The sequence below is a fragment of the Manacus candei genome, unplaced genomic scaffold, assembly GCF_025592945.1.
Source record: "Manacus candei isolate 608988 ecotype Guabito, Panama unplaced genomic scaffold, ASM2559294v1 h1tg000060l, whole genome shotgun sequence".
Lineage (NCBI taxonomy): Eukaryota > Metazoa > Chordata > Aves > Passeriformes > Pipridae > Manacus > Manacus candei.
Genome location: NW_026138108.1, coordinates 9,116,137 through 9,685,017, shown reverse-complemented (window position 1 = coordinate 9,685,017; position 568,881 = coordinate 9,116,137). Strand labels below are relative to the sequence as shown.

At 40.9% G+C, this 568,881-nt stretch overlaps 10 protein-coding genes, 1 long non-coding RNA gene and 2 other non-coding genes across 32 annotated transcripts; 11 read left to right on the top strand and 2 right to left on the bottom strand.

The window, feature by feature from the left end:
• The first annotated feature begins 12,488 nt into the window (after positions 1-12,488).
• On the top strand, positions 12,489-24,312 carry TMEM41B (transmembrane protein 41B). The gene is made up of 7 exons (XM_051803915.1): positions 12,489-12,699; positions 14,485-14,602; positions 15,695-15,823; positions 17,554-17,647; positions 18,498-18,602; positions 20,553-20,691; positions 21,514-24,312. The coding sequence occupies exons 1-7, from the start codon at positions 12,621-12,623 to the stop codon at positions 21,681-21,683; spliced, it is 834 nt and encodes a 277-aa protein (XP_051659875.1). The 5' UTR covers positions 12,489-12,620; the 3' UTR covers positions 21,684-24,312.
• LOC127478377 (uncharacterized) lies at positions 20,711-30,799 on the bottom strand. Its single transcript, XR_007907203.1, has 3 exons — positions 30,531-30,799; positions 29,667-29,860; positions 20,711-21,105 (listed from the first exon to the last, which is right to left on the bottom strand). It is a non-coding gene; the product is annotated as an uncharacterized LOC127478377 (long non-coding RNA).
• Positions 30,800-30,925: 126 nt separating this feature from the next.
• Positions 30,926-99,386, top strand: DENND5A (DENN domain containing 5A). Of its 6 annotated transcripts, XM_051803863.1 has the most exons (25): positions 30,929-31,151; positions 50,174-50,245; positions 50,850-50,959; positions 51,638-52,298; positions 59,263-59,450; positions 68,185-68,502; positions 70,576-70,791; positions 71,722-71,956; positions 72,400-72,550; positions 73,187-73,280; positions 75,255-75,362; positions 76,314-76,445; positions 78,044-78,196; positions 79,024-79,128; positions 81,374-81,458; positions 82,815-82,899; positions 83,891-84,019; positions 87,121-87,242; positions 89,134-89,279; positions 89,824-89,942; positions 91,116-91,297; positions 92,162-92,244; positions 93,491-93,614; positions 94,426-94,594; positions 95,334-99,386. In XM_051803863.1, exons 1-25 carry the CDS (start codon positions 31,028-31,030, stop codon positions 95,515-95,517), a joined length of 4,095 nt encoding a protein of 1,364 aa, XP_051659823.1. In that variant the 5' UTR covers positions 30,929-31,027; the 3' UTR covers positions 95,518-99,386. The 6 variants fall into 6 exon arrangements, with proteins under 6 accessions (XP_051659822.1, XP_051659823.1, XP_051659818.1 ...); XM_051803858.1 differs by lacking the exon at positions 75,255-75,362 and having other exon boundaries at positions 30,930-31,151; XM_051803859.1 differs by lacking the exons at positions 50,174-50,245; positions 75,255-75,362 and having other exon boundaries at positions 30,930-31,151.
• Positions 99,387-106,035: 6,649 nt separating this feature from the next.
• Positions 106,036-147,914, top strand: SCUBE2 (signal peptide, CUB domain and EGF like domain containing 2; the record flags this gene model as incomplete). Its single annotated transcript, XM_051803898.1, has 22 exons — positions 106,036-106,045; positions 106,527-106,649; positions 107,079-107,204; positions 110,433-110,567; positions 116,305-116,430; positions 116,816-116,932; positions 117,794-117,883; positions 119,572-119,688; positions 120,680-120,802; positions 122,368-122,484; positions 124,864-124,986; positions 125,467-125,583; positions 126,198-126,284; positions 127,018-127,122; positions 128,346-128,501; positions 128,861-129,064; positions 137,694-137,861; positions 140,404-140,565; positions 141,742-141,939; positions 142,519-142,671; positions 143,650-143,729; positions 144,465-147,914. Coding segments are annotated over 22 exons (2,790 nt in total), but the record flags the coding sequence as incomplete, so codon positions are not given.
• A 14,804-nt stretch (positions 147,915-162,718) lies between these two features.
• Positions 162,719-177,888, top strand: NRIP3 (nuclear receptor interacting protein 3). 2 transcript variants are annotated; one of them, XM_051803917.1, is made up of 7 exons: positions 162,719-163,164; positions 169,631-169,810; positions 170,440-170,522; positions 173,702-173,841; positions 174,249-174,301; positions 174,404-174,501; positions 175,827-177,888. In XM_051803917.1, exons 1-7 carry the CDS (start codon positions 162,991-162,993, stop codon positions 175,837-175,839), a joined length of 741 nt encoding a protein of 246 aa, XP_051659877.1. In that variant the 5' UTR covers positions 162,719-162,990; the 3' UTR covers positions 175,840-177,888. The 2 variants fall into 2 exon arrangements, with proteins under 2 accessions (XP_051659877.1, XP_051659876.1); XM_051803916.1 differs by having other exon boundaries at positions 175,824-177,888.
• Positions 177,889-192,484: 14,596 nt separating this feature from the next.
• TMEM9B (TMEM9 domain family member B) lies at positions 192,485-203,564 on the top strand. 2 transcript variants are annotated; one of them, XM_051803925.1, is made up of 5 exons: positions 192,485-192,640; positions 194,758-194,849; positions 198,458-198,566; positions 199,526-199,660; positions 202,397-203,564. In XM_051803925.1, exons 1-5 carry the CDS (start codon positions 192,566-192,568, stop codon positions 202,550-202,552), a joined length of 567 nt encoding a protein of 188 aa, XP_051659885.1. In that variant the 5' UTR covers positions 192,485-192,565; the 3' UTR covers positions 202,553-203,564. The 2 variants fall into 2 exon arrangements, with proteins under 2 accessions (XP_051659885.1, XP_051659886.1); XM_051803926.1 differs by lacking the exon at positions 192,485-192,640 and adding an exon at positions 193,032-193,052.
• Positions 203,565-203,693: 129 nt separating this feature from the next.
• Positions 203,694-223,490, top strand: CUNH11orf16 (chromosome unknown C11orf16 homolog). 2 transcript variants are annotated; one of them, XM_051803913.1, is made up of 8 exons: positions 203,694-207,876; positions 211,212-211,404; positions 212,173-212,323; positions 213,486-213,714; positions 214,483-215,148; positions 215,508-215,695; positions 217,422-217,608; positions 221,971-223,490. In XM_051803913.1, the coding sequence occupies exons 1-7, from the start codon at positions 207,624-207,626 to the stop codon at positions 217,584-217,586; spliced, it is 1,845 nt and encodes a 614-aa protein (XP_051659873.1). In that variant the 5' UTR covers positions 203,694-207,623; the 3' UTR covers positions 217,587-217,608; positions 221,971-223,490. The 2 variants fall into 2 exon arrangements, with proteins under 2 accessions (XP_051659873.1, XP_051659872.1); XM_051803912.1 differs by lacking the exon at positions 203,694-207,876 and adding an exon at positions 208,173-209,976 and having other exon boundaries at positions 211,200-211,404.
• On the bottom strand, positions 217,846-223,935 carry AKIP1 (A-kinase interacting protein 1). The gene is made up of 5 exons (XM_051803929.1): positions 223,836-223,935; positions 223,497-223,574; positions 220,327-220,431; positions 219,986-220,036; positions 217,846-219,151 (listed from the first exon to the last, which is right to left on the bottom strand). Exons 1-5 carry the CDS (start codon positions 223,932-223,934, stop codon positions 219,008-219,010), a joined length of 477 nt encoding a protein of 158 aa, XP_051659889.1. The 5' UTR covers position 223,935; the 3' UTR covers positions 217,846-219,007.
• Positions 223,936-225,911: 1,976 nt separating this feature from the next.
• DENND2B (DENN domain containing 2B) lies at positions 225,912-399,963 on the top strand. Of its 12 annotated transcripts, XM_051803868.1 has the most exons (22): positions 226,567-226,868; positions 263,894-263,982; positions 264,567-264,640; positions 300,995-301,099; positions 329,478-330,680; positions 334,443-334,579; positions 347,769-347,917; positions 350,670-350,885; positions 353,758-353,854; positions 354,776-354,820; positions 357,105-357,289; positions 357,914-358,023; positions 360,186-360,255; positions 368,101-368,178; positions 371,407-371,547; positions 374,360-374,508; positions 392,939-393,116; positions 394,217-394,258; positions 395,266-395,377; positions 396,278-396,517; positions 396,817-396,903; positions 397,357-399,963. In XM_051803868.1, the coding sequence occupies exons 4-22, from the start codon at positions 301,020-301,022 to the stop codon at positions 397,389-397,391; spliced, it is 3,354 nt and encodes a 1,117-aa protein (XP_051659828.1). In that variant the 5' UTR covers positions 226,567-226,868; positions 263,894-263,982; positions 264,567-264,640; positions 300,995-301,019; the 3' UTR covers positions 397,392-399,963. The 12 variants fall into 12 exon arrangements, with proteins under 12 accessions (XP_051659829.1, XP_051659828.1, XP_051659827.1 ...); XM_051803869.1 differs by lacking the exons at positions 226,567-226,868; positions 264,567-264,640 and adding an exon at positions 225,912-226,114; XM_051803867.1 differs by lacking the exon at positions 264,567-264,640.
• Positions 399,964-400,054: 91 nt separating this feature from the next.
• Positions 400,055-403,347, top strand: RPL27A (ribosomal protein L27a). Its single transcript, XM_051803930.1, has 5 exons — positions 400,055-400,175; positions 400,488-400,551; positions 401,000-401,075; positions 401,878-402,052; positions 403,154-403,347. Exons 1-5 carry the CDS (start codon positions 400,173-400,175, stop codon positions 403,280-403,282), a joined length of 447 nt encoding a protein of 148 aa, XP_051659890.1. The 5' UTR covers positions 400,055-400,172; the 3' UTR covers positions 403,283-403,347.
• LOC127478547 (small nucleolar RNA SNORA3/SNORA45 family) lies at positions 401,451-401,582 on the top strand. Its single transcript, XR_007907271.1, has one exon. It is a non-coding gene; the product is annotated as a small nucleolar RNA SNORA3/SNORA45 family (small nucleolar RNA).
• LOC127478548 (small nucleolar RNA SNORA3/SNORA45 family) lies at positions 402,388-402,519 on the top strand. The gene has a single exon (XR_007907272.1). It is a non-coding gene; the product is annotated as a small nucleolar RNA SNORA3/SNORA45 family (small nucleolar RNA).
• A 4,804-nt stretch (positions 403,348-408,151) lies between the features above and the next one.
• Positions 408,152-459,447, top strand: TRIM66 (tripartite motif containing 66). Its single transcript, XM_051803936.1, has 19 exons — positions 408,152-408,615; positions 418,888-418,991; positions 422,803-422,950; positions 428,152-428,284; positions 428,904-429,020; positions 430,817-430,931; positions 432,135-432,281; positions 432,408-432,525; positions 433,482-434,377; positions 434,903-435,064; positions 444,881-445,153; positions 445,376-445,604; positions 448,730-448,790; positions 449,508-449,682; positions 450,537-450,844; positions 452,281-452,404; positions 453,958-454,032; positions 455,193-455,345; positions 455,929-459,447. The coding sequence occupies exons 1-19, from the start codon at positions 408,396-408,398 to the stop codon at positions 456,196-456,198; spliced, it is 3,828 nt and encodes a 1,275-aa protein (XP_051659896.1). The 5' UTR covers positions 408,152-408,395; the 3' UTR covers positions 456,199-459,447.
• Positions 459,448-568,881: the final 109,434 nt, after the last annotated feature.

Genomic DNA, 568,881 nt, shown 5'->3' with positions numbered 1-568,881 from the left:
GCTCTTTAGTGAAGAAAGATGTAACAGGATCAAATGTCTAACAGGTAAAACTAGAGAATCTCTGAAAAAAATTCCCAGTGGCACTAGCCAGTACTCTCAATGTTTTCTAAGTGAGACTGGATGCAGTTCTGGAGGATAAGTTTTAGTGAAAACACAAGCTGTGCTTCAGTCAAACCAACAAGATTTGGGCTTTAATAAAAAATACCCGCATAAAACTTGAATTGCCAGTTTATACAGCATTATGTGATATAGATATAGATTATAGATAATGTGATCATGAACTGCACAATGTTTTGGGGTTTGCTGTTTGCTTTCAGGTTTGATCTATCTGCTCCTGAAGGCTCAGTTTCCACAATGTGGAAGTCCAGCTAACCCAGCCCACAACCTGCTTCAGGCCCTGTGGGACAGGCAGTGGAGCAAGAGTGTCTGTAGCTACCTCACAGTTTCACCTCCTCCTCTCTCATGCACTGTTTTCCAGCCTGTATATTTATATTTCATGGCCCTTAGGGAAAATGCCACTTACAAAGCTGCAGAGTGGTGGATCAGTGACACCCTGGAGACATAAGCAGGAGACAGTAGCTGGTACTTGTGGCACTAAGATGGCACTAAGAGTTCACACTCTTTTCACGTTTTTAATTCAGTTGCACAACCACAGAAGTTACAAAGGCATCCAGTGGAATGAGTTATATTATTGTGAAATAAAAACTCTTGCCGAGGATCACAGAATTACTGCAAGTAATTTGACCTCAGAGCAGTGCTTGTGATCACTGTGTTCCCCAAGGATGTTGTCTCTTTATATGCATTATGGGCATGGCTTTATTTAATTTTTGCAAGGAAAAAAGTGTGTTCTTTCCTCACCGTTCCTTAAGTGGGACCCCAAGCTCATCTTATATTTATGATTGTTCCTAAAATAGACACCTGTGAATCAAGTGTAATGCTGACTTTACATTCCGAGGAAGTAAAGTTACAGAAAATTTAAGTAAAAGGAGTGTGCATTCATCACTTAGTAGTGTTCAAGCAGATGCTGATTTTTAAAACACAAGCTTTCTAAACCAGTTTTTACAGTCAAGATGCAGCAGTAAACTGAAATTGTTCAGAAATAGTTGTGAAAATGTTCAAGATGGGGAACAGGCAAAACTTTCTGAAAGTTCCAAAGGGTAAAAAAGTATATTTAAGCTACAACTTTAGCTGTATAACTAAGTATGTGTGCAAATGAGGCTTATGCAAGCTATATGTACATTTATCAAACTATAATATTTCATTCTATTTAGTAAGACAGCAAATTCAAGTTAGTCCTGTTTAGAAAAATTTTAGTCTTTATAATCATTTCCTGTTTCCAGGATTAAGACTACAGTTTTAATTGTGTGTTTGTGATTTATTACAAAAAAGAAAACACATTTTGTTTTCACTTGCATGGCACAGTATTCTTTTTTCTTACTTTTCCAGGTTTTCCAACCTATCTTTTGCTCTCTCCTTTGTAAACTTGAGAAGACAGTTATGTGCACCAGTAAGTCAACTTAATGAATAATAGTTTATCTTTAAATAAAAGACTAAATTGAACCTTTTAAAACTTTCCTATTTGATTTGCTCAAGTAGGACAGCTAAACAGATATCCCTAAAATCCATTCTATGCCAAAATTTCAAGATTAATATTTAGGCCAGGCAATTAGGTACATTCTCTCTACACCCTTCCCCATTTTATATGTAAACATTTTTTTCTTTCATAGAAGAAAAGTACACGGAGAGTAAAGTTACCAGATTTCTGCATAACACAGGGAATCAGGTAGATAGAAGAGGAGTCTTTTATGCAGGAAAAATGTAAAACCAGTTTTGTTGCTTTACAGAATATATACCTGAAATGATCAGAACTGTGTTAGAAGCAGAAGAAGAGGGCAGGTGAAGAATCAGAGCTACATGGCCAAGTGTGTTTTTTGGGTACCACTGCAAAGAGAGGAGACTGACTGTTGCTGGGTGAGTTCTCTGTCTGTTGGAGAGGAAGCATAATAAAGCCAGGCATCAAAGGGAAAGGCAGGAAAATGCTCACAGCTTACTGAGAGAAAAACTGAGATGAGATAGAGTCTGTGTGGAGCAAATAAGCTGGAAAGTTTACTTACAAGTAAATGCCTTTCTGTTTGACTCCTGATACACTAAGGGAATCATAACTTTTCATACATATTTTTAAAGTAAAAAACATTTCACAGAAGTACCTTCCTCCTTCATGAAATTACTTTGCTAATAGAAATAGCTCCATTGATCATAAATCTGAGGTAGCTGCTTATGTTAAAAGAGTCAAAAATAACAAAATTAGGGTTGAAAAATTGAAGACTTCCTAGATAAAGCAAAGATAAATATCAGAATTTGAGTGTATTAAAACCACATTTTTATAAGGCCAAATTATTTGAATTTTCTGCCTTTACTTGCATTTTAGATATTATCTGATTAGCACTTTTATTAAGTGACTCATAGTGTTTACCCTTTGCAAGTCCTTACAATTCAGTATTGCTGTACGAATGGGATCAATATGTTCTCTACTTGGTTATATTGTTTTAAATACTAATATTTTCTAATTTAACAAAAGCAGTTATAATGCTGAGGAAGAGTGAACACAGGAGTCATTCTGGCCCGTGTGTAAATTGCTAAAGAAATGTATGTGTTTTGTGAAGTGACAAGGTGGAAAACACTTGCCCCTCATTTCACTCTTCGAAGGCATGTGAACGATGCAATGCAGGACAACATCATGTTCTCAGGGTAACAAGGAGCTGTGTCAGCTTCCTCTGGGTGCTCCTCATACCTTGGTTCCTGCTTGCCAGCATCCTGCTGTTCCACTACTGGCCTTTCCTGAGCGGGATTCTTCGCTTCGGAATGTGAAATGAATTTTCATTCATGTTTCTGCTGAGTTGGCAAGATAAAATAATGAATTGCTGCAGCTAAATCAGGGTCAAAGTTTATTAAAGTATTTGCAGGATATTGTATCACCAGTACAGTAAGTAACTGCACACAAAAAAAGCAAACATGCTGGTTCAGCTACAATAAGGATTTCTACAGAATAATGGCTTACCAGCTTTTTGTGGTTCTGATAAAACCACTTCCTGTGGATTCCTTTTATTTTCTCTGTGTTAGCCCTGCTCATTCAGAAACGATTGCATCATATTAATTAATAACCTCTCACACAAGCACCTGACACTTCTTTTCTGTTTTTAGCCTGTTTTGTTGCAGGAACTGGGCCAAGAATCTGATCCTGTAGTCTGTCCACAGGCAAAAAGGAACATGTATTGTATGCAGTAGAAAACATGTGTGAATTTCTTTATCATAGATATTTGCAGATCTGGATTTCTGCATTCAGACAGGCTGTTTGACAGGAAACTTGTCTAGGACTGGGTGCATAATGTTCAAGATTGAAATGAAGAGGCTTCCTTCACGGAACTGCCTTAGGTGAAAACAGTCTATTCTTATCAGACTGTCCCCATTTAATCTATAATCTGATTAATAACTGACTCTATGATGCTCATTTATTATGCTAGTAAGTGCTATCAGTCAATTTATAGCTTTTTCAATTAATTTAATAATTTCCCATAGGAACACACATACAGCAATTAATTTCTCAGAATGCTGGCAGCTTTTCCAAAATGTTTCAGTGAAACACATTTTGACCCTTATGATGTTGCTCTGAATTTTAATTATTTTTCACTACAGATGACTGGTTTAAAGGTGACACTAATATATTTCATAAAAACTAACTATGGGCGTTGTTGCATATGGCAAGGGTGAAAGGTTTGTGCCTTGTGGATTGTTTATTGGCCCACTCATTATGGTTAGTTTCTGAAAGAACTTAAACCTTAGAGGCCAGATCAGGAGAAACACTGGGCACTCTCAGTGCAGACATTTTCTATCTCATGGAAAGAGCAATCTAGGAGAAGATACAGCATGACTTTTGCACATATTCTGATCAGACCATGCACTCTTAAATTGTGAGTTGTGAAACACATCGTAACAGGAAAAAAAATCCACCCAGTAACTTTTTCCATTCTGATCTCCAATGCGATTCATGCAATTTATTTGAAGGTTGCAGGAACTCCTTACAATATGGGAAATGTTTAGAAGTTCTAAACTTTTTCACTGAAAGTTTTGCCCTTTTTCTTGCCCCTCCTTTTTTTTAAATAAAGTACTAGTGAGTTTTCCTTCTTTTCCTTATCCTTCTTTTTTCCACAACCTGTTTTACACTCCCATATTATCTGTATACCCTTCTCCATCTTCCTTTCCCTACCAGAATTGTTCTTCTACATTTCCTTCCTGAATCAAGTGTCTAACTACCATGCAACTTTTTCACAAATCTTTGGTTTCCGCTTCCAAAGACCCCCCAGGTTTTTCATCTCATCCTCCTCTAAGATAGAAGAAATTTTCAAATCAAAGTAGAAACTCTGATCTCTCTCATCAGATCTTCTGGGATCCCTGAGCTACACATGGAATTAAAGCAAAGGATCAAGCATCCTGCAGTCTCTGCCTGCTGGCCACCAGTCAGCAGCTCATTGACAGTTGTGAGTAACTTCTTCCCAGGCTATTTCAATCTGGAAATTATTAATTCTGAAAAGTAAGGTGCATTTAATTTTGAAAATCTTCATTCAGATTTCCAGTGCAAATTGTGGAAAACTGCAGAAATAAGCCTGACCATACTGTTCACCTGCAGTGCTTTCTGACACACTGACTTCCTCTCCTGAGCAGGGGCACTGCCTCTGCTTTCAGCCCTTTTTGATCCCCCTGTATGTTGTGCTGACACCAATGCTGTGAGCAATGGCCCGTTGTGACCAGGAGAAAGAGCCTCTGCATTTATATGACTGAGCAATTAACTACATATTCTTCCTGATCCCACACATGTACATAGGGAAGAAGGGTGAATAAACCAGTGCCCTGTCACTGGTAGCACTACCCAGATTGTTGTCTAAGGTCTTGTGTTTTATGAAACAGGCTGCTCCTGACATCAGAGCAGAACCGTCTTCCCCTGGTGTGATGTAGCATTGTTTACCAACTTATGTAGGTGAGAGAGAAGTGTATTCCCAGAGCAGAAAACCCTAAGAACACAGTGTCACATGACCCAGTGCAACACTGAGACATTCTGCGCCTGAATTTCAGAGAGGCTCAGGTCAGAAGTTGGATACTCGGCATTTCTGAAAAGCACTGTCTTAATAATTTCACCTTTGCCAGGCGTGGCTGCCATAACATTGCTTAGGGGTGTTTTGTTATTTAGATAATTAATGAAAGGACACGCAAACCTTCTCTAACACTGAAGCAAGGTTTAATTTTATGCTTTGTTGGTCTGGTTTTTGGATCTATGTGCCTTTACTGCTGATTTGATCCTCCTTTTCCAAGCCAAATCCAGTTAACACCAAAGGATGATTGAAACTACCCTCAGAGGGGGACAGGAACAATGGTTGCTGGTAATGTAACCACTCAGCTCTGCAATACCTTGAGACTGTTGACATTTCTGCTGAAAACCCAGTTCAGGTAACCAAGTGGTGTGTTGCGTAAAGACCACATTCCAAAAGCTGTAGAATAAACGTGGAAGCTGAACTGTTCAGATCTCAACAAGTTTTCATTTTTAACCTTTCCCAGTGTCTATTTGTATCTTCGTACTTTCAGTTAATTTTTTATAAACACATTTTCTCCTCTAGCTTCTTCCTTAGCATTAGGGGACAGAGTTAGGACCTCAAATCAGGGCAAATTAGAATAAAAGGAAGCTTTCTTTATGACAGTGCAACCTGCTTAGCTTACTTACAGTCAGCAAACAAAACGCAGAAAGGAAATACCAATTGACAGTTTCAAAGATCTGACCCCTGGCAGCAAGAGGAGAACATTCAGGTCCTGCAGAGTTCCAGCAGGTGGTTCCACTTAGGCCTTTTTGAGGACAGTGGAAAAAGCAGGTTAAAAAAATCTCAATTGCACTCTGCAGCATTAATTCCTGTCATTACTCCAGCAGATTAGATGCTGTCAAAGATACACCCCTCAGCATGTGTTCAGCACTGGGAGGAGATCTGAAACTGGCTGTCCAGAGCAACAATGTCTGTGCATTACCTTCACGTGAACCCTGAGATTTCCAGGTAAGGCACGTTATGGGCCCAGCTGTGTGGATTCTGTGAGGTGGTTATATCAGGAACAGTGACATGGCCCACAGAAAGGTGACAGTAAATGATGGGGTTGAGACTGCACAGAACAAGCTGCTCAGCTTCGCTGTTCACCCCCTCCCTCTTGAATTTGTGTGCCCAAGAACAAGAATCAAAAGACAGACACTTCTGCCAACACCCCAATATATATCCTAAGCCTTGGTTTAACTGAGCAGAAACTTCAATTCCACATTTGTAGAAGCAGAATCTGTAACAGCATCTAAAGAGAAATTAAAATGGGTCTTTAAACAGATTAGTGTTTTTGCATAGAATAACACTATTGGGAACATAACAAGATTTGGGAACTCTTGTCCTGCAAACAGGTATATCCAGCTACCTCATTGCTATAAATAAGAAATCCTTGAAGGAACATATCCCTTCTAAGAAGGAATATTTGAATTTTCAGCTATGTTAGTATAAACTCAGCTGCAGATAGGGTATAAATTGCATCATTGCATTTAATCCTACCCTAGTATGAAATATGAATCATGACTAATGGGTGTACCCGGAACAAGGGCCTGTGTGTTCCTTACACAGAAATTTACAACTGTAGTAAAAATGATAAACCCCAGCTTATAAATACCTCAGCTGCAGAGAAGTGCTGCATGGCTGGAGTCTTGTTTTTGAGTCAAGCAAGGACTCTCCTTGCAGCTCCACATCTCACTCTCCTCTCCTTTTATCTGCCCCGATTTGGCCTCCCTGACCGTGCTCTGCTCTGTTCTCTGTGGGCTCTGCTGTGCTCCACAGGTACCTGCTGAGAGATTTGAAGGAGAGACTGAGCAAGAATAAGGTGCCAGGAATTTTTTCTTGCTTTGGAAATATTTTGGCTTCCCTGAGATTCCCTGTACTGTGATGAGAATTTCCTCTTTTACGAGTATTTTTACTAAGAGCTTTGACTTTTTAGAGAAAGTGCTTTCCAAGACTGGAGAAAAAAAAAATCAGAAAAAAGGCCTCTGAAGGTTGGAACTACATTTAAGGAACCTGATGGAGCTTTCATGACCCTTAGTTGGGATGGTATAAGCTTATTACAGTGTCTGTTTCATTCTTAAATTGCAGGAAAACAAAATAACCTTTAATTCCTGTCTTTTTGCAGTCAAATACAGGATATAAGCAGACTAACCAGAAAAGTTTCTTTCCCATTTCATGCACACCATTGGCACATGCAATAGGAAAGAAAAAAAAAAAGGAGCTGGCTATTTAAGGTGATTTATTAACTATTAATTAGGAACAAGAGCTGCATTAGAACGGAGAATCTTGCTCTTATTTTTACCTTTTGGAATACAAACATTATGGCTATCTATTTTATTGTGTTTCTTATTAATAAAGCAGTAATGACAGTAGGTACACACTACTTAAAATGTGCATTTGTACATAAATCTGTGTACAGTGTATTGTCTGTAGATATGTGCAGTATGTACCCAAACTGTACAACTGTGCATAAAATCAACATTAGGAGTTAAGAAACTTACCTTCTATAAAAAAAACAAACAGGAGAGAAACAAATCTGAATACTTATATTCCTGAGCTCAGACTCAATTAATTTTAATGCTTACAAGTTTTGCTCTCACTTTCTGTTTAATTATTTTTTCAGATTTTGTCCTTCAGCACTGACTTTCATAAATAAAAGCTTTCATTAACTCTCTTTCAGGCTCCAAGAAATTTCTGATCCTTCATTCACACAAACAGAGCTATCCAGCTACAAATAGGTGCTTATTTCTATTTATCTCACTTGGTGACATTTTTCTACTAATTTTAATCAGTGCATTTTTATTCCATCCTAAGTTGTTTTCTGTGAAGATGCTTATTCTCCAGTTCCATCCTCAAATTCTTTATTGTAACTAATGAAAGTATGAGCTCAGTAAAACACACAAACACGCTTCCTTGCGAAGTACACATGTTTATTTGGTTTAAATTAGAATTTAGATAGAATGACAATTGATGTTTGAGGTTTAATTTCTGACAGGTATAGCTTAGTTTACACAGTGCTTGAGTGTTTTTAATCGTACTCCAGCAAAACCATGCTTAGGAGAACTGAGAAGCTGACTCTTCCAAAAGCTCACAACTCTGTCAAAGCTTGTTTGTATATGAACGCTGCATCCACACAGCTAAATTAATTCCACAGCCATGCTCCAAGAGCAAGGCCTCTGGCTACCCTCCCTCCTGAACTGCTTCAAGCAATGTCCTCTGGAGTTACCAGCATTACTGCTGTGTTTGGGAAGGCACTGTCACCTCAGCATGCCACACCCAGCACCTGTGCTGAGAGACGACTCAGCACCGTCACTGGGCCGTGATGGACTCAAAACAGGGTCATTTCTTGCCATATTGATACAAAATAAAAGTGTTAAAACAATGTAGTTTGCTTTGAGGTGGTCAGAGATAAGACAATAATAGAGGAAGGCAGGAGAAAAGGGTTCTAAATCTACACTTCTACTCAAGAAATTATATGTATGATTTACTTGCTGATTAATGCTTCTGCTTTATATCATTTTCAGCTAGAAGCTCTCAGGGGGTAGGATCACTCTCAATCTCTCTACCTCCTTCCTCTTGCTGACAATTGCCATGACTCAGTCTACAAAGCCTCATCAGGCAATGTCAGTGACTCAGCCATGTGACACGAGCTCTATCAGTCCATCTAGGCGTGATTTAGAAAAGAAGCAAATACAAGTTTTTGTGATGTGGGAAGACAACCTTTTCAATCTGACAAAAATAAAACGTTACATCCAACCACCCACAGAAGGAAGTGACTTCATATAGGTGACCACTTAGCTGCTGCCTTGGTAGATGTGGATATATTGTGTTACTTTCCACCAGGTCAAAAAAGCCTTATTTTTGTTTTGTTCACAGATGATTTGAAAGAACTCATCTTCCAAGCTTAAAGTATATTTTCCAAAAACCGCTTCATATAAAGCTTGTGGGCACTTGCCTTATTCAGTCTCCAGGCTCTAAGCACAGAGAGTGCTGCTCCCACCGGTAAAGCAAACTCCAGCTGGAGTCTGGAGCACTTATCTCATTCCTCTGCTGAACAAAGCACTGTCCAGCACGTGTTCCCTGTTATGAAGGGCTTAGAAAGAGACTGCAAATACAGGGGAGGTTTTAAGTTGTTTCTTAAGTTATAAGGGGACACTTCATACATGATGGGAGTAAATCTATTTTCGTTCCACAGCAATCACTCCCAGTACGCTGTGGAGTGAAGCTGTTTCCGGCAGTGCTGATCTCAACCACGTGTCAAAAGTTTCTTTGTTACTCACTGAGTTTCAGTTACCAAAACCCTTCCTCTTCTGAACACATAAGGGATACGGTGATATTTTTCATTCTTTGCTTTCTTTCCAGTAAATGAATCCAAGTTAATCTTTCAAATAGAGCTCCTGAGTTATTTTATTTACAGAGCAAGTCCTAAGGAACATTCCTCAGACATGTCCTTTTTCTTTTCCTGAGCGAATGCAGAGGTTCTGCTGATATTTGTTAGGCATGGATATCTTTGGAGGGGACTATTCAAATTGTCAGCAGATACTAAACACCACTTTGACAGTTTCAAAGTTTAGTGAAACAGCCAACAGATTCCCAGCAGCAGTACCTCCCCAGCAAGGAGAACCAAGAACAGCAAAGAACATTATAAGGATCTGCTGATGGTCTAGTCTAATGAAGTTTGTGCAGTACTTTTCAACTTTAAAGTGATCTAGTTAATGAATCCTTAAATTTCACTCTGGCTGCAATTCAGAGAGCTGGAGCTCTCTAACAGTGAGTTGATTAGTTATCTTCTCTATTTTTAATGAGGCATGTGCTAACACTGTGAGCTTATTGCAGTCAGCATCCTGGGAATCATCTGTAAGCCATGTGCCTTCTCCTAAATGGAAGAGGAAACATGGAGTAAATCTGTGTTGTTGAATTTGTTTGGGATTTGTGCCCCACCATACAATTCACCACACCACAATGAGAGACAGCCCTTACAGCATTTACAATCTACACCTTTTAAACTGTGGTACTTTTTTTTTTTACATCTTTCAGTATGTGCCTTTCCCCCTCTATTTCAGGATGACTTGGTAAACATTTCTCTGCATAGTAATTTGATTTACATTTTATTTCCAATGTTCTTCAGTTTAGTTCTTCTGTCAGAAGTTATCCAGACAAGAAAGAAGTCCCAGTGTTTGAACCATTTTACCTGGAGTATCAGAAGCAATGGGACAATCAAAGGGAGATAACAGACATGATGTGCATTTACAATAGGGGAAAAAATGCTATTTTCTACCGTGTCAGCAATTCCCATCTTGCTAGTATGTACAATTTTCTCCTGAAAGGGTTTGAAAAAACAAAGGATTCTGTCATCTGGCACCAATGCCCAGAGCGGCAAGTTCATAGACCTGACTGGCTTCTCAGGGCACTAGCATTCCTGAAATATCAATTACAAATACTAAAAGAACAAAATTCCATGATTTAATGAAATTATTTAAATAATTTGATTCTAAATATAAGAAATTCTGAGTAAATTAAAGCTTCACGTGGAATTTGCTCATGAGTTGAAGCCCTATGTGGAATCTGATCACACTTTATAGTTTGGATTATTTCCTCCCACTGCATTTGGCAGGGGCTGTACTTGTGTAATAGCATATTAGACTATTTAGATCTTAAATGAATCATCAACTTCCTGTAGACACTTGCACTGTAAAACCAGTGGGTTTTGTACATGTAGTAATAAAGCAATGCTTTTAAGAGGTCTGCCAAGGTCTGAACTGCATCTTCCTCACTGCTTTGAAACGATTTGTGATGTCAGGGAGTACAATCTGTAAATACTACTGCTATGAAATTACTTATCTGTTGTGTCCTGTACGAGAAATTTTAAGAGAGATGTTTAGTCACAGTATAAAGGTAGTTGCAGACGGAGTATCAGATAAATGAGGCTGAAGTTAAATGTGAGTGTCCAGCTCTCCCATGAGAGTGCTCCTTCTAGGAGAAGAATTTGAGGAAGGGCTGGAGATTTATAAGCAGATAGAGCTGGAAAAGAAAAGAGAGGATGACACAGCCTCCCTCAGCCAACACGTCTGCCCAGAAGCTTACGCAATGTGTGTTGTCCGCACAGTTCCAGTGCTCTCCCTGGAGAACTGCTCCTGTAACACTCTGTGCTGGCCGGGGAGTTGGAAGGTTCAGGGATCTCCTACTGCCAGATGATTGCACGAGGAAGAGGTGCTTCGAGGTCAAATTCAGCTCGAACGCCAAGGAATCTGTAAACACTGGGAAACAACTCTCTGGCTTTTCTGCTGGATTTCAAATCTTCTTACTGACAGGAAGCGACGTGAGGAAAATCCTGAGGCTACTGGAGTTTTCCTTCTTGACAGAAAAGAAGCTTTCTTTAAAAGAGAGGAACAAATCGACTCGAAAACCTAAAAGCCTGACTGTGAGAGTCAAACAAGGTTACTCCTTTTCCTCAAAGCCCAGCACTGTCCCAGCGCCAGAGCTGGAGCCGCCCAGGGGCTCCTGCTTCCCGCTCTCTGAGGGGAGCTCCAACTCTCCTTCGCAGACGTAAAGACATTACCGAGGAAAAACAAGCTCCCAGAGGGATTTTATCCCGATGCCCTGTGGCACGATCGGCGCTGGAGCGAGTCCAGAGGAGGGCAACAGAGCTGGTGAAGGGTCTGGAGCACAAGTCCTACGAGGAGCGGCTGAGGGAGCTGGGGGTGTTTAGCCTGGAGTAAAGGAGGCTGAGGGGAGACCTTATCGCTCTGTTCAAATCCCAGAAAGCAGATTGTAGCCAGATTTGGATCGGCCTCTTCTACCAGGCAACTAGTGACAGGGTGAGAGGACATAACCTCAAGCTGTGTCACGGGAGGTTTATGTTGGACATCAGGAGGAATTTCTTCACGGAAAGGGTGATGAGACATTGGAACGGGCTGCTCAGGGGAGGCGGTGGAGTCACCATCCCCGGAGGTGTTTAAGGAAAGACTGGACGTGGCACTTAGTGCCATAGTCCAGTTGACAGGACGGTGATCAGTCATAGGCTGGACTCGATGATCTCAGACGCGTTTTCCATCCTAATTGATTCCGTGATTTATGGAACTTCAGCGCAGCCTGGGCCGCCCGCACCTTATTTATAACTACTGAGCGCACTCCGTTACCGTAAATACCCTCATGGGCACGCCCACAAAGCGAAGTTACCGTAATTACCGCCACTAAGCCGCCACGGCATTTCAAGGACGTGAAGCCCAACACGTGCTCCCGTATATCGCAGCAGAGCCGTAATGCCCCGAGAAAAGCGCATGCGCCGTGCGGCGGCGGGGGCGGGAGCGCGGCCGCGACCCGGTGGGGTGAGGAGAGGGGAGGAGGAGCGGCCGGTCCCGCCTCCTCCTGCTCCTCCTGCTCCTCCTGCCCGCGGCTCTCGGTGCGGCCGGTCCCGCCTCCTCCTCCCCGCGGCTCCCGGTGCCGCCGAGGCCTGCCCCGGCGCTGACTCGCCGGGCCGCGGGGTGTCGCGGAGCCATGGCGCAGCGGAGGGCGGCGGAGCGCGGGCCTTGCCAGGCGGCGGAGAGCGCCAGGCACCAGCGGCAGCTTCTGGAAGGTGCCGGGGGCTCGGGGCGGCGGGAGCGGCGGTGACCTCGCCCTGGCAGCGGGACGGGGACGGGCCCGGGCCCTGGTGCGGCTCTCGGTGCCCGTCGGTGCTCGAGCACCGGCCCCGTCCCGCGCGGGCTCTTGGGCGGGAGGGCGGGCGCGGCCCCGGACGGTGCCTGTGGGGTGAGGCGGCTCCCGCCCCGCGGGTGCTGGGATGGGGCACCAGCTCCTTTGCCTTCTCCCCTGCGTGAGGGAACACGCGTGGGTTTGTGTGTGTGTGTGTGTGTGTTATTCCACAGCCGGCACGGATGAAGTACAGAAAGTGGAAGTGGCAGAAAGCGCAGTTGGCTGTGTTTTCCTTTTTTCGCCTTCTAAGTTGCTTATTTATTTATCTATTTATTTATTTATTTTGCTCCTTGGAGGAGGTGGTGTCAGGCTAACCACGGTCGCAGCACACTGGAACAGGCTGCCCAGAGGGACTGTGGAGTCTCCCTTGCTGGAGATGCTCAAGAGCTCTCTGGACGCAACCCTGTGCCATGTGCTCCGGGATGACTCTGCCTGAGTAGGGAGGTTGGACCAGGTGAACCACTGTGGTGCCTTCCAGCCTGACCCATTCTGGGATTCTGTGGTTGTACCTGGTTCATGGATGCTGCCTTTGGCCTCGGCTGACCCAGCGCACACCTGCGGGGTTGTGCTGACCTCAAACCTAAAAAACCTTAAAGCCCGTACAATTGCCAGCTCGTCCAGCTGGCTCTGTGGGTTTCGTCATCCTCTTTCTGTGTTTCACAACAGTGAGGTGTCAGCGTGACCCGTTTGAGTGTTGTGTATTGGCATTGTGGTCATGCCAGTGGTGTCTGCGAGGGAAAACACAGGCTTGGCTCTTGGTGTGCTGTTCAGGTGACCCTCGGTGGGAAGCTGTGCAAGCCTCAAAGTGCCCAAGGAGAGAGTGGTTTAATACTCACATACATACACACTCTAGTTGGGTGCAGAGGGTTCTTACTGTTTCTTTCAGTTTAAAGTTCTTCATGCGTATAGCTGCATTTGTGTGAAACAGTGTATTGCACGTATGTGGTCATTTTAATAAAAATCTAAAATACAGGCCTAAAATGTAATTGTGTCACTTACTGTACTCCCATTGCTTCCCTTACACAAGAATTTAAAGGCTAATAAAAATTTATAAAGACATATCCAAGAGAAGTCCTCTTCTGGTAATTCCCAAGTCCAGGAACTGTAATCTTTATATTACAGGCTGGTGCGCGTGTGTTTACATGTTTCCTCCTGATGAGTGTGTATCATCTAACTGGCCAGTGGCTGTGCCTGGTAGCCTTTCATTGGAGGGGAAAAAAACCTGCAAATCTGTTATTGAGCAGGTTTCAAAGTTGTATTGTACATACTGAAAATTTAACTTCAAGTTAAATCTAGTTAATTAGACTGGCAGAAGATTTCTGGCAAAAAGGAAAAAATACGTATGGCTTATGTCGTTTTGCTCTGTTTTTCTCTTTAGAAATGTATTTATTAACTGATGCTCAAATTATTTTGTATCATAGAAGTTGACTTCTATGGGATGTTTGCCAGTGTAAGAACTGCAAATTTGTTTGAAAGCTTTCAGGGAATGTGAGCTATATATGTTACCGAAAGCATTTGTGGGAAGATTATGCCCAGAAGAGGGATTACTTTTAATATTCCCTTAAAGTGTAAGTTTGAAATCTGTTGTAAAATGTGAGGGATTGCTTTTCCTTCTTTTGTTTTGGTAGTGTTGGGGTTTTTTCTAACTTTGTTTTATGTTTAATTTCAGGGAAAGCTCTCGCAGAAGGTGGATCGGCTCGGACATCACTTCTTATTTTGGTCTCCATATTCTTATCAGCTGCTTTCCTTATGTTCCTGGTATATAAAAATTTCCCACAACTTAGTGAGTAAGTATATCAGGAAATATTAATTTCTTAATGCGTTTGATTTTCAGTATCAAATTTTAGAAAAACCTGCATGGGGTTAAGTGAATTTTACTCACATGGGTTAATTATAGACATAACCTAAAATAACTTTGGGTTTATAACCTAGAATGTCAGGATACAGAGCTTAATACTGAGATACTGCCCAGTGGGATCTGTGTAAAGAGAGTTGTACTTGACCTGGGGCTCTGTTGCACAGTTGTGATACCGTGTTTTGAAGTGTTACCCCCATCACATCAGCAGTGTTAACTGACTGTGTTCTTAACCTTCTTCAGCTGAGAGCCAGAATGTGCTTGGTTAGGGCTGGTTTCGCTTTAAAATTCCTTGTACACTGGTAAAACTGGAGGCTGGCACCAAAAGGGGAAATCCTTCTTAGCTGAGCTTCATGTTCTCTTTTTCTCCTTTTGTGTCATCAACTACTTGTGTTGGAAAGGTAGGCAGGTTGACAGGATGGAAGCCTGCTTGCCTGACAACTTTCCTTTTCCTTTTAGTAGTTAATTTTCTGTCTGATTAAGTGGCTCAACAAGTTCAGTTTGCAACAGCTCAGTCCTTAAGTCTGATACAGAGGGAGCGAAGATACTCAACTGTGCTGCCCAGGGTTAAGGTGTGACATGAGATTTTGCCCTGAAAGCTTTATTTATTTGTGAGGTGAAGTTCTGCCTCTCTTGCTGCACTTAAAATGTTGTGACCCCAGCGTTGAGGCAGCTGTGTTTGGTTTTGGCTGAAATGTTGAGTGCTTTCAGTTGCCAAGGTTTGGGTTGCGTAATTATTTCTTTTTGATCAGTACTTGGTAAGAAAAAAAAATCCTAGAAAAGAAGCAGGTGATTGTACTGAATTAAAAAAAAGGGTTGCAAGTATCTAAAATTGGGGATTTTCTAATATAAACCAAACTGTAAATAATAAGTGTTCCTTTGAGAACATTATCACAGCAATAATAATGGTTTGTTTGCTGAGGCTGTAGTTTAGTGATGTAGTGTGTATAATTATGTCTATATTCAGTAATTGTACTATTTGATTATATTTCCATCACTCCTGATTTTTTTTTTTTCTCTCCAGAGAAGAAAGAGAATGTATAAAGGTTCCTAGAGATATGGATGATGCAAAGGCCTTGGGAAAAGTCCTGTCCAAATATAAGGACACGTTTTACGTTCAAGTGTTAGTGGCTTATTTTGCCACATATGTTTTGTATCCTTTTTCGGACATAAAGGGCAGTTTTGTTGTAGCCATACTTCTCTGAAGCACTAAATGAAAAATATGAATTTATAAATTCTTGATCGTGGATGAAAAAGTTGAACATACCTGGGAGTGTTTATGAATAGACACAAATATTTTAAAATCTTTGAAGTTAAAAACTTTTATTGAGTGTTCCAGTATGTTTTTAGGACTATAAGAAAGGGTTGTGTAGAAAGAAATTGATGTATGCATTTATAGTAGTAAATGCTGTTGGGGAAGCAGCTTCACCTTTACTGTGTCTGTTATGGACAGTATTCTTATCTGTGGTATTAAGCTTGGTCTCACTTTAGTGCTATGCTAACTCTGTAAATTGCAAACTGAATTTTGAGTTACAAATTACTGTGATTCTATAGGAAAACTGAGACTATTGCACTGCTTTTCCTTGAGACATTCAAAAGTGCCATATGAGGGTAATTTACAGAATATTTAACAACATTTCTGAAGGAAAGTGTTTTGAGCCGTCTCTTGTCTCTGCAGTGCCCACATTCAGAAAACCAAATCTCTGTTTCCTTTTAGAGGGAGCTGGATTTCTGAAGTACTTTCTGTCCAGCAGGACACAAAGGCTACCTGTGTTCTGTGTCAACTTCTTTCTCCTGAGTGCTGAATATATTAATTAATCATTAAACACACTCTTAACTGGAACACTTGACTAAAGGTTAATAACTTCAAAAACTGTTTAAGAGGTTCGTTTCACAGTTTTCGTGCAGAAGGCTTTCATAACTCAGGAAAGACAGCACTGAATGTGCCATCAGTGATTATCCTTTATCTTATTCTTTTAAAGTGTGTTTCACCAATAATAGGTTTAGGAAGAAAATTAAAATGTTAGTTTATATATTAACAAGAAGTAGAATAGAATTGGCTGTTTATTGGTCTACTGTAGCAGCTGATGTGACGACATTCACTGTCACAGCAGTAGACTGTGATCCACTGACAGGCGTGTTCCAGTTATCTCCGAACCTTGACACTTGCTTAGCAGAAGCTGTACTGATTGTAATGGACTCCAGGAAGATTATTTGGCTTTTTAATATTTAGGTCAATTCAACTCAGATAAAGTAGTGTGCAGATTTTTTTTTATTTGCTTTAACTTTTCTATCCAAAGTGGGCAATACCTCATAGTCTCAAGTGTGCCTAGCAAGCCTGAAGCTCAACTGCCTATTGGTTTATACTGCAGAAACTTAATTGTTGCCTTTTTGAAAATCACTGACTGAAATTAATGATCATGTACTGTAATGAGTGATTACACCATGCCTACCTGTAAGGAAGCAGCTGCCTTCATACATTTCAGTCTTCCATGAAACTTGTAATTATGGGCTTGGACAGCCCTGTGAACTTGTCAGAGTGAATATCTGAAACTGCTTATCTGTAGTAAACAATGTAAAATCAGAAGAATGTATTTCCTGGAAGTCCCAGTAAATCCCCAGTGTCAGTTGTAGCACAGATGGAGAGAAAAATATAGTCAGCTTTATGTAGTGACTTATTTTTTTGTGTACAGAATGATGAATCTACCCCTTGTTGCTCTGTGCTTGAGCTTCTTGTGCTACTCCACAAATGTATGTTGAAGCAAGGATCTTGAGAGGCTGTGCCTATTTATCGACATGGTAACATGTATCTTGAATGCTTGGAAAATTAAGAAGTGGGTAGCTTTTTAAAAATGTTTTTCTCCTTGACTAAAATGCATCCAGCTTGCAAACATTTGCTATTCCTGGGTCTATATTCCTCAGTATCCTGTCAGGGTTTCTTTATCCCTTTCCGCTGGCCTTATTTCTTGTTTGTTTGGTAAGTATGGAAGATAGCTTGTGAGGGCATGTATTTCTATCTCTTTGGAATACAACCAAGCATGTGAGCAGCTTCCTGTTGGAAACAATCAGAGTCTGAGCAAAACAGGGATATTCTTCAGTTTCTGGCAAACAAATGAGTTCTCATTTAGCTCTGCTGTGAGAAGAGTGTTATCCACAAAATTCACCGTAGCATGGGGTGATGATCCAAAACACTAAGCTGTTTCTCCAAGTTTTCTTAATAACCAAGGCATTCGAGTGTGAATCAGCCAGAGTTTCATTTATTCTAAATTTGTTTACCATCTGCCAGAACCCAGTTGTAATTTCAGAACACAATTACTGTGGTTTTATTATCACACTGCGAAATGCATCTGTTTTTTAAATTTAAATGGCTTAAATGTGCAAGAAGCTTAATTTAAGATTTGAAATGTATGTTATCGACAAGCTTCAAAAAAGACGTGCAAAAGATGCAGTTGTAATGTGCCTTAGTATTGAGATTGAGTGATTGAGTAGGTAGGGAGGACCATGTGGCTGAATTTTCAGGTTTGAATCTCTTCAGTGCCACTGTGCCCCTTATTTGCAAAGCTTTTACTGTTCAAAATCTTAAAACTGCAGAAGCACTCAGTGTTAACTGACAGATAGTCAAAGTTTTCTACTTGGAATGTTAAGATTGATCTAAATGCCTTTGGAAATAAGGGAGCTGTCTTGGGTCAACAGCATTCTTAGGGAGCATGTACATACTGATGGAGGGCTGGATGGAAACAGGCTCTAGTCCCCTGGTGTAATTAATAGGGATACAAGGCTGAGATTAATTAGAGTTTCTGCTCATTTGTTGTATTTTTTTTTTTCAGTGCTCAGGACTTGGAGCTTCATTTTGCTATATGCTTTCATACCTAGTGGGACGTCCTGTTGTATACAGATATTTAACAGAAAAAGCAGTAAAATGGTCAGAACAGGTAAGGCTTCTAGAGATGCTGGAATTTGATACAAAATGTATAGTGGAATAGCATGGCAATCTAGGAGGGCTTGTGCACATGTATCTAGTTATAAAGAGAGGATTCCAACTCCTCTCTGAGAGTGTGTATTTACTTTCTCTGTGTGTTTTTAAACAGTGGGGAGTATTCCTGATTTTGTGATATTTCCCATGAGAAAGTTGTTCTTACCTAGGAAGAGTTTTTAATTGACCACCCTCTGTTTTAGCTAGTGTCAATAGGAACCCTCTGCAGCAGCTTCAGGTAATGCCAAGTAACTGCTCTAACCATCAGGACTAATGAAAGCTGGGCTTGTGTTTTTGTAGGGCAGGGAAACCTGTAGCTGTATGTCTGATTGCAAAACCTTGCTTTGAAGGTGTTATTGTAGCTGGAGCGTTTAGAAACTTTCTGTTACAGTATCTGGTAACATTATTTTCAGCAAGACTTAATTGTGAGAGGAAGCTAAAGGTTCTGAAATACAAAAACAGTGTATGATTTGTACTTGACCTTTTGTCTCTTTTTTTGATACTCTGAAACATGTTCAAACATTTTTTTTTTTTTTTGCAAGCATGAAGCACAACTTACTACTGTATTCTGTTCAGGATTTTTTTGAATCACATAAAAATACTTTAAACTTGTCCTCATTAGATAAGATATGGAGCTGTGTCTGGCACAATTGACCTCAATAAATGATACAATAGTGTTTTGACTCTTGACCCAAGTATATTTTAATGTTTCAGAATTATAAAATCAAGATTATATTGCAGTATAATCTTGAGGCCACTCTGAGTAGCAAATGGTTCCTATTTCCATTAGTAGAAGTGAATATGATTTTAAATTACATGTGCAGCTCATATCTCACTGTTTCCAGGTTAATAGGACCGTATCATCCTTGCACATTGAGGGCTAAGCCATTTCATGTGCAGCATTAATCAATATTTAAATTTTTGTCCTTCACTGAGATTTAAAAACCCTACAGTATTATTACTGAACAATAGCAGGGCTCCTGATTTTGGTGTTACAGTTAAATATAAATTTGCCTAAAGCTGAAAAACAGGGTTGTGACTGGGGTGAGTTGCTGTGTGAGGTTTCAGATGGAATTGCAATCAGACCAGGTTTGATTTCCACTCTTTGGGGCCAGATGACCGTGTTTGGGCTTAAGCTTAGTGAAGGTCTGCCAGGATAGGCCAGAAGTGGAGGGTGCTTTGCTATCCTGGTAACTTGGTTTGAGGTTACACTACTTGTTTAAAAGAGCTGATTTGCTAAAGCCAGGCTGGCAGGAGAAGAGGCCTTGCTGTAGCACTGGTGTAAGGAGCTGGGCTACACCTGAGAATATAATGAAAACTGTGAATGGAGTTGGAGCTGTTGTCCTTGCTCCTGGGTGATGCTGGGCATTTGAACATATGGGGAGACAGGCTTTGCAACTGTGCTGGCAGCAGCCACCTGATGAAGTTCAGAGCCGTGACCTGGGTAAGCTTCAAGTGAGGAATATAGCTGTGTTTCAGGTTGGATCGTGAGTTAGGGCAGAATGGCTTGAGGAACAAACTTCATTGCTAGTTCCTGCACAAGCTTTAGGAATGGAGCTACGGGCTGGCTGTGTTGGTTGGGCTACAGTTAGGCAGAGGGAGCTGTGCTGGAGTTGGGTAAGGCCTGCTGCTGTCCCTAATGACTCGCTGCTTGAGTTGGGTGACTGAGACACATCACCACTGTGCTCTGCCACAGACAGGTATTTCCAGACTGATTCCAGTACTACTTACAGGTGATTCACTGGTGACTCTTCTCCTCATGCATTGTTTAACTGCTGTTTATGTTTGCAACTTGTCAATGTGTACAAAAGATAGGGCCCCCCTCACAAACCTCTAGGAGTAAAATCGTTTTGTATTTTCAAGGCAGGGATTTTTTTTACTAATTTTTTTGTTGTTTTTGTTTTGGCAGGTTGAACGACACAGAGAACACCTCATTAACTACATAATATTTTTGAGAATAACACCTTTTCTTCCCAATTGGTTTATCAATATAACATCTCCTGTAATCAATGTGCCATTGAAAGTGTTTTTCATTGGCACTTTCCTAGGTAAGAATTGTGGCTTGTGAGCCATAGTTTGGGGTGGCCAGAAGAAGGGGCATGATTTGTCTCTCCCTGTATGTGTTATTCAGCTGAGATCACACCTACCAGATAGCTGAAAGATTCCACAAGAATATTGTTTCTATGTGTGGAGCTTATGGCAGCAAAAGATTTTAGCAGTTGGGACTGTTCTGATGTCCTGGATGAGAGGTAATGAGCCCAGGCTTAATTACTTGCTTAAGGAAACAAATTATATGAACACTTTATTAGTAACATTTTGTTCTGCTCCATGACTGTAATACTTGTGAACAATTACATGCTCCTGTTTTGGGCTCAGCATGGTTGCATGAGGATGTACATGATGATAATCTGAAGCATTATTTCTCAGCTTCCCACTCCATGTTGTCCATTAAAACATGTCTCCTGAGGAGTGAATTAATAATTTAATTAACGTAGTGCTAAACACTTTAAGTTTTTTAATTGGCATATTTTTGCAAACACTTTTTAATCTGGTTAGGAAACAATCCATCTTTTGCCTTTATGAACTTAAATAAAATCAGTTTGTAAAACAGACAACCTGCAATCTGCAGACTCTAAAGAGCAGAGATTATTTGCTTAGACTTGTGTTTGAGTTTGTGTTAAAAAATGGTGTAAAACCAGTTCTTTTGATAAGTGTTTTTCGTCTCTGATTTCTGTATTTACAGCCCTCTTAAAAAAAAAAAAAGGCACAAGGTGACAAAATCTCAAACTTTTGGTGTTAGAAGTTGGATGACTAATTTATGGGTTTTTTTTACCCTAACAAGTTGTTTTTTCGTCCTTTCCCTGCTGCAGGTGTGGCACCACCGTCTTTTGTAGCCATTAAGGCAGGAACAACGCTGTACCAGCTTACAACAGCAGGGGAGGCTGTTTCCTGGAACTCTGTTTTTGTTCTCATGTTTCTAGCCATCCTCTCCATCCTACCAGCTCTCTTCCAGAAGAAACTGAAACAGAAGTTTGAATAAGGATCAAACTGGACCAGAATTTCCCATACTTCATCTCAGGATCAGCACTTCTGATATTTGTATATTTGCTTTTCTATTGGATCTTAAGCAATTAAAGGGGAGGCTTGTAATTGATAAGAATGTCTTTAAATGAACACATGGCCTTAAATGGAAGGAACTGTGTTCAGATATGTACTGCATATAGTTTTGTAACCAAACCATCAGTGTTTTACTTTGGGAGGGGGTGTGTGTGTGGCTCTCAGAATGAGGGAAGTGAAAACATAGGTGTAACATCTTGCTCTAGTTATATGCAGAGCAAAAATTGTAATGTGCTGATGCTTTCCAACACTTGCAAGAAAAAAACCTTAATTACCCAGTCCAACTTCGTAACATTCTCTGTAGGCTTGCATGTGATCTGGTCTGAGAGCATTTCTCACTAACAATATTTCCCTTCTTTTTTGCCTTTGGGAGTTTCAAAATAATAATATAAGAACGGTGCTCAATCAGAAACAAAGGTTCTTTGCAGTACTTTAACTACAATGTTATTCTCATCCTGTTTGTTTACTTCTATTTATTAGTGCTGTGTGGAATTAAATACTTGAACCTACATCTGCTTTACTAACTGGATTAACGAAGGTGAAGTGTCACATCATTCCCTCTTGTCCTCTGTTAAGTTTTATTCTGGGAGAGGATATAGAAAGGGAGAGAGCAGCTTAGAATTTTTATCTTGGCTGGCTGATGATTCTTAAGTTCTAATTTTAATGTTTTTCATGTTTATTATTTTGCCAATATTTCACTTGCATAGATTTATCCTGCCAATTTAAAGTGATCGTATGGTTATATAAAACTTTCAGTTCTCAAGTGATTTAAAAATGCTTAAGCAGTGTAATATTACCATTTCTCAAGCAATATGTAAAGACTATAAAATTCTTCATTGCAGCTTGTTTAGCTAGAAGAAATGTCAGGTACACAAACTGGTGCAGTTCCTGTTAAGTAGCTGATCCCAAATAATGCTCAAAGCACCATGTGACAGCAGGCTCTTGTGTCAGTGTATATAAAAATGAAAGGAGGGTTCCATTGTCTCCTAACTCAGTAACTGGCAATGGGCAACCAGCTCTGGTTCACCTTCAGGAGAAATACGTGTGAGGTATGTGATACCTCTCCCTGTGTGCTTCCAGCTGTTGTAGTTTGTTGTGTTGTCAGTGGAATCCCACGAAACGAGGCCCTGACCAGTGAGGAACTGGGGAGTGCACTGAAGTTTTACCCCTCTGAAACCAGTGCTGCTGACATGCTTTAAGTTGGTGCCCCTGCAGTGTCTTGCTGAAATGGGAGTCAACACATCAGCATGTGCTCCAGTTCCAGGGTTTATTTGCCTGTGTCCTCGTGTTAACTCATGATCATATCACAGATCTTTGAGATGTAAGAGAACAGTTCCATAAATGTGATAGTGTAAAAGGTACTGGTACCTTTAAATGGGTTTATTCATTTTGTAACATAATGTTAATTGACTCTTTCATTTCACCACAGTATTATATGTAAATATATGGTAAATACTATTGATACACTATTTGTCTTTTATTTAAATCTGGGCTGCACAGTAAATGGTATTTTTTACATAAGGAATTCATATCAGTTCTGTTTGCAAATTTATTGTAAGATCATTCAGCTTCAGCGATTATTTTGTTATATAGAATTTACTCTAGAAGTGTACTTTGGCATTTAAAACTGAACAGTGATTACTTTTATTGCTGCTGTTCTAATCTCCAGAGTTCCTCTACCCAAGGGATTTATTCCATAGTAACTCTGAGTGTGAATTTAGCTGTGTGAGCAAGTGTCCCCTGGACTACTGAGTATGAAGCTTCTGTAGATTTACAGCCTACTTTTCTGCATAGTTAATTTTTCATGCAGATGAGCTCTCAGAATTAATTACCTACTACTTACTGTCCAGTGGCTTTTGTCTAAATTTCTGGTCAATAACAGATGCTGTTGTAAAATCCCTTCTATGCTGTGTAAAGCCAATGTTTTGGTGGAACCTTGACACTAAAGAAGGAACTGAGCTATGTTTCAATCTAACTGTGCTATCACTTGACTTTTTCACTGAGTTCTGTTTCACTGTGTTAGATGGGATCAGGCTTTGTTACTCAAAACCTGTGTTTGAGCCATAAGACTGAGTTCCCATCACAATGACTAAAAGCCTTAAAACCTTAAAAAGGTTGAAAATAAGGTTCTTTATTTTTTCAAAACCTTAGCATTTTTTTAACCTGTCCCTTCCATGTTTATCTTCAGCTGCCAACAGCCTGAAGTGGTTCCCTACCCCATGAAGACTTCTGAGGGTTTTGAAGAGTAAGGCAGGCCTTGTGAAAAAGGCAAAGAAAAGCACTGTGCTGTGGAATACTGTACTAGCCTACTCTTTCCTGTAGGGAATCCAGCAAGTGATCCGAGAGAGAGCTGTAACATTCTGGCAGAAAAACAGCAGCTACCAAGAAACTTACCAGGAAATCAGAAAGATGTAGCTTTGTTTTTTCATTGCAAGGGATTTTGAGCTGTTAGGTGACCTGTTTATCTTCTGGAATTTTTTGTGATACCTGCATGACATCATTACTAAGTGTCTCTCTTTATTTGATAATAAAGCTATTATATAAAATATGAAGCCCTGTATTTTTTGAGTATCATGAAGCATGCTGAACTTCCCACTAAGTTTAATTTTTTATTAACCTGTTTAAAAGGGGTGAGTTCTTCCTAAATGGTATTTTTAATGACTGATTAAAAATTAAGCTGAGCTGATTACATCTGTAAATGAGATTAATTCTATTTCAAAATAAGTAGGTAAACTTGACTTCCTTTTCTCTCTGAAATTGATTTCTCATATACAGCAGTAAATTTGAAAAGTCCTTCTGGTTTGCAGTGGAAGGCAACTGGATATAACTTGTTTTATCTCCTCAAATAAAACTATTTGCATAATTTGCCTTTTTTTTTTATTTGCATTAATCCCTGATGGAAGGCCCCTGTGCCAAACTTTTTTCAGCTTCATTCACCTTCCCTTAATATTCTGTCAAGCCCAGTTTATGAAATGCTTTTTTTCCTCTTGAATTGAAAGCTTACTGAAAGGGTAAGACAGAAGAAGTAAAAGTTTAAAAATGAGAAGTCTTTCTTTAAAATGCTACTGAATGATGTTATGCAAAGTCAAAACATGTTATTTGTTTTTAGGTAACTGAAGATTTTTATGTGTTGTTCCTGAGAATTTTCATCATGTACAGTTTCTGTCCTAACCCAGTTTTATCACAGTAACTAAAATGCAGTGTGTATTGCTCCCTTTGAGGGATGCTGCCTGCCTCATACTGCAGTGTACTCTGGATGAAGCTGAACAAGCAGCAGAATCAACTCAGCCAGGTACTTGATCAAGGACTCAAACACCTAGAAGCTCCTGCAGGTCCACTTTCAGTTGTAAGGACTAACTGTAATAGAAGCTTTTGTGAGAGCTGTTGATACAGGAATGAAATCCATACCTCTGGTGTTTTGCACTGGCAATACATTTGAAAGGAACAAACCAGGATTTCTTTAGGTTTCTTAGTCACAGTTTTTCTTTCATCCTTGTTAGTGGTAGCAGCGTAGTAATAACTCTGGGAGTAGTGGGAGCTAAAGCACTAAGAATCAGACCTTCTAGTCAAACTCCTCCATTTAAAATCCTTTGGCACAGTGAACAGATCCTGTCCCAGAAGTGCTTGTCCATTCCTTGGCATCCACTACAGAGCCAGTGCCAGAAAGGAGAAGTCAAACCATCCCTCAAATACTTAATGAACTACTTTTTATAATGTGGGACAATCTCTTTTGCAGGATTACAAAATTGGGGATGTTTTTTTTCCTCCCAGAAGGCTGAAATGACAAAAAACTTTCCTTCTATCATAAGCAGTGGGAAGTTTGTGAACCGTGTGTTTTAGTATCAGAGTATTAAGAGGGAAATGAAAAAAAGTTTTTACAGGAGAGCAGGATCCAGAGTGAGTTTTGCAGAAATTACTCTGACTATTTTTATGACCAATTGATGTCTTGCAGTGACAGTTATAATTCTCAGCTGGTGGCTTTATAGCTCCAGGTCACCCAAACTGAAAGATGTTATGGCCTGTTAATAATGGCAATTAATATAAATAAGAGCATAATATATTTACTAACATACTATAACTCCCCTCCCAGTTCCTAAAAATACTCCACTTAGTGTAATAATTCACGTTTCCTTGTTTTATAGTACACAAGGAAGAATCTGGGTCTGGATTCCAAGAGCTAATTCAGTGACTGGTGTATATATGAGAAGCCTCATAAAAGCTCCTTTCTGTAGACAGTCTTCCAAACACAGAGAATTCTGCTCAGGTACAGCTGTAGGACTTCAATGATCTCTTCGCAGCCTTAAAAGGTTAGAAGGCTCTGGAGAGGGGTGGGAGTGCTGCAGTGGGAAATGGCTTTTAAAAATCTGCCTTGTAATTAAGATCTAACGTTACAATCATAACTCCTGATTTTTCTTTTACAACCTAGCCCTGAGCAGTTGTATCCAAAACCTGGAATTTGCAATGTTTACTGTACTTGGAGGAATTCCACGTCACGAAGAAGTATTCTGAGCAGATCACTAAATCATTTGTATGTTTGACTCTTTGTTCTGTGTTAAACTGATTTCTCATGACTGTGAGAATTACAAACTCCCAATCAACCCGGAATTTGTGCAGGATTTGCTTCTACAGCTGGATTCCTATAAGTCTATGCAGCCTGATGGGATTCATCCAAGAGTACTCAAAGAGCTGGCTGGTCATCATGAGACCTCTCTCAATGATTTCTGAATGGCCTTGGGAATCTGGAGAGGTCCCAGTTGACTGGAAGTTGGCTAACGTTGTCCCAGTATTCAAGAAGGGCAAGAAGGATGACCAGGGAAACTACAGGCCTGTCAGTCTTACTTCAGTGCCTGGTAAAATTATGGAGAAGATTACTCCGGGAGTTACTGGAAAACAGCAGGAGGGCAATGCAGTCATTGGTCACAGCCAAAATGGCTTCATGAGGGGAAAGTCCTGCTTGTTGAACCTGATTTCCTTTTATGACAAGATAAGTCACCTAACTGACCAAGGGAGAAGCCAGTTGATGTAATCTGTTTGGATTTCAGTACAGTTTTTGATACTGATCTCTCACAGGATCTTTCTGGCCAAAATGTCCAGCCCACAGCTGGATAAACACATCATGTGATGGGTGAGCAACTGGCTCATGGGTCAGGCACAGAGGGTGAGAGTGAATGGGGTGACATCAGACTGGTGACCTGTCACTAGTGGGGTTCCTCAGGGCTCCATCTTGGGCCCTGTGCTCTTCAACATCTTCATAAAGGACTTGGGCACAGGACTGGAAGGGATACTGAGCAAGTCTGCAGATGACACTGAACTGGGAGGAGCTGCTGACTCCCTGGAAGGCAGGGAGTCCCTGCAGAGAGACCTTGACAAATTAGAGGAGTGGACAATCACCAACCATAGGAAGTTCAATAAAAGAAAAGTGCCGGATTCTGCACCTGGGATGGGGCAACCCTGGATGTACAGACAGACTGGGGAATGAGAGGCTGGAGACCAGTGCTGCAGAAAGGGACCTGGAGGGGTCCTGGTTGTTGGCAAACTGAATATCAGTCAGTAGTGTGGTCTCTAGGAGGTGGAGAGAAGAGGGACAACGCTGCTTGGGAACATAAGAAGTGTTCAGTGCCTTGAAGTGACAGTTGTGCTCTGATCTGTGCCCTGATGGGGGTGATCTGGTGTGCAGGCTGTATGCCAGAAGTCTGTTGTGTCCGTGTCACACCAAATGCATGGTCAATAAGCAATCGCAGCCAGTTCCTAGTGTCCGGTTTTGCAGACTGGAGAGGATTGCTTTAATGGTAACAGTCACTGCTTTGATTTTTTTTTTTTCTTAAAGAATCCAGGGTAAATAACCTAATTAGAGTCATTAGAAGGTGCCTCATACAATCAGGACCCTGACAGCTGCAGCGATCTGTTTGTGCTTTGAGCTCTGTTACCTTTCTAAGCTTAGCTCATCTTGGGAAACAGCTGCCCAGAAAAAAAGGAGATACCCTATTTCAGCCTCTTTCAATTCTCTGAATGAAACTGTAATTTGCTGTTGTGGTTTCTTATTGCTTATTAAATAAACTCTTCCAATAATCATGACTGTGATTGCTGGCAAAGTAAATCTGATTTAACTAGCATGAGGAATAATCAAGACATCTTTGCATTAAGTTCCATCTTCACTATTTTAAAAAGACTTTATTCTCTTTGACTTAAGGCTTGAGCTTGAAAGTACCAGTCTTTGCCATTGAAAACAGCAGCTGAATCAACACTGATAGTCTTGCCAAAGACAATGAATCACTAAATGTCTTTATGATTCTCTGGCTAAAGAGTCATAGTTTGCACAGAATTCACCTTTCCACAGATTTTTCTCAACATCATAAAGAATACTTTGAAGAATTTGTAACGTAGTCTAGAGTGTTGTTGCCTTAGACAAGGACATCTAAACCACTTGCAAAGTTTCCTGATTTCAAGAATTGCCATATTTTGGGTGTTTCCTGCAATGGGAACATTGCTCAAGATTAAAACTACTGGCCTTTGAATTAAACATCACAGATGTTTGTGGTCACTAGGCAAGAGTATGTCAGAAATTAAGTCATCAGGGTCGAAAAAGATACAATAGAAAAGAGACAGTCATTGACAAAATGGGAGGAGAAAGCTCTAGGTATTCAGGTAGAGCTGTTGGATGCACAGATTTAAGAGTCTGTAAGTTGGCTGGGAACGCAAAGAATTTATCTGACAAAGTATGAATGAGCCTTCCACAGCAAAAATTGTGGTGACTGTTATCTCTCTTGATTAATTAACCCTTTGGGGGTTCTGGTTCAGCAAATTCCACTCATCTTGTCCAAGACTCTCCTTTTAAAAAAGCATTTCTTGTCCCTTACCCTGTTGCGTATCAAGGCACATGTGCATTTTAATATTGCTGCTCAACAGTATGTCTGGTAATTCTCTGCTTACTTACTGGCCCATCTAACTTTATTTGCTAAATCTTCTAAATACATGGTTATTGCTGGAACAGTTACAGTGCAAGTAAGAAAATTTTTTTATTTCCCCATTTTACTCTTTATTTGACAAAAAAAGCCCCAGCCAATACCTGTGCCTTTCTTACAAGGCCTTCTGAGACCCTTGGGCTGTGACTTTTCTTTGTAAGGGTTAAACTGCAGTTCAGGCTTACTCAAAAAGAGTTTACCATGTGCTGAATACGTTGTCCTTTGCCACATAGAAAGCAGATTGAGAAGTAAAATGTGCAAAAAATGGCTAGAGAACATAGCAGAGTAAGAGCAACCAGATTTAGCAAGTTCTGTTCTCTGTTGTGTCTTCTGCACACCACCAAGCAGACTCAACATAATCTAAATATGCTTATTATAGAGTTAACTTGAACCTTTTAATCTAATATTGCTCCTACCCTGCCATCTTTATTGAAATCTTTCCCTGAAGTTTACTAGTGGTTTAAAACTGAACTGTCAGTCAAATCTAACCAAGATTTTCATGCATTGATAACCAATTCAGTCTTAATCAAGTGACTACTGATAGCATCAGTGTTTCTCACAGTTGTTCCTATTTCCAGGAAGGATGGTAAAGCTCACTGGGCCCAGTGGTATAAGAGCTTAATTGTTGTACTGCAAAAGGCTGTAAACCATTGGTGAAGTCTTACATGTGCTGCTGTCTCCAGTGCCCACAGAGAACTCGGTATGTCTTGGCAATGAAAACTCAAAATACGTGAGGTTTCGTATGCTTGGTAGTGAGTTCTATTTGGTGTCTGATCAATTCAGCATTATGGATGCAACCTTAACTACTTGGGCAGTCCTAGGTCATAAACCTTAAAGACTGCAAAGTTTTAATTTCTCCTTTTATAAGCCCTACAAGATAGGTAAGAATTCAGATGCAAATGCCACAAATAGAGAACTGAGAGAGAGGAAGGGGAACTACTTACAGATCTAATTTTAGAATAATGAGGCCATCCCAGGTACCTTTATGGTCAGTGGGAAGAGTGCTGTCAAGACAGACCATATGTGCACATTAGTAGCCCTTCAGCAGCTTGGTTTGGGTCATTCTTCCTTTGGCTTGTCTTCCTTTCCATGCTGGGCCAGAGTGCGGAATGGATTTCACACAGCTGTAGAAGCCCAACTGTTAACAGAGATGCCTGTGATGTTAATCCAAATAGGAAAAAGAAAGCCCTCTTAAAACCAAATAACCTTCAAAGCACTTCCCCTGCACCCACCCTCCCTCCCTGTGGCCTGGGCCATTTCAGGGCACGGCTGCTCCAGGAAGCTGTGGAGTCATGACACAATTGGGGCCACAGCCCTTAGGGAGAGGCGATGGGAAGCTGAAGGTGATGGGAGGACCCAAGCCCAGAGGTGCTTTCAGAGCACCACCACACTGATCTGTGCCCTGAGCAAGTGGCCCCAGCAGTGCCTTCCTGTCCTCTGTGTCTGGTTCTGGTTCCGTACAGGAGAGTCGTGGAGCTCCTGAAGCGGGTCCAGTGGGGGCCAACAAAGTTGATCAAGGGACTGGAGAATCTCTCCCGTGAGGAAAGGCTGAGGGAATTGGGCCTGGACACAATAGATTGGACCCAATGATCTCAGAGGTCTCTTCCAACGTAATTGATTCTGTGATTCTGTTCAGTCTTGAGGAGAGATGACTGAGGGGGGACCTCATCAATGTCTCAGTATCTGAAGGGAGGGTGCGAGGAGGATGGACCAGGCTCTGCCCGGTGGTGCTGAGCAATAGGAAATGAGACAATGGGCAGAAACTGATGCACAGAAGTTGAACAAGAGGAAGAACTAAGTGACCGCACCGGAAAAGGTTGCCCAGAGAGGGTGTGGAGTCTTCCTCGCTGGAGGTATTCAGACGCAATCGTGTGCTCTGGGATAACCCTGCTTGAGCAGGGAGGTTGGACCAGATGACCTCTGTGGTCCCTTCCCGCCTGGCCCCTGCTGTGGTTCTCAGTTGGGAGGGGGCAGATCGCGTTCCGGAGGCTCCCACTGGGGCAGCGCCGCGATCCCCCGGCACCCCGGCACCGCCGCCCCCCCGCCACGGCCGCCCCCTCAGGCAGGCCCGGCGCGAGCACCAGCAGCAGCATGACGTCACCCCCCACGCGCAGGGCGCACGCGCGGCGTTGCGGCGCGCGGCCGGGCCGCCCCCCCGCGGGAGCGGCGGGGGCCGTTCCCACAATGCCGCGCGGCGCCGCCCGCCCCGCGCCGCCATGGAGGCGGCGGGAGCGGCTGCCGACCCCGGCCCCGCTCCCGCCCGGCCCCGCTCCCGCTGAGCCCCGCGCTCCCCTCGGGAGGCAGCATGAGCGGCGGCGGCGGCGGTGGCGGTGGCGGCGGCGGCTCCTCGGCACCCGGCCGCTTCGCCGACTACTTCGTCATCTGCGGGCTGGACACTGAGACCGGGCTGGAGCCGGACGAGCTCTCCGGTGAGTGGCCGCGGCCGGCGCTGCTCGGAGCGGGATTCGGAGCTGCCCCCCCCGTCCCGCTGCCCCCGGGCGCTGCGGCAGCAGCTATGCCCGCCGGGCGCCGTGCGGCTGCCCCGGGCGTGCGGGCATGGCCAGCCGTGCCCGCGGGAATGGCCAGCCGTGCCCGCGGGAATGGCCAGCCGTGCCCGCGGGAATGGCCAGCCGTGCCCGCGGGCATGGCCAGCCGTGCACCGACCCAGGGTGCTGGTGCGGGTGACCGAGCTCGGCAGAAGTGCCGCCGTGATCCGCACTGTGCGGAGCGCGGCTGAGCGGCGGCCCCGCCGTAGCCGAGCGCAGCCCCATCAGCGATGTCCTGCGCGCTCCTCGCAGCCCCGCTGCGTGTGTCAACTTCTGCTTGGGCATTCGACACGCACAATAAATCGGATTTTGGAAAGAAAAGCGAAGACCGTTTGCGTGTTCTGTGTTACGTTTCGTTGTAGCACAGGATAAGAATTTTCTCCCATCAGAATGCGAAGTCAGGTTAGGAAGTGATTGCTCTGCTGTTGGACGGGAAGGTTCACACCAAATACACAGCTAAACCATGTCAGTCTGTGCCATAGCACTGTGTCAAACCAGTGTTTTTAAGGTTAAAAATCAGTCCTGTGTTTTAGCAGCACCTCGGTTCAGCTTTATTCTCGCTGTACCGGCCTCAGTTAAATCAGATCGTTGCTTAGCATCTCTGAGTGTTCAGAAAGTCGAAGGAATGTGGTGGTGAATACCTGTGTATTTGAGCGCTGAACTTGACCAATATTACATTCTTTTCCCCCCCCACACTTGTTTTTGTTTTTATTAGCTTGCTTTTATAAGATGTCATGAGGGTTTCTTTACAGCATTGCATTTAAGCCCTCCTCCACTAAATAAATGCTTGTTTCTTGTAGAGTGAAATTTGTGTTAATAGAACTGACTTCTTACATTGAGCTGTCGTAAACTTTGGCTATGATGGAAACTCTTTTTTTCTTGTTTAATGACTTCAAACAAATTTTCCTCTTATGTCCCTCATGCTGAGCAGTACCTTACCCTAAAAGAATTCATGTTTGTCTAATGTTAAAGTAACTGTAGGCTACAGTTTGAGACTTGAAGAGTAAGTACAGCATAACAGTCTGCTCTGTAATGGTACTGTAAATTACAGCATCAATTTCATTTAAGAAATCCAAGAGAACAAAATGCAGTACAATTTAATTGAGGGATATATGAGATTCCACAGATTTTTTTTTTAATTAAATGACAAATGAACAAAGTTTCTAGATTGAAAACAATTAAAAATATGTTAATTTTGTTATGCGTTTACTATAAATATATTTATATAATGTAGTGCAAGGCACACTCAGTAATGTTCCCTCTTCTTGGTGGGAACATGAATAGGTCTCCTCACATAATTCAATTTAAAACCAGCAGTGCATTACTTTGGTCTAGCTATCTAATAGTAAACTGGAAGACATCAGTGCCTTTTTTAAAATATTCCGTCAGAGTGAGCAGGTCTGAAAGCTGGAGCATGATGTTCTTTCTGTATTTGCTCTCCTGGTCAAGGACTGCATTTACAGTATGTAAAACTGTAGTGTGTGATGTATCTTGGTCTCTGCTATTGCACCATCGTACTGTAACAGTGTTGCTTGTGACAAGGTATGGGTTTAGGGGGAGAATGGGTTTTTTTATTTATGGGGGAGACAGATTTTTGCATAATTTGAGGAAAGGTTTTAGAAGATGGGGCGAACGAGGGGGAGGAGGATGAATTTCTGATAATGTCACAGCATATGAGATAGCTGGAATTCTGCTGCATTTCCTTGAGTTTGTTGTGTTATTAATAATGCATGATGGTGTGACTGATAATGCTTTCAAACTGTGTCTTAGGTTATAGCCTCCTAAAGCGTCCACCGATAAAAATGGAAAGGGCCTCTGTTGATTTCAGTGGGTTTTGGATAAAGCTTTGAAACACTTTGTACTTCCTGGAAGCCTTTCTTCTTTGAATGAAAGGGTTATTGTGCACTGTGTTTTTTTTCCCCCCCTCCTTCTTATTTCTGTGCTGCAAAATAGATTCTGAATCCCTGTACTGTTGAAGCAATTCGCCTCATAAGTGCCCATTGTTGGGGGAGAGGCGCTGGCACTTCAGCTGGTGGGTGCAGGGGTGGGAGCGGGACGGGGATCCTTCCCCAGCGCGGTGAAGCCGGGCACGGCGGGTCCCTCCAGGGCTTTCCTGCGCCAGGGCTGCCGGAGCTCAGCCTGGCATGATGTCATCGCTACCCCACCGCCGCAGGGAGCCGGCGGCCGCTGCCAGGGCCTCCGGGGATGCTGCCGGCAGACTTTGTTCTCGCCAGGCTTGATGAAGCCGAATATTTCAGGTGTTCAGCCTCGACATCGGTGATACAGCGTTTTCTGCAGACTTAGAAATGAAGCATAAGCTCGTGGGTTGATGCTCGGTCTAGTTACTTTGTTTGGAGAGACACCTCTGATGGCGTTTTTCCTTTGTATGCTGGGAGCTTACTGAATGGCACAGCTGTAATGCTTTTTCCTGAAAAAGTTGGCTGGCTGATGGAAAATGCATAGAATGTGTGTGTATGTATATATGTTTGTTTTCTCTTAATGTTGTGAGAAACCCTCTATTTGGGACTTTGTAGTTAGTGTGGGTTAAAGATTCTCTATTGCCAGGGCTTTTTTATCCCCCAATTCAATTCTGGCCATCCTTTCTTATTTTGATAATTGTGTTCCCACCGGGTAACGTGCTAAAGGAGATAGGAGAAATTTGCTCCTAGGTGGTAGTAAAACAAAACAAACAAAAACCCCAATACTGGATAAAGCTTAAGCTCCAGTGTCAGCTGCTAAGATGCATTTCCACATTTCCAGATGGTGTTGATATACCAGAAGTGATGACAGAAATCTCTTAAGTACACTGCAGAGGTCTGTTACAGGTAAATTTCCTTCACAGAGCAAATCACAGAAGGGTTGAGGTTGGAAGGGACCTTTGGCAGTTGTTGGGTCCAACCCCCCTGCTGAAGCAGGGCCACTTAGGACCAGTTGCCCAGGACAATGTCCAGGTGATTTTGAGTATCACCAAGAAAAGAGATTGCACAACCACTCTGGGTGACCTGTGCTGGTGCTCAGTCACCCTGACAGCGAAAAGGTGTGTCTTGATGTTCAGATGGAACCTCCTGTGTTTTGGTTTGTGCCCATTGTCTCTTGTCCTGGCACAATACAGAACCTGTCTCTGTTATCTCTGACATTAACAAGATTCTCTCCTGAGCCTTCTCTTCTGGATGCTAAACAGTCCCAGCTCTCAGCCTTTCCTCATATGGAGATGCTCCAGTCCCTTATTTGTCTTTGTGGCCCTTTGCTGGGCTCTCTCCACCGTATGTCCATGTCTGTCTTGTGCTAAGGAGTGCAGAACTCCAGGTGTGGCCTCACCAGTGCTGAGTAGAAAGGCAGGATCACTTCCCTTGGTCTTCTGGCAATGCTTTTGACCAGTGCAGCCCAGGATACCATTTGCCTTCTTTGGAGCAAGGGCACTTTGCTGGCTCCTGGTCGTTCTGGTGACCGCCAGGAAATGATGAAATACATCAACTCCCAGAAATCTTCTGTATGTAATATAAAGTATTGTAATGCTGCAAAGCTATGATAGGACTTCTTAATTTAGGTTATATGACTGTGCCCTGGAAAGGTAAGGAGAATGAAGCTCTGCCTTATCTTCCAGGTGGAGTCCCTTATCTGTTGATTTGGTTAGATGTGATCTACCTATCTATTCATGGGAAACCTTGCAGTGTATGGAATGGTTGGAGTTTCTGTTCTATGTTCTTTTTCACTGAAGGACTTTGTTTTCTTTTTCTCCTCTGTGGTGCATTAGTTTTTAACAATCGTTTGCCAGTGGAGTTTGTTTATTATGGAGTGGCAAAGCAAAGGATCAACTTGCCATTGTGTAACGCGTATGTGTAATTGTAGTCTTGGTATCTGTAGTTTTCTGCTATTAAAAGCATGGAACTTGGATCCAAATATCTGGACACTACAGTGTAGTCTAAAATTTTTTGTTGCACATGCCTTAGTCTTGAATGTCGTGTCATAAAGATTACAGTAGTTATTGCAGAAATAAGTGTTACACAGCAGAAATAGTCTAAAGAAAAAAGAAAGAAAAGGCCTATAATCTATGAACATCAAGGATTTAATAATAGGATTGTTTTTTAAAACATCCTACTCTGGAAGACTTAAGACCTGTATTTTTTTTCCTGCCTGTCTTCCCAGTCTGAACTGGTTTTAAGGTTTGGCCCCAAAATTAATTTATTTAGTAAATGGGCTTGTGTTCTTTTTTGAATGTCCTTATCATGGTACTTTGTATTGTCCATCTGGTCATCAGCTTCATCCTTAGAGGAGGATGAAAATAGTGTTAGGTGAAGCCCATGTGTCCAGGAAATATCCTTCCCATAGACACCTCTATGTGTGTAGGTTATGTAGCATAACAAGAGTGGTTATGAGTAAGGCATCTGTGGCAAGTAGGCACTCTAATTATTGCTGTGGTGTGAAATTTTAAAGGAAGTTGATACCTGGTGTATGGTATTCACCTAGCTCCACTCAACCTCACCAGTAAGATAAAAATGTTGTCTCACCTCATCTCTCTGTAATTGAAGTATAATTATTTATCTATTTTATTGGCTGCAGATTTAAAATGACAGCTCATCTTCATACATTTCCTGCTGGTAGGGTTTATTTTAACTGAATTCTGTATCAATATAAACTTTAAAAAAAGCATGGGTCTCATGAAATGATTGAAAATATTTGCCACATATATAATCTGATAAAATCACTCAGTATTTTGGAATTAGTGTAACATTTCCATTGTGGTAGTCCATGAAGTAATGCTGTTATCAGCATCTGTGCTAGTTTCCAAGTTCAACACACTTAAATATTTGAAGACTTTTATTTTACTGCAAAGGTATTTGTAAGGGGTAGCTAAAGGGAAAGAGGAGGAGGAGGAAGAATTTAAAGTAACAGGTATAATTTTCCGACTGACATTTGACCTGTTTTGTAGTTTATTCTTTTGGGCACTTTTATCTTGGAATTAAGACATGACATTTGGGGTTGGAGCCAGATGTGATTCCTGCAGTGAAGCCTTTCTGCAGTACTGTTTTTTCCTTGGGTAAATAGCGTGTGATTAAATTTCTCTTTATTTGCTGTGGTGGTAGTACCAACACTTGCTCCAGAGGTGAATTGCATTGGTGGGAGCCATTGCTTGATTTTTTCAAAGGCTGAAGTATTCTGTGATTGTGTGGTTTTGTTTTTGGTGAGGTTTTTTTTTGTCCCTCTTCCTCTCTTTTTCCATAATGTGGATGGTATCCGTGCAAGCTTCCCACAGTTCCCGATGGTGGGCCTCTTCCCTTGGGGATTCATTCTGAGACTGAAAGGGAGGGTTTTCAGTTTCTTTGCCTCCCTGAGATTGCTGACCAAGGTGGTGTTAACTCTGTGGGAGGCCTCTCAGTAGCACCAAGGCTGAGACCACAGGATGTTTTCACATAGGTCACTGTGGATGGGCAGCAGATAGCGACAACTTTTGGCTGGACTTACACTGGCACATGTGAAACATTTTAATCCAGATAATACTTTATTCCAGTCTTCCCTACCCCCCCTATCTTTTCCCAAGGAGCTGGAGCTGTTTGCCATGTTTGAGTGCCAAAAAGGTCTTTTGTCTCTTTGGGAACTGAGGCAGACGTGCTGGGGTAGCTGATATGTAGAATAAAGAATGGCAGAGCTGATGTAAGGGGGAAGCAGCTGTACTTTGCTGAACTACATTTGAAGCCACAGTTTATTGGTGATGTTTCTGTATTGCCAATCTTGTCATTATCATGTTTGTATTTTAGGTTAAACTGAGCTGTGTGCTTTACAGAATCATCCCCTCAAAACTCACAAGGCTCTTCAGTCTTCCGTCCTTCAGTATTCATTTCTAAATTTGGTTTACTTATAAGGCTCTTTGATAAGGTGTGGGGGAGGAGAAAGGTTACTCTTGATTTGAGAGTAAACTAAAGATGCTAGAAGTGTCTAAATAACTGAAGTTTACAAGTCTGTCTTCTAAGTCTTTTTAAAAAGCCATAGGAATGGCTTTTTAAAGCAAGTGAAATCTTGACCTTGTACATGTAGTTTCTAGTGGAGAAGTCAAGGCTCTGATATTTTGTTTTTAGTCTCAAATGTGATTAATCAAATGACCTTAATAAAGCAAGGCATACAAAGATAGGTTGATTTGACTTTTTGTTCTTTTGGGGTTTTTCGTGTTGTTTTGTTTTCTTTGCAGTTTGTTTTGCAAGAGAGAAGCTACACAAAGGGAAGATCTTAAGTGGATTATATGGGAAATACTGCCATTTGCAAATAATAAACTTTTTTTTCCGTAAGCCTTCAAGTTATTGATCCTGTAGTTACAAAACACCACAACTGCTTATCTGCCTGTTGACTTAGTGAAGTCCTACTTGAGTGTTCTTGGTAATGACTTCTCAGACTTATCTTTTGAATTCCCTCTAACCTGCAGGGCTCATGTAGCAGAAATGATGCACACAAAGTGACAGTGTCAGAAGCAATTACTTACTGATGCACGCTGTGCAGTAATTACTCTCTCAATTTCTTGACAACCATTTCAGATTTGTGGTTTGTAGTGAAGTTTGCAGCGAACTGGAATGTTATCCCTGTGAGGCTTAAAACATTATTGCACAGAGAAATTATCAAGCATTCTGGCACAAATTGATGAATGATGAAGAGCTTACTTGGAGAGCTTCTGCTCAAGGCAGTTTCTTAGTCTTTCGAGGAAAATGCTGCTTTGGTTGTGGTTTGATGGGCAAGAGACCTTTGGTTTCAAACTTTTCTGTATAAGGGTGGAGTATCGCCTTTTTATTTAGGTTTTTTTTTGTTTCTTTGACTGGTTGTAAAAAAACCTGCACATTCAGGTACAATGTGTACATCTGTATTTACATATTTAATGTACATATAGATACTGAAGCATTTTAAGAAAGAAACTTTATTGCATTTCATGGATAAGTGATCTGCAGACAGATAACATGGCAGTCAAAAGCAACCTTTTAATTTTCACCTGTAGCAACATTTCAGTGTTCGAGTGAGGAAAAAAGTTGGTTTTACAGAAACATATTCTTTCAGCATGACTTCAGGTGAGTTTGGAAGAGTTTTTTTTGCAATTGTAGTTGCCTGTTTAGGTCCACAGTTGCATTCTGTTGCAGAAAAGTATGGTCAGAGATCTTGAGGTCACCGCAATGTACTGATCTGTGCATTGCTTCTGTCCTCTACAAGCATAAATTTTTGTGAGCTTTTCTACTATTTACATATTTTACTTATTCCTCCTTAACTTGATACTTTCAGCAAGCTCCCTTACCAAGAGTTGTTTCCTGGGTTTGGTCCCCAGGCCCAGCAATATCCTACTGAGCTGTCATCAGAGTTGCATTGGGGAAGAAAAAAGTCCCTTAAGTTAACAAGGTTGGTGCCAGCTGTAACCAGCATAAGCCTGTCATGTCCCTTTCTGACTCTTTTATGTGTGTGTTCTGGGAGCTTGAAATATGAAATAGCTCATCCAAAAGTTTTGCTGAAGGCTGGTAAAATTTATTGGTATCTTAGTCACTTCTGAGATTTAATCTGGCAGAGATTTTATGGCAGCTGAGACCATTCGAACTGTAAGTTGTTGTGGTCTCTCTTTCCTTGTCCTTACTGTGGTTGTGGCCTCCTGCCTCCTTCCTGTTCATGAGGACTCACTAGTCCTGTTGGATGTGGTTCAATCCGGTAGGATCCAGGGAGCACTGGGCCTTGTTGTGAGGCTGGTGATGCACAGCCATGGATTGGCATAGGTGCCCTGAAGCACAGCTCCTTTGGGGGCCATATTCAACAAGTTCTTTAGACTGAAATCCATGTGAAGGATCTGCAGAACATTGACCAGACAGACCTCTGAGGAGTTTGTGATCTCGAGGGCGTAAATTACCTTTGCTCTCTGAGTTGCTTTAATGTTGCAAGGTCATCACAGGCAGTGAGCAGTGGATGGATGTTCCATGTTATCATGTCTGCTCTGGAAGTGTGCTCAGGATCCATGCACTGTCCATCCCTAACAGAGGAATACTAACTTTGGATGTGTTAGTAGCCTTGAGGATATCTGCCATTTTACAGCTTAGGCCTCATAAACAGGGTCTAACCTGGACTTGAAAAATGAAGGAATCTGGATATATCCACTGAATCAGGTGAACTGAGTGGTGTTTTGATCATTGCAAGAGTAGTCCTGACTCTGTTGTGCTTGAGTGGCAGCATGCTCTGGGAAGTCCTTTTGTGGTGTGTATGTGTGTATGTGTGGGGTATTTGTTAGGTTTTTTTATTTGCGTATCTTTTTTTTCCCCTTTCTGTCATGTAAAGTCTTCCACAGTTAAAACTATATATAACATGTTTTGTTTTCCTCAAGCTTGACCAGGGAAGGGATTTAACTCATAGTTTTGGTCTGTGGAACCACAAACCATCATCTTTGTTTATGATTTTGATCAAAGAGGCGATGTGCAGTTATGAGTGGTTAACTTTGACCTGAGACTTGTATTTTCAGGACTGAATAAAAGTACTGGACTTTGTTCTTCCTATTCTAATCAGATTTTCATGTTGAAAATGAGTTTGTTTTTTTTAACCAAACATGAATCATGCCTCGTGGAGAAGAAGGGTAAGCCTGATAGCTTGATAGGCTTACATGTAAAAAGGAGAGAGCTTAGGTGGTGTGGTAGGTGAGATAAAGAAGGATATAGCCAGAGCAAAGATAAACTTCAGAGCCTGTCATATCTGTTGATCAAACTGTCAGCACATCTGATTAATTTTCTGGTGTTAGAAATCATTTCTATCAAGCAACTTGACTTTCTTACAAGACTTTTTTTTTTTTTTTTTTTTGGAGAGAGCAGTTCTTATTAGGGCAGGTTACTGCAAAACACTGTTTTCAAAGGTTAGATAATAAAGCGAAACATACTGGGCAGGACTGGTATACTGTGGTGGTTGTACAGCTGATCTTTTTGTATTTTACTGACCTCTGTATGTTATTGAAACCTGCTTGACAGACTTCATGTGTCCTTTAAAATATGTCTTTCATTTTCAGTGGGAAACCTCAGTGGTATCCCGAAAGAATAGAAGTATGTGGTTGAAGGACTGGACAGATGCTTCAGTAAGATTTTTCCTTTTACACAGCTTTTGCACAGATGTGTTTCCGTCAGTCCTCTGAGCTGGAGGGCAATGGGAGCACAAAAAGTAGGGACATTTGACTGGATAGGATATGCCACTGTAAAAGGAGACCCACAGTGCTCAGGTTTTCCTGAAGCAGTCTCACTGGATCTGCCAGTCTTAGATGGGCGTGAGGAGAACAGCTGGTTTCTATGTTAAATATACTTAAAATATGCTTTTCTCAGCTTCTGTTGTATATTGCTATAATTGTATTCTATTCCAAAGGTAAGCCCCTCCTTTCCTTTCTTAGTGTCTTCTGTTGCACATATTTCAGATCTATTGTGTAATGGGCGTGTCCCCCCCAGCCCATATGGCTGAGAACATGCCTGTCATTATGACTCGTAGGGCTGCTTCTGTTGTTTAGTTGGAAACAGAACTAAATATCTTTCTGGAAGTCTTTTTGGTGTGGCTAAAACAGAAAGAGTGGTTTAGTAAAACAATTCAGGTTTTAAGACCATTTCATTGAAAGTTTCTGCCAGGCGGTCTTGATTAAAATCCACTGTGTCCAGCTGCCTTACTGTGGTACTTGCAAAGGAGTACAAAAAGAAAAAATAAAGGAAAAAGATGTTTAGGATGCTTTTAAAGATGCAAGCTGAGGACTTTTTCTTGTTTATTTTTTAAAAAGCTGCTTTAGATTCTTGATGGTTTCTTCTGCCACTTCCCTGTCCCACCTCTTCCCGCCTTCCTTGAAGCAGCACCAGAACAATAAAAACAAAAGCTTTTGGTTTCCTGACCTTACAATCGCAGAATGCAGATGGGCTCAGCTGTTTTTCTGTGGTGCTTTAAATTCATTGTTGCAGCATTTGAAACTATTCCAGAGTGTGTGTGTGGCAATACGTTTTGTTATCGACTAGATGAATGCTGGAACTTAAATGATGAATGGATATCTATTAACTCCTAGATTTTAATTTGCCATAGAGGGCTTGGAAGAATTTATGATATTGAAGCAATGAATAATCAAGAGATTATTTGTATCCAGTGGAGTTTATACTAAATATCCAGTTAGCGAAATGAACTCTCGTTTTTTATTTCACTTCACAGGGAGTTTCTTCATGTTACAATTTTTGAAACATTACTGTTCTTGAATTTTGGAAAGCAGAAGAAAGTGGGAAAACAACAGGAGCTTTTACAGTCAGCAGATTAGGGTTAACTCTCTTCTTTGTCTTTCTCACCTTTTTAGAAACTACAGTAGGAAGAATTGTCCATTGAGTGTTCACATGTATGTTCAAAGGAATGTGTTCTCCTGGGATTGGGATAAGGGATTGTTACAAGCAAGTTTGGCTTCCCTAGACGACAAACAGGAAAAAAATAAATTAGAACCTTTTGTCACTGGTTATTCTCTTCGTCTTATCTCCACCTCCTCTAAAGCAAGTCCTTCAGCTTTTACAGACCAGGGATGCCACTCCACCCAGCGTGCATTTCAGTTTCCCTTAAGATACACACCTAAGTGTGTTCGTATCCCATATTTGCACCTTTGTTTCAGAAAGGCAGACAGGACTTGCTTTGCCTTTGAGGTGTTCTGTCAGGGCAAGTGGAACAGTAACTTTCAGGGGAAGTCCCAGCTGTGAAAATCATCTGTTACAAATCCAGCAGGATGATGGTCGCTACAGACAGTGATTGAAACACACGATTCCAGTTGCTTCAGCAGCAATAAAATAAAAGTGATCCTAAAGATTTTGTCATGTGGATAATTTGACCTGCTTTAAAAAGTGTTAAAAATCCCAATTTCAGTAACAAATTAAGCGGTCTAGCCACCGCTTGAGCCTACACTATGCCAGGTGGTCTTATCCCAACAGGGGGGAAGGGGGAATAGAAGTGCAGGACAGAGGGTTTATATGTTGCAGGATAAAAGGCAAGAATTTGTCTTTGTGTGTATCTGAGCAAGAGGTTTGCTGGGGAAGGGAGTCCTCTCTAATGAGAAATACGTGCAGCTCTGCTTAGGGAGGAAGAACTGGAAGGAAGGAAACAAGTCATAATCTGAAAGCATTTGTCTATTGATGGAGTGGCTGCTTGTGTACAGATTTGGCAGCTGCAGCTTTTCTTGAGTCATGGTTTTTATTCCAAGAATTCTTGTTTAATGAATTTCTTACCTTAGTCTGCCAAACTTTGGATATTTATTTCCTGCATTGTAGAGAGGTGTGGGACTTTTTTTTGCAGTTATATATGGGTTAGTATTTTTTAATAAAATATTGGTTTAATATTTGTTAAAGAAGGAATCAGAGAAATTCTCTGTTTTATTTTAAAAATAAATTCTTACTATAATATTATTACTGTAATTCTTACTAATTAATAGCTCTCTAGGTATGTATTGAAAGGACTCTAATATTAGACTGTGGGGTTCTGAAAAGTCAGAATGGTATTGCTCACCAGAAGGCTTGGTCTGAGGACGATTGCTGGCAGAACTGGGAATCCTACTGCTGTTTATGACATTAGCTGCTGGGTTTAGATTTAACCTAATTCTAAGTGTTAATTGTATCTTGGGAAATAATTCAGACTTTTTTTCCGTTGTGTTAGGCCCTTTGACAGGCATGGTCTTACACTTACTCAGTTTTCACCCAAAACCCAAGAATGAGAAAGATCGTTTTCGAAATGTCCTATGATGACCATTTTCACTGAATTATGGCTTTGTGCTGTATTACATTTTCTAACTCAAAGCAGGGTAGAATTATGCTGTTCTCTGAGTACTGTTTATAGTTCATGTGCTGTTCAGATCCCCCTGTTGACTGACTTCTGACTTGGAACCAACACTTGTGAAATCCTCTACTCTTTGGCTGTCATAATCATGTTTGGTTGTAGGGTTTTGTAGGGTCTTTTCAATCCTAAATTCAGTTTCTCTGCTGTGCTCGGTAATACAGGAAAGCTGCCATAAGTGTATGGTCCATAGTTTCTGTTCCTGGTACAGAGTCTCATTGTTCTTATTCATTTGTTAATTACAGCAATATGACTGTTTCATGTTGAAACTGTTTTATATTTAGTTTAAGACATTCATTTTAGTGGCAGCAGGAATTAATATACAGCCTGTGTATGCTAAAAGATTTCAGTAAGTGCCTTTATGTGGAAAATATAATGTTAGTGTTTTAATTGCATACTATCGAAGATTTATTTTTTTTTTTATTTGAAGATGTCATGCACACAGTAAGTGTACACCAAGACAGAATGAATTGAATTAATAGCAGGCTGTATCACAGGAATTTAAAGAAAGAAGCTGCTTGGCAGAGTGAAAGCAGCAAACCACTTAATCAGAATCAGTCGAGCTTTCTGAATGTCTTTGTTCTGTAATTATTTTGAGCATATCAGTGAACTCAATGAACAAATGAAGGTGGCAGTATTAATGATTCCTTAAAATCAGTCTTGCATTACCATTTAGTTTGTTTATTGGGCACTTTTTCTGGTAAGCAGGGTAGCCTCTTCCTACTTGCTCTCTATTATTAGGGAAAATTGAGCTTGACTCTACATCTGAAATAGCTGCTCCAACACATTTTCCTATCTAGTATGCAAGGTGAAGTTCCTGTATACTTCTTAGTCTGGCATAATTTTTAGAGTTGCAACACTGCAGTCACTTTCTAAAAGTTAAAACCAAATAGTAAATTGACAGCGTGTACAAAAGGCTGTGATTCAGTGTACAAAAGATTTTGTTTGCAAAGTATACCTGGCTTGTTTTTAATCAAGTTTACCCTTTCTAATTAAGGACAGCTTAAGCCACTGTTCTGTACTAGAGAACTTTATTACGTGAAAACTTTTCACAACAGGGTGGGATTTACAGAGAAGAATGATTGAAGTATTGAAGAAAAAAAATCTGGGATTAGAAGCATTCTTACAAAGAAACAAACTACTCAGGAGAGAAATTTGAATTGTTAGAATGATGTAAAAGTGTTCTTGGGAATTTGCATTGGAAATGTGCATGCAATCCATCTGGATGTGTGTTACATCTGTGGCTGTAAGCTATCTCAGAGGATAAGGATGATTGGCAGTCATAGCTTGAATTTCAGTACAGGTCTAGCTTTTATTTTATAACTCCATGTGGAGGTTTGACAGGAAATATGTTACTACTTAGCATGGCTACATGCAGCTAATAATAGTGATGCAGCCATAAATTGCACTCCTCTGTGGTTCAGTTTGTAAACAGAACTTTAGAAAAGTTGTAGTCAAAAAAGGGAAGGGAATGGAGTGAGAGGGAAGTGTCTATAGTGGCAGGGGTTTCAGTTTGAATTTTCAGCCTTTTAAAAAGGTCTTGTTTTCGTCTTTTGTTTTGTTGAGAATTAAAAATGTCATCTTTTTCACATACAAATATACTGTTCAGTTGAAACTAATAATTGTTTATATATTGAGAGGAGGTGATAAGTAGGTGAAGTTGCAAGTTGTATGACCTAACCATTTTTCTTATTACTGTGTTGGGAAGGCTTTTTTTTTTTTTTTTTTTAAATACTTTTCCTGAGGAGGAATACAGATGACAGTGGATCATATTTTTCTCTGGGTAAATCAGGAAAGACCTAAACTTAGACCTTCAGAGATCATTCTCTTTATTCCCTCTCAAAGCTGAGGAAAGCTTGATACATGGCGTTTTGCAGGTTTTGAATTGAACGCTTTAATTCATTCCAACATCTGTAACTTTTTTTTTGTTTCTCTGTATAATCTTGCAGAAAAATGGTTTCCATTGATGTGGATAGTTTCATGCAGATGTTTCCAAAGCAGTGCTGTCCTGCACAGGTTGGAAACTCCATGTAGTATCTCTGAATTTTTAAGTCCTGATTCTCATCAGACCAAGACACAGACACTGCTGTCCCCCACTCACAGGTTGAGCTGCAAGAAGAGTAACAGAGGTGAGGACAGGGAGCAGCATGAAAGTGAGAGCCAGAGGTTGCCAGCCTACACTACAAATCCACATGGTGTTATGGCTTACGTTCAGTGTTAGGTGACTCAGTCAGGTATGAATAAAATCAGGTGTACTTGTCAGCTGAGCTCCGCCTGCCCAGGAAGAGACAGGTCAGTCTTGGACATCCCTCAGAGCCAAGGAGACTTCCTCAGAGGTTGTGTCTAGCTGGTGACTTCCCTTTTGGTAAGCAGGCTTAGTCTAATAACTTAAGTCTTTTATGCATGTCTTCTTAAATTATATGGTATTATGGTTTAACCCCAGCCAGCAACTCAGCCGCTCGCTCGCTCCCCTTGGGTGGGATGGGCGAGAGAATCAGAAGGGTAAAAGTGAGAAAACTTGCAGATTGAGATAAAAGCAGTGTAATAGGTGGAGTAAAAACCACCTGTGCAAGCAAAGCAGAAAAGGAATTCATTCACCACTGCCCGTGGACAGGCAGGTGCTCAGCCATCTCCCAGGCAGTGTCTAATGGTGACTTTGGAAGACAAATGCCATCATTCCAAACGTCTTCCTCTTCCTTCTTCTTCCCTCAGCATGCCACCATACGATACAGAATATCCCTTTGGTCAGGTGGGGTAGCTGTCCCAGCTGTGTCCCTTCCCAATTTCTTGTGTACCCCCAACCTTCTTGCTGACAGGGTGCTAGGAGAAGCAGAAAAGGCCTTGGCTCTGTGCGAGCATCGCTTAGCAGTAACAGAAACATCTCTATATTATCAGCCCTCTGTTCAGCACAGATCCAAAACACAGCCCCATGCCAGCCACTGTGAAGAAAATGAGCTCCATCTTAGCCAAAACCAGCACACAGGGTAACAAATGAGGAGAGAGCAATACAGGACTATGATGAGGCTGACTGCCTGCATAGTGTAACAGTGGGAATAGCTCGGGTTTGCCACAGTTCAGATGAATAAAATCTTTACAAGTCACTGATTGCTGTAGCAGCTTTGCTTCTTTCCCACCCTGTGGTGGAGCCTTAGAGGGTTGATGAAGTGTGAAAGAAGGGAGGGGAAGCAAAGGGCATTACCAAGCCAGATGGTGGTTACTGGTGTTGAAAAATCTATTACCTGGCATGGCAGGAGCCAGCAGGTATCGAGCTGGGCCTCAGGAGGAGGGACAGCTTCAGGAGTTATCAGTTATTAAAACTCTACTCTAGTCCTGTGTTTTCTTCAGTGCACCAGTTTCAGAGCCTCTGTGTCTGCAGTTTACTCTTTGCTTCCATCATGTTTTGGGGGATCACCATGAGCTAATTAAGCTGTTTGTGTGGCTAAATGGGATTAGCGAAACATCTTTGTTAACCCTTTCTTTATTCTCTATTTGTTTATTTTTGATCCAGATCGTTTTCACTGATCCTGTTTTGAGTGTGATATCACAAAGGGTGTTTTTTTCCAGTGACAAAGAAATTCTGAGATTCTCTGCTTCAGTGCTATTCCTCTGCTCTGTGCAATCCCAGGGCTGCCCTAAACTGATGGTTTTGGATTTGTGCAGTGCCTAGTGAAATCATGTTTCTCTATGCATTTATATTATTTACATTACAAAATACAATGGGATTCTTGTTGTTGTTTTGAAGGCCCGATGATGTTGGGAAGCATATTGGCTTGAAACTTCTTGAAATATTATTGTTTTTTTCTTATTTTTCCCGAAATTTTATATGTTTACAAATTTCCTATGTTGTATGACATTTCCTGAAAAATAATCTTGTAGTTGTAGCTGTTTGATTGTTGTTTCTGCTTTAAATCCAAGGCAACTGAAGGTTTGTAGTCTGTGGGGCAGCTTGCATCTTGATTTTTGTGGAGCTTTTTCTATGCTGTGGCAAACATCTGAGTGGTAAATGTGTATGTGAGGATCATCAAATGTATTTGAAAGACCTCTGTAGTCTTCAGCAGGCAATACTGTGTTCCATTAAAAAAACCCTTACATGGAACTTATATAAAAGAAAGAAATTATTTACAGAGAAATTTTGTTTAAAAATCTCTTTACTGTAACTCAGATAAGTAAGGGAAGTACTTTCTAGCCATCACTTCTGCTAGAGAGGAACCTTATGAAAAGCATGATGTGATGATAGCAGTCCTTTGATAGTTGTTAAGTGTGGGGACTTATACTGAGTCTTAAATTTGTGAGATACATCATATTTTTATCAGTTTATCTTCTCTTATGTCTTAATTTTCTCAGTTGTAGAATATAACTGTCCATTTCTGCTGATGGTTTTGTCTTCTGTGTTTGTTAAACCTGCTCTTCAGTGTTTTTGATCAAAACCATTTCAATTAGTACTGAATTAATCAGCTAATTCACACAGAGACAGATCTTGAAACCTGGCATTGTTTTTGCCTGCTGGAGATGTGTTGGAATTGGTATTTTGCTGGAGCAGAGTGTTTGTGTTCGAGGCTTCTAATTAATCATAAATTTAGAAATTTAGGGTTAATTGCTTTTTGACTCTGGATATAAGCAAATATCCCCCCCACCCCCTTGACTGGTGGCTGTCTGGTGACAATCACTGGCTGCTTAGTGGGAGAAGAGAAGGGAGAGCCCATGCAATGGATGTGCTGGAGCTCAGGTTCCCATCAGTTGTAATGGCAAGATAATAGGCTGTCCAGTGTCCTGGGGTTGCACAGATCACCTGGGTTGAACTTTCCAGGTGTTGGTGAGCTGTCCCTTGATGTTCCCTGCTTTGTTATCTTTGGAAGCCAGCCTGGCCCAGTCTTAAGGTCCAGTAGTTTGCAGTATTTGCCTCAGTATCGAGGCACTCTGGTAGGAGTAGTGTCTGTGCAGCAGCTGGAGTGGCTTGATGGACTGCAGGAAGGCGCGGAAGCGTTGCCTCGTGTTTCTGTCCGGACCAGGACTCTGTGGTTTCCAGAAATCAATTTCAGTACTTTCATTAAATTATAGACAGACTCCAGCTCTAAAAAATGTAAGTGTGTGTTGGCAAGAATGTCTCTTGGGAGGAGATGGTGCAAGGCTGCTTAAAATAGATAAGCACCCATTCAGTGTTTGCTAGGTTGTTTTTTTTTTTTTTTTAATTGGAATGGAAGAGCAGCATCATGTATTTTGTAATATTAATCATCTTGATGAAAAGGGCTTCATGTCACAGATTTTCTTTTCAAAATATGCACAACCACACACGTAGGTGAACCCAGTGACTGTGGGGTGTGGTTTCCAAGTTCCAGAGAAAATTTGACCCTCAGGTATTTTCTCCCTTACACATAAGTGGAAGAAAAAGAAACAACCCAGGAACAAAACAGCTCAGTAAATGTCTAAAGTTTTTCCTCAATTATCTAAAAGTTGACATTACATCATCTGCACAGATGCAAATATAGAAAATAGTAGGTGTGTTAAATCTCCTGACTTATTTTTAAAACCTTTTTACAGAGGACTGTCTTTACTTCAGTCTATGTTTGTGTCAGAGATGTGACATTATGTCCATTTTTCTTTCTGGGAGATTGGAAGTTTCTTTAAATGCTTATTTTCATCATTTATGATTGTTTTTATCTACTGTAGAAATGCTGTTATCTTTTCTGTCTTGGACTCTGCTCTTTCACAAGATAGTTATATTTCAGTGAAGCTGTGTTCTGTTTTTTCCTAACTATTCCCCTCCCTGTACATGTTTCAAATTTTCCCAAACATGCATTTTTCTCTCTCAACAATGGTATTTTTGAGTGTTAATGTTGAACAGATTAATAAATAATGTAGCTGCGTGATTTGTATGAAAATCAGCCGAACTGTTGCTTTTTCAGACAAATAGAAAAAAACAATCCCTCCTTCAATTTCAGTGCTATAAACCAGAGAATTAGCAAAATAGATGTGAATATTTTGGGTGTTGGGAGACCTGTCCTAGGTCCTGATTCAGCATAAGTTCCCTGTTTGAGGTAATATTCAAGATTTAATATAAACTAAATCCAGAATTACATGACGTCTCATCTGTCAAAGGACTTCTTAAGCATTCAATGTAGAAATGAAGTTGTGTTAGGTGGAATGTGTTTGTCAGATTCTGTATTGTGGATGGGCAGTGTTGTAACTATATCTGTGTATGGTTGCTTTGTGGAAGTAAGTGTTGTACCAAATAAAGGGTCTAACTTGGCTTAGAAATTGGACTTCAAGTATTACTGTAATAGTACAGAACAAATCTGACCAATTCTGAAATCAGTTTCTATTGCCAAGTAATTGCTGCATGTAAGAAAACAAGTGAGGAACTGAAGTGTATTTTCTCTTTTATCGTTGTTGCTGAAATAGTTCAATTTATTTAGAGCATATGATTTCATGCAATTGTGCCTGATTGTTAGTGCAGCTGTCAACAGCTGCATGCTTATTTAGCTAATTGCATTCTAGTAATATAACTAAGCTTATTTTAAGATATGCAGTTGTGTGCTTTTTTTTTTTTAAGGCAACTACGCACACTCAGAATATTTACTGCATAAAGTTCTGTGCTGTCACACTGAACCGTCATCGCTCTAGAGGAAGTTTAAAAGCTTCTGAACAAGACTCTATCAGCCAATCTAGTATATGGATAGCATCTGTGAAAAGTTGGGCCATGCTGCTTAAATTCATACAGTTCTGAGGGCCTTGAAATGGTCTTGTCTTTGGGGTTGATTTCATCATCTGCTCTTTGGGAATATTTTATACTTAACATGTAAAACTTTAGTTTCCCAAGCAACCAGTTCCTGTTGCTGCATCGGTATTCTCATTGTGTGTACAGGATCGATGAGCTTCTGCTACGTATTGATCATCTCCCACAAGAAATATGTACCTAAAATGAGAAATTTGTGTAAGTTGTATATGTATAAAAACATATTAGGAGAGTAGGCTATCTTTTATGCATGCTAATCCTGGATATTTGTATGATTTTTACTGGTATGTGTTAGCGACGTGATTACAGTCAACAGTATGAAATTTATAATGCAGTGTTGTTTTTATTTGTTATATAGCTTTATGCCAGTATATACAGGCCTCTAAAACCCGAGATGGTGGCAGCCGTTTCATTTCAAGTGCAACAGAAGGTAAAGGAAAAAGTGTGGGGAAAAAAAAAAAAAGCAAAATTCTTTGTTCATCTGATACTCTCTTCATGGACGTTTATGTGGTTCTTGATCTTTTAACCTTCTAGACTCTCTCTTCACAGCTAACTTCTTGCAATAGATGGTGAATACCTTATTTCCCTAAGTCTTGAAAACAAAATTAAGCAATCTCATGATGTCACTTGTATGTCTATCTAAAAGTTGCATCATCTTTGCATCTTGTCTATTTGTGCTTTTCTTCAGTAACAAAATTCCACTGAAACTGAAGCTTTAGTTATGTTTTAATGAGAATCTGAAATATGTGAAGAGTGGCTTAGAGAATTGCTGTCATGGCCACAATCTCAAGATTGTCACACTTAGGAAAAGCACAGATACTTAATGACAGAACTGTTACAGTGCTAATCCTCGCTAATATCTGCAGTCTGACTATATGCTAACGAACTGTCTTGCATTTTCTGTTTCTCTTAAAAGGAGTGTGTCCTTAATTCACTTATCCTCGCATCTACCTGCTGATGTCCTGCTTTTTGGCCTTGTTTGAGTTTGGAAAGAGAATGAAATATTTACTTCTGTTTTTTTCTTTCATCTACAGGGGAAAACTTTGAACAGACTCCGTTAAGACGCACATTTAAATCCAAAGTTCTTGCTCGCTATCCTGAGAATGTTGAATGGAACCCTTTTGACCAGGATGCGGTGGGAATGGTCAGTATCACATAATGGCTTTTGTTTTTAAGACAAAAACCTACTTGAACAATTGAAGGCATTAATCTCTGTTCTCTTTGACAAAAAAGTGTGAAGTCTGTTATGGATTGGAAATCATGAGTTTCTCTAAACTGGGCAGACTCAGAAGTCCTTTTCATTTAATTAGGGTATATTTGGGGGGAAATGAGTAAGTCCCTAGGAGAGTTTTTTTTGTTCTCTTACAATTTTTTTTTGTTACGTTCTAGAAAATTAATAGAGAAAGAAATTAGTCTGCAATGAATGAATCTCTTTTTTTGTGCACGATCTTTCTGTTTGATGGAATGTGGTGCAGTTTTTTAATTTAGATAAAATATAGTACTTTTCTCTGTCAGGTTTCTGGTCTTGGTGACCAAAACACTTTTCTTTATCTGAGATTGTATTTTGTTATTTTATTCCCATTGAGGCTGGTAATGAAACGGTTATGAGTTTCAATAGAAACTGCATGCAGCTCCTTTTGTTTTTCTGATTTAGATTTGTATTCCTGTATTTTGTAGAAGTGTAACACTTAATAGAATTTAAAGTGAGATGCGATGGCAGTCTGTGGATTCTAAATCCCATTTTCACCAGTGCTTCTGGAGGCAGAGGGAGAGAAAAGCGTGTTTTAACGGGTATTATCTCCCCTTCTCCCTTTTTTTATAGCTGTGTATGCCTAAAGGGCTTGCTTTCAAGACACAAGCAGATTCCAGAGAACCTCAGTTCCACTCTTTCATTATTACTCGTGAAGATGGCTCACGGACATTTGGATTTTCTCTCACGTTCTTTGAGGAGGTCACTAGCAAACAGATCTGCAGTGCAATGCAGACGTTGTATCATATGCACAATGCTGAATATGACATTCTTCATACCCCACCCACAAATGACAAGGAGAGCTGCAGCAGCACGGGAGACTGCAATGGCACCTCTGTTTCAAAGCTACAGCGTTTTAACTCCTATGACATCAGCAGAGACACGCTCTACGTCTCAAAGTGCATTTGTCTGATTACTCCGATGTCTTTTATGAAAGCTTGTAAGAAAGTACTAGAACAACTTCACCAAGCAGTGACTTCACCTCAGCCGCCACCGCTACCTTTAGAAAGCTACATCTACAATATTCTCTATGAGGTTCCTCTTCCTCCAGCAGGAAGGTCATTAAAGTTTTCAGGTGTTTATGGACCAATTATCTGCCAGAGGCCAAGCACCAGTGAACTACCGTTATTTGATTTTCCAGTTAAAGAAGTATTTGAATTGCTTGGAGTAGAAAATGTGGTTCAACTCTTTACCTGTGCCCTCTTGGAGTTTCAGATACTGCTTTATTCACAGCGTGAGTACTTGGGTTTTGTTTTCTTACCTTGTAGTTGTACTGGCACAGGATCTTTTCGTTCCTTGAATCCTGAAAACCACACAAACAACAGAATAGCTGCATTAAAGTGGCATGAGCATGCTAATGTAGTCTGGCTGATCTGCGTGCAGGTCTTAATGTAAAGAAAAGAACTGGAGTTGCAAAGAGAGTGTTGCATTGGCTCTTGCTGTTAGATGCCTTAAAACTTTGGGCTTTCACATAATCTCCTTTATTGATGGGTTGACCCATCCCTTTATTGTTGGCTCTAGAACTGCGCTGTTGGATAGAGAAATATACCTTCTTCCATGTTCCTCTCTAGCTGCTTAGTTGAATTCCTTCCTCTCTCTGCCAAACTACACATGTATTTCAAGAAGATATGTAGTTACATAGCCCCTTCTGAAGAAGAGTTAGCGGTGCAAATATAATCTTCCCTTGGAGTACCTAATGTAACATTTCAGTTGTTACTTTGAAAGATAATTACCTGAAAAAAAGTTTTGTTTGGCTGAATTAAATCCCAGATCTCTTTGGTTTAAATCCCAAATCTCTTCAAGGTCTCTTAAGGCCTTGAAACAGTTATTGCTGAAGCCAGGCAGCTGAAGCTTGCTTTGAAGAGGATAGGCAGCAACTAGGCTGAAATAGCATGTGTACCAATTAGTGAGTAGTGTGGGAGTGCTATCCATTTTCTATGTTAAAATTTGTGGATACTGGCCTTTTTACTATGCATCCTATTGCTCTAACACAGAGTATGTGGAATTATGCCAAAAGATAATTTCTCTACTGTTTTTTTGTCTCAAGCTGAGTAGCATTAATCCACCCCTCCATAATGATGTGGTTTAAGATAGACAGACTGCATTGTGAACACTGTTTTATAGTAATGATAAAGGAGCCTAAAAGACCCCAAGAAAAACCCAGGAATATGGATTTACTGGACAAATCCAGGAATATGGTGTTACTGAAATCTTTTTTTGATGTTTTCTTCCATTGAGCTGTCACAGAAATATGTAGAATACAAATGGCAACTATTTATAAAATATAACCTACAGTTACTAGCAACCTCCTCCAAACATGAAGTACAGATGTTTGTGTGCTGAGATCTGTGTATAGACTAAAGCCAAAAATGGATTTATGTGCACAGTCAAAGTCATTAAAAGTGTATAATGGCAGCAGGGTGTTATGTCACTGTTGTTGCATTGTATAAACACCGTGAATTACAGTTGAGAAACTGCACAGTAATTCAGATACAGTCAAAAAAACTTATTGAATTGTATAGTGGTCTTGGATTTAAAAACCAAATTACTTTGCTTATTGTTCATAGAAAATCTAGAAATACTTATCTAGAAGACAAAACTTCCTTTGTGATTTCTCCAGAAATGGATCAGGTTTGAGAGTTAGGGAGAGTTTGTGTGGATACCTGTGTCCTGTCTATGGAGGATTCAAACATCAACCTCTTCCCTCTGAAGAAGAGTGAGGTCCCGTTGGCCTGTAGTGATGCCCAAGATCTCCTGTGGCGGGATCAGGTGTGCCTGGATGATGGGAAGCTCTGCAGGAAAAGCAGTGTGTGCACTGCCATGTGGGAACAGTTTTCCTGGATCTCTTCTCAGGCCATCCTGTTATGGGTACTTTTTCCTCCCAAACTGGAGCTCAACTCACTCCAGGACTAGTCCTCTGTATTCTGGGTTCTCTTTCCAAGTCATATTAATGGGTTCAACTTTCAGTCTTGGACCCTTTCCAAGTGTCTGATCAGTGGCTAATTAAAGAAGCTTAAAATAGCCCTGGAACACTTGAGTTTCTTGTTTGCAGACACAGACATTTGGAGTTCAAAGGGACCCATGATCAGTTAGGACAGTTTCTGTCCACTGTTCCTGTGCCTCAACCCCGAGCTTCGGCTAGGTTGGGCTGTGTTGTACCTAATGGAAGTGTCTTGTCTCTCTATCAAGTTGTCACCTATAGTTTTTGCCTAAAAAGTCTTCTTTCAGTAGAAAAATAATTTTAGTTATTTGTTTGCTGACTTATGGCCCTCAGTTTTGGTGAACTAGCTGCAGCATTGCCTTCTCAGTAATAGTAGCTGATGTTTTTTGAAACATAGCTTCTCTTAAGTACTTTCTGAGGGATTTAATCCCTGTGCCTTTTTTTTTTCTCTTGGGGAGTTTGTTTTTTTGCGTTTATTGTTTTGTTCTTTTTTTTGCTTATTTTTGTTTTGGTTTTGTTTTTTGTTGTTGTTGTTGTTGGGTTTTGTGTTTTGTTTTTTTTTTTAACTGGAATATGCTCCCAATATATTCTAATCTTTTGTCAGTATGGTTGAGTTAGACCTGGTTTTTGCTGTTTGTAAAACAGGGAAGATTGAATGGAAATACAGGTGATGGTGCACTCAGTTCCGAGTGGTATCAGAAATTGCTTTACTTTTGTAAAGGCTTGTTCATGGTCTTGCATGCATACCAGTGTGAGGTTTAGATTGTTCTTCAGAATAGGAATATTAAATTTTTTAATGTCCTTTGGGTTTGTTAAATCTCTTGGTGCTCAGATCCATGACAGTTGAGGTGATTGAGATAATTTCTTGTTCTCCTGTGTCAGATGAGATTATGATATTCATTGGGTGGATTTAGATTTAGAACAGTATGTGTCAGGATAAGAGGGATTGTGAGATTTACTTAACAAAAACAAACCAACAACAAACACACACAAAATAATGAAACACCACCAAAATAAAAACCAAACCCTAGAACTCTTGGTGATCTGGGTTGGAACAAAAAAAGCATGACCAGCAGGTTGAAGGAGGTGATTCTCCCGCTCTGCTCTGATGAGACTGCACCTGGAATAGTGTTTCCAGCTCTGGGACCCCCAACACAGGAAGGACATGGGCCTGTTGGAGCGAGCCCTGAGGAGGCCACGAAGATCAGAGGGCTGAAGCACCTCTCCTGTGAAGGCAGACTGAGAGAGCTGGTGCTGTTCAGCCTGGAGAAGAGAGGGCTCCAGGGAGACCTTCAAGCAGCCTTCCAGTACCTGAAGGGGCTGCAAGACAACTGGAGAGCGTCTTTTTACATGAGCATGGAGTGACAGGACAAGAGGGAATGGCCTCAGAGCTGAAAGAGTTAGATCAGATATTAGGAAGAAATTCTTTACTGTGAGAGTGGTGAGGCACTGGAACAGGTTGCTCAGAGAAGCTGTGGATGCCCCATCCCTGGAAGTATGTAAGGCCAGGCTGTGGCCTTGAACTTAGAGCAGCTTGGTCTAGTGGAAGGTGTCCCTGCCCATGGCAGGGGGTTTGGAATGAAATGAACTTTAAGGTCCCTTCCAACGCAAACCTTTCTATGGTTCTGTGACTCTAAATTTGCTGCCAAGTGAAATGCTTTATGAAACAAATTGTTTAGCATATTAAGCTGCAGTTAGTCCTTGGAATAGGAGGAACTTCACTTGGCAGTGAATGTGTTTTGGTTTAAGATTCCTTTGACATGTTTTTGACTTGAAGCCTGTGGAAATTCTTCTTTTGTCCCACTATATTGGCACAGCCTGTATGTTTTGGATTGGTGTGAGCCAAATGGAGAGAATGAATACCTCAATTCAACTGTCCTCTTGAGAGACCTGTCTCCCATTTGTCAAATGTTAGAGCCCTGTAGGTGCCTGTAAGAGAGGAAAGAATCTGAAGCTGCTACTGGTGCTGAGCCAGTGCCGAGGAACTGTGGCAGAGAGACAGTGGTGCTGGAGGCCTGCAGTAGTGCCCTTACCAGGTTATTCTGTGGGAGCCTGTTTGCATTCCTGCAATTAATGTTGCTCTTGTATCTGTGAAATAGACTTATTCCTTATCTTGGAGAGCACCTAGAGAGCTCTTCTGCAAAGTGGGCACTGAGTTGACAGCTGTGAAATCTACTTGGAGGTGATTTTGCTAAACAGCTTAAAACAAAAAATGGAAAAGTGTAATGCACTGCTGCCACAGACTGTGATTTTGAACAGTTTTATTTGCTGAGTATTTGCTGTCTACTGCCATTTTAAAGTACAAATAAAGGGGAGGGTTTCTGCTTTGCTTTTGAACCATTCCTCCCCATCTTTGTTTCACTTCTTTAAAATTATGTTAATTCGAGAGATTTAAAGTATTAGTTTAATTTCTTTGCAGTCTTAGTCCTGTGCTGCCTAACTCTCACCTCTTACATAGAACACTTTCTTCTTATGCCTTCACTGATTTAGGAAATTTGCTGATTGGTGCAGCAATCAACAAATGATACATCTATTCCTTGAATAGATTCCTTGAATCAGCCTGTCAGACACAGAAGTGAACACAAATAGGAAGTACTTGACCCACTGCTTCTACTAACCACAATAGGTTCTTACTGCAGTTACAGGTTTTTTGAAGTTACTTGTGAGTTATTTGACAAGTACAGCAGTATTTCATTATGATCCATGAAGTAGGAAGATTAAAAGGAAAAAATATTCCAGAATGTGATCATAAAATGGTTTTAAATTTGGCCAAGTCAGAGAATTTCTGTAGGCACTTGACACTTCTCTCTAGTAGAATGTAAAAATGGAGAGGTGAAATCATGGTTTTTACGGCTGCCACCTTCTTCCCATCCTGCTCATTCTGATTCAATAACAAGAGCAACACTACTTCTTCACTCTTTTAGTTTTTTTGTTGTCGTTTTTTAAAATCTCCTCTAATTCTTTGTTACTGGAAGTGTGCTGCTTGCTTCTTCCTTAAATGCAGAAAATCCTCCATACCCTTTCAGGAAAGGTTATTTTGGTTTATGTTTGTAGGCTTCTTGCCTTTGTCCTTGGCTTTTGCCAACAGCTCCTGACGTGGACAGTGCCTGCAGAATGCAGTCATTGTTACTTGCAGGCTGCAACTGTGCAGGCCAAATAGTTGGGAATGGCTTAAGCCATGTGAATATACAGGATCAGAGAGCTGCATCTGTAGATAGCTTAGTGGCAGGGGGTGGCTGCCCAGTGGATTGAAATTCTGAATTATTGATGTTACTTGGTAATTAATTTGAAAGGCTAATACTAAAGTTAGCTTAATGACAGAGGGAGAAGTTGTATTTAAATTAGCCAGCGGGATTAGACAGCGGGTTTTGTGTAGTAGGAAAACACTGTTTCTATTCTGAGGCTTGTCCTTTCAAATAAACAAGCTGAATGCAAACCAGCTGGGATGTTTGTGTATCTATGGCTACATTTAAAGTTCCTTTTATAACTGAAGAAAATAGGGTATGGAATAGATTCTTCTTCTTCCCAAAGCTTATCATTAATTCATCACTTCCTTGCAGTCAGGCTGTGATTAAAGCTGCAAACCCAAAGTAGCTGTGGAGGCAGAAGCCAATGTCCAGGCAGAGTAGGGGAGTGTTGCTGGTGATGTTCATTGATTGTCCCCTAATGTGTTTCAGTTCAAATAAGCTTTTGGCAAAAACTTTATGAACTGTTTAAACTATTCTCATTTGTTTTGACTGGGGCCTCCTTAGGTCATAGGAGTTCTACTGCAGGGCAGTGACAGGTAGCTCCACGCAATGACCTTTTCCACTAACACGGTTTGATCTGAAAAGAAAAAATCAAAAGCTTAAGTTGCAGAATTATGACTGATGTTAACAAAACTCATGCTGAGTTCCTTTTGGGTTGTGGGATTCATTGCAGACCCCAAACTCTGCAAGTTTGTCCTCAAACAAAATCAGTCATGAATGCCAGGAACTGAATTTCTCGGCCCTTTGTCTTCTGCTATCTGAAGTCTGAATGGAGGCTGGCTAAAGGATAGAATCAAAGCCATAACCTTGGGAAGTGCACAGTTAAGCTTAATTTTTCTCCAGAGTGTTTAGAACAAATGTTATTCTTGCAGTTTTCATCTCCCCTCTGCATCAGTGTGCGACAGCTTCAGAAACCTCAACACTTGAGCCTGTGCATTCAAGTGCCTTTTCCAATTTCACAGTGTCTCTAATTTTATGAACACGTAAGGAGAAGACATGCATACCCCACACCCCAGCACACAGGTTACTGATTTTTTTCCCTGCCTCTATTTTCCCTCCCTTTACTGGCTGGAATTGAATATTATCCATCCTGTGTTTCCAGTTTGTGCTCTATTTATAGTTTGACTGAAGGTGGGAATTGTCCTAGTCCCAGGAGTTTGTTTTACACTCTTTCCAGCCTGGCAGCTTGAGAGCAGTCTACCTCTTTCAGCAGTGGTATTAGAACACACTCTCTGAGTTCATCTGGTGTTGCCTCGCCCTTTATGGTGCCTAGAAACCAAAACCCCTTAAGTCTGTAGTTATAGGAGGAGGGTGAGTTGTTGGCCCAGCATCCTGCAGTGTGAACTGCTCTAGCCACCAGCTATTAAATAAAAAGATCTTTTGATGTGCTGCATAGGTCCATTTAGCCCTGCTGTTAAATTCTAGGAGGAGAGGAGTTGTTTTTACATTGCACTGGGGCTTTGGTCATACATTGCACAGGATAAACGAAGCTGATCCTTTTTATTTTCTGCATAGTTATTTCAGTCACACTGTTGGGTTGGCTGCTATACAGCATGCTTTGCAGACATTTAAACACTCTTTTAAAAAATGTTTATCTGAGAGATACCAGATGCCTTGGGTTTCATCCAAGGCTTCCATAGAAAGTCATAAGCACAGAGAAAAGAAATTATTTCTGATGTGTTTCTTAACCGATTACAATACTGCTTCTGTTCTCAAACTGGTGCTCCTGGTGACCCCGGTGTAGGTGACAGAAAGTGACTTAGCATGCATTAAGACTCAATTTGCTCATTTCCATATGACTTGTGGAATGACCTACTTTGCCTTGAGCTCTCTTTGTTGTTTCAGCAAATGTGCTGGGTGTGCAGGTCTGGGCTTTCATTAAGATGCCACTCAGCTAGTACTGGGTTTTGTGGTTTCTGTTTCTAAGCAAGCTCTCATGTCTTTAGCTTAAATTAATTTACTTAAAAATATTTGTGAAAAAAATTATTTTTTTTCTTGATTTTTTTCAGATTATCAGAGGTTGATGACTGTGGCAGAGACCATCACAGCACTAATGTTTCCATTTCAGTGGCAGCATGTGTATGTTCCTATCCTTCCAGCATCCCTCCTTCATTTTCTAGATGCTCCAGTCCCTTACCTCATGGGCTTGCACTCTAATGGGCTGGATGACAGATCTAAGCTGGAACTTCCTCAAGAGGTGAGAGGAGCTCATCTTGATTGTTTGAATATTGTCCATGACTATGAGGGGAGTGAGAAATGAGCCGAAACGCTAGTGCTAACTCTTAACAGCTACTGTCGAGTTGTTACTGGCTCTGGTTTTGGATTGGTCTTTATTCCTTGGAGATGCTGAGGAAAATCTGATGGAATAGATAAAGCCTGCTTTTGAAATTGTGTGCTCTGATAAAATTAAACTGTAACTTTACAGGAATTGATGCATTGGGTTTACGGAAAGAACATTTTTTTTTTTCTGCAAAACTTAGCCCTGTAATGCTGGGAAGTGCAAGGAAGTGCAGTGTGAATTCCCCAGCTGTGGCCAAAAGGCCACACAGCTGCTTCTGTGAGATGGTGAATGAGCAGAGCTCTGCTGGCTTCAGTGCTGTGCTGGTTCCTGCCTGCACAGGGTTAGGCTGGGTTTCACTGCACTGAATTTCTGAGCTGGGGTTGGCTTATATGGACCCAGCCTGCCAGGTGTCTGCACAGAACTGTTTCAGATTTTCTCCAGAACGAATGCTTCAGTCTGCAGCAGAATGTCAGCGTACACTGGAGCCAAACTGGTGCTAACTGGGGCGGGGCTGAGGAAGTCCTCCCTTGTAGTGAGGCTCTGGTAGCAGCAACCCCTGTGTAAAGGAGAAACAAATGGTCTGTAAAGGTTCTGCAGCTCGTACATGGGGCTGGGACTATGGTCAGACTTCACAGAGGTTGTTTTCCTTTTATCCCAGTGTTTGCTTCACAAGTACTCTTTTGAGGGAAGTACCAAGAGAGTTTAAGAGCTGGTTGTGAGGATCAGGGGACCAAAAGTGGCTGAGCACTACCCAGGTAGCAGAGGAAATATCCAGCCCCTGCTAGGATCTGCTCACTTGGAGGTGTAACTTTGCAGGGGAGGAACTGGGTAAACCATGGGAACACCCCACTTAGAGGCACTGGTAGGATTCTCTAACCTCTGCTGTTTTCTCTGACTGTTCTTGTATTACCATTTACATTTCTGGGAAAGCAGAAGCGTGTCAGACACAGGGTTTTGTGGTGGTGGTTTTTATTTTCAATATCAGGCAGTGCTGCAACATAGCTTGACACAAAAAAACCCTCTTTTTAAAAAAGCTGCGTGAAATTAGACAAGATATTTTTGTGAACCTCCAGTCTGGTCTCCATGCCAACACTGCTCTTTTTCTCAAATCCATATGCTGGTAGTTTTCATTTGTTTTTCCTGGCAAGTTCAAAGGAAAACTTTTTTCAAACTGTGTTATTTTTTTATGAAAACTGAAGTATTTAATCTCTTGATTTCTTTCTTTTCTCCATCCCCTCCCCCTTTTTTTTCAATGGTGTAATTAATAACACAGTAGTGTATGTTCTTGCCATGAAAACAGTCTATTGCTTTGGTTTACTACATTTTTACAAAATTTTGGCTGTACTGACAGGCCTAATTAATATGGTTAGTACACTTCTTAGAGAGAATAGCTGATGAAGTAAAATGTATGTGTGGATATGCATGTTAATATGCACCATGGATGTTTTCACTGTTACCACAAACTCCTAAAAGACTGCCCTCCTTTTGTAAAGAACTTCCTCTTTTTAAAATCACTGTAATACTTCCGACTAAATGAACTAATTTTAACTTCAAATAGGTATTTCAATTATTTAAAAGGTAAATAGTTTTTGAAGAGTTTTATGAGCTTATTTTTGAGGTTTTTAAAGGAAGGCAGTTGATCTATTTTTAGATGTCAAAAATGAAATCCAAGTAGTATTAAAAGATAATCTGACACCTCAGTTTACATTTTGTTTTAGAGGTATCCTTTTATGAAGGTGGAGGAGTAGATTTTTAATAGTACCTCACAGAGATCAGAATTGTCTGGGAGGGGAGGACACACAGGACAGATGGCAGCAGCAGCGTGCCCGTGTGGTGGAATTTGCTGCAAGACTTGTCCTTCTGAAACTTCAACTTTTCTCGTTTTTATTTGAAGAGTGAGCTCTTAAAACTTTGTACATGATGAGTATGACTTAGTCTGAGAAATCCCCTTGGCAGTCACTGCTGAGTAAGGACTGTTGAACTCCTCAGCCCTGCAGACTGGGAATGTAGTTATGGCACAGAAATGGGCTTGAGACTTTAAGTCTCTTAGTAAATAATTAAGAAGTTATCCTATACCAATAGATTGGCTTATTCAAGAGGCAAAGTAGCCTGGGAAGAACAAGAGCTCACTGCTATTGAGACTTTCATTGTAGAGAGTTTGCTTGAAAAAACCAACTAACCAACCAAAAAAACCCAACCAATCAAAACCTCACAAAACAAACACTCCCCCCACGCTCCTGCCACCCCGGCAAAGCCTGTGTTGCAAAAAGAAAATAGATGTATCATTTTAAAATGTAAAGCAGAATTCAAAGTGCATGCTGGTCTCACTATGTGAAATTATTGGTCAGTATAAGCATTTCTCATATTAATAATTTAATCAGTCAGCTTTAATATAGTTAACATTGCAGATTACAGGTTCATCTTAAAACTATTTTGCTTTATGATTAGGCTTTCAGATACCCTTCACTTTAAGTGCCAAAGGAGCTCTACACTTAATTCCTGACAGAAACTGCCAAGGAACATGAATAATGTGTTGTTGTAGAACAGCAGAAGAGGGCATATGGTTCCATTATTTGTACTTCAATAAAGACAAATTTATCGTCAGTGACAGAAGGGATATTAATATTTAACATTGCTTGTCTCTAAAGTTTGGAATGTATATGAACCTTTATGAAATCATCAGGGTTATATGAGGAACTCCTCTAGGCTCCTGATTCATACATACAGTGAGTATCAGAATTTTCCTCACTTATTCCAAAGGGTATATAAAGAACTGTTCTGTGTTATAATTTATTCTGAGTTCTGCAAAAAATTTTTTTTTCATTGTCTTGGAACTGCATAAACTGCATCTCTGTTGCTAATCTATTTACATGGATGTGTGGGACAGCTGCTGTTAAAGAAAGCAGTGTCTAAATTAGACAAGGGCCAAAGAGGTGAACTTTGAGAGAAAATCTAATTAGTGCTTCTCAGTTGAAGGGCATTGTGGAAAAATATAGTATTGCTGTCTAGCATACCATGGATATCTCAGTGTCACTGTAGACTTCTTGATTTTGGTTTTATAATGAAGTTTTAAAAAGACTGATTTGTCTTGCTCAAAGTGTTTTAGGCTAATATATGGGAAAATACTGTCTGTCCCAACTTGGTTAGGTTTGGTTTGGCTTAAGGCTTGCACACATGTGCCATAAGGCTTGTTTTGGTTTGCTTGTGGTGGCAGTCTCCCACATTTGGTCACACCTGGTGCTTCAAGGCAATGCTTTATCCTGGGAGCAGGGAAGCTCACTTGTATCCTAGAAGTTAATGCTTTGTCAGGTGATGATTAAAATCTTCAACAAAACAGCTGCATTAGTACAAAACTCAAGTTTAGACTATCCCTTGGGTGCATCAGAAAACAGTCCCTAATGGAGACCTCATTGGAGTCCACCAATGGCTTGAAGACCTGACTCCAAGCCCAGTAAAACTGTAGAGAATTCTCGACTCCCTGTCGGGTTGAGTTTTCTTGTGCGTGTCAGCAGTGCAGGGCTTGTTCTCTTACATAGGGCTGCTCTGCTGAGGGCTCTCTGTGTATGCAGGAGCATCCTCGTGGTTTCACTGGTAGCTGCCTCAGAGGCTTGTAAGGAACCCAGAAGAGAAGGGGAAGGACGAGAGAAGCGGTGCTACGATGAGGTGCTGCAGATATCAAAGGGGAAGGGAGGAACATGTGGCTGTTTCAGATGTTGCTGGCAAGAGCGTGGTTTGTTTATCAGTAAAATTGATCCGAAAAGTGGTTTGACTTAGCATTCTGGCAGATCATAAACCCTAGCAAGTGCTAAAGTAAGATCGTTTTTCTGATGTGCCTTTGCATTTCCTTTTAAAGAAACTTTTGAAGTGCTGTAGCAATATATTTTTAAAGAGCAGCTTAATGTGGACCATTTCATGCCACTGGATTTGCATGTGTATTTTGCCATTCTAATTTAGGAGAGTGGTAGAAATTGAAATTATTTTCAGTGAAAATAAGCAATGCTGATTTTTCCAGCTCTAGTTAAATCAAACAAATGTAGTGTATAATTAAAAAGCTTGGTTTTAGTGAAATGATCGCAAAGGTTCTTTGCTAGTATAAGACAGATTATATATATTCTCAGTGTTTTTATTTCAACAACTAAAAGGGTGTTATTCAATGCTAAATCTTAACAGACTCTGTGGGGTTTTTATGTTGTTTTAGAAGATAAGGAAAGCTTAGCTTGATGCTAGCACATTTAGACCAGACTGACCAAGATAGTTATATAAAGATAATCACTGCTTTGTATGCTTTCTCAGGCTGTCTGCTGATTGATAGATGCTAGATAATACTGCAAATTTATTGACAGACTTAAGTTTTATGTTTTCCTGTATTTCAGTGTTAAACAGCAAGTTGAGGAGTTTCTGAAAGCTGCAGCAGCTTTAAGCTGTTCTGTCACAAATTCTGGGTTGGCATGAAGAGGAGTAGTGCTGAGAATGAGTGCAGAAGGTCACATTTGCTTGCAGGAATGACACAGGAGCATCCTTTAGAATTTAGGACCACTGTAAAGACACTTTCCACGAGTCAACTGTGTGTGTATGAGCTTGCATAGCCATGTTTTCTGTGTGTCATATGAAGTGGGTGATCATTTACAAGGTTGGGACCTAATGCACAAAGGTGGTAGGTGAAAGGCTGTAGGTGAATGGGTTTTAGTTTTTCAGTGCTGTATTCAAGCAGAAGCTGTCCTTTTGGCAGCACCTAAATAATTTCCTTCTCTACTTTTGAACAGAGCTGAAAGGGAGGATGTGGGCTTGATGCAGGCCTTACTAGATCTGCCTGGGGCTATGGCCCTTATTGTACTTGGGGTCAAACTAAAGAATTGCAATTGTCCTTTGGCTTTGGAATCCATGGGTGTGGTCCACACCTCACTGAGCCCATGGTAAGTGGTGCTGTTGACTTCAGGAACCAGGCTTTGGCACCAGGTACATGAACATTCGTTTACTTAGATCCACATTTCTAAGGTTTGTAAGACTTTGACCTGGACACCCTGTTACTTGTGATGATAAAAGTACACGGGAAGGACAAGTTTTTAAATTAGGATGTGACACGCTTGTTCCTCACTGTAGTGTCTCAGAACGTTTCATTGTAGATGATGTAATGTGTCCTCACTTGTGACAATCTGCTGTCGAAGTGGGGTGTAACTGTTTGAGGTTTTCTTTTGATCAGAAAACCAAGATCTCAGCAACAAATAACGGAATATTTGACTGTTCTAGAGACCTGAAATACCTAACAGCTACCTTAAGGATGCTCTTTCAATTACATCTCTATTTATACATGTTGCCAAGTGTCTTGTCTTTATATAATTTTAGTTTTGCGTGTGTAAAATAATGATCAGAGTATCCACGAGCGTTTACATACAGAGCTATCAGCTATTCACAGCCCTCTCAATTGTGCTGCCTCCAGAGACAAAATAACTAAACCTTTGTGATTGAAGAACTCTTTTTATTTTTCTGCTTTGTGTACTTGCCCAGTTCCTAGCATGCAAAATGCTTTGGGTGGCCGTGATTTCATAAATAGTAAGTGCCATTTCATTTTTCATAGTTTTTAAGGAGGGGGCTCCTCTGTCCCCACTGGTATTCGGTTCTGTAGCGTGGCAGCATAGTGGGATTTACTGTTCTGGTGTCTGTTATTTGTGGTCTATTTACTTGAGATTTAATTTGTTTTGGTACCTCTTCAAGGGCTTGTGCAGTGAGGTCTCTTTGCCATTTCTGTTCCCTGAAGAATATGGCCTTTTGGGAAGTGTGCATGTTCTTGAGGGTGACCTCAAGTCTCCCTAAATTGAGAAGCTAAAACCATCTACTGAATCTTCTCTGCTTTTGCTCCTCTAGATAATCCTCTATTGTATATGTTATTAACCAGGCACTGGATAACTGTAGTGTCCCTGAAAATATTCTTTACGCTCTTTGGAGTATTGCTTCATATTAGCTTTTCCTCCTACCCCTCAATGTTTCCCTATAGAGCACTTTCTGGGAAATGTAATAGTAAGTTGCATCTTAAGCAATCATCATTAGTAGCTCAGAGTATTTAAACCATGTGTATTGCTCTTAGAGAGGAACTCTGCAGAAGGGGAATTTAGCTTTGGGAAGAATTAGCCAGAAGAGTCCAGATACTTACAAGCACTATTAGCAAGCATTAAATTTGGCTTTTTCTTCCATTGGCAAGGCATTTAATTTCAGTGTGAACACTAGAATTTCTACATTGGTAAGGTTAATATTTGGTTCCTTTTAGGCCAACTGCTTTTTAGCTACAATCAAGCTTAACCAAGAGTGAAGTTTTCTGCAGAATCTGTGCTAAGGTAGATAATCCAAAAGAGAAGAAAAGTTGAATGGCATCAATTAAGGAAAGTTGTAAAAGGAAGTAATACAATTAAACTGTTGGAAGAGTTTCTTAGTGAGACTGCCTTGCCATTTTGCAGACTGTTTGAGACAAATTAAATACCTTTTGTTTTTCCCTCAGCACCGATTGGTAGGCACTGTGCCTGGTTTCAAAGCTTTATTTCTCTCATGTCTTCAAGTGCTTACAGTGTTTCTGATAAATATCAGCTGACTGGACTTCTAATCATCACAGAGCCATGTGTGTGTATAGTGGGAGTCTCTCCTAAATTCAGGTGCTTACTTGAAACATGAGTGCTCTGGCATACATGGTGTCCCTTTGGGCTGAATCTTTGTCTGAATGGGAAGCAGGTGCACACTGAGAGCGTTCCCAGCCTGGGGCTTGGGCTGCCTTGCTGAGTGGGCACACACACACCATCTGCAGTCTTGGAGCAGTGCTGATACTGGGGAAATTTAAACCATGACACCTCCCCTGTTTAAAAAGAAAAATTTTTTCTAGGGTGCACCAGAAGGTGTTCCAGAATCTGTCTTAATTCTCTTTATTGACCTTGGATTCTTTTGTAACACCTAATTCAATTTGTGACTTAATTTACAGTAAAGGATGTCTACAAGAGCTATTAAACTGTTTTGTATACATTCCTTTGAGCATAACAAATCAATCCCAGTATTAAAATGTTAAAACATCAGGAATTCTGCTTACCTGTGTAACTGTGGGTAATACTGTAGCAGAGCATAAATTAGACTTGGTCATGCAAAGTTCTGTGCAAACTGGTGTGATATGTCCAGTGGGGTTCTGCATTAAGAATTCTTTTTTCAAGTTTAATGTTGGAAGTTCAATAAGATATTTGTGTTTTAAGAAGAATTGACACCCTAACTCTTGTTCTGTAGAACTCTCTTCTGCCTAGAGAGTTAAACCTGTCACAAGTACTAAATGTATGTTTTCACAACAGTTCACTTAAATGAACAGGTCTCATCAGGCACAGCTTATTCTAGTCTACCTGTGGCCAGTTTGACAGCAAAATCCTACCAGAAATCCCTACCAAAATCCTACCACAACTACTTTGTCTTTTCTGGGCTTCACTGCTTGTGTACGTGGCTCTGATTTCTGGGATTATTTATCATTAATTACATGTGAGGTTAATCTCTTAAAATTGTTTTTTTCCAATTAAATTGTGCGAGTGCTTCCATCTTTCTGCACTTCCCGAATCATAGGAAATAACTGGAGATGTGTCAGCTCTTGTAGACTTGATAAGTATTTTGCTGCAAAGCTGTAGAGAGACCTGAGTTCAGGTGCGTGCCTCCTGGAATGATGCAGTGAAGTTGGGTTGAAAGTACCCAATAATCTGAGTGAAGGGATTTTGTATATCAGAGATGAAACAGAAGAGTGACACTCCATGTTAATTCTTTAGTGAAGAAAAACTGAAATGCTTCTACAGAAAAGCCAAGTTTCTTCTCTGTACTTAACTTTCCAAGCAGATTTCACACATGAATGGGGTTCTTGCTGTGATGTGTGTAGTTATGTAATGTCTTGAAACAGATTTTGCAATGCAGAAGCCAAAAGGGGAACCTTCCCCTTTGCCAAATACAGAGTGAGGTAAACCTTGAAAGATGCAGAGCTTCTTTTGATCTTGCTGTGGAAGCCACACAGGTAGTTTTTCTTTTCCTGCCCCCCCCCCCCCGATCTTTTTTGATGGTAAATTAGTTGGAGATTGGAACAGAAAAGCAGAATGGAAACCAGTTCAACTCATTTTTCCTTTTGGAAACAAACTTACTCATTCAAAGAATTGCCTTAGTTCTCAGGTTACTTACAAAAAAAGATAACTTTATTGCAGCTTCTGCAATATCAGCACACCTTTTAGAAGTTGCTAAATCTTTTAGAGAAATGGACTGATAATTTGAGTAACAGGCATTCATCTGCATATGCACATGTGTAAAAGAGACTTACAAATATCCTGTAGTTAAAATTTAGCTGTATGTGTATGAAAAAAGCCATACCTGTACCTGACTTACGCTGCAATCTCTTTTGCACCTAGTAAACAACTGTAAAATGAGTCTTCTTTCTTAACTACCTCCTTGGAAGACCTGGAAATGTGGGTCTTGTGCTGCTTTCTTCAAAGCCAACCAACCAGTTCAGTTATGTTGAGGCAACTCTGTTTTACAAAATAACCAAACAAATGCAAATGTATTCGAATCTTTAAATAAGCACAAAACCCAAAGATGAATAAAACGTTACCCCCGTGCTCAGTGATGTTATAATGGTATCCTGTTCTAAATTAAATTCCAGGCTAACCTGTGCTTTGTGGATGTAGACAACCATTTCATCGAGCTGCCAGAAGACCTACCCCAGTTTCCAAATAAACTTGAGTTCATTCAGGAAATTTCAGAGATACTGATGGCTTTTGGAATTCCACCTGAGGGAAACCTTCACTGCAGTGAAAGTGCCTCCAAGATGAAGAGCCTCAGAGCATGTGACCTGGTTTCTGATAAAAGAAATGGGAACATAGCAGGATCACCTCTGAATTCCTATGAGCTGCTAAAGGAAAATGAGACTATTGCAAGACTCCAAGCACTTGTTAAAAGAACAGGTGTGAGTCTAGAAAAGGTAAGATATGAAATTGTCTGCACTGTCCCTGGACCTGTAGTAGCAGATGGTCTGAAGTCATGGTCCAAAGATGCTGTTTGTCTGTCTTCATTAGAAAGAACTTTATGTTAAGATGTTCACAAACCTTGTGAACACCTGTAGAGACAAGGGCAAGCTTCGGGGAGAGAGGGAATGGGAATTAACCCTGCAGCATCTGTGAAAACCTTTGCTGTCCTCCAAGTATTTCTTTGCCAAGATAATGTGTTTAAAAATAACACCTTGCCTTATTCTTGGTTTTAAGATTTATTCTAAATTGGCACCACTTTATTATGATTTAAGTGGCTAAAATTGTCATCCAGATAATCCTGAAGTTCGAATCTAATCTGGGTTTGTGTAAATATCTTTCTCTTTGTGTGTAGAATATATATTTTATATTTTTGCTTGTATATAATATGTTTGTCATAGGGATACTGTCATGCTTTTTTCTGGTTGATGTTGTAAAGTGCATTAGTGTCTGATTCCCAGGAAGTGGACATGCACAGCTCGTGATGATCCTGATTGTATTTTTTTGAGTGATCAGAACTGGGGGGGGGGAAGGTGAAAGTTGCAGCCCTTTTCGAATAAAAGGTACTACCTGACAGACCACTGTGGAATAGAGTTGAAGACTGTCTAAGCAAAGGTTTTATTTCTTGCATGTTTAAATTAGCTTGACCAGCTCTTCATTGCTGAGGCTGATTCCTACCTGTGTGACTGCAGCTTGGGGTACAGATGGGGCCAGAGTCAGAAATTGTGTGACCTGAAGTAGGTTGGGGGTAGAGCTGCTTTATGGGCTGGCAGCTACGAGAAGCAGCACTTGGTTACTAGGCAGGATTAGATGATCAAATCTGCTCTGTTCCTCTTCTCAGGTTTTTCTTTTGCCTTGTTTTCTTCATGTTCGGGGGAGAATTGGTAAAAAGCTTTTGTTCTTTTGCTGAATGGATTGGGAAGTGATGGGGAAAGTAAAGGTCTTTTTAATTTCTTGTAAATTTTTGCACATTTGGACCTCATCTGCTCTGTACTCCCTGAAGTCCCATTTTACCATCCTTTTTTGTTACGATAGGAGTGTATAGATTTTAACTGTCAAAATTTTCCCAAGTATAAAAAACCTGCCTTAATGCCAGATACCAAATTAACGAGGAATGTACTACTCATGAGCTACACTTGGAAGAAAGGGGTGAGTAGCACAGCTCACTAGCAGAGAGCATGGCTGTATTTATATATAGCTGGCTCTGGGCTGCTATAGCCAAGCTGCTTTAAGCAGTGTGGGACAGCTGCAGCCCTGCATCATTGTGCAGATGTTGTAAACTCTAGAGATTATGACTAATTATGTGTGGTGGTGCCTTTTATCATAATTAACAAAGGCAGGGGTATCAAATGTGTACTCAAACGACTGCTTGAATGCTCGTGGCTTTGGTTATTTTTTTCCCTAGATACTCAGCTCCTATCAAAACTAATGTGAGTTGAATATCTCAGTCTCATATTGCTGTTTTTATAAATCTTAGCCCACATCTTAACTGAAAATGCATTTTCTTTCATTAAAAATGACTCTGGGGGGTTGTAACGATGAATTGTGGGTTACACTGCTAAGGACTTAGGTTATGGGAAATGGTTACTAGACATGCACAGCTGCTTGTTACTGTGCATTTCTGTCTTCATTTGAAAGCTGGTACGTATTAAACTCTACCACTACTAAACCTGGACTTATTTTACACCAGAAGACATATGGATTTGCCTAATATGCTGGTTTTTAGGGGTAGTAAAAGCTCCTAAAAAGCCTATGCAGGTGATCAAAGGGTAAAAGAAAGTAAATTAATATATGGCATGTATATGACTGTTATTTAACTTTTTAAAATCTAAAGTATATAAAATGTAATAATACGTAATAATAAAATGTTTTGATGTTGCAGTTTTCTTACAGTAGTTGAAACAGTAAGTTTTTTAATTGAAATGCTGACTTGAGGAGTAGCAGCTGACTGGCAGATTAAAATCTTGTATGCCCAGAATACCTGACAGAGCAGCAACACAGGTTACTTGTGTGTTCCCTTACTTTCTCAGTTGGAGGTGCGAGAGGAGACCAGTAGCAAAAAGGATCTGAAAATTCAGTGTGATGAAGAAGAATTCAAGATTTACCAGCTGAACATTCAAATTCGTGAAGTTTTTGCCAACCGCTTCACGCAAATGTTTGCGGATTATGAAGTATTCGTCATTCAACCCAGCCAGGACAAGGAATCTTGGTTTACAAACAGAGAACAGATGCAAAACTTTGATAAAGTAAGTTGTAATAAGAAGATATGTCAATTTAAGAAGTAAAACATTATTCAGACGTAAGGCTTTGTTTATTGGGCCATCAAATGGAAAACAGTACTGTCAAAATTGTAATTTCTTCCTTAAATTTCAGTGTTCCAAGAAAAGTGATATCTTACATGTTATGTGGAAAAATATATACATATGCAGACTTAGAGAGCTAAACATACTCTTTTAAGGATACTGTAGAAAAATACAGCTTGCTCTAGAAAAATAGCTTAGAAAGCCTCACTTTAGGGCTGACCTCTACATTAAGGTTAAATATTACTACTGGAAACTGTTTGAATTTTAACCAGAGGAATTGCTGAATATGGTAATGAATTAAGTCATGACCCCAAATAATGCTTATGTACTTGTGTGCATGTGTACCAAATGTATTCCTAGCTCTTTTCTAGGGAAACATAAGGCTCAGTTCTTCAAATTTTTGTACTGTTTTCTTTACTGGAGATCAGATATTTGTCAGCAGGATAGTTAATGTGGGTGAAGACTATGTTGCAGCACTATCTGCTGGAACATTAAGCTGATTCCCATCAAATCATATGAAATGATTCTCATCAGCTTCATAAGCTTTGAGCTCAGCCAGAAGTACATAATATGCACACCTGTGGTACTGTTGGTGAGGTTTGCTGGGATTCTGTTGAAATTTTTATAAAATTAAGGAAAAGCTAAAATCACAATTTACCAATTATTGTACTGTATAGGACGTGATTGTCCTGAGAATGAAGATTTCGTACGGACTGCCTGTTTTGGGGATAGAACTGGTGTGTATGATAAAACTAGGCCTTAAGTGGCACCAAAGCACTCTTAATATGCCCTTGTTTAGGAAAATTGATGCTTTTGGGGGATGTCTCTCTCTGCAGACACCCCAAAACACTCTTACCTCTTCTTATCTCTTAGGCATCTTTCTTGTCGGACCAGCCTGAACCTTACTTGCCTTTCCTCTCGAGATTCCTGGAGACCCAAATGTTTGCATCCTTTATTGACAATAAGATTATGTGCCATGATGAAGATGATAAAGACCCTGTTTTGAGAGTGTTTGATTCTAGGGTGGATAAAATTAGGCTGCTGAACGTCAGGACGCCGACTCTGCGCACATCTATGTATCAAAAGTGCACAACCATTGATGAGGCTGGTAAGAATAATGAGGCACTTTCTTGAAAATTAGTGCAACTAACCACTGCTATTTGTTGTAGATATTAGGGTTAAAGCTAAGTAATGATTCATGCTTTGAAACCCCCCCCCAAAAAATAGACCAGAATAGCTGAGGTGTAAAGCTTAAATGTTATATTGGAAGCTGAGATGTGAAATGAAATTAATGTAAAGTTTAATTGAACTCAGCTGTTTTCCTGCATGCTTTGTGTGTGAAAAATGAGCTCAAAAGATAAACATTTTTCTCCCTTTGATGGCAGTTCTTTGATGTCTAAAACACTCTTGTACTAGTGTACCTGTTGGAATCAGTAAGAAATTTCCACCTATCCCTTTAAATTTGAGACCCACTTTTGATTGAGGATGTGTGATTACAGATACATGTCTGATTAAAACACTTTTAAAAAATTAACTTTCTTGCTATTTCAGAGAAATCTATTGAATTAAGGCTAGCAAAAATAGATCATACAGCAGTCCACCCACACTTGCTGGACATGAAAATTGGACAAGGGAAATATGAGCTTGGATTTTTTCCCAAGCTTCAGTCTGATGTTTTATCCACTGGACCAGCAAGCAACAAGTGAGTAAGCTGGGGCAACAGGTACTGAATCTTGGCAAGATCTATAGAATGGCACTAAAGCAGAGATACTAGAAAGCTACAAGTCAGTTGTTGGGTTTGTTTTTTTATCAAGTAGGGGCATATCAGATGATGTGGGTGAGTTGTGTGGAGTGGTGGGGGTTTTGCTATGTCTCTTTGGTTTTTTTCCCTTTTTTGAATCTGGACTTCCTGCAGCAAATTTACTTAAGAAAGCCCTATTATGTTTGAGATGCTGGTTGGTGTACTTTGAGTTACTCAGAATTACTGTCAGTATAAAACCAGATCCCCTTATTATATCTCAGGTAGGAGCTAGTATATGTTTTAGGATATTTTTTTATAAAAGCTTTGAAAGTGGAGGAAAAAGGCTTAAATTGTCACTGGATATCATAAGAGAATGGAAAACCACAAAGCAAATAAATGTTATCTCATATTCTGAAATATTTTGATTGCCCAAATACCCGATTCCTCTACAGAGATTCTTTTTGTGTATTTGCAGCTGCACTTTGGCTGATGTAATTGTTGTCAACATGTTCAGTATAGGATTAACTAAAAACTTCTTACTGCCTCTGCCCTTAACCTGACTTCTGACATTTGCTTAACAATATTCCCCATCTGTAGGTGGACAAAGAGAAACGCTCCTGCACAGTGGAGGCGGAAGGACAGACAGAAGCAACACACAGAGCACCTGCGTCTTGACAATGATCAGAGAGAGGTGAAAATTGTTCAGCTATAGAGATCTGATTTTTTTCTTGCCTAATTGCCTGAATAATGCTCTGTAACCTTTATGAAATGTCTAGACAGTTACTTACAGTCCATGTCTGCTCTGCCTTAGGTGTATTTAATACAAATAGAGTTCCTGGTCCTTAGCAGACCAAAAATACTTAGGTTTTTTATTATAAAAGTTGTGTCATTTTTACCCCCTCTCAGGACAAAATTATTTCATTCCACGTGTAGGAGGGTTCCCTGAAAATATATTCACATGCTTTAAAGGTGTTTTGGGTTTTTAAAAAGAAAAAAAAACTGTGAGGAGAAGAGGGAAATTAACAGTTTTTAGCTATCTATTTCCCATCTCTAAATAACCTGTGCTTCTTTGGTGTATTTGATGAAGGAAAGATAACCACCTCTAGAGAGTGATTAATTTCATCCTAAGATCAGAAGTGTTGCCTTTTGGAGTTGCCTGTTTGTCTTCTGTAGGCCATAAAAGAAATCTTAAGGTGGCAAACTGACAGACAACCTCATGCTAAGGTGGGAATGTGAACCCCACCCATACTGTCGCATTTGTCTGCCTATTTTTACACAGCACAGTCTGATGCTGATTTACCCCCACCTTCTGAACTGATAACATCTCTCAGCACTGCTCCTATAGCTGACACAGTACTCTTTGTGGTGAAGTGATTTTGAAAGATCTGGGTGATGTAACTAATTACAGTACAGTTTCTGATTCATATGGTACAGACTGCAAACTGTTACACTGGGTGTTGATTTATGGGTAATTCCAAGAATAGTCTGGTCCCAGAATTCATTTTTTTTTTGTTCAGTAACTCCAGAGCTTTGCTTTTGTTTAAATATATGTTGTTCATTGAAGACAATATTCTCTCGCTTTGTTAAATATATTTAGAAAAGCTTTTTTTTGAATTTTAAAAGTAGTCTTCTATCTGTTAGGATAGTGTTGTCAAAATTAAGTATCTTTGTCCAATTAATTGCCTTTCCAGTGCACTCATTTCCAGAACTTTCCTATTGGTTTGTTAAAATTTTGTTTAATTATAGTGTCATCTCTGTCATCCATAACCATGTAACAGAGAAATGTCTGTGTAATAAAAAACACGGTTGAGTAGTTTCTGGCTTTGACATGTTCCATATGCTCAGTTAACTCTAAAGTGCTTTTTACTTAGAAGTAGCAGAAATGAAGAATAGTTGGTTTGTAACCTCATTACTCTGCTAAACAACACAGTTGTTAAAGCATGTAAACTTCTGAGATGTCACTTAGGTAATTACAAAGATAAAAATCTACCTCTAGTCTCAGAGGGGGGGGATGGTTTGTTTTGTTTTTTAACTGATTCCTCAGAAGTTCATTGTCCTACAGGAGTTATTCTGTCACACAAGGCAAACAATTTCTGAGGAAAAAGAATTTTAAAATTTCTGTTCAGGCGAGGGTACCAACTGCCAGTGGTAATTATGCTGGTGTTTTAGGGGTTTGTGTTGTGTCTTTTTGATGACATAATGCTGATGGAACATTGACCCCTTCTCCTTGGTGAACCTCAGACTTCCCCAGTAAGTTTGAGAGACTGGGGAGGGAGCCCTTCTGAGAGGAACACTGGGGGTCAGGCTGAGCAGGAGGCAGTGCTTCCAAAGTGCAGTGTTGTGAGTTTTAGACAAATGGAAGCTTTGGGGCAACAAAAATCTGTGCAATTGAGATTTAGTGGCTTTTTACTTGCAAATATTTGTGCCCAGTGGAGGGCAGAGTTTACACCAATCCGCTGATATAACACCATGTTTTATTTTTTCCTTTCAGATTCATTGCTTGTGAATTTATTTTTATGTTGAATGCTTGGGAGTTCTGCATTGTATTATGTCTTCACTCTTTTCCTTTTATGTTTTGCATGCTTGCTTTTATTACTTCATTTGTGCTTACCACTTTCACTTTACATGGTCTGCTTGGCTTTTTGCTACCAACTTATCCTGCCAGCACCTGGACTTTTCCATGTCAGAGCTTCCGTTGCAGTTATGTTTAGACTGGGACCAGCATGATTGGCCCTTCATGCCCTCTATAAAATCTGTGTCAGAGCATTATCTGGTATGTCCTATGCACAATATGGCTGTAATCATAGTTCTGGATAAAGATGCATAATTAAAAGTAAATGTCATAGCTTTTTAGTGCAAGGTCAGTGGAGAAGGTGGCATTTCCCCTCTTTGCAAAGATTGTCATGTTTGACAGATCTATTCACTGACATTTCAGTCAGTCATTATTTCAATGTAAGGTGCAGAGGTTACCTATTCATCTGAAATATATACTAATATGTATATATATTTTTTAGTACTGATATGTACTAATCCTGAGTGCCTGTACAAGACTTTCTCCTTATCACTGATTCACAGTTAGCTGTGCCCCAGTCAACCTGTGATCACCCGGCTTTCAGAACATTTGTCATATTATTCTTGCCTCTGAGGTGAAAACAATGGCAACTCCTTGATGACAGTAACAGCAGCAGAAAAGCTCTTTCAAGCAGAGTGGGTTCAAGAAACGATTTTGCTCAAAAATGCAGATGGCTCCCAGCTGATAGATGTTAATAACATCTGCATTTTGCAACTACTTCCTGAAAGAACAAACTTTTCTTGTGGTCCCCGTGTAGACCAGTTTGCCATTTGAATAGCCTTGACCTTGGTAATTTTTGCAAAATTTCATTTTATGTGAAAAAAATGACAAGACAATTGTCAGTGGTGGAGGGAGTAATTGAGTCTCTATGCATCTAAATATCCTTGACAGTTCATATTGTGTTTTTGTAATTCAGCTGTGTCTGTTCTAATAGTTGATAGATGATGTAAATGGGGATTTGACCTCTGGTGAAAAGTGTCTCAGCCCAATCCAATACTGGATATAAAAAGGTGCCTTTTCTGAAAGAGGATGTGATCCTTTCTTCCTCATTGCACGGGGGTGGGTTATAAGGATAAGTTTATCCTTTTCTCTTGGCCAAGTAGTCTCACTTACACTTTTGTCTGTATTTGTCAATTTTCCACCCCAAAACAGAAGTATATACAAGAAGCCAGGAATTTGGGCAGCACTATTCGGCAGCCCAAACTGTCTAACCTCTCTCCATCGGTAATTGCACAAACCAACTGGAAGTTTGTAGAAGGCTTGTTGAAGGAATGCCGAAATAAGGTAACACAGAGAATAAGTCTGTTCTCTTGCACCTCGTATCCATCCTTTATTTGTATCCAATATGCTTGAAATCTCCCTTTCCCTCCACCTGTTTCTGCTTTATCCCTATAAAGATTTTTGCATGGTGGTGAGAAGTTCATGAAGAGTATTTAGAAATTCTGCAAGGAGTAGAAACTGTCAAGCAGATTTATGATGAAAAGAGATTGAATATTCTGATAGGTCTTTGCCATCCCACTGCCCATGTCTATTATAACACATTTCAGTTATAACTAACGAGACAATAATATTTCAACAAATGAATAGTCTGGAAGAGGAGCTTACGGTGAAAATACAGCAGCTTTTCTCATAACTAAAGGAAGCGAGTTAATAAACTTCTGAAGTGTAAGTTTTTAAGCACTTAACAAGATTGGCATTAGTTTGTAGACATACTTCACTGGTTTATATTTGACAATATATTAATCTGAAGTTAATGTTCATGTGTATACTAATACAGTAAAGGGAGTAATTATGAAGTAGACACATTCTCGCTCTAGGTCAGTGGAGGTACTTACAGCAATTACATACTAGTTTTCATAAAACTGTGTTTAATATGTGCATCTATTTCTGATTCCACTTTAGTTTTCTGTATGTATGAAACTAATAATAATCCAAATAATAGTCCAAATAATCACCATCACTTAAGAGAGTCATATGATGGTGAAAATTCTTGAAGATAAAGTTGGCTTTTTCACCATGGGAATGTAACTCTAGTCAATGTAGTGATCCTGCTGTTAGCAGAGAGAGAAATTGCCAGGGAAGGTGAGGGGGAGAAGCAGCTGGGGACTAACGTGGAGTTCTTAATCTCAACCAAGACTGTGCATAGGTGCCTAGGGGAATATTACTAATTTTTGACCTAGTCTAGGATGGGAAGAAAGATGAAAAATGTGTAAGGGATGAGCAGAACTGGTTCTCCTTGTCATTTTTCCCTCCACTTTGCTGTATGATGAATCCGTTGTGACTGGAAGACTGTAGTTTGAGTTGGTGAGAGCTTTGTTGACCAGCATGAAATTGTGCACAATTTGGGAGAATGTGGCTCATCGGGAAGCTCAAGCGGTGCACTCCAGAGCGGATTTGGCTTAATGCAGATCCCCTTCTGGCAGAACAGGGTCTCACAGGAATGACATACCCCCTGCTGCTTGGAGGCACTTGTGCACATTCACCTCCCCTAGGAGGAGAGGGACATAGCATCCCACTCACCAGGCTTCCAAACCACCCAAGGCCTGTCTTTCATGGCTTTGCTGCTGGACTCTCAGCTTGTCAATGTGTGACCTGCTGTTCCCTTTGTTGGAGTTACTCTGTGAGGGCTGATGTGCCCATTTGCAAGCCCCTTTTTAGAAAAACAGAAGAGATCGTAAAGTGATTAACACTAGTGCTGTCCTGGCTTGAAAACTGGGAATAAAAGAAGTAGAGCACTGCTCTAGTGCCAGCAATATATATACACCCAGTTATTCTGCCAAATCTTTATCATGTACTTCCTTGTTGGTTATTTAAAAAGTGTTAAGTGGTCTTGGAGGTTACTGTGGAAAGAATTAACTCTCTTTTGCTTTGTCCTTTTTGAGACCAAGAGGATGTTGGTTGAGAAAATGGGTCGAGAAGCTGTGGAGCTGGGTCATGGTGAAGTGAATATCACAGGTGTGGAAGAGAATACCCTGATAGCCAGTCTGTGTGACCTCTTAGAAAGGATATGGAGCCATGGTCTGCAAGTCAAACAGGTGAGGAACAAATGTTCTTGTACTTTGCAGAGCACACTTTCCTAAAGTCATGTTATGCTCTTCCTCTCTCTGCTTTCAGAGGATACCTTTTTGTGTGTATTAGATGGGTTAAAATACTCGTGTCCCCCCAGTCTTTTTTATGTCAGTTCCTGCCCCTGTTTGTCTCCACATTTTGTTCTGGGGTATGTGCAAGTGTACATGTAGATGCGTTCCACAGATGACTTCTTGGAAGACTCTCTGTTTAACCTGGGGGTTTTCTTTGCTTTGGTGGGTTTTGGTGGGTTTTTTAATTATTTCTGTGTTGGTAATATTTTTGTTAATGAGGTTGCATAGATTGCAAGGCAGCATATGCTAAAGGTGCTGTCAGTGGGATATGGTGTGGGGAAATTGTTTTCATGAAGGATAATTTAGTTCTTCAGAGTAAAAATGTTGCTATTTTGGTTCTTCCTGAATAATGTAGGAATACTCAAGTGATGTTTACAAGATCACTAGCTAGAGGTGTTGGGTTTTTGTATAAAATTAATAATTGTTTGCTGTGCTCTTCTGTTTGAAGTCACGTGTGGGTCTAGATGAAGTTTGGAAGTCCTTTATCAACTTTTCTTCTCCTTTGTACAAAGGAATAGCAAGGGCAGAGAGGATTATAACTTTTTTTAAAAAAAAAATACTCAGAATAAATGTATGTAATCCAGACAACTGTAATCCAGTATCTCTGTTCCCAGCAACCCAAGCACCAGTGTTTAAATCTGCTCTCCTTCAAGCTATATAACAGTTCTCTATGTGAAGATTTATGATGTGATTCTCTCCCTTCCCTCTTGTATATCACTTAGGATAGAAGCTGTACTGCTTTCGTCTTAGAAGACAGAGCATCAGTATACTCTGCTTCAACTCAGATTTGGGCTTTTCAGACCACCAGACGGCCAACTCTTCATAAGGTTAATGCTTTGGATTGATTGCAGATGTTGGCAAACAGTGCTGAATGGTGGAATAAATAGAGTGGTGGAATAAAATAGAGGCCTGATGGAGGAAGTGCAGTGTATCTCATAGTGTGATCCAGAGTTAAAAAAAAAGTAAAATAAAAGCACCACCAGTTCTCTGTGTGCTCTGACCTTTATGAAATATGCAAAAGCCTGCTGTTTCATACATCAATTTTATTTTATTTTTCAATAATAAGCCAAGGAAGACTCTTCTTTCTCAACTGACCATAGTAATGAGGATGGCTTTCCTTCCACCAATCCCTACTTTTACCTCTTCCCTGCTGATGAACCCTGATAGTCCTACATTAGCTGCCTACTGATTCTGCCACGTGCAAAGGGAATCCACGCCTTCCGTTGTCCTGGGCAATGCAGGGGAGTCAGATGTAGGATCTAATGGCTAAAGTAGTCTGGACTTTCAGAAGGCCTTGGTTATTCCCTTGCCCATTCTCTGTCCCACTGCTTTCCTTAGGCTGTCTTCCTTTCCCTTGTAGATACAGCTTGCATCATCATTGCTATTTGGTGAAGTTAAAGGAGAGTTCCTCGATGGTGAAGGAAGCGGGCAGACATACACTGCATGAGTTCTTACATTCATCATGGTTGTTGACATCGATTTGCTGCAGGATCCTTTGTTGCTGCTTTGTGTGATCTGTTGCAGTTCTCCTTGCCATGGCAGCTGGTTGCTGAACACTGGACTCTGTGTGTGTGTGTGTGTGCATGTGTGTGTTTATTGAGAGAAGCGGTGTTTTGGATGCAACTCTTCACTGGTTGATATTTTTCATGCTCTCTTTTTATGTGTTTATATGATCTTCAGTTTTGGCTTTCCACGTTGGATCTGTCAGGTACACACAAGACACAATGAGCTTCTCTGGATTTTTTTTATCTTTACTACTGAATGCATATTTTTAATAGATTTCTCTCAACACAGATGTTACAGACACTCTAGGATTTATTTCTTCTGGAGGCATACAAATTCTGGAATAATCCCTTGTGGCCAATAATTAGTTCTCTATATCATCTGTAGGGAGCTATAGGATGGAAGTGGTTAGAGATTTTTAAATATAGTCTAAAAAAATAAAGAGGAACCATCATTACTGCACCTCTGGGAAGGCACTTAGATGATTTTAGAAGAAATTGATAGTGCAGAATTGACAACTATTACTTTACATGGTTTTTTTCTGCACAAAGTTGTAAATAAAAATATGGCTTTATAATATGATTGCTGTCCTGAAATGCAGAATTGCTAAATCTTTACCGGGATTTCAGGTTAATACAATAATTTAGGAAGATGATAAGTAATACTAATTAATTTCCTCTGTAAGTTATTCCAATTGATGTGCTGCAAAGCCTCTGTTCACTTACTGCTGCCTTTCTGCAGCTTTGCAAGCTTTTGGTTTATCATGCAGAATATCTTAGGGTGATGCCAAGAATCTTTTTAGTTTCTGAGAGAAAGATTTTCTCACACTGCTTTAAACCACCAGAGGTTTAAGACAACAACATAATGAGCAACGTGCACTTTTTAACATAATTTGATGGATTTATCTTTTATTTCCATACCAAATTCTAACTTTTATTGTAGAACTGGGGTATTTTTGCTGATAAGCTTTCATCGCCCTGCTTGTGTTTTGGGATGTCTTACTGTGTTTGTGATTATCCAGGTCCTTTGCCTGATGAAAGGGGATCTTTTGAGGTTCTAAAAATTGACAGCATATATCTGTATCCCTGAATTACCCTGAAGGGAGCAGGTGCACATGACTTGGCCTGGATATAAGATGTTTTGCTCAGGCTGGCTCCATGCCTCTTGTCATTTCAGAGTTGGAGAGGCAGGGAGGGAAAGACAAAATAGTGCATGTTACAGCCTCAGATTTAAAACTCTACTTGCATGTAGTGTTTTACAAACCTTTGAATGTTTTCTTGTCATGTTAATGAACTATGAGGAAAGAAGTTCAATTGGCTTTTTCCTGTCACTAGAATCATTAGATCCCAGTAGTTTGACTCTTGCTTTTCTTTTTCAACCTCTTTACAGTTCCCAAGCGCCTCCAACTTGTGTCTCATTTTTTATTTTTACCAGTGAGTTTGTAGGAAGAAACATATTTAAAGCGAGTTTTTGTCATGGCTGATGCTTTCAATGATGACTTAAACTTTTTTTTTTTTTTAAATTCAGCTGATAGTGATTTCTTTAACTAATATTTTTTTTTAATTTTAGGGAAAGTCAGCTCTCTGGTCTCATCTGTTACATTACCTAGAAAACAGGCAGAGAAGAACCACATCAGGCAGCTTCAGTACCTCAGGTAAGATTGGCATCTGCTGGAAGGAGATGACAAAAAACTGTGAGTAAGAGCTGCCAACGGATTTGCACCATGCAGAGTTTGTTTCCTTGGAAATACCCTTCAGTCAATATAACTGAATCAAGTAATCAAGTATTCTGTCCACTACAGGATTCATATGGGCCTGGTGTATTGGCTCAGAATATTCTGTGAAAATAAACTGGTTTGTATTGAGCCCACTTGTTTTGGGTCTGGTACCTGACTACCATGGTAGTCAGAGACCAGAAATAGCTGATGCTTCACAGATAGGCTTTGAAATGGATTGTTCCAATGTACCACCCTCCATGTGACACACAGTCACTGCATGACTGGCAAAGCAAATGATGTCATGGATGGGGGTGGAAAACGAGTATAAGCACATAAAACTGTGCTGTTCATCCCTAGGTTTTACATCCTTGCTTGAAAAATAACTGAACAGTAGGCTTGTTTATAAGCAAAAGACATTTAAAGAAACAAACAAGCTGAAGAAACATACTTTAGTTTTTGTTACATCAAGTGTTGCAGTATAATCTCTTTCTAGGGTTATTAATGTAAATTTTAAACATTACTTCTTTTGTCAGGTGGGGGCATAGAATATAAATTTGGAGAGAACAATGGGTTTGGGGGAGGCAGTGGGTGCCTTTTACTTTTTATTTGGAGTTGCTGTAGGCAAAGAGCTGATCATTATTAACATGCACAAGATCCTGTGAACAGTCAAACCCAAAGATTTGGGAAGTATTAAGGTCTCCTAAATGTCACTGGATTCATAGTGGTTTTGCATATGAGAGTGAAGTTACAGTAAGTTTTATGCTTTCTAGCTTGAGATTGAGGGCAGGGGCTGTATTTAATATACATCTTGATTCTGGAGTGGAATTTGAAAGGTAAGAGTAATAACATTGCCTGAAAACCCCAAAATGTGCTATTTGAAAAGTAGTGGTGTTACAGGAGTGTGCAAATTAATAGATCAATAAGCACGTGGTGTGTGTGTTGTACTGAGTAAAACATGTTAAACACTGTTTTCTGGTGTCAGCAGTGCCAGTTATACTACACAGGAAGAAAATAGGGTAGCCCTTAGAAAATAACACTTGATTATTATATTTGATATCATACCAATTTCAGCTGAATCTAAACTCATTAATGTGTTGATGCTCAGTGTGTGCTGATCTGCATAACCATCTGTGTAGCATATTAGATTTTTATGTCATTTGGAGTGGAAATGTACCACAGTGTCTTCACAGAGTCACCAATAATACAAGAGTGCAAATTGGTGTTAATTCACCTTCTTTTTTATACTGATTTGAAATGGATTACTACTAACAAATTCTGTTCTTCTGAATCTAGGAATACTTCTTGATTCAGAAAGGCGAAAGTCTGATACCAGTCCAGCCATGTCACCTCTTAGAATCTCTCTCATCCAGGATATGAGGTGAGTTTAAACTAATAAAACCAACACAGGAACCCCATGAGATTTGCATACCTGTTTCTGTGTATACTATGCACCACACAGAAGAGCCTGTGTTTCGTGCAGCTGGGAGGGAGATGTGGGTAAGGAGCCTGCTGAACTGTTTTAAAGTAGATTGTACAGCTTTTTCATTGACCTTTACAGAAATGTTTCACATTGAGGAGATTTTATATTGTCACAACTACCAGCTTATGAAAATACCATGACACAGTTTTCATATTTTTAAAGTGTTCTGTATTGGTTTATTTCCACAGAGATACAGGTGCAATGTATGTGTTTTCCCAGTCATTGCCAAGTTGGTAGTTCTGAGCTCATTCTTGCTTCTCAGTGAAGAAAGCAGTTTAGAGAACTTGTTTGGTCTAAAGAATGGGTTTATCTAACATTGAGTACTGTAGTGTGAATAAAACCATAACTGCTGCCCAATGCCTTCTTTTCAGTACATCAAAAAACCAATATGCAGAACTTCTAAATTAACCTTGAAGGGATTTTTCTTTCCTCCTTTTTCCTTATCAACATTTATTTTTTCCAGTGGAGAGGAGGAGTGAATTGAGGATTTGCTTGCCCTATTAAAATATACACTTTGTATCTTGTATGCAAGAAAAGCTACTACTGAGCATGCAAAGACAGTATTTAATTTTCCAAAGCACTCAGCCATAAATATTGCAGTGATAAGGTCCAGAATGATTCTTAAATCATGTGAGACAATGGGCCTGGTTTAGAATTTGGTAAATAGGGCACTGCATTGCAGATATTTCTGTTTCAGACTCTTTTTCTTTTTGAGCTAGATATGCAAGGATTTTCGATTGTACTGAATATTAAGGTGATTATGTTTCTTTTTCCAATAATTTACCTGATATTTTATGTTCTTTGCAAAACTTCTTCGGCTTAGCTTGGTTCAAAAGAACTGTCACATTTTGGCAATACCTGGCAGTGTCTTTTTTTTTTTTTCCCCCAGGCATATCCAGAACATTAGTGAGATCAAAACAGATGTTGGCAAGGCCAGAGCCTGGGTTCGTCTCTCTATGGAAAAGAAGTTGCTCTCTAGGCATCTGAAACAGCTGCTTTCCGATCATGAACTCACAAAGTAAGATGGTTTATCTTGGGCAAAGCTTTTAAAAAAAATTTAAATCTGTTTAGTTGTTTGACTTCAAAAACCCAGGTGTGCCTATTCTCCCATCTGCTTAGCAGTGTGCAGAGGGCATAGAACAAACCAGCCTTCCAAGTGTGTCTCCTTATCAGTGGATAAGGAGAGCTGTTTGGGAATTAGGATTCAATGCTGGGGTTTTTCACATAAATTTTTGCATTTATAGCCTACTTAAGAACATAAGGTGAATTGCTTTCAGAATAGTAAAATATCTGCTATTATGACCCAATTGTTGTTTTTATTATTTCTCCCAAACATTTCAAAATATGTCTTTTAATTCCTTGTATATGAAGTCAAAAAAAATTCTGAAAAGACCCAACCATTGAGTCACAAAACACTATTTAAAGAGTACTGTGAGAAGAAAATGAGATAAGTACGTGACATATGCCAGAGAGGAGGATGTGAGTGAAAGCTGAAGACTCTACTTCAGACTTAAACTCTGTTGAAAGTACTCTGTGCCAGGGCTTTGTATAAGTAATTATGTTGAAGGGCAGAAGGAGAAATGCTCAGCACAAGGACCTATATACTTGGTGATGTCCAAAGCATTATATTACCTTTGTAAACATAAATAATTATTTTGTTAATAGTTGCACAGATCAGAGTACAGGCCACATGTAATACTAATTGTTTTAGGAGTAACAATTTGATGTTAATTTAGTATAACCTATGCAGAAAAAGTATGTTTTACTGATAAGGCCAGATATACTGTTTAATGTGTGGAAATTAAAGCCATAGTAATTGCCATTAGCTTTAATTGAAGACTTCTCTCTGGAAACAGTGTAACCTATGCTGTCTGCTCTTCCTTTTCTTCTCCTTCCACTCACCACCTTCCAAAGAATTTCTTCCTTCCCACAATCCCCCTGAACCCCAGCTGCTAATTATTTGAGATTTGCCTTGTATTGTTTTATGTTGGACTTTCGGATGAAGTTGTGGCCTTCCTTCAGTGAACAAAGAAAAGCTGGGGGACAGAGTGAGGACAGCTTATAAATCTGCCTGTATCTCTAAATTAAGGTTAAGCCTCTCCAGTGAAGTCAGCAGTTCAGATAATGTTATATTTAGCAGTGCTTGTCCCATGCAGAGCAAGTGCTGTGAGAGAACTTTCCATACACCACCACACTCCATGCCCTTCCCCACAAAAAGAGAAGAAAAACCCCAACTTTCTTAACACTGGCCAGTGTACTGTTCATCTGTGAGGTAGATTCTGATTCTCTGGAACAGAATGAGACAGCAACAAAAATAAGTTTAAAATGAAACTAACAAGCAAAGGAGCAACTTGCACAGAAATGACGTCAATTCTTTGTAGTCCTGTGCACTTTGTGCATACTTAGATATATCCTACTTAAAGAGAGCTGTTCTAGGCAACATGGTGTTAAAGTGTGTTCCACTTGGTTTTAGAGGAAGCAGTGCCAAGTTCAGTGAGGTACTAAAAGTAATTGTGCAACTTCTGCCATTTTACAGTTAACAAGACTGTGTGGTGGTCTTTTTTTGAAGCCACTGTTAGATATTTTAATTAGCCCATTCTCTAAATTTGACATTTGCTTAAAATTATAAGGGAACTATAATGTGTTTGGTTTCTTGCTAGTCTGCAAAGGGACTAGAGTTAGGAAAGAGGAGGAAATCACACAGCTTCACTGAAAGGAGACCTTTATGTGCACAAGGAAACTGAGAAACCTTACCTTTGAAAAGACAGGACAGCACATACCCTGACAGGCTCCTCATCAAACACATGGTTCAGATTGTTCAAATTAAACATGGACATGGGCACCTGTGAGACCTTTTGTGGGTTTGATACTCCTGTGACTACAGGCAGGTTTTGTTGATTTAAGGCTCAGTATCTTTATTTCCATTGAACATTTCCTGTCAGTCTACGGCAGTAGGTTTGTTTTGTAGCTGAGAACATGTCTATATGTTGATCATCACTGATTTGTTTTGCAAGTTTCTATCTTGTGAGTAATTTGCTGACTTTTTTGTGCATTGATTGGAAATTGAGGGGAGTTAACAGGAGGCCCTCCTGGCAGGAGCCACCTATACATGGCTGTCAGCATTTCTAATACTTAATTCCTGCATTTGTGATGGTTTGGATATTCCTCTAGCATCAGTTGGATTTTGATACATCTTGGCATGCTCTTCTTTTATGATTATTCACCAACACTGATATTATTTATTGGTTGCATAATTAACAAAAATAGTGGTGATTGCTGTGTACAAGTGAGTAACTTCAAGAGTATTTTCCAGCCAAAATTTGCACTTGGAAGTTTCTCATTTGCAAGTCTTGCAGTGTTAAATTCCCTCATGTGTTTGAGTATTTTCAAGGGGTGTATAAGATTGTTTCTGTTTACGGTTCATTCTTCTGCATAGGCATTGGTGTCTCCACTAATGAGGGAAGGCCACTGAGCTACATATTTTGATATTTCCACTTACAAGTTGCAGTTCTGTGTGGCATTACAGTCCTAGCAGAGTTTACAAACTAGTGAAAAGGAACAGCAGGCCTTTAGGCCACCTTTGCATGTTTATCATTTTGGTTATGTCAGGAGCCGTGTACTGTCAACACTTAAACTGTTCCCTGGCTTACTGTGCGGGTTGTTGTAGGCCCCCTATAACCAAATACAAGCAGATAGTCCTAGTGTTTGCCCTGATGTCACTTTGAAAAGTGTCTCCTGTCTTATGTCATGTGCTGGAGAAGAGGAGGACTCTCTTCAGTTGTGTCATTTTACATTGCCAAAAGAAGGCAGATTTTTTTTCAAGAAAGTACAAAATCCCTTTTTCCATCTTGGGGTGTTTTTGGGTGGGAGAAGACCCTCAGACCAAACCTTGCTTTCGAGAGGTGGAAGATATGTGAAGTATTGGACTGATGCACTTGGGAGACTCCAGACTTGCAGAGGTTCAACATATCTTGGCACATTAAACACTCTTGACTCTACCAGTATCATTTGTAATTGCTTGTCCATTATTCATAGTGTGCCTAATAAGTATGCACAATATAAAGCATTTCACTGAAAGCATCTTGTTACTATGACAGATTATGTGTTTTGCTTTGTCAGAAAACTCTACAAGCGTTACGCATTCCTCCGCTGTGATGATGAGAAAGAACAATTCTTATATCATCTCCTGTCATTCAATGCTGTTGATTACTTTTGCTTTACCAATGTTTTCACAACAATCTGTAAGTATTTGCTTTCCCTGGAACTCTGTTTTCCGGATTAGGTGGAAATTCTGAACAGCTCTCAGCAACATACCTTAATGCAATTGTTCTGCTTTCTTTCCTGGGATCCATCTGCATGCTGTATTGCTACTTCTGTGATCCACTCTGGTGGGCAGGAACATCTCTCTTTCTGTGTCACCAAAGGCTTTTGTTTCTAACTTGGTAAAACCCATTTAATTGGGCGAGAGTTCTCAACAGAAAATTTTTGGTGGGCTTGTTTGCATGATGCTAAACAAGAACACTATGGGTTGTTCATTTTCAAGGAAAGAATATTAACACATGCTAGGAATTAAAAAAAAAAACAAACTTCCTTTGTTTCATGTTCAACCTGCTTTGCTGCATGCCTGTCTCTGAGTTTGGGATAACAATGAAACTCTCACTGAGGGTCTGCATCAGACCTCCTCAACACATTGAAGTCCTCCTTTTCTTTTTTCTTCTGTTTTTTAAAAAGATGCCCTAGAGAAGCTTTTGAACTGTTGTTGATGCTTAAATGTATTACAGAGTTGTGAAATGATTTGTGTACTGTGACTGCTGCCACAGGACACAACTAGCAAGGCAAAATAAGGAAAGACTTGAGCAAGGCTTACAAAACTGGGGGTGGGTGTGTGTGAAAGGGCCCCTGTGGCTCCATGGTAGGAGCTGCCCTTGGTGGTGTGTTCTGATCCATTTTTGTGCGTGTGAAAGACAGAACAAACACACATCTAAGCAAAATAGCTCTTGGTCTTGTGGGCAGGTTCTGGATAATGCTAAAATCTGCTCTGCTGGATGCAGTTAAATTGTCACTTACTTTAAGACTATCAGCACAGAAAATAAAAAGGGAAACATCTTAATTCATTCTTAAATGCTGCGAGCACTGAGCTTTTAAGAAAATCCAACCACCAAATGCTTTCTTGAGGGCACTGACAGCTGAGGAGGCATTGAGGGAGAAATGTATTAAATGCCTCAGCTGAAAAGCCCTGACTGTAATCCGTTTATGCACTATAAAAGGAGGGCAGATAGCCAAGAAACACAGTGACCATTCAGAGAATTGGATTTTGTTTTAAAAGGCTTGTTAACAGAGGGCTGTGCAGGAGATGCTGGGCAATGGAAGAGCACGTGCCTTCTGAGTCAGAGAAGGGGCTGCAGCTCAGGTGATACTATATTGAATTAGTCACAGATAAAACAGAATACCAGAAAGCATTTGAGCATGTGTGGTGCTATTTAGAAGGGAAAAAAGTTGTTTGTTCTTTTTAAAAATCAAAAAGTCTTAAAGTTAGCATAGCTAAGAGCGATGTGGTACAGAGAAACTTGCAGCACTGCAGTGTCTTTTTACTGAACTTGCTCAGCCACAGTAGTGACTGCTGCTGCAATCAAGGCCTGCAAAGAAAGGCTTCAGTAACTGAGTGTGATTTGGGGTAGTTGTGCACTGGGCCTGCATACACACAGAGAAACAGGCAGGTAGGAGTTGGGCATTGAGCAGCATGCTGAGCTACAGTGCAGTCCTGGATACAGGAATACTGTGTCTTTACTTCCTCGTCTCTAAGCTGAGGACAAGTAACCATCTTCATGGCACGTTTTGAGGCTGGTAAATGAAAAATGGTTATACCTATAGGAAGACATGATTCCATCCATATTTCTTATTTCTCTCGACACTGTTTTGCTGTCAGCTCTGCTTCTTAGTGACTGGTATATATGTGTAGATTTCCCCATTGTCAATCATTGCTTAGTGTGCAAGTGTTAGCATGGTTAAATAGCAGCTCTGATGGTTTTTTTACATTTCATGGTACTGCAGTGTTGTTTTATGACTTCTGTTCACTAAAGAGGTTAGATGACTATCCTTCTTCATTTTTGTTATTTCTTCTTGTGTTTGCAGTGATACCATACCATATATTGATTGTTCCTAGCAAAAAACTTGGTGGCTCAATGTTCACAGCCAATCCTTGGATCTGTATCTCGGGAGAACTGGGTGAGACAGGAGTCCTGCAGATTCCCAGGAACATATTAGAAATGACTTTTGAGGTTTGTATTACTTGTTACACAGAAAATTATTTGTATGTTCTGTTCAGTTTTAAAATTCTCCCCTTGCTGCACCACCCTGCCATACATTTTGTATCTTTAGCCTGTGTGGTTAGTCACAGATACTTCCTGTGCCTGTACACAGCAAATTTAATCTATATTTAATAACCAAGGATGGGCAAGACTGTCTTTTTAGTATGATTCTGTGCTGTGATGATGGGAGGTGTCATATCCTCTTCTGTTGGAAACAAAGAAGTGATTCTGCTCTGATTTTTGAGTGTGTGTTGTGCAGTATAGGTAAAATTTAGTTGAAAAATCTAGTTCAGCTGATGTTCTCTCTGCTGATCAAAATAGTATTTAACAAAACAAAGCAAATAAACAAAAGTAGAGCAACCTACCAGTAAAAAGCCCAGAACCAATCAAAGCAGTGAGAAATGGGAAACCACATTTCTGATTTTCTGTCTAGGGCACATTCTCTAACAGTTTATTCCTCCAACATGCTGCTTTATTTCAGTTTACTCTGACAAACTCTTTGTTTAATTCGCAGTGCCAGAACCTGGGAAAACTGACCACAGTGCAAATAGGACATGATAATTCAGGGCTGTATGCCAAGTGGCTCGTGGAATATGTTATGGTCAGAAATGAAATAACAGGGCATACTTACAAGTAAGTATCATCCTGATATTTCATGTTGGGTAAGTAGAATTTCTGCAGGGAGCTGGCACAGTAGGGCTTGTTTGAGCAGAAAGGTCTGATCTCCTGGGACTCTGTGTCTACAGTTGCTGCTACCTGAAGGCACAGAAAGATCATTTGGCTTCTGACATTAAACAAGTCATGGTTCTTAGAAAATTAAACAGGGTTTTCAGTTTGCAGATGCTCATGACTAGCCTCAGACTGTTGGTGGAGAAGATGAGTTGACTATTGCGCATCTTAAAAATAATCTACCTTGAGTCCAGGAAAGAAATAGCACATCAGAGCTTACTGCTTACCAAATATAGGTGGCATTTTATATTAAGACCAAGTGTTTTAAGTGTTATAAAGGCACCTTTGGACACAAGTTGGAACACAAGGGCTTATGAGTGTTAGAAACCTGAGTTTGCATAGTGAAAGTAAAAGAACAAGATTTACAATGAGAATTATATTTATTTGCGTTGGTGCAGCATAGTCTGGTACCCTGTACTTTGTTCAGAGAAACTGTCAGGCTCATGTTGATGACAAATTGACGGGTGAGTCCACTCAGTTCTCCATGCCAGATCATTTGTAATTAAATGAAGAGGAAAGATTCTATTTTGGGATGCTGTTCAGTTTTCCGATTAAGCTGATTAAACTGACATCAACACTGGTTCAGAGAAAGAGATAATGAGTAAGTGAGCACGTGTGCTTTCTAGTGCTTCATTTAATATCCCAATTCAATAGAAGTATTGGTGTTTTTTGGCATCAAAGTATGTGTTTGGGTTGTGGGGTATTTTTGTGGCTGGCCTGCTATGTAGTGTATTCAGTGAAAGCATAGCTGGATTTCATCACCCATCTATGGGGTGCAGTGGGTCTTCCCCTCCTACCTCTTCAGCCCTCAAATCATGTGCTACATGTGGGACACAAGCAAAATCTGCCCCTGTTTGCCTTGCAGATCATCTAGTGCAACATTTAGCACAAACTTGGAACTGAAAAACTGTTTTACTTTTGCTGCCTGTGCTGGCAGAAGCCAAACCCAAGGCTTTGTTGCTAGAAGTATTTCTAGTAACAATAGTAGCAGGATTTGGGTTTCAGGCCACTGCAGTTGAAAGTCTTTGGCATGAAATTGAATCTGGCTTGATCCATGTATCTCCTTGATTTTCTTAGATTTCCCTGTGGGAGGTGGCTTGGAAAGGGAATGGATGATGGCAGCTTAGAGAGGATCCTGGTGGGAGAGTTGCTGACTTCGCACACGGAGGCTGATGAGCGGCAGTGCCGGACCCCTCCCCTGCAGCAGTCACCAAGCATGATCAGAAGATTTGTCACTATATCACCCAACAATAAACCAAGTGAGTGCTGGGCTTGTCCTGTCTCGGACTGGTCTGCATCATCTGCTGAGGGCAGCTGCTTGCATACAGAGCTGTAGGTTTTCTTATCTTTTAGAACTGTGGCTTGTAGAGGACCTGTGAAACTTCACTTAGCCCAAGCCCCTGCTCAAAATCCAGCTAACTTCCAAATTACAATCCTGAACAACCTGCTCAAGTTTTGAATGTCTGTAAGGATGGGAGGAAGGTGTCCCTGTACTCCTGGTCTAGTGCTTAGCTGCCCCTCTGGTGTTTTCTGTATTGTCTTTCATTTGTGGAATGAATGCTATGGAGGAAGGTAGAAATTTGCTGCCCTCTCTCTGTCTATCCCTTGTGAATGGAAAAGCTTGCTAGTATTTTCTCTTCATGGACTTAATTTTGTTTGTTTTCTATTGAGATCACTCTTCTGGAGTGGTCTTATTGTTAAAGTAGGTGGTTATCTTGCTCCCAAGGTTACTTGGGTTTACAGCAAAACTATCACAGGAAGTATTTCCAGGATGCCCAGATTTGCTGGTTCTAATCAAATCATAACTCCTTTTCTTAGCTTTAGGTTCTGGTCTGAATGAAAATTCACATAATATGTAAAAGCCCTTTCCACCTGTTGTGTTGAAACACCACGGTGTGGTGTTTCAATATAAAACCAAACCATCTCCATTTCTACCCCTTCAACAGTAAATAAAAATAGAGTTTGGTTTCCATTATGTGCAGTCCTGCTTTGTTTCACTAACAGCCTAAGTTACACTGGTTCATACTCCTCTTCTCTGTTTTATGGTAGGCCTTATCCCTCACGCACACATACAATTTCTGAAGCTATAGAAAAGTAACAGGATATATTTTTGTGTTTTGCAGAGTTAAATACTGGTCAGATCCAAGAAGCTATTGGTGAAGCTGTTAATGGGATTGTCAAGCATTTCCACAAGCCAGAGAAGGAGGTGAGGAGTTGTTGTCTGTGTAATGGCACCCCTGTTGTAAAACTGGTATTAGTAAGCATAGGAAAATATATAACAAAAATAAGTAAACTGAATGAACAGCCATCTGTTTGAAAATTCCTTAAGTGGAGATAAAAAATGGGATACTGAGACTACACTGCTGAAACAGTATAGCCTCAAATACCTCTGTTTTGCTGCAAACTGGAGCATTCTGTTAAATTAAATGTTAACATTCTGGTATTGGAATTTGTGTTATTAGGCAAATTCTGCCATGGATTCTACCCATACCACTGTCAAGAATACAGCCTCCTGTTTAGTTTGTTCTGAATTAACTGACATTTTACATCTGCATTGAGTTCTGAGTAGGTTTTGAATGTCTGGTTTGCGTTATCTTGCTATTTAAAATGTGAAAACCCACAGGCCACTTAAAAAAAAAATAAAATAAAAGAAACAAAAAAGACCTCCCTGTGAACACCCACACCCCCCAGGCAAGTGAAGCAAAAGTGCTATTAAATACTCTGGTACACTTCTACATCACACAGGCAATCGGCTGACACAGCAGTGATTTCCTGAAACAAACCTAAGTAGAATGTCTCTGTCAGACCATCACAGTCAGTCCAGCCCTCGTGAGCCAGAATGAGCAGTGCTGGCTCTGTATGGGTGGCTCTTGAAAGTCACTGATTTTTTACAAATAAGTCCTCCCATTCCTACTGCACCCATCTTCTAAGTTCAGTGTAATTCTGATTGATGATCACGTTGACACAATCAAGTGGTCATGCACTAGTTTTGAAAAATAGAATTTACCATTGTGTTCTAAAGAAGAATTTAATTTTTTTCAGAGCATTGAATGCTGTTTTTGTTGGTAAGCAAACAGTCAGGGGCACCTGCTACAATGGATCTGTGATCTTTATTACTTAAGGAAGAAAATTCTTTCTTAATGTCCTGTGCAGTGGTCATTATTACAGGTAAAACCTGCTCATTATCTTGGCCTTCTTGAGGCTTCATTAGAGGATGATGATTAGACCCTGACACTGCTTTCTTCAGCCTCATTCTTAGAGAGATCAATACATTTTTGAGTGCTCAGGACTTGTGAGAACTGGGCCATCCTGTCTGGGGTCACTGTTTGACAACAGACTGTTATGTTTAGGCATCTGTTTATTTAAGAACTTACTAGATGCATGAGATACTTGTGTCCCAGACTTCCAAACTGAGGTACTAAGAGTGTGTGCTTTCTGTGTGTGCTTGGCAGAGAGGCAGTCTGACACTGCTGCTGTGTGGAGAAAGTGGACTTGTTTCAGCTCTCGAGCAGGTGTTTCAGCATGGATTTAAGTCACCAAGACTCTTCAAAAATGTCTTTATTTGGGATTTTTTAGGTAAGTGGGAGGAAGACATACCAGAGCCTGTTTGTGTCTTTGAAATACATCCATCTGTGTTCCTTATCATCGCTGCTGTGTCTCAGCTGGTGTGAACAGCACAGTTCTTGGAGGCATCTCAGCAGCTGAATTCCCATGAGAGTTCTTACCTCCTTGTAGTGTTGAGAGAAAAAGCCTCTGTCTTCTGCCAAAGCTGACACTGTACTTAATGCAGTAACTGGGCTTTTTCCTTCTAGCAGAATAGTGTAAAACAAACTTTCTTACTGAGTAAGAGTTATATAAATAAGGTGATGAATTGACATATGGTAACCTTGTTCTTAATTGAGCATAGAGAAAGCAATAAATCACACTTCTAAGAAGTTGAGTTGCCTTATAAAGCACCAACAGATGGATCTAGTGCTGTTGATACTTACTGGACATTGTAATAAAGGGGTTGTAAGCATACATTTTTTACATAGTGGTCTAGATCCTTTGACATAGAGCTGTATAAATGAACTGAGTTCACAAACACCTTTTAGAAAAGGAATGATTTTGAGTAGTGTTTCTGTGTTTTGAGTAGGTACCTTGACATCACTGTTCTCCTTATATGATCGTTTTACTGTAGCACTCAAAATTCAATAGCTACATGAACCTCTTCATCACTGTTTAGAGGGAGGGAAGTGAGGGAACACAAGACTGAATCAAACAGAAAAAAACAATGCCTACATGTAATCATTCAGGATAGTCATGGATGAGCTTTGAATCTAGGCCTTTCAAGTTTCTCTCCCATATGCACTGTTGAAACTTCATTATCTCCCACCATTCTTTTAAGAAAAAGCACAAACATACTATGAGACCCTTGAGCAGAATGAGATGGTCCCAGAAGAGAACTGGCAGACAAGGGCCAGGAATTTCTGTCGCTTTATCACTGCTATCAACAACACCCCAAGAAACATTGGGAAGGATGGCAAGTTTCAGATGCTGGTGTGTCTTGGAGCCAGGTATAAAGAAACTTCTTTATTATTATTATTGTTGTTGTTATTGATATTTTAATAAAATTAAAAGGATGCTGCATATTAGTAACGTAAAGCCATGCAACTGATGGGTTGGACAGTTTGACTACTACTTATATAGCAGTCTTTGATGTAACTGGGGAAACATCAGGTGAATCCTGCCCTGACTGAGTTCTTAGGCACATGAAGTGTGAGATATCTGAGATAGTAAACTGCATAGCCCAAAAAGCTGAGCAGCTGAACCAAGAGAGAAAGGTAGCAGGCTGGTGTGAGTAGTCTCCCTCTCATGTACAGGTAGCAAAGTTGAAAGATAGAATCAGAATATCATTCATCAGGGAGACCTCTCCAGTTAATGGTTGGGTGAATTCCCCACCTTCTGCCTACTTGTTGTCGGAGGTGGGTAGGAAAGAAGCTGGGACCATCTAGAAACCTCTTGATGCAAAGACAATAGAACAGAGTGGTGACTTTGGTCCTGCTTGGGACTTCTGGGTCTCTTGGGAACCCTGTCTTGATGTGAGGGGTGGAAAACCTAGAAATGTGTCTGTTATGGATGCTCCCTACTTAAACAGGTTCCACAGACAGTTATTTCCTCTTTTCTGTCTTATAAAAGTAAGTGGAAAAGGTGGTAGGTCTGCTTAGAGGCAAAGAATAGAAATCGTGTCTGTGCAGATGCAAAATTAACTTGGCTTTGTTTTTATTTCCAAACTGCAAATTGCCACCTTGTCAGAGACCACCTTTTGCACCACTGGATCGCCCTGCTTGCAGACTGCCCAATTACAGCACAGATGTACGAAGAGATAGCGCTGATCAAGGATCACACATTGGTGAATTCTTTGATTCGAGTGCTGCAGACCTTGCAGGAGTTCAACATCACTCTGGAGGCGTCTCTCGTCAAAGGAATCGACATTTGACCTCTCGTCCCACAGGAAAAACTGTCTTTACAAAAACAAAAAAAGCAACAAGGAGTGAATCTCGTTAGTATGCAAAAGTTCTGTCTTGCCAGTACATTGTATCGTGGACTCGTTCATGGCCCAAAAATGCAACTTTGACTTTTCTTGAAGGAAACTCCAAAAATAGTACAGGCAAATGGATAGAAGCTGTAAACTCAATGTAAAAAAGAGGATTTTGGTATAAATCTATTTTAGAGTTTATTTGCTGATTTGCTTTTTACACACTTTCATGTGAAAGAGATAGAGATGAGTATTGTGCAGCTTATTTTAAAGCTGCAGTATTTCCTTGCCATAGAAAATGTGCAGTGAGCCTTTCAGCATTCTGTGAACTTGCCTTCAGATATGCTGTATGTCATAAACCCCAATGTATACACTCCATTTCTGCTGAGAAGGTCATTCTATAGTTTTTAAACTAATATTTTATATATTAACATTATTACCAATGTTTGATTTTTAACGTATTGGGTCATGTTCTGCTGCAAGGGAACTACAGATCTGATGTGTGCTTTTTTTTTTTAATAGCTCCAAAGCACTGATTAGTCAGCAATTATTTTTTTCCTTTATTTTTGTTGTCAGTATTATTTTTAGTGAAATCCAGGAGACTGAACCATGAAATGTCCAGAGATCAAAGTAATATTTTTCATATTGGTACGTAATTGCACAGAAGAAGAAATTAAGTCTGTTTTTTAACTGATGTTTTTTATTTATTTAACCTATCATTGTGTTTTGTAAGTTTGTCTTTAAGAAAAAAAGTCTGTGATACAACTGGCTAAATTATGTTGCAATTCAGATTTTACAGTGTAGCCCACTTAAATGAAAAACCTGGAATAATTGTTCGTAACACAAAAATGTTTTCACTTAAACCAGCCTTTTGAAGTTTGGTATATGGTTGCTGCTGGTAATTCTCTTAACTGCTAATAAAGAGGGACACGAGTTCCCCAAATGCCAGATGACTAAATAAATATGTTTATGCCCCCCCCCCGAAATAATAATGGTATACCTTACTAACAAATATAAGGATTCCTTAATGTTTCTGAAAAGACAGTGAGTATTAAGGCTTTTTCTTTTCTTTTTGAATGCATATGTCTTAGATCCTGTTGTCACAGTCTGCTTCATTTGGGATGCTTTGTTTTTAGCAGAGAAAGCTTTACTCCATTTCTACTATAAAACACAAACATTTCGAAAGCTTAATTTATTGGAGATCTGGAACTTGGCAAATGCCTAAAGGCATCTCTGTTCATTTGAATCCTCTGATAAAAATCTCTTTGAAATGAATATGTGACTTAAGAACAGGCTGATTTATCAGCATCACAAATTACTGTACAGAAGTTCAGGGCTGTGTATTTAAGAGGTCTCCACTGTATAAACTTATCTCAGTATTGTCTCTCTTTTGAGAAGCAGAGTCCAAGTTTTTTTCGTTCATACAATGTTGTAGCACTTTTTCTTTACCTACAGCTTAGTCACATCTTGTGATAGTTTTACTTCCATAATTTATGAGTATAGCACATGTATTAAATTTTGACTATTTTTACTTTTGTCCTATTTATTTCATTATTAAACGGAGAAGTTCCTTTGTCACTACTTACCAGAGCAAGATTCTTCTTTGATTTCACAGTAGCATTAGGAAGATGTGAGGGCAGTGTCCAGGCCACTCCTCACATGGGGTGGGTGTGAATTCTTTCACAGCGTGGAGCTTACAGGAGCATTTCACAGATGCATTTTATATGTGCAGGTATGGTTTTGTTGTTTCAGGCTTTTTTTTCCAGCTTTGGAAGGGCAAAAATAAAACAACTGTACTTCATTCTAAGAATTTGATGTATTCAACTTTATATGTTGGGATAATCTTTATACACTTGCATGAAATTGCTTGTTGATGCATTCATAATAGCAAAAAAAAAAATTTTACAGTGCTTTCAGCTATCTCTGAGGCCCGTGCATTTCACAGGAAATATATCTACCTAAGAAAGGAGGGTTCCATATCTTGACCTTAGCAGATTAGTTGATTCTGTTAAAACCTTTTATCTCAGAGTATTAAATATGGATTAATTTTATCTTGCATGAGGTAATTACCCCGAATTAAGGTTATTTTCTTTTTTTTTTCCTCTTTACACAAGTTCACCTGGTGTGACATGATACCATTGGTTAAATGGCTGTTTTGGTGTGGACCTTTTTGGCCTCATTATGAGAGTTGACAGTGCCTGGATGGATAGAGGCTGGGGTTTGCTGATTGCCAAGCACTGGGAATCCAGTGGCTGGCTCCTGAGGGTGGAGCTGTCCATCAGTGACAACACCCTGTGTACTGGCTGTCCAGGTGCAAAAGGAAGTCACAGAGGTCATCTTCCCAGCTCCTCAGTTACTTTATTTTCACAGGAAAAGCCACTTAGATATAGACCCCTCCTCCTTCTCTCAGTGGGGGCCTATGCTTAATCCTGTTAGGATTCAAAGCACTTTTTGCTAAGGACTTCCAAGCCTGGAAGGATTTGCTCCACTCAAGGACCAGTAGAAGGTTCTGAAACGCAGCAGAAAAAAAGCTGGTTTTGTTAGCTCTGTAAGCAACCAAGGAGGGCTAAGATATTAAATACAGCTGTGTGGTAGCCTGTGCTAGGTTTTTGGGAAGAGATTTGGCTGGCATGTCTAAGAATGGTCCAGTCTGTAGTAGCAGCCATAACTCCTGCCACTCTTCATTGTTTGCCACAAACCAACCTACTTCTTTCATGGGTGCTCCTAGCATGAGTCCAACTGAATAAGGTTAGGATCCAGCATTAGCCCTTTCCATGCCATTCTTCTGAACTGGATGACTGTATAAGAACAAATGGTGTGGTCAGCACCTTTTTAACTAGAGCTTTATAAAATTCATCTCCCTTTGCTCAGAATAATGCAGTTGTAACTTTTTTTTCCCGTTTCTAAAATAAGGGGGCAGGTTTGGTAGGGGCAGGTCCATGTGGCTAGTCTGTTCTGTTGTTTGGTGGGGATTTTTTGGTAACAGTTAATGGAATTTTTTTTTCTTTTTTTTTTTTACAGCACACATGCGTTCTGTAGAAAGAAATGCAATGATGAAAAATGAGCAGTTCATAATGCAGTAAATATATAGTGCTGCATTGGCCAAACGTGTTTACAGGCTGATACCAGATTTGAGGGGGAAAAAAATAGACTATTGCCTATCAATTATTTATGCTTCTTTGATTAACGCTGTCAGAGTTAATACGGTGACACTTTATACAGAAAAGAAAATGCAATATAATAAAAACTTGATTTCAGTGTAATGAAATACTATGATGATAAGTTTGTACAAAAAAAAGCCTTTACCTGCCATAAACTTTAACATCTGACGTTCTGTAGCTGAAAGCATATTCATGAACTGAAGACTCTTCCACAACTTTTTCCATTACAAAAGAGTATTTTTCAAATTGTTCAAATGGGACCTACTAGCTGGATTATCCATATTTTTTATGTGTTTTGAATTCATGAATATGTTAAGATTTCTGCAGTGAAACTATTCAGAGTTAACTTTTTCTGTATATTGTCAAATGATCTTTGTCCGTAGTGCAAGATACTATAGGATACTTGAAAATACTTGAAGATATTGTACACGTACTTCACATCTTTGTAGTTCTTTATTTTATACCCAGAGATTGGCTGTTAAACTAAGATAAAGCATCAGTACCTTATAAACTATATATTTTACTACATGGGGAAATCACTGGCTTGGTTTTTTTAAGGGCCGCGTTGAAGTTTACATTATGATGACAAAAACAGGTACTGTTTTCCTTTTTTATTTTTCCTGTGACATTTCAATCCATTGGACATTAAATGTGAATTGGATATACAAAGCAGTTTTACAGGTGTAGCTCATTTGCTGAATTGCAATAAAATTTGTCTTCTAACATGAAAAAATAGCATTAATGTGCTATTTTCAAAAGCCTCTTACAATTTGGCTAGTCATCTTTTCTTCTTTGCCTGACTGCAGGTATGTATGACATTTTAGTGTCTTATTTCAGGAGGCCTTTTTTTTGTACAGTTTTGTGTCTGATCTGTTCAACTAAATGCCTGCCTCCCTCCCAGCACCAGTGTAGCCTTCTCACAAGCAGTTGTTGTGGATCAGATGGCCATCAGTGGAAGAGATGACTGCTCAGTAATCAGGGAACGGGGAGAACAGGAAGGCAAAGTGACTATTGCAGATCTTGGAAGGTCTCTGTGAGTGCACACACGTGTATGTGCTGCTGTTCACTCCGTTTCAAACTGTATGAGGCCATCACTCAGTGTTTTATACCATCGAGGAAAACAGAACGGAAGGAGTTTGATCATTAATTTGGAGGCATCTCTCTTCCTTCACCTTTCACATACCCCCTGGTCTGTGGTGGAGGCTTTTTTTTAAGCAAAGCAAAATAGCAAGTGTTAATATGTCCCTTTGGGGAACCACAGCAGTCTGCCTGAACTGGTGGTGATTCTGCACTGCCAACAACTGATGGTGTCATCCTGTGGGCTCACCGGGGAGATGCTGAGAGGGTGAACTCAACCTGACCTGTGCTCTGGTGGGGTGGTGCTTGTGGCCTGATCCTTGGACAGGTTTGGGTGGTACAGTCAGTGAACTCAGCACCTGCTGCCAGTTCTGCTGAGCCTGTGTGAGATGCCAAACCTGCCACCTGGAAACTGAGACCATTTCAATTCCCTGGGCTTTTTAGACTGCTGCTCCTAATTCCTCTGCAGGGCACTCCGGGGATGGACGTGGGTGAGGCCTGCATGGAGCTGTGAGGTAAGTGCAGCTTTAGAAGCACATTCAAGCACATCAAGGTAGCCTCGAATATTTCAGACTTCCTCGAAGGGAAAGGAACAAAAAGAACAGTGGGCAAAGTGTGTTGTGCAGCTTCTGGGTGCACAGCCAATGATTGTCTGTTGACTAACTGGTCCAGGCACAAGTCTAGAGGTGTTACCATTTGTTGTAGTGATGACTTGGAAAGTTCTCACAAAGAAATACAAATATCTAAAAGTTAGTGAAGTATCTCCTTTTCCACCCTACTAAATGAAAGATTTATGTTCTTTAATAGAACATACTGTATTTAGTTCTGCAATAAACAGGAACCTTTCTTCATATAATTGACATTGATATTTTAAGATGCAAAGTCCACAACATTTAAAATATCACTGGTGGATCTGATGTTTGTTTTGGGGAAAGTTTTCTACAAGTGGCATAAAAAGACTTAGACAAGTATAAATTATGTGAGAGGGTTTTTTGTAGTCCTCATGACCAGAGAAACCTCAAATTTCCTCTCTGCCTGAGATAAGCCCTTTGCAGGTTCTGCTTCCAAGGAAAGCCACTGTTAAAATGCAAAACTGAATGCTGATTACTGAAGATGTCATTTTACATAGAATTCAACAACCTATGTGGTAGCTTGGAAAACCCTCGGATACAAAGATGGGAAGTCTAAGTGCCAAAGTCTGAGCAATTCATTTCGAAAGAAAACAATTGTTCAAAACCCAGTATACATCTGGAGATGAGTAAGACTTGAAGCTCTGAGACATTATTTGTGTGTGCAAAGCTTTGGAATAATTAAATACTTGAAAGTATTTCCTTACTTGTCTGTTCCTTTCCTGGTTTTGTTCTGGCACCTCCCCCCTGGACCATCCCAGCTATTTTCAGCTTCTGTCACAAGCACTCATTAAGCTCACTCAGTTATGTTAAATTTTGGGTCAGTATGATGCACAAAAGTGCAAAGGAAATGGCAATCTAGATGTCTTCAGACAATGTTTACTCATCATTAAATAATAAAACTTAGCATGGATTATGAAGCATAAACCAGTTCTTAGTCCGAATTTTCAGAGAAAAATATTCCTCTCAGGGCATCAGGTATACAATTTCTGGAGCAGTTTTTACATCCAGCTGCTCTGTGGCAGCTTAGCCTCGATCTCTCAGTGTGAGGCAACTACAAGTGATACTCATAGTGGAGGGCAGGGGATTTGGAAATTGGGATCTTACCTGTATGGAAGAGTTCCTTTGGAGTGGCAATCAGTGTTCCTAGCAGGGTTGTGCTCCTGTTGATACGATGAGATCTGACGGTGTTCATGGCAAGAAGCTCCAGGCTTTGCAACATTGTAAGGTGGCGGCACACGCTGGTACAGTTGGAAAGAGCAGACAGGTTTCCTGAGGTGCAGCCTTTCTCCAAACATCAACCAGCCAAACCTGTCTCCCCCCAAAGTGCCTGTGGAGCAGAACTGAATGGGGCTCTGGCCCATGCGACATGAAGATTTCGTTCAAGACTGAGATGCTGTGTAGTATCCCAAGGAGCAAAAGCACTGCTGTTGATTTTGAGGATCGTTATCCATAAGGTATGAAAATACCCTATTTGCGTGCAATTCTTGCAGATATTTACCAGTAAGCTGTTTTTCTCCCTGAAACTTTGGGACTTTTATTTTATTTTAAATTGCTGGAAAAATCCCCAAACGGTGCTATTTGGGGTCTCTTCCTGTCGAACTGCCCTGGTATGTTTGTTTTTCTTTCCTCATACTTAACTTAGTGCTGAAGTTGAGTCTTAAGAATTTTTTTAGCTACTCTCTCCGACTAAAGATCTTAGTACCTATAGCAGCACCCTGTGACTCTGTAGTTGAATAGAAATATTTAAAAAGGCTACACAAAGACATCTGAGTTGAGGTCTGAGCTTGTCTGGTTTGTGTCTTTAAGAAAAAGAGATATTTTAATGGCAGTTCTTCATCATAAACAAAGGAGTGTTGTATTTGAAATAATGGCCAGGATCCTTCACAAAACACTTGGAGATTTATGTATAAGAAATGGTTTCATTAGCTAAGATAAATTTGATATTGTTCTGTTTGTTTTCCAAGCTGCATTGAGGTCTTTTGATCTAACTCAGGCATTCCCGAATGTTTATGTCTCACTTTATGTTTTAGTTTACAGAAGTAAGAAAAATGCTTTGCTTTTACTGTGTCTCAGAAAGCTTTAGTTATTTTGTGTATATGACTCTTCAATGTCTCTTACTGCTTTTTCTGCTACAGTCTTCATATTTGTTCCTATTTCATGTATTTTGTCAAATCTAGTGATAAATATTAATTAAATTAATATTGGTCAAGTTCATTGAGGAAACTTGACTGGAAAGTGTCTGAAATGTGTTATCAGCTTTTCTGTGAGGTGGCTTGAAGTCACGTACCTGGATGGGAAGTGGCTTCTCTGTACATTTGGGAGATTTGTTTGTAGAAACACCTTGACTGGTATCCCTGTTTGAGGGGTGTGTGAATTCCCATTGTAAGTATGATTGTTTATTCATGAGATCGTGGAAACTTGTCAGGAAAGCCTTCATTCATTTATTACTTTCTGTTGGTAGGGGGACACTTGGGGTATGGTGTGGGGCTGGAGAATCCTTGGAGTTTAATGAGCAGCTTTATGTATTTAGAGATGAGATTGACTAAGAACTGAAACCGTCCAGGAGACACAATAGGTTGTTTCTCATTGGATTTAAAAAGAGAATAACTTTGATCATTTCAAAAGCAATGAAGCCTGATGCTCCAGTGAGAAAGGAAAGTGGTAATTTATAGCCGCCATTAAGGAAACAAAGACAAAGACTGAGGGAAAGTTTCATTCTGAAGATTTACTAATGTGTATAAACCACTCTTGCAACTAGAAATAGCTTGGTATTTCTCACAGAACAAAACAAAGGAGAAAGGGCAGTGAAATGGGGATGGGAGGGAGGGCTGGAAAAGAATACTGCCTGCTTTTACTTGCACCCTGAAAGGTCAGACATTATTTAGGAAATTGTGTTTTCGGTGAATAATGTATGAGCCACTTTTACCTGCCAAAGGAGGGACAGCTGTGGGAAATCCCTAGTTGGGAATTGGAGGTGGAAGGTGTGGGCTCTTGTTTGGCCTTCAGACGGGGATTCACACACTGCAGTGGGGTGTAATTACACAGTAGAAATTGTAATACCGTGTTTTTGAAGAAACACGAGTGAGGCTGGAGCGAGCTGTGTGCGTTTGGGCTGTGACAGGGTGCCGGCACACAGAGTCTCTGCACAGGCTTGTCTCCGCTGCAGGAGATGGTCTCCCGGGCCGCGGCAGAGCGGGGAGCCCCGGCTCGGGCGCAGTTGCCGCTGGCACCCGCAGCCTGCGTGTGAGGTATCCGTGCTCCTTCGGGAGGCACCGGCTCCGCGGGACACCTGTGTTTGGGGCGCTGTGCAGGTGTGCGAGCGCCGGTGCCGGCTCAGGGAAGGGGTTTTCCTGCGGGGTGGATGGGGCGGTTCGCGTGCCGGGGGTAGCGGGGCAGGGCAGGGCAGGGCAGGGCAGGGGAGGCCCGCGGAGGCCCGCCCAGCCCTCGCCGCCCCGCGCCCGCCGTGGGTGCGAGGCGGGCCGGGCGCCCGCAGACACCTCCTCCCTCGGCCGCCGCCTCCTCCCGCCCGGCGGCGGCAGCAGCAGCCGCAGCGCAGCCGCCGCAGCGCCATCGATGGGGTCCGGCGGCCGCCGCGGCGCGACGGGGGCGAGGGCGCTGCCGCTGCTGCCGCTGCTGCTGCTGCTGCTGCCCGCGCCGGGCGGACCCGCCGCGCTGCCCCTGCCCGGTGAGTGCCCCCTGCCCGGTAAATGTCCCCTGCCCTTACCCGGTGAGTGCCCCCAGCCCTTACCCGGTGAGTGCCCCCTGCCCGGTGAGTGCCCCCAGCCCGGTGAGTGCCCCCAGCCCCTGCCCGGTGAGTGCCCCCAGCCCCTGCCCGGTGAGTGCCCCCAGCCCTGACCCGGTGAGTGCCCCCAGCCCTGACCCGGTGAGTGCCCCCAGCCTCTGCCCGCTCGCCTCATCCCCTTTCAGCGGGTCCCCCCGCGGGCTCCCGGCGCTCTCCCCTCATGGTCTGGTGGTGCTGCCCGGGGCAGGGGGAGGCCGGTGGGAAGGGAAGGGAAGGGGAGCGGCGGCCGTTCCCGAGGTGGGGCCGGCGGGACCGTGCCCGGAGCGGGGGGGTCGCTGCTCACAGGGCACTGCGGGCTCCGCGGTGCGAATGCCGCTTTCCCGGCTTTTCCCTCTCCCTCGGGAGCGGGACGAGTCCCGGGACAGGGCACCTTGGCCGAGGGAACGGGGTGTAAACTGCGTGTGCCGCGGGTGAAGCCGCCTTCGGTCCCCGAGGAACGAGCCCAGCGGTTCTCCCGCAGCCTCCGCCGCCTCCTGCCAAGTTGAGGGCTGCGATGTTTGCTCACAGTCTCGTTCCTCCAGGGTCTCTCTCCGGCTCAGGACACTGCCAGTGCAAGGGGAAATCTCGCTCCCTGTGCCTACGGATTTTTCCTAGCCGTCCTTTCCATGCCTCTGCGTGCATTAGTGCCGGGGCTTCTTATTGCGGTTCTTTCCCGCAGGCTGCAGATCACAGCGGGTTAATGTGGAAATAAGACGGCAGAGCGGCTGTCTCGCCGCTGGCACGAGATATAGTTGATATCTCTGTGTAACGTCTTTTAGGGAAGCCCCCTCCTTGCTGCGTGTTTTCTGGGACCTCTCTTGCCAGGGCAGGTGTGTCCCGCTGGCTCGGGCTGGGAAGGGGACAACTGTCCGTGTCGGGGTACTCAGCCAGTGCTTGTGCCTGATGCTCCTTCCTGCCCGCTGTCTGTCCTTCCTTGCCCATCCTTTCCTTGTGCCCCACCTACCTGAGTCCCACTAGCTGAAGGCTCCGCAGCCACTCCTGCACCCCTCCTTGCATGACTTGTTCCCTCAATTCACCACCTCCCGTGTTTTTTAATGGCTTGATTTGATTGGAGGTGGATTCTGCTGCTCTTCCCAGCTGTTTTCCACTGTTTTCCTTCTTCTTGCTTTCTGGTGGCAGTATCTGGGCACCCCATCACTGCTACTGTAGCCCAGTGCACCTGAGAGCCAGAAAAGCGCTGCTGCTCTAGCACTGGCTCTTTGCCTTGTTTCCCACTGCCAAACCCCATTAGGAGTTAAAACTGAGTGAGCACTTTCTGCTCTTGGCAGCTGCTGCAGTACCTACAGGCATATTTTGTGACTGGGGGAAAGAAAAAAAAAGGCAGGATGAATGCTATAATTGTAAATGGCAAAAGTGCTGGCTGAAATTCCCCTTTGGAAAGTGATCCCCACTATAAAAAGTGGCTGACTATTGAAGTAGTCACCTTCTGCTGATACTCATGCACCACTCCTTGTTTTAGGAGTCAATTTTTATACCTGTGTGAGGTGTTGTTTCAACAATTCTCCCTTTTAGGAAGAAAAATCTTCCTCTTTCTGTGTTTCAGTTCTCTTCTGGTGTATGAAAAACTTTTGCTGATGTCTTCTGCTGCCTGTAACTTTTCTTCCTCTTCTTCTGTTTACACTTCTTCATCTCCAGGACTTCTTCCTATTGGTGTTTCCCTTTCCCTTCATTTCCTGTGCTCTGAAGTTTCCACCTGGATATTTTGCTTCAGTATGCTGTGCTTTGTGATGACTGGCCAGGTTGTTTGGCAGTGCTGCTCACCAGATACTATTCTTGTATTTAAAAAAGTTATTTTTGAATTATACATCTCTTTAATGGTAAGTCAGTCTTTTAACATGTTGGTAGTGACTTTGAAAGTACATTTCTATCAATTCTGCTTGTTACTTTAAAAACCATTTGGCTTCCTGCAAACGGATGTGATCAAGAATTCTTTCAATAACTGTCTTTTTTTAATCAGAAAGATGAAAAATCTCTGATGAATCTCTGTAAAACTGTCAGCTGAGTTTCATGGAGCATCTGGCTGGCCCATAATAGATTGTTTTGGATCCATTTATAAATGGGTACGAGAGCTTATCTGAATTGCACACAAATACATCTGTATGCAGGTAGAACATTATCTAAATTTAAGTGCAGATATGGCCTCTGCATGTTTCTGTCCTGACTCACAAATACACACAACATGCACATGCACACCACAAAGATGTGCTCAGCCTTGTCATCTTATCGGGGATGTATGCAGGAGACATGTCCTGTTCTCCTCCTGCTGACACCCCTTCTGAACCTGCTGTCTTTTCACAGATGTGGATGAGTGTGCCCTGGGGCTTGACGACTGCCACCCAGATGCTATTTGTCAAAACACCCTGAAGCTGTACAAGTGCATGTGCAAAGTGGGTTACACTGGTGAAGGGAAGAAATGTGAAGGTAAAGTGATTGGAGCACTCTGCTCTGCCTGTGTCAGCATGGAGTATTTCTAAAAAGATAGAGCCATTAAAAATAACGGTTTAGAATACAGGGGATGATTTTAAATCAAAATAGTCATTGTTTCTTCACCTGATTTACTGCTTGTTTGCAAAATCATAGGCAGGCAGATTTTCACCTAGTCATATCACTTGGCCTGATAGTTTGTTGTTTAACCAGCAGCCTTAAAAACTGTAAGGTAAAGCTGCAAGGGAATCTCAGGGCACATTGTCAGTCTTTAGAAACATACAGCCAGTAGTGTGTTAAATGTAGTCTATTTGCAAGACAATGATGATTTTGGACAGCAGTTGCTGCTCACATTTACGCAGTCGCATCTCTGTCTATAACGCTCAAGCAAACATCCATCACACTGACTTTTGCTTTATTCCTTAGACATTGATGAATGTGATAACGACTTCAATGGAGGCTGTGTCCACGAGTGTTTCAACATTCCAGGAAATTACCGCTGTACTTGCTATGATGGCTTTATGTTGGCTCATGATGGCCACAACTGCCTGGGTAAGAAGTGTGCTCACGAGCAGTGTGAGTGGTGATGCTGACATAACCCTTTAGTTGCATCCATGGCTACCTGCTGGGCTGGATCAGCTCAGCTAGAGAATGCTGCATATGGGACAAAGGAGTTCCAGGTACTGATGTACCATCTCGGTGTGGCTCTTTCCCCCTGTATAAATGAGGATAATTATGCTATACTTCTGTTGAGTGCATTGGGTTTAAGCGTATGAAGTGTCATCTGTTATTATGCTAAATGAGTTTATATAAAAGAACATGTGCTATTATTATCCTCTCAGTTCCAAAATTGGTTCAGGATCAGTTGTTAATTGTATTTCCAGGCTTAGAAATCTTCTCTTTCATATATCTATAATGTGGGGGCTTCTCACTCTTACTCTGTCTGAGTACTTAATGAAAGCAAAGGATAATTTTGAATGGACAGTAGCTGTAGATGATGGAGGCCATGCAAGAACAGAGGGACTAAGCCAAATGCTTGGAGTTTCCCTTGGTGGTTAGTGTGAAGCAAAGTACACAACTCTGGAAGTGTTTTCAATCCTGGCAACATTCCGTTGACCCTGCATGAACACACTCTGTCCGACCATCTTTTTCTTTTCTTTACTAAAGACCTCCATAGTTTGGTTTTTTTGTGTGTGTGCCAGCAGGTGAAAAGCTTTAAAAATGGGTAATGAGACCTTGTGGCTTTGCTGTGATAGTATTTTCCAGCACAGGGGTGCAGCAGTGTGCAGGAAGTACGGAAAGGTATGAGCTGTCAGCCTGTTGGCAGCGTGGTGTGCTGCTGGTGTTACTTCCCTGGGACCCAGCCTCGTGTTGATGAAGCTGCCCTGCTTCCAGGACCCAGGCTAGGTACCCTGTGTAGTTCCTCCCTGTGCTATCTGTCCCATTTGCTTTTTCAGAGGTGGCTCAGTTTTTCCCTGCTGCTGCACTCAATATGGATGTGCCTGGACATGCCTCCATGCCCATGTCAGTCAGAGGGAAACTTGCTCTCACAGCATGATTATAATAGGTAGTTAGCTTGACTGGGGTATTTCCCATTAATGTATGGCATATCAGATGGGGGATCAGACCATCCCTAGGCTGTATTTTTTGCTGGGACAAATCCTAAAAGCTCTGGAGTATTCTGTGGGGTTGTGTTGGGGTTTACCTTCTGGGAACCTGTTGCATGCCCGCAAATTAACCTTCTTACAGTGTAGGCAGAGGAGAGGATGAAGTCACTGGATTCCAAATATTTAAATAAATTAAGCAGAGAGGGAAACAAAATATCTGCTGATAATTTGAAATAATAGAAAGTCCATCTTATTTTTGCATTTGTGTAAGCACACAGTGGAGTTCAGTTGAGGTTACCATGAAGAGCTGTTTTCAATGAATGCATTGTCTTTTACAATGTCACAAAAAGGTATATGTATATTTTGTACCCAGCAGCCCCTCTAGAGCATACTTCAGCTGACTTGCTTGTGATCAGTGAGACCTAGACATAACTTAGACCAAAATTTACCACCTGCTAAGTTACTGGGAAGCTGCTCAGTGTTGCATGGCAGACTTCTAAAATAAAATAAAATAAAATGTCACCGACATACAACAAAGTTTTTACCACTGACACACCAATTTTGAGATGTGATGTAAATGTTAAATAAATATTTTGGCATGCAGCAAATTGGATCACATCTTCTCTTAATCTGCTTATTTACTTTGTTCACGCCAGGGTTGCCCTCCTCTCACCCCTATTTTTGAAGATCTCTGCTGTGTGCCTGGGTTTAAGCCAAATAGACAATTACTTGTTGGAAAGAGATGATTTTTTTGAAAGCTATCCAAGGTCTGTAAGACAGAAACATCTGCTGGAGTTCAAATCTGTAGCACTAAAGACTCATGGTGGCTGTTTATTCACGATTGTTTGCACATTCACATCACTGTAGAACTCTAAAATACTCAGCTTCTTTGTGATGGAGATATGTCAGCCGCTCTATTTCTACAGCAGGTCACATTCTTTTGCATCCAATTGGCTTACTCACTGCCTTCAGTAGACATTAAATCTGTTGTAATACTATATTATGCTTCTTACTAAAAGCCTCTCTTTCTCCTTTTTTAAAAGACAGCTGTTTTCTGCCAGAAATGCTACAATGTTAAATTAAAAACATTGTACTATGAACCAGGAACAATGAACAGAACAGGGAGCTAACATGATGTTTTGTATGAATTTGCAAATGAGACCAGTGCTTTGCCTCAGCGATGTTTTGTGCTGTTTTTAAGGGACTGAGCATTTTTACTTCCTGTTAAAATTGGCATCTCTGAAAATTAGGGTAGGAAAATTAGTTGCTGGTAGTGGTTAAAAAACCCCTGTGCTTATTAAGGGGTAAAATTGCAAAGAATTGGGGATTGGGATGAGCATCCTGTTGTTCAGGCTTAGCTGAAGTTTTTCTACTCTTTGGTTCTCTTGCAAGCAAAGCCCTTCTGTGTTCTCTGGTGTTGTTGAAACTCTGAATATTGCAAAATCAACTTTAAAACTGTTTCCAGAACTTCTGCTCTTGCCCTTGACTGCAGTGAGGCAACATAACAGCAGCCTTAATGATAAGTGATGATGACCTAGACTTGAGGAGGAGGATGATAAATCAAACCGAGCTTATGATGTTCTGATGAACAGATGTGGTGTGTGAGTTCTAGCTAGGGTGAAAGTAAGGAGCAGGGGATAAGTTTTGAGCTACATTTATTTTGAGATTTGTATTTTTCTTGTTCTACTTTTGCTTCAGAACGGGGGCTTTCTGGTAAAACACCTTTTATAGCTTGAAAGGGTTTGGAGCCAATGTTACATCCCACTGAGCAAGACAGATTCGTGTATGGTTGCTCAACCTAGATGAAACTGTGTGAGGCTCTGGGGTGATGGTGCCACCCAGCTACACTGAGGGGCAGGGAATGTTTCTGTGGGTGGTGGAGAGCCCTGTTTCTGGCTCCACTGAGGCTACTCTGCCTCAGCTCAGCCAGCAACCCTGGTTAGTTGGCCAGCATTTCTTGGGAGCCCTGTGACCACTTGGGCAAACTCCAAACAGGGGAAGAGCAGCAGCAAAAATGTACTTTCCCAAGGATGACAGCACAACAACAACAGGATAGCCTGGGGTGTCTCAGCTGCCTGGGTGGCTACATGTGGAGTCGATGTCTGTCTGTGTGCACACCGAGTGTATTGGTGTCAGCACAAAGCTGATCCCTCTCTTTTCCTCTCTCTTTCAGACACAGACGAGTGCATGTTCAACAACGGTGGCTGCCAGCATGTTTGTGTCAACACCGTGGGGAGCTACGAGTGCCGCTGTAAGGAAGGGTTCTTCCTGAGTGACAACCAGCATACCTGCATCCACCGCTCCGAAGGTACCGGCTGCTGCCCTCCGGGCACCAGGCAGCAGTTTCTGACAGAAGCTGACTGCAAAATCTCCTCAAAAGTATTTGTAGGTTGATGTTTTCAAAGCTGTGAAGTGTCTTGAAGTCCTCACTGCTCTTGAAAGGAACGGTGTGTCAGAATCTTCTAAGTGGCTTTGAAGACTCTACATCCCTTCTGCCTCTTTGATCCCACCTGTATGTCTGCAGTGTTGTGCTTGTTAAAGGCTGCACTGCTCTATTCCCAGTGTACTTGATGCTCTGTTGTGCAGCTAAGCTGTGTCCTGATCCAGGAAATGACAACAAATGGAAGGACATCAAGTTCCAACCATTTTCATGGACTTTAGTTACAGGACAGTACCTGCATTACCTTCAGGTACCTTTTAGATTCCCTGTGCAGTGTTTAGGTTTCAGCTTAGAGATTTATTGTTTGTCAGCCCCAAAGGTATTCAAATCACGTTCTTTGTTTTGAGTGAAACCTTTATGAATCGACCTTTGAGGGATCAGAGAGTCTTGGATATCTAATCAGGCATCAGATTGAACAAAATTATTTTGGATGCCCTCAGGGAATACTTTAAAGTGGTTGCTCAGATCAGGGAGTTGTCCATTGAACTGTATGGTGAAAATCTCAGTAAGAAGTATTTAAAGCTGCAAAGCTTTCTTTAATCTATGGCTTATTGCTGGCATGACTGTAAGAGGAATCAAAGCATGAATAAACAAATCTCACTTTAAAAATCCCCATAGTGAAGAGATCAGCATTTATCAGCATCTATGGCCGTCCACAGATGAGTGTTCTGAGGTGGCTGTCATCTGACAGAGTGACTTGATCCTTTGTTTGACTTAAGAATTCGTGTTCTCAGCTTCTCTGGTGCTGGTCTTGGTCTCAAGGGGATTGGGTGAGATCTGATGATTCCTCAGGCTGTTGCCCAGGTTGCCACTGCAGGGGCTGAGCCAGGAGTGGGGACAAGCAGGAAGGCTGCAGTGATGGGACAAGGCATTTCCCTTCATGTTGTCTTGCCAGCAGTAACGTGTGTTTGTGTGCATGCATGGATGATGCACCTAAGGATGAAAATTGGTTGCTTGATCTCCTTGTCTTGTCTGATGCCAAGGGAGGAAAAACTTCCAACTCTTTATTTATACTTGCTGCTACTTGAGTACATTCTGCTCTCCTGAACTAACAACAGCAACATTCCCTGTCATTAATATTTGTTCCCTAAATTGTACCTATGGAATTCAACCTCTGCTGTCTTGTTTTTGAAGATGCAGTTAATGTCTCTTGCCTTTTTTTTGAAAAAAAGGCTTTTTTTTTTTTTTACATAGTACCAAATTACCACTAAATTTGGGGATTTTTCTTTGAGAAGAAAAATGAAGAGGGGAAAAAAGATCCTTTTTTTTTTTCCTAAAAACTATTAAATAAAATATATTTTTGTAAAAACCAATCTTAAGGAAGAAAAACACAGTTTTTGCATTAAATGCTTTTTTTCCTTTTTCTTGCTTGTTTTGCTTTCTTTAAAAGCAATTTTTTCAGGTTATCGTGCTGTGACTGCTTCCCTCCTGCCTCCCCTCCATTACTGTAAAGCACTCTGTGGAATTCCCCACTTTTTTTAAAAAAAACTTTTTTTTCCCTTGGATGGGCAGGACTATTGTAAGCCTAATCTCCCAGCTTTATCTTTCCCCTCACTTTGTTCTCTGCTTTTCTGCTCATTGCTAGGACTTCTGTTCTTTGCCTTGTGCGTACTTTATTAGTTCTCTCTTGAGACCTCACAGCATTGATCAAAGCAGCCTTTGGCACCTGTTGCCTGGACCATCTATTCAGTTTTGCTTCTTATCTGTAATACATTGGAATATTTCCTTCCCTGTCTTCCAGCCCAATTAAGACTGTTCATACATTAATGCCTGGGAGACCTTCCTTGTGGCAATACTGGCCATTAAATACACAGGAAAAGATTGAACTGGAAAGTTAAGATAGGAAAAAGAGAGAGGCTTGAGGCTCTTGTATTCCTTCTGAGGAGCAGTTTAACAGGGGAGCCTGAAAGTCATGTGCCCTTCAAAGTCTATCTGTAACTCTCCTTGGGGTGACTTGTCACCTACTGTGACATGGGACTCAAAATCAGGTAGCTATTAGAGGAGAGTTTCATAATTAAAGTTGATTTTTTTCTTCTGTTGTGACTGTGTTGGTCTGAAGCACAGGGGTACTCTTGATGGTTCTGCCTAGCCCCTGCTTAAATCACAGGAACTGAAAGTGTCCTGGGAAGTTGTGCACAGTCCTATGTTTTTTTCCTTGTCTATCAGCTCTGAACGAGCTCTTCTTCATCCACACATGGGAGAATGAATTTCTCAGCCTTGGGAGGCTGTTAAAGTATCTGGCAGGACAGCCATGCACATGTACCTTATTTCTGTGTTTAACTTGCACCATATTAGAGAATACAAAAATTTGAAAGACAACAGACATAATATACGTATTACATGTTGTGGTTGCTGTTGCAGTGGATGGCAAATCTTGCTGCTCTCCCTTGTGGTATTTCACAGGCATAACTATCTGCTTCTTGGGCTGAATCAATGGCAGTGAATGGGATCTGCAAGAGGAAAGCCACAGTTGAAATCCCTGTGTGGACTGAAAGCTTGTACGCAGGGCACCGTCTCAGCTGCTGCTTTTGGAGTCCTTCTGAGTGTGGAGAACAGTGATAACTGGAAAGTTTTTTGGGAAAAGTTGCCATAACACAAGTGTAGAAAGTGTGAGAAAAGAGTTAAGCATTCCTGGGATGTCCTGTTCTGCTGGCTGTGCCAATGGTCCTCAATATTTACCTTTTAGAGGGTGCCTCTGAGAATCTCTGGTAACTCTTTGTACAAATACATCCTCTCCCACTGTCCTGTTGAGTCCCTGTCTGAGTGAGCCCTAAATGGAACCTTAATGCTCTTAGCAGGTTGGGAATGTTGTCTCCACATCTTCTGTGCCAAAAAAAAGAGAAAGGTTTAAACACAGATCATACGTATAATAGATTAACGTAGCATGACCTGATAGGGAAATATTGTGCTGGCTTTTCTTGCCTGGATTTTGCCAGGGATGAGAGTCCTCAGATAACTTTCTGGGTAACTTCAAAAAGGTCAAGAAAGAACTTCAGAAAGGACTCATTTGGCTTGGGATCTTCTCGACCAGGCAGTCACTGGATGTGGCTCTCTTGGCTGAGTGTGGCAATCGAGGGTCATCCATCCAAAGATACTTGTGTGTCAGTTGGGCAAGGTCTCGTGCAAGAGAAATTGTGTGTCTGGGAAGCATGTGGTGGGATTTGACCAAAATTTGTTTGGGGTTTGGTTCTGGATCACAGTCTGCCATTGCAACAGCTTGGGAACAATGTGACCTGGGAGGCTCTGTGTCCGTGAAGGAGTTTGTAGTCCCGCAGCATTTATGACTTTAAAGACATCTCTTTAAAACAGCTTTATAAAATAAGGCTGAGAGAACTCTTCCACCATGTTTGGAAACAAGCAGCAACTTCACAGTAAATGCTAGAATGTGTGGCTGCAGGTATCTTCTGTGAAAGGCTACCTTTTGGGTCGGCTACATTTTGGTGGGTTTGGTCAAGTAACTTGTCAAAAAATGGGTACTTTGTTGTTAAAATGCATCCTGGTTTGGGAAGTGCAGTTTCAGCTTTCTGTGGAGACCTGATTGAATTCTGCTCACTCAGAACGGAGCAATCCCAAATGGAGCATTTAAACAGTTTGTCTGATGTCAGTGAACTTTACCAAAGTACCTGCTTGAACAGTTTTCTTTTTGGTAGCTCAATAGAGACAAAAGAATAACTTTGTTAACAGAGACTAAGCTGCTAATTCTCTTAATGCTCTCTAATGCCTCTGAGCTAACAGACCAAATCATATTACATGCTTAAGACCAGAACTTTCCCTGAAACACTGGTGTTAATGAGGGTAATTTGTGGCCTCATAGGTTGACTGTTCCTTGACTGACACAATAATGGATGACAGCTTTCATGTGGGCTCCTTGGACTGTGTCTATGTGCTGCAGGATTTGAAGTCTCATTGTCTTGTTGGACTTCTGGAGAGTCCTCACTGTGGGAAAGGAATCAAAAAGCCAGTAGAGCAGAATAATCTGGGCTCTGCAACGTCCATTCTTTTGTTGCATAAAGCTGTCTTAATAGAGAAAGGATACTGTAGCTGGTGCTTAGATGGTGAGAATAGCAGTGAAGAGCAGGGACCTAATTGAAGTGTAGTGGAATAATAGTGACGAGCTGACCTCTGCTTGACAATGCAGCGGGTTTGTTTCATTTAGTAATAAGGCTGCAAAAAGGGCTGTGTAAGTTTAAAAAAAGATATAAGGTGTGGAATTGTTCACACCATCCCGTTTTAGATTGGGTCACCCTTTTTGTTCTGCCTCTCATTGTGCATCTGCTCAACTCAGTAGAAGTTCACTGAGGTGATGTGGGATAAGCTCTTGCAGCCAAAGTATGTTCCACTTAGTCTTCTCAAATGAAATGTTGTCGCTGAGAAAGAGCATTTTGGTGTAACTTGTCTCATTAAAGCCGAATGGGCGAAGGCAGAGAATTTTATGGCAAAGGTGTGTTCTCTGTGTATCTGAGGAGACCATTCAGTTGTCTTCTCTCCCGATTTTGGAGTACTATTAGGGGACTTCATCAAAAAACCTGTGGTATACTGTTGAAAGAAAAACTCTTTATTTAATTTGGTCTAATAATCCTATTTGATAACTCAGCCAGCTGCTCTATGGTTTTATGTTCTGTGTGCACAAATTGTGTGACCATCTTGCCAATGGTAAAGGCATTGATTTCACTGAACCACGGGATAGGTGAAGGAAGTTTTTACAGTAGTTTTAGGAACTATTTCTCCCTGTTTAATTGTCTGTGTCGTTTTGCAAAGGCCAGACAAAACACTCTGGCAGTCATTCTGTGCATGAACAGCTTGTAACTGTCAGAGATAAAAATGACAGAATGTTTTTAGGAGGTGCAGCAAAAGGAATACAGTCCCTAGTGTCACACTGCTTTTTCATTTGGTTAAAGCAGGCACTGGCACTAAATTCTGTCTAGTTGGGAAGGTATGTAGAAATACAGAACACTGTGATAGTCCTCAGTGAGTTTATTTTGAGTGGTATTCATTGAAATCAGAAAAAAAGGAAACAAAATGGTTAACAAAAAAGAGAATTGACGTACAGCACATGTACAATCTGCATGTCTGCCTGGTCACTCCTTGGTCACTGCTGAGGAAGGCTATGACTTTGGAAATCTGCTTTGAAGGCCAATAATTGAACTTGGGATGACTCTTGCTACTGTTGGCTAAACATTCCTTTGTCTGGTGGCTGCTCTTTTAAGCAGAGAAATAAGAACTTCACTTTAGACTTGGATCTTGCCAGATATCGGCTGCCTTGCAACTTGTATAAAAGAAATGAGGAGGTTTTATGAACACCAGTGTAAAGTGAGAGCATTAGATGAGAATGCGGGGGCTGCACAAATCTAGGGATGTTGCTTTTTGACCTTGCAGTGAAAACATGGGCACAGAAAAGATCACAGAAGGAGAAACCTCGGGGCCACTGACTTTGCAGGATGACTTCTTGCCTTTCCTGTCTGTAAACTGAAACGTCTTGTCCTGACACTGTAGAGTCTTCCCAGAAGTAGCAGGCTGTAGTCTGTGTGTGTGTTGAACTGACTTTGTTGCCTGCACACAGAGATGCTGAGGATGCTGATGCTCTTGCACTTGCCCTGTTTTGCAGAAGGCATGAGCTGCATGAATAAAGACCATGGCTGTGCCCACATCTGCAGAGAAACGCCCAAAGGAGGAGTTGCCTGTGAATGCCGACCAGGATTTGAACTGTCCAAGAATCAGAGGAGCTGCATTTGTATGCAATATTCTGCATATGCTTGTGGTTTCCCAAAGTGAACAAATAGTGTTCTGTTTGCAGTGATGTGGGATTTGGTATGTTATAGCTAAAGTGGGATGACACACCTAAGTTGTGTGCATTTGAATTAAGATAGAATCAATGCCTTTTGTGGACACTATCACACCAGTCTATTAATTGTTATGGTGTCTGTAGTTTGGGAATTGTGCCATCATTCATAATGGCAGGAAGTTCAGCTCCACAAGAGAGTGCTTCAGTGTAGCAGAGTTCCTTGGGAAAGGGGCATGTTAGGAAGGTGCAGATGGTCAAATGGCGACAGAATTTCACACTGTCTTTCAAAGATGCTGGAAGTACTTGTGAGATGTGAAATATATTTTCTTCCTAGTAACATGTAATCATGGAAATGGGGGCTGTCAACATACGTGTGATGATGCTGATAATGGGCCTATTTGTGGATGTCACCCCAAGTACATCATGCATGTGGATGGGAAAACCTGCCTGGGTCAGTATACGGTGGAGGGAAGTAGTTTGATGTTGATGACCAACTCTAAGGTGGTGTGGGGTTGCTGTGTGTTCATGATTAATGCTCCTCATAATAGTATGGCTAGAAGATGTCAAGGAATTCAAAATTAAGAAACCTGTTAGTGTTGGGTCCAGGCAACTTATTCTGCTCTATGTAAGTAGCTACCTAATATATTGCAGCCTGCAATTATCACTGGTCCCTCTGAAGCACAAGGCCTGCCACTAACCAAAGAAGTCTTCCTTCCCTCTAGAGTATTTTAGGTTCAGTTTCTCGTATGGCATGAGCCAGAGTGTAACCAGGGAGTGCATCTGTTAAAACCAGAACTCTGAAATCAATTAATGTACAATTTTTGCAAAGCAGTTATCCAGTAAAGAAAGTACATAAGATTTATAAACTCTTACAGTCTCTGGAAGAGTTTGTTGTCTGTTGATTGAAATCAAATGCTTAGACATAACTGGCTAGTCCTTGTATTTGTTCATGATAGATGATGACAGTGTGCTCTTAAGAGAACAGTTCACGACAGTTCAATTAGTTCTTTCATCTTGTTGCTGTTTACTACATCTGTGGCACATCTTTTGTTTTGTTAAGAATACTGAAGCAAACATGACTTGTAAGGCAGCCACAGAAGCAGAGTATTCTTATGCTTTTGACTGAAGAGTCTTCATGATTTTCATTGCTACTTTCTTTATAAAAATAACTTGTTTCTGCCTAGTCAGTTCTGACTGTCTCTGATGATTCAGCGTGCGATGCAGCAGTTTGCATGTGTGTACATATTGAAAGTCAGATGAGGTTTCTGGTCAGGGTACCTTTACTCACTGGCTTTTTTCGTGTTCCTTACAGAGAGGGAAGAGGCTGCTGTGGAAATTTCAGAGGGGAACACCACAGCAGCAGCTGATGTGGACAAGAGGGTGAAGCGACGGTTGCTTATGGGTAAAAGCGCTGATCCAAAATAATTCTGGTGTTTGTTGAAACCATTTGGATCAAAGAATTGGTGTGGATTTGTTTTTGGTTTCGTTTTTTTTTATTGTAACCATCAGCTCTGGACTGATTTCTGCCTTTGATGCTTCACTCCCTCTTAAGGAAATAATATTCCATAATGTGTTAAAAACTACATACATTGTTTGTGATGGTCAGTGGGGAAGTATCAAGAACTTGCCCTTGGGCTGTGTCTGTGTGCTGCAGTGTATAGTTCCATGGTTCTAATTCACCTGGGAATGCAGTACAGTCCCTTCTGTGCTACAGTTTTAGCCCTTTTTTTAGCCTAGATTGTGGAGGAAGCAGTGTTTTACCTGCTTCTCTTCAACTGAAAGTATACTTCTGTGTGGAAGAGAGTTGGGCCTAGTGGTAAATTGCATTTGGAAGGACACATTAGGGTGCAAGGCCATCTTATTATTCCTAGAGGTGTTCCCATCTGGCCCAAAATGCTAGTCTCCAGGAGTCTGTCACTGCAGGGAAGGCACTGGCATAAGAAACAATCACTGTGGTCTCAGGGCAGCTGGGTCAGTGGATGTCCACCTCTCAAAAGCCCTTTCTTCATGCAGTTGGGGTGATTTGCTGTGCTTGCTGGCGCTTACTTCAGAAGTGGCATGGAGGCTGAGAAAGAAGCTACCAATAGTGTAGGGCTAGCCCTGAGCTCCTGAGTCCATGTTTAGACACCTAAATAAATATCCTGGTTTCCAAAAAAAAAAAAAAAAGAAAAAAAGAAAAAGACATTTCTGTGGAAAGAAGAAGAAAGAAGATGTACTCTGTCTTCCCTTGGAGGTTGGACATAGCCTCCCAATACTGAATGTGAGATGAGAAACTGCAAGGGAACTAACCAATACAGTTCTCAAAACTTGAGAATGAGTGGCATATGCTTGATGCTGCAAAAAACTAGGATACAGAGCTAGAAAGAGAGAATTTCAAAAAGCAGACATAAAAAATGTTCTCTGCAGCTCTCTCAATCAATATGTGCTATATAAAATTGCATTTGTCCAACCAGTGATAAGGCTGTTAGACTGACTACAAGAAGATGGATGCCAAAGAGTGAGTTACTTCTGTTTAGCTGGATGTGAAGAACCATGTTTTGAGGGTGCTCACTAGAAAGGTTTGGTGAGATTTAGACATAGTTTGAATAGGGGGAAGTTAGACCAACAAACTTCGTTTGAAATGGCAAAAAGGCACATGGGTTACCATTGTGGATGTTATCCACCATGTCTGGGGGCACAGGTAGGATGGGAAGGTGTGTTGGGAGGGATTTAAGAAAATTGGTTTACTAGTGCCAGGTGTAACCAATTGTCTGAGCATGGGTGGGAAGCGTCAGAGGATCAGCCAGGACTGAGTGTGGGCATAAGGAGACAGACTGACAGTAACAGATTCATCATCAAGGAGCAGGGTTTTGTGTTTAAGGACAAGAATACCCAGTGGGCAGTATCTTAGGTTGTAGAGTCTCTGCAAAAAAACCTGGAAATAGCTGAGGCAGGAGTTTTGCCAACACATGTTTTTAGTAGCTGCTCGTGTACACTAGACTAAATCTGTTCAAATAGCAGTGTGCTTGGAACTGTGCCTCGTGTCTCATGATGTTTCCTGTTACCACTATAACATCCCTGAGCAAACTTCAGCTTTATCTTGTTGGCCAGAAACGTGTGCAGTAAATAACGGCGGCTGCGATCGCACGTGTAAGGACACGTCGACCGGAGTTCACTGCAGCTGTCCCGTGGGATTCACGCTCCAGTTCGATGGCAAGACATGTAAAGGTGAGTTTTATGATTGTAGACATGTGCCTACCAACACCTTGCTATAAGGTGTTAACCTCCAAATGAAGGTAGTACAGTGTGCAGAGGAAAGGCAGTGTGTGTAATCTAACCAAAGAAAGGACTGCAGCCGGGGTGGAGGTGTAGTTTGCATCGCATCAGGTGTACCATGTGCAGAGAATCTCTTCTGCTCTGCCCTCCCCCTCAGCACTTCCACCTCATTTTTCACAGGTGAGGTTTGGTAGAGGTAATAAAGGCCTGTGGTGCAGTAGAGGTCAGTGCTGGGATAAGCAGGCATGTAGGTGCTTACAGGTATACAGTGCAATAGTCTGCTGTTTTACCTGCAGTCAGATGGGTATTAGAGCAGTTTGCAAGTAAATATCAGTGTGCAAATAGGGATGTGTTTTATAAATATATACTGGTCCAGGCGGCTCTAATGAGAGTACTGGCAGGGAGCAAAGGGACAGTTGTTAGAATATACAGTATATTAGAATACATTTTCCAGCGATTAGATGTTAAGACTGTTCTGCTAAGCAAAAATGATGAAATCCCCATGCATGAGTCAATTAATATTAGATAAAGGCCTCATTCTAATATTGGCATGAAAAGGATGGGGTAGCTCAGGAATCTGCCTGAGATTTCTGCTGGGCTCACAGAGAGGAAATGGAGAGAATGTTTAAAATGCTAAAACCTTTTAGAGAGCGTTGGAGTCAAAGTGCTTCCAAACAGAACTTAGGGAAATGGTCTTTTATGAATACATATACCCAAATGTAACTGACAGCAGTATGTTAAATGAGAAGAAATAACACTGTCCTGGGACTGAATGGGCCAGATCCTTCTTAAGAGCTGGATCTGATCTTCCTTTTGTGGTACTCTCACTGGATTTTGTTTCTGGGCTCCTCTAACCAACTGGATGAGACTGTTTTCTTGGTCTGGCAGTGGAAGTATGTTGAGTGCACTATGTTTATTTGTTGAAGTGCTTTTTTTGTTACAGATATTGATGAATGCCAGTCCAATAATGGAGGCTGTGATCATTTCTGTAAAAACACTGTTGGCAGTTTTGATTGCAGCTGCAGAAAAGGATTTAAATTATTAACAGATGAGAAGTCTTGTCAAGGTATGTGCACTGGAGAGACAATAGTAGAACAAAAGTAGGACAAATCAGTGTGGCTTGGACATCTACTACAATGATGAGGTGATAATGGACTCCAGAATTTCCATTCCTCAGTGTTGGATATTTTTTCTTCTGAAACAACTGTTGAGTTAATACAGTTGGCTTGATACTATTGTAGGAGATATGTTTAATGGCACAGTGAGCTATTATCAGGAAGTGACAGAGACAGCATCATATTAAAAAGCTTTTTGTGAGGTTAATACTTCCCCCTGCCTTAATGATCTTAAAATAATTTACAGGGAAAATTAGACAATATCTCCCTGTCCATCTTACTGACTGATTCACCATTGCAGTGAAATTATTTTTTCTTAATAGGATATTTTGTTGCCGTGAGTTCATTATTAAAGGAAAAAAATATAACATGATCTATGAAATTATAGGCCTGGAGACAGGCTGGAAACACTGTTCTCTAAAACACCATAGAGCATTTGATTTTGAAGATAACATGGATTTCTCCTGTGAGATTTGCACAGTATATTTGCTTTGCTGTGTAATGGTTTGTACATATAGAGTTAGCAATCCTGTTTAAGCTGCTTAAATGCACGAAAATTTAAATATCAAAATGCTCTGTTTTTGTGGAAAAACTACAGTATGAAACAATATAATGTCAATCAGCCAAATGGTGAATTATGCCATTTCCTAGGCAACTATCTGACATTAATGATTAATTGCAGAAAGCTGAACTGATTATCAGAAGGTACTTTTCACCTGCATTTTTGGTGTATTCTTATCCTTTATAAATCAGACAAAGGACAGCTATTTATGTGGAGAAAACTTACTATATAAATATCATATTTTCAAGATATTTTGTGGGGGTTTTTTAGATGTAATTTGTTTATAAATGTATTTTAAAGACTTGCATCTCCCTTTTGTCCCTGTCACTTCTCTAACTTTCCCTAGACTGTTTCAGAAGTGATACCTTGAAGCATGCCAAAGCTCAAGAAACAAGATTGATGAAATGTGTCAGTGAAGTTGATGTGAAAGTTTTTGTGTCTTGCAGCATTCTTACGTGGCATGCATAATGTATTAGCACAGAAATTTTAGGTTCTTTCGATGGTGTAATAAATGTTCATTCTCGGAGAAAATGGTGATTTTCAGCAGGCTTAAATCAGACACTGTGTGTTCACATGGAGTTAAAATTGTGGCCTTCGTTTTTATTTAGGGAGAAAAAAACAAAGGCAATACTTTCTTTTGTAGAATTCTTTTCTATGTAGACTTTTCTAAATGAAATAAGAGTTTTGTCAGCAGTTTTCTTCTCCCATAGAAGAGAAATAATTTGTTTTAAACATAATTTAAAAAATTTAACAGCAGTTTCTGCGTTTGCCAAGAAAAAGCTTGTTTGGCAAGCTAAGCGCTCTTTTAAAAGTTGTCATTTCGTTATGTTACATTATTTGCTTTCAAAGAATTTGCTTAGTTTACATAAATCTACACATCTCTGCGTCCAACTTCGTTAGCTCATCAGCCTTGTCAGCCTGAAAGATACTGATGTGTCCATTTAAAACCTGCAGACATTGATGAATGCTCCTTCGAGCGGACGTGCGACCACACGTGCATCAATCATCCAGGCACCTTTGAGTGTACTTGCAACAAAGGATATGCTCTCTATGGCTTCACACACTGTGGAGGTGAGTTATGGAAAGGCACCACAGGCCGTTGCTGATAGAGGGCTGTTGCCACAGGTCTAGTTATTGTCTGCGCAAGACGCAAGCTGAGGTGTATGCAGGAGGCCCGTGGAGTAAATTTTACTCTCTGCCAGGATAACGAGACACAGCAAAAGTAGGAAATAATCCTGCTTATTTCTTTCTTGGCTCAAATGATTTTACCTTCACACCACGTTACTATTAGGACAAGCTTGATAGGTTTTGCATTTGGATATGAAAGCCCTAATTTGGTACAATTTTCACATGCAGAAGTGTCATTGACTTCAATGAAAAGTTAGTGGAAAAGGCCTTAAAGAGCAGGAAGGTCTGAATGACTTCCAAAATTATGGTTCTGCAGGTTGCCTTTGTGCATATGTCAGATCCTCACATGATGTAGTTTGGAATTTAGCTGATGTAGTGCCACTGATTTACAGCGGCCAAGATTAATACTCTTGAATCTTTTATGTCTTTCCTACAAAGACAGTTCAAGGAAAGAGAAGGATGTTCACAGAACCTTGATGCATGTCAAATGTGAATATTTGTGTGAGAAATTTCCAGATTTTACTTAACAATAGCTAGGGCACTAAATGGAATTAAATTTGGTTTATATAAGCTCTTGGCAAGATTTTACTGACTTCACAAGACCTTACCAACTGGAACAATTCAGAGATCTCTGTATGCTTGTTCTGTTCTACCCTCTGCCTCTACTCTCCTCTGCCTCCTTGCAAAGGAGATTACAGGGCTACAACATGTCTGTGTTGTATCCTGATGAACAGGGGAACTTGACTGGATAAGGAATAACACTGTTCATGTGCTCTACTTGCAAAAAGAAGTCAGTTCTCATTAATTCTTCTGCATTAATTCAATTTCTTTTGGCCACCAGTGAGGCAAAGGAACTGTAATTTTGCTGTTGGCTGCTAATTGGCCTTTTCTTATTCCTGGGGAGATGTTAATCCTCATACTGTAGTAAGTCCTTCATTGTCTGGCAGTCATAGGCTTTGTCAAAGTTGGTAGGGATACTGCATATACACCTTTTGACCTCCATGGAAGAAGTCAATAAATACTGGATATAACAGGTTGCCATTGCATGCAGCATCCTGACAAAAGGTCCATGAAAAGCAAAGATTTGGGCTGATTTTGTAGTATCTTAGGCAGCAATACTAGTTTAAGGTGTTCCCTTCTTTCTGCATTATTCCTCTGCTGCCCATTCCTACCCCTGCTGTCTAAGTTCTGTTAATTAGGATATTTCCCCCCGAATTCAGATCAGTTTTGTGACGTGTTTCACAATGTTTTCTAACAAATTGCTACCTACAGGATATCTGTAAGGGGGAACGAATGGTTGGGGAGAGCAGTGACAAGAACTTATTATTAGCATTGAGAAAACTGTATGTAGAAGCAGGTACCCTCAGTTGCACAAACTTTATGGGACTTGTGACAGGTTTCTTGATGACAGCTTTCTAGGTCTATGTATAATTGCCATAGAGCTACAGGAGACAAGTGAAGCAGTCATCGAGGTGGATCTGAGCAGCAAGGACATAGAACTTTGCATTTCCCATTGTTGAAATTCATGAGATTGCTATTGACCCATTTTCCAGCCAGTCAAGGTCCCTATGAATAGTGGCACAACCATCTGGTGTATCAGCCACTCCTCCCAGTTTTGTATCATCTGCGAACTTACTGAGGGTGAACTCTTGTCCCATCATCCAGGTTTAATCAAGAGGATAAACAGTACTGGCCCTGGTACTGACCCCTGGGATACAACACTAGTGAATGGTATATTCTGCATCAGCATGCAAGCTTGCACCAAGGGCAGTATGTTGTGTTGCCAGTGGTTTCTCCTCCTGTTGGCATTTATTGGGCGGGATAATGCCCTAAAATTGGATAATTGGCCAAAAGGGACAATGGTGACACAATGTTTGCCCACAGAGTCAAACCATGTTCCACAGTAGTTGTATCTATCAGAGCACTTTGGAGGATTGATGAGTATGAATCTTGTCTGTGTTACCTCTCTTTATTACCAATTAGAAATAAGAATTAAGCAGACACAGTACAATGCATATTTGATTTGACCTCCTTTTCCTGGAGTTAATTTGCTGTCATATTGCTGAGGCTGGATATTGTTTAATTATGAAGTTTGAGGACACAATTAACATTTCCCTTCCACCAACATTTGGTCTATTTTGAAATTTATCAAAGGATTTCCAGGGAGACAAACTAGTTCAAGGTGGGTGTCCAGATAGCATTCCTAAAGTCTTTTTCCAACTCTACTAAGCAGTGTTTGTGTACATGTTTACCTAGCGGAGTCAGAATACAGAACTTTTGGAAGAGTATCTTTTTGTAACTATTTTTACCTTTCCTCCGTAGATATTAATGAATGTAGCATCAACAACGGTGGTTGCCAACAGCTGTGTGTGAACACGCAGGGAGACTATGAATGCCTGTGTCACTCTAACTACAAGTTACACTGGAACAAAAAGGATTGTGTTGGTAAGGTGTCTAGCGAATACATTTCTACTCCTGATGTGTGTGATGGCCATATGGTTACAGTCAAATCCGATGGTCTGTCCAGTTAAGTGGTGTGAGTCATTGTTCCCGGTATTCCGCTTTGCTTTGTAGCAAGGCATGATGGTAATGATGTTGAAACTCATAAAAACGAGTGAAAAACCAACCCCAAAAACAGGAGATACTTTGAGGGATTTCGATGCTTTCTTTCCTGTGCTTTTTGTCTAGCTCATTCTTCTATTTCCTTTGGTTTCTCTGCATGAGAAGGTTCGCTCATGATAAAGGAAATTGCTTATGTGATGTCATCTGCCAGTGATGTTATTTCGCTTTGAATTTCTGCCTAAGCAGCGTATTAATTGCATGGGTGCTCTCAGGTACCAGCTACAAAAGCAGCTGCTTGTCAATTTATTAGCAGGGTGTAGGTAGATGTTTTAATTCTGTGAGTATTTGTTTTATCTTATTTAGAGACAAAAGGTCCCTTGCCTGATAATATGTCACCCAAGGTATTGCTGCACTGCATTAAGAGTGGTGGGAGTGATAGATGCTTTTTAAGCTGCTCTCCGGATGTCCAGGTGTTTTCTGGTAAGTCAAAACTAACAAAAACAAGCATGTGATTCTGTAGAGAGTGTAAGTGGGGCAAATATCCTGTGTTATGGAAGCCCCAAGAAGGAGACAATCAGCAGGGATCTTTCCTCTTTCACTGCAGATAATAAAGGGCTACATCCCTGACAGTGTCCCAGGAAAGCCTCTCTCTCCTTGTCTTTTATAACCACTCTACCCTCAGATTCCCTTCTCATGACAACTGTCTTTTTGAAGCTGGGGAGGACAGGGCAGAATTCTCCGTGCTCCCTGGGCCATTCCTTAATTGGCTGTGAGAGCCACTGCTGAATGAGGCGAAGGCATTCCAGCCCTGCGTGGGGTCTGGGATTTTGCCTGTGCAGCCCCTCCATCCCATAGGACGTGGCATGGGGACTCAGCTGGTGCTTGTGGGACAGATGCTGTTTTTCTTCCTGAACCTTTTAAATGGCTTAGAAAAAGACAAGCTCTAATGTAGAGTATTTGATGAACAACATTGTTAAAAAAGGTGAGGATGATGATGACACAACAAATTAAATATATCTTTCATACTACAGGAGTCTTCAGTCTGTGCACTGTGCCTATGCCTTTACTCTCTGTCTCTCTGGTCTGTCTGTTAGGAACACAAGATGCCTACACCCTCACCTGTGGCAGGTCATCTCAGCTTAAGAAAAAGCAGCAAAACACAAATGCTTCCAGCTGGCTGGGTAATCACAACATTTACTGTTGCATGGTTTGACTGATTTATTTTCGGTGATAACTGTGAAATAAAGGTGTTTCTGTTGACTTCCTATTTTCACTCTCTGTTATGCTCCGTCTGTTTTTATTTCCTCATCCTCATGATTGTCGTTCATGATTGCAGCAGAAAAATTCCCCTTGTGCTGCTTCAATCAGCATCACTCAAACTAAGACTTAAAAATAAGGAAAGAGGAAAAGATCAGTAGTGAAATAAACAGCCAGACCAGGAGTGTCATGCCTCTTTTTAATTATCCAGACTGGACAGTGTTCGTAAGATACAATATGTTTAGAATGAGCTGTTGGACGGTAAAGTTTAGAAAGCATTTACAGCTAAACAGATAAGAGGTGCTATTTTTATATTGACATAAACTATTTGCTGAACTGGTCTGGAGTATCTCCTTTGATTGCAGCTAACCCTTATTCGATTTACCCAATAGCAGATCTGAACTTGTTCTCATTTTTCTTCTGCTTCTCTTTTTACTTTTTAAAAATAAAATTCACCACATTTTCTTCCAGTTGAAGTTATGAACCAGCTTCACAGCAGGAGGGATATGGCATCTCTTTAGGTTTTCTGTGATGACTACTTTTTCACTTTATGTCAGCATATTTTTTGATGTCATCATTATGATGATATGACATTAGGGTTATCTACATTTTCTATTCCTTTTTTTTAAAATAACATGTCATTGTTTCTTCCTGAAGATGCTTCAGCCATCAAGATAAGCGTAACCTTTAAATTAAATGAAGGAAAATGTAGTTTGAAAAAGACTGAGATGTTTCAAGAAGGTCTGGAACAGATGATACCAGGTATGAAAATAAAAATGCAGGTAAGCAGGTTAGAGCCATAGCTCAGGGGTTATCAATGCTTTCCAGATATGAAGTACACCATAAGCAAGGCATAGAGGACTACAGGCTTTCTGCTCTTCACTGACCTCATGAAATCACAGTCCTTCCCAGCCATGATTCTTGCAGTAGTTATTTCAGATCACAGGACTTCCTTGTGGCATCCCTGCAGTCTTGCTAGGAAAGCCCTTCTCCTTTTTTGTTGTAACGTGGTAATAAATTCTCAGTAAAATCAAATTCTTTTCATTCTTTTACTTTCTTCCTTTTCTTTTTATCTTTCTGTCTGTCCCTTCTCACCTGCTTCTTACTACCTGATGCCTCATTGAAGAATCTCCTGACCTTTTATGCTGACTCTATTGTCAAAGGGTTATTCTTCTTTTCCCTTGTTTTCCTTTTATACTTCAGCAGCCCTAGATGGACACAGTGAGGTCAGCTCTGTTCCAAATCAGAAAGTACAGTCTGCGAATTTACAAAGTGAGCAGAGAAAGAGGAGAAGTACATATAAAAAAATAAAATCAAATAAATGGAGCTGGGAAAAGGAGTCATTAAACAATATGATGAATTGGTGTGTCTGATTGTTTGTCCGCAGCAGAGTAACAGTGAGAAACTACCCTAGGTGCTCAGTGAAGAGTTATGTACTCCAGAACCAAAGCTTATTCCGGGTGTTTTCTTTAATTAAATATTATTTCCTCATTGAAGCCATGAAAATGGTCTCCAAATGTCTTGTGTATGCAACCACTACTTAATTTAAACACCATTATAAGCTCATGTGTTATTCACATTCTTTATATGTGTACAAAATTTCTTCCCTTGAGTAGCCTGCCTGACGCAGGCAGTGTCGTGGTTTTAAGATGCTTTGCATAGTGCAAAGGCAATTCCTTAGAACCTGGTAGCAAAGCCCGGGGAATGTGGTTTGAGCACTGCAGCCAAGCTCCCATCCTAGTGATGATTCAGACGGGCTGCAGTGCCCCAGTATCAGCCTGGCAGCACATCTGTAGGTGCACAGGAGTCACAATTCTATGTTAGAGTGTGCCAGTAGAAAAACTGGCCAATCTTTATTTACTGGCATGTGGAGGTCTTTGTTTCCTCTTCTTTAACTCTTCATGATGACATATTTGCTGAGCACTGGTGAATGTTCAATAACATAGCCAGCCAAGCTTCTGCATCCTTTAATTTTGTTCATACAGAGAGACATAATTCAGTAATGGAGAGCTTCCACTATGTAAACCTAACATGCAGCTCTGGCAAGAAAGTTCATGGAGCCCTCAGTAGACTGACAGCGACTAGAGAAATTGTTATCACTGCGGACTTTGAGCTTGAAACAAGCCGGAAGGAGGTGACAGGTTGGTTGGAAAATAATCCAAGGTGCGGTTTGAAGCTTCTTGCTGTTTGCTCCTTAATTTCCGTATTTTTTCACTTCTATCTGTATGCAAAATGGTAACAAAAAGTATCTCCTGTTTTGAAAATTAATGGTTCGGAAAGAGTGACGGATGGGGATAGTTTCAAAGATTTAAGGTCTGCCCATGGATTGAAGTCTTGCAGTCTGATTAATTTTCTTCCAGCTCGTGGTGTAGTCCTTAAGGATTTCAGACTTGTGCACAGAAGTGATTTCTCAGTGATTTGCACTGGTTGGTGTTTTGGATTGGGTGGGTTTTTTTGTGCACGGTCACTTATAGCAGCTTTCACCCTTGATGCTTTTCAGACACGTGTGATGTGCGCTGTGCTCGGAAGAAGACTGAAAAGAGGTTCCGCAAAACCATTCGAACCTTGCGGAAAACAGTCAGCAGGGACCAGTTGCGCATCCGCGTCTCTGGCATGGACCACGAAGTGGCCAGAAAGTCTCTCAGGCCCTCAGAACCACAGCAGTCCTGTGGTGTAGGACAGATGCATCTGGGTAACAGATGTGGTAAGTTATGTGTGAATTAGGAACAAACCATCCATGTGCGTTTTACTGTTTCGCTCAGGTGTGGTGAGCTTGGAGGGATCATGGGATGCTCGTCCAGGAGAGAGGAGGGCTGTGTGTGAAGTGGAGGTTACTGTTAGTGCTACTGAGATGTTTCTCTATGTGTTTATTGTTGGCAATTGCTGCGTTACAGAGTAGAATAAGGGTTCAGTGCATTGCACCTTGTTATAGCTGATGTACAGCCTGCAATAAGCTCAAAGGTAGAAATCGTGGGAATAAAGTCAGGCACCAATGGCCTTGACATCACCAGTGTTATTTTTAAGACTACATTTAATGTTCAATGTAACACTGTGTTTCTGAACTTGTGCACGTTTCATCTCTCCCTTGTCCCTAAGAAAAGGCTGTGCAGAATTTGATACAGTCCTGTTGGCTTTGCCCCTTAAGCTCTGAGCCCCAGAGAATCTTCATGACTGAGTTATGAATTCATGGGGAATAGGGGTTTTATAGGCCAGTACTGAGAAAAGTCTTAATTATCATGGCACTGGAGGGCACCACCGTAATGCAGTCCATAATAAATGCTTCCAAAGCACAAAAGTTAAGGAGAGGGGTCAGATGTTACATCTTAACAGGGGCTAACAACCATGACAGCTAATTCAGGCTGCATGGGGTAGGCAGCATGTAGGTGGATTGTCGATCAGCAAGCCTTTAAAATGCTTGTCAGATTGAATTAGTACGTCTTCCAGCAGCAACACATTTGGCCTAAGAATAGGTTTTCCAATCCAGTTTTGCTCACTCTAGAAAAACTTGGATTTGTAGAACAGAAAAATTGTTTAAAACATCTGTGCGAGCAAGCAGGGAATTAATCAGGAATTCTGTCGGAAAAAGCTGGAAGTTTTCTTTTCCATTTTTTTTTTCTTGTAACATTGCAGTAAGTCTGAAAAACTTTGGAAAGTTCACCAAGATGAGTTTATGTGGGTGTTTTCAAGCTATTGTGTTGGATGCTGGAGGGACACACTGAAAAAATCTGTCTCAGTCCATTGTACAGAGCACAGTATGACTGAAGAAGTTTGTGTTTTCATCTGGAAAAAACAGCAATGAGTAAGCTAAAAATACTGCAGGTAGAGAAGGCAATGTGAGTTACAAACAGAAGTTGGAACACCAAAGAAACACAATTTTTTTTAGGTAGCTGCAGAACCAGTTTAATGTCTCAGTACAAGTGAGAAGCATACGTGGCATTTCTGTGCCTTTAGAGAGAAAGGAAGCTTTTGGGGAATGCCTGCCTGGAAAACTGGTGTGGTGAGCACAATAGCCTGATTATGGTTAAAGCAGAGTCACTGAGCATATGAAGACAAATGTTTTAAAGAACAGCTTGCAAAAGTTGGGCCTCTTCTGTTTCTGAATTGGTGCCACAGTTTGCTCTGGATATCTTAAGAGGTGCTGCTCTGAGCAGTGAAATGAGTGTAAGATCCTCTGTGGGTCTTGTGCTTTATGGTTCGATTTGTTCATGCCAAACAAGGTGCAATCACTAAATCATCTTCCTTTCTTCAGCTGAAGTATTCAGACCATATCCTTGGGTATATTTGGTATGATCAAACAGGAGATGGAGTTTGCACTACAGCCTTTCACTTGCAGGGGTGCTGAGAAGGTTTCTCTCCTTCCACTTGCATGTTCCCTGCTTATTTATGTTAAATGTACAGAAAATTAGTGCCTTTGAAACTTCTCTGCATCACTTGTCAGATTGCTGGGAGCTGGACAGACGGTTCACTAGTTGCTGAGAGGACACAAAAGTCCCCACAGAGGCTGTATTGTTACGTACGCCTCATTTCCTTAGAAAAAGCTGATTGTCCCAGGCTGTATGGTCAAGGCAGGACTGGGGGCTGGTGCTGCTGCTTGGACTGCCAGTCAGAATGAGCTGAGAAATAGACTGGGGAGAAGAGAATGGAGTAGGAACAGTGTGTAGAAGGGGAAGAAGCTTGCTCAGGGACGTGTGTGGAAGAGTCAGGGTGGGTTTTTTTATTTTGATCTGATTGTTTTGCAGAGCTGCTTGAGAACTTCTGGACAGGATTGAGGCCCTGCTTACCTAGATATGCTGATGGTTCTGGGGAGAAAGGGACTATACAGCAAGAGGTACTAGGTCAGCAGATGGATTCAGTGCAGGTGGTGGATGTAGTCTCTAGACAGAGGACTTTGGCAAAGAGATTTTGCTCAGTTTGGCTGGAGGAGCAGGAAGCAGTGAGGGAACAAAGTAAGTCACAGGGACTTATAAGTCTTCTATGATACAGTTAATGAGTAAAATGCAGGTTTTAGTTCATTGTTTTCAAATACTTGGGAGTATGGCTAGGTTAGATAAGGTTTATTTATTCAGACAGTCTAGTGCTGATGCTTTTCCTGTGGTAGACTTATCCTGGCACAGCACTGTCTGAAACATTATTTATATTTGAGCAGTGTAAGAGGGAAATTCCAGCACCTGCTCTGACAGCTTTTGTGTAGGATAACTGGCCTGCAGTTGCAGCAGCAAACTAAACTTCATTTGGTTTCACGCTTCTGGAGAGGTAGTACTATTCCTGATTTTCTTGTCTTAATTCCCACTGTCTGTGGCAGGGCACAGCACAGAAGGAAAGCTTTAGAAATGCACCAGGAGCAGATTAGATGTGATTTCCAAAGTATTTTGATGTGCTGGATGGTTGTGCATGTGTGTCTGCTGTTCTTTAAACAGTTATTGACGGTAAAAGGGAATTCACTGCTGATTACAGGCATAGTGTCTTTTATTTCAAGTTTGCTGTTCAATGTATGGTTCTGTTTGGGATTTCCAAGTGCTTTAGAGGTTCAAGTGTTGCATTTGTCTGCCTTATGTGCGAGTTCTGTGTCAATAAGTAATTGTATTCAGCATTGATTAATTAAAGTTGATTAATTCCATGAAGTCCTGTGCTTCCAAGGAGCAACCAGTGGTAGGTCTCTAATAATGGATATCACAGGAAAAGCATATAGCAATATAGAACTTTCATCAACCTTCCCAGAGAACTGGATTCTCATAGGAGAAGTGTGATCTTTCCACACTGAAGTAAATTTTCAGGTAAAGAAATGCATATTTGAATGACAGTGCTTCAAGACTGCATGTGAACTGTCTGAGGATGCTGGAAACACTACATGCTTCCTTGAGATGAGATTTGTCTTGGGGAGAATGCAGTTTCACTCACTAGCCTGGCTACAAGTATCCATTCTCTAGTATGAGCTAGACTTTAGACAGATTTAACAGCCAAAGGACCAGCTGTTTAAATACTAATTCTTTATCAGAAACTGGTTTACCAAAAGCCTCCATATTGGAAGATAATAAGTTCATATCTATTGGGATCCTTTTGCCCTCAGGGACTTTCCACTGAGGAAGAAACAACAAACTATTTAACTGCTTCTCTGTTGCTTAAAACTGATCCTATGGAGTTGAAAGTACACCTTGCCTGTTCCATTTGATTTTTTTTTTCGTGTTAGACACGCCAGTGCTTTAAGAGATGGAAAGAGGCAATGAGAATTACCATTTCCTGAAAATGCTGCATAAAAGGACATGTGAGCGTGTCCTTGCTCCACAGTAGCTGCAAAGTGGGTTCTTCCAAAGAACTGTCACTTCAGAGAAGAGCAAACATGGGCAGCACTGGCATAGGCACTGCTCTGATGTAAACCATGAGCAGCTTCATCTTGCATGGGAGGTGTCAATGCTTTTCCTTGCTCAGCATTCAGCAGTTTTGCCCCCTGCAAATAAAATATTAACTTATCATCCAAAGTGACATTTCGAAGTTTAGATGTGGTATGGTACTGGCATTGTAAAAGTATGAGAGGGAGATTTAAATAGAAAAGCAAAATGCTGCCTTCCTTTGCACTTGTTATAATTAATAGTCGTGTTACACAGCAGAGAACTGTGCTGCCTTTCTTTTTTTTTTTTTTTTAGAATTTTTTGAAAATCCAACAAGAAAAAATGAACTATCAAATGGGGAGAAAGGGTGCTATTTTTCTGCTAACCTGCCTACTCTGACAGTTATAGATTTAAGGCATAAATCCTCAGAATGCATAACCCTCTCATGTGACCTAAATGTGTGAACTGCTAAAACACAATAACTTAAAGGATGCCGCTTCAGAATCAATTTGCATCCCTTTTTGGCGATTTTCCTTATAAAGTCAAGGCATCATTCTTAAGAAAATGGTGAATTGGTGGATCATGACCTCCTTTATGAGGTTCACCTTCTCAGCCCCTGAGATACTACAGCGTTTGTCTATAGGAGCAAATGCTCAAAGGCTAATGTGTTGAAAAGAGGGGAAGAGCCTTTAAATGTCTTTGTAACTGTTAATCCTGGTTCCCTGTGGGCCCCTCTCTTCCCCCCTCCTTTTCTTCTTGTTTTTGCATCAGAAAACCTTTCACTTTTTTTTTTTCTTTAAAACAGCTGCATGAGACTCCAGACCAGGTTTTTAATGGGTATTGAAGATAAACAAAGACAGTGGCTGCAGAAATGAAGTCTACTGGAGGCAATTGGTTCTTTTGTTCATTTGGAGAAAAACAATCAGGTTTCTGAAAAAAGAGCAAAGCCAACCAGTGGAATTGTGTTTTAATGTCATTATTTGCAAATCTTCAGATCTAGTTTTGACTGGGTATTTCCCATGTGTCGGGTGGGACCGTGCAGTTTTGTGAAATGAAGCTCATAAACTTCTTTTTTGTTTCATTTAAACAGATGTCAGTAAAGGTCAAACTTCTTAGAGGTGTTTCTTGTGGATTTTTTGGGGGGGGGGGGTGTGTGTTTGTTTTGTTTTGTTTTGTTTTTTTTTTTTAAGAGAAGGTTCATCCTAGCTTTATGCACAGTCCTATGGATTTCTGGGATATTATTTCTGTGTTGAAATAATGGCCCTATAATTAATGTTACTATAATTGAATCTAACACTAAATCTATTTGTTATGCTAAATTGGGCCCTGGTGAATGCTGTGAGCTTCTAAACAGGCTTTCCACATTACCCCTGCTCTGTACTCCAGTGTTACTAGATGAGTGGCCTTTATTTGAAACATTTCTAGGTGGAACATGAGGAAGAACTTGGAGCATTTTACAGGGAATGTGTTTGTGGATCAAATTGTCTGGACACTTTTACCACTCTGAAAAGTTTGGCTTGATGTGGTCACGTGAAGAAACTGATATATTTGAGAGCCTGAGGCATTAAAACTTGGACATCACTTGGAGTAATTCTAATATTTGCACTGAATAATGAATATTTGTTAGACTGTAAATAGCTAAATCTGTATCTGGGTGTATTAACCTCTTTTTCTCATATACACATAGGATCTATCAAAGCCTGAAGTGTTTGGTGTGTCTCAGAAGAAAGTTATGCTGCTTCATAAGCCAGTCACCCCTATTGTAAAGGCAATTAGTGTTCCCCTCACCTGCTCTGTCTTGGAAGGCCCCTCCACATGCTGGGGCTCTGATAGTGATAAGCAGTGATTTTGGGGCAGAGGGTGGCCAGCTGGGGTGGTGGTGTCCTGTGATCCCAAACCATGTGGGCACACAGAGCAAGCCTGTTGCTCATCCAGCTGGGGTCCTCTCTCAGCCTGTTTCTTCTCCAGCAAGATGCTGTTGCCCAAGCAGATATTCTTCATTTTAATCTGCAGTTCGTACTGAAAGAGCTGAGGAGATGTTACATGGCCTTTAACGTTGGGGCAGCCTGTCCTGTGTCCTCCTACTTGATCCTTTTCTCTCTGCAAGCTAGTGCATGGCTGTAACCACCACACTGTACACAGCTTTTTCAGCTGGTTTTGAACACCCTATTACAGTGGTGGTGGTGGCTAGTTAGCCTTTTTTTTTTTTTTAACACAGTTTTCTTTCTGTTGTTGACACCTTTTAGGAAAATCAAAAGAAAATATTTGATTTGGTTGGTTCAGATCTAATTGAAAAGTTTTGACCCATACTGATTTTATACAGTTCCTGTGTTTCACTGTCTCAGCCCTGTGTTTCTTCTGTGGGGATTGTCACAGGCATAGCCCACCATCCTGCTGACCTGCCACTATGCATCCCTGGAACAGTTAGTGCAAGTGGGAAATGGGGCCTGAAGCACTTGGAGTGTAGCTCCAGAACAGCTTAATTGATCTCAGATTAATATCAACCTTCTCTCAGTGCACAGAAACTGCTACATTGCAGTTGACCAGATCTAATACTTGTGTGACCATAGTCTTTCTATCACCTTGCACTTTCTCTAGCAATCCAGCAGCTGGCAACCTAATTTGGGTTTGAAACCACAGACACAAAATGTCAGTGTTAGATGTTAGATCTGATATTTTCTTTCTTGTTGTTAGTTGATGCATGTGAATGTACTATGATGGGGAATGAGAAAGTTGCGTGGTTTATGCCCCAGTAAAACTTAACAAGGATGAGGAAGGACAAATAACTTGTTACTCTTGCCCCAGTTCTCAGAATCCTGGAACCCAAAAATTAGCTGGAGCTCACAGTGTGTCTCAATGTGGAGGTAAGGCACAGAAACAGACCACTGGATGCTTCTGCCCCGTCTTTTCCTCTCAGAGTTCACTCATGCAGTGCATTTAAGGATGCCCCATTTGGAGGATCTCAGTGATGTATGAGGAGGTCTTCTTAAGTTTGCTTCCTCAATGCAAATTTTCAGAAAGTAGGCACTTTGCTAAATAATCCTGGAAGATTTAAATTAACTCAGTTTTGTTCCATGGGGAACTCTACAGTTTTACAACATGTGGTGTCAAGGCAAGTAAGCTGCAGATAATAAAGTTGTCAAGAGAGATCTGATGGGATAAGTTCTCAAATGTAACATTTCCACATAAGTAGTGGGTTTGATTTCTGCCTGGGACAGGTTTTCTTTGAGTTCTGATAGCTGTCCTACTGTTATGCTGGACTTTGAGCAACTTCAGGAAACCTGAAGTACAGTTCTAATGTTGAATTTGTATGGTCAATGTAAAGTAACATTCTGTTCAAAACACAGAACAGAGATACTCCCTCTCCCAAGTGTAAAAGAAAAACCCCAAACCACTCCAAACTTGACATGTGATTAAAATGAATGTAAAAGGACAGGCTAAGGGGAGATAGCAGAGAGCAGATAGTTTCTAGTGAGACCACTCAGAGCATGGATTTCTCATAGAACTGTGGAGTTTTTTGAGGGAAGCAGATATGCACTGGTCTTTCCATTGCTCCAGGCTTTCTGAAGTCAGTAGCCACTTCTCAAAATCACCTTTACTAACCTTGATTGTCTTTCCTTGTCGTGGAATTGTAAATAGTGCTCTTTCCTTACCTTATTTGGAGTGCTGCAATGAAAGCCTTAATTCATTCATGTTTGTTGAAGTGCACAAAGTGTACAGAGATGAGTGTTCTGTAGGAATGTTTATAAAATGGAGAAAGGCTTGAAAAGTGTGGGAGCAAATGAATGTGTGTCCTTATGAGGGCAGAAGTGATGTGTGGTGGAAATAGTTAGAACCAAGAGCTAAGACTTCCTCAAAAGCTTTCATTGATAAGCTACAGAGCATTGCTTAACCTGCTGTATTTTATTTTTAAGCTAAAGAGGAACACTGACTCTTCCACGCAGTGTATCAGCCATAAACAAAACTCTTCATCATTGATCATGACCGGTAGTTAATGCCCTGCTTGTTGTTAGTCATATATCCTGAAATGAAGCCAAGGCCAATTTAACTTCCTAACAAAACAGCTATTCACTGAGTGATTTATTGGAGCTATAAACTAAAACTAACAGTTTATTATCGTAACAGGTCTTAAAAGGACAGAATTTTTCAGCACAGCTGAACAACTGCAACAGTGTTTTGTGCCTTTCCAGAGCAGGGTAATTATTAAATACTGGCACTGAAAGCCAGTTCTTTTGTGAAAAGTTTGAAAACCAGAACTTTTCAAAGACACTTATAAATATTGCTGGGCTTGTTAGATAGTATTGAGGTGTGTGTTTTAAGTAAAATCAGTCAGATTTAGCGTTCTCCATGTACCACACAGAACACAACAATCCAGTGCACAGATAATTATCTAAGATCCAGTATCAGAGGAATGGCAAGAATATTTCTACTTTAAAAGTCTTTGAGGCATGCATAACGTTTAGTTTAATGAATTTACCCCATTACTTGTGGTGCTCAAGGTTCACACCACAATATAGTAATGCTAACGGTTATGAAGTATGAATATTCAATTAAGATTAAGATTAAAATACTTATAGAGATCTGGAAGTACATTTTTGGCCTCTTAGGTTCAGTACTAAATTATTTCACTTGAGAGGAGTCCAAGAGCTCTTTAGCTAGAAAGAGGAGATAGTCAGTATACAATTGCACTGTGCAGATGAGCAGAAAGCACTGGATGGGCCGAGTGTCCAGTGTGGCCTTGCAACAAAGCATGAAATCCATTCCAGCTCACAGAAGAGCTCACTAGCACCAAAGGTTACCAGTGTCTGTTTCTGTCTGACGCTGTACATTGGATGCATTGAGTTCTGTTAATGCTGTTACTTGTGTTCAGTTCTGAAACCCTGGTTCCCACTTCCCAAGGAAGGAGGAGAGCAGTTTCACCGTGAGGTTTCAGGTCCTGTGCAGGCTCAGTAACATGCCTTCATCTGCAATGTACAGATTGAAGCAAGTGTGTCCTTCCTCTTCCAGATCAGTGCTCCCCGGGTGAACATTCTCCTGATGGCTTCAAACCGTGTCTGCCGTGCCCCCTGGGGACATACCAGCCTGAAGCTGGGAGAGTATCCTGCTTTCCCTGCGGAGGAGGTCTGACGACAAGACATAGCAGTGCATCCTTGTTTCAGGACTGTGAGGCCAAAGGTAAGGTCGAGATTTATTTGATGAACTGTGTTACTCTGAGGCAAAAGTAACTGGCACTGCTCCAAGCAGGGCATTCAGAGAAGGATCTTTCTCCTTTCAAGAATCAGTCCTTCCATCAGTCTCTGAGCTGGCTGGCCTGGCTTGGCTTCAGGGAAACTCAGTAAAGTCTCAATTCTTTCTGTAACTGATTTTTACACAAGACCTTAGAAGGGATTAGGACATCTACCTAAGTTGATCAGTAAAGCTGTTGATCTGTGAAGAGTCATATAAAGGAACAAAAGGAAGAAAAAGTCTCAAGACTTTTTGGGTTTTAAGTGCAGCAGCAACACGAAAATGTAAAGGAGGCAATTTCAGTCGTAGTGGATAAGTAAGAAAATATTTTCTTTGTGTTTATAATGGGAAACTGGCTTGTGTTCCTTGGGCTAAACCTAAAAAATGAGCATTCAGCTTAACCCTGTGGCACCTCAGACAACTGTCTAAATTTGATCACAGTGGAGCTGACATGCTATCAGCTCCCAAGGTTTTATCACAGGACTGAAAATTAAATGGGGATCATATCTTTAAAAATGATGGAATTTTGTTAGCATCTTTAGTATCTAAAATTTAAAAAGCTGAAAGGCAGCTATGAAATTGTCTCTGAAAGTGGTGATAAATATATGTGTCTGTGGAGAGAGATGAAATGTTAATCAGTATAACGGTTTACTCAATGTCCTAAAGAATGGGTAAAAGAAAATTGCTTATAAAAATCACTCGAGGAAAAAGTCTTATTAGGAAAGCCACTGCTGCAGAGTGAAAATAAGGTATGGAAATAAGGTCCTGATGCAAACATTTGGTAGTGGTTTGCATTAAGAGCTCTGTCTAGTGTCAGTTAAGATATGTTTACTATTGAGAATTGCAACATATTATAAGAATTTTGCAATATTGTTAAAGAATTAATGTTACTGGTAATAGTGTGATATCTAAAATTTCTTCAGTGAAGAATCACTAAATCCACTAATGGAGTTGTTTCATACTTAATTTTGAAAAATTGAAGTACTAAAAGAACACATTAAAAACTTTGGATCAAGATAAGAGGAAGTGATTTCAGTTTTATTTTAGCATAAACAAAATCAAGTCTATAAATGAGGTTCAGTTTTCAAATTGGAGTGGAGATTAAAGGAATTTTTTCTATTAACTGGAATGAAGAGCTCAGGGATTTGCATGTGGAAGAGGCCACATGAGACATAGAATCACAGATGCAAGAACTATTTGGGACTTTTATCTGAAGCATTTGGATTGGGGCAGCACGTAGGGAAGGATTCCAGGCTGAGCTAGCTTGCAAAGCTCAACAAGACTAGAATTATTTAGGAGTAAGCAGAGCTTAAAAAGAATAGAAAAAAAAGGACTGTGCAGCACAGAAAACTACATTTGATAGTAGATAGTAAATTATTTTGATGTTGAGCTGAGAGAGATAAACTTGCCAAATGAGGTAAAAGGAATAGGAAAATTTTTTTTTTGAACCCCACAAGAAAAAAGAAGCAAGGTAGTGATGGAATTAAGAGCAAAGATAACATATGGCTGATGTTTCTGACTGCTTTAAGTTTCAACACAGTTGATGATGGGCATAGGTACAGAATAGCTAGGCAAAATCAAATCAAAATCCACAAATTAGAGATGTAAACAAAGGTGTTTAGAGTCCTGTATTCTCAGATTTCAGTAAGAGAGGAGAATCTTCTTGTCTGCATGCAGGGAACTAGGAAAAAATTTGCAAGTCTGCTAGAAAGTATTTCCCCCCTACGTCTGTCTATCTCTCATCTAAAACTTCCATAAAATCTGTTGTGTTTATGGAAGAGCTGGTGTTGTTGGAATGGGGCCTCACTTTGGTGATGCAGGAGGTGCTCTCAGCAAGCCCTGTGAGGGGTACAGCTCATGTGTCTTGCTAACATGATGACTTTGTGATGTGATGAAATGAAGCAGCAGCAGAGCTGGTGGAGGTGACTGTACCCTGAGTCATGGTCTGTTGTTGAAGGACAAGGTGACAATATACCAATTTAGTCAGTAATATTGATACAACGTGCCCCTTGTAGAGGACCAACATCTCTCACCTCTGCTTGGGCTGAGCTGCTCTCAGGGCTGTCCAAGATGCAGCAGCAGTGCCCATGCTGCCTGGCATGAGCAGGCAGGGAAGAAAGGTTTAGTTAGTATTTTCCACTGACAGTCTGTCTTCCAAGTCAAATGCCTGTGGCTAGACCATTTGGTAACACGCTGTTCTACTTGGTGTCCTTCTTACAAAATCATGGTGGTTATATTCACTCCCCCATGTCTTTTATTGCTGTTTTCACACAGAACTGCTCTATTGTGTTGCATTTGGGAATTCTAAACTTGCACAAAATGAGCTGATAAACTGAAATTTGTTCAATTACCTCTGCTTTGTTGCCCTCATTGTTTATGAATATGGCATTTCAGTTGCTGAAATTGTACTAGGTCATATATAAATCTATAAAGTCATATTTTATGCTACTGCCACTCTTTTAACCATGATGCATATTTACTTACTGTCCAGTTCAGTGTTCACCTGGCCATTTTTATAATACCACAACTCATCGATGTATTCGCTGCGCAGTTGGGACATACCAGCCTGAGTTTGGACAAAATTACTGCATTGCATGCCCTGGAAACACCACTACTGATTTTGATGGGTCAACAAATATAACACAGTGCAAAAGTAAGTATAGGAAGATGGTTTTGATGATCTCTTACCATTAATGTCCAGAGTGGCCCTAAGGGCAGAACTTAGCGTTGCTCTAGGGAGCTTGGAGAGAAGGCAGAGGTGTTGTTCCTCTTTTGCTGCCTGCCTGCATTTCACCCCACATGACTTACTGAGGTCTATGAGAGACCATTTCTGCAGACTGATTCCATCATTCTTGTATGGTAAGTGATGCTTGTGTCTTGCCTGTTGGTGCTGGATTGCTTAGGATCTCGCTATTAAATCTTTTCTCCCCTCATATAACAGAGTTATATGTTCTTGGCACCCTGATTTTTTTCCCCCTCCTATTAAAAGGAATAAGGAGCGGGCTCACAAAACTTAACAACTCTAGTAACCATTTCTTCTTAATAACAGCCTTTGAAAAAGGCAACTACAAATAGAACCACTGTTCTAGATTTATGGTAGCTGTAGTGTGGGAAGCTGAGGGTAAATTAAAGAGGGAAAATAGAGGGCAGAGAGGTGACTGCTCAGAACCACCTCTGGAGACACTTATATACACACAGACATATGCACACATACCTACACAGAAATGTTTTTCTGGAGACTGCATGTCTCTCACTTATAGAATCTGTTCCCTGTCCATGTCACAGCCACACATCACTCTTACAGGGCTGTAGTGCCCAAACCCTTATTGCTGCACAGAGTTGGGGAGCACTGGCAAAGCAATCTGCAGTGGGGTTTACCCTCTGTTACTGCCAGCAATGCTATCTGTGCAGAGAAAGGGCCTGCTGCAGATATGGTGACTGAGCAGAGCACCTCAGGCTCCAGTTTGACCTCAGCTGGTACTTGTATAAAAGTTCTGCCTGGTATAAGCAAGTGGAGCATCCTTGTTTTACCACTGCTGTGTCTTCTTACAACTGCCTTGTCTTGCTGCTTGGCTATGGCTTCGTCCATAGCACCTGCTGTATTAACAGGGACTAATCTGTGTTTTTATATCTCAACATTGATTAAAACAACCAGGCAGAAGCAGGCAGCAGTGTGAAGAGAAGCTGGCAAAGAGAACTGTACCTGCTCCAGCTGCAAACAGAAAAGTGTGCCCGTCTGTCACCCGTGTACTGTTCCTGACAGTGACTGCAGAGGAGCTGTGGGATGCTCTCACTTTTCCTTGTCTTGCATACCATGTTGCTTTTTCAGACAGGCAGTGTGGAGGTGAGCTGGGAGATTACACTGGATATATTGAATCACCAAACTATCCTGGGGACTATCCTGCAAACACCGAGTGCACTTGGAACATTAACCCACCGCCAAAGCGCCGTATTCTGATTGTGGTTCCAGAAATATTTCTACCAATAGAAGATGAGTGTGGAGATTACCTGGTGATGAGAAAGAGTTGTAAGTCTGAAATATCTACAACACAGGCAACACTGTTTTCTTACATGAATTTCTGTTTACGTAAACTAAATGTAGCCTGGCTGGCCTCTTCTTAAGGGTTGAAATTTCTTTAAATGGCAAATTGAGAAGTCCTGTTTGGTAATGCTGCTCCATAGGTTTGGGTGAAAGAAGGGTGCAAGGCTATGATGTGTCAGTGAACTCTGAGAAGTTGTTAAGAATGGGTAGATGGTTCAAGCTAACTAACCATGTACTATGCTGAGCCTAGTTCTAGACTAGATTAGGAAAGAGGAGATGCTTGCTAATCCCCTGAAGGTGCCTGATATGTGAATAAACAGCTTCAGTTTCTAGTGTAGTCATGTCCTTCAAACAGTAGGCTGTTTCTTTTAGGAAAAGGGAAAATATTCCTTGACCAAGAAGTCACTCATTGATGGCCTGCCATCCACTGATGGCCTGCCACATTTTGAGGACTCTTCTTACCACCAGCAAGCATTTTTGTCATGGTAGTGTAACCTATTTTCTAATTGTTTGCTAGTGTGAAGCACTGTCAGATAACTGCCTATTGTGTGTTTCCTTTGAAAGCTTCTTCCAACTCAGTGACCACGTATGAGACCTGTCAAACCTACGAACGCCCCATAGCTTTCACTTCTAGGTCTAAGAAATTGTGGATCCAGTTCAAGTCGAATGAAGGGAACAGTGCCAAAGGATTCCAAGTTCCTTATGTAACATATGATGGTAAGTGGGTGTGAGCAGCTGAGCCTGTGTGGACCAGAGCAGCTGCAGCAGTGCAGAACTCCACTCCCCAGGCAGCAGGGTAGCCCAGTGCTCTCAGCAGTGTCACTGTGAGTTGTTCCCAGTAGCTGTTTTCATTTAAAGCTAGTTAAAGAAATTCTGCATAGCACTGTAGTCTTAAGTGCCACTGTATTTCCAGCCTTCCACAGACCTAAAGAAAGATCTAGGGTTTTGGGCTCTGGCCTGCAAATTGCAGAGTTCAGAACTAGAATCTAAGTTTTATGTACTTTTGTGCCTTCCCAGTTCTGGGTTGCTTCAGGTGGTGATAGTGCCCCCAGTTAGGAAGTAGGCAGAGCCCAAGTGCCTCTGGTTTATCGTGTTGCTGCTACCATTTGTGATCAGATAGCAAAATACCTATATTGAAAAAAAGCTTGAGGGGAAAGATTTTCACCTTGTCTTTGCCAGAATCATCAGAAGTGAAACTGGAGCTGAGGCTTTGCACTTCAGCATAAGTGAAGTGATATTATATGTTCTGTTCACACTGGATTAATGATGGAGGAGTCATCTTTGCAGTCTGCAGAGTTTCATCAACAGTGGATACTGAATTTTCCAGGGGAAAGCTTCCCCCTACCTCCTTTTTTTATCCCTTTTCCTGTGGAAAAAAAGTCAATAGCAGGTTGTGGTTTTTTACAGGTGGGTTCTTGCAGTGCAGTTGGTGGTTACAGTGTGCACTACATTCTTAAGTGCTTTATGATTTCTTTTGCTTATGACAGATTGATGCTGGGCAGCTCAGCATGGTACACTGTTCTCATTGTAAACAGTATTTGTAGTTTCTTTACAGAAAAGCATTTGGAATAATTTCTGGCTGCTAATATGAGGGCCAAGTACTACTGGTTCTTCTGGGGGCAGAAGAACCAAGGGAAGTATTGAGTATGTATGTGAAGTGAACCTGCAAATTACTCTCTTGTGCATTCCCCATAGAGGATTACCAAGAACTAATAGAAGACATTGTTCGGGATGGTAGACTTTATGCATCTGAAAATCATCAAGAAATACTTAAGGTACATTCCTTCCACTAAGCATATTGGTTTTGATTGAAAATGATGTTATTTGGTGAGAGTGAGTTTGCTTCCTGCTCTGATCAGGTCTGTTCCTTGGTGCATTAGATGTGTATGCTCCAGGGAAGTGGGGTCAGTCAGCAGATCCTGATTGTGCAGAGCAATGGATATGAGACCCTTTGCCCAGGGGGATTAAAGGTGGATCAGACCTACTAGGGAAATCTGTGGCAACGATAGCCCTTTCAGTAGACTGTGCTGAAAGGAAGTGGTGGAGCAGACTGAGGGACATGGCATTTAATTTCTTGGGGAAGCACTTGGTGCTGCTACTTGTAGCCTGTAGATTAGCAAAGGTTTTTCCTTCCTGCGCAAAAAATATCTCTTTGTGGATTTCTCTGACCTTAGTTAGGGGACTTGCATAGACAAGTTGAATGCATTTCATCCCAAGCAAACCTGTATTTTGCTGGATATCAGATCAAGTGTGTGTTTCTTCTGTGGTTTGTTTGTTTGTTTGCTGTTCTTGGAAGTATGAGGAGGGAAGAAATCCTGGTGCTGCTAATGTGAAACTCCAGTGATATCACTGGGGCCTGAATGTCAGCCTTGCTCCACTAGTTTCCAAGCCTTAGTACTTAAAAAGTAAAATGCCCATAATCTTTTATGAGTTAAACAGTCATTAAACTTTGGTAATACTGACCTTAACTCCTCTCTGGAATTACTGTAATACTGCTTTCCTTTTTCTAGGACAAGAAGCTGATAAAAGCATTGTTTGACGTGTTGGCACATCCACAGAACTACTTCAAGTACACAGCCCAAGAGTCAAGAGAGATGTTCCCAAGATCCTTCATTCGGCTGCTGCGCTCAAAAGTTTCCAGATTTTTGAGGCCTTACAAATAGTTGGCACTGTACTTAAAAGCTAAACCAGCCCTGGGCATGCACAGAGGGGCTGTGGTAGGTGGGGGTGCTTTCTGTGTTTTACACACTGGCAGAGACACTCCAGGGAAGCTCGCCAGCTCCGTTCTTGGCAGAGTTTGGCTTTCTCAGCTAATATAAATATTTTGGTGAACAAAATTCTGATTCCTTTCCAGCTAATACCCGTTGGGTACCAAGGATACTTCATGGGCCTCTGGATTACAGACTGCCCATAATATCTGTAACTGAATGGCACCAAGCAGAAGTTTGTAGAGCTCTGCCCTGTTGCTTCATCAGTGACTCTAAAAGCTAATGAGGACAGACAAGCTAAGTAGTGTGGTTTGGGATGAACCCTGGGCTGCCATTAATGCATGTTACCTCAACAAAGCTGAGTTCATCTTTGGTCTCGCTGAAAGTGAGAACAGGATTGATGTCTCTCTTAACTTTTGCTACGCAGGAAATTCAGAGCCAACCAGTGAGTCCAAGAATTGCACAAGGTGTAATTTTTTATTTGAACTATGTGTTGTATGAAGCATATGGAGGAATAAGCAAAGGGTTGAATATTAGCTTGAATGTTTGGGGTCTGGCTCACACTGCGTCCATGCTAATGACCTGTTTGTTTAAATGGAGTGATACCAGAATAAACCAAGGGCACCACAGCATCGGAAAACAGGCCCTGACCCACTGAACACTTCTATTTTGGGCTGTCTGCAACTGTTAAACCAGATCAGATTCTTTGCTAAATCCCAGTGTTGTCCCTGTGCATAGCTCTGGGACAGCACAAGGCATCTTCTAAGTAGTGTAAACCTCTGTTCTCTGAGCACCTGCAGTTGAACACAGAAGCCTGATTTTAAATGCAAGCTTTACATAGATTGTGCTTTTGTACATCACTGTTTAAACCTGGGTAAGGTATGAGCCTCAATCCTTATATTCCTCATTTTATCTGAGCACCTTGCAATGACCGTGTTGAGCAGAGAAGGGCTGCTTTCCCTGTCTGGCTAGAGAGAAGGAGAGGTACAATGACTCAGCCAGACTGTGGCCGCAGGAGTCGTCTATGGCAAAATGCCGTTCAAGATTCCCGAGCTCTGTGTCCTTTTCCTCAGGCTCTGTTTCCTGTGTGAGAGAAGGCTATTCTGAGAGGGCCTCTAAGGAGAACTGTGTTGATCAAAATGTTGTCTCAGTGCTTTTCTGTCCACACTTACATGTCCTCTGGCTGTGCAATCCATTCCCTCAGAATAATGTACCTTGGGGGCCTTCTGCTTTGAAGGAAGCTGGCTGCAGTCCCACACATTTGCAAATGGACTTATGACTTCTGTCTTTTGGTCACTGGCCATGCCAAGGGGTGCAGTGGACACCAAACTCCCTCTCTGTGCCACCTTAGGAAAGGTACCGGCACTTCACAACGTAGCCAGGACAAATGCTCCCTTTCCTAGGGTGTGGAGTCAGATCTCCTGGGTTTCGTTGCATTGGTATGTGGTATTTGACTGTTGTATGTGAATAATACCACGTCCACAGTGTGACAGAGGGAACCCTCATCAAGAGTCGGGGTCTGAATCTCTTCCCTGCACTGTTGGGAGCAAATGGGTATTCCCAAATGCAGCCTGGCTGATCTGCTGTGCCATGGCAGCCCTGCTCTGCAGCGTGAGGCAATGCAGCCTGTGTGTGGTAAGGATATGTCTTGGCCATGGTGTGATGGGAAGGGGCCATGGCTTTGGCCACAGCTGGGGAGCAGAGTCTCTCAGGATGGCACACTGTCTTCCTCTTGCTGCTGCTGTGGAGGAATTGCCGTGGTCTGGGCAGAGGAGGAAAATGATTTGTCCTGCTACCAAGAGAGGGAGAGCTGTGTCCTAACTGGCTGCAGCTGCTGCTGGTGGATGTCGTGGCAAGGTGGTGGATGTCCATTCCAGAAAGAGGGCTGCCAGGCCTGCAGCAAAAGAAGGAAATGGGCTTGGGTAGGGGGAGAACCAGTCCTGAACAGCATCCTGCTGCCTCTGGGGGGAGGGAGGACAGGGGTTTTCTGGAAGAAGGTATGAGGCAGTGTGATTGGTGAGAGGAGTGGCTGAGGAATGCCAAAACAGGCAGAAGGGTGGTGAGAAGACTTTGCTGCATCTGTGAGGAAGTGTACTGTCATGGGGGGATCCCAGGAAAGTATTTCAAGAATTTCCCTCTGGCTGCACAACCCTTACCCCACTACTGTTGGAGGCTTCCCACGCCAGATGCAGTGTGTCAGTGAGTCCCAGTGACCCACCAGCCATCTCTGTGTGGCAGTGGAGCACTCTGAGATGCTGCAGTTCTGCTCTGGTAGTGGGGCACTTGGAGTGACCATGGTGTGCCAATTTTGGGCCAAGCCCAGCGGAGTGGCTTTGCTGTGGTGTCTGTGTGCTCGCTGCCAAAGGAAGCAGCACAGTTCTTGCTGTGTTCCCTCCCAGGAAGGCTACAGATCTGAACGGTTCTGTTGTGTGTTGCTGAGTGACACACGAATCAGTGATTGGTTTCAACAAGGGTTTGAGAATAACCAAAGCTGTGAGACCTTCAAAAGTTTCTAATTGGTGAAATAGGGCTTTCTTGCTCTGTGCATGGGTTACTGACTCGAGCTCTGGGTTCACTGCACTCCACCTCCTCTTGCAGTCCCACAGTTCCAGCTCTGCATGGTTGCCTGGGACCCACATCTCACCTCAGGTCTGTACAGTGGATCTCAGCTTTGCTTCTCTGATGCCCCATGAGCACAGACCGTTTTTGCTGCTGTCTGTGGAAGGAGAGGAGTGTGTGTGTCTGGTGTACGGGCTGAGGGGAAAACCTGCCCTTTTTTCCAGGAGAGTCCTTATTTTTCCGCAGCCCTGTTCATTTTCTACGTTAAAAGTAAATGACTCAGAAGCACTTCTGTTACCCTTGATCTAACATTGTGAATCAAAATTTCCTCTTTTACTGTAGTTCCTGTGTGTACAGTAAAAAGTGAAGAGGGAATTTTTGTTCTTTTAAATGCTGGGAGAAGTGATAACTTGCAGAATGTTGTAAACACTTGGCATTGTATCTTCATAGTGATGGTAGTGGCTCTGTAGAAATTTTAATTTCTACTTTCTATGTGGTTGTAGACTGTTGTGTTTTGGCAACAAATGATTCAAAAAATGTTTAACCTTATAAAACAAGATTTACTTTCTGAAATAATAATTAGCGTTAACTGGGTGACTTAATGTCACCTACATGAGATAAGCATAAGGATCTTGTTCATGACTGTAAATTAATGTAAAATGTTTCAGACTGTTACTCTTGGTAAGAGAAATAAACCAGTGAACTTTTAGTTGCGTGAAGTTCTTGGGTAGTAGTTTAAGTTATCTTTGCTGTGCTAAACAATAGTATTGTGACAAAATTAATGGATGTGTAGCAAGTTTTTGCACATCAGATAGACTTTATTCCGGGAACATCTGCTTACCATAGCATTCTGTTTCATGTAGTATAATACTAGCCTGCATCTATACCCATAAAGATACAATTCTTCACATATTTAGTGGTGCACATCATTCTAGCTAGTATAATACCAGAATTATCCTGGTATTAATTCTAATAATTATTCTAAAAATGTTTCCTATATGATGAGCTGGAGTTAATTGGTTTCTTGTAACAAGCTACATGAAGACAGAATAAACAACTTAAGGTAACTCCAAAGTATTTTATTACTTTGTAGATCCATCTGATTTTTTTCCTATAAAGCTGAAATTGAACACACAAAAAACCCCCACCAAACTACCCTGTTTAAACTTAAAAAGATTAAAAAAAAAAACAAACCAAAGAAAACAAAGAGAAAACCTGTGTTAAGACACAAGTTCCCAGAATATTTTTAAGATTACAACACAGTGCCATTAAATTCAGTAGCTTAAGTTCTTCGAATTAAAAAATAGAATTAAGTCATATGAAATTGTAAATGAGTCAATTTATAACAATAATTTTTAATACTATTTTTCTGGGTTTTGGGATTTTTTGGTATGTTGAGATTATTAGTTGTAGTCAGTCTGCCAAATTTATAAAAGTAATCTAAATATCTTCTCCTTAATTTATTCAATTGCTTATTTGACCCTTTGCTTCCTTTGATCACAATAACAAGAACTGATCTGTATTCCACTGAATGTAGCCACCTGGGCTCATTTGGTGTGGTTTTGGAAGGCACAACTGTGTAATTCAGCTGTTTGCTGTAAAAAGGTGACATTGGTTATTGTGGTAAAGACAGAGGAGTAAATGATATACAGGGATACAGAGGTCATGGAAAAGTATGATGACTACAGGCTAATCACAGCGGAAAACTGTTATTTAAATATTCTTCTTGATATTATGAATGTTGCCAGTGGTGGATTGCAATGATGGACACATGACTGCCCAGATACCCTCCGGGACAGGGAATGTCAATATGAACTATCTTGTGAACTCCCAGAGCAGTGGGAGCTGAAATTCTGACTGAGACCTTTGGGTGTTTACATAACAGAAATAATTAATAGCAAAATACAGAGAGCAAGACTTGAAGCTTATTTAAATCCAAGGAATCAGAGGAGGTCTGCTGTGGGTAAGCAGGAAGGAATGGTATTATGATAATCCTTTGTAACAGAATGCAAGGATAGTGGTCCACAAATATTTCTGAATTAAATAAGCTTAAATGCAAATGCTTCTTCTATCATGCATATAGATGACATCCTGTAAACGCAATAGATGTGGAGTGCAAAACCTGTCACAACTAAATTGTATATTTCCACTCTTCCTTTGACTGCTGCTCCATTCAAACTGTACTTGTGCAAGGCTCCTGCTGGAGGAGACGAGTACTTCTTAAAGAACTTGAGCCAAACTCAGGGCTGGTACAAGTAGTTTTGTTTCTGGGGATCCCTGGAACCAGCCTGTCCTACCTCACATCCTGCAACTGCCCGTTCAGTTTGAACAACTCTTGCTCATAGGCAGATTTTCACTGTCTGTTCTGGAACCCTGCTTTCCACAACATATATTCTGCTGGCACTGTGGAACACCCGTGAGCAGTGACACAAATATTAACACCTGTGGGGAAAACAGGAGGAGCAAGAGAATTCAAGAGATGGATTCTGCTCAGTCGGTAAGTTCATCTAGTTTTTCCTCCAAGTCAGTGCAAAATATGTATGACTTTCTGCACATTGCTCTTTTAAATAACCTTATTAAATCACTTTAAGCGTTAAAAAGGAAAAAAAAAGAATCCTTCTCTGTTTAAAAATGTGTATGTTAGTGAAGTTTTTACTCTGATTAAGCATATTTTGAAGAATAATAGTTTCTCGAATTCTACAAAATAAAGCCTGTTTAGTACAGAATGAAAAAAAAAATAGGTCAGAAAAGATGACCTTGAAATCTTTTTCCTTACTGAACATGTCTATAAATACAGAATTCATTAAGGAAACTCCCTCAGTCTAGCTGCTAAGCTTGATCTGATGCAACAGAAGCCTTCTTTTTTTTTCTTGAGCAAGTTTATTTAACAGGCAATGTAGACTTACAAATCATATGCCATGAAATCCCTCATTTGTGATGATTCTGGGGATCAGGAAATAAAGAGTTCATAGTTTTAAGGAGAAAGTTGCACTGGAAGCTGAAATATTCTGAAGTGGTCACTTGAGATGCAGTTTGTTGTTTAGTAGTTCTTAGTTCAAGTGTTGCATGTTATGCCAAGAACACTACAAACATCCATGAAACACCTATGTTTTTCAGGGCAAGTTTTGGCCTGACTAGATGTAGAGAGCAAGCTTTGTCTTCTGGGCCTGAGTCAAATATAGCAGTGGTATCCTAAACGTGTTTTCGTGCATTCTTTCCTTCTTGCTGTGTTAGAAGAAATGGAACAAAAAATACTGAGCATGGGCAGGAGCCTTGATGTGAGTTGGATGAAGGAGCTTTACCTGGAAATAAGTTCAGGAGATGGAGAAGTGTAGATACACACATCTATGTGCCTGTCTCTGTGTGTTTGTGTTATATATGTATTTGACAATAAGATAGTCATGTGTGCAACAGCTTTCATGAAAGGAGAATCAAAAGAATTCAGTTCTTGAGCAGAAATATATGAGGGAAAGTTTAAGAAAAAGCAGCAAGCTGGCCCAGGATGTGAACTCAGGAGGTGTGGGATGCCAGGTAGGGTGGATGTAGTGTGTTCTACATGAGAATACCTGGTGGGGCTTAAGTAGAAGAGCAAATGAAGCTTCAAACACACCTCAGATTTCCCTTTGGAAGTACCGAAAGTCCTTTAGTCATGCACTATTTGCTGTCAGTGTGGTGCACAGGGAGCCACAGTTTGCTCTGGATGTAGAGCCAGGGATTGGGGGTTGCTTGTTGCTGTGTATGGAACAAGTACACCAGGCTCTGTAGCTGTCACCAGGTGGAAGACCTGTTGCAAAATCCCAGCTCACCTGGCTTCTGGAGGTGCTGCCTGGAGTAAAACCCAGCCATGGAAAGAAGCTTAGGGTAAGAGAGTGGGCCATGATTTTCGTGAGGTTTAAAGTCGAAACTAAGAAAGTGTTTCAGAAAACTGTGAATTCAGCATCTCTGTGTCCAGCAGGCACTGCTCATGAATTTCAGGTGGCCCCCAATTTGCTGTTACTGATGTACTACTAGTGTGAGGGGCTGCATGGAAAAACTGGGAGGTACCAGTTATTAAAAACAGGACTGGCAGAAAAGTGCTCAGGGAGCCTGTCTGGCTTACATAGCACAACTATTGTGCCCCAGCTCCCGTAGGTGCTAATTCTCTCAGCAAACTTACAAAAATAAAACCCTGAAAAGGCTCATCCATGCTGAGAACAGCAACTGCATTCACTGGGATAAGGAAACTTAGCTCTAGGAACTGAATGCTCAACACTGCAGGCATTGCTGTCTTCCTCAGCTGGTCCAGAAAGCCCTGCAGCCAGTGCCTGTGGTGTGAGAGGGATGTAGCAGTGCTGAAATAAGCACATCACACATACCTGTCTCAGGTCTGTGCAGGACACATGTTCAACTTGACCATTTGCTCTTGGAGTGGATAACAAAGGCCTTCAGTGCTCTATCCCAGCAAGGTGTGTTTCCACATGCAGGAATGGAGAAGTAAAATCTGATGAAGATGACGGTCTGGCTTAGGGTTGTTCGGGACACATGCTCTGGCACACATTCATGTGGGATACTAGAGCCTCATCCCTCCCTAAGACATCTCTCAGGGTCTGTTCTTGCCTGGAATATTGGGAAGGGGCTCAAATAAGGAGATTTTAGAGGGTTTGGGGAGCTGTGATAAAGAGGCGTAGGCTGTGGTGGCCTACCTGAAGCTGCTGTTCCTGGAGCTGTTGGCACACACAGCTCCCTGTGGTGTTGCCCCAGGGCTCAGGAATGTGCCCAGGCAGCAGGGTACCATCAGCAGGGCTTCCCACGAGAGGGCAGCATGTGGCCCGAAAAAAGATAAAAACTGCTACAGTCCCTGCTGACAAACAGTGGTTGGGTTTGGATGGTTTTTCTGCAGCAGGAGACCTAAAACAGACAGTGGATTGAAACTGGGGCTTTGTTATCTCAGCAACTCTTGTTCCCAACCACTGCCTCTGATCAATCTTTTTGAAGAGCAGAGACTGACTTTGTAAATAACCTTGTATTTTGAGTTATTCTATTTTTATAACAACATACAAATATGGGACCTAGAAAGATGCATGCTCCTGAGCCAGGTTTCCTCCTCAGGTTGCAGTGGGATGAGACCCTCTTCTGAACTGAATTCTGGCTGTTGATCAAGGCCATTCCCCCTTCTTTTCCAAATTACTAGTGAGGAAATGTGCGGGTTGACAGTTGTTGATTTCCAGGCAGAGTAAACCTCAAAGGAAGCTGAAGGAAATGGGCTGTGAATGTGTAACTTCAGTTACTGTTATTTACTTCTGAGAACAGTGAGTGATTCTGGCACTCTGCCTGACCCCATCACTCTCTTGACTCAGTTTTTACAGATGTCAATAATGAACTTTGAACATTTGTCTTTGAAAATGAAATGGTGTGTGTAGTCAGCTACTGATTTCCTCGTCATTTGGTTGCTCAGCTTGATCACAGCTTGACTCCTATCAGTGGTTGGACAGATGATCTTGTGGTAAATTATACCCAAGGTAGGGCAGAAACACCACAAAGCACCGTCTCAACATTCATACCCTCAGTGCTCCTGCTCCTGCTCTCCTGGGGCAGCTGCCTTCCTTTTTGGGCATAGTGTGAGCTAAAGTATCTTTCAGCTGACTAGACTTGAAGGTGGAGATATTTAACCAAATCACAACATGGCAAACACAACCCCTGTGTTAGGAGAGCTACATTGAAGTACTGTTGATGGTTCTGTGTGTGCACAAATATTAGCACTGAGTATCCAGTAACATGTCTGACTAACTCTTACCAGTTAGGAGTTGCTGCAGTTCTGCATTTGCCCTGGGAGGAGGGTACAATGGTAGCTCACTTATACTTGCAGCACTTGAGAGTGCTGGAGTCTCGGCTTCATAAAATAAACATAAGGGCTCCACAGAGGTGAGAGATCCTGTGTTTGACTAACACTGTGGTGACCTCCTCTCTAATGCTGATGTAAATCATATTTTTATCTTAAAAGGATATTGTAAATATCTTAGGCTCAGATTTTGATTTATCTTAAAGTTCCAAAATAAAGATATTTTGATACATTTGATGAACTCAGGATTTGAATGTTTTAAGTTCCAAAATTTATATACTTTTTTTTTTAACTTATACCATTCAAATCCTGAGTTAGTTGACTATTCGTCTGTTGTAAAACTAGAGTGAATCCAGACTTGATAAAGAGCCTATACAAAACAAGCCTCCCCCTTCTCTTCTCTTCTGAAGGAGAAGTGCAAAGCTGTCCTAGATCTGAGCTCCATAAGAAGGTGGAAATATTTGTCAAATGAAATCCCTCTATGAATAGGCCTTTAACTGGTAGCGGCAGAAGAGGTTCACAGTCAGTCTTTTAAAAAGCATAGTAAGAATGTTGTTCCTTGGTGAATCCCACATTGGCACGAGTTGAAGCAAGCACCTGTTCTCAGGGCTTTTGCAGAAGAGCTGGGAAATTCCAATTCTGTTCAACCTCACTTGCTTACTTCATCGCTGGAGTTTGTTATTTTTGTCACCATCACCTGGTAAACTGGGCAAGCCATACAAGGAACCCTTCACAAGGCAGTACTGTTTCAGAGCTGACCTGTACTTCTCCTGTTCCAGAGAGAGAGTGATCTTTTTTTTTTTTTTTTGGCAAGGTTTTAAATTATGTTCTGAGATTTGTGTTCTCCGTGAGGTAAATTCCACAAGAGCTTGCCTGAGGAGTTTCCCCTCCCTCTCCTCAAGTACTGCTATTTAGGAATCATACCACTCCAAAGCATCTGGAATGAGAAATGCCTTTGCAGCAGATTTGTACTTGGCCAGAGGGAAGTTCTCTAGCTAGAAAGCCAATAAAAACAGTGAGCTTTTAAAAAGTTTGCGTAACTCCTTTCAGGACTAAGAGTTCCCCCCTGTGGCAGGGACCTTTCAGATACCTGTACCAGCTCTAAACTTGTCATCCAAAACCAGGAGATTTAGAAGACCCCTTCTGCTGTATAAGCTGCCACACTTTTCTGATCTTGCTCCCTCTTGGGCTGCCTTGGTTTGCTCTCATCCTCAGTTCAAGTTTCAGTGATTACTTCAGTCCTGTCACTGAATGGTGAGGGCAGAGTGCTGAATCTGTGGCCTCACACGCTTCCATAGCTTCCATCTTTTATCCTGGAGCCAGCATGCATTGCACACTAATGCAGACACGGGGTTATGGGGAGGAAAACCCTGGACATAAGCACCTTGGCTATCAGGATCCCAGTGGGAAACGAATGTGATATGGTCTTCTCATGGTCCATTGTGGGCACTTGCCCAGGGTGCCAGTTGTTTCTGGGAATAATTTAGTGGTTTGAAAGTAAAAGGGAGAAAATGAAACCCCATTTTTCCATGTGTGTGGTAATTTAAAGCTGGCAGCCCATGGCTTGGACAGGGACACTCTGTGCTGGGTTAGGAACTGGCTGGAGGGCCGGGGCCAGAGAGTGCTGGTGAATGGGGCTGCATCCAGTTGGTGCAAGTCACTAATGGTGTTCTCCAGGGATCAGTGTTGGGCCCAGTTCTGTTTAACATCTTTACTGATGATTTAGAGCAGGGGATCGAGTCCACCATTAGCAAATTTGCAGATGACACCAAGTTGGGGGGGAGTGTCGATCTGCTGGAGGGTAGGAGGGCTCTGCAGAGGGACTGGACAAGCTGGAGAGATGGTCTGATTCCAATGGGATGAGGTTCAACAAGGCCAAGTGCCGGGTCCTGCACTTTGACCACAATAACCCCCTGCAGTGCTACAGGCTGAGGACAGAGTGGCTGGAGAGCAGCCAGGCAGAGAGGGACCTGAGAGTTTGGATTGACAGGAAGCTGAACATGAACCAGCAGTGTGCCCAGGTGGCCAAGAAGGCCAAGGGCATCCTGGCCTGGATCAGGAACAGGGTGGCCAACAGGACCAGGGAAGCGATTCTTCCCCTATACTCAGTGCTGGTGAGACCACACCTGGAGTACTGTGTCCAGTTCTGGGCCCCTCAGTTCAGGAAGGACATGGAGGTGCTGGAGCGGGTCCAGAGAAGAGCAACAAGGCTGGTGAAGTCCTATGAGGAGAGGCTGAGGGAGCTGGGGTTGTTCAACCTGGAGAAGAGGAGGCTCAGGGGAGACCTCATCACTCTCTACAACTCCCTGAAAGGAGGTTGTAGCCAGGTGGGGGTTGGTCTCTTCTCCCAGGCAACCAGCAGTAGGACAAGAGGGCATGGTTTTAAGCTCTGCTAGGGGAGGTTTAGGTTGGATATTAGGAAAAAAATTTTTTCAGAGAGGGTAATCAGACATCAGAATGGGCTGCCCAGGGAGGTGGTGAATTCTCGGTCCCTGGTGCACTTAGTGCCATGGTCTAGTAACCACAGTGGTGTTGGGTCAAGGGTTGGACTTGATGATCTCGGAGGTCTTTTCCAACCTGGTTGATTCTATGATTCTATGAATTGATGGGTAAATATTTAAAACTTCTTGCTGCCAAGTTAGGATTGGGTCAGTAGATTACTTCCATAACTGTATCTAGGCAGGTATGTCATCCTGGGTATCATGTATCCTGCTGTATCCCCACTGATGTTCAAGGTGTTGACACAAGGAAAAATTTGGCCAGCTGCCTTATGTTTAATTAGCCACACAGATCTAAAGGCAAATACAGATGTCTCAAATATCCCAGGGTAACACATATCTTAAACACTGAAAAGTCTTTGCTTCCATGCTGTTGCTCTAATATCACACGTGATTTTGTGTGCATACTGATATTTTGTGTGCTAAGGAGCGACTTTTCACCATGCTGGGAAGGAGGTGTTTTGCCCAGAGAGCAGTCTGCATGTAATTCCCATTCAACAAAACATTTAAACAAGTACTTAAATGTGTTGGTGGATAGAAATGGATTGTTGTATTGGAGTATTTAGACCAAGAATAGATTCCTTTGTGTCCATAAATCACTGAAAGGTTGCTGGCTGCTAGCATGGCTGGGCTTTGTAGTGGGTGCTGTGCAGAACCTTTGTCCCTTGCCCTGAAGAAAGGGAGAAAATTGCTAAAGAGGCAAGGAATATATGGGTGAAAACAATGGCATATCTCTGCTGGAGAAAACTGGGAGCTCTTCTTACTCTTGCAATGGCTGTTTATCAATGTCTCGGATACTCTGCTTTTTAGGTGTCATCAGTCCCATGGTTAATGACAGTGAAAGCCTCCTGCAGCTCCCTGGATGTGGGGAGCCCATAATCCTTTGGTGCAAACTGTTTCAAGAGGCAAACAGCAAAATTCCACCTGTGGAGTGGTTGCTGTTCACCCCAGCGGGCTCCTTGGGTACCATCTCTGATTTTACAGTTTGTTGTTAAGCTCTGCTTAGTCCAGGCACTCGGAGCTGGGTCTGGGGAGGGACACTGAGTGCAGCTATCACACAGCAGCATTCACTGGCTCTAGGAGGAGCCAGGGCATCCCAACCACGTTGCTTGATCATATATGTGATCTTTTTCATTGCAGAATCCAGCGATAAGCCTTTGTCTCCTGGGTCTCCCTGCCCTCTCCTACCCCTCTGAGCCAGCCCCGCCTCATCCCACCAGCCCCGTGCCTTTCGGGGAGCAAGAGACTCCCTGTTATTTCTTGGCAGTTCCTGCTGGACTGACATAGAACCTGATGGGAAGAAGAGCAGCGCCCTCTTCCTCCTGCCTTTCAGAGCTCAGAAATTCTGAGCAGCAGCAGCAGCATTCCTGCGTGTCCAGCCCAACTGCTCCTTGGTCTCCAGATGTCAGGCTTCCGGAAAGTTGGAAAGAAGTGAGGAAACCGGGCTTGTATAGTGTGAAATGACTCTCGATGGTTTAGCCTTAACAAGACCCCTCCTATATTTTTAATGACCTGAATGTAAAATTTATGGCGTGGAATGCCCAGCAGCAGAGGAAACCTTCCGCACACAGGCTGCCTTTTGCAGGACAGAAGTGAAATCCCTTGAGGTTTGGGAAGTCTGAGTGATGTAGTTCTGGCTGGCACTTTGAATATATGTGTAGATTACTTCAAAACAAATATTTGCAGTTCAACTCTAACATATATATGTTAGGGTGAGAACTAGCATATATTAATGTTTTTTAAAATTAATCATTTTGAAAATTTTATACTGAAATAATTTTACCATTGCACATAATAAAAAGAGGTTGGTGTGGGTACATAGTGGGAGAAATAACCTGCCCTCTATGTACACCATTCCCTGCCCACCTGCCCAGGTGAAGTTCCTGAAGAAAGCCATACCTGGGACATCTGCAGAGACAGAGACAGATACGAATTTGTCTTTTTGCTTGAGAAGAAAGTTCCCTGGTGTCTTCAACTCCATGAGAAACTCTGTGGCCATCTCTGTGCTCGTGCATGCAGCTGATTTCTGAGCAGCACCGTGTTCTGAGTTGTGTCTGGTGCTTGTCTTGGAGGAAACCTCACTCTTTTCCCTCACCCTTGAGCAGGAGCAGTGCAGTGTCCAATGCAGAGCAGCCACCAGCACCTCCATTAAGGGCTGTGGTTGTTCCTGATGGTCTAAGATGTGGAAGCTGGGGGGGCAGGCTTTCTGTCTGCCATGCTAGCCCCTGTGCCTATTGTTCTCTTATCCCTTCCCCAGTGTTTGGCAAGTCACCTGCCAGCTTCTCCCTTTCCCCTTGGCACCCTGTCCCAAATCCCTCATCTGCCTCTCTGTTGGCACATGGAACCCAAAGCTTCTTCCCTGGCTCATGTGGGTCCTGAAAGGGGCTCAGCCAGTTTTCCCAGTGCAGCATGGTCACCAGTGTGCTGGTTGAAAACTCCAGAGGCAGGACCTCCATCCGGCACAAACAGCTCCTAGACAGAAGTTAGTTGTCACTGAGGTACATGGTAGAAGGCACTAGAAAATGCATCATTTGTTTTCCTGACCAACTCTTCCTATGATTTCAATGTTTTTTAGAAGCACATTTCAGCCTCTTTAAAACAGGAAAAATAAAGGTAAGGGAGCTCTTGCAAGACTAGCTATTTTAATCTCCTGGTTTGACATGTGCAGCTTTTGTGTTCCTGAAACTATCATCCAGCTCCTGCTTCTGTATATGAAGAGAACTAGACAGATAAATGCAGTTTATTCTCCTGGGAGAAGCTGTACAGTATCTGGTTCCTGAAAGCAGTGTCATCTGTGCCCCTGCTCTATGCCTGCTGCCACCAGCTCAGGCACCACACAGAACATGGGAAACAGGGGAAAGGAGGTTGGAGCTGCACCAAGGATAAGTAGGGAGGCTGCCCTGGGAAAAGTTGTGTCCATGAGGTGCTCATGCTTGTGATGGGGCCCATATCCCAGCCCAGGAGATCCTTTCCCTTGGTCAGCACTGGAAATACAGAAAGTGAGCGTGGAGTTACTGTATGAAATGGGCCACATCTCTCAGGAATCTCAAACTGATTCTACCTTTGTATGTTAGAGGATTTCTCCAGCTCTATCTGTAGTCTTTGTCTTGCTACAAATGATGATTAAGAATCCTTCTGGATTTTTTTGCAGCCAACCTTTTTAGAAAAGGACTGGTTTGTAGTCTCCAAATTATTTCAGTTATATGCCTGAATATAATAGATCTGACCCTTACTGATTCACTGATGGACAGAATAACTTCTTTTTCTACATCAAATATTGTGGTCTCATTTTCTGGAGCTCTTCAGTATTTTCTCTGCAATCTGCTTCTCTAAAGTTTTCTCTTTCTGCTGGGGTAAATTATTCCTTTTGGACCTACTGCTTGCTGCCGCTGCTTCTGTTTCTGTTAAATTATACCCCTCTGTCCTTTCTTCTGAGTTTTCTGGGGCATCTCTGCATTTCTTCAGGGCATGGCAACCACTAACAAATCCCTTCTTTTTAGGGAAAGATGAGAAATCAAGGAAAAGAAAAAAAAGGGACTGACCCCCTTCCTGTGTTGCCTGCCGCTGCTTTCCTCTTCACCGAGAGGAGAGATGAAATGGGGGTGTGAACGAAACTCCACAGCTCTTCTTTCCTCGTGCTGATTAAGCTGCAAGTGTGACTGGGTTCTGAGCCAGCATAAACAGGCTGTAAATGGGGGTATAACATAGCTGGGGTTTAGCTCAGCCTCCATCACATGTGAAGCAAATTGCGTTTCCAGGCAGGACTGGTGTCACTGTGTCTGCCAGGTAGGGCAGCCGATAAGCTCATCAAAGTTGTGCATCCTCTACACTCTCTCCAAGGGTGCTTGTGCTGCCCTTTGATGCTGCCTTCCCTGTCCTCAGCTGTGATGGCAAAGGATGTGTCGGAAAGTCCGGGGAAAGCACCATTTCACCTTGTTTGCTCTTTGCAATGGGTTTCAAAACTGAGGACAAAAGCACCTCTGTCCTCAGCTTTCCTGGGCCGACAGATGCCCTGGGCACAGGACAGAGTTCACTTCAAACCTGCAGCTCTGCTGGTACCTGCAGGGCCACCTGCCTCCAGTCTCCAGCAATGTGTGCCACCCATCCGTGCTGGCAGCAACCAGCATCTCAGCTTTCCAGCAGAGCCAGCCTGTCCTGGAGGGCAGGGCCAAATCCCAGGCTCCATCGCATCACTGTGAAGCTTCTTTTGACGCTGGCCTCGTTTGGAGTTGCAGAGGGATGCTCCATGCTGCTCTGAAGGCAGGAAAGAGCAAGAAAAGTGGTTTTGTTCCTTGAAGCTTTTCTTAAGTGAGGGACAGTCATCATGCACAGGCCTGTTTCCAGTGAGTGGATGGCAATTTTTCTGAAATGTGCCCCTATTTAGACACGTCATATGGGGAGGGAGAGAAATGGTACTGGCTAATCTGTTGCAAACAAATGACCAATTTGGAAGTAAACCACTGGGTTTGAGCTCTCTAAACTGACCCCCTCTTTCAGTGTGAATCCTGCATAATTTGGGCAGATAACTTACTGCTGCTTCTACTTTCCTCTTGCACAGGATTAAAAATCAAGAGGGGAATTAGGCCTTTATCTCATTTGTCACTCTTGAGCACTGAGCAGATTTTCTTCTGATCTGTTGTCACAGGGTGCATTTATCCCATAGAGCAGAAGTGAAATTGCAGGGCTCAGACAAAATGCTTGTGTGCTGAATGGAAATGCAGGCTGCAGCCTCGGAGCTGCTGTGTGAGGGAGCTTTTCATGCTCCACTTGTGCTTGAAGCTTTACTCTTTTTGCCATAAGCCAGAGCTGACTGGGCATTTGCTAGTACCTCAGGTAGAGTGCTGCTACTCCATGGAGCTTTTATATTAAAAATTGCCTCCTGGTTTCAGTAGCAACCCTTCTGCTTCCTTCTGTGCCTCCTTGCCTTCAGGAGAATGTGGATGTAGTCATATATCTTTATTTAATCAGCTGGAAGAGTGCCAGATAGCTCCCAAGGTGAAAAATAAGGTGCTTTTATCCTCCTGGCTATGTGTGCCCATAGCGGAACAATGGTCCTGTCAGGTAATGAGGCTGAGTCAGCGTGGGGAATAAAAATTATCTCTTCAGATGTCAGCCCTGTTATCCTTCTGCATGCTGACATCTTCACTGAGCTTGGCCTGGCTCATGCGTAATGGTCTTTATGTGAGGCTGTCAAATAAAGGGCTCAGGTTTTATGGCATTCTGCATCCTCATCTGATTTTTTCCCCCTCTCTTCCAGGTCATGTGAGGAAGGGCCAGACATACACAGCCTGTCCATGGCTGCAGAGCTCAGATGTATAAGTTTACCCACAGAGTGTTGCTGTTTTGGCATCACCACAGCAGCTGGCATCAGCCCTGCTCAGTGACAGCCCCACTCCCCATGCCAGGAGTGCGAACTTTGGTGTGCCAGTGGTGTGGGCACTGCTGTCAGAGATCCTCCTGCAAAGGGACCACTGTGTTCATGTGTGTTCATATCTCATAAGATTTACACTTGAAATGCGCTGAGCTAAAGCAATAGGTGGTTGGTCTGTGCTGTTGGGGCTGGGTGAAGATGAGCAGGGCCAGCTGCAGCTCCTGGCTGCTGAGGCTGGATCCTGCCTGGCCCCCTCCCTACTCAGGGCTTGGCAGCAGCTCGCAGGGAAGGGAGGAAGGAGAAACTGGTGCTGTGGTTTAAAGCAACTCTGCCTTCTTACTGTTCTCATTGCTTTCATTCATTTAGTTTTCCACATGTCTCAGTTGCTGCAAAGGGAATGTCTTTCCCTGGCTGCTTTCAAGGGAATCCCTGTTTTCCCTCTCTGTGTTCTGTGTTACTTTGGGTCTCCTTCCAAAACATTTTTCCCTGGCCTCCCCTCTCCCTTTCCTGTCAGTGACAGGAGTGGTTCCCTGAAGTTGGCCAAAGACTGGTGGTGTCTTGATGATGGACAGTGTGAGTCCAGGCTCTCCTGGTGGGGAAGAGCAAAATAGGGTAAATGCCCCAGTTCCTCACAAAGGTACAAGAGCCTTGGAAGTCAAGCTTGGCATAAATCCTGGGCTAAGCTCTGCTTTTCTTGTGCTTTACCTAGTGCATCAAAGTTTTCTCTTAGTTTAACAAGAGATAAACCCACGTGGATTGTTTCCAGATCTGTACTGTCTATCTGAGGCAGAGCTGCATTTTTTCTGCACCTGTTCCCTGCAACAAATTGCTTGGAAGGTAGAAAGTCCAGGTGAGCACCTGCTGCCTTCACTCACTGTTGTAGTGGAAGAAATCCACGTGTGCTGTTAAGAAATATTCCTTCTTTCACTATTATATCAATCAGTCTTTATAGTATGAAAGTGTATTTAGTTGTTAATGTGTATCAGTTCACGTTGCATGCTGTAATGTAAAGAGGTAGTAGAATTTTACTGGAGACTGCAGTATTGTTCAAGTTATTGCTTTAAGTAAAAAAAGTTAAAGGACAGTCTGGTCCTAGAAATAAGGACTTTGCTTCTTGGAAGCCTAGAGTTGCCCATGAAGGATAATGATACCCCTGGACAGCCGTGGCAATGCCAGCATCATCATCCTCTAACATGTCTTTGATCCAAGAAAGTAACTAGAGCAAGACTGACTCCAGCGACATCTGGATCATTAGACAAGCAGTAAGAAAGCTGCAAAACTAGCTGCTTTGCAAAGCTGATTCGTGATCAGTAGTGTGAATGCTAATGATTAGTCAAATTATGCTGCACCTGAATATTTGATGGGTGTAGAAATCCTGTGAAAAACCACATTTAAGGCTCTCCAATTTGGCTGGGACAATTTTTGCGACAGTCTGCCTGGGGACTTGAGTAGACAGTGATGATGCAGATCAGTGCCAGCAACGCTCTGGTGAGGCCAGAGGCATCCAGAGCCTGCCCTGACCCTTCCAGCCCCAGGGGTAAGGCAGCAAAGCTCAGCATGGCCAGTTGCCCAGTCTCTGTGGGGCTGCATCCCCCCAGCCCTGGGGGGCAGCGGCACCCAGGACCTCATGGGTGCTGGGCAGCCGTCACCTGTCTGACACTGCAGACTCCCTAACACAGCCACAGCAGCCGCGCCTGCAGGGGCTGCCTGGGAGGTGTGCTGGCTCCTGGGGCTGTTTGCAGCTCTCAAAGCCCCATGCCGGTGCTCCTTTCTGTCCAGGAGGCTGCTGGAGGACTTTTGAGAGCCGTCGAACGCCTGTGCCTCATCGTGCTTTCCGGAGAGGCAGCGGGGAGGAACGGCGCCGATTTATTCCCTTAGACCGAGCCTGATCTCCCCCGGCGTTGTTTGTGCAGCGTACTGCGATGTGCCCAACCCCTCCTTCCCTCGGCGCCGGCCCGAGCACCTGCCGGTCTCCAAACGTCACCAGGCTCCGGATATAAAGAGCGGCCGATAAAGCATCTCCCCGGCTCCATCTCTGCGAGCGGCGCATCTTCAGGGAGCGAGCCATACGCGGGCGCAAAGATGTTTTATTCGGGTATCCTGACAGAGCCGAGCAGAAAAGAAGTGGAGATAAGGGAAGCGGCGTCTCTCCGCCAGCAGAGGAGGATGAAGCAGGCGGTTCAGTTTATTCACAAGGATTCTGCAGATCTCCTCCCTCTGGATGGGCTGAAGAAGCTGGGGACTTCGAAAGATACTGTAAGGCTTTGTTGTGTTTACTGGAAGGAGACTTAAGAAGCTGGTAGGGCAGTGTCTTTATTTTGTCTTCGTGCCATTTTTCTGTTGGGAGGAGAAGTTGGCTGCTTGTGGAAACTCATTTTAAAAAATGAGACTTTTATATGTGAAAGGAAGGGAGTACAAATATGATGTTAGCTATAACCAGAGTTGCCTTCTTCTAGTAGGTGCTTCCAGACACCTGGCACTCAGATCTAAAAGCTTTTAATTTTTTCACTTTGGCATGAAAATGTGATATCATTTGCAGTACAAAAATCTTCTCTGAATCAGAGTAAGCCAAAATGGCTTCATATAATACATGCATGCAAACACATGTGTTTGCCTGTGATGTGTATGTAGGCACAACACGTAATCATAAACATTCAGTAAAGTCCAGTCACTATTATTTCAAAATATAAAACTGTCATGATCATGCTTTGATAAAGACATGCATATATGGATTTTTTAATAAAATAAAGATACATAATTTTGGGTTTAAAATATTTACATCTACAGTAATCCATGTGATCCTGTACTTGACATATGACATTACTCATCATGTACAGGGGCTGGAGAGCGTTTCTAAATACTTATGTATGCAAATGTTTGAACTTTCTCTAATGGGAAGGATACTTAAATGTTACATCAAAAGTTCTGACATAAGGAACAAAATCTAGAAAATATATCCTAAAGCTCCTTTACTTTTTTTTTGGTCAATGGTTGCAAAATTGTTGCACCCTGTAAAACAATATTTTTTGCTTTTTTTCAGTGCTTGATATGGATTTTATGGGGGAAAAAAGTGCATCTTTTTATTTTTAGTGGCGTAGTTTTGTTCTGTCACAGCCTTCCTGCTCAGCTGGGTTAGGCTTGGCTCTGCCTGCCTGAGACAAGTGGAATGAGTTGGCTGTTCTCTGCAGTGCGCATGGAGGTGATTTTTTTGACATCCCAAATGTTTTGCAGTTGTAGGAAGTGAGGGTCCTGCCCAGAGAAAGGCTCAGAAGGAGCTTTCCTGGTCACCACTGAATTGCAACTCTCCCACGGAGAGCTACAAAGCACCTTTCAGAGCGTGATGGTGTTGTTATTACTATTACCTTCAAAGTCTAAATAACATGTGGTGGCTCAGTGACCCCCAGTGTGCTGGGTTGAGTGCCTGGTGACAGGTTTTCTGCTCTGCCCAGAAAAGAAGCAACAGGTAACAGGAGCCAGGGGCACTGAGCACTGAAGTCCTTGGCCCCACAGCAGCCAGGACCAGGTTTTGTCCCAGCACCAGGGGCAGAGCATGGGGCTCCTTACCACCACCTTGGTTACAGAAACGTCATCCGAGGTTTGCTTCCTGCTCCTGTGCTCACACTGGCTGAGCCATGGCTGCAGCATCACCCCTGCTGCACCCACAGCTCCTGCAAGAAGGGTCCACGTGGGGGGCTCTCTCCAGGGATATTGCAAAGCCTTGGGGAGGTCCACAGCTCCAAGGAAGAACGAAGGTGCGGCATGGCACTGCCCATCCTGGCTACCCTGGCTGTGGTGGGTCTCTGGCTCGGGATGGGGTGGGAACTGAGCTGGTATGGGCCACCCCACCACAAAAACCCCCTTGTCCCCAGGCCACAGCAGGGGCTAATGGGACAGTGTGCACATGTGGGCAGGGCTCCCTTGGCCACAGGGACCCCCATGGGCCGTGTGGGGAGTCCCCAAAGTGACAGCACTGGTAGATGCCCAGGCCCCTTCCCACAGCACCGGAGAAGACACCATGAATTTCAGGGATGTTGCAGCAGGTCATGTCACAGCGAAGTGACGCTGTGGGCACCGCCATGCTCACACCACACACATCTAGGGTGGACCCACTGTGTATCTCCAGCTATAACAGCTGCCTGGATGTCACAAGAGTTGTCGCTGGGAGGAGCAGGAAATTGTTATCTCTGAGACTGGAGAAGCACCTCTAAAATTGGGCCCCTACCTTGACATGGCCCCAAATTGAGAGGTCTGCATCCAGAGGGGCTGAGCTGCGTGATCAGGAGGCTCAGGGCATCAGAGGTCTTTGCCTAAGGCATTTGCACGCCTTTCTTGTGAATAACTGCACACCTCCTCACAAAGCAGCACGTTCTCATGCCTGAGGCTGCGTGACAACTGTGGTGACGTGGGCAGAGGGGCTTCTGACGTGACCGGCGTTATTAATGCAGGGTTTCCCATGGGGTTTTCCAGCAGCCCTGGAGAAGAGAGGAGGTAACAGCTCCCCAGAGACGGGGACAGGTGGTGAAAACAGATCCTGTCTGTCAGGGTGGGAGCTGGCAGCAAACACTCTGATTTTGGGGAGAAATCCCCTTCCTTTTGGCCATAGAGCAGGGGGTACTGTGCACAGCAAAGGAGCAGCAGGTCACCAGGGTGGGTGCACTGGCATCTCCCAGTTTTACTCAGCTCCTGAAGCATCTCTCCTGGTGATACCATGTACAGGCAGGTTTGATAAATACTTGTAATGATCTGTGTTAAGCTTATGATAATTGTCAGTGTATTACTCTGGCTCAGATCGAATTCTAGCTCCTTCCTCCCTTTACATACTTCACTCTGCCTAGTGTAAGACCAAACTACAGCATAGCATAGCCTACATTGAATTTGGCAAATGTAGGGCTGGATATACAGAGTAGAAATAGTTTTGTTTTGGTGCCTATTAGCCTCTTCCCTGAAGCCCAGAAAACTGGCACGATATGGTCCTTAGCTGGGATGTGGGCTTCCTGACATGGTAACCGTGACCCCCTTCCCAACTTGGACAGGGTGTGCTGGCTGTTGGCAGCTCCTCCTGGTGCTCTGACACTTCTCCTTCACCTCGAGAGCTGCCGAACCAGTTTGAAGGGGCGTTAGTTGAAACAGTCCCGCATCTCGTCACAAGCTGGGAAACAAAGTTATAAATAGCAATGACAACAACAAAAAGCATTTCCCCCTTCCAGCATGCCCTCAGAGCCTCCCCTGGGCACCATCAGGACAACTCTGGGTGTCCCCATGGCACTGGCCTCTGTAGGTGGTTGCAACACTGCTGTTAATTGCTGTGCATTCAGTTGTCCCCACTTTTCCCACGTCCCTGGATTTGCTGTGTCTTGGTTGAAATGCAAAAATCTTTGATGATACATGCACTGTCTTGCTCAGAGACCTGGCTGCTGTCTGGGCACCCAGGGGTGCAGGGGGCAGCTATTATCCCATCTCTTATCCCCCTGTGAGTGGGACTGACAGCACACGAGCACAGGATGCTGGTAGAAGACGTATTTGGATGAAGGATGGGAAGGAGAGAGAGAAATTGGTTATTTCTTGGGCTTAGCTCCATTGGTGCATTAACCCCCCTTTTTTTCCCCCCTACTGTTTAGGTACAGAAGAGAAGGCAAACCCCTTGAGATGGGTTTGGGGTGGGGAAGAGCCAGCATGTTCCCTGACTTTCATCTGCACCTAGTGAAACTGTTGTTGATGGGTCTTGTTATCCCCAGATCTAGAAGCCAAAATAGTGGGAAAACTGCCAGAGAGAGAGAGATAGAGATTGCAAGCTGCAGCAATGCACTTGCTTATACATCAGAGAGAAACAAAACTGGGCAGAATTATTTGTATTTTTGACAGACAGTGGTAAATAGGTTAAGCAAAAGCTGTGTCTCCACTTGCTTCTTTGGGTTTCTACTTTGACATTTTTAGGGGATTACAGGTTTTTGCAAAGTCTGAGTTGGAAAGGGAGATAAGAAAAAAATCCTGGTTTGTATTTATGTGGTGCTGAATGATACTAGGAAATATTTTTGCACTGACACAATGAAATGTAACATTTTATAAAACATTCACCAGGTTTGTGCAAAGCACGCGAATACAGTACCAGATAGTCTGAGTTACTTCAAATACTGTTCCTGGTTCTGTGGCTGGCCCTCACTGGAGGGAGAACACAGCTGCCTTCTCCACTGCTGTCACAGGGAGGTTTTTCTCCTCTCCCTCCCAAACATGGTCCACTTGCAGTTTGCCAGCAAAATGTGCATTTGCAAATGTTCCCTGACACGTTATCTGTTTACCAAGTACGTGTCCATCACTTGAGTCATTTCCATGACTAACATCCCTCACTCTGTTGCACAAGAGTCGAGGGAAACACAAGTTAAAGCAAACTAATTAATAGCCTGAGACAGGATGGTGCTGTAGGGAGCGTTTTCAGCCCCCTCTTGCTAGATTATTTCTGTACTGGAGCACAATGTAAGGAGCATTTGTCCCCCCACAGGCAGAATTTGCTGTGATTTTCAGAAGAGCAAGTGTCAGCAAAAGACAATCCTGTTTGTGATGGTAACTCATCTTCACTAAGTAATGAACTTTTTCCCTTTGGTAATGGATCCCACATAGGATTCATAAAACCAGGGTCTCAGAAAACCCATGTATGTTACTAGTTAGCAATCCATAGGAGAACTTGTAGTTAAAAAAAATTAGGTTTAGTTCAAGGGTAGATGACAGTTAAGGGAGCAATGAGGAGTGTGCTGGTGATTGAGGCCAGACAGATCAGAAGAGTAACCAGACTGTCCTGGATGATGCCATTCAGAAATTTCTCTTGGTCCTGGCTGAATGGGGCTGAGCACGAGGAATTGGCCACTGTATGACAAGCTGTCTTTTGGCCAGCTGGGTCAAAGCTGGATGAACTTCACCCATCTACTTTTACAGTCCAATATCCCCTCTTTTTTCACTTTTTTTTTTTTTTTTAATGATGTGAAGAATTAATCCTCCAAATGTATTCCTGAGCTGCAGGCATACACAAAGGGTAAGAAGGACATCCCATCCACTGTCAGCAAGCCTTGGCTTGCATTTTCGCTCGGATGCGGAGCATTGGAGGTGATCACAGTGCTGACTGTGCATCTCGACTTCTGCCTCATATAAGGGAGTCCTCGCTTCCAAACTGATTTGCTTGCCCCTGCACACAGGGATAGTCCAGCCAGTCTGCCTGCCTTTAATCTAGTTAAGCATCACTGGTTCCTGCTGTTCGGTCTCACTGGGAAGGCTGGTGGCCACTGGAGCAGAGCATGAAGGAGGCAGCACAATGTCAGGTCTGATTCCTCCCCACCATGACAGTGGCTGTGTTATTGCCTGCACACAGGACATGCTCTCTGTTGTGGTGGTCAGACACAGCACCTGCAGCCTAAAATGGTCATGGAGTTTAATTTCAAGTCACAGGTTGCACGCAGAAATAAGGACAGCAAAAACTGGGGGCAAAAGGAGATGACATGTCCCGGTGACCACTGATGCTGGATGTATCTGCCCAACCTCATCAGTCAGGTCCAGTGTAACCACCCATGTTGTGCCTAGAGCAGGATCTGAAGCGCTAACATGGCTGCAGTTATTTTAGGATGATGCCAGGTTGCATTAGACTTGTCTAAGTGCTGTTATTTAACATGCTGCACAGACAAGATGCTGTGCACAAGGGTGTGCGCTGGCCAGCTAAGGGAGCCATGGCCCCAGGTTTTCAAAGTTATCCTGAATCTGAAATTCTCCTGGGATGAGGAGGTTTGCTTGTTCAGATGTCTCTGCAGACACACAGGCATATTTAATTTGAATGCAAAAATTCAGGAATAAGCCATTAAGAATGTCTCACTGTGGACAAATTAAAATCCAAAGGAAAGGAGTAATGGGGAGGGCAGATTAGCCGGGCAGAGAAATGAGCAGATAATCAAGCAGAGTAATTTCACCTCCAGCAGAGTATGTGCATCCATCTGTGGCAAACATTAAACATAAAAAGGCTTTTGGGAAAGCGGTCGGAGGAGATTTTGAGAGGCAGCATGCTTCTTGCAGAGCAAATGGAAATGACAGAGAAAGCAAGAAGCTGCTGCATGAAGCTGGGTGTTCCTGGGAGAATACCTGCCTAGCTACCTACCTCAGACTAGCTTACCCCTTCTCTTCCTCTCACTGTTCTCTGCTGGCATGCCCCTCAGGATTGGTCCCACTTACCCTTAGCAGCTAAAACGTAGCAAAGAAATACATAGGGCAATTTTAGACCAGGTCATAGATCTTCTTCATAATTAGCTGGTGAATTTAATTGGAAAGGTAATTTGTTACATCTTCATTTTTCACATCACTACAGAATTCCCAACATCCTTATCAAGAGATGGAGGCAATTATGGCTGAAACACTAACTTGAAAAAGCTGGACTTGTTTTGATTCCTATATGCAATCAAATCTTGAACTTGAGTTTGGAAAAAAAGGCATCCCTCCAAATTCTGGTTAATATTTTGGAAGTATTATTCCCTGCACAATAAAAAACAGTTCTCTTTAGTCCAAGCCAGGTAAGCTAGAGATGTCTAGGAAGAGTACTTGTAGTCTAGGAATCAGGGAAAGTGACACTTTAGGGCATCCCTCCTGTGAGAGCAGTGCTGGCCCGTGGGCACCACAGGCAGGCTGGTGACGCAGGTCACTGTGGCTTTCCTCTGACTTCACCCTGCTCTTCTGTGTGTGTTCTCTCTTAAAGCAACCACATAATATCCTGCAGAAACGCCTGATGGAGACAAACTTATCAAAGTTACGAAGCAGCCGAGGCTGCTGGTCTCCGAAGGGTGATATCCCACCACAGACCAACAAGCTGAATCAAACCAAACTGGGAAGCTCAGAAAAAACGGAGGATGAAGAGCTCATAATAGTGAGCTGCCAGGTAATAGTCCATCCCCAGTCTTTTGGGGGTTTTTCCCACAACTTTTATTTCTGACACCCTCAAGCTGTGCTCTTGTTCTCCATGTTTCCTGGTTAAGGTTGTGCTCCCTCGGGACTGTCACAGCTGTGGGGATGCATTATCTCTGCAGCTCTGGGCTGTTGTGGCAGAGACAGCCACCTGATATCACAGAACAAACTGGTCTGATGAATGTCTTCCCTCACACATCAGGGTGGAGAGGGTAGCTAGGATGGGACAGCATGCTGAAATACTGAGGCATAATTATCCATGGCAAATCCCTGTGTTCATAGCCTATTTGTTTTCCTCAAGTGCCATCCCTTTTTTCTTACCCAAGGGTAATTTCACATTTCTCCTTCTTATCCCCATGCTTTTTTGTATTTCCCACTCTGCAATATCTCCCCCTTCCTGGGGCTGCTCTTTCTGCTCTCTGCAGGGGTAAAAGGCCCCAGGAGAGCTCAGGACCCAGCACACATCTAAGTGTGCAGTGCAGAAGGGATGGGCTGGCATGAGGAGATTTGATGGGGACTGGTGTGTGCAGAATGGAGACCTTGGACACCCTGCACTCATCCTGCACTCCACACATCATCTCCCATCTCTTCTTGCTATTGCAGTGTGCAGGGCAGGAGCTGAAGGCTGTGGTGGACACTGGCTCACAACACAACCTCATGTCATCTGCCTGCCTGGACAGGTTAGGGTAAGTATCCAGCTGGATTTCTGTGTTGTGGGAACATGGCACCTGGCAGCACAGGGAATGCTCCTGGGGCTGAGGCTTTGCTCACCCCAGTGATGACTGTTCTGGAAGAGAGTGCTTTGGGCTGTGCCTGGGCAAGCCCCTGAGCCTCCTGTTACAACCAAATTCTAGCCCAGTCTTAAATGGCAGGGAGGGAATCCCTTCAGAGGGTTGGATGCATCTGTGTTTTTTCAGTTTGTTTCTTTCAGCCTGTTTGTCATTCAGTGCCTCACAAAATAGCTGAACCTCCCTCAGCCTTCTGAGTCCCTGGGGCGGGTGTGGGGCTGCAGCTTTGCAGGTCCCTGTGTCAAGGCAGGGACCTGGCTGCTGCCCATGCTCCCACTGGTGGCTGCAGCACTGCTGGCCCCAGTACCCGGTGTAAAGGAGCTGTGTGGATGAACGTGTTTGGAATTTGGTGTCTGATGCTGATCCCAACAACAAATTTTTTGGGGTTAAAAGCAAATGAAATATATTTATGGAGTGCTAGGGAGGTGACTGCCAACCATTTGCAACAAAACTCTCTCTGATCTCTGAGGAGCAGAATCAGGCATCAGCTCACAGGGTATCAAGCTGATTTTGGCACTTTATTGCCATGGAGTCATTGCTTTTTGTAGCTAACTTGCAGCAATTATGCAAAAAACAATTGTACCTGCTCCCTGAGCACCACTGCATGGCCCTGAATGAGTGGTGCCAACGTTAATTACTTATTTGCTTTTTAGTGGCTGGAAGGTGGCTGTACTTCCTACAACCTTGTCACAATCTGTGGAGCAGCTCAGCCAAGCTTAGAGATGGTCACAGTGCATTTGGAGGGGTTCTCAGTACAACAAGATGCTGTACTGGCTGCTCTACTCCTCTAAGTCTCACAGTGATGCTCTGTGACAGTTCATCTGCTCCCTGTGTTACTTATGTGTGGCCAGTGTAGTTCTTGCAGCACTGGTCTGCTGCAGCAGAGCTGCCCTTCAAAGACTGCTGAAGAAACAGGTTATACCCTGTTTTCTGCTCTCGGGTTTTGGGGATTCCCTCCTGATCTGAGCGAGACCACTCTTGTAGCAATCAGCCAGGCAGCTGCAGTTACAACAAGGCCCATGTCCCTCCCTGGTGTTACTCCTCAGTGATGAATAAGCTGTGGTTCCTGCAGGCTGGGACCCCAGGGACACCGGTGCGTGCCGGAGACCCACTGAGTGTGCAGGCAGAGGGACACCCATCCCAAATGAGCTGCCAGCCAGGGCACACAGCAGGCAGGGCTACCTCACAGGCAGCTGCCTTCAGATCTTTTGCTGTCTGTGGTTTTGGGGACAGAAGCTAAAGCCAGATTAGCAAAGTGGGTTAAAACCAGGGCTTTGATGCCTGGCTCGCTCTGCCGTCACTGTGGTAGGTTCTGTGCGACAACAGGCACTGCTCCAGCACGTTCTACTTCAAAGCAGTCCAGTGGCAAGGATAAAACATGAGTTTTGTTTAAATCCAGCCCTGGAAAGCAGCAGGAAAGAGGCATGCTGGGTGATTTTGCATTTAGGGGAAGGAAGAGACCCTGCTGTGTGCTTTGCTGTGTGCTGCTGCCTGCAGCTGGGGCTCTGCAGCTCTGGGGATGGGCTCAGCTGCCCAGGTCTCTGGGGACTCAGCACCTCAATGCAGCATGTAGGTGTCTGAGGATCAGGCTCAATTCCTCCTTTCTCTTTCAAAAACCTTTTTGCATCTTGTCATGATGCCGCTCAAGGTCTCTCCCTTGGGAGAGAGTGGAATAAGCTCACGGGTTGCCACAGTGTGAGAAATCCCCTGTAGGTACAGGAGGAGGCCAAGGATCTCATAAACTTCTCATTGATATTTTCCCACTGATTTTAAAAGCCAGTCCCCAAAAAAGCAGCAGAGAGGATTCAACTCCTTCTCCCTGCTACCTCTCCCAGTCCCTGTACCTGTGCCAAATGGTGTGGGCAATGCCCACCTCTGTCCTGGGGCTTCTGCCTCTGAGGGGGCTGGTCCCCCCAGGACAGACAGACACACATACACACACACACTGTCACTGCTGCAATGCGGCTCAGCAGAAAGGCACCTCAAATAGCTGAAAAGTGATACGGCTTTTATCTGAGAGAGACATCAGCGCCTCAAACTGCCTTTCCATCAGATTCTTGTTCAGTTTAAAAGAGAAACTGAAGCTAAATAATTAATCAGTATTGTCAGACTGGTTCACAGGGTGTAGATAGAAGAGACAACTGTACCTGAGGTATTTCTGACATCCATTTTTCCTTTCCTTGGGCTGAATGTGATTGATCTGTCCCCATTTCCTCTGAACAAAGCCAGCAGCAGCACCTAACAAACTAACAAAAGTGTATTGGGTGTGTTGCCCCGGCTGTGAGCCATGTTGTTTAGCTTGGGGCAAAGGAGGCTCAGGGGGCACCTTATCACTCTCTACAACTACCTGAAAGGAGGCTTTAGTGAGGAGGGAGTTGGTTTCTTCTTACTGGTAACAAGTGACAGGACCAGAGGAAATGGCCTCAAGTTGTGCCATGGGAGATTTAGTTTGGATATTAGGAAAAATTTCTTCACTGAAAGGATGGTCAGGCCTTGGAACAAGCTGCTCAAGGAAGTGGTGTGATCTCCATCCACGGAAGTGTTCAAAAAGTGTGTGGATGTGGCACTTGGGGACATGGTTTAGTAGTGAGCTTGGCAGTGCTGGGTAGACAGCTGGACTTGATGACCTTAGAGGTCTGTTCCAACATTAACATTTCTATGATTCCATGGGGACACAGTGTTGGTGTGGACCAGCTCCACTGGTGGAAACTGGAGTGGACTATCCCTTCCTTACATCCACACTGCGTTAGGAGCAATTTTATGTCAACAGCTTCCCAAAGTCTTGAGGAAATGTAGGAAAAAGATTCCTCAGGTAAAACCCAAAATCCAGTACAGAACCATGCTTGGGGCAGCCCCAGAGTGCCATTGTGGGTTGTGCTATGGTCTATGAGTGTGGGCTGCTGGCTGCCTGCAGGGATCCACAGACGACCTGCCAGGGAAGCAGCTTTCCAATAACAGCTTGGTAACATGAGCGAGCTAAGAGCACTTCAGTGTAAGTACCCTCCAAACACTGTTTGCTCCCTGCTGGAGCAGCCAAACCGTGGCTGTTTGATGTTAGAAGTGTTTTCAATGCACAGGTTAAAGGAGCATCTCAAAGCTCTCCCTGCCGAAGACGAGATGGTTTCGTTGCAGAACAAGGTGAAAGCCATCGGCCAGGTCGAGTGTCTCGCCCTCACGGTGGGAGCGGTTCCCGTGGAGTGCACTGCCCTCGTCGTGGGTGAGTGTGTGTGTGTGTGTGTGTGTGTGTTCCTCTGGGTATGGGCTGGGGTTCTACTCCCTCTTACCCAGCAGCAAAAATGAAGTTTTAGAAAGACGTTAAAACTAAAATAAAGAAAGTCCCTGCTTGGCCCTTCAGCGGGAGGGAGGGAGGATGTGTCCAGCAGGGCTGTGCTGGAGGCACCAGGCTTGGCTTCTGCTCTGCCACGCCAGTGGAGCAACCACTGCATCTCCCTGTAGGTGCATCTGCCTGCCCTTCTCTGATCATCTTCTCCTCTGGAGTCACTCAGTCCCTTTACAAACAGGGTTTTATTTAGCAGAGCAGCCATGAAGGAAGGATGGAGTCACTGACAAAAAGCGTAGGAGGGCATTTTGAATGTATAAATCTGAATAGTCATGTTTTTTCAGAAGACAATGAGAAACCCTTCTCCTTTGGGCTGCAGACACTGAAGTCTCTGAAGGTAGGGGTTTTCCAGCGGGGTGCTTACCCATGCTGGTGGGGGAGCAGGGATCACTATGAATTGAGGTTTTCCCTCTTACCTAAAGGCATTTATTCTCTACAGTGTGTCATAAACATGGAGAAGCACCACCTTGTTCTGGGGAAGACGGACAGGGAAGAAATCCCGTTTGTGGGTGGTGACAGCGCTGCGGCAGGAGAGCAGTAAGTTGGCTGGGGAGGTGAGCTGCATTGCATCCCTGAGCCTGATGGCTCAGTGCCCCCCAGTAGGGGCATGCAGAAGCCCCCAGATCATTGTTGCAGGAGACAGAGAGCTCACTGACCCTGGCAGAAATTGTTTCATCAACTCATTTAGTTTTGAAATGGAGTCCCTGGCTTTTTCAGCAGCCTTTGTCAGCTTTTGCTGCTTTTTTTCTGGTAAACATTGCACATCAAAGTGAGCGTCTGAAAAGACACGCAGAGGGAAATGCCTTAGGAAGCGTACTTTTTGGAGGTCACTTGGAAGACTCCTTGAGTTCTGCTTTGACATTGTTCCCAAACAAACCTTTTTCTGGAAAATATTTATAGAACAAGGCTGGTAAACCCACATCAATGTTTGAGAGAGAGATCCTGCCTGGAGATAATGGTGTTGCCACTTCTCCCCGCATTGCCCCAGCTGCCCTCCTGCCAGCTGTTCCCGGTGTCCCGGACTTTTTCAGCCTTATCTCCCCCCAAAAAGATAAATATATGCTATACCTCCTAAATGTGTGTAGCTGTGGTGCCTGGATCTGCAGGCAAGCAGGCAGCAGGCAGGGCAAACCCTGTCCTTCCAGGCACAGCATGAGGCTCCTTCTCTCTGAGCACTGTGGGATAAGAGATGTATCACTGGTTCCTGCCTCTGACTTAAGAAACCGGCAGGCACCGAGAGGGGGATTTGCACTTAATGTGCCTTCCCAGGCAGCACTTGTGGTTGCTGAGTGATGAGCAACCTAGAAAATGTTTCCTCACTGCTTAAGAAAGCATCTTTGGCAGGTGATGCTGGTCAGCATCTTCTTTAGCTGCCTGTCACGACCAGCCACAGTCATTTTGGATGTCCTGCAGCCTCCGTGCAGCTCCAGCCTGCTGTGCTGGACACCACTGAGCTCAAGGAGCCTGGGTGGGAGCAGGGAAGGAGCACACCTTCCTCAGCTAATTGTATTTATGGTCCTCGGGGAGTGCCTGAGGGATGTACGGACTAGCGCAGGGAGTCAGGAAGAGAGCACACGTGCACCTGCTGCATGCCCAGGACAGCCAAAGGCCAGGAGAGCTGGCAGTGTGTGATCCCAGGGAATGCCAGGTACAGCACTGTGGGGGAACCATGCAAAACCACTGGGTATTTTCCCTGTCTCCTTTGAAATAGGGATGCGAGAGATGCAGTCGAGTTCTGTCGCCACTGCAGTGATAAATTATTTCTTAGTACTGCATTCAAGGGCAAATTATGCTACCTTTTTTTTTATTTTTCATGAAAAATGCCTGTTTTATTGAGTGTCTTCTCCCTCCTGTTCCAGCAGTTTGGAGGCGTAAAGAGAAATTGAAACACCATCCACACACAAGAGCTTGACATCAAAGAAATCCTGTGCAGCTGTTCCAGATGAAACAGCAGCGCGCTGCTTTGACAACATTTATACTAGGCTACAGCTTGAGTAGAGCTAAATGAAATCCTGTTTGTAGCCAGTAATTTAGAGATATTGTCATGTTTATCTATGTTTTTTGAGAAACAAATGTGTGCTTATTTTCTGGACTTTTCTATAACCTGTCCTCTTTATTACAAACAGTTGGGAAAACCTTATGAATTTCTTCTGATGAGAAAAATACTTTTTATAGTGGCCTCGTATGAGTAATTATATTTAGCTGTCATTAGAGGCTATCAAAATGAGATTTTTATTAATGATTTTTCCAGGAACTAAGCATTTATATTCACTTAATTGATATTGCCACATTCAAATGGCCATTACCAGGAAGTTACTCAGAGCAAAATAACAATGTTAATACCACCTAGGAATTATAGCTCATCCTGTTAGCATAGTATTGTTGCCATGTAATTAAGGATGCAACTGCTGGCTTGATGAGAAAGAGCAATTGCAGAATTATTAATGGGTTAGAGAGTTCTCTGCAGTGGTGTGGCAGAAGCACAGAAACAGGGTTTGGGAGGGCTCCCAGGGTGATCTTCCACAGCCCCCAGCTCACTGTGGGGTTGGCATAGGGCTCAAAACCCACTGAGGAGGGATCCTCCAGGCAAGCCTTGGCTGTCTTCCTGTGGGGGTAGTAAAAAAAAATTAATCATTGTATTGAGCGAAAAAGCACCAAACAAGCACAAAAACATGTTGTCTGGAAAGCATCAGATACAGAGCCTCAATGGTACATCAGGACCCAGATGGCCCCAACGTGCCCTTGGTTCTCCCCTGCCACCAGGCCTGGTGCCTCTGCCTGCCCAGCACCCAGCCTGAAGCACCCACAGCAGCCAGGCTGTGCTCTAGTGTGGGTTATCACCTCCTGTTGCACTTAAGTGCTGCTGCCAGAAATGCCATATTTTTTATATCTATCTACAGATTGCCTGGGATTTTAGGTATGACACCAACCTGGATTACCCTCAGGGTGAGGAGGGAGTCTTTGCCAAGACAAGCGTTTCATTTGGTGTTACTGTCCTGTAGCAGCAGGGTTGCTACTTCGTTTGCTTGCAGACCAGAACAAACAAACCTATGGCATTGCCTGGGGGGGGGGCCTGGCTTCGCACAAAAGCAGCTTTCTAGATTTTTAAAAGCTAATAATTAATCTTTGTCATCTGCTGAAGAGGCACCTTTAAAAATCAGAATAATGTCTCTGATGTTGTGCATCTGCTGTCAGCTGGTCCCTCTGTGCCGTAGGAGCGAGAGTGCTGCTCCAGCAGCTCTTTCTTAGCAAAAGCCCTTTGGCCCTGGCGGGCACAGGCTGCAGGGTGACTTGGCTAGGCTGGGGGGCTCCTGCAGGATCCAAGCTGCTCCTGCCCCTAGTCCTCCCTGCATCCATGGATGCACCACGTGCCCAGGGATCCCACCGGGCGGAGCATCAGCTGCAAGTACTGACAGCTTTGCTGACATTCCCACTTAGGAAGTGTCTTGATGGTCCTGGGTGAGGACCAGTAACTCTTGTCACCTCATGGCTCAGACCTGGAGCCCATCCCACCAGCCAGGCTCCTGCCATCTTTAGCCAGTCCATGCCCACTCACCTGCCGGGGCATCTGAGTTGGAGCTTTATCTCCTGCAGTGAGTTTGAACCTCTTTTCAATATTGGGTATGTCTAGAAAATCTGAACTATCTGTATTTTGAGCTATTTTCTATTTTGGTGATAAGTTTCAGTGCTTTCTCTACATACAATATTTTATAAAACACAGCTATATATATATGTATGTATTTACAGGGTTGGGCTGTCCAGGTCAGTCCTACTGATGTGTTGTAGAAATATTTCACTAACTATGAAATATATTTGGTTATTTTATATGCTATGAGTTTGGTATTTTGGTACTTTTTTCTTTCTGTGCTTATTACTGTGCTAAATGTCAAATTAAATCTAAATAAAGTTACACTGATATTACAATTTATTTGCTTGTTCCCTGGATATACTGGTTTTTGTTTGTTTTCAGTGCAATTCTCTGTTGAGAACAGGAGTTAATTTCACTCTTTAGTCTGACAGGGCTCCGAAATGTTTTTGGAAATGCTGTTGGGAATTTCCATCAGACCAAAGAAGAGAAGCAGTGGAGATGCACTAATCAGGCAGGATAAAAGGCACAAGGCATTTGGGTTAAATGTGAGCCCTCGAAATCTCAGCCTTTTGTTGCCATGTGTCTCCCTCCCAGAGAAGGTGTGAGACAGCTGAGTGTTTATGCTGTGTTTGGCTGTAGCTCGCTGGGGCAATGCCAGCCAGTGCAGGCAAATAGGAAGGCCCTTTGTAAACTCTGGAAAACTAGGAAAAGAAAGTGGCCAGAACAAAAGACATGGTGAGGCAAGGCATGTGTGCAATAGCCACTTGACCAGACAGAAGTGCAGAAGCCTGAGATTAGGGTCTTCCCCAAAAGTTTGAATGTGAATTTAGGGACTTGCTGTCTCTGCCCAGATGGGCTTTAGGCTGCTGCAGCAGTAGTTGAGCTCTATATTGCCAGTGAGAAATTATCCTTCTACCCACTCAAAGTCTCACAGCAAAAACCTTTGGTGGAGCAGGAACACTCCAAGCCCAGTAAAACTGGCTCTCCTTGGTGCTGGGCTGGCTTTCTCTGAGTGAGGAAAGAAACCAGGCTCCAGCAATAAAGTGGAGAAAAAATGAGGAGGATAAATGTACAGGCAAAAATAATGTCTTGTGCTTCCTGGAGCTGCTACAGGTTTCTAGACTTACTCAGACTATTCCTGATGCTAGAGAGCAGAGTCCTAGCACATGCAAATGAAGAATCAATGGGCAAAATTCCATTCATTCTGTGCAGAGCAGGACTAACTCTGATGCTGGAGGCCTTTCAGAGGTGACTCCTGTGAACAGAATGCTCTGTAAGACAGGTTAGCTGCTACAGGAGACAGGTGCTCACCTCAGTCCATAGGGATTATAGACTACGGGAAGTAACATCAGATCTCTGCATCCACACAAAAACTTGCATGGCCACAGAGGTAAATGGTAAAGCAGCTGAGTGCTACAGACCAGCTCAGCAAGCCCTCAGTGCTTGATCCTGCTTTATCTGCAGCACAGGCGTGTGTCTATGCACCTTTGGCAACCTCTCCATGACATGGGTTTGCAGGAAGTCCAGGCATGGCCTTGTAACTGAGGGACCTGCTGCCTCTTGGCAGGTGGCTGGGGGCAGAGAAAAGAGCAATGCTTGAAACCATCTGGGATAGGAAGGACTTGGGAGACAAAAAGATAGCTTTGAGAGGATGTTACGAGAAGCCCCCGGGGTGGCAGTGGGGTTTGTTGAATGATTTATGCCCCAGCTGATTAACACTGTCATGCTGCACACAAACTTCTCACAGGTGAAGGCAAGCACAACCCCCCTTCCCAAGTAGCCTCAGGAAAAATGAGCCAGCTGCTCCTTGGCCAAAGGGCTCCCCAGGACTGTCCTTATGCTCATGGGGTCAGCAAAACGTGGTGGGACAAAACACCTTTGCCTCCTCCAATGCCTTGTCTTCATTTTGGTCATGTGTAAAGCAGAGACAAAGCCTGCAAAGAAGAAGACATTAAACAGAAGCCTTGGTGGGTCCACCAGAGCTTCAAAAGCTGGTGGAACATGCAAGACCTTGATGGTGGGGCTCTTGCAATTAAGATGGCCCATGTGAGTAAGACATCGACCCTCGCTGAAAATTTTAGAGTCCTGGAGATCTGGTGGAGAGTGGCTGTCAGGCTCCCAGTTTGTGTCTGTGCTTCATTGCAAGTGATGCACCCAAGGGCACGTGGGCAGGCAGTAGCAGAGGAGGAGCACCCTGGGGCTCTCCCCATGACCCCACCACCTCCCACCACATTGGTCCAAACAGCTATGAAGCTGACCAGCTCCTTCTGGGCTGGCCACTCTGCAGCAGCAGCTGCTGCTGATCCAAGTGGAAAACCAGAGGCCATTGCCAGGAGTAGCCCAACAGCAATTATTTGCATGCATTTTGTGTCCTGCTGAGATCCACCAACATTTTTTCATCACCTCTGCCAGTGGAGCAGCTGATTAGATGAGACCTGCTGGGTCATCTCCAGGGTAGTCTGTTATCTAATAGTTCTCTGGGGAGGTCCTTTTTATGGGTTTTTCTATTACTGATGATAACGTGATGCTCAACATGTTGTGAAAACAAATCTGATTTGTATGTCTCAGATAGATGATTTATTTTGATATAAACATATGCTTCAGGGCTGTGTATTGCTGTGTTTATTTTATGGGGCAAACATCGGTTGAGGTCTGTATTGCTTTATCACCTGCTCACTTAAAAAAATGGAGGTGAGGTATCAGGTTTCTATCAATTGAAAGTCTGCTCCTTTTCCTAAGGTGAGTTTTCTCTTTTCTCCCTTTTTCATGGGCTGTGCACTGCTGGGGTAGCTCAACCATGTGCTGGTCTCCTCCTTTTCCTCCTCTGTTAACAACCACATGGCTGACGAAAGGCTACAGTCTCTGGAGATGACACTGTAGGTGTCGGTGACATTTCACCAGAGGTGGCATTGCTGAAAAGGCAATTGATTTAATGATTTTGTTACTAGAGTGGTGCTGCCGCCACTTCCCCAGGATGAGATTTCATCACTCTCAAAGTGGGTGTGAAGACAGTCAACAACCTAAAAATATCAAGAGTTTAGGAACGACAGGAAGCCACGGCAGCAGAACTAGCTGAGGGTATGATGCTGCAGGGACTTTCTCCCTTTCTTTTTTTGAGTGCAGTGGGATCGATGCCTGGGGCTTGTGGCTGCCCCCACTGTGAAACACAGTTGGACTCTCCAGAAAAGCTTCTGACTCACACAAGGGGAAGTGGTGCAAAGCTGTGTGCTCACTAAACGCAAAACAGCCCAGGTGGGGTATCTGCAGAAGGTGGGGAGCCCTTAGTGCCTTTCCAGCCCTATGTGTCTCATCTCTGCTGTCCACCTCTCCCCCCTGGACAGTGGCAGGGCCAGCACTGATTTTCTGCTCACTTCTTCCCACCTCTCTTTCTCAAAGACCAGGAGAAACAGTCTCCTCCCTGCAATGGAATGCACACACCGCTACTGTAGGTGCGAAAACCACCACCTAACTCTTCGAGGTGCCTCCAGGGGGTGCACTGCCTGTGGGGTTGGCACAACCTGCACAGGCTCCGTGCCCTGTGCTGTGGTACCTGGCAGTGCCTCACTGCTGTTTGTGCTTTGCTTGGCTGGGCTGGCCTGGGCTGAAGCTGCAGGGACCATGCTGGGGCACAGCAGGCTACAGTGTCCCTGTGCTCTTGCCGGGCAGGAGCCCCACGGGTGACACGGGGGCTGCAGAAAGCTGGTGCCCCAGCTTAGTGGTAGAAGAAAGGCAGCAATTGCTCCTACCAAGGGATGAAGCACTGAGAGAGGACTGCCAGGAAGATTAGGGTGGAAGACCTGGATCCAGCCACCCAAAAACTCTCACTGCTGGAAGGAAATGGCAGGGAAGGTCAACTACCACTGCAACCCAGGGGTGTACAGCTGGACACCTCATTTTCCAGGTGTTGCCAGCTGGGAAGCATCTCAATGGCAATGCTGGCAAAGGCAGTGTTGAAAAATACTGCTTAAGGAAAGGAGCAATACTGAGACCTGTGACCCCAACAAGAAACCAATATATTTTAAAGCGTTGCTATAAACCCCAGTACTCTGTTCCTCCACAGACAGATCAGACGGAGCAAGGTGAGTGATCAGGCGCTTGACAAATGCAAAACATACTGAGTCATGGAAAACAAGGGCAAGGAGAAATTGTGCAACACCAGAGAGCACTGGCTCTTAATTTGAAAATAGAAATGTAATTGGGAGTTGATCATTGGTCTTTCCTGGACCACAAATCAAAAAATCACTTCAAAATCCCTGGGCGGAGGATAAAGCCCAGCACGAGTGCATTGCAGCCCAATGACCTGGTTTTATCCAGGTCAGCAGAGACCAGGACATATGAAAAATGATCAGGATTTTGCCACTAGCCTTTCTGGGTGCTGGCAGAGAAGGAGAAACCCCATAATTGGGCAAAATGTGTCTTGGAGCTGGTGTAACAGGGAAACTGAGCCTCAACGGTGCAGTCATCTGAGAATTCAGTGAAATGGGTCTCCTGTGAGTGGTGCCCCGGGAAGGCTGTTTGGCCTTCTGTTTGGCAGGTTTAGAGAGGAAATCTGGGGATTTTTAACTCCTACTCACAGAAAGCTTCTCTACTGAAAGCATCGTCATGTTTCTTGGTTTAAGCTTCAATGACATTTTTCAGATTTACTTTTAAGGCTAACAGAAGGGGAAATGGGCTCTAGTTCCTCTAGAAGGAGAAGATAGTGTATTTTTAAGAACAGATTATGCATAAGGACTAATTAACTTGGCATTTACAGCTTAGCATTCTCCTGGATAAATTTTCTCCAACCAAGACCACGTTCTGTTGCAAGAAAACTTCTGTCAACCATCTCTTTCCTCCTACTGTTTTGTATGCTGTGATATTAAGGTCATGAGCCATCTTCCAGTGTCCTGCTCAGTGACTTCCAATTAGCTAATGAGTAAAGTGAGGATCTCAGGTGTGGTTTAGCTGTAAGGACTGAGTAATGTCTCAGTGGGGACATCTCTCTTACGGTCCTGGTCAATGTTTTACAGCTATAAAGTGTTAAGTGGGACAGGCTCCTAGAGGGGCTTGCTACGGAGCAACAATTTAACAGCAGAGCTGCTGTTGTTTCTGATCCTCATAGAGAGGAGCTCTGAAAAGGTCATTCCTCTATGTAGGTGAGGAATTTATCTCTTCCTCTGGTTCTAAGGTCTTTCCAAATAATTTGCTCTCTGAGCATGCAGTGGTTATAGTTTGCAGGCTGGGGGGATGGACAGCCCAGACACATGGGCAGGATAAGGCAGGCAAAAAGCTCTTGTCCTTGCTGCTGCAGGTGTGCAGGGCACACTCATCAGCAACCTGTCCCACCAGAGAATCTCCAAAATCCTGTTTGCTTGTGCTGTGCATGTGCTTCAGGGCTGCGTGGCATAAGGGGGCAGTGCTCGCTCCACCTGGTGGGAGGTGCAGCTGAAGAGAGAAAGCGTACCCTTGTTTCAACAAGGGGTGCTGAGTTTATGCTGATAATATTTGGGTGTTATTTAACCCTCAGCAAAGTCCTCCCTCTCCTGCAAAGACCATTTTCCACCCCAGGGAGCATTTCCTGCCCTCGGGAGAACATTCGACAGTGCTCTACTGGGAATTCATGAACTAACTATCTAAGTAGTTATTGTAAAGAAGGGAAAAGGGGTTCACCTGTACCTATCCAGAGACCATCTGAGCACAGTGTCAGCTGAAAAAAACCTACTTGGAGAAAGCTCTAACGTAATGAATCACTGTAATCTGTACAAAGGAAGTTAATAGGATACTCTCATTCAAAAATTGTATTAGAAGACACTGATGACAACGAGCCCACATCAGTTGCTCTGCCCGCACTTCCGCTCTCTGCCATCCCAAATCAAGTTAAGGTGCTACAGATGCACCTCTTATTGCTTTAGGGGAAAAATATGGCTTGTTTTTTCCTGAGGATCACAGGTAACTAATGCAATAGAGGCCAGGCACAACAAAGACAAAGCCCCAACCTTGGCACTGTGATTGCAGTGAGGTCAGTGGGGTATCCCCAGAACCCACCTTCAGGAGGGAAGGTCTTGTGACTCTGCATGACAGGATGAAGGGTTAATGTGCACCAGCTGTAAGACTAGTTTGTGGGAGTGCTGCAGGTCTGTACAACTATGTGCTCATGTGCAAATAGAAACCTCAAATTTCCTTTACTCTTTTAGATTTTATTCTCTTGATTTTTAAGCCTGAATTGATGCATCTTCGACAAGCAAGGTCAGTTATTCACTTTCTCCACCATGCCCACAATACCAAACTATAAACATAAGCCGTGGTGGTGGGTAAACAAAGAGACCCAAAAGACACAAACACAAAATTCAAACACAACACTCACTTGTAAAGCCCAGAAGCTCTAATAAGGGGTCCGGTATGTTAAACATGATACAAACAAAATGGACTCAGCGTCCAGGTCTTGAGGCTGGTGAGTGAAAGTTAGGGCAACTTGGCAAGTGAAGAAGACAGGCAATATGGCAAAAGGAAGGACATGAGGTTTTAGTAGAATTAACTGTGTGCTAAGATAATCCATAGGAGATTGGTGTTAATTACCTACTGTCCCCACAGCTCTCCTGCGTGGAATATGCTGCTTACTCGAGAGCCCATCACAGTTGCATGTAAGTGGTGTAGAAGCAGCCTCCCAGGGAGCATCGCTCAGAATGGACTGTCTCCAGGTAAGTATCACTCTATGGGAAGAAAACCAAGGTTATGTATTTAGTAGAGTCACTTGCATGTATTTATTGACCTCTCCAGAGATCATGGCTGCTCACCACCACTAAACTGCAGGCTGGCCCAAACTGCTTTCAAAGAAAGCCACCCGACTCTCTTTCAAAAAGGCTCCAAATTTTGATCTCTTAGTTGATGCAGTAAATATCCTTTCTGCCCTTGAGCTGAAAGAAGTGGGTGCTCTCGTCAGGCAGAGAACAACCAGAAGCACATCTCTGAAGCACATGATGTACTGAACTCTCTGGAGACTGCTAATGATGTTTGATTAATTTTCATTATCAGTATGAGCAAGCTTTGAGCTCTCTCTGCATCTGTCTTATTTAGAGTTGTCTTTTCTTTCTCAGTTAAATAGCAGCTTTTACAGACAGTGATCTAATTGTTCCCCAGCACCTGCTTGAAGCCATCCAAGTTAAGGATGGACATCGAGTAATTTGCAGTACACGTGATTTGGTCTTTAAGGCTCAGATCAAATAAAATGGAATAGCAGATTAGCCAGTAATTGAGGTACTGTGTAGGCTGATACTGAGGTCACAGAAATGCTTGGGCTAGATAACACTGAATAATGGACTGAATCAAAATACACATGTTGTGTTCACTAAGAAGCAGGACAAACAGCCTTCCGGTAGATACTCTGAGCTTACAACCTACAGAATGCTTTCTGTCTATGGGGGCAATGAGCTTGTGCAGTGGATTTTATACCAAGCCTTTGCAGTTCTAAAAAATCTCAGCAGCCAGGGCACACTGAGTTCAGTTGCTGTTGGTGAGGCAGAAGCCCAGGAAGGGTTATGTGCCATCACCTGTGGGCCTGTCAGCATCCTCCAGTGCAGTGTAGGGAGCACCTCACGCTGAGCCCTGTGAGGGTGAGCCCAGCTCCAGAGTTGGGTCATGCAAGCCTTTCAAGTCACAAAGAGAGGCACAAGGCAAGGGGTGCTCAGAGCACTGCAGTCAGAGGGAGGGCACACAGGGTCTCCTCACCAACACAGCCACAGTGCCCCTCTTACAAGCACTTGCTGCTCCAGGATGTCCTGAACTCATCTTTATGCTACACATTTTTCAGCTATACAACCAAAACCATCAGCTCCAAAGACTTCTGCCTGGACAGCTGCTGGCTTGACTGATCTGTATTTGGCCCAAGGCTTCACTATTGCAGTGCCAGGAGGCACACAGCTTTTGGAAGATTGGCAGGACAGGGTTCCCCACAACAAAAGCAGATCTTTCTCTCCAGAATATTAGTCAGAGCAACTCCTTGCCATCTAGTACATGAAATCAGGAGTTACCTGAAGTGCTGTTAAATATTAATTCACTTCAGCATACATGGAGAAACAGCACCAATGAAAAAAATATACAGTCTCTGCAGCAAAACCAAAAGTCACTCCCGACTAAATTACCAAGCAGCAGTGTGCAGTATAAATGGCAAATCAAACTCAGCCATTCTCTCTGTGTTTGGGTGATGGAGAGCTTAATGCCTCTGCTCTGATGATCAAGACATCACTATTTCAAATAGACCTTTTTTCTTTGTAAAATGCTCTTCATTAATTGAAGGAAGAGGCGTTGTCTGGGTTGAAAGTCAGAGCCTGGGCACGCTGTCAGATGTGATGAGGCAGTCAGAGGGGAGCTCGCAGGGAGCTGCTTTGCAGGGTGTTGTCATGGGAACAGAGCAAGTAGGGCATCCGCCGCTCCGTATCCTCCACACAAACTCTGGCGATGCGGTGGCATAAAATCGATTCTGTTAGCAGCGCTAGGAGAGCCAGCTCTTAGGTTGTCTCTGTAGAGATTTAATCTGAATGAAGCACAAAGGCCAGAATCTCCCTTTATGTAAAAGTGATGTCACTCCCTCTGGTCTGAATGAAGCAAGACTTTTTGCCATCCGAGTGAGCACCAAGGCACAGACATCAGTGTGGAAGGACTGACACTAAAAATACCTCATGGAACCACAGTTTTGGCTAAGATCCCTCCAAAATGAATTCACCTTAGAAAGCAGTTACTCAGGATCGTGTTTACTTAGATGACTTCACTTGATTTTAAGTTTTTGTGCATATTTTATTTGCCTATGAATTTGACAACTGTAATGGTTAAGGGCAGCAGACAAAGGGTTAATCCTGGTCAGTGTGTACATCACCATGGTGTACAAGCTCAGAATACAAAATACTGCCATTGTGTCAATATTTGTGGTCATCTGAAGTACCTGAGTCAGTTTGCACAATGCTGTCTTTGAATGCAACTTACCTTCTCTGTGCAGCTCTACGTATATGGAATTATTGGAATTTCTTTGTAAGAAATACCTTGTGTGATACTGTGGTTGCTAGGGATAAGCAATGGTTATGAATGGTTTCCTCGCTAAATAAGAATACAGAGATTCCTGCTCTTGCAATTATAAGGGATGAAGTATCTAAAAGAAAAAGAATATTGCTAATGTTACAGAGACCAGTGGAAGTAGAATCAAATGCAATAGGTAAGCCAAGATCTAAGAAAGGTTGAAAATGCCAACTGAAGAAAGGTTAAAAGAGCAAAATGTAATTCATTGCCTCCAAGCTTTCATTTTGTCTTGCCCGGGTCTGCTGGCAAAGTAAAGATCTCCTAATTAAAGCAGGCATCTGCAGTGTAACTGCATTGCTGCCCAGGCCAGCAAGATGCTGAGTGTACACTCCTCATTTCCTGTTGACACCGAAGTGTGAATGAGGGGCCCACATCCAGCCAGGGCTTGCTTGATGTGAGCTTTGGAAAAGTGAACAAAATAGCAGGCAAAGGAAGAAAATGGAGCCAATGCATGGAGGGCTTCCCAGTTTTCTTGTCAAGATTGTTGATTAAAGCCCCTCTGCTTTAGCCCCTCTGCTAACCTATAGCAACAAGTTTGAGAAAAGTAATGATAAAGTTTACCACAAAAAGGCCTGGTGTTATATCATAAACATAATCTTACCTTGCCTTTAACATATCTCTCACTGCCTATGGTATTTCCATGCAGGCTGCTGCAAAGATTGGAATGAAATGGGTGGCACTGGGTAGAGCATGTTCTGGATTCACAGTGACTTCACTTTTAATGATGATCCCTTTGAATACAAACCAGGCAGCACAGATTTATTACAGTACGGGAAGGAAACTGTGGTTTCTTTTTGGGCATGGTTGCCTCTGCACCTCTGGCAAAAGCTCTCTGAGGTAGAAGAACAGGGAGTACAAGACAAAGTGTTTGGAGCAGCACTGACCTTGTCTCTCCCAAGGGCGATGCATGCAGGGTGTCCGAGGTCCTGCTGGGTCAGGGCTGGTGGAGGCTATTAATACATTTTGGATTAAACAAACAAATGCAGAAGCTGTTCTCGATGCTGCAAGGGATGAAGCCAGAGTTGTGGATTTCAGACCATGGTTAAAGAGCTGAAGCCCCATTCTCACCTATAAGCTGCTGTTCCTTGTATTTGCAGTGTGTCTCCTTCACTGAAGGAAGGGACGTGCACCAGGAATTGCATTGATAAGAGCATGACATATGTCACTAATTCAAACCATAAGCAAAACACAGCACGCTCCTGATGTATGCAATATGGGGAGTCAGCTGCTCCAGTGCCAGAGTACCGGCTGACCTTGCATTAGCAGGGAGGGACCTTGAACTCTTACAGCCTGCAGAAAAGTCAAGAGTGGATCCACTGAGACAGAAAGATAAAATAAATGCAGAGCTCTTTCAGCACTTCGCTCCATTTGCTTCCTATCATAAATATCAATACGAATATAGAAATACAGAGGTGAACAGTTTGCCTAGCTTGTCCTTTCCATATGCATGCATTTCTGCTGTGAAAGGCTTTACGTAACTCCCAACAGCAGATTGCAAAATAATGCCTCCGTTATGGAAGGAAGTCACGAGCCATTACATTGCATTACTGTAATGCAATGGGTCTCTGAGATGAACTATATTTGGAGAGCTTGCTTTTATTGTAAATCTTGTACCACATCCACCCCACTGGCATTGATTTCTCTTTGTCATCTCCAGAGACCAAAGACCACAAGGCCAGAATACCAGATAGACCTGAATGGACCCACTGGGGTTTTGTCCCAAAACAGAAACTAATCAAATAAAACCCTGCTGTTTATTTTAAGGGATGCAGTACCAGTAACAGAACATATTCAAACAGATGCTGGTGATCCACGTGCTGAAAGGTGAATTTCTCATTAGCTTTGAGCAACTGACTTATGTAATTAATCGATTCCAATGTTTCTTTGCTAAGTAAGGGATGCCATCATTTTAATTTTTTAACTGAACATAGAGAATAGACAAAAAAGAATCTGCATTTACTTTGTTTTTCTTCTGTGCAAATGTCACATGGCTTTCATGTTGGCAATGACTGCAGAAGTGCTGATTCAATCACTTATTTACATAATCCCCTCAGATTTTTCTTTTATATTATTGTTGATAATCAACAGATTCTCTCAGATGGGAAAAAGAAGAGAAGCAGGCAAGTTCTGAATGTGAATAGGCTGAACTGACATAAAAAGGTGGTAATTTGCATTAGTAAAAAATAATCATAATGCAGATGATTTAAATTATGATAAATACTGTCTATCCCTACCTGCCCTGAGGAACATCCACCTCATGACAGTGAAGGCCTGTTCAGCTGCAGTGTGTGAAGCAACCCTACTAATTGTTTGAAACAGCACAGTAGAGTCCAGTGTAATTACCACTTAGTGCATAAAGGTACTTTTCAGGGAAAAGGTTTTAAAATACCTATATTCACATGTGAGTCAGTGCAGCACAGTAAGCAGGAGCAGAGACACAGTTTAGTGCCCTGCTGGCTACAGAGATGATATGACTTTGGGAAGGCTCCTGCAACAGGAAAGGAAATGCAGAAGCTCACTCTGAATGCCTGGAAATATAAAACTCCCCTTCTGGGAGATTAGCTAGCTGAAAAGCAGTTATGGTCAGGGCAATAATTTAACAATTTTCTTAAAATCACCTTTGATTTACATTTTTTAACTGTCTTTTCCTTTTTTTTTTTTTTTTAAACTGTACTTTAATAATATTGCTTCTGATACTCGTGAGCTGACAAACCATTTTTAAAGAAAACCTGAAAAAACCCTAAACTTTAAGATAGGAACTTCCAGTACTCTTTTCTTAATAATTCATCCAGCAGTTTAGCTTACTAAATCACTGCTTATTGTTTTCTGGGGGAAGAATGGACTCGTCTTCTAGAAATAATCTCCTGCAGCACCAAGAGCCTGTGGCTCATAAGTTCCCATTTATTTTCTTGGAGTCCCTGGATTTGAGAAAGCTCCCAGACTGGGCTTGAAGGTCCCAAAGGCTGTTCCAGTCATCTAAATAAAAGTGCATTTATTACCTGCATATCAGAACTCTCTGAATGTGTTAAAAAATTAGTTTATCAGGTTGGCTTTTCCTACACTGAACTCTTCCAAATGCAGTGATGCCTCTGAAACTGCTTATTATTTATTTCAGCTCAAAATGTGATCCGTGTTCTTCTAAAGATTCAGCATGTTTTTCAACTCAGCAGTCAATCCGCCTGTCGTAGACTGTGACTGTGGGTGGTGGGGAAGACACAGAGCCACCTTCACGCTTCAAAACACTTTCATTGCAGATACAGTCATTAAATAGACAAATTGTTTGGCTAAGGCTGAAACCTGATGTATGCTCATTATAGTCTGCTGGCAATTTTCCCTGAATTTTAAATAAAGGTGTTTTGTGTTTCCATAGTAACTCAAGCTCCTTTACTGAGATGCCCGATGTGCTGTTGGTATTACACAACTCATTGTATTAGAATGAAGTGAACGATTGAAAAGTATACTGTATCTAAAGGATTACAAAATTACAGCCAATAACTGGGGGCTGGGGAAGGAGGAGGAAACAGAGCAGCTTTTGGCAACGTACAGTATTGCTACTTAGCAGTTTAGACAGAAAATCATAGAATCATAGAATAGTTTTGGTTGGAAGAGACCTTAAAGATCAACCTGGTTCCAATACCCCTACCAGGGTCAGTGACATCTTCCACCACACCAGGTTGCTCAGAGCCCCATCCAACCTAGCCTTGAACACTGTCAGGAATGGAGCATCCACAACTTCTCTGGGCAACATGTGCCAGTGCCTCGCCATCCTCACAATAATTTCTTCTTAATATCTAATCTAAACCTAACCTCTATCAGTTTGAAGCCATTCCCCCTTGCCCTCTCAGTACCTGCTCTTGTAAACAGTCTCTCTCCATTTTTCTTGTAGGCTCCCTTCAGGTGCTGGACTGGCTATAAGAAAGACACAAGGTATGAAAAGGAGGAGAGGGAATAAATGGGCTGAGTCACACAGGATGCTGTTCCTCTGTGAAGTGTGTCAGAGGAGCTGAGATGAGGCCACACAGTTTCCCAGGCTGGGCTCAAGCCCTTGCTTGACAGCAGCTGCCATGCCAGGGAGAGAGGTTGGATCCAGCTCTGGCAGCATCGAGTGGATTTGGGGTTCCTACACAAGTAGGGAAGACTTGTAGACTGCTTGATCTGCCAGGTCTTAGGGCTGGAAACACTGCTGCTCACAAAGGTTGGCTGCCCTCTGCAAGAAGGTGAACACAGCCCTCTTGGGCAGAAATAACTAACAATCACACAGTGAATGGGGAACATTGCTGAATTTCAGGGATATCTGGATATCTTCTCAGGGAAACATCTGTCTATAAAATGCATGAAGATTTATACAATTTATATAACTGTATACTCAGATGTGGAAAAACTGGATTATGTGCCACTTGCACACCTCATTCAGAGTCCTACTAATCATCACTTCTAACCCATTTCAACAGGCCCAGGATCCAGGGAACTACAGGCCTGTGAGCCTAACCTTGGTTCCAGGCAAGGTTATGGAAGAGATCACCCTGAGTGCAGGAAAACCAGGGGATCAAGCCCAGCCAGCTTGGAATTATGAAACGCAGGTCCTGCTTGACCAACCTGATTTTCTTCTGTGACAAAGTGACCCGCTTAGCAGATGAGGGAAAGGCTGTGGATGTGTCTATCTAGACTTCAGTAAAGCGTTCAACATTGTACCACAGCAGCCTCCTAGAAAAAATTGCCTGCTTGTGGTTTGGATGGGTGGACTCTTTGATGGGTAAAAAAATGGCTGAATGGCCAGGTCCAGAGAGTTGTGGTGAATAGAGTTCAGTCCAGTTGGTGGCTGGTCACCAGTGGTGTTCCCCAGGGCTCAGTTTGGGGGCCAGTCCTGTTTAACATCTTTATTGATGATCTGGATGAGGGGATTGAGAGCACCCTCTGAAATTTGCAGAAGACACCAAGTTGGGTGGGAGTATTGAGCTGGTCGAGGGTAGGAAGGCTCTGCAGAGAGACCTGGACAGACTTGATCAATGGCCTGAGGCTCCACACGGCAAAGTGCCAGGTCCTGCACTTGGGTCACAACAACTCCACACAGTGCCACAGGCTGGGGGAGGAGTGGCTTGAGTTCTGCAGAAAGGGACTTGGGGGTGGTGGTCGGCAGCCAGCCTAGTAAGAGCCAGCAGTGTGCCCAGGTGGCCAGGAAGGCCAATGACATCCTGGCCTGTATGAGGAATAGTGTGTCCATCAGAACTAGGGAAGTGATCAACCTCGTGTACTCAGCACTGATGAGGCCACACCTCAAGACGTGTGTCCAGTTCTGGGCCCCTCACTTTTCAAAAGACATAGAGATACTGAAGCATGTCCAACAAAGGGTAACAAGGCTTGTAGAAGGTATAGAAAACATGTCTTGTGATGAACGGCTGAGATAGATGGGGTTGTTCAGCCTCCGGGAGAGGAGGCTCAGGGAGAATCTCGTCACTCTCCACAACCACCTGAAGGGAGGTTGTAGTGAGGTGGGGGCTAATCTCTTCTGCAGTGCCTGTGGTGAGAGGACCAGAGGAAATGGCCTGTAACTGACAGGAGAGATTCAGATTAGGTATCAGAAAAAAAATTCAGTGTTATTGTGGTCAGGCATTGGAACAGGTTGCCCAGAAAGGTGGTGGAGTCACCATCCCTGGAGGCGTGTAAGGGGCGTCTGGATCTGGCGCTGGATGATGTGGTTTAGTGGTTCAAGGGTTACAGTGGCAGTGCTGGGTTGGCGGTCGGGCTGGATGATCTTAAAAGTGTCTTCCAACCTGGACGATTCCACGAGCCTACAGTTTAGTGCCGGCTGGCCCGCGCCCCGGAACCATCCTGCGGCGCCGCCGTTCCCGCGGGGCCGCCAGCGCGACGGACGACGTCTCACGTGAGGGCGGCGGCGGGCGGAAGTGATGGCGGCGGGCGGCGGGGGCCCGGCGGCGATAGAGCGGCGATAGAGCGGCGGGGCCCGACATGGCGGTCCGCGGGGCGCGCCTCTGCTCGCTGCTGGCGCTGGCCGCGCTGGCAGGGCTGGGCGCCGAGGCCAAGGTGAGCGGGGCGTGGGGGTCGGGTGGCGGCGCTCCTGGTACCGGGCCCACCCTCTCTCCCTCCCGTCCCCGCCACCCCGAGGGAGGCCGGGGCCGGTGTTTTTAGGAGGCCGGGGGAGCGGTGCCGGGCGGCCCGGCCTCTCGCCAGCCCCGCGTTCTTCGCCGGCCTCGAGCTCTTAGCGATTGATGTCGCTTTGACGCGGTGCCCGGGGCCGCCGTCACTCAGAGCTACAGCCGGAGACGGGCTTCCGTTCCCGAGGGTGCCGGGGCTGGGCCGGGCTCCATCGCAGTGCCCCGCGGTAACGCGGGCTCGGCTCTCCCTGCCCGGCTCCGGCTGCCTCTGCTGTTGGCCCTGCTGGGTTCACGTTTGGAACTGTTACCTCTTCTGTCACGGAACATTGTGTCTTCTAATAGTAAGAGTGCTTCCTATTGTCAGATTACCTGCGTGTCTGAGTTTTCTCCTTTTTAATGATAATCAGCTTCTCTGGCGAGATCAGAAGTGACTCGGTGTGTGGTGTACATTTACTCTGCTCTCGTGGGCCCCACCTGGAGGGCTGTGTCCAGCTCTGGAGGCCCCCGCACAGGAAGGACACTGACCTGTTGGAGCAAGTCCAGAGGAGGCCATAAAAGCGATCATAGGCTGGAGCACTTCCCCTTTGAGGAAAGGCTGAGAGAATTGGGCTTGTGCAGCCTGCAGAAGAGGAGGTTCCTGGGTGACCTGATTGTGGCCTTCCAGTACCTGAAGGGAGCTTACAGGAAAGGTGAAGAAGAACTGTTTACAAGGGCCTGTAGTGGCAGGATAAGGGGGAGTGCTTTTAAACTGAAAGAGAGTAGGTTTAGATTAGATATTAGAAAAAAAATCTTGACTGTGAGGGTGGTGAAACACTGGCACAGGTTGCACAGAGAAGTTGTGGGTGCCCCACCCCTGGCAGTGTTCAAGGCCAGGTTGGATGGGGCTTTGAGCAACCTGGTCTAGTGAAAGATGTTACTGCCTATGAATGCAGTAGAGTTGGAATTAGATGATTTTTAAAGTCCTTTTCAACTCACACCATTTTATGATTCTGTGATAGTGCAGTCAAGGTTTTCCAACTGACCTATGCCCACTTAGTGTTACTCTGACTTCGTTGTTCAGTGTAGAAGTTCCTTACCTATACTTGTTCACACTTTCTTTTGTAACGCCACAAGAAGTTGCCTTGAACTTTAGATAAGCCATGTTCCCTTGTCTCTAATTATTTGCTCAAAGAAGTTACTCTGATTTGGGTTTGAGAATGCTTTCATCTGTAACTCCTGGCTGACCATCTGTGTTCTCTCCCTAGGGTTTTCTGTTCATGTGCAATTTGGGAAAGGAATGAATTATCTTGTTTTAATATACTAGACGAAGTGGTCTTTTTTTTGAAATTCCATTTTCCCCAGTAGTGATGTAGATGTTTTGGGTGCTGCTTCTTTTTTCTTGTCCATAACAGTTAATTCTCCTCACTTCTTTGTGCAGTGCCTATTATTGTTTATATAAATGTTAATTTGTTTCTCTAAAACTGGCTTTGACAAGTTTTCATAGTTTTTCACCTTTAGCTTGCCTTTGTTTAAAATTTCTGTTTTGTACTTTTTCTCTACCACACAATAAGACAAGAGGACCACAGGTTGCACTATTCACTCCAGTAGTTTTCCTTAGAGAGTTGTTTCTCTTGTGGGCAGGAAGGACAGAATTATCCACAGAGGTTTCTTTGCCACTTCCATTTGGGTTTAGTATCCTTTCATTCATTTTGAGCTCATCACCGTGTCTGTTATGCAGCTACCCTCATAAGCTGAATGGTTGAGTAACCAGCATCAGCAATTTCTGCATGTGTATTTTTTCTTATAGAGAAGAATGAGCTTAAATTCCGGATTTTTCTCTAGAAGAACGCATCTCTATCTCAAATAATAGTGTTATTTGACAAATTGCTCTGCTCAATTAGTAATTTTGAAGGGCTGTTCTTAAAGTTGTAGGAAATCCTGATTAAGACTATACAAAGATACTTGCAAGTAGCTTGTGTTAAATATTTCATGTATTATGTGAAGAGTGTTTTCTGTATCCTTGGTTGCTGATGATAATTTGTTCTAAGCATGTTGTTTACTTTACAGAATTCCGAAGATGTCCGGTGTAAATGCATCTGCCCTCCTTACAAGGACCATTCAGGCCATATTTACAACAAAAATGTCTCACAGAAAGACTGGTGAGTGTGTGTACCATACAAAATTATAATAAACCTTGCTGGTTAAACACTTGTTCTGTGGTGATTATATGTGACTCTGCTATGGTGGTGCCAGGAGAAATTACATCTGTTGCCTAACTTATTGGAACTTTTCTTTCACAAGTACTCCAGAATTCAGCTCTAGCAAGAGACAAGGCTTGAAATCCATGGTTTTTGCCCTGTCTTCTGTTTTGGTTTGATTGCTTGCATGTTTAGTTGTGTATTTAGACTTGGAATTAGTAGAAGGGAAGAAGGTGTTGTATTTTGAACCCAGTGATTTGGAATGGTGTGAAGGCAAGGAAGCACAGACCTGGAACTGGGACTCAGGAGAGTTGTCTCTGCTTGCTCCACTCTTGAAATCCATCCAGTCATTTAGACTCTGTTGTTTCTGAAGGTCTGTCTCTGAAGGGCAACCAGACAGTGCAGTGACATGATGTGGCCTGAGCCATCTGACAACACATTTTTGGGGAGAGAGAGAAAGGTCTTGCATCTCTATGCCTCAGCAAGGTGCTCTATTATATCATTTAGGCAGCTGTGGCATGTCAGGCCCTTCTCCAAGCTGAGGACTGATGTGCCTGGCCATGGATGAGAGGTGGGGGAGAAAGGGAGCTGACAGTGGTTTGTTACATTGGCCCAGCTCCCGTGTGTAATTTCATCTAGAGTATCATTGCCTGTGTGAATCATCAATTAAAACACCATGTTTTAGAGTTGTGTTGTTCCTGGAAGTACTCAGAGATTCTTAGGTCAGCCTATTAAGGCGTGACATACTTCCTGATGTATTGACTCTTCTTCAGTTACATTAAGAATTGATAAAAGACTTTTCAGTCTGATGAGTAGCAGCAGGTTGGCATCTTGGTTGTGCAAAATTCATGCCCCTAAGTAGGCCCACAAAAATAATTATAGAAATAAAATCAGAGATATGATTTGATAGATATGATATCTACAGAGATATGTAGAACTGTGCCTTGACTTATTAAATTACTTCCAGAAGAAGTGTGAGAAACAAGGCTGAACTAATAAACATAAAACACAGTGTCCAATCAAAATTATTATTTTTGTCCCACATTATTTACTTAACATGATTACTCCTACTCTGACAAATTAAGTTGCAGCAATGAGACATGTTGATAGAATTCCAGCTGCAGCAGGCATTTCAGAGTAGCACTGGTACTGGTTTTATTGTTAATTCCCACTCTACAAGTGAAAGTGGATTTTTTTTTCAGTGGGTACTGCTTAGTGTGGGCCTTACTAGCAGAGAAGACCCTGTTTCCCATTAAATCAATATTAGTACTCATTGAAGTAAAAATTACCTTTGAAGACTTGACTAATTTTATGATGACAGGCACTGTTGCATACAGGATCTCAAAAATCTATTTGATTACCTTAAATCTTGTTTTGTTGAGATTATTTCTTAATGAGCATGTGGGAATGCTTTATGTCTTTGATCTTCTGTTTGAGATATCTTCTTGCCACTTGTAAAAGACTTGATTGCTAGTTTCTGTGCAACAAAATGAACAAATTCAGTGCTGTACTTTGGCTTCTGCATCAGTAAGGTAATCTGCATGAGGTAATCTGCATCAGTGCAAGATTAGCTATGGAATAGAACTGGCTGGTGTGCACCATTCTTTAGGTATTTGATCAGTTAGTCATGAGACAAGCCAGATCAGTTTTTAGTGTCTTTATGAATTATGTACAGTATAATGACTACTTACTGCTGGCTTGTCCAGACATAAAATGAAAATTTAATGTTTAATGTTGAGCCTGTTATGTGCCTCATGATATTCTTATTTGGATGCTCCAGTTCTCTCTCTTGGAATGGTCTGTCCCTTGGCTTCAGGCTGGCAAACAGCACATTATGTGAACATCAGTGTGGGCTGGGGTGCTCTGACACCGCTGAAAGCACTGACCCTCCTGGAGTCAGGCTTGGAACTGTTCCAAGCAGTCCCATCCTGTGCTGGGGAAGCAGAGTAGTGCCCAAGTGTTTACAGGGTTAAATAACCCACTTCCAGAGCTCAAAGTAGGAACACCCACCCTCTGCAGGCACTGGTGTAGAGGCCTGCAGTGGTGTCATGGACGTGGGGGGAAGGAGGACGCCCTGTCTGTGAGCTGAGTGAGCTGGAAACCTGCCTGTGCAGGAGCTGCCCTTCTGACAAGAGCAGCTTGCCTTGGAAAAACTGCTTTCTTGGTGCTGTTACTGTGTGTGCAAGGGAGAGGGTGGTAATGTAGAGGCAGGTGGGTGGGAAAATCGTTTAGAAAAGTGTCAGCCTTTTCTGTATTTTCCTCTAAACTTGCCCTGGAATCACTGTCCAAGAAAACACATAATCTCAATTCTAAGGTTCTGATAGATTTTACACTTCCTAGCAACTTGAAACACTGAACTGGAGAAAAAAACCTGTTGACATTAGTATTTTTATATTCTCAGTAACTACTGTACTTAAGCTACGTGCAAGATTTCTGCAGAACTTGTGCAGCATATTGATGCAAGCTTCCAGTCATAGGAACAGCAATTACACTGATTATAATCCACATGTATTTTTGATTTTGCAGCTTGAATGCTGCACTCTTCCACAGAGCAGAATGTAATTCAGCTTTCACATAAATAAGAAAGATAAACCTTCCAATCCCCTCCAGAGGCTGTGACTTGGCACTCAGTAGTTGTAGTTATGAAGAAGAAATGCAAAGAAAACAGTGCCTGGCTGTGTGTTTTGCAGCATTGTAATTTAGCCCAGCAGTGTTGAGTTCTAGGCTGCTGCTGTCACTTCAGGCAGGATAAAGGCCAGGATAAGGGCCAGGATAAAGGCAAAACAGGATTTTAGTTTTGCCAGTGGTCTGGAGAGACTCTGGTGTCTGAACTCTGAATAACCAACCTAAGTCAGCAGAAAGACTGAAATTACCTAAATTGTTGTTGGAAGCAGTTGTCTCATGGCAGCTGGATTTTAGTGCTGTGGTATAGAGCACCCATAATATTGTCAACCACACTTTTCAACATGGGATTGGCATACATTTTGTAATCTTTTAAGTCAAATTGTGCTTCTGCTGAAAGCTGAATGCTCTTTATTCACTATCTTGAGAAACAACTCATCTGATCTCCCTTTTTTTTCCTTTCTTTTTGTTTTTTTCAACTTCTGTACCTTGTGATGGCAAGAAAAAAGAACTTCAGTTCATGAATGTCACAGAGAGGTTAATCTCCCTTCAGAGAGTGGAAGGATAGAATAAGACTCTTTTGAGTATGATGAAGAAAGAAGTGGAATTAATAGCTGGAATTTACTTGTATCCATCATGTCAGTGTCAAATAATGCATTTGTGCTGGATTCATACCCTTGGACTTGTTCTGCTAACAGCTTTAATACTTTCACTGAAAAATGAAAACACTGTATTGAGACAGAAAGCTCTTAAAACTTGTCTAGCAGCTTGTCAATAGCTGAATATCTTGTCTAAGTGAAATAATTGTGGAGTAGGGATTTAGTTATACCTCCAGTTTAGAACAACTGAACTTAAGCAAAGGTGGCTTCTCAGCTCCTGCAGCATAGTGGAACAGCCAAGCTAAAACCAGCTCAAAACTGACTGGGCAGTTTCTGTCTTTTCTTCAGTGATTGTCTTCACGTGGTGGAGCCTATGCCTGTCCCTGGGCCTGATGTAGAAGCCTACTGCTTACGTTGTGAGTGCAAGTATGAGGAGAGGAGCTCTGTCACAATTAAGGTAAATGTGATTTTGTTGGCATATATGAAATACTTCAACTGTTTAGTAAATATGTCTGTTGTCTTTTAGATAAGTATTCTTTTTAAAGGGAAAACTTTTCTAAAGCAGCCTAAGATTGAACTTTTTTTCACAGTAGTTGCTCACAGTTTATCTTGAGTGGTAACAATAGTGTCAAACTATAGCTGAAGAAGCGATTTTGAGACCCTTTATTGAAGATCATTTGAGATTAGGCTTTATACCACTACATTTGAGATTAGGCTTTACACCTGGCTAAAATTCTGAGTGTTAAGCTTTGGGCTTTGTTTTTCTGATTATTTTAGGGAGCCTCTCATTACTTGTCTGCCTTACTTGCTTGCTATAAATTTCCTTTATACATTGGCAAGATAAAAAGAGCAAGATTGTCCATGTTTGTTCTAACAGGTGTTTTCTGTGTTCTTTACATTCTTATCCTGTTGGAGCCATTGAGCCCTGGACTGGGTGAATAGATCGTGCAGTGTATCTTATGGTCTTTGATAACACAGACCACTTTTTTTGCTGTTTTAGAAGTTTGGTATTTTGTTTTGTGTTCCCATTTTGCTTGGTGACTGTTTGAATGCAGATCTGTCCTAGAGAATGGACATCATTGGGTGATGCCCCAAATTAGTAAGACCACTTTAATGGTCAGACTGAACAGTTGTCTTGGTTGAGGTGAGATTTATAACACTGAATTGTTTTAAGAGGGATCACATAAGATTTTTAGCAAGCTCTCACTAAGAGGAACCGTTTCAAGCTAATATACATCTGCCCCAAACCCTATTAATACCAGATTGTAGTTTGTTGGTTTTCCTCTCTTCGTGGGTTTTAAGTCATCTGGTGACACTACCAGAGATTAGACATTGGGTGTACTCTTCTTTTGGTCCTTGTTGTGAGATTGTGGGAAGAATGTCACAATCCTGGTAAACTGTGCTTGCATTATTTAGGTAACAATCATCATATACCTGTCTATTTTGGGCCTACTTCTTCTGTACATGGTGTACCTCACACTGGTGGAGCCTATACTGAAGAGACGTCTCCTTGGACATTCACAGCTCATACAAAGTGATGAAGACATTGGGGTGAGTTCACCAGCGTGTTTGTGTACTTGGTGAGCATAGATTGGGATGATTAGTTGATAGAAAATTATTTGGGATGAGCAGCTTTTTTTACCAGGCAGTGTAAATGCTTTCCCTGAAGGGAGAGCATAAAAAAAGCTGTGTAGTGACTTCTGTGAAGCCATTCTTTCATTTTTCACTGGGCTAGGAAGTAGTAAGGGGGGAACTGCTTCAGTTATCCCAGCTCTAAGCACAGATTATTTTCACAGAGAAGAAACTGTAGGAATGGAGGTAAGCATATATATAGGAGTACAACTTAAGTGTTAGTGATCCAGAGTCTTGCTGGTGATCACATTTATGCAAATTGCTTACTGCTCAGATTGCTCTGTGCAAAAAGGAGTGGTTGCATCTTCTTTTGCTCCGGTTCGAATTTGTTGATGCTAAAAATTCAAGAAGAAATTGCTGTAATGAAGTAAAATAGTGATTGATGCAGAAATAATTTCTTAGTATTACAGCTAGAAATCAAAATGTGACAGTATATTCCAGAACAACCTTTTCTGGGAGGAAAAGGGGAGTAGTCCATTAGTGATGCAGTTCCTGTCATTACTGGCCTTCCTAATCTCCAGCACTGGGTAACAATCATGTATTTTTGTTGTGAAATCAAGGCACATAAAACACAGCTGATAAAAACTATTATCTAGGAAAATGCTTAATTTTGAATACTTAATAACCCTCTTGCCAAACAGCAACACCTTTTAAAGTGAAGATGGCTTATGATTATGTCCCACTGTTTCTGAAATTCCTTGTGGATTACATATAGATATGTTACAACTATCTTTGTATTGACACCATAGGATTTTCCCTATGTTGTTACTTCTTAGGGAATTTTGGGTTGAGGTTTTTTTTTTTTTTTTTTTTTTTACTTGTGCTGTATGCTATGGCTCAGACAAATTTGTACCTTAAATGAATTATATTAATACCACCAAATCTGGGTTACAATCTTTTGGCCGTAGGTGGAAGAAATGAAATAAGTCCCGTGGCACAGTTCAAGTTAACTGCAGAATGAATTTACCTTAAAATCTGGGTCCATCTTAACCAATGCTGTGTTGGCCTGAGCTGTTCTCTGACCTGTGCCTGTGGAGTCACCGATGCTTTTATCTGCTGTGATGCTTGGAACAAATGACACCTCATGTCCTTGCTTACTTCAAGTTGCTCCTTTCCTGTTAATCCTCCACCTGTTACAGTGAATGTAACATAATTTAAAGTCCCTCATCCTCATCCTTGCCTTCCCTCTTGCAAGTTCTTGAGTTTTCTTGTCACACTTTGGAAATACCATGTGCATTGATTTTTGTGGCTGAATTTCAAGCCAGTATGTTTGCTCTTTCTCGTTGCCTATTGATAACAGTGGTAACTGATGAATGTAAGCCACTTCCTTAGTCCTCTTTCTTATTAAATTCTTTTTTCCCTTTGTTGTCTACACAGAAATTGAGAGTAGCTAGCCTTTGAGCTGAGATTCTTGTTTATCAGGAAGGCCAGTACCATCCAGCTTGTCCTGCATTCTCCCACCACCTGTTCTATGGCAGAAATGTGGTGTTATTGTGATTTTGTTTCCCTGTGAATGAAGGGATCTGTCACCTGTTAAATGCCTGTTGTAGGTATATCCAACTCTACAACTTTTTGTGGTGAGATTACAGCTCTTCTGGTCATGGATTGTGTCTTGTTCTCTGAGCATATTTATTTGAGGCTCATGTGTGGCTTTGGGACTATTAGCAATCACTTCAATAGGTATTGTTGATGATAATCTCTATGCAACTAAGAACTAGCGCTGAGCTGCTCTACACAGTCGTGTCACAAATAAAGTAGCCATTAATATGAATGTCTTCAAAAGTGTTCTGGAAAAAAAAAGGACTGTGAAATGTAGGCATTCAAAAAAACAGTTATTTAATACAGGACATAATTACATTATTTTTCATTATGTATTGTATATATGATGCTTTCTGACATAACCTTAGCAGCATGACTTTGTCCAAAACAGTTTGGTAGACCTGAAGAAGTTCTATCAAAGTTCAGTTCCAACATTTACTATTTATAACTTTGTTATATTTCCTAGAAGGAAAATAAAGCTTTGCAGGTACTGCTGGAAAACAGACAGAGTAAATATGAAACAAGCACTGGGTTTTTGTTGAATTCTGTCACTTAAACAGCTGTATTGACACTGTACTTTTAGACAGCTCGGTACAATAGGCTTAGTTTGGTAAACATCAGAGTGTGTTGGTTTTATATAGAAACTGTGTGTGAACATCCTGAACTGCCTGGCAGTAAATGCCCAAGAGCTGGCAGAGAACTGACTCGGAGATTCATTTTTAAAATGAAGTGCATTCATGACTGGGAGGCTCCCAGTGCCTGGGTCTCTCCCTCCAGCTCCTAATGGATGCAAGACCGTGGTTCTAAACCTGCAGCTCACCGTGGCATCTCTGGGCAGCAGATGATTGATTGACAGTACAATGAAGTGTGGTCTGTTTGAGAAACCTGTGGAAGTTACTGTGAATGAGAAATTGAAGTATAGTTCTAACTATTAAAAAACTTGCTTAGTCATTATTACTGACCTGCTTGTTGAAACAGCTTGTTTATCCTAAAAAAAAAAAAAACAACCAAAAAAGACAAAACCAAACCAAACCTTTGGAACATAAGGACACAAAAGACTAATGTGGTTGCTCTGTGGAATCGTTGGGGTCTAACTGTTGACTTTTGCCATTGCAGGATCACCAGCCTTTTGCGAACGCCCACGACGTGCTGGCTCGTTCTCGGAGCCGCGCCAACGTGCTGAACAAAGTGGAGTACGCCCAGCAGCGCTGGAAGCTGCAGGTCCAGGAGCAGCGCAAATCTGTCTTCGACCATCACGTTGTGCTGAGTTAACTGTGTCTCAGTAAAACAACTCCAGGGAAGTAAAGCGGACTAATGGAAAGAGCTGACATATGTCTTCCTGATCCTGCCAATTCAGAAGAGTTTTCTTGAATGATTTGTTATTGATTTAAAAGAAATAAAGAGAAAAAGTGTTTGAACTTTGAAGGAGTGTACTGGAGTGGGAGCAGTTTTAAAAGATTAGTTAACCAAAAGCTAAAATCTTTACATTTTCAAATGGCTTTTACTAACAAAACTGAAAAGAAAACAAACCCTAAGATACCTTGGGTTGCCACTGTGGTACATTATTTACAGTTGTGACTTTATGGTGGTTTTTAACTATATATTTCTCTTTACTATTTATGTGGTTAAAAAGTACCTGGGAACACAGTAATTACTTACAACTCACTAATCACTTTATGTAAAGACCTTTTGTAAATATACTTGGATTTTCTGCTGATTAATGCTAGGTACTGGAAATCGAAGTCTTGCAGTGTAGTTTTCATATCAGAGAATGAAATCCTGGTTGGCTGTATTCATCATTTGGTTTCTTGCACTCGTACCTTCAGGATGCTTGTATGGCAAGTGATGTCTGCAGATTTAAGGTAAAACATAATGGACACTGACTCTTTGAGCTGCATATTTCAAGTACTGTGATGTAGATAAATTCAAATGCAGTGCACATCAAGACAGTGTTATTTTGTTCTATTTTGCTTTAATAGCTTAATATATTGTAGGTGTATGATAGCTCTTAAAAAAATCTTTCCCTTTCTTTTCATGGGTAAAGTCTCAGGAGTTAGTATATGATGAAATATTTATTATAAAAATCTTCCTGCATTTGTCTGGATTGATGGTGTAAGGCACATACTTTCTCTAGCACCTGTCATCTTGGGAGTTAGGTGTATTTTTTTATCTGTGACTCTGTACTCATCTCTCTTAAGAGGTATACAGTTGCTAGATGACTAACTTTCATATATCCCCTTTGGAATGTAACAATTAAAGATAAAACTGATTTTTGAAAAATGGATCTGCATTATCAGTTTGTCATCATTTTTCTCCCTCTTTATGCTGCATGCAAATCCCAACTGTAAAAGTACTCCTCTAAAAACGTTTCAGAGTAGAAATATGCACTTATTGAGTGGTTAGATAAAGAAAGGCTCATCAAATTGTTAATTGAAAAAAAATTTTAATCCCTGACTCAAATGGAGCTGTGCATATGTAGGTACATTATTGTCTGCTACCATTTTCAATTCCAGTGTGGAGGGAAGTGGTATGGAAGAGTACGATATGTTTCTGGGTGCAGTTTTGGCTTCTTAGTTCACAGCCTGGGGGACAGACTATACCTGTACACCTCTGCCACATCAGGGGTGGAGACACTGTTGTCCCTTAACATCTGCATTGACTGAGCTCTTTTGCAGATACAGAGTTTCATTCTAATGTCAGTCCTGTAATCTTCCAAAACTGAGTTCATCTGGAGGGATTTGTAGCAGATGGCTAATTGGTGGATGCACAGGATTCTTCCTTTAAATTTAAAAACAAACAAACAAACCAACCCCACAAAGACTGACGGGACAAAAAATATAAAAACAAGCTTGGCTTCGAGATACAGTGTTCAGCATCCCACCCTGATGAGTGGAATGTTGATCAGTGGATATTGTTACGAGGGTCATGTACTTAAGGTCCCCTAAGGAAAAGTAGTGCAATTTGTTTGTTGAACACGTGCCTCTCTATCAGTCCTGGCAGATGTTCTACCTCTTGGCTGCCTTTTTGACGAGGCCTGAAGCTGGTGTGGGATGGAGGATGCCAAATACAGCATTGTGGCTTCACACAAGGGCAGCAGCAGGAGCAGAATGTTTCCTTGATGGCTGGCAGTCTCAAGAAGACAAGACTGAGTGTATGTAGCTCTCTTGGTAGTAGATCAAGTGCTTCTCAATCTTACAGTATCTTCTGGAATTTTTAAGCTAAACTGGTTTTGGTTTGGGGTTTTTTTTTGTGTGGTTATACTGATAGAAGGGCCAAATAGTGGGATAATCTAAAGTATCGAGGTAATCCTGTAAAATGTGGGAATTTAGAGGATGGGTGTCCTGTTTCTTTGGACTTGTACCATTGGACAACTATATACTGATATAAGTAGCATCTGTATACCTGTATACATGGGATTATACAGACTGATTGCTCCATACTATGTTTCTGAATTTAAGCAAAACTTCAAAATGTTTGTCTTGGTGCTGATTGCTCTTTGTATTCAAATCTTACCTCTTCTTACATATATTCACCTTTTATATGGTGTTATACTTCCTAACAATAAGGGAATTTCCCAAAATTATGATAGAATGCAGATTAAATTTGAGGGTATTAAGCTACCTAATATCCTCACCTCTAATGGAGACAAATCCATCACAAGTTTCCTCTTAATAAATGCTGTTTTTCTGTGTTCAAAATGAAGCTTTGAAAATTTGCTTATGCCTTGATGGTGAATATTTACCTAAATTCTAGATGATTGTTATATTTAGACATTGAAGTATGAAATGCCAATAAATAAAAATAGTGCTTTAGTAAACTGTAACAGAATGTATACAGGAAGTAAACAAAGTAGGTTCCTAATACTTTTTCAGGTAATCTGTATGTATTCAATAACAGTTTCAAAATTTCTAGCCCTTGGTGCCAAGTTTTGTTGCCATCATAGCTGTGGTGTGGGTGGAAGAGCCCAACCAGAAATGAGCAGATCTAACTGTAAGCTACTTTGCATGTTGTCAGTTGACTATAAATTGCAGCAGTCATTGACTCAGCGGAACAAGCAACACAATTCAGGTAAGAGACTTGCATGTTGCTGTATCTAGCCAAGATCTTCACTGAATATCAGTGTTTTTGAAAATCACTTCTACCAGCCATTCACTAACAATGCTTCCATAGCTCTTTAATGAATCCTGTTTAATACGATCTCTTATTTAATAAGGTGTAAGAAAAATGGAACATTAATTTCTTTTTTTTTAAATATCATTCAGATATTTTCAGATATTCATCACTCTTAAAATAGCACGTCTTGTTTCCTGGATTTTACTTCCATCTGAAGATTGGTGAGTCTCTGGTCTAAGAGGAAAATGTTCCTAACACTTGAATTTTGCACTTTGTGCTGGTAGTAAGGCAGCAGGTAACTGTTTTATGTAACGCTGTTGTCCAGCAGAAGTGTCAGTACTAAAATACTGCAAGTATCTCTTCTTGAGGAGTTGTGTTGGTTTTGATTTCTTGCTCTGTAATGATGTTTTGCTGTAAGTTTTTCTTTTGCTATGTAGCAGACTTTTTCCTCAGACAGTGTTTTTAAGTTGTTAGCAGTAGAAAGTTTTTAGACAATAACCTGTGTAAGTAGAAAAAGGAAAGATGACTGGCTATTGTTTTGATTTTACGATGAGTGTATATTCACCTCTTGATTTTTTTGCATGCATACTAATGTGAAATGGATGTGTGTTCATGCTTTCAGCCTACCTACAGAAGTACCTGTTTAAGATGCATGTGACTTTCACTCATGTCTAACAGCACGCTATAAATGAATTCTTAATTCATTGGATTTCTGTCGTGAAATCTATGTGCACCAGAAAAAGAGACAACACTGAGTTCAGAGGCATTTTCATAGAATATGTTGAGAGGACAGGTCCACACTGAGTAAAAAATTCTCTCTGTATAAACATGGCAGGTATGAAGTCGTTAGAAAACATTACAATATCCCCATATCCTTGTGAAGGATTCAGGGGATCCCATTTATGTTATGGAGCTGTGATTGGAGCATTTGAAGCTTTGTAAGATTTCTGTGAGTATGGAATCTAGATGTGTTTAGTAACCTAGCTAAATGTTCAGGTGTGGATTCCATTTTAGAGGATGTAATATAACTTAAGTGCTTTAGACAGCAATGTACAGATGTGCAAGTGGATGGTGAGTAAGAACATTTTTGGATAAATTCTGTGTAGGCAAGTATTGCCTTCAAGCTGTAAGGATGGCTCACAGTAATTCTTTAAAAATTAACTAGTAATTTCAAGTGTATTTTAAGTAACTATTAGGAGACAGTCATTACATTATCAGCACCTATGCTGATATTTAGCTGTTTGAATAATGATATTGAGAAGACACTATAATGTAGCTTCCTATAAACCCTTGCAAGATTATCTTTGTAATAAATCTGTAAGGGTGATTTAAATAGTTACACCTGCTGTAATGCTGCTCTGAAGAGAGGATATGGGGTTTTAGTAGGCCAGTCTGAGTCAGAGCAGCGCCCTAACAACTGTCTGCAGTCCTTTCTTAGTATTACTAAGACATATATTTTTTCCTTTAATATTGATTATTTTTATTTATTTAGTCCTCTATCAATAGGATTGTATTTAGTATTTCATATCTGTGTTTAATCTGCAGGTGAGTGCAGGAGGAGCATGAGGACCCAAGGAGATGTTAGGCTTAGCAGAAATTCTCTCTTCTTTCTAAATTCTCTAAACTTCTTTTAAACCTTTTTATGTTGAGTGGATGTAGTACCTGACAGACATGAAACTAAGATTGGGATAGCACAAGCTTTCCATCTATTTAAGATAGTGTGGTGAATGAGACATCAAGTGAACAGAGAGAAAAAATGATTTGTCTTTGAAGGCTTTTTGGTATGAATAAGGAGTCTTTTACTGCAATTGTAGATTTAATTTTTTTCAGGAGGAGAAGGGGGTGGAGAGAATGTCTCTGATGTTGGCCTGCTTTGTTTATTGTCTACAGACATGTAAGTTTTGGTGGATTTGGAGCAAGCTAGACTCATGTGGAGTACGTAGATTCTCTTAATTTCTAAATCTGAGGTGAAAGGAGACTGCTTGCTCTTTCCTGTTGTGAATTATTTTAATCAGTGTTGTTGACTTACACTTTCTGTTTTTTTAAATGGCAAATTGTTTGCTCTATCTGATGATCTTCTAACACCTTTCTGAAATGTCACAAATGCATTCAAAATCTCTTCTGGAAAATACCAGTGAGGCCAAGTGCTGGTGGGTCTGCATGAGGTGTTTTTATTACTGTTCAGTAAGAGTGGTTTAAACTCTTATGTAACTGTGTGTTTACAGGTTAAATGCAGAACCTGATGGATGGCAAAAGCTACTGTAACCTCATCTGTACTGAGACCCAGTGCATACAACTGGCCCGGCCTTTCTGTGCCGACCCACTGGTCACATTCCACGTGCACCCAGAAACACCAAACCAGGTCACTTGCTGTGAGGATTTGTCATTCCTTCCTTTCATGTCTGAGCATCTCATCACCGAGAACTTCTACAGTGAGCCCTGTACCTTTCCCTACCAAATGCCCCATTCCAATTTCCACAGAAGTGAGTACTCCTACGGGCCAGCTTTCATCAGGAAGAGGAATGTGAGGGAAAGGCAGCGGGTTAAGTGTGTCAATGAAGGCTATGCTAAGCTGAGGCATCACCTGCCGAAGGAATACTTGGAGAAACGGCTCAGCAAGGTAGAGACACTCCGTGCTGCAATAAAATACATTAGGTACCTGCAGTCTGTTCTGTACAGTGATTCTGTGGTGGCAGGAAAAAACATCATGGAGCCAAGCCAAGCTCCTAAAGCAATTAACAAACAGAACCAGTTTTTGCAGGCGATCTAAAGTGTTGCAAACCAAGCAAAAGGTACCGCGTCTGGGAGCGTAGTAGCCACTCCATTAATGACGTGAGTGTTCCTGGCACATCTTGGGAGCAGCTCGGAGCACACGTCAGTGTCAGCCCACACAGGAGCTTTAGTTTTGCAGATAGTAACTAAGCTTAGATACGAAAAAGACCACTGGGAAAATCTGAGCTGAATGACCTAAGTTAATTCATGAAAATCAGGAAGCGTTTCTAAATTTGTCACCAAGCTAAAAATGTAGCACCTATACGTGTGAAGTAACTGTATGTATCATCACAATCTGCATGCTTTAAAATAAAATCTTTCTACTGATGGGACTGAGATTCTTCTCATTTTTTCTAATGTTACTGATTTACTCTCACATACACTTTATTAAAAGATTCATGATTGCCAATGCTTCTCTTAAAAGACCCTTTTAAAGGTTCCAAGGAGTGTTGTTAGATGCCAACAGAAAGAATAACTTAGTTTAAAAGGGAGAAATAGAGTAAGGTAGCAGCTTTCTGCAGCACAATTACTGAACATAGGAAGATCATTAAGTTTTGCATGTGCTGTTTCATTGTTTTCTTATTAATGAATATTTTAATCACATTGAAAACTATTGACTTAGCCTAATTTTGGTTGAAAATTGGATTCTTATTTGGATATCACTGCCCTTAAAAATTACTAGATAAAGAACAATACACTACATAAAGAAGGCTGGGAAGGTCTTGGCTATGGGGGAAAAAACAATCCTACAACAGAAATTTTTTGGGACTTTGACTGATAATGGTTGAGGTCTGGGGTGGTCTCCCCCAGCCTCCCAGTCTGTTCCTCTGTACTACTGATGGTTTCAGTCAGCTGTCGTGGAATAGATTTGTGTGAAGATGATGAAGAGTTTAGCTCACAACTGGTAAAAGTGTTCTTAACATTTGCTCTGCATAAGGGGATGGTATTATTGATACTGAGCAATTCTGCTGGCAGCAGGAGAGCATGTAGCATGCACAGCAGAATGCACAAAAAAATGGTTACAGACTTCTTAAGTGATGTATCCTTGTCTCTAATTGCAGTCATCCCCCTGTTACATTGTTTTTATAGCAGTGAATTGGAAAATGCCTGCAAAAGGCAATTAAGCATTCCAAACACACACCCTCCAAAAAAACCCACAACCACAAAACCAAACAAATGAGAAATCAAACCCCAGTTGTTAACTCTGTTTTAAGGAGGAAATAAAGATTAGGGATCACAGCAGAGATTAACAGGTGGATTTCTGCTTTATATTCTGTCATGTTTTTGGTAGACAAGTTGTGGGAAAGGGGTAGAATTTGTAATCCTTCCCCCTTAGTGCAAAAGGAGAAAGTTGTAAAGCGATTTGACTTTGGTTTACCTCAGCTTCAACGTTTCTTTTCATATTTCAAAGCAATTTACTTGTCATGCCCTGTGGTGGCAGGCTTTTTTCCCCCCTTAAATCTGAATTGTGGCTTTGATGCTGTTTTTATCCTGCGAGAGTAGGCCTAGAGGACACTGAGCTCTCTTATAATCCTTTCTCTGCCCCTGCAGTCTTTCAGTGCAGTACCTAAATCCACACGAGCACTGAGTGAATGTGTGGCAGACAAATGGACCTCTCAGTAGTCCTGTTCCACTGGTTTTTAAGTAGTAAGGTCAGGATGTCCAATCCTGGAAGTAACAACTATGGCAACCTCCATAGCAACCAGGAAACACTGGCAGCAAGAGGCCTCCTGTGTCCAACGGGCAAAAGGGCAAGATTTCTGCACTCAGACTAAATCCAAACTGACCAGATGCACTGTTACCAATAGCTGGTAAGTTTGAAACTCTGCTGTGTCAAACTATTTGGAGTTATCCAGAAATAAAATCTCAGAATATAGTGTAGTTGCCTTTGTCAGTGACCTGTTTTGTACATAAATAGGAGTCCCTGCCCTCAGCAGTAACAGTGCTGAATGGTAGAAATGATAGTTGCATTTCTTTGCAAAGTATTACTGATTCTGCCCTGTTTTGGTTTTACAAGGAGGGGGTCTGTATAGTTACAAAACAATTGGATATATTGTGTTGATTTGCTGACTTAAAGACGCATTCTGCAGCAGTTAACCCACTCTTCTTGCTGGGTTTGCTCTGCTAGTTTTCTGAAATTATGTATATCTGGGAGTCTCCACAAAAAAGACTTCCAGATGATATTTCTTAGATAAGAGACAAAATATCTAAACTGGAGTTTATCAAAATATCTAAACAGGAGTGCTTAAACTGCATTTTGTAAAATAAAGCACTTAAATTTTATGTTGTTGAATTTCCATGCAAATTTTACCCTAAGCATGCTAAATGTTTCTAAGCAATGTTAAAAAAAAAAAAAAAGGGAAATGAATGGAAGCTTGTCTACTACATCTTTTTAAATTACCAGAGATAGCATCACATCATTGATCTTACTGTGACAGCCTCTGAATAGTTATCACTTGTCACATCTGAGCATCTCATTCTTTCTCATTGCAAGCCATAATCCTGCTGTTATAAAACATGACAGGACAGCTGAAAGATCAAAATATTTCCTCTTAATACATCACTATAAATAAACAACAGGCAATGGTAATCGTTCAAAAACTGTCACGTTTACTCAGCTTGTCAACTTCAGCTGTAATTTCTGTCTCAGCTTGTAAAACAGCGAAGGTTTGGCTGGCACTGTGTACAAGAAAGCTTTAAAGGAGAGTATAGGTATAAGAAAAGAGAGCTGGATTTTACAGAGGAAAACAAACGTTGGAGGGAGGTGAAAATTATTCTTTTTCTGGAGATTTTCATAACATTTGTCATTTCCCTGAGTGTTTCTGTCCCTCTTTCAGGTCGGGATTTGGGTGACTGAAGATCACTGAAGGCAGTGATATGGGTTCATCTGGCCAAATGCCAGTCTGAATATTCTGAATTCGGTGTTTTTAAATAAAAATAAACAACTAATCAAAAGTACTGAGTTCTTGAGGTACTCTGGAAAGCATTTCTTTGTGTTAGAAATGCCAGTACTTTGTCTCTTTTCTACCAACAGATCACGACTGAGTCCTGCAGGTATCTGCTTTTGCAAGAATGGCTCATTTGGAAGGGTTCCTGCCTACGAGTCACAGGTATTGCAGTGTGAGGCCAGCTCTGGACAAGTTCTCGTGTTCCAGCACTGTACCTGCCATTAACCCCACCTGCAGGAGCTCTTTTGTAGTGTATCCTGCCTGGATCGCTGAGCCCCTCACTCCCCAGAGGTAAGATCAATTCCTGTTTGAGTCTGTGATTTGGTTTTTTTCATGATATCTAGTAGAATAAACCAGGCTGGTGTGTCAGATTAATAAATTAGCAGTTTGAACATCATTTGGGCTTTTCCACCCCTGCACTGGCAGTTTTTTAGATGGTGTTAACTGAAGTAATTTGCTACCTTGGAGATTATGAAAAGCAAAGCCTGAGTAAGCCTCCTATCAAAGAAACATTCCTATAATATTATTTGGATAAATAAAAGCATCTTGCATTAGCAGCTGTCTTCTGTGAAATGTTTCTAATGCTTTGTGACAGAAGATTATTTTTCAAGTTTTGAACTTGAACCTGTCATCAACCAGCAGCGTGGTTGTTTACTTCTCTGCTTTGCTGTTCCCCGAATGCTTCAGTGTAAACCATCAGCTACAGCATTCTCAAGCACGCCTACGCTGCGCTCTGTGCTGGGGAAGGGTTGCATTGTCTTGCCACGTAAACAGCAAAGGGATAGTGCAGGTATTCCTGGCCCAGGATTCCAGCAGACTGCTTCCTCTAAACCTAAAACCAAAGAAATCTGGGTAAAAGCAGACACTGATATGTTTTTCCCAAGAACAAGTAACTGTCCCCGCACAGGCAAGTTTGCTTCCCACATTCTTTGGCCTGTGGGAGTGGTAGAAAATGAGATGGGGTGTTCCAGTTCTGAAATCTTAAAAGGTTTTGTTTTTTTTTTTCATGACCTACAGAAGCTATTTCTCTCATTGCTGACCCATTTTCTTTTCTTCAAGGTGCCAATGGATTAGCCACTGCCTCCACTCCCCCCGCCTGGCATGGGAGAGACTGGGGAGATCCGTGTGCATAGACAGCAATATGCCTGTGCTGGTGAGAAGGGAACAAGATGGATTTTATTACCATGGTACAGTAAAAGAGGAGGTAGAGGTGAGCAGTGGTACAGTAACATGGGTGTGAGTAACAGGGAGCAGTCCTCACACACCACCTGAGTTCAGTGTAGCAGTTTTGGTTTCAGCTGGTGCATGAATTAGAGAACAGATCACCAGGACAGCTGGAACTTGTGGTTATCATAAAGCTCCCAACATGCATGATTCCAGGCTGTTCCTTACCTCCTGTTGCCTCACAAGCCATGTGAACCTCTTGTGTACAGCATAGCCTGAGGCACCAATAAACTAATGATGGTCAGAACTGTGCTCTGCTCAGCCCCCTTTGCTGAGTCCATCCCTAGCAGTGAGCAGGTGTGTTTCAGGGATTCTCATCTTGTGCAGAAAATGGGTGCCCCACAGACTCCCAGTTCCTGCTGAAAGCAGTGTTGTTGTGCACCTTGGAAGAGCAGTCCTCTGCCTCTGCTGGTGCTGGGCACTGAGCCAGGCTCAGACAGCCTGAGTGCCGTTGCAAACGATGTAGGGGCTGCTGTTGTGTGTACACACATAACCATCAATAGCACAGGAAAAGGCTTAGTGTTTTGTGTACACACATCCACCTTGAGTCAGCTACAGACCAATGGCTTGGGGTCTTTCCAGAAATGTCAGTGAAAGCTTTAATTCATTGGTTTGTTAGCACTTCAAACTTAACACAAAAAAGAGCCTATTCTTTCTCAAGAACAGGGAAGTGCCTCACTTCATTGTTGATGGAAAGCCTCTTGACAGGCCTTAGTGTAAAAGAAAATAAAAATTCCCGACAAACCCCCCAAGAAGCAGAGTTAGTCTTGTATGTAATGAGGAAGACTTAGGCACAATTTAAGAACAGGTCTGAAAGGCTTCAGTGTCCCTTGTTACTTGGCACACATGGTGGTGTTTGTGAAATCCAGCTACACTTGTCTATAGCTTTTTCTCTTGGGAAAGAAAATACAGATCCTAGTGGCAGTGACTCTATACATATGCTTTGCTCATCCTTCTTTCTGGTGAGCCTCTTCAAGATTTTTCTGGCCATCTCAGTGCTGGACTAACACCACACACTATTTAGCTACTGTTCAGGCTTGGTTTGGCCTAGTCACATAGGCACAGGATGGCCTCCTACTGAGGGTTACATGACCTGACACATTATAGGGTGTTTTTCAGTGGAACTGCTATTTTGTTCTTGGTAACAGAGTGAAAGAGGCATGTTCCTGGTAGAGTTTGCCAAACCACTTGTGTCCTGTGGAAAGCATCCAGTGCGTGTGCAAAAAACAGCAAAGGATGACATTCTGGAGTATGTGAATGGGATGAAGCACTCCTTACTCCCTGGAGACAAAGTGCTGGCACCCTGGGAGCCAGATATGGCCAGGTATGGCCCAGGAACCGTCCTCACAGGCATTGAGACAAGGGACCCCTTAAGAGGTAAGAAGGATGTTGCCCTCTCCCTTCTTGTCTTGCTCTGGAACACGCGTGAGACTGTCGGGATAAACGCTTGTCAGGATTAACTCTTGTCACTGTGCAACTGCCAGAGGAATAACAGTGCACAGAGTACAGTTTAGTGTTGCTTAGAGCTTACAGGAGCTGATGGGACTTGCTGATGGATATCTGTGTGTAACCTTATCGGTCTGACCCTAAGGAAGTTGTGACCCATAAAAATGTCATCTGTGTCCGTGGGTGTTGCTGGGACAGGGCTGTGTCTGCCATGTGCAGGACTGTGGCCTTTTCACAAGGAATACAAATGAGACAACTTTCAGGAAGCATTCATCTGATCTTAAATGCTCACATTTGTAACAAATGGTACATCTGGGGGTGATTTTATCACCCAAACATAGGAGATTTCAACAGCTCATTAATTTTTCCCACATTTGACAGTCAAGCTCCACTGACTTACCAAAATACTTTTCTCAGAGCATTGCTGCTAACTTTGGCAGTAAAAACAAAGATTACTCAGTCAACAGTTTCTTGTTCATCTGATGACAGATTGGGAGGAAAGATGCTGCCAGTCCTGTGTTTTAATGATGGTGCCCTACCTGCCCACTCTACCCCCCCAGCATTATGGTGAGAGGGGTGATAGTTGATCCTGCTGCTTGACAGAAGTAGAAAGTGTACAAAGCTGCAAAGCCTGATCTGTGTATGTGCACTGCCCAGGCAGGCCAGCTGCTTATGGCTGCTTACTTTTTCTCTTAACAGCCTCAGAAGATGAAGAAATTACAGTCCAGTTCTGGAATGATAAGAAAGTGAAACTCCCACGTAATGTGGCTCTGTGGATCCCTCCTGGCCTGTGGGAGAGGATTGTAGAGATGATCCACATGCCCTTCACCAGCAGGCTGAAGTCCAGAGAAAATCTGGACGCTGGCTCTTGTATTTTTCCCTACAGTCCTAAACCAGCCCTCATTCCTGTTTGTGCTGGACACAGCCTTGCCAAGCACTGCTTGCTCTGCTCACCCTGCTGGCCACATTTCCACTACCACTGTGGTGGTGCTTTGTGCTGTTTGTCAGGATGTGTAAGGTGCATCTGCTGCTGTCACCCCCGTGCTGATGCCTGGTGGTCTCTTCCATCCAGGTCTCTGGTCTTTCAGAACAGATCTGAAGAGGCAGAGTCCAGCAGTGAGCCGTCTCCAGGCCTTCTAGAACTGGAAGGCACAAAACAAGAAGCAGCTGCAGCTGTGGCTACATCTTCCTCCTCTTCTGATACAAAGTGGGACCTGAAGCCACTCCCCACTAGGAGTACTGTGGTGGACAGTGCTGTTAACACAGCCTGTGGCTGTCTTGAAAAGCCCAAACTAAAGGATTCTGCAAGACCTCAGTGGAAATACTGGAAAAGAAGCCACCACAGGTCACATTCCAGTAATTCAGGTACCTTTCAGCATCTCCACAGAGAAGCAGCAGTCAGAGGGAACAAAACCAAATGTGCTCTGGGCAGGGCAGTCACTCTGCCTGTAGGTTATTGGTTATTGGGATTAGTACTGTAAATTTGCATGTCAGTCTCTGATACAATACTTCTCCCTCCCCAATGTTTCTGCTGCTTCTTTTAGCAACTCATCTCATGGAAAAATACCACAACAGTTAATTTCATTAACCTGCATAGCTAGTCCATGCTGAATAACCTGGAAGAATTCCTTTCAGGCTTAAGTTGCATTTTCTCTCTTCTGAAACACATGATTCTCCATTTCAGTTCTGGTTTTACTCTTACACACAATTTTACTCCTTCCTAGGACTTGGCAGTTGCAGCAGCACATGTATGAAGGGCAAGCTGGAATCCAAAGCCATCTCCATTGGGGACACATCCCATGTGGGCCCAGCTAATCGGAGTGCAATGTTTGAAACCATTGAGCTGTCTCCCAGAGGGCAACTCACAGTGAAAGAAATCTTAAGAGACCAAGATTTCAAGCCATCACTGGAGGTAAGGTAATCTGTATTAATAGTGTAGTTATGTAAGCATGAGGTTTGTTTGAATGGAAAAGATATTCTTGTTAGTGGTCTGGGAGCTGGTAAGAAAACTACATGGTTTCTAATTTAACTGCTTGCTAAGGCCATCCACCTGTTTTGTGATAGGTAGGAAACTTCTCCACTACCAGGAAACTAAAATCCCCAAACCCTAAGGAAGGGCTGAAGCTACTTGTTAAAATAGAACCGATTATGGCAGTAACCGTGTGAGCATTTAATAATGCAGAGTTCCGTTCAGAAACCTGCCAAATGCCCATTGACAGCAACTCAGTGAAGTCCTATGGAAGTAGAGACCTACATGAGTGGCCCTAGAAATGGACAGATGTGACTGTCAGCAGCAATAGAACACAAGGAAAGACTCAACCTGGAAAGGTGCTGAGCTCTGCCAGTCAAATTCTGATTGTCACAATCTTTGTCTCTGAAAGATAAAAGCAGATTCTTTAGTAAACAGTTTTTGCCAAGTTTCTTTTACTCCCTTGCAAGAAGCAAGCAGTTTAAACAGCAGATCTCTACCCTAAAGCTGGGGATACAGAGTAAGCAAACTGTGTCACAGCTAGGAACAAGGACAACACCCTGGTTTTTAGGCCTGGTTTCTGTTGGCCATGATCCCTCCTGCTTTAGAAAAACTTGGAAAAAAAAATCAGAACATGAATACTAAAAAAAGCAAGCAGAGAAAAAAGGAAGAAAAAAGCTTACAGGAAGAAGGGGAAGATGAAAGAGAATGTCAGCACAAGAGCATCTGGGGTACAATTAATAAATTATATATCAGAAATCAAATATTAGCTCCTCTGTACCTTCATGCTCTTGCTACTGTAAGCTGACTCCAAAAAAGCTTTGAACATTCTAACCTTGTACATTTAGGAGAAGATGAATCTGTTCATGACATGTCTTACTGAACAGAGAATATACTGGAAGACATATTCTCACAATTATATGCATTCATTTTAAGCAGATGCTCACCAACTTATTAACTGTGTGGTTCCTACTTTCTATTTCTATTCTACTTTATTATTAAAATAATCATAATTACACACCTTTTTAATTGATTTCCTAGGAATTTAGAAGCTAATGTGGAGCTTCAGGCAAACATGCTGTATGTTAGTAAGTGTCACAGCTGTGCACTGAAGTGACGTGATTTGCCTTTTGGTAAAACTAATAAGAAAGCAGAATTGTTTAATTCTAGCCCCAAACCAGCAGCATGAACCACAGCAGTGGGCACAATGTGGTAATACAGAGTATAATGACATCCTTTTATTCCTGTAAAATAGCCCTAGGTGATTTTAAACCTAGAAGATACATTGGTACTCTTTGAGATAGCTGAGGCAGTTTTATCATGTGTTACAGACTGCATCAGAAGTGACTTGCAACAAACAAGTGAAGCTAGACCATAGGCTTCCCAGAGGTGCTCTCTGGGGGGCTGATGTCCTCTCTCTGCAGTCAACAACAATCCTCCTAACTTCTAAAGCAGCAAAATTTTTCATCAAAGCCTAACATCTTCTGAAAATCCTTTGGTCTTAACTGTCCAGTTCTCTGTTTCAGCAGTAAAGTTTGTACTAGCACAGAAAATATACCATTGTTAAGGCTACGTGAGGCAGAGGTACAGCCAGGAAAGCAGCGGTTAACAAAGACACTGATGCTTTTTTTAGCCCTGATTTCCAAGGGATTTGTTTTCTGTCCTCCAGGAAGAAGGTTTTGCAACATCAGAAAAACAAAGAAACAAAAGAGCGTCAGATGATAAATGTAAAGCGACTTGCGTGGGCGACGACAAACTTGATGTTATAGAGCATGTCAGAGCTCCCTTGCAACAAAGCAGAGAGAGACATGATCAACCAGAATTCAGCACATGAAGTTCAGGGGCTGAAATTTCAGGTAAACTGCTTATACTCTATTGGTGTTATACTTATTAAGCAAATCAAGTTCTGGTTTAGGTACTGTCTCAGTGGAATACCTTTATGGATGACTATATAGTTTTAATACTGAGAAAGTATATTTCTACCCACATCAAACTTCAGCATCCTCACTCTTTACTCCAAGGTGTGATATTAAATTCCTAACTACCTGAACTTGACTTTACAGTTCTGGAGAGATCAGATGAACTAGTATGAGCACTAAAAGCCTGAACAGATGCACAGCAAGAGTCCAATAAACCTCCAATTTGCCTACAGATCTCTAGAGTGAGCCAGAGGAATTCAGGAAAGCAATTTTTGTTAGTAGAAAGCCAGAAGGAATGCAGAAACAATACAAGTTGACAGCTGAAAGTATTTTTTTCAGGATTAAAGCGGAAGACAAAGTAGCCAGAGGGTAAAAGACCTGCTACTGTAGAAACAAATAACAAAATGCTTAGAGATCCAGCATTCAAGTCACTGAATTTTATGTTCAAATGAAAATTACTGAAACCTTAATACATCAGCTACAAAAAGATGACAGATCTATATAGGTCACATCACTAATTCTAAACATGGAACCTGATCCTTTGGGAAAGTAAAGCATCCAGGGAATTTTGTTAGCAGGACTGCTCATGTTTAAAGCACATGAACTTGTCCATAAGCTGCAGTCTGCAGGTACTCAGCAGTACTTTTCCCCTGCAGGAAATAGGATAATTCAGGGTACCCCACTGCCCTCAGAAAAGACAGCTAACTGAGGTTGAGCCTGCTCTGCAAAGGGACAGGACTTGAGGGGTCAATAATTTACGTGCCTATACTGAACATCTGACATATATTCAAGCACCTTTCTGAGCTGGGGTCCTAGGTAGTGAATTCTGTTTACATTTTATTTCTTTATTAGAATTGTAAAAGTATAGATAAGAGAATGGATTATGATCCAGCTGCTCTAAAATCAGTGCCATCCTACAGAAGCTAATGCACATCCATATTCATACCACACAGATCATGCTCTCTGTGGTCCACAATGCGACATGGAGGTTCTGTCTGAGCATACTATAAAAGAAGCAGTCCTCACAAAGGCTTGATCATGTATTTTATTCCACTGATTGTATCTTTAGTTGTTTAAAGCAGAAGAATCTGGAATTACACAGTCACATAATTGGATTTAAAAGGCACACAGTGTACAAATATTTATAAAATCAGTGTACAAAGTGGGTTGCATATAATTGCATTAAGTAGAAAACAAATATACAGACCATAAAAATGGAGTCCCCAAAGAGGAAGCTACTATTAAAGTGCTAACAAGAAAAGGATATTTATAGTTCATTACATGCAGTAAAAAGAGCCTTGTATTTTATTCCCGTGATGTCAAGAAACAACAAACATCACAGAACAAAAGTTAAATCAACACTTTGTCCTGCATTGACACCTACTACGAGGGTTTTTTTCACCATGTCATCTGAGATTGCTGTGACAGAATAGATGCCGGGAGAAACTTCGATATACAAGTCTTTGGAAGCTTGTCTGGTCTTTAAGAGGAAAAAAAAAAAGCTTCATTACTGGTTAGCCATCCTAGATTTCCCACAAAAATAAAAATTTTGAATTTGGTTAAAAAAATTACATTTCAGCTGCTATATAAATGTACTAAGGTTTTTCAAAATCAGCGTGGACAAAACTGTGAAATGTTCCTGTGGAAGTGATCACTGTGCTGTAATCTGTGTCTCACAAAACTGAAAGTTAGCAACCTAGACAGTTTTGAACATAAACCTGGAAAACATTCCCTATCGTAAGGGTGCTCCCACTAATTTGTACTGTGGGACAAATTCTGTGTTTCTTGTCTATTGTGTCTTAGCAGTTCCTGAAATTGATTTGGTGAGGTGTTAGGCTTTTAGAAATAAAACCAGATTTCTTCTCCTTGAGGAACAGGAGCCTTCAGAGAGCCTGTATGAGGGCCAAGAGTAAGTGTCTAAGCAACTGCTGTGTGCCTTGCTGCACACTTTTCCTCAGGAGCACAAGTGAGGTGAGACTGGAGAAGTGCTGCCTTATTGCTGCTGATGTAATTCACAAAAGCCTAGAGCTTTATTGGTGTTTCACATTCCTTACCAGTCTAACTGGTACAGACTCTTAACTGGTTATGTGCCAGAATGCCACAATCTGGCTTCTGATTAACTGTGCAACTCTCTGTGTGCCCATTTTCCTACCTATACATACCCCCCCAGGACTGGGAATGCACCACTTGTTAATCTTCTGTGTCATCCAAGTCTCCACATCTGTCACAATTTTTAACCAGCTTGATGCAAAATGATGATAAAGAAATGCTATCAAATACCTCCATTTAAAAACAAAGTACTCTATAAGCTTACACGTTGCTGGCAAGTTTGAGCTCGACTGGGTGCTCTGGAAGCTTCAGGCCTCTGGAAAGAAAAAGATACTGTTTTCTAATGATACAACACATCCAGCCCAAGTGAGGTGATGTGTCATGTGCAGGAAATTTTCCCCTCCATGAAGGGACTGATATGACACTGGTTGGTGCCACCAGAAGCTACTCTGTCTTCCCACCACCCAACAGAAGGCTTAGATCAGTCCAGGTGTTCCTAAGTCCATACTGTCAACCTACATATATTAGTGTCTCACAGATGGATGGATAACAATTATCCTGCTGCAAGGGAAGGAATAACCTTAAATCAAAACCAAAAGTACCTACCTCTTCTTCCTCCTCTCTTTCCTCTGCCTGCTTGCCATGGTATTTGCAGATGTGTTTAATTTCATGCTCTTTGCACCTCGGGGCTCCCACGAAGCTATAGTACTTCTGGACAACAATAGAAACACAGAATATTATGTGGGGAGGCATCAAAGGCCATACTCACAGCTACTGCAGATTTACAACTGAAAGTGGAACTGCACAGCTACTGACTTCCTCTATTAATTGGCTGGTTTGTTCTCTTGTGAGGATGAAAACAATGCCTGGATGTCCACAAGACACCTGCCTTACGGTACAAGACTGTCAGCCCTGATTTTAGAAGCCTGTCTCCTGACACAATATGTAGGGAGGGACTCTGGCACCTCAGAACTGAACTCATGAAAATGTCAGAAGGAATATTCTGGAAATACCTTCCTGATCAGGCTCTTCAAGAAAAGCTAAGGTGGAAGAAGGCACAGTTTATGGGTCCTTAATAGGACATATATGCCAGTGAGGTGCTTTGCAACCTAGCCAGTGAAGATTCATTCTGCAGGGCACATGCAGGAGCAGCACTCTAAAAGCAGAACATGTTAATACTGAAAACTGAGTCAGTAAAGAACCTAAAGTGTTTTCAAGGCTGGTACCAGTAGCACAGCAGTTCTGAGAACTGTGTTTAAGTCTACAGCAGCCCTCTTCTGGTTCAGCTGCAAAGGTACTGGAACCTTCCTCACTGCAAATTAAATATTAGAGTACAGCTCTGCTGCCATCTGTTGTCACAAGAGAACTCCTCCCAGGGTTACCTTTTTGATCACAGGGACCAAAAAGTTCCAAAATATCTATTTTATTTCACTTATGTTGTCCTCAACCCTCACTGTCTGGACTAAAGATAACAAAAATAAGGCTATAGCAATTCTTATTTCCAGATCTACTGCTATGCTTTATTCCTCAAGCTTATGCACAAATCAAGAGATCTGGTTGCTTGTATTGTGGTTTCTGTGGAGCTATGTCCCAAAATGCATCAAATGCTCTGACCTATTGCATAATGCTTTGCAGCACATCTCTGTATCACAGGAGGTGAGCTGGATTCTTTTACGTGATGGCACAGAGCAAAGAAATAAAATCAAACTTTTGGTGAGTAATGAGGGTAAACTTTGGTCCCTTAGTAACTCCAAACAACTCAGCTTAAATCCCAGTTCTAATTGTTTGCATTGAAGTGGCTAAATGGTTGTGTTCAGCTGGAGATTTTTATTTGCGCTTTTTAAACTTTATCTATGAACAGGTCTGACAATTCCCCCTTTTTATGACTCCTCTAAAAAATTACTGAAGCAGTACTGTCTTGGATGATGCATAAGTGTGGAAATCATTTACTGCTTTTCCAACTCTAACACTGTTAGCAGGCCATAAGGTAGACCCATAGATTAATATAGGTTGGAAAACACCCTTAAGATCATACAGTCCAACCATAAACTTAGCACTGCCAATTCCACCGCTAAGGATTAATCTCTATACACTTGTATTTTTGTTTCATCTTGTGTAAAACTCTATTCTGCCTGAGTTGTTTTCAGGATTAACTGGTTACTGTGTGTAGTGCTTTCAAATGATAGAAGAGTTGCTTAAGATCTAATCATTTGGCGTGATGAAGTACTGTTTTCTCTAATGTAATTGCAGACTTAGCCTGTGTTATTAACTCTGCAGACAACGAGCTCCCTGCTGTGTTGTAACAGCTCCCGAGGGGCACAGCCGCTGTGAACTGCGGTGGAATTCACAGAGACTTCAGTGCAGCAGCTGGGCTGCAGGGCTGCCTTCACAAGGATGAGCTGGCAGAGGTTGGCTCCTGGTCCATCCACTCCATAAGGCAATGATACCTGACAGCCAAAGCCAGCATGAAAGCAGTGGAGCTGTGCATCTGTAAGCCATACCCCTCCATTTCTACTTATCACAAAGGTACGGTGCTGCTCAGAACTGAGCCCACAGTCCTCATCCAGTGGCAACATCCCAGATCAACTTTGACCCGGTTTCATCTGGGAATGGAGTTGGTTTTCTTCCTAGTAGCTGGTACAGTAGCTGTGTTTTGGGTTTGGTACAAGTATAATGTTAATAACAAACGGATGTTTTGGTTGTTGAATGGTGCTTACCCTAAATCAAGGACTTTTCAGTGTCTCATGCTCTGCCAGCAGGGAGGTGCACAAAAAGATGGGAGGGAGCCTAGCCAGGACAGCTGACCCAAACTTGCCAGAAGGATATTCCATACCATGGACTGTCCTGCTCAGTATAAACTGTGAGAGTTGGCTGGGGGGGCCGACTGCTGTTTGGGGACTGGCTGGGCATTGGTGGTGAGCAACTGTATTGTGCATCCCTTGTTCTTCTTGGGTTTTATTTGTCTCTCTCCTTTTCATTACAATTATTATTATTATTGTTATTATCATTACTATTATCATATTTTACTTTGTTTCAATTATTAAACTGTTCTTCTTTCAACCCACAAGTTTTATTTTCTCCTGATTCTCCTCCCATCCCTCCAGGGTAGGGGGGCAGGGAAGGGAGTGAGCTGTATGGTACTTAGTTGCTGACTGGGGTTAAATCACAATACTGGGGAGGTTAACTCAAAGTTCAGAGCAAAAGCATAACACAAAACAATCTCTTTGCTCGAGAGTCGAACTCTTTAACATTAGCCTTACTTCCACCACCCAGAACACAGTGTCAGCCAGCATGAGTGCTTCACATTGGTCTGATGGAAACAAAGGGTTACTATGTCATAAAGCCACTCTACAGCAGAGATACTTTGGAGCACTGGAAACACTCCATATATTGTGACACAAAAGCCTGTGCAGGGGCCGACACAATGTAATTTGTGATGTCACCTGACATTTCTGCCTCTCTGACTGTAATGCCTTTTCACCAAGAAATGGAGAAACCCTCTGCTAAAATCTGCACCGGGCTACTGGAACTGTCCATGGAAAATGCTGATAGTGATGTTTATCAGCTTAAGTGCGATAACACCGGTGAAACCTGCCTTCTACCACATGATGGTGAATGTCCCAAATGTCTTCATCTAGGCCGGCATCAGAGGCTCACTGGCTGAACTCTTTCCATGCAATGAGCGAAACTGAAGTCTAATTTTTTCAGTAAAAGTGGTGCCCGCCGGGCACATCATAAACATTCCCCTCTGCACGGGTCTGGGGGCGAAACCTCACCTCGCATTCCCTTGAGGCTTTACCCATCAGCTTCACGATCGAATCGAAGGCTGCGCTGAGGCGCTCGGCTTCTTCCTCCTGCAATTAGAGACATTCTCTGTAACCCAGCGCGGTGCTCGTTGCTTAGAGGCAGAAAGCGATTAAACAGCAAACACTCCCGGCTGTCCCTGGGGTGGCACAGTCCCGGGTGGCCCAGCGCTGCCCCGCCGGTTCCAAAGGAAGATGTAGCGCGGGGAGGGGGGTAGGAAGCGACAAAGCGTACTTCAGGACGCTCGTTAGGGCTCGCACGTATACAGACATACAGCCGTGTGTACAGGGAGGTGTGCGGGGCTCACTGACCGGTCCCGGTCCCGGCCCCGGTTCCGCCGCCCGGCGCCGCGCGCGCTCCAGCACATCTCGCGCCAGCCCGGCCGTGCGCCCCGCGCGCGCCACCTCCATCCCGCCGCCGCCGCGAGCCGCCGCCGCCTCCTGCGCACGCGCCGCCCCGCCCCGCCCCGCCTCGCGGGCCCCGCCCCTCCTCCCCCCGCCGCCGCCGATAGGGGGCGCTGCCGCCCCGCCCCGCCCGGGAGCGCCGGGGAAGATCCGGCGGGACGCGGCCCCGGGCAGCGCTCGGTGTGGGGAACCTTGACTCGGCGGACCTGGGGGCCTCCACCCTGCGGTGCTGCCCGGCTGTTTGGTTTTCTTTTAAAACTTGTGAGGTGCACGGTGACGATGTCAGTAGGTAGCGATGGCCGGCTGGGCGAAGGGGGTGCGGGCGAGAGGGCACAGCATCTGCATCCGCTCCCCGGAGGAAAACCCGCTTACCTGGGTCGGTGAAAGAAACCGCGCGGCGTTTTGGCCCCCTGCGAGCAGGGTTTGCCAAACCAGCCGGTTCGCTCCCTGGGAGCCGGGTCTGTCCCAGGAGGGTTCTCCGGCGAGGCCGTGGTCACCGCTTGGAGTCGCCAGATGGGCTCGGGAAGCGGCTCCGTGTGAGTCAGAGCCACCCCGAGGCCTCGCTAACCCCGTGTGCCCTGAGGTGGCGGTGGGAAGGGCGAAATACGCACAGAAACTTTCTTCAAGTGCAGTATGGCCGAGGTTAACGTGGAGGCCCCGATTCTGCAAGTCCTCCATTCCTGCTGAGAGCTTTGCTAGCTGTAATCTGTTTGGCAAACAGCAAAAATAATCCCCTCCTAGTTTAAGTTTTACTGTCGTCTTCCAGTTGCTTAACCAGAGCAGCAGCCAGGGCCTGTAATAAGCAAGCCCTTTGCAGGCTGCTTGTTCATTAAAACACATTCAGAGCCCCAACTCAGTGTTCAGATACACTTTAAGTTTGGTCTCCTGTACTCACAAGAAAATGTAAGCAGTTGCTGGAGTGCTTGAGGTCGGGGGAACTAAGTGAAACATAAACAGAGGAGAAAAATAATATTTGATAAAAGCAATGTTAGCATGTTTGATGGGCCGGAGAAGCAGCCAGAATAGACTGCTTCCTGCTTAATTGGAAGCTGAATATCTTTCTATGCATCATTCCTTGTTAGCAATGGTCTCCTGGAGAGGCAGGTGAGTTTGCTGTCTGGCTGCACTTGTGAAATATACTTGGAAAGGCCCTCCTGTATCCTTTTCGTAACAGGGAGACAACCATTCATTTGCTACTCCTGCCAGGTACTTGTAGCAGTAGCTTGTTCAGGAGGTAAATTATTCCTTGTGTGTTGAAGTTTAAACTCCCACCATTTTTTGATGTTCAATGACACAGTACTCCTTTTGCAGCTGAGTAAATACATCTGTCCCAAGAAGGCTGACAGCTGAAATAGCTTGTGCTTTGAAACACATTCACATCAGAATCCAGATGAGCGCTACCCTTATTTCCTGTACACTCACTCTTTTGAAATATAATGGAGGCTTGTGAAATGCTGGGCATTTACACCAGATTCCTTGTTGTATGGGATGATGGATCAGAATATCTCAAGACAACATATTTTGTTTTGCTGATGAGGTGGCAAAAGCCAGGAATAGTTTATCCTGAGCACTTGGTTCTGTGTTCAGAGAAGTATCCTGGTGTAGGAAACCTCATAAGCATATGCCTAATGTGGAACACCAGTTTGCTTCCATTTCAGTCAATGGAAAGAAAGTCAGTAAGTGCTTAAAGTTCAAGAAATGTGTAGTGCTGGAATTTGTACTTCCAGCTGCAGAATACAGGTGTCGCTCTTTTTTTCCCCCTTCTGTATCTAGTGTCATTTGGTTAATATATTGTGAAGTGACTTGTTTTATAAATGCCTACATAATACTTCAAGATCTAGGAGCAGTCTGTGTATTTTGCAATACTCATGGTCCTGCTAACAGCCAGTATCCTGCCTCTTCAGTGTGCTTTTTTTATATCAAACGTCTTGTGCAGGTTTCTCATCTGCCAGACCATCAGAAGCCACACGTGTGCCAGGGAGCTGGCCCGCCCAATGCTGTTGGTGGCCTGCGCGGAGTATGAGCTTTATTGCTTGTACCGCACACGGACCTTCTTCACCCCCTGGTACGTGCAATGCCCTGTGTCCTGGTGTGCCAACTGGGCACCTCGGGCTGGGCTCCCGAGGAAGCAGAACATTCCAAATTGCTGCCAGGAGCTGCTCCCAGCAGGCTGGATCTGAACTGAGGTACCCGAAATGAAGTCCAGAGGCAAGCCGCTGCCTCCCTCTTCCCCCCCTCGTTCTCCACAGGTGCTGTTGCTGCGAGCTACCCCGGGAAGCTCGGGAAAGGCCCCAGGAGCTCTCCCGCTCCCGGCGCCCTGATGGGATCCATCTGTCCCGCGCCTGGCGCAGGAAGCGCCGCCTGCTCTCCTCCTTCCTTCCGTTCTGCCCCGAAAGCGGCTCCGCGCCGGGAGGAGCGCAGAGCTCGGAGTGTTTTAAATAAAAAATAAACTGTATCGCCCCTCCGGGCTAAAGGGAGGAGGAAGGCTGTCAGGCGGGGGTCTCAGTCCTCCCCTCCTCCGCCCATCGGGTCCCGCCGTGCTGCTCCCCTCCCTCCCTCCCTCCCGCCTGGCCAGGACCCGGGGTTGGGGCCTGGGGGGTGGGCGCCCACCCCTCCGCGGGGCTGGGGCCGAGCGCTGCTGGCGGGAGCGGCGTCTCGGGCGCCCGGGGCAGCCCGGGCCGGGCTGCGCTGCGCTGTGGGAGCAGGTTTCTTTGTTGGCTGCCGGGTGACTGGTTCCCATTAATCTCCCGCACTGGCCGTGGCCGTCTCCACTTCCTGCCTTTGCATACTTCTCTCCCTCGATCTCAGTCCCTTCCCTCCCCCTTCCCTCCCCCCCTTTCTTTCCCTCTTCCCAGCTTCTCCAAAAAAGCTACAATCGCCAGGGCTGCGGGACGGGGGCTGGAAGCGGCCGGCGGAGGGAGCGCATCCCTGCGCGCCTCGGTAAGGGCCGGGGAGCCGCGCTGCCGGGCGGTGGTCACCTCTGGGGGGGGGACCCGGGCAGGGAAGCGGGACTGGGGGAGAAGCGATCGGTCGTGCTGAGGGTCGTCGTCTGTGCACTCCGAGAGCCGCCCGCCTCCCACCAGTGGGGCGGGCCGGGGATGCGCGGCGGCAGCGGCGGGGGCTCCCCGGGCACCGAGGGTCCCCTGGACCGCCCCTGGGGCAACGGAGCTGCCGGAGGCTGTGCCGGTGCGGGCTGGCCCCGCTGTCCTTGCGGGACCCTGCCCTGCCCTGCCCGGGGGGAGCGCGGACGGGCGCGGGGTCCTTGCGCACGGGCGGAGCGCGGAGTCGGTGCTCCCGCGCTGGTGAGCGCTGAGCCCGCGGGACGCTGGTTTTGGCGTGGGTGGCGTGGGCAGAGGCACTGCGGAGGGACAGAGCCCGGGAGACCACCTCGGCGGGACTGGGATAACTCCAACCCGCCTAGGGAGCCAGCGCGCCGAGCGCGGGGCTCTGCTCTGGGGAGAGGCGGGGGACTGCGGCACTTCTTTTCCCTTCCAATGCCCGCTCGCATCGTCTGTCCAGCCGGCTGCAGGGTTTGCGTGCGTGTTGGAAAGAGTAGAGGAGCCACCTGGACTCCGGCGGAAGACTTTAGGATCCCAAGACAGACTTGGCTGAAGAGCTAAGGGAGCTGCTTCAGCAGTTCACTTGGTGGGAAAATCAGATGTACTGCTCTTGGCTTGGTACCAAACGTTTCCATTACTAAGGTCACTGCAATCAAAGAGTAGTGGCTACATATGAGAGAGCCTTCTTGAGTTTACTTCAGTTTTATCTCTCAAATGGACTTTGAATATAGTAGTCAAGCTAAATAAAACCGGATGCATAGCATTATTGCATGGAGTATGTTAGCAGTAGTGTTTTCTACACCCTTATTCTGCTGTTGTACTGAGTTTGGGGATTTCATTTTTTGCCGATTTTAACTTCAGCCATATATTGAATAGTCCAATAAAAACCATCTAGAGTGATCAAAGCCTGTGGAAGATGAAGGATGAAACCATGAGTTATAGTTTGATTTTTGATGATAGCGTGAATTGAAGTTAGTAGATGAAAATATTCCATATAGTGGAAGGGTAAATTAACAGAGCAAAGGTAGAAGTATCATGCATTTAAGGTGAGATTCAAGAAAGTCATGTGGGTTTTAGGAATATAAAAATTTAACTTTCATTTTGGTAATCAGGTTATGCAGATGACATAGTAGAAGTCTGTAACCAGGTTGACAGGTAAGAGTAAGATTTATGGGTTTGATCATTCATTTCCCTCTTGCTTAAGGATTAGTTATTTAAAGGAAAACTGCAACACATTTAAGGAATTGTGATGACTTTAACAAGTTACCTGAGAGTATAGTCAAGCACTTTTTAAAGTAGCTACAGTCTAAGAGTGAGTGCTCAGAGCTAAGAGTGACTAGACTGGTATGGAACTGATGAAATCTTGCTTCTGAGTTGGAACCAATTTCCTCTGAGATCATGAAGTGAGAAGTGGGACTTCTTGGGAAGAGGTGATAGGGGTGGTGGTGCTGGGCATCACTGGGTAATAGAGACTGTCCTGCTCCTAAAAGTCCATAGCATGTATATAGTCTCTTGTATGCAGAAATAGGAGAACCCTGCCTGGCTTGGCTTTTTGCTACTCCCTTCAGGGTGCTAAACTCCCCCAGCCAGCTTGCACAGTGTAGTCACTGCCCTTCCTGGCTCAGTGGAGGAGGAGAGTTGCCTTCTGTCCTCTCTTACCCCTGCAGCATGTTTGTGCTGTGGCTGCCAGAATGTGCTTCAAGGAGCTCAGGACCAAGCATTGCTCTCTCCCTTTAAGCAAGTGACTTAACATATACTGTAGCTCTTTAAGGAGCGTGTGACCCCTTATTATTGGTGACCCTGTAAACCATTGTGTAATCTGTTGACTGTAACATACCATGCCAATTTATTTGGGTTGGGAAGTCTTGCCAAGGACCTGATGGAATAGCATGATTTTATCCACTTTATTGTTTTCATTGTGTTTCATAAACATCTAAGACCCTCTGGGAAGAATCACTGGGGCGACTGGGCCTCCTTTTTTAAATTGTTGGTTAAATAAATGTTGCCAGTTAAAAAAAAAAAATAAAGTGGTATGCAGGATCTCAGAATGCCTGGAACAGCAAAGCACTCATGTTTAGGAAGCAGGACTATTTTTAGTATAGGGGCATTTAAAGAAATGATACTAGCCCCTTGTGAAGAGGTCACTGTGAAGTGCACCAAAGAGCCTGCTTTTAACTGGAAAGCAAAACCAAGTTTCCCACAGTTGAGTAAAGTGAAAGAACCAGATTTGTGCTTTTTCCACTTAACTGAAGAGTGAAAGGGTGGACTTTTTTGTTAGTTTACAGTAGTGGGAGTGAGGAGGCCCAAATTCTTATCGTTAAAAAAAAATAAAATCCTGGTCTTGATGTGACCCTTGCCTTTCTGATTCCCTCCAGAGAGTGACTGCAATGTAGATGTAGGACTGAAAGGCGTTTAACACTTTCAGAGAAGAGTTGGGAACTGGGAGATGAGAATATGGTGTATCCCTTGGGATGTGTGTTTGTGGGAGGTCAAAAGTCTCTTGAATGGTTGCCATCCTTACCTATACCTAAAAGAACTGGAGTAAAACGTAAAAGAAAAGAAAAGAAAAAGGCATGGGTGTTGAGAACCCCAGGTGATTTGTGATCCTATATCAATTCTGAATATGGGACTGAGGCAATTCATCTGCCTGAAAAATGGAAGTACTCACTTTGGATGGCTTAAGAGAATATGGTTTAGGGCAAAGTTACCACTGTGTGCTAGAGCTGTCATGTTATCTGCAGGGTCTTGAGTAATGTAGCTATGGTTAATGCCACCCAGTCTCCTGAGGGCAGAGGACCAACATCTGCGCTGATCAGGCTTTTAAAATGTACCAAATGATAACGGAGTTGAGTTTTGATCCAAACTTCGTTGATGCCTTGTTTAACATAAAATCAGTTTAGATTATGAATTAGGATATTTTTTTTCCAGTGTTGAGTGCCATGTGTGTTAGTTTTGTCTATAGTGCGCTATAAAGTGTGTGCAACTGTTGCTTTTCAGATTCTTTGGTCTGCAGTTGGGATTAAGTTGGCAGTACAGATAGAGGCAAGTTTGGGGAACTGAATCCAAATATTTACATTTTGAATTTGGCCTAGTTCTTGTGCTTGTAAACACTCCTAGTCATATTAAACTTTGGTGAGGTTAGAAGTGGCTTTGCCAAGCCTTGGAGAGTCACACCCTTGAAGACCTGAAATTCCCCTTTTTGGGAAGAGTTTTGGATATGTTTTTTTGGTTGTACATACATCAGCTGAGAGTTAGTACTCACCATTTGTACCCTTCATTTGACTGCAAAATCTTTTCTTTTGGTCATGTAGAAATGCCTCATGCTGGTGAGATGTGTCAAGTTAAATGTCATGGAAGAGAAGTCCTGCCCACCTATGAGATGCTGTACAGACTCTGGAAATCCTGGTCTTCCTATGCTTCTCTAGAGCTCTGCCCTGGTAGAGAGGGGCTGTAGTGAAGTTTCCCCTCCCTCTATAGCTACTGTTTTCCTGGTCCTTGATGCTTGTAGGTGCAGAAATATGGTTTGGAGACTGATTTGAGCGATGGGGATGCTCAATTAGAGTTTCAGATTTAAATCCTTTTTTCATTCATACAGGCTTTAAACAGCTGTCAGATTCTGTTAGAAACTTTTTATTCACTGGGGCCTGAGCCTGGACGATGTATTCTCCATTAGCAATTGAACTCTCTGAAGTCAATAATACTACAAACTGTTGGGTTAGGGATCAGCTAGTACATCAGTTGAGGTCTGTAGCTTTGCATTGTTAGCCATCCTACTTTGGACTGCATTATCTTAATCCACAGTGAACATGTTTAGGGGAATTTAACTTATTCTCCACCTGGAGTATATTCTCAGACAGTTACAACTGTTGAGGTAAATGAATGGTATAAGTCATACAGCCAGTGCTTTTGATACATTCTGCTGTGAGCTTCTGGCCTTGGAGATGCACTTGTTAGGTCGAGGAACATAGAACAAGAGTAGGTGTTCATTTTTAATGCCTCCTTCTACCATTCTTTGAAGATATGTTTGTTTAAGCTGTAACTGTATGCTGAAAAATCTGTCAGCTGTTGCAGTGGGGTTGAGACTTCAGTGAATCTGAGCAAATGGAGAAATCCTGAAGGACACAGTGAAAGCATAGTGAATTTCTGTCAGAAATGCACCCTGTATGTGTTCACACACACAGAAATGGGAAGTTATTTCAGTTTAAGTGTATCTGTCTCCTAATTTCTCTTTAAAATGAAGATGTAAAAATGCTTGTTGTGTTAACATTTAGTGTTAGGACTGGTGCCAACACAGGAAACCAGGTCTTTGAGTTGAAACTTTTAACATTATTCTGTAACTCCCCTGTTATTAGAAACAGTTGCTGCATAAAGTTTTAAAACCATTATTCATTTCATCATTTTGATGGGGTTGTCACAGTGAGTTACTGGTTTGCGTTTTTTCCCCTTGAGAAAAAGATTAGTTGTCTTCATGGGACATCCAGTCACAATCATAGAGGACAAAGCACTCTGCTCAGCCTGCTATTCCAAGTATTAGGGCAGAGACCAAAGACTTCAGGAGAGCTGGCCTGGAAGATCTTGCAACCTTTCTTCAGTGAGGAGCAAATGTTCCAAACACAGACTCTGGCCACTGTTCTGGGAAGTCCTTCAAGTCAGGAGATGGATGTGTCTCTTAACATTTTTGCTTTCAACACTGTTACTACTTGAAGGAGTAAAAATAGTTTTTGCAATATGGGGTGAAATGAATGACGAGTTCTAATGATTTTGATCCTTTGTCCTCATGAAAACTCCTATCACTCAAGGTCACTGAAAAGAATCTGAAGTCATGTTTCTTTCTATGTGGGCACAACATGCTAAAGAGAAATGAGGCATATTGACTCTCTGTGTGTGAAAGTGCTTCTCATTTGTGCTACAGGACTGTAATGATTGAAGTTTCCAGTTTGCCTCATACCTTAATCCTGGCTCTAGGCTCACAAGATCCTCTTAGCCAGTGCTGTTCAAATGAGCTTTATGAGCTGGGAATACTGTTTTGAAGATATGGCAGATCAGCAAAATGCAAAAGCTTACCAAATAATCAGCAAGCTCTGCTTATTTCCACTGGTAAGTTGCAAATTGGGCAGCAATTCCATACCACAGCTTGTATTTTACTGCCTGCTATATCATTAACTAATGTTTGAGCAGAATATCCCCTGTGCCACTCAAACTGCATAAGAAATTACTGATTTGACAGACAGGTGAGATCAGGGTGGAGAAGGAAAGAAAAGGATTGTAAAGAAGAGGCGTAAAATCATCTGCACCTCCCTGAAGGCCATTTGTAATGATTACTTAACAATCTTCAAAATTGTTAAAACAGCATTCAGTTCTCATCAATATAATTCATGCAGCTTTAGGTTAGAGTACATATTTCTGTTCGTGTTTTATGGCTGTATCTACCACCATTTCACTTGTGGAAATGAGCAAATATCTGGAATTATTTAATTGTAATGCAGGGAAAAACAAGGACAAACACAGGGAGCTCGCACTGTCTCCTTCTGGGCACCTGTCTTTTCTAAGAGCCCATGTGACACTCATTAGCTTTAATGACAATGCTGATTGTCTGGTTTTGGTATTACCCGACCTCCAGGTGTCTTCTGAGCCTCCCTCCCCCCTTTCACAGGTGCTGTACATCAGCTCTGCCCACCCCAGCACTAAGGATTGGTGCAGAGAGGTGTCCTGCTGATTGGCTCAGTGCTTTATTATCCTCTGAAGCAACACCTTGAGCAGGACTATTTGAGGCTCTTTGCTGTTGTTGTAGAGCAGCTGGCAGAGGAACTAGTTTTTCTCTCTGGAGGTGTCCTCAGGCCTGGGAAGCAGAGTGGGATGGATGTTGCCAGGTGACAGAGCTACCTTCTCATCTGGTGCCAAGGTGAGTTGGGGATAATCTTCATTGGCCTGCTCTACTTTTCCTGTGGATACGTAACTTGGACAACACAGATAACTCTCTAGAAAAAATAAATTTAGGAGAGGCAAGGGCCCTCAGTCTTGACATTTTAGCTACAACTAAAGCTTCATCTAAACCCCTGTGCTTTGGGGAAACTTGCCTGTTAGCTCCCAGGAAAGTGTTTGCAATTGTTTTCTCTCTCTTTTTTTTTTTTTTTTTTTTTTTTTTTTTTTTGGTGTGCTGCTTTTCTACTTTCTCCTTTTAACCCTTAGCTTTCCTCTCAAAGGAGGGGGAAGTGTCCCCCTCATTACAGCATCTGGGCTGTAATGAACTTTGTGTTATACCCTCTAGTCGTGCTGCTGCTGCAACCAAGCTGTGTGTGAATGTGAGACCTAAATTTTGTGGATGCTGCTTTCACTGTGGCTTGGGACCCATTAGGCCCTAGAAAGGGGATAAATGGTGGCAGATTGATCGTTTGCTTGTGAATGGAGGCTTTTTGTCTGTCACAGACAGTCCTGGTAGCAGATATTTGAACTGCTGGTTGCATATTCCAGTGCTTGGCTGTTGTTCTGATGTCCACATTTGTATTTAGTGAAGCAGTGAGGGAGATGTCAGATTGTGCTTTGCAGTGTCATGTAAGATTTGATTATGATTCAGCTCTAATTCTGGCTTTGTTTGCCACTGAGTTATCTCCCTGTGAGAAAGTTGTCTATGAGTTGAAGAAACCACTGAGAAAGTTGATGAATGTGCACCTAAGTTGAGGTCTCCCAAATGAAACAGTAAGAGAACCATAAAGTTTTCAATGACAATGACATATTTCTGAGGGAGAATTACAGTGAAAGGTATAAAGTTATGAGAAAAATATGTTGTCTATCCACCTTAATGAGATTGTGTCTGGAGGGGGGAATGCTCCAGGATATATGGCTGAGGGTAAGTGATTGTCTTATCTTTTCAGTTGTGTGGATACTTGTATTATGATACTTCTGGCAACCAAAAGACTGCAGAGGTTAATATGTAGTGTAAAAGCACAGCCTATGAGAGAATTTGCTTTCTGCCCTCAGTGAAGCCATCTTCCCTTTTGAAGGTTAATGGTTCAAATTCTATCCATTATAATTATTTTTAGCAGAGAGCATCATTATACATAGAGAGCATGAGATGAACCTCACAGTGATTTATGGCATACTGGTGTTGACCCAGAACACTGTGGATAGACTGATGTGATGGAGGAAAGAATCTGGCCTGTGCTTAAGTTTGGAGAGACAGTAGAAAGTCCTTACTCTGTAGAAATGTAGTTGAGCTACTGGGCTGGAGGCATGCTCTGGAAGCAGGATAATTTAGTGGCATACTCATGTCAGAAATTAAAATATGTATTGAATTTTGAGGGACATGCATATTCATGAGCCTGTGGATAATGGATAAAACAGCAGGAATCCAGCCCTGGATAGCCTAGTACTTTATCTTGGACAAAAAAGCTTCCTTTTCCCTTTCCCGTATGCTTTGCAGCAGGACAGGCTGGCAAACACATCTGCTTGTCAGCCCAGACAAACATGTAGTGAGGAGGTTAGCTGGGGTGGAGACCACACAAAACAGCTGATTTGGACTAGGTGAATTATGCAGCATATAGGCAGTGTGCACTCACCTCTTCCTCACCTGGCACTGTATTTCTGGCTGTGACTTTTCAAGCTGTTTGTAAATCCAGCTTGCCTTTTTTTTTTTTTTTTTTTTTCCCTTCTAACTTTCCCTCCTCGTTAGGCAAGGGGTAAAAGGGGAAAGACAGTGGTTTTTTTTGAGACTTAGCATGACCCTAAATGTTGGATAGTCAGTGAGAGATTTTTTGATACAAATTCATTGATATAAATTATATATATATAATCTTTTTTTCAGTGCATAACAAAGACATACCTCCATAACTTCTAAAAACTGGATGCAGGAATCCTGTGCCTGGGGCTAATGGAGATATATTATTTTCATCTCTAGGCTTTATCAAGTGGATTTTAAAAATTTCAACGATGAGGGCCTCCGAGTCAAATTAGGATTAGTGGTTTCCGGAGTAGGGGAAATGACAATAAAAACCAGGAGCTAAATTCAGGCAGTGCCAGACGGATGATGAGGTATTGCAACAATGTAGCATCTTTCATTTGTAAATCTAAAAGCACTCAACAAAATGTGAACGAATGAATGAAAGACTGTATCTGGTATAGGAGGCAATCATCAATACAGGTGAGAGGGATCAGGAGGGTAATCCTGGGGACATTTAAAACCTTTTTTCTCCATTTTCAGTTTAACTCTTAGGGAAATCAGAAATATTTTGCAAGGCAGAATATTTTCTTTCATCTTGAACTGTAAATAAGCACCCAGAGTAGTGCCTTCAAGATGACGATACTGCTGCTGCCCTTCTGTGTTTCAAAAGGCACAAACACACACACCCCACCACCACCTCCCCAAATGTAATTTCAAGTGAAGTTACTTTACCTCAAAATTTGTATGATCGGGGGTGAGACTGGCAGGATAATTTAGGCTTTTAATACCTCGTTTCTTAACTATGTAATCTCAAATATTTATCAATGGACCAATGCATATATAGAGATATGATGTTAATACTGTTTTTTCTTGAAAAGCTTGAGTTCTTCTATATCTACTTATCTTTGATTTTTGAAACTTAGTCATAACCATTATTTCGGGTTGCAATGTAGCAGTTATTTTGTATCTACTATCCCCATCTATCTCCTCCATTATCAACCTATGCCAAGAGGCAAAGATACATTCTGGTTCATCAGTGTGCAGCTCAGGTACACCTTATGTAGGGCATGTCTATCATGACTAGTTGAAAGATATTAATTTACCCATTTCATTTCACAAAAGCGGGGTTTTCTATATGCAGATTAAATTACCTGTAGCCCCCTTTTTATTAATGGAAACAAGCATTGATACACAAGTTACTGCAGCAGATGTTTCAGTTATCCCTAAACATCACTTTGACCAGGGAGAGGAGGATATAAAGACTGTTTTTTTTCCTTCAGAGTTTCTGATCTTTTTAAATGGATTCTCAGCTCTCTATAAAGCCTTGACCAGGCTAGATTCAAGCAGAGTAGAAAATGTTCTGGCTTTTTGTACAACCTTGCTGAGATTTTTCTAAGTCACTTATGAGAGTTAGATGCTCATTTCCCATTCAAGTCAGTTTGAACCAAATACAAAAATCCTCAGTGTGGCTTTGGCCTAATTGTTTAACAATAAAACATCCACATACTCTTCTAAGAGGGAACTCAGGATCTCCATGTTAGGAATGTGCAAGCAAAAGTCAGTAACTTATTGTTTCAGTGTTTTCCTTGTATTAAAGATACTTAGACATGTCTGCATATGTCTCTATTGAACCAGAAAAGTAACTCTTTTTAAAAACAATTTTATCCCCAAATATCTGCTTTACTTGTGTCCTCACACTTGGAAGAACACAGGTTTGCTATGTAATGTTTGTTTCTGTACTCTTCTCCCTTAGATTTTTATCCACTCTGGGAATAATTGCTCATAAAGAAGAGCGTGTTGGTCTGTCTCCAAAAGAGAATAATTTATTTTTCAGAAGCAACTCTTAACTACAACATATATAGAAAGACATAAACCTGGCTGAAGAGATACTAGCTTGCAAATCTCTTGTCCAGTTCTCTGCTTTATTGTTCACTCATTCAGGAGTCCTCTAAGTCATCCCATTACCTGCAATCTCAGTTTCCCTGTGCATCTGTAAAGCAATAACTGGTATCTCCCCATATATTCCTGAGATCTGCACATTAAAGAGGCAAAAGCTACAAAAGTTTGTATTAAGCTGTTTTTTATGACATGTAACTTTGCAGTTTGTGACATTTCTTTTGTAACCTGGAAAAGTTGTGATGGGCCAAAATTGCACTCTGAAGGGTGGTGGCGGCTTTCCTGTAAAGGTTCAGTGATCAAAAGATTGAGCCTGAGCAGTGCAAGGGGCTTGGGGAGCTCTGAATTTAGGGAGGCTGTTCTGTGCTGACACCTCTGGCCAAGCAAAGAGAAGGTGTTGACGTTGGAAGGAGCTGCAGCCTCTGCTGCTTCGCCAAGTATGAGGTGAAACCCTGAAGGGAAGGAATAGCAGTGATGTGTGACCCAGCAAAGAGTATTCCAGACTACTCCCTCGAAGTAGCTGGACCCTCCAAGGCATGTGAATAATCACCATCTGCCAGCCAGGCATTCTTAGAGGCTCAAAACATTTGGGTTTTATGGGCCTGTTAAAGCAGGACTTTGCAAGGGCACTGTTATGTTATTTTTTTTGTGATGCAGCAGGAGTTCTGACTTTTCTTTTTCTCCTCACATTTCCCATTGTCCAGTAATTGCAGCATCTACCAGGTTACACTTCCATTTAAACAAAATGCTACAAATATGCTTGCACTTAAACATGCTACATAAATACCTTATTTTGCTACTTTATTAAATGTGTAACAAATTTGTTTGGCAGCCACCTAATAGGAAATGGTGTATAGGTCTCTCTTGCACATTTTACTGGGCTCTAAACTTTTCAGGTTCAGGTTAAATTGGGTTTTAGATAACACTTTCTCTGAAAACCTTTTCAAATAACCTTATTTCTTTCTCAGTCCCTTGGATTCTGTAGGAACTCTGTTAGTTTTTTATACATGCTGCCTGTGTGAATTGACTCAAGTCCCTTGAAGCAAATTTTGCTGCCACTTTTCCAAAATTCACTTTTGTGTAAATGGATGGCACTTGGGTCAGTTTACTTTCTTTTCTTTTTTTAAGCTATGTGCATAAAATACAGAAGGGGGAGAATAAGCAGGTAACAGGAGACTTATTTACATCCTCAACTGTGCTTTGGTTTTGCAGTGTCTCTTTACATACATTTGGTACCACAGCTGTCAGTTTTTCTCCTGTCTCCTCTGTTGTGGAGGGGATGCAGGCTGGCTAAATGAGCTGCTCTCTTTCCCCCTCTTCCCCCCACCCCTGTTTTTTTTCTGATCCTTTTCTACATTCATGTAGACATTTCTACAGAGCTTGGATCACAACCTGAGTTAGCTGATCTTTCATGACAGCACTTCATTGTATTTACCAAGAGTTTCTTTCACTACCATACTAGAATTTTGCTGCTCTGGAAACTCTCTCCATTCCTTGTAAACTGATGGTGGGAGATAGTTTAAACAAGAGACCAGGCTGGCTGGCAATTTCTGGCTCAGATGAAGGAAGAAGGAATATTAAAGGGACAGAAAGTGCTTTCAACTTGCATATCCTGAGACTGAATGGAGGTGGTTTTAGTATGCTTGCTGCTTGTTTTCCTCAGAGCTCTTCTCTGTCCTAAAGGAATCACTCCTGCAAAGTCTCCTTGGTTTAGGCAGTTTGTGACCTACCCCCTGGCCTCACAGCTGCTCCATCCTCAGGTGGTTTGGGCATGTCTTTACGCTGGGCCAAATGCCAACTGCATATTTGGGACTGAAACCCCATCTTGGTGTTTTTTTGAGCCAGAAAAAAAAACATCCTGAAAATATGTCTGTCTTTTTTTTTTATTATTTTTTTTTTTATAAAGGATGTTGTTCACAATAGGAGAAATGGAAGTCTAAAACCTTGAACTATATTAATACACTTGCATTTTGCTGAGGTAACTCAAGTATTTAAGTGCATGCAAACAGCATGATACTGTATTTTTAGAAGAGAATCATGAAGTAATGGTAAAAACTTCCAACAAGGCGAAAATGAATTTAGACTTTCCCAGTGGTTTTGTTTCCCATTTGGAAACCTGATCCATTGATTGTTTTCTGTACTGTACTTCATAGCAACAGCAAGTGAATTGAAAAGCAGAGACAAGCATCCATTTTTCCGTAGCTGATAATTAACGAGATCAGTTTATATATCCTTCTCTAAAGGCTGAGTGATGCCCAGTTGTTGTCAGCCTGGGAGCACAGTTGTGAGAAAACTGATGTCTTTAATACACTGGTTTTCTGGTCCATTTGTTTAGAAAACCACTCTTGAGGTCTTGCTGCACTCTGAGCAGCATGCTCCTGGTTGGAATTTGCAATGACCACCTATAGTGCCCTTCCTTGCTGTAAGGCTAAATGTTGGTCTTTTCTGCAATGATGTTTGAAAGACTGATGAAGAAAAGTAGCCTGCATCCACTCCCCTGCTTCTCAGGGTATTTATTCCTCTGTTTAATGTAAAAGGGTGAAAAAAGTCCCAGCATGATAGTGTTTTACATTTGCTTAAAGAAGCAGGCTGAAATTTTTCAGCAGGCTTGGAAGCAGTGTGGAATCTGGCTTTGAATTAGGACGAGTGCATTTGGCAAAGCAAGGCATGTGATGTGAGACTGCTTTTTGCAAGGTCCTCTAAAACTTTCTGACTAAACAGTTTCCTGTAGGCTAAACAGTACTGGGAATGGCTCACCATGTGGGTAGGAGACCTCCCAAGAGCATGTTTGGTTTTGTGATTTAGTGTGTGGCATCTGTGCCCTGAACAGAGAAAATGTTCAATGGTTCAGGAAGGAGCTGAGGGCACAGTTCTGTTGGAGATCATGGTTTTCAGCTGAGATATGGATCTGGTGCTGGACCTAACACTTGTGCCTCTCTGCCTGATGAGTTATTATGTCTCTTAGATTTAAGCAATTGGTCAAGGCACTGAGCTTGCAAGAATGTAATAATGATTGCCCTGCAACATTAAAGTGTCATCTAAAGATAACACAAGATCAGCCCACCAACCATGTTAAACAATCATAAACAGTACAGATTGAGTTAACCAGTAAATCAAACCAGGAAAACCCTCCCTTATATCCTTACTAACCTCTACAAAGATTTGTTGCTTTTAACTCCTTGGAAGATTTACCAAATTTGGAAATGTGGGCTATTTCTGACCAATTTGGCATCAAGATCAGGGTGCTATTTAAATGCTTTTTTTTTTTTTTTTTTTAGTTTAGTTTGGTTTACTGCACTTTTGCCTCCACAAACTTCCTCTCTTGCTCTAAATGGATACAATAATATTTTTTCCTTTGTGCCCTCTATGCTTCTGTGGCTTTGTACTGTTAAATGAGTATTGTGTTTTTTTGCTCCAGAAACAGCTGTATTTCAGCAGATGTAGCAATTTGTGTGTACCCACTTTTCACTATTTTTTTTTGCAAGGTGTTGCAAGGCTACGAGTTATTAGATGATTGACATTCTTCCTTGAAGAATATCATATGACTTGAGCAGTGTTTAAGTCAGCGAAGGAATAAAGATATTGCTTATGTGTATTTTGAAGTCTTCAACTCCTATTTGTGTAAGTGATAATACCTAACTCTGATACAGTGCTTTTCACTGCAGTTCTCCAAAGTGCTTTCAAAGATGGTTGGAGCCATTGCTAGAGCTAATTGAAAGGTTTTGATTCAGTGAAACATGACTAAAATATGCTGTTTTGATTGTGCTGAACAATTCCTGGGATTTCTTTGGTGCTAGGAGAGCTTCCTAAGGAGCCAGAGTGGGCTAGAGGCCCAACTGAAACAGAAACAAACCCAGCAACTGCTTTTTGTACGAAAACGGACGTATCGGCACAACTGGCTTATTGTGCAACACAAGGTTTTCTTGGTTTCATTCAATCATGACATAAAAGCAGGGAATGACACTGTGATTATTGTAATGTCCTTGAATAATTTTAGCCAGTATCTCCATCTTGTAGATTAAGAAATCAAAGAGGAGGAAAATAAAATTGCTTGTGTGATTGGAATTGCCCAATATGCCAAAGATGGAGCTGGGGCTTTGGGTCCTCTGGCCACAGAGCTGCCTCCCTTATGCTTCACAGTAGTTTAACAAGGCACTTGCTTTAACACTTTTGCACCAAAACTATTATTTTTTCCAGAAATTAAACTTACAGTTCCAAGAAAAGTGAAGTGTGTAGATAAATAATAACAGTGAATTTTCTCCTGGTCACAGAAAAGGGAGGCTAAGTCTACCTTTAGCTTTAAATGCTTATAAATAAGCATTTAAAATGAGAACAAAACATTAACTGTTTCACTGCTGATAGATTGCAATACCTCTGACTTTCTTAGATTGTAACAGAAGTTTGGTAGCAAAGGTGAAAGTGGAATTAGTGTCCTCGGATCAGAGGAAAATAAATTGGATTCCTGGTGTTTATTGGTATCTCTAACAATGTACCTCTTATGACACCATAGATCAGATGACAACAAAATACTAAGATATGCCTGTGGCAGGATGAATTTCAACTTTAAATTTTTGAAGGTAGTTGATCCAGCCAAGTGTTTCTGTGCTGCCCCACTCTGTTTAGGTCATCCTGAAAGACAACGCTTACCCTACATTGCTTTGTTCTTTGTGAGGTGAAAACAAGGTACTGCCTCCAAGTGAGAAAAGGCCTTCCTCTAACAGACTGCAGAGATTCAATGCCCCATTTACTGTCTTGACATTTTGTTTTATTGTTCCAGTTTGCGGAGTGGTCTCCAGAGGTTTCTAAAGTATGCATGAATAAGAGAGAGAAATGAACTCCTAGGGAATTTTTGCTTGGAGTCAGACCTGTCTATCTAAACCCATCTCTTGTTCCTATTGGAACTGGCAGGAATCTGGGTGGCATGGTACCTTCCTACCTCATCTTCTACTTTTTCTCTATCCCTACCTTCATTGTCCATGCCATGTTGCGTGCTAACAAATCTGCAGTCTCCTCAGATTTTTTTTTTCCATTGGCTGCCTTTTAGTACCTTTATTCGTATTCCAGTGTTGTCTACAAGCACTGGTTAGTGATTGAATCCAGATTTCTTGGTCTTTCTACATGCATAAACTGTATGTGTAAGCAATAACAAAGGTTCCTTTTTGATGTGAAAAAGGCAGATATAAGAAGTGGACAGGAAGAGGAGAAATACATGTTAACCTTCATCCATTTGTTGGTAGTGTACTAAAAAGTGGTCAAATATGTCACTTGCCAAAACCTCTCAAAGGTTGTGGGGTGACTGGGCTATAAGCAGGTTTATTCAGTGTTGGTCTTGAAAAATTATGTATGGGAATCTTCATCACATATGGGAGAGAAGTTATGTTTATATCCCAGAATACAAATGAGATGCTAACTGGAATAGCTTTGTAGCATGGAATGTCTCTTTCCTTCATAGTTTTACATAGTTCAGTGCTTCCCCTTCATGTCCTCATGCCTAAAGAATGCAGACAAATAGCTGAAAAAGGTTTGTCTTAGTGCTGTTAGGTCATTAAGGTTCTTGGCCAAAAAATATCCCTGACCTCCCTGGTCAGAGGAAACTGCATCAACAGCAATAGTTTTAGAGAGATTGTAGCTAGTGTGTCTCAGCTGTTGTGTGTGAGGCCTAAGGGTGCTGGAGGGGATAGATTAAAACCTGCTGTAACCCTTGTTCTCATCCTTTAGAATGTGTCTGTTGAAAAACTGCTTCATTTTGTGCAAGGAGAATGTATCTTCTGCGGGCAGAGAGGCATTCCTGCTGTGTCCATGTCCTTGTAAGACTTCAGGACACTTCCTCTGAGAACAGAGGGTCTGCTGGCCTCTCCAGATGAAGAAATTCAGCTCTTTGAAGGAACTGGACATCAGTTATGGAAGTGTGTAATTAACAGTGAACTGACTGTACAAGTTTTTGCCTTTCAAATTTCAGAGCAAACTACTTCCAACAAATTAGGCATGTGGACATGATCCGTTTTCATTTTTCTATTGGGGCACAATCAGCACAGCTTTCTGCTGTACCCCTGATGCCTCCAGCAAACTTTCTCTGAACTGGAGCTGCCCTTCGACCTTGCGGCACACATGAACTTGACTCGTGTGATCTGAGAGAGACTGGTTATGGCACACACTGGAAATGATGTCAGGATGGCATCAGGATAGCACCTGAAAAGCTAATAGTTGATCAAGGAGAAGCATCAAGAGGCAAATCCCAGGATGTCGAGTTCCAGACAGCAAATTGGAATCCCACAGGAAGCAACGCAAAAATTTTGTGGAATATTCTGTATTCTGATTGCATTAGAGCCAGCTGTTTCTGTATTTCTGAACATAATCAAGTAACCTGAATAGAACCATTGAATCCTTTAAGTTGGAAAAGGCCTCTAAGGTCATAGAGTCCAACCATTAACCCAGCTCTGCCAAGTCTAGCACTAAACCATGTCCCCAAGTGCTACATCTACACGGCTTTTAAATGCCTCCAGGGATAGTGACTCAACCACTTCCCCAGGCAGCCTGTTCCAATGCTTGACAACCCTTTTGGTGGAGAAATTTTTCCTTATATCTAAACTAAACCTCCTCTGGTGCAACTTGAGTCCATTTCCTCTCATCCTGTTGCTTGTTACCTGGGAAGAGAGACCAACCCCCAGTTTGCTACAGTCTCCTTTCAGGTAGTTGTAGAGAGTGAATCTTACTGCTTCATTAGAAGAGGTCACATCAAAGAACTTCATCCTGTGAAAAGTGGAACACACTGACTGTGTATAAACTGAGCCTGGGAATCCTCTGATGCTGGGAATCCTTTTCCATTGTCCCTCTAAGGAACATGAGAAGAATAGTTGAAGAACATGTATCTTAAATCCAAATCAATGTGGATAACTCACATCTGTTATTTGACAGTGTAATGCTTCACCCTTCTTGTAAAGAACCCATATATGGGGAGTTGACATAATCTTCCTCAAATCACTAGTAACTGATTAGTTTCAGATAAAGGTTATTTTCTTGCCATTATTGTTGTTGTTCTTAGTCCCAGCCTTTCCTGTGTTGTGAACCTTGTGGGAAGGTTAGCTCTTGTGATAGGGCCAGGCTAATTTTGCCACATCCAGAAACCTAATGATTTAAACTTCTGGATTCAGTTCCAAATGACCTATGCTCCCATTGCTGAGCATTGTTTTATGTATTTTCTTTATTATATTAAAACTCTATGAATGTGGTCACTTTTATGTACAAGTATCTGTAGAACTGAGTGTCCTTTGGGAAAGCTGAGTTTTGATTCTTTGATCAAGCCTGTAGTGTTGAAACAGAGCAATGTAGACATATGTTAGACCCCTAAAGTTTTCCTCATGGAGAGAACATACAGGATCTCTCTTCTTCCTCCTGGAAACCTGGACTACCTGTGGGACTCCCAGAACACCCATTCCAGCCCACTTTTGCACTTTATTATCTCTTATTGTCCTTGCACATATCCTCAGAACATGAGTGTGTCTTTTGTAGGCATGTGGACTAGAATGACCACTAAAGGCTTGAGAGGCCACTGCTGGGGAGCAAAGCCCCCTCTTTAAGTTCTGGGGACTAAAAAAAACTCAACCACAATCTCTCCTCCACAACCCTCCCTCCAAGAAACCCCCAGAATATGTAGACAGTTGGCACTGCAAGAGCTTTTGCTTGGCTATTTAGAGACAACACGGTTTGGGGATGGGGTGGTGATTGGGTGTGGGTGGAATCAAACAATGCAGGTAGGTTATTTAGAAAGTAGAGAGCTGTATCTAAAATGGTAAACTCCCAAAACAAAATTGTCCGTATCCAGAAATTTTATCTTAGTTTGCTACTGGCATATAGGAAGCCACTATGAAGGTGCCTACACAGGTGATACCATTTTGGAAAAAAAACCAAAAACCACCAGATTAGAAAGTCACATGTATAATTTCTCTGATCATATGCCTCATTTCTGGCTTGTATTAGTTTTGCACGTCACTGTGTCACTCTGCAGAACCTGCAATAACTTCTGAAGTTCATCCAGTGCACCTGGTTCGAAGGTTTCTGACCTTATGGGAAATCAGCTCTCTGAATTTCTCTGCCTTTACATATGAACAGGAAAGAGGAAAAAAAAAACCTTTTTTTTTTCGGTTTGTTTTTGTTTTGGGGTTTCTTTGTGGTGTTCTTTTATTGAAAGAATGATGTGTAAAGAGGAAGAGTGAATCTCCAAAACTAAAAATAAAACAGCTCCAAAACCAGACTCCCAACAGGCAGAGAGTAAGGCAAGGCTGGAGTGCTCACAAGGATTGCTGAGTATCCTGAGGAAAACTCTCTGTTGCAGTTCTAATTTTGCTATAGGACTGCAAAGATGCTCCCTGCCACGTTGCATTTAGTGAAAGTGCCAGAAACTTTTGATAATTTGTTTTTCTGGGAACACCAAACTTATTTTAAGATTTTGTTTTCACCCTCAGGCTAGCTAGGAAAATCTGGATAGCTGAGAACCTTTCTAGGTGTGAATAATGGAATTTACCCATCAGTCCTTTTTGTGAGCAGGACATTGTATGTTTCTGTGATGCAATATTTCTGTTTGAAGGAAAGATAGTAGCTTGCAAAAGTGCCTTTCCTGTTCACACACCTGATTATATAAGCAGGGATGTTTTGAACTCTGTCTGAACCAGGTTGGTATCTTTCCCTGGAATTAATCACCAGGAAAACAGTGACCTGGTTCCCCAAACCTGCTCTGATACCAGCATAGCTGCTACTACTTAAGCTTTTTCATGGCTCAAAACCAAGGTGCTGAATGCCTCTGGAAAAAGTGTTGTGATACTTTTCCTTCACCCAATTCACCTTTAATGCCAGCCCCTGGCTATCCTGTGATGCTTGTCCTAAACGTGACCCAGGACCCATCGAGACAGGGAGGATGACCAGCAAATGGAAACAGTGTGCTGTGCATGGTACTGACAGGGAGCAGAGAGCAAGGGCTGAACTATGAGAAAGGATGAGCCAAAGGTGACCACAGCACAGGTAGGACAATGCTCTCACTGACCACTGCCAAATCCCACAGTGCCCAAGTGGGACCAGGTTGGTGACAGTGCCAGATTTCACTGGCAGCCCAGTGATCACTGGGCAGATGCCAAGGGAATAGCTGGGAGTGAGTTCAGTCCATGCAGCAAGTCAGGCACAGCAAGGACAGGCTGGGGGTGGACAAACCAGCAGCAGTGTTGAATCTGAGCTCAAACCAGGCTTCTGGTCCCTTGACTGTGGCTGTGTGTGTACAAATCCCAAGTCTGGCTGGACAGGGCGTTTAAGGGCTGTTGGTGCACTTGGGGCCCTGACAGCTGCTGTATAGTTATTTACTATATAAGAATCCTTCTGGACACTGTGAGACAGCTCAGTGACTTAAGTGCTACTGAGTGCGAGTAAAGAACAGTAGGGCTTCTTTTCTGGAGGCCACATTGTGGGTTATGAGTTCACCCCAAGCCAAAGCAAGGGAGAGTCCAACATTTCACTTCCTGAGAAGCAGACTGAGAAATTGGTTGAGTCTTGATGGGCTGGAGCTGCTGTCTCCTGCCTATTGGTGTCCCCTGCAGTCCCAGGATAAAGCTGGTGTGGGCATTTATGCATGCTAAAGAGAGGGGCATTTCTGTGTTAATGAAGAGTTTGGGTCAATGTGAGTTTTGGAAAAGGGGAGAAAAAAGTGTTTTCTCTGCATATGTTTCTTTAGGACCAGTTGACATTCTGCCTACACACTAAAGGAGCATAAAAATAAAACTGGTTCAGTGTATGCTTTAGTTTTGAATATTCAATAGAACTGCTGAAATGCCAAGGTGTCAAAGCCATGTGGATGAGAAAGCTGGGGAAGGACAATGCAATCTGCTGACCAAGCATTGCTTCTGAGGTGGCCTTTCCACTCTCTGGTACCAGCTCCAACACTGGTTTCATTGACACGTGACAAATTCCTAAGAACTGGTGTTTCCAAGCAACATGAGCTCAGAAAACAGTATCTCTCCCCTCCAGTTTTGTCTCCTTGGATGTTGGATGCACAGTGCTCACAAGATGTCCTGTCAGGGAGGGCTCAGTGTATGGTGAAATCAGGTTCCTACAGTGGGGAAGTTACCTACCTGTCCTGCCTCAGGTGTCAGCATCCCTAGAATGCTCTCTCAGGCACTCAGAGCCAGTGCCTTGCTACTGGAAGGTGGACATATCCCCTTTAAATGATGCAGCAGGTACCCAGGGGTTAGAAATGCTTTTCTAATTTCCAGCCTAGTCTCTGTCTAATTCATCCTTGTGTCAGTGAGAAGAAAATGAATGCAGTGAGTACACAGTGAGCACAGTGAATGAGGTCTGTCTGCCTTGAGGGCTTGTGGAAAGAGCTGACTGAGCAGGTCACTCTCCTGGTCTTGAAGCAGTAGGCTGGTGACTCAGTGCTTGCCTCAAAATATTCAGTGCAGTTCTGATGTCCTGTAAAATGAAGGATTGTGGGTCTGGACCCAAGCTTGGTGAAGCCCATGGAAAGACCCACGTTGACTTCAGTGGTCTTGAGAATTAAGCTGTACAAGGTTTGTGTAGAGCTGGCGCCAGATGCGTTTCCTACCCACAGATTGGGCAATGAACATGTGTGCACAAGGCTGGTGCAATTATGACAGAGTTCAAAGGGAGCTATACACCCAAGTAGAAATATTCATAGGCTGATCTGTGCCTTAACAATATAGTTCCACACAGCAGCCATCCATGGCATGGGGCCTCCCCAGAGAAGGGAACACCAGACTCACCCTGGTCCCCCCAGATTTGAGCTGTACACACACGTTCTCTGGCAGATGAAGTTACTGCACGTGGGGTTCCTGCATATTTGTTTTGTCAAAGTCCTGCAGCTTGCTTGCTTGCAGTTTGATCTGTAAGGAAGGTCTGTGGTAGCATGTGATTTTGCAGTCAACCTATGTTTTTGGGGAGTGAAGCTGAAGTGTAAGCAGCACATAACGATTCATGTGGAAACAGTAATTGCAGGAATCACTATGGAGAGGGTTACAAGTGGAGCTAGTCAATGAGAAGACTGTGTTCTCAAACACCATGGCCTGCTGAGGTAAGCCTGATGTGCAGATGAACATGGTGATATTCGCTCCAAGAAAATACCAGAAAGTTTCGATGGTGTGAAAACCTCGTGCCCTGGTTTGGTGGATCTCAGATCTAAGTTTTTCATTTCCAGAAGTGCCATTTTTGAGGTATAAATTCCTCAAACAGAGCATGTGTGTGGCAGGGAAGAGTTGAATTTTGGAAGGTAGGATGTGGTGGCTTTTGTCTGTCTCCCCTGGGGTACTACAGATGTGTCACACCCCCAACACGGTGGCTGTATCCTGCAAGAAGTAGTTGTCAGCTTCACACAGAGAAAACCAGATGGTTATCAAATGTCTCTCATTTGTGTCATTAAATGTAGCATTGCAGACACTGGGTCAAGGTGTGCAGGTCTGGTCTTCTGTGTTCGAATTCCAGACAGGTTGATTTCTCTCTTCATCTTCATGCATCCTGTAGGGACTGCCATGTTATGGTCCAGATGCTGCTGTGTTTTGCTGGCAAGTGAAGCATTTCTTGTTTGCTCTGTATACAATTACAGTGACTAAGGAATTTTAAAGAGGGATCTAGAAGTGTTGTCACAGTGTGCTCTTACTCAATGTGATTGTGTGGGAGGCAGTGGGTGATAAATGCAAAAGAAGAAAGAAAAGTTTTCTTTCTTGCTCTTGTCAACTCTACCAATTTTTATGTAGTTTTTTTTTTTTAATGTTAGTTTGGCTTTTTAATTCCTTCTTTTAAGGCCAAGGATCCTGGAGTTAAGTGACTGTTAGAAATCTTGACCCTCTCTGGCTTTTTTAGCTACATGGGAAAGCATGAAAACATGAGTCCCAAAGGGCTTGAAATCTGTAAAGCTAATAGAAGGAGTTAAAACTGTATTTATACCTAAAATTCTGTGATTTGTTTTGGTCTTCTCAGAGCATCTTAGGGACTTGCCTCAAGGCATTGAGGTACTTAAACCCAGTAATATGTTTTTTTTTTTTTTTTTATTTTCACTGTCCACTTACTGTGTGGTGTTGGAGGGAGAGCAGGAGATGAGTCTGTGACTCAGCACTTCTCCCAGTGAGCTGACAGGCATGACAGAAGAAAAGTTGCGTCTACCTGGAGTGGTCAGAGTTCAGTGCTCACTAAATGGAAAGGAACTGGCACTTTGGCTCAGGGTAAAGTTCTATCTTCCATTATCCTTTGCAGAGCTGAGTATCTGTAAGGGACGGACAAAGCCATGCCTTTATGTAACTGTTCTTATTTACAGCACAGTTACTTTCCTACTGATGTCACTGGAAACATTTAATATTGCTACCACCTCTAAGCATGGCCAAAGGTCTTGCCAGAAGAGAATCTGGTACTCCAGAATTCCAGCTCTGTGTAAATAAACAAATATTTTGGTAAATCCTTCAGAACAGAAGCCGGGGGGCCTTGGCAGGACAAGGAAACTGATCAAAAATGGATTGTTTTTTGTTGGTGTTGTTTGTTTTGCGTTTGATTTTAATAACAGACAAAATTTTCCAAGCAGGAGGGTTGCAAATACTGTACGCAATTTGTCTAAAGAGTACTTTCTCTAGAAAGCAGGGGGAAGGGGAAGAAGAGGAAAGGAATAATTTTTCAGAGGTGTTCTCTTGCTGCTTTTGTCTACTGTTTAAAAGGATATGCTGACTCATAAGCTAAAAGCTTTCTTCTGCATCAGGATAAGACAGCTTTATGACCATGCTCTCCGCTTTGCCCCCTTTACAGTAACTGCACTGAAGATTGCAGTGAAGGTGGGCAGGGTGGTTTGACCAGAGCTGTTTGCTACCCAGGCACTCTCCTCCTGCAACACCTGCTTTTCAGAACAGAGCTCTGCAGGAAATCAGATGTGATTGTGTATCGAGACTTTTTATCTTGCTACCAGCTACACAGATGAGGCTGGTCTAATTTGCTTCCAAGGTTTTTAATTGGAAACAAGGCATTTTGAGGTTTCATTTTCAGACCCTTGGAGGTGTGATTGGCCCTTGGCATCTTTCGCTGCCTATCTGGTTTTATTTGGTAGAATGCAAACAGGTTGAATGCATTGAACTATTAAAAAGAAAACATTGATCCAATCTTCCCCCAACTCTCCTGCTCCAAAAACCTATCCAGAGTTTGAAGTTTCATAGGAACTTGCCTGTTGATTGAGACAGCGTGGCGTGCAGGAGGAAGGTCTTGGCATCAATGAGAACCAAACTGAGTGGGTGTAGCTAATCACTGAGCTGCGTGGGTTTTGGGTGTCCTGTTATTTGACTGTATTGTTGCAGCTCTAAAACTGGGCAGATTACCAGGATCCTGTATATATTTAAATAGCTGTGTGCTCTTGGTCAGCTTTGGAGCCCAGTGGCTCGTATGGTGTTTGTGTTTTCATGTTCACATTCAAGACAGGAACAACCATGTGCCTTCAAGTGTCTGTACACAGAGTTTCTTATAATTTATTTCACCACCCGATTAGCAGGTTAAAATGGTTATTAAACTTTGGCTAAATGAACTGTGCCTTCAAGACTAGATACTACCCACTTAATGAAGCAGCCTGTATTTGGAAGGTGTTGTTCCTCTAGATTGCTAGCACAGTTTTCCTTGCATTACCTTAAGGTTGCAAGGTTAAACTTATATTGCCTAATACATGTTTGCTTTGTTTCAGATAACTTTTACAGGGCTTTACTTGTTTCCTCGATGGTCTCAGTCTGCAGGTAGTAGTCACAGCTTTATGGACATCAGAGGAGCATTAGTCATCTGCAAAGGGTAACAATCTGATTATTGATAAACTACATCTTTATGATAACTCATCTTTATGAATTAGGTAAACAAGTGTTACAATCCTGCACTGAGGCATTGAGATTTTCATGTAACTTTGGGTAAGGCAGTGATAGCATGTTAAAATGGAACTTAGGGTTTAGAAGGCATTAATCTTCCCTTGCTGTCACTGGCAGGCAACAGGCTGCACCTACAGTGATGTGATGTGCCCCTGTGGATGGGCAGCGCAAGCTGGTGAGAATAGGATTGGCAGTGCCTGGCTCCTGGCTCTGAGCTTGCCTCCAGGCGAGCTTTCTTTCTGGTTGAGGGTTGTAGAATCTCTTTCTTCTGACATCTATTACTCAATAATTTTGAGGAAAAGAGGCAGCAGATCAGGACAGTTAAAATAAGCTAAATATAGCATTGTCGGGAATAAGGGTGGCTTTACTCTGCCAGAGAAGAGTCATGCTTCACATGTGAATAATCTTCTTCTGACCTAAACTTAAACCATGAGTTGGGGAACAACCAGTTATAGAATTGGTCAGGTCTGTAATTCAGTGTGTGAATAACAGGATGGTCTGAAAGAGAAAACAAAGATCCTTAACTTCTCAACAAAGATGCAGAATGACTATCAAATTCTCTTGGGTTTTCTTGTTGTTGCTTGTGGTTTTTGGTTGGTGGGGTTTTTTTATGGTTTTTTTTTTCCTTTTTTATTTTCTTCCTAGTAGAGCAGAATTGGTGGGGTTTCAGAAATACTTTCAATTGGTGTAAACCATTTCCTATTGTGGTTAGCAGCTGTTCTCTCAGTGATTGCAGATGAGGGACACAGCAACACTCCTTAAGGAACAATTGCTTGTGAAGAACAGATGAGTCCAAGGTTCTGGTTAAGGGAGAATGCACCCCCATAAATTACTGCATTATTATTTATCAAGAATACTTTTGTAGTCTCTCACTGAAGCAACCATTGAGTGGGATTCTGCATCCCACACTTGAAAATGGTCTCAGCTCAGCCAAATACTTTAGCATGTGCTTGAAAGCTGAGCATTGACTTCAACAGCTTGACTAAGGGCTGACTCAGGTTCCATGCTGGTCTGGAAGACTGCTGTAGTTCTCACAACAGCTCTCATAAGGTGTTTCCTCTGGTGAGAGTGGGCAGCAATATTTGTGTGCTTCCCATGCCTGTGAAATATAACAATCACTTCTCCTTTTCCAATGGGAAGAAAAAGCTTGTTACCTGGCTGGATCACTGGGGAGGGGGGTGACATCCACTGGTGTTGATCTGGGGTGAGTTGGGCCGTGAGTTGCTCTGAGTTTACCGGTTGTGAGATGTGGTGTTGCTGTGTGCGGGACGGGGGGGCAGAGGTGACATGGAGCAAGAGAGACAAATCAACAGATACGAGGATTGACTGATGCTCTTGATTTGCCACACCACCATCCCAAGACTTGTAACATGTGACTAGTGCAAAGCCTGCTAAGGCAGTCTGCTGCAGGGATGACATGCCTTATTCATGATGTCTCACTTTAAAGAGGCTGAGATGTGGTATTACTGTGCTGGCCACGGATATGGCCATAATGAATCTATTTTCTTTCCTCCACAATGTTGTTTTATAGTGTTTTTTAGGAGGCAAATCACTAAATCAATCTCAGCATATTGATGACACATCAGAAAGTTATTTACTGTAATGGGTAGGAAACTGGTGATGGCTGGGTCTGTTGAGTTGTAGGAGATTGAATGTAACCCACAGAGCATAGCTATGCTGACTTAGGTTTTTGAAAAGATTGCTGGGAGATCAAATTCATGATGCTTGTTTGTTCCTTCTGCATTGATTCAGTGCGCTAAAGTGAAGACAGTTCAATACAGAGATAAGAAAGAGAAAAAAACCAAGCCTGACAGACATTTTGTCGTTTTTGGCAAAAATAAATAATGAGTTTGCAGAGCTGTACAGCCCTGCCTTTGTGTCTTGAGAGTGCACATGATTTACTGCAGGAATCAGTTTGGCGTAGCATAGCTGTGCCGATTCAGCAGGACCCACCATTATCTTGTCATGTTTTTTAGAAAATTGACTTTTACAAGGCAGCAATTCAAAAACATGAAAGAGAACCGCGCTCAGCAATTCATCCCTTCTCGTGCTCCCATCCAGTGCGTGCTGGCAAATCTGCTGCAGTTGCACCCATGGGCATGGTGGTGCTCAGCTCCCTCGCTTGCAGGCTTTGGGCGTTCCGTGTGCGTGAGCTGGTGTGGGTCTCGATGTTATTATTGTTTTCTCAAACTCCCAAATTGCTGACTTTTCGGCTAAGAGCAACAGTTCACACATGGCTTTCTGTCCTGTTTGGCTTTACAGACTTACTAGGATTTTAGTGGTACAGCAACAGTAACAAAAGCACTGTTAGCAACATTTTGCAAATCTTGCTGCTTTTCAGCTCTGCTCACCCACAGCTCGCTGTCTCCCACGGACAAAGAAAAATGGTCAGAAAGCTACTCGGTTCCTGGGCTTGCCCTGACTATCACTGCCTTTCACTGCCTCTGAAGGCAAGAGTATTGAGCTGGAGGCACTGCTGGGCTGACTCAGAAGAACATTTTCAGTGTTTTTAAAGTGCGTCTCTATTCTAGTCTTATCGCTGAAGTAGCCATGGATACAGTATTTCTGCGTTCTCAGATGTTTGGCAAATGTGCGTGGATTTTGTTTATTTTTGAGGGGTTAATTTAAAACATCTAAAACTTTCCTACCTTCTGGGAATTCAGAACGTTCAGCCCCACGTATGCCTCAGCAAATGGCTTCTATTTAATAACATCTTTGTACACCATCTTTGAGAGATGGCTATCTCGGAGAGCTAATCTGTGGATGAGCCCAAGGGTGAAAAAAAGAAAAAAAAAAAAGTAAGACTGAGAGGAAGGGGGGGGAGAGGAGATGGGAGAAGGAAAGTTCTTTGTTTGTGCAGGTTTTTTTCAATAGACAATGTGTGGGAAGGGTAGGGGTGGGGATGCTCCAAGGAGCATTCTGAGATAATAAAATAGCTTGTTTAGGTAACCAGGATTGAAACGAAAGCCCTACCCACCTTTCTCTCCTGCTCTTCTGTGAACTACCCAGTGCTCAAGCAGCAGTGTTCATGTTTGGAGCAGGACTGTGCACAGTTCCTTTTCCTCTAACCTTGGGTTTTGAGATGAAACTACAGGGCTAGAAGTGTTTTAGTTCCAGCTCCTGAACTTAACAACTTCTGTCTGGAAGATAATAATGCTGCCAGCTCCTCAGGTGTTGACAGGTCCTGTGCTTGTGTGTGTCCCCACATGCCATGAACCTTCTCCACAAACCCTGTCTCAAACCAGAGTGGTCATTTTCTTGAAGACATGACTATTTCCTCGACAGAACTTTCCTCTGTAGAAAGTACTTGTTTCCTTTCCTTTTCTCTGCAGAAAGTATTTGTCACTGAAAAGATCCATCTGGTTTTGAAGATTAGCCAGGCACACCAGAGATGCCAGTGAGGGAGACCCATCCTGCAGCAGGTTTTAGATCACACTGCAGCTCACCACTTGTGTAGGTTTTACTTCCTCTCTCAAGTAATATCTTAAAATCTTTTGAATGACTCACTCAATATAAAAAAAAAATCTACTCTGTACTAATGGTTATTGGGTCTTTCTAGCAGATGTAAAATCCAGTGAAACATACACAGTTTCTTTAGTTTTAAGAGGAACAGATGATTTAATAAGCAGCTATAAATCTCTTGGGAATGTACAGACATAGTCAAACAGCACACTTCTGCCAGATTTTTCACTGACTAGACTTATAGCCTATGAGTCATAGCGGTCTGCTCCACTCTCCACCTCTCTTGCCTGTTGTTGTTTTGGCTTTTAGAGGTGCTCTGTGCTGCATATGGGTTTTTTATCACCTTCTCCTGTCAATGGGCTTGCTCTTCCATCCAGAAGACAGCCTCCAAGCGGTTGACTCTTATTCTCTGTGAGTGCATGACAGTGCATGACGTTCCTTTTTCATTCCCTAGCTCAGCTTGTGATTTTAAAATTTTAGAGTGAAACTTTTTCTGAGGATTATATTAATACAGCCTCCTGAATGGGCTTAGTAGTGGGAATCCAGTTAAATTAAAAGAGATATAGCTGGTCTTTTTTCTTAATATAGTAAGACTTTCCTTCCAGCAGTCTGGGGCCAATTTAAGAAGTTCTTAATTTATTCTAATAGTATTTCTAATAGATTCAGTTATTATCAGCTCTTTAGAGATAAGGAAACAGACAGCAGAAAGTTGTTTCAGTTACCTGTTGTATTTTCTAAAGTATTGAGGTGCCATTCCAAATGGATGTCAAATGGCACTGGGTTCTACAAACGTCTTCTATATTGTACTAGTCTGCTGACTTTCTATGAGTGTCTTAGACATCTAGAAACTGGGGCTGCAAGCTCCTCTTTTATTTTACAGTTGTTTCACAAACCATGTTAATTGTACTTTGGAACCACTCTAGAGAATTGCTGAAATTTGCTCCGGGTCACACGCAGGCAAAGCAGACACAAAACCAGCAATAATACACAAGCTGTATGGAATTTTTAACCATTGAGGTTTTTGCAAGACAGGTGCAGTGCAACTTATTTTGAATGCAGCTGAATGGAGGGGATTCTAAAAATGACCTAAAAAACGTGTTTCTTCTGGTGGTGTGGGGTTTTTTATTTGTTTTTGTTTAGTTGGTTTTTTAATCTTATGGCATAACTATCTATTATTTTAGAGTGTGACCAGATACAAAAATCTAAGAAAAACTGTGCAAAGTTCTGACTTTGTCATAAAGAAAAATCAGGTTCTAATTCTTTCAGTGGCGCAGGACTGTATTTGCATTTGTTGTTCTCTGGCACTGTGTAAATTGTGAGGAGAAATTCTTATTTCAGAGGTAAGGATGATGTAGAAACCCCGTTCATGTTCACCCTTTTTCAGGCTGGAAGGAATATAAAAAATGCATAGATGTGAAGCAGGTTAAGAAACTGGAAACAGTTTTAGAGGTTGTTTAATGTACAGAATTGTGTAACATGATCAAAGACACACATTGTTTGAAGTTCATGGTGGGATTACAACTTACTGCATCATTCCAATACTGTTTGCTTCTGATTACTCAGTGCTTCAGAAAACCAAACAGGTCTTGTGTTGCTAGGCAAAGAAAGGCATCCAAGGACATATACCTGGATGGTGTCAAAATCAAGAACAGCTTTTGACTCTTCTGACTCCTTGTTAGGTCCCTCCACGCAGCACAAGAGGAAGAGTAGAGGTTTTCAACAGCATGCATATGTGCAAAAGAGCCCTTTCAGCTCTTTCTGGCAAATGCAGAGCGTTGCTTTATGCTTTCAGTAAGCACAGAGCTCTCATGTTTACTGATGGGACTTTCACACGTCAGGAAGTCAGAAAACTGGAGACGTAATCAAGCATGTCTGTTCTTGAATGGGGAATTTCCCCCAAAGCAAGTTGTGATGCATGCTCCTAATGATTTGCATCTTCCAGTTCAGACTTTCCATAAGCTGCTTCCAGCACTGTAGGCACTAACTTGTGTTTGCAGTGAACACACACCCACCCAGCTGCAAGGGTAACAACCATAACTTACATGTTTAAATCTTGGCATAACTCCATGTGATTAATTGAGAGTGTCCAATTCCATTGGAAGTCTGGCTCAGCTGCGGGGTTCAGCTGGAGATGTTGGTGTAGCATTCAGTGCTTGTGCTGTTGCAGGCCAGGTAAGCTAGAAATCCAGGCTTTTAGCAGAGGTTTTGCCAGCACTTCTTCACTGGCAGCAAGGTCTTTTGCCAACTGTCTGGTGTGTGGTCTTTGCACTCTGAATAGCTGACACTCGGCCTGTGTTGTGGGATTTCACCACTTTCAGAGTATGAACAGCAAGCAGCAAGGGTTCCAGGGAGTGAGCTGAGTTGTCCATCCCCTTAAAGCCATGTACGTAGCAACGGGGAACATCATGTGGCTACGTGGACCTTATCCAGTGTGTTAAAGGAAAAATATCTGTAACAGTGTCCTGGCCTATGTAAGCTGTATAGTTTTCCCAGACTTGGAAGAAAAGCACTGGTACTTTCCCAAGTTCCGCCCTTTTCAGTTTGATGTTAAAAAAAAAAAAAGTTGATTCTTGCTTTCCTTTTGTCTCTAAAATGGGAAGTAATTTAATTAAAAGAAGAAATTATGCATCTTCATGGTGAGAGGTAAAATCTTATCTCTGAGTTATCTGTTTTGATGAGAATAAAGCAGAATGTGTACTTTTTTTTTTCTTACATAATACTCTATGCTGTTAGTGATGAAGAGGCGACAGGTAGGCGTGTGATTCTCCAGCAGCCTAGATGTGGGTGTTGGGACAGTTCTTCCCTGGATGTGGAGCTGTTTTGAGAGACATCCCCCAGCTCTGTTAGGAAGAATGCACAGAATTGAAGGAGGAAGAATGACCTTGCTTTTAAGGCATTCATCTGGAGCTTGGGCGCTGGGAGCTCAATTCCCAGCGCTGGGACTGGCTTTCTCTGTGGTCTGCAGTGTGTTGGTCAGGGGATGTCTGTGCCACACAATGGAGCTTAGCACAGAAAGCCCTGGAGCTGACTCCGGGAGGTCTGCACCGCCCTGCAGCCACGGGGCCACTGCGTGGAGGCATAACCCCCTTCCTCAGAAATACAGCTGCACTGGTTCAAGCACTCTTTTGTGCTGTTGGGGCTGTGCTGCTGCCAGTTCTGGAGTTAGGTTGGTTGTGGCTCATTTGGACATCTCTGTACCACACTCCGTTGCTAAACCCAGGAAGCACTGAGGCACTGGGAAACAAACACAGGGTTCACAATGTTTTTGAACTGTGTGCATGGTCTGGTTTTGGATTTCTTTTGTTTTGCACAAGCTCATCCTAGGCACTCCGCTGTCACTGACTTTCATTCCCCCCGTGGCACTGGAAACCAGCTAGAAGAAAAGCTTCATTTCAGCTGTTTCCCATGCCCAAATTGTTTTCCAGAAAAAAACAAGTTCTGATATCTCTTGGAGTTCAACTGACCTCAGTTGCTTCTAGGTTCTAACTATGACCTCGGGGGAGGCAGCAGAGCTGGGTGCTCAGAACATGGTTGGTCACACATTGTTTCTGAAGGGCCCACTGTGCAGACTTACACACAAAGTCACTTAACTCCTCTTTTCCAAGCAGCCACACAGAAGTGACATTTACTGGGCTTTGTAAAGCACCCTAAGGGCCATGAATGAAAGGAGCTGTGCGTATTCAAAGCAGTATTTTGTTTATCTGCTCTATCCAAAACAGAGAAGAAAATATTATTGTCTGCAGCTTGAAAAATCTGCCTGCTGTGATATTTGTGACAGTAGGAAAGACAAACGTGCTATATGCCTGAAAAAACACACACTGCCACTGGCTTTGATTTCAATAGGGTGTAGGTGATGGGAGTAGTGCTGGACCAGTGCTTGCACTATCCATCCTCTCCAGGGATGCGAAGGGGGGCTCATAGGCATCCCCCCAGCCTGTTAGCAGCAGTTCACAGGGTCTCCAGGCCAGTTTGAGGTTCAACTCATGATTAAAATAAAGGAAGCCAACTGGAGAAGTTAGCTCACAGATAAATCATTGCTTTTTGTCCAAAGGAACATCAGGGTGACACTTTCTTCTTCGAGTCTCTTGGCTCATAATATTTGGAAGATAAGATCTATCCAGTCAGAGGGGGTTGCATAAACTTCCTGTGAACTTTAATAGTTGATGATCAAAAGGAATCACAAAACATGTTGTCATTATTTATCTATTTGTTTATCTATTTAGAAGTTCAAAGAGTGTACAGTGCTATTGGTTGTGACTTTTTTTTTCTTGTAAACAAGGTGATATCATACTGGATGCATGGCCTTAGGCCCACATTTTCCATTTTGAGTTCAAGAGTTTTTGCTCTGGAAAGGCATTTTTTGGGGGGAAAAAATGCAGAAAATGCAACCACCCATATTCTACTCCAGAAACCATCCCTGCATTATTGAATACATCTGTCCTTGTGTCCATTGCTTTTCTAGAAGATCCTCTTCCCTTTATTAGCTTTGTGTAGCCAGTGTAAAAATAGAGATTGTTCCCAACAGCATCTTCCTTGTCCTACCACCTGGATGCAAATACAGGAAGGGCTACTTTGACAATAATTTGAGAAGTTCCACTTCAGATGGGGATTTGGCTTAAAGGACCCATATTCCCATAATTTATGTGCTCTCAGAAGGATTCTGACCCTCTGTTCCCATTAAGTCAAAACTTTGCAGCCCGTGCTCAGATTCACACAAGATTTAGTCCTCCCAGAGTTATATTCTTGTGTGTCCTGCTTCAGTGCAATTCCAGGTATGAGAGGATCTGGTTTTTAAATTGCCTTCTAGTCCCATGTGCAGCATCTTGTGTTGCAGGATGTGTACTGTGAATGGGGGCAACAGAAACTTGTCCTTTGGCTTTTACTTAAAAGAAACAGTAGTGAACTAAGACCAATTGAGATATCTTGCATTCGTGTGAGGTCAAATCAGAAATCCTGTGGAATTTCAAGCAACTCATTGACATCTCTCCTGATATGGCTAGTTCACAGAGGAAACCTGCTTGTCTCATGTGCCCCCTTTTCTTGGGACATCCATGCTTGATGGGGATAAAGGCAGTAAAAAGAAGGTATAGGAAAAAACTAACACCTATAAAGGGCAAAATTTTCTTTTTTTGTAGAGACAGGACAAATAGTCTCTCCCTGGGGGCTTCTCTCCTCCATCAGGTTTGGCCCTACAGCTTCCTGTCTTTCCTTTTTGGGCATGCCTGGGATGTAGCACAGCCATGCAAGGAAGGGTGTTGACTGGAATGCAGATGGGTTGCAGACAGGGCTGGTTCTGGAGAGTTAAGCAGCAGAAGGACTTATTTACATGAGGTTCCCACCTTTTGGTTATCCCTCTGGCTTGGCTTGTGCCTTGGCCTGGTGCCATCTGACACGGTTTGCAGCATTGGGATGTTGAGGGCTGGCTGAATTGGCTGCCTGGGCCCAGAGCCAGTTTGTATGGCTTGCTTGGCTTTGCATTGCTTTTCTAGCAGGGTGAGCTGTAATATGTGTCTCCTGTCATGAATCAGACTGTAGGTATGGATAATTCTCAGGCCGGGCATTTGCATGGTTTGAGAACCATGTTCAACACTGTTCATGTTTAAAGTTGTTTTATTAAGGAATTATTCAACCTATTCCTTTATTAAGGAATTATTCAGCTTATTGCTCAGCAAATTTTCAACCTTATTAGTAGGTTTAGCATGGGGATTGTGTCCCAGTGTGCCAAACAATGTCTTAAATCTTTAATTGCCAAATAAAAACTCTTTTCATCTCTCTTTTCTGAAATACACAACATTACTAAACCACCACTTTGGTAAAATATTGTAGCACGTTTGGTGTATTTTTAAGTTCTTTTGAAGTCAGTGTTTAAGTGCTTTGCTGAATCAGGGCCTAAACCAATAACAGCTACAAAATTAAGCCACTTTATTTCAGAATGAGTGTTTGCACAGGAGTTGAATGAGTGTCAGCTCCTTGTCATGACCTCTTAGGTACAGATATCCTCTTAGTTTTACTAAATCACTTAGGAACTTTTTCAAATTGCCGTCTTGCACTTGGTTGCAATGCCAGGGTCAGACACAAGTATGGCAGGCTTTCATTTGCAGAATGAGATCAAACTGAAATGGGATATAGGGCTATAAAGGGATTGGCAGCACCTCAAAGAGTACACAGCTATGATTAGTCATTTCCTATATGCATACTGTATATATTCTGTGTATATACATACACTCCTTTTTTTTTCCCCCTGATTTAGTGAAATGAATACCGTGCTACAAACATGATCCTCGTTGGGCTATTAAAGAGGTCATGGAAACTTTTAATTCTCCTGTTAGAAGAGAGTTGTGGATGTGCTGTGGGTAATGGACCTGATGCTGAAATGGGGGAAGAAAACAAGTCCATAAGTGACTGATCTTAGACCTACACCTGTGCAGTCCCATTATAACTGGGGAGCTCATATGCTGGGTCAGCTCCTTTGCTATTGTTTGCAAGGCTACAAGATACTTTTGTGCTGCTTACTTTGATACCACAATCCTAGCAAAACATGCAGTGAGGCAAAACTGAAGTTGACGTGCCACTGAAGTCAGTGGAAGGTTTAATCACTTCAGTAAAAAATGCTTTGGGGGTCAGAGGTGCTACTTGCTTTACTGCTGTGCTCTTGTGCCATTGTGTTGGAGTGTTAACCACAAAGACCAGTGCTGTGGACTGTTAATTCAAAGAACTCAGTAGTGTTGTGGGACTGCTTCAGAAGGTATGCTGGCTGCTGTCCTGCATGTCATTGTCTTGTCCCACCTGGTAGGCACAGAATGCCTTATGCAAAAGTATTGAGTACTGAGTCTCTAGAAGAAGAGCAGAGAACACAGTTCTTGTAGTGCATGTGTGCTTTATATTATGAGCTGACTGAGGCCTTTTCCCATATTTCCATACCTCTGCAAGTCACTGCCTGGTGATGAGGAAGTGCTGCTCCCAAGCTCCCTGCCTCTCCCATTGAGGTCAATAGGAGCTGCAGGCACTTGCAGTAGTATTGGGTTAAAAATACAGTGGGACAGGGTACTTAAATTTCACTGTTAGTTGTTGTGTCTTAAATTACTGAATTTCAAACAAAAACGTATGTGTTGAGGTCACTGGAAAGATGGTCAGTAAATGTGTAGAGATGACATGCGAGGAAGAGAAATAAGGTGGTCATCTTCAATGTGAAAGGGGAAGAAGCCCTTCTGAAGTGCAGAAAATTATTTGAGAAGGGGGAAAATCCTAAGTAATTTTATAGAAGTATTTTTATGTAGAATTTAGTTTTATTTTAAAAAGTCAAAGAAAATGTTACTAAGGTTGGTGCAGTGATTAATTTCTGTTTACATCTTCCAGAGATTTGTGCTGCTGTTGTGGGCAGCTTAGTCTGTAGCTCATCTCTAGGTTTGTCTTTTTAAATCCCAAAGTTGATGTTGAGTTTTCACCTACCGAAAGTGATAAAATTTCATTAATCATTTAGGAAGAAGTCTGATTTTTGTTTCCTCTGCTGTTGCTGGTGATGGCTGCCTGGCTTGGAAAGGATTCAGTGAAGAATCTCAGACCACGCAGCTTGTGGGGAGAGCAGCTCATGTTTCCCTTTCCAGTCTCCAGGGCAGGGACGCCAGGTGTGCCCCGGTGAGGGCTCTCCCTGTGCAATAATCCTGCTCAGTGCATGCCCTCTCCTGTGTGTCACGTGGCTGCTGCATCCTGTGCCTGTGGCCATGGAGCTTAGGAAAGGAGTGTGTTCAACCAGACAGAAATGGGAAGTGTATCGGAAATAAGAAACTAAACATCAGCTGTGTGTGAGTAATGGATTGTCTGTCCCCTCCAGGGGATGAGGGTACATACTCTGATGCCTTTTGATCGCAATGGAGCCGTGACACTGTAATTGATGTAATGTCGTCTGTTCACCATGTCCTCTGTTTATGATCCCAAACTCTGTCCTGATCCTAAATTGTGTTCTGAGATATTGATGTGCTCAAATAAGAGCCCAGGGAGAAAAAAGTAAAGCGTGGGAATGGTTCTTGTTTTGCTGGGGTCAGTTGGAGCAAAGTATGTCACCTTTTGGGAAGGAACAGATTAGCAATGTATTCATGAGGCTTAGAATAGAAATGTGCTTGTCTGAGGGCTTCTGTGGTAGTCACCTGTCCTAGACCAAAGCTCCAGTCATAGTTTTACTACTGTGCTTTGTTCCTACGTATTTGTGTATGTGTAATGTATTTTAATGACTTTGCTTTGAACTTTAAACTGTAACTGAGTGTATATTTAATGCACTGAGTATTTTCAATTATTTATAAATGCTAGCTTGCGTGCTTCCCCAGATCCTTGCCATATATGCCAATGTGGTCACCTAATTAAGTGCCACAGAGCCTTGTGATAAACACTGGAGTGGGATGTGATGCAGATGGTTGGTACATCTACCCCCATGCTACTGGTAATGGGGTCTATAGGAAATCTGAGACTGATCAGCCATTTTCCTTGTCCATTGATCAGTTCCTAAGTTGGATTTTTACTACCTCCATGTCTTTGAATACTCCCTCTGCAGTGATGTAGTTTAAAACATTACTTTTGTGGGAGGAGCTAGCAGTTTCCTCTTTCTCCGTTCACACTGCTGAAACTGTGCCCACTTGCAGCATGTGATGACTTTACCTCAGTCAAACACCAAAGGGAACTTTTCAGGACAAAAACGTCATATTTTTTCATATTTGGCTCTCGTGGCTCTGCTGGCCTTCACTGGTGCATTCTTAAGGGAAGTTAGTGTGAAATTGCAAGCTTAACATGTTCAGCTTTCATATCTAGGAACTCTTTACTGTAATTTTAGCATCTTCTGGATTCTTGCTAGCTGTTTTGTTTATTTATCTACCTGTGAATAGTCTGCGCATAGTTTTGGTAACAGTGTAAAATATGCCTCGTGTATATGCTTTTGTGTGATGTTTTTACTAGAAAGAGAGGTGGTTTAAGTGTACAATCTGCTCGGAGCCCTGTCACACACAAACTGTAGAGTTTTCTGAAGTATAGTAAATAATATGCTCCAGTGTAGTTTATATCTGATAATGGCTATGGAGAGAGTCTTATGTTGCCATAAGACATCTTGACTATCTCACTGTCTAGGTCTTGTTTTTAAGCTCACTTTTGCTATCATATTAAAAACACAACCAGAAGAGTAATATGTTGGAACTCTCTAATCTCGTGTGTAAACCTAGTTATGTTGATCGTGTAATGTACACTTTTCTTGTGTTCAGCTCCCTAAGTAACATACAAAGGATTTTATGTGGTAATTTTGAGTTTTAAATGCAGGGGTGGAATATCGTAGCAGCATAATGAAGTGGTTGACAGAGAAAGAAGAAATTGGTTTCTCGTTTAGCGTGGCATAGGCAGCTTTGCCATTTTCTGCCCACTAGAGGGACTGTTGCTTGTACTGCTGGTTGCAGAACCCGGAGTCGTGCAGTCCCTTCAGTATCTTTTATGAAGTTTTAAAAGTTTGAATGACTGACTCCAGTTAAGTCCTCTAAAGAGTAAGTCTCCAAGGTATTTCTCAATGTGTAAAAAAACTTTGGGCACAGTGCTCTTCTCCTGAGTCCAAATAGTTTTTTACTTAATTTTCTTGCTAAATATTCTTTCTTTTTTTTTTTTTTTAAAGTGTTTTCTGTTCTCTTGATTTATCAGTCCAGACTTTCCTATATGACGTTGGTGGGGATTAATTTAGATTTTTTTTTTTGTCAGGGAAAAGAATTTTTATGTCTTTATTTATGTTTGGAGTAAGTTTTGTTTTGCAACCATGGTGCCAGTGAATATGGTAAACTAATCAGTTCTTGTATTCACAAACGTCATTGAAATGGGTTTCTCCTTTAACTGGGAGATAGCGAGTTTTGGGTAAGACAGACTTAAACTTACAGTCAGTATGAGAAAAATTCCAGATGTATCTGGAATATTGTTTAGCTGATTTTTTATTTTTCCTTCTGTTTGTTTGTTTGAGTTGCATGTTCCTGACCTGCCCATTTTTCTTCTTAATTACAGAAACATGAAAGAATACAGGAAGTCCTGCATGACCGTGATGAATACCTGTGCTAATTAAGTAACTGGCTTGGTACTGGGAGAACAGCAAGGTAAGCAGTCAGGCCATGCCAGCAGCATTTCTTGTAATCTGCATGATTGTATTTCGACAAAGGCTTAGTGCTTTCAGATATGAAATTCATAACAAGGGGGGCAAAGACAAATAGCCTGCAGGTTTGAATGCAGTAGATTTACTTTTAGTTCAAAGCTTTAGTGAGAAAACATCTCTGTTTTCCTTCCTGAGGGTAAAAAAAAGTACAAGTTCTGTGGTCGCTTTCTCTTTTTTAAGAGGCGATATCTCTGATTTCAACAATCGATTCATGACCAAAGCTCAACTTCCTGGGCTGACTCTAGGGAGGGGTTGGAGGAGGGGTGGAATGTTTCAAAAACTTAGCTGATGAAAAGGCATGCTGTTTTGTGGATGCCTCCCAGAATTGTTTAAATCTGTGTGTGTGTGTATGCGCGCGCGCGCTTATGAAAAGGGGGAGAGAGAGATCTCCATGACAACTGGCCTGGCCAGTCTGTGTTCTCTGCAATCATTTTAGCTGGAATCAGTGCTGCGAAAGGTCATATGAAGGAGTTATGGGAAGCACAGCAGGTATTAGATACTAAACGACTGGTTTTCTGATTGCCTCAGATAATAAGAGAGAGTTTTTTCTGGGAAATACAAATCTGACAATGGAGTGGAAAGGGAAACGCTCCAAATTTCAGGTAACAAAAAATGCCTTTTTAATATTATGTCCTCCCATTGTAAAGTTTGATGTTTGGTGGGTTTTCTTCTTTTTTTTTTTTCTTTTTCCCCCTCTGTGGTGTTTACTCCCAGCCGAGCCTCAGAGCGAGCTTGGATTCCCTAGCTCTGGGGAATGATGTCATGCGGCAACAGTTGGATTCTATTAGCCAGGGAAAGAGGAAACATCCTGCATTTTTTGTTTGGGGGGCGTGTGGGGGGGAAGGGATTTACTTTGGCTCTTGATTGAATCTTGTGCAAAGGCTACAAGAAGTATTTTAAGAAGAGAAAAGTTCAGAACTAATTAGCTCCCAGAAAATATCATTTAGGACCTAGGCAGCATCAGTCTTTTGAAACCACTGCAACAATTACTCCTATATGCAAGAAAATGATTATGGAAATGTTGCAGAAACCAGAAAACATTTCTTTCATCTTGAATGCTCCTATATTAATCTTTAATGAGAAAATAATTTACACTACAACTAAGCAGAGGATTTGGAGCCCTGATGCACTTGGGATCCTCTAACAATTGTTTGGAGAATGTGCTGCTAGAGAGTGTCTTCTGGGTTGGGCTCTTTCTCAAACTGCTGCTTGTGAATAGATGATGCTGGCAGCATTGTTCTTAATAATGTTTTCAGTCCTGGACTGTGTATTTAATAGCTTTAAACCAGCCTTTTTGGGAGAGGGCAGGGGGGAAAGAAAGCAAAACCCTCATAATTTCAGCAATTTGAAAGAGACTTTTCCTCCCCCCTTTCCTCAGAGACTTTTGCTAAGTGCTGTATTAAACACCCAGTGTTAGGATAGCATGCATGGGATTTTATGCAGAAGAATACCTCATGATGAATGTACAACTGCTATGACCTAATGAAAAGACTTGAAACGTTTATATAATCCTACTTCTTCAAACATCACAAAAATACACTGTACCAGCAACCATGATGAACAGACTAGGTCACCCCTGTGCTGTTTAAATCCCCCTCTAGCAGATGCTCATTTCTACTTTTATGCTGCTTTGTTCCCTTCTGTGCGTTTCAGGCATGATCCAAAGCTTGCTGGAGTCCATGGGAGTTTTCCCGTCAACTTCAAAGGGCTTCGGATCAGCCTCTGCCTGAGAACTTCCCAACCTCTGTTTCAGTCTTTTGACTGCAGGACCAGGCCACAGGCTCTCCGTTTTCTTTCTTGAACTTTCCCAACAGAAGGTCTTTTGTGTTCCTCCAAACAATGCCAGGCGCTGCTGACTGGCTTCAGCGTGGCTGTTAACACACGCTGGAGATAATGGTGATGCTGATTTCCCCTTTCTCCTAATATCCTCCTAGACGGGAAAGTGCCTTGAATGGAAATCAGATCCTTCTATCCCACCTCCCCTCCTCACAAATGGCTGTTGTCTACGGGCGGGCGTGTGTGTGTCTGTGTGTGCAAATTGTTCCTTTTTTTAAAGGGCAGTATTGGCTGTGCTTCAGGGGGGAGTTCCAGGAAGATTTTAGGGAGAAAACACTGTTATAGCTGTGATGTGCCATAGGGCACTTATGCTGGAGAAGCAGGCTGTCCTGGAGCAGCACTGGCAGCTGTCAGCTGCAAACTGAGGGCTGATCTGTTAACACTTTGTGTCCCTCTCTTGCCTACCAGATTTGACCAACTTGATTCTATTCTTGCTGCTAGTGGATATCAATAACCTGGTTTGGAAAAAAAATAGTTTTTCATCTCTTTGTGGAAATGGGAGCAGTTTAATAAGAAATCCTTGTGCCTTTCTTGACTAGAAATGAAATATCTGTGGAGCCGATGTGTTAATTTGAACCATCCCCCTCCTTATGAAGGAACACTGTGATGATTACCCAAGTTTAAGGCTCATTTGTGGGAAAATGCTATTAGTCCCTGAAATTTCTGAGACAGACAAATCTGATGATTTTCAGCATCAGAACCACTGCTTGTAAGTGCTTACATTTTACAGCTGATCATCTTGGGAATCCTGAGAGATCTCTGCAAGGTGTTGCAAACTTGGCATTCCAAAGGCAACAGTGGGGGTTTGGTGTTTTTCTGTTGTGTGGTGTGATGCAGTGGGAAGCCTGGTGAATTCTCTCTGGTGAGTTTCTGGATGAGTGGCATTTCCCTTAATGGTCTGTACTGTAGCATTTGCATGTTACTTTGAAAAGTGATACAAGGCATCATTCCTATAGTCCTTTAAGATAATTTCCATATGCTCTAGCATTCTGAATGGTTCCAAATGAAGTTTTCATATGTTATATACTACATATACCTTACTAGTAGGAAATTTTTAAAACAATCGTAATACGTTTGTAACTACAATCATAACAAGATACCTCATAACTGACCTATTATGGTTGGGTGTAAATGTACCCAGCAGCACATAGGCATTGGCACATGAGTTTTTTCACCCATTAAGGGAGGAAGCAGTTCCAGAACCTGGTATACCTGCTGATGCAGGTGAAGTTCTTGTGGGTCTCTCTGCAGGTGTAGCATCTCTGTGCTCAAAACAGCACCTCTGGACAGGTCTTTAGCTCAGCATTTGCAGTCCTGCTGTAGTTGTCACTTTTTAAGTGCATTCATTTCTGTATCTCAAAGGCAGTTGCTCTGTATTGTTTTGACATAAATCTCCTTGTTGGTCCCATGTGTCCACCACGTTTCTGCCAGTGGCTGTACGTCCACGTTCAGCTTGTGGATAGTCAGTGGCTCTGAGATTTACAGAGAGATCAGTGTGGTTTTTGATGGGATTAGTTGCTTTCTGTCTCATTTTACTTAGAAGAAAAGTGAAGAGTCACAGTAGAAATCTTTTTTTACTCTCTCTCCTTGAATGTCTAATGAGTAATTTTTATATTCTGAGGTATAATGTTTTTAATTGTTTGTTTTATCTTGCATAAGACCCTCTCTCGTGTAACTCCTTGTACTCCCTCTATCCATAATGTTGTCTGTTTGTAGTGAATTCCAGGTTAATTGCTACCCTGACACATTTGTCTTTATTATGTGGAAATACATTGCTTTGTGAAAGAGCTGAGACTATCTAGGACTGACTCTATCTGTATCATTCAATAATTGTTTCTGCTCTTACTCCGTTCTCTAAATAACTTCAGTCCTTTCTATTTTTTTTTCTTTGGGAAAGTATGTGAGACACTGGAAAAACCCTGTAGTTTTCTCCATTTCTACTGTTTTCTTTGAAGTTTGGGTGATCTTCAGAGCACCTGGTGTTACAGCTGTGGACAGATGTATCATGAAATTCTTGAACATGAGATCAGTATTCTTCATCTGTAACCTTATGCTCACCATAGGTGGAATTAACTGATTGAAAACAGCAGTGCTGCATGTTTAGAAGAGCTGCTCATGAGGATGCTCAAATCTCTCCTGATTTTTCTATAAGCTAGTTTCAGCAATATGAACCATGAGTTCTCAGTTGTTTCCTCTCATGTGCTGTTTTCTGGTCGTGGAAACTGAGTAACTTCCCAAGGTGCAAAATGTAACACACAAAGATTTATTCTGACAAGCTTACACTGGATATGAGTCTGACTACCTTTAATTACAGCAAGAACCTCCACATGATTGCACTGTCATTGTGCTCTGCAGTAGAGACTGTCATGAGTGCTAATCAGTGATCTCTCTTCTGCCTATGCATCTTTGACCCAGTTACTTTGCTGAACTCAACACAGTTGCTGGTGTGACACAAAGCAGACTCTTGGCACAGCCCTGATCACAGAGCAGGGAGAGATCTGGCAACTTTCACACAAATCCATTATAATTAAGGCTTCCGGTCTGGGATTTAAACTGCTTCTTTCTCTTAAAAGGCTGAGAGGCATTTAAAAGTATTTTTCAGGCTGAAAATGAACCTACTGCTGGTAGAGGCAAAGTCCCCTGGTGGTAGTTGCTGTAGCAGACCTGGAAGAGACAGGTGCTGCTCTTGTTCCTTCATCAGGCTTTGCAAATGTGCTTCCAACCTGAGTGCTTTTTGAACAGAGCCCCCCAGCTGTTCCTCAGTTTCGTGTGACAATGACAGAGTTCCCTAAGCAGTTAGAGGAGTGTTGCACAGTTGGCTTTCCTCCAGTGCCAGCTCTTATTCTGAGTTCAAGCCTCATGTGGCATTAATCCTCTCTGCCCACTTGAAGCCAAACTGCTGTAGACAAGGGACTGTTCAAAGGAGTCCTGTTTCCCCATTCTGCCAGGCAGTGCTCCCCCCTGGAAGTTTTTTTTTCTCCATCCTGTTGCAGTTTGATGACAGGAAGATGAATTGGAGGCTAAAACTTCTGCCAATGGCAAGAACGCAATTTGGCACCCCCTGTGCAGCTGGCATCCAAAGGATACAAGCCATCAAATTATCCGTGCTCCTGGTCCAGCTGAGCCTGTTGGTTTATGACCAGAACATCCCTCCTGTCTTTAAAGCATGCTTGAAAGTTAAAAGGCATCACCAAGCATTTACCACATTATGGGCATGCTGAGGACAGTCGGACAATTTTGACAGTACAAAACCTGCTCCCTGCAATGCTGTTTCATGCCTTCTTGGTAGAGAGCAAAAAGCAATTTGAAAGCTGCAGCAATATGGAAACATTTGCAGCTGCACAATTCGTATTTCCATGTTTCAGTCTCTCACAGGCTCAGGCAAACCTTCTATTATTAGTTTTAAATGGAGAATAGCTGACAACTGATTAATTTGAATGGCGTATTCCAGAGAGAGCTGTTTTATGACTGAGTTGTCAAGAATGGCAAGGCAAGGAAATACTGACTGAAGTTACAAAGAGAAATCTCTGATGTAGAGCACAATCCTGTTTATCCAAAAGATTTGTAGGGGACAAAACCATCTTCATACCACCCTGCTGCCGACATGTTCAAACCCGTGCTGGGGAGGAGAGAAGCTGAACAGCTCAGCCTGTTTTGCATTCACTCTCTAGCAGTTTCTGGGAGAGCTCCCTGGGGGTTTCCTGGCATGTTGTCACAGGGAAGGGGACGTATTGCAAACCAGCCTTTAGAAAACTACCTAAAAGATTATTTCAAATGATTCATTCTGGTGTTGGTTTTTGAAGAAGAGTCAAGTTGGTTTCAGAGGGAAGAGTGAAAATAAAACTGCTTTTGGACAATGGATATGCTTTGTGTAATCAGCTGATGCTCTGGATCAGAGCTGCTCTGCTGTGCATCAGACTGGGTTCCACTGTTGTACTGACCCTGCTGCACTCGTGCTTGGGCAGACTGGCTTTTGGGAATGTATGAAGACATAAGCTGGTTTTTCAGTGCTCTTTTTATTTGCAGCAGCACATGACAGTGGATTGCAAGTTGAGCAGCATTGCCTTGGGACATGTGCGTGCTGCTGTCTGGTCACCCCTTTCTTTCCTGTGGAAGACGCTGCCCGTATGTGCCACCTCTAAGCAAGCAAGACCCAACCTGGGCTGCTGAGACACAATTACAATTCTTTTCACCTAATGTGAGACTTCAGTGGAGGAGAGCCACTTCTGTCCCTGGAGCTGCATAAGATGATCCATTGAGGTCCTCTGTTTCCTACAGCAACAAGGCTCTACCATGGTGCTGTAACGTCATGAGCTTTCATGAGACTGTTCCCCCTACCCCCTCCTGAGAGGCTTTAGTGTGGCAGGAGTCACAAAAGGTGAGAGTGAAGAGCAGCACAAGGCAAGAAAGCTAAATTGGCCCTGGTCACCCTGGGCTGGGAGGACACTGCCTGTGTTTTTAGTGCAGAGAGCTCATGTCCTTGAGGATGACTGGAAGATCAGCTGGGCAGGAACACCATTCCGTTGAGTCAGGTCAGAGCTGCTGTCAAGGCACGGGGGACATGCAGAGCTGAAGTCCTTGCAGACCATGTCTGTTGCCATGTGCTGCCTCTGCTCTCCTCTTCCTCACATTAGTGTCTATAGAGATGGGAAAAGGGTAGCATTGGGAGTGAGGCTATTTCACTTTCTATCCAGCAGTTGAGCCCAGGATCCTTTTTCAACATAAATCTCCCTGGAAATGAGATTTGCTTAATGTAAAGATAGATGAAGGCAGAAGTTGAACCCTATTGCATTTAGAAACACTCACTTCATGCCCACATGTTTGGAGGTCTTTGTGTGTGGTGAGAGGGCTGCTATACAAGCTGGTTGTACAGAAAACAGGTTATACTCTCTTCTGTGCCAGTCTCAGTGCGTAGTGTAATGTACTGTCAAATTTGACATGGATGTTAAGATCTGCTTTCCTCTCCTATGGAAATATTATCCAGGTTTCTGCTGAAACATATCAAGAGCTAAGGTCCCTGCTGTGACTTATTTGCTACTGGCTGATGTGCATAGACAGTAGAAAACAAATGTAAATGTGACTCGGGTCTGTGTACTACAATAGCACAGAATGCTTCCTGGGATATATAACTATCTGGAAGGACAGGGCATCCAAGAGGTAGCCCGAGGTCTTCAGTTGCAACACCTTGTCAGCAGTTCCCAACACAATCCCTGTGCCACTGATGGCTCTGATAATGGCTGTGGTACATGTTCTAAAAGTGTGGCAAGACCCTCAAGTAGAGGAAGGCAGTGGAGTTATGCTAAAGGCTTTAATGATTTATCTGGAAAAATCTATGCAGTTCATGTTCTTGCTAGGGCAGACTGATTGCAAAGTGGGCATTTATCCAGAGATTTCAGGAGTCAGCGAATGGCTGCTCTGGTCAGGCTGTGTGATGTCCTGAAATCCTGAAAAAATGGCCACATTCCTCTTTCTCCAGCTCAATAATATTTCCATATGCAAAACCAGGCTGCTTTAGGTGAAGCCCTCTTGTGCATCAACCTCTTGCGGAGTTGTATCAGGTGTGTAATGTCCTTTTGGCAGCTGCATTGCTGGTGTGATAAGTGACCTTGCCTACAGTAGCAGTGCACATGAGCTTGCTGTCCTTGAGGATCTGGCATCACATGGGCCCCAGGGACTCAGTGACAGGACAGACTCCAAAGTGAACTGCCACTGGTTCCTAAGAAGGAGGAGTTCTTGCTACCTGTATGGGTGCCAAATAATATGGCTTCTGGAAGTATTAAAATGTTTACTATTAAAAAATTATTTGTCATGAGAAAAGGAGAAACCTATTGCTTACAGTGAGGGAACAGTCAGCTGCTCCTGAGTCTGGGTGGAAAAGGGAAATGCTTGGAAATAGTTGGAAGAACAGTGCAGAAGAAAAAGCCAGCTGGTTATCTGTGAAAGAAGGAAACCTTGTTAAAAGGTAATTACTCTTCTGGATGAGAGGCTGGCTTTCTGCAAGGTGGGCAGAAGAGGAGCAAAGTCAAAACCCAGGCTTCTGGCTCAGCTTGTCATTTCAACACTTATTTTAAGATTTGCTTATGATCAGATTTGAAAGCAAATGAACCAACTGACCCATCATTTTAGACTGGGAATCCTGTAAAATACTTTTTCAGTGTGATGGATGCATGGTGTTCCCAAAACAAAGAAGTCCAGGACACTTTTGGCAGCCAAGTGGCACTGAGAGCCTGCTGGGCTGTACCCAGTGGGCTGCTGCCCACTACTGAAGAGGAGCAGTGACTGTTGGCTCGGACAGATTGCCCTTGTGACAGTGGCTCACTAACGTTTGTCACATCAGTTATGTCTCCATGACAGCCTCAGGTCTGACAAATGTGACAAAGTTGTGTTTTATCAGCAAATCCCCCGTGGGCCCTAGTCAGGAAAGCATACGGGTAAGGAGAGAAAATTATCCTTCCTGCTCTTTGTTACTCACTGATTTTGCCCTTTGTATGTGAAGCAACCAGCTATGACTAGCTACATTTCTCTGTAATTTGCAGTACCTCCTATATGGGGCTGAACCAGTGCTGAATTGATAGATCTTCTATTTGTTAAGAAGTTTTATTCATTGTTTTGCTAAAGATAATATTGAAGTTTTGGGGATTGAAGCAGAAGCACCAGTGTTCTTCTATGGGGCAGACTTGGGCACCCTTGGGTCACGCTGCCTCTTTTTCAGAAGAGTTTTGGAGATTCAGGTAGGTGTGTTGGCCAAGGTTGAACCCCTGGGGTAAGCAGTCACATTTGTTCTCTTGCAGTTGTTTAAAGAAGTGCATAAGCATTTTATTTATATTCAACTAATTTCTCCCTCAGTGAACAATGCAGGATGCAGCAGTCTGCAACTGTTTATCTGTAGGTTATCTATTAATATGTTGTGTGCCAAGTCACGTGCATACATAAAACAAGGAAAAAAAGGCTGAAATAATGCAGCCTTTATCAGATAATATGCAGAATATTATCTGATAATATAGAGAACTCTCTATCATGAACATATCAATCTTGAAACCTAGAAGGATCTGTAATACAAGTATTTGCCCCTCTTATGCAGGGACCATAAAAGAAGGGAAATAGTAGTTGTATAAATAAGATAATATGACATAAGTAATGAAAAGGAGGAGGGGTCCAGAGCTTTTTGAAGTACTACATGATTGCCCTTTCCTGAATAGAATCAGAACTGCTTACAAGCATTCAGTCCATCTCACTGGAGAATTGCAAACAGGATGCAGCTTTGCTAATATTGGCAGGTAATGGAGTTTTTTTTTAACTGAAGTGGCAGACCCTGGGGCTCTGTATCAGAAGGTCATGAGTTGAATCCTGGTGCTTCACACCATTCCTGTGTGGTGGCTGGTAGCTCTGTGTGTGCGTGTACAATATATGTGCCCATGAATGACTGTTCACCTTGGTCATTTGTATCAGCAGACTCCAACTAGTAGAACTATTACCAGGAACATTTTATCTCATGGTAGAAGCAGTTATTTGGGAGATCCTAATTTTGCCCAAGAGAGGTTTCCAAGACAGTAAAGGCAAACCTACTTGGTTCAAGACTATGTGCTGGGACTCATCGCCTCATGTGACTGCAGCAAGCCAGTACTGAGTAGTACAGGCAGTACTGAGTCATGAGATTTCCAGTATTATCTCTGAGATCATTCCAAACTCAAAGGTGGTGACTTTGACTGAAAGACAAATAGCCAAATATATTTATTTCAAAATGACGAGTAGTAAATCTAATATTTATGCTGTTACTGCTGTAAATTAACTCAATGCTTTTTCAAACATTTTTGGAAATTCTAGACAAAGCTACCAAATAAAACATGTGAATCCTATTTTCTAGCTTGTGTCTGCTAGGTGCACAGCAGCAAGCTGAATAAAAAGGAGTCAGGTATGTCTCAGAAAAACAAAATTTGTCATGTATTAATAACAAACATCTACTCTCCTGATCTCCACGTGAGCAATGTCAAAGAGAGGGAACATCACCAAAAGGTCAGTTGAATCTGGAGAATCATCAGTTGGATACAGGACTGGTACTGCAACCAGGGGTTTGGCTACTTAGGCCATGGAACTTGCTTTGAGAGACCTAGTGTAGGTTTAGATCAGGTATTAGGAAGATATTCTTTACTGTGAGGGTGGTGTGACACTAGAACATGTTACCCAGAGAAGTTGTCCCTGTCCCATCCCTGAAAGTGTTCAAAGCCAAGCTGGATGGGACTTTGAGAAAACTGGTCTAGTGGAAGGTGTCCCTGTCCGTGGGAGAGAGGGCAGAACTAAATGATCTTTAAAAGATCCCTTCCAATACAAGCCATTAGATGCTTCCCTGAACTTTGTGACACACCAAGTTCAGTAGAAGAATAAAAGGCAAGGGATGGAAGTGTGTTTGTTCTTAAACGATGCCATGTGCCTCAGCACAGCTGGGTATTTTGTGAGGCAATACCTATTGTTTATGTTTTTAATGAAATCAAATCCCTATTTTGAGAAAGAGGGAAAAGACTTACTAAGAAGGAGAAGGTGTTGCTTAATGAATGAAGTGTTTCTCTGCAAGATTGAAATTCTACCGTGTCTTTAGCATTGAAAGTAAAAGAGGCAGCTTTTGAGGACAGCCAATCAAAAGGTGTCGACAAAAATTTCGTACAGCGTGAACTTTGTGGGTAGCCTGACTGTCTCTAGAACTTCAGTCAGGCTTCCAGAGGCAGCCAGTCACTAGAGCAAGGACAGATCCAGCCCCAGCGAGCCTTGCAAGGGGAACCTCTGCTGTGAGCTGGAGGGCAGCTGGTAGCAGTGGTGTGCAGCATTGCCAACTGTGTTCTATAGTCTTTTTCAAAACTGCAGCAAAGTGAAGTATTAGTTGACTCATGAACTTTAGTGCAAGGTTTTCTTTCTCTCCTGGCAACAACCAGTCCCAGAAGGGCACCTCTTCCATTGCACCTGTAGTGATGGGGTAAGAACTGTGTGGATAACGCCATAGCAAACTCAAGTTGCCACAGTGTTTTAAGAGAAACTGCTTAAGTAAGACTAACACTTTGGTTTTTGTTTGTGTAGTGTTCAGCGTGCTGAGTCCTAATCCGTAGCTAGGTTTGTGAGGTAGTGGGTGTAATAATTACTGGGTTAATAAAAGTCAGACCTGATAAGCCTCACTGTTGAATTGAGTAGAATACTGGCTTTTTCTAGCTGTAACTCTTCAAAAGATACACACATTTTTGTTTTCAAGAGCCATTAATTCTCATTAAAAAGAATGGTGAATGAGTCAACGCATATCCATTTGTTCGTTACTCTCTCCCAGTCCTGTCACAAATCCGTGGCTAAAAATGCAGTAACTACAAAATCTCTCCATCCTGTTTCTCATTGGGAAGTTTGCATTTCTGTTGTTTTTCTCCAGCCAGCACATTCCTGTAGGCAGTGCAGGAGGGGAAGAGGAAAGTCAGCTTCTTAGAGCTGTGAAAAAGTTCTTCATCTCTTAACTATCTGCATTATAGGTTGCATTTTTAATTCTACCTTGAAAATCTTCCCCCAGAAAAATGAGTCTGAACTCCAGACAGTATTCCTGTAAAAGCAAATGAGTCATCTTCCTTGGGAATTGAAGGATCACTGCGACCTGGAGCTACAGTCTTAATGACTAAGATGAACAGATAGTTAGGAATTTGCAGTAAATCTATATTATACCATTTATTATTGTTTCTTTTGTGTGTAATCATACAGGAAGAAAGCAGACATTGTTGTTCTGAGACAGGGGTTTTTTTTTATGTTTATGTAGTAGCAGGCAAAACAAAAAATGGTGGGACTCATGAGGAATAAGGTGAAAAATTAATAGTGCCAGGTCTCTTAGTCCCTGCGGTAACATATTCTAGAGTGGCCAGAGAACAGCCTGAATGTGGTGACCCAGTTTGGAGACAAAATCATTCTTCAAGTACCTTTTAAAGACACAGTTCCACTGAACAGTCAGACACCTGGAAATCTTTAATTGTGCTTTTAGGTCTGAGGACAATGTTCTCAAAAGTCCTGAGATCCCACTGACTTCCAGAAATGTTGAAGTCCTGAGTGCTGTGACAGCAGAACTCAAATCCAGCAAGCATCTTTGCAGTGTGTTCCTGAATGCATATTGTGTTCCCCTGTGGGCTAAAACACTCTATCTTCAAACTGTTTCTAAAGTTATTGGTCAAACAGAAATTGTATTTACTTTTTTCAGATACAAAAGTTTGTTTTCTGGTTGTCCACTTTGTAGCCATTTCACTGCATCAAGAAATGTGAAAAATTTGCATTTTTAGATGAAAGAGAAATTAAATCCAAGTTGTCCTGAGCTTGCAGGAGCTGGCTCAGCAAAGGCAAAGTGGATCCATTTGAGTCTTGTGGGGTTTTGAGCAGTATCCTTTCAGTTGTGAAACTAGAGAGAAGTAAGAAGGAACCAATAAGAGATGGAAAAAATAATGAAGAAAGCAAAAGGGTAAGGAAGAAGTGTCTGTACCATACAAATTGAGGATTGTTCAGTAGAACAACAGCTGAGAGATCTTCTTTTTCCGCATTACTGAAGCCTTCCAACTGATACAGTTCTTGAAGCAGTTCATGTTTTACAGTTAAATCTTGTTTCCCCTACTTACACATAGCTAGGCGGATCATACATCTGCAGTTTCATATCTGAGGCTATATTAATAATCCTGTGTATTCAGGTAAAAGTAAATGTGACAGATATCTTTGTGAGGGAGTTAACTTGCCCCTAGATTAGGGGCAATAAATCTGTGATGTGTGCAAAGCAGCAGATCAGATCTCAGAAAACTGTCTATGAGTAGGTGACTATACACATATTTATTCTTTCTTCTCCCTAGATAAAAAGAGCATTGTGCAGGATATTGTATTCAGTTTTCTTCTTAATCTGAAAGCTCTTATGGGTGGGAAAGAAATTGCCTTCACATCCAATTGTGGGAAAGACATGAGGACAAATGCCCTGAAGGGCAAGAGGTGTGTAAGGCTTTAAAACTAATTGAATTATAGATCTCATTCAAAAAATTATTCACAGAACTTGGTCTTGGCTGTCTTTGGAGAGAAACTTTGGAAGAAGCAGTAGCCAAGAGATGAATGAAAATGTGCCACAGTTCTCTTGGCATATTGCCTTCCAAAATAGATGGTGAAGCTTCTCATGGAGCTATAGCTGCTGTGTTAAAAATATTTCTTATTTCAGTCACAAACAAAGCTCCTCAGAGATTAGTTTAAAAAATATATTCTTACAGCAGTCCTAGTCAAAGCAGTGTTCATTTTAAATTGTCATCAAAAGCAGTAAGCCTATAGATTGAAACTGGTCATACTGACCAGTGTTGGTGAATTCCAATTTCCTTCTAATTTGAACATTAGAGGGTAGTGAGATTCCCTAGAGCACTCAGGGAGGTTCCAGAGACAGCTCTGAAAATTTAACTGGTGTAAATAACCCTGTGTCTTTGTGGCACATCTCAGCTGTGGAATATGCAATGACTGGGAAGCACTGGTTATTTATTTTGGGGTTTGAAGTTGTCAGGGAGCATTACCCTGATCTTACACAGGAGTAATAGGGCTGGTCTGCTGCACAGACAGTCTAGTGGTAACTTAAAGACAGAGCTGAAGTGAGTATATTTGAGATCCCACTTATGCTGTTAATAAGAGAAGGACCTTTCTGATGCCTTTCCAGTTTAAACAGTTGAAGCTGTGTGTTTGCAGTAGGTTTCCTTTTCTTTTAGCCATGTGGTACATAACTGGACTTGTTTCTTCATGTCTCTGGGCAGTTGGATTCTGCTGTATTTTCCCTTTACGGATGATCCTGGTTGAAAAGTCTGCTAATCTCCACTGGACCTGACAGGGAAAAATATTAGGGATATGATTTTGAAACTGAAAAGTGCAGCACTATAATAAATTGTGGCTCTCTCGTTGAACATGAGGATAAAATTCATTCCAGACCCTGTGTTCAAATGGAACAGTTTATGAATGGAAGCACAGCCCCTGGATTGTATTTCAGCATTTGTCTCTGGTTTGGAATTGTGCTATTTCCAACATAGACAAGGATAGATATTTTATAAGCTTTCCTTCTTCCACTCTTCAGATTGTTCGAGGATAAAATCTCTTGGGCTGGAGATGGCTGTGGACTATATGGCATAGGAAAAGTATTTTGTTTTTTAAAACAAACAGCTTAGTAGCTTGTCTGTAGTTTACACGTTGAAAATTGCTTTATATTTGGCTGAAGAAGAACTGGCTAATGCTCAGAGATATCAGAGGTATCACACTGATGTTTCTGCTTTATCTTATTTGTCCTATCTGTGTCTTGTTTTGTGGTTGTCAGCTCTGACACCCGTCAGACAGGGTTCTCTGTTAGGTGACATCACAGCAAAATGTGTATCTCTGGCTTTCATCTGATACAAACAGGTGTTAGATGAAGGGCACTAGCTGCAGTAAATGTGAATTAGCATTGATTATATTCAAATGGACAAGCTGGAAGACAATAATGGTGTAGTTATCAAAGAAAAAAACCAAGTTAAAGGAAAACATGCTTAAGCAGCATGTATTAGGAAATTAGGAGTCTTGGGCTGAAGTCGACAAATGTTCTAGCCCCTGCTGCAAGAAACAGCAGCTGAGAAATAGATGCTTAAAGATGAAGAAGGAGCCAAAACCTCCTGTCAGTTAACATACTGTGGTTTCACCCACTGCTTAAAGCTGTTCAATTTGAAGCCTCTCAGATGGTTTATGTTATAATGCTGACAGAAACAAAAATGAGATGCAAAAAGAAAAGCTTAGGGAAAAGTTTGAGGTGTGATTTTACATCTGTTAACTGGAAACTTTTTTTTTTTCTTTCTTACTGGGATATTTAAAGATGGCTAAAAAAAGGTAAATTCTAAGGATGTATTTCTGCCACCTTCATTCTCACTGGTTTTGCCAGATTGTAGTTTTAAAGCATAGAAATGTCAGATATTTCTTCTTTGAGCTAATAAAAAATATTTTCTAAGTAAGAGTGTGTAAGCTGATACATGGGCAAGACTTTTAAAAGCAACTGTGTTGCACCTAAGAGAAGTGGAAGGACAATACAAGCAGCTCATTTTGTCCAGTGTGTTAACAGTGTGTGTATGGGGCAAGCAGAGGTAAGTGACTGCTTGTATCTTGGGCTCTCTAGAAGAATGCTGGCATCCTCTCTGCAGAGAACTTCCTGTTTCCCTGTTGTTCTGAAAGGGATGTTGTTGCCCATCCCAGCAAAAGCTTAGGAATGAATTGTTTCATTCTGTCTCACCAGCTGAGACAATCTACTGATACTGAAATCAGCTGAGTCAGTCTGCATTTTGTCTAGGCAGCTGGAAACAGAAATTACCTCTGGTCTTCAGTTAGTACTAAAATTATGAGCACAGATTATGGTACTGTTGAGAAAGATTCTTCAGAAAAGACTGCTAAATGCAGTCCATAGATCACCTTTACAGCAAAACAGGAGGAAAATACTGATAGTAATAGAGGCCCCTATGTGTTTATTGATGCCTAGGAATTTCTTCATCTCCCAACTTACAAGACAGTTTTAGTGTTGCTTTGGTTTTACTAATTAAGGAGATGTAGGAGCTTTGTTCAAATAGAATGCTTATGCAGTCTCTTAAAACATAATTTACTCTTATTTTTAAAATAATTGGAAAGAATTAAAAATGGCTCTATAACAAAGCTTCTTATTTCAAGGAGAAAATTGAGATAGGGCTATAGCAGCTAGTTAGTAACATCAGCTGGGCTGAATTGGACAGGTACCTAAATATGAAGGAGGTCTGGAACATCCTGTAATTGTGGACTCCAGAACTGCCATTGAATTGGTGTCTCAGGGAGGGAGTCCCAGGGAGCAGCCACAAAGAAGAAATAGGAAAAGTCTGAAACAAAAGGAGAGGGAAAAACTCATGGGGAAATAAAGGTGCATTTTTTGAGGTGAAGAAGCATAAATACCAAGTGAGGACTGCCCGAGGTGAAGTTGGATTTAGACATTGCTAAGGGTATTAAAACAAAACAAAGTATTTTCATTTTCCCTAAAATTTATGAAAACAGAAGCAGGACAGAGACATGGGGTAGGTGGGACAGTTAGCAGGAGAAGAATGGTTTAGTGATCAGTGACTGTACAGACAAGCATAAACTAAATTATACTCCAGTTTTCATTCCCAAGGGAATGAAACAGGACAATGAATATGGCCCATCCCTGGAAGGCCAGGTTGGATAGGGCTCTGAGCATCCTGGTCTTGTGGGAGGCATCCCTGTCCCTGGAGGAGTGGTTGGAACTACATGATCTTTGAGGTCCCTTCCAAACTCCAAATCTTTCTAGGATTCTATGATATTGTTGACCTGGTGGGTAAGATTAGCCATGGAGACAAGAAGAAGTACTAGGATAAGAGCCACATGAAAACAACTCCAGCAAAAAAACCTCTGGAGATATTCAAAACCTACCTGGAAGAGATCCTGTGCAACCTGCTCTAGGTCGAACTGCTTTAGCACAGGAGTTGGACTAGATGGTTCTCAGAGGTCTTTTCCAATGCCACTTATTCTGTGATTATGTGACTTTTATGATGTGCTTGGAAATTACAAATATAGTATCCATGTTGCAGAAGAGGAAAATTCAGTTCAGTGATGCTGATCATGATAAACCAGCTCAGAGGGAAAGTGGAGTATGTGGAGTCTTGGAGTTTAAAAATAAAAGGTAGATTGTGCTGACTAATCTGGTAGCTCCCTCTGATAGCTCTATTGCAGAGCCAAAGAAGTGGCAGGTTTGTCCTGTTTGGACTTCTGCTTGCTAGCAGAGCCATAGTTGGGACCAAGTGAGAGAAATTTGGAATCAGTAGAGCAACTGGGAAGTGACTTGATAAGGATGTAAAGATAAGAATAATGTTGGGAGAAAAATCCCATGTTGTAGGGAGGTTAGAAATGAACTGTCACATAAGTATCTTGAGACTAGTTTCATCCACTATCTCCATTAAAATGTTCGTTAAATGGAGTATGCAGTTAAATTTCCTGCTTCTACACAGCTGAGTTGGTGATTTTTCAGACTGAAATAAATGAAATGGCATAGCAGTGTCACCACCTGAAGAAGACAACTACTTGGGTGGGCTGAAGATAAGCCAAGACCAATTTAAAGTGAAAACAATGTCATCACAAGAACTAGAGATTATCTGAAGTGGAGAGGGAGCCGAGATTGCTGCACTGGCAGATCCTTCAGTTCCCTTATTTTCTATGTAGAAGAAACACCCTTCCCTTCAACTGATGATTATGATTTAAAATTTTTCTTGTTTTCCGTTTTAGTTCAGCTTCCTTTAATAGCCCTTACTGGTAAGAATGTGTGCAGGCAACAAAGTGGGAATGGATGTTGCAACTCTTTTACTGATGCTTTGAAAGTTGTGACACAATTGAGATAAATTAGTATACCAACATGCTTGTGAACTGTTCTCAAGAATGTTCTCTTAAAAGAGAGAGTAGGAATCTGGGTCAAATCCATTTATTAAGTCATGTTTTAAATCCTTTTTTGTTGCCATAGCATTAGTTTAAAGAGTTATTTGTATGTTTCTATTTTTTGTTTCTTAGTGGAACCATTAACATGTTTGGGTTTTTTTTTAAGGCTTTTCTATCCATAAACCATAACTGGAGTATTTTCCAGAAGAATTTTTAATCATAGTTTCTGCTGAAACTACTTCTTAAGGGATCCATTCACTGTCTGATAGAGGAGATGTGAGTTTCTTTGTTGTTTATGGTGCCCAAAGAGAACTTCAGTTTTCACCCCCTAAGGTGAAGTTCTAAGGGATTACTGGGTGCTCTAAGGAGAAGAACAGGGGAAGAAACTGAGGCTAAAGGCACTGACAAACTATCAGCAGTTTGTACAGAAAGGAGGAACTTGTTTTAGATTGTCAGTTCAAAGTTGTCTGCCATGTCTTTTGGACTCTAAGCCTGATAAGCTGCCTGCCTGTCTGCTGTGACTGTGCAAAGCGGGCATGCTTGTGTTTCTACAGCCATGCCTATTGTCACTCATAATGTATCCTTAGGAAGACCCTACCTCACCTCTCCTGCCTCCACACACCTGTTTGGAACCTTTCCTCTCCCCACAGTCCTGAACGAGGGTGTGTAATGGAACAGCACTTGTTGGCAAAGAAGACAACTCAGACTGGTTGGCCAGTCTGAACAGGGCCTTTGGAGACCTTTTCATTCAAAGTCAACATTTCTTTTCCTCTTCTCAGTTCCTTGTGGTTTTTTTTTTTGTTTGTTTTTGTTTTTTTTCCCCAGCTTGTAGAACTCACTGGTGCTATTTAAAGTGAGCCTTAGAAGTAGGATTCAGACTAAAATACAGTGGCCCTTGGCCTTAAGTCCAGATACCTGAACTCCCTTTGATTCCTTGTAGAAGCAACAGAGGCCCATAATGATTCAGACAAAGCTCTGTTGATTTCAGGAATAAAAGTTCTTGGGGAATATTGGCACAAAACCTATATTTTGTGAGAACCTTACTGTCAAGTAGGTGTTGAAACAGTGTACCTTTCCTACTTCCAAAGTACTATTTTTCACAGGAAAAAACTAATAGAAATGCTCCTTTTATTTTTGAGTTAACTGAGCAAGCAGACTAAAATGCTTGATTTTTGAATAAGCTGATTTCACTGAGCTTTTGGGCTAACAGCTTTATCAGTAGGCACAATTTGTAAATTAAAAATCAAGGAGTTCCCAGCTCCCAGGACAGGTGTTTCTCTATAATTCTGATTATGCCCTTTCCCCATCTTTGTCCCTGTAGCTGTTGGTTTCTGAAACATGAACCTGTAATCTTAAACTCAACTTGACTACAGAAGTAAGATGCCTTCTGTACAGCCCATTTATAGAGAAGAATATTTCTAATTTAGTCTTTGTTTCTCCTTAGAGGGTTGAGTTTCCAGGTGACTGGACAAGTCAGGCAACTGTAGTAACAAGATAGAGGTTTTGCACTATCTGCTAGATAAGTAACAATCTAGATAGTGCTAGATAAAATAACAGTCAAAAGTTGATAAACTTCTTGGGTTTATGTGAAACAAGTAAAACTTTTGACTAAATTAGTACTGTGTAAACAATTTTTACCTGGGTTTGCCTTGAACTTGCCACTGAATTTTTCACACAGCTTACTGTCTGAAATCTTTTGTATGATCTATTGACATCAAAGCCATCTTGTCTAACAGCATAATGAATAATGGGACTTGGCTGAAGCAGGGAAGCTTAGAAGGAAAAGATTTATTTGGCAAATAGCTTTTATTTCTTCCAATAGAAAAAGAAAAATATTTACTAAAATGTATCTGCTTCTCCATAGCATGGGTAAAGTACCTTACTGACAGTGCTTTGAAATATTTCTGTAATACATTTAAAGAGACTGTTAAGGTGTTTCCTTGTGTGGAATTTTGTCTGTGTTTTCTGTCTGTTTTCATTGGGCGTAACTTGTGGAGTTAATCTAAAAAGATGCTGTACTGAAAATGTGCTGTATTGAATGACATACACTTGAAGTCTCCCTCGTGTTTTTTGTGAGAAACATGATTCCTTCTTGCTACCTGAAAACCTCATTCTGTGAGGCAGGAGTGAAAAATACCTTTTGAGAAACAGGAAGCTCAGCAGATGCTCCCTTGAAGGTGCCTGTGCAGGATTCCCCTGGACTGAGTGCTGAACTTAATACTCTTGTGTTAAATTAACTGGAGGTTATTTCCTTTAAGCAGGCAGTTTATATCAGCTGTGTTGAGGGTGATTCACCTTTTCAAAAGCACCTAAATGACTCACACAGTTGCACGATATTGACTTGCAATGATACTTCAGCTCCTGAGTACACAAACCATTGCTGGGAATTGGAATAAGACTTCTGTTATGTGTTGCTGAGAATTGTGTGAAGGTAGTGTTTGGAAGTTGCCTGGAGCAGTGATGTCTGGTAGGAGCAAGAGAGGAAGGGATGCTATGCATGAAATCATATGAGTGGAGAGGAGATAAAAGCAGGAGCAGTGAGAGGTTGGAACAAGTAGAAGTCTGGCTCTGTTTTACCTGTTGGCAGATGAGAGCCCACGTGTATTCCCTCGATGCCAAGCTGCTGTACTTACCTCTGAGTTTTTCAACCCAGGCTGTAATTCCTGCACAGAAGGTCCATTTGGTGCTTTGCAAAGCTTCCTTGGTGTAGTCCCACGTGGAGACTGTACTGTTTGTGTCAGCAACTCAATGACTACCAAATAGTGTGTGTTTCCTTTTGGGGGACCATCTCTTTCCTTTTGGGGAGCATCTCTGCATTGGCACAGACATACTCTACCTCTCACATAGCACTGAAAATGAATACATCATTGTGCATTGAATCTTCTTTAGTTGCAGATTTAAGTGTTGTACTGCCATGTAAGAGTGTAGCCATAGTTAGCATGTGAAAGAACTCACTGTCAACAGTCTGTTCCGTTTCAACTACGTTATTCATAAGATTCTTTCCTCCCTCCAGCTGTTTCCACAAATTGAAAGACTTTATTTTAGTTTATAAATGCTATTTGCCCATTGTTCATGCCCACAGATATTTTCCATGCCCAAACATCCATCCCTCTGAGAAAAGAAATCCTGACCCTATAAAAGAAGCCATGTGGAATGATCCTTTGAGGAGAAAGTCCAAAATGGCACAATATTGGACTTGCCATCTGCAAAGTTTCAACAGCTGGTGTTCCTCTGTTGTGTGTCTGTGGGTGGGGACATGGGGCACAGAGCAGATTACGAGTGGGGTGTGGTTGCATTACCAGAGTTCGCATTTTTTGTGTTGTGGCTCCAGCTTTCTCATTAGAACTGGAGAGGCCAAAACTAGCTTCTGTGGGAATTGAATGGAGCCGTTGCTTGGTGGTACAGCTACAGTATAAGGTGAATTTATCACTACAAAAACTCCAGATGTACTGGTTTTTTAGTTGAGAGATTGGTCGAAAGGTTAAGAAAATGCAGCTGTCTGAAATAGCAGAGATAATACCTTGAAATTGCCATAAAATTAAACTGCAGTTTGGAAAAAAAAAAGCTCTCAAACTTCATCTTCACACATGTATTTTCTTTGGAGCTTCACCTGTAATATAGCTGCTGTGAAGAATCAACTACTTGAAAGGAGGTTTGTAGCCAGGTGGGGGTTGGTCTCTTTTCCCAGGCAACTATCAGCAAGACAAGAGGGCATGGTCTCAAGTTGTGCCAGGGGAGGTTTAGGTTAGATGTTAGAAAGAATTTCTTTACAGAGAGGGTGATCAGACATTGGAATGGGCTGCCCAGGGAAGTGGTGGATTCTCTGTCCCTGGAGATTTTTAAAAAGAGACTGGATGTGGCACTTAGTGCCATGGCCTAGTAATCTCAGCGGTAGTGGATCAAGGGTTGGACTTGATGATCTCAGAGGTCCCTTCCAACCCAGCTGATTCTATGGTTCTATGAATCAGCTAAAGTGAATTTCATGTTTTTCACATCCTTAGACTGTCTAGGATCAGAAGGAGGATCCTTAGCATGACTCTTGCATCTAAAACAGGATAAATAAAACCTGTTGTATATGAATGTCTCACCATGCGTTCTTCTTCAAGCAGGTTTTTCTGGGGACAAAGGAGGTAGGAGCTCAGATATTAGGTACTAGGCACACACTAGAAAAAAGAGGCAGTTCTTCCATCAGGAAACTTCAGGAACTCATGCTCTGAAGGAACCTGTGAATCCTGGTACATTTATAACACCTACAAATTTAAAGGCAGATTATCAGATAAAATACCTCCATGCCAAATCATCAGATGAGTAGATAGTCAGAAAAAATATTTGAAGTGGATTCATAATCACATAAATCATTACCCTTTTGGAGTTGCAAAAGGCATTTATTTTGTTCTAGCAGGGTGAAACCTGCTGTTAATCAGCTTTTGCCCGCTGTGTGTTAGGCATGGGTACAATTGTATCTGTCTCTGTAATAGAAATCACCTTCGTGGCATCATAAAAAGTTTCACAGGTATTTTTTTACCTTTTGGAGGACTAGGACTGAATTTGGAATGAACTGTGGCCAAGTTTGTGGTATCAAGTGGAAACCATGTGGAATTTGGCAATGCAGACTTCATCCTGGACAGAACTGTTTAATATCTGTCTTGAATGTTTAGATTTGTTTGTTAATCAAGCCCAGGGGAAAAAAATACATTCACATGAAGCTGACACTGAAGAGTTTTGCGTAATATATTATATAATCCTCAAAGGCTGTATTTGTTTTATGATGATGGAATTTTTAGTAGGGAAGCATTGTTTATAGTCTGTGTGTATACTTTATTCTACTTAATTTACTTACCGAAAGACAAGTTTTGTTTGTGAAGTTTATTATCAAATTGTGTGTGCAGTATTGCACATATATAATTGTACATAACTCCTCCTGTGTAATAATTTGTCTGTTTGTAGATGCGCATTTTCAGTTCTCTGCTTGCTGGTATTGGAAGGATGGGTGTGCTTACAACTGAACTGAAGGAGAACAGTGAAGGAGGCAGGAGAGAAGTCAGAGATGCAATTTCAGTGCTGGTATCATCCTCTGTGAACAGTAACAAAGGAGTGTTGGAAACTAGAGTTTAGCTGACAACCGCGTGAGCATGAACTCTGTGGAAGCAGAGTAGAATTCCAGTTTGCCCTTTTGCTAAGTGAACTATATGTTATAATTGATCATAACAAAGCCTGCTTTAACATTTTCATTGTGAGTAGACAGGTCTAATTCCGCAGGTTAGGGTGAATGCAGAGTTAATCTTCTATGATAATCACATTTTAAGAGACAATAAAAATATTTTTGTATAGGGAACAGATCCAAATTGGACCTCTGCTGTGTTCAGCTTAAATCCATAAGAAAGAAGAAAAGAAAGATGATTGCCAGCTTCAGTGCCAGGGTAGATGATGCTGCCATTCGAAAGTTTGCTCAAATATGGACTCCCATGAGATGGGGAAAGTTTGAGTCAAACTTTGCTGTAGGCTCATTCGATTCTGAAGTGAGAGAACATGTGTGTTCAGATAATAGATTTTACACCCTGGCCTTGTTGTGAAGAAGATATTTCCATATGGGTGCTATACCAAATTTATCCTACTGTGTGTGGAATGCTCTCTGCTTGGCAAGAGGTCAAAACATTCCCTGTAAGGGAGAAGGGACTGAAATTGTATCTGTTAATCTATGTCCCTCAGGCTTATCTTGTGGCCATTTCTGTGTTGCAAGGGCAATACTGGATGTGCCTTTTCAATGAGATCATTGCAAAATCAAATTGCTATTAAATTATATTTTACTTACAGTTTTGAATTGAGTTAAAGTAGGAACACCACTGCTAAAACTTTGGGTAGAAATGCTGGTGCCAGAGTGACACTCCAAATACTATCTGGATAAAATTAATCATTTCACACAAATATTCCAAGTTCATGTTACATGTTTTAATACTGTTGAACATAAGTGGTAGCACATTGCGGCACTGCAGCCAATCTGGGAACAAGAAAGAGGACCCTGTTCCTGCACGCACTGGCTACTTGTTGTTCCTGCACGCACTGGCTACTTGTTGTTCCTGCACGCACTGGCTACTTGTTGTTCCTGCACGCACTGGCTACTTGTTGTTCCTGCACGCACTGGCTACTTGTTGTTCCTGCACGCACTGGCTACTTGTTGTTCCTGCACGCACTGGCTACTTGTTGTTCCTGCACGCACTGGCTACTTGTTGTTCCTGCACGCACTGGCTACTTGTTGTTCCTGCACGCACTGGCTACTTGTTGTTCCTGCACGCACTGGCTACTTGTTGTTCCTGCACGCACTGGCTACTTGTTGTTCCTGCACGCACTGGCTACTTGTTGTTCCTGCACGCACTGGCTACTTGTTGTTCCTGCACGCACTGGCTACTTGTTGTTCCTGCACGCACTGGCTACTTGTTGTTCCTGCACGCACTGGCTACTTGTTGTTCCTGCACGCACTGGCTACTTGTTGTTCCTGCACGCACTGGCTACTTGTTGTTCCTGCACGCACTGGCTACTTGTTGTTCCTGCACGCACTGGCTACTTGTTGTTCCTGCACGCATCGGCTACTTGTTATTCCTGGACGCATCCAGCTGGATGGAAGGGCATGATATCATGCTTTCTCCTTGAGGCTGCGTTCTCCTGTGCCCTCTCAGGCATTACAGATATTAAGACTTGCAGTGTGAGCAGAGAAGCAGGATTTGGGAAGCTTGGATCACCCATGGGAGCAGTGTGTGTGAGGCTGTGTGATGGGGTCTCGGTGGTGGGGCTTACTTGTTATTCCTGGACACCTCCAGCTGAACGGAAGGGCACAGGATCACAAGGGTCTCAGTGCTGGTCTGGCAGCTCCGGGGGGTCTTGGTCCTCTTCAGCCAGGAAATGAAGCGGTTCAGTCTGTAACACTGCTCTAAGTCAGGTTTACTCCTGCCCTGAGGACTGTGAAAAAAGATTGTTCCCTCAGCAGAACTCACCAGTACAGTGGTTCTATTCAAGCCTGCATCTGGGAAGATAGTTAGTGCCTTCATTTATGAAATTCCTGTCATAGATGTGTAAGTTCTTTGGAACAGCGGCTGGTCTCTCGAGAGGTCTCCAACATGCCATGTACACAGCAGTATGTAAATCATTTTCATAAAAGGGAAGAGGAGAAGCTTTTTCAAATCATCAAATACCATGTCACAGCCTGAAGAGGTTTAAAATATCTTTGGTATCATTCATGGTTTGTTTGTGGATTTGTTTTTGCCCCTGTCAAAAACCCCCTCACTCCCTTTTGCTACTCTGAATGCAACATACATGGGAACAGAGGTGGTGTTTCTGTGGCTGCTGCCTTTTTTCCTAGCTCTTCTGGGAATGGTTGTTGTTCCAGGAAGCCTCAACAGAGACTCTCCGTTGGCAGGAGCCACAGTCCATAGCGGTTTGGTGGCTGCAATCAACTCCTGTGGGTGGGCAGGAAGGTGTTCCGCTGCCTCCTTCTACAAGGAATGTTAAAACAGGTTTAAGTGTTTCCAGTTGTTTCGCTGGCTAGTGGTTGGAGGCCTGATGAAAGGTGATTTATAACACTTTTGCTTGTGGTAGCTTGTTGAAACTTTGCTTTCATGCAGATGACAAAGGTCAGTGCTGTGGGAGCTGAACTCTTTTCTTGGGAAAAGCGCCTCTTCCGACGGCTGCATACACCTGTGCCTGAGCGATGGCTGGGAAGACACTCTCTTCAAATTCACAATCAGCTTGTCATAGCAAGGGAAGAAAGCTTATTTACAGGGTAGTTATAAAACCAGTGGATATCACAGAGGACTATGGTACCATTTCATCTGCGATAGATTCAGTTTGTCATTTTGTCTTATAAAAATATCCTTTCTAGGAAGAAACAGCTCCTTCTCTGTTGGATCTTCTTGGTGATTTTTGCATTTCTGAAGGGAAACTCTTGAAATTCCTTATGTTTCTTCTAATGGCTTTTCAGTGTAGATTCACACTTTCCTTGTTGTTTGTTTTTTGTTTGTTTGTTTGTTTTGTTTTTTGTTTGTTTTTTTTTTTTTAGTGTGGAAGAGTGAAATTCCAGCAAGGCTGACTTAGTGAAAACTGAATTAGTGTTGATGGCTGGAGAGAAATGTAACTCGATCTTCTGTCTCCAGCGCTTGAATCAGGAACTGAAATAATTGTTCTAAGACTCTGGTCAAGTTGCCAGAAAATGGAGCAGTGCTTCTGCCAGATGGTCACCACAGAAGTGCCAGACATTCCTCCCCTCTTTGAGCTTGCAAGTGTGTGTATTTGAGAAGGAAAATACACACAGGCAGCAGGGAACTGAAATGCTATTCTTTCTGAGATACTTGCTGAGTGTGCTGTGCCATGGGCAGTGCCTGTGGAGATACCAGTGTGTGATGGCTAGCAAGGAATATGTGCACAAAGACTTGAGCACAGGAGTTTTGAGCAGTGACATTAGTCTCTCTAACACAGGGCTTGACGGAGAATATGAGGTAAAGCCACCAGAAATGAGACTGAAGGACTCATCACACAGCATGAGAAGCTAGTTCAGTCCCTGAAGAAATTGTGGGTCACTGGAAGAGATGATGTTGCCTGCCAACTACTAAGCCCAGCTGTACTGGTTAATGATTGATGCCTTTAATTGAACCTATTGTGCATTACCATAGCCCTGCCTTGTGGGAGCTGCTGGTACAATAAATCTTGATTTTTTTTTTTTTTTCCCCATATTAGAAAGCTGTGTTCTTAGGGCATTTTAAAAAGTCTCAGGCTTTTTTGCTCCTTGCCCCTCTTTCTGTTACTATAGCTACTATAATTTTTGTTAACAAAGGGAATAAGAAGTAGTTTTCTGTGCTTAGTTTGCTATTGTCATTCTGCTATAGCTGCCAATATTCTCTCAGTCCTTTCTCCTCTCCTGTCTTCACCCCCCTCTACTCTCCTCCCCCAAACCAATTCTGTAAAGAAGCTGCAGGAGTCTGGGAACTGCTAGTCTCCTGCAGTCACTGCAGGGCTGTATGTGCATGGGGAATGAGGCTTCTCCCCATCTAAATTCAAAAACTTGAATTTAGGTTTGAGTTTGGGCTTGTGTATCAAATGAGCAGCTACGCAGAGTCTGGAAAGTCCTCACTCTCATGGACCTGCACCTGCTTTGCAGGACTGCAGGAATTTCTGTCTCTTTTGGTGAAGTATCATGTCAGGTTCCCACAGTGTCACAGATCCTTTTTTCTTGAAGTATCTTTGGGTCAATTCAAAGGAAGATTTTAGCCTTGGAATGAAAGCATCCCAGAGCATGATGAAAGATGGACTGCTTTCTCTGGGGGACACAGAGTGTGTTCCTAGGATGGAGGGAAAGAATGGGAGTGTATTTCTCTTCCCACCTGTGGTTTCTTACTGCCTTTTTATCTTTCTAAAAAAATCTCTTCACCTGTGTTTTTCTCATATTATGTTAGCTATTCTTCGTTTCACCTTTGTTCTACCAGTCCTCAACTCATCCAATATTTGTCTGAACCTCATCTTTCCTTTCTGTTCCTTCTTTAGCATGCATCCTCTGTTTCAGTGGCACAGTTAGGAGGAAGGCTGGGGTTCACTTATTTGCTGGATCCATACTTCTCACCTATATTTGTGTTTAGTTGTCTGAGGTGGGAGATGGAGCTTAGGTAGGCAGGGAATGGACTGCACCCACTCAGTCAGGCTGCTCACATTGTAATTTATCATCCAGGGAGCACAGGGGATTTGGATTTGTTTGTTTTGGCTTGGAACATGTAGAGTTTGAATGAGAGGGAGGCAGTAGCCAAGATGTTCATAGACATGAGGGGAATCTGAATCAGGAAACCACTGTGCATGAGACAGGTGCTCAGTGCCCCAGGAGAGGCTGGTTTTTAGGAAGGCATCCACGAGAGGCAGGAGAGGGTGGTTTTGGTGACTGCAGTAGATGATGAGCAATGGCTTGTTGTCTCTGTTGCTGATTGCCTGTGTCTGGGCTCCACCATGTTTGTGGAGAACCATGTTAGTAAATAACAGGTCCTCATTTTTTGTGTGTGAGCTAAGTCATAAAGTTACTCCTGGTCCATATCACTACCCTGACTAGAGCAGTGATATTTGGACATATTGAGCCACAGATTTCTGTAGGAAAAATAGGAGCAGCTTTGGGAAAATTGGCATGCAACCAAATTGCAGAATGTGGGTGATGTGCTTTACTCTCTGACACTGAATTTTAGGATCTTAACTCTAATCAGGTTTCCTAAGACTGCTAAAGAAATCCATGTCAGAGCTCAAACGCAGCTCAGAGTTCCTGCATCCTGCAGATGTTGCTTTAAGTGCAAGAACATAATTTCTAAATGTAAACAGATACCTCTCCTGAAAGATTCTTGCACAAATCCCTAATACAAACAATGGACTTAATTGCCATCCCATTTCTTGCTGCTAATGTCTGTGTCCAAGGCCACTTCTGGATGTACTTTGGATACAAGGGAATTGAGATCTTCTCCGTGCCTTTCTCCAGATTCTCTGGATAAGTGCCAAGAGCTAAAGAGACAGGCCCAAAGTTGTTCTCATATCTTTGTGCAAGCCAAGACAGCTTTGGTCAATATTTCCTACTTATATCCATGAGGTCTCCAGCCCATACCTCATCCTCCCAGGATGCTTTTATATCATCATATTGAGACAGTCCATGCAAATTAATAATTGTTTCACTAGAAGTGTTAGCATTGGCAGCTTGGGTATCACAGACAGGACCTTCTGGGAGGTACTGACTCAGAACAGTAACACAATTACTAGGACATAGTGATCTAACTAGGAGATTCACAGTGCCACCACGTATCAGTTCTTGTCCTTACTGACCCACTGGTATTTAAAGGTGATCTACTGCTGCTGTAGAATGTATTTTCCACAGTGTCACAATTGCAGTTGCAAAATGAAAGGCTACTTCGGGAGTTCTCAAGCTCTGTGGGTGTCAACTTCACTGCTGTCACTTGGGGTATGGGAGAAGAAGCTCAAAGGTCTGCTTGTGCAGGCAATGGGAAGCCAAATTATTAATTTATAGCTCACTGGCTGCTCTTAGATAATCCACTGGCTATATTCTAACTTCTAAACATGCTTTATACCTACCTTGCTATTAAGTAGGCGTTTATGCCTACCCTAAATGTACTAAGGACATCTGCATGGAGACTTCGTGTGGAGTATTTAAAATGCTGTCAGTTCTCCTCTGCATACAGACAAGCTCTGACACGTTTCTGCTTTATGGAGTACAATTAGTAAAAAAAAAAAAAATGAAGGTCATTTGTCTACCCTGGAAAGTTAAATCATGTTTAAAGCACAACATAATAGCAATCTTGTTAAGCCACCCTCTGTATAGCAGAGTGTACTTGAGATGCTTCTGGGTGGCACAGCTTGCTTCTAGAAAAGATGTCCATATGCAGTAGTAGTCAGGGAATAGCTCAACTGGCATAACTCAGTGACTCATAAGAAATGTATGGCAAAATGAAGTCTGAATATCTCTCCCTCTCAAGTCTCTATGCAGCTGCATCAAGATTCCCTTTCCTTCCATCATGTCTTATTAAAACATTACACAAGACATATAACTGCTAATAGCTTTGCAGTTTGCACTTTAGTGGTGTGCCTGGGAGTGGGAGCCATGTGTGCCTGGCAGGCAGGAAGGGAGGTGGGCTGACAACACTGGGCACAGCATCTTGTTCTGCATTAGAGCTGTGACCTGTGTTTTGCTCTAACAAATCAAAACCTACAGCAGCTGCAAAGCCAGGATGCTTCTCAGCTGTCCAGCAGACTTTGTCAGTCAGCCTTGGGGTGAAGAAGGTTCAGTCATCGATGTCAGCTCAACAGGGAGGTTCCTTTTAAGACTGACTAAGACTTTCATCTTGGTTTGTCCACCCTGTGTTTACCCCACAGTGTGTGCTCCCAGGCAGTGTGTCCAATGAACTGTGCTTTCAATTGCATTGGAATGCTCTTAGGGACTGGTGACACCCTATGGGAAATACCAAAAGACATTCTATTATCTCATTTATCATATACTTTGTGACACAAAAAAATATTAATGAAAAAGCATCTTTCTTCATAAACTGGAAGTTGGATTAGGTTAAGGATTACGTTAGTTAAAACTAACCTACTCTCTTCCTTAGCAAATTTATAATTTGGTTTTTGTGTCACAAGAGACAGTTAATTATTGTGCAAATGATGCTGGTGTTCCTATTAGAGGATTGTGACTTCAATGAGGAGTGAGCAACAGGAGCAGGTGAGCTCCTGAGACTCGAATGGATGATTTTATGCAAAAATCCTGAGGACGAAGGGAAGGAACAAAGGAAGAATAATAGCAAGGAATTGTGATATATATTGGGCAAAATTTCCAAGTAGGCTGTTTTCATAGTGACATCTGGTCACTGTGGAAATGTTTGTATTGCAAATGGGAAAAATATATAGGCTTCTGATTATTTGGTTCTAAGTCTGCATTGCAAAATATGATTACTAAGGGCTTTCAACAAATCAGTGCTCAGTAAGTTTATTATAGGGTTTGTTGAGAGGACTTACCAGATTGTGACTGACACTGAAGTACAGCAGAAGGAAACCAGAAGGCACCTTTTTGTTGTAAAGTGATCCAGATCTGAGATGCCCCACATATTTTTCTTGCTGAAGCCATGTGAAAGTAATGTAAATCTAAATCCAACTTCCAGTGTATGAAATCTAACAGTTTTTCTTGCATTAAACATATGAATTTCTGCTGCATTCATGTCAGACAGAAGATGTCTTGATGAATGTTTTTCCCTTTTTTTTCTCTTTTGCTCTCAAAAAATTAAAATCAAAAATAACTTCTGTGTTTGCAAGTCTAAAATAGTATTTTATACACTATAGGAACATATACCACTTAGAGTGCTGTCCACAATCAGAAAGATTTGTCTTAAAGGGAAAGCACACAAATTTAGTTTTAAGTAATGCATGCTTTGAAACAATTTTTAAGGTGTGTTTTCCTGACAGTCCAGAATAATCCAAATGAACAACTGAAAATCAGCCTTAGGCAAAGAAAAAAGCTCAGATGGTAGGTTTTCAGATAAATAGGCTCCCTGAAAGAGATAACTGTATGAGCGACGGGGTGAGAATGTGTGGTATCATAAACTCTTTCTACCCTGATGTCTCAAATCAAACTAATTAAATTTCAAATAGTCAATGTATTTTTTAGACCCCATACTTTTTCTTCAACCTACATGGGGAAATACTGACTTCTGATTCAATAACAGACATGTGTTTTCTGTTAATGTCTCCTGCTCACTTCCCTGGGGATCAGTCCCCTTTAAAGGAGCCTTCAGTTTAATCCAGTTTGATTTGTCGATCGATGTGTACTTGCAGTATTCAGTCAGAGCTCTTTAAAAGCACTCATTTAGCACAAATGAGTTGGTAGAAGTCACAGTGAAGTTACTTCCCTGCTGGTACAGCAGTAGCTGTAATTTATCTCGGTTGGAAGAAAGCCTTGTATGGGCTACTACCCAGGTGAAAAGAGCTGGTGGTTACTGTACTAGATGTGGCACAAATCAATATGTCTCTCCTGTATGCAGAAAGGGAGAAGGATTCAGTCCAAAAGCTGGATTCTGTCCAACTTCTTTCAGCTGGGATATAATTCCAGTAATGTAAGAGAGCAAAGCACAAACAAAACCTTATTGATACTTTTTAATACTAAAGCAAGTAAGGTAAAGCAAATGCCCTAAGTGCCAGAGAGTTCCTGTAATTACATTTAGAAGTTTTTCAAATACAGTGACCTCCATAACCTGAGAAGCATGTCACACCCAGTATTTGTGAAAATCCCTTCATAAAAGGTGAATGCAAATACACAGTAGCACTGGTCTCTTTGATTTTCATGTTGTTTCCCTTTCATTTGGAAGCTGTGATTGCTCTAGCAGTGCTAAGGGTAATAGAGGAGCTTAGTGATGAATTTTTACCTTTGGACTGTGGTGTGTTTCAAGTGAGGTCTGTTCTTTCCACCAGGTATTTTCCATTTTCAATTCAAGCTCCATGGAAGATAAATAAATAGGAAGGTAAAGGAGAGTGAGGGAGACAGATGAGGAAGGCACAACACAGGCAAGTGCATGAGCATCAGAAAAGGGAAAAGCATTTTAGGTGGCAGAAAAACAGGAAAGGAGGGTTGAGGGGGAAGTAGAGAGCTGTCCCCGCTCTGGGCAGTGTGCCTGCTTTTCACCTGCCTGGTTCTGCATCTAACCAGGACTGCCAGCCTATGCTGAGGGGAAGTAACTTCTTTCCCCTCCAATAAGGGCTGGAACATCAGTTTCCTTGTGGTACCAGTTCAGTTCAGTGAACTGCTGAAGAGTGGGTTGGCATTGCAAGGGTCAATGACAACCAAGTCCACCACTCTCTGTTGATTATACTGGGAAGTTTGTGCTAGAAGTAAACTTGTCATCTTGATTGGGAAGACTTAGCAGGCAGACTGCCCATTGACTTGATTGGAAACAAGCTGTGGATTGTGGGGAGGGAAACTTTGGATGAGACTGTGAAGTTAATACCAGTTAAAATCTGTGCCTTTTGCAGTGTCATAAGGACGAAAAGTTTGACAAACCCTATTCCTTTGGTTCTATTATCCACAAACAGAATCATCAAAATTGGAAGAGACATTCAAGGTCATCTCGTCCAACTTTCAACCCTAATCAACCCTAAACCATATCCCCAAGTGCCACATCCAGACACCTCTTGAACACTTCCAGAGATGGTGACTCTACCACCTTCCTGGGCAACTTATTCCAATACCTAACCACTCTTTCAGTGAAATTTTTTTCTAATGTTTAATCTGAACCTTCCATGACCCAAGTGAAGGACAGGAGAAATGGACTTTCACTTGAGTTGTGGAGAAGAGACCAACCCCCACCTCACTACATCCTCCTTTCAGGTAGTTGTAGAGAGCAATGAGGTCCCCCTGGTCTCTTCTCCAGACTAAACACAGCCTCTGCTCATCAGACCTGTGCTCCAGACCCTTCCCCAGCTCCGTTGCCCTTCTCTGAACACACTCCAGCACCTCAATGCCCTTTCTGAAGTGAGTGGCCCAAAACTGTACACAGTCCTAGTCACTCCCCTTGAAGACAGTAATTTCTCGTGTTTTAAGAAGTGCATTGGTGTCATCATAGTCTGTGTGCTGCAAAGACTGAACTTGGGATGAAATAGTTAATACTTTCTGAGTATCTCCACTCCAAGTCCTTGCTGAGCAGATCCTTTAGCTCTTCATTTTGGTTTGGATGGTATTGGGTGGCGAAATTTAAAGTGGTAAAACTTAGAGAGCAGATATGCCTGATAAAAGCACGTAGTTCTTGGAACAATGTTCTTTGGAGTCTCTACAGACGCCCTCTCAAGGCAGGAATCTTTAAAAATTTTATTGGACTTTCCAGTTCATCAGAACTGATGTTGTTCTGGGAGGACATAATTATCTATGTTACTGGAAGGGAGTAGGCAAATTGCCACGAAGCACCTTGTGACTCCTAAACAAAAGCTTAACTATACAACACCTCTTGAAATGTGGGTGAGCTTCCCTAAAGCACTCAGAAAAGCATATTAACATGCTAAGCTGAATTCTCAATGCCTAGAGACATTCCGTTGCAGCTACTCTTAAGAGAAAAATAAGAAGACCGAATCGATTATTAATATATTTCTGAGAGTTTGTATTTGTTATGAAGTACTTTTTCAAAACATGAGTTTGTTTTAAAAGCCTGTAGTTCTTCCCTGTTATGCCTTCCTGTCTCCAGGGCCATATGGATAGGAAGGGACATTGAGCACAGTACTAAAAACAATGAAACAAGACCCCAAAAAACAAACAAACAAAAAACATGCATTCTGTTGAACAGAATAAATTGCAATTGAAAAGTCCCCTTCTGCTCCTGTTATTTTAACAGAATGGAAGATGTCATGATTCAACTTATGACAATGTTTTCTCTAAAACATGTTGATCTGAGACACTTTATATAGACACTACTCAAGACATCTGAGCCTAGACATGAATAACCAGGTTCAGGGTATTCATTCACTTTCCACAGAAGGAGAGGGGGGAATCAGTTCTTGGAAAGCGTTCACTGATGGACACAGGGTGTATTAGAAAGCAGAAGGTTTTCTTGAGACCTTAGGAGGATATAAGGAGTGAATAAAGCACTCTTGGTTGCTTTGACTTTTCAGGTGCTTACTCCAAGCCTTGCTCCCATTCACTTGCACTGTTGTGGGACTAAGAATGGGTGCTTCCAAAGTGCTGGGATGCTTTAGGAAAATAAGAATAATTTTAAACTGCAGAGGGGAGGACCATAGGATTTACCCCTCCTCTGCTAACATTTGTTAATGGAATTAGAGATTCAATGTTGCCTTAAGGTTTGTTAGCCCAAAGAGTGATGGCTTTCAGTGCCTCATCTGTCCATTAGAAAGCTCCAGGCCACACTTTAATTTTAAAAATATAAGGATACTCTTAGGACCAGGGCAGGTGGTTCATAAGGATTATTCTGTCATTGGGGTTTCCTGCAATGACAAAAATCTGTGAGGAAATATCTGCATTGCAGCAGCCATTTTTCAGTCAGGATGCAGAACCCTGACTGGCACGAGCAGTAGATCCCATATTGCCATCACACATTTTTTTTTATATTTGTTACCTTTTATATTTATTACCTTTCGAATCTGATAAATGGTTTGTGGAGGTTTTAGGCAAAATTGATGTAATAATGAAGAATGCCCAGATTTTACCATCTAGGCTCACTAAATTGCCAATTTGAGAGCTGTCCCAGTGAAACTAGTGAGACCATGTCTGGAGTAAAGCACAAACTATGGCTACATAAGGGTTTCAGAGGAATTCTTTAAACTTTGTCTAAAAATGAAGAGTTCTGTTGTATTTGTAAATATAGTTAGATGGTTTACCAGGCAATGTGGAATCTGTGTGACATGACTATTTTTGGATATGTTTTTAGCAGTATGTCACAATACTTGAGAGACTTTGGTTTTCATTGCTCTGTGAAGAATAATTTGCAAACACTATTGAAGAATGCTCTCACCCAAGCCCAAGGGATATGATTCTTACCATTCAATAAACTTGCAGGGCTGTCACACTCATTTGAAGACTCTAAAATAACTTGCTACAAGACCATAAAATTTGATTTAGGTTTCTTTTCTTTGTCCCTCTTTGTTTTGGGTTTTTTTTTGGGAGGGGTTGGGGGCTGTATGGAGGATTTTTTGGAGTGGTGGTGGTATAAACCTTTGCTTCCAGGCACCTCTGTAAATTGTTGATTGAATACTTTTCTACCATGTTCAGGTTGTTTGCATTTTCCCTGCATATGCAGCATCACCTGCAGTAAAATATTAATCCAAAATAAGCATTAAAGAAAAATTACATGTAAAAGTCATCTGATAGTACCATATATACAGGAGTCTCAACTGCATGGGAAGAAATATGCTTATCTCACTAAATTTGAAATATCTTGTGAAATTGTCTTCTAGAACTCAATTCCTCTTTTGCTGAAAACAAATCAGTTTGGCCTATTTGACATGCAAGGTAGCTTTGAAGTGTGAGATTTAAATAATAATTGTTTTAAAATATTGACCACAATGATATTTATCAAACTTTGACATGCTCTTTTTCCATTGAATTTTGGGTATGGGAAAAGTGGACTCTTAGGAAACAACAACTACTATTTTTATTTTTGTAATATGTTGGTCAGTATCCCATCTTTTTGAGGGTTTCTTGAGCTCATTTTTGTCTTGCACAGAAAAGGAAATCTTGGAAAATTAAGGTAACTCATGCATGCTAGCAGTTATTATTTTCCTTATGCCACGTCTCTGATTTCTCTCTTATTAGTTTTTAATATGTGATTTAGACAGATTTAATGCTGTAGAAGTATTGAAGTGGAAAGTGAGTGGAAAACGTTGAAAAAACTGCTTGCTCCCTGTGGAATGTACAGTCCTAGAAAGCTTGGCCAGCATCAGCAGGCTTCCTTTCTTGTCCCAAGCAATCCCTTTTCCAGTCGGAACAGGCAGTTCTGTAACAGTCCTGTTATCTTGATAATGTAACACTAACAATAACAATGAGACGCTGGAAGAATTTGGGGAGCTTCAGTGTAGAAAAAAATGTTACCAACTGGGGAAAAAAATCTCCAGTTAATCTGTGAAAATTGATACAAGACAGTGGAGAAGGACAAGTAGACCTGGAGTCTGTGGTCAGCATGATTGACTCTGCCTCTGGAGCTGCAATCTGCAGGAGATTTTCTGACTGTATTTGTTCGGAATGAAGTGGTTTAGAGAATGTCCCTTCACTGCAATGGCTTTGTTAGTACAGGGATTTTTGTGTGTTGTCAGTTCCCAGCTTGCTTTTCAGCATCACATTACAGTGGCTTCTCAAGCAGTCTGGACTTACTGTGGGTTTGAGTAAACAAGAAGTTTTGTAACACTCCTTATTTTTGCATTAGCTATGCCATTAATGGTCGTAAAAAATGGTAGCTCTGGTCAGACCCTGGGTGGCAGTGCTGTAAACCATGGTAGATATTTTAGTTTATAAACTAAGCAGCATCTCAGAAACCACCCAGAGTGGTGCCAGCAGAGCTACAGAATCCTGGATAAATGACTCCTTCAACATCAGATGGAATAAGTACTGTTCTATTTCTTTCTCAAGGGACTCTGTCGGCATTTTAGGAATCTTATCATGACATGGAAATACCTTCCTCCTTCATTTTGCAGAATATTTCTCAAGAGATTACAGTGACAGAGGAAATGGCCACTAAGAGCTGTGGTCTATGCCAGAGAAACATGGAATATAGTCAACAGAGGAGCATGATGTTGGGGGTTACCACTTTTGCATCCTTTGGATTACATCCTGTCCTATATCCATATCATCATATTCTCCCTTCAGTCACATCATGACATTCTTATTTAAGATAATGGGATGAAAGCAAAATAAATCACGGTACTGGGCTGCTTCTTTGCCAAAGTGAAACAATGTCAAGAAGACCCATCTTTTGGGCATTTAACTGAATATACAGGGCTGAAATTAAATTCACAATTTTTGAGATTACCATATTACTAAAACATAGCTAGGCATTGCTAAAGTTTCATTATATTACTTGAGGTTTTAAAAGTGTCCTAATACAGTTTTACTTAAAGAATCTTGAGTCTAATAGAGAAAACCATTTGTGATACTTTCACACCACAAACAGATTTGAAAATTATATTCAACAAATCCACTATTGAATAAATTTCACTATTAGAAAATATTTCCATAATAGAACTGCATTTTAAAATTGAGAAAGCTTTCTTCATTCCTTGGAATAGCTTTTGTGTGGTCAAAATGCCAGTCATAGCTATGGTATTCGCAAGTATCACGCAGTGCAGTTACTGGGTTCTCCACATACACTGATGGATGGAAGAACCACACCAAACCTGTAATATTTTGTGAACTTGGTATCAAGCTCTGTTCATCAGACAGGTCAGAACCTGATGGACACACCTAATTCCCATAAGATATTTCCTTTATAGCACCGGGCTCTAATAAATTTGGCTGTGGACGTGAAAGAGCAGCAGTAGAGAGGTAGGGTTTAGTTTCTCAGGATCATAACCAGACTGATTGCATTTATAGAATGAAAAGCAGCCTAGAGTTCTGCCTTTACACAGCATAGTAGTTCTAGCAGCTAATTTTCATTTGGGCTTGTTGAAGCTTAATTTTTTTCTTCTCACAGATATCTACATTTCTAGAAAGCAGAAATGACCATGACTGCCAACAAGAATGCCAGTGTCAACAGCAGAGCTGGAGGGAGTAAAGTGCCCCAGGACACTCTGGATAGGTAAGTGGTGAACTGCAAGATTCTGAGAAAGGTTTGTCCACGTTTGAAACAAATCTCTTGTTCAAAGGTTGGCCTCTATTCTGACACATCTCTTGACTGAGAGAAGTTTTTTTGTAGGGGTAGGAGGAACTGAGGTATGAGGGGAGGTCTGCTTCTGGTGTATTTCTGTTGGGCTGTTGCTGCTTTCCGTCTGGTTATAAGGAAGGACCTGTGTGGAAGGTGCTATGTAGACCTCAGGAGATTTGGGCTAAATTTCTCAGCCATGTGACTACATGTCAACCTCCAGTTTGTTTTGTATTGGTTTCTGTCACGTTTTCTCTGCTGTATCTGCTGTCACAGACTGTGGTCAGACTGTCTCCTGTTGCAGATCAGGCAGTGAGTGGGAAAGGGCTGAATGTAAAGTACAGGGCACATCTCTGTTGCTTTGCTTATTTGTCCTTTCTATAGCATTAAAGCAGTTTGCAAAGTAGATCATTCACAGTTAGGGGAAAACTGTAGCCAAGGACACCTTAAATCCCCAAATCTGGCAATCCTGGGGAAATCAGTCTTTTTAGACTAGATCAGAAATCAAAGTGCTCTTGCAAATTTGGTATGTTTACTTCTGGCTAAGAAACACTATCCTAATAAAGTTCCAGTCCATGAGAAGGATGTGACATGGCTGCATGCAGTGCTGCACATGCCTTTAAATAACAGACATGTTTCACTCATGAATTGGTAAAGTGAAAATGCAAGAAGGGTAGAGTGAGTTTTTGCTCCCTTGTTCTCTGGTTTGCATTGGTAGTGCTTTCAGGATAAGAAAGGACAAATTTTCTTTGGGCAACTCTGCTTTGGAATGTTGCTTTGATATGCAAGTAAGCAAATCACATGCAGCCATCAGGTTCTCCTATCCATGTCAGAAGGAGTCTTGTTCTCAACCACAGCCTTTACAAAGTAATGCTGACTGATTCAGCCCATGGCCTTCATGCAGGACAAGCTCACCAGCTCCTCTCATTCTGGGACTGTCAGCTGTAAACTCTGCATTTAAATCTGCAATCCCACTGTGCAGCCTTGCTGTGCTTTGACCAGGAATGTTTAGACAACTATTGAGTTAAAGAACCATTGAGTAAACCACTTCATCACAGGAGCAAAGCTCTAGACTTTGATTGTCAGCTAGGTGAGCAGAAAACCACACAAACTGTGCAGGGCCTTTCCTAAAATCCATGGTATGTCTGTTGACATATCTCCCTGTCCTTTCTGTAGCATTTTGTCTAGCTCTCCAGGGGATTCTTGCGTGATCCTATTCTGTTTTAAGGGACTATTCTGTACTATGTTACACAATAACATGCCAGTGACTTAATTTTCTTGTGTTTTGTCTCAAAAAGACTTTTACACTGTTATAAACAGCACAGAGGAGGAATAACTTGCCCCTAACCTTATAGAGTCTCCATACTGCAGTAATGCCTTTATGTTACACATCAGACATGGAAGCAAGGAAGATGCTCTTTGCCATAAAAAGTTCAACAAGTAACTCTGTAAGGCAGTAAGTAGGCTGCAGTAAAATGAGTCTGTGCCCAGACATGAATGTTGTAGAGGAAAGAAGCAGTGGAGGTCCTATTTATTTGTTGGACACTTTGGGATAGGGGTGTGGGTTGTACCCATGTCAACAAAATGCTCCAGTCACTTTGTCCAGGCCAGGTGGCATCTGTTTTAACCATACCTGACTTGGAGTCCCACACCTGATAAGCTGTACCACGGTTGTTCCTAGCTGACAAAAGTACAGCATGTTCACAGAAGGATTGTGCTGGGAGAACTTCCCTGTTTCAAATACACTAGTGAACACTGGGATACAGGTGAGGGGATCACAAAATTACTGTTTGATTTTGTTCACTTGAGAATGAAATGTCAGAGGCGAAAAGTCCCTGTATTGCAGCTGCCAGAATAGCTGGTATAGATGGAGAATTTCAGATAGAGAAATTGAGGAGAGTTGGCTTTGATCCTAGAGGGGAGCTGCAAGTCAACTCTAAAGTGTTGTTGAATGCTGGCTTGGTTTGTCATACCTGTTGTTGTATTCTGAACTTTTCCAAGCACAAACAATAGAAAAAAGAAAATATAAATTATATTCTGAGATTTTTCAGGATGGAAATAATGAAAAATGTGTTTTTAGCAGTTTTCTGTTTTTATTTAAAGGAAAACTTCTTTTTAATGGCACATCTCTGTTTTTCATTTAGACAATCTGGGTTTTTTTCTCACTTTTAGTCCTTTCCATGGCTGACTCTGCATTGCCTTTTTTATCTAATAACTTATTTCTCTCTTTCAGCTCTTTGCCACACCTTCTTCCCACTTATCTACACATATCATTGAATCACAGTAATCCCAGGCAATTTTCCTGAGTTGGATGAAATGGATTCATCCTGATTACCAAGGGATAGGCTGGTCTACAAAGTAGCAACGAGGTAACAATGAAGAGCCTTAAATTAGAACCCTGACCCTAATCCTGTCTGTGCTAGTGACCTCCTTTGTGGCATTGTCACATCCTTCCCATGTCTAAATCTGTCATCAGGTTGATCTGCCTTTTTTCTTGCTGGTGCTGTTCTCCTTTTGCTTTTTAAAATGTGCAAATAGAGATAACCAGCATCTATTCTAGTGGTTCCTGTTAGGCAATATTATGCTGTGTTGAAACTCAGCAGAAATGGACTTGACATCCATGTACACATCCCAGTTTGTTAGTTTGTGTGTTTGCCATCTCTTAGTACAAAACAGTAAAAACATAAAATAAAGAGGGCCCAGAGTGGCTAGAGGAATTTCTAGAGAAAAATTCATATGTGGATACTAAAAACAGATCTCTGATGATATCTGGGATTCTCAAGCTGCTTATCATCCTTCCATCAGTGCATACAGATTGGTGCTGGCAACTTGGGTCTAGACTTTAGCAAAATTTTGGACCAAGTGTTTTGTTTTAAAATCTTTTGCATTCTGAGTAGCTTAGAAAGTACTGTGGGATACTAAGTTAATGGATGGTAACTGTCAAATAAACTGTCTTTCCTTATCGTCATCATCATCTGTTTTGATTAGGATTTGTCAGGAAAAGATTTTTTAAGTACAAGTGTGAGCCTGAAGCTAAGGAAAATCTTTGAGTTGCACTTGCACAACAAGTGGGGAAATGAATAGGTGGTCATGCACCATTTCTACATCCATTATTTTACCTTATGTAATCTTCTTCACCTGTCTTCGAGAAACCCTGTAAGAGGATGTTATTTGAGTCAACCACGAGGATTATTCATTTTAGTCAGACTCTAAATCAGTGGAATAAGTCCTGGCATAATAAAAGTTCAAGGCTTTCAGGATTTATTGCAAACATGTTCAAAAATTTGCTTAAACTGAACAGTCACTCTCTCTGCTTGGTATGGAATTTGGCTGGACATTTGGAAATCTGCAAATGTATTTTATAGTTCGTGGTAGTAGAGTTTCATTTAGTGCTGATATTGGTGCAACATAGGTGTAATTATCTCCTGGTGGCTATGGCATATTTTTAGTGTTATTTTCTTGTCAGTCCTAGTTTTGGTGAGGTTTATTGTTTCAAGACTGTTCACTTGGACTTGATCTCAAAGGTCTTCTCCAACCTGAATGCTTCTATGATTCAGTGACGTAGTATCACCAGCTGGTTCAACCTTTTCTGATTCATTATGGGTCAGAAGCAAAGGTCAGTAAAGTCTGTAGAAGTGTTTCTAATTGCTTTGACTGTGAATTAGATCCCTGTACATCACAGATTTAAATTTTAATAATAAAAGTCCTCAAAAAGAAAGTGCCTACAAGTAAACAGCAAGCATCAAGATTCTTGCAGTAACTAAGATTCTCTTGGTCCTCACCAGGATGTGGATTCACACGAACCACCAGAGCCATTTTTTCACCAGATTTGCGTGAATGACAGTTTAGGAAATGAGGGAGAGACAGAGGAGAGCGAGGACATTATTTGGGAGGATAACTGTGAGTCTCTCCTGAGAAACTGGTTGTGGGATTCATGGGTTTCTGCCATAAGTATAGGGGGGGAAAATGCTTGGATTTGAAGAAAGCGAAATAAATTTAATTTAAATAAATAAATCCGCACTAATGCATTGTTTCTGAACCTACTGGAGGTTCATTCACCACTTGTTACAAACAGAGGTTTTTGTGTGGTTTAGGTGAGACAAACTTGACTGTGGATAGGAAAACTGTGGAATGATGACAAGAGTGGTTGAAAGTATGGAACATTTTCACTACAAGGCAAGAGTAGATTGATTGTGACTCTTCATCCTAGAGAAGAAAGGGTTGGAGGGGAAGAGGAAGTAATAGAAATCTCTGAAATGATATATGGAACAGTGAGGATAAATAGGGGGGAAAAACCTCTTTCTGTTTAAGAACTGACACAAATCAAATAAAATTAGAAGACAACAGGTTGAAAATCAGTCGAAAAGAAGGCACTTCTCTGCAGCATGTTTTTAAACTATGAAACTTATTGCTATGGGATGTTGCAGTTGGACAAATTCATGGAAGAAAAATCTTCCAAAGCCTTTTAGTCACAGAAACAAAATCTATGAGTCAACAGACTGTTAAGCTGGTTAAGTTGCACTACAGCTTCTCCTGTCCAGGCACCTGCTAACCATCATGATCAGTGACTGAGCCTGCACCAGGAATGCTTTTTGGGTCCAAGCCAGTGGGGACATTCTGATGTTTTTTGGAACAAGAACCAATTACAGGAAGCAAATTGGAGAAATTGCAAAAGGGTTGTTACGCTTACAAAATGAGACTTTCTGGCTTTCGGTGAACTTCAAGGGCACAACTTTAATCCTTCCTCCTGAGTCACTGAGGTGAACGCCAAGGAACAGAAGGATAGGAAAGCACCTTATGTGTAGCTGAAAGTGCCTTCTTGGCAGTTCTGGCAAGAAGCAGCTCTGTGAAATCTTCTTAGCTGTTCGAGAAGAGACAAGGGAGCCCAGAGCATGCTTGAAGCTAGTTCATGACCCTTTTGTATCAAATGACTACTTGGTTTGATTGCACCATAGTTAAGCAGATCAGTGTAACTCTGAGGACACATTAAGAGAACAGAAGTTAAAGGCATAGCAGTGTTTGTAGCTCTCTCTCCTTGCAATGTGACTTGTTTTCCCTTAGCAAATGATTTAGTATTTATCTGAGGTCTTTGTGTTTTATGCAGAAACTTAATTTTAATTAATTAATTAATTCATGAGGTATTTGTCCTAATCTAGTGTTTGCTCCAGTGCAAACAAAGGTAACTGTAGAAATGGTGCTACGACCTCTGACTTAAAAATCACCTTTACACTATACTGTATTAAAACAGGCCTATAGTTATGTCTATGAGGTCATGCTCTACTTAAGAAAATACAGGTTTCAAACTTGTACTCTATATTGTATAACAGAGACAAGGAGAAAAAAATTCTAAACAAAATAATTATATATTAATATATCATTACATCTGAATATTGTAGCTTAGTTTGAGATGCTAGATGCAACAAGGACCAGAGCTGAAAAGGGTTTAGAGTAAATGTGGCTACAGAACTTCTGTAAATCATTCCTTATGTCTTTATCTCTGGCTGATATACCATCTCTTAACTCTTTATCTCAAGGCATTTTATACATTTCTTACCTGCTGCAGTATACTACTGGAGTACAGGAAGAATTTGTTTTTAGAGGAACCCATTGATTTACGGTTTTTTGTCTGAGAGTATTGAATCAGGCATAAAAAAATTCAGATTTTGTTGATACAGGTTTCTCCCAGTGTGTTTGTAAGTGACAGAATTTCTCTTTGTCTCTAATATTTTCTGTGGTGCAGACTGTGCCTTGTGTATGAGTCCCACCTTGGAGACTAAGGGAGAGGCTTTTGAAAGCTTATACACATTTGTATACCATTTACAGTGAACAAAGATGAGATTCTCTGCAACTAAGTGTTGTAGTAGCATGATGACTTTGGTAGTATATATAGGGGGACTGCCGTGATGAGCTAGAACACCTTTCTAGTTTAATGTCTCTGGGCTCAGTTTGGGAAGATAGACAAAGCAGAAACCAATCTTGATTCCAGCTGTGGAAAAGGATGATGTCTGAGGAAAACTACTCTCAGAGGCCGTGTGTCTGAGGAAAACTATGTCACCAGAATCATATGAGTTTCAGTGTGGATTGGATTTTGTGATGTGGGCTGTTGTCTTTCCACCCAATCTGAATGGGAAAGGTGGTGTCCTCACTGGAGGGTGTTGGTGGAGGATGTTCTCCAGCTGAGCAATCATGATTTCAATGGCACAATAAGCTGAGGGTGCTGATGTCAGTGGGTGGTATAGCAAGACACCAGAAATTTGTGCTAACTAAGGATTACATCTGCAAATTGCTGTGAGCGCAGAGTTGCAGGTTGCAAAGTGTCTATCCTAATAACTGTCATAAAACTTCTTTCTAAATACTTTTAGTTGAATCTTTGAACCAAATATACTCTTTACTTGGTTAAAACTGGAATCTGATATCATGAGTTGCATCTTTCTCCTTGCTTGGGAAGAACTGAGCTGGGTACCCACAAACCTCTAAATATAGGCTCTGTTTTTTATCTCCCAGCACTGTGTGAGGACATTCCTGCTGTCACTGACAATTTGTCAGCCTCATTAGCCTGGCATATGCTGAGATATGTTTGCACTGGCTTTGTGGCTCAAAACTTCTTCCTTCTTCAGAATGTAGGTTAACAGGACAGAATTTAATTGGCGGAGCTAGCTTGCCTCCAGTGAAGGCAATAGAGATGCACCACATAAATCAGATCTGGACTAATATAACTCTAGAGATACCTTAGGAGTGTTTCAGATGAATTGTTTACAATTCTTTATTTATCAAATAAAATAGTGACTGACACTGTTTAACAAAGTAAGCCCATGGAGTAGTGTTGTGTCCAGCTTTATTATGAGTGGAGGAATTATTTGTTGTTGTTATTCATAGGTAAAATTAAAATTGGAAGTTCATAGGGAAGGCTCCTCAGGTCGATGCATTAACTTGCTGCTAGGTAAACCAGAGGCCAGATCTGAGTTTGCATCTGAAGGCAGAAACAATCTTAGAAAGATCTTAGAAATTAAGAAAACTTTTAGAGAAATCTTTGGTGAAGGAAGGCTTTGTGCTGTGTTTCAGCCTTAAAACTCTGAGATCTGTGATCACTTCCAAAATCAGTCCTAGTCAGGCCAAACTCATTCAGTTTTGCAGCCAGTGTATTTATTTATTTATTTTAAAATGAAATAAATTCTCGATTCACATTAATAAATCCAACTTCGAAATACTTTGTTTCCTTTGAAAGCATTATGTGCTTGTGGCCTGGGCAGAGGACTAGAAATACTTTACCTCAGGAATTGACACCTCCGGAATTCTTCAATAAAAGAATGTGCAGATATGTCTGGTGTTGGGGTTAAGAAGTGCTCTGCTGTCAGTGCTGGAGTGTGGGTGGCAGCTGTTTGCTCTGCTGGTTTGTTCTGAGAGTGCTCTGTTCTCTTCCCTTTCCACAGTAAATTTTTCAGTTCAAAGATGATCTCATGTCTTGAGGAAAACCCATCTCTATAGGGAGAAGTATTGTCTTCACAGAGGCAATGCCTGTGTAGTACTTGTCTCTCATTTAGGGACATCCATTCATGGATGCAACTGTAGTGTCTTCTGCTTGTGTTACCAGATATGTAACAATATGACTTTAAATTAATTTTTATAAATTCAATACTTTTCTATTATGACTCCTAATATAAGAAAAAACCAAACTAAACCAATTCTCCTCATCTCTGTGTTAAACTGTAGGCACTGTCTATATTTATTGTCAGGTAATTCATCCGCATGTGGTCCAGTCTGCCTGCACTGACAGTGAATTACCTTGTGACTCATGCAAAAGAGCTGTGTTCACACCCAGGGTGGATGACTCGAGGGGCAGATAAGGCAGACTGACACTAAACAACTCCCTCCCCATTACTGTGACAGAGCGTGGGGAGGGAGATAACTCTGCATCCACCACGGTGGAGCCCTGATCCTGCTGTAAGAAAAAATATTAGTAGTAAGATAAGCAAAATGTATTGTATTTATGCATTTCATGTGAATATAAATTTAAAAACTATGATATTTATTACATGCCCTGAGTTTTCTGAGTGGAGAGCATCATGAAGAATGCAATAACTTCGAAATCAAAGGATGCATCTTCAGTTCTCTGTGTTGCTCTAAAATAATGATGTTTCGATCTTATTTGAAATTCTAACGTGTACAATTTTCCCACTAACTTTCTGTGTGTGATTGCCATTATCTTATAGCAATTATGATAAATTATTCTCTCACCTCTTACTCTTTATTTGCTTAGTGTGTGGACAGTATTGCTGTGAGTGATAGAAAAGCTGCATCTTTCCCTTGTGGATGGCTGCATTTCAATTACAGGTAAAAGGCTGCATTTAATTAGAGGTGAAAAGTGCTCTTTGCCTGGGCTCTACAGTTAGTTGTATGGTTTAAAAGAGTCTCCTTAAAACATTGGTAATAGATCGCTGTGGAGATCTGTGCTATTCTTCTTAAGCCATACTTAACAGAAAGTTCAGTGGGTTGTTTGGGTGCCAATTCAGTTTGCTTTATAATGGTGTGCTACGGGGGGAAAAAATGCTGGTGTGTTTGCTGCTGCCTCAAGTGTGTGCTGAAATGCTTATCAAAGCATCACAAGAGTGATGTGTCTCGGTGAAAATCTTTCTCTGGAGGAGACATGCAGATATAGATGCAGAAAACAGGAACAGAAAACTGGTTGCTGGTTGTTTACAACTTTTGGGAGATTTGTATGGGGTTTGATAAGTTAGTGGTTTTGTGCATATTTGGGTGTGCAAGTTTTGGTCTTTTTTTTTTCCAATGCATTCTGATGAGGGAGGAGTGAGACCAGCTTGGAAAGGAGAGTGAGTTATGTGTGCATAAAGCAGGAAGCCAAGTCTTCATTTCACATATTTTAAAATAAAAGCTTCAATTGCCCTGTCAGGTGGGCTAAAACATCTCCCAGTTTTCCCAGTCAGAGAAGCCCTGGGGGACTTTGTTAGAGCTCCAAGAGGCCAGTGGTGTGAGTTCAGCTCATGTGCTCTTGACGTGTCCCATCCTCTCTATGCTGCCTGGGCTGGGATCTCTTGGCTCTGCTGCAGGAGAACTCCTGGCAGATGAGTGTGGCTCAAGGCAACGAGGCACTTCACACTGAACTGCTGAGATGGATTTTCCTGCCAAAAGTATTTGTCCATTGCTCAGAAATACTAGAGAGAACACTTCAAGCTCGTCATGAACTTGTGAAACAAAACCTGCAGAAAATGTTTGTTACTTTAGAAAATAATTAAGTTTTAATATTTTGACAGTGAGCTTGAGAATAGGAAGAATAGTGATTTAATAAAATTCTAAGACTAACAATATGCTAAGTTATTGGAGCCATGATGAGACACAGCTTTTTTGTTGTTGTTGTTTAAATCACTGAGGTTTAGAAAACAGTTCAAAGAAACCTCAGCCGAACAACTGTGAAAACTGAATAACTGATGTGAAATCTATTAGTGAGTATTGTACTCCTTTACGAGCAGAAACAGCTTGAACCATGCAGCTGAAAAATTTTTAGCATGTCAGTTCCCAGCAGTGCAAAGTTACATTTGGTTCAGGAGGGAATAAGAGCTGTTATTTACCCTGTACCGCTGGAGGTGCATCAGTTGGGAGGGCACCTACTGTCATCAGGAACAGAAACATCTGCAGTGGGAACAAGTACGAATGCTGGGCCAAATGACCCTGAAACTGGGAAGAGTTTGAATGCGGGGTTTGACTTTATTGCTGTCCTTTATCTCGGCACCGGTGGCCTGCTGATTTCCGACGGTCTGAGGCAGAATGTTCCCCTCCCTCGCACTGCTCAGCAGCGACCTCCGGGTGGCGGATCAGAGGGCATACTGAAAATCCCTGGAAATCACTTAGGCAGGGTTGGAGAAATATCACTGTAAGTACAGTGATCTAGAGACATAAGAGAGGAATGGTTTGTAAGGTGAGATACTAGCTTCTAATTAGATTGAGAGAATTGAACAAATAGACCTACTTTTGGATACATCCTTTTGGCTTCCCCAAAGAGTTGATAGGGGATAGGGAGTTTTACTATTCCATTTCTATTGCTGCTGGTTTGTTTCACTTTAATTTTAGAAATCCACTCAGGAAGAAACATAACTTTATATGCACTTGTCAGTCAAACAAATAACTTTTTCTTAGAGGGAAGTTTTATTAATATATCCCTCCCATTTGTACAGGTTTTTAAGAAAAAAAAACAAACCAATAAACCCTAAAATTTTGATTGAATTTTGCTTCACACAGCTTCAGATCAAGTTGGATTTATTATTACTTGGAGTCTGCAGGAATTTACTGTGGTGAATTACTTTCCATTGTATTATAATTCTCACACTTTGAATGCTTTATGCTTTTATATGCAGCAAATCATACCTTATCATTAAAATTACCTTTCCCCTTCTATTACAGTTTATATTTGCCAAAACCACTGGAAACTGCAACTCTTGCAGTACAAAGACTACTTAGATTAACACTGCAATCTTTATTTGTTTAATCACCATATTTACATTAGTGTACTCAGTGGTACTAAGACCTGAATTAACTTATATATTTTTGCAGAAAACAATTACAATAGCATGATTTTGGAAATATTTCTGATACCTTTCTAGTGCTTTTACTGCAGTAAAAGGTAGTGAATAAAAACAATGAGAAAGATAGATATATGATAAAACACTTAAAGGAGACTTCACCAGTGCACTGTCAGAGAATCAGAGCACAAGTCTTGTGTGAATTTGTTTTTTGGGTGGCGATAAAATGTGGGACAGATGTCCTCAGGGAACATAGCATAGTAGTCAAGTGCATAATATTTTTACATTATAATGCCAATAATTCCATTTTTCTGGAGGAAGTTGTTCTTTGTAATGAAACTCTGTTGCCTTCTGGACCAGGAAGATGCTGGTAATCTCACTGAAAAGACCAACAAAGATGCAAGTCATGAGCACTGCTAATGATATTCCTTGTTCTGTGAATGTCTGGCCATGAGGAGCTGTCTAGGACGCTCATCTCTTTACACTTGAGCTGTTGAGAAGCCATCAGTGTGGGAGAACAATTTCCGTTCTGTGCCCTAATCAGTCCAAATTTGAATCAGTGGTTTAGAAATGAAAGAGTCTGTGTTGTCTTACCAGTTTGCTGCAGTGTTCAGTTATCCTAAAAAGATATTTTCCACTTGGGCAGAACAGAACATTAGAAGAAGAAATAGCAAAATTTGTAAGGAGTGAATTTGAAAGGAAAATCTGAACGTAATGAGACAGATATTGTATGTTTCTTTCCTAATTGGAAAAGAAACATGTATGCTTGGAAAAACAAAGCAAGAAGTGCACCAACTTAGCATCCTCACAGATTTCATTCTTTAAATAGCATAATCACTATTTACCGGGTGCTATTGTGTTATGAAACTGGGAATTAGCTCAGTGCTTGATTCAGTCTCCACACCAAGTGCCATCCTTACATTTGCCCTTGAGGAACACACATTAACAGCAAATGGCCTTTAAAAGCAAAAGAAACTGTAAGATTTTTTTCTGCAAGCAGGAAGATAAGACCTAATGGAAATACACAGGTGCCATTCATATTACTACAATATATACATGCAAAAATGCCCATAGTTCCTGGGAGACTTTTTCAAAACTTTTGTCACGATTCACATCATGCACTCCGAGGTTATTTCCATTTTGGCCAACTCCTGCATATAGAACTGGCGCTGTGCCACAAGGGAATGTGGCTCCCTGGAGCTTTTGAACAACAGGCAGCAATGTGCAGGAATCTGGTAGGATAACTTCAGTGCTGAAAGCACAACTAAATATAACAGTTGGATGTTCCTAATAGTCAAATAGCACATAAAAAATATGAATTAATTTATTGAGTCAACCCATAAAATGATATTGTAGTCAATGGGAATGTCAGTTCCTGTAACAGCCTGATTGGTTTTTTTGGGAGCCTAAATATCTTGCGAGTTTCCCATTATCCAGATATGGGAATTTTGTCCAGAGTGCCCATATGTTGCTCCTGAAGATCTTTGAAAGCAATATTTTTATAAAGAAAATATTTTATGCTTATCATATTAACGATGAGCTTTAATGCAAATGTGTGTTAATATTTTATTATGATGGAGTTGTAGAAAAATGCTGGAGTAAATGACAAGTATTAATTTGTTTTCTTCTCTCCTTAGCTGTAGATAGAAAGTGATAGGTCTGCAAAGCAAGGTGACTTCTTCAGCGTAGGTCATCTACAATACTGTGGCTGTACAGCAAGTACATCTTTGTGACAAACAATTAATAGCAGATAATAGATGGAAATGGTATTTTTCATTTTGAATTCATAGGCTAAAGCTCACCTGGCATCACCATTTCTCAGATGTAAGCTTTTTCCGGGTAACAACATAACTATTTGAACTATGAAAACACAGTTCACTGAGGTGGCAGTAACAGAGAAATGCTTTATGCTCCAAATTTTGCTAGCAAAACCTCACAAGGTCCTTTTCCAGCGAATGCTGGCAGGCAGGTGGAGGGGGCTCCTGTGGGCTGGGCTGGGGCAGTACTGGTGACATTCAGGTGAGGGGAGCGTTGGTTAATCCTCCTGTTATCACAGTGTAGGTGTCTCCAGCTGGCTCCCCTTCTGCATGAGCACCAGGATGCTCAGCCCAGGGAGCAGGGGCAGGGCCGTGTGGCAGCTGAGGCCAAAAGAGGACTTGTCTGTCCAGACAACTGAACAAATACCCAGGAATCAGACTGCTCTCACATGAAACCTCTGCCCCCTTGGTTTGCTGCTGATTTGGGAATTATGTCAACATAGGCAAACAGGGGAGATGGCAGATAGCCTGTGTCCATTCGAAACTGTTGGCAGAGGCCTAAAGGCATTTTAATGTGGATTTTTAACCTCTCCCTTTCCTGTCAAACAGTATGGTCACCCATGTGGACTTCAGGATGCATGCTGAGCCTGGCAGGCTTCCTCACTGTGTCTGTGTGCATGTGGTTTGGTACCTGATACAGCTTTTATGATTTCTTTAGCAACAGGCAGCTGGATTGCCTCTGTTTAGAGGTTCAGGAATTTATTGTAAACTGTTGCTCCCTGCAACTTTAAAACAAAAGCCTGAGAAACACTATTTTTTCCAAGCTGTGGGCTACCAGGAGCAAACTTCTTGCCAAATTTCTCACGCACCGGTGCCTTCAAAGCCAGCATGTGAGATTGCAGAGAAAGGCTTTGCTACTGTTAGCTTTGTTAAACATTAATGTCAGCTTCCTCCCTTTAAGCATACAAAGGGATAGAGCTTTGACAAACACACTCAGGCTGTGTCATTTGCTGCTTGACAAGGGAAGCAGGCAGAGGCTACAGCAAGGCATGCGGGGCTGAAGGAAGAATGCCTACGTCTCCATTCTGTACCTTTCCAGGAGGGAAGAGCTTCTGAGTAAGTCTGGGTAGGCTGAAGTGACAGCAGTGGTGGACAGCTGTGTGCTTGTCAGAGGCTTGGCATTTCCCATAACCAGTTTTGCAGGAGGGGGACTTTCTGCTCGTAGGCAGGAACTCAATACCAGCCTTCTGCTTGCTGAAGGTAGCTATAGGACTGGCTTTAATTGCCAGAGTATGCAGCTCTGGTGTAGGACTAGCAACTTGGTGGACTAAAACTCATTTTTACAGCCCTTCTCTTCCCCTCCTCCTGCTATCCCTCTTGCTCTCAGACAGAACCTGATCTCTCTGCATGGCTAAATGCCTGTTTCTTGTCTAGTTTGATGAGATTCCATTTTTTCCTCTTTAATTCTTAAAGGTGATTTTTAAGTTATGCAGCAGTAATCATACTATGCATTTGCCCTCATCATGCCATTGCCCTCAGATATGCCTTTGGATGAGGAATGAGGAATGACACACTTTGTTCTGGCACACTTGGGATGCATACTTTGGATATACTAAGCTGGATTTGGTTTTATTGTATAGAAAGTGTTAGTCCATTAGAGAGAGGCCACAGTTGTTTACACCTAGGCTGAATATTACTGTACTTTTCTAACTGCTGGCTAATTGCTGAGATGGAAACGCGGTGTAACATGCAGTGCTGCTGGCACATTTTTGTGTGTTGTGTTGGTTTTGATGCCTGGTTTCAGGGTTTTTTGGTGATTTGTTTGTTGGTTGTTTTTTTTTTTTTTTATAATATACTTTCTGGGTTATGAGACAGCTTGCATTTTTTTTCCACTGAATAAATACCAGAAGTCACAGGTTTGTGCTTTTTAGGAAAAAATCATTATTGTGGGTCAAACTCTGTGAGGTTCTGAGGGGTGTAACTTAGGTTAGAATCTGTGCTTCAATTTGTTGATTCAAAGACTCATTATTTGAGAGCCCGTGGATTACTGTAAGGAGTTTGTTGATAGTATCGTAGTCTTTGGAGAGCAAATATTGTCACAGCTGATGAGCTTATAAATGTCACTAGTTGGTTTTTCTTGCTGCCGTATACACAGGTGTTGGTATTGCCTCGCTTGCGCCACAGCATTTTCCTTTTCTTCCTGCTTTGCCTGATGCTATCTGTGTAGCTTCCTGTAGTGACATGAAGCTTATTTTTGGTTCTGTCCTGGAAGGAAAGGATGGGTGACAGGAGAAATATCTATTTCCTTTTAGTTGCTCTAAGTTAAAGTTTAGTTGCCCTAAATTAAGTAAAACTTGCAGTTTCTTATTACTGTGCAGCATTCCTGTTGCACGTCAGTGGTAGCAAAACATTATCATTGTTAGGGTTATGATACATACAAATTCTCTTATAAGAAGTAAAAAGTAAAGTGAAAAGTAAAAATGTATTGACCAGCTCCTTATAAAACCTAATAGGCCAACAGAAGGGTGTAAAACTAAATCCACAGTTTTATAAGAAGCCAAGGTCTTGTGAGAATGAAATGTTTATAAAGGATATATAAATCCCCCAGATGATATCCTGATTCCAAATTTAGGCTTGAGATCCCACAGCCCTTGTAGGTGTGGTGATGAAATCTGGTCTGGGAGGCTCATTTCAGCTGGATGAGTAATAGACACGTTTACGTTACCCTTGATCACAGTGAAGACAGTAATGGGGAGTGTCTTTCCCTGACCTAACTCTGCTCCCGATGACGGTTATGGGCAGCAAAAAGCAGAGAGAAGCCAATGTCTGAATCTTTTGGAAAGTTTCCTTTAGATCATGTTTCTGAATATTGGTGTGGGCAGTGCTCGAGTACTGGCTGATTGTTCTTTTGTTAATATTCAGTGAAACTGAATTAGGGCCAGATGTAGCCCTTGGTCAAGTTAAATTTGGCCTTGTCTGGACTCTTAGGTAAATAAGCATGATAGCAACAAGCATTGCAAGTCACAGCTTGGCTTTTTTTCCTTTTTCTTTCTTTCTTCTTTTTTTTTTTTTTCATTTTTCTTTTTCAGTTTATGTGTGTATGCCAACAGATTGGGGAATAAATAGATCAAGGAGTTTTTCAAAGCTGCATTCAACTAAAAAAAACCCCAACAACTCTTGTTAAGCCAATTTTTTTCGCATGATGCTCAGTAGTGGATATGCCCAACACATTTCCTCACTTTCCTGGCTTGTTTAGCTAAATGAATAGAATGAAACATACAGTAACCAGTCAGATATAGCGGTATAATTTAATTTTCAATGGAAATGCTTTTAGATGAAACTTTGTTCTTTGTAAGTGTACATTTGCACCAGGTCAATGCCTTAAATCTTCCTGCAATACGTTTTGCATCAGTTTGCATCTTTAGTAACTTCTCTTTAGTAAGTCATGATTTATGCCAGAAGAAAATCTAACCCTGATGCATAGATATTTAAAGAAAGTGAATAAGAGGGAATGAAAAAAAATTCAAGCAAAGTATGTTATTTCTTCTTAATCTGAATAAATCCATTACACTGGCAAGGTTTTGGAAGCAGAGAGGCTACAGAGGTGGTTTCTGTGACAAGCTGCTGGAAGCTTCCCCCCATGTCTGACAGAGCCAATGCCAGATGGCTCCAAGATGGACTTGCTGCTGGGCAAGGCCGAGCCCATCAGTGGTGGTGGCAGCGCCTCTGGGATGATGTATTTAAGGGGGGAAACATTTACTGCGCAGGAGCAAATGCAGCCAGAGAAGAGAAGAGTGAGAATATGTGAGAGAAACAGCCCTGCAGGCACCAAGGTCAGTGCAGAAAGAGGGGGAGGAGGTGCTCCATGAGCCAGAGTAGAGATTCCCCTGCAGCCTGTGGGGAAGCAGGCTCTGTCCTTGCAGGAGGACATGGAGGTCCATGGGGATGCAGACATCCACCTGCAGCCCATGGAGGACCCCATGCCAGAGCAGGTGGGTGCCCAAAGGAGACTGTGACCCCGTGGGAAGCCTATGCTGGAGCAGGGTCCTGGAAAGACCTGTGGACTTGTGGAGAGAGGAGCCCACTCTGGAGCAGGTTTGCTGTCAGGACCTGGGATCTTGGGGGGAACGCACGCTGGAGCAGGCTATTCCTGAAGAACTGCACCCTTTGGAAGGGACCCACACTGGAGCAGTTAATGAAGAACTGCAACCTTGGGAAGGAACCACCTTGGAGAAGTTTGTGGAGAGTTGTCTCCCGGGGGAGAGACCCCATGCCAGACCAAGGGAAGAGTATAACTGTCTCCCAAGACCCCATGCCAGAGCAGGGGAAGAGTGTAACTGTTTCCCATGGGAGCGAACCCATGCCGGAGCAGGAGAAGAGTGTAACTATCTCCTGTGGGAGAGACCCCATGCCGGAGGAGGAGAAGAGCGAGAGGAGTCCTCCCCTTGAGGAGGAAGGAGCGGCAGAAACAGCGTGTGATGAACTGACTGCAGTCCCAACTCCCGAGGACCCAATGCTGCTGGCGGAAAAGAGGTAGAGAAAATTGGGAGTAAAGTTGAGCCCAGAAAGTAGGGCGGGGTGGAGGGAATGGTGTTTTTAAGGTTTTATTTCTCATTATCCTACTCATATTTGATTGATAATTAGTTACTCACCTTTTTCCCCCAAATGATGTTAGTGTAATTGGTGAAGAATCGCTTCCTGTCCTTATCTCGACCCGTGAGCTTTTTACTATGTTTCTCTCCCCTGTCCAACTCAGGAGGGGGAGTGGCAGAGCAGCTTTGGTGGGCATCTGGCATCCAACCACATCTATGCACACTGGAAAGTGTACCAAGGGTCATGTTTGTCATCATAGCTGGAATTTATTTTGCATTCCATAAGGTCAGAGCCTCTAAAGAAAATTATGATGATAAGAGAGGCTGGGGGTGTAAACTTTGAAATCTTTCCTCCAGATACAGGGTGCAGCCTCCAAAGAAGAGACATGTTGTATACTCAACATGTACGGGGTAGACTTTTAATCTGTGTATTTTATGTTATTTTATCTGTAGTTATGATCCTTTGCTCCTCTCACCATGGAGACTCCAAAACATGGAGTGTATCTGTGCAAGTCAGGCAGTGCAGCTGTGGTCTGTGGTATAGGTTTGCCTGGTCTGTACACAATGGTATGAGGGATATCAGCTCACTTATAGGTCAGTATAAGTCATGGCAGGCAGTGGCAGCTTCTGAAATGCTGTTTGTACTCTCAGTCTGTCCTGATACAGAAGCTGTGCTGCAAGTCTGTACTAGCTATTGCTTCTGAACATATCCAATATTACATATCACCTGAGCATGTATTTGTAGTATTTGAGAAAGCAGAGAGTGTCTGTGTGTTTCCTTCTCTCTGCCTTGCTTTGGCACCTTAATGTCATCTTTCACTTAGCAACTGTTCCTTCTCTTTTCTGCTTTTTCAGGTGCTGAAAAAAAATCCTGCATCTGACTTTTTTTTTTCCTTTCAGTTGTTTACATAAAAGCCATGTGTTGTGAGAGATATTATTAGTGCTTCTTACAAAAGAAAAAAAAGTGTAGCTTTTGGTAGGAAAACTGTTTTGACCGTTTTCAAAGGTTGTAATGACTGTCAGTGTATGGGTGAGAGACAGACAACTGTCGGGGTGCAATTGCATAACTAAGTGACTGGAAAGTTCACAGAGGATGGTAATACCCTTGATTGTGTTGGAAAAATAGTCCGAATTTGAGGCACAGAGGTCTTTGGAGACCTAGGCAGGTGGAAATTCACTCTTCTAAGGGACAAAGGAGAAGGGTAAAACTTCATTTTATAAGTTAAAGATGAAGAACAAGGGCGCATTTCTCTAGTCATATCACTGTAAGAGTAATATAGTAACAAACAAAAAGCTGTCAGACTGCTTCACCCATGTTTTAGAAACATGCACAGAAAGTGCCCTTCAGGGAACAGATAAGCTTTCTTAGCGTGGTGTGCTGATATTATGCCATTGCTTCAGCTTTTTGCTTATGGAGGAGAAGTTTGCAGAAAGTTAAACTGGGTGGCTGTAGCTGTCTTGACAGGAGAATGGCACCCAGTTGCTGGCCAGAGATGAGACCCCTCAGAGACCTGAGCACTCCTTAGACAGAGTTTGAAGTCAGAATTAGTCTTTCTCTTCCCCTGCCTCAGACAGTCCATGTTACTCCTGTCTGACCTTCACAAGGCATGAGCTTCAATTGCATGGCAGTAAGACAAGGTTGGGTCTGATCAGCTGTATCCAAACAGGGCTGATGTTGGGGTTGTTCTGGATTCACAGAGATAATGTAGGAGCTTCTGTTCTTCTGGGATCTTAAAATTTATTTTATTTTGGTTTGCTTTCGATTTTATTTCCTATGTGGTGCAGTAACTCCAGGAGCAGCACAGACATTCTCAGATCTTTTCAATCACTTTGGTGTTATCCTGTGTGACATACTGTATTTTCTCCAGATGTCTCAGGCCTCACACTTCCTGAATTGTGATACTGGTAGTTGAAATGATGATAGAAATTAAGAATGCCTGTTTCATAGCAGGTAGATGAATAATTGCTTTCAGCTTTATAACCTTCACTTCTAGGATGCTTTCTCACTGTGTTAAATAAACTACTTTACAAACCCAGAAAACTGGAAAAAAGAAATCTTTACAGAAAGACCTCACTGGACCTCTGCAGCACACTGGGGACCAGAGCTAAGCTGAGGGGAAGGAAAATGGTGGATACTGGTAGGAAAGGCAAACGAAAAACTTTATTCTGAAAGTGACTTCTCTGAGTGGATGAGATTAAAAAGGTTTGTTAAAGATGGGATGGAGTCCTGAATTCCTATTATTTTCCCGTTCCTATTAGGTGTTTATTCTTGGGTCTATTTGATGAGGTTTTATGTGACCTAGAGGTTGATTTATATGTGAAGCAGGGAAAGCAGACTTGGCTGTATCCTGTACTAGTGTGCAGCCAGGACTTGGGACTTTTTTACTTCCAGTTCGGTTATTTTCTTTCTGGGTATAGAGTATTTCAGTAAAGCATACAGTGACCTTGTAAGGTTTTCTGACTTGTCAGAGCAGAAAAGGAATGAGCCTATTTTACAACAACTTTTCCAAACCAGAATTCCAGACTTGGATGTTGCCAAATGCAGAATGCCCTCAGATATCTTAAAAACTAAGCATCACAGTTCACAGAAGTAATTTTTAACCCTTCCCAAATTGTGTGCATGTAAACATAGAAAACTTGGAAAGCTTTGGCAGAATTAGTTCCACAGAGTTTATTGCTCTGATATTCCAGGGCAGATAAACAAGCATGTTGAAAAATCACCTGTGCTTTTAAGAAGCAAACTGAGAGCTTCTATGTGCACCAGGGTTTTGAACAGTCAGCGTGTTTAGACATGCTGTTAAAGAACAAGTTTCAAGGACTGGCAGTTCTTAAATAGACAAATAAGGGTTTGTGCATTCTGCTTGGTTTAAGAAAATGCCATCACTTGCTGTGTTGCCACTCCCTCTCCAACAGAACTCCCAAGGCCTTAAGAAATCAGGTGAGACTAAAACATGCTGAGCTGATTCCAGAACATAATAAAAACAGGTCACAGTGGAGCTATAACAGTGGAAATATCTACAAGTTATGGGAAAAGGCTAACTGTAAGAGAGGAATCAATTTTTCATCTTTGAACTGTGTTTTTTAGGGAGAAAATGAGAGATGGTCCTATAAAGCTGTGCACTGTACTTTGGTGGAAAAGAGAGAATGGCTTACTCTGACACTTCAGTTCTTGCATTTTGATTTTCTTTTTTTTTTTTTTGCAGTCAGCTTCTTATCACTGTGATGGAAGGTACAGCACAGGCTCATTGATCTTTGCCTTGGGTATTCATTTGTGTCTGGACAGCGAGGGTGAAAAAGGTTTAAATGTGATTTAGAAATGGTTTTAAAACCATCCTGCGCTTGCCTTGTAACAGAGCAGAAGATTGCCATAAATCTAGGGTGGCAGGGAATCTAGCCCTCTCAGTCTAGAAACTTGGAAACTTCTTGGCAAAGGCATGTACCTAGAGCATGCTGATTGATCACATTTTATTTTACAGTCATTTGTCATCGTCAGATTTGTCTTGCTATCTTTGCTTTAGAGATCCAGTCTAATGTCAAGTATTTAGGATCTGACTCATCAGCGTTGATTTCTTTGCCCTTTTTTTGTACAGTTGTAGAGCACAGTTGCCACTTCACATAATTTACTTTGGCAGAATGATTCCTGCATTCCTTTTGCTTCTGAGCCATAAAAACAGAGTTTAGCTGCAGTCAGCTGCAATTGTGTGTACTTCTCTTCATGAACTCCCTGTAAAGATCCAGAGCCCCAGAGGGGTGTTAAGGCAGGAATTCATCACAGCACCCCCACAAATGTCCCACAATTGTCACTAACTTGGTACTACCTTGGAGCACAGAAACTGGAGCTTTTAAAAACCACACACAGAACTTGTTCTTTTCTTTTTATTTCACAGTCCTGATGTCCTGTAATTTTGAAACTAGCTCTGATATGGTTTCGTTTTTTGTTTAAATGGAAAGTATCAAAATCCCTTGAGGGGAAAAAATTCAGAAGTACAAACAGAAAAATAATTGGTGTTTCTATTTTTGTTCTATCTTTAAACATTCTCTGATTTGTTGTCTGCTTTGATTTTATTGCCTCATTCTCCAAGTGCTGGGACTTTTCCATCACTACACATGTTCATGAGAGTGAGCCTATTTCAAACAGTCTTATAATGCAAATACACTTTTCAGTTTAGAAAGTTTCTGTCTTGTTTTTGTCACAATCCCAAAGTCAACAATAATGGGAGGATGTTATCTGGAATGCAGATTTTTGGGGATTTTGAGCCACACTCCTGGTGAGAGCTCAAAAAACATAAAGGGTCTGGTGGAAGAGAGCTTGTTCTGTAACCACTTACATCACTTTCCTTCCCAAGTCAGAGGCAAGATATGACAAGTACTGCTTGCTTCATTCCCAAGTTGAATCAGCTCAAAAACCACCTTCTTACTGTGTGCCCAGCACTTGAGTGTGAAAAGTTCACCTCCTTTGCTCACCATAAGCTCTTACTTAGATTTAAGATAATTAAATATAATCTGTAATTATCTACTTGAGTTATGTAGAAAATTAAAATGCTATGTGCTGTGAGAGCACAGAATATACTATAATAAAAAAGCTTACTGCCAAATGAAAGTGGATTTAAAATCAGAAGTGCAGGGGGTCCCTTTGCTTTGCAAAGGGTGATTTGCAGTGATTTGCAGTGATTTGCAGTGATTTGCAGCAGTCACTGTTATTGCCTGCCTGTCCCCTCTGGTGAGAATGTAGCTGGGGGTGAGGAAATGAAAGGAAATGGCACATTGTCACAAGCAAATAATGCTGAATCTTTGCTGCTCTGTCCAGTGGTTTGTTCCATAACTCATCTCGAAGTGCAACCAAACCACTGATTGCTAGTGTTTGAGAGCAAAAAAGTGGACTTCTCCTAGTTCTTTGGAGGAAAGCATAGAGGAAATTTGTTCCTAGTTCTTGTATAGAGAGAGGAAGAGGGAATTTTTTGAGAAGTGTCCTTCATCATTGCTTCAATCAAGTGCTTGAAGGCTTTTTGGTCTGCTTTGAGTTACTCTGCCTTTTTTGCATCTGAAGAGGTGCCACTGGGAGATTGCTGTCCTGCAGTAGTGTGTTCAGTTTTTGTTTGTGCAAAACTATTGATTCTTAGTGGGAGCTTTCCCAAGCATCTCTGACAGAGGTAGAAGAGGCTTCTCTGTTTGTTTACTGGGTGATTTCCTGGCAGCAGTGCCCTTAGGGTGGTGTGAAAATGTACTAGTTGCAAGCAGCTGCTGGTACTGAACCTTTGCAAAAGTGCTTCTTTTGTCCAGGTCACAGAAGTGATGGGATGTAAACACTGGTTCTGGTTTGAGTTTGTGTTGATCTCCTCTGCCTATTATGTCAAATCAAGTGGGAGTTTGATATAAATGGATATTATAGTGAGCCATTACATCTGTTCTCAGCACAGTGCATCAAAATGCATGTGGTGCACTTGCTTGCAGTTGACAGGTGAGCAGAGTGTGCTTCCCTCTCACTTTGCCTTGCTCTGGGAACGATAGGTTCCAGTATTTGTACTCACAGTGGCTGGCATGAAGTAGGAGCTGCTCCTTACTCAAGGGATCTTTCTGGGTTGACCAACCGCTCTCTTGCAGTCTGACAGCACAAAGCTCTGCTTTTGGTGGACATGATCTTGCTTGGTTCAAAAAATGTCCATCCTCATTTTTGTTTTGGCCTTCTGAATTATGGGTAGAAGTAGGGAAGAATATGATCCATTTTTAATTTGAGTACAAAAATGCAAGTACAGCTTTTTAATGTGGTGAGAAGTTAGGCTTGCATGGGAGAAAATACCCTTTTGAAAATCCAAGAATCCAATAAGTTATATATTGTTCTCCAAGTTTCATATTTCACTTGCCCTTCAACTATTTGGAGGTGTATACTACTTGAAGATCTGGACGTAAATAAGCTCACCTTACTCACAATAAAATCCCCAGGATTTAGGGGTTTTTCAACATTCAGTTACAAAGACGATTTCAGTTTTTCATCCTGAAGTCTGAACACAACCATCTTGTGTGCTCAGAAGCCAAAAAGACTAACAAGATGCCAGAAAGGATTGTGCTTTACCATTCTTTCCAATAGAGTGTTAGCAATAAATATCTGAATTAGTGCTTCAAATGATCATTATTGTGTAATCTTTTGCTTGAGAGAGGCTCTTTACTTAAAGAAATGAAGATTGTCATTAATTATAAAATATTACTGATTTGTAGTGTTGTATGAAATAATTTGAGAGTTGGTAGCTGAACATTTGTTAGAATTCTCTCCTACAAATTTCCAGAGAATTTTGAAGTTGCATTCTCAGTTACCTGAAATCAGGGCAGCTTCAGTGTCTGTATTAAACATGAGTTTTGCTGCTCTTGCAAGGAGAAATTTCTTTTGCTTTTGTTTCAGATCTTGTTAAATTTTGGATAGAGCAACAAGAGGTCTCTAGTCTTGTGTGGAAGGCCAAATCTACTAATACTCAAACTAACGTGCCTGTGGTCACAGCTCATTCTGATGTTATCATTACCCTGAAACAGGTTAGGTTGTCCTGATGAAGTGGCACAATGCCCTGAGAAGAACCAGGGATAACAAAACCCTAAATAAAATACTAAGAAAGCATTATTTTTCCTAGCAAAGCAGGGAGAAAGTCCCGAGGAATAAAACCAGTGCTGTGTGTCTTTGTGTGAGCTCACCACACTTCAGTGTCAGTGTGCAATGACGGGATCTCATCAACAGGAGCCTGGAAAGACCCACTACCTTTTTGTCAGCATGTTCCTTGCTCTTTTTTCAGTAAATGGGCTCCCACGCATGAGCATGTTGAAGTGGGAAATTCCCTGGATTAGAGCGCCAAAAACTGTGTTGTTATTCTGTACGTGTTGGTTTAAGCAGAGCTGAAGGGATTTGCAAAACTGAAAGACTGCTGAGCAGTTTCTTCCAACTTGTCTTTCCACAGGAGGAGACGATCTGTAGGGTCACTCCTGACACTTCAGGAAAGATAAAACAGCACTGCAGAGTCTCAGCTGTTTAGCTCAGAGGTCAGAGCAGGGCAGTGGGAGTTAGGAGTCCTGTAACTCTTTCAAGGGGGGGGGGGGCAAATCATTTGACCACCCACCAGTCACCTTTAAGCCTGGTCTGAAACGCAATTTAAGATTATTATTCGTGTATAAAAAGTGTGTTGATCATGAATGCAAAACTCCTCAGTATATGCATATTCTTGTTATCCAGCTGTACTCTGATTTCTGAAAGATGTATAAAACCAGCTCTTTACCCATCATTCTGTCTGTCTCCTGATTTTGAAACATGTCATCTAGTTGTGAGAATTGTCTGCACTCATTTCTCCTCTTTTCTGGAGCTGATGTTTGGCAATGGAAGCAGGAAGGAGCTGTGCTTCTGCTCAACTGGACCAAAAGGCCAGGCCCCCTGCTCTTGCTAATAATTTTGTATTGCCCATTTTCAGAGTGGCTTCCAGGAATCAAATTCTCCTTCTTCTACACACCCACATTTTGCAATGAGAATATTGGTGTCTTGTCCAGAATTGGAGACTTTCTGATTTTTGGATCAGATATAGAGTGAGAACTCAGGCATTTATGGCACCAAGAACCAGCCCTTCTCTATCCTCATAGATTTTTAGTACAAGTCAGCCTTGCCAGAATCCTCACAAAGAGGGCAGGAATTAATTTTTTTTTAGCTTTTGTTTTGTGATGAGTAGGTTGCAAATTACCTCAGAGCAAGTGCTTTTGCTCTCTTGGTTCAGCTGAGATACAGCTCCACTGTTATCAACATGTGTTTATGGGAACTGGTAAAAAGAGATGCCTCTTGATAGTAGCCTTTATTAGAGCAAACAATATGAATAAATACGTTGCTCCATGAAAATCATGTCTTCGTTTGATAGCAGGCCTGGAGAATTACAGGTTTTGTAAATTAAAAGTCTTTTCTGTGTCTGGGTGGGAAAAAGGGAACCTGGAGAGAAGGGACTGAATCAGAACACAAAGATCAGTTGTGTCTGCAGTTCAAAATCCTACAGAGCATGACTGATATTATCAGTTTTCTCTTACTGTTATTCTGCTGATTTCTCAGGGAACAAGTCACGTCAGCAAAGCTGAGCGTGGTCTAGAGAGCTGGAAATCACGTCTTGGATTCTGTCTGCTCTCCTCACTGTGCAGCAACAAGTCCCAGCAGGAAGGTAGTTTCAGGGTCTGTGACCTGTTTAGAGGACATTGTGGGCTGCTTGGCAGGTGATTGTCTTTGAGACTGCAATGCAAAGCTGACCTGCCAGTGATTTGAGGGCTGTGCACCTAAGGCTGCATGTTGGAAGAGTGCCCTTGGGAAGGGAATCAGAGCAACTTATAACAGTGTCTTTTGTGAAATGCTGATATTCTCAAAAAAATATCATTGCCAAGAATGAAGGTGTTGTCCAGTGAACTTGTTAAGAAAGCAGAAATTGATTCCGTAATCTTTATTTGTGCTGTTTATACACAATATTTGGAAAGTTTATGTAATGATCTGCTTTGTAAGTGCTGCACTGTATCACTGTGTATGTAGAAAACTTCAATAAAAACATTTTGCTTTAATCTTTGTATGAAAGTTTGCAAGTTAATTAATTATTCATCTCCAGTCCAGTAATATTGTTTTTAAGGTCTGTGAAACTATCGTCCCTTCAAGAGAATATTCTTCTAATGGAAGCAGGTCTCTTGGGGAAGAACCATTTTATTATCCACTGATCAGCTTTTGGACTTCTTTTTTTCTTTAATTCTGTTACTTGCCAGTGTCCTTTAGAGAATGCATGCTGAAACCACTGGGAAAAAGCTTTGTTCCTCTTTGTTGTTGAATTAGTCCTATAGGTTCTCTCTGGATTACTTAAATTTACAGTGTTATGCCATGTAAAACAGAATCTCTTTCTTAACTGTAGTATCTCAAGTACTTGACAACATACACCTCCAGAAGGCCTGTGGCTCTGCAGCCCCAGCCTTGCCCAGTGGAAGTGAGTGGGAGTTTTATAACTGAATTTGGGGGTTTCAAGATCAAGCCTTAGTTGCAGTTACCTTACTGGAGACTTGGGATTTAAAAGCATGGCTCATATCTCTTAAGAAGAAATGTTTTGCAACTTCTGCAGGTTATGCAAATCACGATTTTTCCCCTCTTCCTCCTCTCCTGATGAGTCACCAAACCTTTTCCTGACAGTGGAAACAACTGAGAAGATATTTCTTAGATTGTAATGAGATAAAAGACTACGCCTATGGTGTTTTCTATACAATGAGTCAGAGAGAGGATTCTATGATTCTATGTTTGTCAGTGTGTCTGCTATCCCATTTTACTGACTTTACTCCTATAATTTTGTATTTTATTCTTGCTATTGTCAATACAGATTAGACTCTAATAAATAAGTTGCTAAAGCATTTTGCATGGCCTCTTCTGTCCCTATCCCCTAGTTGAATCCTGGCAGTGGATTTAGACAACCTATGGCTTCTAAGGCTGCAGTGGAGGCTGTAGCCTTTAGGTGTGAAATACACTTCCACTGGGTGATGCCTGTTTCCTTGAGAGAACTGTGAGTGCAGCTCTGGGGCAGGCCTGCGTGACATACAAGAATGGGAAAACATGATCTAAGCTAAAGGAGTGTTAAGAATAATATAAAAGTTTGGTTTTGTGGTGTTAAAATGAAGAGACTGAGATGAGACAGACAGAAATAATGAAGATTCAGGGTGCCCCACCAAGTCGGCGAAGGCCGATTTAGGTTTCATCTTCAGACACTATAAAGGTATGTCGGGCAAGGTAATTCCAGGTAATCCACTACAAACTCTGTGCTACAACAGCCAGCCAAAACCACTCATCATCTGTCACCTGCTTTTGATCTTCTGAGATCTCTTAAGACAACTGCCTGCAGCTGTATAGGGTAGCAGGAAATTTAACTTCCAGGATGAAAAGAGCATATTCTGACATGCTTCCTTTCTTTTCTGAAATAAGGAAGCTTTAAGCAGTTGTTGTAGGAGTATTTGCCATTGTCTGTGACTTGAGATCTCTTCTCCTGTGGGCATGTTTATTTTTCAAAACAATGAAGAAACAGAAGTCACCAAGTGGTGCAGCTTCTCTTTCAAATAGACTTGCCCAGAACTTTTTTCTTTTGTGATACTTATGACCTTTGCTTGTGAAGTATCCACTGTAAGAAACTGGGATGAAATCTAATAATTTGGTTTGGGGTTGTGTTTGAAGGAGAAGAAAATATCTCCTGTAAATTTAAAGTAAATTTTTCAGAAATCACCCCAGTGCTCTGGATTTTTGGATTAATGCACAGAACTTGGCACCTCTGCCTGTAGGTATTGGCTGGCTGTTGGGAAGAAAACAATATAGCAGCAGGCATCTTCTGAATCTCTTGTTCCTTTGCTATAGTGGAGACATTTGTTCCTTTTGGTCAAACAGCTCTTTGATTTGGATCTTGTGTGTACAAGACAGTTTATAAAAAAACTAGCTTGTTGTCCACAGTCTTCACGGAACATAAACTTAATTGCATATGCAAGACATTATTTATGGGTCTTTCTTTTTCTTTCTGTGCTGTTTGGAACAGAAAGGTTGCTAGGGCAAAATGTTAAAGGAGTTGTGATTATTTCTGCTATGTTTTGTAAGTATGGATTTTGGCAATGCAGCAAACCCCCTTTTTTTGACACAGTTTTGGCTTAATTTTCTTACTGCAGGCTCATCTCTGACGAGCCAACTGATTAATGTTTTGTTTAATTTCCTTTTGTCTTTTTGTTCTTAAAAATCTTTGCAACAATGTACTAAACCCCAGCAACAATAGCTGATTTTGCAAACCATGGCAAGAATTTGTTCCAAGGGTTTTTTCCAGGGTAACACTGAGATCTTTCTATATAGTTCGTATTTTTCAACAGATAGTGTGGGCAGATTAATATGTTTTCTCAGTCTCTGTAATATTCATTTGATAAGAAATTACTTCTGTTTGATAAGGAGAATTTAATCTGTTGGCCACAGCATCAGATCAAAGACAAACCAGGTCTTTTGCTGTTTTATTTAGTTTATTATATATATCAGGGATTTGAAATGCTGAGGATAAAGTACTGCAGCGTCTGACACCATGATGCAACTTTGCTTCAGATATTCTGAATTAAAAACTGGCATATTTTCAAATTAGTTTGCTCACCTCAACCAGTGAGTAAACTATGCTCCTGGTTGGTCAGTTTTGTTGCAGTGGGGCAAGAGGGACTCCTTAATCTGGGAGGTCAGGGAGCTACTCAGCTGGAGGTGGTAGATGCCTTCAAGGCAGTAGTTTGCTGTGAGAATCTGAGAATCTCAGCCCTCGACTGTGTGGCTGAATGGTCATTGGTGTCTTAGTGGCACTTTGGGATAGTCTTGCAGTGTGAAGATCTGCAGCCAGGAGAAATCTGGCAACCAACTCTAGTTCCCCCAGGGACTTGATTTTTTATTTCTTTCTGCTTCTAGGTGTCAGTCAGCCACTCCGCCACCTCTTTTGTCCCCCCGAAGAAGCCCTGCCTACCCCCTCAGTGATAGTGAGGACTCTTCCCGCTCTACTCAGCTCACCAAAGTCTCCAGCTCCAGACAGTGCCTCAAGGACCGGAACAGCTGCACGTCTACGCCGCAAGGCACCTCCACAAGCCCATCGGACACAGACTCCTCGAGCCACCCCCTCAAAGCCATCAGCGTGGGTGCTTTGGATAAAAGGCTGTCTGTGTCCAAGGCTGACCAAAAGGAGAGTCCAAATGAGGCTCAAGATGGGGAAGCAATAGGGAGCCATCCACTTGCCCGGAGCACTCTGTCCTTGGGCGCTTCCACCAACTTGAGGACCTTCTCCATCAGCAGGGTGAGCGTCCGCTCCCAGGCACTGGACATCAGGCAGAAGATCACAGAATGGGAATGCCGCCGGGAGCTGTCCCCCAGGATGAGTGTGTGTGTGGACAAGAGGGATGCTGGGGAGAGGTCAGGCAGTGAGAGCTGCCCCAGTGTGCTGACCTCTCCCTGCAGCGACAAGACATTTGATTTCAAAGGGCTCAGAAGAATGAGCCGAACATTTTCTGAGTGTTCTTACCCGGAAACAGAGGAGGAGGAACTGCTGGACAGGGATTCCTGCCATCGGTTTGAAAAGAGACCAAGCAGGAGTGAGCCATCTCCTGCTGCCACTTTCCTTAAGGGCCATGGGAGGAAAGAGTCCTCTGCTGTGCTCAATAGAATACAGAAGATTGAGCAGGCTCTGAAGGAGCAGTCGGGCAGAGGCCTCCCCCAGTTACCAAGTAGCTGCTACAGTGTTGACAAAGGGAAGAAAAAGACTGTGGAGGGACTGAGTGAAACCCTAAGTGATAGCAAAGGAGGGAGTGTTATTTTGGGGAGTGAACCAGAAACACCCCCTGAGGCTGAGAAAAGCAGTAAAACAAAACAGGGACTTACTGCGAACTCAGCCGGCCCTAAACTGCTCCTCGAAAGCCCGACCAACAGCGCGGTGAATCCTGTCCCCAAGCCCAAACGCACCTTTGAATATGAAGCAGACAAAACCCACAAAAACAAACCAAGCAATGGCCTACCTCCATCTCCTACACCTTCTGCTCCTCCTCCCCTCCCGTCCACTCCTGCACCCCCTGTGACCAGAAGGCAGAAGAAAGAGTCGCGCTTTCACAGAAAGTCCCAGAATAGGTAACAGTCAAGGAAATGTCTTGTGCTCAGTTCTCCAAATAAATTAATAAATAAGTGTGCTGTGTTTTTGCAGTAACAATATTGTAAATTCTCCTCCTAATGCAGTGCTTTTGACATAAGAAAAACTAGGAGTTGTGTGCAAGACTAGTGTTGTTTTCTGCTGGATTGCACTGATGGGATGCATTGGTACAATACCTTTACATGCCTACAGTTTTGGAGTTCTACAACTTGCATTCCTTGATCCCTAAAAAAGGCCCTTGGTCATGTGTGCTAAAGGTTATCTAGTTCATTTTGGCACAAATGCCCTTAATTGTGATTTTTTAATGGATCATGATTTCATTATTTTCTTGTAGTGGGACCTTAGCTGATCCATCATAGTCTTTTCTTCCTGTTCACTGCAAAACACACCTGCAGAGGTTTTCTATTTCCAAAGCTCATTACAGTCAGTTTTGTGCAATGCTGGTGATTTTATTTATTTCAGTGCTTAGGAATGTTATCCTAAGTTACTATCAACAGGTGTAGAGGATTAATGCTGAGAAAACTGTTATAGCACTGAAAGACCCTTGTGCCCTTCCTGAGTTAATGATGGGCAGAGTGTATGGCTATTTCCCCAGCAGTCTGTGGAGCTTGGCTTGTTTTAATTACATGATTTGTCTTGAGTTTTAGACATGATAAAACTCATTCTGCTCACTGCTTAGAAAATTGTAGGCACAGTTGTTGCTAAACATTCAAAGTACATAATTTTTAACAAGTTCACATATCAATGCATGTGTGTGATACACACTCCCCCCGATATTTAGATTTGCAAGTAACTGCTAAACAGCTTCTCAGATGCACTCTATCAGTTCAGTATCTGGTGCTTGATGTTGGCTCAATTAATTAAAGGTTTATATCAGCACAACCTAACCTGAAGTATGCTGAGGGAGGAAAAGGGGAACCTTTGAATTCTGCTCTTTTAAGACACTCCTGCTTTTGAAATGGATTGAACAGCTCTGCAGAGACTACTTGTTTCTCTGAGAAAGGCGGGGAGAGGGGGATGTGGAAAGTCAAGCTCTGATTAGCAGTGCTTATCTTTGAGTTCTGGCAATGATTTCAGAGGAAGTAAATCTAGTTTTTAACAAGAATTTGTGAAGCAAAGCTTATCTCATTTTGTTCAGCACAGCATTTGCAATGTACAGAAGATAAACAATAGTTTTGAGATGTTCTAGTATAAGTGATAGCCTTTATTGGTAAATTAAGGGGCAATCATCTACGAACCACAGTATTTTATCACAATGATCTTTGAGATGAAGTTTTGAAGCTTCTTTCAAGAAGAGGTACCTGCTGTTCTGCAGGTTCAGCCTCCTGTTGTAGCAGAGTTAGACAACAGCACAGTTCAGAAAAGGAGCTTCAGACCTGGGTAGGGTTAGGAGATACAAACCCAAAAGAAAAGCATTATTTATCAATTTGAATTGTGATTAGTAGAGTACAAGTTGTAGGATTTACAATGTTATAGTGTGAACCTGATGATTCTTGCAAATCAGTTTGACATTTTACAGGGTAGATGTACATTCATTTGTAACAGCTTTACCCTACAAAGCTTAGTGATTAGTAGCTTAGTGATTTCTCTGGACTCAACTCTGATTAATCATGATCTAAATAAGTTTAAATTAATCTCCCAAAAATCTCAGGTTTACTGGCTGTCTTCAAGGCTGGGTAGAAATCCTTTATAAAATCTTAACTATATTGTCTTTCCTACTGTCCTTCATTTAGTTACAGAAGGGAGAACTCCAGGATTTACAAAGAACTTAAGACCATACAATTCATCTAGGAATGACAGTATTTAGTTAACAGTAATTACTGAAATCTCGATATCTAAACTGTTCTCTTTTTGAGAACAGACATAATTCATTGTGTCTACAGCTTGTAGCTCCGTGTTTCAGATTGAACACACACGTGGTTTGCACTCACTGGAATGTCATGAGAGTGGACTGTGGGTATTTATTCTTCTAATATCTTGATTGAAAGCATTGATTTTATTTGTCATTCTAGTAAAATGGAGGAAGATCTCTTATGTTTGCCTCCTAGCATGGGGACAGTCTGTATTCAGAGGATCTGGTGCCCACAGTAGCTTTAACATTTCAGGTTGATGTGAACTGGACATTCCCTAGCAGTTCCAGATCCTCTGGCACACACACAGTGCAGGAGAGGAGTGTCACAGGATAGGTTTGGGACACATGGACCACACCTTAGTGTCAGTCCACAAAACCATTCCTGTGATCCTATACAGTGTCACCACATCGTAGTGTTGCCTTGGAATCTATAGGAGTTGGATATTTAACTACTTTAGAAAGTCTCCTTTGATACACAGGTATGTCTTCAGTGTGTAAGCTTCCTTTAGAGCTGTGAGTAGGTGTGGAAGATTGGGTGTCTGGATCTGGAATGCATGGATTGTTTCTACTGTGATCCTGGTGTGCATAACTTGGACCTGGATATTCTGAAGATTAGGGAAAGGAGAAAGAGGAGGCTCCTAAGCCTGATCCAGACCTGTAAGTCTGCTCCAGCAGGCAGATAGGAAATGCTCTTGTCAAATGCCGTGTCTGCATATTAGTCACTGTGTTACCTATAGGGATACCTGAGCCAATTCACAGAGCAAAGTATGTCCCATGAGACTCTCACTGCCATATGGGTGTGCTGTAACTCCAGCTGGGAAGAAGAACAGGGGTTGATGGCAGGATGATTTATTGTTAATCTAGTTTAGGTCTCAGTGAGTGAAGTATGGGCATCAGTACAGTCTCTGCAAGCCTTACAGCACCACGGGATTTATGCTCTGAACTGAGCCTGTTTTTATTACTGTTTCATCCTCAGCAGTAAATCAGTCCGATGAATGCCAGCCCCTGTACAGCTGGCACTGTGATTCAAGGATCTCCCAGCTTCAGTATAGATAGACATTGCCTGAGGGAAAAAATGCTATGTAAACTGGAAAGTGGGAAGGACTCATGCTCTTCTTCCTCTAGAACTGCTCTGGGGCATTGGGGCAGTAGGTGGGAGGTGGTGAATTGCCCCTCCTTCAAGTACCCGGGGGAGAGACAAATTGTATGGTTCATCTGACCCAGCCAGCCCTCACCTTCCTGCCAGAAAGGCCAAACCTTCAGGCCTTGAGCCATCAGCCCAGATTGCTCATCCACCCCAGAGAGCACTAATTTTCTCAATGCTTTGCCCTTTGCTGATAGTGCTTGACACAGGGTGTGCAAGAGAAATGGGTGACTTCCACATGAGTCTGCCTCTGTCATCTGTACCCTGACCTCTGTGCAGGAACACATCTGAAGGTTTAAGACATGAGTGGTGTCGGACTAGGGGCTGCATTTCCCAGAACAACCAGTGGAGGAATACTTTCCAGAGATATGTCTTTCTTGAGGAGAGAGGGCCACATGCTTCTGGGGACCTTGACAAGAGCAAAGCAATTTCTAATCTCAGGATTGTGCTGCTAACTTTGTAAACTTTCAAAAATATCACATACTTTCTTGGTATTTTCTTGCTGTCTGCATAATGGGGATAACAATACTTCCAATCTCATAAAAGTGTCACAGGTAGCTATACTAGAGACTGCTGTGAGCACAGGACTTAGGATCCTCTAAAAGTTAGTTCTTAAAACATGATATGTGATTTTTTTTGTTGTCGTTGTTGTAGTTCATTTTATATATATTTCTTAGCAAACACTCATCTAAATGTTTGAATAATTTTGCTTTCTAGTTACTAATTACTTATTGTTTTAAACTTCAGAAAATCCTTTGAATTTGAGGATGCCTCAAGTCTGCAATCCCTGTACCCTCCCTCCCCGACTGAAAATGGGACTGAGAGCCAGCATAAATTTGGATCCAAGAGCACTTTAGAGGAGAATGCCTATGAAGACATTGTAGGTAAGAAGCTGTTGCAGTACACGGGCTCACAGCAGGATGTTAAATGGTGGTGGGCAGGCCATGTATTGTTGAACACGTGCCCAGTGCAGGAGCATTCAGTGCTGTCAGTAAAGAGAGATTAAATGGAGGGTAAAGGGGTTTGATCCTTCAGTGCAAATATAGGAAGTAGTAATGTCTGCATGCAGGAAGTCTTGATTCTTTCGGACTTTATTGGCTACTATTGGAAACAGACTGTTTGGTCAGCTTTTTGCCAATGCTTTTCAAGAACCAAATCATTCTTTTTATCACGGCCTTGGCTTGAAGCCTTGAGTGGTGTAAAAATGCAAAGAACTGAACTTGAGACGGTGTTTACAGAGCTATCCAATAGCGAGATTAACCTCAGAGGCCTTGTGTGGTCACCCTGAGCTTTTCAGGACTCCAGTGTGGACTGCCCCAAAGCAGTTGTTTGTAGCACTGTTCCTGGTCTTCCCTAAGTCCCAGTTGCTGGTTAAAGAGGAATTAATTTCCTTTAGCTATACAACCATCAGAAATACACAACAAAAACGCACTGTTTTGATTAAGCTTCATAAGAAAAACATGTTTCTTTTGGTCTTAGAAGGAAATGTATGGCCTATGCATACATTCTTTTAACATCAAAAAAAAGTTGTTGCAATTACTGAAAATTGGGCAGCCCTTCAGAGCACAGATTTTCCACACAAGTGATGAATATCTGCATTGTCTTTAACTATTTCAGTGTTATATTATTACAGCAGATACAAAGGGGACTTCATTTTACTTTGGACAATGCATCTTTATATACTGAAAACTGGAGGGCTACCGAGATAATCAGGGACTCTAAAGCACATGTCCTCTAAAGAGACACTGACAAGCTGGGCTTGTTTAATCTGGTAAAAAGTCACTTTAGTAGTGCTTACAAATGTTTGAAGGGCAAACAAAGATAATAGAACAAAACTCTTCTTGGTCATATCAGTTGATACAGCAAAGAACAGTGGCCACAAATTGCAGCCTGGGGCTCTTTGTCGTACTCAAATTCTCTCTCTGGCTTGTCAGCCTCAGTGAAAACAGGAATTTATTCTTTCCATTTTCAGCTGTACTCTTCCTCTACGTCATTCAAAAAAAATGCTTTCAGAACAGAAGAAAATGCTCTTGCTCAGTATCTGTTAGTAAAAATGAGAGCTTTTGTAGATACTGAGAAATTTTTCCTCTGTGGAGAGCATCTTTATATGATCATCAGCCTATTCCATGAGAGACCATGCAATTCATACTTGAAAATGTATTGTGTGTTAGTTACAGTGCTCATATTTTCTCAGGATTTGTCAATGTGCTGCCAGATGTTAGGTGGTAATGCTTCTTTTCCTTGCCCTGGTTTGTTAAATATCGATATAAAATGTGTGGGACTGGTAAGAAGCTTTCTTCAAAAGAGAAGAAATCTTGGGTTCAGTAAAGCAAAATCATAATGGGCTCTTCCAGCTCATGGGAACTATAAACCAGCTGCCTGTAGACTGTAATTTGGGCATTTTGGCAGGGCAATGGGAAGAGAATGCAAAATTTCAGATCTGTGAACAAACACAGAACTTCATTGTTTTGTACTGCTTTTTAACAGCCTCTTTCCAAGCACTTCATTCAATACAGGCAGTGCAGGGGGAATACCAAATCAGTATAATTCTTATAAACTGTCAAGCATGATTAAAGACAAGCCAAAGTGGTTTGATCTCCAGCTTTAAAGAAACTATCGTAGTTCTGTGTATCACATCTGCAATTTATACCAGTAGTGCTAGACCCCAGTCTCTAAGTAGCACTTCTGTACTCATGCAAACCAGGTGCCTGTAATAGTGAGTTTGTTTTATAGATCTACATCTGCTTCAAAGCTACAAAGGACTTGTCACTGTACCTTGGGTTTTCTTTGCAAACAGTTGCTCTAGAGGCGGTGGTGGGTCTTTTTTCTATACCTTGTTGAATCTCCTGTCTCTCTAAAAGCTTGTAGGAAGTTAAAACATTGTTGCTGTAGTAATAAACTTAATAAAGTGTGTCATTTCCCCTTAGAGTTAAAATTTATAATTCAAGTAAATGCTAAAATACAAGAAAAGAAAGTTGTGAATCTTGAGTAATGTTCTAAGCACTGTGAGACAGAGTCATAAAATTCAGGTTTGAAGGGACTCTGGAGTCAGCTGGTCCAATCTCTGGTTAAAGCAGGGCTAGTTTCAATATTAGGTCAAGTTGCTTAGGGCCATATCTGGTTGAGTTTTCCAAATACTGTAGCAGGATGGTTTCACTGCCTCTCTGTGCAGCCTGCTCCACTGCTTAGACTCCACTGCGAAGAATTTTTTCTCGATGTCACTGTAAATAGATTTCTCTTTCTTTCCAGTCCAAATTCTCTTTGTTACCATTTGTGACTGCTGTCCTTCATCCTTTCACCTCTGAGCAGTGTTTGGTGCCACCTTTTCCACTTCCCCTTCTAGGTAGTGGAAGACAGCAGTTGGGTTATCCCACAGACTTTTCCAGGCTAATCAATCCCAGTTCTCTCAGCCTCTTCTTTTTTATGTTGTGCACTCCAGCTCCCAACCATCTCAGTAGCCTTGCTCTAGCCTATCACCAGTCTGTTGATGTCTCTCTGGTACTGTGAATACTCCAAGTGTGGCCTTGCAAGGGCCAAATAGAGGGGAATTACCACTTTCATGTCTTGCTGGCCACAGTCTTGCTAATACAGACCAGGGTGTGGTTGGCCTTCCTTACCCTGGCATGCACTGTTGCAAGGTTATTCTGACCCCCGTGGGAGTGGATTTGTCTTTCCTAAACTTCCTGAAGTTCCTGCCAAGCCATTCCTTCAGTTTGCTGATGTCACACAGCACAGAAGCCCAGCTCTCCTGTCTGCCAGCATGTCCCCTTGCCTGGTGCTCCTCAGCAGGACATCTCTCCCTGATTGGAAAGCAGAGGAGAGCTGTGGATAAGTTGTGAATTATCTGTCAGAGAATATCTTCTGAAAAGCATGTTTCATGTTAGATATCTACAAGTTACTGTGTGTGGGGTACTGAGCTCTAACTCAGACTAGTGCAGCTTCCAAGCACATAGTTGCTGGGACTGGATTCACTGTTGTTTTGCTTAATACATGGCCTTCTCAAGTAATGCTTATGTACAATAAACCTTTTTCTTTGTCCTGATGCCCTTGCACTGTTTTCTTCTTTAATGACCAGGGCAGCAATGAACTGCTGTGCCTAGTTTATCTTACTGTGAGAGCTGACTTAAAAAAAAAAAAAAGTTTTAAGGTATATTAAAACCAAAAATGATTGTGCTTTGAAATCCAGTGACATCATGAACCAGACACTTTCTTTAATTTTGTGTTATTTTTGTAGACTTTAACAGATGATATACCTGCATGTTACCTTCAAGACAGGTATTGGATCGGAACATAATGATCCATTCTGCGCTAATCAAGCAGCAGATGTATAAAGGGATGCACGTTCCTAATATAAATCAGAGCTGTATTCCATGTGCAAGGAACCATGTGGACTTCATTCATCTTCTGTACTAGCACTAAAAGGAATGTGGCAGTCATAGTAAACTTAACATTGTTTTGCTTCTTGTGGTTTTGAATGAGCCTTTAATCAGACCAAAATTGATGTGGCTTTATGAATCCGGTTGGGGAAACCATGCTTGGCTCTCTGTGAATTCAAAAAACTATCATAGTATTAAGAGATGTCTGAGATAGTTGCTTCTGCTGTGTTTGTGGACAACAGTATTTCCTGTCATCTGTACCATACGGTTTCAGTTTTCTAGTCTGTTCCCCTAAATGCAGTTGAGATGTTTAATACTGTTATTTAAGGTCTTGTGTCTCTGAGGCATTTTTCACCTGACATCTGGAAGAAAGCACTTGTTATGATTGTTACCAAAAAAAGTTGAATGAATAACTTGAAATCATAATATTAAGTTTAATTTGAGAAAATCTAGTAAAACTAGGTAAATTATAATTTGTGAGAGAAATTGCACTCAATTTAGAAATTAAATGTTAGTGGAAGTCTTTGAAAAGGCAAGCCTTCTTACTCTCCAACTCCTCAGAGTGTTGGACATAGTAGAACAGGTGAAGATTTCCTCCAAGAGGATGCTACAGAGATGTGTAGGAAACCCACTGCTCAGCTGGGCTCTGTGTGTTGCATCACAGATTGAGAATGTTTAATTTAATGTTGCAAAACTCCATTTGCCCTGTCCAAGCAAGAGCCATTTCCTCTTATAGCTGCCTGGCCCTTATTTAACACATTTTTTTCCCTGGAAGAATGGAAGCAATTAAAATGCTTTTCCTCCCTAAAGATTTGTGTCTTAAGAGGGGTTTTTGCCTCTCTGCTGTTTTTTAAGTCATAGGACTATTCAGCACATAGCCCAGGTCTGTGAGTATCAGACTATTTGTTTTCTGATGAACATAGTTACTTATTGGTGCAATAGGAGGAATAGTTTGTGTCACAATGAGTTTATTTAAGACACATCTATTACTGCAGAGAGGCCTTGCCCCAGTAAGATTTCCATTCTGACTGGCTCACGTGCAAGACTGGTGCCTGCTCACTAAATTGCAATGGTCAAAAAGAGTTCTTAGAACTCTGTTAACTCACATGAGAGACAGTGCTAATACACCTCTTTTAGAGTCCCAGGAGCTCTTTTGAGTGCTCTTTAGGTGGTGTGCCAAATGCATGATAGGTGTCAGTGCCAAAACTTGCTAGAGATGCTTGGTGGCAGGTCCCAGTGATGTGTAGACCACTAGGCCACACGACTCTCCTTTAACCTTGCAGTTGATACAGTCTACATTTATTGTGCATTAAATGCAGGTGTGTTTTCAACTGACATTGTAGGATATACTGTGAAGGTTGGAGTCCATCAAATACCTCTTGTCTGAGAAAATGCTCTTTTCAAGGAGACTTGAGCAGCTGGAATGTGAACTTGGGCAGATGGATTGGCTGTTAAAGAGACACAAATAACCTGGGCAAGAGAAGGATAGTCAGAAGTGTATGGTTCAGGCAACTGGCACAGACTACTGTGAAAAAATCTTTCTTCTGGCAATGCCAGCTTATTATGCAAAGTTAAAAGTTGAATGTTTTTATCTTAAAGGTGGGATTCAACAGTTGAATTCTAAAAGAACTCAGAACTTTGGATCTAGTGTTTTTATATTGTCTATACTGGTAGAGACCAGCTTAAAACCTTGCCTTGGAACTCAGTTCCATCTTCTCCTCATTTCTCCCTATTGCCACGTCACAGTTTCTCTGTGGTCCATTGACAAGGATAGAGTCAGTCACACATTCTTGATGGGGATACAGACTTCTTGTCAGCTCAGAAATAAATGTACAGGGGCAGAGCTTGAGTTGTATTTGTGGCCCATCTTGGGTTGTATTTATGTCTGTTGAGAAGTAATTGATGAAGCCAGTCAGAACACTCCTCAGAAATCTGTGGAGGTATCAGTCAACTGAGTCAGATAATTTCAGATTGACTTTAAATAAAAGTTAAATTATGTGGGAAGTCTGTCTAGAGGGGGAAAAGTGAGAAAAGAAGGCAAATAACTGAAGGAGAAGCATCTGCTGACAGCTAGTGTGTCTGCTTTGGCAGCTAGAGCTGAAGCAGTCTAGAAAGTAAAGCAATGCCTCAAAAACATTGCTATGGAATCTCTAAAAGCAGGATGAATTTCTGAATGGAATCTTGCTGGTGGGTTCCTGTCGGGAATGTCCTGCAGTTCACTGTCCTGGGGGCAGCTGGCCCTCTTGGGGAGGGGTTCTTATGCACCTGTCTGCTCTCTGGACCTGTTCAGTGTCATGGTTAGGAGACTTTGAGCCCTTTCAATACCTTGACACTTCTCTAGACGGATACTTTTTGCACCTTAAAGAAAGGTAGATTGACAATAGCAAACTTAATCACTGTGCTTCTGTAGGGGGATATAATAACTGAATCTTGTTACAATTGACACCAAAGGTGACAGAAAAGTGAAACAGTGTAGTTATAGACAATTGTTTAGCTGTTTTCATCTGTCACTGACTATCACTTCAGTTTGGGAGAATCAGCTTCTTGTTTACTTCTGCACTAAAACAGGACAACTAGTTCTGGGTTTGCATGGGCCTTCTTCACAGTCAGAGAGTTGAGAGAAAAATAAATTATTATAAAACCTCAAACCTATCAGGTTGGTAGCAGGCCTAGAAATGTTTTGGGGTTTTTTGTTTGCTTGCTTAGTTGGTTTTTTGTTTTGTTTTGATTTTGAGTAAAATCATATCTTCCTCATAAAATCCTGTACATCTTCTGTACAGGTTTCAGGTACTCACAAAGCAGAACATCCTTCTTTTGGTGTAGCCATTTCTCCTTGAAATTACTGAGGGTCAGGTTGTTGTTGTACATGGGCAAATACAATCTCTTCGGAGAACAGAGGAGTCTGGATCTCTGAGTGATTTCCCATGTGTCAGAACTCATAAGACAGAGAGCAATATGTCTCAAATAAGCATTATTAAGTGGAGTGTCAGGCAGCCTAACCCAGGTGGGTACCTGAGCAGTTAAAATAGGCAGGTGTGGACCTACAAGCAAAGTCTTGAATGTGGAGGGAATGCTGGTGGCTTAACCTTCTCTGTGGAGTCCAGAACAGCATGTCACTCCCTTTATCTCTTGTGGTAAGGCACCTTGTCTCTCCTAAACCACTTAGTTGTTTTGAATTCTTGTGTAAAATTGGCATAGTGCATGTCATGTAACAAAATGGGATGATTTAGCTGTTTTACTGAATCCTTCACTCTGTGTGAGAAGAGCTGCAGAAATGATGACCAAGATCCAGTTGGAAGATGTTCCAGCTTGACAATGCTTTCGAATTAGAATATTTGCAAAGTTCTTCCAGTAAATGTGGGAAAAGGTTAGAAAGATAGCGGGTTGTTCTTTCAAGTGAAATCCCACCTTCACACGCCACATTATTGCCTGTCATGCTTTTGTAGCACATTATAGTCTGTCATATTATCATCTCACATCGAAGTCATTGTACAAATCAAGGAGAAACTGAAATTGCTGGGTTTCTGTGAAGCTGAAGCAAACTTGGAGAGATTGCAACTATGCCAGCAGTGCTGTTCTTCTCTGAAAACATTTTGGGTTTTCAGCCAGACCCATTCCAGCAGGTCTCTGGACAACTGTTAGTCAAAGACAGAGCTAGGATTGATGCAAACTGATGGTACAGGCAGTGATCATGGAGTTGTATGTTCCCGTCTTCTTCTGCACCCACAGTCTGCCTGTCACAGTATAAAAAGCACGTAAGATTTTGGAAAGTGTAATAGTGGCAAATTTAATTATAGACACTGTAGGCTAATAGCAACCAGAGCACATTAAATCAAACAGTATCCATAGGGGCCTGTCAAAGAAAAACCAAATACTTTAGCTGATCCTGTTGACAATCAGCCTGCTGCTCTGTTGTTACATTGGGATACATGGATTCCAGTTATTTTTAATAATCATCTCATGCTCTATTTAGATCTCAGTTTTTCTCTGCGGAGTCTGTCTCATCGCTATACCATCCACTGCAGCGTCTTGTGAGAGTCTGTGTCAGCTGTATTGCCTGGTTTTCTAGTTGACAGTTTCTGTTGGCTTTATTTCATGGTTTTCTAGTCAGTGCTGCAGGCTAGTAAAACAGAGAAAAATAACCATGAGACTGCTCTGCCAAATCCTACTTTAAATTCAGAGACTGTTGAAGTCAGCAGGGTTAGGCCTCTGAAGTGCAGGCAGTTTAGGCATGCTGATGCTGTACTGTGCTAACAGTTGCTCATCAGATGTTTTTGTGCACATGACTTTGGACTGAGTGGTAAATGGGTGAATTATGAGGGTGAAATTTCTTACTAATTTATCAGCCATGCTAATTCTTTTCCCCTATGCTTCATTATGATTACAGCTCTAAGCTCTTGCACTCCCTGCAGAGATAGCTGGGAGCTGAAAGTATCTGCAGTGTTTCTTCTGCTTATTGCAAGGCAAAGCAGAACTGGAGAAGTTCAGAAAGCACAGGCTGTTGCCTACAAAATCCATGGACCTGGACTCAAAATGTCGATTGCGTTTTAGACTTGTCACTCTGCATGTTACAGATACTCTACTGCTTTTCTGAGATCATGGTACTGAGCTGATGCACTGGGTGATAGGACTCTATAAACTGGTAAAGGCTTGTAACTTAGTACTATTCAGCAATAGCTTTTCAAAGCAGCTATAATGTGTTTTAGCTGTACTTTGATATCGAAATGGTTCCTCTTTCTGCAGACTCCTGAGGTAAATTCCTCAGCTGAGATGCACAGTTGCAGCTTCCCTGGTGTTGAAAGAGCTTATCTACGTACTAAAGAGCAAAGCTCAGACACTTTATGAGAGTGTAGAGATTTTGTGGTTTTCATCCATTTGATCTGAACATGCTCATAAACATCCCAGTGGCTCAGTTTTCCTCCAGCACTGGCAGTGCAAATCTACATTTGTGTAATTTTATGACTAAAATGAATGATCAGTGCACACACATTGCAATGGGTCCACGTGGATTCTCACCACTGGGCAACTCCCTGGACTTGGTGCCCAGAGATGCCAGAGGGCTGTAAGTCTGCACAGTGCTGTGCTGTTCCTTCATGCATTGCTTGAACTCAGAGGTTCACTCCCATTCCTTCCTCTTCAACAACGGCAAAAGCAGAATTCCCCAAACACCCTTTTCTCTGCTTGCTTCCTCCTTGCCCAGTGGTATTTTATTTTCTGCAAGGGTTTGTGTTTTTGTGGACCAAATGAGTTGGGCTTTATGCACAACTGAACAGAGGTCATGGGCAGACGGCAGAAAAGGTAGTTCAAGGATCTGTAGGTGCCATCAGAGGGATTATGTATGGAAAGGAGTTGATGTGACATCTTGTGTCTGTTGTTACAGAAACAATGTAAAAGGTTGCCCCATGCATCAGAGGTTCTTACAGACTGCTCACTTGGGTGTTTCTACTTGTCTGTTATTCAGTCCTGATTCTGCTTATCTGGGCCTCTTTTCCTATCCATTTATTGCCACTATTTCCAGCCCCTTGCCTAGGGAGCAGTATGTGCTTCTTTTTCCCAATTCTCTTCTTGGATGTCAGCTGAGGCTTTCATCTCCCACTCTATTATAATATAAAAATACATTAATTGCCCTATATTTTCTGCACGTGCTCTGTTATGCAGGAAATACACATTTTGTCATCTGTGAGGTGATAACTCTAACTCAGCTGTGCAACTCAGGGGCCAGGGCTTTCTATGTAGCCAGGAGGAAAGGTGGTAGGCTCTTAGCTTGGGCACTCAGCATCACCCTCTGGATTCAGTATCTCCTCTGTGAACATTGGCTCCTGATTTAGGCACCCAAGTTAACACAAGTTGATGAACCCTTTCCCTTACTATGTACCTGCTGTTTGCTGCTTCTTGCTTCCTGGCAGTGCAAAAGGCTGGAGTTATAAATCAGCCCTTGGTGAATCACTTAATTCCTCTGACAATTGTTTCTCCCATCTAGAAAGAAATTATGCATTTCCCTGCTTTCTGCCATTTATAGAGAAGCATCTGCCTGCTGCTTTTTTTTCCCTCCTCAGCTTTACTTTTCACTCCTTTCTCAGCGTGAGACAGGCTTGCTGAGTCTGCCTCTGCTTCCCATTTGCCACGTGTGGAGGCTGAGCAGAGGAACATTGTGTGCTGCCTCAGGATTCAGTGGGGCTGACGGAGTGAGGAACTGCAACCCCTGGAGGAAACTCATTGATGCTTAAGCTCAAGGCACTGCATTCCTCAGGACTTTTAAAAATATCACTACTTGTTTTATCTTTTTTTTTTTTTGTATTATTTTATTTTTCTTTCTTTTCTTTCCACGGTGGACCACTCATTAAATTGTCTGTGAGATCTTCTGAAGATAAATGTCATGTAGATAAATGCCCTGTGTTAACTCAGTAGTTTGGTACGTAGAATTCAAGAGAATGGGAAACCTGAAAAAAAATGCTTATAAAGGGAACTGATCTGGGAGTAGGGATGGTGATTAGAGACAGTATTTGCCAAAGACTAACTGTTAGTAACCATATGCATTCTGGGGATCTGATTCAGCTTTCTTTGAAGTCAGTGATTATCTGCTGTTGTCATGTGTGGCTGTAGGATCAGCCTTATTAAGAATAGCCTGGCCTCTATACTGCGTAATGTTTCTCCTTTTGTCTTCCGATAGAGACATCCATATGGCAGGAACAAAGACGTTTCCTTGCTCTTTCATTGTAAATATGTTTTTCTTTTGCAGCAAGTCCAAATGAATGCCAAAGCACTGCAGCTTGCAAACATTCCCTGCCTGGGTTTTGGGACTAGAGAAGTGGTTGTGCTGAGGAGAAATGCAGAGATGAAAGCAGAAGACATAGACAAATAAACTGTCTCTTCTAGTTCACTGCTTGAACCAAATATTTCATTCAAATGTCAAATCAGCAAAACCAGGTTGTTTCTGATTGATTGCATTATTTCATCATCAGAGATTTAGTGTGGAAGGAGATTACTCCTTAAAAAAAAAGGCAAAAAATAACGGTGAGATGTATTTGGTCTCAAGGCTTTATTTCAAAGTGAAAAAAATCCACAAACACTCTGAAATAGTTTGGTTTTTAAGCAAATGAGAAAAAGAATGGAAACAAGACTTCTTGAACAGCAAACCAGTTGCTGAAGAAGCTCTCACAGCTCTAGGGGAAAGGGTTAAAATCCCTTTGGTGTCTCTTCTGACCTTCACATTACACTGAAGAGGAATTTGGCCCAAGCTTTCTCTTGGTAGAGAATCTGACACAGAAAAGCAGCCTCTGCTCATGGTGCCTTGCTCCTCCCTCTTCTCTCATCCAAGTCTTCTCTGGGCCCATTTCTATACTTAGTATTTCAGGTCAACATTAGTTATGTTGAGTTTAACTGGGTTCGAGCAATTCTGTTTTACATTGTGTCTTGGAAAGAGAATCCCCTTAGAATTTACAAATGCTTTACATAGTAAAAAAGTTTTCTTTTCACTGATGGGCTTGTTTCTTCTCAGAAGTTTGGATACTCAGCAGACGAATACAATAATATTTGTTTTCACAGGGAAGTGCATGTTTGAGCACTGTCTCATGCAGCCGGGTATTTTGAAATCTGTTAATCCATTCCAAAATGCTTACTTGACCTATACGTGACTTGGGCTTACAAGAAATTTTATTATGCTAGTACAACCCAATTAGCTGTGAGTAAGTAACAGCATTTTGCAAATTTGACTATTTATCATTGTTATGATTATCATATCTAGAGCTCTAGGGTTTACAAATAACAGAATTAGTGCACAATATCTATTTTTCTTCCCACAGAAGGAATCAATCAATTCCATAGCCACCCCAGGACATTTGTAGCTTTACACTTTTTTTTAGGAATACTTGTTGGTTAAGACCTATTCTGTTCATAGCAATTATCAAAAGGTCTTCCTTCATGTAACCCATGCACCTGAAGGTGTTCTTTCCATGTGGCACATGGATTGGCTACAATGACAGTGCAGCTTCTGGAATCAGACTCCCTCTGGATGAAATAATAAGCTGTGATTGCAACTTCAGACATTCTTCAAGAGCAGCAGTGATTCAGACTTCTAATTAAAACAAAGCTAAAACATTCATTCTTGTGCTTATATTTGACTAAAAATCTTACGATGCATTACTGAAGCAAAACTGTATTTTTACTTTTACTGTGATATGTGAATTTGTTCAGCAAAAGTTCCTGCAGTGATAATTGATGAATCAAGCAGTCTCATGTTTCCAGGCTCAACAATTAAGTAGAAAGCACAAACTGCCTTTATTTTCTTTTGTAAAATAAAGAAATGTAGTATTCTGTCTAGAACAAAATAGCTGGTAGTCACACGGACTGAGTGTTTAACCCAGGCCTTGCTCTCACTGAAAACACCTCTGACTCAGCTGTCAACCCTTTAAATGCTGTGAATATTTTCTGTAACAGTGGGAATAATAAACCATGCTACAACTTTCTGTCCTCAATTCTTAATTGACATAGTATGCAGTAAAATCTGAATTTCTTATATTAAATGGCTTGTATTGTAATATAGATTGTATTAAAAACATGGAGTTTAGAGTCATCTATAGATATAAAACTGAAAGCAAGTAGGTTTAAAAGCTTTGAACTTCCTGCATGTTTCAAGTTTCTGTACATTCAAGCCTTGAATTTGAGTAGATCACTCTTTTTGGAGATGATTTTCTGTTTAAGATAGTTGGAAAACTGGAAGGACCCTCTATTTGATAAACCTAATATTTATTTGATAAATCAGTTGCTGATTACCAACTGTTTGAAAAAATGGATACAAAATGTTAATTTTGTTGATGGCACTCATTCATCTTCATGTTACTTAGTTGAGTGAGAGGTTTGCTAAGTTCAGGAGTTGTGAGAAGATGGTGGATATTGGATCTCAAATCTGGACTGTAAATTTTGGTTCTGATTTTCGAATGCTAAAAATTCAAAGATTGCTGTCTGCTTTTTGATGCATTTTTCATTTATGTCATATGTAGTCATTAACTGTTCAAGCCTCTATCCATTACTAGCAGGATGAGTTTCCTTCCGGGATATTGGAATTTTATGTAACTTGAAACGAATAGCTGCCTAACTGGAAGACATAACATGTTTTAAAGAACACTTTGAGGATGCAGTATGGTTGGGACAGAAATTCCTCCCCTTTTGTGTTTTCAATCTTCTCCCTTGGCACTGCTGAGCCAAAATGTTTATTCTTTCTTTGCCTTTCCTCAGGAGAAGAGAAAAATGAAGGTAGCATCAAATAAGAGCTGTCTTCTTGTTTGTAAGGGTGATATGTTGAGAATGGTTATTTATTGGTCTTCATTTCACCCTGTGAGTGGTTGTTACAGATTTATAAAATCTACTGATACACTTTAAAATAGTTAAGTGCCTTAGCTTTTATATTTCAATAAATTTTCCACAGCTGCGGATGCTCAGAACCACGTCTTGTGAAATCTTTGTATTTTATTTAAAAAAAAAAAAAGGCAGTAAAAAAAATCCAAAGAAACTTGTCAACCGCATAGCCAAGTTCTCTTCCAAATACTTCCAGCTGCAGCTAGAGGGATGAGTCATGCTGAAAGCTGAGGAGCTTTTTCTAAAAGCCTTTCACTTGGTTCACATGATTTTATTTTTTTTTTCTAATTTTACATTCCTGTCTGTTTTTCTTTCCTTAAAAAAAACCAACCCAAATGTGAAGGCGAGTCACCCAAGGAAAACCCGTACGAGGATGTGGAGCTGAAAGGCCGTCACGCGGGCCGAAAATCCCATCAGCTCTCTGAGAATTCCCTAGATTCTTTGCACAGGATGTGGACGCCGCAGAACAGGAAATACACATCACCTCCCCAGGTAACAGCCTGTCTTTCTGTGCTTGAAGCTCATTTTAAAGCTTTTGCAAGGAAATCAGTCGTGGCATAGGAGGAAGAGCAGCCGTACTGGATGATAAAGGGTGTCTGGAAAGAGTGCGACCGAACGCACGAGCCGGTGCTGGGAATGCTCTTGGCAGCTGTAGCTCAGCTTCCCAGGGCTGCAGGAGCTGATGGCTCTTTGTGCTGGCTGTGGCCTCAGGATTTCAGTCAGATTCCTTCCACCGGTTGGTTGTGAGTTAAATCTGGACCTAAATTATTTGTATGGCTGCACCTCTTAGTGAATTGCCTCCGCGTTTGCTGCTGTGATTTTAAGCAGGGGCAGGAGGGGAAAAGTCAGCTGCTGATTTTGCCTGTGTGTTGTTACGTGAGGCCTCTTGTGACTTTGCTCTGGTGAAGTACGTAGTGTGGCATGTTTTACTGTAAAATGGAGAATGCCAAGTATGTCCCCCCAATAAATAAACGAATAATAAAATAATCAGAAAAACCTGAGTGTCTGCATTTAACGAGGCTGTATGAGTTGTGTTTACAGCAAAAGATGAAAGATGAGGAACTCTGCAGACTTTCTATTTTGTGGTGAATTTTCCAAAGCAAGTCTGTTTTTTGTGAACACTATGAAATGCCGGGTTGCTTTGTTGTTATGGGATCGTTGTGTTCATAAGAAAAAATATGATTCTCATCATATACTTAATTTTGAGATTCAAAACACCACTTAAAGGAACTTCACTGTGCACTGAATCAACAGAAAATTTGCAGTTGAACAAAACGTCACAACAATTTACATTTTGTCTTATAAGGAGACCTAAACCAGAACTGAATACATTTTCTTTTACTCATTTTGTGTGCATGGGAGCATCACAGTCCAAGAGACAAAAGAAGTACCACCAGGATTCTTAGTGTGCATCCGAGCACATCTCTTGTAAAACAGCAGTGTTTTCAGCAAAGCTACTGGAAAAGGAACAAGTGGAAGGTAGTAATCAGGCAGAATAAGGAGAAACAGAAACTGCAGTCACAAAGATAACCTCGTAGTGAGAGACTTATGCTGCATAACAATTATTTCTGGCTGTGTGCATATTAACAGGAACTGTGTAGCATCTAGAGGATCTAGGAGGGTGTAGGGTAGGAACCCTACAGGACCATAGCAAGATACTATCCAATGTTCTCTGGTTAACACAGGGTGACCAAAGAATATACAGATTTAAACAGCTTCTGTAAAGTTGTTCAGTAAATAAGTACTCTCTGGTATCTTTTCAACAGGGCTGTTCTTATTCTGGGAGCTTGTTTTTGAAATGCTGCCTGGAGTTCCCTGCCAGGAGTCAGTCCTGCCATAACTTCACTGTCATTGTGCTGATATTTAAAATGAAAAGGCACTAAGAGCGGGTCAGCTATGGGCCTGGGTAATTCTCCAGTGACCAGAAATAGAAAAGTCTGAATTTCCTGAAGAATGGTAGATTTGGCAACGATTTATCACCCAGTTTTTCCATCATAACAACAAAGCTGGCTTAGCAACATGACTTTTCAGTCATGGATGATGATAAACAAGACGAAGGAGATCAGAAGGTCATCAGGCTTCCAATAATCACCTCCAAAAAAAATTCCTTTCATTAAAGTATAGACTGTTGTACATTTTCCTGGTGTGCTAATCTGTGGTAAGCAGGGACCTCAGAAACACTGATTTTGAATCCAACTGTGTCTTCTCCCTTCCCATTTTTTATTTTCAGTTTTTGAAGTCATCATGTGTAAAAGGAATGTTTTATGATAACACTGTATTTGTGATGCAAAACACACCCACACAGAAACACCTGTGCTTAATCCCAGATTGCATGGCACTGTAATCAGTAAGCCCTCCAAGTAGAAAAAAATGGGACATTTATTACTTCAGATTTATAACTTGTAATACTGCTGATATAATATTAGCAAATGCCAATTGACAGACATTTGACATAATAGTACTTTTTTCCTGGATGTGCTGGTTAAGCTTCTTTACAGCGTTTGTGTTTGGGAGGAGAAGGCAGGGACCCAGCTTTGCCAGCCTGCTGGTTAACCTTCCTGAGAGCTGGGCAGAGCTGTTTGAAGGACTGCTTCAAAAGAGACCTAGTTTTTTAAAGATAGATGTTACTTGGTGCTTAATCCTGTCAGTGAAATTTTCCCCTCCCCTTCCAATGCTAACAGTTTTGTGTTTCAAAGGGAATTCTTTGGGAATGCAGGACAGCTATAACAGCACCTCTGCACATTGACAGATATTAAAATTTCTTAACATCATGAAAATACATCAAGCTTGATTTTTTTTTTTACTTTTTTTTTTTGTTTTTCCTAGGGTAAAATAGCATGAATTTGCTATTTTTTTATTGCTATTACGTTGAATTAATATTACACTGAATTGGATAAATGCTCTTGATCTTCACTCCTGCAAGTGAAAGAGATGGGCCAGGCCCACTGGGTCAGTGTTCTGGTGTCAGCCAAGCCTATAAGTCAGATTTTTAAGGCTCATAGAGTTGATGTGATGTGGGTGCAGGGAAATGCAGCAGAGCCAAAGGTACTGCTGTTTTCTTTGTCTTAGATATTGACCCCGACGCTTCATCATGATCTTAAACCCTCTCTTCATACATGTCCCACAGAGCAGTGGCTCACCTGGCAGGATGTCCTTGTGTAGCCACCACTCACTCACAGAGAGCTGCCTCTTCTCTCAGTGTTGCTGAGTAGGGGAAGAACTCAAGCTGTTCTTGTTCCTGCAGCTGCCCTCGAAGCCCAGCAGCCAGTCTCTGCGCGTCGGGAACTGGTCAGAAAGGAAGAGCCACCGCTTACCACGGCTGCCCAAGCGGCACAGCCACGATGATATGCTGCTGCTGGCTCAGCTTGGCATCCCCTCCTCCCCTTCCAGCCTCAATGAGGACAGCCTGAGCACTGCAAGCGAGCTGCTGTCTACACGGCGAGCCAGGAGGATCCCAAAGGTACTGGCAGTGTGATGAGGCTAATGCTGAGGACAGGCCACCTGTCTTCAAGAGCTTGCAAATTTCTACCCAGCCTTTAGCCATCACTGAAAGCTCTTTTTGTATCCTAAAGGAACATTTAGATCAAAACAGAAACAGTAATTCTCAGGAGCCCAGCCATACTCCTTTGAGTTGAATTCTGCTTTCCACACTCTTGTTTAAGCTCTGTGAACCAGAGCATTGTTGTGGACACAGCTTTGTGATTTTGAATGGGTGATGGCCAAGAAGTTATTATTTATAACATGCAGCAGCATCTGAAGTGGTATTTCCTCATCATTTGTTTCCTGGTCTCAGGAAAATAATGATTATTGGCCTAATATGTTTCCCTTCATTTACTCATAACCTATCCCATCCTGATAACCATGTTATCTTCATGGATTTGAAGTAAAACTTAGTTTTTCATTTTTCAAGGAGTTTTCCAACTCAAAATAGAATGTGACAAAAAAACCCCAAGCTACAAGATGACAACCAAAAAAACTTAACAAACCTTTTCTTGTACAATAGCAACAGAGAGGGGGAGAACTGCTAATATACTTAATTTTGGCTTGTGAACAAAGTTGATTTTTACTCTGTATACAACTCTTTCCTGTTCTTATTAGAAAGAATATTTTAAAGCACATGGCTATAAATACTGTGAAAAGAAGGACATTTTTATGTTTCTGTCAATTAGTCAGAAATTCTGTTTAAGGAGGAAATTACATCTTTAATATTAACTATATTTTTACTTTCTTGGAATTTATTGTTTTACTGCACAAATGAACATAGATCTGTGGAGGACGTTACATTGTAACTTACAGAGTTACCTGGTTTTGAGTAAAACTTTGCCAGTTTGGCTGTTGGTTTTGTACCCAATTTTTTTTTTTTATTGATGAGACAGGTATTCTCCTTATGTGAAATTATGTTTTCAGCATAGGAATGTTCATAGTTTTATCATAAATCTTGTGACAATTTCTATTGTTTTATCGCTGTAACTCCAAGAATCTCATGTTGCTGGAGAATATCAGGGTTTTTTACTGAGAAAATATTAGTTATTAGAGGGAAAAATTCAAACCTGCGAAACTCCTGTTCTGTACCATCCCCAGTGATGCTTCATGAAGCAATACTCAAGTCCTTTAAACATCTGGGCTCTCCTCAGCAGAGTGCAGGCATTTACCCATGATGAAGTAGCTCAAGCAGACGAAGTGCCAAGCAGCACAGCAAGGGGAGTGAAAAATCCCAGCAAGGTCCTCCACTCCTGGTTCCTGATGCCTTTTGTAGTGGTTTCCTGCAGGAGTTTCTGGGCTGGTGCACATGCAGGAGCTGGGCAAGGTTTTATCCTGCTGGCTCTGCCACAGGATTCCCAGTGGGAAGAGCCAGGCATGTGGCTGCGAGCAGAGAATCATAGAATCAACCGGGTTGGAAAAGACCTCCAAGATCAAGTCTAACCCTTGATCCAACACTGCTGCGGTTACTAGATCATGGCACTAAGTGCCACATCCAGTCTCATCTTAAAAACCTCCAGGGACAGTGAATCAAGTTCAGCAGAGCTTTGCTGGTGGGTTGCACATGGTTCAGGCAGCACCCAGAGGCAAAATCCCTGATCCTGATTCAAGTGGGAGAACAAGTGAGGATTTTAACACTTCAGTATGTTCTGGGCTGGACACTCTTCTTCTGTTGGAGGGGTTGCACGAGGTTTTGTAGCTCTGTTACTGGCTCTGTTACTGGCCTTCTGCTCTGTCTATGGCAAATTAATTTATCTCTCACTGAGTTTCTCTCTCTCTGCAAGGTGAGGTGAAACAGTTTTTGCAAAGTGTATTATAGTGCTATGACTAAAACTGCTATGGAATAAAATATATTATTCCTCACTCATAAGACATTGTGAAGATTAATTGCATATTATGACATATTTACGACTCTCCAGAAGTCACAATAGTCTGTTTAATTATGAATTCTTAGTAATCCCAACCTCTTATTGAAGGCACTAAACACAAGTTATCTCATTAATATTTTCCATCATCTCAGGTTTTTTTTGGCAGACAGTTATTTTCTGCATTAGCCCTCCTGAGGAAAGTCACAATGATTACCAGGACTTAAAATTCTGGCTAGTGGTGGATAAAGCCAGCTAAAGACAGCACTAGTAGCTAACTTCAAAATACTTTTGTAGATAAGGATAAGATTGGAGACAGTATGTACAGCACCTCTGAAGTGAGGTAAGTACAGGGTAAGCTGGAAAGGGGAAGAAGTCCATATGGGCCAGACCCTCAGCTGATACCATGTATCTTCAAACCAGCTGGTTCACTCTGTACCTGAAAAAGATTAAAAAAGTTAGACCCAACTCCTTGTGCTTATTTGAACACATGAAAATCTCAGTTCAGAGAGGTGCTGGTACACCTTACTCTTGTATTCAAAATCTCAATGTGATCTTCAGGTCTATGAGTGTTTGACAAAGTTGGATAAGGCTAATAGATTACTATTATTTAGAAGATGCAAGGGAAGAGAGAAATAGCTTAGAGGAATGAGGTGGTAGAGGACGGCAGCTACCTTTGAATTCTCAGGCTCATTGCTTTTATTGCAAATGTCTATGGCATTTTTGAAAATGGTATTTAGATTTCTGAGTTATTTAATTGTTTTTAAAAATATTCCCACAGGTAAAGAAGTGAGATTGAAAATAACTTATTCATACAAATGGGATTCAAAATAAGAGAAATAAAAATGCACTTTGAAATGGTAAAGGCCTTGGAGGTTCAGCTGACATATCATCCATGGTTAAATTGTTTGTTTGGATAGCTTAAGTAAAAGTCTCCTGGCAGAAAAGCGTTTAGTCTTACTGAGTCCTCATTTTCTCATTTTGCAGCTTGTCCAAAGAATCAATTCAATCTACAGTGCAAAAAGAGGAAAAAAACGACTGAAGAAACTTTCTATGTCCAATATTGAGACAGCATCCCTACGAGGTATGATACAAGTGTTACGGTTCAGTGAATCCATTGGAATGTTTCTGGATTAACAGATTCTCTTCTTTTCTCCACATCTCCCCTGGACTCTACTTTGTTTAGAACTTTCTTCCACGAACAACAATAACTTTCTCTCTGCTAGAGGAGAAAATGAGGATGAGCTAAAAATAAACAAGATTCTCAGTATTGTCTCTCCTATTAATCCCATGATCAGCTAGATTTATCAAGCTTCTTTAGTTCACTTTTCAAGTCGCTTGCATCTGTAAGTTTTGTCCAAAATTCACAGTTTTGACCTTGTAATTCTTTCATGCTTCTTCCTGGCATTCACAATGTGCTTCAGACTGCTTCTGGAAAAACAGGGGCTAAAAAGAAATTCAGGCCATGTTTGTAGTAAGAGTACAATAGAGCTTTAATACAAGTACCCCTCAGAAATACATCTTGTCATATGGCTACTTTTGCCTGTTAACTCTAACTCGGTTTGTTGAGTTCTGGTGATTGAAGATGTTGCCCAGACAGCCAGAGCTCATAAGGCTTACTTTGGCTTCTCAAGTGCTCCATAACTTTCTTTTTTCCAAAAAAATTAAAGTCTGAAAACAGTAGTGAAAGGGTTAAGATCCATTTTCTAAATGGAATATTCACTTTTGCAGCTGAGCATAGATGGGGGTTCAGTGCAAACAGTTGCTGTAAGGGAGAATGAATTTTGCACTTTCATCAAAATGAAGCTCTTATTCTCAAGCAAAATTGGAATTGAATCCAAGGAAAACACCATCTAAGGAGTCGTTCAAACTGTTTATTTCAAGATATTTTAAGCCTGAGGAGAAGTGCATGTGTGGATCACAAGGCTCAGAGATGTTTCACCACAGTAAACTGAGTTTGTTTGCTTTGGTTTTGCATTAACTGATCCCTCTATGTCCTCTGCAGATGAGAACAGCGAGAGTGAGAGTGACTCAGATGACAGGTTTAAAGGTAAGGGATCAGCCTTCAATAACTTCTAGTCAGACCCTGTCACAGACCAATGTACATCCTTCTGACACTGCACGTTGTTTCTGCCCATGGTCTGTATTTTCTTTCCTGAGCTATGCTAACTCCATTACTGCAGAGCTCACCAAAGTTCCAACACAGGAGCATGAACGTGGAAAGCAAGTACAAAATGAGCTGTGAGGATCTAACAAGGATTTGGCAACTGTGTCATATGATGAAAAACAGGGCCTTTGATAGGTTTGCTTTGTTAGCCACTTCACAGATGCTGATCTATTCCAGACTGACTACTGGGTGCAGACTTAGAGGGATGAGATCGGATAAAGATGCTTTCTTCTTATTCATATGCTGCTTTCAGTGTTTGCTGCAAGCTGCTGTTGGAGGCAGGAATTTGGGTATGATCCAGCATAGTGGTTCTTACACTCTTTTATAACTGCAGTCTCCAAATTGCAGAAATTCCTTTATCAGTGCACAGCACCTGCACAAACTCTGCCTGAACCAGGCCAGTAAATTAGTCCTTCCTTTTCAAGAGTTCTGATACAGAAAGAGACCTATAAAAAGGTTGAAGGCAGCAACAACAGATTTTATTACTAAAAACCCACAATGCTGTGTGTAAATGAGAGGGGGGAAAAACCCCAAGAGTGTGGATCAGTTGTTATAAGATAAGGGACAAGCATCCATGTTTATCCACTGCAGATGTCACCTGCTTACTGTTCATGCAGCAAAACTTTCTGGAAAACATTGTCTTAGGGAAACAGGTTTGTTCCAGATAAGTGGTGGTAAGAACACCCAAAACAGGCTGTATGCAACATTTTGGGGTTGTGTGGAAAAAGATTCATTGCTCCTTTGTCTACCTGTACTAGCCCAAAAGCACTTTCAGTTCTGTTTCTCTTTGTGTCAAAAAATATAGGGGTTGCTTGTTCTCATAGCCCATGGAGGAAGATAGGCAGGGCTTGGCCTCTCTTGTGTTATTGGGAGGATATTCTGATTTCACTGGAAACAGGGAGATTTTCCCCCCGTTGTGGTGGAACAGAGGATCTTCATTCTGGTGTCTCACTAACCAACTGTTCCTGAGTGATCTTATATTTACGTCGATGCTCTCAGGACATCCTCAGCCAAAGACACAGTTGTCATGTGTAGCGTGACAGGATTCACTGGGTCCCCGTCTAGTGGGGTGGGCTCTTTGGTTTCACCTCTTGCAGATGTGAAGCACTGGCCTGCAGAGTGGGGCTATCTCAGGGCAGGACCAGGCAGGTTATTCCTTGGGATTTAGCTTCCCTAGTTGTGCAGTCACACCAAGTGCTTTATCAAAATAATTCTTCATTTTTGTGTTGAACCAGTTGTAGGACAGCTGGTCATCAAGAGGTTTCCCTTTCTTTCTGGCAGTTAATTATGGATGTGATCAAGAGCTTATGACATCTTATTTTCCTACCACGAGGGATAGTTTGCCTTTTGCAAACTGTGGGCAAAGACAGTGATAGGACGAAGACAGTGATAGCACAAAAACATGTGCTGCTAACAGTTTGATTGCCATTGCACAGAGATCCTGGTGTGAAGAGGTGGGGCAGAGCATGCAGGAAACTGGTTTTACTGAGCTGTTTTCACTTTTTGGTCTACCAGAACTGGTAATGATGTTACTGGCTAGTGCACCATAGATGTCTAGTGACAAGTCACTTGATGAAGGCATATCTTTGAGGTCTGGATGTGACCATCAATCTAAGATTGCCCCTTAATTGAATTGGCACTAGCAAAGCAATCCATGGGAGGCAATTGGCACATCTTTCCTTTTCTTTCTGTCCCCTTTCCCTGGATATTGTTCCATGGTTCATAGCAAAAAGCTGTGCTACATAGAGGCAGGGCACAGAGCTCTTTTTCACCAATGTAAACTAGATCCAAATCAGGCCTGAGATGTGAAACCCTCGAGGCCCCAGTGCATTTGCACACCCACATGAGGGTTTATAATCTAGTCTTATGTGTGAAGGGAAAACAGATCTTTGGCAGGGTAACAGTTATGAACTGCAAATTATTTCAGTGACTTAGTGTTGCATCACTTGAGTACTTGGAGAGAGTTTTGATTTATGGATGTAATTAGTAAGGGAGAGTACAGAAGGTTTGCTAACTAGAAGGTTTGCTTTTGAAAGGAAAACATGCTTGGAATAATACTCTGGCAAATTGAAAGTCCTTTGTGAATGGCTGTGGCTTACACACATACATTACAGTCTCAGGTAATGATCTACCTCTTTTTTAATTCCCTTTTTTTTTTTTATGCCAGCTCATACCCAGCGTCTTGTGCACATCCAGTCAATGCTGAAGAGGGCTCCAAGTTATCGAACCCTGGAACTGGAGCTGATTGAATGGCAGGAACGGGAGTTATTTGAGTATTTTGTGGTAGTGTCACTGAAAAAGAAGCCCTCTAAAAACACTTACCTCCCAGAAGTGACATATCAGTTTCCCAAGGTAAAAGAAAAATTCTTACATACAGTGTATTCTAAGATCAGTAAAGTGAATAAGTGGAAAAATGAATACAAATCTAATTTTCAAATGGAGCTTTCAATTATCCCAAAGCAAAGTGAAGGGCATAGAGAAGGTAACTGAAAGCTTTCCCTGTTTTCAGATTTATCTTTTCCAAGGCTGGAGAGTTTGGCCCGATGGCAGATACTTTAAAGACTGTGTATAAATTCAGTTTCTAAATATTTCACTTTTAACTCATTTTGGCTATATTAGGATTCATTCCAAAACTCGCTGAAGTCAGTGGAAAGATTTTTTTCTGATCTCTGGAATTTCTCTTGTGCTTTTGCAGCAGAAAGGTATTTGAGTTAAGGCTGTGCTTTAAGTGGCCATTGTGCAACAAGGGAATTTCAGGCAATTAAGAAAAAAAAATTAAAAAACCCAGCAGTGATTATTTCTTTTGTTCTGGCCTCTATAAACCTGTTCTGGAGTCATGCCTCGCTCTGCCAAGGACAAACAATGAACAATCTGATGCGCCCTTGCTCTCAGAGCTAATCAGTAGCTCTGCCCCCTGAGCAGTGCTGTGCAGCCAGGACTGAGGGACTGACTGAGCCTCACTTTTCTCCCCTGCAGCTGGAAAGACCGACCAAGCAAATGCGTGAAGCAGAGGAGCGTCTCAAGGCCATCCCTCAGTTCTGCTTCCCTGATGCCAAGGACTGGCTCCCTGTCTCTGAGTACAACAGGTAACCACCCCGGTGCTCCTCTGCCGCACGGCGCTGACGGAGAGCATCTGGAGCAGCCACAGCCTCTGCCATGCCCAATTAAGGAAGCAGCAGTTTGAGCCTTGGCCACTTCATTATCAAGCAGCTGTATTTCATTTTTCTTTCTTTTGAAGTTCTGTGCTCTTTTTCTTGCCTGTTCTGCCTGCCTCACAGGCCTGTGTGGCTGAGGGGAAGAGGCTTGAAGGTTCCTCTGAGTGCTAAACTCAAAAGCATAAATGGAAGTATTTAAAATTAATCTTAAAAAAGGACAGGGCCCTGCCCACCACCTGCCCCAGTCATTTACCTCAGAGTGCTTGTTTAGCATTGCAGGACACTCTTCATTTGTCCCAAAACACTGCTGTCTGAGAACTTTTTTTGGAGCTGAGCTCTATGCCAAGAGAGGAGCCCTATTTCCTTCCAGGGCATAGGAATGACTGTAAGGGAAGGGAGAGCCAGGATTGAATTTTCTTTTACATTCAAAAATAACCTCAAAAATGTATAATTTTTTTTTCCCCTGCATTGGTATGTCAGAACCTGTTGATTCAAAAGTGCAGAAGTAACAGGATCGGCAGAGGGTGTAGAATAATGGAATGGTTTGGATTGGAAGGGACATTTAAAGGTCATCTGGTCCAACCTTTCTGCCATGACTAGGGATATCTTGAACTAAATAGGCTGCTGAGAGCCCCACCCAGCTTGACCTTAAAAGTTTCTAGGAATTAGGCATCTACAACCACTCTAGACAATCTGTTCCAGTGTTTTACCACCCTCATTGTAAAACATTTCTTCCTTTTATCTTGTCTGAATCTCCTTGCCTTTGGTTGAAAACCATAACCCCTTGTCCTATTGCTACAGGCCCTATGGGTCTGTTCCCATCTTTCTTAGAAGCCCCTTTTATTAAGCATTGAAAGGCCACAATAAGGTCTCTCCAGAGCCTTCTCCAGTGTAAACAACACCAATCTCTCAGCCTGTCCTTGTAGGTATTCCGTTGCTTTGATAATTTTGTGTTCCTCCTCTGGATCTGCTCCAACAGGTCCATGTCTTTATTGCACTGAGGATTCCAGATCTGGATACAGTACTCCAGGTGGGGTCTCCCCATATTCTGCTAGAATATGACATGGTTTGTTAAGGTGCATGGTCTGAGTAGCACGTAAATGAAGTGAGACCTGTCCAGAGTGTGTCTAGAGGGATTTTCCATGGTGACAAGGAAGTAGCATTCACCTGCAGGAATTATTGTAGCCAAGAATATGTATGGAACTTTTTATAGGCTTCTGTATGGCACATGCAACATAATCCTGTTGTGTTCTGTGGTCCTTGGCTGTGTTATTCAGTACATGGAAGCACCTGCACAATGAGTTATTGAAAACTCTGACAAGGAGAAGCAGACAACTGTGTGGGTGACATTGGCACGGGGAGCCCACAGCCCTGCTTGTACTTCATGTCTCCTCTTCTGCTGCTGTTCCCTTTCATGAGACCATGTTTGTGAAACAAGATATCTCTCCCATATACAGCTATAATTATATAAACCCTGGCATTCCAGCACAAAGAAGTGTTTTATATAATGCCGTTTAAAAGTTGCAAAGCAGTCAGGAATGTGCCTCAGCCCAGGCACAAATTCACAGACCCATCCCTTTACCTGTTCTGTAATTATAGCCTCAAACTGTTGTTTTACTGCTCTGTCACAAATGCTACTTATCCTAGACAGAGATATAAAATGAGTTGGATTTTGGAAATCTATGTTGTTTCTGGATTAGAAAATGATTTCTCTACTCTTAGAGAATATTTAGGGTTCTCCCTTAAAGAGCAAAGCTCAGTCCAAAGACAGGATCTATCTAAATGTAAAGGAGCGTTTCAATACTGCCCTCAAAATCTGATTCTTGTGTTCCTTCTGCAGTACAAAGGGATGCCATGTTCCTGAATTCAGCACCCATCTCTTCTGCTAATAAGACACCTAGGTTATTCTCAGCCCTGCAGATATTTTTGCTCTACTGCTGAGGGAGTTTTTCCCACAGAGTGTGTCCTAATAAAGGGCAGAGAGAGAGAAGACCCTCCAGTGGGTAGAATCTCTCACTGGATAAGGCATTTATCCCTTTCTAAGCTATGCTGTAGTTCTGACAGTAAGATCTGGGCAATTTACTTTCTTCTAGTGAGACCTTCTCTTTCATGCTGACTGGGGAAGATGGGAGCCGGCGGTTTGGCTATTGCAGGAGGCTGTTGGTAAGTACATCACCTTCACCTCAAAATGCAGAATTCTGTTAAACAGTATCTCCAAACTGTACTCTGAACTTTGAGGATGTCTCTCATGGTTTAAAAAAAGAAATGAGGATTTTCTCACTCTGAAATCTGGAAATGTGAGGAGCTCTCAAGTAAAGTAAGAATTTGTAATGGTTGTTTTGATCAAATAGATCCCCAGGCTTGTAGGAAATTCCTAAGAATGTGTAAGCACTTACTTTATAAATTCTTTTTATTGTGTACTTTCAAGCAAAATCAGAAATACTACAACACTGCAAACAAAGGCAAGCCTGGTATTTCTAAACATTTGTGAGTAGTGTTTATCTCTTGGGCAGATGCTCACATCTCCAAAGGACTCTGCCAGCACTGCCTAACCAATCTGCAGCAGGCCTGTGATGTAGGTAAATAACCCACCCTGGTGAATAGGAGGGCAACAGTGGTGGACAGCACACTCCCATCACCCTTTGCTCAGGATCATGAAACCAAAGCTGGTGCCAGCACTGGGAAGTCTAGTTTCTGAGGCTCCTTTTCTGTCCTTGTGACCAGGGCTGGTCAATGGGTGAGGTGGGGACCTGACTCAGCCTACCCATCACCAGAAAAATCACTGGACAATTGATAAACTGAGAACATGGCAGTGTGTGTGTCAGGGGGAGGAAACGGCACAAAGGCTTGCAAAGTGTGTTGAGGCTGTTGAAGCACAGTGCAAACAGAGAATTTTGGTGTCCATCCTGTAGACCTGACTGGATGGCAGCAAAGCATAAACCAGTTGGTTGTTCCTGTGCTGGCCTGTGCTCATCACCTCCTGGATAGGTTTGGAGTTGTTTTTGAGTGACTGGTGGGGAGCTATGGCTCCTGTACTGTTCATATGACAGTTGCCTACACTTGCTTGGAAAGCTTATATGGATATTGGATGCTGCAGGAGTCTTTGGTTTACTCTTTGTGCAAAATGAATGTCTACAGCAGCTTTATAAATAGGTCCACCGTATCTAAGAGAAAGGGACACTGGCACTTTGCCCTCCCTTCTCCTTCTGGCACAATTTCCCATCTTTTCAGGCATGGAACACCTGCCTTCAGTAGCTTTCAGTGGCTTCTAGTTGACAGAGCAACTTGCTGTCACTAGAACAGCACCCTCCATCCTGCAGTTCTGCCTGTGCCTGACCCTGCTCTTACCCTGCTCTCTGTCCCATGGCGAAGATCCTTGTCATGCAAACAGCAGATGCTCTGTCTGGGAGGTATTGCTGTGTGTGGTTCCTCTATTTGTAAGAAGTTTCATTTAAACTAACATAACAGGCAACTTGTTTATCAGTTCTGGGGGTGGTATTTGCCATAGGTAGTGTCACAGAGACTCACTCCATATAACACAATATGTTGAAGTGGGCCACAACAAGGTTTATATGTGGGCAGGAAAGGCCACTGAAGGCTTGTGTTGCAGTAAATCAAGGGCTGGTCAGGAGGAGACTCGGGGATAAACAAGGGAAGAACCTAGAAGGTATCCTTGCTGGTGTAAATAAGCATAACAAGATGCAGGACAACAGTACAATTCAATGATGGTTTTACAAGCTGTCATATAAGAGGATAATAAGGTATATTTGGAAAAAAAACAACAAAAGCTCAGAAAATTTTGCCTAGAAATATATCAGAGAATGTTTTCACTCTACCAGGTGAAGGTGGTTTAAGACTTATCTTTCTGAGAATATTAGCAAATTTGTAATCGTGCACAGAGCTTACATTTGTGAAATTCAAAATAGTTGATCCTGGACTAGGTTGAGATTGAAATAATCAACCACAATGAAAAAGATTTATACACAGGAATGTTGTATCAGTTTGTCGATGACACATTAACATAGGCTTTTTCTAGTCACTTAAGGCTCAGTGAAATTCACCCTACGTTAAAGACAGCATAAAAGTAGAACACTGACTTTCAGCTGGTGCTAAAGATAGATTAGCACAATAGCAAATACCAGCAACAGAATTAAATCAGTAGTACACACTTTTATGCAATGGTATTTTGAGACAGCATTGGATATTACTTTTATTCTCCATTGGGTGTGGCTAAAATCAATCAACCAGATAGCCAAAAAAAAGAGGGAAAATAAGTACTGTCTTGGTATATCTATCTAATAATTCTAAAGCTAGTTGTAAATCAGATCTGCTGCTCTCACCCTGGGAGATCACTTAATTCAGAATTTTTAATCTGGATTCCAAAACCTGGCATATAGAATCTGACATATCTCACTGGTACACCCTACCCAGCAGAGGAAAGAAAGGAGTGATAACAGTGCCCTTTCTGGGGCAAATCCTGCTATGCTTTCTGAGAGCAAAACTGGCACGGTCTAGTGCTTGGAAAGAAAAAGGATTTTGGAAGCTGTGGAGAAAACACGTCAGCATTTCCTCTATCTGGGGAGATCGCAAAAGTAGCAGAGATCTACTGTTATTTGGATTCTGCAACCTCTTTCTGTCCTGCTGGGAGAAATGGTGGAGCTGGGGTTGTTACCTGAAGTGCCTTCTCCATAGGGCCCAGCTGTGCTCACAGACTGTAACAATGAAATGTAATGTGATGAAACAGCCTCACTGATGTATTCCTCAGTGTGATCTGTTTGCAGACATGTGCATACTTTCTGATTTTATATATGCAAATACGGAGTTTGTACAGGCAACAAGGAGTAGGTAAATCCCACAGGCACTCTTTATATGCCAGAGGCACATTTTTTCCAGTTTCCTGAGCAGTTTTTGGAAGCTTATGTCAGGGCGGCTCTGATGTCCAGGAGGCCACAGCATCTCCTTCAATTAGTCCCATTCCTGACTTGCAAGTTCTGTCAAATGCAATAACCATAATTTGGGAACTACATGCAGTTTTTAGCAGACATTATGTAAGAGAAAGGTGGGGCCACACTGTGTAATATAGAACCATACGAAAACCCTAAAATTCTTATAAACTGTTCCACTTCAAGCCAAGCCAACTGCTGTGAGGCTAATTCCTCAGAAAATGTTCCCCAGCTGTCCTGGGGAAGGCTCTTGTAATACCCAGCGAGAGGTGTCTCACACCTTCTGGAGCACTTGGCAGCCTCGTCAGCAGGCTGCATGGTTGGCTGGGCCAGCCAGCCTGATCCTGTGAGGGTGGCTATCTGTGTCTTCTGCAGAGTCTGGTGTGCAGATTCCTTTCTTTAGGAAACAATTGCGTCTTATCAGCTTTGTTCTCCTTTGGCATCTTGTAATGTGAACAGACTGCTCCACTTTTTCTTTTTTGCTTTCAGATTTCAAATTCCTTCAGACCTTTTTTTTTTTTTTGGTTTTGGGGTGTGTGTGCTAAAACCCTGCCAAAACTACCCCAAGGGTTACAGTGACAATTATGTTTTGTTTGTACTACAAATCCTGTACAGTATCCTCTTTAAATGTATTTATGTTGTTTCATTTTGGAACAGGATTAGGATGGAATGTAACCTATTGTACCACAGCAGACTATCTGCACTTCCATAGATAGCGTGAAGTTTCCCAGTTACGTCTTGATACCTCCAAGGCAATCATGCAACAGCTTTTCTAGTGAATGCACATCAGCAACAAAGATGATTTTGACACCCTTGCAGGGACTGTTTCATCTTACCCCTCTCTTCCCTCACATAAAATTTGCTTCTCCACTACTTTTGTAGGCTAAGACAAGCCAGCCCCAGGAGTCAGTGGAGGAGCAGATGCCTTAATGTGAAGTGTGTACCTCAAAACATGAAAACCAGCTGTTAGGTGGGACTAGTTCATGCTGCATTTGCTGGGGTCAGGAAAAGGGAGTTTGTTCTCCTGTCAGCCCCAGGAGAAGGGGAGTTGTGAAAACAACTTTTGTTGGATGCAAAATGTTTATGGGGCTGAAAAAAGCTAACTGGAAAACGTTTTCTTCTCCTTGCCTTCTTCTCTCCATCCTGCCCTCCTCCAAACACCTTTGACAGCCCTGTGCCCATTGGGTGCTCTGGCATTCACAGTTTATGTTTCACAAATAACAAGAAGACTTTAAGAGGAGCTTTTGGATTTAAAACACCCACAGTTTTCTCATGGTCTGAATTTGGCTTGTCCCTAACAAGGAATCAAGAGCTGCCATAGAAACTGGCTTGTGACTGACTATTCATTTTGGACTCCCAGTGTTTTTGAATTGTTCTGATTCCTGACACCGTTAAAGCACATCTTTGTTTCTGGATATGCTGCCTAGCACATGCGCTTTGCAAAAACTGCTTCCTTCAGACAACTCAGCTGCTGCAGTGCATTTTTGATGGTCCTTTTTCACCTGGCCTTGAGGCACCTCTTACTGCTTCCTCCTGTTTTCTGAATAATGCTCTCTGGGGAATTATTTAGAAAATCTTGGGGAAGAAATCCTGTCCCATTCTGGGGGGAAAGGAGCACAGTCCTGGAGTTTCAGGTTGATGCTGCACTCCTGCTTCTTAGAGATGGCAGGTAGGGTTGTGGTGGATCTTTCTCTTTCTTGCCGTTTGGTATTTCTGGTTTTGCTACTTTTTCTCTCCACACAGTTAATCTTCAGGAGATGGAAGCAGCTGAGGGAAGGGCAGGAGGCAAAATGTTGTGTTTGGGCCCTGCTGCTTTGGTTCCTCTGATGTCAACATGCTAGCATTTCCCAGTTATTTCTAGGGCTGTGAAACCAGAAGCTTTCCTGATGCTCCATGACCTCCTCAATATCTCATAAATCCCAAACCCCTGGGTTATGTGTCTGAATGGCTGGTGGGTGTGCCCATTGCAGGGACAACCTGCCTTGGTTTGATAGCAGGCACGTGCAGTGTGCGAGTGCCTCTCAGTGCTATGCCAGACTGGGATAATCTCTGGAGACTCCTCTAGATTTCAAGCACACAGGCAGGGAGGTGGAATTTGAAAGATTAAAATGGCAGGCTTAGTTTTTGGAGCAAAAACTTCTTGTTTCTCCTGCCAAAGCAGGTTTTTGAGTGGGCTTCTGTCACTAAAATTCAGATTAAACTCACCATAAAAAGGATTTTGCTGAGCCACCCATGGACCAGCCTAGATGTAGATCTCGGCTTCTTCATCTCATAAGCAAGTTCTTGTCAGTTTATGTTCATCCTTTTGGGAAACTGTCTTGTTATCAACAAAACTCATTAGCATTTTCATTCGCGATACTGATCTAGGGCTGAAAATATCCTGGACTCTGTGAAAACAAATTGAAAACAAATCCAAACCAAAACATCATCCCTAACATCCTCTTCTTTCAGGAGGAGTGCAGTGCATCAAGGCAGAGTCACTCAGGTGCCTCTCAACTGTGCTACTTTACCATATCACTTTCCTGAACTGGACCTGTTCTTTGTGTGCAAGAATGATCCTTGGATGGAGAACATGGCTCCAAGGCCACGTAAAGCCTTGTAGAGCACACCCTGCAACTTGGGAGAGCTCTCTTTTGGGAAGAGAGAAGGTTAAACTAGGACTGCTGGCCAGATGCTGTGCCTGACTCCCCCCAACTGAGGAGACATGAGTCCAGGCAGGAGTGACATGTCCCATACAATGCTTTTTTTCTGGGACAGAAGCAAACTAAAGCACAATGAGCAGGTGTTCTAGATCTATCTTAGAGGTGTAAACTAATGGCTGAGAGGGGAGGTTATGTGAAGGGTTGCCAGTGTTATAAACTTGAGAATTCCTGCCCCTCAGAATGGCTCTGCCTGAGGCTTTTGCTTTCTGCCTCTTACAGATGATGTGTATGCATCTGTGAGGCTGTGCTGTTTGCAGGAAAAGCAGGAAAAAGCCTCTGAAATAATAGAAAAGGATGTCCTATACGATGAATGCAAGGAGGGAACAATCCCAGCTGTCACAGGCATGTAGCCTTTAAGACGTTTGAAAGCAATGATATTTCATGAAGAAGAATCTTGGAGTAAGCACTAAGCAGTTATTGTTTCTGGTCTTATAGATGACCCAGGAATGTGCTGTTTTTACTGGCACTCAGTGAGACAGCTCTTGGTTGGGAGCTATCCAAGGCTCCTGGCATGGCTTCGGCATTCCTGCAGATTTGACACAATGATTTTAACCAAAATCCCACATGCTTGATATAATCACTCAGTGCCTTTAGAAAGGATTTTATACCTAATATGGACAAAAAAGGGCTCTGCTTTTTCAGAGATGTGACGTGTAGTGAGCAGGTTCGGATCCAGAAATAGACTCATCTGTATTCACTTAGCTTTGGTATTTTTTTGTGGTCTTTATTATAACAGGCAGGCACCTGCTGACTGTCCAAGTCCTGATTGCAATATTCAGATTTAAAAAGCACAGCTACCCCTCAGTTTCTCTCGATTGTCATCTCTGTGGCATGTGAATGTCAAACACACTGCAGGGAAGTTAATCACTGTATCAGCAGAGTCTAATGATGATTTAAAGAGAAAAATACACTGGACCTCTGTGTTGATACAGAGGACATCGTCAGCCACTTTGGCTAAATGTACAAGTGGGCAGAAGCTGATGGAAACAGTGACTGAGCTCCTCTATCGTGGAGTGGTTATTGATGGAAATGGTTCTGTCACTGCTGCACATCAGTAATGTACAGCTGCACAAAGAGACTGAGTGGTGCCAAGTGGTTCTTTTACAGTCACTTTTCACTTCATGCAACACAGACATAAGACACAAGGATGTAGGCAGCCTCCTCGCCTATTGTCTCAAACCTCCCTTTCAGCTTTTTGCTGCTGAGGTTCTGGGGTTTGCCAGTGTTCCCACTGCCGTTCTGTGCTGTGAGGGATGTAGCTCCTGGATGAGGCAGCGCCAGGGCTTCTTTGCATTATATCTTGGTATTGCATGTGACTTCATCTGAAGTCAACAAGCTGCCTTGTTGAAATAACAGCCCCCAGGAAGTGTGTGCCTGCTGATCTGGTGAAAATCAGTTGCAACTACACAATACTGGAATGCTGCATCGCAGCTTGTTAAAAATACAGTGGAAAACTGCTATGCATGGATGTCACTGCTGCCAGCACACACTGTACACAGGCAGACCAGCTCTCTGCCCTGAGGACCTTGCAGTGAGGGTGTTTTTTCTGAAGTGCTCAACATTGGCCTAATTCTACTTCTTTTCCAGTAAATAAGCTGAATCCAGCTGAATCCAGCCAGTGGCTATATCCATCTTTCATGCACAGTACTGGTGGGCCTTCTCTGCAGGGGTACAGGCAGGGTAGAAGAGTCCAGTACGCTTAGGAAATACTATTTGCTTTTCTATGAAATATCTTACATAGGATGGTTATAGAGGATGATCTTGACAGGTTTTTTTGGGGAGGGGGCTGGGGGGATGTGCATCATTGATTCATACTTGCCACTGTTTAAGTTATTTGAGTTTCATGTTTATCATGAGTTAATTGGAGGGAGTTAATGATTTGCTCATGCAGCTTGCCTTTGTTTAGGTCTGCGGGCTTGCTTTCTGTATGTTGAGCTCTCTCTGAACACCATGAAGTGAGTGGGGAACTGAGGCCATCATAACCTTCCTTAGCATTGTAGATCTCCTGTCCCAGCACAGGGCCCTTGGGGTGGCCGCACTCCTCATGCTGCAGCAGGAGCAGAGGACAGAGATAGCAGAGGCATGAGTTACAGTCCTAGTTCAATGCTTTTATGGCTGCAAGCTGGAGTGATATTGGACTACAGCTCCAACGCACTGTGATTTCCAAAGAGGATAAGCCCTATTTACACTTTTTAGCTTCCTGTCTTATGGAAGAAATATGATGCTTTTCCAAGAGCAGCTATTTGTTGGAGAAACAGTGAAAGACGTCACATGATGGCCAACTGTGTGATCAGAGAGAGAAGTGTATTTCCTTATGACTCCAATTTAATATATAATTTCTATCTCCTTTTTGCTGTTATCAGCCAAGTGGAAAAGGTCCACGCCTACCTGAGGTTTATTGCGTCATCAGCCGGCTGGGATGTTTTGACTTATTTTCCAAGGTAAGAAGATACTTTTTTAATATTGCTTTTTAATTTGATTGTTTACTGAGACACATCTGCAGTGATGAACCAGATGGGAAGAATTTCTTCCTTTGATGGGAGATAACTATTTTACAGTTGCTATTTTGGATATTCCATCCCTATTGTTGGGTTCATCAAAAAATCTTATTACTTCTGTGACTGAGGCAGAATTTGATTCAAAAAACATCTGGGTGTCTGTATGATCTGGCTGCCTGAAGTTTTTTCCATTGTTTTCTACAGCCGTTCTGTGTTGAGCTGTAATTCTTGGCATCTATAGTTTGAATGATGGGCCAGTACCACTTTTCCTCCAATACCCCATGGAATGATGAGGTTAAGAAAAAAGACTATTTGATATGTGAATTCTATATGCTTAACACTATTGACATTTTTTTTTTTATTCTAGGACGCTAGGAAAGCATGGATAATCTTTAACTGGCCAAATCTTAATTGATAAGGTTTTAATTTGCCAGATGTTTTCACTTCAGATATGGGAAATCTCAAACACCTTACACAGATTTTTCTTGTTCATTCATATAGAATAAAGTTGAAAAGAACATGTAAATCACTGAACTTAATAAAAATCATAGCATTTATATTGTTCATACAATCTAATATTCATACAGAATCTTATCTTCAAAGCAGCTTTCAATCTTTTCTAGATAAAACTTTGTTTAACACAAACCTTGTGTGAAGAACAACAATTAGGTTGCAATAGTTAATTGCAATTCTGCTTCTGACATCTTTCATAAAGGTCTGAAATAAAGGGTGTATAACAGTGTCTCTTAGACATAATATGTATCTAAACACAGATATCTGTGAGTGAAACAGAATGCATTGTTCTGGGAGGATCACACAGCTCACCAGACTCCTGGTATGGACAGATCTCCTGAGGCTCTTCGTTTGCTATTATGTTTTTATCTAATTTTGATAGTGAGCTATTTTTTCAAAGGCAAACTTGGGAGAGGGAAAAATAAGCAAAAAAAAAAAAAAAGGAGAAAATGTAAGTATCTTCCTTACAACCAAGTATCACTGTAGCTGAGGTGTAAGGTCAGACAAGGAACGTCATTGCACAAAAATTGCAAATAATCTGCTTTTCCAGTTCAGTCTGGTCACCTCCCAGTGGCACCGTGCCAGGGTGGGAACAGGGTGTTGGGCACACGGGGCTGACCCCAGCCCTGGGCTGGATTTAGTATGGCTCCCTAGCACATGCTCCAAGAACCACGTTTGGAAAGGGGTTGGAGGAAACAGTTGTTAAATGAAGGAGGAAGCGCTTGAGCCTTAGTGTTCCTGTTGGTTTTGAAGACAGATGTGGTGTGGATGGAGACACAAGTTCTTGAAAAGTGAGACAGTCTTTGTTCAGCCTGGTAAGAGGAACCTTGGTTGTCCTTAGATGATAAATCTGGTGAAAAGAGGAAAAAACTCATGATGGTGCATTTTTCTGAATTAGTCAAAACAAGGAATAGTTGTCTTTACAGTAAAATGTGGGCGATGAAAGACCGCGGGTTATTAAATCTTGGATATTATTTATCAGAAAAACAAAAGCATTCCTCTGTTTTAAAGTGTTTTTCATCCTATTTCTGATAACCCTGCATTATTTTCATCATCCGCATCTTCCTTTTATGCTCACTCACTCTTGTAATACCTATTGATAAGACAGACTTGAGAACCACAGATATCTTAACTTCCAGCCAGTTCATTTGGTCATGGTTTCAAAAAATATTTTTAACCATTTTATCTCTTGAGATCTCTTTTATATCTGTTCAACTTCTATTTGGTTTAAATACTCCTCTTTATTTGTGTTGTGAAGGTTGTTGGGGCAGGCATATGACACACACATGACCCCCCAACTCCAGCAACTAAAATATCAAATAGTGACTGCAGGAAAGGAGATGGGTATTGGGCACATTACAGCTGTGTGCTGACAGGGTGCAGGAGCACCAAGGAACCTGGGGCACAGCCCTGGTTCACTACTGCATCCCATTTGGGCATCTGGTTTTGTTTGGTGAGGATAGTTATGCTGCAAATCACATCAAGAATGAAATTCATGTCCTCATTTATGCTGATCTGCCACTTCCATGGACTTGAATAAGAGTTACGTATATAGGGGCCTTTACTATGTTGCAAGGAGGAAGGGGAAACCATGCACTAGCAAATGCCTCTGTTGGCATTTGGTGTCACCAGCTACCATTGCAATTCACCAGCTTGTGTTTAAGTATCTTTTAATGTTCTGTTCCAGTGAAAATAATTTCCAAGAGAAACAAGAGCAAATGCCTGGCTCAGACCCGCTAACTCTTGTGTGACCTTTTGCTCTTGAGTGGTGGTTAAAAGATCACCATTTCAGGTCAAACCACTAACTGCTTTGAAACTTGCTTTCTCGTCTTCTTTAGGTTTATCATCTATATGCTCTGTCTAATGTGGGAAAACTTAACTGTGATCTAATTTATGTTGGCCCATGTGACCAAAGAGAGAAGAAAATAATAGTCTTCTCTCTAAGAAGTTCCATCTGCCTATTTCAAAATTAGCTTGCCTGCTCTGCACTATGTCAAACAGAAAATGACCATAATGCAGGCACCCAGTGTGAACAGCTGGGCAGGCTTCATGAGGCTGCTCGTGTCTCTCCAGCTCAGCACAGACTGTGACATGACAGCCACTGCTGGGACCCTTTCAGGAGCTCTTTCCTGGTAGACCTCTATCATAGTGTGGCAGCATTGCTTTTCTTGATGCTCTGGCTTTTTCCTGCCATCTCAGTTGAAATGGAAGGGATGCCCAGGGTAGAAGAAAGTGTTTCTCCTTAATACAAATTTCAAGATGTACCACTGAGACATGATGTTGACCTTGCCTGTGATCATGCGATTTGTCTTCATCTTTCTCTCCTTCAGCTCACCCTGTTATTCAGGCAAAACCCCAACAATATAGATCCCTTTTGTCACGCTGAGTCTTCTTTCTCCTTTCTAGATTCGCTCATTCTTCACTGAGTCTGTGTTAACTGCATTCACAAGCAGGCTCTATTTTGTAACCGAAAAATTCATCATTTTTGGGGTATGATCCAATCCCCTGGCCTTGATAGTAGTGAAGAAATGCATGGCAGAGAATTAAACTTAGATGTGCCACATGTTGAGGCACATGTGAGTTAAGAGACACTTCAAAAGTGTATGTGATGCTGACAGGTTCTGTTTCTTTCTCTCTTATGTCTTACTAATGAATTAGATCCTGGATGAGGTTGAAAGGAGACGGGGAATATCTGCTGCCCTGGTTTATCCATTTATGAGAAGTCTGATGGAATCTCCTTTTCCTGCACCTGGAAAGACAATCAAAGTCAAAACTTTTCTGCCTGGAGCTGGAAACGAGGTAAAAAGCAACTGCAAACATTAAAAGTCTTCCCCCTTACCACTCCAGTATTAAACAGCAAAAGAAAAACAGGAGGAGACATACAGATACTGCAGGGATGTGAGATGGCACACCCTCAAACTGAGCAGTGCAGGAATTGCACCAGTGTCGATATGCTAATGCTAGATTATAAGCCAATTTATTGTTATTTATTTATTATTTTATGTTTATTAGTAGGTTGGGTTTAAGCAAAAAAACCCCCAACACAAATGTCCCAGTATGGCCTGACCTAGTGTAGTTCACAGACTACAGCATTGCTGGGCTTTATCACAGTGATAACAGGCAAGTGTGAGTTTCCCATGCTGTCTGTACTTGAGCAGTTCAGCAGCTGGTTGCTATTTCAAAACTCATTACTGCTGGTTCTGGCCGTGGTAGGAGTGACCAGCAGCATTTAAATGGCTCTTTTTGGTAATAAATATCCTTTAACTGGCCCTCAAAGAAAAGCGTGTCATGTATAAGTTTTTTTGTGGATGTGTACACATACATATAATAGATATAATTTCTTTTTATTGCTGACTCAAGTAGCTAGAAGCCTACCATTATACAACATATGCCTTACTGGACAATGGCAATATAGATGAAAAGTTTTTGTAACTTGAGGCTGTGTCAAATTTTGCTCTTTGCTTGCCCTTATGTAAGCATACAGTAGCTCTCCTCAGATGGGCAAGCATATAGAGTGGATACATTACTGAAGATAGGAATAGAATTTGTCCCAGTTGGTGAAAGCAGTTAAAAAAAAATCCTGTTTAAGGGTTATTTTGCACTCCTTAGGGTTAGTTTTACAGTACCTTTACTATTTTTACATTAAATCATATTTTTTCTAAATGTAAGGCCACTGACTTCAGTGGAGTGGGCCTGTAATGCCAGTTGGTATGAAATGTAAAGGGTTCCTTGTGTAAGTGACTTTCAAGGCACGTTAAAGTTACAAGTGTTTCTGCTGGAGATGCAACAGCTGAAAGGGTGATTGGAGTAACAGTGGAAAGATTTGATAATTCTTTTTCGATGTGAATATATCTGGGAACCATGGATCTGCAACTTCTCTATCCTCTGCTCAAGCTCCTGAACTCTCCCCCCCAAAAAATTGAGATAATTCCAAGCAAACAAACAATTCTCTTCTGGCTGAGCTTTGCCCTCTGTTATGCTAGTACAAACTCGTTATTTAAATGGAATGCACTGGCTTAATTAGGAACAGAATCTTGTCCTTCCATTGTGGCTCCTCTTGCCTAAACAAAGATGATGATTAATTGGGAAGTAGACAGTATATTCCTTTGTGATGAGCAGAGTGAAGCAGAAGGCTTTGCCAGGCAACAGAAAACATCCATGGTATTTGTAAAAGCTGCTGTAACTTGCATTGCATCCTACCCCGCAGCAACATTTTAGTGTTGGAAGTCTTTCAGTAAAATAAGCTCTTTGTGATTTGGCACATAAACTTGATTTGAGCTTGCAATCCCAATGCTAAGGAATGGAGGTGGGCACCTTTCCTGGTTATGAGGAAGAGGTAGGCAGGCAGCATTTCCCAAAGAGGCATTCCTGGTACACTGTCACTCTGCAATTTGTTTCTTACTGCTTTTTGGGGCAGCAGCTCAGTGATGGGTGTCAAATATTCTGGCATCATAATGTTTCTGTATTTCAGGCTTAAAAAAATCAAATCTGTACACAAATACTGTTTGTGAGGAATTTTGTAAGGCCTACTCCAGTTTAAACCTGATATGGCATGCTTGTGGAAAATGGTATCGTGTGCATGAAAACATAAAAGTAGTCTAAAATGATAAAGTGATGGTGATTTTTGGACATATGGGAAGAAGGAGATGTATATATGTTCCTGTTAATATGTCTTTAGAGATTTCAACACAACTTCAAGTTGGACAACTTTTTCCCTTTCCCTTCTCTTTCCTCAGTTCCTCAATAGTCCATCATTTGCTCTCTCGCGTTTCATATTTTTCTCCTTCTGTTACTCTCTTCATGTTATTTTTCCCTCTTCTTTTTTCTGTCCTCTGCCTTCAAGTTCCACATCTGAGCATGTCAATTGCAGAGTAAAAGGAAGATATAATAAAGGAATCAAGCAAAAGACTTTTGAGAAAAGGAAGGAGAGGGCCTGAGGTCATGGATGAAGTATGAAAATTAGACTTTAAAGGGATGTCACAAGTCACCATCTAAGGCCTTGTCCTGACTCCCCAGTTAAGTATATATATATATATGTACATAGCTTTATATGAAAAGATACATGTGAAAAAAAAAAGGTTTTAAACATTATTTAGTGAATTATGCATCATGGAAGAGTGGAAATTGAGTAGATTTGGTTTAAATTCTGCCTGGCATTTTAGTTTGGTCCCTGGCTCCTATCTAGATGTTAACATGAATTGCTAGCCAAGCTTAGAACCAAATTTACATTGTCTTTATGACTGTTTTAACCCTGTAAACTTCCAGCTCCAGTGTTTCCAGTTGTTACTTGTTTCATACTGTTGACTGAGCCAAGCTTTACATCTTTCACAGTGTTTAGAAGGGAGAAATAGGCTCAGAAATGACAGCAATGCACACAGCTGTATTCTGGGAAGAATTACTTGATAGTGAATTGTGCAATATGCCATTTCTGTGGAGTGCTTTGCCTCCAGCCTCAGTTTGCCAAAGGGGACGGGGTTCATTCCCTGTGTCCCCTCAAAAGGAGAAAGGAAAGCACGGAGCCGTGCCAGAGGCCCAGGCTGGGGTGCTGGGCATCCCTGGCACTGCCAGCCCTGGCCAGTGATGCTGACTGATGTTTTTTGGATGTGTTCAGGTCATTGAGCTGCGGAGGCCCATGGACTCGCGCCTGGAACACGTGGACTTTGAGTGCCTTTTCAAGTGCCTCAGCGTTCGTCAGATCATCCGGATCTTCGCTTCTCTCCTGTTGGAGCGGCGTGTGATTTTTGTAGCAGATAAGCTCAGGTAAGTGGCAGAGGGACCTGAACCAGGACAGTTCAGGACCATGCTACCTCTGGATACAAGAAGCTTTATGAACTGTACAGAATGGTTGTCAGCTGTGAGGATCCTCTCGCTGTAGAATTTAAATGTCTTTTTACACTAATGGAAGTTATTTGTGTCATAAATATGGGGCACACATTCGCTAGTGATCACTAGCTAGAAGCTGTTTGTCTTACTTTCCCATCTGTAAAATACATATTCTCACCTGCTTCATAGTCAGCAAATGTTTGCACAGCATTTTGAAGCAATGGGGTTCTGGCAATATTTCATTTCAGGTTTTGGACACAGAGTACTCATAAACAGTATCAGAGGGTGCCACCTTGCAGCCATGCAGTGCAGCGAGGCAGGGAAGTGGGGTGCTGTGAGTTCCCCTGGTTTACTCCATGCAGTACAGAGAGTTTATAACAGGATTAGGTTTCAAATCCTGCACTGCCAAACTCATCCAGTGGAAGTGTTAAAATGCTATCACGGTCCATCCCAACTAGTTAGGATATTTTTCCTGCTTCTCACATGTCCTGAAAACATTTCCTTTTTTAAAGCTCCATCTTGGGCTGCTTGCTACAACCTTTCAACATAGCTCTTGCTTCCCTGCCCTTTGATTGCAATCTCCCCTCTGGGTTCCTCTGAAGCATGAACTCACCCCAAGGTGTAAGGAACAAGAGCAACAGGTCACAACTCTACATGGCTTTTCCCAAGGAAGGGAGCTCTGTGTAGGCTGCACCCCTGCCCCACAGCAAAGAATCGTCCTATTTTTCAGATGCCTGTGTCCAGGCATCCATATAGAAAAGTATGGACACTGTAAATAAGACATTCTTTGCTGTGGCATGATAAATAATAAAAGATGGCAAATAAAAATAAAGACTGTAATTTATTAGACTCAGGAACATGCAGCATCTTTTAAAAGGACACAAAAGACTTTATGCGTGGTTAAAAAACACAGATGAACCTACCCAAACAAACTCTGTTAAACACTTTATCAGTCCCGACCTTCTCTGAATGACCGCCAGAAATAATAGCTGCACTTAGTGGCCGCCAGTGTATATAATAGCAAAAATACTTTGCATAGTAAAAGCTTTACAACCTTTAGGGGAGAATTTCTTAAAGCTGCAGACCCTTCTCAGGTTATAAAGTTACTTCCTTAGCAGTCTTTTTTGTTGTCTAGAACAATAGGAACATTTTTATTTCATCCCTTCCCTTGTCAATAACTCTTAGTTACTTAGGCTGAATGACCATTTGGGATGACTTAATTTTACATTAACTCCTGGTGCAAATTGTGTAACTAGTCCAGGGTTTCTGCAGTACTTTAGTAGATATGTGAGTCACACCATGAATATTGCGGCAGGTGGCTTTTGAAAATGCTGTTGGTGTGTTCCTTTTGGCTCTTTTTCTACAGCACGCTTGCTTACAACAGTCTGTCTCTTTCTATTTTACTGTTCATTTAGCAGAATTAGTGGCACCCACAAGTCTGACTGTAACTTAGAATGACACAGGTCTGCGTTCTTCAAATGGCACAATGATTTGGGTGGAAAATCACAGAAATGGTACAGCAGAAGTGAGGGCTCTGCTGTGCTGCTGCCAACTGTTGCTCTGCTTTGGAATTCCCAGTTGCTCCTTTGTAATGTTGTCCCAGTTTGGCAAAGTACCACAGTTCTGTGGGCCATGGGCACAGTACTGAGGGGATGGCTTGCAGCAGGAGACACCCTCAGCCATGAGGGTGGAGGCAGACAGCAACCATTCCCTGCCCAAAGTGTTCCTCTGGGACAGCTGGCCTAGCCAATATCGTGTCATGCTTCTGGGCACTGTGCAGAGAAGAGAAGCAACAATTAAACTTACTTTGACAGGCTTAAGGCAGCTTGGCATGGAAAGCAGTCATGTTGCCAGTGCTGAGGGCTTGTGGTGACCGAGGTCTCCATCCGGCAGCCAGGGTTTTATACACGTTGCAGCCCTGGCTGGAAGTTAGCAGCTCAGGCTCGCCTGTGCAGTTACCTTTCTCCTGATAGCTGCCTAGTCCTGGAGGCCTTAGAGCAGGGGATAACAGTCCTTCTTGGAGGCAATGTGCTGCTCACCCTTTTGGCACATGGAAATAGGGCAACAGGACCAACAGCAACCAGAAATCGATAAGATCCCTTTCAGTAAATACATATCCAAACACTGTGCTCTCCTGAAAAACTATTCTCTGGTGAACTGATGTTTCTGTGTGAGAGCAAGTCATTGGGGGCCATTAGCACATACTTTGAGAAAGGAGAGGATTCAGATGGATCCAACAGGCTTATGAAGTTTCGTGGTTGCTCCTGTAAGAAGGACAGAATCTTTCTTACAAAAAGGTTTATATCCATATACTTTGTTATATCCACATGTACCCTTTATTATATACATATTCTTCATTTTGTTTAATAAGAGGACAACAAAATCTGATGTGGTAGACAAGGTCCTGGATTAAGACTTGTGAATCCTGAGCTATCCTTCTGAACCCAGAGACCTGCTGAGTGACACATGCTGTAAACATAGCACCTCTTTCTTACCTTTTGTCTGGTCTGCCTGGGGTCAGAAATGCCCCAGGACAGAGGCTGCTTCTTGCTCTCTGTGTGCATGTAGCTCTACTTTATGCAGTGTGGTCTCTCTCAGCATTGGGATCTAGGAGGTACTGTAAAATAGAAACTAATAATGAGTCCTTTGACAAGGGCCTGGAGAAAGTGACAGTGGATTTAAATTCAATACTTACTGAGGTTTTCATGGTTTAAATGGGGATGAAGTCTAAAATGAAACACTCTGGCTTTGAGCTAATAACTGTCTATCTTGGAACCTTTGCCTTATCTGACATGAATTTTGTTTATGGACATTGTGGCTGAAGCTGAAGGAGTTTACCAGTAATGTGGAAAAAAAAAGAAGCGAAATATCTTACCAGTCCACTCTGTGTGTCCAGAGAGAACAAAAGCAGGAAATTAAAAAGATTTTACAAGGATTTGAATTCTGTATGTACCCAGAAACTAGCTTAGAAATTAATGATGTTGAGGTTTAGGCTTCAAACAATGCAATGGGCTTTTGTGGCTGCCTCTTTAACAGGTCTCTGAGCGATAAATGAGTTCACACATTATACAAGTTTGTGAAAGTCACATCTAGTGAAGTGAGGTTCATTTGATAAATTGTTATTTATGGTTCTTATAGTGCCCAGAATATGAAAATTTATAGTCCTTGATCTTTGCGCAGAAGAGATTGTCGCTTTTCAACACAGAAAGTGATGCAACTGGCAATGAAAAAGGAACAGTGAAGTTTTGAATGACAGGACTGTGAGGTTGCCCTGGATAGATATGTGCAGTTAGATTTGGGTTTTTTTTTTATCAGTAAGTTGATAATATATTTTTTCCACTTGAAACTGAGTGAATAAATCCCTGCAGTTATTTGCTTACCTTCAAAAATGAATTTGAATCTGCCAGTGACCTTTCAGTATTTTACTTTCTATGAGCAGTCAAGAAGACAGAGAAATAAAGATAACAACAGAGAAACTTGGAATAATAATAACAATAATAATAATAATGACAACAACTCTTAAAAAGGTAACTTAATGCTCCAATTCCTTAAAAATCTGCTAAAAACACAACTGAGGTGGTATGTCCCATCCCAGTTCAAATCCCTGACCCAGCTGGAAGCCCCTATTTATGTTCCCAGCATTCTGCCTGTTCACCCCAACTCTGAAATAGTCTTGTGACTTCCAGCTGCAAAGGGAAGGCTGCTCTAGTGCCATCCTCTGGGGTTTGAAAGGCAGCAGATGCAAAATTGGTGGGTTCTGGGGCTCAGTAACACTGACGTTGCTGCAGGCACAAAGGTAGCAACAGAAAATAAATAGAAAGCAAACACTGGAAGAAAAATATTTCTCTGCTTGTTTTAGTTTTATGCTGGGGAAACAAATTTTTGGACATGTTTGCTGAAGAGGTGATGTATCCATGCATGTGAGAACAGTCTCTTTGCCTTTTCCCCTAAATGTTTGGTGAGTGGGAAAGGAAGGCCCTGGACATACCAACGTCCTTGTGTTATAACCTCATTTTTCATAAATAAAAACCACTCTAGCTGTAATGCACTATATTGTGAAGGACTCTGAGGGTATTTTGCTTACATTTCACATGTGGATCCAGTCCAATGCCAGCTGGAGTCAGTGGGAGTGATGAGACTTGTCTTTTGCTATGGATCCTAATCCTACAATATTCCTCTCAGTGGCCTTTCTAGAGCTTTTGGGGCTGTGAAAGGCTTCTATAGAGCCCCTGCTCTTGTAAAAGACAAAATAACTTTTCATTGTTATGAATGTTATTTTTATATGAGATATTTCAGCTACTTCTCAGTGAAACAGGAACATGAGCCTCAGGGGGGAAAAAAATCTCTGTCGACAACAGTGTTGTTTATGCTCCTAAACCATATGGATAAACTTTGAAATGTACCTCAAGGTGAAGGTGGGCCAGGCATTTCTCCTAAGTGGCAGTGCCGGCTCAGGAAGTCCTGAGGGAATGAGGCTGAGGCAATGCTGGATGACAGTGAACTTAAATGCAGCTTAATCTTCTGCACATCAGGGTCTTCCTCCTGTAGGGATGGCCACAGATGACTCTGTCTTATCAATGAGAGTTTCCTTCCCTCCATGTTTCTGTGCCCCTCTGCCAGCACCCATCCCCTGGCCAAGCACAGACCAGCAGTCTGTCATCTGGTGTGCTGCAGCCTCCTGAAACCCTCCTCTGCAGTGCTTGCCCCGGGAAGTCAAGAGGTGCTGTTGCTATGAGGTGTGAAGACTTTATCCTGTTAAGGATAATAACCTCCCTACCCCTCCCCAAAGTGTTCTGGACTGCCAGGAGGAATCTATCTTGCAGCACAACTGTAGAAAGTCGAGGCAGATCCTAGACCTGACCAAAGGTTATGAGCTGCCGACAGAAACACTGACTAATACAGGACAGAGCATAAATATGTAAATACTGGGGTAGTCATCCCACAGGCATGTCTCTGTTAGCTTTGTGGAGCAAAAGGGGAGCTGAGTGTACTTGTATTCAAGGGCAAAGGCTTTCAGAACAAACAACAGCATTTCCCAAACCTCACGGACAGACACAGCTTAGGGCTGTTACACCCAGGATGTTCAAGGACCACTGATGCTTGTCCTCATATTTGAATCTGTTGTTTTGGAAGTCACGAGGCTTAAAAAACTAGAAGCAAAGTTGAGAGGTAGCCTGGTCCCCATCTCTCAGTGCCTACCTAGAAACACAGTATTAGGGATCCTTTAATCTAGTAGCTGAAATCATAGCATGATCTTGCAGCTCAAGTTAAAATATGCAAATTTAAATAGGAGATAAGTGGCAATGTTTTAGTAACAAATAATTGCTCCTTAGTCCTGTAGCAAGGTCAAGTGGAAAAGCAAGAGCAGTCAAACCTTTTGGCAGATTACTAAAGTGCAAGCTCATTCCCTATTTCCTTATTGTTCATTTTTTATTGACAAAAGTGGGATATAATTCTTACAAGCTAATCATGGCAATGACAGGTCTGGCCAGCCTCACCTGCTGCCTAGGAATGCTCCTTTCCCATAGTCTGTCATATCATAACTCTTGTAAAATCTGCCAGCTGGCAGTTTAAAAGGTAAAACCACGTGTATTAGGGTAGAGAGAGAATGTGTGCTTAGTAAACAGACATGAGCTTTGACCAGTAATAAAGATTTACTTCACTTTCCCCTGTTGCAAAAACCTCCACAAAAAAAGGTGAGAGAAATTTGACAACAAACACATGCCAGAAGACTTGTGAGGGAAAACTTACTGTTGCCCTGTTACTCTAACTTGTCTGGACCATTTCTGAGCACAGGCCACAGGGGCTTAGCAGTTTTTTAGTTATCAACTGTGCATTTAATAAGGAGATGTTTAGAGATGCAAACTACTGTATCTGTGGAATGTGTAATCTTATGTCTAAACCCAGGAGAAGTATGGATGGCTGACTTTTCTTCTGGTATATTTTTATCCAAAGATCTTGAAGTCCTTTCTTAATACTGTTGGGTTTATTGTGCTTGTCTGGTCTGATATGCTGAACATAAGCTAGAGAACTTCTTCCACTAATTTCTGCAGTGGAAGGAATGAGCTCTTGTATAATTAGCCAATATATAATCATGCCTAGTAGACAGAATTTATTCTACAGCAAAAACATCCATTCCTCATGTAAGTAACCAGAGAGTTTCTGTTTCCTCCAGTAAGAGCCAGATCAGCCCCTGCTGAAGAGTGATTTAGAACCTGCAGACCACCCCTGCTCTACCTGAAGGACAACAGCTTGCAGCTCCTTTTATCTTTTATAAAAGAAACATCCTCTGGAGTCTGTCTGAGTCTCTGTTACCTACCCTGCTATCACTTTCCAGTTGTGAGACTTTGTTTTTTCTCAGTCTGCCTGCACTATGAAGCAGCAATAAATAGAAACATAAATATTTAAAAACACCCCTTAAATCTTCTGTAATATATGTGATTAATTGGCCTGATGTAACTGCAATATCTTGATATCCTGCTTTCTTTCCTATCAAATCTAGCTAGTAATCTTTCTTGAGTAGGATGTTTGCATGCAGCCAAGTCCTACAAGATGTGGAGCACCTTGTCTTAAGAGTCTGAATGCTAAAACTGAAGGTCTTCAATGTGATGTGAAATCAGTGGTTTAAGGCAACTAGCAGAGCTGACTCCCAAGATTTTTTGAAAGAAATTTTGCACTTTACCCCATCCTCTCAAGAGATACTTACATTTTGTACCACTTGGATTACTTTCTCTGTCACCTAGATTGTGTGATGAGGAGCCATACATGGACAGTAGGAAAATCTGTGTCAGGCAAAAGAGACAGCCCAAGGAAAAAAATGAACATTCTAAGTCTCTGGCTTGTTTAATATTCCACAGTCCCAGAGAAAAACAATCTAATTGTGACATTTTTAATATGCCATATCCCAAGAAGGGTAGAGCTTGTATAATTTTCCTTTTCCTCCACCCCTCCTTTTTAGTGGTGTTTATTTATGTCACTCCATGCTTTGGTCAATGCTCTATAGTGGTAAAACATCATAATTTTTTTCACTTATGATTTGTGCAACAAAATTCTCTCTCCCTTCCCCATGAAAGGGAATGGGATAAGAAGACGACCATGTTGTTTGGTAATTCTCTTCTGGATTGCTTATTGGCACAATATGGCAGTAAATTGCAACATCTTCCCAACTTGACCTCTAGCTCCCTGCAAGAGGATTTAGCCAGATTCTCTCTTTTCAGCTTCTAAATGAGAAGGATTAGGGGGATGGGATTGTTCCTCTCCTACTTGGTTACTGCCTAGAAAAATACTTCATCCTGCTTTACAGCTGTCCTGTTGTTAATAGTGCAGTGATGGCCTGGAAATCTGAAACCACCGGTGTGAACATTAACAAGGACTGGTGGGAGCAATGGTCCCACTGTGGAAAGAACAGCTGGGCCAGAACCACTTCTGTTATGAATTCATGCTAAGAAACTGTCCTGTAGGAAGGAACTAAATAACTCTGTGGCCTATAAGGATAACTTTCCACTTGGAAATGTCAGGGTTTTTTTGTCTTGTAACCTCCTGACATAGCTTGGGCATGTGGCTGATTTGTCAAAGCAATGACTTTGTCCCAAAATCCCATTTGCTTGAGTTTTGCTTGGAAAGTATGGTTGAACACCAGTTGCTTGAAAAGGCAAATCCTCGTTCTGAAGAGCACTTTGCATGTCTCCTTCTCCAGGGGCTTTCATGTGCCTTGCTTACGCACAAGTATTACAGGAGCAAAAAATAATGTCTTTGTTAAAACCACATTCCCCTTTAATGAACTGTTCTCTCTTTTCTTTAAATTAAGCACTTCAAAGCTATTCTCTGAGAGAGAGAGAGAGAGAGAGAGAGATATCTCCTGACAGCACGGTCTCTGGTCTGCAGCTTTCAGCCCCTTGATCTGTGCCATGAACCAGGGTTGTGCTTTGCAGTTTATCTGTGGCACCTCAGACTGCCTGTCACTCAGGTGTTCCAGAAAGGTGGGGGCTGGATTTTGAAAATGCTGCTCTCAATTGAGTTAAATAATTCACTAATTTCTGGGAAGTTATGATAACTTTTGGAAATTTTGCATAAAATGTGTGTCTTCCAATACTTGGAGAAGAAACAGAAAGTCTCCCGTATAGTCAGAATGAACTGCACTTACTTTGATAATATCTCCTTATGAGTTGTTTAATTATCAAGCATTGAAAATCTGAATTACTTTAACTGACTGAAAAATCCAGTGGCTTTAAAATAGGAATCCCTGAGAACACATCATTTTTCATGATACCCATCTCTCTCTAGCTAGGAGACATCAGCCCAGCAGGGCAGACAGCTACTGGGTGCTGGTTGTTCCTGATATCACCTCCTGGATACTCCATTGCATTGTAACTTAACTGCTCATTCCTTAAGCCCTTGAACCTAAATTGCAGTTGGGCACAGATTGCTGCAGCAGCCTTCCTGCATCAAAACAGTGGCTGCCAGGAGTATCACAGGTATAATCTTTGGTCTCTTTGTTGTCCTCTTAGAAAATACTAAAATTTAAGTTCCTTGTTCCTAGCGTGTACCCTGTGTACCAAAATATGTCCTGACGTTCTGTGATGTTTTCTGTTCTGGTGTGATGGGGCATTTATGGTGACAGAAAAGCTTTTCGGTCCACATGCTTCTGTCAAGCTTTCATGGGAGAGCAATGAAAGGACAGGCAAGGGTCATGACAGACCCCTCATCCCTTCTGCTCCATGCTGTCTGGTGTGCTCATAATGTGCTGTGGGGATGTGTTAAGTGTCATTGAGGCTGCTGATGGACCCAAGGTGGTTGGGTAAGAGCACAAAACAAGGAGAGGATGTTGCACACTTAAGCTAAAGGGGATATGGCCAGAGAAGAGTTTATCAATGAAGACGTTCCCCTCTCAATTTTCAGTAAAATATGATAAGGAGGGACCAGAAAAGGAACACAGATGATGACGCAAAATGTTGGGAAGTCTGCTCCATGAACTGTACCCGTTGGCACGGCAGTGTTGGTAAACCATGGCCCCATGAATCAAAGTCAGAGAAAACAATTCCAGAAACCGGGTTGTGACATTTGGTTTATCATAAAAAATCTCCTACCTGGAATCACCACTAGCACAAAGGAATTGCTGCCTGAGCTCTGTGTAATTTACCTTCAGTAGTCACTGGATTATGTGTGTCACTGGTGCCGCCCCCCTGCCCCCCCCCATAAGGAACCACAGACAGGTGAGGACATACTGACTTTTATAGGCTTGGCTGTTCTCATACTACCCTGTAGAAAGCACCAGATAAAACCTGAAGTGTGACTCTTTTTTTCTTGCAAAGGAAGGTTTGGGTTTAGCTAATTTTTATGGGGCGAAACTGCCATTTGAGTTGTGTGAGGGTTAAGTAGCTACACTCTTTGAGTTGTAAGCATAGTTAAAAGACTCTGCAAAGGACAATAACTGATAATTAGGCTGATGTGATGTGGAAAATATGCATTTCCTCCTCAGTCTGTGCCCCCCTCTCCCTGCCAGTGTTATCACTTGTTTGCATTCCTTGAGATATCACAAAGGTCACTTGCAGCAAATGTGCCAGCATTCAAATTAGGGGAGCCACTGTTGACTCTGCCCTTTGCCCCTGGAAAAAGCATGGTTTGGTTCTCACTTCTGCATCAACTTGCTGCTTGCCAGAGGGGGGAAGCCTGGCTCAGGAGGTGAGGAAGGAGTGGATGCACCCTGGAGGCTGAGGGCAATAGCAGGGCTGCTGGTTTGTTAAATCACCTGCCCTGTGAAATGCTCATTCTTGAGTAATATTTTTCCTTTGTCAAGCTTCTGTGCACAGTGAGGGATTTTCATCTGCTCCTGTACTAAGTGTGAGTCTTATCTCACTGCTGGTATTATATGTTGATGTGTGTTAGGACTGGGTAATGTGTTTTGGCCCATAATAGACGGGGGAGATCTATTGTTTGTGCTTTAGAGAGCTCTTTACCCAGTTCCAGAGATTGACTGTAGCAGTATTTGTTGTAGTGTGCATAATGATTAAGTTATGACATGTTCAGAACTGGCTGCTGAATTTGAGATGGCCCAAATGGACCTGGCTCACCACGATCCTCACAGGAATTATACGTGTTCCCATCCATCATGATCACATTTACACTAGAGAATTCCTTATTTTATTCAGACTCTGGGAACAGAGCTTTCTATTGGCAGGTCTCCTGTGACATTAAGAGAAAAAGTAACGTAAAATTGCTCATACAGATTTGCCCATATTTCCTGAAAATAAGAACGTTGGGTATTGATCAGAGATATAGTATTAGCTGCCAAAGACCTCAGATTGTGACTCTTAGTTCACTTCTTATTAAGTGTCTGTTTTATAAAATAAATCACAATGCAAAATATTACTCTGGCTCTTACAGCCCAAAAGTCACACAATTTTCCATGTAATATGAACCCACTCTTTTGGTTTTAAACAACATATTGATTATTCTAGAGAAAGATCAGATTTAGTAACAGGAAATTCAGAAAGTTCAGAACTCTCTTTTAAGTCTCATATGCAATCACTCCATCCTAAACTTCCTGCAGCTATGGATTTACCCAGGTTTCAACAGATTTACCTGAAGCTCAGGTTAGGAGAAGTGCCTTAGCAGCAGGGTAGTCCTCTCCCTGTGAACCCCTGTACAGAGTTGGGCCCTTTACAGAAGGATTCTGCCACAGCAAATTCTCAATACAGAACGTTGAAATCTAATTATTTAATTTAAAAATATATTACACCCTTAAAACTTAATAAATATATTAATGATACACTAAAATGAAATTAAAATATTTAATAGCTTCAAAAATTGCAGTCTCTACTTCCAAACCACCTTATAAGGGCTTGAAGGATCCTCTGCAGTTTGTTTAACCCCTGAAGGGCTTCTAGAAAAGTAAAAAATTATTCAAATTTCTGAAGTTGAGACATGCCTTGCTGAGGAGAGGCTGATTTTGCAGCAGCCTTCTCCCACAGCAGTCAGAGAAATTGTGGTTTAGAAGGCGCTATCATGTCTTATGTGTGCACTTGAGGGCTGGTCTGATTAAAGGAGAAGTGGGGGGAAAAAAGGTCTTTGAGGCTTCATTTCAGCAAAGTATTTCAGCACAATGAAAGTAAATTAAGGCTGAAACTTGTGCTGAAATACTGTGTTGAATCAAAGCCTAAAGCAGTAATTTGCCTGTCCCCTCATGCTTTATTTTAATTGCATGAACTGACTGTAACTCCTGCTGCTCTGTTATCATTAGAAATAATTTTTCTATCGGTGTCCAGACAACTTACTAGATTTGAATTAATTAGGGTCAAATGGTAATAAACTGAACCTAAATTCTAGTGTTTGTTTTAGTCACAATCTTCTGTCTCTCACTGTACAGGTGAAGAAAACTTGTCTTTTCAGTTTGATAATTATTCCTGATAGAAACTGTGGGTTTGTGTCTGCCTGCTTATCAGCAGGCTTTGCAGAGTGGGGCAAGGAGGAAGCAGTGCAGAAGTGGCTGAAGTGTAGAGTACTGGTTATATTTGTTTTCCATCTGTGCCACGAGTAGGCTTTGAGCTTCTGTCACACACCTTCAGCTCTGCTGGTGTCTGACCTTCCCTCCTAGAGCTGCAGTCACTCTCAGCAGTGCTGGCTCTGAACAAGGATGGGTAATTGGCATCAGACAGCTTCATGATCCTTCCATCTGCCTACAGCAACAGGGAGGAAGAATTTTCACCTAGGGACCTAATAATTTGGCTCCATGTGTGTGAATAGAGCTTTATCCATGATCACATTAAATTGTTTTCCTCAGTCCTTGCATTGTTCGGCCCAGTCAGTCACTCTCTTGTTCCTTAATTTTGCATCCTGCCCTCTTTGCCCTCAGTTTCCTTTTTACCTGATCACCAGGCTTATTTTGTCTTCCTCTCCTCCCAGTTCTGCCTCATGGGTCTTATTTTTACCTCCTTACTCTTAATTCAACCTCTGCCCTGCTTTCCTTTCCTTTTCTTCTCTTGCCTTCCTTTGGGTTACCTGCAGGATGAAGATGACCTTCCTCTCCTCATTTCTCTGTGTAGCCCAGGGCTACAGTGGAAAGGAAGGTGCTGCTTAGTGTGACCAATTTATTCTGAAGAAATTAGCAGCTCAATAAGTCTCTTTTTATTATGCACAAAAACATTATTTTAAGATGGCTTCTAACATAACTGAATCAGAGTGAGTTTAGACAACACTGGCAGGAGTCCTTGACACACAGGGCAGACCCTCCTGATAGCCTTCAAATCCTTGCCAAAGAATGCCACCCTTTCACAAAAATGTACAACAAAGATGTTAGATCTATCAAAATACTATATATTTTTATCTGGCTTTGGAAACAAACTGATCTGATGTCAAGCAATGGGGATCCGGATCAGTTGATCTCCTGAGGTTTATTGCTACCTGAATTACTTTATGGTTCTATATAACTTTGCTTCAGATTGGGAAACAAAATAATAATTTTATTTTGTTTATTGTTATTTTGTTTATTTAGTTATCCAGAGGCAGACACACATGCTTAAAAACATCAGTGAAAACAAGTTAAATTTTGAATCCAGATCATGTGAAAGTAGTGCCTTACAAATGCAAGCAACCCTACAAATAGGCAGGTCTCCTGGAGCCCTCAGGAATCACATGCCTTATGCATGAACACACAGAGGTATCCTTAATTCCTAACCAGCAGGGATGTTACCCATCACAGCTTCATCTCTCAAAATATCTCTGTTTTACATTGGCTTCAGTATTAGTTTACAAGCACATTTATTGCTTGATTTTGTTCTGGTGAGGAGGTTGTCTCATACACTTCCTGAAGTTGTCTTGACACAACGTCCTCCCCAACCCTCTCTCTACCCAGTGCTGTACCTTTGGATGTGCCTGTTGTTCCTAAATGTGTGCTTGCACATTCCTGAACTTGGGGCTGCAGCTGTGCAGTCAAATGGCTCTATTGCTGTGCTCTCTTTTCCTCTAGCAACAGTGACTCACATGATTTTAATTTGAAGTGTTCATGGGGTAAGGCTTCTTGCTAGAAAAACTAAAAAAAAAATGTAATGTCTTTGATTTGAGTCGAAAGAGGGAATTGAAGAATTTTTTTCCTTTTAAAGGTCCTAGAAATGGTAACAGAGAAACAGTCAGCAATAATTTTGCATAGGAGGAAACATTGTCATGTCTGACACTTTTATACTGGCTGGAAAGCTAGAGATGTCCAGCACCATTGTATCAAAGACTTTCTTGAATTCTTATTTTATTCCTCTCTGCCCTTTTTCGTGAGCAGTTGGTGGTATCTGGGTTAATGAAAAATGCGTCCTCACAGCACAGAGCCCTGGGAATGAAAGACAAACCATTGATCTGGGGGGCTCTGGGAGCTCACAGCCTCAGGAAGAGCACTTGGGCATCAAGGGGAGTACTGGGGCTGAGCACCCACACTATGGAGCAGGGAGAAAGCAGTAACATCTCCCTGTTGTCAACCAGCTCTTCCAGGGATCCTCAAGGGCTTACTTCAAAGGCTGACCTGCAGGAGTGTTACAGGAGCTCATTACAGCCAGACAGCTGGAGCTTGGAGACTATCACTTCTGATACTTATAAGTTTTCATTTATATCTTGTCCCTGATGCTATTACTTAGTCTTATATGCCTGATTAATCGTGCTGATATTATTTATTCTTATGCACACAGAGAAACCTTTATTTTTTCAGAGCTTAATTGTGTCCTGTATCTGGCACAGCACAGCTTTGCTCTGAATTACTGCCAGAGCACGTCAACAGTGGTGCCATATGCACTCCATCTCCCACCCAAACTGTAGCTACAGTTTTTACTTCCATTTCTGATGCTTTTCAAGCTTTTTGCTTTGTCCTTTCCACTGCTGCAGCCTGTGTGTGTTGGGAGGGGAAATGGGCTGAGTCCTTGGCCTGTAGCCTTTTCCCAGAGTCCTTTAGAGAACTCTTTCACAGTCCTCTGCAAACCTCTCAGAGTATGTTAATTTACAGAGTTGTCACAGACCTCTCTCTCTGCCAGAGACTGGAGTTAATATGGGGAGGCATTGAAGGGTGTAGAAGGAAAGTGTCAGGCATCTGTTTTTGCTACGCAGTTCATCGGTGGCCCAAGGGTAGGAGCTGTCACAGAAAAGCACAGCTGGGGCCTGTGATGAGGAGGCATGTGGGTGTGTAATACTCATGTGAGTCACGGTATTACACCTGGAAAGGACGGAGCCTCCAGACTGCAACCTCAAAGGGGAGGAAGCTTTTGCAAGCAGACGAAGGGATGTGTGTCAGAGAGGTTACTCCGTCTTGGAGTGGTTGTGGGCTGGAGCATGAATGTGTCAACACAGCAGATGAAAGAGTTCAGCAAAGGCGGACAGAGTAGCATAATTTAATCAGCTGCAAGAAATGAGAAACATAAAAAGGTTGTGGAAAAGTAAACACGGGCAGTGGAAACACTCTTTTGTGAATTTACATTTTTGGCTGAGGAAGCAGGGAGACGAGATTCTGATGGTCAGCCCCAGTCCAGTGCATGGCCCAGAGCACTGGCACAGCACAGAGCTGGCACCAGGCCTGGGGTGACAGAGCTGCTGTGTGGCTTGGTCCTGCATCTAAGATGTGGAGGAAGGGAAGGGATATTCTCGCCTTCTCCTCCTTCAATGAAAATGTCAAAATGACTGTGGAGGTGCGTGTGAGTAGCAAGGTGGGATCAGGGAGCCATGGCAGGAAGGGGTTGTCTGTGTTAGAGGCTTAGTCCTGGACTTGAGAGGTGCTCAGTGTGTGAGGCTTCCTTGGGTCTGTGAGAAATTTCAGGTGTGGAGGGGGAAGTGGGAAGGAATATAACTGTTGGGTATTGTTATAAAGAAAAGAGAGTTATCAAGTGTATTTGTAGGATATTTCCATTGTGAGTAGCATGTGTAACTGAATATGGCTTTAACACCAACAGACAGCTGGTGACTTCTAGTAAGCAACAAGCCATGGTCCTCTGAAACAGGCACATCCAGCACTAACATCCACATTGGCAGCGCTCCCCACAGCCAGGGCAGTGTCCCTTCACTGTCCAACAGTGGACAGTGTGTCTTTCTCAGAATATGGTAGTTGTGTTGTGATAAGATATGAATCTAGCCTGGGCTTGCATTTATTTGTTAGCTGGCTGACCCAGAAATTGCTGGTAGACATCCTCTGTATCTGAAGGACAGTAAAGGTTCTTGTTAAGTCATTTTCTTTTTGAGATGGACCTAAACCATGTTCACGAGCAGTCCCCAAAATTCAGCTGAATCACAGTCATGCCTAAAATTCCTGTGTCTCAGCTTGTAGTCCGAGCTTGTGTCTCCAGAGCAAGGAAAAGTTTCTGTGTGCTGTCATGAGAAAATGATTTCAGAAAGAAAGTAGCCCAGAGGCAGATAAAGCAACTTTGGGAAAGAAGTGATGCCACGTTTTGCCTGTAACATGATAAAAGATTTCTTCCAGAGGAATTTGTGATTAAGGATGTCTCAATAAGATTGTATAACCTCATATTACTACCTTCATTTGGAGAAGATCAAACACTGAAGGTTTTTTTAATCTAGTCAATAAAAGACATAGGGAGAACCAAAACCTTGGCAAATTCTAAGTAGATTGCCTGTGTTTTGAAATTAATTGAAATTGGGTGATTTTCTAGTAATTGTTCTCTAATTTTGCTTTGGCAGAGTGCAAATTATTGGGATAAGGCCAGGCTATTGGGGTGATGTACACAACTCCAGCAGTGCTTCCCCTCTGAAGTGTGAGGTTTATGCTTGAGTGTGACTCAAGCAATGAGTTGGTTTCTTGTGCTCCTGTATGAAATTCCCTGCATATGGGTAATATAAGAAGTGTTTTCCAGTAGAACAACAGCTAGAACATTATGCAGCATTCCTGTAAAACTGCACGGAGCAAATGAAAAAGGCCACTCTCCAAAACAGCTCTCTGGATTACCGAAAATGCCCTAGAGTATTAAAAGTGAAAATATTTTGAAAATCTGACTTCTTTGACTATTCTGTTGCTTTACTTTCTGTGCTTCACACACCTTAAAGAAAATAAATCATCTGACCTTACTGCTTATTTCTCATAAACAAGAACAGTGGGATAACGTGTGGGCTGCACATTTGGAAAGGAAAAACTGGAGCGGACTTGGTTTCCCAGGGTAGGGTTTTCTTTTTTAGTTTACTAAACATACCTCTCATTAATAACATTCTTTAAAAGAATCTGAACCGTATTTTAGAGATTTAAACTGGGGGGGGGGTGTCCCTCACATCCGTCATCTCTGAATTTTACCTTACAGAATGCAAAAACCTCACACTGCAGTGAAAGGTGTGTCCTTTCTAAATACGAATCTTTCCAGCTATGGAAGAGACTCAGGGACTTTGTACAAGCAGGAGTTTGGTAACAGCGTGTGGGAGTCCCGCTGCCCTCTGTGGGAGCAGTGTCTGGGAGGGAGGGTGGGCAGCAGGAGGTTCTGGGGACTGAAAGTTCAGAGGGAGTGTTTCATGGGGATGAGATGTCTCACGGGGAAAGATTTTTCTGAGGCTGAATTTGAAAAACTGCATGCAGAGTCTTAAAACACAGAGGCTGAGGTGCTGACAAGGGCGATGGTGTGATTGTCAGGGGACGCTGGCAGGGCAGAGCAGGACACCCCCCACCACGGCCGCTCCTGCTGCTGCCTTGACACAACCAGCTCCCGGGAAAGCTCTGGAAGAGAAACCAGTGTCCTGGGCCGGAGCCTGAAGTCTCCCCTAGCGTGGGAATAGCACGCACAAGAGGATGCAGGGGCTGATTTACGTCACAGCACCGTGTGTAAAACAACAAGTTACAAAAGGGCATTTTATAGGAAGGAAAAAAATACCAACTGAGCATCAGAAGAATGTTTGTCTTCCTGCTTTTAGCTTAGCGTGGCTCTTTTTTTAGTTGCGCAGCTAAGATGACTGAATTTGTAGTAGCTGAAAATGCCAGAGAGTCATTAAAGTGATCTTGAGAAAGTGCTGGGAGTCTGTACCGTGTTCCACAGCTCTTCCGAAACCCACCGCTGTGCTCGCCATGGCAGACGCTCGAGAGCAAAGTATGAGGCAATGTGTTTTTATATAGCATTGTTTTTTTATTAAGCACTGTTGCCTACTATATAAAAAAAACAAAAAAAAAAAACAAATTAGAGAAATGCATCATTTTAAAAGAACCCTGTGTCAGGCAACATATGTTATAAAACCATGCTGTGACTGTTAGATCTTGAAGGAAATGTCAATTAAAACCAAGCTGGCAGATTATTTGCAGTAAAAGACAGCCATTTGTTCTTCCCCAACTTTTTCTCTGTTTGTCCTGTAATTATCACTTTTCTTATTCTGCAAACTTCAAAGGTTAATCACAGACAGGAACAAACAGGTGAAACCTTTCTTCTGGCCTTGGAAAAATCCACAACTAAAAATGCTCATGAAGGTTATTCCAGTGGAGGTCTGATGCCACCTAAAGCCTCCACCAAGTCTTGCAACAGAAGAAATCTGCACCTCTCCCCAGCATTCTCAAGCAGTAACAGCTCTGAAGTTATTATTTATAGTTCTTTGTGGCTACATTAAGCACAGCAGAAGTTTGCAGTGTGAGAAAATTAGTTCAGTCATGCTAGGCTGGGTAATAATCCAAACTTCTGTCATCTCAGCCTGTGAGAAGCAGACATTGTAACTCAGTCCAAAATTAAAGCTCTGATAGGGAGAGGCTGTCTTTATTCCCCTGATGCTAAAACTAACTTGGTAATGACATTCCTTTATTTTTAACATTTGGAAACCCTGTCACTGTAAAAGGGAATCAGATTGAGTAGATGGAAAGACAACATGTGCAAGACATTTTCCATGATAATTTCAAGCCTTAATGTTCAGTGGATACCAATGTGTATTTTAGAGTACTCTGCTGATCAGGGTCAATACCTATATCACTGAAGTCAGTTAATAAACCTGTTAAAATGTATTATAATAAAAATATGCTGTTGTCACAAAGATATACAAACTTTGAGATATGTCTTGCTTTTACCAGATTTCCTTCAGAATAAGTATTGATAGGGGTTTCTTGCATCTGATTAGTAGAGTTTTTCTTTAGGATTTTTTTTCAATTTTATTTTATTTTTCATTTTCCCTTGTTCATGCATTAGTGCTCAACATAAGAACATCACTATAATGTGTTTTAACTACTGACTTGGTCATAACAGCCAATATCTGAAGTTGCTTTTGGATTTTAAGCATCATTCAAAGTGCTTGGAAGGAGACTGGGGCTGTCTGAAGTCACAAGCGACAGAAGGGCAGAGCCTTGGGCACTTATACTTCAACACATTGAGTTTATCAGCAAGTGGTAGCTGTTCTGAACTGAGAATCTCTGCTAATCTGGTTGTTCCTCTTTCTCCAGCACCCTGTCGAGCTGCTCACATGCCGTGGTGGCCCTGCTCTACCCCTTCTCCTGGCAGCACACCTTCATTCCTGTTCTGCCCTCATCCATGATTGACATCGTGTGCTGCCCTACCCCCTTCCTGGTGGGACTGCTCTCCAGCTCTCTGCCCAAACTCAAGGACCTGCCTGTAGAGGAGGTAGGAGCTGGCACCAGAATTGTTTGCCCTGAGTAAAGCTGGCCTCACCCTGGAGAGGGTCTGCCATTCACACATAAATCCTCACGTTTAATTTTTAACCTGCCTCTTTGCTTCTTCTCTGCCTAATTCTCATGGGCAACTGCCTCTTGGTAAAACACAGTAGTAGGTTTATTCTTCTCTGTATTCTGCCCCTCTTCCCATATCTGGCACCTTGATAGAGCAAAGTGAATGTTTACCTGGTTAACAAGTAAGTAGGGTGTAAAAATGCTGATTTGTTCTGGAAGAAGAAGAGGAAGCCACCTGCTATGACAGCTCTTAATGGTAATGGAAGTTGTGCATGAAGCCACAGCTCACACAGAAAACAAAACCTTTCAGAATTTGTTTTTTTTAACTTCTAAGACTTTGTTAATACTATACTGGAAATCAAATAAGAGTTGCACTTCATCAGCTCTTTCGGTAAAATACCACGAAAACACTCAAGGGCATGCTCTTCTCTCTTACTCCTACTAGTTTTCTGGCATTTTTCTATGAAATTTGCTTTTCTTGTGCTTGCTTCTGAGGTTCCGTGTTCCTCTGGCCCATGTAAATCTCTGCTCCCACTTTCCTAACTTTGCTAACTTTTTCCACTTTTCTTCTCACTTTCCTAACTTTGCTCTCCCACATCTTCCCAGCTCCATCTCTAGCTTTGCTGCTTCATTATCAAGAATATTTCACACCCTTGTCCTTTAGAAGCCCTGCTGCCTCCAATGACACTGTTTTTGTTAAACCCTTCTGAAAAACTTTTCAACTGCATGTTAACAAAAATTATTAGCAATAACTTGCTTAGATTTAAAAAAAAGGACCTGCCTAACCCTTTTAGCTTTTTTTACATGTTAACCTAGTATGAGACCTGTTGTATCTAACTATGCTAAATTAGACTTTTAGCTCTAAAGAAAACTTTCACACTCTTATTTTATAAAGCACACAGCCTCTTGTTTCACAGTAGGAATTTGATTCATGTTGAGGCTTGGCACTGTTCAGATGGTCTTCTGGTATTAAAAGGCCATGACTGTTTTCTGCCTCCTCAGATATATCTCACTACAGCATTTTTTTTTCTTTAGGCTTTGATGGTTAACTTGGGATCTGATCGATTCATCAGACAGGTAAAGTACAACTCGAAATGTTGCCATGCAGTCTAGCAAGCTGTTTACTGCTGTAGCATGATTACGTTTCTTTGATCAGAGATATTTGGCAGGAATTGTGTGTACAAAGGGAAAGTGATTAGAAAAAAAAAAAGTGTTCATTTTCTGTTTCATCTGGAAATAAGTACCTCTCAGGTATGCAAAAGGGACTTAGGCTATGACTGGCAGAAGGAATCCAGACCTGTATTAACAGTGGAAAGAAAACATCCAAAGATAACAATGCCACCTTAGCAAGAAAACTCACACTGTGGGAGGTGAAAAGCACAAAAATTGCAAAGAAGTTTCTGAGTGAGAGAGGAGAGTAAAGAATAATTTATTGTGATGGGAAAAGCAGAAGCCTTGTAAAACGGGGAGATAAAGGATCACGATAATCTGATAGTCATGTGGCGCTAAATAATTTCAAGAACAACAATCTGCAGGTTAGATGAGTAAACTTTCTTGTACGATTCCCTGGACGATATGGCTGGTGAATAGTGGCTGCACAGCTAAGATTCCTGTGTCAACTTGCTTTTGCTGAACAAGCATTAAATAAAATGAAGAGACCAAAACAGGGAAAACCCAGAAAACAAGATATACTACAATATAGTAAAAACAACTGTCAAGAACCAAAGAAACTGCCTAAACTAGAGCAGCTGTGTGTACACATAGCAAGGCTTCACATGATGTATATTTAGTTAAACACAATTATTTGGACTCTTTGTCATGTAAAGAGCCGATTCCAGGATTCTGTATGTTTACCTGCTCTTTGGATTATCATTTCTGACTTTAATCTCATTAAGAGTGACAAGAAATATAGAAGTATATGTTAGCTGCACATAGGTTTTCATTATTTATGTAGCCATGACAGTAGCAGATACAAATTTTTTTTTCACCTGAGTGAAAATACTTCTGAATACTTCTGAAAGTATTTGCTGTAGTTTCTGCATAGATTAATGTAATCTAAAGATTTCCTTTCTTTCCTCTATCAGATGGATGATGAAGACACACTATTACCTAGGAAATTGCAAGCTGCTCTGGAGCAGGCTCTAGAGAGAAAGAATGAACTGATAAATCAGGATTCAGATAGTGATTCAGATGACGGTAAGTTCATCTGGAAACAGGGACTTGTATAAAACAAACATGTAGGTAGAATTGTGACTTTCTGTCCAGGAGAAAGAAAGATGGGACTTGAGTTCTCAAATACCTTTTGTGACAGCAAAAATAGTGAGCACACAGGGAATGAGACTGATAGCATCAACCCCCAGTAATACCAGCAATCTATTTTAATTTCTTTGTAAATGACATGGGCTCTCATGGGTCCCTCTGAACCTTTGCTCATACAGAGGTTTGCAGTTGACTTGTCCCTAGTTCAATCCAGATAACTCTACAGGCTTAGGGATGTGCCTGAGTTTGGAGTTGCTTTTGGCACTCAGTATTTTCAGGGGAGAGAAACAGGTACCACCAGAAAATAGTTTCAGTGCAAGCTGGGTTGAATTGTCTCTGAAGGTTCATATTTCTCTCCAGTAATGATAAACCAGCTCAGGCTCAATATAAATGCCTATGGTTAAAGGTATGAAACAGGCCCCTATTCAGTTTTTGAAATTTATTTCTACTCATCTGTATTACATATGTAAAACTGTTTTAACATCTCAGAAATTATGAAAACCCAAATCCTACAACATGCCCTTTTAGATCAGTCTTGATGTCGGCTTATTATCCTCAGGGACGAAACACCCATAAAAAGCTTAATTTTCTGAGTTGTTTCCTGAGGATTTGTAATTCTCATTGGCTGTTGGTTATGGAACACCAATTATACACAGTGGCACTTGTGGTTATGAAGTTGTTGCCCTCTCCGGTGTGCAGGGAGCTCCCTGTACAACTCCTGTCAGTTGTTAGCACAGCATCAATAAACCCAGAGATGCAGTACTGGCCCTGTGGGAATAATGCTGACAGCTCTGGTAGCAGCTGATTTTGGTGTCTTATTGCTGCCTTATTTTGCAGAATGTAACACCCTGAATGGATTAGTGTCTGAGGTTTTTATCCGATTCTTTGTGGAGACAGTTGGCCATTATTCCCTGTTCCTAACCCAGAATGAAAAAGGAGAGCGTGCCTTCCAAAGGGAGGCTTTCCGTAAATCTGTGGCCTCCAAGAGCATCCGCCGCTTCTTGGAAGTTTTCATGGAATCCCAAATGTTTACTGGCTTCATCCAGGACAGAGAGCTGAGGAAATGCAGGGCAAAAGGTAAGGCTGTGTTTCTCCCCTGCGGCGCGGGTGACGCGTTCTGCCGAGGTCCCGCAGCGAGCCACAACGTCTGCGCCTCTGCGCTCGCTGGGAAAGCGGAAACGCATCCCTAAAATAATGCCGGGCTAAGCGGAAGGTCGATTTAAGCGGAGGCTGCCGGAGGCACAGCCCGCAGGGCCGGGGCTGCTCAGGTCCGGCCGCCGGAGCTGCGCCGTGGGGACCGCGGGAGCCGGGAGCGGGTGATGCGGGTGCAGCCGGGCACAGCTCACCCCGGCGCCCCTGTCCCCCCTCTGCCACAGGTCTCTTCGAGCAGAGGGTTGAACAGTATTTGGAAGAGCTTCCAGACACGGAACAAAGTGGAGTGAACAAGTTCCTGCGAGGCCTTGGTGAGGAAAATGTTTAGAAGTGTTTCTGAAATTAATGTTAGTGCTTGTGGTTATTTTTTTTTTTCTATTTTGTTTTGTTTGGTTTTTTTTTTTTTTTAAATTTAAAAAAGCCTTACCTGAGGTAAAATCAGATAAGCAGCTGCAATGTGATAGGAAATATTAAAAAGAAAACAGTGAAAACATAGTTAAAGATGACAAAACCAGATTTAATTATGAGCCTTGTTAACACTTTCATTTTCATTTTGGGGGTGGGGGAACCAAACTATAATGGAGGAGTAGAACAAGAAGGTGTCTGACCACTCAGCACTCTGTTAGTTGGCTGTCCCTGCTGGTGTTGATTTGAAGAGTTACCTTACAGGAATTACATTAAAAGTTAGTCCCATCTGCTAGGTCACTTTTGATTACCCTGGCTTTTTGGTAAAATGCGAGACACTGACGGTGTGCTTTCTTCAGGGAACAAAATGAAGTTCCTTCACAAGAAGAACTAATTCCTTTCTGCTGAAATACCAACCCAAAGACTATTTATGACACAGCGCGAGACACCTGCGGCATTCCAGAGTTCGGAGCATGAGGAGAGCAGAGCGAGCTCTAAGTGATGACTGATGCTGTTGACAGTGTGCCACATGATGGCTCCTTTATGTATTTAGAGAGAATTTGTACATAATGTGCTGTAAGCTTTTTGTAACTGATTTTGTAATGAGCAAGAAAACTGTGGTAAATATTTGTATATTCCTGAGAATAACAGGTGCTTATTTTTGTTTCTTTAGTATGAATTGAGTTATGCTTGGTGCAAAAATGAATAGCTGATTTATGTGCAGCTGACTGTCTCAGCAGAACCACTGACTTCAAGGGATGTTTGTGAGAGAGCGACGCTGATGCCTGAACACTGTGGGGTGAATGAGCTCGGGTACATGGGAGAGGTTGTACGAACGGGGGCCGCTTTCACGCGGCACAGTTGCTTGTTTGGTTGGGTTTTTTTCCCCTCTAATTAATTTTAAAGAAATAACAAAGCAACTTGATAATAAGGTACTTGGTTCACAATGCAAACTTTCCACTTGGTTTGAACTCTGGTCAGTAAACTCCTTGTAATCCATTCTGCACTAAGACTGCTAAACCTGAGGAGATCTCAGCTCTTTGACATACAAGCTGCAGCGAGTAGGTACAGTACATCCTTTCCTAATGTATGTATGTATGGTTTCTAATAAACTCTGTAAATATACCTGTTTGTTTATATTCATTGCAAACCTCTGCAGTTTCTGATGTTGAGCAGGTACAAACCCAGTAACTTTCCTGTGATTTTTTTTTTTCTAAACGAATTTGTAATTAAAATGGTTATTATGAACCTGTCTTTTGGTAGGTTTGCTATTTCGTGATGTGTAGTTTGGGTTTTCTTCAATGTTTTTCACTGGTGCTAAGAGCAGGTGTTTTATATCGCTGTTTTGTTAATTTTATCCAAACAGAAGCATCTCTTAAAACATTTCTTTGATGGGGTAGCAGCAAATTCTTTTGTCATTGTATCATTGTATCATATGTATATTTTCAGGTTGCTTTTGTGCTACCTTGGGTAGATGATCAGAGTAGAATACAAGCAGCTTATAGCAGGCAGCCTTTGCCTGAATTTCTGATGAGCTGATCACCTACATTTCATGAGAGACTGCTTTTCTTTTACATTAATTGCAGTGTGTTTAGCTGATGTTTCCATGTCAGTGAAGACAGGACAGGAATGGTTCAGCTTGCCATGGCTCCTGCACAGCTGTGAGTGCTGCTTAAGCCACATTCATCCTTGATCTGATAACAGAACTGTTGAGGTTCTGTAAGTTTCCCTGTAGTCTGAGGAAGAAAATATAAAATGCTTGAATATGTTTGCAAGTCTGACAGATAATGAAAATTAGCTAAAGCTTCTTACCATACTGTGTTTTTCTTCATTTGCAGCATGATTTCTGTAGTTAGACTGGCTTTGAGGCTTGCGCAATTCCGAACCTGTCAGTGGTTCTGGTTTGCTATCAGCCTCATAGAACAATATCGAGGGATTATTCACTAAAAAGGTGAAGCCGTTTCCTTTTTTAATTACTTCCCTCACACTCGTGTGTATACAGAAGCTTTTATGTGGACATGAAATGTCTGTAAAATATCAGGTGCTTTTGATTCAATGGAAATGTCATCACAATCAATAATTTCCATTAGTTTTACTATATAATATGTTCTAAGTTCCAGAATGACTCCTGGATGTAAGTCTTCGGAGCGGAAGGAATAACGTCACTTGTACAGGTGGCTTCTGGCCTTTTTATAAACAACAGCTGCTAGTAAATGTATGGGGAAATACATATTCCTCTTAAGAAAATGATGAATAAAACATCATCAGGACATGCTGCAGAGTTGCTACAAAAGCAAGACAAAGCTGCAGAATGCTGACGTACAAGGCTGTGATGCTGTAAAAGCCATCTCCCACACCAAAGCTATTTTCCTCCGTCTGCACTTTAAAAATTTAAGGAGAAAGGTTTTAAACATTTTATGATCCATCAACATGTTGCTCCTGCTTTTGTAATGTGAATCAGAGGATAGAAATGGACATGGTGAGATCACGTTTCAAAAAATCTGTAGATCTTCTTGACCCTCAGACTATGGCTATATAAAACAATCCCTGTGTTTGAAAGGGAAGGATGAATGAAAAATAAGGAGTGTTCTCTTCTAAATTAGTTGCTGAAACTAATGGGTTTCCTCAGCATGGAACATTCCAAGTGCACTGCTTAACTGAGAAGGAAATCCCGAAAAAACCCAAATCTAATATCAAGTCCTGTGTTTAAAACTGGTAAAGATCTGTTTAAAATCTTACAGTATAAAATCCATTAAAAAAACCCTCCAAAAATCCATGCTTAATCATAGAATATTTAATAGTTGGAGGGGACCCAAAAGGATCACCGGGCACTCTTAAGGGAGAACACAGTAACACTCCTCAGGCATCACTAGTACTCTAGTGTGGCAAATAACTGTGTTTAATACATAGTGTTTATTTTCCCGTTGTTATGGGTGTTTAATAAAGTGACCCAGCTTGCAAATTTTCCAGAGTTCTGCTCAAAATCCAGCTTTTCCTGTGGATCGCAGCAGGAATTTCGAGATCAGAGCGTGCTGTTCCCGCCCACTAAGCTCAGCCCCGACGCGGCTGCGTCAGCGAAGCCTCGCGAGAGTTCGGCCCCGCCCACCCGCCCGCCGCGCTTTTTTCCGCTCTCGCGAGAGCCGCGCCCTTTCTCTTCCTCGCGCACGCCGACAAGATGGTGGGAGCTGCTGCCGGGCCGGGATGGGATGGGATGGGATGGGATGGGATGGAATGGAATGGAATGGAATGGAATGGAATGGAGGGCTCCGCGGCCGTCGCTCCAGCAGAGGGACATGGCTGAGGAGTACTGGAGGGTGGCGGGGAGGCGCGTCTCCGAGCCCGCGGCGGGGCAGAGCGGTGTGGGGAGGCCGGCCCGCCATGGCGTGTGGCTGCGCGCCCGCCGTGGGGCTGCGGCCTCGGGGTGCGGCGGGTGGTTCTGCTGCCTCTCGCTGCCCGTCGCGCTCACAGCTTCTCTCCCGCTTTCCTGCAGCCTTCCAGGCTAAGGAAGACCCGGAAGCTGAGAGGACACGTCAGCCACGGGCACGGCCGCGTGGGTGAGTGGAGGGGAGGCCGCGAGTGGGCTGGGGCGCCTCGGCGGGAGTGTCCCTGTCGGCTGAGGGCTCCCTGGCGCTGAGGGGAGGCTGCTGTGCCTCACGGGTCGCAGGAAAAGGCGGCCGTGGGTGCAGGGGCCCGCTGGGCTGTGGGAAGTAGCGAGTAGTTCCGAAGGCCGCAGCGTGCGGGGGTCGGTGCCGCAGTGATGGGCCGATCAGAAGCCTTGCACATTTGTAACTAAAGTAGGGCTCAGGCGATCAGTACTGGTCGTGCGACATTGTAACATTACAGGGCAGTGCTGTCCGCCTTCTGATTCTTTGGCCGTTCACACCTTGTCACACAACAAGGTGGAATAATTAATTCAATTAGTTTAAATTGACACTTAACGTACCTTTAAGCCCAAGTATTATATGTAACGTTAGTATAACAAACTTAAATTTTTCTTTTTAGGGAAACACAGGAAGCATCCAGGAGGACGTGGTAATGCTGGTGGTATGCACCATCACAGGATTAACTTTGATAAATAGTAAGTGAACATTTTAAATGAATACTAGCAACGTGTGTGTTCCTGAAGTAGACACAACTAAGTTTTATTTGTGAATAAAGAAAATTTTCTGCAATCTTGTGTGCTTTTTACTCTTAACGTGAAGTGTGGCATTATAGCTACAGTCAACTCATGTCCCCATTTACCCTAAAATCAAAGGCTTTTTCACTTAAACAAGGTGTCTTTTAAGAGTTCAGTGCTGCATTTGGTAAATTTGACCTGACTTGCTGGTTAATAACTTGGTTCCTGCTTAACAATGCACACACAATAAACTTAAAGTATTATATTAAATGTTAAATCCAAACTGCATCCCGTTAGCTGCATCCTGTAGGGTCAGGGATGTTGTCCTTACTCGTGGCCGAGACTATAGAGTCACATCTGGGCACTGCCTGTTGTCCTGGTGTGCTGGAGTCCTCGGACAGTAAACACTAATCTATTCACTGGCTGTGCCCACTCCTGTCTCAGTCAGTCACCAGGTTAGTGACAGGAGCGCTGAAACTCTGCAGGCAGTGCAGCCCTCCCAGCATTCATGGAGTTGGGACTGCCCTGGAAATGCAGACTCCAGTGAGAGGGATGATGAAACACTTGAAGTAATTTTTTCTTGGTTTAGTTACTAATAATTATTACACCTAAATACTACACATACTAATATGAAAAAAATACAGTGTGAAAATTTCGATTGCTTTAATCCAATAAGGTGCTTGTTTGAGTGTTAATTTTGTAGTTCTGCTTGTTCAGGATGAATTAAAAATGTGATTTAATGCGGAATATGTTTCTTTCCCAGTCACCCTGGTTACTTTGGAAAAGTAGGCATGAGACACTATCACTTGAAGAGAAACCAGAAGTTCTGTCCTACTGTCAACCTGGATAAACTGTGGACGCTTGTCAGTGAACAGACCAGGCTTAATTATGCCAAAAATGAGGCTGGTCTGGCCCCGGTCATCGATGTAGTGCGCTCGGTGAGTTCCTGCTGAGACTCAGCCCTGTGATTTCTGGTCTCTTCATGTGTGGCTGAGCTTTGCCTTTCCAAGTAGGGAAATGGTGAACTGCAACTAAGTTCAAGTGCTTAGGTATTTGTGAGCTTCTCGAGACAGGTGTCTTGGCATACAAGTAGTTACAGAGGCACTTATGGTGTTACATTTTTCCCTGTAAGAACTTTTTCTTATCGTTGTGTGTGACTGTGGGCATAGAGTTCCCTCCTTTGGGTAGATGGTGAAAGATTTCTCCTTTAAAATGTTACTGAAAGCATGTACAAAACCTGGCAGAACTGGTCTCATAACATCACTTTTTCAATATCGAGACTAGAGTCACATCTCCACATGTTTGGTTGTCTTGGTGTGCTATAGTTCTCGGACATAAACACCTGCTCCTTATTCACTGGCTGTGATGTCCTGTATCCCAGTCAGCCACCGAATCAGGAACACTGAATTGCTCTGCCATGGGGGGGTATTCTGCCTCCCACATGAAGATACCTGTGTTGGCCAGTTAGGCTGGCACTTCTAACCAGCAGTGATTTCAACAGCTGTTTTATTAATGGACTTCATGCCATGATTGTCCTATTAATGTAAGGGACAGGAATGACACGAGAGGATTCCAGAGTTAGCAGCTATGGCTGCGAAAGCTTGACAAAGCTTCAGCTGTGCATTTCAGGCATGCAGAAGAGCCCTCTGCTCTGCTCAGAAGTACCAGGGTGTCCAACTGGTAAAGAGCGCTGACCAGCAGTCATTGCATAGTAGGCAGTATTGGAAGTGCAACCAACTGCTCTTCCCAGAAAAATGTGGAAAGGTTGGTGACTTTAGAGTGTTTTTTGTATATGGAGTATTTGGGGAAGCATCATCCAACTTCTAAATCACAGGAGAATTTCAGTTTACAGTTTGCACTTTCTTTCAGAACAAATGCAGCCCCACTAGGTCATGCAGGGCATCTTTCTGTAGGTACTGAGTTGTCTGGATGAGGTCGTGGTGATGACAGTTTTACTTTTAACTGTTGAAAAACAGGTCTGAATGTAGAAGCCTGTAAGCCGATTACAAACACTGAACTTCTTTTTTAAATCTTTCTAGGGCTACTACAAAGTCCTGGGCAAGGGGAAGCTGCCCAAGCAGCCTGTAATTGTGAAAGCAAAGTTCTTCAGTAGAAGAGCAGAGGAGAAGATTAAAGAAGTTGGTGGTGCCTGTGTGCTTGTGGCATAGAAGTTTTTGTTTTATTCAAATTTTTTGAATAAAAACAATGGGTAAAATGAACTGATATACAGAAACTTGTTTTGTGTTTTCTTTTTCTGACTTGTCCAGACAGTGTTCACACTTGAGTCTTACCTGCTTAGTTATTTCTGGTACTTTTTGATCAGTGGTTTGACTGTTTCTTGCTTTATTTTGAAATTGCCTGACTATGGTGTCCAGTACATGGCATGTACAAACACCTCATCTTTTTGTCTTTACAGGGTAGCAAAATAGATTCTGCATTTGTGCTGCTCTTTGGTTGGTGATCCTCTCGACAGCTGTCTGTGAAAAGGGGACTTGATATAAATTTAGATGGCTTTTAGGGTAAAATTGACGTGTGTTCCATTTATGAAACAGTTCATCTTAGCCAGTGGTACTGCTACTTGTGCAGAACTATAACTTAAATGAACAGTTTGTAAAGTACTAAGGTAAGAGTGTGAACTGTCTCTCCCTGACTGATGGGACCACTGTTTCCTAATAGGTGATACTGTTCGTCCACTGCCAAGGCAAAAACATTCCAGTTCTCAGAGGTGAGTTGTGTGGTACAGCAAACTAAGAAGTGCTGACCAGATCACAGAAGTGAGGAAAAGCTCGCTCGGCACTGACGTGCCCTGTGCACATGTGACAACAGGCAGGTGACACCAGCTCGCTTATATGCATAGTAGACACCACTCTCAATTCTTTGGTATGTAATGTCTTAGTATTATGTCTTGCAATATTTTGTCGTGCAAAATGTTCTTTGTGAGAGGCAGGCCAGTCCCACCAGCTCTGGTCTCTGCCCCACTGCAGGCCAGCTGGGATTTAGTGTGGGGTTGGTATTTTGCAGCTGAGCCTTGTCCCTGACACACCTACACTGAGGCCGGGGCAGGACTTCTTCCTTGGCAGCTGTGTGCCAACTCCTGCTGTAAGTGCCCAGAGGAAAAACCTGGGGTTTGAGGTTGCCAGAGGCACCGTGATGGGGAAGGAGGTGGTGTGCTGGAGGAGGCTGTCAGTCACTGCTGTTGGGTACATGCCCTCCTCTCACACTGCCTCGCCCTGGAGATAAAACTGGTGGAACTGCTCTTAATAACATTTCAAAGTGCTGTTATGAGCCTCCCGTAGCAACATCCACTTTTAATGGACTGAAGAAGATACAAAAAAAAATAAAAATCTGATTAAATAGAGAAAAATAATCACAGGAAATTGAAAGACCTTCTTAAAGAGTTCATCCCTCAAATATAGAAATCGTTAAGTTATAAGAATGTATCATTACAAAATTCTCTTGTCTGAAATGCATTAATGCTTTGCTGGAAATTCCAGTCCTGAGATACCTGGATGGTTGCCATTGATTTGTTCTGGGATGGCTGTTGCCTTCCCAAGACCATGACTGACCTTTTGATCCCAAGGCAGCCCCAGTGCAGTGCCTTTCCTTTGTCCTCTGGGCTGACATACCCAAAGCACTTTGCTTCCCCTTCCAGGTGTGACTGCCTGCCAGGTGCCTCCCCAGTTCTCCCAGTCTTCCTCTATTTCTGTCCTGTGTCCTGCCTCATTATTCTCACCATACATCTCCAAATGTAATGAAGTTTATTTTCTTTGTAGTCACTGCTGCTGAACTTGGTGTTTCCCATCAGTGTAACCAAGTCACTGCTAATCATAGACCCACAGAATAATTTGGGTTGGAAAAAACCTGAGATCATCGAGTCAAGCTGTTAACCAAGTACTGCCAAATCTACCACTAAACCATGTCCCTAAGTGCCACATCTACATAACTTTTAAATCCCCTCCAGGGATGGTGACTTGAGCAGCCTGTTCCAATGCTTGACAACCCTTTCAGTGAAGAAATGTTTCCTGATATCCCATCTAAACCTCCCCTGGCACAACCTGAGGCTGCATCCTCATGTTGTATCTCTTGTTGGGAGAGGAGGCCGACCCCCACCTTGCTACAGCCTTCTTTCAGGTAGTTGTAGAGAGCGATAAGGTCTCCCCTGAGCCGTCCCCAGCTCCCTCATCTGCTCCTCATCAGACCTGTGCTCCAGACCCTTGCCCATCTCCATTGCCCTTCTCTGGGCTCACTCCAGAACCTCCATATTTTTCTTGTAGTGAGGGTCCGAGAACTGGACATGTTATTTGAAGTGTGGCATCACCAGTGCTGAGTACAGGGGGACAATCACTTCCCTAGTCCTGCTGGCCACTCTATTTCTGATCCAAGCCAGGATGTCATTGGCCTTGGTCACCTGGGCACACTGCTGGTTCATGTTCAGCTGCTGTCAAACAGCACCTCCAGGTCTTTTTCCACTTGGCCCCTTTCCAGCCACTCTGTCCCCAGCCTGCAGCGCTGCCCGGGGTTGTTGTGACCCAAGTGCAGGACCCGGCACTTGGCCTTGTTGAACCTCATGGACTTGGTCTCGGCCCATTGATTCAGCTTGTCCAGATCCCTCTGCAGAGCCTTCCTGCCCTCCAGCTGATCAACACTCCCACGCAACTTGGTATCATCTGCAAACTGACTGAGGGTACCCTCGGTCCTCTTGTCCAAATCATTCATAAAGAAATTAAACGGGACTGGCCCCAGTACTGAGCCCTGGGGAACACCACTGGTGACTGGCTGCCAGCTGGATGTAACTCCATCCACCACCACTCTCTGAGCCCAAACATCCATCCAGCTCCAAATCTAGCCAGGAGTACACCCACCCAAGCCATGTGCAGCTATTTTCTCCAGAAGGCTGGGGGAAATTGTGTCAAAGACTTTACTGAAGTTTAGGTAGACAACAGCCACAGCCTTTCCCTCATCCAATAAGTGTGTTGTCTTGTCATAGAAGGAGATCAGGTCAGTCAAGCAGGATCAGCCTTTCATAAACCCGTGCTGACTGGGTCTGATCCCCTGGTTATTGCACAAGTGCCACAAGATGGTACTTAATACAGTCTGCTCCATGGCCTTTCCCAGCACCAAGGTCAGGCTGACAGGCCTGTAGTTCCCTGGATACATTTTCTGGCCCTTCTTATAGCTGGGTGTCACAATTGCTGACCTCCAGTGAATTAGGACCCTTCCCCCCTCTCCCCCTCTCCCTTCCCCCAGTTAGCCAGGTCTGCTGATAAATGACTGAAAGTGGCTCAGTGAGCACTTCCACCAGCTCCCTTAGTACACTTGGCTGGATTCCATCTAGCTCCATAGACTTATGTGTGTTTAGGTGGTGTAGCAGGTCACTGACCATTTCCTCTTGGCTTACAGAGGTTTCACTCTGCTCCCCATCCCTGCCTTTCAGCTTAGGGGCTGGGTACTCAGAGAACAACTAGTCTTACCATTAAAAACCAAGGCAAAGAAGACATTAAGTACCTCAGCCTCCTCTTCCTCCATCTACCAGACTACTAATTTGCATACCTGTCTCAGCACGAAATTTCAAACACTTTTATCACTCTCTTCCCTCTCCTGCCAAAAAAACTTACACATAGTTTTGTATGTTATGCAAAAAGCATAAATTAAAATGTAGGGTAACCTGCTTCTGCTCCTCCAGCCACAGGTTCGGCCTTTACAGTGACACAGTGTTTCCCAGTATCAGGCTTTGTTTGCACTGATTCTCTGTGCAGGGATGCTTTGGTCCCGGGCTGTGGTTTCTTTGTCTAAACAATGTGGTAGTCTAAGACCTCAGCTTCCTACTGCAGAAATGACATGTTTTTGTGGGTGCTGGTTTGTCTTAGCAACAGCACTTGCAAGAAACAACAGAGATGGAGTGAGCTGAGAGGCTGTGCTCCTCTAGGGACATTTGCCTCCAAAAGATGAAGATGCATTGTGAAAAGTAAGTTTGTGTAATAAGCACTGATATAATGTTAGTTAAATTATAGGTACAATTGTCAATTCAATTCACAGATCATTTCTAAAGGGACCTCTACTTTAGAAATTAGAATCTTAAGTTTTAGTGGTAGGTTTGAATTTGTCTAAGTAATTTGTCAAAGTCAGTGGATATCTACCTAGAATAGGTCTTGGGTATGAGGTATGGTGCAGACTTTAACATCGGGTCCATTTTTTTCTCTAAAATATTCTAAATACCAATGACTTCAGGATGCAACACTTAAAAATTGCCTGGTTGTGAATTTCTGAGACTCTCATAAATTTTTTGTATTGTAGAAAAAAAACCCCAAAACAAAACAGAGCCACTTACTAACTATTTCCACTGGAATCTCCCACAAGACGATTCCTTCAAGGGAATAGGTGGCCCTAAGATTAGAGCTGCTGCTTTTCTGTGCTGGGGAAATCTGGATATCGTAGCTTCAGTTACATACTGCTGATAGCAGGGCCACCATGTCAGGGCTATTGGTCCCAGGAGGCTGGCTCAGATAGAAGGGTGACTCTGAGGAGATGAGACTTTATTTGCTTTTTCTCCTCTGATGCAACTTGCAGAAGTTGCCCTTTGCAGGTTGTATCTGATCAACATCTCTCACAATCTCGTAATAGAGGATGAAACATGAACTGCAAAACTCTCAATTGACCTTGGGGAGCTTAGGTTGGCAGGAGGAACCCTGTCCTGCCTGTGGAAAGCTTAGGTTTTGTTTATAATCTGATCTGTGGTCATCTTGATAGTCAAAATTTGATTACTGTGAAGTGCATTTTCTATAGAGAAGATTGGCAGAAGATGCTGTACATTTTCCAAGACAGCTTTCTAACATGACGGGTGTGTGATCAGCTATGGTTATTATTCGCTTTACCTGAAAACTGTAAAATATTGAAGTGAAATTGTAAAAATAGTCAGAGAATATCGTCATCTTTATTGCACAGTTTCAGTGCTTCTAACAGGAAATGTACAGTGTGTGATAATTCAGCCCTGTAGCAGCTTTGTAAGTAGATCAATAGCACAGATTAGTTCAGTTTTTTACAGAAGTAGCAAATACTAGAGAGATAGTGGGGTCATGGTTTGTAAACCTTAAACCACACTTTCCTGCACAACAATCTGCAAAGATATTCTTTTCTGTAAAGCAGGTATGTGATTTTCAGCAGAAAGGAACTTCTTTTTTGCACAAGGGCTAAATAAATGTTGTTTGTTTGGTTGTTCATCCCACTGTTGCCTTCTAGTTTGTGCTTGAGTGATCAAGTGTTTTGTGAAGTGAAGGGCTTGTCATGAGCCATTTTGTGACTCTTCATGTTTTCGATGTCAGACTGGAGCCAACAGAAATGGAGACCCTGGATCTGCTGAGAAATTGCTTGGTGTGCAAGTGGGACCTGAGGAGGAGAGACCCCAGAATGCTACCTTGCCTTCATTCCTTCTGTAAGGACTGTCTTCCGGATTTGATTCAAGGATACAGCTATATTCCCACTCAGTATGAAGTTCTGTATGAAGGTAATATTTAAGGATCTCTGGCTTGTGCTCTTTGCATTACAGTATTATAAAAATAGGTGGATTGAGAAGTACTTTTTGTAGCCTATTCTTCTACAGCACTACTTTAAATTGATAAATTAGGAGAGTCAAATTTGTATGAGCAGAGAGTGGATTGAGAATAAACCTTCTTCATTATGTTTTTCATCCAACAGCAGTGTTTTGAATAGAAATGACACAGTCAGGCAACATTTGACATTTTTCAGCATGGGCGAGGTTTCAGTTATCAAATGTGTCATTATGAATATTTTGTTTTCTTAGCTTAATAAATGAATAAATGCTGCAAGATAGTTTCCAAGATGTATCTTTTTGCAATCTTTTTGACATGTTGGACATTTCTATGGTACCGGTGGTGGTGATAGCTTTGTTCTTCCCTCACCCCCACTTCAGCGTCTCCGCAATAACAACACCAAAATATCCAGTCCTTTGTTTCTATTAGAGGTCATAATAATTGTTATTAGAATATGTGTATTCTGGTGCACTGAAACTCTTCCTTTTATTTCCTTTGTAAATGTGGTTTCTCTCTACCTGCACACTTGTGGCTGTAACTCACCCTAACAAGCTGAGTAAACTCATGAGGATGAGAAGCATTTTGTGGCTGTGCCTTTTGAAATCCTGAAGTTATTAGTACAGTTTTTGGTAGTGATATTAAGAGAAAATATGTAACTTCTTTTGGATTAGAACTCATATGACATAATACAGTAATTTTTAACTGAATGAGTCTTAATTGCTGTGGGAAAGCATTCCAGACTCATTACTAATTTGTAAGAAGAACAAAGGCATATAGGTTACTTGCATTTTCACAGGCTTTGAATTTTAGTTGAGTAAGGGGCATCATTTATTATCTTTTCCACAGCAGATTTTAGAAACATGTAGGAAGAAAAGATACCTTCCCTGAGGTGATGGTAATCAGAATTGATGAGATAACACAATCATTTAGGCTAGTTCAGGTTTGAGAACAAATGGAAACAGTTGAAGAGATCAATGCTGAAAGGTTAGCAAAACACAAAACTAAAGGAACAAGGAATGAGTTAATGGCAAAGGAGAAGGGCTGTTCATGTTTAGGTTACAGATAGAAAAAGATATGAAGGTAGGAGAAGAAGATAAAGGCAACAAAGAAGTCATTTCAAGTAATGTCCCCTTAAAATTTTTAATGCTCAGTCATAGTATGCTTAAAGTCTGAGGGACCTACTCTATAAAAAAATGCTGTTGAAACAAGCACTCCATTACTTTTTATGTATTCTCATTTGACACTTAAGCCATTCCTCTCTCCTTTTAGTTTCTGTTTGCCAACTGGAAAAGTGAACTTCCACCACTTGGTGATCTTGGATAAACTACAGCTAAAGGTTCCCATGAGTTGTTAAAATACTGGATATTTCTTCAAGCTGGATCAGGAATCCATGTAGATCAGGAATTCTTTGTCAATAGCAAAATGGAATAAATACTTGTTTATTTCTGTATTCTTGAAGTTTCTCTATTTACTTCCTTATTCTTTTGTAGGTAGGGAAATTCTGTGGGAAACAGTAGGATCAGAGAAAAGAAATACTGAACAGTGATGACCCAGTAAATGAGGTGAGACACCAGGTGCAGAGACTTAGTTGATATATGAGCAAGGAAAGCAGCAAAACCAAAACATCTGTGTCTCTTAATTAAGTCAACGACTGAAACTGCTGCCACCATAAGTCAGCCAGGATAAATTTGTGAACTCTCATGCTGGCATGATGCTAAATGTTGCTTGTCTTATCTGCACTCATTGCTGAGTTATGGGCAGTACAATGCCAACTCAGTTTTCACTGTGATATATCTTTAGGTATGATCATACATAGGTGCTAATAATAAACTGTACGTGCAAATGCTAAACCATCTTAGCTGAGTAAACATAAAATATTGCCTGTAAGAAAAGTGTGTTCCTTACTCACTGTTGGATTCTTTAAGAAAGTGGAAGAAAGGTAAAAGTAAATGTATTTCCAAGTGAAGTTAATCTGATATTTGTTACAGAAAGCATACTTGAATTTGCAGGTTTCTGTATGCTTTACTACAAGTGTAATTAAAGTACTCTGATAACAGGAAGCTCTTTTCTAGTTTATTGTTTTTGTACTGAAATTGCTGAGAAGCTGGAGGTAAGTGGTCCTGATATTTGGTGGGTGTTGGTGTTGGAACTTACTTTTATACCTTTGTGTGTTTACAGTGGCTCATGAAAGAAAGCTCTGAGATAGCCAGAGCTCATATGGAAAAGCTGGATACACATCAGAATGTGTATAGCTGTGAGAACTGAGAGTTTGGAGATAATTTGAGTGGAAAGACATCTTTGTGAGTTTGGCTCCTACATATGCTTCTTATATGAAGGGAACTTTAGGATTCTCAGTTTTAATTTTCTTTTTCCTTTTCTTTCCTTTTTCTTTTCTCCCTTCTTCTGCAAATCTTCCTCTCTGTAAGTTGTTCAATGATTTAAATTGTTTCAGTGTTTTAAATATTAATTTCAAAAGTAGCAAAATGAGGACCAGTTTAGGTGCATTGTTGTGAGCAGCTCATGTTTTTGCAAGACTGTCTCTGCTAAAGGATTGATTGATTTGGTTTTGTTTTCCTTAAGGAAAAAAATAATCACGAGTAACCACTGCTCAATCACAGTTTAGACCCCTGAGAACAAGGCAGATCAGGAAAGATGTACTGGAACACCTTGAGATTTCTGCTGATATCAAGCCCTGGTATTACTTAGATTGTTTGTGGCTGAATTGGGTAATTAGTCTAACCTTTAAGTTACACTTTATGTTAGTAAAATGTGATTAGTAGTTGCCCAGTTTTGTAAATTGCTTTGTGAAGTGTTTCATTTAGTTGTATCATGTTTTTATGTTGAACTTGTGTGGATTTTTTATGCAATTCTATTTTTAAAATGTTCTTTGCCCTTTTGTAGTTCTCTAGGTTGGAAAACAAAAATCATGGCAAATGACTGCATAATTTCTGTCCACATTCTCTGCATAAGTAAAAAACTGTCTCTGCTTGGGTTATGTTAGCTTAATGCCAAGAAATGTAACAGGGTTATGTATTAGGGAAATGCAAAGTGATTGGATAAAACTAAGAGAAAAACAGACTTTTAAAGAGAACAAATGTGGCTTTAACTGTTGACAGGTGTCCACTTGCTGCATCTTATTATTTCCTCCTGAAAATAAACACTTTTCTTCAGGTTGTGTGGTGTGAGGTATATGTAACCATGCATCCCTAATTGTGAACACATCCAAATGTCAGCCAGGCATTGGTCATAGTTACATTTAATGTGGTCAGAGATATCTTCAAGGGGGTTTGTTTCAATAAAAGGATTGAGCTCTAGGACTCTTTTGGCTCTAGACTCATTTTCAGTGTGAAGTTTTGGCATAAGAAGTAGGATGTACTGGCTTAAGGAGACTCCAGGTGTCAACACACAGTGCCTTAGCTTGTATTAAGTCTGTATTCAAAAATAATAATAATAATAAAATTGACAGAGTTCTTTAAACCATAATTAGGCTTACAGTGAGACAGTTTGGCTGCCTTGGTGTTGGTGCAACTGTGGTGTCTCCAGGACTCTCAAAATATGTTTTGATGCACTCATACAAGGAAAGTGATGCAATGCAATGCATCTATTAACTCTGAAGGAAAACACCCTTTTGCTTTAATTAGAGCCACTTAACACCACATACATGTTTTACATCTAAAAACGGAAGTAGAAAGGTTATTCTGAAGACAGAAACTGTTCATAATGTGTATGTTTAGTCATCTTAAAATGGATTTAAAGTTAGTCATCCCATTGCACTGTGTTGTTCAGCTGCCAGATCCAAAAGGCAAGTGAAACAATGAAGGGTTTAGTTATATAAATATGAAACTGTAGAGTGGGAGGTTGTCTTCAGAGCTGTTTCCTATAACCTATAATTGGGTCTCCAAGGAAGTGTAAATTATGCCTGCAGCTTGAGCTGTAGTTAATGCTCTCTGAGAATAATTATTCTGATGGTTGTTGGAGGAAAAAGAGCAGAGGAATAGGTGCAACATGTGGACAGCAAGTATAAATGTGGTGTGTATGGTACCTCCACTGTTTGTTTCTTTATGCTAATCAATTCTCATGATAATAATAAGTTAATTATCTGCATTGATTTATTTCTGAGACAGCCAGCTTGAGGATTCTTTCTTTTTGAACCTGACCAGACTGGAAGACCTTGAAACAAAACTGTGAGCTGCGGCTTTTCGTGTTCAAAAGGTCTTTGTACTCGGCTTCCATATGTGGTGGAGAGGTTACACTTTGCACTTTCAGAGGTGATTGCTGGAAATTATCCATAGCTCTGTCACTTACAAATTAGATTGCTGCAATATAGGTGGAGTAAATACTTGAGGGCACTCAAAAATTCTGGTTCTTTCTTTATTTGTGCTTCTACGAAGGAACACACTGTCTGAGGGTCACTACCTTGATGTCTGCTTACTATTCCCCGGGTCTAATGCAATGTGGCAACTTTCATTAATGGAAATGAAAGTGCTGTGGGATGTGAGAGATCTGACCTGGGGGAAACTAGGGCTTGAAGACTACATGGCAGAAGTTGGTTGTTTTCTTGAAAGCTGATGTTGGATATCCCAGGTGTAGAGTTGCAGTGTTCTGGCTGCTTAACTGTGTCTGACTACTGGACTCTCTGCCTTTGAATTTCCATTTTTGCCCAACCCTCTGTTGAGTTACTATTGCTGATGGGAGTGTGAGAATGGAGATGAATGTGTGGCTTGTGAAAAAGAGCTGCAGACCAATTGAGCAAAGTAAACATCTGCTGCAGAAGCTTTTCAGGGCTCAGAGATGCCTGTACATAAGCATAACTACACACAGAGATATTGTCACTTCTAGTACTGGTGTCTTTTGTGGTGGTGTTCAGATGCATTATCCTACTATGGATGGTAGTTATAGGAGAAGCAGGGCCCTGGAAGGATGTCAGTGTAAGACTATTCTTCTAAATCCCACATGTGATGAACCTTTGTGGGAGTCTGTTCAGTGCACTGTGGTTTCCAGTGATTGTTCAGTACTAGCTGATAACTCAAATACACTGCAAATAGCTTGTATGTGTTTTGTCCCTCATATAATCCTGAAATAGGGTTTTATTCTGTGTATCCCAATGAAGCAGGGCTGAAATCTAACATCAGGATTCTTGCTAGACTTTCTGAATTCGTGGTCATCTCTGTAGCAGTGAAATGTGATGCCATAAATAATGATTTCAAGTGCCAAACAGCAGGAATCCATGAACTTCTAAAAGATAATTTATGCAAAAGTTCCTACCTCCTTCCTGCCAATTTAATTTCCATGCAAAAATAGAGCATGTCAACAGCTCTTTCAGCTCTTTGCTTCTTCTAGAGGTTTTGATATCAATAATGGACTCTCTTTAGGCATCATGATTGCACCATAGCTGAATTTGACTCCTGATCTCTTAATATGTAAACTGTTGTTCAAATCCTGTAATTCCATGTTGAATTGCTGCTTAGATCCAGAAATTGCATCATTCTCATACGTGCAAACAGTGAGTCTCTAGGGCTTCTGACTACTCTTCCCTTCACCCCCAGCACTGTAATAATGATATATTTAAATGAGCTGTCTGCCAAGTACAGGTTCTTAAAACAGATTAACGGTGTTGTTTGAAGGCAGTGGTAAGGTAGAAAGGTAAGAAAATATTTAGGGAATGGCCTTCAAAAAGTACTGTGGGAGTGAATGGCATTGTGAGACCTGCTACAATCAGGCTTTGGAAAAGCTCTTCTCTTTCCACCTGAACACCTGCTCCAGGTTTTTCTGAGGACTGAGAGAAGACCCAGGCAAGAATGGAAGTAGGATACTGGTATTCATTTTAACTATGGGATTTTTATTCAGGAAAAATATAACCAAGGTGAGTTATCGGAGACCTGAATGAATCTGAGAGGCATGAACAAGAAAGCCGGCAAGAGGAGAAAAACTTTGCACCTTGTAGTGGCCCAGTACATCTTTCTTCCCCGCTGATTTGTCAGCATTCCAGGTCAAAGAAGGGGGTGCATCCCCAGATATTCCATGAAAGGTGTAGTGACTTGAGTCTTCATCGTGGCACAGCTTGATTCCAGGGAGCACACTGTGTGTGCAGCTCTTAATAACACCTACTCCCTGATACAGGTGACTTTGTGGGTGGCTCTCTAACTGTTTATCCAGAGCACAGGTAAGGGGCTTCTAGGAAATTGTACTTTACTGGTGATTTGCACTCTGAGCACAAGCACAGTGTAGTGCACTCCCCTTGTAGTGTTGATGTAGCTGCTGCTTGTGACTATTTGTAAATATATATGTGAGGTTTGCTTAACTGCAGGCTAATTGCTTTGCAAACCATTCTGCAGTGTATTTATTATGCCAAGCTAACACTAGATTCTTTGGGGAATTTATATTGAAAAAGGTTGGGCGCTTCCAGAGAGCAGAGGTTTTTATTAAATGGAAAAGGTATCAAATAGGCCCAATTAGCTGAACAAGTATGATCTCTCAAGCCACCACATCCAGGTAAGCCCTCTTCTAGCAAGATGGAAATCTGTCTCCTATGCTTTTAACAAGGTCTTAGATATAGAATTCAATATTAGGACAGGTAAGAAGGTGCTTTTGATTAACCCTCCTATGAGTAGGAGACAACTTCTGATACTGTATTGCTATGGTGTCCCCATCATGTTTTCTGTTAACTGTTATGCTCTTCTTTTTTTGAATTTTTGTGGTTTTTTTTTTAATTGAGCTGAAGGCTCTACATGTCTTATGTTCATCTCAGGGGAGTTTTAGATTTTAAATCATTATAATTTACAGTTACCTGGATATTTAAGATAGACTTTGACATTTACACAATCAAAGCTGTACTTGATGGTCTGTGGTAGTGAGTTTAATACCAAGTTCTGATCTGTGTGCGTGCAACTTGCTCCATGTGTATCTCTGGAACAGCACTGATTTCAGTACCATAATTTGGATATGAAACCTGGGGAAAAAATTGTGCCATGGCATTCAGGGCATCACTTTTGGATATCACTTAATCACAGGGGCAGTAATCATAATCATATAATCATAAAATTGTAATCAGCAATAATGTCATCTACCTTCAAAGTCTTGACTGTTTCACACTTCTTAATACTGCTGCATTTCTCAAAATATATAAGGAGGCTTTTGTGCAGAACTGAAATCCATGCATGATTTATGCTTTCTAAGGGTGAAAAGTATTGAAGTTTGCTTTAAATTTTTTTTAATTTAAAAACATTTAAAAGACAGTCTTGCTCATTATCAAATTAATGCATTCTAATTATACTGTATTCTATACTTCACTGATTTGTAACAAATTAGCAGAATTTAAAGTTCACATGCACATGCCTGAGGCCATAAGCATTCTATTAAGTATCATTCAATTGATATAATTTGATTTAACATTCCACACTAACTGAATGAAATAAAATAGTAACTTCAGTATTAACTTTTTAATCTTATGTGGTGTGCAGACAGAAGTTGTCCTTGCTATGGCAAAGTTATATGTTTTTGTTTCCCAGTGAATAGCTATTCCCAGAAATGTTTTGTGTCAGACTGTGTGCTCACTCATGTGGCATGTAAATGAAAGAGTAACTGTGAGAGTCATGCATTTCTTACTTCAGAAAGTAACCTGTGGATAATTTCCCCTTTAGTCTATTTGCAGTGTATTCTGTAGTGTCAGTATGGAGGTCTTCTCTTAGCGTTTGCCAGATCCAGAACTGGCCCTGCTTGGGCAATGCTGTTGTGGGAGAAAGAAACTGCTTCCAAGTCTCAAAGGGCTCAAGGCGATTCTCTGTGAAGTCAGGAGGTGGTTTCCTATTAACCACGCGGAGAATTAGAGCTTGTCCCGTGAGACTTATTTGGGAACCTGCTCGGAAAGGAGATATCTTACTTCCTGGCTTTTCAGTCACAATGTGTCTGTCTTTTTCTTTCTGCTGCTCTTGCAACTCTGGCACTTTGTAGAGTGCTCACAGGGAAACTTGAGAACTTTCACCTCCTAGGAATCAGCACTACAATTACTAGTGCTTGTAGCATGCACCATTTATGAGGAGTAGGAGAGCACTGTCAGTGTAACACAGCTTGTCTTGCACACTGCAGTGCTCCTGCTGCTTTGACATTTCTCTAGAGAACTGAGCTGTTAAGAGATATCTAAAAGACACACACACACACATACTAATTTGGGAAAAGATGGAGAGGTTTCAGTGTGACCTAGTGTGGTGTCCTAGGGTGTAACATATGAAGACATGATTAGCTACAAAAATTACAGGTGATTAAGATACCTTTTCAGCTGCACTCCTTATATTAAGGGTGCAAAGTAGAGGAAATGTTTAAAAGACTTCTACAGCTTTCTGCCATCACAGGCATCTTTATCAGATAAGGTTTTATCATCTTTGTAACTCCTGTCGCCAGAATACACTTAAACAAGACTCAGGTTACACCCCCAGAAGATGAGCAGAGCATTGGTAATTGCTTGTGTTGCCATTTCCCCTGGGATGACTTGTAGCTGAGTTGCACAGTCGCCCGTGGATACTGCTTGTTCCTTCTTGTGTCTACAAGAACAGTCACTGCTGTATGAAATGCACAGTTAAACAAGTAGTTTAGGTACACCATAGTCTGCTACTTGGGCCCCTAAATGACAGCTGTGTTATAAATGCAACCTTGAAATATAGTAAACAATTATACTTTTGCTTTTATGTAAGATTTGGGCTAAAGGAGACCTAAACCTCATGGAAGTGGTTCTTAGTAAGGTGTACTCTTCAAAGGAGATGTACCAGAACTCAAGGTTTCTTCAAAATATTCATGAATGAAAGTAAACATATTCAGACATCTGTGGTACTCTTGTCGGAAGTGGTGATGTAGGAATGTTTTGGGGTTTGTGTGTCAATGTAAAATGCTGCTGTTAAAGCTACAGTACCCAGCTGTGAAAATGGGAGAAATTCAGAATTAGTATTGTGCATCTGGTCAGAGTCTGCAGGAGCCACATTCCAAGGAGCAGGTGATATTAAGCACCTTCAAAACATGAGTCTCTGTTTAACTATTTAATACAAAGAGAAATAAACAACTTAAGGTATAATTAACCTACAAGCCATGCAAAAATAATTTTAGTTAAGCAAGAAGTTCTGAACATAGTTCAGAAGAATATTGTCATTGATCTTGTTTTTAAAATCTTGCTTTGAGTGAGTTTATACCATTTAGTCATGGAAAATTCTGTTAGTTATCATAAACATGTGACTTGGCAAAATGAGCATAGCACTGAAATTCTGCTCTCAACAGGACAGAAAATCTTGGATAAAAAAAAGACTTGGTAAGGTAAAATAGACACCACCACCATCTCTGAAGGACTGTTTTCACATCTACAGTAACTTACAGAAATGGGATCAGAAACATGCACCATCCTTTTAAAAAAAATGGCCAAATCAATGGACTGGAGCTTCTAGCCAAATATAAGTCCTAGCCCAGGGAGTCAAGGAATGAAATAACAGAGGTGAAAAAATACAGGTGTGCACTTATGGACACCTTCTTGAACTGTTGGTTCTCAACCCAGACAGACACGGAGATTCATCCCAGTTGTGCTCAGTAGATAATGATGGTGAAACCAGGTTTTGCTGTTCATACTGTTCTCCTCTTCTTTTTGCTTTGCTTTAGGGGTAGTCATGTTTTGATAGATGGTTTGCAATTCTGACTTTTCTTTATGAAACTTTTTTTTCATCCTTTACCTGTGTTCTGACTTGTTGCTTCTGCTAGCAGCATGTTGCTCCTCTGTCACTTCACTTGGATAGCATCCTGCACTGTGAAACTAGTATTAAGGAGTGTATGTTTTATGCTTGAATGTTCCTCTTGTAATGTAAAGCTGGCCCAGGAGAACCTTAGAAAATATCAGAAAGCACAACTAGATCTGTAACAAGGGAATACATTTTAAACTGCAACTCCTTTTTAATGAAATCTGTAAGCCTTAATGAATTAATTTGGACATGCAGATGTAATTGATAAATATTGAAATAAGTCAACTTAACTGTAGTGTTTTTCTAGAGATTTTGTTGCTTTGTTTTTCTTTTCTATATATTGAACTAGATCTAGCCACATGTAACTTAGGGCTTGAAGGATGCCTTAGTTTCCTGGAACTGCCCACGTGAGATATAAAAACCGCAATACTGAAGTGTGGTTTGTATAATTTCCTGGTTCACAGGGCTGATGTGCATTGTTTTATTTGTCATGGTTTTCTTTTCTTAAAAATTCAGGTATCCTTTCCTGTCCTGTGTGCAAACAGACCTGCTTTGCAAGGGATGTAGTTGAGAATTTCTTCCTCAAGGACTTTCCGACTGGTGATTCAGCCATGGCAAAGGTAAGTGAAAACCACAAAGTTGGTTACCTTGTGGGTTGTTGAAACAGTACCAGATGAACATTGAAAACAGAGCAAATTTTGTTTTGAACAACAGACTCAACAGTTTGCTTAGGCAGCACTGGAATTACTTCACTACTAGAGATGGACATACTGACTTCATAGTACTTTTTGAATTTTAGTTGAAGAATGAGTTTCACTCTCTATATTTCAAATAGCCAATTAAAAATATTGATCCTAGTGTATCTGCCATAATCAATATATTAGGAAGATACTGAAACTCCTGGATTCCTCATTGCCCTCTTTCTGCTCTCAACAAAAAGTAAAAAAATCACAGAATAGTCAGTGTTATAAGGGACCTCTGGAGATCACCCAGTCCAACCTCCCCACAAAGGCAGAGTCACCTGGAGCAGGTGCACAGGAACGTGTCCAGGTGGGTTTTGAATGTCTCCGGAGAGGGAGACTCCATGACTTTCCTGGGCAACCTGTTCCAGTGCTCTGCCACCCTCAATGTAAAGAAGTTCTTCCTCATGTCGAGATGGAACTTCTTGTGTTATAGTTTGTCCATTGCTCCTTGTTCCGTCACTGGGCACCACTGAAAAGAGTCTGGCGCCATCCCCTTGGCACTCCTTTGAGATATTTATATGCATTAATGGGGTCCCATCTCAGTCTTCTCATGCCCAGTTCCCACAGTCTCCCCTCATAGGAGAGATGCTCAAGACCCCTCATCATCTTTGTGGTCTCCACTGGACTCTCTCTAGTAGCTTCTTGTTTCTTTGAGCTGTGGAGATCAGAACTGAACACAGTACTCTGGATGTGGCCTCCCTAGGGCTGAACAGTGGGGGAGGATTGCCTCCTTGGTCTGCTGGCCGCAGCAGCAGATTGTTGACTGAGTGGTTACAACAATATTACCCATTAGATGGTGTGGGCAATTATAATTTTCTGATTGTCTGTTTTAATGATAAAAAAGTCACATCACATTGCATTTTCCCATTGGGGAATGGATTCAAAGGGTAATCAGAAGACAAAGAGGATTACTACCTTGGCCTTGTATTGATACTGTACATAGATGGATTTCACTTCTGTTAAATACCCAGTTAACAGGCAGGACTATTCTCGCAGTTTTGTAGTTGCCACTACTTTGGGTTGACAGGAGGGACAAAGGACAGAAGAAGGTGTGTCTCTTCCCCCTGTGTTACAAAACATGAGCAAGATTGATTTCAGAATGTGATAGTATTACCTATAGCTGGGAGTTAAAAGAGGTGAAAACTTGTCAAAATTATTCTGTAGTCTGCTGGCTGCTTTATACAAAATGGGGTCCAAAGCAAGGGAAGAGTAACAAAGGAGCGGGGATACAGGACTTCACCTTCTGCATCTCTTGGGCCTCAGTCTGTCTCTTTTGCACTTTTGATTCCTAAGGAAGCTAGATAGCTGTATTGGATATTCAGTTTCAGGGACTTTGGGTGGAGGTGAACACTTTTTCCTTAATGTAGGAAAGAGGATATGTCTTTCCACCGCACTTAACCTCTGTAGAGGCAGCAACAATTTGTAGATCAGTTCTGTCCTGTGCAGAAGGCTTGAGACCTCTTTAAATTGAGCCAGTGACATGACTGGAAAAAGTTCTAGAGGGGATGCACTTCTTCCCTGTCAGTCATTTCTGTGTTTCATTTTTTCTATTGTTAAAAAGTAAATAATGTGTAACCTAATCCATGAAATGTTCTGGGGAAATAAAGTCAATGCAAGCAAAGTGTGTTGACATTCTCAGGTATAAGTTGCTTGTAGAGTGCCACATAACTTGATCTAAAGCATGAAGGGGTCTATTCGCATACACTCTTCAAAGAGAAGAAGCAAATTCATGAGATATTGCTGAATGTTTAAAATGCACTTACTATACTGGGATTTCTTAATTACTGTGACTCGCATCATTTACTTTTCAATGAGAATTTGTGTAGAAAGGAAATCAAATGAGAATATCTAATGTCTTCAAAAGCACTAGATTATTTTTTTTCAAACCATCTTTAAAAGAAGGTTTTTCTTTTCTGTAATCCCTTAGGAGCCCTAAGAGCTGTTCAGTAAAGCATATTTCTCACTGGAGCATATGAGTACCCCAGAGCAAATTGTGAACCTTCCTCATAGTTTTTGGCTTACTTCCTTTTTATTAACAGTCAAGTCATGTAGCTTGCTTGCTTACTGTCTTTAACCACTACCATCAGTCCCCAAATTAAAACCATAGTTTCACCATTGGTGACATCAAAAGGAGAAGCACCAGGTCATCTAACTGAGACAGCTGAACTGCCATCATTCTCTTAATTTACCTAATATGTTCAAATGGGAATCTGTCAGGGAAGCAAGATGTCTCTCAGTGTGTGAGACAGTGAAGCATGAATGATAGAATGTGCTATATGCCAGCAGCAGGAGTTTCAAAAAGTATGCAATTCAGAATCTCTTGCCCAAAAGCCCATTTCCATGTCATAAATAATGTAACTCTGGAAACACTCTACAATTTAAAAGTAATGTTAACACAGAACAGTGTCAACATAAATTCTAGTCAGACTGACAGCTGAACTGTTACAGGTAAACCTGTGTTTAAGCAGTTTTGGTTATTGCAGAGAAGGAAGAGCATCACTCAACTTTTGACCTGATCCCTAAGCTGGCCCTTGATGGGCCTACATTTTAAATTAGACACTTCTTTTTATATAACCAGCTTTGCTCCCAAGCATAAATAGCTTTGCATTTTGGTTATGTAAGTTTTATTAGGCTTTTTTGGTTTAAATTATGACATGTACCTTTTGGAAAAAAAATGTTGATAAGCAAATGGCTAAAATAGCAGAATGGCTTGCACAGACAGTTCCCTCTCTAGACAATTAAACACATTTGAAATTTTGCTTTGTTGTCTTATTGTCAAGAATTGCCCAATCTGTTAGAAAAAAATTGTGAATATTTAGAAACTCTTGAACAATGAGTTGATAAGAGTGGTTTGTACAATATTAAAGCAAATAGAGTAAGCTCTAATTTTAAATAAAGCAGTATAGATTTAGAGTAGCTCTGCTGACATAGCTCCAATTTACTTTCATATACACAAAAGCAGAAATAACCAACTTTTTTTTAGTTCCTTAATAAATAATTAGTGACAAACAAATTAATGCATGTTGTGGTAAAATGCTTCTGCATAATGCTATGATTACAAAGGAAATGGTGGTTAAAAAACTTTTTGATGGACTTTCTAACATTCCACATATTTACTGGGCAACCTAGACTATCTTTTCTGAGGTAGAAAATATCTGTGTCTATCTATGTAAATATATATATATAGAAATATGTAAAAGTAACATGTACACTCATTTGACATGTTAAAGCCATCAGTAAGTACTACAGCACTAACAGAAAGGGATAGAGCATGCCTCTCATTTTCAAAGTGACTTTTAACCTAACCCTCCTTAACTTAAATCAAACAAGTCTTATTTCATAGTTTCATTGCTTTTTCAGTTCACAAGAAACAAGTCATTATGATTATTTCTTCTGACTTCATGTGTAACATGGAGCCTAGAATTTTGCTGAATAATTGTTGCATCATGCCATAATAATGTTTGATTGTGCTAAAGCACAGAAAGACAACCAATTTTATTTGAAAGCTTCAAGTCTTAATTTTATTCTTCTCCCTTTTATACCATAACCAGACTCTTAAGATAACTTGAATTGCATTACTGTGAGAACAGAAAACATTAAGCTTACCAGTCTGAATCATGGTCTACTAAAAATAAGTTTGTACAGTTAATTTGTTACCCTTGTATGTAATTGCACTTTTTGTTTTTAGAGCTGCTCCATGTGTAAAGAGAAGAGACCTGCTCACAGTCTCTGTACCAGATGCAATAAGTGGCTGTGCAGCTCTTGTACAGAGGAGCACAGGCATGGCAAGGAAACTGGAGACCGCTTCCTGTCTGTATCCCTGAAAGGCTGCACAGGTACTGAACACACACAGAAATTTCATTTCTTCTCATGTCAGTTATTCAGTTGAAAAAGGAGTAGTTGCAGGCTCTGTGCCACAGACACCATGCCCTGGCTGCGTGACTCAGAAGGTTATGTACCTGTCAATGAGAGATTACGTGATTTTTCTCCAACTTTAAGGCTATTGCCACAATCAGCATTCCATAGAATTAGAAAAAGTTTGGATATTTGTGTTTCACAGGTATGATCTTCTCCACATGCCTTTCCAGTATGCGGAGTGAGGAAGGCTACAAGAGCAACAGGCTTTAGTTGCCTTTTAGTATTTCTGTCCTCCTTTGTGTAATTTCATTCAGAAAACTATGCTAAAGCAATTCCTGTGCACGTGGGCAAGGTGTACGAGGGAGTCACAGACAGCAAAAGGCTGTGATCACCACAGGATGTTCCTTTTCTAAGCCTGGAGGGAAAAGCATATGTCCTGAGTGTATTTTACCATGAGCAAGCATAAATAAAGCCCGCTGGCAAATATGTCTCATCCCTATGCGGCGATGATCCACAGAAAGCATTACCATCTCCTATTACTGCTGCTTATTTTCTTTACTCATATACCAGAAATCTACTGTGAAGTATCCTAACCTAAACTTATGTAAGCAATTTGTAACCTGAAATAAGAATTTTTCAATTTTATACAGTGATTTAAGTTTACGCTTTGCTAAGGTATGAATTTATTTGTGCTAGAGAGTTTGTTCTGCACTTTCCTTCTTCATAAGGAAGATGAAGGACAGACAAAGGAATAAATATAGCAAAGTAGTTATACTTTTTATTTAATTTTTTTCTTTAGGATTTTTCTTGGGGAAGTTTTTACTTTATACTTGCCATAGATGGAGTCCTTTTAAGCACTGGGTGGTCACATCAAACAGAGTTTGAGGCACTTGAGACATGATATGCCTTTGCCAAATAGGGTGTAACCAAAAAAAAAATCTGTAAGAATGGTAATAATAAAAAAGCACAGATTATATTTAAATGTTTTTTGGGTCTTTTTCTAGAGAATAATATAAACTGAAGTCCCCCAGTCCCCTCTCAAATGCCCTGATTGGATGGACAATATGTTTTTCTTCTTGAATTGATGACAAGATAAGGACTGTGGTTTTGAGGCTCCAACTGTTTATAATTTCATTTCACTTTAACTAAGATTACTAACTCATATTGTTGACAAATACTGGTAAGAAAATATATGTGTGACTTAGTTGTGGGTTTGTGTGTGCTATATAAATAAAAAGATGCAAACACATAAGATGAGAAAGAATTTTAGGTTAGTGCTAAATTCTATATGCTGAAAAAAAACCATGAACAAGGGGATTGGTAGTGCATGTATAGGCTAGTTAATACAAAAAATTATTTGGAATGTAATCTGTGCATTATTATTATTATATATTTTATTTATTTAGGACAGATATCCCCTGAGAATACTTCAAAGAAAGCAAATACTTGAACTCAGACTGTTGGTTTGGGTTTTTTTTTGGCTTCTGGAGATAAACCACGCTCTGCTTTGAGATTCAATTGCCATCTTCAGTCTGTGTATGGTGCTTCTGAACAAGTCACCTTCTTTGTAAGCCCTTGCAACAATTGAGAGATTTTGCACCTTTAAACTGTTCTGTCTTTTGCAATTTGCTTTACAAGGGCCAGACCTTCTTTTGTCATCTGAAAAGTGTAAGATATCCTGGGTCTGAAATGAAGTAAAGTAGGAAAAACCCCTCACTAATCCTCCCTATTTCTATTAATTTTGATAAACCATTTCTTCCTTGAGTGACAGAACTAGAGGAACCTGGCTTCCCCGGGAAACTTTTCTGCTTTTTCATGTTATCTGTGTTTCCCGAGAGTTAGGAAAAAACTGAAAACAAAAAACCCCCTCCAAAAAAAAAACAAAAAAAACAAAACCCAAAGCAAAAAAAACCAAAACCAAACCAAAAAAAGCCCTGAAAAGTTTCTGGGTCTGTGACCACAAGACGTCAAAATTTTGAAATCTGCTTCTGGAATGAATTTGATGAGCACTGGAGAACTAGATGCTGGCATCATGAGCCAAAGCTTTGTGACAGATCAAGCAGCAGTCTTGGAGGAATAATCTCTGAAGAATGAGCATTTCACTGGAGGGCTCTGTATTAACACTAGGAATAAGTTAAATTAGTTAAGTTCAAAGTTCTTCAGAATTCTTGAACTGCTTAAAGTCACAAAACCAGAAACTCCCTTAGTCCCAGCTTTCTCAAATAACATTAGGTATTAGTACAGACTCTTTCCTTGTTATATGGAAATCTGTACTTTGCAACTGAGAAGAAACAATCCTTTTGTCAAAACTGTGTTAGGGGTAAATGATCTGGTACTGACATCTCAGCTATTTACAGGCTAGTGCACAAATTGAATAATTTTCTCTTTGCTATACTATCCTTTTCTTTCAGTCTCTCAAGGTTAAGCATGAACCTACAAAATCAAAGTTTGAGCCATTGCGATTTATGCAAGTGGAGGGAGAACTGTATTAGCTAAGATGAGATTGCTTTTCCAAAGTTGACATGAACTGGTTAGAGGAAGAGAGATTGAAAAGTTTCTGTTAATTATTCAAGAGATACACCTGAGATAAAGAAAATATAGGCTGTAGAAAATGGTGACTCAAATGATGAATTATCGGAATTTAGGGCAACTGAGCTTTCCCTTTTCATCAAATGAGGTTCTTATCAAGAAACTAACATGGATAGTTGTGGTCAAGGTATATGTTTCTAGAAAAAAACAGGCTTTTGCTCTTGTTTAGCACCTGATTTCTAAGTATTAAACTTATTTTTAAACTGAAGAGTGTTGCTCTGAGTGTAAAGTAAAGTAGGTCAAGAATACCACAGCTCAGTGGCAGTTCTCACTGACATACCAATTGAGTCAGGGGATTACTAGTGGCAGAGGATGTGGGTCTGTGTTGTAATTAGATAACACTGATTTTATCCTTAGTTTGCATTTGGAATCTGCCTGTCTCTTAAATCTGACATGGTACTAAAAAAATCCCACTGATTTCTCTTGGATGATTACAATCACCGTGGGTAAAGAACTCTTTACAGAGAGAAAAATGGAGAAATCATTATATAAAATTGTGACTAGGCTTCATTATACACAGACCTGAAAGACAGCATCTCATTATAAGCTGCAGTTTAATATGGATAATTTGATCTTGAGTTTTCAGAAAAACAGCTTGTATGCTTTGTAGATGCTGAATACTTCCAGAGGTTTTTCCAACCCATGAATCTTGAGATAGTTATTATGGTCTTTTTGTTTTCCTTTTAAGATGTAAAATCTGACCCTATAAGGGAGGAAAAGATGATCTTTGACATCCGCATTGGCTACATATTGGTTATAAAACCTGCTTGCTGCGTATTATTTGCACAGGCAGCTGCAGATTTTAATACAAAAGTACTTGTTTGCAATATAATCAGGAAAAAAATATTGCTGTGAAGGTGAGTTCAGTTTATACCTTGCTAGAAGAAAGTATTGGAGAAGAATAAAAAAAATCTAATCTAATTTCCTCTTTTAATAATGCTATCTGTTAGCATTTGATTTAATAATTATATAAACCAACAAACTTCCCTGAAGAATCAAGCATGATACTGCAGTAAATAATTCATAACAACGTAAACCATGTAATGCTGTTACATAAAATCTCAGCCTAATCTACCACAAATTATCTTCTTGCACATTGTTAAGAAGGCGGAAGGAAAGTCAATTGAACTGGAGGAAATAAATCAACCTTCTTAGAAATATTTAGAGTAGATAGCAATCTAAAAACTAGGCAATTTGATATGTTGTTTTAGAGCGTGGCACAGATTTTCTCCCTATTTTCGTTCTCATTGTCAGCCATCAGATTTTCTTAGCCTTTCTGCTTCTCTGCTGTGGCTTCTCTGTCACTTCTTCCAATTTGAAGTGACTGAGTCAGTATAGCTTGTTGTATGCTGTTTGTTATTGCAATATTATCACTTCAAAAGCTTGATTCCATAAAAGGCTCCATTTTGCTACAGGATGAGAGGATGATCTATGAGCAAATGATATATAAATAATAAATATTTTTGTATAATTTAAAGTTTTTATCAGTATTTGTTATCTAATAATGATTGCTTATTTAATTTCTCACGTGTTGATAAGCAATAATGGGATAGTGTCTTTGTTGGAGTACTCTGAGGATGCAATCATGTGATTTTTCTTGTTGTCCCTGTATGTATTCCAATGTACTAATAACTTTGGTTCTGTGGACACAGGATTTGAACACTGACCTGGATAAATCTGTCACTGTACCCGAGCTTGTGCTTTCTGTTCATTTTGAGAAAACAATATTTTTCACCAGTAATGGTGATGGCCTGTCCTTACATTGGTTAATAAAATTAGGCTCTGGAATCTGTGCTTTTTGGGTCCAAGAAAAGAGCTTTGGCCTTAACTGTTAATGTAGATGTACTTGTGAATATCTAGTTTCAGAGTTTGTTTTGCCATAGTTTAGCTTTTCTTTTCTTTCTTTTTTTTTTTTTTTTTTTCCTGGCATTCGTGACAGTGTTCCTTCTTTCTGAAACAATTCTACCCTTCAGGAAAGAGGGCAAGAATAGATTGTACAGAAGCAATGCTTCCACTTTGCATATCCACTGTCCATTCTTACTCTTCATCACACTACTCTTTAGAAAATCCTTTTAAAAATGGATTTTACGGCCTGATATTAGCCCTAGCTGCTGAACTTTATAAACTGCATTGGACCAAACACAAATTTGAGAAACAATTGCTCATACGACTTTTTAAGAACAAAAGGTTTCCTTGCTTCTGCTGTGACTGCAGGTTTATGTAATATGTTTGCTATTCTACATTTTACAGTCCAGTTTTGTTGATTGGTTTACCAGATCAGGGCATTCAAAGTTGTGAGGCAAGTGCACCAAATCATGAGAGATACTTAAAATTCATGAGAATTTGGAGGACAATATGAATTTGTTTTGATGCCTCTTTTTCTGACCCCCTCTGATGTGCTCAGTTTGTAGGACATATAAGGCCAGGAAAAAATATAAACAATCCCTGCTTCATATAATCGGATGGTTCCAGTTCTGCGCCTCTTAAAAATATCAAGACTTTCCATACAATTGTGAGTTTGGTTACTCTTTTTCTGAACCCTAACAGTAGTCCTTGTCAATGACGCCATTGTTTTATTTATTTCCCTCAGCAACTGAAGATGAAGCAAGCGAGTTTTCCTTATTTTGTCCAGTGCACACTCAAGAGCCACTCAGGCTGTTTTGTGAGACCTGCGACACCCTGACCTGCCGCAGCTGCCTTCTGGCAGAGCATAAGGAACACAGGTACCACACGCTCATTGCTTAATCATAATCAAGGCTAAAACTGGAGCTAATTGATATCTAAGACTTTTCATCTGTGTTTCCTGTCAGCTGATGCTGCAGGCTGGTCTGAACTTACAAGCCACAGCAAACTCAGCTCAGTTGTCTTATGCCCAGGTGGTGTAGCATGTGGCTCACTGCCCTCACAGGGGCACTCCCTGCTCCTCTCAGCAGTGTGTACCTTCCCAGCTGTACTGTCTGCCCAGGTGCTGTGTATGCAGAGAGTTCCTCATGACTGTGCTCAAAGGCACAAGTTGAACTCTATTCTGAGCATGGTTCAAATACTTAGTGTTTGCCTCTACCAGGGACTTCATGACTGTACGAGACCTGCTGCTTGCCTGTGGAAGTGTGTGAGCCCTGTAAGGAATTGTTTATAGACAGGGACATGTTTTGTGACATGAGCCTGCCTGTATGAGGTTTGATAAGGTTCAGCTGCCACAGAGAGCACCTGTAGTAGAAAAGAAGCAGGGTATCACATCCAGACAGGTATTAAGGCAGCTGGTCCCCTAAACTCATTGACTGATAGGTTGTTTATTTATGAACATGGAAAAACATAGTGCGAGAATTTCCCCTTCTTTTACAGGTTCAGACATCTTGAGGAAGCTCTGCAAAACCAGAGAGTTATTCTGGAAAATGTTGTAACCAAAGTGGAAGAGAAAAAAAGTGGGATTCAGGTTTCAGCTAAACAGATTGAAGACAGGTAATTGCTATGCATTATTTTTTCCCATGAAAGTGGGTGATATGCAAAAATATTATTTTCACTAAATGTAGGTTAACAGAATTAAGTGCAGCTGCTATATTTTTTTCTTGGAGGATAGAAAATAATAGGAAGATTAAAAATATCAAATTTGTGTTCGAGTGGTGCTGACAAGTCATGGTATTGTAATACATGATTCCGTAGTCTTTATAAGGCATGTGACAGCTGACTTCAGAGATAAGATTTTTTTTTTGTATAATCTGGTTCTGAACTAGAATTTGAAAATATTAGGAATAAAGATAATTTTTAAAATACCTTATTTCTTAAAGAAACCTGAAAACAAGCTGCAATGCAGTCAAGACTAATAAAAAAATGAAAATATTTAATTATGTGAACTGGATTTCAGCTACTGGTTATGCAGTCAGTAGCTGTTGGATCTCTCTTTGGCATTAATGAAACCATTTCAAACACCTTCAAAGAGTACAAATCTATTTGTACTGTTTATACTCTAGTATAAAGTGGAAGTTTTTTGGATGTATTCTGTGTGTATTTGTTGACAAAGAACTTAAGACTGTTCTTGGCATGATGTTTGCGTGAATCAATCAGCATAAGCATGTCATGTCCAGAGAGCAGTGGTCAAGGTTCAATGTCCAGATGGAGACTGGAGACAACTAGTGTCCCTCAGGGGTCAGACTGGGACCAGTACTGTCTAATATCTTCATCAATGATAGAGACAGTGGGATCAAGTGCACCCTCAGCAAGTTTGCAGCTGACTCCAAGCTGAGTGGTGCAGTTGACATGCCTGAAGGATGAGATGCCATCTGGAGGGACCTGCACAAACTCAAGTGGGCCCCTGTGAACCTCCTGAGGTTGAACATGGGCAAGTGCAATGTACTGCGCCTGGGTCAGTGCAACCCCTGGTATCAAGAGAGGTTGGGGCATGAAGAGATTGAGGACAACCCTGAAGAAGGACTTGGGAGTACTGGTGGATGAAAAGCTGGACATTCACTGGCAATGTTGGCTTCCAGCCCAGAAAACCAGTTGTATCCTGGGCTGCATCAAGAGCAGTGTTGCCAGCAGGTCGAGGGAGGTGATTCTGTCCCTCTACTCCATGCTGGTGAGATCTCACCTGGAGTACTGCATCCAGCTCTGGAGTCCTCAGCACCAGAAACATGTGTACCTGTTAGAGCAGTTCCAGAGAAATGCCATAAAGATGATCAGACAAATGGAATACCTATGAGGATGTGCTGAGAGAACTGGGGTTGTTCAGCCTGGAGGAGGGAAAGCTTCATGGAGACCTTACTGTGGCCTTTCAATACTTAGAAGTAGTTTCTAAAAATAATGGGGACAGACTTTTCAGTAGGACCTCTTGCAACAGGACAAGGGGTGATGGTTTTGAACTGAAAGAAAGTAGACTTAGACTAGATAGAAGGAGGAACAGTTTTATGATGAAGGTGGTAAAACATTGGAATGTGTTGCCCAGGGGGGTAGCGGATGCCCTACTCCTGGAAACATTCAAGGCTGGGTTGGATGGGGCTTTCAGCAACCTAATCTAGTTGAAGATGTCCCTGCTCATTGCAGGAGGTTTGAACTAGAAGACCTCTGAAGTTCTCTTCCAACCCAAAACATTTTATAATTCTATGTTTAAAGAGAAGAGTGAGAGAACTAATGGGAAATGATACAACTTGCATTGGATTTCCATCAACAGTTAGATCAGTTCTTGTAACAAATAACTGCTGAGCTGTGAATAAATGACATATCAGTTGACTCATTCAGGGATGTGTATCTCTTATCCGTAGGTTGCTTGAAGTAAAACATTTGTACAAAAAAGTAGAAAACCAAATAAAAATGGCCAAGATGGTTCTGATGAATGAAATCGATAAACGAACAAACATCCTTCTTGAACAACTTGAAGTAAGTAAGGCTAGTTTATTTGATACCTTGGGAAATTAAACTAAATTAAATTTAACCCCAGTGCCAGTGGAAAGAATATAGGCTGTGAGAGCTATTGCCCCTTTGTTTATATTTTCAAATATTTCTTTTCTTTTTTTTTTCCTGCAGAATTTTATTTAGAATCAATGGTTGACAAAGATTCAGGGTGAAGTGACAAAATGTTTGCTTATCATGAGTCAACCAGATTTTCTAATGCATTTACAGAGAATATGTGTGCACCTTTTGAGTACCTACAAAACAAACCAGCTTCTGGTTTTAATGTCTAACTTGTAGAAGCCCAGTAGCATCACAATTAATATCCTGTTTCAAAAATGATTCTTTTGTCAGCTTTCTGCAACAGACCCAGTAGTTTTGACTCTTCAATTTTTGGATGTCCAGTTGAAATATATATATGATTTTATTTTGAAATGTGCTGAGCACAAAAATTGCTGATCAGAGTTTCCAGTTCTTGGTTATTCTTGGGTCATTTTAGCAGGTACAGGAAAGACAAGGCACTCAGCATGGGCTGGCTACCTTGGAACTTACGTAATTTTATTCAAATGTGGTTACTCAGCTAAGTAGCTTTGCAAAAAAGAGAAATTTATGTTATCATTTTTATCTTTTTTAAGCATTAAGTAAATTCAGTGTTCATGTATTTCGACAACATTTCAGTGTTTGTCTGAGTTATCTATAACCACAGCTGAACTGTGCATGCACTTGCAGTGCTCAGTTGAAGTGCACTGTGGGGGCAGTGGATGGAATTGGCAGGTGCGAGGTTCAACTCAGACAAGGGCAGGTTGTTCTTCACATAAATGGTGAATAAGTGTGAAACTCCAAGTTGCTATATGCTGTGCATGGGTTCAAAAGCAATTAGACAAATTAATAGAAGACTACACTGAGGCTGATAACGTAGGCTCTGTTTTTGTGGTCCCTAAATCATGGAGACTGGAAGACTGTTCCAAGGAACTGGTGCATGCTTGTTTGCTCCTGGGGAAGTCATTGCTCTTCCCAAATTCAGACATATCTCCTGAGTAGGATTTTCTTTCTTTTTATGATTGGTGGTTTAAAAAGAACCTAAGCAACAGTATTGCTGGAAATAATGCATAACGCAGTGCCAGTGATTGTATGCACTATGGGTGTCTGAAGAATTGACAGCTGTCTTCTACTGATTCCCATTATTAACAGAAGATCACCAGCGAAAGGAAGCAGAAATTGGAGCAACAACTGCAAGGCATTGTGCTTTTAGGCAGACAGGTAGAACATGTTCAGAACTTCATCAGCTGGGCCGTGTGCAGTAAAAGCAGCATCCCATTTCTCTTCAGTAAAGAACTGGTAAGAGCAATACTTATTTGGCAGTAATTGTGAGAACTGTTTTGAGGACTTCATGTTTCTCAAGGAATACATTTTTCATGATCTTATAATTGTGAATAAAAGCATCATCCTTTGATTTGTCACCAGATTGTATTTCAGATCCAGCGTTTATTAGAGACAAACTGTAACACAGACATAGGCCCTCCTCTGAAGATCAAATTCACCTGGGATCCCTCCTACTGGACTAAACAACTATCCAATATGGGTAAGAAAAATATACTAGACAAGTGCCCAAAGCTAGACTACACAGATATAGACAATACAGTACTTTCCAGAAAGGGCTCTCCTTTTTTTGTTTTGACATCCAGTTTTGAAACTCTTGTCATATCCTGAAGAAAAGCTAATGTAGCTGAGCTGTTTTCCTCAGTTATATCAATTCACCTGTTAAAAGACATCATTTAGGTGTCAGATTCTTTTAGTATCTTAGTGGCCAAGGGACCTGAGCAGTCTTGAGACACAATTAATGGGCACAGAGATGACTTTAGGACACTGACTATATAATAATTACAGTGTTATTTATATAACAGATGTAGATTCTGTGACTTTGTTTCCCAACTGCTGTGGGTTTTTACAGTAAATTCAGTTCAGTAGACTGATCAGTGATCTAAAAGATCAGTTCTCTTCCCATTTTAACATATTAAAAACTAAATGGGGTAAAACACTATCAAAAGTGTTGCAGGGAGTAATCTTCTCTTGACTAAAAGCATGGACAAGATCATTTCATAGGTCACTTCTATTTCTAGCTTTTATGAGTCTCACCTATGCAATATCAATCTCTTTTATTTTTGTCACTTTCTACCCTGGAAGCTGTCTTTTGTACCTGTGTTTATGGACGAGGATAAGCTCATCCTTTAGTAAAAAGTGAAAGTATGAGCCATATCCATCATTTAAGGTAAAATAAGTTAAGGTCAATTTTTCAAAGTGTTTGCTGTGTAATTCAACCAGGAGTTCCACTGACATCGGTGGGAGTTTGCTATGCTTTGAAACCACTGAAAAATGATGAAAAATTTGTCTTGAATGTATGTTGGCAGACTGTTTAGACAGGATATTTTAGTATCTTTTATATATGAAATGTGAATGATGGTCATTTCCTTGTCTCCAATTTTTATTGTGTAAATTTGTCAAGACCATAGGAGAGAGTAAATTTGTCGGTTTTTCCAGGAGGTTTCACAATGGAAGGTGGACACATTTCTCACTCAGATATGCTACTATGTGGAAATGTTCAAGGGTTACAAACCTCTTTGTATCATGGGCACCATTCATCAGCACCACAGCTGGAGCCTGTGAATAGCCAGGCACATCCATTTCCACCCACAGTTCAGTGTTCTGCACCTGTGTGTTGCTCACACTGCCTCAGCATTCCACACCCAAACAAAGCTCAGTCTTCTTACCAGGACATAAACCACCATAAAAATTTTCGACAGCCTCCCGAAATGCATCAGCAGCACTTCCCTCTGCAGTACAGCCTGCAGCAGCAACATGACAAAGAGCCAAGGGGAGCCCCCCAGCCCGTGAAGCTGACGCAGTCAGGGCTGGAACAGCAGTCGCGGTCCGAGACGGAGAATGCATCTGGGAGGATGGGGAAGCACTTACCACCCCAGCAGCTGCAGCAAACTGCACCCCTGGGTTATGCTGTTGTGTCCCATGAGGCTCAGCAAGTTCACCCGAGCCACCCACAGCCATTCCGCACACAGGCTTCTCTGCAGGCATCGGCTGGGCAAGCGCAACTTGGTCACCTCCAGAAGATAAAATCCAACCACTCGCTGCAGCCACCCCCACAACAGCAGCAGCTGCCTCTGCCATCACCACCATTGGGTCAGAGTGAGAGCACCCACAAGCAAGTCATCCAACAGAGCCTGGACATCATGCACCACCAGTTTGAACTGGAAGAGATGAAAAAGGATCTGGAACTTCTTCTTCAGGCCCAGGGACAGTCCAGCTTGCAGCTGAACCAAGCCAAGCCACCTCAGCACGTTCAACAGACCATAGTTGGTCAAATCAACTACATAGTAAGGCAGCCAGCCCCAGTGCAGCAACAAAGCCAGGATGAAGCACACGTAAGTTCTCTAAAAATTCTTTCCTATTGTGTTTAGTCAGTGTAAGCTCAGAAATGGGAGACACTTTTGACGTTTCTTGTATTTGTTTGAACTTTCTATTGTTGTCTTGTCTATGTATGCAGCAGAGGCTTTATGCCTCATGCAGATTGGGCCAAAATTTTCTGTAAAGTGCTGCATGAAGAACCTGGATCCCAAAGGTCTGAAACTCTAAATAATCATGTTGAGCAGCATATGGGAGAATAAAAGCACCATCATTCCTCCTTACTTCATAGTAAACAGGAAACTGCAGGACTGCAGTAGTCTCATTCTCCATTTCAACTCTTCTTTTTTTTCTTTTTTTAATAATTTGTTAATGTTTGAGAGAAATCTTTCTCTATTCATTTTCTACTTACGGTTACTTCAAACATCTCTGTTGTTGTAGAGTCTGTTCGGGCTTGTCATAATGTGTATGCTGTGAATTGGTCTAAATTTATTGCCACTTTTCTTTCTATGTTGAAAGCACCAAATCTTAATTGTGATTTGTAGGTCTCTGAGAGCTCCACAGAACCTGATGCCCAGAAGCCTGCCATTTCTCTTGACAAAAGTGATAGTCCCTCCCTGTCACAGTCACTAGATGAAGAAGCCAGTGTCAGCAGTCTCTCCCCTGCAAGCACACTCCAGCAATCAGCTTTCCATCCAGTCAGAAAGGTATAAAGAACTTTTTTTAAAAAACAAAATTTAAAAAGAGAAAACATTATTTGATAATATTGAATATAATTGGGCATTGGAGTTCGCAATCAGGTGGAAAAAATTAAAATACAGTAGAAGTCAACAACATGGAAGACATTCACAGCCTAACCTTGTGTGCATCTCCCTGTGAAGGTGCCTACACACTGGGCTGTAGCCAGAATTAGCAAATCTTTTATAAGCTGATAGTGTTTAGATCTGGCTGACATGATTGTTAAGCATGAACTGGTAAATAAATAGAACCTCTCTTTCTTCACTGCTTAAATTCTGTCCAGCCTGTATCTCTAGGGATTTAACTATTAGGACTTGCTAACTAGCATAGTAGCAGCAGTTAATTTGGAGGGAAATAAAAAAGTCAGAGATGCTGATGGAATCAGGCCTGAGAAACACCCTGCAAAATAGTTACCCTGGAAGTAACAACACTAGTTATTACTGAAGGTGTGTTGTCTGAAAGGGATGTAATTCCATTGTACTTCTTCTTTTTGTTTGTATATAAGCAGAAATATCATAGTTTATGTATCTCTAGAATATTTTAGTACATAATAGAGCCAGGCTTTCATCCTTCCACCAGCTGTGAGGCCCTGACTATTGAAGAAGCAGCATGAACAAAACTAGGAGGGCTAATCCTTATCAGTAGATCCTTGCTGGCTCTGGGTATCACCTGTGCATTTGAAACAGAGAATCTGCCTTTTACTTCTCTGTACAGTTTGTTTAGAACACACCAAACAGCACATTATGTTCTGGTTGCTCAAATCTGTTTGTTACTTCTGTGCATGGCTTGTCTTGCATTCCATGTAGAAGTCTTTCATGGATATTTTCTCTTGGAATTTGTGTGTGGAATATTGTGGAAGTACTTGTCTTTCCTTACCAGCCTCAAAAAGGAAATTATTTTTCCTTCTTTAGTATGTAACTTTGTTAACTCAACATATTTATGATGCAATACCCACTCAGAGAATTGTTGGAGATCCCCTTGGGAGTTGTAGAGACATGGAAAGGTAATGATTATTGAGGGCCTGAAAGCAGCATGCAAATCAAATTTGAAAGCCACAAAGAAATCTGCAATTTCTCACTTAATCCTGTAAATGTGATGGAATTTCTGGATCAGGCTGATGGTGTCACAAGATTCTGAGATGATGGTCTTTGGCTCTGAACTTTCACATGTGAACCTCTGAGGATACAACACAGGACTGAGGAAAGCTATGTGGATTTTCTAGGATATGGCTACCTTTACTTTAGGATCTGACTGTAAAAACTGAAGATGTGTATTTAGGACCTGAGTAAGACCATGAACCTGAGCTAATACTTTTCGTGTAATGTAGACATGTCCTCAAATTTATTTGTGAAAGTGAATGGTGATGCTACCCAAGTAACTTTCAGAAGTTAAAGAAGCTGTCCTTTGTCTTCTGGACCTGTAATAGAAGGTTATTCCCAACACCTTAAACAAGAAAAGTCAGAAAGGGGGAAGAAAATGAAAGTAGATGTGTGAGAGAGAGAGAAAGAGAGAGAGAGGTATAGTCTGATGGGAAAGAAAGAGTAATAAAGGAAGAAGGGCTGAGTTGCTGCTGCAGAAGTTGAGGTGGCAAGAGGAGGATATTCCTAGAGGAAAAGAAAAGAATTTTTTCTAGAGGTGCTGGGAAGTGTGTGCTCTTGTGCTTTCAGAAAGCACAGGGATGTCTGGGTTTTTTTGGCTAGTTTTCTGGTACCTCTGCAAGAAATGAGAACATTCAACAGCTACAGCACCCCATCTTTCCTTGCATTTATTTCTTCTAATGAGCTGTTTGGGATGAAGATGTAATGTACTGACAGCTCTGGCTATGCTGAATTAGAAATGATGAAGGGAAACAGCACAGTAAGGAAACCCTTGAGATATAATCTTCATGAATGTTGTTTAAAGATGTCTGACTGCTTTTGCTGACAATTGGATTAAATCTAGGTTTAAATGGGAGATTGGTTCCTGTTTAAGAACAGGGGAATGTATCTATTCATTCTCATCTCTGTTTCACCCGATTAAATATTTTTCACAGTCCTCTCCAGACAAAAATTTCTGCATAGGTGTTTGACCATTTACTTTCATATGGCCTGTATTCAGAACATTTCATATCTCTCAAGTTCTTGGAGGACATGGAAAAAGTGAATGTGGACAAGTCTGAAACACTGCACTTGACAAATATGGTAGAGAAAATGGCTAGATAAACCTTTTGCTACCTGAAGAAGAACTGTGTTCTGTCTTTTGGAGAATAATTGGTGTTGGACTTTTGACCTCATGTTGCTGTTCTGCTGAACTCTGACAGCCTTCAGTTGAGTGCAGCATTCCTAATGGAATAGGTAATTCTGTCTGCTGAGATCCTTTGATTAAAGAGAAGGCAGTGTGTACCTGAATTAACTGTTTAGTGATCTGTTAAAAAAAAAATAATAAAAACTTTCTTTAGTCCATTGGTTTCCTTTGTTTTGGAGTGGGGCAAGGCTTGATTGTGCATGCAATTAAAAATCTATGCATTAACTTTGAAACATGTTTATGGTATGCATTTGATATTATTGACTGATTAACTAGATAAATTATCTGGATACAGGATTATATTTATGTGTGAAATAATATGGAGTGGATGCTAATAATAGTTTGGGATCACCACATTACTAATAAACAGGGAAATCATAAGTAGATGATTCAGATAATTCCAAAAAAGTACTAGTGGTGTGAGGCACTCATGTGCCATGTGACAGCTTTTGAGTTCCAAGAGCACCTGTTCAAGTTATTCTGATAAGTACTGTTTTCTTTCCCTCACATTTAAAACTGATTATTGATAAGCAGAAGTAGAAAAACAAGGATGAAACACTTCGCACATTTGTAAAATGTCCCTGTGTGTTACATTTCACCACCTATCAGGGCAGAAATTAAATCTGGCTTCATTGTGCAGCAGAGTTTTGGCTTTCCAATTGTACAAAATACAGTTTACTAGCTGGTGTCAAACACAGATATTGTCACCAAGGCTACTGCAGTCTCGAAGTTCAGAGAAATTCCTGTCTGTGCCTACCTGCTCTGTATGCATGTGAATAATATAACCTCTAAACGTGTAACTTCAATTGTCAATGGGAGTGTTTTCATATGTTTCACTGGTTTTGGAGCATTAATGGTGATATTTGTCAGCCTTTCTGTCTTTCTGTGTATTCTTCTAACTATTCTTTCTCTGTGAATTAATTTTTTGTGCAGAATAAATGTTTCTATACTTTGACCATTTATTGTTTGATATAAGTACTGCACTTAGCATAATTTTGGGCTTGATTAGCACCTTTTAAGAGCACAACACTAGAAAAGAAATTTTTCTGTCCATGTGCAAAATGGATATAATTTTCTCTTCATGGTCCCCTGTCGGTATACTTCAATCATGTAGCCAGGACCTCTGTTTTGGACTGTAGAGTTGTTCCATCTCTACGCCTGTCAAATATCCAACCTCTCCAGTAAGAATGCCAGCAAGACAGAGAACAAATTTCAGAATAGCTTCGGTGATACCTGCACTTCAGTTCCAGGGAATTGTGCCAAGCTCTAGCAAACAAGTTTTACACAAGCTGTTGAATTGCTATGTTGCAGTGTGAAGGAATGAGTACTCAATTAGATTAACAGTTTTGTGGAAGGGGTTACCAACCTTCTGCAATGATATGGTCCTCTTGTTGCTTTTACATAGTATGATATTGAGTTGTTAATTTGAACACAGGACTGGAGAGGTCATCTAATCTGAAACAGAGGAGAGAGTAATAAGATATTTTGAGCCTAATTGTGTTTTCAGGAGTAATAGAGGGAATACAATCTCTGTTTTGTTTGTGTGTACCTAATTGTCATTTCTGGTTGTGATGAGCAAGAGGTCTAAAGGCTGTAAAGAAATGACACAATTGCTGTACATCTATAGCACAAATTTGTAGTTTGAGCCTCAGGTACTGCTGCAACAAACATTGGTGTTGTTGCAGGGCCAGCTGGACATCCCTCCTCTTCAGACTCCATAAGTGCACCCCTTTCTGTAGTTTGGAGCAAGACCTTTATTTCTGGGAGGGAGGATTCCTTATCTTCCAGCTGTTGAGTCGGGTCCTGGGTAGTGGAACATTCTATACCCTCCCCACTAATCCTAAAAACCTAACCAGCTTGGGTGTGGTTCTGCCTTCTGGGACACTACTTACTTGTGAGTAGATTGGGCATTTGCAATTTGCATTTAGCAAACTCAGGTTTGGTTATGTTCCTTAGAAATTTTTGAGCTCCTCTGAGTTCCTTAGCTCTTCCCTTGAGCTATTAGTTCACCTTCTGCTTAAAGTGAACCTCTGAATATATCATGCACTGTATTAGTAAGTTATTACTGAAGAGTTGCACAGATCATTCATAGCTGTAGCCATCAGTAGATACTTAGGAAAGGGTGTAAGAAACAGAGAAATATAAGCTGATGATAAACAATCCCATCTTCTGAAAACCAGCACTTTAGGGACTTTCTGGCCTGAAGGTTGTACCAACAGAATTGTGTTTTGGAGCTCTTCATGGACCTGCCCTCTGTGAATTTTTCTAATCCATTTTTTGAGTCCATTTTAATACTATTGGTCTCTGCAGCATTTTACAACAACGGAGTTTTGCATTGTGTAAGTTCCTCTGTTTGCTTACTTTAAGTCTGTTTCCTGATAGTTCAGGCAGATGCCTTCTAGTTCTTGTGTTAGGAAAACCAGTGAATAATCACTCTGTATTCACAGCCTTCATAATATCAGTATTGGATAGGTCTACATTGAATTTACTCTCAAAATTTCTTTTTGAAACTGAAAAGTGATCGCTTGCCTCTCTAGAGTCAGGATTTTCTTTCATAAAAGCCATTCTATACTTTGTTCCTTTATATATTTGGCCATTTTCCCTATACTTTGTGGTTTTTGTAAATTATTTTTGAGACAGGGTGACCAGAAATAGTATTGAAAGTGTAAGCACATGGAAATTTTGTAGAGTGCTATAAGGCTGATTTTTGTATTATTCTTTTTGATTCGCAATAAGTCCCAGCTTCTTAGTTCAGGAGCTCCATTTGTCTCAAACACCATAAAGCACCTGAAATGGGGAATTCCTAGAATATTCCATACCATCCAAGGAGCAATCTTCAGAGCACTCTGAGAGGCCAGTTATATGCAGTGCTGGCATTTCATGCAGGACTGACATAGTGACAGTTTGTGGTGGAACCTCTCAGCCTCTGTTCAGACTTGATGCACGTGAATTTCTAGTCTCTGAGATGCCAATGCCACTGTTACTACAGGATTGTCAGACAGAACAATTGAGTTTGGTCTGCTGTTGGTGGCATTTTTGGGTATTTTACCCCAACACATTTGTCCTAAGCTTTATTAATGACACCTCTTCCATCTCGGTGGCAATAGTTTAACTGAACTACTGTGTTTGGTTTGTTTGTTTGTTTTCTTTTTTCTTTAAAAACGTGCAATTTGTGGAAGAGAGGTTGACAGAGAGAGTAGAGGTTTTATTTTTTGTCAGCATTGCACAGAGCATGTTGTGATTACTTAGTGATTGAAGTAATAATAATTTAATATCCAACCCTAGAACTTCAAGTCTTAGCTTGGGACCAAAGTGGGTTTGTTCTTGCTATTTTTTGGGCCCTAATTACTATTAATTATAGGGGAATTAGTGATGAAGGAAATAATAAGAGCCTGGAATTTAGTGTGCTACAAATTTCTGGAGAAACAGATTATGTTTTTTACTTTACAGAATTGAGATGTTTACAGCATAAATATGTTCATGTTAAATGCAATTAGGTACATTTCCCAGAATGTTAGTTTTACAAAACCTTTTTCCTCTGACCTGAAAAAAAAAGATAAATAAAACATGATGCTGCTTGCTCCGTACAATCTCTTCCTCCTTCTGCTTTAAGCCAGCTCCAGTTTATTCAGACAAACTGTGAAGGAAGATTTGGATTCTTTTACTCGTGAAAACAGAAAGGAAATCCTTTGGATTCTGTTCTGAAACTGGAAAATACGAATAGGAAGCATGTGTAGCCTGTGTTATCAGTGCTGCTGTGCTCGGTGAGTTAAGCAACTGGATTGGAGTAGTACATTTGTTTAACCTTCCAGCATAATGAGCTGCCAGGGGGATTGCTCCACTTAATAGCAGCCGTTCATTACTCTGCAACCATTTGCAGCGTGTTATTTCTCTTATAGCAAAGAGAATTGGCGGTTCCTAGTTTTAGCTTTCTTTATCTGTGACACTTAATGTCAACAGCCTTGAGACTTTGCCAAAACAATCCTAACAAATCCTAATCCCACTGTTTCAAGGTAAGTATTTGCTTCTCAGAATTCTTCTGTATTAGTGCTGCATGTTTACACTGGACCTTTTTAAATGCAACAGCGATCAAAGAAATATTTGAACTGAACCATGTGTTTATTTTTTGTTCTCTGAAGGCACTTTGCATGTTCTTTCTTCTTACCTTTCACTACCATAGCTAAGAAATTTGTGGTAGAAGGCATTTTGGGGTAGTGATGCTGCTGCCATTATATTATAAGGATCATCAAACCAAAATTAATTATGAGACAGTGAGAATTCCATTTGTAATGTCACAGATGTAGTTCAGTGTGCCAGGCTGTACATTAAAATGTCAAAAAGTTCAAAATTAACCTACAGCTGAAGCCACCCTCTGCCCAAGAGCATAATTAGTGCTTGTTGTTGTTCAAATGGTGCAATGTAAAAGCAATAGAGCTTTTATAAAATAGAGATAAATTCTTTAAAGGCATCCCACTTGCAAAAACTAGCTGAACTGTCAAGGGAAAAGAGAAATTTTTGCTAATGGCAAAAGAAATGATTATTTTAGGGAGTGAATTAATAGACTATTAATGAGCCTTGTTCCCAGTGCATTGTTCACTTCACACTTGACAGCAGCTCCATGGATCAGGATGGAATGTGTCTGTTCTTAACTGTGAGTTTTAATATTTTGCACTGAAAGATCATAATGTTGCTTCATCATTAAAATAACCACAAAATTAACTTTTGCCCCAAGGGAAAGACAGATGGCAATTTGATGGCCTCATTATTCTTTTTTCTTTTTAGCAAGAGTAAGGTTTTATATTGGCTTATATAATCTAAAAAGATCTCTGAAGAAACTGATGCTACCTAGAAGAGTAAAAAGGATGTAGCCAGATCATGTAATTGAATTTCACCTTCCTGAAAATTTTAGCTGTAAGAAAATTCCTATGTGCTTGTCTGTTTTTCTTTTTTCTGTTTTTTTCTTAGTAGGAGTCATCCCAGCGACTACTCTCAGTAAGTAAACTTGTGTCACTGAAGCCAGGACTAATCCCACCATTGCCTCAGTGGGGCTGACATCTCACCTGAGGTGTACACAGCTACACACGGAGGGTTTTCACAGGGTCAGGTCTCAATATGTGATAGATGACAGCACGTGCTCATGAAGGAGTGAAAGAAGGTGTGTGTAGTGATTAGAAGTGGTGAATGGCCAGAAGGTCTCCAGTTAACTTGCTATGAGCTTTGGGTGGTGTGCCTGCCACTTGTGTGCCTCAGCGTGCCCATTTCCAGTGGAGCACAGCGTTAGGTAGTTCCTCTTGACTCAGACAGGAATTTGTGGATGCTTCATGCTTTGGAGAACATGATTAAATAAATATTAAACTGCCTCACAGGGATTTAATTGATGCTCACTGTGGACTTTGAAATGAGGGGGAAAGGCAAGGCTGGTTGCAGTTCTTCTGTTCGGTTCAAGCACGAATTCTACTTATTTTATTTTTTGTAAGTGATGTGGAACAATTCACATGTTTATTTTGTCATCTGAAAGAGACTTGTGATAAAAAGAGGGATGGAATGAAAAGGAAAATGTGGACTTGATAGGCCACATTTGTCATTGCATGTGAGGGAACCTCTCACAAGCAAACTATGACATCAAATAAACACTTTTGATCTTTGTGGACTTCTTTAGGAGGTGTGGCCATGAAAGCTGGATTCCTTTCTGACCTACATATATAACTTTGGGTAGAAACCTCATTATTTTTAGGAATGTTCTATCAGACAGAATATATGGCAAATTGTGCCTCCACCAAGGCATTTCTTCATTTGAGGTATTCTAGTTTTCATCTCAAACTTTGACAAGTTCCAGCTGCTTCCAAAAAGTTATCATATCTCAGGCAGCTTAAATTCAGGGGCGTTCATTTGACTCAAGAGGAGGAAAATGACCAACACCCTGGCTGCAGAAATCCAGTACTCTCTGGGATGCCTTCTACATGGAGGGACTGTTTAAAGCAGACTCACTGGAGCACTGTGTGGTAGAATGGCACAAACCTTCCCTAGCCCTGCAGAAGAGCTAACCTCTTTTTTTGTCTCAACTGCAGGCTATTTTGTCTCATTGAATTAAGTGGTTACTGTTCAGGCAAAGCTCCCACTGTGGCATCTACTGCAAATTGACAAAAAAGAGACTAAACTACATCCTTAGGTGGAAATTAGTGTCTGTGGGCAGTGTCCTCTTAGCACATAGTTGATGTGCATTGCAAGCAGAGGAATTGAGAGACTGACTTTGACATTATGTAGAGTTTACACAGGCACAACTGACAGCTCAGTCTAGTCTGCTGTCTTCACCACTGTGGGGTAAGATGGACAAAGGTATCAAATCCAAAATGGTGTATAACTTGAGAAAAATACTAATCAAATCTAGGAAATGGGTCCTGTCTCAGATTCACTTCTAAGTTGCAGGCCTCTAGCAGAAAAATAAGTGCAACAATGAATTTAAACTCTAATTCAGATGCAATCAACACATTTCTATTGCCTTGATTTATATTACAATGAATGCTACTTACTGTATTGCAGTCACATGAAAAGGACATATTCAGTCAATTATCAAGGGTGAAACAGCAATGAACTATGATAAAATAAAGGAAAAATTGCATATTCAAATGACACAGATCTGCATACTTAAGAATGCTTATGTTTACTGTCTATGGATGCTGCAAGAGTCTTGTTTTCAATAGTCACACATTCCAGGATGTAAGACAGCTTAAGGAAGTCACCTAGATGGGTGGATTTGCTTTGGTTTGCATAACACTATCTCTGTGGATTTGATAGCGACAAATCATGAGGCAGTAGAAAATGCATATTGAGACTTTGGTAAATATTCCCTTTCTTTGAAAACTAGACATGTGCATCCTTTCCTCATTAGTACAGGTGGAGTGTTTCTGGATTTACACTGTAATATTTAAAGAGAAAATGCCTTTGGTTTTAGTGGGACAGACTCACTAAGTAGCATAAAGTTTTCAGCATCATGAAAAGAAACAATTGCTTCATCCACTTATATCATATTTGGAGCTTATTTATTCTGAATCTTCTTTCTGAATAAAGTGATTTAATGTTATTTTATAAAATGATAAAATTTCTGTTTTGAATCTTATTTCTTCCAGAATAACTTAATGGAAGGTAATAGTGTTTGTATCAAGGTTCTATTTGGTATGGAATTCTACATGCTTAGATTTCCCAGTCATTGTAGGAATTAAAAATCAGGATCCCTTGGATGAGCTAAGGAAGACACTCTTCGTAAATCACAGAAGGGTAACCTAGTTTATCGCCTTTTCCAGTTTTCAGTTTCAATGGTGGAAAATCTAAAACTTTTGGGAATAGTATGGGATTATGACAGCTTCTTACAGCCCTCTTACTTAACTGTTTGATTATGTCTAGCTGAAACAGAGTATCTCATCTATTATAGACAGCAAAGTAGCATTTTGGTGCTGAACGGTTTATTAATATATTGGGTTTTTTTTCCTATTTGCTTTTCCCAGCATTCAGCATCCTTAAGCATCGTGGGCTTTTCAAACGGTTTGGAAATGGAATTACCTCCAACAAGGCTTTCTAGCTCGGCTGATCCACAGGTGAAAGGTGCAGCTGCTGTAACACTTGACCCGTCCCTAAATGCCCTTTGTGACTGTGATGCTCCACCAGAACCAGTGCCCAGCTACAGCCTGGCACTGGGCAGGGCTCCAAGTGACCTGAGCCCTGGGAATCCTGCTGGCTTCACCCCAGTTGATGCACTGCAGGGCAGCACCAAATGCAAGGTAGGAATGGCTCGAACTCCTCTACTGAGAGGGAATCCACTTTCATTTACAGCACATGTTACTGTTAGTCAGTCAGTCAAAGATAGCTTTTTCAGTAAGTAAAGTTTTCCTTATCTAGTTTTTGAAGACTGATTAAAAATTATTTTCTTAAAATGGAAAGAAAGAAAACTAATAATAAAATGTGGTATTTTTTTCTAACCCTCACCCCCCCACCTCCCGAAGCTGGAAAATGAAGACTTCAGTACTGTAGACTGTCTTCTAGAAAACAGCTTGGCTACTGCTGGGCAAGATGTAGTTAATGAATTAACTCTTTCTATGCAAAAAGTGATGGAAGAACCTATTAATCTTTCAATCAAAAAATCTCAACATTGCACTTCTCCTTCTGAGCTGCTCAGCAACACTGTTTTCCTGCCTGTGAATGCCAGAATGAGACAACTTAGAAGCGAAGAAGGTACAAGGCTTTTAATTATTTCATTTAGGTTTTTTTTGGTCTTTCTTTCTTAGCACTGTGCATTGCAAGCATTGCAAAGCAGTATGCTTATTAGTGTACTTACATGCAAATGTTCTTTCTAGCAAGCTTCAAATTTTATCAGAGTACTTAATCCAATGGAAAAGTGTGTTTGATCTCATCTATGGAGGAAAAAAACACGGAAATGATATGCTTTGAATTTGTAACATCCTTCATCTGTAAAACAGAAACGAGTGTGTCTGTGTGAAGTACCTGGAGTATTAGTTCTCTTAGAAGCACTCCTGTTAATGAGACCTGCAGTTATGACTATTGAAGAGCTGGTTTGAAGGGTCCAAATTCAATTAAAAAAAAAAATTACTTCCCAAATGTAACGTGCCTTCTGCTAAGACCTTCACATCAGTAGCATACCAAATTTTTGTTAATATATTGCACGGTGTGTGCTTTTGCTTGGCTCTCTCTGTTGTGGAACATTCCCTTCAGCCAAGACCTATTTCTTCAGCCTTAATGGAGAATTAGGCTTTACTTAACTCTTTTCATGGGCAAATTGCCAACATCATTGTGCTACACTGTAAAGCCTCATTCCTGCAAACTCTGAAAGTCAATGGAACTACTCATGCAAGCAAGGGATTGCAGGATCAAGCTGTTATCCCGTGACTTATGCCAACATTTGGCTGCTTTTCTCTATAAAAGATGAATTAATATTTCTATCTCAGTGCTATACTTTTATTCAGAGAACACTAATTAGTACAAAGGAGGCCTAGCTCAGTGAGCCAAGGAAATGTATTTGTCTTCTCTTCTATGTCCTCTGCCAAATTGTTACAATTATGCCACAGTTATTTGTGTAAGAATCACGTACACCCCCAAAAAGCTGTGTCTCGGTCAGGCTGAAGTGTCTCCAAGAGGAGCAGCTTTCTAATATCTGGTCTGGGTCGTGTGATACTACACCCTGAAAGCAGCCCCAGCGTACTGAATCTCACTGTCTATAACAGATGCTACAGATTTGCTCTGTACAAAGCACAGGCCCTGTTGTGCAATAGGATGGAAAGCCTAGCGTGTTGAGTTCAGTGCTGCTCCCTCTTCACAAGGAAGGATCAGGAGGGAGCAGTTCCCATCCTGCTGTGCCTGTTTAATGGTGTGCACTGAGGAGAGACCTGAGGAGATACAGTCACCATATGCAGTGGGAGAGATGAATTCTGTTGCAAAGGCAAGGTTATCTCTGCTGGTGGCTCTCGGTAGGACTTTCTGGCTTCAGTGGTGCTGTGCTGCCAAACCCCATTCCTTCTGGTATATATCTCCAATGACTCATCCTTTTCTGATATCAAACCTAACCTAAACATTTCAACCTAATTTAAAACAAAATACTTCTTATCCTAGCCACAAGAGATGTGGTGAAAATTGTACATAATTTCATCATTTTCCCTCTTACAGCCACTTCTTATCATAGCTTGCATAAACACCCTCCCCTCCCCTTCTCTTTCCTAGACTAAACAATTCTGATGGTTTCAATCTCTCCTCATGGGTCAGGAGTTTGATTTTTCAAAACCACATCATTCCTGCTGTGCTATTTTGGGTTCTCTGCAATTAAGGAGTGCTGCCCACAGCCAAACGCAGTGCTGCAGCTGAGGCCTCTGGGGTGCCATGCAGAGCCAGAGTATCAGCTTCTTTTTTTTACATTCCTTGCTGCTGGTAATAAGCTGCAAGATGGCATTCCTCTCTTTTGCAGCTAGCAGCATTAGAGGGTTGACTTGCTTGTGGTGAGAAGTCCACGTTAACTTCCTTCTACAGAGCAGTTCCCTAGTCAGTTATTTTCCTTTGCGGTTACATTAATCTGATCCTTTACAGGCATAATACAGTTAATTCAGTCTTATTGATTTGGGAGATTTTCTTTCTCTGATGTATTAAGGTCTATTTTTAACAGTGTTTGCAACCCCTTTAGTTTGGCGTTTTCCACAAATTTTATAAGTACTATTATTTTATGGGCCAAGTTGCTGATGGAAATGTTAGTTAATATAGCAATCCAGAACCAGTGGAACATCTTCTGGTTTCACAATGTGCAACAAGAGCTGACCCTGCCTCAGTGTGCAGTCACTCTTTAGTAATTCTGTCTGTCTTTCACCTGAGCAACAATCACAAGTGAATAATGCCTTAGGTGTGATTGTAAAATGCACCTTTCCTTGTCAGTCTTGTATTGTGTTTCCTGTGGCTGGAAATAACAGACTATCCTTACAGGCACATTGCATTCAAGCCGTGGGTTAGGTACAGTTGACCCAAGCTAGATTTTCTTTTAAAAGGCATGTTTTCCTGGCCCTCACTTGTCTCCAGATAACCATGATATTAGGTTTGTTTCCTGTCAGTATTGGCTATGTCAAACCAATTCCTAGCAAAGGAAGGAATTGCTATGACATTTGTCAGTGGACTGGTCTATGAGGACATCCACTGGGGTGTTCATCTCTATGCTGTCCCATCTCCCTGAAGTTGTTTTATTACTCTTGTGTCTGGTATTAGTCAAGAGCTACAGCTACTTGTATGCTTATATAACAGATAGTTTTGAGCTCATGTGTTTATAGTTACAGACGTTGGATAGAAAGGAATTATAGTGTAACTTTTGTCCCTCGGTGGCAGATGGGAGACACAATTTTCTTCCTGTTTTCAAGAATTAGCCAGAAGCTTCTTAGCATGGGGCTGTAGACTACAGAGACTTCCTGAGCCTCCGGGGTTCAGACCTCAGTAGGTCTGTTTTTCTCAAGTGCAGGCTGTACAGCAAAGAGGATTACTTATGTTGTTCCATGTATATGGATGAATGTGACATGGCTGTGTACATATATAATTCCCTGGGAATGAAACCATTGCGACAAAATATTTTGTAAAGGCTCCTCGTATTTCATACAGAAGCTGTGGTTAAAAGCAAAAAAGAAAGACAAAAGCTCTGTATCAGAAGAGAAAATAGCATACACATTTTCTATACATATAGATGAAACAATTCCATAATTCACTTATGATATCATATTAAACACCAGACAGAAGTACATGAATATTGAAGTACTTTCTACCCTAATCTGCCTGTGATATTATAAATATTTTATTCGTTTTCTTATCTTCTGTTCCAGATTCCAATGACTGTGAAAAGGAACATTTTGAAATGGATATGAAAAGCAATCAGAATGTCAGGTAGAGGAGTCTTTTTTTTATACGAAATCACTGGCCGTGAAATTTTATGCATGTATTTTGAAAATTTGTCATACTTAATGATAATGGAGAACTTAAAAAGAATACTAGATTCCTTATAGATAATAGTTCTGAAAGTTGTAAATTGCTCTCTTAAACTTGAAAACAACAATTAAAAAGAAGTGGTGAATTCATGTATTTCTGTTATTCTGAGTAATTTTCCAGAATGAATAAATACTTGCAAACTTATCTCACTTGGATAATTAAAACCTGTTAAGCCTAAATTAAAACTAAAAGATATGATGGGAACAGGACTAATACTGTCTCAATAATTTTATAAGATTTTGTTTTCAGCTACTGCTGTGATAATATGTTCGAGTAAAGTTGATGATATGCTGTGTTCCTACTTGAAGCCAATCACACTTAAAAGTATCAAATATGGCATAAATTGGGATAATTAAAACAAAAATATAAGGAACAGGGCAAAAGTTTAGCACAGAAGTTAGTAGTGCATTTACACATATGATTGAAGTGATCGAATTCACATTTCTTAAAGAATTGGCTTGTTAAAAAGTGTCCAGATTTTCAGCATTTAGCCAGCAGAGTCACAGCTGCAAAGGGAAAGGAGCACAAATAATAGCACGTGAAAAGTATTGAAACTGAGTGGGCAGAATTTTGTGGAATGTAGCCGAATTCAGCCATGTGTCCTTTTGACTACAGAGCTGGCCCGAAGGAGCAGAAGATTCCCTTTGTGCGACTGGAACGCCTGAAAATATGCGCATCCGAAGTGGGGGAGCTGCCGGTGTTTAAGCTCCAGCCACAGGACAATGAGCAGGAGGGCAATTTCCTCCTCGTAATTGAATGTGGGACACGGTCTTCAAGTATGTCTATAAAGGTGAGTAGAATTGCCTGGAGGTTTGACTTGCCTTCTCCCCTGTATTCTACTGGTTTGTACCCACAGTTCTGAGAGTTATTATACAGTAAACAAGTTTGTTGATTTGTTTCATCTTGGGATACTTCTGTGATGGGTTGAGGTAATAGGCAATGCTGCTTTTAGTTTGCTGTGTAGCTCCCTGATACTTCCATTTCTGAGAAGTCTGTCTCTGGGATTGGGTAGCTGTAGTGTTTTTATACTCTAGCAAGCAGCTTGGCTTACCTGTCTGGTTACAAATATAGGACAAATAGCTTAAAACTGACTTGAATGTATATTTGAGTTATAGGAACCAATCCCAGAAATCACAGTGTAATAGATTTTTAAAAGTCTTGTATTCAGTTGCTTCTTTGGAGTCTTGAACATAAGCTTCTCTCCACAGAGGAGAGGAAAGAGGAATTTCTGGTGGGAACAAAAACCTATACTGTTTTTGTTGTTTTGTTTTTGGTGGGTTTTTCTTGTTTGTTTGTTTGTTGTTTGGTTGGGGGATTTGTGGCTTTTTGTGGGAGTTTTTGAGCTGTTTACTGTAAAATTTGCAAATACCATTGTAGAGTATTCTGTTTCTATCACCCTTGGTATGGAACCTGTGCAGCTCTTATAGTGCTATTACACCTTGGTATGTGGAGGAAATGACTTGACCAAAGTGACCTGGCCAGCCAGCAGCAGATCCCGAGCTGAGCATGGGCCTGCTGAACCCCAGTGCCCTCTCCAGTAGAGTTCACTGCAGAGAAATCACTTTGTCTGCAGATAACCACTGCTGTTGTATGCTGATACATGAAAATGATGATTGTGTGATCCCAGATTTTTCTTCCTTCAAGATAAATAAAGATAGTCCACCTGAAGGACTGCAGTCCAAAGAGGAAAACTCAGAGGACAGGAAATTTCTCATATCCCAGGCTGCAGGACAGACACCATCTCCCCCTGTAGATGCTCTGTCTGTTGATCAGAAGCTCAGCAATGGCATCTCCAGCATGAAAAAATCTCCAGTTACTCAGGAAGTTAGCCCAATTGAAAATGAGGATTTCTGTGCTGTGTGTCTTAATGGAGGAGAACTGTTGTGCTGCGATCACTGCCCCAAGGTCTTCCATCTCTCCTGCCATGTTCCAGCCCTGCTCAGCTTTCCAGTGTATGTATGACATTTCACTAATGTGCTGTTCCTACTCACTGCCTTGGGGCAAAATATATCCTCAGGGATGTATGTGTCAGCCTTGTACTGCATCTCTCACTTGTCCTTTTTGATGCTTTTCTTGCAAAGGGAAGAATTGTCTTACACACTAGGAACTAGATGAATTATGAACAAGAATTGTTTCCAGCCATGTGTGCCCTTTCTGCAGTTAACTGGCCAGTACAACAAAGGAGGTTGCAGACCTGAGACTTTCATGTGACTCACTGGAGAAAAATAAAATCCTAATTCTCATGTAACATCTGAAGTGTAGACATCAGCTCTTCTCTCCGAAAACAGAGACTAGCCCCAGAAAAAGGCAACCAGTGAATTTCTATTCAGTTTTCTAACCAATTTTATGGGAAATTTAGGATTATCAGGGCTTATGTTAGAAACGTTTAGGACATTGGTTTCCCTAAGATATGTTGTCTAGCGAATTGTCACAGATTAATTGTGTGCAATGAGCCAGAAATAGATATACGTCCACATACCAAACTCCAGACTTTAAAAGGTAGTGCGTTACTGTTGGTGTACAATTCTGAATTCTCTTATAAATCTTTATTAAGTGGGACCAAAGGCTGCTACTTCATTTATGCCAAGCCCAAATAACTGTCTCAGCTGAGAAAAATATGTTGCAAGATACTAGTTTGGAGATTGTGGTTTGTTCATTCTGTTCAAAAAACTAGGAATTTTCAACTCCTCTAGTTTCAAAACAAAGTGAAAACGAAGTTTTCGTGTTTAAAATAAACTTCCTATGCAAACCCAAATTCTAATGAAACAAATTAATTCCCTTAACTAAAATTATATGTTCACAGTTCTTTAATAGATCTTCATCTGTAGTTATTCAGACCCTGATGTTGCAGAATTTGTGTCACTGCCTTCATGAAATTCTTCAAGAGATTTTTGAAAATAGATCTACTAGAAAGGACACACATGCCCTTGCAGAATTATGTCTATTTGGTTTGGGAACCTATGTACTAGCGCACATTATGACCTTTTCTGATAATGTTGACTTCTTAGATAAATACATCAATTATCAAATGGATCTGTGTTTGTCTTATGACCTAACTATTGCCTGTTTTACCCTAATGTTTTTTTAAAAGCAACACTTGAATCAATGCAGCTGCATACGCTGCTGGTACATGATTTCAAACAGTTAAAATTTTGTCTTTTTTCTTTTCCTTTGTGACAGAAAAAGTGTCATGAATAGAACCTGAAATTGCTGCACTTGTAATTGGATTCAAATCCATTGAAGAACATCTAGTACAATGGGCTTCAGATTGCCTGCTATTGTAATACTAGTTAAGAATGAGACCTTCCAAATGCAGTGATTTATGAGATTTGTTATTTGACAAGGTTGTGGAAAAAAATCAGCATGTGTTTGGTTTATTGTTTTGCAGAGGAGAGTGGGTGTGCACCCTTTGCCGTAATCCAGTGAAGCCTGAGGTAGAATATGACTGTGAAAACACACGCTACAGCCACAGCTATAATGTACAATATGGCCTTGATGACTGTGACCAGAAGGTGGGAATAACTGTATATTGTACTATTTAGAAAAGGCCATGTGATCTCAGCATGAGGCTTTGCCTTTTCTTTGGAAAGATGACGGTTTTGACTTGGTTGCTACTCAAATGTTACAGACAGTAGTAAATAGAACAAAAGTGGTTTTACTATTCATTTATATCATTCTCTTCTTTCTAGGCATTGCTGTTCAATTTTAAAATGAATGTCATGTTACAGAAAGATGAAACAGGCAAATCTTGAATTCTTTTCTACTTTGAACAGAGAAGTCACACTCAGCAGCAGAGCAATTTCCCTGAGTCAATTTGTTCCTGGCTTTCTGACACTGAATCTTTTTGCTTTAAGACTTGGCACTTCTCAGACAAGAGACATCTACTTGGGCCAGTGAAATGACATTTTTGTGATGTAGACCCTTTTTGACTTTCATTTGGAACAAAATCATCATACAGTCTTCATGTGTACTATTAGTTCCCCTGAACGTGATGTTTAGGCTGTTGATTCAGCCTAGATGAAAGCTTATCCCTTTACATACCCATTACCAGTTTCCTCTACCAAAATGAAAAAAGTGCCTTTTCTTAAAGTCCACTTGGTGCTTGGAAGGCACAAGTTTCCAAACAGGTGGAAATCCTGCGTGTATTGTTGACGGCTGGACAGAGAGGCTGAGTCCAAACAGCTGAGTGCAGATGTTGAGCTGGCCCTGTGCAAATGGAGCCTAATTTAAGGCACTGGTCTAATCTGGGCACCAATCATAAAGACAACAGCAATGATTCTCAGAGCACTGGGGCCCCTTGGCAAGACCTATGAGCACAGCCAAGCATTGCTCAATTCATCCATGCTGTTTCCAGACCTGAGCTACTCTGTCCATGCAGAGCTGGACATAACTTTTTTACACTGGTGTGATGCCCTTTTTTACTGGATTTGATACAGCTGGACAGAAATTTTTGGGATCTGGATCTTGAGTAGTGGAATTTCATTTAGAGAATTGAGATGAATAAAAATTCCATTGTTGGTGAGCAAATATGGTTTATGATGTTTTTGTAGTGCATCCCTTTTGCACTAGTGAAAAAGCCAAAGACTGTTATAAGTATTTTACAAGTTAACAATGATTAGACAAAACAATTTTCATACAGTACTAGCAACTACATAACTTGCATCTATTTGTATGAATGGATATGAACAGTGTGAAACGTTTCCCATTTAACTGTTTCCAAACCGTTGCTGCTGTTCTTTCAGTCAAGAGCCAAGAAATAGATCTGAAGTGCAGAAAGGAAACAGTAATAGCAATTAGTTCCCAAGGGTTTCCAGAAAAGATACGTGCATACAAAGTTTTTTACATAGTTTCTTTTCCTGCATTTCTTGACTATCCTTATTTTCAAAGCTATATAAATGCTATGAGGCAAAACATCCCCCTGATTAGGGTGAACTGTGCCATTTTGCCTCAGAAGTGCACAGTCTACATGAGAATTCTGTTGTTGTTAGTATGATTGATTAACTAAGGACAAGAATGAAACTCACTTCTTTTGCATTAAAATGTGTTTCAAATCTGGCTCCTACAGAAGTGTGAAAAGCTGGTGCTTTCCCTGTTCTGCAGTAATATGAGCCTCCCGTTCCATGAACCTGTCAGTCCCCTGGTAAGTACTGCATATGCATGGATCAGAGGAAATCCAAAGGATACTCTGGCACACCTCGTAAATGTCTCCTTTATCTTCTTGAAAGATATTCATGAGGTTTTTTTCTGAACAGTATTGCTCAGGGTAGAAGTTTTCCTCTTGCAAGTGCTTTGAAGGCATCAGGTTGGAGGCAGGTAAATGGTGGCAAGGTTTGGGTGCCAATTTAAGATGCTGGTAGAATACTAAAGGTATGTGATAGGCTACAGTGATTAAAAAAATTGACTTGCCATGTACATGGAAAATGCTGTACTGCTGTAAGAGAGGCCTGCTTTAGAAACAACCCTGGACTCGCTCTTTGCCCTCTCTGTGGACAACACCAGAAATGTGACTGTGTAGGGGAAGATGTAGAAACTATTGTTTCATCCATGTACTCAACATTTGCAATATTAACTGTCTGTTTCAAGGAAGATAGAGATTCACAGTGTTGTAACAATAGAACCCAGTGAGAAACAGATTGGGGAAGGGAAAAATAAAGGTTTTATGTGAAGGAATAGTCCAAATAATGGTAAAAAACCTATTCCACCTAATAAAACTTGCAATGAACTTATGGAACAAATTACCTAACAAGTGGGTTTAGACCAAAAAAGATTTAAGGAGTGTGATATCCTGGTAGCTAATGCCCATTGAAAAAGACTCTTGTTGAACTTTTAAGAGAGTGCACGGTATCTTGTTTTTAGTCACTCTTGACAGACTGCTTCCCACATTATCAGCTGCCAGTATCTCAGCACATTCTTTTTGTAATTCCTTGGGGGAAATGTTAGCTAATTGTCAGTGTTGCATATATTATTGATTATGGTTAAACAATGACATTTATATCTGGGGATAAACTTTACAAAGCGCAAATAGCAGAGTGTAAATACTGAGTGTAAACACTGAAGTGTGCTATTTTCAAGTTCAGTCTTGCAAGCAAATATGTTTTTAATAAAACCAAAAAGCGTTCAGGAAGATAATGTAGACAAGTGTAGGCATTAAAAAACTAGAACCCTCTTCCCTGATGCAAGGATTCCTCTGCAATGACTTCTGTTCAGACTTCGATAGAAGTCACTGGAGAAGAAATTAATTAATTAAAACAAATAAATAAATTAAAAATGTTACACACTTGCATTTTATTCTTATCGCAGGCTCGGCATTATTATCAGATCATCAAAAGGCCAATGGATTTGTCAACCATACGAAAAAAGCTGCAGAAGAAGGACAAATCCCACTATGCTGCACCTGAGGAGCTTGTGACTGACGTGCGTCTCATGTTTTGGAACTGTGCAAAGTTCAATTATGTAGGTTTCTAGTGTGCATGGCTGGGGGGATAGAAAGCAGAAGATTGCTCTTTTCAAACTGTCACACTGGTTCTTTGGAAATCAGATATGGGATTGGAATAAACAGAAGTATTATTCAGTTTCGTTATTTGGAAATTGCGTTGGGTGTTTTTTAATGACAGAAATGAAGTCAAATCTGAGAACTTGAGATACTTATGCATCTAAAAAGAAAAAGGGACATCTTAGTGGACAACTCTTTGGAATGTTGCTGGGTTTACTGTGAGAAGCCAGTCATAGCCAGCAAAATAGCTAGGAAAAATCAAGTGCGTAGAAATTCCTAAGCAATGATGACTGCTGTTCTTTCTAGTTCACTGCACATCTCTTTTTATTAGAGGTGCAGAAACGTGTTCCTTAATAGCAGCATCTGGTTTTTACTTACACTGAAAATGCAGAGGGACTAATGGTCTGTAGAAAGTGTGCAGGAGACTAATGGAGATGTAGCAGACAGAAATAAGGCGAGACAAAGGGTAGGTTAGTTATTTGGTTTTGATCCTTGATGATTTCTGTGTGCAGTAGCACTAAATAGTTATTGATTCTCTTACAGCCAGATTCAGAGGTTGCTGAGGCTGGACGATGCCTGGATGAATTCTTTGAGGACAAACTGAAGGAGATTTATCCAGACAGGCATTTTCCTTTGATGCAACAAGATGACTCTGATTCTGAAGAAGTGGAGAGTCAGAACAGCAAAATGCCACCCCAGGATTTTCAGTGGCCGTCGTACGGACAGGAGTGCCTTCAACCCAAAAGGAAACGGCGCCATGCTGTAAGATTGCAAAAGCAAAAGCACTTGCTTGCTAAGTGGCCACCCTGCTAATTCTGTTTACAGATACTGATGGGAGGTTTTGACAGGGCTGTGTGGGAAAACTGTCAAGATTGTATCACAGATATGTGATCAGTGCTACAATTTTGTGTCAAGATCCTCTGAGTGGAATAAAGTGTCAGCTGTGTATAAGTGTGCGATCGAGAACAAATGAAGCCTCTCAGGCCACACAGTTATCTTCCTAGCAGAAAACTCTGTCAAGACTTCTAAAAAGACCAAGCCCTTTAGCTATTCACTATCTGTTTCCTTTGTACACAGGAAAGTGAAAAAACTAAAAGAATGATGTTTCAGCCAGCTAACAGCCTTCCTCAGGTATGACCTCCTCAAGAGATGAGATTTGCTATGAGGAATCCAGAAGCATAACTGACAGAGTTAAGGTGTGTGGGAGGAAAGCAAAGCACTCAGGCTGTTTATTTAAACTCTCCTATTCTGCTGACCATATGCCTTATTTCTAGATCTTGTGGATAGATAACAGATCCAAAATGTTTGTATCTGTCAATATTCAATCTGTTAGATCACGTATATGTTTTGCAGTGTTTACACTGAAGTACTAATGTTTTGATCATAGTTAACGATGAATAATAATAAAAATAACATACTAATAATATCTAATACTGCAGTACCATTTTATAATCTGTTCAATGTGACATCTGTTTTATAGAGCACAGGTAACCATGTAATAATCTTGCAACCTCAGTGTGAATGTTGGCCATGCTTCGTGGTAAATACATGTAGTCATTAAGGCTGTAGTCCTGTTGTCTTATTCAGTGATTTTTCTGGGAGCTTGACTGCTCAAAGCTTATGAGATACAGTATAATGTGATTATCTGATTAGCTGTTTCTTTTGAAGCAGAGTATTTTTATTAAATCACGAAACAGCAAGGGCTAATAGTGCTAATACTAGGGCTCTGTGTGAACTGTTTCTGAGTGCATACTGGATGCTCTGTTTGCAAGGCATGATTCTTCTGGAATCTAATTCATGCTTGGTAAAGCAGTGTGGGATTTCTTGGGTCTCAAAGGTAGCATTTTTATACAACACAAGCCAGTTGTTTTTCTATAAAGCAGATATTGGAATTCGGTAAATTAACTATGCAGTGAATTACATGGTTATAGAAGTGCCTATAAAATGATGTCATATATTTCTGATTTTCTCTTTACTTATTTCTTGTAGTTGTGATTACCAGCAGTACTAGAAGATGATGAGAATGTATATATGTAGAAGCTCAAACACAATGAAAGGATGTCTAAGCTGAGGAGGTTTTTTGCTAAATTTCACAGTGTATTGGCAGAACACCACCAGGAGCAAATTTAGAGTTCACTTGAACAAAGGTTGCATGAAATTATACAAAGTCTTAAGGGTGGGATAGGTAACATGACATCACACCTGAACAGAGTGATAAGCCTGCAAGTTGCTTCCCAGCTCTTCCAGAAGCAGGTGAGCCACATTTTTGCATGGCCAATGCTTTCTTCATGTGCGTGAGGGGTATCTTCCTCCTTGAAACTCTGCCTAATCTGGGCTGAAGTCCAAGTCTGAGAGAGGAAGTTGTTGCAGATCTCAAAAGCAATTAAAGTTCATTTTAATTAGGTTCCTGTAAATAAAGATGATATTTTCAGCATAGTTTATATGGGCTATTTGGTCTGCTAACCATGTATGTTATTTTAGATAACACTTAAAAGTAAAGGTTTATATATGAAATAATAAGACATGAATGTTATATTCTACTCTGTGTGACTTACTGTTTGTTGTTAACGGTAGTGAGCCAATGTTTTCTCTTCTTTGAAGAAATGAAAATCTGGATATTATAAACTGACTGGAAAACTGTGAGATGAAGAGACAGCCTTTTCATTTTCTATATATGATTCGTATATGTTTGCTTTCTGTCTCCTGTTCTCAAAACAGTATCTTGGCACAGGGAAATGAGTGCAGGTTTGTCACTGAATTAATCACCCTTATCTGTGCTACAGGTGTCACTTTTTGTCAGTTCTCCACCAAAGACCTATCTGTTTTTTACTGTTAATAGTGCAAAAATTATATGCTGTCTAGCTTTCATCTAGGGGCAGTTCTAGAAATGGGAGAGACTATTGATAACTTCCTCTTTTCCTGGAAGAGCAGAATCAATGAGAGCCTCCTTCTATTTCTTAAAGGCTGTTTGTTAACTGTACCATTAGTTTTGGAGAACATATGTTTATAATAAAATTCACAGAGGATATATTATGCTTCTATTAAAAATAGAAATTTGCCAGTTTGTCACCATATATAAGATATCCTTTGTGTGTGTGCTGGCAGGACTCTATGACCTAAGCACTCTTAAGGCTAACTTTGATTCTGATTGCTTCACTAAGACATAGTAACTGTTAAAAAAAACCAACCTTGTAAACTTCATGTCATATTGGTAAGCAAAAGAAAACCTGAACTCATACGCATGACTTTCAAATACAGTTCTCTGGGTCACCAACTTCACAACACAGTGCATGTCATAACAACAACGTTATCCATCTTGGATGTTGCCTTAAAATTGCTGGCTTGTGGTGTTCCCACTGCGGGACACCATACCACCAGCACCCATAAATTCTTGGGCAGTTTATCCTGTCAAAGTCCAGTTGCAGACTGGTGACAGCACTGGCTATTGTGAAAGGAAGGGTCTCTCTTCTAAAATCTAACAGCCCACGTGTCCCGAAAGAGAAGTGATAGATTATGTAGTTACCTTTTCTTCTATCACACATCCTGTTTCACAATCCAGAATGTGTAGGAAGAGAAGCAAGGAGGAACACCTGAAGTTTTCCCATGGAAGTAAGTATAGCAGAAACAAATGCCAGCAACACTGTGGAAACTCCAGCAAATTCACTAGGTCCTGCAAATGTAACCAAGGGCTATGTGTAATGAGTTACATGTAGAATGGGAAAATCCTTTCTGTATTTAAATAGTTGGAAAAGAGATTAATTCAGTAATAGGTCTGTTAAATAAGAAATTTGAATTTCATTCCCCTACAGGCAGTTTCAAAGACATACTTCATCCAGTATCGTGACAGAATGGCATTACAGTTAATACAAACAGGTGTTTAACAATACAGATTAATGAATGACTGCATGTTTATATGTGTAATGTGCATCACTGAACAATAAAATATGTGAAATGCATTTTAGCACATCAATCTGAAATTTTTGCTCTGAGTACATCTGCTTTCAGTTAATATATGGATTGTATAATATCATTTAACACTTATTAGCTAAGTTGTTCATGACTACTGATAGCAAAACAGAATGGTTATGAGAGCAACTGTGCTAACACAGGAGACAGTTTTCTGTTTGTGCAGATATTTTCGATACCAAGTGGATATTTTGGTTTTTTCTTTTTCAATTACTGTGAGTTATTGAGAACCAAACATGACATTAACAAGTAGCAAAAAATGTTTGTAGTTTAAGTGTCTGCATATTTAATCTGAAGGAATCAGAAGAGATATTCTAAAATTGAAAATGCTAGAAATTGAGGAATTATAGAATAATTTACCAAAAAAACCCAAAAATACTTTGGCAAGAAGTCAGACACTGCAAGTGATTTTCTGTCGTTATTGGTTCCTCTCAGTTTGGTTTATGAGAGAATAAAACTATGAGCATCAACTTTCTGACCTGGTGGCCTGCTGGTTTGAGGGGTAAGGAATCCTCTCAGGGTTACGGCTGTGCTGCTTTTCAGTCATACTTAGGAGATAATTTGTAGATAGAGGTAACTTTTTTTGTTGGATAAACAGGAAAATGTTGGAAAACGTCTGGGCATGCAATTCCTTCAAGTGTCAAATATGGGCAATGGACTTCAAAGCTAAATACCAGCTGAGTTTCTCTGACTTTATTCAGATATCAAATAAGATAATCTGGGGAAAATAAAGATAGGCAGTAGTTGTAGGTTAAGGAGGATGCATATCTTTTGAGGCTGTATTTGCAGATTAGGAGCAAGAAGTAAGAGATGGAGGGGTTGTTTATTGAGAAAAGCTACTGCACTGTCTGTTCCTGTCCATTAGTAAATGTTTGTGAAAGTACATTTTAGTGCATAACTGTGTGTGTTTTCATGAGAGCATTTAGTAGACTGGTAGCATTTAGACTAAGTAGACTTCTGTAGAAGTTTATATTAGGTTATCTAACAGTAAGAACATGGTACTTGGGTGGTTTTTTTAAGAAAAGTGTTTACTGTGGTGGGAATGTTACTGTGGAGATGCAAAATTGCAATGTTCAAATCTGTTGTCAGATGCCTAGCTCCAGTTGCTCCCTTTTCATTCCAAGTGTCTGAAAAGAGGTTCTTGAAAGATACTTTTCAGATAACTTCTTCCTGCTTAAGATGTAATTTTTAACAGATTCCATGTAAATTCCGTCTCACAGTACATTATTTCTGTAGAAAAGTCTTTTTTAGGTTAAGGAGATAAGAGATGTAAATGTTTTTCTCAGAGCAAACAGAGTAGTGTCTGAAGGTCAGAGAGTATTTTACTGCTTTTGGAGAGTGTTTGACATGGTTACCAGTTTTATGGAAGTAGCAACACTGATTTGTGGTTGTGTTGGGGATGTTAATTTGTAAGTTACTGTCTCGTCTGTTGTGCCTAGGACAATACTGGCAGTAGGAAGAGGCAGTCTGAGGCAATGCTTATTACATTTGTTGTCAAAGTCATCAGGGGATTCCAGGTTTCTGATATAGATCATAGAGACATAATTTAATTATTTTAGGCATAACATAAATGCTATGTTCCTAGATGGTCTGTGCTGAGATGATATATCTGCCCTTTATTCCAACATTCCTCCCTTACCTGGAGCATCTATTTGCTTGCCTCACTAGAATGACTTTTTGACAATGTGTCTCATTAACAGTGATCAGCTGAGTTTAGATGGAAACAAAAAAATGCATTTTTATACACTGGCACTTGGGCAGGAAATGAACATTTTCTGTTTTTACTTATTAGCTTGCTCTTGCTTCTGGTGAAGTTAGTAAGAGAAGGAATGGTCCTTACATATCATAAATTCGATACTTGCTCATTACTCTATGATATATATCCTGCTCTAGGAAAATCTGTAGATGCTATTTCATTTTGTACAGTAGAGGTGGAGTTTCTTGATGCAGTACAGGGTATGGGACAAACAGGGAAGTTGAGAGAGGCTTTATGGGAAATTTACAGTGAAAACATTGTAAAAGTTTCAAATCAGAGGTAACGTTTGAATTGTACCTCTAGAAGGGTGAGATTTGCTCCTGTGGGGAGAAGTTGCAGATTTAGCTGGTTGCCAGGTCTTGTGCTGACTTACCTCCTGGCTGAATGAACAAACATAGCACCCTAATAGTGCTTCAAATGTTGAACTATGCTCATAGAAACTCATAGAACTTAATCTGGTTTTATACTGGGCCCAGCAAATGTCATCATATAGCCATCACTAAAGAGCATCAGAATAGCGATATCTTCGGACAATGAAAGTAAAACAGAAAAACTGTGCAGGGTATGGAGTGGCAGGACATTTTATGTAGTTATTTCTAGATTGCATGGTAACTTGAAAGTTAGTGTGTTCATTCTATAAATAATCATGTTTTTGCTGTTTACTACACTTATAATGTTTCCTGCAACAGCATTAAAACAGACCTAAATTTAAGTCAAGGAAATAGTTTATGCCCATGTCTATACCATATTGTGTAGTCTGTGGTGCACAGTGCAACACTTCTGAATTTACAGCTCACTGGGCCGAGCTAAGCAGTTCTCTGCTGTAGCTGAACAGCAAATGGAAAACATCCTTAATCTCTAATACTGAAAACATTAATAGAATGAGATGGTGACCATAGAACCAGTGGACTACACAAGTGTTCTGTATATCACAGAAATTAAACAAAAACCTTATAGGATATTTTAGTCTATAATATAAATAAAAAATATAGAGCTTAGATAAAGTGAAAATCAATTCAAAATTAATCCTTACATCCTACCCAAACTCTGTGCTGCATCTTACCCATAGCTGTGAATACCTCTGGCATCTGCAGTGCAATATATAATTAACATATACAGGTGAGCTTTGGTTTATGAGAAATAACATTAAAAAATTCAGTTCTTTAAGCAAACACTGGACACTGCTCTGTTCCTTTTCCCCTGTGGTCTCTGAAGACTTTAGAAACATTGGTAAACTGGCTCTCATCCATGTTTTTGATGTACTCATAAATATTTCCCATTTATAACTGTGAAAGACAGCATGATAAGCTAATGGAATGAGTGAGCAACAGAAGTGAAAATTGAATATAGCCCTTGGACCTGGTTTCAGGATTATCATGGAGCAGTGTTAAATGAAAGTATTGTGAGACAATTCAGGTTTGGGATGCACAGGTGGAACCATTCATTAGGGAAGAGGGGATTTGGCTCTGACAGTGTGCTGTAAATGGTGCTCGAGTTTAGCATCTCCAGTCCTGGAGCAGGTTGAGAATCACACAAAGCTTGTCCCACCTACAGGAAAGTTCTGTTCAGTGAAGGGCAGTGGGGCAGTGCTCAGTCTGTTGCTGCAAACCCGCCACTGCCTCACAGCACAGGAGCAGCCGCTGTGGCCTGGACAACATGGCTATCATAACTCTAATCTCTGGCTGAGCAAGGTTATCTCAGGGATATTACAGACATGATGGATTTTCTCTAGAGAATGAACCTCATAAAGGCTCTCCAGAAAGAATTTTCTGTACCATTCAAGAAAAAGGAAAGTCTTCGCGTTTATTTTTGGTCTTTTAAATACCACAAAAATCCCTGCAGTGCCAGCGTTATTGATTGTCTTGAGTCTGCTGGACAAGGAGATCACAGCAATGACCTTTTGAGGTGACAGTCTTGCTGCATGTTCGTAACTCTTGCATCATGTTCAAAGCTCTTCCCAGAGTGCTAGCACTGTGCTGTGTTGTGTTGCATCATGCCAGCCTGAGCCCAGTACCAAGGGGCTGGTAATCCCTGAGGGCAGGTGAGAAGCAGCCTGTTGTGGACACATACTTGGAGAGGTGGGAGCACCCTGGAGACATTCAGTCCCTGAGCTGGGAAAAGTGTCTCTCCAGCACACCCACCTGCTATCTAGATGACTCAAATTGTGTAAGGATATTTAATGGAATAACAACATGTAAGTTCCCTCCTTTCACTGGTCTTCATTAGGGAATACTGTAAATATCTCAGTAAATTTTTAGCCTCTGAACTGAGCCTTCTATTCCACTGTCTAGAAGAGGAGATACCTGCAAAACTAGTCTGATTCTGTGTTTATTGGCTTTTACTGCTTCCAAATAATATATGTTCACTTTATGAGTAAATTTACATTGGTTGCCTCACCTTTTCCCAGCTGTCAGTACTGTAATGCCCTTCTCATTTTGAGTCAAGTTCTCCTGCATTATTAATTTACCAGTTTGTAATTAAATGATTAGCTAATTAAATGTTCCCTCTAGAGTACCTGTGCAAATGCATTGAAGACTGATTGATTTAATCGAGGTCACTGAGAGATAATTCAACCTAAACCTTATGAAGTGTGAGAAACAAAGATGAAGAGGCTCTCTGAGTTGGTAGAAGTATATTTTAGCCTTGTGCATGTTTTCTTGTAATTCCAGTGAGAAAAAAAGTGTTTCTGGAACTAGAGATCCAAAATCACACAAACTTTTGTGTTCCTATTACTTTACCTGTTAAAATGCAGCTCAGACTTTAAAATGCACCATGACAATATCAGTTGTTTTCTCTTTTGTTTTACACTGTCACATCCTATGGGAACAAAATGAGAATTCTTTTAATGGAATTGAAGGTGAATAAACACCAAAGGCAATACTGTGGGGGTGGCATTGTAATATTGTTATTGCTGGTTTTGTCAGAAAAGTTAAGTCTGTGTTTAACTCTCCTCACTGACTTGAGAAAAACTGCTTTTGCAGCTCGTATGGAAAGGTAAAATGCTTACTCTGATGTAAAGGGGTGGGAGATGGAAATATGGTGGTTTTTTTTATTTCTCTCTGTTAGTTTTTGCAGCCAAATAGGTGTTTTCTCAGGTTCCTCACAAGCATTTAGGTACTGCTCACTTCCAGAGGTGGTGGCACAGCCTGAACGGGTCGATAAACTTTAAAGATGCAGCAAAGCTCAGGTTTTCGCAGTATTTCCTTCAGACCCAGGGACACAGCCTCAGGTAACAGAAGATTCACCACCCCAGGGTAAAGCACATGGCGGGTCGGCAGGGCAGCGCTGTGCTGGCTGCAGGGCATCAGCGGAGCTGGTACCTCCAAAGCAAGGCAGCTGGCTCCCTCTGCTGCTTTCGGCGCGATTTGAGTTGTTTTAAGCAGCGAGCACTCGCCTCCTCTTGGTCCTGGAGGTTCAGTATCATTGCGCCTTCTGGTTTTAATATGATTTCCTTCCCTGGGAGGTACCTACGAAGCTGTATGTTCACCTTCTGCTTAAAATCTGTAAAGACCTTTACAAAGATTAATATATGTATTTGTAACCGAGAATCAAACTGTAATGTGACAGCTGAGTATACACATTTTAGGTAAGACCTCCATAAAACCATAATTACACTCATCTGTTTCCCTTAAGTACCCAGTAGAAAACAGTTAGTGCTTATATATCTCTTGATAGCTCTCTCTCAATCTGGTGTTATGGGGAAAGAGGGAAGTTAATTTCTTCCTTTATTTTCTTACTAGTAAAAGATAGTGCTTAAATTCAAATATATGAGAAAGCCAAGCTAAAAATGTTTGTCAAAGGAGCTTTATTTGTAGATGGAGAGTGTCAAAACAACAGTTTTTCACAAGTCTCTCTAACCTTGATACACAAATTATGGCAAAGACAGAACAGCCACATTTCTAATAAAACTGTAGCCATATAAATAAATGTTAACAATAAATAAACACATACTATTTCTTAAAAATGTGAGTAGTTTCATCAAAACTTTTAGATATAAAAAGTGCTTTATAAATAGCTGTAAATTGAATTCTCATTGAAAAAGTACATTGAAAATGAGCCTTAGCCTTATGAACTGGCTGTTATGCAATTATTTGACCAGATTCTCACCTGGGGTAAATTGGTGAACACCTCAAGGGAGGGCTGTGAAAGGCCAGTTTCTGCTGTGGCAGGGTTGATGCACTGGCTCTGAAAGGGATACATTTGTATGTCCAAAAAATAGGAACTGATTTGAGACACTATTGGGGAAGAAAAAAAATTGAATTGGACTAAGAGAAATTGCCTGCTTATGGGGTTTTTACCAATTATTGGTAAGTCTTTTAGGGGCATTAGTGCTAGCATATTTGATCTTGCACACTTTAAAAAAGGGTCAGCTACAAGAATTTGACAATCTGGGTGCAACCAAGTCACCTAAAGGTAAGCTCCTCATGCTTTCTGAGTATCCTCATGTACCGCTGCACTTGGAAGTCACTGTGGACTCTCCGTGGTTTTTGAGCTCATTTGAAGGAACTTTAGACTTTCTACAGCCTAATGAAGCTGTCAGGCTCTGTCTCTCCTGTAGCTCCCTCCGTGAATCTTCCACGTGTCCCGTACCCACCTGTGCCTCTCATTGCTGTCACTCGATAGAGTCGGCCTCTCCCGAGGCTGGGCGGTGTGTCCCGGTGAGGATCTCCCTCTCCCGAGGCTGGGCGGTGTATCCCGGTGAGAGTCTCTCCCTCCCCGTGCTGGGAGGTGTATCCCGGTGAGGGTCTCTCCCTCCCCGTGCTGGGCGGTGTATCCCTGTGAGGGTCTCCCTCCCCATCCTGGGCGGTGTATCCCGGTGAGGGTCTCTCCCTCCCCATGCTGGGAGGTGTATCCCGGTGAGGGTCTCCCGTCTGGCGCCGCCTCCACAGCCTGTCCCGAGGTACCAGTAGATGGAGCTCCAGGATCCCGATCGCTGAGGAGACGGTGAAATCGCTGTCGAAGGGGCAGGCTAGACCCTGGTGTTTTCCTGTGGTGCTGGTGTTTGTCCTTTGCTGTGACAGTGAACTTGCACTGAGAAACGAATAAACGCGCAGCACTTCACAGGATTTGGGAAGTCAAGTTGTCTAAAAAAAAAATTCGTTAAGCATTTCATAGAATGATAGAATTATTTGGGTTGAAAGGGACTTTAAAGATCGCCTAGTCTCCTCCCCCCTGCCAGGGGCAGGGCCACCTTTCCCTAGACCAGGTTGCTCAGAGCTCCATCCAGCCTGGCCTTGAACACTTTCAAGAATGGGATTATCTGCAGCTTCTCTGGGCAACCTGTCCCAGTGTCTCATCATCCTCACAGTAAAGAATTTCTTCCTGATATCTAATCTAAACCTACTCTCTTTCAGTTTAAAACCATTCCCCATTATCCTATTTACATGTCCGTGTAAACAGTTCTTCTCCATCTGTTTTGTAGGCTGCCTTCAGGTGCTGGAAGGCTGCAGTTAGGTCACCCTGAACCTTTCTCTTCTCCGGGCTGAACAATCCCAATTTTCTGAGCCTTTCTTCATAAGAGAGGTGCTCCATCCCTCTGTTCAACTTGATGACCTCCTCTGGACTTGCTCCAACAGGTTGATGTCCTTCCTGTGTTTGGGGACCCCCGAGCTGGATGCAGCACTTCAGGTGGGTCTCAGGAGAGCAGAGTAGAAGGGCAGAATCCCCTCCCTTGACCTCCTTGCCAGGCTGCTTTTGATGCAGCCCAGGGTACAAGTGGCTTTCTGGGCTGTGAACACACACTGTCAAATCATATCCAACCACTCATCCACTATTTACTGCTGTGTGTCTGTCCAAACAATGTTTCCTGAATTTCACCCACTGTCAGTGACACTGCAGCTCTTAATGCCACATTGTCACTGTCAGGAAAATTAATTGAAGATACTGGCATATTGTGCCTATCAAAGTAAAAATTTCTGTGCATCCATATATAGGCTCTTACTTAGAATCACACTACTGTGTGATGAGACATCATTTTCCATCCCAGGTAACTTTTCTCTAGTGTTGCTGGGGAAGGGTGGCTGGTAGCACTTTATCTGCTCTGTATTTAGTGCCATACCTATCCAAGACAGAAATAACTCTCTTTAGGCCTGAAGGAGAGAAGCAGGTGTACTCACACATCACAGGATAAATATTTAGATAAATAGCAAGGATATCTAAAGCCCTATCTAAAGCTTTCCCATGGACTTTCTGTTAGTACACACTTATGCTGGATTCTGTTCAAAGCACAGCTAAGTAGCACAGAGCAGTGAGAGCTTTCTTAATTCCCCTTTCAGATAAAGAACTTTAGATGTCACATGTCAAATGTAATGTGACCTCAGGGATTTCAACCTAGTCTTTAACAGGCATTTCTCACCCTCGAGAAAATGCCTAGCTTTTGAAACAATGCCTCCTTTCAAGAACTTTGGCTTGATATTATGGCATGAAGGTCAAGATTGTCTTGTACTAACTGAGAGGAGCACAGGCAGCTTTCACAGTGGTTCCTTTCTTCATATGTGACTTTGACTTGTACTTAACATTTTGAACTAAAAAATGAAATGTAGCATAAGGAAGTATCATTTCCTGTGTGAGGCTTTGATGTGTTTTGTCTTTTAGCCTCACTATTGTCATATTTTCATGATACTAAATGCTTATTCTCCTACTAACTGATGCCCTTTATTTGACAGGACTATTTACTTTTGTGGGTCTTAAGTTTCTGGCAAAGTACACAGACAATTTCAACCTGAACCTCTCAGTGGAAGGACACAGAGACAATTCAGTGTGTCTCCTCTGTGCAGGCCACCAATGGAATAAACAAACAATGGACCTCTACGAGCCAGGTCAGCTCAACCCAGACACAATGGAGGTAAATTATAGCACAGGCAGGCTGGGAGCAATCACCAGAAAGGCTGGAAAAGGGTATATTAAAACCTCTCAGATCTGAGTAGAGGTTATAAAAACAGTCTGCACATTGTATGTGTGCAATTGACCCCAAAAGGCAGGTAGCCAGTCAGACAGCTGCCCGGGGACAATGGGACAAACCCCCCTGAGAACAGCCCTGAGTCAGATTGGGTTACGTATTCCTGTTACCACCTACTCTGTAAAAAGGTCTCACACTCTTGCCCTGGGTGACTGCTGGGTGGCTGTGTGAGCTGGCTCTTGGCCTGCTTTCCTGGGGTGAGAGAACATGCCAGGAATAATGCACTTGTTTGGCCACTGTGGATTGGAACATGAATCTGCAACCTGGGCATCCTAGAGGAGTCTGCGTTGCTCTTGATTCACGAGCCACAGTGGTCAAACAAGCAATTTTTATTTATGTAGTTGGCATGTTATATATGACCTCTTCTACTGGAAGTGGCCTTTCTCAGATGCACCCGAGTCACTCAGTGTTACCTCAGGCTCCACTTGCTGTGGTGTATTTTCTTCACAAACTGAAACTGAAGTAATCTGGAAAACATACCTGGAAGGATAAGAGAGAGAGACAGCTTAAATAATAGGGCTCTTCCCAAATTTTTAGGGATAGCAAATGTTGAGGAATTGGAGTATATTTATAATCTATTACCTTTTCCTTTTTTTCTTTTCTTTTTTTTTTTTCTCTCTAAGTTGTCTTTTTGCCTGGAAGGCATTGCTTTTTATTAAATAAGTCTTTGCAAAAACTCTTTTAGCACTGGCACTCCTGATCACAGCTAACAGTTTCAGTAGGAAAGAAGTGGAGGTGCTGAATCTGAGTCAAAGCAAGACTGGAACTGGGGACTGAGACTCAATCCATGCAAGGGAAAAAATCAACACCCCTAAAGAAATGAAAGCACAAGTGGTCAAATTTTAGTGATAATGCCATGAAATAGTATCCTAAACAGGGAGAACCCCAGTTCCTTCCTAAATCATGTCAGGAAACATTTTCACTTGTTTTCAAATTATTCCAGGGCTGACAAATACATACCCATGTCTTTGTGTCTGGGAAATTAATAATCTTTCTTCAGGAAAAAAATAGTATCAACTGCATTGAAAAATAAGGAATGTGTAATAATTTACCTGGAGAAACTGATACATCTGTTGCTTCAGTCCTTAAAAGCTTACATACTAAATGGGTGGACATCTGAGCTCTCACATTAACTTTGACAAGGTGGCCTATGTATTTGAATAGTACTGGTTTCAAAGGCCTATTTAATATGATACCAAGAGTTGAGGAGAATGTTTTTAAGCCTGGCCTTTTAAATTTCTCATCTTTAGGAGCAATTATTTCTGAAATAAATCTGGAGAGTCAATAGTGGTTTTGGTAGGAGATGCCAGACTTAAAAACACAGAGGGAGAGTCTGCTGAGGTGAGCCACTTCCACTCAGCATGAGCTGGAACTCAGCAACCTGAGGTACTTGAGCGAGATAGCAGCACCTTCAGATCCATATTTCATAATGTATAATGAACAGAATAAAAGCACTTTTTAAAACAGAACCTTTATAATTTTATTTTTTTTTTTTAAACTGGAAAATCAAATACATTTTAGTCAGGTACTTCAGACACTGCTATCTGTGAAAGTGAAATGACAATATTTTTGGCATGAAAAGAATATTGGAAAATGCAGAAAAGAAAATGTATAGTTACTGCTTGAAGGTAGCTTTTAGTGTCCTGATCCCCAGAGGTGCTGCCTCTTGGGCAGGGAGCTGACTGCAGGCATGAGCATTTGCTGTGATGCTGTGCGCTCAGTGGCTTTAATGTCTCTCCAATGGTGACTAACTTTGGGGAAACAAATGTAATTAGTTGAAGTACCTTATATGTGATGCTCTTAATGAATGTTATAATTTAAGAATAATACTTAAATGTATTAGAAATACCTATATTTAAGAATTTTGGGGTCTTTTTTCCCAAGATAAACCTGTCTGGGTCTTAATTAATCCTGTGACAAGGACTGAGGTCTCTGTTACTCTTACTGTTCAACTTCTCCCACAGAATTTTACGAATAGACCAGAATGTGTGAATACACACCACCAGGCATGGATTCACTGGGTACCAGGTGGGTGAGCCAGAGCTTCAGGCCTGGCTTCAAGGGCAGTGTGTGCTGTCTGGCTCCCATCCTCATGCACGAGGGGTGGATTTTCTGTATGGTTCTGAGTTTATTTACATGCCAAATGCGATTTATGTGTCATGCCACTCGTTAATGCAAAGGTAATTTATCTTAAAATGAATGAATTTTAAGTATCTAGATTTTTCTGGCTTAATGGCTAAAGATTTTGGTATTCTCTTATATTGAACTCTGTTTTCATTATGAACTTAATTTACAATAAAGTACAGGGTTTAATTTTGATAAAATTATTATTGGGTAATGCACATTGCTAACTTTCTCTGTTTGCCCGTAATAATCCAGTTTATCCAGAGATGGCAGAAAAGGTCATCGAAGAGTTACTTTACTGAAATACAGCATGTTGGTGATATGAAATGCCAATTTACTAAACCAAGACATAAATAAGTCCTTTAACTTTACTGCTACTTTTTCCCTCTTTCCCAATAACATCCTGATTATATTGCAGTACAAACATTCAAATTCTTTGATCAAATCTACTTCAGAATTGTGAAGACCCTGATCCTTGTATACTTTGTATAGAAGCTTTGTTTTGTTTCCTGTTATTCTTTTAAAGAAATGATACTTTGCAGTCAGTTTATTTTGATATTCTAAAACCAGTAAACAGTGGTCATGTCAGGGCATGAAGGTTAACTATTGAGTCTGGCTATGTTACCATAGCTGTTTTAGGGCTAAGATATGCACATAATGTTACAGATCGTGATATTCACCATTCTGGAGAGAAAAAAAAAATCAGGTAATTAAAAGCAAAGATTTTGAATTATGTAGTAATGTCATGCAAAAGACACGAATTGAGAAGGCAGGATTGCATCTGAGTGTTTTCCAGCATTGAAAATGTGGTGGAAACATTGTTCCTCAAAAGTGATATACTCTTCCTAAAGTGCATTATTTACCAGGAACACAGGAGTTGTGGGCATTTGAGTTGGTGTTGCAGTGATTTTAAATCACTATCTGCCTTCCTAGACCCTAATAGCCTTTAGCTTATTTCCTATTCCCTAGGACCTAGAAAATGCTTCAGGTGTTTAAAATACTACATAGTAAAAAAACCCCCAAAACCCACAAACCAACAACCAAACAAATAAAAGAAAATATAATTATTAGGTAAAGGTAGAATTACAGCGAAAAGTTTTTGAGTGCTTTCCAGGAGGGCACACAAGCTCAGACTTGACTGATCTATATCCACCTATGTCTCTTCACAATCTCTTTATCTGAATCATTTGGGAAGTTTCCTTATCTGCACACTGCTCTGTAAGGGGTAGGTATGCCATCTGCATATTATTGTAAATTAGAGAATCCATCCATCTACTATCCTAGATGAGTGTGGCTTTCCTGCAGGAATTTGTTAAATTATATAAATTTAATTCTCATATTCCTTCTGGAATATTGAACAAAACTAATTTTATGACTGCAGGGCTTGAAAGCAGAAGGGGCAGTAAGCTAATATAATTAATCATTGTGTCATTGCTACAGAATAATGGACTAATTCACTTCCTAATTTCCAGTTACTTATCATTTTAAATCTCACAGGGAAAACAGCACTGTATAGAAAGATCAAGGAACAACCAATTAAAGTAAGTGTTTTGTTTCATCATCTTAAGCCAGTGTAACTGAGGAAACTCTGGTCCTCATTTATTAGTTACATTTGTCCTTTGAGTTTTCACATACAGTTAGATATTTCACTGACCTGCTTCATATGGAAAAAATAGTGAATTTCCCCATATTGACATATTTTGTGCATCATATTTGCATTTTTAAAAACCACTTACATACACAGAATAATTGACTTGAGTTAAAATGAACAACATAAGCCATCTAAAACGTTAAAAAATTAGAGGTTTTTTAGTGTCAACTGCAAAACAATTAAGAAAACCCTGCAATTGCACAATTCAATTGTAATCTGACATTGGGTGCCAGACAAGGCAGCGTTTTTCCACTCTTTTTTTATATAAGTACAGCTAATTGAACTGAACCTAGAGGAAATACTGACTAGAACCATTTTTCTTCCCCTGAACAGGAATTCAGTAACTGTTTGTTACTTTTAAATTTGGTTAATCTGGAAAAATTTTAATCGCTGCTGAACCCAAATAAGAACCAAACTGAATAATTAACATGTTTGACTGTTTAATTAGATATAAAAAGTTCGGGATCAGTTTGGGGCATTCCTGTTTTCTGCATTCCCAAGTTCGACCCCACTTTTCATTTATCCTGTCCAGATTCCTTCCAGCTACCTGCTTTGAATCAGGTGGTGCTGTAGGTTGTAAAAGACCTTTCAGTAGGATGAGTTGGAGAAAATTGGTGGGGTTTAGACCCTGTGAACATTGCTCAGCCTTCTCTTTTTTGTTATTTCTCTATTCCTTCTTCCATCCTCACGACAAACTTCAGGAAGGGCTCAGAGGAATGACCTACCAGCCTGTCAGACACTAGGAAGAATGCTTCTCTATGTTCTGTTGTGCTGCTAAACCAGCTGTCCTCTGTGCCTAATTGTCGGAGGAGCACTGCTGTGACAAGCCATTTGGAAAAAAACTAACAGGGATTGTGTGGGTTTCCATCTAGAACTGGCATCAGGTGTTTAAAAAATTTTGAAGAAAAAGCTGAGAAGTTCATATGGAAACTGCCATACAACATTTCATGCCAGTTATGTTGTTAGCAAACTTAAATGTTGTACTAGCGAGCTTTTGGAGTTTGATTTTTATTTTTCTCTGTCTGCAGAACATGGTATCAAACATCCATTTTTTATTTTAAGAATAGTCTCAAAGGCTTGATTGTTCTTTGATCCTAATACTGTGTTGAAGGTAGTTCAAAGTTATGAGGAGTTATGTATGCTGTGTCTTAATGAAATGCTTGTCTGAAATTGTACTGATAGCCTGCTGTGAAAAAATCAATTTGCCATCAGCAACTGAATGTACTTGATGCTCAATTTAGTTCACCCAACTATTTCACGTTCTTTCCCCATAGTAAAACAAAAGGGTCCTGAGAATTAATTACAGAGTTAGCATCTGCTCGCGGCAGCTTTGCTGATGTACTTAGTAGAATAAGATGGTTAAGGCAGGAGTGAGATGGAGTGTAAAGTTTTTCCCACTGCCATTTCTTATGCAAATATCTTTCAAAGGACAGGCCTCTCTGGTGATTCCTGTACTTTTTCTTTTTGTGGTAGAGCACTCAGTTGTGTATAAGCCCAACAAATACTAATTGCTTCCAAATAATTTGTGTTACATCACTTTTTTCGTGGTTCATATTTCTGTAGATATTGCTGCCTGCACAGTGGAGTATTGTTTATCTGAATACTGGTGATAACATCTCACTTTAAAGTAAAACCCGAACTTTTTTTTTTTTGGATCAGTAGATGAATGAGAAGCTGCTGAGATTACAGGTTCCTGAGATTCCTTATGTTGAATCTCCTATTAGTCTAATTCCAACCTGCTGTACCAAGCACACTGTGGAGCAACCTTGAATGTCAGATAAGCATACTTTTGTTTGTGCAAAATCTCCTTTGATAGTTTCATCTTTATTAACATTACAAATTGCCAGTGTGCTCACATGCCAGTCTAAACTGAGGTTTTATTATTCTAAACATAGACTGAGCTGCAGCACAACCTCACAAAATATTAGTAACTTTCAGATTTTAGTATACAAAAATTTTGTATTTTAATGCATATTCAAGTAAATGAATCTCAGTCACTTGATCTAGAAGAAGAAAAAAAAAAAGCCTAGGCTTTTTTTTTTTTTTAATTGAAACATCACAAGGTATAAATTGCCTTTCTTGGAATGCCTGAGAAAACATGATCTCTCATATCTAAGAGATTGTCATTATTTGTAAGTTATCTGTAAGTTCTGTCGCATTGGATTTGAAATGTGTTCATAAAAATCACTGTATTTTGGAGAGGATCATCTTAGATTTCTGTTAGAGAGTGCTTGAAATTCAATCTTGTCATGAATGATTGCAGAGGCAGTGATGGTGGTAGGGTTAGTCCTGTTTGCATTGGAGAACCATTTCAGTTCACATAATTATAATAAACCCCCTAAGTTTGGTGAAGTAAGAACAGATTCATTGTCTTCAGTAGTTTGAAAGAGGAAAGTTATGACCAGGACTATTGGGAATTTAAAATGGTTTTAATACTTATTGTTTCATATTTTCTGACAAGCTGCAAGCACAAATGGGAAAATTGTGTTTGCATGTCTGAAGGTGTAATACACTCTGTAAGCTTTCAGAAAATTTTTGTGTGTTCTGTTAGTTGCTTCTGAGTTTTGAAAGGTAGGTCAATATCCAAAGAAATACAACTCAAGCTTTCATTAGATTAAGCTTTTTCTTCTTGAAGACATTTGAATATTCTTTAATATATCATTTGCTAATTTCAATCTTTTATATTATATACACACAGACAGTAATGCTTCAGCTTTTATGTTGGATAAAATTTTTAATTTTATGTCCATTAGGTTGCCATGTACCAAATGCTTTTAATTTCTTATCTCATACAAACATTGTTGAAGCAGTGCCTGGTGCTGGTCAGGTGCAGTGTTAATTAACACAGAAGTAAAAAAAAAAATAATAAATTAAATATTTCATAAATTAATAGTCTTATAAAACTGTAGTACCATAGTGTGACATTTAATACGCACACCCGCGTATCTTGTTTCTTCTATCCTCTAAAATTTTAACTAGGGGTTGCAAGAGTTGTTCTTTGCTCCCCATTGGCTCAGCAATAAAAGAACATTTCTGTAATTCGTAGATATGCTTTATTAGAACATCAAATGGCATGAAATTTAAACTCTCTACATGTATAGGAGTTTTTGAAAGAACATTTGCTACTCTTCTGGAGAGAACACATCCTCTAGATAATGACCATTTCGGTAAATACTTTGAGTGACTCCTGAGAATGTCTAGACAAACCCTTGAAAATAAAAGGTGGTGTAAAACAAAATGAAAACACAACTAAACTATCATAATAACCCTGTCTGGGCCTCAGAACTGGGCTGTACACCCCCATCCTTTTCTGATTGTCAAAGACACACTGCAGCTCTGTGAACAGGGAGGTAACAAACAACCTTAAAACCAAGAAATCACTTTTTCTAAAACCTGGACTGATCGTGTGCTTCATCTGCAAGTCTGGAAGTGAATAGAATCTGCTATTTACGTAGGGGAGTATTACTGAAATTAGCAGTTTACTGAAATTATTGTGCTTTTCTCCCCTCAGTTTGAACATATTTAATTGGCAAATGTCATAAATACACACTTTATGGTGGAATAGTAATTTTTGTTACTCAAGCTTCTTGAACATTTAATGTGTCTGTTGTCAGCAAAATATTTTATCTACTATATAAAGAAAATGCCATTGTCCTTCAGAAAATGCTTACAACACTATTATTTTATGAAAATGGCTTAATATCATGAAGTGATTTAGCTATTATATTTCTTCTCATCATATAAGTTGTTCCCATTGTGTACCTGTAGAAAGAGTATGTTAAACTTGAAAAAATGCTTCACTGTAATTCCCTTTTAAAAAAATATTTATCGCTTTGTATCTGCTTAGAAAAGCCATCTTAATTAGGAAAAAAGTCATATTTGTTTATAAAAATAAGATGGTAATTTATTAAAATTGCTGCTGAGAACTGTGATCTCTTTAGATATCAACAGATACTCAGGTGAATTGAAAACTAGTGGTTTTTATGATTCCTGAATGTAGTTCCAATTGAGGCATATGTTTTGCATGTTGCTTGGCAGTATTGAGGGGAGGGAAAAATGGAAACCTGTTTTATCATTCTATAATTTTTATAGTACATGATAGTTGTTATCTTGAATAAACATGATACATATTCACATGAACTGGAAGACTTCCAAACTGATTTTGTCCTATGTTAGTTTTGGTCCATGAGGTGTGCAAAATCTTCTGATCTCCATTCCTTGCATTTGGGTGAGAAGTAGTTGTCAGAAAGAAGTACTTTTTTTGAATACTTCAACAAAACAGAAATGGAAAGTTGTATGTGCTTTCAATTCGATAAGGAGTGAAACAATTTAGTGAATTTTTTTTTTTTTGGTGTGGGAAAAGTATTCCTGATAGCCTGATATTTCATACAGTTGGGAGGAAAAACTGTAAGTTCTGTACATCACTTAATTTCTCTAGACATTGAAATATTTTCACCTAGAGAAGCAACATATTTTGTGTCTAGCATTTTTCATTAGAGATGCTAATTAGCAATAGCTAACAAATGATGCTGTTATGCATTAATGCTCAGAAGTGCATCCAGGAGCTCCAAGAACAATTGGATCCATTACTGAAATTGGGGACTGATTGTCCTCTCAGAGCTCTTAGAGCTCTCAGCAAAATACCAAATGCATAAATGTTATTGAAACAGCACATAGAGAGTAATTTATTTTTATGTAGTTTTAAATATGTGCCATGGTTTAACCCCAGCTGGCAGCTCAGCCCCACACAGCCCCTCAGTTCCCCACAGTGGGATGGGGGAGAGGATCAGAAGGGCAAAAGTCAGAAAACTTGTGGGCATGACATCAGATGGTATGGGATGTCCCTTGGGTCAGTTGTTCCAGCCATGACCCTCCCCTTCCCTCCTTGTGCACCCTCAGTTTCCTTGCTGGTGGTGTGGAGTGAGAGACAGAATAGGTTTTGACTCTGTGTGAAATAATAATAATAACAACAAAAATATCCCTGAATTATCAACCCTGCTTCCAGCACAAATCCAAAACACAGCCCCGTACCTGCTACTATGAAGAAAATTAATTCTACCCCAATCAAAAGCAGCACAATATAAAAAGTGAAAGGAGTAGAAGTTGTAACAGAGAGGGGTAGGAAGGAAGATTTTGTTTAACAATTTGTTATTACAGTAGCATGGGATACTGATTGCTTCCTTCTTCCTGTGGTCCATTATAGTTTTGGTTAATTTAGTTAATTTCTACAATAGATACTCTATTTGTTTTGGGATTTGAAAAATGTTGTGTGACCTATAGGGTATATTTTGGCATGTGGATTAGTCTGATTTGTGGATTTTTTTGAACTAAACATCCTTTGTGTGGTTGCCTGGACTGCACGGAACTGGGCTTGATAACTCGCACAGTCCCAGGTACAAGCTCCAATGAAGGGTTGAGGGGACTATTGTCTTTACCCTTGTTTGATGTCAGTAAAATATGGAACATTTTGCTACATTAACTCCCGTTTAACATAGGTCAGCTTTCAAACCAAATCATTGCTCTGACTGACTCCTTACTATGCTTGTTTGTCTCTGGCAAAAAGATTTTTCCTTCAGGTTTGAAAGGCCTTCATTTCTTGTCTTCTCTTAATTTATGATAGCTAGATTCATCAAACTGTAAACCTTGCCTTTTTTTATAGTATCAGAAAGTCTTCAAGTCCATTCAGGAATTGAACTCCTGTGTGTAGTTCAAACAAAAAAAAATTAAATTCAATAGAGGTCCTTCTTTCAAATAACCCACTCTCTGTTGACCGTGGCTGGACAAATGGGCCAGTTGCAAACATTACAAAATTCTCCTTTCTTCAGTCCTCATACTAGTCCAGCTCATACATCTGACAGACATTATTTTTTTTTTCTAAATTTTCTTAAAATAATTGATTGTAAACTCAGACTATAGTCATTATTTATGAGGTTAGAGTATGGCTGCTGATTTTTTCATGCTCCTGTACCTACTAGAAGACCAATCAAATGGACTTTTCATTTGTGGGGATTTTTTTGTTGTTGTTGTTTACTTGTTTGTTGGCTGCATTGTGCTGAAACAATATGTTTTCATCTGCTTCCTTACCCAAGGCTGAAAAGTCTTGATTTGAACTTGTTTAATTTCTCACATGTTTTTAGTGTGTAGGTATAGTAAGGTTATAGGGTTTGGGTTTTTTAGATGATTTTTCTTTTCATCTACTGTCTGCCAAACCAAAATTTTAGAGGGAAGGTGGGAAGTTATATTAGAACAAAGCTTTAATAAACTATCATGAGAGGTACATATAGTTTATTGGAGGCTATTCCATTGCACAGCCCAATGTCCAAGATAATTATTTATGTAAGGGGGTGTGCTTTTCACTTGCATATCTTATTTCACTTATACTAGTTTTTTTAACTACAGAAGCAAGGTCATATTTTTTATATAGTGATCTGTGCAAAATTTCTGAAATAGTTTGTGTTGTAACTGAAAAACTCTTAGGGATCTTCAGATTTAAGAAGTTTGGAACAAGTACATTAAATTTAATGGTAGGAAATCTTTAAGAAGGAATATAGACAGTTGTGTTGGATGGGCAAAGTAAAGTAACTGTAAGAATTTTTACTCTTGACATTTCCATTCAGTAAATAACGATCTTACAACAGTGCATATAATTCACATTCCCCTGTTTGTATTCTTAAATTTTGGTAGATTTCTGGGCTTTATGACTGTTCAAATTGCATGTTGATGGCAGTAAAAATGAATGATATTTAATTTAATGCCACTGAGTTTTCATTTTCAAGACAAATCTGAAGTAAAATGCACAAATGTGCTATAATTTGGAAGATCTTAGGAGCAGTTTTCTGTACCCTTTTCCCATGTTCCAAACTTTGAGAACCAATCTTTGAGCTTATAGATGTTATTTTGAAATTTTTTTTGCATCGAGTAGATAGCTGAGCATGTGTTTGTGTGCATGTAACCATGTGTGTTCCTGGGAACTTTTTCGTTTAACAAAAAAGAGAAATTGGTACCTCCCCAATTCATGATAACAAAGTATGGAATGAAGGAATACATACATTTGATTATGGCAGAAAACCAAAGACAAAAGAACAGCAGTGAAAACAAGCCAGCAGGGTTAACATAACTTTTAGGGAGAAAGGCATGTTTGGTTGCTTACTTTTTTCCTCTTCCTAATATAATTACTTAATTTATGACTTTGCATTAAAATGTGCCTTACTGTTATGTGGGAAATTGCTTTTTAATTAGTGCCACCTTGAGTGCATTTTCACAGATACAGTAAAATCTCTAATTACTTGTAATTTTATAATTTATCCTAAATACATAATGATATAGCTGTTTACCTATGTAATATACATATTAGTATGTAGCTTCATGCAGCACAAAATACTCTTTTTTGGCAGGCACATATTTAGCTGATGCTTGATTTAATTTCTTAATGGTAAACCTTAGGTAAGTTTTAAAATTCAGATCTTTGTGTGTAAGTATTGAATGACTGAAGAGTTTTGATTAGTGTCAGACAGGTGTAAGGCTGGCTTTACATGTTTAAGCTAGCTTTATACATGTCATAGAGTTTTCATTTTTAAAGCTTTAGTACTGAGAATACCAAGTATCAGTACACAGATTACCAAGAGATTTTCTGCAATCGTGTCTAAAGCACTTTGTCTTTTATATTTACTAAGTAAATTGAACGGGAAAAGTGTCAAACTGGATGCCATGGCTTGCAAATTGATTCCCACCTCAGTGGTAAAATCAGTAAACGTTTGATCTGAAAGGAGCAAGTATTGATGATTTCTGAAGATAAATTCTAACATGTCTTTGTACAGTGGCCTCCACTTTTCATCTGAGGTCCCAGCAGTTTTTGTAAAGGAGAGGTTGGTCCTATCTGGGCTGTTAAAGAAAGTAAAGGTAGAATAAAGATACCACCTTGTGGGTGAAATGAATGATGCAGCAGATTATTCAAAGTAATCTGTATACCGAATAGGTTATATGCATTTGTGACTGGTTGCTAGAATCTGAGCTTGTGTTTTGTTAAACATTTATAATTATTTCTGGAGGTTGCATTTGAGAATTTCGTATGAAGTATCTGAGTAATTGCAGTTGGACCATTCTGGTGTTAAGTGTTAAATGACTGCTAAAAATAATATGGTATGATTTTGTTCATGCTCCTAATCACCACATAATTCTCACATCAGATTCAATGTATCGTTCATAATGTCTTAAAGCACAATTTTAATACTGTCAATGTGACCTAGCTGGGTAACAAAAAATAATGGTTTTGTAGATATTCCCTTATCTTCACTCTTTGGATTACCTGTCTTGTGCTTGTCCACAGGGTTGTTAACTCCTAAGTGTTCAGATTTTCTTTTAATGGGAACACTTTTATTATGGTTTTTGAAGAAGATGATCTATGAGGAGTAAAAGGTTTATTTTTGCAACTGAGAATTGGCATTCATCTGCCTCCACACAAGTACTTAGCTCCTTGTCTAAGTTGGAGTAGGCTGCTTTGAAGCTCCTTCCTTCAGCTTTGCTCCTTGAAATGCTCCAACACGTGCAGAGCAAGATCCAGCCTCTCCCAAAGCATCCATTTCCATAAAAACCTGGTGAATGTGCTCACTGGAAAACAGCCATGACACAGCCAGCTCCTGATGTGACTCACCACAGAATCAAGGCTTCATGGGGCACAGCAGGGACTACTTGACCCTTGATTTGGCCACACGCTCAGTGACCTCAGTAATCTAACTGTTAAATGCATTTTTATTGTAGTAGCTGGTTTTTGTGGTTTTCTGTTGTCCAAATTTCAGAGATAGAAATTTTTAGATATAAATTTAGATAGAATATTTTTAGATATAAAAAATATATAACACTATTCTTTTCAAATTAAATAAAGTACTCTGCATTTCCAGTAGACCCCAGAGTAATAGACCTGTGCCAAACAAGTAATAGTTCCCCAGCTTGATTTATTAGTAGTCTCAGTGAACAAAGGCAAAAATCAAGTTCTACATGAACACATTTTGTGGGAGTCCTGTGACAGCAAGTGGGGTCTTGTGACAGCACTTCTACTATTTGATGAAGATGGTTAGACAGACATTTCCTAGGAAAAGGCTGCAATGTTCTGATATTATTTTTCATCCTCCAGTCTTCAAATGAGGTCTTATTGGTAGCATTCTTAGGGATTTTATGCCTAAGATGTACTCATATAAAATGTATCACGTGTACATCACTTTCTATTGGAAACCAGGTTGCTAAACTTGATGAGCATCCAACGGACGGGTTAAAAAATTCTAAACTCAGTCAGGGGGAGAGAAACCACAGTAGTTGTTTAAAGCTGTTTTCTTCATCATGGCTTCGACTAAAAGATGTGTGGTACTTGGTCTTTCTGCTAATTGAGGTGCCTATGAGCAACATAGTGTTCCTTTGGCTTTGGATTCAGTTCTTGCTGGTTTGTCTGTAGGTTTCAGGAGGATTGTTAATGTAACTTGTGTAAATACCTGGGTAGGATTCTTGTTTTCTATGATTAATTTTGGTTGAGATTAGGCAATTTCTGTCCTCTTCCTTTTGTATTGTTTTTGGTTTGGTGCAGTTAAGTAGTCATGGCTGGAAGCTATTTTCTCTGTATCTCCGGTTATGTTATAAAGGCATGGTTTTGCTACTAGCCAAGAGATAGAGTTAGACCTTTCATTTGGTAGCTGGAAAGGCAGAGGAATTCCTGATACTGGGTCACAACTCTGAAGTCTGCTACTTGCTCACCTGTTGCCACCAGGAGCTGCTGAGCAGGCTGCAGGGGGTTGTAGTAATGCAGGCTCTTCTTCCCTGTGCTGACCACACTGTCAGCAGTGCTGTCTCTGGGCTCTGCTGGAGACTGAATAGTAGTGTGGAGGCTTTTCTTGGCTGATGCTGACCATAAGAAGTCAGGTATTAAAAATAATCTATTGCAACATACTGAAAAAAAATTCCTAGCCTGAAGATGTTTGAGGTTGTTCTCTGCTATGCTTGGAGCTATCTGCTTTGTGTACCCTTAGGAAATAATCAATGACATTAGAATCATCCAAGAAGACAACTAAGTACTCTGATAATAAGTGTCAGATGCAGCTGGGGTTTTTTTTGTGTATGGTTGTGTGCATCTTTTAAGCATGCTAAACTCTGCTTGATAAGCCCCTGACCTGTTATTGCTATGCTGTTTATGTATATTTAAACACTAATGTAGTGCAAGAAATTATCATCATATTTACTGGTTCAAAATCTATTACTGCAGCTGTCTATTCCTAGTGTCCTGTAAGAGTGCTTTTGTTTTGAAAGATTTCTCTTTCTTATGGCAGCTGAGTTCTGTTCTTAATGCTTTGCACCCTGCTCAGAAATTACAGGGTACACGAAACGTACTCTGAAATTCATTCAAACTTTTAAAACTTATTATGTCTAGCAGAGACAGATTTAAGATTACTGAGGTTTCTGGTTGAAATACTCCAAGCAGAAATCCATACTCCATTAGTTTCTGAAACATTATGTGACCTTAATTTTCCAGGTATTTTGCCCTTCAATTTGAAGATAGTATTTTAATACTATTTAAGTCTCCTGAAGAGCCTTGTAATATGATAGGCTTAAGTTGTGAAACATTCGAACAAAATGAAAGATAAAAAAGTAATTTAGGATTTTGTATTTTTTTAAAAATATATAGCAACATAAAGATATGCATCAAATAATACATTGAAATAGGTGATAGAAGTTGCATATTTTGGGTACATTTATCAGTGAAATTATGTGTACATGCAGTCAACCATATTTCTTATGTGAAGGTCTTCCTTTGCATTTGACTTTTTAAGGGAAAGCCATTTCCAGTGTCTTGAACCTAGGGATTTGTGTCTTACATTGTGGTGTACTTAAAATAAAATTCTACCTGGTAAGCAGATGTAGAATCACATATCAGGAGATGAAATAGAATTTCAGAGATGACTTGATGGGGAAAAAAATGAAGAATCATTTTAAAAAAATCTTATGGAAAAAGTTAGGGGAGAAACTTGTTTTCTTATTAATAAAAGTGATACTGTCTTTCAGCAATGTTGTGAGGAAACAAAAATGATCAGCAGACAGTGTTATGTCCAGCTCCACAATATGTTAGAACTAGACCTAAAAAATTACAACAATAGCTTCTGATGTTTTTATCTGCTCTAGCATAATCCTTGAACACTCACAGAGCTATGCAGTATGACAGATGCAAAACACATCACTGCTGAAAAATTTCAGAAAAATGAGGAGCAGTATGTAATTGAACTGTAATGGCACTTACGCTGGATGTGAAATTATATATACTCACATGTATATTTGTATGTTTTGTAAGTGGGTGTCTCGATGGTTACTCGAGGCTTTGATGCAGTTTTTATTTTGGTCTAAAATTCATGTTTTATTCATATGCAACAAAAAAGTGTCAATTGCAGGGTTTTCTGTAACTATCTGCGACCCTGGTTGTTACTATATATTGTAACAACTTAGCATAGATTGCCTTAGTTAAAGATATTCATTATTTTGCTGAAAACCCCTAAATATTATTTAATGGAACGTCCTTTTTACAGGCCTGTGTGCTGATAACTGCCTAACAGATTATACGAATGTTATGATGTCAAACATAACAGCCTGAGTTGTGGGTCTCAATACTGAGACATTTTTCAGTCACAGCTTCAAGCTGGGTATTCTAGTCACTGAGCACGGGAAGGAATGTAAAACACAACTCAGCAGGCAACCATTAATTGCATTTTGCTTGTCTGAACTGTTGTTTTCTTGTTCTAGGCTGCCAAACACTGAGATTTTCCCATGTATTTCGTTAGTTGTTTCCCAGACCCAGTGGCTTAGCTGTGTCTTTGGTATCCTTCTCCGATAGTTTCAAAGGCAGTGGTTAGTAGTGGCTACTAAATTGGATCTTACTGGCTGGTCCCATTTGGTGAAGTCAGAATAAACTCCTTTTGCAAACAAGTCTTCCAGTTCTGGTTTTTAAGCATTGCAGGTTGCCTTGGCACTTGGTGAGTGTGAACATGCACCCTGTATTTCTGCCAAGCGTGGAGTAGGACAACTGTGGGAGCAGAGAGGCAGCCAGAAATCTTGAATCAGAGCTGTGAAAAAATGAGTCCCCTTTTGTCTGTGCTTCTGGGTTTTATTTTGCCAAAAACTACCAACTTGACCTCTGATTTGCTGTTTTACTAACTAGCAACTGCAAGTAATCTAAAAAAGGTTGTTCCAAATTATTCAAGATTGCATATTTGCTGATTATTTTGTTTCATCTAGAAAGCTGTGAGGTTTTGTGTCTGCTTTATCAACTCAGACTAATTAACTGAGCATCCCAGCATTTTGAAATACACGGAGCAAGGGTTTAGAAAGATTGTGGAAAGGAAAATGCAATCAAATATGAAAGGGTTAAACAAATTTCCAGTGTTGGTGGAGTTAAGGAAAGATCTTTGCCAGATCTCTAGAAGCACCGAATATATACCATAACACATCCACTTACTACACCTCTTAGAAGTGTCACATGGCAGAATTTTGATAATCCCATTAGTCTTTATGGAGACAACAAGCTTCAGTCTGATTTTGCAAGGATGAATTTTTTTTATATCTTGTTGTCATTAAGGACTAAATAAATTTGTGGCCACTGTTTCTGCCGTTTGCAGAATCCCTTCATTGTGTTATGTCAATTGTAATGGTGACATGTAATTATCTACAGTCTTGTGATCTCTGGTGCTGCTGCATGGTGAGCACTGTATGGCATTCTTTAAATGAAATCAGACTTTCCTGTTTTTCACATTGCAGTCACAGATAAAAAATGTTTTATCTGGTAAAATACAGGGCAAGAATGTTTCTGCCTATCTTTTTACAGAAGAAGAACAAACTAAAGTTTTAACTTTGAAGAAATGGCGTGATCTTGCCTTTTAATTGAAAGAAAGGATCCTTTGCCTATGAAAATTAAATCTTCCACAATGTGTAGTTACTTTTCAAACTCCTCAACCTGACAGTGAAATCATGTAATCTGATAATAGCGTGCCTGAGGCTTATTGAGATTTTTTGGGCAGATGATGTGCTCTGTTGATTTCAGTCACTTAGGGTTTGATTCTGATCCCACTGACCTGAGTGTAAATGCAGAGTGACTTCACTGACTTCCCTGGGACTATCATAGGCATCTTGGTGTAATTGAAATCCGCATTTATTTTATTGCCTTTATGGTTTCGCTACAGGGTTTTCAGAAGTCACTATAGAAAGAAAGGTATGGATGACTTTTCCTGTCTCTTTGTGACAGCTTTCTTAATTCAAATGGTGTTTGTTACTGACCAGTTGTTAAAATTGTCATGTATCTGTCTGTGTGTTTGTACTGATGACTCAAGGTCGTTGTGCTAAATGCACACGCTGGTTGACTTTTCGTTGTCTTACAGACAGTTTGAATTGCTTTAGGGTTCCTGTGCCTTGTCACTAGAATTTCTCTTTATTCATGAGCCTTTGCACTGACTTTATAGTCAGTTTGAAACTGATATGAATATGTTTGAGTGTCTGTGGTTGGATGGAGTAATTGGACATATTCTAGAAGTGGTAAGTGGTTGGTGTTTGTAAGTGGCCATAAATAAAAACTATTGAAATGTAGGATCTAATCCTGCAGTCATTTTTCCTCTCTGATGCTGTCAATGGGAGATCTGTCTTCATAGCAGGGACTAAGGCATCAGGATTGCACAGAACAGAAAATGTATCTTGTTCACAGCAGATTTTATAGCACAGATGTCTTCAGAGGCACAGACATGAATGTTTCCTATTTAGTGAAGACTTTTTCTTAACTCTGGAGGCTTGCTTTTCAGACTGGTAAGCCAAACTCTCCACAGCAGACCCTTCAGTAGTGTTTTGTATTGGTTTTTAATAAGACTAGTTAATTTGATACTGAGCCTATATGTGCTTTTATCCTCCTGATCAATGAAAATTAATGGGAATTCTGTGCTTCTTTGTTGCTTGTGGATCTCAAAATCTTCCATTTCAGCCTTTTAAATTTTCAAATAAAAGATGCTAATTGATGAAGGTGTCAGAGATATCTCTGTTAATTACTGACTGCTAGTAATAGCTGATGACTAAGTAGTAACCAGTTTATCTCTGTTATGTCTGTTAATAAATTGGTCCACTGTATCTTTTATGCATCCACGGTGTAATTTAGGTATAACACAGAAATGTTAAACAAAATCACTAGGAAAAGAAAAGAGGAACATGAAAAAAGTGAGTATGGGCAGTATTTTTATACAAAAAAATACCTGTTAGATGAAATATGGTAGTAAGATTTAATTGAACATCTGTCCTAGATTTCATTAAGGTGTGGATATGGGGAAATAATTATCTATGAGTATTTCTAAAGCCCTGAAATGCTGGTATATTTAGACTTAGATCAACAAAACATTTGACATATCTTTGTGGTCAGTGGTGCATCTCTACAAGTGTCTGACCTAAGTGTTGGCTTTATTTTCGCTTGGACTGTCAAGTTACTGTTCTTATTCTGTCACTGAGGGTAGGTGTGACACAATATTCCAGCACTTCTGCTCTCTGCTCAGGCAAAATGTTAAAGCTGGGCTGTAGTGCTGCACAGGACAGACCTGGCTCTGTGAGTCTCTAGGAAAGCATCCATGTGCTTTCCAGGAATTCTGGGCCTGCTTTCTAGGAATTCACCCCTCAGCTTTCCTGGCATTTGCACTGTTTTTTCTAGGAAACCTCACCTTCTGCTTTCTGGTTATTTTCCTCATCGCTTTTCAGGATTATTTTCCCACCTGTTTCCTAGGATTTTTCCCTGTGCTGCATAGTAATTTACCTCCAATTTACAGGAATTGCTTATGTGCCCTCTAGAAATTCCCTCTTTTATTTACTGCAATTTCTCTCTCTTTTCCAGTAATTCTTCGTGTCTGCTTCCTAGGAATTTTACCTCCAATGTTTTGGAAATTGTCTTTATGCTTTCTGGGAAATCTCCTCTCCAGGTGGGAATCCTGTGTAGATTTTTGCTTTGTGCTTTGTACTTTTTAGGAATTTACCTTGTGTGTTCTAGAAAATCTTCTTTGTGCTTTCAGGGAATTCCTCTCTTTCTTTTAAAAATTTTCTCTGTGCTGCCCAGATGTTTTCTCCTGTAAATTCAAGGAATTTCCCCTCTGCTTTCTAAGACATTTCCTATGTATTTTGTACAAATATTCCATATGTTTTTGAAGAATAAACAAAATAAACCTTTTCTTTCTAGGAGTTTCTCACAAGCTTTCTTGGAATTCAGCTTTCGTTTTCTGGGAACTACATTCTTTTCATTTAAGCTGAAGGTAAAAACGTACTTCTCGCAAATCATTAGGTATTAATTTATTAACTAGTAGGATCGACTATTTATATAATTTATATTTGAGGCCTTTTGTGATGAGCCTTTAATTTTTGCAAGCAGGTAGGATTAATTCTAGCCTTGCTTTCTAAAGAATAGTGCACTGTCAGATTTTGGAAAAATGTAAATAACATGAAAAGATGTTCAGTGCTTTAACAGAGATGTTTATAGTAAGCCATGTGTAGGCAGAGACTGTTGTCTTGCTCTTATATGACACATTACCACCTGTAATGAGGTCCTGGCCTTGCTCTTCTTGATCTTGGTGTTGCTCTTTTATAAGTAAAATTGCAGGAGGAGGCCTCTGTGTGTATTCACAGCTCTTGCAGTACTTGTCTTCCTGTACAAATTTTTTGTCCATGTATTAATATTTTACAACATTAACTGAGATAAGTGACATTATATTAATTTAGTAAATAAGGAAAATTGTAAGAGAGGGGTGATGTAACTTCTCAGGTATCAAAGGAGTTGCTATGTCAAAAAGAGGATTTAATTCCTGGCTCAGTTTAGAAGCAGATATGCCAAAATTAGAAGGAAGCAATCAGTAAGGCCTGAACCCCAGAATTCTGGTTTGCTTTGTATTTTAATCGAGTTCAGGTATTGCAGATGCTAAAAATCATAGAGGAATTGAAATACAAGAAGATCTGGGATGTTAGATTCTAATGTATTGAGCACATAACTCCTGCCTTTCAACACCAGAAAGTTGAAAGTGGGAATTCCTAGTGTGACCCTATTTTGTTCAGGATGGGCACCATGTCTACCAGCACATCTGCCTTGATCTGCAACAACTAAATATATCGATGTGAGCTTGCATTCCCCTTGGATCTCTCACCGTTTTAACTTTGGTCAAAAGCACCTAAAAATACTTTTGGCTTGGGAAAGAAAAATACCTTCAAGTCACTCTTTGGTCACATTGTCAATCCACGATGAAAAAAGAGACCAAACTGCAAACGTGACAGGGAAATGCTTCCAGGGGCCTAAAGCTGTCATGTAGCAGTTCCCCCTCTGCTATTTCCCTAACTGGATCACATGCATATGATATTGTCCCTGTCTATTAAAAAAAATAAAGCAGGTATTCATCTGCTCCTCTGTACAGCTTTTAATTGTACACAATGTGCATTTATCATAGTTACCTAGAGAGGTTAAGTCAGATAATTTACTGCTGGAGCACCTGAGGTTTTGGATATTTATTATTGAAGGATATCTAACAACTGTAGTGCCAATTCCAGAGTACCTGCTCTTCTTGTTATTTGCTGGATTCCTCTCAGCCACTCTCCTTTTTATCTATCCATGGGGCTGTCTGCCAAACTATTTTTTCGTTCTTTAATTGGTTAATTAAGTCTGTTGTTATAGTTTCTGGTTTAGGTGATTAACAAAACCTTGCAAAATAATCTGTTAGGTGCACAGAGATGCAGTAGCCAGATGTCTTGTCCTTGTACTGACACCTGCAAAGGTCTGAGAAAGGCCACATGAGGTGAATAAAGTATTGAGAATAAGAATTCTTAATCAAAAGCTAATGTAGAAATGGGATTTTTGTTTCTTTCTTTTTTCTTTCTTTTTTTTTCTGTTGGCAGTAATTTGATTTAAAACAGCTGTAGGTCCCTCCCTTATTTACTGCTTTGTTTATTTATTTATTTGGAACAGCAGTATTTTCTTGTGTTCAGATGAAGGGTTCACAAAGGTTTTCTAAAAAAGTTCTCTCTCCTTTTTCTTGAATAATTTATTCATTATTCTATTGATAATATTAAAAAGAAAACCCCATAATCCTCAGTTTATTGATTTGTCAACAGAAGCCCCTTACTTAGGTCAGCATTTTTAATGCAAAAATTTCATCCTGAAGCAAAATGTAAAGAAATTCAGGATTTTAGCCTTTTTTTATATTTTCAGAACATCTTCAAGAGAATAAATGTATTTCCTTGTATCATTAAGCTTGTCTCTTTTTTGTGCTACTTATCCCCTTTTTTTTTCCTGATAAGTTTCAGAGATTCAAGAGTTGCAATAACTTTATGATATTACAGTTAAAAATTTCTTAGATGGTAGGACTAAGAGTATTAATATTGTCAGAGACTTAAATATGGAAATAAGGTATTAATCACGTTTCATGTAAATTGCAGAATGTCAGCTAACGAGTGAGATTAGAAGTTATCTCATGATAAAAGCACTATATCAGAAAAGAACATTCTCTTAAGTAGTTTTTGTCTGCATGTAAGTATTTTGTACTATTGTTTTCTAATAAGTCATCTGTCATTCAAATACTAGATCTGGGAAGTGAGGGGATAGGATGGAACCAAAGGGCTTAAGGATGTTCAAATGACATCTGAGATTATCTCTGAGGTGCATCAGAGGTAATGGAGCAGAGGAGATTCTGCAGAATGCCTGCTGAAAATCTGGTCCTTGTTTCCTGCAGAAACTCAGGTTGTATGCTCCCAGCTTAAGCCAATGTTTTCCATTTTCTTGAAATTTGGATCCTTCTTTTAGCACATTTATGTCTCTCTGTATCTAAAATGCCAACACCCTTGTAGCCTCCAGAGACTGAAGCCCCAAGCTGCCTGAGGTGAGAGATGTTGCCTTTCACAGCTGCACAGGGCAGCAGCTGCTTCAGCATGGGGAGTAGGTGCTTGGTGAGGGATGATCCCAGGCACTCTGATCCCTGTCCTGCAGGAATTGAGCCATTATCAGCAGTTGAAGGTAGTTTTCAGTGCCTTGCTCACCCCAACCATCTTGCAATGCAAGAACAAGACTCTTTTATAAAGCAGGGCGTGTTCCACTCAATGATTTTCCAGGAGTTAAAGGCTATTTAATCCCTTAACACTTTCAGGTGTTGCCTCTTCTCAGTTCCCCACTGTGGAGGAATAGAGCTCTAGCCTTCCTGCCTGAAAATGTTGACCTAATCTTGCCTTCTTCACTACATTTTAACTCCCTCTGAGCCTTTTTGTGCAGCTTCTTTTTTGAGAAAAGTAGACTTGAGGAATCATGTGCAAATCAGTTCTCCAGGGGTATTACAAGAGTGCCCAGAAATCCTTGCTTTTGTTATCCCTGCCTTGGCAGCACTGCTGAAGGATGTCCTCATGTGGTGCCAGTTAGAAGCAAAAGTTCATTTTTATTGGATGCTCCAGATCAACAACTTCCCAGATTAAATGATGTATTTTGAAAACATCTAAAAATGTGTTGCATACCATTTGCTTTGAGGGAAAAATCTATTATAGTTTTGTGCTGTCTGGTGGAAAAAATGTTTGATTTTTTTTCATCTCTGAATTCAACAAGCATTCTGTAGCTAGACAAGCTGAAGTATTGTTTTTGACTATGTTTTTTTGTTTTTGCAAATCTGCTGTCCAAACTAGCATGCTGTGTTATGCCAATCTAGTCCATTGTTAGCTTGACAGACAGCTGTAGTTAGAATACAAGGCTTTTGTGTTCCACCCACCGTCTCATCTCTCAGTTTTTATTCCATTTCTTCAAGCAGTGGACACATTCCTGCTAGTCTCAGTGTTTTTATTTAATTTGGGCAGAGCCTGTATAAAACTGAACAGATGTCTGAAAGCAGTAAAGGAAAGACTGAAAAATGCACCACGTGCTTATCTTCATTTGAACCAAGCAATGCTGCATTTTTTTGCCCCCATTACAAAAAGCATCACAAATTATTTTGGAGGTGCATGAGCAGAGGCATCGAGCCAAGCAGACAGTGGCAGAGAGGATAACAAATAGCTTCCCCTTTTGAAAGATCCAGCATGGGTACAGAAGGTAAGCAAACTGGAATTGGACTGATCTTTCTTTGCCATGTATTTTTGAGGTGTGTTTTCCAGAGTAGACATTTCTTCATGTTCTACGGTTACTAGTGCTCATTTCTCTGAAGTAAAGCAAGAAATTTCCAAAAAATTCCTGAAAACACAGAATGGTAGTTCCACCCATTAGGCATGCCAGGAATTCCACAGTGCAAACTTTTCACTGCTTTAAAAGAATCCTTTCATTAGAAGACATGTTGAACAAATTGACTTGAAATAGTGAACATTTAAAAACCATTTATTGTTGAAGACATCGAACGGCATTTTTTCATCTCAAGTTAATGTAACAAATGGAACAAATTACATAATGTTTTGATATGTTGTTATGGTTTCTAGTGATATTCATCTGTGATATCACACCTTAATTCTTGAGAATGAGTCAATTCATGCAGAAGGTTTGTCTGTGCACCCAGCAGATATATTTCCTTACCACTGTCTAAACTGATGAAGAAATGCATGCTCTAAAGGACTTATTAGTCCTACAAATAGCCTAACATATATTAGGTTATGTTTATAGGCTTCAAAGGTATAAATTAGTCTAAGGATTTAGGTCTGGGTAACTGCGTAGGGAAAACAGTAAAGTGAAAGTAGTAAGTAAAAGTCTATAAAACCCATGTCAGCAGTAATCAGGTGATACTCCATTCATCTGTCCCATGATCAGTGAATACATTCTCAGCCTTTTCCGAATTTGGGTTATTTCTTGACTCAGCCCCTGAGAAAATGACTTCTGAGGTCACATGCTCACAGTCTGTAGAACAGTACAACTAACTTGATAGAAATGCTAGGAATGCACACGTTCAGTTTATAAAATTTACTTGTTCATCATATTTTGGAAATAAAGCCTTTGTTTTAGGAGTCAGAATTTGCATCTGGTTGGCAATTTTCTGATTTTCCTACCATCCACTTGTACCCTGATGTCTTTAAATATGGAACTCTTCAGCTGTAGAATAGTTTGTAAGTGGTAATACTATATTAAAGATAGCAGGTAAAAAAATTGAGACTGAAGTTGGATTTGAAGTTGATTGTCTTTAATTTCTCTGTAGTTAATTCTCATTGATGTACAGAGTCTCTTATCACTCCTGCAGTAGTTAACACAATGATGGAGACATATTTATCCTGTATCATAATCCCTTCTTTAATATCAAAGGCTTTAAAATTATTCAGTTGAAAACTTTAAAAACTATTGTTGGAGTTTGTATTACATGTACATCTGAAAAGAAAATTGAAAAAAGCACTGAAACTGAAATTTCAGAATAAAATGTATCATTTTAGATAGTAATATAAATGGGTCCCCTTTCAAGTATATTCTACATATACATTTATATACATGTATATTCCAGATATGCATTTCTTTATATTCATATACATGGGTATAAAGTAGCTATCATCCTAAATGAGAAATATCTGATTATACAACCAATTATTTGCCTGTGATTTGTTGTTGAGAGTAGGACACACAAAGTCTCAAGAAGGAAGCTGGGGATGTGTAGCCATAGATGCTGGTCACTACTACAAAAGCAGCATCAAATTATGTTGGATAGTCATCCCTAGCAATTGAAGATGTTGTGGCTCTCTAGACGGCTATTTCGTTACTGTTATTTAAACAGTATCCACTTTTAGATTTCTTAGGAGTTTTCTGAAAAGGCTTGAGAAAGTTTGATTAAATGACACTCTTCTCAGAGGAAATATGCTTGGGAGATTGTGTGTTTTCTTTCAGTATTATATTCAGGAACTGCCACTTCATTAAGAACAGTTTTTAATGTGTATTTTTTTTAAAATTCTCACTTTTGGACAGTTTTTGCAATTCCCAAGTCGTAGGCATCATGGAAGGTTAGGTTCTTTTGTTTGGTTGGTGTTTTTTTCTGGTGTTTTTTTTTTTCTTTGTTTTATTTAGCAGTAGCATTTACACAGTGACTACCCACCCCTGTCTCTGCATCTGTGCTGATAGCAGAGTCTTTATTGCCCCAAACTGACCAGAGAAGTCAGTGGCTTGTTGAAAAGTTGCATTTTACTCTTTTTCAAGGGTTGGTACTTTCTTAGACTTTCTAAAAGCCATTGATAACGCATTGAATGGAAGAGGCTTTAAGCTAAATCCATACTTAGTCCTTGTTTTGAAACCACAGTATTTCTATATATTTTAAAAATGTTTTGAAAACTTGAGAGTTTGTTGTAGTGAACACTGTCAATATTTGTGGCAGATCAACTGTCCTTTGCCTTCTGTTCATGAAATACTAAGTGCATTAGGCTTCTTGGTCATCACTAAAGCTGGAGCATTGCTATTAAATATATATATTGTTATTACATTAGAAGAAACTAAACTCAGAGAGAACAAAATCATTACATTCTCTCTTTATTAATATTAGCAGATGTATCTTGTAATGGAGCCGTGTGAGGAGGGAGAACATAAAAAAATGCTTTGTAGTAAAGGACATTTTACAGAAAATGAGAAAGGGCACATCATTCAAAGCCTTGCTTCAGCAATAGCATATCTTCACAAAAACTGTAATTATGTTCCTCTCTTTCTCCCATATATTCATTGATTTTGAGTGTTCATACATTTAACAACAGTTACTGATTGATATTTTATCTATTATTTATCTTACAGGATAAAAATAGACCGGTAAAGAAAAAGTCAAATACACTACATGAACGCTTTCTTAGAACTTTTTTTTTCTTACAGATACAGCAACTGATACCATTTTCTTTTATTTCTCTTTTTGTACCAGCTATGACAATAACTATTATTATCTCCTACCTAGCAACTGCTTTACATTATAACTTTAACTTAGTTCAGGTGTTAAGTGTATAGTCTATTAGAGGAGGTAAAAATACAGGAGTGGGTTGTTCCTGATTCTTCCTAACAGCATGTTTTGCATTTAAGGTTCAGTAAACATCAGCATTTTCATCCACCACCCAGAAGCACAATTCTGCACAGTCCACAACAGCCAAAAATTTAGATTTTGTAGATGGTGTAGGATTATGAATAATCCTGGAGTTTTTTTGCAGAGAAATTATTAATCTCTTTGTTACAATACGCTCCTCCTAGGAACCCTTCATTTACCTGTTTTTCCACACAGATATATGGGGTTATGGAATGGTGCCTTTTTTAAAGCCTTGTTTCTTCTGTGTATTCACTGAAAGAGCAAAAACTTTGACTGGTTAGGGATATAAAAATGAACTTCATGTATGAGAGTATGTGAAAATTTGGTAAATATGCACTGTACTTTTTCTTAGATGATGCCAGATGATCTATGGATATTTAAGATAGAACCAGTATGAACTTTATCCTTTCTTACAGGACTGTGGTGAGAAATAAGATTTCAAAATTTGAAATTCTTATATGACTCCTTGGGAGGAATGGTTTTGGTGAGGTTTCCACTAGTTTAGAGTACAATGCACTGAAGCTGCACAAAGGAATTAATCAAAAGAGTTTAAAATATTTCTGTCAGGAGATATTCACTGCAACTGATAACATTTTATTTCTTACTCTCTCTTGGCAGATATTGTTCACAGAGATCTAAAACTGGAAAACATTTTTGTTAAAAGCAGTGACATCGATGAAGTAAATGAAGTGAAATTAAATATAAAGGTAAGACGACAATTGTCGCAGTTCTGCTTCAAGAACAGGTTTTAATATCCAGGTATTACTGGGAGACTTGACTTTGATACCTATTAGTAGCTTTTGAAATGAGTTACTAAATGGTGTTATTAGGGGAAAAAAATCATTTGGAAGCTAAGTGCTACTGTTGAAAAGAGTCTTCTTTTTTTTAAATGTAAAGTATATTTCTCGGTCAATTAGAAAAAAGAAATCCTTAAAGTAACCATACCTTGTGCATCCAGATCTGCATTAACATAGTCCCAAGCCATTAGTTGCAGGAAGCCAGCAGATGCTGCGAGATGTAATTAATATTTAAATTAGGAATATTATAAATTTAATGTAAATCTGTTAGTAATTTAGAAAAATTATGTAGATTGTGCCTTGATTGAAATACTAGTGTATTATAGGATTCTTTTGATATTAATAAATATTCAATACCTAAACACAATGTTCCGTATGCTTACATCTTTTTTATTGAAGAAAATAGCCTTTGATGCTTAATAAATCATGTGCTAATTATCCATCACTAATTTTAGTAGTAGTTACTCTGAAAATGTTGACATCTTGTAAAATAACCTTGTACAACTGAATTTTTGCATCATGAATTTACTATCTGGGGTAGAAGACTCCAGGTTCAGAAGCATTTTAGACACTAAAGAGTGGACAACTCAGTAATTATGGTGGGAGAAATTGGGCTGCAAAGCTCTGTTTTCTGTTTCTTAGACCTCTGTATTTTTATATAATGTCATGCTCATTTTAAGAAACATAATTTTGGATTTTTTTGTGTCCTTCAGTTTGGGGCAGTTTGTACCTTTCTTCTTGCAAATGCTAGAGGTACATAAGACATAAATCTGGCTTGTCAGCAGGTTTTCCATCTTTGTAGTCAACTCATCACTTCCATCAGTAGACCCATCGTAGCCAGCTGTTCTTATTTCATGGCCTTGTTTTATATATCCATTTGGAACAGAAACTAGCACACTCCCTTCTCTCTCCTAAAAGGTGCAAACATTTTTCCTGGCTTCCATTCTGTGAATGAAGACAGATTTTTCCTCACTTTCCTTGTTCTCCTCATTTTAGAGGAGAATAACTCCTGAATAACTGTAATGGAGGAAGCAGAAAACAAGAACCAAATCCAAAAACTGGTATGGCCAGCAGCAATGAAAGCAGCTGCAGGAAAGGAGAGGTCTGTCACAGAGTGTGACACAGCTAAAACCAACATTTAACTGCTTCAGAGCTTTCAGGCTTGAGGCAGCTGATGTTAAACCACAGGCTAGGGTTCACACCCTCCTGGTTTTGGCTGTGAGAAACAGTCTTCCTGGATCTTTATGTTCTTCTGGTTTTGGGCAGGATATGCTGGCAGAATTATGGGAGAAATCCAGACATAACTTGCTCCTGGTGAAAGAACAGTTTCTTCCATATGGTACAGTAGTACATGGCACAGGTGCATCCTGGCAAGGAGTTTAGACAAAATTTTGCTAATAAGTGTAGATAGACCTTCTGTTTCAAACCATCTCTCAGTATCAGGACATTCCTTCCTGAACTCAGATACTGACAACTTCAGATATATGTATTGTCCCACGGACTTTGATATAGAAAGTATAAAATATAAAAGTATACTGAAGAATTTGGCTTCTGCACATAAGTATTACACCCGAGTAAGGTTTTTCCACCAGGATAAACCCCTATCTATTAAAAAAAGAAAATATTCATCAGCATTTCTCTATACCCTTTGAAATGTCCCTCTTTAGGGACAATTGATGAGTAGTGCCTTTTTGGTAAGGCTTCTTTTAGCAGTCATGGGCATTATTTCCTTGCTCTTCTAGGTCAGTAAACTGGAGCAGAGACAAATGGGGCTCTGAAGAAAACAAGCAATGATTTACTTTAAATCAACTCTGGTGTATGTTTGCCTATACATGTTCCTTTTTTCTGTTGCTATTCTGGAAGTTCAAACCCTCTGAAATTCTTCATTGGTTAGAACTTGAATAGTGTTTAATGTTGTGCCATCCTTTAAGAATGCCTTGGAAGGTTCATGTATACTTAAGGTTCAGACAAAGCTGACAGGAGACATTACAGATCAAAGAATCTGGAATCAAGTGCTTGTGGGTTTTGCAAACATGCCCTTTTTTACCAGAGGTAATCAGAGATTCAAAGAGCTGGTTTAAATGGAAGGTAACTAGTTATTTTCAAACTCTCTTCTGCATAAGATAGGCAGAACAATTCCATACTTCTCAAATGGTCATGGGAACAGATGTACACCTGCTTCCCAGAAGCTGAGGACCGCTGCCAGTCCATGCTTGGATCAGCTGATTAGGGGATGAGCTCACTCCACTCACTGTCCTATTCCTAGAGGAAAAAAGCAAGCAGGTCCTCACAGTGAGGACAGCCAGCTATCCCAGGTGATTGTACATCTGCAGAGAGCAAACAGTGTGTCATGCAAGGGAGTCACTTTATGATCCATACCTTACAGGCTGCATGGAATCACCTTTCTACTATAGCAAAAGAAGGGAGCAGTTACAGAAAAATTTAATCAGATCTTAGATGTTGCTGTAGCAAAGTCTGGGTTCGTGTCTGCTGATATTCCTTGATGATGCCATACTGTTTGTTGTCAGGCCCTTCCTTTCAGCTCTTTTCTTTCTTCTCTGCTTCCCTAGTCCATCAGGAACTCATTATGAGTTCTAAGATGATATGAGGAACTAATTTTTTCTTATTTTCTCATGAGCTTTTATCATGCTCTCCATGCAGACAACACTAACTCTGCATTTTCATCCTACCTGATGCTATCTTCAAACCACCTTAGTCTACCTTATATTGCTGTTAAGTCAAGTTCAGTGCAAGTAACATAGGTCCACTTTGTTTCTGGGGGTTCTTAAAACCAACAGTGCTACCTGAATCGTGGTACCTCTCTCTGGTTACATAAAGCTAATTTGTGACTTTGATGTTCTGTAGAAAATTTTAGGAATCTCCATATAAACAGTGGGAAATAAATAATAAACTACTTTTTCTTAGACGATTTCCATCCAAAAAAATGTACCTATCCCAGTGTATAGGACTTATTAATATCAGATGTTGAAATGGAAGTTGAAAAAAAACCCACAAAAGCAGATAATTATGACATAGTCTGTCCAAAGGACTTCTTTTTTTCTTCTATTTAGGCAATGAATTCTTTGCATTCTATAATATAAAAATTTGTAGCCCTTTCTGATTTATGCTGCATGCTATAGTATATTTAACTCCATTGCCCAATACAGCATTCATTTGTTTTTAATTTTGTGAAGTCTTTTCCTCAGTGGTTTGTACCAGCAATTCATTTCACTTGCAGAACAGAAGCAAAAAAAAAAAAAAATCCTTTTTGGAGGAAGATAATTAGTCCTTCCAACAATTTGATTGATTAAATACTAGCAGTATTAAATACTCTTTAAGTGAGGGGGTTGTGTAGGATGAAATCACTTTCCAATTTACTAATCACGACAGAAACACAGAGCCTCATCACTGTGAGTGATCTTCAATCATTTGATTTATTTCACTGTCCAGAGAAAGAAGCAGCTATACTGAAGTCATTTCTGATGAATATTTGTGTGTACTTAAAGACCTCCAGTACAGGAGACTCCGTAATCTTCCCAGGCACTCTATTCTGATGCTTCATTATCCTCCTAGAAATTTTTCCTCCTGTCTGCCCTGAACCTTCAGTTTGACAATCAGCTTAAGCTTATACCTTCAGGCCATGATCTAATCACTTTTTTCATTATAAATTTTCAGTTAACTCACCTGCAGCCACATAATTGCTAGAGTTGACCTAAGGGAGGTGGTGGGAGCCTGTGCAAGGAAAAGGCTGGAACTGTGGTTCACATTTTCAGACTCTTATTGCTCTCCCTATCCATCACGGATACGAAGAACAGGTAGGCACCTTCCTATTTCCAGCAATCTGTTATTACACTTCTCCCTTGGTCTCTTAGACTAAGGAGGATGAATTTTCTCAGTCCTGTCCTTCATTTCCAATTTTAGTGATTGACTCACCATGCTCCACTCGTTACCTTTTATGTCAAAACGAGAGTATCCAAAACTGAGTGCAATATCTAGTTGAAGCCTTATCAGTCCTGGGCTGAGTGGATGGATTGCTGTGTGTGTGTTGCATCCTTAGGCTTGCACATAAAACACAGGTAATGGCTGCGGTTTTGTAATTTATTTAAGGATTCTGAAGTCCATGTAAAAGCGCAAAATTGGCCCTTGTCCTGTTTTTTTTTTCATCTGGCATATTTAAACAGGCTTCTAACCCAGAGAAGGGGAAGAGTGTTGGCCCTGTTCTCCTCAGAAGGGGCAGGTGTGCACAAAGACATTTTGTAGCAAGGTGGTGATTTTAAACTAATCCTGCTTCACAGAGTCATTGTCTGGAAACACTGGAACTGTTAATTCATGTTCAGCTCAGTCCTTGGGCTGGTGCCTGACCAGCTCTTCACCTTTGCATTCTGAACTTGGCTTTCAATATACTTACGGTCATCCCTGGCTTGATATTGTCTTCAGATTTAATAAGTATGCTCTCTCTTGGATCATCCAGGTCATCCATTACAATGGCATCATGCCTAGGACAGACAGCTACAAAACTTGCCTTGCCACAGCCTTCCACTTTGACAACAAACCAGTCACAACACTTCCTGAGAAGCATTTTTTATGAACATGTGTGCATCGCTCCTGTGATATTTTAATGTATTAAATTATTACACTAAAACCAGTAATTTGGATTACAAAAACATTAAGTGAAACAGTATCAGAAGCCTTACTAAAAAAGAGATGTGTGATATTTTGTGTTCCTCCTCTAACCCTGAATCCTGTCAACCTGCGCTGCATGGAGTTTTGCTCCTGACAGGTACATAATGTCTGTTACTTACCCCTTTGTTTTCTCTGGTGCTTATTAATTCCAGTATTTTCCTGGGAATTAAAATTAATGGGAGACTTCTATAATTCTTTGATGCCAGCCTTTCTACTCTCTTACAGATTGATACAATAATGATTGCCCTTTTCAGCTTTCAAGTATTTTATTTGCCTTCTACTAATGGTTCTTGAACCACTAATAGCTCTGAAAAGTCTTGTCACTTTTAAAGTACTCTAGAATGAATTTTATTGGTTATGGCTGATTTTAAAATTTCCAACTCAAGTACTTGCTAACCTTTTGCTTCTCTGTAAAAGACTGAGGTCTTACCCCTTTGTCATTGATATTGATTGTGCTACCCACTGCTTGCACTTGACATTTTGGTTAAAATTGATGTAAGAAGACATTAAATACATTTGCCTTCTAAGCATCATCTATCAATTGCATTCTTGGTTGAGTACGTCTTTATTCATTGTCTTCCTACTACTCATGTGATGATTTCATTTTTAGTTACATCATTTGCTTGTTGCTCCTTTCTGATTTTGCTCCTCTATGTTTGTTTCCCTTTTGTTCTTATTTCCATATTTTGTATCCTTCCTTCTTCTGTGTGAGACTCATGGAAATTCAAAATTTATTCAGACTGGTTTATAAATAAGAAAAATCATGAAAGCAATATCAACTTCCTGATTCAGTAATTTTATTTTGTGCAGGATGTGTATATAAGGATAGAAACTTATATAAGTTTGTAAATTTTCCTGGAATATTAATAGCATGAATTGCTGCTGGTTTCATATGTAATCAAAAGGACTGATTAAAAATGAGACCATACAGTAAGTTGACCAGTTTGGCAATATTAATGGTAAGAATCTCCTGTAAAATCTTGTTTTACCAGATGTGGTATTATCAAACCATAAACTAACTGTTTCAAGATCCTTGGCATAATAACTAGATATTTGAGGCTTCGTGCCTACCTAAAACATAAAAAACCAGAGATCACAGTTAAACAAGTTTTTTTATTTGGTAGGCCACCCCCAAATAAAATATTCACTGTCACTCTCCCCTTCTATTGTGTGAAGGTTTTTATCTTTTGTTCCTTACTGGGGCTAAGTATGTCACCTCCATTGATTGTGGAAGTGAAACCACAGACCTTACTGTGAACTCACAACCACATTCCCCATGATACAGTAGATAAAATATCACTGAGATAGTCCCAAAGTAGCATCTTTCTGACATGTGACTGAAATAATATAAAATGATTAGTTGAATAGCTTATAATTTTTGAATTTTTAATCTAGGATATAAATAAATGGGTTTGAAAATTTTTATTTTAGAATATTTTGGCGTAAATTTTGTTCATCATATGATGTGTTCAAGCAAACAGAGGCTTTGTGTTTTGCAAAAACCCTATGTACTTATGCACTACCCTTATGTCTGGGAGAAAACCAAGTTTGTGTGATGTCTTGCAGTACTTTAAGGCAGTATGTTATGAATACTGCTTTAATAACTTACTGTGGAGAAAAAGAGTACTAAATTTAATCATACAGCTAATGTCACAGTGTCACCACCCCCTTAACAGCTAAATGATAAAAGTGAGGACACATCAGCATGAATTGTTAAGGTCTGTACATTATTCATTTAAACATCTGCTGTTGGTTCCTCTTTACATATGGGAATAAATTATACCACATCAGCACATTCTTCATGCTTTGTATTTAAGCATTTAAAAGTTTTTTTTTTCTATTATTAATACTATTTTTTCTGCTTGGTTGGCAGCCCCTGAAGTTATCAGTGCCTATGACTACAGCCAACAGTGTGACATTTGGAGCATAGGTGTCATTATGTACATGCTGTAAGTAGCTTGTAAAAGTAATATAAAATGTACAGACCCATCTATAATACAAGTACCTACAATTTTGCACTGAAATAAAAAATAAACCTGCATGCTAAATCTTCACAAAAGACTGAACTCTTATAATTGTTTGTATGTAAACAATGAAAAATTCTATGCAAAATAAAGTAAAATATACAGTTCAGTATTAAAAATTGAGTATTTGATTTATGGACCACTTAATAATCCTGAAATAACAGCATATTACAGAATACTGCAGTGAAACACCATAAAACCAAACTGATAGTTTAGGCCTCCATTTTTCATTGTTGGATGGGTCTATATATGAGAACTAAGTAATTGATTTACAGATTATTGGTCAAACCCTGAAATGGATTGCATGTACTGTGTGATCAGGGCAAAGGCTTTTCCTCTCCACCTCTGCCTGTGGTAACTGAGATGCTCGAGGGCTGCCTGGTCTCCCTGTACGGGTTACCTGAGGCCTCTGAAAGTTTATTAGCTTGCTGTTAGAGGAAGAAATGAAATTTTACATTTGTAAGTGTACACACATGTTTTTAATCAAGCACTTAATCATTTATAACATTTGTCTTAATCATGGAATAATAATTCCTCTCTGAAAAACCTTAACCTGCCCATACTAGCTAAATAATATAAAAAGGCACCCCAGTAATTAAAAATAAATTGTTGCAGAGTGCATTAATTACTGTGCATATGATGCAACTAAAATGTCACATTTTATTCTGGGACTTTTTTCTCTCATAATGCATTTTTCTCTTTTTTCTCTCCACTTTGTGAATTTCTTCTCTCAATTGCCCCCAGATGATGCTTTAATGCCCAGGTTATAGAACACTATCATCACCATTTCGGTCATTATTATTTCTGTTCTGTGATTGTTTTGCTTTTCTTGCACATAGCTGAGTTCTTTTATAACTTAAGACTGCACATGGACATGTGGACACAGACCCAATTTCATAACCTTCTCTTTTCTGGACTGTCTTTGTTTGTTTTTTTTTTCCACTTTGTTTTGATTCCTCAGTTTCTTTTCCATAAAATTAGCTCACTTTTCTTCTTGTGTCGGCATTATGAAGTGTTCATAGCTTTACTGTTGCTATTTTAATTTTATTTTTTTTATTTCTAAAATCCATGTGTACTATTTATGCTGATACAGAATGAGTTTTATTGTTGTACTTCAGGATATTAATGTTTGCATCATGGTAGTAGAATTTGTACAACATAATACAATAGAATATATCATAAAATGTTTGGTAGAACTGGGGTGGTTTGACTGGCTAATAAGAATCCAGAGCAATGCCTGCAATCAGCACAATTCACAGCTCAGAACTTGTAAAATTCAGAGCAGTGAACTGTGTTGATTGCAGCCAGAGCTTAGAACTTCTGACCTTCTTCCTTAATTAGCAATATAAATATTTCTTAAAATTAGCATTTTGTAATCACAACAGTGTCAGAACAAAGTAACATTAATTCACCCCTTGTTGTGTTGACTACCCAAGAATGAAAACACCGTGTATGAATTAATAGAATGCAATTCACACTCCTTTTTATTGCTTAATTTGAAGACAGTAATACAAAAGCCATAAGATCATCTTCTGATTTTAATTCTGTTCTTGCAAATTGCTTTTCTTCCCACCCCTGAATAATAGCTTGTGCTCCTGGTGATCCTCTAATGGGCTTAAAGATACTGTTAGAGCCATTATTGTTACCATCACAACTTTGACCCTTCCTGGCTCCAGCTAATGCCTCCCTGGTAATTTCCTGGCTGCCAGGGCTCTCTTTGCAGTGCACATGGTATGCTCCATCTTGGTACCAAGGGTATTATTGCCATGACAGGCTCAGCCTCTGCCTATATGGGGAGCACAGGCCCCGAGGTGACTCATGAACTCTGTTTCCATGAATGTTAATGCACAGGGTTGCCTCTGCATAACGGGGCGACGCCACTGTAATGGATTTTTATGTGTAATTTAAACCGAGGTGTGCTTTACACTTTCCATTTCATTTCTATTCTAACATGCCCTAATAGAAGCAAACACAATAGTAACCAACAAAAAGAAAATCCGTTAAAATACAAAAGTATGTCAGCACATTGAAAGGGTAGAGCAGCAAGTGTCCTGATGACGAGAGGACGGTCCATGTGCTGCTCTCTAATAGGAAAGGGTCAGGGGCTTCTTTTTCCTGTGCAATCTGCACTATTGGATTTCTTGCTCATTCTTCCAAGAGTGTTCAGAGGCTCTGGGCCCCGCAACAGTTCTTGAAAACCTTTGTGCAACTGAAAAAGCCCAGGATGTCTAATAAATTACTTCCTACATCACAGCAATAGGAAACCTATTAAGAAAATGTGGTAATTCTCGCTCCTTTCTAAAGGCACAGAAAATTTCTTCACAGATTTTTGAGGTGCCATGTGATGTGTTTCACCTACTTAACTTGATTTCTTCAGCTGAAGTTATCTGTTGTCTGTCACTGCCTTAGCCTGGAGAGAATTTAGTCCTATCTGTGCATAGCAGAATAAAGGGCATTGTCACCAGCTGATACTTATGGTATCGTGTTCTGAAATGAATGCATTCTGCCCCTTTTCTGTTCTTTAAATTGAGTTCCATGTGGATTTAAGTCCTGAGAGAGATTGGGAAGGAGAATTGGAGGATAAAAGAAAACAGCAACTTTTGTTGAAGACTTTTTGAAATTTAAAAGTTTTGGGGGAAATGCACTAAAATATTAATTTTATGTTTTACCTTAAAAATTAAAGCCACGTGAATGAAACAACACAGTATTTTACTTTGATATAAAGTGACAGGCATCCTTCACTAGGATGTGACAATTACATTTTTCAGTAGCTACTTCTGTGTTCTGGGAATAGAACTAAAAACATTATTTACTGCAAATAATTTATTTGATGAAGTTAACTTCTTGTTTTTGGTCTCAAATGATCACAATTAGGTGTATTAGTTTCTCAGAACTATTTTCTATGTAATTTTTGCAAGTCAGTTGTGTATGAAAAGTATGACGTAAAATCTATTAGAAATTTAATCTGTCTTTATATTTTTGGATTTAAAATGCAGGTCACATGGTATGGTTTTTCATTCTATGTGATTAGCAAAATACAGATCAATATTTACTTTCAAAGCATATTTTGTAATAAACATTTGGAGTTGATATTTCTGGTTAATACTTCTGTTGGTACATAGTCATAGAAACCAAATACCAGCGAGTCTGATAGTAAATACCACTGTCTGATGCTAAAACCATGTTTTAGGAATGCATTTGGTTTTAGTTTAACATATATTTCCTTTTTTTTTTTTTATTGTTACCACATCATTAAGAATACAACTTGTGTAAAGGAAACAGATGAGACAGAGTGACTAAATTGAATGTACTGACATTCAGATACCACATTTATTCAAATGTTTTACTCAAAATAATAAAAAATAAGTACATGAAAAAAATGCAGCCAAGGTATATTTTTGTGAACATATATACTCTTAATAGGGACGCTTATGTGTAAGTCTTAACATTTTCCTGACATTTTATATATTTTCTTTTTTATTATCCTATTTCTACTGACAACTTATTTTGGATAAGGCCAAACAAGGCAACATTCACACAATGTAGGTAAAGAAGATACAACTAGACAACAGAACAAAGAATTAAAAATGATATTTTGTTTTCTCCGAGTACTTTTGGATTTATTTTTTCCTCTGAAAAATACTCCTTTTATAGCAGTAAAAGGATATTATACACTTCTATAATTTTCTATGACTCAGAGTTGCTTTAATTTACTGTTACTCAATGAAGAATAGCAGCTTAGACTGAGAATTGAACACATTTCATAGATTGTAAGCATTTGGAATTGGGTTTTGAATATCAGTCCCCTTGACTTTAGGGACACAAGCAACTACTATGTATGACTAAACTGACTTATAGAGAAAGGTCTACAGAATAAAAGTATCTAGTAATTCTTATACTGAGTCTATGACCTGCGTTTGAACTAAAACTTGTTTTTTAAAAAGACAACTGACGGAGACTTCAATGTGTAAATTGAGAGTGGTCTGTTTTGTCACATTGCTGTTGTTTCAGTTTTTGTGACTGTTATTAAGTCACTAAAACCAGTGAGTTCGTGAGACTAAAACAGTGGTCCATGAATTAATGATGGTTCTTATCATTGAAATGTAGTGGTTGCTATGACAGAATTGTTGAATTGTTTAACAGAAGATATTACTTGGACATGAAATCAAAAGAAATTGTAAGCATAAAGTGTTTGCTGTAAACAGTATTTCTGTGATAGAAATGTTGCAAATGGTGGCAGCAGGTTCTCTTTCAATTAGGCAAGGGATCTGGGTGGGTTAGTTATGGAATAGCAAAATATTATATATGTTCAGTTGAATTTTTTTCTAGCTTATCAAGCTAGGTATAAATTGTATCTAGATACAAGTTGTATCTTGTTAAATCTTTGGCTGTTACTTAAAAAATCCATATAATAGCAATTATCTTTTACTTATGTGGATACCTAGTGACCAAGATTAAATTGCCTTTTAACCTCTTAACCTTATTCCCTTGAAACTCTCTGAGACACATTTTTAGAACTGGAGTGATTTTTGTAGAGTTCTCTGAAGTTTTCCCAGTCCTGCCAACTTTTCGTTTTCAGAGTCGTCCTATAATAAATAGTTTTTGTCTCACCACTGAAAAATAGTACGTATTCATTCACTGACTCTGAATTTCTTTTATAGGAGAATTTTACCTTTTATAGGAAGCTTAGAAGAAAAGCTTTTGAACTAATGAGAAGGGAAGACTTGTGCTTCAAAAAAATTTTGTCTGGGAAACAGTTAGTGAGGCTGGTAAGTACACAATGCTCTTACAAAATAAATGTTGACTGTATTGTAACGAATTCCATATATGTAGTAATTTTGATATTTTTATTGCTTTTAAGTGGTACACATTTTCTGAAAAGCCAAATTGATGTTAAAAATAAATTGACATAAATGATAATGTGGACTAATTTCATAGCATTGTAAGTAAAACAGTCTCTGCTGAATTAAAGCACTCAGTTGAAAATGTGTCTAGTTGGGGTTAGCAGAAAAGAGAGGTATTAAGTTGTGGGGGTTTTTTTCTAGCAAAATAAGTTTTGAAAGTACTTCTGAAAGTCGATGCTGCTCACCAAATCACAGCTAATGAACTACTTGATAACCGGTGGATAGCAGTGAGTTTCAAAGAGATGTCATTTCTTTCCCTTGTATTCTGCCTCTTACTTATATGGTACATAAAGTTGCTGTATTGCCTCAGTGGAACCCAGTAGGGTGGAAAATTAAAAAAAATGCAATCTAAGCAACAGAACACTTGTTAGGGGTTTTATCCAAAGCTCCCAAATCCGTTAACATGTTTTGCTCGTATCCCACGGGCTTCTGATAAGTCTGTTAACTAAGAGACGCCTTACACTCTATTCCTTACCCCAACAAACTTTACCTCAATTCCCATATGTTTTGGCATAATATGGAAGTATGGGTTTGGGTTGGGTTTGATTAATTTAAAATTTTTTTATTTTTTTTTTTTATTAAAAACAAAAAGAAGAAGATTGAGCCACAGGACGATTCTGAAGTCAAGTGAAATGTAGTGAGAAGGGAACCTGGGAGCTCCCAGCTTGCTGATTGGGCTGCAGATCTTGTCACTGTGAGAATACTGAACTTTGGGCTGCCTGATGAAACAGTTGTGCTACTTTGTAGTTGAAATTAAAGCAAAGGGAATGGATATAGCTGCTACTTAAACATAACACTGATGATAGCGAACTCTAATTTCTACCATAGCTGGCTGCAGTGCCACATAGAAAGAGAAATGCCTGTGAATCATTCAAAAGTATTCTGGTATGTGGGAGGATAAATAGCTCTCTCGATTCAAAATGGAGCACTAGTTTTGGCTCACACCTTCTTCTACAAAAGAACCATTCTGGACTAGCATGCAGCTTTCTGCCTTCCTGCTAATTGAGTGGAGCTGAAAAGGAAGCTTTTTTTTCAAAGTTTCAGTGCAGTCTTGTATGTGGCAGAATAGCCCCAAGCAAATGTGTAAGTCTAAAATGGCCTGAAAAATGAGGCAATTTTCATCCAGCACTGCCATACTAAAAGTACCATCCTGTCTTGCTTTATGTAACTGAAGATATGGAGAACTATGATCTATGTGATTTCACCAAGTATATTCATGAAGCTTGAGACTGAATTCCATATGAACACAATTGTAGGTAACAAAACCTTCCTGTAGTTCATAATAAACCATTCCTTCCCTCCGTACTATACAACATTTCAAACAGAGTAGATTTTAATTTACAATACTTTTCTTCATTTACAAAGTAGGTAGCAGACTGTCTATCTCAACTATAAAATATCTACAAATGCAACTCCACAGTAATTGTCTTCTGTTTGCACTTCCACAGTGAATGTGCAACAACTTTAAGCATTAGTTTCAATGCAGAACTACATTTTATATTTTTTCATCAAGTTTGAGTGGTTTCTAAATGTTGAGAGATGTTCATCATAGGCCGATGACACAATTCCCTCATGCCAGGAAATGCACTCAGAGGCCTAGAGACATCCTTTGGTCAGAAATGAGCTCTTGAAATACACTGAATCCATTGGTACCTCCAGCTGATCTACTCCTAGCAGTTTTAAGCTGGTTTCCTTGAGGGAAAATTTTCTGGATGACACAATGCTTCAGACAGTGATCTTGCCTTCATGCTTCAATCTTTCCTGCATGTGATCAGCCAGTGATATAATGTATATTGCTCAACACTTTGTGCCTCACATTGGGCACCAAGAAGGACTGTCATGATTTAACCCCAACTGGCAACTAAGCACCACACACCCATATAAAAATTTACTTGTGGTAAAGAATTCCTCAGCTTCAGTAGGCAGACTGTAAAGGAGTCTCCCTTGTTGTTCCATACTTGCTGTATTCCATCTGCATGTTCCATTTGAAGCCCTCAAATAAGCTACCTCATTTGTATTCTCCTATCATGCTTATGGTTTTCACATCTATTACATAGTGCAGTGTTAGGTGTTTTTCCATTTCTAGTAAAAACCTTAGGTTTTTAGAAGATTATCAAGAGAAAAATGTGGACTTAAAGTGAGAAGTGACACTATTCCAAATTCGTTAACAAATGCTCATGAAGTTGTTCTAATAATGGCCTGGTTTCCAGAATTACAGAGCACCTGTGGCTCCCATCCTCAGCAGGAGTTGTAGATGCTCAGTACCACTGAAAATCAGGACACCAGTTTCTACTTCGTGCTTGTGCCTTCACAGTCTTTGTGATTTTACAATAGCCAGATGGGGAACGTGAAAGTGCATTATCATGTAGAGAATTCCGCGTGTAAAATTTAACCCCTTGGTGCCATGTGACACATGAGTTTCTGCATAGGAATAAATGCATTTGGCACCACAGTCTCCCACCAGGAAATCCCCACCATCTGTACCAAAAATCTATGAAGTCGCAAGTCATTCTGTATGATTAAAACTGGCATTTCAAACATAGGTGCAGCAATTTTATATTCCAGAACAATACTTTAACAATAAAAATTTTAATTCAAAAGTTACCATGTTCTTACAGCTAAACAAATGACCTCAAGTTCAATTCAAGTTAGTGGATACCTCTGGAGGTTTATGTGTTGTCAGTTTGAGACCATATATAGTTTTGGCCGGGGGCTATGCAAAGGGTTGATGATTAATTATTTACCAGAAATACTAATTAAATTCTGTTACTAGTTTTGATTATTCTGATCTTTATACCAGCTAAAACTTTTTCAGGTACATTTAAATTTTTTCATCTACTCGAATGTGGGAGCAAATAGATGACATAATAGCAGAATATTTTTAAGTTTCTAAGAAACACAAAGACTGTATCACCACTACACGGTGTTTCTGCATAGTCTGCAGAGTATATTTATATACTGAGTATAATATTCGTGAAACAAAGGGTAAATCTAATTTTGCAATAAATATATTTATGTATACATACAGTTTGGGTTGATACTATAATTTCCGATTACTTTAAGCTACATTTTAAAAATAGGCTCTCTTCCATTTGTTTTCTACTTAACATTATATATCATGTGGATTGAGACATATTGTAACCATAAAAATAGTCTACCTCATTTTCTTCACTTTCCACTGTGAGAATTTGTTACTTTCTTAAGTCTGATTTAACAGAAGGTGATGTTTCCTTTCAGGTAGTGGGGTGGTTTACTTTTTTTCTTCTCCTGTATTAATTTTTGTTTCTATCAGAAAAACTGAGCACATTGAAGGTGAGCTCTGGTTTATAATTCTGTGTTATTGTTGTGATTTTTGGTGAAATTTACAGGTATGTGAGTATGTTTGACTGAAGAGGAAAATGTTAAAACCCTAAATATAAAATTTATGTGTACAGCATGTGAGATTTCTTGTTTCTTTTCAGATTGACTTTTACAAGGAAGTGAAATGCCTAAAGCCCAGATCCTCTTGTGTCTGACTTACAACTCCAGTTCAGCAAAAACTTATGTATGCATTCCTGTTCTGCAAATTGTTTAAGCATATTTCCAAAAGAATGTGTGGACTTGAAAAATTCAATTCAGTGAAGGACTGGGATGTCCTAAGGATGCCTAATGATTCTGAGAAGAAATCTGCTAAGAGCTCTCACTTTAACGGTGACCTCTCCCTTTCCCATCTTAAATTTTCTCAGCTCTCTGGATTTTTGTGCACCTAGACCTCCATCCCTTGGGATGTGCTAGGCTGTTCGGAGAGTTGTGGCCAAACCAGACAGTTTCCTAGGAGAACACAATAAAAATCATGGTTTCCTGTAGTAACTAGCATTGATACAACCTTTTTGTGTGACAGCCCAGTGGCCATACTAGTTACTGAAGATGCAGGAAACCCAGATTGAACATACAGTATAAACTTGCCCAGAGGCAAAGGCTGGTGCTAGGTTAGAACACAGCATTGGTTTTGATTCCCTTGACCAAAATGATGACATTTGGGTTGGATGGCTTGTGAGAGGGCCACTTTCTCTGATTCTGCAGAGCAGGCATTTGACAAGAAGGATAAGGGCTAAAATATACCTACTACACAAGTGCATTTAGTACATACACAAATACCTTCACTCTGCACAAATACAGAACATTTTATGTTTCTGTGGATCAGTCTTCTTTATATTTATTGATGGTTGTACTCAAGATTTCCCTGAATTAAATGGAAAGCTTTTTTCTGTATAGATAAATCAAGATTTATTCAAGTTGCTCCTTTTTTGCCTTGTGCATAGTTACAGTGGGTTTGTTTTTAAACTCTAGGACCTTTCTGTATGCATCAAGACTTTTCTCTGGTTATGTCAACTTTTCCCATTTTTGCTATTTTCAGGCATCTTGTTTCTTCCATTTACTGTGTATCTTAACTAATTTGAAGGTTCTTCTGCTTACCTCTACAACATTTTAATTCTTTCAGTGGAATGCTTGTTGGATTCTGAATGCCCAATGATAACAAATCGAGGATTTAACAGTTCTGTTTTCTGTTCTTGGTGTTATCTAAAAATTTTTCTCCCCCCAACAGAGTAACTGAATTATTATTCCCTAAAATCTCAATCTAAAATATTCCCGATTTATGCATTTAACAGCTCTTGTAAATGATCACTTTAACCTGTCCTTATCCTTGGTGTTTCTAAATTGGTGCATGTGCCACTGAGATTACCAGAATATAGGTGCTCATCAGGCTTCAAACTTTGCATGTCACACGTGTCCATGGAGAAAATTATTGCCTTCTCTAATAGTGGTTTGTTTTCTCTGCATTTTTGTCTTGAATCCTGCTGAAGTTTGCTTACTAAAAATTGAGTAGAAAAAAAAAAAGTTGAAAAGGAAACAGAAGAAACAGAAACAACATAATCTGTCAATTAGTAACCCCCACGCCTGTTACCAGCAGTTGGCACCAGGTGCTACTGAATTAAACCCAACAGGTGTTCAAATGAGCCAACACAGATAATTAACTTAAATGGTCCCATTTTCTTAAAAACTGCCAGGAAATAACCCCCCTCTTCTCTTTTACGGGGTATACAATTATCTGGCACTCTGTAAGGCCTAGATCTTTTTAAAAAGGCCTAATCTCAGCCTCTGATTTTGTGGGCGCAATTCACTGCACTCTACACATTTAACTACATAATTGCTCATGCAAAAGAGGTAGTTAAAATGTGTGTCATCAGTTATGCCCACAGTTGTCATAATTGCAGATGTAAATCTGCATCTGCAGCAGATGAGGTTGTTTTGCATAATCCAAATTTACCTTACTAATGGCTGTGAGTGTTTATGTCTTGATCATTTGGCACACGTGTGACTTTGCTGTTTGTTTCAAACAAAGGAAATACTTTCTAAATGCCTGTCCTTGTGTGAAAGAAAACAAATAGCAGTTTGGAATGAGAATTGCTAGTCTAATAAGATGGGGGAAAGAGCTCTAAAAACTGTCTCATCTGTGACCTCTTTCCTCTGTTGGATCCACTGTGTGACCCCAGAAAAAAATAATTGTATTTCCTGTGCTGCAGTTTACTAGTCCATATAAACTACCTAGTAACTATATATCATTAATTAATATGAGAAAAATGTATCCTGTATCAAATTCAAAGCAGAATCATTATTGCCAAAAAAAGGAGGGAGATTTTGACAAGTTCGTGGTGCCTTCCACCTAGAAACTGGGAAATAAAAGATACTGAAGTCTGCTGTCTCACTCAGAATCATAAAGAAATCATAGGACATCTGTCAACTTTGAACAACTTAAGAGTAAACAACTATTACTCGTGCCAAAATAAGTAAATTATATAAAGATGGACAACAAACATATCCTGAAGTGTTTTGCCTCTTTACTTCCCTGAAACCTTTAATCAGAAAGCTTTCACTTTCCTGTAGCATTGAAGAAAATCTAACAGCAGTGTGAACTCCTAACCTGTAAGAGGACATCCACTGATAGTATTTTTGTCAGAGTACAAATTATAGAATTGTCTAAAATGTATATAATTTATTTGTTTCATACTAATAGGCACCCTGCCAGGTAGGCAGTTTCCTTTCAAAAATCCATTTTGCTGTGTTTTACTAGCATTTGCTTTCTTTACTTTTGTCACAAACGTTGCTAGGGGCAGGGGGTGGGTGGTGATGAGGCCAGAATCTGTAACAGGGATTCCTGATAACTGCATGCTTTACTCTCTGAGAATATTCTACGAAATTGCTTACAAATGTGCTTGAGGCATTGTAACATAAGTGCTTCAGTCTATGGAACTTTTTACTGCTATTTTAGGTTGCTTTCTATTGCTTATTTTTGAGCAGAACTTGTTTTAAGCTGGACAAATAGGAAATGTATTTCAAAGTACAATGAAACTGGTATGGTTCTCACAAGTGAATTTCTGGTGTGTTGATTAAACTCTTTAAATAAAACAGGTGTTAGAGTAATGGCCTTTACAAGTTAATTAATCTTCATTTTCAAAAGGATGAGCTACCATTTGGCTTAGGTTTATAATACATATGTGTAAATTATGATGTGATTTACTGTGCCAAAGAAAAAGTCATTCTCTGAGGACAGGTCTCACAGTAGACTGGTATTGTGGCACACGATGTGAGCAACGTGCACACAATTCTGCTTGGTTGAAAATATTTCATAAATATATGTGCTTTCTATGTTTTGGTTTATTCAAACCATTTTGCTGAGAATATCAGTCTGAGGAAACACCAACTTTCTAAATATCTTCTGATATTTATAATATTGAAATTCCTCTTACTTCATTTCATTTAGGTGAAATATTTCTATTACAGGGCCAAAATACATAAGTGAAAACTTGGAGAGATTTTATTTACACTTAACAAAGAAAGACATTTTTGACATCATATAATATAGAAAGGCTAATATATTGCTCTCATTCTTACTGAAGAACAGAGCTATCTGTATGATCAGGCACATTTTTGGGAATATTGATCTAGTTGCTGTTTTTCAGATCAAAGTCCTGTCAGTTGAGAAGCTGGGCACAGAAGGTGTGTTCTACAAAACATGGTGAGTATAAGAAAGCCACAGATTTCTGTATTTTTTCTGACAGAATTCAGTAAGATTTTCACTTTAAGCAGAAAGCTGTCCTTTCTTTCTCTTTTTGTTGCGCACTCACATGGTAGCGAAGTCTACTTCACATATCAGCTCTAATAGTCACACTGTTTTTATTTGATGTGGTTCAAACCTTTTACAAAGTCCCGACTGCTTTCTGATTCTCATGACACCAAAATGGTAGGTCAGACTGTGGCCTGAATAACTATCTCCTCGGCTGGTTACTGACACTGCTCATTCTTTTCATTTTATGAGACAGTTGCTTGAAGGGTATGTCTGGACTCACTATTAAAACAGTGGCTGCATCATTAGCCAACTTCTTGGCAGTCCCACCTGATCACTGCACTTGCATAGCAGTAAACTTGGGGCACAGTGTTGAGGGTGCTGGTATTCCGTTCTCAGACCCACTTTTTTATAATAGAGATAAAATTTTCACAAGCCCAGCAGACATGCTGACATTTTGTACCATCCCTGCTCTTTCAAAGCAAGGAAGCCTGAAAATGCACTACTTCACATCAGAGGGTTGTGTCATTTTTACAGCACCAACAGAACACAGTAAGTGCAATTTACCTTTAGAGAGTGGGATATTTACTTGTCATGGGTGCATTCTCCTATCCTGAGGTGTTAAATCATTTCCCACAGAGCACACCTTTTGTGGCTGGCTCCTCAACAGACACGACTTTGATTTCACCTGTTTGGACTTCTCCTTTCCTCTACCCTCCTGGATTTATTTTGTGTGTTGTTCTGTTTTGTCTTGGTACATTTCTGTTCCCACATCTCCTCCTGTTTTTTTGCCACAGACCAGATGTACGCCCCGTGTTGCCCTATGTAAGTGTCACATGTGTCCAGCGTTGTCGTGACACATCAGTGCGATTTGATGATGTGCAGTGGAGCACTGTGGGGCTCACATGGGATAGGGCAGCAGCCTGTCAGATCCATGGCTGTAACCTGTCTCCCACCCAAAGCTGAGATGTGTCAGGGAAAGGAGGAGGACAGGAATTATCACACAGTCTGGATGTGTCTCAGAGGCGATGTTGCCAGACTGTTTGTGGATGGGAGCAGCTGGGAGGTGCCAAATGGTGGAGCTTGTGTAGGAACTGCAGAAGAGTAGAACATCATCTTCTCAAGACCTGGAGAAGAAACTTCCATTGTATCAGTGTCTCCTAGCATTAAACCTCTTGTTAAACAAAATAGAGCTCTTACAGTAAGCTCCATGTATTTTTCCTTTTTCTTCCTTATCCTCTTTTTTCCCTTTATGCCTTTTTTCACTCCTTTTCAATACCTTCATTTTGTCAGTTGATTTTTTTTTTCATTTGTCAAAAGATTTCTTTTTTTCTTCCACAAATCTCTTTCTTGTTTCTCCTTTTGATGTGGCTTTTCTCTGTGTTTCCCTTTCAACCCTCAGAGCTTATTTTAGTCTCTTCACTGTATTTGCTACACGGAGGAGCACTATTGAAAAATTAAAAGTAGATTGCATGGGAATTTCTTATTTCTCTTTTTCCTCTAGAGGACTGTTTCTCTTCTCTGCTATTTCTATGAAGTTTACCATCTTTAAACGCTTCCCTCCTCTACTTCTAAATTATTTTACTCATCTTTTGCTCTCTTGCTCTGTCCTTCAACTTCCCCTTCACTTATTGTTGCTGGATATTCAATGTCTCAGGTAGGGTGAGAATTTGTGGGACCATTCTGGATAAATACTCCAATCTGTATCTCCTTTACTGACAGACATTAACGTTACAACTGCAACTATACTGGCTTTTTGTTCCATTTTTTTCCTATTACACCCTCAGTAACAGTAGCTAGGTTGGCAGTATTAACTGTTACAGCCACAGTATAACCACAGCCTTGTATAACCCATTAAAGATCAGGTCTGTATGACATTGTAATTTAAATAGCGGTTGCTGGCAGCCTATCTCTGCTTGTCCTCCTATTATTACAACCACCAGTAGAGCTGTTCTACTGGGAAATTTCAAATGTAGACAAAGCTTTAATCAACAGTAATCTGATCCTTTAAAAATGCAACACCAATTCATTTATTTCTCATTTCACATATGAAATTTTAATAGGTACAATCACCCTTAAGGATGTTTCAAATATTAACATTATGCACAATTACAAAACAGAATCTTTTTTCTGTATGAAACTATCAGCATCTTTGAACCAAGTAAGTAGTTTTCTGTGCAGACATCAAGTTTACTATCAATCAGAAGCTTATTAACAGCTGTGTTAGCCCTAATTAAGTGCAGAGCAATGGCAGACTTTTTAATTAAGTCTAATTTTCCTAAGAGGAGTCTAATGGGTTTTTTTACCCCTTCTCTTCCCCACCTCCATCCTTATTTACTGTGTAAAATCTGCTGTAAAAATAACTGGGACACAAGATGGGGCCATTGACATGGGGCCAAGGTACCAGGAAATAATTCCTTTACAGAATGGCTGTATGATTATTCTGATCATATTTTATTCCTCTGGCTTTGTAAATAATTCCAATTTTTTTAACTTTTCTGTAGTGCTTTTCCTTCTCTTATCTTTTTTAGTTCTCTTCTTGTCTGAAGTATATTTCCTGTATTCTCAGTTTCAATAGAAGTATAATTGAACTTAATTTTAGTGTATAAATTTGTATGAGAGAAAGTGAAATGTGTGACATCATATATACCAAAAAAAGTCCTTGTTGCATGAGTAGATCTCCGGGTGTGTAGTACAATGTATAAAGTACTTAGTTGTTATGAGAAAGAATTGGCCTCACAGGTAAGTTGAAATTTAAAAGTCACTACAAGTGTTTGATTTCCTTAGTCCTGAGCAGTACCAAGTGGTACATGTGTACTCGTGAAGGAGAGAGAGAAGTACCCTGAAAAGTCTCTTTGTCTGCACTTTCCACGTGGCACAATTTAAACTGGAGATTTTCCATAACCACAAATAATGGCTGGATTGTTACTTTGCTCAGAGGATAAGCAGTGTGTTCCTGTAAGAGGGCAGACTAATCTTTTACTGCTCTTGACAGCGTATTGTCAAGCATGAATATTTTTATTTACTATTACAGGTATAAAATGCCCCTCACTGAGCTGTGTTCAGTCTGTATTTTAATCTGAGATACAAGATGACCTGAGGCAAATCCTGACCCTGATGTGCTCACAGTTACACCAAGGGCTCCAGGGAAATGCTGACAGCTTACATAGGGTGAGGATCTGTCCCCTACAGTTTAAAGAGAGGGTGGATTACCACATGAGATGAATTTCAAGGTTCACTTCTCAAACTAACCCCAGAGCTCCTGGGTTTGCTTTTGCACTTTTTAGGCAACAGACTAATTTCCTTTGGGCAATCTGTTCAGCAGGAAAAACGTTACGTGTTCTTGTAAAAAAGTGCTCAAAAGATGTGAGGAGTGAGGGATCAAGGCACTAGTCAGCAAGTTTAAAAGGAACAGTAGATCAATGGAACCTAAAAGCCTTAAAACCTTATGGTATTGCCTAGCTAGGCTTAGCACTGGGAGCTCTGGGGAGCAGGAATTGTCATTTTCTAAGGGTTTACGGAGCACTTGTTGCAACCTGAACTGGTTTGAGCCTAAGGCACTGACATAATATAAGCACTGAGGTCATTAAAATCATAGTAACAGTTGTGGTGGCCAGTAAGGGCTTTAAAACACTATGGCTCAATTAGGACAGTTAATACAAGTCTAGGTATAGTGACTCTTCATTTAAGAGCATGCAGATACATCATAATTGCCTGTAATAAAGTATGATGGAAATAAAAAGGGCAACACTCTTAACTCCTGCTTTGTGCCACAAACCAGATAATTTTTTGCATCTATATCTGTTGTATGGTTTCTGTGCTGTTTCCAGCATGGGTTCTGGGTTTGTATGTTTAGAAGTTTCTGTTTAGTAATCAATACCTGGTTCATTACAGCTACAGGGCTTAATGAATGACTATTGTTTATACATTGTCTGATGTTAAAGCTTAATCCATATTTGAGTCTAATGCCAGCTTTGTTTCCAGGAAGAAAGCAACTGAGATAATGCCCAAGCATATTTTAAAAGAGAATAGGGGTTTTATAATGGTTATGGATCATTTTTATACTTAGGTTATCTTGAATACATTGGAACTATATGCTTCAGGATTGTCCAAGTCTGATTACTTTTTTTTTTCTTACTTTAATAAAAAGCAGAATAAGCTCCATTAATTTCTTCTGCTTCTACTCTCTGTATCTCATCCACTTATATTAGGTTCGTATTCATATAAGAAACATTTATATCCTCTGTATTAAACTAAAAAAAATTGCCATTTTGCTTCTTTTGATGGAAATAGCAATAATATCTTAAGATGGGATCCTTGACATCCAAACAGGATGCTCTGTGGTTGTCTGGACAGGGCAACTGCTTGCGACCAAACCTGTGATAGCAGCTGTTGTTAGATAAGGAGTGCTGGAGTAGCCAGTATGACAGGAAGGAATTTCTTGTAAGGATGACCAGAGTTTGCATGAGAGTATGGCTTTGCTGGAAGTAACTTCAAGGTAGCACCCTCTTCCTTTGTGCTCTATTTGGCTTATTTTAGGTGTTGGAGAGAATCTGGAGAAGGGCAACTGAGCTGGTAAAGGGGCTGGAGCACTTATTAGGAGCAGCTGAGGGAGCTGGGGGTGTTCAGCCTGGAGAAAAGAAGGCTCAGGGGAGACCTCATCACTCTCTACAAATACCTGAAAGGAGGCTGTAGCCAGATGGGGATTGGCCTCTTCTCCCAGGCAACCAATGACAGGATGAGAGGACATAGCCTCAAGCTGTGCCAGGGGAGGTTCAGGTTGGATATGAGGTGCAGTTTCTTCACAAAAAGGGTTGTTAAGCATTGGAATGGGCTGCCCAGGGAAGTGCTGGTGTCACCATCCCTGGAGGTGTTCAATAAACGACTGGATGTGACATTTAGTGCCATGGTCTACTTGTCAAGGTCGTGAGTGGTTGGACTTGATCTGAGAAGTTTTTTCCAAACTAAAAGAATTGGTGAGTCTGTAGCACAGGCCTTGGAAGGTACCTTATAGAAACAATACTGCAAGATTCCTGAAGCTTCTGCCCATTTTTCCATCTGAAATATCTGTTTTCCAAAGGAAGAAGTTTGTTGTGGTAACTCCTAGATTACAAAGAGCTCTACAACACTTAGCTTGTGCCACTCTCCTAGGTCCAGTGAGGATTTTTAGCTTTTGGAGTTACTTTACTTTTCCCAATTAAACATATTAAGGAGCACTATAAATGACACAGTGTTTATTCAAGTAACTACTGTTTTCTGGCAAAATTTGAATTAAGGTTTAACTAAAATACGTGATAAAAGTGAATTTATCTTTCATGTTGACACTGTGAAGTAGTGCAGTGTAGCTTTTCCTGTCTATGCTTACAATTTCCATGAAAAATAGAAATTGCTGTGCAAATATTACTATATTTCAATTCAGAGCCTGCAAATAAAAGATGGTACTTAAAGAAAAAAAATTTCTCCGTTTCCATAAGTGATTTGATAATTATTTATAAAGATACAAGGATAGGGCAGCCATAGCCTAGGTGTGACTGTTGAAGAATGCCTTATGGAGTTGTTGGAGGCTTCTTTGCATTAACTAGGCAACATTTTGGAAAAGATGGCGCGTTACTATGTACTATTAAAGGAAAAGAGACTGTGGGGTGAAAGAGCAGGAAGTGAAAACAGCAGCACAAGGGTGACTGCTCTTACAGGTATCTGACAAGAAAAGAAGACTGCACCTGTCTGGAATGAGGAAAGTCAGCAAGGACATCTTTGAAAGAGATAAAAGGACTCTCATCTCCCCTTTCTCCCTTTATTTATTCAGTGAACTTCAGTCCTTGCAGAAAGCACCTGGTTGACAGCTCTGTACCTCATAGTCCTCGGTTTATTCCCGGCAGGGTGTGCAGTACAGACATCTACAGCACCAGTTCCCCGTTTGCTCTCCTAACGGGTAATGTAGGGTATGCTTTTATTTCCAAGGTGTGTTCTGTCATGGGCCTCTCTGCCCACCTCTGCAGCAGTGTGGGTACGGGCTGGGGTGTCTGGCAGACTTGGAGGTTGGACTGAGAAGAGGCAGCTAATGCTGTTAGTGCCCCAGCCATCGTCTCCACCCTTTGGTGGATGTTGCCACCCCTGAGGCAGTGATGCCTAATCCACTCATGAATCAATTATTGAACTGTCGCATTTTTCAGCCTGGCCTATTAAATTAAACTGACATCAGTCTCATCTCACAAAGACATTAGATAGTGATGAATTTCAGGTACTCTTAACCTGGTTTTGAATTGGCCAGCTAGAGACAGATTCATTTTTCATTTCAGCTGCCAGAACTACTGTCACGTCCTATCTTGCTGTTGTGGCTTGTTGATCAATGGGTGGCCTTCCTTGCTAACTCCTGAGAAAGAGAAATTTCATAAGAAGAAAGGGAGCATAACAAAGCCAAAAAGGTCAAAACCTAGATATTTTTTTTCTGTCTTTTTTTGAATTGTGAGGAAGAGGGTGCATATGTAAACCGTGAGATTGGCTAGCTGGTTAAAAAAGCTTCACTGAAAGAATCATAGAATGGTTTGGGTTGGGAAGGACCTTAAAGATCATCTAGTTCTACCCCCTTACAATGAGCAGGGACACTTTCCACTGCACCAGATTCTTCAAAGCCCCATCCAACCTACTCTTGAACACTTAGCTTCTCTGGGCAATCTGTTCCAGTGCCTCACCACTCTCATGTGGCACTGTGAAGAAAAAGCACAATAAGGCCTATATGGATTTAAAAAGGCACTGCATGGAATTATTGCAATCCAAGTTAGGGGAAAAATGGTAAAGAAATATTCCATAGTACCAACAGCATTGCTTTATAGCTACAGATACCTGTAGTACACCTACTGTGGATGGACCTTGTTTGCTGTGTGCTGTACTTCATCCATTGGTACACCTGGTAAGGAAGCTGTGGACACCTTCTTATTGTTAAAAGGTGGAAGGTCCTCAGACTGCTCTGAGCTGAACCTGCATGGGTTTGGTTTTGTTTGTACTCACTCCTTTCTTGGATGCTTGTTTTATTGGTAACCAAAATAAAACAAAAGTGTGCTCAAGTGGAGGTTGACCGCTCCTACAGTTTATCCTGTTTTCTCTACTCAGGACTTAGGGGGAAGTTGGCAAATGTCTGTGCTTTGCTTTGTCTCCTCAAGACAAGATGGAGCAGTGGGAGACCTGTTACAATGCATGGCTAGAAGGGCAGAATGCTGGTTTGCAGAGTGGGATGCTGACCTGTGCCAGTGCCCTGTAAAGCCTGTGTTTGTGAGTTCAATTGTCTTCCTCAGGGTGAAAACAAAATTCAGCAAGGAAATCCTGGCAGATATTTCCTGCCTGCTGGAGCTGTGGATTCATTACTATTAATAGAACTCTTAATTGACTACTTTAGAGCAGCTATAAAAATTGATTAGATGCATATGAGGAAATAAACGTGGGTCAGGCTGTAGTGGTGCAATGATATGAATTTGATGACCTATTAGGACATTTTTGTGTCTAACAAAGGATTTTTTTAATAAACATTAAACACTTAGCCCAAATTCTGCCCTCCAGCACTTCTCCCAGTCTAATGAATGTATAATGAAAGCAAATATTTGGTATAGCAAAAGAATCCCATTTTTTAAATCTCATTCCTGTATATTTTCAAGAGGTTAAGTTACTTGACATGTAAAACATCTATGAATTTTAAGTGAGGCCAGATTAGTAAAGCTCCGTAGTTGGTCTTTCATCTTAATGTGACCAAGAATGTCCTCTAGCTCACTCTATTTACTAAGAAATTAAAAAATAGCAAATTGCACATCATTGCATGCCATATGTCCGTTCCTCTCCTGGGCTCTGCTCTACAGCAGTGTTAATTGACTTGCCTAAACCCTCTTCTCCTGAGTTGTGACCACTCCTGGTGAAACAATCAACAATGCTGCTGAGCAGAATAGGGAATGAAAAAATACAGTAAAACATCCAGCCACCTTAAGAATAAATTCATTTCTGCAAAAGAAAGATAAAAATGGAGTACTGGTGTACAACCTATGCATTCAAAGGTAGAATCTTCAGTTTTAAGTTCACTTAAGAAGCTGGGTTTTCAGGCTCAGTATTGGCCTGAAAGTCAGAGACTTTTTAGGGCACTTTACACTGAGAATATAAAATTGAGTATAACAAGTATAAACCATTGTGTGTTACATATGCTTGTTTCTGGTTTAGTAGCTTTTGAATAAAGCACATCAAATTAAAAAAACTTCAAAATAAAACAGCCTCAAGGACTGTTAAATAAAGACTATATATTCTTCTATTGGGCAAATAAGTTATTTAATAAATCTGTGTTTCAAAGATAAACTGGATTAGATTATGCTGAACAAAAGTAATAAGGACCCTAAGCTTGTAGTACATTACTGAGTTAACTTTTTACTTTTTCACTCTGGTCTTCGGAGAACCTCTATTAATTTACAAGCTTTGTCTTCTATGCTAATGCATAATATTTAGATGAGGATGTATTACCCCAGCTGCATCTCCATAGCACAGCAATGTGAAAAGCTAAGGACAACACCTGAGTGCAGGAGCCAGCAGAAGTCAGTTTTCACCACAGCCAGGTGGTTCTCGTTGGCAGGTGCTGGGAGCTGCCCTGACTGGCCTGGGCTCCTTGCCCAGCCCATAAAGAGGTGTTAGCAAGCTCCAATCCTCTTTGGGCAGCCAAGCCTTTGTCCTCAGGACTTCCTGGCTGAGGACTAAGCAGGGCTGTAGCAAGGAGAGAGGAAGAGCCCAGCAGAGGGGTTAGGACATGGCAGGAGTGCCGGCTGCAGCCCTGGAAGTGCCTGCACTTACCTGGGCACCTTTAACTCTGTCTCTGCACACCTGCTGTCCCCAGCATCTGTGGAGTGCTTGGTGTCCTGCTGGCCAGAGGACCTCACCCAGGTAATTTTTGAATGTTCCTACCAATGTTCACCTTTGAGGGTGTCTCTGTTTCTCAGTACACTTCATTCAAACCTGATGCTGAATGTGAGGGTTTTCCAGTTTCTCTGCAGGTTTATGCAACCAGCTCTCCACTTACCACCCATACCAAACATTTTTTTTGTGTGTGTGAGATCAGGACAGAATTATATTCACTTTATTTTTTACACTTGTTTTACCAAAAAACCCCAAAACCAAACAAAACCAAAATAGTAGGTCTTGTGGATGTAGAGAAAATACTGCAAATATGGAAACTGAGGAGACTCAGAAATGAAAAAGCAAACGTAATGAGGATGGTTTTATTATCATTAGTAGCCTGATCACCTTCTCTATCAGTTTCATAACTTTTTTTACTTCTTTAAGCTGGTAGTGCACAAAAATGGAGTGCAACTATGGCAGGCTTATTCCAGATTTCCTTAATAAAGTTATTTATTTAGTGATCCTACCAATAGCTATGAAGTTAGAATTTTAATTTTAAAAGCACTCTTTTTTCTCGGTACGGTCAATCTATCTTTCTATTATGACAAGTTATTTTAAACTACTTAGTATTCAGGATATTTGCAGTTGCAATGAGCAAGTTCATTTAAACACCAAATCAATCAGTATTTTCGCTAGAGAGAATTTTTTAAGTACCAATTAAGAATGAAAAAGTGATCTATATTCTCTAATACAATATTAATGTGCTGAGAGGGGTGATCCCAACTGCATGAGAAAAAATGCAGCTGTGCATATGCTTGTCTTAAGAAAAGGGTTTTTTTCTGTCACTTAGAATAATTTAACGAATAAAAAGCACTTCTTTTATTACTACTAATGAACGGGAATCCCATCAAATTGCAAGGCATCAACACATGGCATTACTCTTAAACTGAAAGAGCCATAGATTGTCCCAGTGATAATGGGGGCCACGAGCACTTTGTGGGATGGATAGACTGTTCTTGTCACGCTGTGGTGTACTGTTACCTTTCAGCAGTGCATATATCACAGTTAAGAGTTATGCTAGGTGCTTCATTCTGTTATTCTCTGTTGAAATATCAACCTATCCTCTCATAATGAGACAGTTTAAAAAAGAAATAATTACAGAGGCCATGGGTAAATCAAGTCCTTTAGGTCGGTCGGGATGTGTAATGATCTGCTGGGGGGAGTGGTGGAGTTTTGCTGATGAAGTAACTTAGACCCATGTTGATGGATCAATCAGACACACCGGTGGGGTAGATATCGGCCTGGTGCTGTGCTTCAGTGTCCATATTCTCCTCTGGCATCTGCAGTTTGGGTTTTGTATGCTCTGAAGTAAGGGGAGCAGTGCATGAAATGGCCTTGAGGGAGAGAACCTGAGTTTTTTTACAGGAATCAGCCTTGGATAGGGGTACGTTGTTTAGGTGGGGATCAGGCTGCATGGAAAAAAGATTTTGCAGGCCTCCAACAACTTGAAGACCAAGTCAGGAGACATTTACTGAGAAAGAAGGAGTCAGTGCTTTAACCAAAAAGAGGTTTTATCACCTTGACTTAGATAGCTTTTTTTCAGCTTAACACCCACTTGGGTCTTTAGAGTCGATCTGCCAGGGATGTTGCTGAACAATAAGGTGACAATCTCACCCTACAAAATGACACAAAATACTTTTTTTTTTTTTTTAAGTTGAGCTTGAACTTGTCTTACCATAAAGGTATTTTCAGAACGCAGGTACTTTGGGGAACATCTGAAAATGTGAACAGAAATAAAAGAACCTTAAGTTGAATTGTTAAACCAAAGATTGCCTGCCCTCTCCAAGGATTTCATTAGTGACTCTCCTGTGAAAGAGTTTCAGGAGCCTATTTACAACAGTTTTGGTTTTCTTAGTCTAGTAATTCTCTTGCATTAGTTTGTATAAATGCCTTTCTTTCCTGTGATATTTCTGTAACTGTTCTCTGAATGTGTAATTTAAAGGACTGTTGGTTTAACTATTTTAAGATATTATCTTTATGAAATAGATTTTTTTTTTTTAGGACAGCAAAAGAGATGTCATCTCTTTCTGATTATCTGGGGGGGAAAAGTGTTTATTATTCATAAACAAGAATTTGTGCATATAAAACTAGAGCCATTGAAGTTGGCTTAATTTACACAAGTTGAAATCAATCCATCTTGTTCTTAAAGTACTTATTTTGCAGTTTTTGCATGAAGAGCCTGCAAGTAAAACAGTAAAGCTTCTGCTTCCTTGCTGGGCTATAAATAGTTTATAAATTAGTCATTTAGTATGCATTTTTTAATAAATCATTACTTGTCCTGAAATTTAGGGTGCTATGTGTTTTTCGCAAACACATAGAACCTTTGTGATGACCCCACTGCTAACAGAAAAATGCATGCAGGGCTTTTTGTAGGAATACTCCAAGTTTTTGCTGTTTGGTGGGTAGAAGCCTTGGCTATATGCCACATAACCCTCTCCCTGTGCATCCTGAGTGAGTGTTGGAGACAGCACAAAACCAGGCTCAAAGTTATTGTGCACAGGATAAAAACACCTTTGTGGGATATCGCCATGATAATTCCAGACTCTTGAGGTAAAGCTACATATAAAGATCCCTTCAGAAGATAATAGGAAATGCAGTAATTGGGGAAGTGAGGGGAGTCATGTGGGAAAATATTTATACCAGATGACTCTTTTCCAGCACTATGGCTGTTCCATTAAAGAGCTAATGTGTAAGTTAATGCTGCCTGAGGCAGGATTAACTTCTAATGTGGAGGGATTGAAGATTGCTAATGGCCTAACTAGCATGAAAACCAGCTTGCCTGGGAAGTTGCATCTCTTATCTGGCTACTGCTAGGTTTGTTATGCTGAGCACCTGCCACCAAATTCCCACTGTCTGCCCAACTCCTGAGGGTGTGTGAGATCTCTCACTGGATCTGCCAGATCCAAGGCTGAGTAGAGCGGTGCTGTTGGTGATGTGATTTGTGTTTGAGGCCAAACCAACATGTATGACTGACTGCTTTCCTCATCTGTCTTCTCAAGCTGCTGGTGCTGGTACAAAAGAGCTTGTGCTACTTCCCTGGACTAGACCTATAACTGTTGTCAGTCAGGGAATCCCAATGGAAATGGCAAAGATTTGCACCCACTAGGAATGTGGTGCTTCTCTTTAGGTGATCCAGTTTACTGTGCTGAGGCTTTTCAGTATGAGAGAAAGTGTGTTCTTGCATTGATAGTGGGCATCTGTCCAGGTGTTAAATGTCATAGTGGATGGAGATAAGAGGGTGCCCTCTTCCAGGTCTGGCCCCAGCTCTTGCATCTCCCCTCTGTTGTGGTGAGGTGGCTGGGGTTCCTCTGGTGTGCCTCAAATGTTGGATGGAGGTAGATTCCCATGGGAACCTGTTCCCCTGTGCTTCTGTCGAGTTTGGGTGTGAGGAAATGGGTAGACAGTGTAGGTGGGAATTCTCTGAGGATACCTGCCATGGAGCTTTGTGTTTCTCACTGGATGCTGTCTTTACAGGGATTTAGTCTTTTTAGTATTTCTTTGCTGAATGTTCTTCTGAAATTTTGTTCTGCTCCAGTTTCTTCTCTGGAAAACCGTTCCAGTGTGCTCAGCTGTGCATAGGGCACTATTTCCCCAGTTTCTGGTTGTTTTCTGGTGGGTTCTGTTGACTTGTGACTCTGTACTGGCAGTCGTGCAGCTAATCCACTTTCTTATTAAAGTGCATGCTGTTTTGATGTTGCTATATAAATACACTCTTAGGGTAAAAGGGAAGCTTAAAAAAAAATAAAACCAGAGATAGGCTAATGCAAAGGTTTTATCCTCCTTTTTATAAAATGTGTTAATTGTGGGTCAAAGAATGCAGCTGTTTGACTCCCCCTAATGGACAAAGTGCTTGTGTAGACTCAGCAGTGTTGTATTGGATTTTTTTTCCTTGGATTTTTTTTCCTTGAATTTTTTTTTCCAAATAAGACCTCAACATTTGTACCCAAAAATGATATTTCAAATACAGTATCTTTTCTATGTGTTCTCTTTACGGAAGCATGTTGTCACTCAGCTGTTGCAGAGGCAACAAGATCCACCATCAGTCAGTCTGAAGGTACCTCTTTGGCTGCTCTATTAGAAATTTCTGCCTGTTGTGCAGCTTTCAGACTGAGTGCTGAACATGGAACATTTCTTTAGTACATAAGTGCACAACAGCTGTGTGAGGAAGCAGGGGGATAAGTGATGTTGGTGAGGAACCAAGGAATTCCTTTAGCAACACCAGGCCATGTTCTCCTCCCAGTGAACATGGGTAACTTGAATTAACACTAATGGGTGTTATGCACAAGGGAGAGGATGATCTACCCCATTGCATGCTCTAGGAAGTGCAATTTAAAGCTTTCCTGAGGCATCTTTAAATTAGATTTCTTGGAGTGTGTGTCTTTGAGTTGTTTCACATTCAGAACTCCCACTGACTCAACAGGGCTGCACACAGATTGATGGTAGGAGATGTCTCCTTTGTTGTGTCCTGTCAAGAAGTGTAAAAGAGACAGAGGTAAATTGCTCTTATTGGCATGACATACAGATGCTTGCCTGTGTTTGTGGTAGTGTTTCACCACAAGGCATGCATTTTGGGTTATACAAATGCTGAAACACCAGAAAAATAAGCCTATTAAAATTTTTGTGAGGCATTTTCTTTCTTTCTTTCAATCCAGAAGAGCCTACTCTGACCTTGACTGCTGACAGGAGTTGAAGGAGGATAGATTGGTCAGATCAGCTGTAAAGACTGGATGTTTAAATGGCTAGCAAGGACGTATAGATTTCTTGTGAGAAGAATTATACAAACCAAAACAAAATCTCCACAGCCACAGGACATGGTGACAAAAAAAGGTGGATTCTGTAATGGCTACGTCCAGGCTTTTAGCATCTGGTATTAGTTGTGGTCAGTGATTACAGTGTGGGATTCAGCTGACCTCTGCAGTTGACCAGTTCCTATGTTCTGATCTTCTCCCGTAGGAATCAAAAGCTGAATGGAGAAGACAGACTTGTGTTATCATAGTTAGAAAGTGTTTGGCCAAATCCCCTGCATTTTTCTTGTTAAGTGAAGGAGGCAGTATATGGATTGTTCTGTTGAAACCAGATCCTAAACTACCCTAATCTGAGTAGAAATAATGTCAGAATAACATCCTCATGTGATGCTGGTGTCCGCAATACCAAACTGATGCTTTGTGGTCTTACCTTATTTCTTTTCTAAACACAAGGGAGATTTTGAAATTATATCTTTTTCTTAAACAGTTTTTTGAGACCAGTGGGGGTTAATTAAAAACTAAATTTGGAATCTACAAACACCCAGAAATTATTTACACTGTTGTTAATTTCTTCTTTAATATTCATAACTGTTTTCTGTTAATTAAGAAGTGAGGGAGAATATGAAGAAAGGCTTGGAACAAAAGCAGTCTGCATACAGATAAGGGTCTGAGTTCTCAAAGAAGTGGACTAAATACATACTGCCTGCACTGAGTGAAGAATTTATATGCAGTGATTATGTATTGCAGCTGAAAAATTGGGTAGACTTATGTATGAATCTTACTACATCAGCATTTGGCATGATCTTTATACCAGCATAGTTACCACTTCCCTGCTTTCTGGCATTGGACACTCTGCAGTCCTGGAGTAGTTTTGTAGAATTGTTGGATGACCTGGGTTGGAAGGGACCTTAAAGATTATCTCATTCCAGCCCCTCTGCCCTGGGCAGGAACACCTCCCACTGGACCAGGTTGCTCAGAGCCTGATCCAACCTGGCCTTGAACACTACCAGGGATGGGCTTCCACAAATTCCCTGGGCAACCTGTTCCAGTGCCTCACCATCCTCACAGTAAAGAAAGGATTAGCAACAGGCTCAGGATTTCTTCAGTACAAAACTCCACAGCACCTTATTCCAAACTATGCAGCTGTATTTCCTACAAATGCTTTATGTAAAGCATTTTATATTTATATAAGGCATATTAACCTATTGGTGATATTTGCCAGTACCTTAACAACATCTAGAGGCTGTTGGTCAAGACCAGGGTTTCACCATGCAAGGTGACACAGCCAGTTTCTTGAAGTTACAGTGTTGGCCAGCAGGCATGGGTGCTGCTGTCTTTGAGTGAATATCCTTTTCTCCTATGTGGAGGTATTTGCAGACTTTTCCACGCCCAGGACCTTCAGCGGCTTTGTTCTTTCCAGTTTTTAGGAACACTTGCTTAGCTTTATCCCTGCAGTGTGTTTACCTTCCATCTTGAAACGATCTCCTAGTGTAAATCTTTGATTTGAGCAGTTTTGAATACTGGCCTGTTGGGCTGCAATTTTTCATCACTGTAGGATCTGAGTGAGTTTAAAATAATGTATTTTGGAATATACTCATGAATGAAAATACTGTATTTCCCAGTAAGATTTGGGAGCCTTGTGTTAGCTGTAAATAGTAGAGAAATCTGATCAAGAAATGCTTGGAAACAGAAGGGTTCCATGAATATTAGTCTATCATCTTAGTATGGCTCAGTTCATTTTCTTTTCCAAAGGGAAAAGAAAAATGGTGCTGCTTTTTGTTTGGGAATCAGTTGACACCTGGCTCTTTATTCCCTTCAAAATCAAAAGCCTAGTCTTAAATGATTTTGTAATAGTCTACTTAAAATGTTCAACTCTGTCAAAAAAGGTGCAAGAACAATCCAGTACAACATAGGTGACCAAATCATATGCTTGTGAACAAACACCATGTGATTGAGATTCTTAATTTTCAGAATCTGGAAATTTAAATAATCACAAAGACTAAATTTCTTCAAGAAAAGGATAAACTAGCTAGAAGAGAAACTGCTGGATTCCCCTCTTACTTTCTTTAGCTATACTTCCAACCCCTTGTAGTAGTAAATAAAATACTTCATAACACAATTAATGCTTTATAATGGCTATTGACCTAAATACAAAATCAATTGAGTCTTTGCATTTTCTGTACATCAGTAGAAGTAACAGTAAAAATAAACAATGCCTTTTGACCAGTCAATAGACCTCCTGATGGATCATGATGAGAAGAACTTTTCTCATAGTATGTATGAGAAAGAATATATATATATATACACTGCAATATATGCATACATTGCAATATGCTACAATGTGCCCATGACATGAAGAGGTGACAAGGTGAGATAAAGCATCTGGTGAAACATTCTTCATGAAGGTCAGCCTTGTTTCATCCCCTTCCCCTTTTCTTCACCTCTGTATCTCAGCAGGCACAGTTTGAAAGAATGTTTGGAATTGTGAAAATAGGTGGGTAGTAACCAGAAGGGGCATGTGAGAGAAGACTGGAGAAGAGGACTACAGATAATTAGCACAAACCCAGATCATTAAAGTTTAGGTACCAGAATAACCCAAAGAAAAATGATCTCTTGAAGTAATTAATGCAGCACTATGACTTAGTTAATGATGAAAACTTGTCTTTGTGCTGAGGAACTGCACACTACTGAAGTTCACGGATGCAGAAGGTTTAAGTTGGACTTGATGCCTGTGTGGATTCTCAGAATAGAAATGAGATTGAAAGACTGACCTTAGCTAAAGGTAGATTTCATTTAAATTACTGAATATATCTGTGTCTGATCTGTTCAACAAGAAGAAAACACAAAATCCTAGGCCCCTAAGAAGCCCCTATGCAAATACCCTGTGTGACTGGCATTCCTGCACTCATGACTGCTCTCTTGCCATGCTACCAAGACAGACCCATTTTCAGGTTTAAGACTTCACCATCCTTAACATTGTGGCAGTCTTCTAAGAATGAGCTGTGGAGATGATACAAAACTGGAAGTAAGGAAAAAAGCACTTTAAATAAAAAAGAAATGGATTGCATTTCTTACCTCTAATCAAAGGTAGGAATTTTTATTTTATTTTATTTTTCCCCGAGGATGGAGAATCTGGAATGGAGCTGAGGGAAGAAACAGAATTAAGAGAATCTGAGTTCCCCTGTGCTCCAGTGAGGATGTTGCGTGCTCTGAGCTCATTGTGTACAAGATTTTAAGCTGTGACAATAAGGTTAAAGTTGCAGAAAAATTTATTTTGGCAAAGATTTATGGAAGAAATGCAGGTTATAAAGGAGTCTGGAAAGTAGAAGCAGACTTCAAACTCTGACAGCTTGAACACAACTTAGAAACGTGGATTAGAGATGAGTGAGCTGTATGTACAAATGCACGTCTGTGATCTTTTTGATATGAAAAAGATCACAAATTACATCAGAAAATACAGGGTCAACAGTAGCAAGAATACCTTGAGGGAGATGGGAGTTGCAATAATATCAGAAGACAGCTGGTAATGGGGCAACAGCAGATATTTTTTTTTCCCCTTAGGGACAACGATGGAACAGTAATTACTGAGACAGCCAGCAACTTACAGAGTGTAGGAGTGTCTTGCTTGTAGTTAGAGATGCTGAAATCTGTAATATATAGGAATCAAAATTTGATCTCTGAATTACTGAATCTTCAGATGATGGACAGATAAGAAGGCAGATGGGGTGGTGAAGGGGAGAAGGAAATGAATATTGGGACATAGTGACTTTCTTGAAGATCTAATACATATTATTTGTAGTCTTTAGAGGTTCATCAACTAATGAAACTGCATCTTTTTAACCCAAATTTTATTTAAAATTGAACCCATGAAAAGGAACAGTTCAGGTATAAATGGATGTAGTTGGATTATTCCACTATGTCACTAATAAATCAGCATGGTTTTGGTGTTTATCTCCTCTGTCGTTCCACCACCTCCTTTACAAAATTAATTTGCTGGCTTAGCAGATGATTTCTAACCCTTGATGTTGGAACTGCAAAAACATTTGCATGAATTGTTGGTGTGAAGATGAAATGGGTTAACTCTGCTATAAGCAATAAGCTGCAATGCAAAAGGAATAGACATGCACCGTTTGAAGTGATAGTGATTTAAGATGCTTGAAGCTCGTGGTGAGAAATCTGAAATGAAACTGAGATCTTAGGACTGCTCAGACACTGCTAAAGATCAGCCCTCTTTATGCTATCCCAAGGAGGTCACTTAGAAACTAGACTAGGTATCAGTAATCTGCAAATGTGGGCTGGTTTGTTCTAAGAAACTGTCTCCCAGCAAGACAGTTAGATGTGAATGCCTGGGAAATAAAGTTTTCCACTGTGCTGTACATGTCTTCTTCAACAGTGATTTCTGAGGCTGGAACTTACTGATGTTTGTTTCTGTCCTTGCCAATATTTGTCTCCCTCAAAGAAGTAAATGTGGTTTCTTCAGGGATTTTGTTTTGTTGTTATCTGTGCCTATGAACTCCAGAGCAAACTGCAGTGTCAGAAGAAAAACAAACCTAAAGGCTGAGATTTTGGTGAGAAATTGCCTATTCTCTCTTCTTCCACAAGTGCCCATAAAGTTGCTCATTCCAGCATCAGTTGCTCTATTTCTCTTAAAAAGACCTTCAAATTGCTTGTTTTCTGCTTTGTGCCAGTGGAGCCCTATGTGACTTTGATAAGTTGTTATACTGTATTTATATGTAAGCATGAAACATTCTTCTCTTTGAATAAGAGATGAAACAAGTGGCAATGAAAATGCAATTGAAAACAATCCTACACAGCTGAATAAATACTGTCTTTTGCATATTAATGAGGATCTGATGGGATCAGCAGAAAGTACAGCAGTGGAAGAGAAATGTTTGAGTGTGTCTTTCCAACCCCTGTGTGAGAATCAAAGTTGAATGCAGTTACTGTAGAACAAATTTAAAAAATCATAGATGTTGTTCTTTGGATTTATTTTTAAAAGAAATAAAGCAACAGATACTACTTTTCTTTTTTTTAAATATAGACAGAAGTAGTTTAACACATACATTTTTCTGTCAAGAGACCACTGGTTTCTTGCTTGTATAGTTGAAATCTACCAATATAATAAAGCTTTTCTGTTTTCAAGGGTTAAAACATTAAGTATTGAGTAGCTTTGATATGCTTTTTTAAACTGGGGTCTTTCCAGAAGTAAAATTAACTGCACATCACTATTTAATACATGAAACCGTGATTTACTGTTCTGAGAACTAATTTCAGCTTGCTGCAGATGTAAACTTGCCCTCAATTAATGTGCTGCTGGGCCCAATTCAGAGATGGGTAAAGTCAGCAGGTCTTTCCAATTACTTTTATGGGTATCAGATGAAGTCTTTAATTAATGCATCACTGAGTGCTCAGACTCATTTAAAAAATTCTCATTTCTAGATGTAATGCAAATCTTTCAAAATGTCATTGTACTTTAAAGCTGTTCTGCTCTCTTGGATGAGAAGTTATTTACACTTGTGTGAATACATCTGATATATTCCTTCTTTCCTCACACCATAATATGCCTACAGTATGTATTTTGATATATTATGTGTATCTTTGAATACATAATATACTACCAGATGGTGTGTGATTAACAGGGTACACTAAAGTGGAAAGATGTCTTCTGCCCTGGGTACATGTACACAGTCTGGAAGTGTACGTATTTAAAGTGAATATTTCAAGATGTATTTTTAGGAGAGAAAATAATCTGTTGGTATATGCAAAAGTTCTGCGTATGGAGTAAATGAGCTACCCGGGAAAGTTTCATATCTAACATGCTACTTGAAGTATTGGAAAACTATCTCTGGCTCAAGAGGTTAGCCTGGTGAAATTTTGGCTGAGAGGACTTGGTGTTCAGATACTGTTGGCATGTTTTCAGTTCCAGTAGCTTAATAGTTCAGATTTGGAATATGGAATAGCTGTTCTTAATTTTTAGAGGAGCAAGGAGAGAGTTTTTGATGGATTACTGCCTGCTTGGTTGGAAGCATGTGAAAACCATTGTTTTGTCACAAATAAGCAAAATGCCAGCTTTGGGCTTGTAAACAAAGCTCCAGTGTCAAGGAAAACTTACGGGTATATTTCAGACTCCTGAAAATTCAACATTTAAAATAAAAACATTCATGCAGCCTTGCCTGAAATCACGTAATTTGCTGTTACAATTCAGGCTGGTGTTTTGAAGAGACCTGAAGTTCTGGGCACCTGTTCCTAGCACAGATTTTAGTCAGCAGAAATTGAATGCTATGGGCCAAACTTTCAGCTCTTAGGAATAAAGATTATGAAGGGAAATTATAGACATTCCAGAATTGCACTGTTTATGGGTCAGTTCAGGTCTGGAAATAGGTTTAGGTTGGTAACTGATAGAAAATTCATATAAAAGCCTCACCTCACATAACTCAAGAAGGCCTTCCTTGATTGTAATGAGCTAAGGCCGATTTATACCACCTGAAGAGCTATTGCCTAGATTTACAGTGTAAATATAATTACTATGACACAGATTTGCTTTGGTTCACTCAACTGGCAAGCAGCAGGGTTTACAGTATAATGTCTTTTCATTCTTGCTTAAAATGCCTTTCTAGAGGGCAGCTGGAGTTAGACCCCAAACCACAGTTTCCGTCCCGATCTGCTGTTTTGACAGTATGAGCACATAAAGGAGACATCATTGTGGAGCACAAGGCTCGTTCCTGCAGGCCCTGTGTACTCCGGGAACAGCAGGGAAGGTCCATTTGAGCACGTTTGGCACAGCAGGAATCCGCTGACTCGGCATTACCTGCAGGAGACTGTGCTTTTCAGTGGTGGCTGCTGTAAGTGGCTGCAATTAGGTTTTGACACCGATATCCTACCCTGCGTCAGGGAGACTGGGAGATTGTTTTTCTGGGCTCTGTCAGCACACTCAGTGAGACAGTAAGGGTATTGATTTAAAGATGTGAGGGGTTAGCTTTGTAATCAGATAGGCTAGAAACATTTCTGAAACTAAATATTAAAATGCTGAAGAATACTGTGAGCTCTCTGAACAGAAGTGAAGAATTATCTGAGCTTAAGCTGTTGATTCAGAGCTGTAAACCATGAAAATTGGAGGATAATTGCTGCAATGGAAACAGAGGAGGCAAAAGTATCACCTTGGGTTTTTTCCCCATGAAGTTATGTACTGTGTATGTTGAAAGACACACTGCATGTCTTTGGTCACAAGCTTTCATGGTCTCCAAAGTATGTCATCACAGGTCCCTCTTTGCATGGTTACAGGCTAACATTCAGTTTCCATTACTTTTCCCCTTTTCTGTTCATGCTGTATCTTCACCAACAGTTAATACAGTAAAAGAATCAATAAAGAATTATTAATAATAATTAAGGCAATGGGGAGGGCCCGTTATACTGAGCGGGCTTAGTCCTTTCAAGTACAGATTCTTCACTCAGTTTTGCAAGAGCACCCGAGGAAACTTGGCACAGTTGCAGTCTCTGGATGTGACTGAGAGTAGGATGTTGTCCCTGGCTCTAGGAGCTATTATTTTAAAATACTGTTAAAAGCAGTAAAACTTCTTATTTGAAGTGGTTGAAATGCCATGTAACTCAGGGAAAATTATGAGCAAAGTAAAAGGGCTGAAGTGACTCACTGGGCAAGCTTTTTGTGCTTGGAAAAGAGAGAAACTTGTTTCCAAGTGCTTTTTATGTCACAGATGAGAGTGCAATAGTTTCACTGTTAGCATCTAGCAGTCATTTTCCACAGTGTAAATGCACCATAACTTAGCATGATTTCTATGCTCCTGGGAGGCTGTAGACTTAAATAACAAGGGTGCTCCAGGTCACACCGAGATGCAATTAACCCTGAGATTGAAGAAATACCTTCCCACCTGCAGGAAGGATTCTCATTTTGAATAGCTTTCCATTAGTTTTCCTGTGGGAATTATCCAATATTGGCAGTATTTCTGGAGCTAATATGACAGTGTTAGCCAGGGAGCAGTTTAGCTATAGGTCCTTAACACTTCTGTGGTCACAAGGGTTCTGTGGGCTTTCAGTCAGGCTCTGACCATCTTCTGGCTATTGGGAAGACTTTTTTGTCCTTCTGAGATTCAGGTCATGTTTTTTTGCCACATTTCGTGTGGCAACAGAAATACCCTGCCCCTATTTAGGAAGGGGTGCATTTGTGTGCATCTGAGATGTGATTTTTTTTTTTTTTTGCATGTTAATTCCTTGTTCTCCCTTGGGTGACACGTAGAGCCAAATATGGTGGCGTTTTCAGCCTACCCAAAATATTCCGATGTTTGAAAATCCATAAAACAAATTTATTTGTATCTGTGGAATAACCTGATAGATAAACCATTGAGTAGGCAGACTTATCAAAGTCAGAATTTCTGATTATTCAAAGTCATATAGCTAGTGTCATTAGGAAAATGTTAATAATTTGAAAAGGGTCATTTACAGTGGAAAATGAATTATCTGGTTTCTTTTTTTCACCTTTTTCCTGTTTGTTTGGTTTTTTTTCCCAAATTTACTGTGTAATTTTCACTCATCAGTAACTTGATGCGAATCAGAATTCCTTTGTAACTTTCTCAGGGATTGATTGTGTGTTGCCTCTGCTTCTCTGCTACTGAGTTTTTAGATAAACAGATACTGGTTGCTATTCAGTTACTTAAGTGCAATTTTTAGTTTTGCATAACTCTTATTTTATTGTAAGTACAATAAAATACAATAGGAAAAGTTACTGTGGAAGAAACTTGGTTAAGGGCAAGAGGTCATTTAATTCTTATGAAGAATGGATGCTTGGGATGTCCAGCATGAGATGATCCCAGAGAGGACTATGTTGACCTGGAGAATGGGTTTGGGATGACTAATGGTTTATTTTATATCTACTCCTGCAAATTTTCCTATTTGGAATGTGGAACACCAAAAGCCATCAGTTAAAGGGAGAGACTGACTTCAGCTGGTGCTTCTGAAATCTTTAGAAGGCACGGTCAGTGGGCTTGAGTCACTGATATGTGAGAACAGGACTGCAGTGACTTCGAAGTGCACGTGACGCAGAGGTAAAACAGCCTTTGTGAAATCAAGTGTTATGTATCTTTTGGTTGCCTGCCTCCTCTGCCTGAGAAGTCTGACCTGTTTGGCTATCTGGGATTGTCACTTGATAAGTGCTGCTGTCACCTACAAGGAGATTATAGGCAGTGTTGCCAGTGGCTCATGTTATCTTTGTAAAGCATAACCTGCAGGATCCTGTAGAACAAAACAGGACAATATTGAAAGCAGTGAGATGTGTCTGTAGTGATAAGGAGAAAAACGATAGCTGTAAGAGCATCACACAGGCATTCTGGCTCATCAGGCACTGCAGGCTGCCATGTGTGTGTCTAGGAAGGGATTATTCCTAGCGACCAGTTCCCACTTTAAGTGTCAGATAAATCAAAAAGTGAAAGTACTTAGGGGCATGAAAAAAGCATAGATGATAAATACTTTAATCACATGAAAGTGAAAACAATTACTTAATTTTCTTAAGGGGTCATGAGAAGGGTATAGAAAATTAGGAGCACTTATTTACATTTGTAGTGATTATTGAATGAACATCGAATTTGGGAAGTGGGGGGTTTTGGACTAGATGGTTTTCTAAGGTCCCTTTTGCCCTAAATCATTCTTTAATTATCATTTTTGATGAAATCAAGAGACAATAAACTTTTAAAGGATGTTTTGGCCTGTAGAATCTCATGGCATATCATACTACTGACTCCATGATGTTTAAAAAGAAAAAGAGAATTAGACATCAGTATAGACAAAAAAAAATTCCACAGCTGGGTTGCGTGAGATACATTTTCCCAACAACTGGATGTTGTCAGGTCAGCACAGCTTGTAAGGCATTGTAAGAAAATTTCCTAATAGGTAAATAAGAGTTTCCTCTCCTTTGCCTGGTGTAGTTGGTGTGGGCTGTGGACAGGGACAGCTCACCTGGTTTGTCAGAACATGCTCTGTGCAGGGTGACTTCAGGTTTCAACTACGAGGGGATAGTTCTTGTAATTTCAGTATGGAAACTTCTTTGTAAGGCAGTTTGACTGCTGTAGAAAATTATTAAAAAAAAATTAAAATCAGCGTATAAATTTTCCCTGTATTAAAGCTTGAATTTTGCACTGGCACCAGATCTACTCTCTGCTGCACAGGTGGAGAGAGAGAGAGAGTCCAATTAATCAGTATTCATTCAAGGTAGTGTGCTAGGCTAAGAAATGTGTGAAAGAATTAACCAGGGAAATGCTGAATTCCCTGCCCTGCAGAGGGCAACTTTGCCACATTGCCTTGTGACCCCTAGGGTAATGTTACCCCAAATGAAGTCAATGGTTTCCTACTTGATGTAAACTAGGCAAACAGATTCTTGAAGTGTTAAAAAAATATTCATCACTTTTTGAGTAAAAGCAGATTAAGAGAAGCGGGTTGGCCGTTTTCTACAATAAAACCCACCAACCTATCCTTATCTAGAATTTAGTTGAATAACCTGCTCACTTCAAAAGTGGGTAATAAGAAGATTACTTCTGAAAAGAGGTAAAGAATATAAGCCTGAAAACCACTTTTGTTAGTGCTGCAGTATGAATTTGTTGCAAGGTTAATAATAGAGTTATCGCTGTCAACAAAGGAAAGAGTCTGACAACAGGGAAATCCAAATGGGTTTGAGTTCCTTGCATAATTGTTATTTTAATTACCATGTTCAGAAAAGGCTTCAGAGGTTCCTCAAACACTGCTCATATCCAGATGAGATATACCAGTGCACCACTCACAAGCTTTCTTCTGAGAAGTCACTTTCTTGTTTTATCATGTTTACAAAAAACTGAAGTGAGAGTTAGCTATGAATCTTCTGTTATTTGAGTTGATGGCAGATGCTAGGAAGGCTTTGCTTTGTGATAGAGTTAAACTCTCTGGGACTGATTACAAAGAAATTCCATTAGCAATATTTAAATGCCATCTTTGAAAGGCACTCAATAATATGTGTGTTGGCGCTGATCAAGAATAGTACCTTTTAAAAATGAAAAAGTAATGTGACTGTTAGTTTAACATAAAAATGTCAAACTGTGGGCAGTCTCTTGTCAATTAAAGAATCTGGGCTATTCCTAATGGGAATAAGGATGAAGGGGTGGGGAGAGAAGTGGGTACTAAAAGTTGCAGATGTGCAGAACTACTCAGAGATAATTTGTGCTGGCTAATAACACTGTCAGCCAGTTTGGGAGTAATACAGGCAGCTTGATACCTGTTTTTCCTGAGCCACCTTAGTGATTTCTTTTTCTTAGTATCTTCTTTAATAGCTAGCAAGGCTTTACAGCAAGCAGGGCTGCGGTAATGGTGTGCTGAGTGGAGGTGGATTTGTCCAGATTATAAGAATGTGCTTGCTAAAGTTCATAAAATGTATTAAAATGGCAAACCTGCTTGTTGCTGAATTGAGGGGAAGGAGGATTCTAAAACTTAGTAGGAGGCTAGTGGAGCTGATGCTCAGATAGGAGTCAAGGGATGTGCATCTCTAACCTGTCTCTTCATGTTAAGGTTATGTCTCTATAAATAAAACACCACAGATAAGTTTCAAACTTTACCTCATCTAAAAGCAGCTTCCAAGGAAATAAAACTCTGGTGGAAGTTCACTTGGAGGGAATGTCATATAACAATTCTCTTTATTAGCCTACATGAGTCTGTTGCTTTCCTTTGGAAGGTCATTGTTTGATTTTTTTTTTTTCTGTTAAATTAATGTTATTTACATTGTAATTCACACACCTGTTTCTCCAGCCATCTTCTAACTAATCTATTTGTCTACTGCTCCTTCTACCTGGACACATCTCAAATCTCACTCTTTAGATAGTTGCTCAGTGTTTGCTCCAAAAATGTCCCACCTAAAACGAGGCCGGTGCAAGAGCTGCTACTGTGATAGTATGTGGATGTACATCAAGAGCTGTCTTACGATTTAAACACAAATTACAAGGGAAGGATTAGCAACACTGTTTTGTAGGACAGGAGCTGAATTGTTAGTGTGATTTGACCATGGTCATGCAGGTCTGTGGCAGGCCTTGAACATCCCAGTGCATTGTGTGAGCCCTGAGACTTTCTTTCATTTTAATCTTTATATCTTAATGACAAATTCTGACTTGTTACCTAACCAACTTTCCATAATGAAACTTTCTTATTCTTCACCCTGGGGTCTTGTCTTTTATTCTTCTTTCATATTTTCAAGTTCTTCTAACTGCTACTTATAAATTGCTTACCATACTTTTTCTTTTCAACGAATAGTTTGGATCTTTCTCTTTCATTAATCTGTTGCTCTTTGCACCTTAATGTTTTGCTTTAACAACTCTTTTATCCCAACTTCTTAAAGCATTTCATCCATAGATTTGACGGCTTTTCATGTCAGCTTAATATTTTGTCCTCCCTCAGGGCCCCCAGTTTTTGGCTCACTGTTTTTGTCATTGCTAATTGTTATACTTTGTTTTATTGCTCTGTCCTTCTGTTATCCTTTCCCAATACTTTGCTCAAAGTGCTATAAAAATAACTAAAATATAGTGTAATGGGTTAGCTGTAAAGTAAATTAATGGACAATCTTGCTGTAAGGCCAAAACCTGGGTTACTCAAGAACTGTGCTGCAGAAAGCCACCTGGAATTTAAGCACTGTTTTCTCTTAGCACCAGTACTATCAGAATTTCTCAGTGTTGTTAATCCCTAATAGTAATAATTTTTGGTTTGTTTCATAACACAGAGAATAATTAGAAGACCTGATAGAAAGCAGGTGCAGTAGTTACTCAAATTGCAACACAATAACCTTCACATGATCTTGAAAAGAAAACTGAGTCCTAGGAATGCTGAGGACCAAATTCAAGAGGGTTTTGAGCGAGAAGCCATCACTTCAGGTATTTAAGGGAATAGTTGTTTGAGGAAACTATTTTTGAACTGCACATGAAGTCCCATTTCAAGCTCTTGCATCAATTGTCATGAACATGTGTCTTACTGTTGACAGGCAATTTCTGGGAATTACTTGGCTTAACTCTTGCCAATCTCTAAGCCCACCATGGAGGCAGCTTTGGATAGGAGTCCTACAGGTGCTGGTATGTTCCTGTAGGCCAGCAGGTGAAGTAAGGAGTTTAATTAATGACAGTTTTTTGCTTCAGAAGGCAGTGGACCTACTTTTTTCAGAGCAAATGTAACCAGAATGATGGAACCTGGTGAAATGATATGAGGTGGGTTCTAAAAGATCTTTGGTGCATCAAGAAATGTAACATGAAATTGTAGCACAACTCTGAGCTCAAATGATTAAGGATTGGGGAGAGAGCGCTTAGCTCTTTGAATTCAGTATAATCCCTTATAAACAAATTAACCAAAACAGCAGGTTTGTTTTTTTTTTTTGTTTGGTTTTTTTTTACGTTTAAAAAAACCAACACCATCTATTGGACAAATGCAGTATTTTTTTTTTCCATCTGGTTAAAATTGAAAATGCAGAGAATAGAACAAATTACAGGAAAAATAATTATTTTGCTATAGCTGCTAACATTCCAGGGGAGATCAAAAAGCTTGTTCTGCTGTGGGAGGCAAGTGCTGGTCCAAGAAACATCCATGCAGGAGCAGTGTGAGGTGGAACTGGTTGTGCTTCTGATTTCAAGGTCAAGGAGATGTGTTTTCATGTGCAGTTGGAAAGGGAATTGTTATACACGAATAGTGCTTCTGTGGAACTCACCATTTGTTATATATCACAATATTGATATATTTTATAGTGGCTGTGAGGTTATTCTTCCTGAAGGGTCCCAACAATGCTAGAGCTGTTGATGAGATGTGAGAGGAGGCTGTGATAGCATAGCACAGAGAGACTGGGAAGGGTGCAGGAGAATTGTTAGACCTGACTTCACACTGATGGACAAATGGAGAGAGAGGTGTCCTGAGAGGTGAGCAGTGCAAAGAAATGCCCAGAAACTCTGAGAGGGACCCAAATCCTTTTCTCAAGTGGTACTGGGACCTCCAGATGTTGTAGGGGAATTTTAAAACTAGGTACAACTAATTTGCTTCATAAGAGGAACAGGAGCATGTGCATTTCCCTAAAAAAGCAGGAACTGGCATTAATTTTGTTTCTTTACAGGAGCTGGGGATGTCTGTGTTTAAATGCAAATGATGTTCTCTCAGTGCAGCGTGAGAAGACACAGGGCAGGGAGTGGGTGATGTACATCTCTGGCAGATTGGACTCCTATCCAAGTCTAAGATAATTTTCTAACTTTTGCAAGGCCTATGTAATCAGTAAAGCAAAAATTTTTCACATAGGTAAAACTTTGGGCAGCTTTTAGCAGAAGCCAAATGTACCTTGCTAACTTGTCACAGGAATGTGTGAGCCTTTAATTAGGGACTCTCTAATAAGAGCAGCAGCAGACTTTCCCTTGCACAACTGCTGTGGAGGAAACTTGTTCTCCTGAGTTTGGTGTGTGTGCTTTTTTTATTATTGCATTTTATCTTTAAAGAGGGAATAAGTGTGTTTATTAAGATGGTTGTATTTACCCTTAATGCCATGCATTAAGCCTCTATTTATTACTAAGAAGTCTGCTTTAGCAGAGTGTGTGCTTGTAGAAAAGCAGAGCTATTGATTAGATGGCTTCTGAGGCACTTTACTGTTGGAGCAGATTTGGTGTGGTGGATGCTGTTTCTTTAAGTGGTGTATTAGGCATGTCTGTTTTGTCCACTGGAGGTTTAATGGTTGCTGTTGGAAGTGATTTTCTGTCTTACATGGCAATGGTATTGTTTGAATGGTAGTGTTTCCTCTTCCTTTGCATTTACTATGTCAATGGTAATAATTAACCAGCTCTGATTTAATTTCTATTTGTATATTGATCTCACAAGTATCATAAATGGAATCTCCGTATATGTAGTTTTGCATTAAATGATGCTCCTGGTAGCTCTAAAATTTATTCCAAGTAGCTTCAAAAAAAAAAAGTAGGATTGTTCAGCACAGATGTTCTAAAAGTATTTAGAAAAAAAGGGCTCAGAAATCTGGATGCCAATACAAGACTATAGGGAATTTATGTGTGATGTTGCAAATGTGTAGAGGGCTATGATTTGTGTACTTAAAACTTTCACAGATTGCAGTGAGAGTAGTGATGGTAGAGAATAGCAAACCCATTTTGTTTTGTTAATTTTGTTTACATTTTTGAGATAAGGGAAAATATGCAAAAAAGAAAATTGCTTATTGACTTTTTAACTGATTTTGTTTCAGTTTGAGTCTCTATGTTGTAAATTAGCTTCGGTTTTAATTTTAGGAAGACTTTGGAAAACCTCCATCCAGATACTTTTCCTCTTTTGAGCTCAACAAAACTTACTTTTGTTGAGGAAGTTGAAACAGTCTGCAAAATCATCTGCAAGCTTCTCACTGGAAGGTTCACTACTTGGATCTCCTGATTCCAGTCTTTTAATCCAACATTCACCATGTAATACATGTGAAAGAAATTTTTTCATGAAAACTGAGGTATTTCCTGTGTGGCAAACATTGACTTGATGCTTCATAGCAAATTTAACATTTCTGCTGTGTGATGTGGAGGTTCTCTTTGTTTATTCAGTTCTTTTGTGGAAAGCTGAATGCCTTTTTTTGTTCTTAGGAGAGTGGGAAAGATTTTTATTTTCTTTTTCCAAGGACAGGTACATTTCAATTAGCAGAAGTAGATTTCCACAAGACATATTAATATAAGTGGATGTTCTTTCTCTGTTTTAAGTAATTCCTGCAAACTTTTAGCTGAGGAACCTAAAACCACTTAGCTAGGAATTTCAGAATATAATGATATAGTTTCATCACAGCAGTTACTGTCTAGGTTTCAAACAGTGTAACAAAAGAAGTGTGCAAGAGGTGTTGGAAAATAAAGTAATGAAAGAAACAGAATTTAGGGAAAAGTAAACTCTTCTTTGTCATTTTCATAACCCCTGCTATACATTGAAACAGTGAACGTGATGCTACTGCTCAGTAAGCCTGAGTACAGGCTCAATATGTTTGTTTTTTTTTTTGCCTTCTGAAATTCATTCTTTACCCATGTAAAATTACCTGCCTTGGACTGAATGTTATGTTAAATCAAACCCTGACTAGTTCAGTATGTCTGGGGAATGAAGTAATTGGAAGCAGATTGTAACAATTGCAAATAGCTATTTCCAACATTTGTATCCGTGTCGTATTGGGCATCTCCATAGTGCTAAAAAAGCTGGTTAACCAAGAAACGGTGACAAAAAGGGGTCTTAGCCTTGGGATTTCTTTTTGATGATTACCATGACTTATTCTTTTCGTCTGTCTCCTACTTCAGAAATGGTATTTATTAAAAGTGTTTGTTAATGTTCCCTCTACCCTGTTGACCTTGAACACTAGGGTAGGGCCAGGCAAGTGCCAGTGCTGTAGTGAAGATAATAGGCACAACTGTTTCCTTCAAGAAAGTGTGGCTATTTCCTTGGAAAATGCATGGAATTAGGGAATCCCATGCAAGTATCTTGCAAGGCTTGCCAGCTTTCTCACCAGAATCCTTCATCATTCCCAAAATGAATTTATAGCCACATTCCTCAATTTATCCAACCTGCCATCAGCACACAGACCAGATCAAGCAGGAAAGTTTGTTTTATGTAATATAATCTTTCCCAAATTGAAAGATCCTTAAGGACTTTGTCTCACAGGCAGGTCTGTACCCTTCAGTGCGGGCTTCTATAGCAAAATCACAGGTTGTGGATGTGTCTGAGCAGAGGGTGGTATGTGGAACCCCGATCCTGGGATAGGACATCAGCTCAGGTTGTTATGTGCTTCTATATGTTGTTAACCTGGTAACATTGAGAGCACTTACACACACATTTACTCCAATAACATCCGTTCAAATCCCATTTGTTTGCTTGCTCTGTACTTCCGTGCCTGGCTGGACTTGGAGTCCTTCCACAGCTGCTGTTTCTCTTCCTACTCTTTCCCCCAGAGGCTGGCAGTCATTTGGCCAATGTGCAGTTGCTGCTGAAACCTTTCAGTGGTCTCCTTTTTGCTAGTTTCTCCCAGTTTTCTCCGCCACATATGGTGAATGTTTGCTTTTGGGGCCAGAAGCCCTGGTTTTGGGGCTGGGTAGCTGTTTCCTTGGCTGCCTGTGGAGAGTTTACCCTGCCCTGGAAGGTTCTGTGGAGAGGCACAGCCTGTCAGTGGCTTGGGGAGGGCAACTTGGGTACAGCACAGGGCTAACAGCGCTTCTGCAGCCCTTCAAAGGATTAAAAGTGTTGGAAACAGCCCAATATTAGAGGGAAAAGTGTGCTCTTTGGTGAAGTGTGGTTTTAGTCCTGGGGTGCTTGTGGTGCTCTAGGAGTGGGATCTGCTGGCAGCAGGCAGCAGCAGCAGGGTGGCCTGCTCACATGGCAGGAACAGAGCAAGGTGACAGGTCAGGCAGTGAGCAGTGCCAGGTAAGGGGAAGAGGTCTGTTTGGGAATAAAATTCCCTGCTCCCTGGATATGGTCTGGTGGTGATAGGGGGCAGTTGCTTATCCTGGGAAAGGGGAGAAACCTCCTGATGACAGTCCCACACCAATGCTGCATCCACAGTGAGATGGAAACGCCCTCCAGTTCTCTAAATCTGGCTAATACTGTGTCACTAGTTGACCTTTTCCTGCCGATTCTCAAATTAAGTTTTCCCTTACAGATTTTTCCAAGTTTTTAAGATTCTTGCCTTCTCCTTCCCTGCCCCCCCCCTCCCCCTTTTTTTTAATTGTGTTTTTGAAGTGCAACTGTGGAGCTGTGCTCCTCTCCCCTGGGCTGAGGGGCTCAGGTAAATGGCAGCAAGTGCCCCACTTCAGGTCAGGGAGCAGGCAGGGGAAAGGCTTTCCCCAGGCAGAATTGTATTTTATTCCACGGGGAGACAACATTTCTTTGCAAAACACTCCTCTGACTTTAAAATAATACATAATAACTATGAAATTACCAAATGTCAGGTAAACAAAAAGTTATTAAGAATGACCTTATTAGTTCTATCTGCAATTCACAGAGCGAGGTAATTGTCAAGCCTTGCTGTTATTAGGTTGAAATAATAGTTTTGGGACCATCAACATTAAAATTTCATTATGATGGGACAAAAAGGCTCATGTATAATCAATAGTAAGAATCCATTATTATTGACTTGGAATGAATGAAGCATGAACACATTTGTGCAGATATGAACAGTTAGCAATCTTTTGAATAATAAAGAATTAACACTGCACAGATAATATCATTTTGGGAATTGGACTCCAACTCAAATTGGTACATGCCTCTTTGTTATAAAGTCAGATTCACATCCCTTGGTAACTTCCATTAAGCTGTTTCTCAAAATACTCGGTGTCTACAATTTTGTATTCCTCAGCTCTGGCTTGTGAGGGAGGTGGGCATGTGGGCAAGGGTTGCGGTAGGAGCGCGCTCTGGCTGCCACATTTGCTGATTGTGCTGGGAATAGTAAAGCATTGGGACTCAATGCAGTGGGCACAGGTGGGGGGGAGCAGGTTGGGAGGGTGCTGCTGCTTTCTGCCATCGCAAGCCTGGCATAGGAATTTCAATGAGACAGTGTGTTGCTGCTTGCATTGCAGGCATCAGGTTGAAATACGTGAGGGACGGTGAATGCTGAACAGAGAAGTACAGAGCCTGTGGAATGTGCTGGCTCCTGGGGACGTGGCCAAAGCTGTGGTTGGGGGATGTACGACATTACCTTGTCTAATGTACATGATATGCTGAGACAAGCTGTTCCCAGTATGTTCTGTTCTGTCTCTATGGAATATGTCACTTTGGCAGTATTGCTGGTCTCTTATTTTCCACTGATGAGGTGAACCAAAAATGCACTTCATTATGTGCTAAATCTGATCCATTTAAATTTTTTTCAACCTCACTTTGAGTTTCTATGTACTAAGTGCCTTTGAAAGGTGTTATTCAAGGCTGTTTTAACCCTCTTCCATACTAACAGCTGCTTGTCAACATTATCTTCTGGCTGTGGTTTATCTTCTCCCTCATGCTGGCTCCCAGCTGCTACCATGCCCAAAGTGCTCTGAATTTGAGTTAGCTGCTGACTTAGACTGAAGTTTTACAGGGAAGAAGGTTTGGGTTGCCCTAAACCTGCTTTTGTATTAGGGTGGCAACCTTGGGTATGTAGTGTTACTTGTGTGTTATGGAGTGTTCTTCTGTGCTACTTCTCCAACATCTTTCAAATTCCCAGTCATGGAGTAGATTCAGACCTTCTGCTGTGAGGTGTCTCTGCTCCAGGTATCAGATATGCAAAGTTGCAAGTGCTCCCCAGAGAGCACCTAGTAACAGACTCTTCCAGAAACTTGCCTGCTTTTTCCTGTGGCTTCATTCTGTAGAATGCCTCGTACTTCTGATGGAACTGGGGAAGTCACCTGATATCTTAAAAAGAAGCAAAGGAGTCTTGTGGCTGTGGCATTTGACAGGCTCAAGGAGACTTTCTGGGGAATCTGGGAAGTAATTTTTTTTTTTCAACTGTGAAATAGGAACAATTATTTTCTTAGTCAGTGGAGAGGGAATGATTATTTATTACTTGCATTACAATAGCACTAAGGACTGGTTGGGCTAAATGCCCAGAAATAGAAAAAGTTATTTAAGGAATTAAATGTATTTTTTTTAAAAAAAAAAGCACTGACAATATTTTAGATTAAAACCTTACAGGGTAATGAGTGGGGTATTGCAGTGGCACCTGCTTTAAGTCATTAGAGGGGGTACAATTATGAAAGAATTTGTGAGTGTTATTTTCTTTCAAATTTACCAACAGCGCATTTCTTCTTCCCTATACTTAACTTTCAGCTGCTTTTCAGGGGTAAGAAAGGAAAATAGCTGAGAGACAAAGGGCAGTAAACCAGCTGAGCAGCCCATCTGTTGCTCAGAGGGGCATGGAAAAAAAGGAAGGTACCATCCATAGGGTCCTTAGAATCTGTTCCCTCTGCCTCACTGATGGGAAAGAGGGAAAATTCTGACCTAACCCTGGGAGAGAGGGAGGATTATACTGGCTCATTTCCAGTGTACCCTTTTCTGAGAAAGGTACTAAAAGAGAGAGAAGCCCTTAACCTTTCCGGCAGCGAAGGACAGAGATCCAAACAGTTTTAGAACATATGAATATAAATTTAATTTGGCTTAGTACTCTAAGCCTGCCTCCTTTTTCATAATTTCTCCCTGTGAGAGCAGATATTATGAAGACAACCTGAGATGTCTTCAGCAAGAGAGATTGGGGGGAAACCTGTAGAACTATGGGACACTCTGAAAAATTTTGTCCTGCTGAAGTCATGAGTCACTTCTTGCTTCTTTTAAACTCTTTTTGCTTGTTTTTGTGTTGACACATGATGTAAGCCATTGGTGTTTCCTTCATTTCCCTGAGGATGAAGAATAAGGAATAAATAGATGTGTATTAATTTTGTGAAAAAGAGGCAATTTATATAACTTTTTTTGTGCTGAATCTAATTTCTGAAACTGTTCTTGAAATTTTACTGCGTTTTTTTTAAAGTAAGAGATACATGCAGGGCACATAAAAACATTAAAAAGGTTTTACAGAGCACATACCATAAATCAATGAGTAAGTTGTTCAGAACAGCATAACAATGAATATAACTGAACATATATAAATCTAGGGAGGAGGAAACTTTTTTCTCATCTTGTCAAATCTCCTGCTGATTTATAAAATAGGTGAGTAGCCAGCAAAATCATCAAAGTGTGCCCAGAAATTATACAGTGGTCTAAAAATACAATACTATTGTATTCACAACACTGAGTATTCATCACTGATACTGTTCCATAATTATAATTGTTAAGCATAAATCCTCCAAACCAGTTCTGCTACTTTATTAGATTGATTGATCACTGCAGAGTTTGTCTACATAGAAAAATCCTATTTTTCTCCATTGAATTGCAACAACCTGTTTTCCTTTCAGTGCTAAAACTAGTTTCAAGTCATCTGTTTCAAAGCTGACTTTTTAGCATAACTAAGTTTTCATTTAAGCTGAAAATTTAAAGCCCAAATCTTTCAAATTTTTTTCATACCTAAAACTAGGAAATACGCATGTTATAAAGTTCTTGGATTTTGTCTTATGCTCCTTCTGGGTCTGCTTCCCTGCCATCTTGCTTGATCCCTTCTGACTTCTGTGTGAGTGTTTGTTTCCCTTTCCATGCAAAAATTCTTCTGATGCCATAAATGTAGTATCCAGGAAAAGACTTAACATACTTGAATTCTTTTCATGGGCAAAACATTTCAGTTCTGCCTTTCTTGTAATCTATTTCTGAAACTTAAAGGTGAATGATAAAGGTATAGTGCCTTCCATAGTAAGCAACATTTCAAGCAAAAGCATTTACTTATGGGTCATAATTGTTTTTAAGTAGTATTTATAATGGGTAAATGCAGTGCAATTTACAATAGTTTAAACCAACCATGAGAATACTTCATGTTCATAAACTGCATTTCACTTTACACTGTTATGAATACCCAAGATACCATGAATTTGCATACATGCATTTTAAAACCTGTGGTTTTTTCTTTTATTTTTTTTTTGTGTGTGTGCATGGTAACTTTTTCCTTCTGAATTGCTGCCTCATGTCTCTGGTCTTGTATTTATTGCTGTAGTGTACCTGCCTCAAAACAATTGCAACTATGGGCAAGGACTAATTTTATTCCTCCTTATTCTTACCAATTGGAGAGCACATAATACTGCTGAAGAGACATACAGAGAACTTTCAGTTCTATTAAGGTACGAGCGTGCCTGAACTCGATAGAAGCCCTTTTTGTATGACCTCTCCACTAATGCAGCCCTTTGGATTAGAGAGAAGGATTTCATTTTCCTTAGCAATAAAATAACCTACTCACAGAACTGTTGGTACTGCTCTTTCTGCTTCTGGATAGAAGCCAGTATAATGACAGAAAGTGTAAGTTATTACTTTTTGGTGGTTTACTTTTAGCAGGTGAGAGAAATAACTTTATCAGTTCTATGTGGTATAACAGCCTTCATATTTAAAACAAATAACGACCTTTCTTACATTTCTCCTGGCCAAAGTGTCCAAGCTCAGACAAAAGCAATTGGCTTGTCCAGCTGACTCTTTTTAAGATAATTCACAGCAATTGACTCTTGTCATTAAAAGGAGATGGGACAATTGATTCAGTCTGATTCTGTGCAAACAGTTCTAAAGGCTTTGTAGTCACTCCAATCAAGTTGACATATTTGATGTCCATCAAAAGAAGAAGAGGTGTGAGCTGTTGAGAAATGAAAGCCTCATCTTCGAAACAAATCTGTTTAAATTCTTGAGTGCAAAAAGCATCTTAAAAAATTTAACTTCTGTTTCTTTGTCACTTTTATAATTCCAAAATGCTAGACAAGTGTTCTTGAACTTCAGCAGAACTCTGTGAATTTTATTGAATTTTAAGGGGTGGAAGGAAGGTTCTGAAGAGGAATACTTCTGCTCACATCAGCTTCCAAAAGTTTTGGTCGTCATTTAAACTTGCTCCAGTCTCTGATCTGGCAGATGGACTGGAAGTCTCTTGGCATCTGATATTATTTTTTTTTAATTTCTGCCACTGTAAAAATTTTGTGAGAAAACTCTATCTCACTTGGCTGCTTTCCCTTCTGCTGTCAGAGAAAGCAGGTTATTGTGAGACCTTTACTTTAGTGGGACCTAGATTTGGACTTCAAAGATGTAGGATGGAGAGGGGGGCTGTTTCAAAGCTTGAGCTTTCTAGAACACTTTGACTGCTGAGAATATTGTTAGCCAAACTTTTTTTTTTTTTAATACAGGCTTGCCTTACCTAAAATATATATAATTCTGTAGCAAGTTTTTAGAATAGTAGAGTCTCACAAACAAAATTTCAGTTTTTACATCTTTTAGTTATAATTCAGTGAAAAATGATTCTGCCTGTCATAGGTAACTAGTTTCCCTGTGATGTTTGAACTTGTATTATGACATTCATTATATCATGTAATATGAAGAGTTCTTTGTAATTACATTTTGACAAATACACATTTCATGTTCATAACGTTATACAAAATAGCTTGCCTTTGTTTAACTCTTTAATTTTTACCTTGGTTTTATTTCACAGCTGTATGATTTTATTATTCCTGGGCAGCTTTCTTTTTTGAGAATGAATGTGTGTATGCCACATGTAAAAATAGTTCAGTTTCATACCTTAGGTGTTTATATTTGTGTTATACACAGATCAGTCTTTCTACTTCTGTTAAAATATTCAGGAAAAGCACGAATAGGTACAATTGTACCATATAATAATTTTAGTTTAGGTACAATTATAAGATTGTATAGGACTATAATGGCGGGATTAATGATTAGACTTGATAAACTTAAAGGTTGTTTCCAACCTAAATGATTCTATGATCACAGTCTTCATTGCTAGTATACTTGACTGGAAGTTAGAATAAAATATAAATGGCTGGATCATCCCAAGTTTATTTAAGTCTTTAGTCTTTAATCCCATTTAAAATTATTATAATGTATTCAAAATACACTGGAAATTAATCTCATTTAATATACCCATCAAGAATTTAAGTGCCTAGGTTGAGCTACTCTCCTGGCTCTCACTGTGAATGTCAAAATAAGCTTCAGGATTTGTCCCACTTACCTTAGAAACCTTACCCTACTGATTGTTCTCCAGTGCTCACTGAATGATGATGACTAATGGAGCAGAACGGAATAGGTGATTCTGGGCTTTACAATTTTAGACAGATATGAAGGTCCTTGGATGTCCAGAGGAGGGCAACAAAGCTGGTGGAAGGGCTGGGAGGATTGTCCTGTGAGGAGTGGCTGAGGACTTTAGGTTTGTCTAGTCAAGAAAAAAGGAGTCTGAGGGGCAACATCATTGCTCTCTACAGCTTCCTGAGAACTTGAAGTAGAGAGAGAGGTGCTCATCTCCTCCCTGTATCCAGTGGTGGACATGTGGCAGTGGTTCAAAGCTGTACCACGGGAGGCTTAGGCTGTACATTAGACAGCATTTCTTTGCTGAGAGCACAGTCAAACACTGGAACAGGCTTCCTAGAGAGGTGGTCTGTGCCCCAGGCCTGCCAGTGATTAAGAGGCATTTAAACAATGCCCCTAATAACAGGCTTTAACTTTTAGTCAGCCCTGAATTGGTCAGGCAGTAGGATTAGATATTAGTTGTAGGACCCTTCCACCTGAACTAGTCTCTTCTAAAAGAAGCTAAAAGGGACATCTAAAAGAATTAAATCCCTGCATGTAGCTCCGATGACACTTAATAACAATGTATTATTGGAAGTAGAGGGCTGATACACAGCATCTGTGTGGAAAGACTTGAGAAAGGAGTAAAAAGTGATTGATGTAGCTAAATGTTAGGGCAAGAAATGTTGGTAGTAGGAAAAACAGTTTTTTAAAAATTGAGATTGAATCTAAATTAAGAAAATAGAAGATGTTATAAATGAGGATGAATTTCAAAATACAATGAGGTAAACTAAAAGAGGCCTTAAGCTGATATGTTCTCCAAACATTAGGAAGAGGAATGTATGGACCAAGAACGAACCAAGCTGTTCAGAGTAGTATGGACAAGAGCTAACTATCAGGAATTGCAGTAAGACCTTATAAGACTGAGTGACTGGACAATGAAATGGCACATGATGTGCAGTAGATGAGGCACATAGGGGAAAATTAACAATTCATGCTTAAAACAGTAGTCTCTGAAATTATTTCCTTCCTTCGAGAGAAGGATTTGTTTGCCTTGTGTAGCAGAGGAAGCACCATGCTTTTAGCGGTGTCTGGAAGTCTTTTCTGGGATGACTGAGCTTCCAAGGCTCATTACCCCATCCCAGTGAGAGAAAGAAGAAAATCAGTTTTGAGAACTTCTGTGTTTTTTCTTTGGTGTGGGTTTTTTTGTTTTTGTAGTTGGTTGGTTGGTTGTTTTCGTTTTTTTTTTTTTGTTGTTGTCTTTTTGTATCTATTTTGTTCTACAGGAAATAGAGTTCTCCTCTTTGCATATAAAATCTATTCAAGCAAACCAGTGTGAGTGGAGTCTGTGTGTTCTAAGCATGAAAGATTCCCAGTGATTGAGATAGGTGTCATGTCACTGAGATAAGAATCAGCTGAAGCTTACCTGGTGTTTGGCCATCTCTGGAGAGTGCTGGACAGCAAGGGGTGTGTTCTCTATTTAGTGCTTGGAGAATTAAAAGGAGTTTTATTAAAAAGGAGTATTATTAAAACAAGTTAAGTGCAAGGATAGATAAAACCATGTATCAGCATAATCCTTTACATTCTTATAAAAGAAGAGGTGAAATATGTAAGTTGCTTCTAGTATTCAGTGTTGTTTCTTACCATTTTCTGCTCACCTAGACCTATTGAACTGTTTGACTGCTGAGGGTGTACATCATGTTTCTCCTCTCTTTATTTTACAGGGAAACATGGCTTCACTTCTAGGTTTTAAGCTTGTCACTTTGCTTTTGCTGATTGCCTTACACTCTGTAGATCATTCACAAATGGGGCCTGATAGGGCTTTTAGGACTGATACCTCTGTGCTGACAATGAATGAGTAGTTCTTGTGTTCAATACCCTGTGTTTGGTTTTGAAATCTGCCTTTGTTCCCATAGAACCAACTGTTTCACTGAGCTCTGCCCATTAACAGTAGACTGCATTGTATCATATTTATTTAAAAAACCATGGGAATATTGTTAACCAAAATAGCAAAATTGGAATACATTCAATCCAAAGAGATTTTCCACTCTGCATTCAAGGCATCAAAATTTTTCTTCCATCAAAACATAACAATTGTTATGAATGATATCATAATACTGTGAACTGCTTAAGAGCTTCCACTTTAAAACTGTAATGGGCCATGCAGACAGAAGGGAAAAAAAGGCTAAAAGCATAAATTGAAGATAATCAATGTGAATAGACCTTACCCATTGTGCAGTTTGAATAGGATAAGCACATATTATCTGGCATAATTGGTTCATGTGATTTTCTAATTGAAGAGAAGAAGTAATTAGAGCCTAATTGAAGCAAAGTAACACAATGTCTGTCAGCATTTCTCCTTCTACCACACATTATATTATTACCTGTCATCTTTTACTTTAGTGGGAGTGAAAAAGTGAGGGGAAAAAACCCAGTATAAAGCCTCTGGAGTTTACCTAGCCGAAACAAAGGGATGGAGAAAGGACAGTAAATAAAAGCAAAGAATGCTGAGATTAACAGGCTACACTACTGCATACTTCCAAACTAGGAGTTTCCAGTTTGCCTAATTAAGAACTGAATTGCGTTTTGTAAACTGGTGTTATGAATTCAGTCTTATTAAATATTAGGAAGAAGAATATTCGAAACTTGTTTCATTTGATTCAGGGCTCTCTACTTTCTGGAAATGGCCTTAAGCTGAGACAAACAAGATTCAGACTGGACAATAGAGAAAATTTTTTCACTGTTGGGGTAGTCAGGCATTGGAATAGGTTGCCCAGTGAGGTGGTGGAGTCACTGTCACTGGAGGTGTTCAAGAGGTGTCTGGACCCAGTGCTGAGTCATGTGGTTCAGGGGTTACTGTGGTAGTGCTGGGTTGATGGTTGGACTTGATGATATTAAAGGTCTCTTCCTACCTTGATTCTAATGATTCTGCTTTACATTTCTAGGTGAAGAACTTTGCAGTGAATAATAAAATGGTTTCTATTTTTAGCAAAACGGTGGAAAACACCTTTGCAGGCCTTTCTGCTGAATTTTTTTAAATGAACTACATTGTTCCAAAACTGTCTGATGTGAGAAGACAGATTACTGCCAGTGCAGAAAAGAGAATGTACTTAGAAGTTGTTTGAGAGATGTTTTGAAAAAAGAGAGAGAGGAAGTTACAGGATATTCACTGTGTCTTGGGAACAGAAATATGTTTTAGGGATTTTTAACTCCTGGAGAAGAGAAAAGAGTCTGGATGATGAAGCAGTTTTATCACTCTATACACATAAATTCAGTTATAACTTGAAAAACAAATTCTTGAAACAATATGCAGTTATTGTTATTAAGGGTAGGTGATATCTTAATGTAATAAGAGGCTACATTAAGTAGAGATGGAATAATATTTTTAGTAAAGAAGTTGTAACTAAACTTCACTTACCCTGTTACAATCATGTATTTAGTGTTGTGTCACTGCCACATACTGAAAATTAGAGATCAATCCCCTTCACGCTGCAAGACCTGTCAGGTTTTTTCCTGGTCATCCTGACATTAGTTAGTATCCTATGATTTTGATAACAGATATTATATCTCAGTATCCTTTCTGTGCATTTGTATTTGCTGCTATCACTTCTCTCCAGTGCTGAATTCTAAAACACTGGGGTATGAGGTCATTGGGAAGACTTCTGCACCGAAGAGCATGCTGTAGTCTTTATTTCTCTCCTTGCCATACATAGTAATACCTGTTGCTGATGCAAAGAGAATGTTATCATATTTCCTTTCTCTTATCTGTAGAAGAAAAAAAAGAAACAAACCACCTCTTTTGGAAACACTTACTCAATCTCTGCTACCTACAATGTGCTAATGTGTAAATAAGTATATTACAAATATGCCCTCAATCTTTAACCTAAGTATCTGAATTGATATTGGATAGTGCCTACCTCAAGCATTTAAAATGGCCACATCAGCCTGGTTTTGATTTTTGTATATTAGTCTTCAAAGCGTGTTAAACTCTTATTAGCATTCTCCTGCAATGAATTGCACGGATCTGAGGTCCTTTGACAGTATATGATTATCCAGTATATGATATCCCCTTTTCTAACAAAAGCTGCTCTCTGTTCCGGTGTTGGGTTGCTCTGAAGGTCATTAATAACTTGTGCTGGTGGAAGTGGCAGCTGTTTCTGTTTTCTCTGTGTACTGTCTGATACTGAACTTTCTGCAGGATGTTTTTCAAGTTCTCAGTCATGGGGTGTCCTTTTTCTGAAATGTGCTCTTCCTTTGAGGAGGGAGAAGGGAACAATGAGAGTGGGAGACTGGGAAGGTTTGGTGAACTTTCCAGATTTGAAAACTTTTTGGTGGAAGCAGTGAGAGCAGCACTGAGAGACAAACAGGCTAACCATGATTAGAGCTAAGCAGCCAGTTCATAGCCAGCAAGTTAAAGAAGGCTCACTTGGGCATCTTTCTAAACTAGTGTGAATACAGAACAGCTAGAGACCAGAAAGGCAGAGGGATTGCTAAAAAGACTTTTTAAGCTTTTTATTTGAAGGGCCTAAATTGATTCAAATGAGTTGTTGAAAGGAGTTTTGCTTCTGTCTGGGTGCTGTTTGTTTCAAATCAGATATTTCCCAGTATAAATGTGTCCCTGGTGAAAACGATGCTAATCCTGCATTGATGCTGGGTAGGGTTGTACCACCCATCAGAAAATGAAATGTTACTGAGAACAGTGGGAAATTAGTGAAGGAAAGAGTCTGAGCAGCAAAAATGGGTGAAGGTATGCAGCCTTATAGAAACTCAAAAATATATAGAGTGGGATGGTTTTGCTTGGAGCTAGGCAGGCAAATAAACTAATGATTTGTTCAAAAAAAAGAAATCAAAGTGTTCACTTTTTGTTGTTGTTGTTCCTTGAAAATATAACGTGTTTCTTTATGAAATCTGAGGCAGTTCCTAGCTCTAATGCCTTTAAAGAAACCATTTTGGTGGAAAGGCTTTGTGGATTGCCTTCTATATTTATTCTTCGTGGTCACAACTTGCCACACAGCTGCCTAATATGCCCTGGAAAGGCTAGAAAGACATTTCCTATAGACATTGTCCTCAGTTTGGTGCTTTTTGTAAGTTATTCTGACATTAAAACCAAGATATCATGGGCAATGAAGGAGAATAATAGTCTGTTAATGAGTCAAAAGCCAGAGTGGCATAAATCGACTATACCTGAAGCTTTGCCTGTCAAATTCCTTAGGCCAAGCAAGATGTGTTCATTTGGTAAAGCTGACTTTATTTTGTTTCCTTGTGCTAGAAGGACAAGAAAAGCTGACTTTATTTCATTTTCTTGTGCTGGTTCACTTCCCATGAGAGGAAAGATTTTAAATCAGGCTGTCTAAACTCTTGGAATTTAAGAGGTTTGTAGCCCGTAATATTTCTTTCACAGCATACCATCCAGAGCCTTCCATCACTGCCATCAAGTTTTTCACATGTATTCCCTTTCTCATTTTCTGATGTGACATTGTGGGTAGAATCTGTTACCCTCCCATCTGCTGTTGACCACCACTGGGGCCAGGCTCATTTCTGAGCATCATTTACTATTCTGAAATACACGATTAACCGTGAAGCTGTAAAAATGCTTTGCTACATCATGTTTCCTTTTTCACAGAAGTGAGAAAAAAAACATTTTTTAAATAAAACACTTCGGACAAAGTAAATATTAAAATAGTAATGTCTCCAGATGCTGGCACTGTCAGAGATGCTTCTATTTTATTTATCACTCCTTTAACATGAGGGCTTTTTTCTTCTGTGCCTCTTGAGTAAATGTGGCGGACTTTGTCTGTTTGGGACAAAAACTGAATGTAATGACATTCTTTGCACAATCTGATGAACACAGGAATTAGATCTGTCACCTGGCTAGGTGGATATTCCCAGTATGATAGCACTGAGCCCAACACTTGACTCTTGCATCACCTCCTGTTTTGCTCTGATGGAAAGCATAAGTTGGCAGGTGAGCGGGGGACATCGTCTTCCCAACCTGACCAGCAAGTGCATCTCACCAGCTGACATCAATTAGCCCCCTTCCTGCCTGCCTGGCCCCCTCACCACTGTCTGTGTAGGGCACAGAACCTCCCTAAGGACTGAGGAGTTGCAACCATCTTTCTGAAAACCGGTACACATGGGAGGCATGGATGAGAGCAGCATAGGCTCCATAGGCTTCCTGCTTACCCTAAGCTTGCATTAAGCCTGTTCTACTGTGTCTTCCCTTCTGTTGATTAAATTAGCTTGATTAAGCCTAGCACATATGACTGTACACTGCAGTCATATATCCTGGCTAATTGCAATGTCAATATGTGTGTAGTTAAATTCCCTTTTGCTTTACTTAAGCAGTGTGAAACTTTGACTGAGTTCTATCTTTAATAGCTCTACAATTTATGTTCATTGACAATGGGCGCAAAACAAAATGAAATTCAAATCACAGTGAACAGCCTCTCTCAATCTCTGTGCTTAATTAAATGCTTCTCTTCAGGAACACTAAATATGAAAAACTTGTTAGCAGAAGAGATGAGGCCACCAATGTGTTACTTAGGCTGTGCACACTGGAAGTGAGGTTCTGATCTTTGCATATATTCTTCTTCTTCGACAATACATGTCAGTAAGTTTTTACCACTGATGCCTTCAGTTCTCCCTGAGGCATGTTGTGCTGATGTTGGAATATGTACTTACTCTAAACTCATCTCTGCATTGTTGACCTTAAGTGTGGATGGAAAAGTGTAAAGATAAAACAGGTATTGTCTGAACATCTTTCATCCAGTTCTTCCAAAGCCTGCAACTCTACCGTTGAGGACATTAATGTGGAAAAGTAATCTCAAATGAAGTCAAAGGCCAAGCTGTTTTTATTTTTCAATACAATGAGTTTCATTCATTTGGAAGTTGATGGAAAAATTAAATTAAGCATTTGCATGTACTGTAGATTGATGGAGGTCATGTTTCCAACTTGCTTTATGATTACTTACATTGCAGACATCTTTACAAAGCAGATAAATACTGTAGATAATACTGCTTAGGGCAGCTGTGACAAGGATAGATATTTGCATGTGTCCATAATATTTAAGTAGTATTTTTGAGTGTAGTAATGTCAAGAAACAAACTTGGGCCATAGGAACACACTTTTGCTCCTAAAGACAGTCTTTCTTATACCTAGGGAATGTTGGAGGTATATTGTCCTTACTTAATTACAAGATGCTATAGTTTAACCCTGTTCTTTTTGTTAATAATGAAAAGGGGAGAGGCTGAGAGAATCTAACAATGATGATTGGATTATAAATATCTTCTTTATAAGTTTTCCCCATCTGTCTCTCCCAGTGGAAAAATTAATAGGAATCAAATAAAATTACCAGGAAGCAAACTGGAGGAAAAGACAAAAAATGGTGTTTCTCTGCATCACTGAAGTTGGGGGTGGGGTTTGTGTGAAGGAGCAAACTTGTGAACATATATATATCCTGATCTTCTCTGATTAATTGAGTACTCTTAGCTTATAAGGCTTTTTAATTGTCAAAAGCATCAAATAGGAAAAATGAGGAAATCTTGACAAAGAAGGCTCTACAGTAGAGACTGATGTGTCAGTAATTCATCCTTTTGTGGGCTTGAGAATTATGAATTCTGATAATATTGCATATTGTTTGTCATACTCCTTAGTCATAATATGCCAAAATAAGTGTACTAATTCTAAATATCCTGGGTTTTTTGAGGCTCAGGTTAGACCTTTAGGACTACAGTTTCAGCGTAGCCTCTATAGGGCCTCTGTAAATTATAGTGAGGTGCAGTCAGCTATTTAGATAGATTGTGTCAGAAAATAATTGCATGTGCAAAAAAATGAAAACCAATATTTGAAAACCTAGCTCTATCTTATTCTGAAGTAACTTTCTGTTTGTGATATATAATAGTATAGTAGCAAGTTAAAGTGCACGGACAATTATTTGGACAAAGCATCTCAGTTTTGCTGAAAGTACTGGTGTTGAAGAACTATAAAATAGTGATGTGAGGGAGAAAGAGGAAAATGTTGGGCTTGGTCACCTCTCAGTAAGAGACTACTCAATGCAAAATAGAATTCAAAGTAAACATGTTTACCTGTGTAGACATGTTAAATGTGTTAAAAACAACCCAGAGCAAAGTGTTTAGGAGTGATAATCCAAAAGCTGAGAACATGTGCTAGAGCAGTTTTTTAGCAGTCCTGCCTAGAGAAGGATGTAAGATCACTTTTAAGAAAAAAAAAACAAACAACAAAACCCTTGAAAACATCAGACTGCTACATGGCTGCAGTAAAACTGAGGCAAATGGATTCCAGCAGGCATTACAAGAATAGGACAAGAGAAAGATTCAAATAGGCTTGTATGTAAGGTACAGCTTGGAACTAATATAGAGTCTTACTGTACAGGAAAACTATTAGAAGAGATGTTTAAAAATGGCTAATGAAAAAGAAACCTACAAAGATGCCTGCCAGGTCCAGTGTCTGGTTATTAGCAACATTATTAACATTAAAATTAGTTCTCAAATAAGATTAATTTAATCTCTAATTTATTAATAGCATTTCTGGACTATGGATACTAAGACTAAAGTCTGTATTCCAATACTAATTACCTCAATGCCAAACTAAGGGAAATAAAACTTCCTGATTCCATCTTGCTGTTTGTTCTTTTCAAGCATTTTAGGACTAGATTAGCCCTTTGGCAGCAGAATTGTTTAGGATCCACTCTTGGCTGAATCTGACAATGACTCTGAAGCTCTAGTCACAGCTTGTGCCCCACAGCCCACACGTGTACATGTTGTTCCCAGATTAATAGCTTTAATAGGGACATAAAAGTACGCTCACTGGACAGCAGGTTGTTCAGATTTCCCTGCAGCTCCAGTATTAATTAGGAATAAAGATTTCATCACTGGATAATATGAAGTGAGATGATGGAGACCTTAAACTATACAAGCTGAAATTTCCTGTGCACTAAGTCAAAGTGATGATACATTGCCAGTGACTACCTAATTAGTACGTGCAGCTACTGCTAATGACCCCCCTTCTTCTCCATTTCGGCTGGCACCTCACAACACCATGAGAGAACTTTCAAACATCCCATCAGCAAACACCTCTGAGCTGCCATTTCTTTCACAAATGAAGGAATCAAAGGCTCTTTAAGAAATAAAATAACACAATATTATAGGTAATGTTATGCAAATTGACATAAGCTGCGTGCACTCCTAATGATTTTCTGGTTGATCTTCCAAGGCTGAAGCAGTTGCTTCTTGTGAATGTATTTCCCTTCCTTTTTTTTTTTTGTGAGGTGGGGCCTCAGCTTGAAAAATGAAATCAGGGTGATAAATGTGTTCCAAACTTCATGTGCATGGGAGGCTTTAATACGATACTTATTGGCCCTTAGAAGATGTCTCCCACTCTTACTGCTGTTGTTCCTGTAACTTTTCTCCCCTACCCCATGCCTTAAAAGTCTTTAAAGATGGAGGCTAAAGATTTTCTCAAAAAGATCATGTGTTTTCTCTGGCAATGAACTTCACAAATAAACTATAGAAGACTGCACATTAGGGAATAGGTGTGATCAAATGCATTTGGACTGCTTTGTGTCGTGTCCTCCCTGTCTGTCTGGGATAGGCTTACAGCCCCACAAAGGGCAAGGTGTTCACTGGTCTGTATAAACCATTGAGCAGCATGGACTAAAAGCAGCTGGAGACCCGAACTCCTTGATATTTAGCTCATGCCTTGTGTGAGATTTGACTTTATAGTAACTCAAATAAAAATGCAAATTTATTACCTTTGTAGTCTCTAGATATGAAGTCTTGTTGCAGAACTCTCCTGCAAGCAGGAAGATCTTACACCCTTCTTGTCCTTAATTATGTTAGGAGGTATAAGATAGAACAGGAATTGGCCAAAATCTTTTTCCCAAGTCTTTGTTCCTAATATGAGGCTGTATTAGCAGAACCATTTTGGTACCGCTTTTAAAAATGTGACAATTTTCATGAGTAAGTAGAAAGTTGGACAGAACTGTTTCTGAATCTATCCTCAGTTTGTGCTATTGTGTAATCATCACACAAGGTGTGATGATTAAAGGCAGTATGCGTTATTTGCTGTTTCATATTTGGCAGTGGCTCAGAACAGACACAGTATAGCTTGAAAATACAGTTTTATGGGTTTGTTATTTCCAGAAAGTGACAAAACTTGCATCTCAGAAGTTCAATGTAATCTCTGTAATAATGGATACCTTTTTAAAAATAGGGAGAAGTTTTTATGACGTTTCAGAAAACATAAAAGGCCAGGGAGACTGATAAGGCATAAAGGGTACATTTAAAAGGAATATAACTAGACAGTTACAAAATGGACAAAGTCAAATGAGAGCATATTGATAGTCACATATTCTAAAAAGCCAAGGAAAAATTTGGTTTAGATATATGTTAGTGTAGAATCAAAGTCACTGCATTTGGATTTAATGCACTTTGTTTAGTTGCTCTCAACATACTGTAAAGATAGAATAAAATATGTAGCTATTGCTAGTACTCTTGGGCCTTTTCCAGAAACAAGTCTAGGCAGCACTGATCTTTAGTCTCCTTTAGAGGAATATAACCCTGGACTCAATTACTCAAAATTTAAATTTAAAATAATGTAGAAGAGAACAAAATGTGTGTCCAATTTGAGCCAAATGATACTTAAAAGTAGTCATATTTGGTAAAGTCATGCTATCTTTCATCTCCTGCATTATTAGTATCATTATTATAGGGCTTTCTCATATGCTGTTGGAAACTTACAGCTGCACCTGGCATTGACTTATTCCTTTTTAACTTATCCATGTCAACAAATGGCTCTGAATTTGGCCATTCTGTCTTGTTATTTCAATGGCTGTTTTTTTAAAAAAAAAGACCAAAAGAAAATAAAAAAAATCCCTGTTTCCCACTTACCACTTTTAATTCTTAAATTCCCTTTCTCTGTTTCTGTGTTACTGACTGGAGTTTTTCAAATCACTGGAGCTTCTCCTCCATCTTGATCACTTCATTGCCTTGAAATACAGAAGAGCCAGTGATCTTTTTTCCCTTTGATTCATAGGTGAAGGCTCTGGGGACAGCAGAGGAAATTATGCTGGCAGCTTAATACAGATCCATCAGTAAGACTTGGTATTGATAGTATGCATGGAATGAATCTATTAAAAAGTCAAAGAATAGCATTTATGAAAATACAGCATTTTATAGTAATATTTTGCCTTGGCATCCACCAAGAAATATATTCATGTAGAGCGACATAACATTCAGTGGAGTGGAAAATAGTTTATGTAAAATTGTCCTCACTATGAAATTGTATCAATATACAGGGAAAAAAAGGAGAGATTTTTAAAGGTAAGAAGCAAAGCTGTTCTGTTGCTTCACGAAAAGGCTTTTACATGTGATAAAAATTAGTTTAGACAGCTAAGCAAAAAAGCTAATTCACAGGAATTACCAAAGAAAACAAGTCTTAGGCACTGTGAAGAGAGGTTACATTTAGGTCAGGACCTCATAAATGATCATGACAGAAAATCGTATGCTCTTTTTGTCTGACCTGCATGAAATATCCATGTCTGCCCTAACTCATAAATGATATTAGGTCTGTAGTCTGACTCATTCATAAGCCAGTCTTTGATAATCCTCTGATGGATGATCATGATTTCCAGTGATGAGGAGATATTTATAGTCTGGTGTTTTGGGTACTTCTCATGCAGATAATCTCTTCCCACAGAAACAAGGGAGTGCAACAAGACAAAACTTTTCAGTGAATAGTTTGATTCCTGCCCAAGTCTTTCAGCCCCTGGGGATGTGTGGGAGGCCAGAGATGTGTCTTTCAAGCCCAAGTTCTTTCTGTTCTTCTCCATGCCATCGAAGTTGTGGCTCTGAGGTTCTCATCAGCTGTTGCCATTGGCCTTCAAGACCATATAAAAGAAGATATAAAGTAGTTAATGCAGCCTTGGGCTTAGGCTGTGTGGTTGTCAGCTCTATTCACTTGCTTTTCCTTTTTGACTGGGCCCAGAGCCAGATCCCCAGACTTTCATCTTTAAAGAGATGGTGCTGGAAGGGCATGGATATAAGTGTAAAGGATTATGCACTCAATTACTTTTAGCCAGATGGTTTCCATGAGCCACAAAATTCCTTTCGAAGATGGGTGTGGTGGGTTTTTTAAATGCCTTTTAATATCAAAGATTATTGGTTTATATCTGTTTTATATCTATTATAATACAGTGGTCTCCAAAGAGATTTATTTTTACCTTTCAAATCAAAAAGGCAAAACCCTAAAATTATACTTCTACTTTTCTAGCTGTTATAATTCAGTAGTCTACTACAAAAGCTAAAACTGTCAGGAAGTTCTGAGTTCAGTATTATGCAGTTTCCTTGCCCTGTTTTTTACTGGCCTTTACCACGCAAAGCTTACAGTAGATAATTTTACTTGGAAATTCTAGTTAGCTTAGTGGAGCCAGCTTTCCAAAGTTTAGGACAGGACCCTGTGATTTCATACAAAAGACATTGCTAATCTGTTTCTGGTTTTAAAAACAAGCCCAAGAAGCTCTTTGGACTTGAAACCCATAGAAAGTGACTTTTCCTTTAGTTTCAGCCGTATTGACAGGAGAATGTTCTGCCGCTGTCTTAACTATTTCATTCTAAATCTTTCTTTGTTGCATGAACTTTTACATGTGTTCTGTTATTACACAACTTTTTCAGGTATTTTATCTATGATTTCTTTGGGTCATGCAAGCGCAGCGTCCAAACTATTTCTCAGAAGAGTTAGTATTACAGTGCTCTGATAGTCTCAGAAGGGTATATTAAGCTCCAGAACTGTTTCCCACATTGACATTTTCTTGATTTGACCGATATATGGGAAATCAGAGGCACTCAGTCGGAGTTTAGGTAAGTTTTCTGTGTAGCTTGGAAATCTTCAGTAGCTGCCTTTCATTTCAGTGGTTTTCTCTGAACTTTGCAGTTTCTTATGCTGACCAAAAGAGGAGACCTATCTGTAGAGACACCTAATGTCTGGGCTAAATGTGAAAAAGGCTTGAGGGTCAGTAACTTGAGTCTTGCTAAAATGGTGGATATGCTGCATGGAGCTGACAAATACTATCTTAGTTTTTGGTGGAGAAATAGTGTGTTCAGTGAAAATATAAAGTTTTGCATTCTGAATTCTGCAATCTTGATACAGGAAAGCTACCCTCCTTAAGCTGATCTCTGGGTGCATTTCATAACAGCCATTACAGTGGCTATCACGTTACATTGAAGTGATGATTCAGGTAGTGGCAAAGTCTTTAAACACCTGGATGTATCACTGTTTCAAACCATGCACTGCAGCAGTCAGGACTGAATGGTTCAACAGTCAGTCTATTGTTCTAGTTCGAGGCAATAACAGACCTTTATCATACTTCTTTAAATACTACACACCATGTATTGCAATCCAAGAAATATTTTTAAAAAATATAATAATTCTTTGCTGGTGGTTTAAGAAAAGGGATGGGAAAGTGGGCTCATTGTCTGTGTCTATATGGCACCAACTTTCATATCATAAGGAGTGCTATTGTAACTTAATATCTGCCTTCAGTGAATGCACATCCTTTGCATGCTGCTGCTGGATATGTCTGTATAGTGCAAAGTAATTTTTTTTTTTCCTAGGGGTTTAATAGGTTGTTACTTATAATTTCCTTCATGGATAATTTTAATTATATAATTTTAATTTCCTTCCTTTGTGGATATGACATTATGAAATTAATGCTAAATTCTTTGTACCCAACAGGGCAAAGAAAATGCAAAATTCCCTCTTCCCAGTTATCCTTGTCAGTATAGTCAACTGCAAGCCATGGCTAGGTTATATACAGGCAACCTAGACTCTTTCCCTTAAGAGTTCTCAAGCCAAAGGTGGTTTTAATGAAGCATTTATACCAGTGAGTAGGGAAAAATGTTTTTTTTTTTCTCTTTGTTTTGTTTGTTTTTAGAGGTTTTTAAATGGTTGAGAAACCAAATTGCTTGGACAGCCAGAGGAAGACGAGAAGTCACAGGTGAAAATATAGACATGACAGTAATTTTGTTTTTCTTGGAAAACAGGAGGAAGAGGGCTGCTAACACCCTCAAAAAATGACATGATGGGATTTGGTTTAAGTATTTAGAGTGAACATGATACAGCCATCCTTGGGAGCAGAAGCTATGATGCTGCAGGAATCAAAGTGTCTCCACAAATTGATTACATAAAACGTTCTGTAAAATGGAAAGTGGGGAATGGAATCAGATCAGTAACACTGCAGGATCTGACCTTTTGGAGCTGCTCAGCACTCTGAGTTTGCATCGGTCCCACAGAAACCATGTCCTCCACCTGGTAGTGGGGGCACATTAGAATGCTTTCCTGTTCTCTACTTTTTACAAACCCACAGATTAATTATGACTGTAAGGAACCTGTTTGGTGCTGGGTAGACCAAGGGTTTGAAATAGTATGGAAAATTATTAAACAACACTGGGGGAAAAGCCTGTTCATAGAGAAAATTTGGAATTTATGGGGTAGGAGTCCTCCATGTATAAAAATTCTCCCCAGAGAGAAAGCCAAGACTGATTCACTTTTGCTTTAACCTTCTGTGCTGAACACAAACAAGCTTAAGGTACAAACAGATTGGGAATTAAGTGGTGTAATTAACATTTTGTGATCATAATGACTTCTAATCAATACTTTATGCAAATAGTTGTATCGATGTTTTGAAAAATGGGTACTCGTTGTATTTGGATGGGGAAAAAAACACAACCCACTTTAAAGTCCTAATGAAATTCAAACCTTTCAGCTCAGGTAAAGTCTTGACCACATCTTTTTCAAGGTAAAAAGAGGATCTTTTAGTGACCTATTTAATTAAAATGGCTCTGATACAGCTGCTGACTAAACTTCATGAAATGAGGTGACTGTAGGATGAAGCACATTCTCCTGCTGACAGTTCCCTCTGTTAAACCCACTAGGTTTCATCATATTAACAAAGCAAAACAGAGAAACCATCGTGACCCGAGCTCGCAGCAGTGAAACCCCTTCCCATGGTAGGAGTAGCCTGGGGGACTTGATTCAGATGTCAAAGAAGTAAATGGGTTATCAAGAAGCTTTCAAGGCCTGGAGGAAAGGGTTAGAAGGCTCTTTCTAGATGAGTGAAAGGAGTCTGGCTTCTTACTCTATCTCTAGAAATCACCTTCAAATTGCTCCTCAGTTCTTTTTCTTTCTGAAGTTGTATTTAGAATGGGTAGGTTAGTGACCAGAAAAGGTTAGACGGGAGCTACCAGTGCTCCCACACTCCAACCTGCAACTTTCTCTTGAGTGGTACCTTTAACATACCTTATTTGCCAGTAGTTCCAAATTTTTCCTCTTTTGAATATGAATTGGAGATTTGGAAACATAAAAATGCGATCACTGCTCAGCTAAAGTCAAATATTTCCTGCATCATCTATCTAGGTATGTTATGGAATGAAAAAAAAAAATCTTTTTTTTTGATCCTTGGTGTTCAGAAGTAGCAGGAGTATGTTTGAAATACTGGTTTGTAAATCTTCAGACATAAGGACACCTCAAATGTCACGGAATTAGTTCTTTGCGATAAGATCAGCATACTTTTATGGTTGCAACGACTTGATCATCTTAAGGGTCTTTTCCCACCAAAATGATTCTATGAAATACATTTCAGGTCTTCAGTTTGGGTGGTGATGGATATGTTTTCACAGGGTACTGGAGGCCGTCAGTGACAGGCCTTTCTTGGGGCAGTCTCAGGACTGTGACAAGTCAGGACTGACAGATCTTGGAAATACCTTGGGAAGACTATATAGTTGGCTTTTGTGATAGCCCTACTCTTGACCAACACTTTCCAAAGAACAAAACAGTGACAAAGTAGACAAACAAGCATTTTACATATACGGTGTTGATCTTTGTTTTAGAAATGGAGTAAAAATGCTTTTGTTATGGTTTTTATATTCTCATAGGAGAAGTCACCTTACTGCTAGGAATGCTTAAGAGTTTGCTGGAGTTTGTTACTACTTTGATGTTAGTTTTGTAAAACTTGCAAGCCTTTTGACGAGTCATAATGAAGCATTAAACTCTTCAAGAGAGCCTGATAAGCAAACTCCCTTGGTCCTCAAAGAGGAGGCAGTTCATGCCAGGTATTGGCCAAAAATAGCTGTTGGGATTTCACACAGTAAGTATGTGTCTCATCAACATTCTGCAGTGCTGCCAAAGTTTGCTATAGCATGAAGGAGAAAGAAACAAAGAAACATAAGGAGAAGGGGGAGAAAGGAAGCTAATGAGAAGAAAAATTGCTTTTTAGCTGTTCATTGGAACTATTTTGATTTCCCAGTGAACCCGAACAGCATCTTAGGTGATAATGGGGGAAGCTAGAATTTTTGGCACCTGAGTAGGACACATTTGCAGTTTGGGCACTCTGGAAAAAACTAGTCCAAGTGTTTTGCTGAACAGTGATAGGATGGAGTTTCTGTACTTTCCCAGTGTCTTGCTGAATTGGGACCTTAGTCTGGCTTCAGTGGTAAAAGTGTCCCCAAAAGATTGTGGGTCTTTGACTTGAAATGCCACAGGCCACAGTCCCTTATTAGTGAAGGACTCATATTTTATATGTATATAAATGTCTATTTAATTACCCTGGAAGCACAGAGGGACCTTGAAGTTGCTGTAAATGCCACAGGGTACAAGACTTTCTCATATGACAATCAAACAATATGTCACTCTGTTTGTATGGTTTGACGGTTTTAGGTTTGTTTTTTTTTTAGCATAGGACAACATACAGTGCAGTTACTTGAGAGAGACATTCAAAGGAAATTTGAGAAGATTCCTGCTTGGGTCTCCCTTCATCTGATAATTGCTTTCACAATGTCACTTAGAATAGCAGACAGCAACTCTTCCTCTGAAGATCTCCCCTCTCATTTGCAGCTCAAAATGCTCTCAGTGTTTTGGTCAGGCTGACAGAAAGATTCTGTTGAAGTCAATGTGTTGAACTCCAAACATCAGAAAGATGCCAAGGTGTGTGTCTGTCACACCTTTTGAAGATGTAAAGCTGAAAGTTCAGAAAGTCACTTAGCAGGACATGGGTGGCAGCCACACTACCATTCTCTTTTTCTTAGAGAAGCAATCTGTGATTTCTTTTCCTCTGTGTGTAGATATGGTTTTTTTCTGTGCATTTATTCTCTGGCACCCCATCTTCCACCAAAAAACTTAGAATTAAATGATTAGAAGCACAGTGGTCTCAAAATATTAAGTTGTTAGATATTTCATGAAAACAAGCATTGCTAGTGCCCTACCATACACCCAGAGTAGTCTGCTGTGCAATCCTTGTCACATAGTGAAGAGTCCTTATGAGCCATAGGAGAAATTTGTTTGACACATGATCTATTAGGTGTAAAGGATACAAATGTTTGGGAGCTTTATTTGGCCTCCTGTTTCCAGAACTACTTGTCTGCAGATAGTGAAAGCGTTGTGCTGCTTATTGCAGGTAGAATAAACTAATTTTCTGTCTTCCCTATGTTATAAAGGCCCTTCCGAGCTATAGTTATGATGTTTGCTATCACACTGTGGCCTTCAGTGATGGTAATACAAGTTCAAAACTTCTGTCTGCCTTTATGGTATAAGAAGGATCTGACTAATAGCAAGATTTACAGTCTTTAAAGCATGTATGCAAAAATTCAGTTGCTCAAGGGGCTCTTCTGCTTTGTCCTCAACACAGCATAAATTATCAGGAAATATGGGATCCAACTGAAGGCTCTAATGATTCAGCTTTGTTGAAAGGAAAACTACAAAAAGCTAAAAAACCTTTTCTGGGGATGCCTTTGATATGGCTAAGGAAGTGGAGACTGCTCTGTATCTACCTGAATTCTACTTCTGAAAAAGATGAGATAAAATATTTCTACCCTTTGTACCTGTAAAAGACACAAAACTGAAATCTAGGGAGTCGCTGTAGGCTTCAGGAGTATTCTTCAGTCCATTTACCAGCTTAGCCTCTTATTCGCTTTCAGACCTGCTTTGTATTTGGCTGGGAAAAAAAAAAGTGGCTTAAAATCAAAATACTTTAAATACTGTGCCTCAGTAACTTGCTGTGTGCATGGTGTGTGTTACTTACCTTCCAAAGGATTATAGCCATATGAAGGCAGGTTGGTGTTTCTGCTGCGTTGTGTCATGAAATATCTTTAATTTGTGTAACGCTTTTGACTACTGACAAGTGACATTTCTTTCTGACATGCCTCC

What these genes read in the sequence shown, in the direction of transcription:
- AKIP1 (XM_051803929.1), bottom strand. Translation starts at nt 223,934, where the DNA reads ATGGAGGTGGCGCGCGCGGGGCGCACGGCCGGGCTGGCGCGAGATGTG. An exon ending in CGGGGCCGGGACCGGGACCG is followed by an intron (nt 223,575 to 223,835) that starts GTCAGTGAGCCC and finishes CTCTAATTGCAG; the next exon opens with GAGGAAGAAGCCGAGCGCCT. An exon ending in AAGCCTCAAGGGAATGCGAG is followed by an intron (nt 220,432 to 223,496) that starts GTGAGGTTTCGC and finishes ATTGTTGTCCAG; the next exon opens with AAGTACTATAGCTTCGTGGG.
- NRIP3 (XM_051803916.1), top strand. Translation starts at nt 162,991, where the DNA reads ATGTTTTATTCGGGTATCCTGACAGAGCCGAGCAGAAAAGAAGTGGAG. An exon ending in TGGGGACTTCGAAAGATACT is followed by an intron (nt 163,165 to 169,630) that starts GTAAGGCTTTGT and finishes TCTCTCTTAAAG; the next exon opens with CAACCACATAATATCCTGCA. An exon ending in GTGCACTGCCCTCGTCGTGG is followed by an intron (nt 173,842 to 174,248) that starts GTGAGTGTGTGT and finishes ATGTTTTTTCAG; the next exon opens with AAGACAATGAGAAACCCTTC.
- DENND2B (XM_051803865.1), top strand. Translation starts at nt 317,317, where the DNA reads ATGAGCCAGAGTAGAGATTCCCCTGCAGCCTGTGGGGAAGCAGGCTCT. An exon ending in CTCAGATGACAGGTTTAAAG is followed by an intron (nt 354,821 to 357,104) that starts GTAAGGGATCAG and finishes TTTTTATGCCAG; the next exon opens with CTCATACCCAGCGTCTTGTG. An exon ending in CTGATCGATTCATCAGACAG is followed by an intron (nt 394,259 to 395,265) that starts GTAAAGTACAAC and finishes TTCCTCTATCAG; the next exon opens with ATGGATGATGAAGACACACT.
- CUNH11orf16 (XM_051803913.1), top strand. Translation starts at nt 207,624, where the DNA reads ATGCAGAACCTGATGGATGGCAAAAGCTACTGTAACCTCATCTGTACT. An exon ending in GACAAGGGACCCCTTAAGAG is followed by an intron (nt 213,715 to 214,482) that starts GTAAGAAGGATG and finishes TTCTCTTAACAG; the next exon opens with CCTCAGAAGATGAAGAAATT. An exon ending in GTCACATTCCAGTAATTCAG is followed by an intron (nt 215,149 to 215,507) that starts GTACCTTTCAGC and finishes ACTCCTTCCTAG; the next exon opens with GACTTGGCAGTTGCAGCAGC.
- TMEM9B (XM_051803925.1), top strand. Translation starts at nt 192,566, where the DNA reads ATGGCGGTCCGCGGGGCGCGCCTCTGCTCGCTGCTGGCGCTGGCCGCG. An exon ending in GGAGCTCTGTCACAATTAAG is followed by an intron (nt 198,567 to 199,525) that starts GTAAATGTGATT and finishes TGCATTATTTAG; the next exon opens with GTAACAATCATCATATACCT. An exon ending in AAAGTGATGAAGACATTGGG is followed by an intron (nt 199,661 to 202,396) that starts GTGAGTTCACCA and finishes TTGCCATTGCAG; the next exon opens with GATCACCAGCCTTTTGCGAA.
- TRIM66 (XM_051803936.1), top strand. Translation starts at nt 408,396, where the DNA reads ATGAGCCATTTTGTGACTCTTCATGTTTTCGATGTCAGACTGGAGCCA. An exon ending in AAAGCCAGGATGAAGCACAC is followed by an intron (nt 434,378 to 434,902) that starts GTAAGTTCTCTA and finishes TGTGATTTGTAG; the next exon opens with GTCTCTGAGAGCTCCACAGA. An exon ending in GCCCTGCTCAGCTTTCCAGT is followed by an intron (nt 450,845 to 452,280) that starts GTATGTATGACA and finishes ATTGTTTTGCAG; the next exon opens with AGGAGAGTGGGTGTGCACCC.
- DENND5A (XM_051803863.1), top strand. Translation starts at nt 31,028, where the DNA reads ATGAGCGGCGGCGGCGGCGGTGGCGGTGGCGGCGGCGGCTCCTCGGCA. An exon ending in GATACTGCTTTATTCACAGC is followed by an intron (nt 52,299 to 59,262) that starts GTGAGTACTTGG and finishes GATTTTTTTCAG; the next exon opens with ATTATCAGAGGTTGATGACT. An exon ending in ATCACCCAACAATAAACCAA is followed by an intron (nt 91,298 to 92,161) that starts GTGAGTGCTGGG and finishes TGTGTTTTGCAG; the next exon opens with AGTTAAATACTGGTCAGATC.
- TMEM41B (XM_051803915.1), top strand. Translation starts at nt 12,621, where the DNA reads ATGGCGCAGCGGAGGGCGGCGGAGCGCGGGCCTTGCCAGGCGGCGGAG. An exon ending in CCTTATTTCTTGTTTGTTTG is followed by an intron (nt 17,648 to 18,497) that starts GTAAGTATGGAA and finishes TTTTTTTTTCAG; the next exon opens with TGCTCAGGACTTGGAGCTTC. An exon ending in TTTCATTGGCACTTTCCTAG is followed by an intron (nt 20,692 to 21,513) that starts GTAAGAATTGTG and finishes TCCCTGCTGCAG; the next exon opens with GTGTGGCACCACCGTCTTTT.
- RPL27A (XM_051803930.1), top strand. An exon ending in CCACGGGCACGGCCGCGTGG is followed by an intron (nt 400,552 to 400,999) that starts GTGAGTGGAGGG and finishes TTTTCTTTTTAG; the next exon opens with GGAAACACAGGAAGCATCCA. An exon ending in AGGATTAACTTTGATAAATA is followed by an intron (nt 401,076 to 401,877) that starts GTAAGTGAACAT and finishes TTTCTTTCCCAG; the next exon opens with TCACCCTGGTTACTTTGGAA.